The following is a 543,074-nucleotide window of genomic DNA, read 5'->3' as shown; positions in this document are numbered from 1 at the left end:
GAGTTTATGCATGGTTGCCACAGGACTATAAAACTGGGAAAAGTCAGCGAAACCACTACATATTTCTGGAATTTCTTCTTGTGCTAACAAAAGTGAAACTGAAAATATAGCTTCCTCCTCTACTTTCTGGATATGTTTAATATCACAAATTTGTTTGGTTGTCCTTTTTGTGAATTTCCAGGATTTTTTCTGTAAACACGTATTTTATGAAGGATAAAAAGTGTTGCAGGAGTATTGATAGTAATCATTTGCAAACACGTATTTTGATCTCATAGTGTGTTATTTTTTGACGCAATTTATTTGAAGGGTGTGTCATTAGTAAATAATTCAACATGAAATTTATTTAGAATAATACTGGATACTATTACCAGCTTCTGCGAATTGAGATGAAGTTAACAATGAGTTAGGGCTTACGTGTTAATAGGTATTAAACAAAATAAATGAAACGAATAACCAGACTGCATATGTTGTGATGCCATTGGGGAAAAACATGGCATCGGGAACCATTTAGAAATTAGAGAAACTTAAAAGAAAAACCGCAATGTGCTATGAAATGTGTGTCGTCGTAATCAGCAAATCTTCAAGGCCATCTATCAAGTGATTTCTCATGGAACTTGCTTTCAAAATCAGGTAACCTCAACTTATGAAATTGGCAACCTCCGGCGAACATGAAGTAAATAATTATAGTTATAATTTGTAACTTAAATTACATTATGAATTTGGTTTTACATGTTATTCTATTAAACGGGTCCTATTTCAGTATTTTTTTTTTCTTTTTTACATCACATTTTAGGATAGGTTAGCTAGAATATATAATTCATTACTGATCATTATAATAAATTCAAAAAAAATTTTTCATGTTGTTTACCTAGTGTTCACTATTTTAATATATTTTTAAACTAGTCAACCTATTCCAGATAATTATTCTATCACACTAATTTTAATATATAAAAGATAACCTAACCACTCATAGTGGTATAACACTGGTAAATAACTTGAATAATTGTAAATTGTGTTGGGCAGAAAAAAAAATAAAGTTATTCTGGAAATTATGCTTTCCTTCATAATCTATAATTAATTGTAATAGGGGGAGTTTTACTGAGTAAATAGACAAAGGTGCAGTTGAAATATTGTGTGGTTTCTTTTGAGAAGACAGGTTTTATTAAGTAATTAATATATTTTGGTATGCATATCCTTAAATATGAAAATGGGACATTTAAATTGCACATACAACCTTCTTTTCCTGTAGAAAAGTGTTACCATCTGAATTGTTAGTTTGTGAAAAGACGGAAATTTCTTAATTCAGATATGGAAAAGTTCGCAATTTATGGACTTCTAAGCTTGTAGCGAACAAGTAATGTTAAATTTTAATTTTGAATTTAATTTACACAACCTTTCATATTACGTCCACAAAAAGTACATAAATAGATTTTTCTCTTCCATTTAAAAAATAATTTTATTTTTTAATCTATGGCTGAAGACTGCAATTTTAAATCATTGTGAAGAGACAGACTGGTTGCGCGAATTCCCACCAGGTCGCCCATGTCCCAAAAGCACGAAAGACAACAGACAGAAATATTCTGCCACCGCCGCCGGTCCATCGTATTCCATAACAAAAATGTTTTAAGATTTGAATAATCTACACATATACCGGTACCCTAAAAATAGTACATGGATGGTCCCTTATTTTTGGAAAAGGTTTTTAATGTTCTATCCGTGATCTGCTGACCAAATTTCGTACATGCGCAGAGTTCACGTTTAAGGTGATTTTATTCAGACGGACCCGCATCGGGCGCTATTAACTCGTGTATATATATTCATTAGTCATAAGAAATAATTGCAAATTAAAAATGTAGACGAGAAAATTAGAATAAATCATTTAATACATGCGTCAGTGCTTCTATCTCTAGTTTTTTTTGCCGTGACAATTGTATCGATGTTTGCAAACATCCGCTAGTGTGCGTTGGGATCAGTTTCTACCTTTACCCAGGGTACCATTTATTAAAATGGCTGCCGATTTTTTCTCTGACGGGAGTAAAGTTGAGGCATTTTCTGGGATACGTTCTGCTAGTTAGGTTAACTTGTTTCCGAACAAGGTAGTGCTTATTCGCTATCTTACACGAACATCTAAGAATACCGCTTTAATACGATTCTCTTTGTTCCAGGAAATAGATGACGACAGCCCTCTGGTATTTCTACGCAGCAAATGGCTTAGCCTATAATTGCCTAACTGTTTTTGGAACGCAACAGTTCGGTCCATAAGGTGGCCAGCAGTGTATTAATCCATGTAAATTTCAATACCATTCACATAAACAACCACACGATAATATGCCTGCCCGAGTGTTTGCGTGATTCACTTGTTACCTTCATATATTAGCTGGCTACCCATGAATCAGTCTTAAGACCATCAAGTAATAGCTAAACACAAATTATTCTTTCACAGGAGAAACTATTTGTAACATTCAGTTACTATTATTAATAAGAAATTTCACGAAAGTATGTGCAATGCTGAAAAGAGCCTAATTCTTTAAATTAAAGTTTATAAACAAAATAAAAAGAAATGTCTTTGAAACAAAGATGGCGTCTTTCATTATATTTAAATTAAAAAACTAAAATCATCAAACCGTGTTCTTGATGAAATAAACAATAAACTGCATTTTCACTTATTTCATTCAAAATTTAACATTTAAAATACAACTCTATAAGTATTATTTTGACAACCGTGCTGACAACACAAGAATAGGTTTTTTTTTTGTAAGATTGAAGTGTTTTTGTTTGTCTCCAAATGTTGCTCCACTGGAAATAATGGACCAGTTTCTGTTACTCATTTTCGCATCTAAATCTCTATTGAATTGTTTTGTTTGAAAACGTGTAAATGAAAATGAGGATTTTTTAACTGTTTCGTTCTACTCTACTTAGTTTCACTTCATATTTGTTTTTACATTATAGTTATTTCCTTTATTTTGCTGTTAAATTTTCATGTTATGTTGGCTAACATTCTTTAGGTGTTTTCCCTCTAAATGGTGAAATGTCAAATATTGAGGCAGTGAATCATTTTCGATTTGAACGTTCAATGATAAGGATAATATTTACGTAGGAATTAAACTGCATGTTTTGATTTCAAATGGATACTTTTATGCAAGTAAGAAAGAATAAATATTTTGTGATAACATAGTTTAGAAGCTTTTTAAAACAACTTTTACATAAGCATTTTTAAAACTAATCTGCGGTATCCAATTTTACTGTTATTGCTATGTCTATAAGTTAATTCAACAATTTTTTTTTATTAGCAACGTTTAAATCAAGGTTTCTTGTGTATCTTCACATTGTTTTTTTTTATTTGGAAATAATATTTATTAAATTGTTTTGAATTACATGTGTTAATATAAAATAAGTCAATAGTATTGACCAAATTTTTTTATTTTGTTAAATTTGTGATTTTTGTCATTCTTATTGATGTGTATGGTAAATATGTACAGTCGCGGTAGATGCCAAAAAAAATGCTAAAAATCTGAAAATACTTTTATTCTGTGCCCTTTCACTTCCTCTTTTCAAATCAACCGGCGGAGGTAAGAAATTCCAAATACTTTAGGAGATATCGAATTTTTAAATTTCATCATATGTAGAGTCGCGGTAGATGCCAAAAAAAATGCTAAAAATCTGAAAATACTTTTATTCTGTGCTCTTTCACTTCCTCTTTACAAATCAACCGGCGGAGGTAAGAAATTCCAAATACTTTAGGAGATATCGAATTTTTTAATTTTCATCACAATACCTGCGTAGTATGCGGCGATCACCATTGTTTCTTGTCATAGATAATAAGGTTTCTTGTTTACAAGTATCATATTTCTTATTGGACAATTTTGTCACGTGACTGTTCCGTGATTGGCCAGTATTCAAACGAACCAATACTTGATTATTTATTCATTTATTGTTCAATACGATGTTTAATTAATCGGTCAACTTCTGCCGTGAACGACTACATCATTTCCTTATAGTAGCAAAGGAAATGTACCCGCCTCCAACTTAGGTGAGTTTTTAACGTTTCTAATTTTAAAGTATTATTTTTTTTATTTGGATATTGTTGCGCAAGTAATAAGTAAAAAAAAATTACATGAGTTGTTAATGTTTATCATTTGTCCGGGTTTTGTTAGGTCAGGTCAGTTACATTATAAATAATTTAAAACTAAAGAACCATTAAATTAAATTCACATTATTTTTAATGTCCGCTTAGTTTGAAAGTATTTATAATGTAACTGACCTGACCTAATCGACCATTTTATTTATTACGCATTCACTAACACACGTCAAAATAAAAAATGGCGACGTTCGAAGGGTTAAACGGATGTTGTATTGCTAAATTAAAAAATTCGATATCTCATAAAGTATTTGGAATTTCTTATCTCCGCCGGTTGATTTGAAAAGAGGAAGTGAAATAGCATAGAATAAAAGTATTTTCGGATTGTTAGCATTTTTTTCCGCATAAATACGCAGGTATTGTGATGAAAATTAAAAAATTCGATATCTCCGAAAGTAGTTGGAATTTCTTATCTCCGCCGGTTGATTTGAAAAGAGGAAGTGAAAGAGCACAGAATAAAAGTGTTTTCGGATTTTTAGCATTTTTTTTTTGGCATCTACCGCGACTGTACATATTTACCAATGATTATATATCCCAGAGCCTAAGTGCATGTGAAATCTACAGAATGTATTTAAAAAATAATTAATTTAATTTATTGCTGACTAAATTTGGTACCTACGATTGCTGTTTGGTTGACTTAAAACATTTTGATCAAAGACTGAAGTAAGTAGATGGATAATCACTTGTGAAAAGTCATCTCACACTTTAAAAGATCAAGATAACGTCGCGTGTCATTACCACCCCTATTTTTTTGTTGGGACAAGCCTGGGGTTATGTGAGTTTTGGGTGGGGAACATTTATTTCACTTTCATTCATGTGTCATTTTCTTAAAATAATTCAAATTCAGTTTTGGAAACTAGATTATAATCCACCCTACTTTATTCTATTTTATGATACCACCTATAAAACATCTAATCTTTATCAATTAAAATTCTTGGTTTTCAAATGATTTTAACTGTACTCTATTGGATGATACAACCATATTATGACCTAGTTTTATCCATTTTTTTCTTTCTTTAAGTCAGTTTTGCGAAATAGACTAGACCGGGTGGGTTTGTACTCTACATCTCGATACCAAAAAATGTTTACTGTAATTTTTTTATATTTTTCACTATTTAAATGCTAGTATTGTGAAACAATAAGACCCAGTGGGATTCTACTATACTTCACGATATCATGAAAATTTGATCTTGAAAATCCTGTTAAAAAAAAAACCTGAGTGGATAGAATTTTAGTTTTCATTACAATATCCATAACCTATATTATACCAAAATTAAATACGCCAAAAATACTGCGTCTACAGTACTCTGGCCAAAACCCACATTTCCTCCGCTTTCCATGAAAAAAAATGTAGTTATAGAAACATTTTAACCGATCTCTATTGCACAATACACACTTCTGTTTACACTGTATTAAAGTATTTTTAATGTAGCTAACCAAACGTAATCGACCGTGCTCACAATTGAACTCATGTTCTCCCAAACATATATACACAGAGACCAACACGGTAAAGCGAAAAATGGTGGCAGTCACATCAATGCACACACATTGCAATGTAAGTTATAAACTGTGATTTCTCGAAAACCGGTAGGAATTCATAAACACTGTTTTTAGGATGAATACAGGTACCTACATCTCTCATGTTTGAAAAAAAAAAAAAACATTTTCGTAATTTTATTATCACATCATGGAAAAGCAGCGCTGTAAGAATATTACTTAATTTTTTGTCCTGCAAGTAAATTAAAATATCCACATCTGTTTGCCTGTGTACATATGCAGTACATAAAGGAGGTTCATTGGTTGAGATAATTCTACATCAAAGCCAGTCCTTGATTAACTGATAAAAATTTTTTTTTCTATAGATGATGGATGATTAAATTATATCATTTGCTTCCATATTTTCTTTCCAAGTTAAATGGTACTTCATTCTAAATTTAAAGAAAATTAGTTTTGTCGCGTGTGTATTGTATATACCTACATAATTTATATATGTAATATGTGTAGGCCTAGTTTGTATGTGAATGTATGTATAGTTTAACCCAGTGGTTCCCAAACTGGGGGTCGCGACCCCTGGGGGGGTCGCGGATCGTTTCGAGAGGGGTCGCGAAAGGTTTCCAAAATAATTTTAAAAAGTCGAAAAATACTCTCGAATAGAGTAACGAAAGAAAAAATGAAGTTCTGCCTAAAACAAATTAATTTACTTTAAAAGTAAATAAATACTAATTTACCATTAAACTAATTACTAAACACGATTGTGGTGAATTAAAAATGAAATATCTTCTCAAACTTTCAATATATCTATTTATTAATTATAGATTAATACAAAATAAATCAGCTACATAATTCTTGGCTTCTGGGCCTGCGATGTATGTTAAATCGGCTACATTTATAAAGTTTTTAAATAAAAAAATAGCAAATATGTAAAAAAAAAAGGAACTGATGTGGCTTCAGTGCGACACATGTGCCTGCTTCTCGTTAACAAGTTTTTCTAGGTTTGGCTTAATTTTTGAGATACACAAAAAAAGATCATCTTCCACATCCAGCCGATTTCTCGCCTTGGTTTTTATATTAATCAGTGTTGAAAACCCCAGCTCGCAGAGGTAAGACGTTGCAAAGGGCATAATAATTCTGAGGGCTGCCGTAGTCAAACTCGGATATTCGGTTCTTCTATCCAGCCAGAACTTGTCCACGTCTTTGGTGCTGAAAGACAGCTGCAAAGTCTTGTCACAAGACAACTCAATAAGTTTGTCATGGATATGTGGGCTTAGGTCCGCTTGGTTAACAGAATGCTCGTTAAAAGGGTTCAGCACCCACCTCAAATCGGTATGTTCATCTTCGGGAATGTAGTCGATGATCTGCTCTCGTAGACCCGTCAAATGTGTAACAATCAATTTGGACAGCTCGCTGACGTCAGGAAAATCTTCATCGCGTTCATCAAGGGACGTAAGAAATTCGTGTGCCAATTCGAAGTTTTCTAAATTTTTTTTCTCAACCCTGGATGCCCACACTGCCAATTTTTTTACAAACGCATTCACTCTGTCTTGGGCAAAAATGATAGTTTTGTCTCTACCTTGCAAGGTAATATTCAGATCGTTAAGATGTTGAAATATGTCCGCCAAGTACGCAAGCTTTAATAGCCACTCCTTCTTGTCAAACAAACCAACAAAGTCTTTGTTTATAACTTGAAAAAATGCTTTAAGCTCAGTGCGCAGAGCGAACACTCGAGAGAACACCTTCCCACGTGACAACCACCTAACTTCTGTGTGCAGTAAGAGGCATTTGTATTCCGCCCCCATTTCTTCGCACAACTGTGAGAACAATCGACACTGTAATGGCCTGCTTTTTATAAAATTTACCGATTTAACGACATCGTTCAAAACTTCTTTCATTTCGATGGGCATGTTCTTTGAAGCTAATGCCTGACGATGTAGAAAGCAATGTACACAGACAGCCTTAGGCATAATAGCCATTAGAAGTTTCACGAAACCACTTTTTTTACCTGTCAGTGCTTTGGCACCATCACTACAGATCGAAACACACTTTTTCCAGTCAATGTTAAGGGAAGCGGTGGCAGAAATAAACAGTTTGTACATTTCCTCACCTGTTGCGTGGTCAGGCAAAGGTTTGCAAAATAATATGTCCTCCTCCACACCGTCATCATTTTCGTAGCGAACAAAACACATAAACTCTGTCAAATTAGATACATCCGTAGACTCGTCTACTTGAATAGAAAGAAATTCACTTTTCTGCAATTTTTCTTTCAACTGGTTCTTGCAGTCTTCAGCCATTTCAGTAATACGCCTCCCCACTGAATTATTTGACAATGGAACATTGGACAGTTTGCTAGCTGCCTCCGGACCAACCATTGTTGAAAGCATGTCTTGAGCGGCCGGTAGAATGAGATCTTCAGCAATCGTGTGTGGCTTGCCTTTCTTCGCTATTCGTAAAGCTACTTGATACGATGCTAGCAAAGCATTTTTACTCACATTATTGCTACTCAACTGAGACACCGAGTTTTTCTGACCGACTAGAACAGTTAATTTTCGCTCAAAAAAGTCCACTGGCTTGTCTTTCAAACTTGAATGTTTAGTTTCCAAGTGACGAATCATCTTGGATGGTTTCATACTCTCGGCGGATAACAACTCACTGCACACAACACATTGTGGCCGATTCCCGAGCACTGTAAATCCGTACTTAATATAACAGTCATTGTACTTTCTCATCTTAGCCTTTTTTGTTTCGTTCTTATCGTGAGAAACTGAAGGCCCCACACGTTTAACAAATTTATCCATGACAGAATAAACGCAAACAATATGTGACCGAACAAAACACTATTAACGCACCAAACGACAGTTCGCTCGAGCCACTGCACTCTCCAGTGCTTTGTTTATCTCCGTTTTCCATCACGGCTTTGTGTGCCATCTTTTGGGGACAGTTTGAACTACTTCTTCACATATTTCAGCTCCGATGGCTCGGTGACTAAAAAAATATTTGTTATACACATTTTATTATTTTTTTTTTAATTTATAAAAAAAATGTAGCACAATATTTATATGTTTTAATTTTATCACTGTACCAAAAATGTTTAAGGGGGTCGCAGCAAAAATTAGTATCCAAAAGGGGGTCGTGGAACCAAAAAGTTTGGGAACCACGGGTTTAACCCTTTGTTTTGTAGTGTTATTTCTATGATACCACTTTGAAAAAAAATGTTACTATTTTCAATGTTTCAGTGGTATTGCAGAAATACCTCGCGTGAGTAAGCCTTGTGCTGCTATCTGGCGATCCTGACAAGAACAAGCAACATTGGCTGCTTTTAATTTTTTTCCTTCCGCCACATCTGCTAAAAGTTACACAATAGATTCTAATTTATTTTTAATGTATTTCTGTGTGCCTCAAAGGGTTAAAGCCAGTTTAAGTCTTTGTGTCTGTTTGGCTAGTAGGTACTTTAAATCTGTATCTTTTGAAGCTTTTCCCCCTTCAGTAGCACGGTCACGCATTGATTGACTTTGAATTTTTTTTTTTTCGTCCAGAGATTTTTACGGAGAGCAGACTCGGTGCGGGGGAAGGAAAGCGCGGCCTGGACGAACGGGGGACGGACGCGCTGGCAGTTGATTTGGGAGGCGGTCGCCGAGGAGGTGGAGCCGGGCGGTCTCGAACACGCGGGGGCCGGCTGGGGCGAGGCCCGGGAGGGCTCGGAGAGCGGGACGAGCTCCGACCGGGACAGTCCCCGGGCGTGGGCCGCGGGCGGGCGGTTGAAGATGGGCGAGCAGATCCTGCTGGCCCACGAGGTGTGCGAGGTGGACTGCCACAAGGAGGAGGTGGGGAAGGTGGGTTGGGGCGGGACTGTGTCCCCTTGGTTCACTAGACCAGTGATGGCCCAGTGACCACGTCCGACCTGCATGTGCGCAAATACTACGATACATAGTTCATTTTCACGCAATCTTGATGTTCTTCAATGATGTTTGTTCACTGTGCATAACATATATACCCAGGGGCATGCACGTTTTTCGCGAAAAGATCTGAACACTCATTAGACTGCAGCAAGGTATACCCGCGCCTGTGGTTTCTTCCTCGTGATTGGCGGCCGTCTGGCGAGAGAAGTCGTTTGCCTTGTTTGACCGGGCCACTTGGGATGCGTTTGCTTCCACACTGTGATTGGTGCTGTTACAATTGATATGTACCTGGAAGAAATTCACCCAATCACGAAACACAGACGATGCTACAGTGTTTTAGCTTTCATCTAGTCCCGAAATCTTTACGCGAAATCGTCATGCCCCTAAATATAACATAAGCCTAAAGTATTGTAAAAAAAAAAAAAAAAATGCAATATCACATAATGTCTCTCTGGCCTCGGATTAGTTTCAGAAATGATATCTGGCCCTGGAAGAGCCAAATCTTTTTTTTTTTTTTTTTTTTTTTTTGTTAAATGTCTTAACACATTGTTCAAAGTCACTTTTATTTTAAAAGTTAAAATGTATGTACAATATGCTTTGGTTTCTCTTTATCATTACAGTTAATATTCTTTTCTTTCTTTTGTTCATGCAGTTGAACTGTAACAAGTCAATGATGAATGCTGACCAACTCCAAGGAATAATAGCATTTGATGCTAATGTGATTCAAGATTTGAGAGGGGAAATTTTGAATGAAGATCAAAATCAAGCCATTTGTCAAACTATTAGCAGTGTGGTACGTAACAAAATTTTCATAATTATAGTATGTTGTTCAAGTTTTAAATAACCTATAGTTTTTGACATTTTGTAACATTTTAACTGAACATACATTCATTAAAAAAAAAAAAAAATTATATATTTATTTCAAATTTTTTGTTTTAGTGATGGGAGGAATTTAATAAGATTCTATTTTGGTTAATTTTTTTAAATTCATGCACTAAAAGTATTGCAGTTGTGTTTTCAGGTTTTTTTTAACTTGAGAAATGATAAATAAAATGTAGTTTAAAAAAAAACTGGCACTGTAATTTTCCTTTCAAACCTTTCATAAATTCTGGACTTTGAAATTTTTTTTTGTTTCATTTAACAGAGTTTTCTGGAAGACTGTGGTAGTGTGACGCCTGATGAAATTGAAGCAGACACTAGCTTGGAAAAAAATAATCAAGATTTCCTCAACCATTTGTTGAAAAAGGTTTGGATTTTTTAGTTAATTTTATATTGGCTTAGGTTTCGTGGACTAAGTTAATATTTAAAAAAAAAAAAAATAGTGTCGTAAGTAATTATATTTGGTTATTTTTTCTGTTACAAACAAATGAGTGTATTTATTACATAACTGTTGTAGTGTTTTTTTTTACTTGGAATATTGCATTTATTGGTAGGCCTGTGCACAGCGGGACGTGATCATTCAGGTCTGCAAGGTCCTCGAACTGTGCAAATCGTCTACATTCAGCGCGTCTGAAGAGCGGGTAGAAAGTGAAAGATTTCTTCTGCTGGCTAGTGAGTGTTTTCCTGCCCAGATATTTATTATTGTTAGTTTTTTTCTTCTTCTTTTTGTACAGCCAGACTTTTTTTTTTTAGTGTTTATCTTTTCACATAATTGAAGGAATGATTTTTTTTTGTAAATTTATATGTTACGTTTAGTTTAAAGTGGAACTGTAATCAGTTATTTTTATTGCATACTGATTAACTCTTTAAAATTTACTAGTCTTGTTGAAAGAGAAAATAAAATTGGCTGCTTATCTGTTAATGCTATTTTGTCTGGAAACAAAAATGGGCTCTTGTTTAATTCTTCTACATCTACCTTTTTTTTTTTTTTTTTCCAGCATATATAATTCTTATGCGAACACCTGGGTTACAATCTTCAGCTGCGACGCACAGCATTTCACTTATTTGACGCTGCAACTTTTCCTACAGCTGGCAGTCGTACAGTTCTCATGTACTATTGGTTCCCGACTCGAGCAGCCTTCATTCGTTCCTCCGGCTCAGTTTCCGTATAAGTGGACTAAGGTGTCTCATTTACTAGAGGATTCCATGAGTATCGTAGATGGTAAGCTTCCTAAGTGTCTCCACAAGCCATCTCCATGCGTACCCTCACAAGCACTCTTCTTTCTTACCTGCACTAGCAAACATCCTGCTTACCATCACTAGCAAACATCCTGCTTACATTCACTAGCAAACTTCATGCTTTCTGTAGGAAACTTCATGCTTGCTTTCGTTAGCAAACTGCCTGCTTACGTTCACTAGCAAACTTCATGCTTACTTTCGGTAGCAAACTTCCTGCTTACTTTCTGTAGCAAACTTTCTGCTTACGTTCACTAGCAAACGTCATGCTTTCTGTAGGAAACTTCATGCTTACTTTCGTTAGCAAACTTCATGCTTACTTTCTGCAGCAAACTGCCTGCTTACGTTCACTAGCAAACTTCATGCTTACTTTCTGCAGCAACTCCTGGTTTACTTTTCATTAGCAATCACGCTGATTACTGAACACTAGCAAACTCTATGTATGCATTCCAGTTGTTCACAATGAGAGCGCAGACACGCTTGAGAGTTGACAGTTCTCTTGAGAGTATCAAGCAGGATCATGTCCACGCGAGAACTTTCCTTTGTGCGAGTTGAACTCTTGGAGAGTTCTGCCAGGTTTGCTCTCGAGATAACTGTATGATATTTCAGTACTGCTTGAATGTATGCAAATATTTTTATAAATTATGTTACAATATTTCTTAAAATCTAAGCTACTCAATCATTTCATTAATGCCGAGAGTATTAAAGAGGGTTGGTTAAAAACGTGCCAACATTTCCAGAAATGTTTGTGCAAGTTGCAGCCGTGGTTTGAATGCCAAAGTGTTGGCAGACCGATGCCTCTGCACATGAAAGGGGCGATGTTCTGTGACAGGTTTAGGTGCTCTTGCCGTATCACTTAGCCGTACAGTTAACTCTATGGATGTGTGTGGCCGGATTCCAGACCAGAGGCTGAAAGCAATTCTTAAGGAAGTTGATCACGCGAAGAGCGGTGGCCCTGATCGCAGGGAAAGTCTCAGCAGAGGAACGCTGACGCTGACGGACATTACCGTCCCGCTCAGAGGAGAGTTCGTAAACGCTGCTAAGACGGAAGCAGGTGAGGACCTCGCCTGTTGCTGGAATGAATAAAGTTTAAACATCTCGTCGTGTCCTCTGTCGCTCCGCCGTTCGTCCTCCTTGACTTTATTCCAGTCTTTCTGTAGCCGTTATTTTTATTTTTCAATAAATGAATTTAATCACAGCAAAAATGTTTATCTGTAATTAGTACATTTTTGCACTCTATTACAAACACATGAATTGGTGGCTCTCCAAGTGTCTACCTTTATTTTGTAAGCTACAATCAATGTATGGTAATTTTCTAATTTATTTCTTGATACTTTGTTGTAAAAAAAATGTTTGAATGTTTTAATTTTTTTTATTCAGTAATTTAATCCTAGTAAAACGTAACGTGAAAATGATCTAACTTTGGACAACGTTTATGATGTCACTTCCGGGGATGATTACGTATAAGCGTGTACTTAAGACCAACTACGACATTACAAGAGCTATGCATTTCTTGCTAAGGGAGAAAAAAATAGTAGCAGTCGAAATTGGCAGTGTGTAGAAAAATAATGTGTGTATGTTGGAAATGATTCTCTTGCAATGTAAATGGTGTGTGTGTGTGTGTGTGCGCGTGTGTGCGCGTGTGTGCGCGCGTGTGTGTGCGCGCGCGTGTGTGTGCGCGCGCGTGTGTGTGTGTGCGCGCGTGTGTGTGCGCGCGCGTGTGTGTGTGTGCGTGCGTGCGTGTGCGTGCGGGTGTGTGTGCGCGTGTGTGTGTGTGGGGGGGGGGGGGGTTGATGAAGGATGCGGGAAGTGATTGTTGCTCCCTGTTTTCTCGTAGTGAGCTTCTGGTTCGTGTGCCTGGCCTTCCACGGGGAGTCTGTCGTGCCGACGAGGGCCACTTGTGAACTGGGGACCGGCGCGCTGTACTTCTCTGGCCCGCTCTGCCTGTCGGACCTCGACGAACATTTCAAACTGGTCTTGAACATTTACAGTCTGCGTCTCAAGAAGGTCAAGCCGCAGTTCAAGAAGAAATACAAGGCACGTCAATTATTTTTTTTTTAATGTTTGTGTCCCGTGCAGTAAAAACCTTTAATTTTTAGTTGAGAATTTTTTTGTTTGTTTTTGCTAGGATAACTGCAGAAATGGGAAATTTGTGGATATAAAAATGGTTAAGAAATAGTTGAAAATATTTATAACTAGTTATTTGTAAGGTGCCTAAGGTGCCTGTTGAATAATGATGAATTATAAATTCAATTTTTTTTAATATAGTTCAAATGAAAATTATGTATGTGGCGAAGAGAAAAAAAAACTTGTATGGATCTCGTGGAAAAATATCTGGTCACATACTCGCACTGCACCGATGTGAAAGTTGACAGTTTTCGGATCAGAGGGTAGAAACACGGCATGCCAGCTCTGTGGCCAGTATCGGGATCAGACGCAGATGCTTCGTGCGTGGGTAGCGTGGAGGGCATTGCCGTTAGCGGTAGCAGTTTTCCGGGAATTCTCGTTTCCCTCGCTCGAATTCCCATCACTCGACATATTCTGCCACTGCTTCCTCTTGTCATTTCATATTTCATCCATCTTTCGTCACTTTTGTCAGTGAGATGTAAAACTCTTCATTCAATCATTAATTCACTCATTCATTCAAGCTGTTCTGTCTGTGGACTGTGCAGCTGGCAACATTGATCGCCAGCTTCGTCCATGTTGACTTTACCATAGGTGGGAATAACCAACCTTCCTTTTTTTTTTTAGTATCAAATACATGTCACCAGAAGGCTGTGAATTCGACAATTATTATTGACGATTAAAAAACATTTCCATTTTTATTTTTGTCATTGGAGGGTTGTACGATTGAAAGTTTTTATAGGAAGAAAGCAGGATGGTTAGTAGTAGAATACCTAATTTGTTTTTTTTTTTGTTCGTTTCAGATTAAGAAGTGCAAGTTGCTGTCCATCCGGGTGAAACAAAACGTGACCAAGAAAGTGAGTTTGCCTCCGTGTTACATTTCACACTGCTCGTCGTTCACACTGGTTGGCAGCCTGGAACTAGATGCAGCTAACATGAAGTGTCGCTCGTGGCAGCTCACCAAGGTTCGTGTGATTATTGTTATTTTTTTTTGACGTGTCAACGTCTAATAAATTGATAAATGCCGGCTGCACGCACAAAAAAATGTCCCGTTACATACATTGTCCCGTTACGCTCATTGTACGCTTGCGCCGCATCTATCTCTCTTCCACTCGATTGGAACATCCATTGATTTGACTTTTTCGAGGCACATTAAAGTTGTAACACTCCCATTCGTTTCCTAGTTTTCCTATCATCGTCCTATCCTTAACAGAATAACACAGATTGGAAGAAGTTAAATAGCAAACATGTATAAAAGTTATAGTTAAAATAATCTCTTCGTTAAAGTAATAAACATATTTGAATTAATGAGTGCAAATAAAAGTAAATTTATCAATTAAATTGTACATCACTCCTTCTTTGTATCCATACATAATAGTGATAATTCAATAAAAATGATTCAATTTTATTCATAAAAGTATGCAATCATTTCATCAATGTTTTGTTATGACGTCACGTTAAACTATCGTCTGTAAACCGATTTTACAGACAACCAATTTTTTTTTTAAGCAAAAGAAATTACTTGAGCTTAGTCAAGTGTTGAAAAATTGAGCTGTTTTGTTCTAAACTTCACTTGACCCTGAATAGACAGTTTAAGATGGTTAAGTATCGTGGAGCGAGGTGGCACAGTTTAGAAGATTCTGGACTTGCGTAACAGAGGACTCTTGAGTCGAATTACAGTTTTTGCCATCCTAATTGTCGGTTTTTACGTGCTTTCCTGAAATCACCCCAGGCGAGGGCTAGAATGTCTCTTCTCAGTTCCCTTCATCTTTGTAGTAATGTGTTATTGCCTTCGATGACCTCGTCTACGAGACATTAATAGATGTATATTTATATATCGAAAAGTGAAATACAACTCGCTGACTCATCACAAGCGCACGATGAACCTTTTTGAAAAACTAAACTGCATGTCAATTGTCTCTGGTCATTCAATAATCTTCCTCACTGAGATTTGATTCAGTGTACAGCAGGATGGCAACCATATTGCAATTCTTTGAAGGTGCTTAACTGAAAAGAGGTTTGCAACGTTTGCATGCTACAATTCAATCGTGCCTCAACATCTGTTCGCGATCAATTTAATCCTGTCATTACATTACCGCTGGAAAATTTACACAGCAGTGATTGGGAGAGGCCAACAACTTGAACTATGTTAAACAGATGTGCGCGGTCAAAACGTGGCAAACTAAGCCACGGCTCGCTACTTTGTCACTAGAAAATGCTGAAACTGTCAGCCTGGTCAGATCATGGCGCTAGGCATATTACCTGTGTGCCGCGGACTCCGCAGCAATGCTGGGAGGAACAGGTTGGCAAAGAGCAGTGGAAACGTTACACTGTTAAGCGCATGAAAAGAGGATTCACGAAGCGTTACGAAGTCAGTCAATGAGGATGATTATTTATGAATAGCTTGATATACCATAATGTTAGCTGGTTTTCACGGCCATTGTACGAAGTAGCTTGGCTTCTGGGTTGTAGCCGTGTCCTCGGCGAAATAATTCGCCGACGTTTCGGTCGACATTTGCAGTCGCCATCATCAGGGAGCAGTTTACCTACTGAGTAAGTAAGTTATTCGGTAGGTAACTCAGTAGGGTAACTGCTCCCTGGTGACGGCGACTGCAAATGTCGACCCGAAATGTCATGTGAATTATTTCGCCGAGGACACAGCCACAACCCGGAAGCCAAGCTGCTTCAGCTTGATGTGCCAGTTTGTCGCCACGTGAATGCTTTATTACGTGACGGGTGTGCAGTGGCGTAGCCAGGATTTGTGTATGGGGGGGGTGTGGTGTTAAGAAGCATGCACTCCCCCCCCCCTCCCAAACCTTATTAAAGCCGTGGGTTGCGAGGGGGGTCCTCCGCCCGGGAAAAATTTGGATTTTAAGGTGTAAAATAGTGTGCTCTTTTAGCAATTTTTCGATAATTAAATTTAAATATATTGTATTGGTAAAAAATTGTATTAATTTTAATATGAAATTTGTTTGAGTGATGAATAAGAAATTAATTAAAGGTTTGGTGCGGAAGGGGGGGGGGGGGGGTTTGAACCCTTATGACCACCCCCCTGGCTACGCCCCTGACGGTGTGGAGCTGTGGAAAGTCTGGATGCTGCCGGGGAGAGTGGCGCGTGGTCGTGAACGGAGTAGGTTTGAGCGACTGACTCTCGTGCGTTGTGTCCAGGTGACTGACGCCTCGCCGCTGGCGGGCACGGCCCACGTCAGGACGGAGCCGGCGCTCCGCTCCGTCGAGGCGTCCCGGTCGGGCCCGCTGTCCGTGCTGGAGGAGGCGGCCGGCGGGACGAGGCTGTGGCAGCACCGCTGGTGCCGCCTGCGGGGGTGGCTCTTCTGCTTCTGGGGCTACCCCTCGGAGAAGCACCTCGGCAAGGTGGCACACCTCCCGGCGGGCCTCCGAGCTTGTCCTGCCCTTTTAATGTCACTGCATTGCGGTTAAGGGGCCCGCCTCGTCAGGGGTGCATGTGTGTTAGTGAGGCGGGATGATAAGCGCGACGCTCGATGGTATTTCTAGCGCGGTATCGCCTCTAAGCTCAAGGCTCTGGACTGGCACGCAGTCTTCTCGTCATCAATTGATAACTGTGAAATTTGTGCGGTGACCGTATTTTTATATTACGGGGAAATGAAGATGAAGGTGTAATGCAAGTCCCTTAAGTGCTTTCAAGAATCTGTACCACTTGTTTTACACCTAAAAATTACTCTGAAAACAGTGTTTCAGCCATTTTAACTCTTCTAGAAATACAGTTTAAAAACATGATCCAAAATTAAAAGTACTTTTCGGTCCTCAGCGAACTCTTAAATGCTTTTCGTAAACATACCCCACTCGGCTATCTCGAGTAGTTTTGAAATCGCGTTGTTTTTCCTGAAGCTCTGCACACCGCGTGTGTGCCCGGGTAGGCGGGCCCCTTAAGAGTTGCACGTAGGAGCAACACCGTATGTTTGAGATGCATTTTATATTGCAAATATAGGGGGTCTGCGAATATAAAAAAAATTAAGATATTTGTGAATAACTTGACATTTGATCCAATATTTCAAATTGAACATTTTTTGAATTATTTTTTATTTATAGATACATCATATGGGACTCATCCACAAAATGTTAATTGAAAAAAATTCAACATACATGAGGCTAAGATGATTTATATATGTATAGCCAAAATCTTGTGGCACATCTACAGAGGGTTCATGCCACATTAGTGGCCGCCATGGTGTGGTTGGGATACATTTTGTTAAGCCCATAATGTGAAAGAAAAAAAATGATAAATTAGATTTTTGGAAACTTGTGTTGAACGAGTTGGAGCCTCTGGTGTTGCAGCCGCCGCTGGGGCGAGTGGACCTGCGTCTATGCGTGGGCGAGGTGGGGCCCGCCCCCAGGGAGCTCTGCTCCCGGCCGCACGCCTTCCTCGTGGAGACGCGCCCCGGCACGCCAGCGTCGAGGCCGTCCGGGGGACAGAGGTGGGGCGTCGCCTGGTCCTGCCTTCGAGCGCTTCGCAGTAGGGATGGGCCGGTTCCCAGGGCCGGCGCGTCCGTACAGGCGAACTAGGCAACAGCCCGGGGCGCCAAGTAGCTGGGGGCGGCGCAGCACGACACACAACAGCTCATACAATATGTTTAACGATTTTTGAAACTAGATGAAAATGGATTTTTGTAACAGTTTGGAATGTATTATATTGATATAAGTAATTATTTAAAGTCCACGGTGACCTTTTTATGATTTGTAATAAGTAGAAAAGTAAAAAAAACACAAGCCTGCTTACATTTGATTGTTGACAAAATCTTAGGCTTATGTGATGTATTTTGAGGCAAGGAAATTTATTTTGGTGTGTCCGAGGGAGGGTGGCGGGGGGGGGGGGCATTAAGTTTTTTCGCCTAGGGCGCAATTTACCTAGCACCGGCCCTGCCAGTTCCTCAAGTACCGTCAGATCTTCAACATCCCAAAATATAAATATAATATCTTTGAAAGATTTGTGCAACGGGAATGCATGACATGATGTAAGCTTTTGGACATACGCACGCTATTGCTATGCACATGTATGTCTTGTGCTGTCATCATTTGTGGTTTTTTTTTTTTTTTTTTTTTCATTCTCTTCAGTTTTTGAAAGCTATTGTGTTTGTTTCGTCTTTTCGTTTTGTCGTGTTTTTGTCTCGTTTCAACTGTTGTGCTGAATTTTTTTTTGGTTCAATATTTTTTTTGCTGTATCATTAGTGGGTTTTTTTTGGTCTGTTAGTCCATTTTCCTTTGTTTTTCTTTGTTTGTTGACCATATTCCTGTTATGGAATATTATGTGGTGTTTATATCCTGTTGACAACAGCAATTTTTTTGCTTAATTTGTGTTTTTGTCTTTTGTGTTTTTTATAGTTTTCTTCTACAGACATACATGTGCTTAGCAATGGCGTATGTACAAAAGCTTACATCAAGTCATTCCAAAATATTTTATATTCGGGAAAAAAAAAAAAAATTGAGAAAAATTTAGGAAGGGATAATTCAGTAATTCAAACCCTAGCACTCGTGTAGTTGACAAGGAGTAAATTATTTATCCCTATAGAAGCCATCAAAGAAATGTTTGTATCTTCCTCTAGCTACAGTGCTCAGGGAATGTGTGTTTAAAACTTGAGGGAACATTGTTTGGCACAAAAAGAAATTGTGTCCTTAAATATGTAAATATCCTTTTTTTTTTTAATTTAAAAAAATAGTATGACGTGAATGTTCCTTCAAGATTTTAATTTCTGTGTTTATGCTCACGCATAGTTTTATTCCTGACACCTGAGATTTATATTTGGATTATATTCATTCTGTTAAGAATTGGATTCTAGATCCAGGTTTGAGAGGGGAAAAAAAGTTAATTCGACCCATCACTAATGTTTAATAAAAAAACTATTCAAATCCTGATTGAAGGCTTTAGTGCCCAGAGTTATAATTTGTGAGAGTCTTGACTACTGGAGCGGTCATGGTGGTAGCGTGGTCAGAGAGCTCAACTCTCATCAAAGGGAGCCGGGTTCGATTCCCAGTTGGAGTAGGAAATGTTTTGCAGGGGGTTAGTGTGGCAGAATTCTCGGTGAGCCGGCGGTATTTCTCGAGGTTTTCCTGTAATTCCTCCCCCTTTTCTTCCCTTCACATTCCGTGCTATCAATGCTCCTTTCTGAACCCATAGCCCCTCATTTGTCTATAATAACCCTGATGCAGTGGCGGATCCAAGGGGGGGCACCAGGGGCAAGTGCCCCCCCCCCCCCCCCCATAAACCAGTTGTCTGCTACATTAATATTGCCGACAAAAATGATTGTTTCTAAACCAATAAAATATTTTAATATAATTAATGAATTTCTTGTAGAATCATAAAATCTGGTGGTTGGATGTTATGTGTAGTGTGTGAGTAGATTAAATACAAATTTAGTAATTTTAAGACATTTTTTCTCTGGCTATTCTGAAATCCTAGAGTTCCCCCCTCCGAGGTGAACCTCTGGATCCGCCACTGCCCTGATGTAAGCTGACTTCAAGCCATAATTGGTTTAGTAATGTCCTCTGTGTCAGTGATTGCTAGTGTGGTAAGGTGTCTGTAGTGCCTAATTGGTAGTACGTAAGTTACTTCCCCATCTTCTTGTTTGTCATCTCATTCCAGCTGTTGCTGTAAATCAAGTTACAGTAGAGTCCCGATTATCCGAGGTGATGACTTGCAAAGGGTACATGTATAACCGAAAAACACAGTTAAAGCAATGTTAAAAAACTAACCGATTAAAAATTTTTCATCCCGAATATCTAGACACACTGTAACACCCGTCCCTCGAAGTAACACGATAATTCATTCCAGTAAAACAGAGCACTAATCAAAACAGCGCTAGTCAAACACGTTTTTTTTTGTAAGAGATAATTTATTTTCCAATCATGTAAGTTTGCTTGTTGAACACCATCTTAATCAAGACACTACTCCCGTTAAAATTAATTTACAGTACTTATATATGTCTGAATTCAATTGCTTTTAAGTACATTTAAATGAATGTTTAAATAACATTTTGAAATTAAATAACCTAAAATGTGTGTCTGTTTTGCAGGCACATTTTTGCAGCAGACTCCAAAAGACAACTGGAAGAATGGTGTGAGTTGCTAAACAGAGTCGTGGCCAGCTTACGTCTCTGGAATGCTTTAGAGGCCTAAAAACACCAATACAAGTCTGATCTCTCAATACCAAAGAAGTGAATCACCATGAATTATATTTTTTACGTTATGTATGTCAGTTTTAACATTCGTTTTATTTTTATAGTATACTAATTTATTACAGTTTTAACATTTTTAATCAACAAAGTATAATAAATAGTTGTTTTGCATTTTTATTTCTTATTTTATTGTAGATAATTCATTTGTAATCTTCTGATGGTTTGTAGGTACATTGTTATATCGCGCATCAGTACCTGCGAATGTGGTATCAAGAATATGACATGCTAATGTCTATTTGTGGACTATACATTTACAGTATAGAAAAGGTGTAGCGAAGCCAATTAAGTAATTCTGTAACATGTATAAAAATACGTATGAATGTTGACTGGGATAACAGATAAATGGTGTTAGCATATGTACCAAAAAAAAAATTGTTTTGACAAGTAATGAGATATTTAGTTGCATTAAAATGGTTTATTAAGTGCAACATTTTGACAGTTCTCAAAGCAGCTACAAAGTTGTTTTCCATAGTTGGGACTTGTGGTAAACTTTTCAGAAATGTTCCAAACTCTTGATTTTCAGCATGAAATTTTTACGAAAAAATTTCAAACAAACAGTTACTTGCAAGAAGTTTGTCGTAAATATAATTAAAAAGTTCAGATTATAAGACTTTTCTTATATGTTATATGTAACTTATTTTCATTCAAAAGTTCAGTCTGTAAGTTACATGAGTAACCATAAGTTACTGGAGCAAATGAAAACAACATAACGATGGCTTAGAATGAAAACCTCGTATCTCAATTTTTGGACGAAAATACGTTTTTTATGTTTTTGGCTGGAAAACCTCGTATCTCACAAAATGTTTGGCTGAAAGAAATAAAATGTGCATCCTACTGCTTTCTATCGGGAAAAAAAGAAACCACGTATATGAGTAGCACTCCACATTGTAGAGAAAACCTTGTATGTTCAGTATGAGATACAAGGTTTTCATTCTAAGCCATCGATAAATGTTTTTGACCTGAGACTTTTGCTGTCCTAGGCTCTTTGTCAGCAAGAATAATTAATATATATTTTTTTAAAGAATTGAGAAAATTATTTTTTCCCTTCAAACTTGTGCTCTAAATATGCATTTGAATCATCATATAAAAGTAAATAAAAAAATAACAGGAAGGGGAATATTTAAATTCCAAGTTTATTTATTCTAATTAAGATTTAAAACCAATTTCAAACACCAATAAGTGTCGTGTTTCGTAACTATGTCACGCTACTGGCCGGTATTAGAGGATCGTTGACCAATTAGCAGCATGAAGCAAGATTTGAGGTGGGACGTTATGCAGAGGCAGTATTATTATGCTTTGCCTATGAATAAGTTTCTTGATCAAGGCATCTACATTATGGAAAGTCAGAAAAGCTGTAATCGGTCAGGGAATTTACTTGAAATCTTGTAAAAGTCCTGAAAACTCCCCAGTGATAGTAATTTGGGGGTGAAATATCATGCTTTATTCTGCCAAGTCATAAAAACTACAAAATGGCATATGTGAGGTTCAGTTTGAAATAAAGAAAGAGGAGCAAAGACTATGTTCAGCCTTGGAGGTGGTTTAGGCTGTATATGTAAATCATTAAAAATATTTGCCAGGGAAATTTGAAATATTGTCCAGGGAAAACTAGAGAAATGCTAAATTTTAGTTCGGAAAATTTTAGACAATTCTTTGGGAATCCCTGTTGATGCATCCGATACTTCAACTTACATGGTCTGTCTGTTCAAGAGTTTTTGTGTAGGCCACTTAGGGATATGCGAGAAAAGTAAATGCAGATATGCTGTCAGTTTTTGCAAATACTGTTTACAGATTTTCATTGTAACCTAAAGTGAAGGGTTGGGCCTGTTATTTGCTCGTGACCCTGAAAAAATATCTAGCAGTGAGGCAAGCCTTCATGCATGTCTATTTACGTTAATTTACTGTAACACTGATAACCTTAATGTAGTTTTCTGGCAGCACAGAATTTTGTCCCAGTCAGCCAGAATAACTGTGCTTGCGTTTTACCTAGGAGCTATGAACCATTTGCTCTGCACACAGTATCGGCACCAACACTATTAGTTCGGTTGCATTACCTCTTTCATTTATTTAGTACTCGTCGATACCAAAGCACTTGAAGCTGATGTGCTGATGCATCTTTAACTTGAATGCGCCGTGTTTGCCCGACAAAACGTGAACATTTGTAATGTTGGTAGTGTCCTGGGATAACCTGTGAGAGGGGCAGTGTGAATTAGATAAAAATTTGCTCCATGGTGCAATAGCACGGCAAGGAGCCCGCACGAAAATCGGGGGGCTTTGGTCGAGTCGGACGAAAGTCGCGGCGGAAACGGAACGCTCCGTGCTGGTTCCCCGTCAAAATCTGGTCTGGTTCTTGTTGAAGTCGATGCTCGTCAGGCTGCTGTGCCGCCGTGACGTCGGCAGCGGCGGCTGCAGAGACGCGTCGCTCGCAAACAGGTTGTCTATGGCGTACTGGGACAGGCCCCGGGTCTCGGGCAGCGCGAAGAAGACGAACGCCAGCCCCACGAGGCACATGGCGCAGTAGAGCCACATGGTGCCAGAGAGGTGCACGCTGCGGTCCAGGTCGACGAACGTCTTGGTGACGACGAAGGCGCCGAGCCAGCTGCCGGCGCTGGTGACGGAGCTGGTGAGGTTGCGGTGGCGCTGGGGGACCAGCTCCCCGATGAGGATCCCCGAGACGGGGCCCAGCCCCGCCGAGTTGCACACGATGTAGACCAGGATGGCGGCCAGCGGGACCCAGCCGAGCGCCGAGCCGCGCGCGCAGTCCGACTCGTCGTAGAAGTAGAAGAACGAGCCGAGTCCCGCGAGGGATACGCCCATCACCAGCTGCGTGACAGGCGGAGACGTGTCTTCAAGAGGAATACAGAATACAGAATTGTCGTGCAAGAACAAGAGCAGCAGCGTTCTTATATTGGACTTTTGTTCTCTACTGCCTGAAAGTTTTAAGTTGGTGCCTGAAAATTTTCTACAATTTTAATTTAAGAGCGATTGATAGAAAAGTAAGTCACAATCTTGTATTGAAATGTATATACTTGGTTCTAAATTCTTTTATGTGAAACATAATAAAAATCATACCAAAATATCTGTGTACTAGGGCAACAATTTGGACTGACAAAACCTTCAATGACAATTCATCTTATGACGACCTAACTATTAACTTCAAGAAATTCTCAAGTGCGGTGTCATTTATTCGAACGTCTCGCAGGTGAGGCAGTGCTAACCAATCAAAACCAGTGATTACTGACTTTTTTCCAATTGTTAAAAGCGACTGCTGTAGAGATGCTTAACGGTAAACCAATGGCACTACATCTTTACAAACCCCTTAACACTTTTTCATTTCCAGAGATAACATTTAAATATTTTAATTTTAATGACCTTTTTTATTTTTTTTATTCTATGTAAGTAATAGTAATAATCTTAAGCTCTAACTATAATACATATTGATATAAAACTTTATGAGTTACAAGTACATAGCTTACATGATTGTCAAACTAATATAATTATACAAGATAATTATTGTTAACTTTAAGTTAAAATTTTGCGGGATTATAATTTATATGTATTAAATTTTGTGGGTATAAATAATTTCTATTTTTAAAATGAATTGCACACACATGAAAGTTGAAACCCTTCAAAGATCATGTTCAAATTCATAGTAGGTTAGGATTGTAATTTTATGCAGTGCTGAATACCAACCCAGCTGCCTAAGCATAATTTCTCTGGTATCAAATGGCAATTAAAAGAATATTTAAAGTCATAGTACAATATTTAATAGATGTTATACAGAATTAAGAACAAAGGCTACATTTAACGGCATGAAATTAAAGAGGGAACTCGAAAATATTTATAACATATTTTAAAATTATACTTAATTTTTTTTTTCATACTCTTAAGAGTTGTGTTAACTAGAATATAGGCTGCACCATGACCTGCACATTAAAAAACTAATTATACACTGAATTATTAAGCTATAAATTGTCCACTTCAATTAATGAATAGACTGAAAGGAAGCTGCAAAAATTTTGCTGTTCCGTAAGATGTGACTTTTTTTGATAATGTTTTACACTTTTTCACTGCAAATATTTAAAAGAAATATCAAAAAGTTTAGACCAATAATTTATATTTACACATCAAATATGTTGCTTAAATAATGTTGAAAACTAAATGCAATATATATAAATAGTTTGGGCTTCATTTTTACTAGTTTGGTTATCCTTCCGGAAGTATAAATTAATGGCCTCAACTATAATAAAACGGCCATAAATACATAAACTAACAATTTTGTTATGTAGATAATTTTGTTACAACTTATATTTGTTTGAAGTTCAAGTGCTACTTAGTAGAGAATACAATTTTTATTTTAAAACAATATTTTGAGTAAGTAATATAAAATTGTTCCCACTATGCAAAAACTGTACATCAGCCTATGTTTTGGGTCTGTAACCAATATGGCACAATCAGCTGAAGGTAAATAATGGCTGTAAACACACAAACCCTGTTTGCCGACCTCCGTAGTGTAATTAGATGCACATCGGCTAACGGTGCAAAGACTCGTGGGTTCGAGTCCCACATTAGACATTGTTGTCAAATTTACATGCAGATATTTGATTGCGAACGAAATTATATAGATATTGCATACAACAAAAATTGAACTATGGCTGTGGGCTTTGAGCCATTGGCTAAAATACAACTCCCAATAAAACTTGCCAATCAATCATGAACATGTAGCCACCACCTGTTTAAGATGCCCTAAGTAAGGCACGACTCTCTTTGTTGTCCAAATTTTTTTTTTTTTTTTCTCTCCGTCATATGGTAACCATCATAATGTGTAATATTAATGATACCTTAGGCTGGGTTCACAATAAATAATGAGTGCATAGCATCATGCACGTACACTAACCATGAAAAATGGGTTCACAATTGAAGTCTTATGTTAATTTTAGCCAGTGAAATTATGCGTTTTATTCTACACCTCTTGGTAGTGTTAGTAAAAAACTAATCTTAACTACTGAGTGTTTATCTCTACGACATCAGACCAGTAATTTGTAAAACTAATTTTTAAACATGTAAATTAATTTGCTTATGAAAATTTTTTAGTTAACAATTCTATCCTATTAACATTTTTTATTTCCTATTTACATTAATTGATAGAGATTTTTTATGAGTAATAGCATTAATTATTTTTTAATTTCTTGCCACAATATGATAATTACCTATAAACAGTTCTCGAGTCAAACAAAAATAGCTTTCTAATCTGCTCTTATTGGCTATTACTATATGCATTCGTAAAATAAATAAAATATAATCATTTTTCTTTTACGCGAACAGCCTCTCTTCCATGGACACAACCATCCTATGTGCTACTGTGAATCAGCAAGTTCGAAAACAGGACGGTCAAATATTGTGCGTACGACCTACTGTTCCTGTAACTGTGATTTTTTATTCTGCACCTAGTCTTAGTGTAAAATATCCATAATAAACCTGTTGGTCCACCCTAAACATAGAAGAAAATCTCTGGGCGATTAAAACTGAACATTTAGATTTTTATCTCTTCACATTAACAATAATATATTTAAAGTGTAGTGTTTTAAATTTTTTTGTTAGTGTGCGAGCACAAGATAATAAAAAAAAACATGTAAATTCACCTGTGATACCATGAGAAGTTTACGCCTTCCAAGCTTGTCCAATAACAAACTTCCAATCAAAGTTGCAACAAGCTGTACACTGCCAATCATTATATTCGCTTGCCTCTTGTCTATCATGGAGTGTGAGCTTTCAAGTAGGTCTTTGGTGTAAGTTAGGATTGCTCTCAGACCGCAGAAACGACTTAACAAGCGAATGGCTGCAGTTATGAAAAGGGGCTTCAGCATATCTCTTTCACAGAAGTGCCTCATGCTTTCAATCAAGCCGGGTCCTTTGTCGCACTGAAGTAGTTCCTGTGGATAAATTTATAAGATATGTTAAAAAAAAATTTTTGTTGCCTGAAATATTTTACCCAAGAATCCGATACTAGCAAAATTTATACAACAAAATATTTGACTTTTATGGTGCTTCTTAAAAGCCTGATGGTTTGGCACAACCTATGAATGAACAGGCTTAAGCCAACTAAGCAAACTTAAGCTAAAAACCTGTATTGTTTCTAGCCTGGGTTGAAAAAAAAACTTTTACATTACACACATAAGTAGCAGTTGAAATATTTCAGATGATCTATTTCTTGCAGATGCATTTACTCTACAACTTAGTTTTTATTGCTAAAGGGATATACCATCCATTGATCCAGCATTTTTGATAATCCTGCTCCAACAAAGTCCCGAACCTGCCAGATTATCGAAAGTCTACTGTACATAATTCCTATATTGTATACAAATTAACTATTTACAGTATTTTTTTCCAACAAGTTTTATTTTCTTAAGAGAAATATAAATGCTACAAAGTATATACACCCAACGAAACAAACACACCTGGTATTCGGAGTTGATGTCGCACCTCTTGCCACGTAGCCAGCTGAGTGAGGCGAGCGCCTGCTCCGTACACGAGTGCGAAACCAGATAGCTGGGCGTCTCGGGAAGCCACAGAGGCAGCACCAACGCGGGAAGTGTTAGCGCAGCGCAGAACACTGCCAGGTGGTCCCACTCGAGCCATGCACCGGCGCACCAGCACAGCAGCATGCCTAGGTTGAACATGAGTACTGGCACACAGCCCAGTGATCCGCGCCAGTCCGCTGATACTATCTCGCACACGTAAACCTGGGGACAGATTAAATATAGCTGTCTCATGGCATGTGTTGTATACAACATGATGCAGTACAAGAACAAGACTAGAAGGGATGCAAGTAAGTTGTATGTGTTACTAGCATTAGAGTTCTCTATATTGTGTCTAATAAGGTTTTTTTATTCTATTATTGCCGTCGTCCGGGGGTCTCGGGTTCGAGTTCCGGTGTGGATCCTAGTGGGGATGGCTGTGGCGAAGGTAGTTTGTCCGGGTGGGCGCCAGGCTAGCTCGGTGTCTAACCAATAGGTGGGTCGTGGGGTCGGTTGCCCTGCGTGGCCCACTAGGACCGTCAGCGATGTTGCGTGGGTGTAAGGAATTCCCTACTCGGCGGTGGTTGGGAATCGTAGGGTCAAGTAATTGTACGCTGAAATGAGGCAATAGATGACGTGCGTCATTTATTCACGCGACTGTGGTTCGGGTGTAGCGCCGATGGTTACATGCCACGTCGTACAACAGGTGATGTCACAAGATACAAAATTACACAATTACAAAGAAACGAGTCTGAAAGTTACTTGATAGAACGTTGCACAAGTCTACGCAAGAAATGTTACACGAGGGCGCGTTGCACAAGTTTACAAAGGAAATGTTACACGAGGGTGCGTTGCACAAGTTTATAAAGAAATGTTACACGAGGGTGCGTGGCACTAGGCGTTTCTGGGCCTGGTTGCTCACACGATGGGTGAGGGTGATTGGAGGCGGCCAATCCCGTAAGTCTATGTATTAAGGCGGTGCTCGCGTCCACGGTTATGGAGCGCGGACCGCAGCTAAATTCGTTCAAAAGTTCCCCTTGCGGGTGGTGTCAGCGCAGTTAACGAAAGTTCTGTTCCTCGGGAGACGGCCCGTGCCGGATGCTGAACCTACCCCGTTGACCAAGTGTGGTGCAGGGGGGGGGGGGGGTTTAATTTATGCGGCCGGATTAGGTCCTGGACCGAAAACTGGACCGGGTACGCACGGAGAGGTTAGTAGAAAAGAGGTTTTAAGAAGTGACTATATTTACCAGAAGTGAACTCGGTGTGGACAAAGGATGATGCCTTTCCGTGGGACGTGCGTCCGCCCCGGTCCACGAGTCGCGCTGTACTGGCGTCATGTCATGGCGCCCGGCCGAGGCTCGGTGGCCCTCGCGCCAGGGTAGACCTCATTACGTTATTTTCTATGTGACATGTTAACTATTAGAATTTAATGACGTTAAATTCTTACATTAATTATTAAAGTTGAACTAGTGTCATTTGTCCCTTCTACAAATTGCAGTTATTGTTTTTAGGAATTAAATTCATTTAAATGCTACGTCACACCAGCGACTGTTCGTTTCTTGCCGGATAGCTCTGGTGGGGGTAAAAAACGTAAAACAAGGGATGAATAATTATGTCACATGATCTAATTGATTAATTTGGGCAGAAGGCCGCCAGGGGGCCACTCACACATGTCTTGACGTATTAACACACGTGAGTGTCCGGGCACTCCTACGTCGCACTTTTGTTAATTGACTGTTAATGTATACATAATACTGTTTAATAATCTTTGCTTGTTTTTATATCGTGATTGGGTGCGATGACGGTCTGTTTATTTGTGGCGTGGGGGGGGGGGGGGGGGGGTTCTACCTTGGTCCTGGTGGCTCGTCTGACTCGGGTGGGTCATGGCTAGGGGCGCGTTCCGTTAGCGGGATCGAATACTGGCGGTTGCAGGTCGTGCTTTAGGGTGGCCTTCGGCCGTACGATGTCATTATGCTGTACTGTTATCCTAGCTTTATAATTTGTTGGAACGAATTATAGTATGTAATCGACAACCAAGCAAGATAGAAAAGGTGTCTTGTAGGAACATGTCCTGTCCTGCAAGTCCAAAAGAGTTGGCTAAAATAAGGTCCACACACAACCAGCTCATTGCTAGTTTACTTGGACAATTTTAAATCTAGCTTGTCATGACATACCTGCAAGAATATCTAAGCTTATTTCAAGCTTGAATTAAGGTTGCATCGCGGTTGATTCTCACTTTTTGAACTTCTTAAGACAGTAATATCTCTGATATTAAATTTTTCATTTGTTTCATTCAGAAATTTGAGTCTTTTAGGGTTTTAGGATTATGGCACCGACCCTAGCTTGTTTTGTAACTCTTGACAACATAATTATAAAAGTCACCTGGATTATGTTGAGAGGATTGAAATCAGGACATACCTGAGAGGCATCGGCGACCACAGCCATGCAGACACCCATGAGAAAATGGGCGACACAGAGGTACCAAACGGCGCTGGCAACGATGACGACGACCCAGGATGAGGCTAGTGGGAAGGCGACTAGCCAGAGCGCACGGCGGCGGCCAAAAGCGATGCACGGTCCTGCAGAGATGCCACCCAAGAAAGCACCTAGCATGGTGAGACTGGCGATCCAGGATCCCTGAACATCGCTCATTTCCAGGCTGCTTTCGGGTTTCTGCAAAGTCTGCAGTGCAGGTGTGATGTAGGCCACACTAGCCCCACTTGCCAGGTTCACCCAGCAAGAAAATACAGCTGCCAGTACCTGTTGTGTAAATTTTTTTTTAACATACAAACTTCCTTCAGTGAAAAAACTTTTATTTTATTTATAAATTTAAAAAATTTATCTTTACCTTATGGAAATATAATATTTTATTAAAACACTATTAAAATGTGTCTGAAACTTTATGTTTACTTTCATACCTTTAATATATACTGAGTGAATGCCATGCCAATGATGAACTTCCATCTGAAGTAGTACACATAAAGCTTGATACTCTGATAAATATTAAGAGTTACAGTGACCTCACCAAGGCAATGTTTTCATACATCCTTTTTCTTGATGCTTTAATGATAAGGAGTATATTTTGATATTCTTCTGCAAAAAATGTACTACTTACCTACATTAATTTGAACTTGGTATTGTTTTTGAAATTCGATATCAGCCCCATAAAAAGTAGGTTAATCTCAATTGCACATACTTTCATCTCAATCTTGTCCTAAAAAACACTCCTTTAGATTCTGCTATTTCCCTTAAACTGTAAATTTATTCAATAAAATTTGCATAAAAAGTAAATCTTAATGTAGAAATTCTCATGGCAGTATAAATAACAACAAATCAAGACCGACATCTTGTGCTTAACATTTTGAGGGCGTCACATTGTGTGGTATCTTAGGGTTGATACATCGAATTTGAAAGAGTCGAGGCCATGGTTTACATTTTTTTAAACCATTGCTGATATTTTTAATAAATTCTCATGTCGATATTTCATCTAGTTGTGGAAGATTTAGATAAATGACATCAAGTTATGGATGTCACAAAGCACTATAATGTAGCCTACCTAGTTACATAATAACGACATCCAATCTATTACAACCACTGAAACCTATATGACTATAAAACTTTAGTTTCTGACCTGTGGGACGACTCTTGGTTGTGCATACTTCACGAGACTGTTTGATCTTGAATAGTGCACTGGTGTCCATGTGCAATGTTGCAGAGTTCTTTCGCACTTTTCGCTGTGCGCATCGTTTTCAAGAATCAGGTTTCCAATGTACCATGTAGACATTTCTAAAAGGAAAATCACATCTTTGAATGGCCCTAAAATACATTTTATTCCATACCTCAATCTTTAATATACTTTGAGTTTTTTTAAAATTATTATACCCCAAGCATTAAAATTGTTCACTGATATACTTAATAATTATTTTAAGAAACTACGTTTATAATACTCATGTGCATAGGCGTAAAAGTTATCAAATGGATGCATAACATGCATATGTAAGTTTTTAAAAATGTAAACTTCGTATTTTGTAATTATAATTCATTCTAACATTACTCCTTTGTATGAATATTTTATTTTATGCTGTTTGGACCTGTTCCGGGGGCCGTGCTTATAATAACTCAAATGTTTTATTTCAATTTTTGAATAGATTTGGTTTTTGAAAATTTTTTATTTACTTTTGTCTAACATTAATTTAAACTTTTTATATCACTTCTTGATAGTTCGGTAAATAAAAGGTAATGTTATGTCTTTAGGTTTGGTTTATTTATAACAATTGTAGGTTTTCGGCAAATATTGTCTTTTACAATATTTGGTTTTAGGTTAGTCCATAATGTTAAGAGATTAGTGATTCTGATATTATGGGAACAATTATTGCTAAATAAGATTATGTTTTAGTAAAGATTTAAGTTTTTTTTTGCAAGTTGTATGTTCATATTATTGAATTTAGGCTTTTTGATACTTCAAGTAGTTCCTTAGTAGTTTACTGTTTTAACGAGTGGTAATGTTAGGTTTATAACATAAAGATAACATTTAATTGTGAGAATGGGTGGTGAGATTATGTAAGGTATATATAAATAATACTGTAAAAAATGTAATTTTTTTTGGTAAAGTTAACTTTTTACATTTTTTCATTTTCATTTAATTTCATTTATTAGCGTCCTATATTTGACAGTACATATGTCCAGGTTTTGTCAGCAACATTATAAATAAAATACAACATCATAATACACTAACAAAAATATTACTGTAAAAATTCATGAGTGGTTAGACTGGTGATGTTTGCATGATACATTAAAAATACAGTATAATCATGTGAACTTCTGGTTAGGTTAGCTACATTATAAATACAATAAAATTATATTTACAAAATAAAATGTTTATAATCAATCTTTTATATTAAAAAAATATATTCAAATAATGCAACCAGCAATGGAATATGTCCAAAAATTATTAACTCATATTTTCCCGTTGCAATACTTGTTCAAAGAACATGTTCTCTTAGAAAAAATTTGTAAACTTGTCATGAAGTGAAATAAAATCATTTCAGCATTTTATTCTTCTCATTTCTAAAAGCCTAATATTTTTTTTTTACTTAAGTATTCTATATGGTACATGTTATGTTTGTCAGATGCCATATTGTTAGAGAAGTTTTGTAGACTTAGTTGTTCATTTCAATGTTATGTTTGTCTAATGCCAGAATTTTAGAGAAGTCTTGTAGACTTAGCTGTACATATAAATGTCTACACACTCAATCATGAATATAGTAGTTTAGGCTTATGCTAGGTTTTTGGATTTAACGATGAAATGACAAGATAAATATAAATCTATGGTATTAACACATAGTAAAATTATATTACCTGATATTAATCTTTTTCTCTACAAAATTATGTTTTAAAAGAAACCCTTAAAACTTTCATTGTGCATGTATGTGTTAATGTTAAACCTTACCTCTTACAGGAACTGAACTGTAATTTCTCGTTAATTCCGTGCCCTTGCCAGCGTGGCTTGTTCTTAGAAGCCGTGATGACAGAGCTTTGGGCCGCAGCCTCCGTCCACCCTCAATAGTTGCAACTACTGTAGTTGCTTCTTCATGCCTCGTCCCAAGGGGTCGGTCTGGCAAACCGCAACACTCTGTTGCTAGCGAGATACTTTTTCGCGTATTCCCCCTTAATGACCAAGGAAAATTCAGAATAGTCATTTCAATACACTTCTGGCAAATTTTAGAAACATACAGAGTTGCTGTGTGAATAATTCACAGTGATTTATGACTGTTCTTTCAAAGGGTAGATATGGCAATGAGGAAAATGTTGAACGTAAGTACTGATTCGAACAAATTGTAATAAACACACATAATAAATTTGAACTATATCTGAAATTATTACTGTGCTATTTGCTGAAAAGAGCATTAAAATATTTTATTACAAGTGGTTTTTGACCTGTGAAAAATTATTTAATAGTTTGATTTCTTTACTTTTTTTCCATATCAGTTGGGTACTTTATTTTTTTTTGTATGGATAATCCATGATTAATAGCTTAAATATCTGCACAAATTTTAACCTAACTTTTGGCTCTAGTTATGATTACCTAGACGTGTGAAAAACCTATCTGTCACTGAAAACACTTAGACTTTTGCAGATGTGGGTGATAGTAACAAAAGTAAAAGGATAAAATTTAAAATATGTTTGCATTGTTTAAATATTCAACTATTTACTTGCTAAAGTAATGTTTTTGGAACATGTATTACAATAGCACAGTAACATAACATAATTGTAACACAATGTACCATAAGTGCTGTAATGTACCATAATACTAGAATTACTATAATGCAAAGAAAACTAAGAAAATAAAATCATTTACATTTAACTTAGTTCCAATCAGTAGCTACTTTCAACATTTACTGTTAATGAAGTTCAGATATGGTTATCCTGCCCGTCACGTTCACGGTAGTGGGAATAGAGCAGAGCTAGGGACAGAGTTAGGCTTGCTGTGATGGAGCTCCTCAGATGGGAGAGATCGAATTAGTAGCTAGGATTTGCAAGTCTTTGAACCATAAATGTCTATGTTGGATGATGGTTTGATCAGACTGGATGCTTGCTTGTCATGAACCCCAGATATGGTGGGATTCTTTTGACGCGACCAGCGACTGCGACCGAGATTCCAGTTGCAGTCGCTCGGACAGTGTTTTTCCTCTGAAACGACTTTTGACCGCAATTTTACGTTTGTAGTGAGTTTCTTTTTGTGACAACATGAACAATGACTTATAATAAAAGTAACAGACTACTTCTAACATACCTTTTGATGGAAGATGACGACGATATTATGTTCTCGACAATTTTGGGCCAGTTTTCACGAAAGAATGAACGACGAAGCTAGTGTTATGTACAGACAGTGAGCTGATGAAGGTTTCTTCTCTACGCTCATGAACAGGAATTTTCTGGGAAGTTAAGGAAATTTTTCCGTCTTGGTGAAATATATCAAAATTAATTGAGTAAAGGAACTAATTTACATAACTGTGTTCAACAATTACTCTCTTGATGCATTAAAAATATTATGACAATATTGTGACAATAAACAGTAACACACAAGAATACACTTCCACTTGTCGGTGCAACCGTGATCAGACTGCTCCAAGGAGCAGTGTGGTTGGTCGTATACACTGGTCGCCGGTCGAGACACGTCAAAGGAATCTGACCTTTAAAGTACTTGGGGAGACTACCATGACGTGATCAAACAATGGTTTACTGTTGCCTTTCGCAGTGTGTAGGTTAAGGCATTACATGAAGCCCAGACTTGAACTTAACGGAGGAATCTTTACAACTTGGATGGGAAGTTAAGAGTTGATAAGCAGTTGAACGGAGTGTGGATTAATGGACGGTGGTGTTGAGATTTGCGTGCTCCTTCTGTTAGATGTGATGTTTTGGCTTCCGGTCCTAAATAGGTTCTTATTTCAGGTTATTTTCAGGGATACTGTACTACCTTTGTTTTTATTTACATATGTATGATTAGAATTGCGATTACTTGGTTGTTCTCGCCATGTGTAACATTTCAGTGTGACTTGTTCCGTAGCCTGATGGATTTACCATAACAATGGCTCTGCAGAATGCTGATTAAAATAAATGAATTCTATACGAGCAAGGTCTACATTTTTTTAATGTTGTTCTTATTGTTTCCGCATGTTGCAGATTAAATACCTAAATAATCATGGTGAAGAAGCGAAAACCTGGCCCAATAACATTCCCTCGCGTGAAGGTTGAAGTGAAATCAGAAGACAAAAGCATTCCAGGTAATTGTTTTTTTTTTGTTTTGAAGTAATGTTCTTTACGTAATGACTTAATTGTAAATATTTTAGTCACTTAATTTTTGCTTGTGCATTTTTTTTTTTTTTCATTTCACAAAGTAAGTGCTGTGAAGGTATATTTTTCCATTCTCTTATTGCTTACGGCTTTTTATTTATATTTTTTAATTTATATATTTTTTTCTGAAAAGGAGGTAGCATACACATAATATATTAATTTACAATTTTTTTTTAACCTAACCAGTTTAAGGGCGCCATCTGTCTGGACACACGGTGTGCAGAGCTTCAGAAAAAAAACAACACAATTTCAAAACTACTCGAGATATTCGAGTGGGGTCTGTTTACAAAAAGCATTTAAGAATTTGCTTAGTGGCGAAAAGTACTTTTGAATTCGGATTGGTTTTCAAACTGTATTTTTAGAAAAGTTAAATGGCTAAAAGGCATGTATTCAGAGTAATTTTTAGGAATAAAACAACCAGTACAGATTCTTGAAAGCACGTAAGAGATTTGCAGTAGGGGCCTACACCTTTATTTTCATTTCTCTGCCACACATTGTTATTGTCACCGCTCATCTCATAATTGCACTATGCATGACGAGAAGACTGCGCGCCAGTTCAGAGCCTTGCGCTCTTAATCAGGCATTCTTTAGTTTCGCCTGTTCTGTAGTCTGGCAACGATCGAGTTTATATGGTTTTGGGCGTTATTCGACCTTAGCTATAACTTTGTAGAACTCGTAAATTAGTTATACTCTAATTAATATTCGGAGAAGAGATCAGAATCACGGCCGGAACATGATGTCAGTGCAGGGTGGCTAGAAACAGGGGAAATAGAGAGAACCTGTAAAAGTCCTAGGGACACACAACACTTCGTTCTGATTGAATAAACTTTCCACCTACGAAACCTTCCACAGAAATTTGAACACGACCAATTACAAAACTTCCCTGGAAACGGCCAGTGCTCTGCTAATTATTCTACAGAACCATCCATACCGGCTGTCATGGAAGACCTTTTGAGAAAACTTCCAATGTCTCATAGGATTTTCTCCCATTCCTTTTATCTCGTATCTATATACCAGCACTTTGACTATGTGCATTGACTTCAATGCTATCGACAGTAGTGTGATAAAATAATTTATAGTTGCCTGTTGCAATAGTGAAGTGTGTCATGATTTTGTAGTAGAAATTTCAATAGTTATTGGTGACTAACTATCAGTGGTCAGAGAAAATTTTTCTCAAAAGCTTGGAAAAGTCAGGGAATTTTTAATCACAGGTTTGTTAGCCACCCTGAGATATATAATAATAATAATAATAATAATGATAATAATAATAATAATAATAATAAAAACACAGTAACACTCATGTGTATTTTTTTTCTGACCATTGGGCAGCTTATCAAATGCATGTTTAGACATCATTGTAATGTATATTAATTATTGTTTGGTAACTGTTAAAACTATTGATGTTTAATAATCTGTCTGTATTCTGTGTGGACGCTGGGACGGGCTGTTGACACGGATGTAGGAAGCGTGGTTTTTGACTGGTGTCAGGTTTGGGAGTCCGTACAGGGGCCACGTTCAATGCCAACCGCGTGTGTGAAGTATTCAGGAAGCGTGTCATCCACTTCCTATGATTCAGGAGACAGCTCGTTTCCTACGTTTTGTCTGTGCACATTGTTCTCTCTCTCTCTCTCTCCCCCCCCCCTTTTTTTCCTTTTTTGTGTTGATTTTCAGATATTATTATTTTTTTTTTAAAATTTCTGTATTGTAAAACAACTGACAATTGAAGATTGTCCATTAAAGAATCTCACAGTTTCAATGGTATATTATAACAGTTTATTTTATACTATTTACAACAAATCATACATCAAATTGAAGGTAAACTAACCTAGTTTTATTTAACAAAAATTTTGTTAGTATGTGCACCTTTAGTTATACGGACACATCCTACCTAAAGTCAAATTCTTCCCACATTTTGGTTGACAAGTCCGGAGTGGAAGCAATACCCTCCTCAGTTCTATCTCAACTCTGGCGGAACGTAGTAACAATTCTTTTTATAAAGCCCCAAAGGAAAAAAAAATTCCATGTCGTTATGTCAAGTGGCCGTAGATGCCAGCGGTAAAGTGTTATGTCGACTCGACCGTTACGACCAATCCAACGGCCAGGGACTCCGGACGTTCAACCACTCGCACGAAGAGATTCCAATGTGGAGTTTTACCCCTTGTGCTGTGCCCAATGCCGTTTTACCCCTTACAATATACTTAGGAGCCAGAGTTTGAATTGCCAAAGTTTATTGAGTTACACGTGTTTTTGACGTGATAACGTCTTATAAATCGATGAACGCCGGCTGCACGCACGAAAAAGTGTCCCGTTACGCACATTGACCCGTTACGCTGTGTCCCGTTACGCACATTGTCCCGTTACGCTGTGTCCCGTTACGCTCATTGTACGCTTGCGCCGCATCTATATCTTCCACTCGATTGGAACAACCATCGATTTGACTTTTTCGAGGCACATCAAACTTGAAACACTCCCATTCGTTTCCTACTTTTTTCTATCATCGTCCTATCCTTAACAGAATAACACAGATTGGAAGAAGTTAAATAGCAAACATGTATAAAAGTTATAGTTAAAATAATCTGTTCGTTAAAGTAATAAACATATTTGAATTAATGAGTGCAAATAAAAGTAAATTTATTAATTAAATTGTAGATTTGATTTCACTCCTTCTTTGTATCCATACAAAATACTGATAATTCAATAAAAATGATTCAATTTTATTCATAAAAGTATGCAATCATTTCATCAATGTTTTGTTATGACGTTGTCACGTTAAACTATCGTCCGTAAACCGACTTTACAGACAACCAATTTTTTTTTCAAATCCCCTCTTGAAACAAATTCGTATCCACCACTGACTCATGCCGTGTCGCCTAAGAGCTCCGCAGAACTGCTTCTTGCGACGAGCTGTTAAACATTTTAACATTATCCAGCATAATTCATGGGCAGGGTCTACCTTCTGAGCCCATCTATTTCGAACACCACCTCACAATTATCACATTGGAATTTCAACGAAAACTTAAGAAACTTGTTGAGTCTACAACAAAAAAAAAACATATTCTTTCCCCGCACATGTTCGTGGCGAAACACAAGATGTGTGGAGTCGCAGCCTGGCGTAGCATCTGCGGAGATCCAGTTCATGCTAAAGATTGACAAAAATTTGTTTTTAATTTCATAAAAACTTTTAAACAAGGACTTGTTTGGTAGAAAAAAAACCTTTAGGAACAATTAAATATAGTTATATTGTGAAATAAATAAATTAATTAAACATATAATTAATTTGCAAAACCACAAAATAATAGAAGCAAAATAAAGGAGTATAGCCACTACCCCGTGATCCAGTTGTTTGATGTTCTTACAAGGTAGCACTAAACTGATATGCCACATGTTCTCTCTCGTCGGAAGCTTGCTTTCAAGAAATTTTTCGAAAAGCATATAAGAGTTCGCCTAGGGCCGAAAAGTACTTTTGATTTCGGATGAAGTCTTTAAAAAGTATTTTTAGAATAGTTAAAATGGCTAAAACGCATGTTTTCAGAGTACGTTTTAGGTGTTAAACAACCAGTACAGATTCTTGAAAGCACTTAAGGACTTGCATTACACCTTTATCTTCATTCCTCGGCCATATAATGTTACGGTCACCGCTCAGATCTCACAGTTGTCCTGTGCACGACGAGAAGACTGCGCGCCAGTCCAGAGGAGACACCGCGCTAGAAGCACCAGCGAGCGTCGCGCTTATCATCCCGCCTCACTAACCCACACATACACCCCTGACGAGGCGGGTACGTACGTACTAGTGGTGCAAGTACGTACTTCACGCAGAACGTGACTTCGACAATCATCACTAGGCCGTGGAAAACATTTCTGGCGGCCGACACGAGAAAAAAAATCGAATCCTTTTTCTCTCTCGCCACTTAAATCGCGGGCTCCCAACATTTTAACGCTTTGTGACGGGATGTTGTGCGTTCGTGGATGGCTCTGAATCCGGTAGGACTGGCAGGTAGGTCCTCCATCACTCGAAGCTAGAGGAGCAGAAGGGCTGAAAGGCTGCGATGCCCGCGATAGTAGATGCAGGGGCTGAAGGTGCTACGCCCTCGTTAGAAAACCCCCCCGGGTGTATAAAATAAAACCCAAGACGGTTTGACAGAGGAATCCAGGAAATGGATTCCTCCACTTCTGAAGAGCGTCTCTTCCGATATTCTTTACGACGTCGTAACGGACCTGCCACGGTCTTTGATAACGACGTCCTCATGATGCTTTTTGGCTTTGGCTTTATTTCGTTCGAAAGCTTTTGAGGGATCTCGCGTACGTTACTGCCGTGAGACGTCTTGTCCAGCCGTTAGTAGGAACTTAGCTCAGGAATGTTCCTGGCGCGGCTTTGGAAAACATTCCATCGCAGCACGCCGAATTGCGTGTTATGTTCCCTAGAAATATTCTTTTGTAAATTGAACTGAAATAACCATGCACAATTACAGATATTTGTACATTTACACGAAAGCCACTGTATCGCTACAAAAAAAAATTGATTGTCTGTAAAGTCGGTTTATGGACGATAGTTTAACGTGACAACGTCATAACAAAACATTGATGAAATGATTGCATACTTTTATGGATAAAATAGAATAATTTTTATTTTAATAATAAAAAAATTAATACCTGAAATTATAGTAATCAGATTTTTAAAACGCAAGAATAATTAACCTTTAACTTTTCACTTAACTTTATAAACAGTCGACGAAACAGTTCACGTGTAGATGACTTGTAATTAATTTTAAAAACTGGCGTTTAGCTATAAAGTTTAAATATAATTATGAACAAGTTTTCATATAAATAAACTGTAATCAAATATCAATTATCAATTATATGAATCACCATAATTTTTTAGTCAATTGTAACATAACCTATTATTACTGCACTCGCCGACAGCGTAACGGAACACAGCGTAACGGAACACAGCGTAACGGAACAATGTGCGTAACGGGACACTTTTTCGTGCGTGCAGCCGGCGTTCATCGATTTATTAGATTTCACGTCAAAAAATGTTTGCAGTAATGCTGGATTCGTACTCCGTGTTGTCCCGTTACTTACTTAGTTAAATATATTTGTAAACTGTTCCCTGAATAGCTTTCAAGTGTTAACTTCGCTCATTAATAAGCACGATAAAACAATATAAAGTCAAAATTTTTAATATTCTTTTATCTTTTACACGGTTTAATAAATCGTAAGCTTGAATAAAACATCAATCAAAAATCTAAAATTATGCGCCAATTTTCGTAAGCTTGGCGAAAGATTTTCGGTATTGTTTTCAAAAAGTATGTATTTCATATGTGTGCAAAAATAATCATATCAATGTATTGTAAATATTTCCAATTATTTTTTTTGTAGTATTACGAACTATTTCTTGGCAATTTCCTTTTCCAAAGGAATCTTTTGTGAAGTACAAAAAAATTTTTTTTCTCAGTATACGGCAAATAAAATACGCCCAATTGGGTTAACCAAATATTAAGTTTTATAACAGAAACTTTAATATTTCTTTATGGGCATAAATGCGTTATTGCGCTTGCGCGCGTACGAACACTTAGGTGCAAGAAAAGATGAGACTTTTTGGCAGGTGCTTCAGCGAACATTCAGACCATGACAGCTCGATGTTGTGAAGTAATAAACAAAACAAGCACAAATTCACGCGGAAACACACTAGATAATCGTGTATTGTTGTTTTTTTTTAAATTTATTACCACATTCGGTAAATTTCCAAAAGTCTCACATTGCCATGAATGGAGTGATTGTTATGGATAACGTTTCGTGTCAGGGGTGTGTGTGTTAGTGAGGCGGGATGATAAGTGCGACGCTCGCTGGTGCTTCTAGCGTTGTGTCTCCTGGGTGGTTTCATAAAGGCTGCAATAAAACGTTCGATATGGCATTGCATGCTTCTATGGAAGAAGCTAACACACGTAAAATGTGACTTGTGAGCGAGGCGAGATTATAAGCAAACATTAATAATCTAATGTATCTACTCGAAGAAAATGACTTCTAAGTGCGGCAGCTAAAATTATCGCAGAAAAGGAAACTGTGATTTTCAGATGCAATTCACAGACATATTTAGCTATTTCTGTCAAAAATACAATTGCGGATAGTTTTACTTTGCCGACATATAGTTTAACATAGATTGAAAACAGTCTCTATTTTTTTTTCACCTGATGCTGTCGCCATATGAACTCTGATAAATAAGATTCCAAAGCTCAGAATAGCCACATCTTAAATTTGTAATTCCTAAGCAACCATAATAAATATTTAATAGTTTTTTTTTTAATGTAGCTAACCTTACCTAATCGACCATTCACATTATTTGAATAAAGTTCATCAAAACAAAACACAAACATACATGGGTAAAGAATTTTCTGGCGGCGGCAGCTGCAATGCGCAGGTATTGAAAAATTTTAGGTGTAGATTGGCGGCACTTAAAAACCGCCAAATCTGTAGCTGCGGTGGCGTTAATACGTAAGTACCAAAGTTTCTGCCATATTCTACATCCAACAGCGACAGCAACCACAAGACCGATGATGTGTGGGGGAGGCTTCGGTTCAGTTCAGTCCAAACTGTCAGTCCGGACTTGGACTGAACGTGTGTGTGGGCCTTAAAACTTGCACGGCACCAGTCCAATATATATCCTTGCACCGAAACTTCAATCCTTCCATCGGGGAACGCGCTTCGGGACAACTTTGACGATAACAGTGACGCTCGGAATTATTATTGCGTGACGATCGCCCCCCCCCCCCCCCCCCCGCTGGCTCTTTCCTCCCGCGATTGTGACCAGGTATTGGAGCGACGGTTCCGCCATTGCTGTATGGCTGGTTGAACACTGCAACAGTTTTTTTTCTATTGCGGATGCAGCGTGAGCAAAATGGCCCAAAAATTGGAAATTTCCTTGACCTGAGAGGAGGTAATGGGGAAGGGTTGTCATGGATCTCTCCAGCTGTCACGCACGGCAATGTAGGCGTTAGGGACACAAGTGTTTATTCTAAGTGCGTAGCTTCGATGCTATTTGTTGTTGCCTATTAAGTTTTTCTGTGACGTTATGCCCACTTTAAGTCTCAGAGGACTAGAGGGAATCAAAAAAACCCGAACTTAACCCTAGCGACTGTAGCGTCTTTAAAGATTACCTACGTAGAATACACTTGACATGTTATCGATATACTTGGACGGCATGCTGTGACGTAGTTGACCTTCCACCTCACCATCACGTGTTGCGACACCCGAGACACTGCGGGAATGGTGCTTGACCATGCTTGGTGATGGTTCATGGTGAAACACATTTCCTCGAATGTAAACACCACGCTTCGCCCCGGGGTACTGGGCGTGTTGCAAACATGGCGCAGACGGTCAGCTGGACAAAAAGCTTCCCCACGCAGTATTAACTGTAGTCATGCACGCGTGCGCACCCGCTGCAACTTGGACTAAACTTGTGACACTTACTGATTCTTGTTTCACGGGCGCGGCGCTAACATTGGATTGCAGTTTCTCACCATAACTCTCGAAATCTTTTTTTGTAAATATGTTCATGAACACAAGCTGCATCCACATACTACCCTAATTGATTCCTCATCTGAGGGATCCACTAGAAGCGCATCACGTTGGACGCGGTCATCTCTGCGTTGTTACCCAATTCTCACGAGAGATGTCGGTGGGTCCGTGTACGCGTCCACTAAACTAGGGATGCGACACTCGCTTCCTCTGATGCGTTCCTACGTCCATTAGATCCTGAATCGTATTCTTTTTTTGTTTGTATATTGTTAAGAAAGCGGGAGCCAGGAGTGTGACACGCGCCAGGTACTCGGGCGGCCTGGCGGGCCCGCCCGGCCACTGACGTAACTCGCGCATACCTTCTGAAATTATAGAGGCCCCGGCCTCGTCATCCCCTTAACACCGCAACTCCCTTCCTCGGCGCTGTTATCTATCCCTTAGTAACATGGGAATTCCGCGGGCTTGCAGATGCCGCCGCGTGGAGTGGCGTGATGAAGCGTCGGCAGTTCTGGAATCTTCGAGCGTCTGGGTCGGCCCGGGATGACACGAACCGTCGCAACCACTCCAGTCCGTTCCAGAAAGACGGACAACGGGTATAAAAACAGGCGACGCCGGCCTCCGAGAGATTTACAACATGAGAGTTGAGTGAATGGGAGTTCGACGAGCGGCGCGACGAAGAGCGAATGATCAAGAGAGTGCGACCGAGTGGCGCGAGACTGTGTGTGTGGACAGGTGCGAGATAAGAAGCGAAACACTGTCGAGTGAGGAGTGTGAACTGTGATCATGACAGATACTTAGTGACTTGAGAACATATTAAGTGTAGTGATTTAATTAGTAGCAAATAACACTTTATAAAACAGAGCCCGTTAACAATATAATTAATTACTACCTGTTTATTATTTGTAATATTATGTGTTTTGATATTCGTCGGATTTGTGACTTTTTCTTGAAGTGCCTGCCTTGAATATAGTGCCTGCTTTGCATGTAGTGCCTGCCATGTATGTAGTGCCTGCCTTGTATGCAGTGCTTGCATTGTATGCAGTGCTTGATTTTTATGCAGTGCCTGCCTTGTATTTAGTGCTTGCCTTGTATGTAGTGTTGCCTCGTATGCAGTGCCTGCATTGTATGTAGTGCCTGCCTTGTATTTAGTGGTTTCCTTTCATGTTTTGCGTGCCTTGTAGGTATTGCCTGCCTTGACTAGTGGCTGCATTGACTAGTGCCTGCCTTGACTCTAGTTACTGCCTTGTAAGCAGAACCTGCCTGGTCGGTATTGTGTGCCTTGTATGTAGTGCCTGCCTTGTATGTAGTGCCTGCCTTGTATGCAGTGCTTTCTTTGTATGTAGTGCCTGCCTTGTATGTAATATCTGCCTTGTATGTAGTGCTTGCCTTGTATGTAGTGCTTGCCTTGTATGTAGTGCCTGCCTTGTATGTAGTGCCTGCCTTGTATGTAGTGCTTTCTTTGTATGTAGTGCCTGCCTTGTATGTAATATCTGCCTTGAATGTAGTGCTTGCCTTTTATTCAGTGCCTTTCTTGTATGTTGTGCCTGAATGTATTTGTTTCTGCCTTTGTATGTTGTGCCTGCCCTGTATGTAGTGTCTGCCTTGAATATAGTGCCTGCCCTGTATGTAGTGTCCGCCTTGAATATAGTGCCTGCCCTGTATGTAGTGTCTGCCTTGAATATAGTGCCTGCCTTGACACTAGTGCTTGCCTTGTGTGCAGTGCCTGCCTTGTGTGTATTGCATGTCTTGTATGTAGTGCCTGCCTTGAATCTATAGCCTGCCTTGTATGTACTGCCTGCCTGTATGTTGTGCCTGCCTTGTATGTAGTGCCTGCCTTGTATGTAGTGCCTGCCTTGTATGTAGTGTGTGCCTTGTATGTTGTACTTGCACTGTATGTAGTGCCTGCCTTGTATGCAGTGCCAGCCTTGTATGTAATATCTGCCTTGTATGTAGTGCTTGCCTCGTATGCAGTGCCTGCCTTGTGTGTTGTTCCTGTCTTGTATGTAGTGCTTGCCTTGCATGTAGTGCCTGCCTTGCATGTAGTGCCTGCCTTGTATACAGTGCTTGCATTGTATGCAGTGCCTGCCTTGTATGTAGTGCTTGCCTCGTATGCAGTGCCTGCCTTGTATGTAGTGCCTGCCTTGTATGTAGTGCCTGCCTTGTATTTAGTGGTTTCCTTTCATGTTTTGCGTGCCTTGTAGGTAGTGCCTGCCTTGACTAGTGCCTGCCTTGACTCTAGTTACTGCCTTGAATGTAGTACCTGCCTGGTAAGTATTGTGTGCCTTTTGATGTAGTGCCTGACTTGTATGTAGTGCCTGTCTTGTATGTAGTGCCTGCCTTGTATGTAGTGCCTGTCTTGTATGTTTTGCTTGCCTTGCATGTAGTGCCTGCCTTGCATGTAGTGCCTGCATTGTATGTAGTGCTTGCCTTGTATTTAGTTCCTGCCTTATATGCAGTGCTTGCATTGTATTCAGTGTCTGCCTTGTATGTAGTGATTCCCTCTTATGCAGTGCCTGCCTTATATTTAGTTCTTGCCTTGTATGTAGTGCTTGCCTCGTATGCAGTGCCTGCCTTGTATGTAGTGCCTTCCTTGTATGTAGTGCCTGCCTTGTATGTAGTGCCTGCCATGACTAGTGCCTGCCTTGACTCTAGTTACTGCCTTGTATGCAGTACCTGCCTGGTACGTATTGCGTGCCTTGTATAGTGCCTGCCTTGTATGCAGTGCCACACTCGTATGCAGTGCCTGCCTTGTATGCAGTGCCTGCCTTGTATGTAGTGTGTGCCTTGTATGTTGTGCCTGCACTGTATGTAGTGCCTGCCTTGTATGCAGTGCTTTCTTTGTATGCAGTGCTTTCTTTGTATGTAGTGCCTGCCTTGTATGTAACGTCTGCCTTGAACGAAGTGCTTGCCTTGTATTCAGTGCCTGCCTTGTATGTTGTGCCTGAATGTATGTTATTTCTACCTTGTATGTTGTGCCTGCCTTGTATGTTGTGCCTGAATGTATGTTGTTTCTGCCTTGTATGTTGTTTCTGCCTTGTATGTTGTGCCTGCCCTGTATGTAGTGTCTGCCTTGAATATAGTGCCTGCCTTGACACCAGTGCCTGCCTTGTGTGTATTGCGTGTCTTGTATGTAGTGCCTGCCTTGAATCTAGAGCCTGCCTTGTATGTACTGCCTGCCTGTATGTTGTGCCTGCCTTGAATGTAGTGTCTGTTTAAATGTAGTGCCTGCCTTGTATCTAGTGCCGGTCATGTATTAGTTCTTTCCCTGTATGTAGTGTAGTCTTGTATGTAGTGCCTGTCTTGTATGTAGTGCTTGTCTTGTGTGTAGTGCCTGTCCTGAGCACATTCCACTAAATGTATAGTCTTTTTTTTTAAATTTGGTTATTGCTGCCAATTAGTGCTTTGTTGTCTTATAGTAATTTTGTACTCGCTTTGTGTCTATGTCATATGTCATGTAAATAAGAAAAGATAAAATAAAAAAATCTATTGCACAAATTGTGCACGTTGTCAGATTTCACTATTACCTGTGGTTAGGTTTGTGTGTCAGACGCAAAGAAGGGCATGCGGCTTTGGGTATTAAACTCTATCTCGCGAGCGGAATCCCAAGTGAGCATTTTATTTTGATGATTCGACTAACCAACGTCCCTGCTTGCATGTAGTTATTTTAATTAAGGGGGAAGGGACTTACAAACTATAATGAACCTTTAGTAAATTGCAGACCTTCTAGGCAATTGCCGAATAAACGACCACAGCTTCAACTAAATTCTCAACCCTGAAGATGCCTGTTTGCAATGCAGGGGCGAAACTTGGGCACCATCTACCATTTCGAGCGAGGCACACCACCGAAAGCTAAAGTATTAATGTTCGCAGGCTTTCACGGCCATTGTCTGGAGTAGCTTGGCTTCTGGGTTGTAGCAGCGTCCTTGGCGAAATAATTCACCGACGTTTCGGTCGACATCGCTTTCGCCATCATCAGGGAGCAGTTACCCACAGTAGGTAATTTGGGTCGACATTGCATTCGCCATCATCAGGGAGCAGTTACCTACTGTAGGTAACTGCTCCCTGATGATGGCGAATGCGATGTCGACCGAAACGTCGGTGAACTATTCCGCCAAGGACACGGCCACACCCCAGAAGCCAAGCTACTTCGAAAGCTAAAGCATATTATTTAAATGAACTCAATCTTACAATTAAATACAACGATTACATCAGCGCCTTGCGTGGAGGCTCGAACGCAGGACCCCTGACGCTGGGGCGACCGCGCCTTTGAAGGCCGGCTCGGAACAAAAATAAAAAAGAAAAAAAATTCTGAATTGAGACGGAGATGAAGATCTCAGGGAAGAATAATGGTGGGAAAACAAGACATGGAAAGGCCAGGTTCACGGCGCAGGACGCAATACGGTGAGAAGGGAGACAGACATGCGACATGCTGAAGATTGGAGAAGACAGTCCACCTCTGTTTTGGTGTCACGTCACACGGTTGAAGCGCAGAGGCCCAAAGAGGTTAGTGTCGCAAATCATTTTGCTTCTGATATTCCGTGCCCAGGCGCACGCTTTCCAAGTAATTCACAGTACAGCCACATTTCAATGTCAAGTGAGAGACTCGGGTTCAAATGGTTTTTGAAGACACCTGTTTTTTTTTTGACGTGACAACGTCTAATAAATCGATGAACGACGGCTGCACGCACAAAACAGTGTCCCGTAACGCACATTGTCCCGTTACGCTGTGTCCCGTTACGCTCATTGTACGCTTGCGCCGCATCTATCTCTCTTCCACTCGATTGGGACAACCATCGATTTGACTTTTTCGAGGCACATTAAACTTGAAACACTCCCATTCGTTTCGTACTTTTCCTATCATCGTCCTATCCTTAACAGAATAACACAGATTGGAAGAAGTTAAATAGCAAACATGTATATAAGTTATAGTAAAAAAAAAATCTCTTCGTTAAAGTAATAAACATATTTGAATAAATGAGTGCAAATAAAAGTAAATTTATCAATGAAATTGTATATTTCATTTTACTCCTTTGTATCCATACAAAATACTGATAATTCAATAAAAATGATTCAATTTTATTCATAAAACTATGCTATCATTTCATCAATGTTTTGTTACGACGTTGTCACGTTAAACTATCGTCTGTAAACCGACTTTACAGACAACCAAATTTTTTTATTATTAAATGAATGCTATATTAAAAAAAATACCTTTAGTGCAGGCACTGAACACATTAACACATTGAACCGCAGTTTGCAAGGCACTTACTCCCATCTTCGTCATCCACTCCTGTATTTCCCAATAGTGGTTACCCTCAGTTAACCTCAATGCTAGAAAAAATAAAAATTATTACTTTTACCAGAAAACTTTATCCTTTCAATTATGTTTAAAAAGAAATATATTTTTTTAAATTTGTAAAACATCCAGTATCAAAGAGAATAACATATTTTTCATCAAACAGGGACTGTAGATGACGTGACTGTAGATACTACAACGTATGACTATAAACACACATTTAGGATGGTAGACAGCGCACCGACGAAACTTTATATCCTACGTATCAGTATGTGGTGTGAAGCGAATAAAAGGTTATTGATGTAATTAAATTCCTTGTCGAAAATCAGGTCCAAAGCCGGATTTTTTTTCGGATCCTTTTTTAATAGTATAAAATTTTCCTGTTTTTCCTGCTGCTAAATCCTACTTGTGTTTGATAGTACCAGGAAACATTTACGATTCAGGCAGCGAATTCTAGCGGCAGGTGCAGAAAATTAATGTGTTCCGCACACGCTAGAAGTTAAACTTCCATCGCATTACTAAAATATTAACCTGAAACATTTAAAAAACATAAAAACACTAAGTATATGTTAGAAGATTTCTTTGTGCCTAAATAACTGAAATCAGTCTGCAAATAATTACTACAAACAAACCGTAACCTTATTGAGCTGATTCAACATTATTATTATTATAATATATTACATTATAATGTTATCAAAAAATCCAGAAATAAGTTTTGAACCATTTCCTTTGAGGTTCATAAACACACGCTCTTACTACCGCTGTGCCATCGAGCCCATTGACGTATTGCAAGGAGAATACCTATATAATAATCATCTCAATGCCAATGGAGTTAGGAATTGTCAGGAGACGGCATGCCGTGACATATTTGAAGTCACTTATCTCGCCTTCGCCATATTGTTCCGCCCAAACCATTGCGGAAATGGTTGCTTGATAACTTCAGATGATGGTTAGGAAGTACGGATTAGAATCACGGTCTTTAAAACAGTCACTTCATTAAAAAAAAAAAAAGAAACGGTTTCCACACACTTCAGCCGATTTTTTTGGGCGTCTATCCCATATGGCGCAAGGAAAAAAAAAGTCTTCACACACTCACTGTGTGCCATCGCCATACAGACCTGCCCACCCCCTTACAAACACACTCCCCATGTTGGTTCTTGATCGTGAAACTACACTCGGAACTTCTCTCATTCAGTTGAATCTAATTGTCTTTTTTCCCCCCTAAATTTTTCTCAGGGAAATCCATCATTATATTTCATGTCAACCGTAAGTTTCCGTGCAAGGAATGTTCTTTGGAAGTTAAAGCGACCGGTGAAAACATATTTTCGAGAATGTTTACTTTTTGGGCTTTTATTGTCCCGGTTGCCATGTCTCTTCTCCTTCTGGCGAATGGTGAGACTTTTCGCGCGGTCTCTTCCATCCTCACGATATGCCTTCTGCGATTTCTTCCCTTATAATCCCGATTAGCGTGTTCGCGTTTTCCCCGCGTATCACGTGACCTCGCCGCGAACTGGCTGTTAAGGGGCCCGCCTCGTCAGGAGTGTATGTGTATTAGTGAGGCGGGATGATAAGTGCGACGCTCGATGGTATTTCTAGCGTGGTATCGCCTCTAAGCGCAAGGCTCTGAACTGACGCGTAGTCTTCTCGTCGTCACAGGATAACTGTGAAATTTTAGCGGTGACCGCAGCATTATATGGCCGATAAATGAAGATAAAGGTGTAATGCAAGTCCCTTAAGTGTTTTTAATAATCTGTACTGGTTGTTTTACGCCTAAAAATTACTCTGAAAACATGCGTTTTAGCCATTTTAACTCTTCTAGAAATACAGTTTAAAAACATGATCCAAAATTAAAAGTACTTTTCGGGCCTCAGCGAACTCTTAAATGCTTTTCGTAAACATACCCCACTCGGATATCTGGAGTAGTTTTGAAATCGCGTTGTTTTCCCTGAAGCTCTGCGCACCGTCTGTGTGACCAGGTAGGCGGGCCCCTTAAGTTCAATTAAGAACAAGTGACAGTAATGAGAGAGAGGAGGGGGGGGGGAGCCTTGGGTCCAGGCTGGATCAGGGGATTGGCCTAGAAAGAAGAACGTGATGGTGCTTGACGGCGAATCGTGAGCCAGAGCGCGCGAGAGAACTGAACACCGGTCCTCGTCACGATTGGTCCGTGACTCGCGAGTACAGGGTCGCCACGATGACGGACGGAACGTTTACACACTTCGCCGTTAATTTAAAAAAAAAAATGGTTGTCTGTAAAGTCGGTTTTACGGACGATAGTTTAACGTAACAACGTCATAACAAAAACATTGATGAAATGATTGCATTCTTTTACGAATAAAATTGAATCATTTTTATTGAATTATCACTATTTCGTATGGATACAAAGAAGGAGTGAAATGAAATCTACAATTTAATTGATAAGTTTACTTTTATTTGCACTCATTAATTCAAATATGTTTATTACTTTAACGAAGATATTATTTTAACTATAACTTTTATACATATTTGCTATTTAACTTCTTCCAATCTGTGTTATTCTGTTAAATGATAGGACGATGATAGGAAAAGTAGGAAACGAATGGGAGTGTTTCAAGTTTAATGTGCCTGGAAAAAGTCAAGTCGATGGTTGTTCCAATCGAGCGGAAGAGAGATAGATGCGGCGCAAGCGTACAATGAGCGTAACGGGACAATGAGTCATCCTTTTTCGTGCGTGCAGCCGGCGTTCATCGATATATTAGACGTTGTCACGTCAAAAATTAGCACTCGCCAGTGATGTGTTAACATCTAATCTCGGTAACGAGCAATTGCGTGTTTTCTCACGTTACAAATAAACTTATAATACGAAGTAGAATTCTTTAAAATCATGCCGAGCGTTTTTTCGACTACATTTCTGGACGCGAAGCACACGTAGTTTCCGCAATCACCGCTAGAATTCGCCACCGGAGCAGCTACTTCGAATATAGAATCATTGGATTTGCTGAGCGAAAGGTTAAAGTATATAATGAAACGACTCCGATAAAAGAGAAAAAAATACTTGAAATAAACTTACAGCTAAAAAAAAAGAAAAAAGAAAACACGATTTTATCGTTGAATAAACAAAATAAAATTTAAATTTCAGTTGTTTTTCTTCTCCCAACAGCCAAATAATTTCACCACAACTCTGTATAACTAAAAACGTGCATGGAATTAATCACGCCGGAAGAGTGGCCAGTTAATTTCAGATATACCTACTACCCATATTGCCATTAACGAACCCCGGGCATATTTTCCACCATAGCACAACCCTGGCTTTGGATCTGATTTTCGGCAAAGAATTTTATTAATAATACTGCTTATCTTGTTCAAATTCACTAAGCAGTTATACTGTAAATTTTCCCTTTGTGTGAACTTTGGTTTGAGGCATCCGCCACGGATGGCGGCACCGTCGTTACAAATTTCCGTTTCATGCAACTTAACGTTCCACAAAATTCCCATCCATTCAGTAAATTACTCCTACCGGATGCCGTATACCGAGAGCTCAGCGGCTACACTTAAAAAAAAAAAAAAAAAAAGTTACAAATGTTCCAGAATATCAGTAAATGCACGTCAGGGTCTTTCTGAAATTAAGTGTTCGCTCGGTGCTCGGTGGTAATGACGCGTCACACCGTGTGTTGCGGGCAGTAGAGGTGTAAAAGTATCGAAAAAAAAAGCCTACCCGTATGTATTCGTTACTATAACAATTAGTACTCGTTACTATCGTATCGTTACGTTACTCGTTACTTCTGATATCGCATAACATGCTATGTTATGTTACAGCAACGAATCGAGTCGTATTGCGTACGCGTACAGTATGACGTCGCGTAAATAATAATAAATCGAATATAAACAATTAACAACATTTGATAATTAACAGTTTTTGTTAATCAAGAAACAATTACATCTAATTAGAGCGGTTTTATTATAATATCTCTTTTAAGATAAGAACAATAAAAAAACGTGAAAATACGCGATAATAAATAGCAAAAACATACATATTTCTAAGTGGTAAAAAAATACTTTCTTACCTTGTTTCTGTTCCAATCTCAAACTTTGTCTACACACACAATACATTTAATAAACAGTAAAAAACCTGGACGACGAATTTCCAAATTATACTTTACTTAATAAAAAAAAAACATCGTTCTTCGTAACGTACGTTTTTTAAATTCATCGAATAAGCGCGCGCATGCGTAAAACATACGAAAAATGCGAGTAACGAAATGCATTCGTGTGTAACTTGTTTCGTTACTCGGTACTAGATGGCGCACCCGTCTACTCAGTACCGAATACATGCGGTTTGCTACAGCTCTAGCGGGCAGTGGGTGTTATTCCCCCCCCCCCACCACGCTTACCCCACACCTTCCCTTAATCAAGTCTGCACCAGAATGGTCCGGATCCTTCTACAACACGAGCGCTCCCGCCGCCTCAAGTCCCTGTGCATGACAGCATTACGTGAAAAAAACCCCCCTTTTTAGCCCAAACCACTCACCAGAGTGTCCACTTTCTTGGAAGTCGGGGGGGAAAGTTCAGGGAAGTTGGTGTTGGTTAGGGAAAGTCAGGGAGTTCACACGCAATCCTGAAAGAAAGAAAAAAAGGTAATGGAAATTACCCAGTGATAGTAATTTAGGGGAAAATATCATGCTTCAGTGGGCCATCACTCAAGACTGTGAGAGCATTTTTTGTTTCCGGATTGTATTTTAGTGTATAATCATGCACACTATAGAAGAGCTTATGGGAGGTTGTGTTTTGACCAGGCCAACTGTGGGAATGGCGGAGGCTGGATTTTCTGTACTTATTTCAGAAAACTGCACAAATAGGCCAATGATTTTTTTTTTAAATAGGAAAGTAATTTTGGTCATGGGAAGTAATGGAAAAGTCGAGGAAAGATGACTACATATACGTGTGTACACCATGTTTACGTCCCACGTGACTGTTGGTCTCTGGCCTATCGGCTTGCTTTACAACATAACACAGGACTCTTGTTAGTCGCAATCAGACCTGCGTAGTTTCTGCAATAATTCATTGTTTACGGAACTGCGAAAAAAAAAATTGGGTATGTAAAGTCGGTTTACGGACGATAGTTTAACGTGACAACGTCATAACAAAACATTAATGAAAATATTGCATACTTTTATGAATAAAATTGAATAATTTTTATTGAATTATTACTATTTTGTATGGATACAAAGGAGTGAAATGAAATCTACAATTTAATTGATAATTTTACACTCATTAATTCAAATATGTTTATTACTTTAACGAAGAGATTATTTTAACTATAACTTTTATACATGTTTGCTATTTAACTTCTTCCAATCTGTGTTATTCTGTTAAGGATAGGACGATGATAGAAAAAGTAGGAAACGAATGGGAGTGTTTCAAGTTTAATGTGCCTCGAAAAAGTCAAATCGATGGTTGTCCCAATGGAGTGGAAGAGAGATAGATGCGGCGCAAGCGTACAATGAGCAAACGGGACAATGTGCGTAACGGGACAATGTGCGTAACGGGACACTTTTTCGTGCGTGCAGCCGGCGTTCATCGATTTATTAGACGTCACGTCAAAAAAAAAAAAAGCTTTCGTTCATCTGAGGCGGTTCCTTTGTTGAGAAGTCCGTACATTTACTGTGATGTCTAACAGACTAGGTTCGACAGCGCTGCGTGTCTACTTCTTGTCGGCTCGGACGACACATCGCGGAAGTCATTAACTGGCGAATTATTATTTTTTTCCTCCAGCTACGTCATGGACAGCTGTTGTTTTCTTTCTTCGCAGTTTCTCGAAACGTCAAGGATTTACGTTCCGTTTCGGGCCGTATTTTAGACTCACGTTAAACTCTTAAACTTTTAGACAATTTTAATGGCTTAAACTACACAAAGGCATATATGTAAGTATATATATATACACACACACACACATTCACGTATTACATACTTTTAATGGAAAATAAATACAGTTTTTTTTTCTGGAAGAAAATAGAACCATTTTAATGAAGTAGTCTGTAGCACCTTTTTTGTTTTAAATTTTAAAGGTGAAGTAATTTTGGTTTTAAATCAAAAAAACAAATTAAAAAATAAATAAATAGCTAGTACATATGTACACATGCGGTGTAATTGAAGCCACCCAAAATCCCAACATGGTTGACAGTGGACAGATTGTTCCGACCTACGGCAGGCATTATTCTCACGTACCCCTACCACGTGTGCGCCCTATCAGGGCAGGGTGGGAGAAACTTCCAGTTCGTTTATACAATCCAGAGCTTTCATAACACAGAACTGTTAGGGATCACACTCCCTGTTGTTTGATCGGGAGGGTATTAGACCAGCGGCTGGGGCCACCAACCCAGCATAGTCACCGCCTCAGCCCCTGTACCTAGCTCAGCTGACCAGACAGTTGGCTGTGTCCTGAGCCCTGAGACTTTGTCAGAACTGCTGGTGCCTTCTCAAGTTGACAGTGGACAGTGTCGAAGTCAAATCGAACACAGAACCATGACCTGGAACGTGGAGATGGTGAAGGTCGCCCACCGCCCTCTAAGCGCGGGTGTCGTGTGCCCGAGATCCTTGGCGGTCTGGCGGGAAGGTCGTGGGTCGTGGGTCGTGGGTCGTGGGTCGTGACCGGAGCCCAGCGGCAGTCATCTGTCCGTCCGCGTCGCCTCTTCGCAACGGAAACCTTTTATTTTTCCGCCGACCCCTGTTGCTCATCACTATAGGGACCTGAAAAATTCGCGGTTTCGATGACCTCCGGGATAGTCCACACAGTCCTCTGTACACTCGGGCAAATAACGGCCAGTTCGTTGGCTGCTGACTTGTGAGTCGTCTCAACTGGTATTGCCCCGAGATTCGTCACTTCTTTGGTTGAGGGGTTTCTCATTGGCCCAGATTCGCCCAGACGAACAGTGGAGCCAATATCAAGAGCAGCTTAAAGGTATGTGTGTACGAATTTCAGACTATCGCGAAATGAATCTGCGAATTTTTCCGGTCTCTACTCATCACAATCCATTCCCGTCATTACACTCGCCAAACTTAGTTCCACGCAAAAAAACTTTTCCGTTCACTACAGTCGGTAAACACCCACATTTCACGTTTTCCACGTATCTTTTCTAATAGTAAGCTATTAAGAGTCTCATATAGGCTTTTTTTTTAAATTCCATCTCTTCGAATGTTTTCTTCGTTTATTGTTTATATTCGGTTCATATTAGTTTAATATTTTTAAAATAAACGTTTTGAAGTTATGAAATAGTTCACTGTCTGCAGTATCATTTCCCTCGGAACATGCGTGTAGCTTACACGGATCGCTATGACTTTGCTTTGAGGTTTATCATGCCATGTTGATTTCTTTTGTTTTTTTTGCCAATACTTTTATTTAAAAGTTATTTATAAAATTTTTTAACTCGATACCTCCTTCGGATTTGTTGTTCCGACACACATATTTTCAACAGATATTCACTAAGTGAACAGATATTCACAGGTGTAAAAAGTCGTGGAAGCTATGATAATTGCGAAGACTTGCGCGCATTTTTCACACGCATAATTTTACACTAAGTGAATATCTGTTGAAAATATTTGTCGCAGAAAAACAAATGCAAGGGAGGTATTGAGTTAAAATTTAATAAATAGCCCTTAAATAAAAGCAATTACAAAAAAAAAAACAAACTAAAAATCAACCAGGAATGTGTGACCGAACCTTGACGCGCGCGCGCGCGCGCACACACACACACACACACACACACACACACACACACACACACACACACACACGAGAGAGAGAGGTTTATATTAATTATACTTTATGAATGAAAAATTTGAAATGAGGTTGGTGAAGTTACGGTCAAACAGCTACAATTTGAAACATTAAATGTTATAAAAAATTGATGGCAAAAAACGGTCTTTCTTATGTTTTCTTAAAATTAAGACCTGAATATTATCAGATGATATTATTGATGAAATACGACAATAAAATGTTTTTCGTAAAATACTCGATTAAAATTTTCAAATTTTTAATTACATTAATAAGTGGTCTAAAGCTGTTTGGGTGTATGTGTGGCGACGGAGCACACCGAAACAAGAACAGGGCTGATAGCATTGGAAAGGCGCACTGTGGTGTTTTCGTTTGCCCCTTGTTGTTCCCCACCACAACGCCTCGTGTGTTGCGCGGGTTGCCGTGTACCCAGGCGCCGCGCCCCTTGCTGTTCCCCACCACAACGCCTCGCGTGTTGCGCGGGTTGCCGTCTACTCAGGCGCCGCGCCTGGCAGGTCTACACCCAGCGTTGTCATACCAGGCCTACGCACGTGCAATAGCTCCATGGCATTTAGAGGAACAAGGCACCACCATTTTTGCATTGTTAAATATCTGGCCGCAGCTATCGATGACACTTCCCTATGATTTTTTTTTTCTGAATATAACTTTATTTAAGGAGGTAGTATTCTAAACAATTTTGCTTGAATGGTTCGTGTCATAATATAACTATATTTAATTGTTTCTGAAAGGATTTTTCTACCGGACAAATTCTTACTCAAAGATTTTTATGAATTGAACGGTAAATATTTATGTTCAATCCTAGCATGTACTGAAAACACGAAATCATGTTTGATGAATATTTTATCAAGATGGGCAGCATTTTAATGAGACTCATTGTTGGAAAATCATGTCTCAAAGCCGGGATTGGTGTCGACTACGTGTCGTTTCGCGTGCGGTAATGTGGTTGGGAAACACGGGTTTGCGTATGTTTATCACGCTCGGGATTGTTTTAGAATGGTTGGCGCGCGAGTGTCGTCGGTTGCGAGTGTGCTCGGGCAACTGGAGAACAGGTGAGCTCGCTGGTCACAGAGGTCAGAGGTCAGGTGTCGCACGGACGCGGCGAGCCACCCAGAGACTCTCCTCCCAACGAGAGTACCGCTCGGTGGGTTGGGGGGGGGGGGGCGCATTGTTCGCCAGGACAAAGGCGGCTCTCGCACAGCCTGATGGCCCCACGCGAGAACGAACGATTCGGAACGCGTTCTCCGAACCCCCGCCGTGTCGCAACATCTCGCTACCGTCGTGTTTCCCCGTGTTCCAGCGGAAACACGCAGGTACACCCAGGGAACGAAAAAGGTGTCCCGTTACGCACATTGTCCCGTTACGCACATTGTACGCTCGCGCCGCATCTATCTCTCTTCCACTCGATTGGAACAACCATCGATTTGACTTTTTCGAGGCACATTAAACTTGAAACACTCCCATTCGTTTCCTACTTTTCCTGTCATCGTCCTATCCTTAACAGAATAACACAGATTGGAAGAAGTTAAATAGCAAACATGTATAAAAGTTATAGTTAAAATAATCTCTTCGTTAAAGTAATAAACATATTTGTATTAATGAGTGCAAATAAAAGTAAATTTATCAATTAAATTGTAGATTTCATTTCACTCATTCTTTGTATCCATACAAAATAGTGATAATTCAATAAAAAAGATTCAATTTTATTCATAAAAGTATGCAATCATTTCATCAATGTTTTCTTATGACGTTGTCACGTTAAACTATCGTCCGTAAACCGACTTTACAGACGACCAATTTTTTTTTAAATGCTCGATGCAGAACTGGGACATGGATAACAACACGGACCGCAGCAAGGAGCGGGGGAGTCCTAGTTGTTCCTAGGGGGGGGGGGAGGAGGAGAAGAGGAGAAGAGGAATGTATGAAACGAAAAACACTATCTTGATTTTAGAAGTTCTTCCAGCCATAAATTATTTCTAACGTTTGATTATCAGAATTTATTTTCCTTTAAAAAAAAACCCTCTAAATTTAACGGAATGCGTTTGCTCTACAAATAGTTTTCCATTGAATGTCGTTGGCGTTTAGTGTTTACTGTTTACTGTCGGTAGACAAATATACTATGGGTCTTGGAATTTGAGCTCTGCCTTTTGGCGAAGGCCAATTTTTAAATACTAAACAAAACATCGTTGTTACGGAATTAACAACGTTGAAGCTAGTTTGGCGTCCTTGAGTTACTATTTCTCCCTCTTGAGTCCCGTGCGTGACCGTATGACGCAGAGCCCTGTCTCGTTTGGGTCTTGATACGTGAAATGGTGAGGATTCATTTTTTTTACCAATTGCGGGGTCACGGTAGGATTGTGCTTGTCAAGGTAGGAAGATGCCACGATGGTTTGTCAAGGTCTCTCGCGGGGTGAAGTTGAATGGGACATCACAAATATCCAATCCTTTGTTTTGTAAAATTCCCTCCCGGGTCGGGAATCGAACCCGGGTCCCTCTGCCCGCCGGCCAGACACGCTAGCCACCAGCCCAACTGGGTTCAATATTTTTGTGCTGTCATCATTTGTGGTTTTTTTTTTCCGTTCTTTTCTGTTTTTGGAAAACTATTGTGTTTGTTTCGTCTTTTCGTTTTGTCGTGTTTTTGTCTCGTTTCAACTGCTGTGCTGATTTTTTTTGTTCAATATTTTTGTGCTGTCATCATTTGAGGTTTTTTTTTTTTTCGTTCTGTTAGTCCATTTTTCTTTGTTTTTCTTTGTTTGTTGACGATATTCCTGTAATGGAATATTATGTGGTGTTTATATCCTGTTGACAACAGCAATTTTTTTTGCTTAGTTTGTGTTTTTGTCTTTTGTGTTTTTTTGTAGTTTTCTTCTACAGACATACATGTGCTTAGCAATGGCGTATGTCCAAAAGCTTACATCAAGTCAACTGGGCGGACACTACATGAATGAGTGAGTGAAGTAATAAGGATTGTCCGCGACCCCTCCCCGCATTCCACGCCACTGAGCGTTTACAAACATCCGCGATGCCTTTGTCTCGGCTGTTGCGGGCTCAGTTACACTGAGCGAGTTTACTGAATGGCGAAAACCGCATCAAAATTCACAGTGTAGTTCAGAAGTAAGCGAACAGACAGACAGAATCGGATAGCGTCTTTGTTTTATACCATCTAATAATTATAGAAAGAAAAAAATAGCCATATAGAGTGAGATGGAGTAAAACTATGCGGAACTGAAATCAGGTTGTTTGGGCTGGGTTTTGGAGGGGAAGCCTTCTTTTCACAGACGAGAGAGCCAAACGCCCGATCGTGCATCTTCGGTTTTTTTTTTGTTCATTGTAACTCATGATAACTAATGGTCAATTAGGTTAGGTTAGCTACATTAAAGATACGGTGAAATCATGTAAACGGTTTCCTAGCGCTCGATAGCTACATATTAAAAAAAAATTATGTGCTAAGCAACCATGAAATGATTTTACAGTATTTTTAATATAGCTATACTTACCTAATATAAACAACCATCCACGTAGCTAACCTATCCTAATGGACCACACAATTTAATGCCACACCGGTTTATACAACAAGATAGAACGGGGGGGAAAAAAGGCGAGCATGAACTTGGGGGAACTTCGGGTTGTGGCTCTCTCGTCTGCGAGATGAAGGCTTCCCGCATGAGCCGATGTTCTCTGGCATAACCCGCAGTGAGTCGGTAAGTTCGTGGGGTTTTGGGCTCTGTACCTGTCGAGGGATCAGCGGCGGACATGGCGGGACGTCGCGGTGTTGGAGGCACCGGACTGTCTCTCCCGGGGATCCGGGTTGGGACCTCGGCGTCGTGTCCCTCCAGGGGGTGTGTCTGCCCCAGCACGACAGCCGAGTGTCGGGGCTCGTCCTGTCTGCCCGGCTCCCCTGCGTAGTCACGCGTCTTTACTCCAAGAGAGAGAAGAGTCTAGCGACAGCAATGCTACCTTCCTGCAACTGGCAACTGGCAACTGGCTCGTTCCGGGGCCGGCGGCACGATCATATCTGATCTGAAACTTCCATTTGTCGAATATGGCCTCGTGGCTGAGCGCTCAGCGGCGCTATCATCTAATCGTAAGGTTGACGGTTCGATTCCCGGCAGGTGCGAATTTTTTTTGTACTTGTAAAAATAAATACGAGCACGTATAATTTCAAAAGTAATAAATATATTTGAATAATGAATGCAAATAAAAGTAAATTTATTAATTAAATTGTAATTTTCAGGTAAGGCCATGATAACTAATGGTCAATTAGGTTAGGTTAGCTACATTATAAATACTTTAAAACTTTGTGGACGGTTGATTTGGTTAGGATAGCTACATTAAAGATACTGTGAAATCATGTAAACTGTTTCCTAGCGCTGGATAGCTACATATTAAAAAGTTATTTGCTAAGCAACCATAAAATGATTTTACAGTATTTTTAATATAGCTATACTTACCTAATATAAACAACCATCCACTAAACAGTCTATGTGGCATTTTTATACTGGAGAGAAAAAACGCGCGCTTAAAAATAAAAAAACATCCAGGGGGTAGGCGCTCCCGATCGGCTAACTTCGGAAAGGATCGGCATTTGCGGCCAGTTGCAGGAAGGTAGCATTGCTGCCGCTAGACTCTTGTCAAGAGAACCACCTGACATTCGGACGTGACAACGTCTTACAACTAGGGACCGGAAAAATTCGCGGATTCAATGACCTCTAGGATAGCCTCCATTACATCTCTGCATTTCTCAAGCAAACACGCGTGTTCATTGGTTGCTAAATTGTGAGGCGTCTCCTTTGGGTGGCTCGTGATTCGACGCTTCTTTGGTCGATAGTCTCTCATTGGCCCAGAGAGCTCCAGCTAAACCGCGAAGCCAATAGCAGAACCAGCAGAATTGTACAAATGTTTGAATTTCAGACTATCACGAAATGAATCCGCGAATTTTTCCGGTCTCTACTTAAAAATCGATGAACGCCGGCTGCACGCGCGAAAACAAATTGTCATGTTTCCGCCCGAGCCCGAGCGTGCAAGAACCGGCCGACCACCGTGCGAGAAAATTCTTCTATGATACCAAACAGGTTAGGGCGTGCTTTTTAACTAATTGTTTGTTGTTATATCTAAACAAATTAATTAAATTAAATTTTTGCAAAAAAAAATGTAAATAATATTTGAAAATTAAAAAAAAAATTATGCAATTTTTCGTCAATGTTTTCTTATGAGGTTATCACGTAAATTTATAGTCCGTAAACCGACTTCACAGACAACCCCCCCCCCCCTTTTTTATATGGCTACTTACAAGTCGCCGATTCGTCTTCCAAAGTATTAAAAATACTAGTTTCCCCTCCCCCATTTTCTACAAACTATCAAATCAAACTATAGAACATTTCATTCGCCTAAAAGCTGTTGAAACCGAGATAACGTCTTTCGGTCCCTGTTTCTCTCCCTTAAGGCTCACTCACACAAAATGCATCCTTTACTAGGTGGGCTCCTTAACCTGCTGTTAGCGTGAGCGTTGAGGAGCCAGCCTAGCCAGGGGTGTGTCAGTGTGTGTCAGTGAGGCGGGATGATAAGCGCGACGCTCGCTGGTGCTTCTAGCGCGGTGTCTAGGCTGTGGACTATCGCTAGGGACGTACCCAGGGGGGAGATACAGACCCCATTTACAGGATTTAAAAGAAAAGAAACACAAGCAAAGACAGAATAGGAAAATTAAAGCAAAGCAAAGCTATATAATTTTAAAGAGATTATTGTAGAAGAATTATTGTAATCGTTAGTGGTCTGAAATATGGTCACGGCCCGATGTGACTCGTACACAGAAGTGGCTGGAATTGTGTTTCCAAGCAATATGTATTTAATGCTGCTTTCGCATTTATACTTCTGACTAGTTTCAGCGAAATCATCAAATAATGGACATAATATTAATAACAAAGTATGAAAGACAAATAAAAGCCAAAATATATAAATATTAATTTTTCTTTTACGAAGCAAAATCATTACTTAAAATTTCTATGCGTGAACGTTAAAAGTCTACTGTTCGATTAGATTTCAGTGTTACAATAATTATTTATTTTGATATTCGACTGTGAAGACAACTTGCTGGTGAGGATGATGTAATGGTCGTGCTGGAACCTCGACTTCACGAGATCCCGACGCAGTCTTCTCGTCGTGCAAGGTACAACCAAATACACTAGAGACTAACACCGGACAGCTCTGTACTAACAACACAGGCGAGAGTGTGAAAAATAACCTAGCGGCAAGAGGTGTAACTACAAACATATTATATATATATATATATATATATATATATATATATATATATATATATATATATATATATATATATATAGTGTCAAATCATGTATAATATTTTCTGCTGTCAAACATTATAAATTTAATTTTTAAAAATTTAAGAACTGGAGGTTTAATATCTCTCATAAATCTGTACTATGATTAAAAAAAAAAGGTTTTTCCAAGAGAAAAGAAAGTTATTTTTGTTGCCATAATGTTGGTACCATTATGCATTTAACAGATACATGGTTCATACCGGGCATACCGTTTTGCCATCTATCGGACTGACGTGGCAACAACGCAAGGTTTTCACACACATTTTCTTGGAGCTGTCCGGTATTAGTCTCTGGTGTATTTGGTGCAAGTATGAGCTTGCGGCGGTGACCAGAAAAAAAAAACATTACGTGGCGGGGAAACGAAGGTAGATGTGCGATGCAGGTCCGTTGAGGAGTGGTTTCGAGAATCTGTAACCGGGGTGGTTCGCCCCTAAAACAATTACTCACGTTTCAGCCATTTATAGTATTATAAAAAAAATGAAATACCTGAAGAGAAGTACACAATACGCGCTCGGCTTGTTGTTGGATGGTGTTCGTGGTGGGAAGCCTAAGATGTCCATCAAGTTCTGTCCCTGCCCGAACACGCCCGAATATTCACCTTCGGCCAACCTCGGGATTATTATATACATATTTATATTTCTCTGTTTATTTTAATGTAGCTATACTAACCTAACTAACCGTTCATAGTGTTTTAAAGTGCTTTAATGTAGCTAACCTAACCGACCACTTTTAATATTTGAATTAATTTTTCCTGCGCAAAAAAATAAAACAAATCCCGAGGTTGGGCCGAAGGTGAATTGTTCGGGTGTAATCGGGAAGGGACGGATCTGGGATGTACATGTTAGGCTTCTCGTTCGTGGGTGGGCGGGGGCCAGCGGAGACGAGCGCTAGGCAGCGACGGCGGGGAGGTACGTACCTGGCGGGAGCTGCCTTCAGGCGCGTGGGTGCGGGGCTGTCACTGCCCTGCGCGCAGCCGGTCGCGCGCGACACTGCCTCGCAGCCGCCGCGGTCACTGCCATTGCCGCCTCCTACCTCCCTCCCTCTCCCCCTCCCTCATCCATCCTCCCCCCTTTCTCCTCCTCGTCGTCCGCTGCGCTCTTCCGTCATTCCCCAGCAGAATACCGGAGTCTTCTCACAGGCGTCACTATCAAGGTTTTCGAGAACGGAAAATACTTAATTTCCCCCCTTACTCACAATGACAAAATATCAATAATAATAAATTTTCTTTAACATTAAATTTAAAAAAAAATTAATAAAAATAGTTTCAAGTGGAGCCCATTTAGTTATTTAAGATTATTTATAACGTATCACCACCAGTCAAGGTTTATTGTGAGTAGTTTACCGTAGTCGATTCTGGTACAGGGTAAAGTTATGCCAGTTCTCAAACTTCTCAGGCTGCTCCCCTCCGGTCGCTTGTAAACGTGACCACGCGTACCTGAAGTTAAAAGGTTCCAAAAAAAAATTGTAAATTAGTTGGTATTCCGACCGCTTCTCCTAAGGTTGATTGCACTTTGAAAAAAAATTTTGTTGAGTGCGAAATACGAAAAAAGGGGGCCACCACTCGGTGAATCTGTCGGGAGTGGAGGCCTCGCCAGAGGGTTTCGGGAGTTTTGAAAATATGTTTAAACCCCCCTAGACCCAGTGTCCATCCAGGCGAACGATGCCTCTCCCAGGGATCTGTTTCGCAAAATTTTTTTTTTTTGAGTGCACAACCGCTCATGCGTACACCGAAACTGCTTCTGCAGACACCACGTGGTCGTCTCGGGTTGGACTGCGAGCGCTGCGTTCGTGTCTCCGCGACTTCGCATGTCGCCGTGCGGTGACCTTAAAACAACGGCGTTACGTAACGAGCTGGCTAAACCTGGAGGCCGGGTCTGTCAACTACGCAACACGCAAAAAATAAAACCCAACATAAACATCGACCAGCATTCAACTTGCGTTTCCGCCGACCACGGCCTCCCACAAGGGTAGGTCCAGGGCCCGCACTCAGTCCTGTTTATTTTATATCTCAGTGTGTGAAATACATAAACATACTCGCTGTGGTTATTTTTAAAGTAAAATAATTTTATAAATGAAAGCTTAGTTTGGACTTATAAAATAGTAACCATAATTTAACCCTGTGTATTTTCAGGTTCAATAACATCCTAAAAAAAAGAGTGTTGGTAAGAAATAACCATGCAGTCATAATGTAGCAGGTAACTGTAAAATTATGGCGAGAAGGGGGGGGGGGGGGGAGGTTGTTTCTCCGATCCTAGGTCCAGGCCCCGTAATCGAATGTGGGGGCCATGCCGCCGACCTTATTTGAAGTGTAGCGAAGTCTTTTAAAGACCACGATGTTTTTTTTATTCATCACGTGTTCATTTTTTCTACTTTCGCACAGTTGAATTATTAACAAGAGAAGCCCGGGGAGGAAATTGATTCTCTTCTGTTTTGCAGTTTGGAGTTGGGGTACCTAGGTGACGCGTACCTAATCAACGACCGTGATTTCCTTGCTGTGATTGCGTGTTGCGTTATCGCGTCGTTTATAACCCAAGCCTAACCTTTACGTAAATCGTGTGACTGTTGATTTTTTTTGACGTGATAACGTCTTATAAATCGCGAACGCCGGCTGCATGCACGAAAAATTTGTCACGTCCCGCCTGAGCCGAGCGTGCAAGAACCGGCCAACCACCGTGCGAGAAAATCTTCTATTGTATCAAACAGGTTAAGGCGGGCTTTTTGACTAATTGTTCGTGATTATATTTAAACAAATTAATTTAAATTAAATTTGTAAAAACTGTAAATAATATTTGAAAATTAAAAAGTATGCAATTTTTCATCAATGTTTTCTTATGACGTTATCACGTAAAATTATCGTCCGAAAACCGACTTTACAGACAACCCCCCCCCCCCCTTTTTTTTTTCTTTACGAATATGTGACATAGCCTTATTGATAGCCGAAGCTTGTAGTGTAGGCAAACTCCCCCCTCCTTTATTCCTAAAAAAAAAAAAAAATGATGTACTGGTTGTGCCCTTAATTCATTTCATCGAATGCATAGTGATCAGTGCTGGGCCTTGTGGGTCACGTGTCCAGGAGGCGTAAGTTTCATCTTGAAACTCTTAATTTATAGTATATAATAACATTCCTTTTTACTTTTAAATTAGAGTTTTTTTTTGGTCCAAATAATAAAAATATTTAGGTACACGTCAACAATAATACCAATGTTTAATATGCTGAAATATATTAGTACCTATATAATGTTTTTTAAATATTTTTTTATTACAAATACAAATAAGACTGCGGAGTGTCGCGGGTTGGAAACTTGCCTGTGCCATGCGGCAAGGATGTGCCTTTAAAACAGTCTGAGCCTGAGGATGGGAACAGGTCTTGCTTCCCGAAACGTCGCAGCCTGTGGTGGCCCATCTGTCTTGTCGTTTTGTTGTCCAAGATCGATCGATATTTTTTTGTATTTAATTACTGTTTTCGTTACGACTGTCTCGTCCTTGTCAGCCCAATGGGCTCGTCTGTTGTGTGATATTTTTTCTTCTTCTAATTACCTTCCACGGGATTTTCTGTGCGGTTTATGCATTTAACTTCTTACATCGGCTCGTTTTCTGTGTAGTCGCATATTCATCCTTTTTTGTTTATTATTCAGGTTTCTCAATGGCAAGAACGCTTATGTAATAATTACATTGCACAATACGTAAAGCGCCCCCCCCCCCTCCCTTCCCAAACACAATCTCACCAAGACATCCTGGAACTGTTGTGTCTGGAAGGAAAATTGACAGAAGGGAAAAAAAAATCATTTTACAAACGTTTTTGTAAATAAACAAATTAATGAGTTATAAGATAACTGCAAAAACAAATGTGTTCGAAATATACAGTTTCATAACATGATTTACTGTTTTCGACATAATTTTCCTCCGCAATAGCACGAAATGTTTCGTGTTATCCCCAGCACCGGGATGCATTGCAGTCATCTGACGTTAGGGTCGTTTGTATTCGAGACATTTTAATTAAATTGAGGCTTAGCTACGTCCCGCCGTACCTTTCAGTCTATTTGTACTTAGTAATTTACGATTTATATCCCAATGATAAATTGATTTTATACAGACTTTTGAATTTTCGGGTCATTGTGTACATTCTAGTTGGTATTATTTACCTTCTGTGGTAGTAAATATTATTGTTATTATTAATATTATTATTGAAGTTATACTTCTTTAAGAGCGTTATGAAAAAAAATGACAAGTTGAATTTTTCGATACGCGCGCACCATGCAACGAAATTTACACAGGATGAAAAGAAGGCTACATACAAACAACAATTTTATATGTACTTTTAAATCATCGTATCGTTGTATCAATGATTGAGTGCTTGAATTGTAACGAAATAAATCAAAGGAAAAAGAACTGAAATGTGTCGAAAGGTTACCTGACTGTACATATTAATGTGAAATAACCGAAATAATCTACAAAGAATAGGTACTGGCAGGAGTCCTTCGTGTTTGATATTTCGCAGAGACGCGTCACCGATGCGAAGACCACAGGCCAGTTCAGTGCCTGGTGTTCTGTGAACCAGTGGATTGCAGACAATGTTGCCGCGAGGAGTACACAGTGAACTTTCTCCACGTCGCCAGTTCTCTGTTTAGAGGCACAGCCACTATTAAAAGCACAAATTGGAAGAGAAAACTCGCTAACGAAGCTAAAGAGGGTTCCTGTTCCGTTATGCAGGGTGGGCTAAAAGTCACGTAGCGGTTATAATTCGCGGGTGCGAGGGAATGAGGGGATAAGTCAAATGTTGGCAAAAATGTTTTTTTTTTTATGGTACGGGATAAAGGAGAACAAGCTCTACAAATTGGTCCAAATGGGTTAAGTCTAGCACCCTTGTGTGTTATTCTATGGCACTGAACTTTTGGAGTTACATCACAAACTGACAGTTTTCGTGCGTGAAAAAGGGGATAAGTAATTTACAATGACATTTTGACATTGCCCTTTTTCCCGCGCACCCGCGAATTGTGAAGAACTTTTATTTACATGTTTTTTCACAGACTTAAAGACCAAAGATGGGAAAGTGTTTACACTTTATGTGTGGCATGCAATTCGTGATAACTAATGGAAACTAATGATAAATAAAACAAGTTATTCGCATTTATAACCCCTTCGTGACTTTTAGCCCACCCTGTACTTGCATGGAGGTGAAGGCATCCAAACTCGAGATAAGCCCCGTGCTTTACGTAACTGCCTTAGCCTCGTTGTAACGTGTTGTAAACGCAGTGGAGCACGTTGTAACTTGAAAGGACATTAATTTCTAATGTAAGTCAAAATACGTAGGAAATGCATAGGATTTTCTCTCCCTCCCCCAAAAGTTATTTGTAAAGACATAAATATCTTCAGAAATCACCCGTTACAATGGTTTCACATAAATATACCACAAACTTCTGAAAAGTAGTAATGTTAAATAGTAGGCTACTTGTCGAAAAAAGAAGGCATATTGAAAAAAGTAATTTGGACTTATCCCATTTACCTTGAGTTAATGGAGGTAGCTACCACTTTTTCGCATTGAATTTTGCAAAAGTGTTATTGTTTGAAAGTGTTATCACAAATTTCGAAGAAGTTTCTTGGGTATTTCCTTAATCAAACTGTAAGGCTTCAAAATAGGTTAGCGTCGGGGTGTGTTTCTTGCGGCTATGTCGATGGGTCCTAGAGTGACCATATCCGAAAAACCTTGAAACCTGGCATCCAATAAGATTTATTTATTTTTTTTCCCTCGTCGTGAAAGCGGATTGCGCGATCGTCGGTTGATTTCGCCGCGCGGACGTATTTCAAACGCTCCAGCGCAGCGGTGCAATTTCGCCGGCAGTCGAATCAATCCTCGAGTTCCGACACGGCACAGCAGCGCCCCGCCGACTGACGGATCACGAGACACGTGTCCTTCCTGCCCCCCCCCACCCCCCCTCACGTTATGTGTCCTTGGAAGAGAAGCCTGAGATGTACATCAAGTTCTGTCCCTTCCCGTTTACACCCGAACAATTCACCTTCGGCCAATTTCGGGATTTGTTTTATTTTTGCGCATGAAAAAATGAATTCAAATATCAAAAGTGGTCGGTTAGGTTAGCTGCATTAAAACACTTTTGAACACTATGAACGGTTAGTTAGGTTAGTATAGCTACATTAGAATAAACAGAGAAATATAAATATATATAAATAAACCCGAGGTTGGCCGAAGGTGAATTGTTCGGGTGTAATCGGGCAGGGACAGAACTTGATGTACATCTCAGGCTTCCCGTCCTTGGAAGGACCACCGCCTGCGTGGAAGATTTGGTCTTCCGTCGTGAGCAGTTTTCTCTCGGCGAGGTTTCCTTCAAGGTTTGAAATCGCAGCCAATCGGGTGCTTGTTTTGAACTCTATAGCTCTCGATAACGCGGCGTTTTTTTATTGGAGCGACGGAACAACGGTGCTGCCATCTGTGGCGGATGGCGCGAACTCAAGTTCGCAAAGACAAAGGGAAACTTTATAGTATTGACTCTTTAATGAATTTTTTTTACAATATGGGGAGTAATTTTCCTGATCGAAAAATCAGTTCCAAAGCCTGGGTTAATATTTCTAAAAAGTCTTTCTGTTTTTACCATGCATGGTGCCAAATATGATTAAATTATTATTTTTTTTTAAATTTAATAATTTAAGGTTTATTTTCTTCGCCATAAATCTGTAAAAGTGATTTTAAAAAGAAAAACGTTATGATGGAACAGGAAGTTATTTTCGTTGTCATAACGTCGGTACCGTAAATGTATTAAAAACACCCTCATCTGTGGTTCATGGTGGGTATACCGTCTGCCAAGTAACGGACTGACGTGCTGTAACGACACCCAAGTTTTCACACACAAACACCAGCAATTGTAATGCATGTTTTTCTGCGTGTTTGGTCTTAACGTCCGTTCTAACCGACAAAAAAACGTTGGGACGAATATTTTTTTTTTTCGGTACGAACTTTTGACGTGACAACGTCTTATAAATCGATGAACGCCGGCTGCACGCACGAAAAAGTGTCCCGTAACGCACATTGTCCCGTTACGCGTTGTCCCGTTAGTAGAAAATTTCATCAATGTTTTGTTATGACGTTGTCACGTTAAACCATCGTCCGTAAACCGACTTTACAGGCAACCAATTTTTTTTTTTAAAGAAGGAAAGCGCCCCACGAGAGTTGGGAAGCTTGCGCGCACGTGACTTCCGGCGTGTGCTCTTGCTGACGTCACGAGGCCGGGGTCCGTGCGCGGCAAGACGCGCTGTGAGTCTCCCTTGTGGGTCAGCGGGGCAGTGGCTGGTCAGCCCCGGCCCGACCAATGAGACTGCACGCCTGCAGGGATCCGTGCAGGCGGGTTGCATCCGGGTCGCGACCTTGGGTCCAGCAGGGGTGGACAGAGCTCACGTTAGTTGTTTTAATTATGGTTCCTATTTTATGAGTCCAGACTAAGCTTTCATTTATAAAATTATTCTACTTTAAAAATAACCATAGCGAGTATTTATATTTATTTCACACACTAAGATAAAAATGAAAGTAGTTACAGATAAAATAAAATTAGCCGTAGGTGAGTAAAATCTTCTTAAAATTTCATTGGATGGAAAAATATTTTTTTTAGTTTGTAAAAAAATTATGATAGGTAGACATTTAAAAATAAACAGGGCTGGGCTCTGGGTCCAGGGGTCCACCCAGCCCCGCCCTTGTGGGGTCCATGGTGATCGCTGCAATTTTTTAAATTTTTTTTCCTAACCTAACTAAAACTAAGTGTATTCGGGAGGGGTCCGGGTTAGAGATGAGACCTAGGTGCATCTCTGGTCGAAGCCCATACGCTCTAATCATGCAGGTGTTAAAACCATGCAGGGAGAGGGGTCGCATGCATCGTGTGCTAGGAGGGGATTGGCCAGCCATGGATAGAGATTGGCGCCATGTTCATAATTCTAGACTATAACTAGAGATATGGGTTGGGCCCAGGTAAAGCCTGCGCAGACACAGGGGAAAGCCCTGGGCACTGTCATGCGAGGAGCAAGTGCAGGAGAATACAGGAGACAGAGATGGTCTGGAAGAAGAGCTGGACAGAGAAGAAAAGAGTCTGACATGCGGGGGGGTTGGGCCAATGGCGGCTCCAGGAAGACCTCTCTGGCAGGGCTCTCGCACACAGGAGGATGCAGTTGGTAATCATGACATTGCCCTTGGGATATCCACTGAATATATGGTCTCAAATACTGACATTTAGTATTATCGTACAAATTTTGATTGAAAGAAGAGTTCAGCACATTAACGAAAGTATTTAAGTTAACAATATTCCCTACAAAGAAATAAGAAGTGAAATTTGGGTTCGGAAGGGGCTTATCGCCCCCTGCGGCCTTCCTCTGGAGCCGCGCTTGGGTTGGGCCAGGGCCAGTGCAAGGTAAATTGGCGTCCTAGGCGAAAAACCTTAATTGCCCCCCCCCCCCCTCAAAATACATCACGTAAGCCTAAGATTTTGTCAACAATCAAATGTAAGCAGGCTTGTGTTTTTTTTTACTTTTTTACTTATTACAAATCATGAACAGGTCACCGTGGACTTTAAATAATTACTTACATCAATATAAACATTCCGAACTGTTTCAAAAAATCCATTTTCATCTGGTTTCAGTAATCGTTAAACATATTACATGAGCTGTTGTGTGTCGTGCTGCGCCGCCCCCAGCTACTTGGCGCCCTGGGCGGTTGTCTAGTTCGCCTGTGTGGACGCGCCGGCCCTGGGTTGGGCACTTGAACTATGATCGCTGCACTGTGAGGGAGTCCCTGAGAGACCGGACAACAGGGAACGTGAAGATGTCGGCCCGGGGGACCGGTTGTTTACGTAACGACCGGGACTGCACCACCCGGTCCACGTCAGCATCCAGCATCCAGCATCCAGCATCCCTGCTCCTGACCCGTTAGCACAGCCTGCCCGTCTGCCCGGCGCAGACCGCCTCTCTTCGACTCCAGATATCCGCCAGACGATTAAAAAAAAAAATAGCTTCGATGAAGCATTCATAATGTTCTCTTGAAAAAAAAAAGGGGGGTTGTCCGAAAAGTCGGTTTACGGACGATAATTTTACGTCATAACGTCATAAGAAACACTGATGGAAAATTGCATACTTTTTTTAATTTTCAAATATTATTTACAGTTTTTGCAAAATTTAATTTGAATAAATTGTTTAGATATAATCACGAACAATTAGTTAAACAAACCCGCCTTAAACTGTTTGATATTATAGAAGATTTTCTCGCACGGTGGTTGGGCCGGTTCTTGCACGCTCGGCTCAGGCTGAACGTGACAATGAGTCATGCGTTCGCCGATTTATAAGACGTTATCACGTCAATAAATTTAGACAGCATTCTGATGGAAAATAAAGTTACTTTCGTTGTCATGATGTTGGTGCCACAAATTCATCTAACGTATCAATCGCTCACCCTCTGCCATCTGACATACTGACGTGCCAGCTAACACCAGGTTTTCACACAGAAATCGTGCATCTGTCCCAGTGGCGTAGCCAGGGGGGGGGGGGTTAGGGTTTTAACCCCCCCCCCCTTAGCACCAAATCTTTAATTAATTTTTTATTCATCCCTCAAACAAATTTCATATTAAAATTAATAAAATTTTTACCATTACAATATTTAAATTTAAGTACCGAAAACTTCTAAAATAGCACTATTTTACACCTTAAAATCCTAATTTTCCCGGGGGAGGACCTCCGGACCCCCCGCTTTAATACGGGGGGGGGGGGGGGGGAAAGATGCTTCTTAACACCCCCCATACACAAATCCTGGCTACGCCACTGCTGTCCTGCAAGTGGATTAGATATACGGCGAACAGTCATTCTTCATGAAATAAAAATATTATATCAATTTATGGCTGGATAATGTAACTGATGAGATTTCTCTAATATTCAAATAATGTGGTACTACTTTTAATCATTATTTTAAGTTATGTGTTCTGGATAAATTTATTATTTATCTTACATAAAAAAATTGATAACTTGTTACAAATGTACAGAATTTAAAGTTATATTGTAAGACTACTGCACGAAGACATAATATAGGAGCAAGATTAGCACTCACGCAGGAATTGAGCTTTTGTCAGCGTCAGATCTGTATGTTGTAAATGTTACAACATAACCATATTTGTCCCATTGCATCTGCTCTTGCCCAGGATTGGAGTGTGCTAGGCTGGTTATTAACCGAATTCTGCAACACTCGCGCCCGGATATGAGAATGCACTGTCGCAGTATCTTCGAGTGACAGGAATTTTTTTCCTGGGATTTGACAAGGTTTCTGTTGATTTAATTTACGATATATATACTGCTGAGTAGCAGTAGGTAACTGGTCCCTGACGATGGCGACTGCAACGTCGACCGAAACGTCGGTGAATTATTAGCCAAATACACGGCTACAACCCAGAAGCCAAGCTACTTTACAGTAGGTTTATGTTTCTTGATACTGAACACAGTTCGAAATGGCATGTGACATCCATGTGGTTCTCGGTTGGTAATTTCATGGACTTGAACTTGGTAATTGGCATGACCTTGCATAAGCAAAGAAAGAAAGAAAGAAAGAAAGCATGTAATCAGCTTCGTGGTTGTTCTCTTATGCGACACTGGCCATGTTAGTTTCTGTTTGAGTGTGTTTTAGTGTTGGTTGAACTTTACGTCTCCTGTGGATATAATTTTATTGCTACAAATATGTTATATATATTTTATTATTTCTCGTTAAAAATTGTATAGTAATGATTGATTCATACAAGAGACAAATAGTCTACATTTCACAAAAAAAAGTATTAAATCACTTTTAGAGTATCCAAAATTTTTACTTTCATTAGAAATTTTTCTGTTAAGTATATCTATAATAACTTGACTGTTGCTGATTATAATATGGTTCAGTTACTTAACGCATTAATTAATTTTTTTTAGGAATTAATTTTTTTTTTTTGGAAATATATTTTGTTTTGGTTGGTCAAAGATGTTTAAAACAAATCGTTTTTCCTGTTTATATTTGAACTATAAATAATTTAATATTCCAAATAACTTTAAATTTTTTAATTCCAAAAGACAGTTTCTGACTTGTGTAATTTTTAGTTGGTTGTTAGCTTATTTCTTAACTTTTTTAAATGATATAAAGGCTAACTTTAAAAATAATTTTGTTCATCTCAAGCAGTAAAATTGTTCTAAACAAAAAAATATTTTATACACCAAACCAATTTCACTTGATTTACAGCTGAGTTAGATTTTTCAATTTGTGTTAAAACTTATAAATAATGTGTAAAAGATATTATGAGATTGGCCCGGGGGGGGGGGAGGGGGGAGGGTGCAACACCCTTTAAAAGGGAAAAAAATTATAAAACAAGGAGTAAAAAGCTGTAGATAGTAAAATTTTGTAACTAATACTCAAAACTAGTGTTAAAAAATTTTAGGTTATTTTAAAAAAATGTTCTCCACCCAATTATGTTATATTGTGATAAATTCCCCCCCCCCCCCCCCTGTTTTATGTTGGATTAAGCCCTTGTATTAATTTATTATATATTAATTTTTTTCTTCAGTATTCCTGTTAAAATTTAATTTACATTTGATAATCCGGCACGGCTGGGCTCCCGATTGTACCAGATTAAAGAATGCCCTTCTGGCGGAGGTATTCCGGAAGTATGCTTTAGAAATTTCAAATGAGAGGTGAAGGAAGTGTGGCGAGGATTGATTTTTTCCCCCTAACCTAACTTATTCTAAATGTGTTTGTTTGAGAAGGGTCTGGGTAAGGGAAGACCGAGTGCGTTCCAGGCTTGAAGCCTTTACGTCCAATCGTGCTGGGCTTCAGTCATGTAGAAAGGCTAGCGTGCATCATGTACTTCATTTTGGGATTGGCCAGCCACGGCAGCGGATTGAAGCCATGACCGAGTCCCTCGTCTTAGATCTAGACTACAACTAGTTAACTCGGGACCAGGATGAAACCTTGCGCTCAGTCGTGCGGGTTGCAATAACTAGAGACCGGAAAAATTCGCAGATTCATTTCGCGATAGTTTGAAACTCATACACGTATACCTTTAAGCTGCTCTTGCTATTGGCTCGCATGTTCGTCTGGGCTACTCTGGGCCAATGAGAAACCCCTCCAACCAAAGAAGTGACGAATCTCGGGATAAAACCAGTTGAGACGACTCACAAGTCAGCAGCCAACGAACTGGCGTTATTTGCCCCGAGTGTACAGATGACTGTGTAGACTATCCTGGAGGTCATCGAAACCGCGAATTTTTCAGGTCCCTAGCAATAAGTCACGCTTTTAAAGCGCAGGTTTAAGTATCCGGGACAAAAGAGGATCGTGTGGTCCGCATCAGGCTTGTATCCGCACGTGGAGTTTGTGTACCTAGCCAGGGCTGCACATCTGGTGGCGGGCGAAGGAAGTTTCGTCACCCACCCGGCTGCCAGGCAGCTCGTGAAATTTGTGAATAAATTAAATGGTCCTCCCACTTGGTCCGGCGGCTAGCACGGGTTCGAATCCCGGCCAGTCCAAGACCGGGTTGTTTTTGATGTCCCTTTCACCCGCACCCCTCGAGAGGCCGGCATTTCTCAAAGTTCCCCTCCCAATATGCGCCCTTGAAGGGTAGTGTGGGAGTATCTTCCTGTTCTCTTTTAGAACATTCCAGAGCTTTCATAACACATAACTATTAGGGATCACTCCCTGTTGTTTGGTCGGGAGGGTATTAGAGTTTCGGCAATGACCAGCGGCTGGGGCCACCAACCCAGCATAGTCACCGCCTCAGCCCCTCTACCTAGCTCAGCTGACCGGACAGTTGGCTGTGTCCTGAGCCCTGAGACTTTGTCAGCACCGCTGGCGCCTTCACCCAATATCCCACGAGAGGCAGTGGGAAACCACCGCGGAATCATCCTGCCTCGGCAAGGATGGAGGAGTGCTCGGACTGTCTGCTCGATCAGACGACACGGCGACACAGTGTGTGTTGTCATCACACAGCTATAGCGGGGCCTCGTGGTCCGCGCGCCGGAGCCGGGCATCGAACCAAGGACCCCGCGAGGAGTCCCAGGCCACTGCCTCTTGTCGTGAAGTAGAGGTTATGTGTGGCTGTCTTTGTGAAGGAGGGGGGGGGGGGGGCAGTGGCCTGTGCTCACGACAGCCAGCGGTGGGGTGGTCCTGTCGTCCTGTTTCGCACTGGCGTGTATCTTCATTAATTTTTGTGGAGTGTATTTTATAGATAGTATTTAAATCGTCCATGACCTGTGATTTAGTGGTATTATTTGTTTATTTAGATGTATGGGACTATTATACCATTTTTTTGTATATTTTTTAATACTATTTTTAGTGGTGTAACTTGTGTCTGTAATTTTTATTTCTTTTATCCATTCTATTACACTTTTATTCAAAAGATATTTTAAAATTGTTTTATACTATATAGTTGCTCATCATTAATAAATATGTATATATATATATATAATTCTCTAATATTGTGTATGTCTTGTCCGTCTTTGATTGGTTCGTTGTATGTTTTAAGTTCATATATTATGTTACTGTCTCCTATTTGATAATCGATTTGAACAATTTGATAATTCAATATGGAACACCTATGATTTCATATTGGGAAGCACCAAATTTAAGCCAATCACTATTGACATATCATTCATTTCTTTAAAGTTATTTGCTACGTATTAATGAAATAATTTTTAAAAAAATTAATTATTATATTTATTATATAATTATTTTATACTATGTATTATTGTTTTATATGTTGTGTAATATATTATGTATTATACATGTTTTATATTATATATACTTAATATATTACAGTTCTTGGTATCTGCTTCCGTATCTCCTTCACATGATCAGTCTGTAAGCGGGTTGTACGAGTGCAGAAACACATGAGGTCGGTGGCGGTGGTGGTGGTTGTGGTGGTTTGAGCAGGCATCGACGACGCGAGGGACCGCCTGAAGGGGGCGCTGCAGGAGCTGCTGGGGCAGAGCAGCGACTCCTCGCTGAGCAGCAGCGACGAGGAGCGCGAGGAGTCCGCCAGACCCGCGCCCGTCAAGAAGTGAGTCCGTCCCCTGGCCCCCCCCGAACACTTCCACCGAGCCGCCTTTCGGTCCATCCACACACATCCATCTCGGGCATCGGCGTAGCTGTGTTCATAATGTGGGGGGGGGGGGGGACAAATAATGATTTTGATGTCATGTAAACCCATTCCCCTCTTACTAAGACGGGGGGGGGGGGGGGGGTTCACCGGAAAATTTTGATTTTAAAAGTGCAAAATAGCGCTTCTTAAACAGTTTTTGTATCTAACCATTGGATACATTCAATGTTAAAATTATTATTGTTTCCTTAAGATAACATTTGATGAGTGAAGAAATTACAAATAAAGTTGGGCAGAATAATGTTATAAAATAAAAATATCACTGTATAGAAAGTTGTGGGGGGGGGGGGGGGGACAGTCCCCTCCACCCAAAAAGTTCAGGAGGACACGTCCCCCCTGGTTCCTACGCCCCTGATCTCGGGCATCATGTTGTTTTGGAAATGAAGGAAGTACCTAGATATACTTATTGTACTTATTTATCAACCACCTTCATAACACACCACAAAATACAACATTGCTGCATCCTACATAAATGTACATTTTTTTATCACACTTGAGACTGCGAAACTTTATTTTTTTTTACAAAAAAAAATCGTCATTTGTACCAACATTAGTACAAAACACTTCTCAAAACATAATCAAATTTCCCATCACAACACATCATTCTGCACGGCCCTCCACAAGGGCGGGTCTGGGTGGACCCCAGGGTCCAGAGCCCAGCTCTGATTATTTTCATCTCAGTGAGTGAAATACATACAGGTATACATACTCGCTGTGGTTATTTTTAAAGTAAAATAATTTTATAAATGAAAGCTTAGTTTGGACTTACAAAATAGTAACTATAATTATATATACCCTGTATTTTCAGGTTAAATAACATTCTAAAAAGAGTGATAGGTAAGAAATAACCATGCAATTATGATGTAGCACGTGGGGGGGGGGGGGGGGGGTTGTGTTGGTCTTCGATCCTGGGTCCAGGGCCCGTAATCGAATGTGGGGGGGGGGGGGGGGGACAAGTCATTCTGTACAGTTTTTCTTTTGAGAGAGTGACATGCTGATGGGTTAAATGGGAGATGGCTTTTAGTACTGACACTTAGTCTCTGAACTTAATGCTTAATTGGTGCATGACTATAAAGATGTGCACATCACTTGTGAAATTTTTTTTTTCACTCATGATATTACACTAAGTGAATGCAAGGGAGGTATCAAGTTAAAATTTTATAAATAGCCATTAAAAAAAAGTAATGATGGAAAAAAATAATCAATATGGAGTATGTGATTGAAGATTAAAGATTTTTTTAAAGTATTTCCTTGCTGTATGCATTAATTTTTGGAAAATTAGCCTCCATTGAAGCACAGGACACACATATTAAAGTTTTCTGAGTAAATTAAAAGAGTGACTGGGAATTTATATAATTTAGTAGTTGTAGTCATTACTAGAAAAAGTAATTTAATATGGAACACCTATTATTTCATATTGGGAAGGACCAAATTAAACCAATCACTAATGGCATATTATTTGTTTCTTTAAGTTATTTGGTATGTATTAATGAACTAATTTTTTAAAAATAAATGATTATATATTCTGTATTATATTATGTATTATATCATATATATATAAAAAAAAATATAATACTATTCTTGGTATCTGCTTCCTTCTCCTTTACATAATCAGTCTGTAAGCTGGTTGTAAAAGTTTTACTGCTCCAGCAGGTTAAGGTTTACTTCATGTGTGTTAAATGTGGGAAACCTGAAATAGAGAGTTTAATTTAATGTGTTCAGGGAAAATAAGATATTAGATGCAAAATATTTTTGAAGATTAAGGAAAAAAGTATCTTAAGTTGGAAATTTCAAAAAAATATGGTGTTACCTGTATGACAATAAAATTATTGAATTTGAAAGACAATACCCATGGGTATTAATAAAAATTTTTTGGATACTTACAGAAAATAGCATAAAATGAACTAACATTACTAAACAAAAGTGTACAAATGCAATACAGCCATTTTGTTTTAAAAGAGATGTACATTTTTTATTTTTATTTTGGTGTGCACGCTTGGTTAAAATCAGTAAAGTTTTGATTAACTGAGTTAAAGTGGACTGCGCCAACCTTAGATGAAAATAAGAAAATCGTTTTGGTTTTCAGTTCGGCTAGAGGTATTTTTTCGGGGTGAAGTTTTTCCATTGTTTCTTCAGTGTAGATTCTTTTACGTCATTTCATGATTTTCCCAACGAGTAAAATGTCATATTTGTGATTCACCTTCAACGGTTAGATCACTTTCTAGTTCCTCAAGCAAATGTTTTGACTGTCTTTGCCGCTGATGAGGTTGGCTCGAATAATGCAGAAACTTGGTTCATCGAAGCTCAGTTGATCGAGACACTACTGTACTTCGTTTACGAGAAGGACAGGGAATTATATATCTTTTGACGTGATAACGTCTTATAAATTGAAGAACGCCAGCTGCACGCACGAAAAGGGCGTCACTCATTGTCACGTTCCGCCTGAGCCAGAGCGTGCAAGAACCGGCCAACCACCGTGCGAGAAAATCTTCTATAATATCAAACAGGTTAAGACGGACCTTTTTAACTAATTGTTCGTGATTATATTCAAACAAATGATTTAAATTAAATTTTTCCAAAAACTGTAAATAATATTTGAAAATTAAAAAAAAGTATGCAATATTTCCATCAATGTTTTCTTATGACGTTATCACGTAAAATGATCGTCCGTAAACCGACTTTACGGACAACCCCCCCAAAGAAACCCTGGAGACTCCAGGTGAAGCTTGCTTGTGTGACAGTGTGAGGACCTTGCAGAGGGACACCGGTCTGCGCAGGGAGCGGGCCTCCGCGCCATCCACCCCGAAGACGGCCAGGAGCGCCAAGCGGCGGCGGCGCAGGGATTCCGCGCCGGGCAGCGCCTTCCACCACACCTTCGTCATGAAGATGTTCGACCGCAGCGTGGACCTGGCCCAGTTCGAGGAGAACTCCCCCCTGTACGCCGTCTGCCGCGGCTGGATGGCCAACCAACCGCACGGCGCCGGCCAGCCGACCAAGTGAGCACTCGCTCCATCCGCGTCTGGTGCGCTCTGTGCTATCACAGAGAGATATTTGTGCGAATATTTTTATTTATTTATTTTATTTATTTATTATTATTTGAGTGCCTACCAATAGTCAAAGCCATTAATAGGTGGGCACTTAACAAATATTTCATAAAGAAATACCTAACAATAACATACACAAAACACAATGATAAACACAACAATAAAAATGGGACAACACAAACATAAAACACATGACAAAAGACATTTAAAAAATTATGATAACTAAATTTGTCAATTTTAAATTAATTCTTATCAATGAAATAACAATAATACATTAATAAAAATAAATGTAGTTACCAGTTGCTCTATTTCATTCTTATATTTTATATGTTAATTCAGTTTTTATTTAAATGTACGTGTGACAATTTTTTGTATGTGTACCTAGTTAGTAACAATGTATGTGGTTAAGTGTAAGACAAGACGGTACGCCTTAACTCCGCCACTTAAAATAAGGCAATAAATGAGTAAATAAATAAATTATACCAATTCATCACAGGTGTACCGATCCTTTCGCTAACATTGCATTAGGGGCTTGTATTTTTCGCGAAATAATCTGATCGCTCATTGGACTGCAGTAAGGTATGCCCGCTCCAGCTATGGTTCCCTTGCAATTGGCAGCCGTCTGCAAAAGAAACCATTGCTCTGTTTGGCGGGGCCATTCATGACGCGGTTCCTGAATGGCTGTGATTGGTGCGCTGACAGCAGACATGCACCCAAAAGAAACCCAGCCAACCACGAGAAAAACCGACAGTGCTACAGAGATTTAACAAACAGCTGGTCTGGAAATGTTTTCGCGAAAAGTACACAGTCCTTTATATATCTTTATTAGGTGTTATTTGAACGACTCACCAGGTTCAGTAGGGTGCTGTATGTAGTCACTCTTTACTGTTTGTGAACAGGCCTTGAATCGACCGTCAGTGTTGATTATTATAACAGATATCTTAGAGATTTGTACATATATGGTGTGCCTACAATTATATGTAGGGTTTTATATATTCCCTGACTTCAAAAAGTTTGACAAACCTTGCCCTAATCCATGAGAAGCAACCATTGCAAGGGTCGTATCTACTGTGAACAGTCTTTAATACATCACACTCGGGACCAGCATCATTACGTATTAGCAATTTCGCAGGACTGTCGAATGTCACTATAGTTTTAATGGAAACACCAAATGCGAAAACATTAAATGTGAAATGGAACCCGCTAGAAAACAGGAAACGCTGTATTTAAACTATAACTGACAGTAACAATCATCTGTGAGCAGCCAATGAAGTGAATTGTGGCCAAGAACGGCTGGGTTGGTGCCGGGTTACACAATGGGTTGAATCATTTAATTTCAAATTAATGGCAAGATTTTATGGTTTTGTTTAGGTCAATTTCGTTTCCAAAACAAAACATTCGGTGTTAATGTTTTTATTGCTACTTGTACATCATCTTTATTCATGTAAATGTTGTATTAGCCAACAAATATGAAACTTATAATATTTTGTAATATGTACTTATTTCACCAAAATAGTCTTATTTTGACTGACATGATACATTTGCACAATAAAATCATTATTAATAAGTGTTTGTATAACAATTAACCAGAAAAATAAAAATAAATAGGTAAATATTTGTGTATTTAAAAATTCGCCACTTTCATTAATGTAAAAAAAAGTGTTTTATTAATAAGAGATGCATGATCAAACAACTTTGTATTAATTTTTTCCAATGCAATTGGGATACATTTTGGTACAAAATTCTTGCTAGATGAATTACATTGAATGAATTTACCGAAGTAAAAGATCAAAATTTTGGTGTAATATGAGTTACCATTTTTTGTTTTTTTCAAATTGCTGATTAATTTCATTGCGTTTATTTATATTTAGGTGCTGAATGGTATGTTAATCTGCATTTCGGTGTTATGTGTTTAAGCGACATGCTGTGTGGTGTTATCTGGGTTTTAATTGCAATTCACCTTATTATCTTGTCATTATGAATTAAATAACTTTCAGTGTACGTAGATATAATAATTGGTAAGGTCACTGGCTCATGTGGTGAGGGTCTGTGGGCTTGATCCCAACACCCCGGCACGACCACTTTATGAGCACAGAATCGGGAGCCAGGTGGTTCAGGGACCACTTGTGTCCTGGGGATCCTGCCCCCTTGACGTGAACCCCGTACTTGCCGTAGAGAGCGACGACACTAGAGACGGAAACATACAAACATTACATACAATCGAGGGGAATTCAGAAAATGAACAGGCCATGCCATTTTGGCAAAAAAGATAAAAACCGAAAAAATTTTCTGGGAGCCATGCCCACCTGAGTAACCTTACCTGATCATAATATCTATGTACATTGATATCACCGCAAAGCTTGTCGATAAAACATGTCACATCAAAGTGCAATTTAATACACCATTTTGTACTTGAAATTTAACTGAACCCATGTATTCAGTCAGCAATTTGACAAAACCTATCTCGCATTAAAAAAAAAAAAAATAGCCAGTCATGGGGACTGTCAACAGAAGTGAAAACTTAAAACTTGGTTTTTAAATGTGCAATAATTCATCATTTCTACGTCAAATGTACGTAAGAAAATGATTTTGGTATGACATCAGTACGATGTCAGCATGATATCATTTATCCTTACATCATTTTTTTAGTCACAAAAGATGTCAGTGGTGTGTAAAAATTACGTAATAATTCATCACCTAGCCATGACTTACCAGTGATGTCAGACCTAGGTCATGTATTCACGTGGTCAATTTAACTTCACTTACTGCTACTACAGCATGTCGGTGACGCGAACTCACAAGATTTTACCCATCCAAAAAAAAAAAAAAAAAGAGTCCAACACGCGCACGATACAGTTGAGTATATACAATGTATTAGTGTGTATATGCATGCAGGGGCGCATCAAACAGGGGGGGGGGGGGGCAAGGGTATTTTGCCCCCCCCCGCCCCCCCCCCCCCCCCCTGAAACCTTGAAGTGGGGGCAAACGGGGGCAAAGAAAATGCTGTGTAATCAATTTTTAGATAATAAAACTGCTTAAACAGCACCATTTTCCAACTTGAAATACAAATTTTCCCGGGGGAGAACCCCCCGGATGCCCCCCCGCATGCCCCCCCGCATGCCCCCCCCGCTTCAATTGGGGGGGGGGGGGGATCGAAGATTCTTTATAAAAAGGTATATTGCCCCCCCCCATTTTGGAAATTTAGTTCTTGCGCCACTGTATGCATGTACATGCACACAGGCCGGTGCAAACACGTCACTAGCATGTCGGTGACGCGAACCCTGCCGAAAATCGCCCGACGCGGCTGGAGAAGTTCTCGCTTCAGGGATTGCGTGTGGGTGTCGCAGGCAGCAGGCGGAGACGCCGGAGCGCTCGGGCGACGAGGCGGTGAAGGAGGAAGAAGAGGGCAGCGAGGAGGGGGAGGAGTACGAGGACGTGTGGGCCATGCCGGGACCCAGCCCCCTGCCCTCCGACCCGGGGGAGCTGCGCAGGCTGAGGATCCCCTCGCCGGTGCCCCACGAGCAGGCGGAGGTGCGTGCCCGCCCGCCGTCCCTGGGACACGTGTCGGTGCAGTCGAACAAGCGCTACTTCACGAGAGTTGGCTTCTTTTGACTCTGTTTCACGCACTTTTATTTATTTATTTATTAATGTTGTAACATTGCCCACCAACAGCCGAGGGCCTTAGCAGTGGGCACGACACATACATACAAGGACAACATATAACCAATACAAACAAAATACAAACTACAAAATACAAACAAAGAAATAAAGTTTAAAATATACCTATTAAGGATAAACATTGAAATATAAAACACATATAAAAGAAATGCAAAACATAGACATTATAATAAAATTACTAATTGCCGTCATTGTAATAAATTTGATGAGAAAATAACACATATTACAGGCTTTTGTAAAAAAAAATAATAATTACATTATATAGCTACACTTTTACAGATTAAGATTATCAATTTTATTGAAATTAGAAATGAGTCTAAAAATTAAATCATTCTTTTTATGGTATGTACGTAGGGTACAGTTCATTGATTTCATTACATTTGGGTACTTTTAAATTCATTTCTGATGTATAAACTCATTTTGTTCGACAAACAATGTTTCGATTCATTTAGGTTTTGTGTAGTTGTATTTTATTTCCATTTGGTTCGTTTCAAACCATTTTGTCGGTTTTTGCATTGATAATGTAGGTAAGGTAACTTTACGATACATTTCAGTTCTTTCCGTTGATTTAAATATAGGTACAATTCGAACGTTAAATTCAAGCTGCACCACACAACTCTGCGCAGTTCGCTAGCACACGGCGGACGCAGGAGCAGTCGACGTGTATCCTGGCGTCCTGGGTCTCGATCATTGCAACGTTGTATGGATGCTTGCATCCACATGCACGGCGGATGTTCTGAGCACGTCACGAGAAGACGTGCTCCGGCAATGCCTGCTATTTCCTGATGATGTTTACCGTGTATGTGCATTTCCACGGTGCGTTACGGATTCTGTATGTTTAGTTCCGTACTTTGCCAATGTGGCTTTCATGCTATGTTTTAGCTGTTAAAATTTGTAGTCTTCAATTTTATCACTCAGGTATCACAACTGTGTGTAATAAGCATTAATAATTAATTATTGAATACAAGTTACATGATTCATTATCGATGAACTCCACTCTATAATAGTTTTAACATGGGGAATTAAATTTTTATTAAATGTAAAAAGTCACGAAAGTTAGAATTATGTATTTATCTTCACTAAGAAATGAACTTACTTATAAAAGGAAATCATATAAAATTTATATTATGTCTTTTTTATGTTGTTATTTATTGCCATTAGCCTGTGTGATGGAAGTACTCCTAACATGAACATATGTTATCGTGAGACGTCATAATTAGAAAAATGATGGCCCTTACCCATCCACATTTTCGCCCCGTCTCCTGAAAGTGGCGTGGAAGGTGTGGTGTAGTTATCTTGTGGCTCCCTCGTTCACTGTTTGTGCTGCTAGCGGAGGGTGTAGGAACCGTGACAAAAAAAAATTCTCACATAAGATATAATGTTGGCTGAGTTACTCATTTGGGTGACCATAGCCACTCAGGATCGTATTTAGCGTGCATAATTTTGTGGCTACGACACTGTTATTGTGTACGGTATCAGCGGTCTAGATAATCATGTGGTTTTACATTAACTTAAAACACTTGATACACACAAGAAAAAAAATTACATTCAACCTCAAAAAATGTTACAGAAATATAAAAAACAAACTAATATACCTATACACAATACACTGAACATGTTATAATAGAAAATTCCCTACTTGTACGTTGCACTGGAAACAGGTATCAAACATAATGAACAGTCTTGAGACTTGACCTGTGCTCGTATTGTGATGTAATTTTTCTCCTTGTTTAATGCTTATTTGCCCAGACTACCAGTCTCTCGTACAGCCGTAGCCATTACTGTCCATTTAAAGCACGTATGGACGTAGTTATGCAAAAAAGGAACCAACCCACAATTTTGTTATATTTCATTTGAAAACAAATTAAAATAGTACAAGGTTGATCGTACCGTCGTTGCTATTATCATATCGGTATTCATACTAGACCAAATAAAAATTATACCCACATTACATTATCAACAGGAGAATTACAATTTATGATTATCTTTTACTTCAAAATACTCGGACTAGGTTTCGTGTGGGTTGGTTCCCTTTTTGCATAACTACGTCCGTATCGCGTCGTCGCGAGCGGGAGGGCCGGTATTCTCGGGAGCGAGGCGGAAGGAAGACTGTCACGGGGTCCCCGGGGCACCTCCGGCGGGTGTCTGAGGACACGCGGCCGGCTGCAGAGCGTGGTGTGTGTGGCAGCTGGACGGCAAGGCGGCCCCCGGGCGGGAGGCCCTGCTGGGCGAACACCTGAAGCACTGGGCCCAGGTGAGCCGGAAGTGGCGGGCGGCGGCCCAGCGCAACGAGCAGCGCTACACGGCGAGCCTGCAGCTGCTGAGGACCATGTACAAGAGGTGGGCAACCCCCCTCCGCTCCTCCGCTCCTCCGCTCCCCGTCCTGCCGTCCCCCGGCACCTTTCGCTTAAAACATCCCCCACGAGTTTCCTTCATCGGTGGGCGATTTATATATATATAAAAAAAAAAAAGAAGTCGGTCACGGGGACTGTCGACAGAAGCGAAAACTTAAAAATTTTGTTTTTAAATGTGTGATATGACATCATTTCTACGTAAAATGTATGCAAGAAAAATGGTTTTGGTATTATATCACTAGCATGTCGGAGACGCGAACCCATGAGTTTTGCCCCTACCAATAATAACTTTAAAACTACATAGAAGAAATGAAGTTTTTTTCATTTGAAAGGATAAAAAATTATACTAACTTAAATCTACAAATAATCAACATTATCTCTAATAAATCAATAACCTGACATTTGAAGATATTCACATAGTAAATAAATAAACAAAAGAAAGAACATAACCTCAACTTAACTACCTACTAAAAAATATCCAATACTTGTGATATGCACCACGCAATAAAGTTAAAAATTTCCTTGGAAAATAAAGATAAAATTAAAAACTTGTATCTTTAAAAATAGAATAAATTAAGTTTTGCCCTGAAATATAAAAAAAATTAACACGTCACGTGACCATGTCGATGACAACTTAATGAATTTACTCCCTATCCAAACCTTCCTATAGAAGTTTTCACTTCAAAATATATACAACCAAAATTAAACGCCAGCAGATGCAATGATGTAACTACAATTCGCACAATCGTACAGACTTTTAAGATAGGGAGTCGAAACCTTTTCAGAGATAATCCACATCGCCGACGATTTCAATTACTTGTATTTAACTTGCGACTATAAACTGAAGAGAGGAATGAAAAAAATGTGAGTAAAGAAAACACTATTTAGGGACCTATTTGTGACTTTCCTGACCCATAGACACTTTGTTATGGCATGGGGAAACCCATTTCTATGACATAAAATTTTTGAAAATTTTATAAATGTTAGTCAAATGTGCAAAAAGGAAAAGTTACTAAAGTGTACTCGATTCTAAGACTGTGTGTGACTTTTAGCTGAGAAATTAGGTTGCATCTTACAATTGAAGGGTATTAGCTAAATTCACCCACTTTATTCATTTTCCTAGACTCATTTATTGATTTTTTGAAATTTGAAAATGGACTGCGGCTTATAATTTATATGAAACACATCCAATCAACTGTTCACTGGCCAATGTTTCTCTCAGCTTCTGTATGAAATTTTTTCTATAATGTAATTTTATTTATGGTTAATATTTTTTCTTTTATATTTTCAGGGCTCAGTGAGTGATGATGTCTCTCCATAAATGGCCAACGGTAAAATTATTTTTATGTTCTAACTAGCCAGTTACGAAGTCTGTTTTGATAATCATCATTTTATTTTTGACAGTAACTGTTAATGGATACTGTGCATATTAACTTAGTTTAGTTTTAAAATTTATTTTTATGTTTTTGTGAAACCAGAGGGAAAATTGTTAAGTATACACATGAAAATTGTTACAGGTTAAGTTATTTATATGAATTGTTCTGTATGGAAAGATAATATTCAAAAATGTTAAATTAATACAGTCAATTTCTGATATCCTGATTAAAATAGATGTTAAGAAAGATCAGTGGTCTTACAAAAATTACTCAAACAAATCAACTTTTTTTGTTTGTTTTATTTTCTCAATGAAAACTAATTAATTTGAACCCTAAGAATAAAATTCAAAATTTAAGACTTTAAAGGATTACCACAACCCCCCCCCCCCCCTCCCCCATCGCGGTGAAGTAGCTTCTGTCTTGTCTTCCATGTCTTGTGGCATTTTTTGGCATTGCAAAATGCATTTTGTCTCAAGTGCTTTTTTGAAAATTAACATGAAATCATAACCATGAGGCAGTACAGGACTCAGTCCTGCATTTGTATACTTGCAGGTTAATAAAATATATATGAAAATGTTAAATAAACGTTACCTAGATTAGTTTTATGCAAGTGTATTGCAAAAGTAATATATGTATTTTAAATTTCAAACAGAATTGAATATTATTATAGGCAGTTGGAAATTGCAAACCAGATTTCCAGGGATTTGGCTTTTCAAGTTTTTCAATTTCTGTATTTTTTGGAGATTTTATTTTTAATTGCACTAGATGAATGTTTTGTGGTTTTCAAATACACGTCACTATTTTGGAGCATTTTTAGGTACATATTATACCTTACATTAGCAGTATGTTATAAAAATGCTTACAATTTTCATTTCATAACAAAATGAAGCTGGTAATTGAGTGATTCTAGTAAATACAATGTACACATTAAGCTTTTAATTGTAATAGAAACTTAGCCTGTGTAGAAATTTTGCCAATAACTGTGGTAAATATGATTGATTTTTTTAAATCATGAAATGATAAATGAAAAAAAAAAAAAATGTATGTGCATTCTGTAAAGCACACATTTATTACAAATATTTTTTATTATAAGATTTCTTCTTTGGGATGTATGTTACTGATTTGTTCTTTTCTCAAACTCATTAATTACAAGAATTTTTTAAAGTTTATTTTATATTATGTTTTCCAGGCTGTATATGACAATGTTTTGCACATACGTAGTAACATGAAATGTTTTTATAGTATTTACACAAGCATGCAAACTGAGTAAATTATAGTATTCTTAATTATATGTATTTTTGTACTCACACTAATTGCATATACATTATTTATAAGTTTTAAATGAAAATGATTTTTGTAGTTTGTACTTTGACATGAAAATGTTTTTGTAGTATGTACTTTTTCTGAGAATTGCTTTTAGAATTATTATGTACTGTCTGTTGTAAAAATTTGTGAACAATGTTTATTATTTAATATCTTATAATTATAAATAATCTTAAATGAGATCATTATGAACAAACTTATGTACAACCTATTCATGACAAAAACAACAGTCTTCAACATTTGTGTCCCATAATTGCTTGGTTGTCATTTTGATTTCACTTAAAAATAATTGAGCCTTTTAAAATTGACTGAATTATATTTTGTAGCCTACAAAACCATTTGAGAGTAATATTATTATAAATTTATTATTATTAAGTTCCCAGAGCGATAATAAAATTAGCAACACAATAATTTTAAATTCATGATGGTACTTGCAAGAATTATTCTGTCATTTAGATGAGTATATTGTTTATTACAATAAATAGCTAATTATTGAATTTGGGTTTGGTAACTTTATTGCTAACTACAACATGATACAAAATGACCTATAGCTTCATACTGTATCTGTTTGGGTTTATATTGGTTTATTGAGCTTGTGATAAGTCTTAGGATTATATCGTTCTTAGTTTTGGCAAAAAGCTGTATAAAATTGAATAAGTTAAATAAAAGTTTTGATAATTTTTAAATATAAATTTATTGTATTTAATCACTGTTAGCTAGGACACATTTATATTTATTTTAAATTACTGTATATTTATCAGTGGAGTTTTGAATGTTAATTTTGTGTACAGCCGGTTATTGGATAAAATTTGTAAAGAATAAAAATTGACAATATTGGTTGGCTTATTGTGTGTTCGTAAAAACCTGCTTGTAAAATAAATTACAAGTTTCTTTAGTGTGTCACGAAACCAGAATGAAAAATCCCTGATAACATGAAATGTTGAAAGCACTAATTTTGTTTGAGATAATTTTCATGTTACCTTGTAATGTTGCTTCCCCCCTCTTCCCCAATTCAAAATTGGTGCAGTTTAGATTATGTTATTCTTGTTTGAATTCTCAGTATGTCATCTTCTGCAACCTTGTGAAAGAAAGTTCTATTTCTTTAACTTAACAGTTTGGTTATCAGTTGTGGAAATAAAACAAAAATCACAGTGTTCACATACCAGAGATAAAGCCTATAGCATGCTACGCTACATACCTAGCCCACCCCCCACTCTTGCCGTCTTCCCATTTGACCGCTGACGCACTCTCATCCACTACCGATTCTCCCACCACATTCCTAACCATCCCCCTCATGTGATCTGAATTTTCGTAACATAAAAAAATGCCCCCTCAGCAAAGAAATTTCATTTCAAAATATAAATTTAAGATTAATAAAGTTGACTATTGACTAGGCAAAATCAGCTGTAATGCCTATGTTATGCCTATTTGAGCTTAAATAACTGGTATTCCAAGGTTGAGATATTAAAAAATACAATTATCTGTTTTTTTTTTATCCTGTAATATGTAGCCAGTTAATTTTTTTTTTCCATTAATTAACTAGCGTATATTTCAGTATTGTTACATTTTTCATATTCTGTCGTATATTGTGTAGATAAGGGCCATGCAATTATAGCGATCTCGAAAAAAAAAATAAAACTATGAAATCTGATTTTCCTGTGAAATTTCCCTTGTTTTGACAAATTTATGGAAAAACCTGCAAAAAATCACGAATATATGCCTTAACTTCTTTGTTAGCACACCAAAGACAATGCCTGCTTTTATCATCTTCTATGGAAATAATATGCCATCCATTTTATTACTGTAAACACAGCAAGAAATGGAAACAATACTTAAATAACTGTCACATGTACATTATTGAACTTTGATTCGTGTGGTACGGGATGTTGTTTGGAATCCAAACTGTATTTCTATCCCTGTAGAAAAATTGTCAAAACATAATTTTTTTTAATGCTCAGATTACTACTGTGTGGTTAACATAAAGCAGTTGAAATAAATTAAATGGAACCATTCATAGACACAATCATGGTGATATTTTACGGACAAAGTCACACGCTATGGCTATGCTAGCTTGCTTGTTGAAGCTGCAGACTAGACCACATACTCACATACCTTTCTATGCACATGTGCTCATGTGCTCATGTGGGAAGCCTGCAGTTCACCCGGAAGAAAGCCACACCTGAACAGTTCTGAAGTCCTTAGAAGTTTGCCGATCGCTTGTGTAAACACCATATTGCAACACCATATTACGGTCATGGAGTATTTTCTGTAACGATAATCTAACCAGTGGTGGGTCCAGGATTTTGGTTAGGGAGAGACTTGACCCAGAGGGCCTTCTTATACATACTATACCTACTTAACATGGATTAAGTAAGTATAAGTGATGAAAATTGTACTGTAGGATAATATCGAGTAAAATTAGAGATTCGTCAGGGGAAGACCCAGATGCATTTGTAGGGGAGGGAAGTCTTGAGACCCCAAACACTGAATCCGCTACTTAACTTAACCAATCTTTCATTTTAGTTACGATAATCTACACACTCTCCCGGAAAAAAATAAAGAACTGTTATTATTATTGGGTAATATTTGGAACTGTTCGTTCGGATGTATTTGTGGCTTTCATCCGTGTGAACTTGTTGGTTATTCTTCCAATACACCTCAGCATTTGGAATAAGGCAATGTCACCACCACTCCAATACATTCTTTGTCTTTATAATTTGGATGCATTGTTCTGCACACGCGAATGTACATTTTACTATTGATAATAATTGTTCGTTGGTTCAACATGCCCAAATTTCCAACGTTTCACAAATGTGTGAAGGAATTCAAAACGGATGTTTATTTTTTATATTTGACGAAGAAAATGAAATTAAAATATGCAAATATTGTAATAGTCATGTGGAGTAGATGCAGAAATACACTTGCAGAAGTATGTCCAGGAAGAGTTTCACAAATGGAAAAAAGAAATACATTTGAAAAATAATTCAACCCCAAAGCATTTGAGTCTTAAATATAAATTACAGCCAGATGTGCTGACTGACTCACTAATCTATACAAATTCTAACCCACTTCCAGATGAGCTAGAAACTCAAATTTGTAACTTAGATAAATCTTTTCCCATAACCGACTTGAAAATTATGAAAAGTAGAAATTTTAATTTAAAACATTCAAAAAAATTAAAAACTATCAAAAATCTACCAACCAAGCAAGCCAGTGAGTGCTTGCCAAACCACAGCATTTATTCAGCCATTTCATTCTCATTCTACCAGGGAGTTAGAAGCAAGGAGGAGGTGGTTACCTAGTTCAAAAGTTTTCAACAGATGGCAGCACCTGTCAAAAACAGCGCTAAATCACACAAACAGCATTTATTCAGCCATTTCATTTTCATTCTACCAGGGAGTTAGAAGCAAGGAGGAGGTGGTTACCTAGTTCAAAAGTTTTCAACAGATGGCAGCACCTGTCAAAAACAGCGCTAAATCACACAAACAGCATTTATTCAGCCATTTCATTTTCATTCTACCAGGGAGTTAGAAGCAAGGAGGAGGTGGTTACCTAGTTCAAAAGTTTTCAACAGATGGCAGCACCTGTCAAAAACAGCGCTAAATCACACAAACAGCATTTTTTCAGCCATTTCATTCTCATTCTACCAGGGAGTTAGAAGCAAGGAGGAGGTGGTTACCTAGTTCAAAAGTTTTCAACAGATGGCAGCACCTGTCAAAAACAGCGCTAAATCACACAAACAGCATTTATTCAGCCATTTCATTCTCATTCTACCAGGGAGTTAGAAGCAAGGAGGAGGTGGTTACCTAGTTCAAAAGTTTTCAACAGATGGCAGCACCTGTCAAAAACAGCGCTAAATCACACAAACAGCATTTTTTCAGCCATTTCATTTTCATTCTACCAGGGAGTTAGAAGCAAGGAGGAGGTGGTTACTTAGTTCAAAAGATTTCAACAGATGGCAGCACCTGTCAAAAACAGTGCTAAATCACACAAACAGCATTTATTCATCCATTTCATCCTCATTCTACCAGGGAATCAGAAACAAGGAGGAAGTGTTATTTCAACAGTGCTCAATGGATGGCAGCACTTGCTATATAGCTGGAGCATGTCATGTATCCTTAATTTTTATGCTTGCTGATGTTATTGTCCTGCTACCTACAGTATATTTACTGAATTAATAAAAAAAAACTATAAAACCAAAACTAAGCTGCCAAAAATAAGCATCTGACCAGGAAGCTATAAATGTAGAAGAGATAGTATATAAAGTTTTAAATTATTCATTTTATATCAAAATCATGCTTGAATGAAACTGCAATTCTAGTCCTATTCAGTCTACCAGGGATGAGTTATAAGCTAAGGAGATGTTTACCATTTTATTTCCTATAAAACAAGAGATACCTGCCAAATGCGTAGGGATGGCAGCCAGTTTTCCATGTTAAATCAGCCAGGCAGTAACTTGCCTTAACAGGTTTTCAGCCCTGCAGTCTTCTAGTGTGTGTTTGAACATGATCGACATGCCTCCTGGATTCAACGCCGAGGTCCTGGGCGCGATGTACAAGGGCACAGAGACCTCACTGACGTCTCAAAGGCGTGACTCGTACGTGCTGGTGTCATTAAGGTTCATCTTCGACCATCACCGACGTCCCACATGCTGCCACACGACGAGCTGCGACTCCACTGGTGGTCCTGGCCTCGAGAGTGCACAGAATATCATTTGAAGGGGAGATTGGAAACACTTTTCCTGCTGTTTGCTTTCTAATTATTTACATTTGTTGGTGGGAATGTATTTTTTTTTTTTTTTAAGGATTTTTTTTGAGGGGAAGTGGGGATGTATCCCTCCTCCCTGCGTACACACCTGATCCTGGCCACTGCATACACTCGCTGCCACGACATCCTGAACGGCCAGTGTCGTTGCCACGCTTGGCAGACTGTCGGTTCGTGAATCGTGTGAACCTTTTTAACTTCACTCCAGTAGTGTATCCCCACTCCTGTTTTTTTCTTCTTCCTGTATCCAGTTAAGTGTGTGTACGTTTGTGCGATGCTTATCACGTGTAGTAAAAGACAATCAGTACTTGCTGACCCAACGTGTTGTTATCTATGTTGTGACTTAGTATTTGGTAAGAATTTAAAATGGAATATAATTTCAAACGCTTTATAGATTCTACATTACATACAAACCATCAAAGACGCACACAGACACAAGTGTTCATGCAACATAACGACCATACCCGTGTGCATTCTCCACCAGGTTTCTGTGGATCCTGTTTTTTTATTTTATTTTTTTGTTTGCGAAAGTTATTTTATACAGATGAATTTTACATGGGTCTGCCACCTTTTTGAGACTTATGAGATTTTCAACAGATGGCAGCACTGTGTTTACACATTTGTGTTCCAATCGACTTCCGTTCCATTCGCGGAATTACTCCTACCAAATGTCGCATACAGAGAGCTGAGATGTCTTCATATCAAAAACCTCATCCTTAATTTGGATTTACACTGTATTATCAATTTGATTTCTTTCATAACTCACTACTGTTGTATCGATGTGAAAAAAAAAATAAAAATTTTTTTTTTAAAGTTACATATCCATCAAGAATCATGTCGTGTGTAAAATTGTAAAGTACGTGAGATAGGCCCCTGGTGTATGTGGAGTGTTTCAACATGGCTTGTTAAGACTTGATTTGTTTCTTCTGCTCAGGCCCATTGCCAACACAACTGTCAAGTTCACCTGTCATCCACTAATTTGTGTATCAGTACAACACATACTTCGGTTGAAATTTTTTTTAAGTGTAAAGTAATAATTTGACACACAAGATATTAAAATGCATTTATATTGAAATATCAAACATTTAAAGTATCGAAACATTAGCATTAAAACTTACAAGGTAACATGAGATTTAATAACCTAAATGGCACGCCAAGTGCTGTCCACCATGATGGATTTTTTTTTCCTGACGGTTCTATTGGCAAGTTTGCTGCTCAGTGATGGACTTGAAACATTTCGCTGCGTGGCTTGTACGATGCAGTCCACATTCAACAGCATCTCTGTTTGCCTGCAAAGTGCGCATCAGAAGTAAAGTGGAAAATTGGCCCGCAGTGAATTGCATTGACAGTACAAAACACTGGGATCGAAAATTTTAATGTAATAAAGGTACACATCACTTCGCTCATCAACTTATGCTACACTTAGTACGTATTTTACACAACAGAACAGAATCGTCAACTTAAAATTCTGTGATGGCACATGCCAATAAATACAACATAACAAACAATTGCCCCAAGGTTTAACATTACGTACAAAACACTATCCGACACACTGGTCCTAACAGCGGTAAGTACCCAACATAGCACCACAAACGTTACTAACTCTAGTACTAATTTTACTACGCAACCTGAGGTCTGCGACAGTCTTCATAAATTAATTTAATGACGTAAAATACCAAAGACTCTATAGTGTGGCGCGCCTTTATCTAAAACTTCACACAAGCAATGCTTGGCCACACTCTGAAATATTATTTTTAAAATTCTACGTATGGTGAAAATTTACTTTAATTTCAAAGATCTCACCACCTAGTTACGAACTGAGAGGAAGGGGGGGAGAAGGAAAAACACTGTACATACCAAAACAGTTATCTCATCAACTGTCACTAAATACATATACGTAATAGCTGGAGCAGGTACCCACTCTACGTTCCAAACAAAGAAGGCAATATGTAACACCACGATTCAATAACAAACCAAAGTAAGTGTCCCAACATTTTATCTTTTTTATTTTATTTTGTACATTACCGAACAAACTGATGTATATTTATGACACATTTATATGGAACAAGTGATTTTGAGCAACAACATATCAATTCAACACGAGGCAACCATGTTACAAACATCATTTCAGCCTTTATGAGCTGCTGTAACAGTATCTTACATATGACATTTAACAAAACAATTTGACAGCAGATAATAGATTACCCACTAGTGGAAAGTAACATTCAAAATAAATTAAATTTTACTAAACCAAACTTAAATGTAAAATTATATACATAAACTTTACCTTTCTGATAAGGCTCTGCAATGTCAAATATATTTTTTATCTTCAATTTAAGGCAAGTTCTTTTCCAAAGTTCACACGAATATGCAATCTAAGCTTGTGACAATTTTTGTCTATTACTAGTAAATGCTGTTAGCACATTTCTTCTAGGTTCCATCAAAATGATATTCATTATATCTAAAAATAACTCAATTCCTATACATATTCCCAAAATTTACATAAAATACTGAACAAATACCTTTGAAGAAAATTCATTGAAAGCATCTGTACACGTGTTTCAACTTGGCTTACACAACAAAATTTCCAATTAAAGTTTAATAAGTTTAATAGAAAGTCTACAGGACTAAACAAGAAAGAATTGAATTAAAAGAGTAGTTAAGACGAGAGAGAGAGAGAGAAAGAGAGAGAAAGAGAGAGACAGAAATAGAATACTGAAGAACATCACTATGAACCCCTGTACCATACAACAAATATTTTAAAGACAACACATCTTGAAACAGTACTGTCTCAGAATTCTCAGACTAAATACACTTGTAGCCAACATCAGACACAGAAAATTTACCCACTGCACGACCATAAACAGGCTTTGCTTTCTCCAAGACACAAGTTTAAAATTTTTACTCTGGAAACAACTCATAAAGAGTTGAAACACACACCAAATTTCTGGCAATCATAAAAATAACTGACTTCACAAATATCCATTAAAAAAAAAAAAAAAAGAGACTATGCTTTCATCGCCAAGAAAGTAATCACGAAAAACACAAAATTATTTTAAAATGTTTTGCTTCACATTTGAACTGCTTAAGACATTGTCACCACAGACTGTTTAATGCAAGTAGTATTCTTGTTTGCTGTTGACCTGAGATCTCTCACACAAGACTGACAAAGGTGTCTTAAAATAAAGGAGTGTGCATTATTCTTGGTATTTATATAGGTACTTTAAACCATCACGATTTAGCCTAGCACAAACAGTAATTTAATGTAATGAAAATCATCGATCAAAAATGATTTGTTTAAGTCGAGCAAGTAACACACGTGAATTTTTTTAGGCTGCTTTTGAAATCTTTTAATAAAATTGACAATTAGTGACTATTGCAACCTGGTAGACATAGTGCGACCAAGTGCTTCTACACAAGTACGATCCGACAACAATACGACACAAAGAATCAGGTCTCGGCTGGTAGTTTATTCAGTAAAATATTTTCAATCGACAGACTAGACCGCGAATGTTCAGGTATTTAGTGAATGTACTTGCATCTTTATTATTATGAAATAATTAAATCTAAGAAAGGGAACCTCCATTACCAAGAAACAGTCAATACTCTACCTCAGTTCCAAAAGTTAAATTAAACAATAAAGGCTTTTCAATATGTTAAATATAACAGTAAAAAAAATTGCTATGTAAAATCATGACTTTACTATAAGCAGCATTGATGTTATTTTCCCCATACCAATTATTTTGAAACACAACACAATGCCACTGGGAACGAAGTTAAAACATTTTTTTTCCCACAGTTTCTACGATGCCACCTACTAATTAATTATCTGATTATTATGGATTCAAGTTTACAAGTCCTAGCATGGTGTAGAAAAGTTCTGTTTACTAACATATTACTTAAACATCTCCAGCATTTTGAGTAGAAAGAAACACATTAAAAGAAGCAGTGCTAATGGTTGTTTTGTATGGATTTAAAAAAGAAATTTGTATGTACTGTAAAAACAGTACTATATTTCTGTAGTTTTCATTGGCAAGAAATACTTTATGATATTGGCATCGATTACACACACAATCGTGCGAAGTCTGTGCAATGAATGAAAAATTAACTAGAATTTTAAAGAAAAGCAGTCACCCCCCCCTTTTTTTCCCATCGAAAGTGTGTTACCACAGATAGTAATTACAACCAAGTGTAGAGTACAGGATACTACCACTGCTTTTTTGAAATTAAAATCTAGCATAGAAAAATTAAAACTGTGTGTCCCGTTATTGGGAAAAACTCCAGGAGATTGTTCATAAAACATACATCACTGAATTTTATAACAGCTTCCACCAATGGCCTGCCTACCTTCACGAAATAAACTATTTTTCTACAGACATTACTTAAAAAAGAAACTTACCAACCAACCAACTTTTAAAAAATCTACAGTTATTTGACATTTTATGTATGCTTATTTTTCCATAAAAGAGCTTTGAAAATTTTTATTACAAACAGTAGTACATCAGTGGCAAGAAAAATAAATTCTTAAGATAAACATACACTGCACAATGATATTTTTCACAGCATTATTTGATGAAACAACATGAATTGACCAACATCTAGACAGAAATTTCGGCAGAGAAAAACTAAGAAAGCAAATCTTTAGTGAAACTGTAAAAGTGATAGGTACAGCAGTTTAAAGGGAATTTAAAAAAAAAAAAAAATAATACATGCATGACTGTAGATGAAAAAAATTTGTACTGTATTTACTCAAGTATAAGATTACGTTGATTATATGACTCCCCCCCTCTACTGATATACTTAGCCTGCTATTTACCTGCTACAATTAGCATTTTACATGAAATTTTAAATGAAAGTCTCAAAAATTAAAATTATAGGCACATCTTGTAACCAAATAAATTTGGAAAATGTAATATACCAGCATTAAGAAGTACCCAATCTTATGAGCAGAAAAAAAAGTGCATTTTTACAATTGAGTAAATACGGTACCTGTTTCATACCATGATACGTGCCATTTTAATAAAAATGTTCGTCCTTTATATCTATAACATTTTAAACACACAATGGAGAGACAAAAATTAACTACACACAGGTAAACTGTAACACTGGAATACACTGCGAGCTGTCCACATACACAAAAAACGTCAGGGGTGGCCAACCTGAGAAAAACAAAGATCTGCTCTCAACTATCATTTCCTACGGTAATCTATCGTGGTCTTTCCACATTAACACAAACATTTATTTGTGTGTGTGTGTGTGTGTAAAAAAAACAAGCCCACACAACTGGAATAATCCAAGCACGCAAACCAGAGGCGTTAAAATGTTCAAACACAATAAAAAATAACTATCGGATTAACAAACAATTTGGCCACCCTTACATTACAATGTAACAGCAATATATATACATATTATATTTCAAACAAGGTAGACTGCAAAACATCTTAAAGTATAAAAATTGCTTTTATCACTTGCGAGACTAAAATCTGCAATAAATGCAATCTCTAATATTCATAATGCTAAAGGACACCTGCTAATAACAAACATCATTCAAACATGGTGAACATTATTGCCAATATTAGTTTATGCGTAAAGCACTTAAAATTGAAAACAAAAAACTACAAAAGAGTTTTAAATGTATAATACCAATTTAAAACAGCTGGTTTTACAACCATATTTCTTTTAACTTTTAACATAATATTTTTTTCTCAAGTGAAAATAAGTAACTTTATATTGGCAGCAAGGCAGTGTTGAAAGAAATTATATATAAATATATATATATATGAGAGAAAGAAAGAAATAATACTAGATTCTAATTAGATTTTAAATTTTTTAAACATTAGTCTGTTTACATACAGTTAAATTCAGACATCCTGAATGGCACTGCAAAACTAACCTTGTAGAGTTAATGTTTATTTATTTAATTTAATTTAAAATAAGTATTTTATTTGCTAAGCATTTTTAAGTTGAGCATGCTGGAATGCAATTATTACATTTAACATTTATAAACTCATCATATGCAACTGCAAACAAATAATACTTCAGGTTACTGATGAGTTAGACTGGGCATGGTAATAAATTTAGAAAAGCACTTCTGGCAAGTATATATATAAAAAAAGTTTTAAAAGAGTAACATTATTTTCAAAATTCGGGCCATTATTTTTTTTTAACTACTCGAAACGACTATTTAAACATTAACTGGCAGCATATATACAAAAAAAAGTTTCAAAAAAATTAAAAAGTGGACTGAGGTGAATAATTTCTGTTCCGACATCCAGAAATGTAGCTTACTACACAAAATGCTACAGAAGCAAAATACATTTTTACAGACCTCTTATGAAATATGCCCATGATGCGCATAAACTTGAGGAGTCAGAAATCATTATAAGATTAAGGCTTATTTGTAAAATAATTTCCAGCTCATTTGTGACAGCAGCAAAAACACTATTGCAGTCACATTTTATTAGTAAAGATCCTGTGTACATCTGTTATCTTATTTTCAGAGTGATTTTCAATTCACCATAGGTCCATCATGGTAGTTTTTCAAATCAATGCTACAAACCTAATGAAAATGGCTTAAACTTTAGGGAAATTGTCTCTTGTAATTATACTTAAGTTTGTTTACCATTTATATATATATATATATATATATATATATATATATATATATATATATATATATATATATATATAATGTTTCTGAGTTAAAACTATGTAATTAGTATATTTAAGAACACTTCATACTTCAATACAGTTATGTTTCAAACACCAAAATCTATTCAAATGCAACTAGAACAATGTTAAGGACACAGTTAAAAAAATTAACATACTTCAAAGCCATCTAAGATAATAAGCACTGACAAGTATTACCTTCCTATTATTTCGGAGGTTGCAATTTCATCCGTACATCCATTAAAAGGTAAAGCTTTTGACGAACGGACAAAATTATTTGGGTACCCTGGTTATCTGTAACGCGGCTGACGGATGGTGGTATGACTGATATAGACAGATGTGCCATTGCCAATCTGAAATCTGGCTGCTGTGTGAGTGATGTACGTATTTTCTCCATTACACCAACACTAGGTAAGTAAGTAATTAGTGACTTCGACCAAGTTAGTTTACTCTTTGCGGAATGTATGACAATCGGCAAAATGCCCGAAGATTTCTGTGAATTCAGTACTTTTCAATCACACCAAAACGGACAGAATTCCATTTATCTTATAGGATAAAAGTGGAGACCGTTTAGCCAATTAATGCAGGCTTTTATTTCACTACTGCATCAAAGCAACCTAACAAAGGAGTGCTTATGTTTTTAAATAAAAATTGCAGCATACGAATACGTAATTATGCAGTCCTTTTCTGCTCGCAAATTACAATAATAAGTGAGGGGAAAAAAACCCAGCCATAAGTGATTGCCAATTTCTACACAATAAGGATCATAAAATTTGCTTTTTTTTTTGCTTTCAAAGTCAAGTCGAGCAAACGCCCAAAAAAATTGCAAGTCTACACACAAACATAAAAATAATTATAGCTAAAATTATATTTAAAAAAAAAAGCTCAGCACAATCACAATATTACGAAATCAAGAGTGTAACATTTAGCAACAAAACTACCTACACCTTCTGACCAGTTTATGGTGTGAAAAGTTAGCTCACCAATACAAAAATTAAGTCTTCTGCAAACAAAAAATTACTCAAGCTAAATGCAAGCAAAATGGAGTAACTTAATCTGTGTAATAAATGAGCAGACATGCAAGATGGGCTCTGGTTAATCAATTATTATTTTATTCAGCATTCAATTAAATATATAAAAATCTACATGAAACAAAGTACAAAAATTGCACAGCTCTTAATTATTCTAACTACATACTTTGAAACTATGGATTATGTTTACACCACTATATATATATACACAAATATTTACACGAAGATTCAATTGTACATGGAAACTACTAGTGACAACGGAACACAGAATCTTGAAGATGGCTAGCAATTATACTATGTCTGGAACACCAAATAAACACGATACCAAAACTCTACTACAGTAAAATTGAGATAAATAATTATAAGGAGAAAAAAAAAGCAGGCCAGAATAATACATAGCGAGATGGAGTGGTTGAGCTAAAATTATGAAATATTATTTTACCCCATCTTCCTCATAATTAAAAGATAAACTACGAACAGGCCAACCAAAACGAGGTCGGAATCGCTGTGTTGACCGACTAAAACTTCTGAACCGTGCCAAACAGATGCATCGCAGACACGGATCGAACCCTCACAACCACAAGCATCTACCTCACTGCCTTACCGTGTTCAAGGTCGTGCAAATATAATGCCCACCTTACACCCTGGAATTTTGAGCACTATATTAACACAACGCTAGTGTGAGTATAGCTTCGTAACGTGGCAGCGAACCCTAGGACTTAAGGCTCAGTTGACGGTCTGATTCACCACAGAAATCACTACTGAACAACTAAGTAGTAGTACATTGATATCAATCAAGACAACATGTTTTTGCTAAAATAGTAGTTTGCCCCAAACCGAGACGTCAAGCTGTTCTGTTTTTACATGTATGTCAAAAACTCTTTGACTGTTTTTAATCATTCACAAAATTAAAAATTCCATTGACCATACCTTATCAACCTACCAAAATTTTATGAAAATCCAATCAACAGTTCGAAAGTTATCGTCGGACAAAGTCACATACAAACGCCAATCGCTCGCTTCGCTCCATCAATTATAAATTGATAAATTAAGATTATCAATTGCTGTAGGTAAGAGCTGTGATTTTATAAATAAAATTTTAAGTTTACTGTACTTATGCTCTATTAAAAACATTAATGGCATACAATCAGGGATAAGGGAGGGGAAGTAAGCTGTCGATACTAAAAAAAATAAGATACAAATTGGCCCCCTCTAGTTAAAATTTTTTTTAAATTGGCTGTAAGTATATTTAAAGGTTGGTCACCGTGGCCTAGTGATTGTCTCAATCTCCCATTCACTTACAATTGGTTAGTTTTTACTAATGTGCAAGCTAGTCCATCAAACACACTAATGCACACGTAAACAATACGTCACAGTCACGTGACATGAAGGCAGTTTTTTACAAAGAGACAGTATCTAAACACATTTTCTACATTTGCAATCTGTCAATTGGAATCACACTACACCGCGCAAATAAACCAAAACTATCACCGCATGCACACTAAAATACTGGCTCACTTTCCAACACATTTGGGAGGTCCTACTTCATAAACAGACTAAAAGCCTTTTGTTCCAAACCACCACCATTGCCAATATAAAGAAATACCTAAAAATACAACTTGGCATTCCACCACTAAATTCGGAATCAATAACACCACAAGCAAAGCCAGCAAAAGTGCTCAACAAATTGAAGCTGTCACGTAATGAGTTAAATAAAACTAAACACTGGTGACAGTAGTATCAATAGTCTCTCTACTAAAACACAATGTAATAACTTCACAACCTTCCATTTTTCATTACTTTTAGTAAAATACAATCGAGTGGTTACAGACTGGAGTAAAACATATTATATACTATACAAAGATTAAATAAAATGTCATTACGTACGTATCAATAACTTTACAAACATGCGCACCATAATACTAATTCTGATAATCCGTGCAAATAAGAGTCCAGACCATCTTCAGACGGATGGGCCAGAGATAATAATAGTAAGAATAAGAAAACTTACTTAACCACTCCAACTCAAGCACCACTAAAATTGTGTGGAAAAAAAATTATCAAAATGACACAATACAAGGGCGTTTTAAAAAATAAATAAATATACACACATGGTCCCAGACAATAAATACGATTACGGAGGGGGACAAAACTTCTACGCTATTCGTTAGGGATGAAGACGGCAAAAATCGGGGAGTGGAACAATTCTAACAATGGGAACATGCAAATACAAATAAGTGAAAAATACTAATTCTTGGAACATTTATTATTATATATCGAAAAAAGTCCAACAATAAAAGGAAAGATATGTGCCGCTGCCTTGCGTCTTCTGCGCGCATCCCGGCAAAGCCTGATGCACGTCTCCGGTATACAGTTTCGCGCGGCACGTACGAAGCTCTCTGCACAACATCAACAGCAACAAGCAATGCAAAAAACTGTCAACATTTGAGCATAAAAATATACAAAGCCAAACTTCAATAATACCACATTCATCCGAACTCACCAGCACACAGTTACCGTGTTTCCTCGCATAATCGTCACACATTTTATCCTAAAATCAAGTTTGAAAAGTAGGGGTGCGACGATTACGCGAGAGAAAAAAAAATTGTTAGATGAAGTTATTTATGAAAACAAAACCCATTCATGGAAAGTACGTTTATTTGAAAATTGAAGTTTAAAAGAGCACACCAAAAAAATTAAATTAATAAGTCGCGCAACAAAAACCTTTCTTCAACTTTAAATAGAAAAAACCAAAATTGTGACGCGAACGCAAGCCACTTGAATCTGTGACGAGAACTAATGCGAAACTAGGTATATTGTAAAATTTATGTTGGAAAAGCATGGTGCATGGCTTATACGAAACTTGACAAGGGCACATGGCAATGCTGCAGAGCGTCAAGTTCTCTCACGCTCCAAGGTTGGCTGACCTGCTCTTGTTTAATGGTCGGACATTGTGCACATTGTTTTTTTGAGGTGAGACACAAAATACAAAAAGAATTAACAAAAAAGTATTTCATGTATAAAAAGTAATCACGTGGCGCGAAATTCGCCTACTGTACTGCATGTGCGCGAATTGATGATTTCTGCCAAGTCGGAAACAAAACATCAAAATTCCCGCATTTATCCGTTAATTGCATGCTGTCTGCCTTTATAAAGGTTTTTAAGAATTATTGGTGACTTTTAAGGGGCCTTGTTCAATGAAAACCAATTAAGGACTTTTTAAGGATAATAAGGAGGCTTACGAATCCTGCGTATATTAATTTTCCTTTGGCATCCCCGGTGAAACTACAGTATGTTGGATAATCCCAGGGTGTCTCCAGTTAGTACTTTCGTACTAGATCTAGTACTTTTATAAGTTTTTTAGTGGTCAAGTACATTTACGCTCAGATCTAGTACTTTTTTTTAAATATAATATTATTACAGTAACTCCAATATGTTTTATTATCGAGCGTAATTATTTTTTATAAACTATGGAATGAATGTGTGTGTGTGTGGTGTGATAATTTAAGTTAGAGCATTGCAATGTCATAATAACTTCCTAAATTGTTAAAACCATAACAAATTTTAATTTAGTACTTTTTTTCTTTCTTCAAATCTAGTACTTTTTTCTCACCTAAGTTGGTACGAAATATTTTTTTCCTTGCGGACACCCTGGATAATCCGTCAGAATCGCTAACCCCACACGGCAGAGGCCTGGAACGTTCACTCGTGATTGCCGGTTGCCAATATGCACTCACCACAGCACTAAATGGCTTGGTGTTCCAGGTCCATCTTGTCCTTGAACAATACTGTTTCCTCGAATATGTACTTCTTCAGGGTCTCCTTCGGCAGGTCGTCCAGCTCCATGTCGAACCTGAACGGCTCCTCGGCCACGGGCTGGAACAAGCGGGCGCTGCTTCAGGACAGCGGGTCGACACACCAAAACACTCACCAGCAGGGACACCCGTGTTTCGCGATTTCATTTCGTGTCAAGGTAAATTGGCGACCTAGGTGAAAAACCTTAATTCCCCCCCCCCCCCCCTTCTCACCCTCGCCGGACCACCCCCAAAATTTTTTTTTTCCCTTGCCTCAAAATACATCACGTAAGCCTAAAGACTTTGTCAACAATCAATTGTAAGCAGGTTTGTGTTTTTTTTTTACTGTTCTCCTTATTACAAATCAAAAACAGATCACAGTGGACTTTAAATAATTACTTATATCAATATAAACATTCCAAACTGTTACAAAAATCCCATTTTCATCTAGTTTCAATAATCGTTAAACATGTTATATCAGCTGTTATGTGTCGTGCTGCGCCGCCCCCAGCTACTTGGCGCCCTGGGCGGTTGCCTGGTTCGCCTGTGTGGACGCGCCGGCCCTGCTCACCAGGCATCACCAAAGACAACACTTTATGGTTCTGATTTCAGGCGGTGGAGTTCATAAAACAAAAAAATATATATATATACATATTTAATTAAGAAATTTATTTTTTTTACTTGAATTATCTAAATCATTAAAATATTAACTGTTCAATAAACATGACACCAAAATGTTTCTCAATACCTATTTCACAGAAATGGTGGAAACTTTGACTGTGATGCAGTACGTATTTTTACGATTAAAAAAACAAAAAAACAAATGGGCAACCATTTGTGTGTTTAATTAATATTCACATGTTAAGTGATGTAAATATGACAAATTAAAAAAAAAAATATTTTGGCCTATGACATAAAACACACACACACACACACAAACACACATATATATATGTAAACATATGTACTTGAATGCACATAATAGATCATTAATTTATGATATACCATGTGTTTTTAGGCCAAATTCATCCATATCTTGCATTAAAAAAAAATTTCAGTATACGAGTCCTTTTTCTTGTCAATTACCAAGAAAAAAAAAAAATTAAAACTAGGGATGGGACGAATCCACATTTTGGTCGAATCCGAATCCTTGTTCGAATCCTCAGTGTTTGTCATCGAATCTCGAATCCCAGTCCCACACTAAACTTCACCACATGTTATTAAAAACAATCACACATTTATTTTAAAAAATTACATAGGCCTATGTATTAAAAAAAAAAAAAGAGTATTTATAAAATTGTAAAATAAGTGCATAGTGTATACACCTGATATAAAATAGAGACAAATAACCTTAAAAACCACACACGTAAGTTTGCATCTGTCTAATTCTCTGTTAAATTAATCCTTCCTATGTTTTCAATAAAATACGTTTGTATAACAGACACCATTTAAAAAAAGTTACGTTTTTTCTGCAATGTTATATTATTGAAGGTTGGAAATGATCGAGTAGTTATGCTAATTGACAAAATGCAGCGTAGTTTATCTTATGTTTGTGCTATTTCCGTTACCTTTATAATACAGTTTAGGTATACAATTTTCTAGAGCTGGGCGAACCTCAGTTCTCTGGTTTCGAACCGAACTGAATCGAACCATAGCAAAAAAATTTTGAACCGAACCTCATACAGAAATAATTGTTTTGAATTAAAATGAACCGACCAACATTTCGGTCTTTAACTGAATGGTGTGAAAGAAAGGTTCTCCAGCCATATGTAAAATTAAGACATTATATAGCTTAGCTTTATTAAAACATTGCAAAACATTTTATAAGTAAAGTTTATGCAATAAATAATGAAGGAAAGAAAACAGTTTAGAGAAAATCATTTCACATTTAATTTCTTTAGATGTATATATATACATACTTTTAATTCATGAAGAAGTTCCATCTAAATTTCAAAAAGACTATCTTCCTTTTTCAGTGTACACTAACCTTCATTAAAAAAAAATATATATAAGATTATAAAGATGACGAACATTCAGCATAAGGCCACACAACATATTTTTGTGGTAGACATAACCTAACATTTTTAAAAAGTAAAACTTTTTAATAGGACATTAAAAAAAAGTCGAATGTGAATTAAGTTACCAATCTACATTACAAAACCCGCTGACTGCAGTTGCTGTTTTCTTGGAAGAATGCTGCTCGTCAGAAGAAACTTTAAACATTTTTTGGGGTGGTTCTGGGTCATCTGGGTCGTCATTATCTTTTCTCCATTTGGAAAACTTTAACGACGTAAGCCTGCTCATCGCAAATCACCTCAAGAACAATAATATTGTAAACGTAACGTAAGTCAGTGTGGTTATAAAAATTTGCGTCGGAAAAAAGAAAACACGAGAAATAATGATGGCTGCCGCGACTACGCTAGTCAACTTAGTACCGTACTGAAAAATTTACTGGACCAGTACTTTTAATACAGAAGATTAAATTAATATTTTCAGTACCTGACTGTTATAACCAAAAAGGCCAAAGAAAATAAATACATTCCAGTAATTTAAAATACGTGATTTACATAATCATTTCCTACCGCATTTGTCTTGTGTTAACTTGATCACGTTAGTTTTGCCGAAATACGAGAGTTCTCGTATATGCGCTTTAGTTTAACGTATGGGGTACGCAATCTTTGGTAATTTTACAACACTTCTCGTACATGCACTATAGTTAAAGGTATAATATACAATACCTTTGGCATTTGTACGATAGTTTATATTACGTAGTACGAGAAATGCATACAAAATTCTCTAAAGTAAACAAAAAACAAAGCGCGCCTATATGAAAAAATGCTATGAGAATGAGAGTTATGCGACGATTAATAATTTTTTTATTATTATTTTGTCTGCGCTTGAAACTGTTGAGGCGACAATTATGCGATAAAAGTCGGAATATTACAAGTAATGGAATTTTGTTGTGCTGTTTTGTGAATGATCTCAAATGGGGGTTAGAAAATTATAAAAACGTAATTTTTTTTTAAACGAACGTTCGGTTTTTCGAATATATTTTAAGAGGTTTCGAACCGAACGTAAGGATTCAGTTCGGTTCGAAATTTCCAAACTTCGCCCAGCACTACAATTTTCAATTACTACCTAAATCTCTTAAAAACCCACCTCGAATCCCACCTCGGATCCTACGAATCCTCGAATCCATAGGATTCGGTATATTCGACGAATCCAAGATTCGAAAATCCCATCCCTAATTAAAACATAATAGTTGCTTGTAGTACAACCAACATACAAAAGGTATTGCCACTAAATTAAGCCAAGGCCTCACAGAAAGCTACACTATGTTCGCTGCGCCAGGCGGCCAGACTGGACAGTCTAGTTCGCGATGTCGGAGACATGCATGCCAGTGGATTCGAGTGATAATTCAGATGATGAAAATATTATGCTGGCTCTCACAGTGTGTAAACGTAAAAAGAAATGGGTTCATGAATTTAATATATATATATATGTATATAAATGTATGTGTGTGTATGTATATGTATGTATATATGTATGTGTATGTACACACATACACGAACCTGAAGAACTCCATTTAATGAAGCAATTGTTACTGGGGATGAAACCAAATTTATGGATTATTTCAGAATAAATACAACTTAGTTTGATAGCATCCCCTCGGAATCAAATCCGACCCCGCCTCACTAACACAGACACACCCCCGGCTCGGCGGGCCCCAAGAGGCCCCGGAAGCACGCACCTCATCAGCGGGATCGTAGCACTGCTCCAGGCAGCAGCCTCGGGGCCAGAGGCAGTGACGCCCCACTAACACGCACCTCGTCAGCGGGGTCGTAGTACTGCTCCAGGTAGGGGTGGGCCAGGGCGTCCTCCACGCCCACCCGGTTGCCCGGGTTGAAGGTCAGCATGCGGTCCAGCAGGTCCAGCGCCTTGGCGTCGGCCGAGGGGAACAGCTTGGTCCAGGGCACCTTGGGCTTGAAGGGCAGCGACTGCAGGTAGCTGCGCGCCTTGTCGTTGATGATGCACTCCAGGTCGGCGGGCGTGGGCGAGCCCAGCACGCCCAGGATGTGGTTCAGCTGGTCCAGGTAGTGCTTGCCCGGGAAGATGGGCCGGTTCGACAGCATCTCCGCCAGGATGCAGCCCACCGACCAGATGTCGATGGACTTGGTGTAGCCCTGCAGCACGATACTTGTGCCATTACCCACACGGTCATGCACAGAGATCCGGAAAAATTTCGCGAATTTGTTCGGCCTCGGGGCGGAATTCAAATACAACGATTACGGAGAGGGAAAAAAACTTCCACGCTGTTCGTTAGGGATGAAGATGGTGAAAATCAGGGAGTCGAACAATTCTAACAACGGGGAACATGCAAATACAAACAAGAGAAAAATGCTAATTCTCGGAACATTTATTATTATAGTACATCAAAAAAAAAAGTCCAACAATGAAAGGAAAGATATGTGCCGTTTTTTTTTGTTTTTTGTTGCGCGGCTTGTTAATTTTAATTGTTTGGCGTGTTCTTTTAAACTTCAATTTTTAAATAAACGTACTTGCCATGAATGGGTTTTGTTTTCATAAATAACTTTAAGTAGAATTCAAAGTCATAAGTGTGTTAAACCGATGTTTGCTTAGCCATTGGTTAATTTATTAGCGAGAACAGTTTTATACTTGTTAATTGGCACTAGCTGATTCACTCACTTCTCTCCTAGCCGGGCATCGTTGGCTCACGGTCGTAGAGGGGCATGTCCAATCATGAACATAGTGCGAGAGTGTAGAGGTTTGCATTCGAACTTGCGACTAAATGAATGTGCGAAATTTCAGTATCTCTAGTTATACAGAACAGTTCCTTTTTCCCAATACTGTACATAATTAAAGATAACCACTGTGCTTACGAAACATGACGGATTGTAAGGAGAATATGTACTTTAATTAATGGTTTATCAGAATCCTTAGCTTTTTAAGACTCAAAATTATTATTTTACTATGTCCATTTTAGTTTACCAAATAAATATATTCCAGGGTAGTTACACTATCATAAACTATCATTTGGTTCACCAATATGTTTGGTATGTCCCCTAGTTTTTATGAAAGTGACTAGATATGGGTTTATGTTCATATACGTGGAGTCTGCCATCTTCCTGTGAAAATTTCGTTGCATGGTGCGTGTGCATCGTAACAATTCACTCTCATCATTTTTTCCGTAACGCATATGAAGCAAAACTTCAAAAAAACAAGGTACCTTGCATAATGAAATAATGCAAACCTCAACGTTAACATTCATTGCAAGCTCCAAACAAGGAAATTTCTTACACACAATTAAAATGATTTTGTTGAAAATAAATGATAATTTAATTTTACAAAATAACTGCATGATTTTTACATTTAGATTTAAGGACGGTTTCATATTTGAGCTTAAATGTAATATATGATAAAGCAAACCATCTTTTCAAAACACAGGAAAACCACAATTGATAACACACCACCAACCATTTCCTGTTCTTATGGTCGGCTGCTCTAGATGTGTGTTATGAACCGAATACAAAATGCGTGACACAAGAAAGAGACAAAAATAAATCCTCGGAAGTGCTTTCAGATCGCACTGCTGAAAATCCCATTCCGCAGCTATCAAAACGACTGAAATACGTACTATCAGCAGCAACGACAAATGCAGGGCCTATGCATGCTTGTTGAAAGGAAGTAAAGGAAAAAACACTGGCAGCAACTCTGTAACGAGTTCAGCTACAAAATCTGCTGCAGTGTAAGTAAAAAAAAAACCAGCCTCAAACTGATTAACTTACAAGTACGTATACCGTATTCAAACATAGCAAATTTCTTGAAGAATACGCACGTGGTGAATGGAAAAAAAGAGACCATCCTACGAGGGAACATACCCCACCATCTTAAGATTTGGTAACTTTTCGTTATGATTCCTGAATTTAAATATCCATCCTACCCACGGTCACAGCAAGGCAAGGCATGAACAATGCCTCAAGAGCAGTATTAATGAACTGACTCCACCTGCAACAGTCACGCGGGTGACTGCAGTCGATAAGGGGGGTGTCTGCGACACCACGGGGGTCCCCGGTTCATTTTCGAGTTTTCTTTAAATGCTCGGCTTTATCCTGATAGGATGATGTTACAAGTCTATTTTTAATAGAACTCATAGGAAACTGTACAATTAACGTGACCTGCGCAAATCACATTTACAGTTATGGCCAACGTAACTTCTACAGTTTTAATTTTTTTTTTTAAATGTGGGGATTGAAAAATTATACCTTAAATAAAAAGTGAGCAGGGTCGGGCAAAATGAAATGCCTCCAGGCCCTTGGATACCATCGCTGGCCCTGGTTCACATAACAGTTACAATGGGCCACAGATGTCGAGTTAAACAAGGGTCAAAACGAAAGCTTTGTCCTGAGGTTTGCTAAAATAAAATATTTAATCTGTACTGCAAGATGTGGAAAAATTTATTTAGTAATATTTTAGAACTAAAAGAGTTTTAAGTATTATTATTTATAATTAATCATTTATGAAAAATAATTTAAAGTGTTCATGTAATGAGCCCGTCAATGAAACAGCACGGAGGAGCACGCACCTTGGAGTTGAGCATTATCTCCGGGGCCCTGTACCAGCGGGTGGCCACGTACTCCGTCAAGAAGCCCGTGTGGTCGTGATCGGGATCCGCCACTCTTGCCAGGCCAAAGTCACAGATCTGAAACACAAAGTCATCTTTCAGACCGAAACTCTTTTTATTTTAGACCAACCCACTAACGAGCGCACAATTTTTTTTTGTTGACAAATTCATGTGAAGCATTAAGGGGTCTGCCTAGTCAAAGGTGCAGTTGTGTCGGTGAGGCGGGATGATAAGCGCGACGCTCACTGGTGCTTCTAGCGCGGTGTCTCCTCTGGACTGGCGCGCAGTCTTCTCGTCGTCACAGGAGAACTATACATGAGCGGTAACCGTAACATTACATAGCGGAGAAATGAAGATAAAGATGTAATGCAAGTCCCTTCGGTGCTTTCACGAGTCATGCCTAAAAAATGATGAAAATATATGTTTTAGCTCTTTTCATACTTCTAAAATTACAGTCTGAAAACTAAATAAAAAAAGCAGAACCACTCGTCTGCCCGCAGCGTATTCTTAAAATGTTTTTCCTAAACAGACCCCACTCGGATACTTGAAGCAGTTTTAGTTAGATTTAAAAACAATACTACTTATTGTAGCCACTACCACAGTGAGACTTTTGGAAAAAGTTTAGATATAGACCTCAAAACCATAAACTCAAAAAAAGTATGTGTACACACACACACAATTCACAACTTTTGGGACATGATAACTGCCACAATATTTCACAAATACTTCCAAACTGATACCTAAAATCTAGTAGTGTAAAATCTCGGTCGGGTTCGTTAATGGGCTTTATCTGACCAAAGTTGTAGAAATGGGGAAGGTTTTTTAAAAAAACAGAAAAATTGCTGTAACTCCCATAATGTGGAAAATATCCCTTCCATTTGAACATATAACTCATAGGAGGGATACCAAAATCTTTTGTCTGAACAAATTTTTTATATGGCCAACCATAACTGCAAGGGGTTAAAAAAAAACAAGGGTTGGAGGACAAAAAAAATTGTAACTCCCTTCTTAGGCACACCAATTTCATTCCGATTGTTTGTAAATCTTATAATTTTTAACTTAAAGTTTGTCTGTTGTGAAAGTATATAACGAGATGGAAAATTTTTCCAGTTTTGCAGACAATATTCTAGAGAAAAATTTCCCAAAACATATCTTTCCTGGAAAACTAACATCTCTATCTGTATCTATCTCTCTCTAAACATTCATATATACACACTCACATAAATAAAATTTTACCGTCAATAATTACTACCGAGGCAATTTTGAAAGGTTTGTAGGACTTCGAGAACATGCACACCTTAGAGAGGAACCCTTTGTGTTCAGGAGATGTGGGCTGAGTCACTATCTACGGGAGGCGGAACGGTATCAGTGAAGTGGTTATCATTCGCAATAAACGTTATCACATCCAGCACAAGGAGGCCACTCAGCGATTACCAGCACCTACGAGTGGTTGCGCAACTCGCCAAACACTCCAAGCCCCACACGTCTCAAATGTGTGACTACCGTGTGTGCCTTCCCACTAAACAGCAGCTTGAAAAGCTTTAGCAGGAAAAAATTTATCTTGGATCTGCTTAATATTTACACTCAAAAAAATATTTTATTTGCAATTCAGCCACCTTTTACCATTTCACATAACGACAAAATGTGTAATAGTTATTGTAAGTTTGTTCCTAAGACTTCAAAAGAGTATAAAGGAAAATCTACAAACAGAAATTACTAACTTTACCCGAAAAAAAAAAAAAAACATGGTACGCCAGCATTGCAATGAACAAAGACTAAACCCAAGTACAATTAATGGGTTATTGAGACAGGGTGAACCTTTTTATAACCAGTTATTTTAATTTAACTGACATATATATTTCCTAGACTATTGCCTGATCATTCCTGAAATTCATAATTCTGAGAATATTCCACGTTCTCTCTGTTTTCCATGATGCTGTTAACTCTATTTGAAACTTAAAAACACAACCCTAAAATAAAAATTTTTTCATTTTGATTTTATCTAGCGAAGTTCTCCACTTTGAAAATGCATATATCAGCTTAGAATGAAAACTATATGAGCTTAGAATTTTATCTTCTTATCTAAAATAAAATATATATGCATGTATCTCAACTGTTTGTCAGCCAAAAGGGCACTCTAGAGATAGCTAACAACAAAACCAAGTTAACCATGCCAAGTGAGAAAACAATGATAATTAGTAAAGTTTGTGATTCCTGAGATGCCTATGAGGTTTGCATTCTAAGCCACAATACAGTGATTTTGTTTTGTTTGAAGTGATGATGTGAGACGTGGCAAAACAGCGAACACAGTTTGGTTGACATGTCTTGTGAGACATGCCGACTTGGCCACATACACTTCTAATAAATGAAAGTTGATGACCCCGTGTGTCCACACAAATAGGTGATAAAAATTTCCCAGACTTTTCCCCGAAAACAATTACAAATTTCATCAGATAATTTTTTTTGGATAATTTACTTGTTTGGCAAATTTCTGAAAGAAAGAAATTAACTCCTGTGTCATCTGCCCGCACTGGCTGGCCTGGTTCAAACAAAACCTTGTGAACCTGGGTGATAACAGACTGGAGTATTTATTATATTCACCACTTAAATTACTACTACTAGAAAACTGACATGACTTTTCCCACATTTCAAGTAAATTCCCTAACTTTCGCTGACCAATACCAACTTCCTTGCCTTGTTGATATGTTGAAAAACCTGTACATGGTTCGTACCCTCTTGTGCAATCAAAAATTAAAGTTTGTAAGAACCCCCTCTACTTCAGCACCTTCACCATCAAGAGGCAGAAAACTATTGTAATATCACAAAATCCCTCAACAAAACAACAATGTTGAATAATAATTAATAAATGAACAAAAAATATTTTTTTTTGGGTTAGTTAAATTCTTACAGGTAAGCCTCTATTGTCCGCAATTATCTCTGGAACACATATCGGACCCAAGCATAGTGTCTATCGGAAATTAGTAGCCCCAACATTCGATTCCTAATTACATTTACTTTTTTAATTCCAAAGCGAGACAGTGAAATACACCTAATTAGTTTTAAGGTGAGATACAAAAATACGAAAAAGGAATTCAAAATCTTTTTTTTATGTACAAAATCTAATCACGTGGCCAGAAATTCACCAATTGCACTGCACATGCGCAAAGCGTTGTTTGCAGCCAGAGTCAGGAACAAACGGAAATTATCATACCGGCACTCATCTATGACTTTCGAGCCACCAATCTTTATGAAGGGTATTGAAGAGGCACACTCACCTTCAAGTCGCACGTCGTGTTCAGCAGCAAGTTGCTGGGCTTCAGGTCTCGGTGCAGCACGTTGGCCGAGTGGATGTACTTCAGTCCTCGGAGGATCTGGTACAGGAAGTAGCATATGTGATCATTGCTGAGTCGCTGGAAAAAAAAAAAAAAAAAAAATCTATCACCTTCGGAGACCACACGCCCACACGTCAAATCCAAAGTTATATCTTACACCGTTTTTATTCCACATGGCTACAGGCTGCCTGCGTTCTGGATTCACATTAAACTAAAGCTGGTTCGAGCTTAAATTGAACAGTTTCTGGGGCCCTGTTTAGGATTTACTTTCTGTATCCTCCTGCGTGCTTCAACATCACTGTCCTCCGGTCGCTAACTAACGAATACAATCAACCTTTTTTCGTTTTTGGAACTTTTTAACTGGAAATTTTTTTTTGGCACAGTCGCAGGTAATGGCCCACAAGAAGGATTGAATGAACTTCTTTGTTCCGAGGACATGGTCCTTCTGCCTGTACCGTGAGTTCAAGTGCAACCACGGGATTTAATCGAAAACTTACCGTTTAACATTCATCCTTCGGTAACTGCGAACGGTCGACGTGATGGTTTAGAAATCAGTGAAGAGGTTATGTGCTACTTGTTTTGTAAATTCTATAATGCACATGCTTTTGTGGTCGGAAGATGGCCGCCATGCAGACTGTGAATTTTCTTCAAGTATTAATAAAAATACGTTAATATCAGTTTTGTGTCCGAGAGACATTATTTTCAGTAATGAATCGTCAACAGTAACATTTCTTTGGAGCTAACATTATTTTTTAGCACCCAAATGAGTCATGCAAGTGTTTATTAATTCCACTCCGGGCCTGATATTTGAGCTAGTCGCGGTGTGGGATGCGACAATCCCCACAGAAACAGAACGGAACTGAATTGAAATTACCTGGGTTTTCAACAGTTTGTAGAGGTCTGTTTCCATGAGACACTGAACTATGTAGACATCCCTCATCTGGTCGATGTTGGTGGAGCGAAGGATGTCCCGAATGTCGATGATCTGGAAAGAAACACAACTTTTGGCTGCAGGACGGGTTACCTGACACGAAGGTTGCCGACACTGTTCGAAACAAGGTCAGACTTTTTTATAAAAGATTCCGCAAGGAACATTCAGACTTTGTTTGACAGCCGAATATGGAGCAGTGAAAAATAAAAACCCTTATTCATGTAACATAATCTGATTTCATCCTTTACCCATTACTAATTTTGTGTACGAATACAATGCTTACAGAACTAGTTAAATTATTTAGTTTATCTATGTTTATGTTATACGTGTTTTTGAAATGTTTCTCTTTGTGCTCAATACTGTACAGTGCTAATATAAAGTTTCATTTTTGTCTTTAGTGGTTGGTTCAAAAACTAAGAACAACAGTCTAATGGATATGTAAGTTTTTCCGGCGCCATATTGTCGAAACAAGTACTATAAAAAAAGAGAATGGTGTAAACTGGATTTTTTTCTGTACATCCAGAATACTGATTAGCTAATTAAGTCTCACACTAAGTAGGAAAATATAACATTGATAGCAATATCAGTTTTACAGATTATTAGTAAAAAAAGGCATGGTTTGTTCAGATAAGTACCCATCGTTACTGTAATGTCTGAATTAATTCTTTTAATCATAAAAAAACTATTAGTCAATGTTTATCTTGATCGTTGAATGTTAATAGTAAATATTTAAAGAATAATAGATGTGAAATATTTTGATATAGGTAAGTAAGATATTTAGACATATTCAACTGAAATCTTATCTAAAACTACATGCAGCAACATATTGAGAACCACTCATAAACTCTTGAAATACTTCAGTGGTCTTGATAATTCTTTGCAAGACTGAGCAAACAACTGGAGGTAATACAAAATGAAAGAAACAATATTAGCCAATTACATGAACTTTGCAAACACAACATGAATACTGCAAAATATTTATGGACACTTATAAAATTAAATACCATTACAATTGCCAAAATTTTATTGCATGTACATGCATGTACATATTGTAATCATTTTACTTAACGAGAGAGTGAGGCTAGCATGTCTAGAAATCCTACACAGTTACATACTGTAGGAAATTTTTATGTATAAAAGTTTCTTCACAATCTACAAAATCAGAATACAATTCTAGTTCTTATAACCACAATCACTTGCTTTAATGTGTAATGACATTCACTTACTATTAAATAATTAAATACAAGTATTAGTATACTGAATTTACATAATTTGTATTATGTTATCTATGGCACTCAAAAAATACATAAAGTAATCTGTATACTATAAATTCACGTATTTGATTTTGTTAGGAAAATGTAATTTAAGAAATAATTATATGATGTACACATAGACTTGAAGGTTAACAAGGTAAAGAATGAGTATTTGTAAAAATAAAAACAAAGTCAGAATGTTCTTGGTCGCATCTGCCTAAGAAAAAGTCTCACCTTATCTTGAACAGGGTGTAATAGCACAATAAACGGGTTGTCATTTCATTTGGAGCACCATTAACGTAATGTACTAAATGCCAGCGATATCTCATTTTCAATATGGTTGTAACACATGGCAGTGATATCAATATTCAATTGTATAGGGTACATGATGTTTTAAAGAGATTGGAAATTGATGGCTGTATACGTAACTAATATTTATTTTGCAGTTATTGGTCTCTCAGATATTATCACAAAAACCACATTTAACATTTAACACCACCAAAATCAACTTTATCAATAAGAATATTAAGAAACTTGATTTTTGTAATGCAAATGTTATAAAAATGTTGCAAATATCAATAAAAAATCAAGAATACCGATCACGAATGTAACATAATTTGATTACAAACTGTGATGAGAAGATCAATATTACAAACATTGCTCTTTATTATTTCACCATATCACATTTGCGATATTTGAAAAGTATTGTTTTGAGACTGATGTATTGACATACTGCATCTTAATTGGTGAATGTTGGTTATCCCTATGAAATCAAATGGGTTATATTATGTGTGTGCAAAAATGAAGGTTACTCAGTTTCACATTTGTAAGTTACTAGCTGAAGCACCCGGCGTTGCCCGGGCTAAACACATCGTAATACAAGGAACACCACTACCAAGTTTTAAATCTTTAGGACGTAAACATGAAAACGGGGAAATTATGATTTTAAACCTCCATTGACTGCACAAACTCTGTGCATCAAGGCAAAACAGGGACGCCAATCTTCAGCTTCATTCTGTGGGAAGGCAGGCAACCCCTAGACAAGACATGACGGACACACCAAACGATAGCGCGTTACAAATTCAAGGCAACGCCATCTATCGACGAAGTTCTAAATAATTATCAGCGCCTTTAGTTCGCTAGCAGCCCCGAACTTCACCAAGCGGATGGGTTTCGCGTGGTGGACATAGAGAAACGACACAAACTCACTGTTTGCGTGTTAATGATCTACCTCCAATGATTTTGTATTATTAAACTGAACTTACTTTTTTTTCCTCACACCCTTAGGGATGGAATTTTCATAATTACATGTAGTCTGTGCCACTCTCCGGCCCATACACTATCAATGTGCAAAAAAATTACGTCAATCCATTGCTCTGTTGCTGCGTAAAAAAACAAAAAAAAAAACAGGAATGACAGAGGAACAGCTTGTTGCTTTTGCGGAAAATCCCACGAACTTTTCACCCGAGCAATGGGCCTACACTTATTCAATACCTAGAACGAAATGTTACGCAAACACCAATAAGAAAAACCACTTTGGCATTTATAATATTAGTAGGGATTTTGTGCCATTTTTGTTATATTTGCAATAATTTTTGAATGCAGTAGCCAGGTACAGAGCACATCCACGGTCTTCACGACGGTGACTAAGGGCCGCACCTACCCGGGCACTCACACGGTGTGCAGAGCTTCAGGAAAAACAACGCGATTTTGAAACTGCTCGGGATATCAGAGTTCACATCTGTTTACAAAAAAAAGCTTTTAAGAACACACCGAGAGTGAATGTGTAGTCCTGTTTCCGTATTTCGTATTCAAACTGCATGGAACGCTCTTTGCGAGGGACTCACGTTACACCTTTATCTTCATTTCTCCGCCATATAATGTTATGGTTACAGCTGAAAGTTCACAGTTGTCCTGTGCCAGAAGACACAGTTCACAACCTTGCGCTTACGAGGAGACACCGCGCTAGAAGCACCAACGAGCATCGCATTTATAATCATGCCTCACTGACACAAATACACCTCTAACTAGGCTGGCCCCTGAAGTGGTGACCCTTCCATTTAACTGTGGGATAATTAACGTACCTATCCTACTGACGACACTATATGTACCAAGTTTTTCGTGCCTAAAAACACCATGAAAAATGAACTTTTAGGCTTTTATTTGCTGTGGAAAAAAAAAATACTCGCGTGCAAAAACCATAACAAAATTACTATAGGAAAATTCAAAGGTTGTTGAGTGCTGTTCACAATCAGAATTTTTTTTTTAAACTCTAGGATGTGACAAGAGTGCCAAAAGGGGGGCAATCGTGTTTGGCCACGCCCATGGCCATACGGTGCGTGAAGTTGCTGGATTAGTTGGTGTTTCGCAGCAACGTGTCTACAAGCTATGGTGTAGGCCCTACATGTGGCAATGAAACTCAATCAGAATTGTGGTCAGAAAAAGAACCTGACTTGAGGGGGACCGGAGACGCGTTTCACGGCTTGTGAATCAAAATTTGCTTCCAAACCTGACTGGAATTGCTGCAGTCAGTGAATGAAGGTCCATCCAGACCTTTTTATTTTAGAGAGAACATAGCGACGAGAACTGCGTGCAGTGAACAATGTGTAGTCTGTCACCTCGCAAGAGGCCATTTCCTCACACAGGCGCGTAAAGCTGCGTGTCTTCAATGGCCTGTAAATCATGTAACGTGGGCAGTAGCTGACTGACGGAACATAATGCGGTCCGGCGAATCACGTTTTTGCCTGTACTCCAATGACGCACGTCGTCGAATGCACCGAAGGCCAGATGAAGCATTTCATCCCGGAGGTGTGCAAGGTCAGGTCCAAGCCGGAGGCGGGTCAGTGATGTTTCGGGGGTGTTTTTCGTATCATGGATTGGGCCTGCTCACTGCAGTGACCAATAACATGAACCATTGTTTATTTAAACATACCCGCATAACCTTATGAACTCACTTCACAACTGAGTTCAGGTGTTTATCAAGTCCGGAGGCGGAGTGACACGGTATTAAACGATGCTTGTATCGATTTCTGCAGGGGTACTTATGATGAACAAAATCACAACCTCCACTTAAAGAGGTCTCAAGGTAGGTAGCTGAAAACAGCTGACAAATGTAATAACAGTGAAAACACTCACATTTTCATGTTTAAACCTGGTTAAAATCTTGATTTCCCTGAGCGTCCTCTGACAATACGTCTGATGTTCGAAAGGTGAAATCTTCTTGATTGCTACTTTTGTCTTTGTAACGTTATCATAGGCTGATCTGGAAAAAAAAGAAGAAAAAAATGGTTAGAAAACAAAAATTATCAATAGGCTTACAATAGCTATAAAATAGCGTAGTCTTAATTGTATATGCTGAAAAAACTATGGCTATTTTGTTGGTTAACATAACTACCTAAATAAAAATAATATATTTTCTACAATTACCTTCAAACATTACACAAATTGATGCTGTGAATACTAAAATTCACAAACAAGATAATTTACAGGCAAAAAACTGCTTGCAGTAAAATAACAGTTGTTAAAAAAATTACACTGTGTTACAATTGAAGATACAAAAAGAACATTTTTTTTTGTTAAATCACTTTACCAGAGAGCTGATAACATAAAACATATCTAGAATTGAAGGTAAAAGTTCCATATCATATATCCAAGTTCATCCCTTGATCCTATGGTACATGATGCTTGCTGTTTTAATTTAGTACGTTGAAAGTTCCTGGATGTAATAAATATTGCGATATAGGTAGCAATGGAATATGATCGTAAGTTGAACACAAAAGAAAAAAATTTCTACAAGACCTGACACAAATGGTTTGCATTGTGATATTTGAATTTGTGTTTGGTCAAGATCTCTGGGCATACTAAATTAAAACTGCAAGCATCATGTTGAATATTACTATAAAAAGCAAGGGTGGTCTAACCACTGTTTGGCTCCGGCATCCAGGAACCTGGTGTGGATCTGACTGGACTTAAAGACAAGCAGAGCTGCCTAAAAATAAAAGGGGGGGATTGTCTGTGAAGTCCGTTTATGGACGATAATTTTACGCGATAACGTGAGTAGAAGAGAGAGAGATAGATGTGTCACAAGCCGATCATGCCTCTCTATCGCTTGTTCCGCGCTCTCGTTTGCACGCTCGGCTCAGGCGGAACGTGACAATGAGTCATGCTTTTTCGTGCAAGCAGCCAGCGTTCATCGATTTACAAGACGATGTCACAACAAAACTAGCATCTATGGGGAAATCTGAAATAAGTCTCTTAGGCTCCATGTACTCAAGTTTTGCAATCAACCATAGAACACGTTTGAGGTTACTTTAATGAACAGCATTTTCCAAGCAGTAAATGGGAACCATATTCAACAGAAAAAACTATGGTTAGATATTATATGCAACCAAAGCAACAGGTTCGAACTACCGCAAATTAAAATGAGACCTGCATGAACTAGACAAAGCCCTTTACAAATGTGTGCCAGAGGAAGCTCTGGAATTGTACCTGCAAACGATAACATGCCGTGGGTAATTATCGGACGTCGCAGCTTTTTAGAACGGACAGAAAAAGAATCGAAAAACATGGTTTTCACACACTACACACATCCCTAAATTTACTCCCAAGGGATGGTTTAATAATTCCTACTAGTTTGTGGAAAAATTAAAATTTTATATCCTACATTACAATAGCTGTGCTTTTACGCTGCCACCACAATTCATTATATAGCAGCGATAAATAAGAATATATGTTTTCCATATACCAGAGAAGTTCCTGAATTAACCCTCCAAGGAAAGTTTCTCGATTCCTAGTGGTTTGTGGAAAATATTTTACAGCTTACAATACAATACATATGTATTCATGCAATTGTCGACATTCATTGTTTGTGTTTACCAGTATGTGTGTGTTTTTTTTGAAACTTTTAGACAATGTAGGTGTTGTAATAATAAAATTTGTTTAAATAACAACTGTATTATAGTTGAGGAATTTTTAATGCTAGTATTTCATGTTTATTGTTTTATTAGAATACAGTATTGTTTGTTATGTTACACTGCATTTAAAGTATGTACTATTTTGAGTCATGTTGTAAGGAATGAGTTTGATAGGAGCCTAAAATTTGAACTGAATTTATAATGTCATTCATTTTCTGTGAGGAATACATACTGTGCACTGAAGTAGCTGACACATTGAATTTTGCAGTCTTTCCGGGGAATTCTCTGATTACAGCCATCGTATATTCTGTGTTCGTTATGGCTGGTGTTTCATGTATCCAAGTTTATCCCTGTATCCTGAAGGCTTGATCCAGTGGTACATGATGCTTGCTGTTTTAGTTCAGAAGTTAGAAGATCCTGTATATGAAAGAAATTGTGAAATAAAAAAGAATTATGATTGTAAGTTGAAAAAAAAATTTCCTTTTTATTCGACTTACGTTCATAATTCATTATTATATGACAATATTTTGTTATGTACAGAATCTTCTGACATACTGAATTAAAACAGCATGTTTCATGTACCACAGGATCAAGCCAACAGGATCATACCATCAAGATCAAGCCTTCAGGATTCAGGGATAAAAATTAATAAATGAAATGTAAAAATAAGCGTATTTTTAATTCTCCATAGTTGGCTACAGTTGTGTTAAACAAAGAGATACATGATTGTGGGTAAAAATGAATGGCGGTGACAGTGTGAAAACACAGGAATTGTAATGTAAGCTATAAACAATTATTCTTCACTAGTAGGAATTAAGAAACCATCCCTTCAGGGTATATTTAAGGACGTATGTAATGTGTAAAAACCCTGTTTTCCGATTTTTTTTGTTTCCGTTACAAAAAGCCGCGAAGTCCGATAATTACTCATGCTGTGTAACGCAAGAGAACATCATAATCACTGAGAAAACTTGGCAAAGAGGAGTAATTATACTCTTAATTGTCATGCACACTGTACATTACTACTGGCAGTTTTTGAAATAACACGCTACTAGACTAATGGATAAAAATAAAGCTTTAAAACTATTCAAAATTCCGTACAAAGGCTGCATAATATTTAGAATGAATAGATACCAGTGTCTATGCATTGAATAAACAGTATTCATAACGGTTAAAAACTAAAATAGTGGCCAATAAAATGATTAATAACACACAGTAAACGAGAGTAAAAAATACTAACATCATTAAGCTTGCGATATTGTTTCTGTACCAGTGGTACGTTGAAAGAAAATAAAGAGAATACAGAGCAAAAAAAAAAAGTGTCATCCTTATTGCGAAACACATCAGAAAATCATCGGAATGTACCACAAAATCGTATGGTATAACGAAACACTGATCTTTCATCCGTGCCCTACCTCAAGTAGGAAAATAATTTTAAAAATCTGCACCTAGCTCAATCTTTTACTAAAACTCCACCAGGTATCCGAATAAGCCGAAATAAATGTAAACAAACAGACGATACAATTCTAGCTACTGTTTTGACAACTGCCACCCACTTGTTAATATTTACAAACGTGAATAAGTATGAACGGGCTTATATACTTACACAACCATTCCATAAGCTCCTTCCCCAATGTACGAAAGGCTTGTGTATCTTGGTCCTACTTCAAATACTTGTCCTCTAACAATTTCTGCGTTAGGATTACCAGACGAAGCGACACCGCCTTCGGCCGCCATTTTACAATTTACGGCACTCCATAGAACGTTTATTTCTTTCGAGGTTCGCTATTGCTCTGCATAAAGACGTCATACATTCAGCCAGCGGCTGTGATGTATATATAATTTAAAAAAAGTTATTTTGTACCTATAATTCAGTTTATGATTACAATCTGCATTTGGTGCTGGGAGTAATTACATAAATCCAGGCGATAAAATGTTTCTTTATAAACAAGTTGTTTTTACACTAATTGTTTTATTTATTATTATTTTCTTAGTTAAAGTAACTTTTAAAAATAAATTTTTGGTATATGTTTTTTTAAAAAGAGATCTTCTAAAAAAATGGATTAGAGCAGCGGTTCTCATTTTTTTCGACCAAGGAACCCTATGATCATCTTTTCTTTTGGTAAAACCCCAACTCCTTCAAAGAAAGTTTTTTGACAATAATCGTGCCTGCTTTATATGACTCACGGAACCCCAGGATTCCGCGAGAACACCTTTTGGGAACCGCTGGTTTAAAGAGTACCCCTAATATTCTTTTATTATCCTGTAAAAGAGTGTTTTTTTTTAAAATTCACTTGATAGTGGGGAGAGTTTGATGTGGGTCTGGCTCTCAGCTGGTTGATCCGATACTGATCTGTGCCCGGATCACCAACTAGCATATTTTACCGTGCGTTAGTGTATGAGAATTCCCAGGGGTGGGATTTGGCCAAGTGGTTAGAGAAAGCAGATCTTTTCCAGGAAGAGTCCCCTAAGATGTAGTCCATTCAGGATTACTTACTTAAATGAGTAAACGAGGGTTTGGTATTTTATTAGGTTTATTACAAGCCCTGTCCTGATACCTAGCCTATGTCGCACAGGAACCGAAGGCTCGTCCAGGTGCATCGAATCTTGTCTACACACAGAAATCGCCTAACCATCTAACATGTCCCTGGCATGAGCGAGACTAAGGTCACACCTGAAGCTGAATGGTAGATAGAGAGCGCCGCGATAAGGTGCGCAGAAGGCAAATTATTAATCGATTAAACAAGAAGATAGAGTATGGTAGTTTGACACAGTTCATAGTTCCGGCCACGAGGCACCTTAATTAATGGTCACACGACTACACAAAAACATCGAATTAAAAATTGCAGTTCCTGCATCCCCCAGGTCGCAGCATATGGTAAAGGTGGCACGAAGACAGATTACACTTACAATTACAAAGTCCGCATCTTGACGCAGAGCACAGAATGTACAGCATGTGATTTAATTAAAGGAAAAAACGTGTTCTTGCAGAAGCCTGGGTAGAGAGCCCCCGTATGATCGTATCTTACGTGGTCACTACACGGTCCATCATAAAGTCCTAGGTTTCATCTCTTGTGTAATTTATAAACCTGGCTTACAGTTCAGCTAGTGACAGGGTCGAATCGCTGTATACCCATCCTGGTTCCTGTTCTCCATGGGTTCTCGAAATAAGTCCTGGTAAATGGATGGTTACTTGCTGAATACCATTGGCGATTCCCTCCCCAAAATCCCTGGTCTGTGTTTAAAAGAAAGAAAAAAAGCCCAGGTAATCAATTCTGTATTTCTTAAAATATGTCCAACTAGATTACGGGGTGCATTCCAAAAGTAATGAAAATAGATTAAAAAAACAGCATATTTATAGAAAAAAATTTAATTAAATGTTATATCCTTGAGAAACTATAACGAGGTTCCAGCGATTTTTCCACGCTTCATATCAATGGGTGAAGTCATTTTCTGTAAGTATGCGGAGCACTTGTCATATTTTTTTGAATGTTTTCGATTGTTCCAAATTGAGTCTCCTTGAGATGCATTTTCAGCTTGGGAAAAAGGCAAGTATTTGGGCGTGTAAGGATTTGTGAATCGTATGTTTTCCCGACGAAATAAATAAGACACTTGGTCACAGTTAAGTTTTCATTTGCCAATTAAAACATATTGTGTTCTTTGTTACACAGTGCCAAGGGACAGAGCCAGAGCCAACATTTATTAAATTAATAGTGCACCCCATTAACCAGCTAAAAATTTACTGCCAATTAAAACACAAAATTAAAGAGTACGCTTCTGTTTAAGCACATATTAGGACATAGCCATAAGCAGCAAAGCCGTAGTGAGGATTATGTGAAGGACGGGGTCCAGTAATACCATTCAAACATTTTTTATGTGTAATTGTTTTTAAATTGAGTTGGTTGTCACACTAAAATCTCAGGAAACAGCAGTAGACTTTAAGAAGTCGAACGTTTACCTATAGAAATTTAAGTAATGATTTTGATTGAGAAAATAAAACTGAAATTTTTTTATTTTTATTTAATTGTCTTTAAAACTTTATTCTTAAGTCAATTGTTTAATGTTTTCGGGAAAAAAGTTATATATATATATATATATATATATATATATATATGTGTGTGTGTGTGTGTTATTTAATACAGGAAACACACATGTCAAATTTGTATAAAACACATGCTTACAACTAACACGTGTGCAAGCCGGGCATTAAATACAGACTTCTTACAAACACAATTCCTGCCGCTTCTGTGTATATGAGGCATGATGGGCTGGATGTGGGAGGAAATGTATTTATTGTAACCATATAAGGATTACAATAATACTTCAAAATAAAGCTTCCTGTGATCTCACGTGGCTAAGTTGGTGTTATTTTCTAATTCTATCTTTAATAGTTTTTTTCCCATTGAAATCCTGGAAGGGAGGAGTCCGGATCCATGGATCCCACTGGCTGCATCCCTGAGCAGTTGTATAGTAATGCTAACTTTTATACTTAAGTGACAAATTTTAGCTAATAATTTCAGGTCTTGGAAATGCACTTACATGCTTTTAGATAGCCTAAAATTCGTTTACAAGAATCCATGTTTTTTTTATATATTTTTTAATTGCCCCGGGGAAGGATGACCCTCCATTTCACTTGCCAGGAAATATTCAATGCCCCCAGAAACCCCAAAAATAGAACTGTCCAAAAATCCTGGCTGCGCCCATGCATATAGTTTCGTTATACAGAATGTCCATAAAATAATTTCCCAGTTATCAAATTTAATAGTATCAAAACTGTAAGCGTTGTAGAGTTTTAGTTCAAGGTCGCAATTAAAGAATAGCTCAAACAATGTCAGATACGCGCATGCGCAAATACTGTTTTTTTTATCGCTTGCCGCGCAAAATAATGTCTCATTTACCCCAATTAGTAGAGGGTGAACCTGTAAAATGTATTTGGCAACAGGATGGAGCCCCTCCCAAATGGAATCTCTTCGTACGAGAGTGGTTGAACGTCGAAGTCCCTGACGTTTGGACTTGTCGTAATGGTCGAGACGACAGAGCTCTTTTAAGCTGGCCTCCACGTTCACCTGAGTAGTTGGATTTAGTAGGTCCAAGCACAGGGGATCGGGGATTAGGATGCGTGACCTTTGACCTCTGACGTCATGGTTTTGACCTTTGATCCCTGACGTAATCCAAGATAGTGGCCGGAAATGATGTAATCCAAGATGGTGTCCGGAAAATGATGTAATCCAAGATGGCGGCCGGAAATGATGTAATCAAATATGATGGCCGGAAGAGACACCAGGGGTCAAAGGTCAAAACCATGACGTCAGAGGTCAAAGGTCACCAATCCTAATCCTAATCCCCGATCCCCTGTGCTCGGACATACTAAATCTAACTACTCACATGACATAACGCCATGCGATTATTTTCTTTTGGAATTAAATGAATTAGCGAAATAATATTGGCTTTAACAATGAAGTCTTGGGGGAAACAAACGAACGAACGAATTATACTTTGTTCCCAGAGAACTTTCGTACAGCATCCGCTCTGAAACACTTGAATGCCGACTATGTGTTCGTGAGTTTAAAAGTGCTCTTTAGTCCCATCTTGCGTGAGATAAACACCACGGCATTTTTCACGCAAACACTTGAACATTTTTGTAGATATGTTGACATTTTTATATCACTCAAGTAAAATCTAGTTTTCTTTGACTAGCGATTATTTTTTTATTACAATGAAAAATATATATATATTTTTTAAATTACGAAAACACTATGTTATGGGTATTTTTTTTATCCAAATGAATGTTTTTTTGTGACAACGCCTGCAACTGCTGTGATTATAACCCGCACGTCTTGGCGCGGGCCACCTTTCTTCCCCGCGGCTGTCTGCTTTTACTGTGCCTTCTGAAACTGTCTCTTCGTTGTTACCTCAATGTGTTCGTCTGTGCTGTCATTATTTTTGTTGACGTGATAACGTCTTATAAATCGATGAACGCCGGCTGCACGCACGAAGAATTGTCACGTTCCGCCTGAGCCGAGCGAGGCAAGAACCGGCCAACCACCGTGCGAGAAAATCTTCCATAATATCAAACAGGTTAAGGCGGGCTTCTTAACTAATTGTTCGTGATTATATTTAAACAAATTATTTAAATTAAATTTTGCAAAAAGTGTAAATAATATTTGAAAATTAAAAAGTATGCAATTTTTCATCAATGTTTTTTTATGACGTCATCACGTAAAATTATCGTCCGTAAACCGACTTTACAGACTCCTTTTTTTTCCCCCTGGCTAAATTGCTTCCACGGAATTCTTGTGCTTCTGATATTTAAGTTTGAATGTGTTCTTCTTTGCTGTCTTCATTGTGTTGTCCATGGTACTTTTTAGGTTAAACTGTTGGGTTTATCTGTTTGACATCAGCTGATATAGGCTTGTTATCTGTGGATTTTTTTTCATTTTTATTTCTTATTTTATATCTATGAATTCTCCCCCTTGCAATGGCTTATGTCCGAGAGAAAATGTATTAAATAACGAAACGATGAATTGAAATAGGTACTGGCCAGCTACTTTAAACTACACCCTATTTATTTATTTTTTATTTATTCAGTTTTTGATCTGTAGATGCCATATGGAGGTAAGGACTCCGGGATATAGATCAAGTCAATAAATACAAACATATACATATACATATATACAAACATACTGTACAACCACAAAAACTAAATATTACAGAGTACTTTTATATTTCAATAGTAAGAAAGAGAGAAGAAAAAAAAACACGGGTACATAAGAAATGGTATATACTCAAGTCTATGGCTCAAAGCGAAGAGTTAGTTTACAAAACTCAATATTTTTCTCCTCGTTTTGTGATGGATTTAAATAGGATTTACCAGAGTTTAGTTTTCTTGTCTGTTATTAGGTCAAAGTATTCTATCAGAGAGCAGGAAGGATGTTCTAACAGAACTTGTAATCTAATAACAATAACAATTTAAGTTTCCTTTCCACATTAACTACCATATTTTCAACCATGAAGAGGGGGGGGGGGGGGGGGGAATTCTGGTAGCTAGACGGCGGGGCCGCCGCTGAAGCTATCCTGAAGTCTATCGTAGCCACGAGTTTTTCCGGTCCCCGACTATACACACAAATAAAAATGCGAATGTTCGTTCGTTCGAAACATCAAATCTCCGAAGGTTCTTCACCGATTGCTTTGAAATTTTGACACAACGTTGCACTCGAATACGCGCGTGTTTTTATATAGGGATACAGATTGATACAACGATAGAAACACAAGATATACAGAGAGAGACAGTGAAATGGAGAGATATGGATAGAAATATAAGAGATTTTTATACATATAGAGAAATATAGTGACATTTAAAAAGGTACATATACTATAGAGAGACAGAGATAGATAGATAGAAAGAGATGCTTTGTATATGTGAACCTACTTCAAAAAAATTAAAAAAAAAATTGTGTTATTCCTCTTTTATTACTTTTCCGTTTAACCAGACTGAGATACGGCAAAGCGTGGCTAGTTTGTAAATAAAATCACAGCAGATAAGGCCATATTTTTCCCACATTAAAACCAGCAGTAAAAATCTAGTGATGCACAGTTTTTTCCCCAAACAATATCACAAATAGGCCCAGACTCACCCAAACACCTGGATTTTTTTGGGTGAAAATATTTATTAAGAAATGTTTCAAAATAGGACAGTAAACGAAAAAAGTTGTGCATCACTAAGCTATGAAAATACAGAAAATGAACTTCTGCGAGTGAAAATTATGCTATAAGCCACTAATTTTTTTATACTATTTATATTTGCCTGACACATTACAAAGAAAAATAAAGTGTAGAATATAGTAAAAAAAATTAACAGCATAGAGTAAATTACAATAATTATATTGTACATCGGAAAGAAATGAAACAAAACAATGTTAAAAATGTGTAAATACAATACCTAGCGTCAGGAAAAATTCACAGTTCCCATGACCTTATGAAAGAATACACTATCCTTTGTATAATCTGAAAAATTAACGCCAATTCATTAGCTGCTGACACGTAAGACGTCTCAACTAAATTGCCTGTGATTAGATACTCCTTTGGTTGACGGTTTCTCATTGGACCAGGGTTGTCCTGGTTAATTGTGAGCCAATAGCAAACGCAACTTAAAGGTATAAGCATTTTAAATTTGATCCTTCGCGAAAGAAATCCGCGAATGTTTCTGGTCTGTAAAAATGGCAGGTGCAGTTTCGGCCAAGTATCTGAAAGCGCTAGCCGGCCGAAATATCGGAACATGGCAGAGGGCGCATGTATGTGCCAAGCTACTGGAAGCGCTCACAGGGCGAGGTATCGGAACACGGCAGAGGGCGCATGCACGCTCACAGGGCGAGGTACCGGAACACGGCAGAGGGCGCATGCACGCTCACGGGGCGAGGTACCGGAACACGGCAGAGGGCGCATGCACGCTCACAGGGCGAGGTACCGGAACACGGCAGAGGGCGCATGCACGCTCACAGGGCCAGGTACCGGATCACGGCAGAGGACGCATGCACGCTCACGGGGCGAGGTACCGGAACACGGCAGAGGGCGCATGCACGCTCACGGGGCGAGGTACCGGAACACGGCAGAGGGCGCATGCACGCTCACGGGGCGAGGTACCGGAACACGGCAGAGGGCGCATGCACGCTCACGGGGCCAGGTACCGGAACACGGCAGAGGGCGCATGCACGCTCACGGGGCGAGGTACCGGAACACGGCAGAGGGCGCATGCACGCTCACGGGGCGAGGTACCGGAACACGGCAGAGGGCGCATGCACGCTCACGGGGCGAGGTACCGGAACACGGCAGAGGGCGCATGCACGCTCACGGGGCCAGGTACCGGAACACGGCAGAGGGCGCATGCACGCTCACGGGGCGAGGTACCGGAACACGGCAGAGGGCGCATGCACGCTCACGGGGCGAGGTACCGGATCACGGCAGAGGGCGCATGCACGCTCACGGGGCGAGGTACCGGAACACGGCAGAGGGCGCATGCACGCTCACAGGGCGAGGTACCGGAACACGGCAGAGGGCGCATGCACGCTCACGGGGCGAGGTACCGGAACACGGCAGAGGGCGCATGCACGCTCACGGGGCGAGGTACCGGAACACGGCAGAGGGCGCATGCACGCTCACGGGGCGAGGTACCGGAACACGGCAGAGGGCGCATGCACGCTCACGGGGCCAGGTACCGGAACACGGCAGGGGGCGCATGCACGCTCACGGGGCGAGGTACCGGAACACGGCAGAGGGCGCATGCACGCTCACAGGGCGAGGTACCGGAACACGGCAGAGGGCGCATGCACGCTCACAGGGCGAGGTACCGGAACACGGCAGAGGGCGCATGCACGCTCACGGGGCCAGGTACCGGAACACGGCAGAGGACGCATGCACGCTCACAGGGCGAGGTACCGGAACACGGCAGAGGACGCATGCACGCTCACAGGGCGAGGTACCGGAACACGGCAGAGGGCGCATGCACGCTCACGGGGCGAGGTACCGGAACACGGCAGAGGGCGCATGCACGCTCACAGGGCGAGGTACCGGAACACGGCAGAGGGCGCATGCACGCTCACAGGGCCAGGTACCGGAACACGGCAGAGGACGCATGCACGCTCACAGGGCGAGGTACCGGAACACGGCAGAGGGCGCATGCACGCTCACAGGGCGAGGTACCGGATCACGGCAGAGGGCGCATGCACGCTCACGGGGCGAGGTACCGGATCACGGCAGAGGGCGCATGCACGCTCACGGGGCGAGGTACCGGAACACGGCAGAGGGCGCATGCACGCTCACAGGGCCAGGTACCGGAACACGGCAGAGGACGCATGCACGCTCACAGGGCGAGGTACCGGATCACGGCAGAGGGCACATGCACGCTCACGGGGCGAGGTACCGGAACACGGCAGAGGGCGCATGCACGCTCACGGGGCGAGGTACCGGAACACGGCAGAGGGCACATGCACGCTCACGGGGCGAGGTACCGGAACACGGCAGAGGGCGCATGCACTCTCACAGGGCCAGGTACCGGAACACGGCAGAGGACGCATGCACGCTCACGGGGCGAGGTACCGGAACACGGCAGAGGGCGCATGCACGCTCACGGGGCGAGGTACCGGAACATTGCAGAGGGCGCATGCACGCTCACAGGGCGAGGTACCGGAACACGGCAGAGGGCGCATGCACGCTCACGGGGCGAGGTACCGGAACACGGCAGAGGGCGCATGCACGCTCACGGGACGAGGTACCGGAACACGGCAGAGGGCGCATGCACGCTCACGGGGCGAGGTACCGGAACACGGCAGAAGGCGCATGCACGCTCACGGGGCGAGGTACCGGAACACGGCAGAGGGCGCATGCACGCTCACGGGGCGAGGTACCGGAACACGGCAGAGGACGCATGCACGCTCACGGGGCGAGGTACCGGAACACGGCAGAGGGCGCATGCACGCTCACAGGGCGAGGTACCGGAACACGGCAGAGGGCGCATGCACGCTCACAGGGCGAGGTACCGGAACACGGCAGAGGGCGCATGCACGCTCACAGGGCGAGGTACCGGAACACGGCAGAGGGCGCATGCACGCTCACAGGGCGAGGTACCGGAACACGGCAGAGGGCGCATGCACGCTCACAGGGCCAGGTACCGGAACACGGCAGAGGACGCATGCACTCTCACGGGGCGAGGTACCGGAACACGGCAGAGGGCGCATGCACGCTCACAGGGCGAGGTACCGGAACACGGCAGAGGGCGCATGCACGCTCACGGGGCGAGGTACCGGAACACGGCAGAGGGCGCATGCACGCTCACGGGGCGAGGTACCGGAACACGGCAGAGGGCGCATGCACGCTCACGGGGCGAGGTACCGGAACACGGCAGAGGGCGCATGCACGCTCACAGGGCCAGGTACCGGAACACGGCAGAGGACGCATGCACGCTCACGGGGCGAGGTACCGGAACACGGCAGAGGGCGCATGCACGCTCACAGGGCGAGGTACCGGAACACGGCAGAGGGCGCATGCACGCTCACGGGGCGAGGTACCGGAACACGGCAGAGGGCGCATGCACGCTCACAGGGCGAGGTACCGGAACTCGGCAGAGGGCGCATGCACGCTCACAGGGCGAGGTACCGGAACACGGCAGAGGGCGCATGCACGCTCACAGGGCCAGGTACCGGAACACGGCAGAGGACGCATGCACGCTCACGGGGCGAGGTACCGGAATACGGCAGAGGGCGCATGCACGCTCACGGGGCGAGGTACCGGAACACGGCAGAGGGCGCATGCACGCTCACGGGGCGAGGTACCGGAACACGGCAGAGGGCGCATGCACGCTCACGGGGCGAGGTACCGGAACACGGCAGAGGGCGCATGCACGCTCACAGGGCGAGGTACCGGAACACGGCAGAGGACGCATGCACGCTCACGGGGCGAGGTACCGGAACACGGCCGAGGGCGCATGCACGCTCACAGGGCGAGGTACCGGAACACGGCAGAGGGCGCATGCACGCTCACAGGGCGAGGTACCGGAACACGGCAGAGGGCGCATGCACGCTCACAGGGCGAGGTACCGGAACACGGCAGAGGGCGCATGCACGCTCACAGGGCGAGGTACCGGAACACGGCAGAGGGCGCATGCACGCTCACAGGGCGAGGTACCGGAACACGGCAGAGGGCGCATGCACGCTCACAGGGCCAGGTACCGGAACACGGCAGAGGACGCATGCACGCTCACGGGGCGAGGTACCGGAACACGGCAGAGGGCGCATGCACGCTCACGGGGCGAGGTACCGGAACACGGCAGAGGGCGCATGCACGCTCACGGGGCGAGGTACCGGAACACGGCAGAGGGCGCATGCACGCTCACGGGGCGAGGTACCGGAACACGGCAGAGGGCGCATGCACGCTCACGGGGCGAGGTACCGGAACACGGCAGAGGGCGCATGCACGCTCACGGGGCGAGGTACCGGAACACGGCAGAGGGCGCATGCACGCTCACAGGGCGAGGTACCGGAACACGGCAGAGGGCGCATGCACGCTCACAGGGCGAGGTACCGGAACACGGCAGAGGGCGCATGCACGCTCACAGGGCGAGGTACCGGAACACGGCAGAGGGCGCATGCACGCTCACGGGGCGAGGTACCGGAACACGGCAGAGGGCGCATGCACGCTCACGGGGCCAGGTACCGGAACACGGCAGAGGACGCATTCACGCTCACGGGGCGAGGTACCGGAACACGGCAGAGGGCGCATGCACGCTCACGGGGCGAGGTACCGGAACACGGCAGAGGGCGCATGCACGCTCACAGGGCGAGGTACCGGAACACGGCAGAGGACGCATGCACGCTCACAGGGCGAGGTACCGGAACACGGCAGAGGGCGCATGCACGCTCACGGGGCCAGGTACCGGAACACGGCAGAGGGCGCATGCACGCTCACAGGGCGAGGTACCGGAACACGGCAGAGGGCGCATGCACGCTCACGGGGCGAGGTACCGGAACACGGCAGAGGGCGCATGCACGCTCACAGGGCGAGGTACCGGAACACGGCAGAGGGCGCATGCACGCTCACGGGGCGAGGTACCGGAACACGGCAGAGGGCGCATGCACGCTCACAGGGCGAGGTACCGGAACACGGCAGAGGGCGCATGCACGCTCACGGGGCGAGGTACCGGAACACGGCAGAGGGCGCATGCACGCTCACGGGGCGAGGTACCGGAACACGGCAGAGGGCGCATGCAGGCTCACAGGGCGAGGTACCGGAACACGGCAGAGGACGCATGCACGCTCACGGGGCGAGGTACCGGAACACGGCAGAGGGCGCATGCACGCTCACAGGGCGAGGTACCGGAACACGGCAGAGGGCGCATGCACGCTCACGGGGCGAGGTACCGGAACACGGCAGAGGGCGCATGCACGCTCACAGGGCGAGGTACCGGAACACGGCAGAGGACGCATGCACGCTCACGGGGCGAGGTACCGGAACACGGCAGAGGGCGCATGCACGCTCACAGGGCGAGGTACCGGAACACGGCAGAGGACGCATGCACGCACACGGGGCGAGGTACCGGAACACGGCAGAGGGCGCATGCACGCTCACAGGGCGAGGTACCGGAACACGGCAGAGGGCGCATGCACGCTCACAGGGCGAGGTACCGGAACACGGCAGAGGGCGCATGCACGCTCACGGGGCGAGGTACCGGAACACGGCAGAGGGCGCATGCACGCTCACGGGGCGAGGTACCGGAACACGGCAGAGGGCGCATGCACGCTCACGGGGCGAGGTACCGGAACACGGCAGAGGGCGCATGCACGCTCACGGGGCGAGGTACCGGAACACGGCAGAGGGCGCATGCACGCTCACAGGGCGAGGTACCGGAACACGGCAGAGGGCGCATGCACGCTCACGGGGCGAGGTACCGGAACACGGCAGAGGGCGCATGCACGCTCACAGGGCGAGGTACCGGAACACGGCAGAGGACGCATGCACGCTCACGGGGCGAGGTACCGGAACACGGCAGAGGGCGCATGCACGCTCACGGGGCGAGGTACCGGAACACGGCAGAGGGCGCATGCACGCTCACGGGGCGAGGTACCGGAACACGGCAGAGGGCGCATGCACGCTCACGGGGCGAGGTACCGGAACACGGCAGAGGGCGCATGCACGCTCACAGGGCGAGGTACCGGAACACGGCAGAGGGCGCATGCACGCTCACGGGGCGAGGTACCGGAACACGGCAGAGGGCGCATGCACGCTCACGGGGCGAGGTACCGGAACACGGCAGAGGGCGCATGCACGCTCACAGGGCGAGGTACCGGAACACGGCAGAGGGCGCATGCACGCTCACAGGGCGAGGTACCGGAACACGGCAGAGGACGCATGCACGCTCACGGGGCGAGGTACCGGAACACGGCAGAGGGCGCATGCACGCTCACAGGGCGAGGTACCGGAACACGGCAGAGGACGCATGCACGCTCACGGGGCGAGGTACCGGAACACGGCAGAGGGCGCATGCACGCTCACAGGGCGAGGTACCGGAACACGGCAGAGGACGCATGCACGCTCACAGGGCCAGGTACCGGAACACGGCAGAGGACGCATGCACGCTCACGGGGCGAGGTACCGGAACACGGCAGAGGGCGCATGCACGCTCACGGGGCGAGGTACCGGAACACGGCAGAGGGCGCGAGGTAACGGAACGCGGCGCGGGGATCGATGCTGTCACGCGGTGGTGGGGGAGGGGGTAGGGAGGGCTCGCAGGGTCCCGGGGCGGCGTGGCGCATTGCGCGCCGGGACCACCGCCAGTATCGACCGAGCGGCGGGGCGAGCCACACACGAGGCTGCGACCATGGCGGCGGCGGCGGTCCTGGCGGCGGCTCTGACCGCTGCTCCCCTGCTCGCCGCCCCCGACAACAGCTCCTGGGGCAACCTCACCGAGGAGGAGATAAAGGACCCGCTCTTCCCCACGGACCTGTTCTCGCTGGAGGAGCGGCAGCGGGGAGCCGTGGTGCTGCACCTGCTGGGAGTCATCTACATGTTCGTCGCCTTGGCCATCGTCTGCGACGAGTTCTTCGTCCCGGCGCTCGACGTCATCATCGAGAAGCTCGACATCCAGGACGACGTGGCGGGAGCCACCTTCATGGCCGCCGGCGGCTCGGCGCCGGAGCTCTTCACCAGCATCATCGGCGTGTTCGTGAGCTTCGACGACGTGGGCATCGGCACCATCGTCGGCTCGGCCGTCTTCAACATCCTGTTCGTGATCGGCATGTGCGCGCTGTTCAGCCGCACGGTTCTCACGCTCACGTGGTGGCCCCTGTTCCGCGACTGCACCTTCTACTCGGCCAGCCTCGTCACGCTCATCGTCTTCTTCCGCGACAACCACATCCACTGGTACGAGGCGCTCGTGCTGTTCAGCTTCTACCTGGCGTACGTGTCCTTCATGAAGTGGAACCAGCCCGTGGAGCGGTTCGTCAAGAAGCACCTCTACAAGAACAAAGTGACTCGGGTGAGGAGCACGGATCAGCTGATGCCTTCAGTAAGTAGGCCCCGCCAGCACCGCACCCCGCCTCCCCCCCTGCTCCTGGTCGCCTGCGCGCCCGCCGCGGGCCTGGTCGGTAGCCTCGGAGCACCACTCAGCACCACTGAGCACCATCACAATCACCCCCTCCCCGATCCCGCGATCCTCCACCATTTATGATCGGTTCACCACTCTCCGCGCAGGGCGTGTCAGGTTTTGCCGGAGACGTGCGAAAATTCCCCCGTGGTTTTTTTTTCTGACCAAAAACTTTCGCGGTATTTATTTCACGAGCTAGGCTTAAAAATTCAAAATAGTTATATATATCACCGCTACCTCTGCTTTTGACTGACAACTTAAGAGACCTGGAAAAAATTTGGCGGATTCATTTCGCGATTTGCTGAAATGCAACTTCTTGCTGTTGGTTTCACTGTTGACCTGGAGGACTGTGGGCCAACTATAGACCCCTCAGTCAAAGCAGTATCGAATCACGAGTCTCCCAGTTGAGACGCCTCACAAGTCGGCAGCCAATGAACAGGTGACGTTTAACCCGAGTGTGCACCAGATCGTGGAGTCTATCCTGGAGGTCGTTGAACACGCGAATTTTTCCAGTCCCTAGCAATAACTAGAGACCGGAAAAATTCACAGATTAATTTCGCGATAGTCTGAAATTCATACACGTATACCTCTAAGCTGCTCTTGTAATTGGCTTGCTGTTCGTCTGGGCGACTCTGGGCCAATGAGAAACCCTCCAACCAAAGAAGTGACGTATCTCGGGGCAATACCAGTTGAGACGACTCACAAGTCAGCAGTCGATGAACTGGCGTTATTTGCCCCGAGTGTACAGAGGACCGTGTGGACTATCCTGGAGATCATCGAAACCCGCGAATTATTCAGGTCCCTAGTAAAAAACGTACAGATACGGAGATTTCGCAGATTCGTTTAGTTGCAAGCTGGAACGCGAACCTTCAAACTCACGGAGCGGGCTCGTGATTGGACCGCAGTTATCTGGACACGCCCCTCCAAGACCGCGAGCCAACCATGCCCAGAGTTGAGAGGGACGTAAGTGAATCAGGGAAGAGCCGACTAACAAGAACAAATGTTTCGCGCTGGGAAATCAGCCAATTTACAATAAAATTAAGGTGGATCAAACGCAAGGATTTGAATTTTAGCCTGAAACCAGACGAATTTCCGAAATTTTCGTGCCTCTAAAAATGACTGTCGTTAACTGCTACCACGTTTAGCTTTCTTTCTTGAACGAGCATGATTCGGTAGTATGTTTCTGAGTTGTCTGTTTTTGGCTTCTAGTTATTCAAGAAATGTCAAATAACTAGAGACCGGAAAATTTCCCTGATTCATTTCTGGATTGATTAAAATTAAAACATGTATAAATTTATGATGCTACTGCTATTGTCTCATAGTTTCCCCCAGGTGACTTAGAACCAATGAAAAACCATTAACCAAAGAAGTATCCACTCTCGTCCTACCCAGGTTATAACGTCTCACATGCCAGCATCAAACGAAAACGAAACTGTCACCCAATAATATAAGGGACAGTGGATTCTATCCTAGAGTTCATTTAACCCGTGAATTTTTTCTAGTCCTTACAAATAACCTGTGTGGAAACATTTGCTATCGAGACTCACCAAATGATAAAGTGTATTTTGCATCATCTCTACAAATTACCTGTGCTAAAATTTACAGGAGTGTGCAATCTAGCTTGTCAAAAAAAAAGTGGGCGCGTGTACTTATATACGCGCGTTAGAAGTTATACTTGGCATGGTAAAAAAAAATTAATTTTGAATGCAAATAATTAATAGAAATAAAAAAATAAAAGAACTGGAGAGATATTATAAATACGGTTGATAAAGTATAAACTCCATCCAATTGAAACTTTTAAATAAATTCAATAGTAATATCATTTTTTTATTAACTTGAATTATTTATTAAATAAAAATGAAATTATTTATAAAGAAAATTATACGCACGGGAATATAACCTTTAAAAAGTTTATGAAAACAATTTCTATCATTAATATTCACAATAAAATACATGTTTTTAATGATATTGACCAGTATTCAAGTTAAATCACTAAAGTATAAGATTTTAAAGCACATATAATTTTTATTTGTAAGTAGACTCTTTTTCATCCTGTGAAAATTTTGTTGCATGGTGTGTGCGCATCGTAAAAATTCTCTCTCGTAATTTTTTCATAACGCGCCTAAAAAAGCATAACTAAAAAAAACGCGAATTTTGAATGCCCATACCTATAGAGATGAACCATCTCAGCGTTTGCCTAAACAATTTCGTAAAAAAAAAGGTCAAAACCGAAATCAGGATAAATGGACCGGGAATCGAACCAGGTCTTTCCTAACGCTCATTAGAGGGCGTAGGGGCCCTACCACGAGCATAACTTGATGGAACGAGACGGTCCATTTGTAGGTGCAAGTATTTTTCGCGAATAAATCTGGACGCCTAATAGACTGCAACAAGGTATGCCCGCACCAGCTGTTTCTTCCTTGTGATTGGCGACCGTCTGTGAGAGAAGTCGTTGCGATGTTTGACCGAGCCACCCAGGACGTGTTTGCTTCAATAATGAATCACTGTGATTGGTGTTGCAACAGTAAGACGTGTATCTGAAAGAACCTAACCCAATCACGAAACACAGACGGTGCTACAGTGTTTTAACTTATAACTGATCTCGGAATCTTTTCGCGAGATATGCATGGCCCTATGCATTAGTAAAGGCCCTGGACCCTGATGTAGGTTTGCCGCGACTGCAGGCTAACCCGCTGTGGGCAGAGGTGGCGATTCATATCGAAAATCTCTTCCACCAAGTTTTCTCATAGCTAGAGACCGGAAAAATTCGCAGATTCATTTCGCGATAGTCTGAAATTCATACACATCTACCTAAAAGCTGCTCTTGCTATTGGCTCACTGTTCGTCTGGGCGACTCTGGGCCAAAGAAGTGACGAATCTCGGGGCAAACACCAGTTGAGACGACTCACAAGTCAGCAGCCAACGAACTGGTGTTATTTGCCCGAGTGTACAGAGGACTGTGTAGACTATCCTGGAGGTCATCAAAACCGCGAATTTTTCAGGTCCCTACTCATAGCCCATACTGCCGTAGGTAGGGTCTGAAAATATTCTCGAGATCAACAACATCTGAAATTCAAGATGTTGTTTTGGACAGAAGCAGAGACCAACAATTCGCGGGTTCATTTCTTTATAGGCAATAATTCAAACAGTTTTACCCTTGACCTGCTTCAATGATTGGCCCACAGTTTACGCGAAGGACTCTGAGCCAATAAGAAACTCTCATCAATAAAATGATCGAATCACAGGCAACCCAGAGGTTATCGAAACCGCGAATTTTTCCACAAACCAAAGTCAAACGCCATTGCATAAGATACCTAAATAACAGACAAAAACGATGTAAAATACAAAAAAAAAAAGGATGATCATCAAACGCACAGAAAACAGCTAAAATCAACCGATGTCCTGCTTATGATTAAAAAATTTTTTTTGTCATCGGATGATTTTTAACTTTTTTTTTGTATGTTTGAAGTTCATATTTTTTGTCCGTTATTGAGGTTTCTTATGCCGTACAGTGCAACCAGCAATGGCGTATGTGCAGAACCACATCTTGAACCAATCTTCCACGTTGAAAAAACCATTCAAATCACGCATCTCTGAAATGGACTCCGCATTACAGGACACTCAGGGAAATCGCACCCTTTTCACTGGCTGTTCAATAGAGAGATGACTTGTCCGACCTCAGACTTCTACACTGTAAAATATTTTTTGAACTTTTTACAAGAAAATTACTTGTAAACCAAGTTGTCAACGTTAACACTTGTAAAACTGCAAGGTGGAGCTTTGTAAAATTGCCAAAGGTACAAAGCTCTGACTTGCAATTTTACAAGATATATCGTTGGCATACTGAGTTTCTAAGAACTAACCTCGTAAAAGAACAACAATTCATTTTTACAGTGTAATTGCATGCAATTTTTTTTTTGCGAAAATATTTCTCAACTACATGAGATTCAAAACACCGTATCATCGTCTGTGTCTCGTGATTGGTCGAATTTCTTTCGGGTGTATGTTTATAGTCAGCACACCAATCATAGTAATTCAGTGCGGAAGCAAACGAGGCCTGAATGGCCTGGTAAAACAAGGCAACGGATTCTCTTGCAAACGGCCGCCAATCACAAGGAAGAAAAAACTGGCGTGAAAATACCATATTGCAGTTTAATGAGCGTTGAGAATTTTTTTTCGCGAAAAAGGCCTTACCCCAAAGAAATCTATTGTTGAGTGTATTCCGTTGGTTTAGGATCAGCCAATTGCAGGCGCAAGCTAAAGGTAAATGGTTTGTATTCCAGCATATCGGGAATGAGTGCGGACCCAGATTCAAATTTTGGAAGAGGCGAATCATGGATAGAGACCCGAAAAATTCGCAGATTCATTTCGCGATAGTCTGACATTCATACACATATACCTTTAAGCTGCTCTTACTATTGGCTCACTGTTCGTCTGGGCGACTCTGGGCCGATGAGAAACCCTCAACCAAAGAAGTGACAAATCTCGGGCAATATCAGTTGAGACGACTCACAAGTCAGCAGCCAACGAACTGGCCGTTATTTGCCCCGAGTGTACAGAGGACCGTGTAGACTATCCTGGAGGTCATCGAAACCGCGAATTTTTCAGGTCCCTAATCATGGAATACTTCCAAGTTTAGTGGGAATTGCGAATTTTTTTAAATAAAAGACTTTAACGCATTTAAAAAACATTTAAAACTCATTATCAAAGATATTTAGTAGGTCATATGTTGTTACCTCTACAGTTTTAAGTTCTAGTGGGCGGGAATTAGACCGCCACTTATCGGAAAACTAAAACCACGTAATTTCCCGATATTTGGTCGCGTAGGAAATGTTTCTGCGAATTGCGTGGCAATCGTTGGCCGAGTTAAGCTATTCTAGCGTCGATCAGAGCCAATAATAAAAAAGAGACGCGGAAAGTATGGGCACAACGTAGCGTTTTCATATTCGTGATTCGACCGTCGATAATCTGACACGCCCCACGTGACCCTGACCTGATTGAGCTGCCCAATCTCACAAGACCGGCTGGGATAAGAACGTGACCTCTATAGGTAGGGACAGGAAACATTCGCGGGTTTCGATGACCTCCAGGATAGTCTACTCGGTCCTCTGTACACTCGGGCAAATAACGCCAGTTCGTTGGCTGCTGACTTGTGAGTCGTCTCAACTGGTTTGCCCCGAGATTCGTCACTTCTTTGGTTGAGGGATTTCTCATTGGACCAGAGTCACCCAGACGAAAAGTGAGCCAATAGCAAGAGCAGCTTAAAGGTATACGTGTATGAATTTCAAACTATCGCGAAATGAATCTGCGAATTTTTCCGGTCTCTATCTATAGGAAATGCAGCAAATGACCAGCTGACTAGTTATAGAGTCCATGCAAAACTCTTCTAAATGTCTGGTCCTCATTCGCCAAGAGTAAAAACCTGAAAACTTTCGTAAGGAAAATAAATATACTTTGTACATTTGCCAATTTAGGCTCAATAAATTGACAAATTAGCGTCATGAAGTAGCTTGGCTTCTTCGTTGTAGCCGTGTCCTTGGCGAATAACTCACCGACTTTTCGGTCGACATTGCAGTTGCCATCATCAGGGAGGTAACTGCTCCCTGGTGATGGCGACTGCAATGTCGACCGAAACGTCGGTGAATTATTCGCCAAGGACACGGCTGCAACGAAGAAGCCAAGCTACTTCAGGCATTGGCCGCGAAACCTGCGAACATGATTAAATTAGCGTCATTTTGAAGAACCAAGCTGGACTCTAAAAACCTATATATAATCAAGTTTTTTCCGCTATGACTAATTTTCCAAAGCAGCTGCTCGCAATTTGGCCATCAGTTTATTTAAAATTTTTTATCCAATTACAGACTATCAAAGCGTGTCGAATTCCTCGTGATCAAATGATAAAGACAATTTAAACGTACAAACATTTGTGACTTAGCTAAACTGTCTCGTTTATTAATTTATTTGGCTTTATTTAGGTGCCAAAAATGTTCAGAATTTGGCATTAGAATTAAAAGAGCATTTATTTAAAAAAACCTAAATATGTCATTAGTTAGTCTTCTGCATTGAATTTTGACGTGAAAATTTCAGATTTATAATTCTGTAATCTATTTAGTTTTCCTTATGGGGAGGGGTGCGGAAATTTCGCTGATTCATTTAGGTGCAAGCTCGACTGCAAAACTTTCACACTCTCGCACTGTGTTCGTGATTGGGCCCCAGTTATTAGGACACGCCCCTCTACGACCGTGAGCCAACGAAGCCCCGAGCTAGGAGAGATGTCAGTGAATCAGGCAATGACGATTAATGAGAATAAAAAATGTTCTCACTTATAAGTCAGATAATGTGAAAGCAAAACGTCGGTAGAGCAAACAAAAAGGCATTCGCGAAATTTCCGATACTGGAACAAATTCGCGAGTTCAATGACCTCCAGGATGGACTCCAAGATCCTATGCTTGCTCGGGAAAATGACACCTGCTCATTGGCTGCTGACGTGTGAGGCGTCTCGACCGGGTGGCCTGTGATTCGATGCTTCTTTGGTTGATGTTCTCTCATTGGACCATAGTCCTCCAGACAAACTATGAGCCAATAATAGAAATCAGCGCAAAGGTACAAGTATTTGAATTCTAGCGTATCGCGAAATGAATCCGGTCTCAACTTATGGCTAGTCTTCCGAGACTTTATAACTAGGGACTGGAAAAAACTCGCGGGTTTCAATGACCTCCAGGTTTAACATTATAGTTCTACGTACACTCGGTCAAATGTCACCCACTCATTGGCTGCTGTCTTGTGAAGTTATCCCAAAGTATCAGCCTGCGATTCGATACAGCTTTGGTAGGGTGTTTATCATTGGCCCAGAGTCATCCAGGTGAGTTGTGAGCCAATAGCAGAGGCAGCACTGAGGTATAACTATTTGGTATTTTAGCTTATCGCGAAATGAAGTCGCGAATTTTTTCCGGTCTCTAGTGATCACGCACACACACGTACAGCTACACTCGGTTGCACGGGGCCTGACCCGCTAAGTGCAGAAGCCAAGCCTAAAGCTATCGGCGAGTGCGCAGACGAACGCAGAGCAACTATAGAAGTAGTCTCCCGCCCTTATACCCCCCCCTCCCTTCTTCCCTTCCCTTCAGCTAGAGCGGTCCTCAGAGTCACCGCGGTGGGTTCATTCGATCGGAATATTTCCTGTTTTGCACATGATTTCAGACACATCTATAATATAATCACATTTAATTGTTTACAACCGGTTTCTTTTTTAATACTAAACAACACCTTATTTAAAGTTTTTTTTTGTGAACTTAAAAGGCCAATTTTTATGTCATTCGTAGCATGTACCGTGGTATAACAGTTGCAGGTTAACCATTCGTATGTAACATTCGGTTTTCAAATTCTTATTTTTTTTTTCAGTATAGCATTCATAAATCAGTGATAAGTTAGGTTTATCGAAAACCTCGAACTCAGTGTTTTTTTATGGTCCTGGGGGATAAAAACATAATTTTTTATTGATCTGATTAGTGATTATTATGGTAGATATTTATTTACAGTCATTTCATTTTTAATACATCGCAAGTTGGGTGGTACGCGAAAAAAAAAGATACATTTTTGTTTAAATAATTTTAGCATATAAATGTAGGTATCGTTCAGTTAATCTGCCATCCGAAATATCTCTGTGTTCTAATACTGCGATATTAAAGTAAATATAAATTCTCTGCCAGTTTTAACGCATTCACCCCCCCCCCAAAAAAAAAACGACGCCAGAGGCAAAAAACCTGTCTGCCCTCCACTAGTTACATTACTGTACGCCTATGAAGGGTATTTTTTTTAGTACAAACATCTGTAAAATCAACGTCGACAGGATATATCTGTAGGGTTTTCAACCGCCACCCTTGCTGCAAAAAAAAAACTGAAATTTAAAAAAATGCATTATTTCCGTACCATACACACTAATAAATCCGTTATTATTTTTTGTTACATCTTAAAATACTATCCACAACTTTCGTCAGAAATAATATTTTGATATATATTAATCTTTATTGCATCTGGGAGAAAATAGCCGGAGTTGGAAGACAAAAAATTAATAATTCCCTAAATAAGTACAATATTAAATCCTTTCAAATTGTTTGCAAGCCCCTTTAAATATTATTTAAAACTTTTCTCTGAAACAATTTTTTTTTATATACAACAAACCATTTCAGCATAGGGTGGAACAGGGTCAAAGGACAGTTAAATTCATGACTCCCTCAGTAAGCACACATTGAAATCCGTTAAAACGGTTTGTAAATATTATACTTTTTTTTTTTTTATCTAAACGAGTCAGGATCACTGCTTGCATACTTCACTGAGCACGCTGTACTAGATGCACCCAGTCAACGCGCCTTTGCGTGTAAGGGCGACGAATAGCTTAGTAATGCACGCGGGCGTCGCTCTTACGTAGCGTATAGCGTGCGTATGTACACACAAGCCGTGTGTTCCGGGTCATTCGTCAAAGATTCTGGTGTCTTTCATGGCGGTTAAAAGACGGCAACGATTTTACCAGAGGTCGATAGCATTTCGTACGCTACCTTTGTGATGTCGCAACAACATAATTAAGTTAATGAGGTTAAGGTAACTCGATTCTCACGAGAAAAAAAACAAACAAGACGAAGCTTGTTTGAGTGAAATTTGGAAATCAGGCAATTATAAAGCTACGGCGTGGCGTAGCGGTAAATGAATTAAGAATTACCGTAACGAATTACCATATCTTTCGTTCGATATCGACATAATATACGGACGTCCCTGTTGTTTAAGTTTAGTTTATATCCTGACGGTTTGGTTACTCATAGTTAAGGGAGGATATGTATCAAAATCCGCCATCTTGGTTTCAAAGGTTTTTATTTTGTTTCATAAGATGTTCATAATTTGGCTTCGTTAAACTGAGATGTATAAATGAAAGAAATGCTCGAAGTTAATAAGGATTGGCCTGCCACAAATAATTCATCCTGTGAAGTCAGTGCCTTTATTAGGATGTAATTAAATTTTGGGAATGACCAAAATTATAATAATACTGTCAATATAGGCTATACAATGGGCTTTGTAAATATGCCTTAACGAAGGCATATATCAGAATAAAACGTAAAAATAAACTGTTAGGGCATTGAAACCTGCTGAAACCAATATGGCGTTTTTAAGTTCCAATTATCCCCCTCTAACGTTTCTAAAGCAAAATTTTTAAATAGGGTTCACACAATGCAAACTAAATTTTAAAGGCATAATATATGAAAAGAAAGCATATATAATACGATAAAGCTGAACAGTCTGTATTCTAATCGACTTTGCAAATAGTTTTTGGTATATGCTTGTAAAATGACCTTGCAGAAGCAGATTTAAGTTATTTTAAGTAGCCATGAAACTAAAATTAAAAACTAATGTTTTAAAACTTATATTTCAGAAACTCTATCGTATAAAAGTACTTCATTTTCACTGGAGGCAAAAATCCGGGCTCCAAAAATGTCTGGAAATGACAAGACAGGCGAAGGCAAGCAAAGCTTAACCGGCCAGTTCACATGTATCGCATATCTGGTGGCTTGTCCTTATATTGATCCTGAACGGTCGCGTGACCTTATTTTTTCTAAAGGAATAAAAAACAACCAACAGAGTTATCTTAACACTGAAAACGGGATTGACCTGATATAAAAACAAGGGAGATCCTCTTTTCCACGATCTCGCGCCGTATATCGCTCGTAAAATTTGTCGAATAATGCCAGGAGCCATCTCGGAAATTTCACGTGGTTTTAGAGAGCACATTCAGTGCAATTTACAAAGATCTAGGGACGGTTTATTGCAGTGTCCAGTCAAGACTGACCGCGAAGGCATACTAAATGTTTTGAACATAGCCGCTAGCAGAAGTCATGCAACCCGCAGCACAGACGTCTCAATCTGTTGTCTATACACGCAGGAGAAGGATTCTCGGAACTAGAGGAATGTCTCTTACCCAAATTTGTTCTGATATTTACTCATACAATGAGAACAGCGCTAAAATTATCATTTTATAATATTGGGCCAATTTGTAGCCACGCGTTGGTACTTAAATAACATAGGTACCAATCCGTGAACAGAATGTTCCAACACGCAGTATTCCAAAACGCTTTATTTGATAGTTATTTACGATTTCCGCAAAAGACACGGAAAATGAGCGCCGGATAGTTTAAACATATTTCTATAGTTTATTTTAAGCGAGTGCCTATGGGACAAATCAAGGGCTCTAATGAAATGTGGTCTTGCGATTCCAGTTACGTATACTTATCAGGACGCAGGGAATGTAGGGATAGCAGGATATAGAAGGGAATAGCGGTCATAGCGGTCATAGCGGTCATAGCTTAAGCTTCCACAATAGCACAGCTTTGTAAGAAGGGGCAGTAGTCTATAGTCGGTAGCCAGTAGAGTCATAGTGCCGTAGTGCAGTTGCTGAACGACGTGAAGGCATAGCAATAGCAGTCCATAGCTAACTTTTCACACCTATGTTATAAACGCTACGAGAAGTGCTGACACCAGTAGCTACGTAAACGACTAAATGACTCCCATTCCTTTGTAGGAATTTAAAAAAAAAATCCCTAAAAATGTTGTTGTTTGTTGCAGTACATGTTTGTGTTTTAGATACTAGTACTTGTGAATTACTTTTCGCATGTGTGTCATTGATGTTTACATGTTAAATTTAATAGTGTGGTCTAACGAAATGCTATGAAGTGAACTATAGAATCAGCGTAAAATAAATTAAATACATGTTGAATGTAAAAAAGTTAAAAAAAAATATTTAATAAAGATTGTCGAAAGTAATAAACTGAAGATATTTTGGAGATTATTTTACTTTTGCGATTATTGTATTGAATTCAAGGGTTTTTTCTCAATGATAATTACACCCTCGAATTTTATTGGAACATTTGGAAAAGGTCCAAAGAAAACTATTATAAATCATTGGATAACTTAAAACTAATATTACAAACATAAAAACAGAATTTTAAATTTCTAAAATATCTTCATTTCGTATTTTTATGCGTAAATATTATTTTTAGAAATAAAATATTAATGTTTTTCATTTCAAGGCTCACACTTACCTGGATTTACTCTTACGTCATTAGCAGAAACCTTTGAATTGACAAAAGTTTTTCATTTGGGAAGAAAAGCACATGCTTTTCTAAAACATCTGGATTACGACATTATGTGCGCATGTCTCATTAAAAACATAACTTAAGACCCCCAGAAAGAGAGCCGCATGACTGCCAAATGTTAACTGAATATTTACAACACTCGTAAAAGGGACTGCAGCGAAAACATACTTTCCCTTCAACAAAATTGTATATAAGTAGAGACCCGGAAAATTCGCGGGTTCATTTCGTGTTATGCTAAAATTCAAATAACTATACCTTAGTGCTGCTTCTGCCATTGGTTCACTGTTAACCTGGAGGACTGAGGGCCAATTAGAGACCCTCACTCATAGAAGTGTCGAGTCACAGGCCACCCAGTCGAGACAACTCACACGCCAGCAGCCAATGTATAGTTGGCATTTTCCCGAGTGTGTAGAAGATATTGGCGTCTATCCTGAAGGTCATTGAACCCGCGAATTTTCCGGGTCTCTATACATAAGTAACAGTAATTAATACTTGAAGTCCACTTGGACAAGAGCCTGATCTGTTGGCTAGGTCGTAAGATCTTCTGTCTGCCCAAAAAATTAAATAAATAGAATAAAACGCGTGTAATTCAGTACACGTGATATGATTGAAACTTCTTTGGCAATAAAACTGTGCGTGTTACTGTTTCTCCAAACAATCCTGACGTTTGGAACACGCAAAAAAAAAAAAAAAAATCTCTGAACGAAATACGAAAATTCCCAAACAGGTAGCGAGCGCTATCTATGCGGGGAAATGCAGGGACTGTCTCAACAGCGCACTCTACGCTGCTGGTTGAACAAAATGAGGAACGTGAGCGCGCTGGTCTTGCCTCTAATCTTCGTGATCATCATCACGACGATCAAGATCGAGGTCATCATCATCATCATCATCATCATCATCATCATCATCATCATCATGATCATCGTCGGCGGAACGAACCCGCGAGACAGATTTTTTCTACACATAACACTAGCAGATGACGTCAGTAGTGGTCTATGGGAAGGGCGATCCCCCACCCTCACCGATATGAAAAAATATATATAGATAAAATTTAATGTAATCCAGGCCGCAAATGACCTTCAAAGTTCGTTAAATTTTCAAGATTTTAAGGTAGAACTGAAATTGGTAAACTGTTTTGTTTGGATTAAATGGTTTTAAGTACAGTTAAACCTAGTTTCATCCGGAATAACTGGGACCAAAGGCAATCCGAACAATCGAAAATCAGGATAATCCAGGTAATATGGGTGGTGAGGAAGAGTAAACTTTTAAATAAGCAGACTTACCGTTTACTACGATAAGTATACATGTGCTATTTTTTTTTTTTACAATTCATTAAACAATTTAAAAATAATTTTTTCACATCATTTCTCCACAAAGAATTCGTCAACTTTTTATTTTCTTGTTTCAAGCACGTATGGCGTTTTAATGAAGCATGTCAGTGTGCTAACCGTGTGGTGAAATTTTCCGGATCATCCGGAGATACGGATTAAATGAGGGCCGGGTGAGCGAGGCTTTACTGTATTTCCCTTTTGCAGACTTTTTGGTTACTTCTCTGTGCTGGGAGTAGGCCTACCACATATTTTTAATTTTTAAATTAGATATCTAAAATTAAGATAACATCATAGTTTGGATTAAGACGTTTAACGACGTCATAATTGCGTTAAAAATTTTATATACGTATGTATATAATTTTTAACGCAAATATGAGGTCGTTAAACGTCATAATACAAACTATGATTTTATCTGAATTTTAGAGTTCTAATTTACAAAAAAAAAAAATACAATGTGGGTACTCTCAGCACAAAGAAGTAACGAAAAAGTCTGCAAAGGGAGTGGATATATATATACATACGTATATATACACACATATATACACATATATACACACACATACATATACATATTCCAAAATTCCGGGCTCCGTGTTCAAGTGGGAAGTATTCCACATCGGCAAACACGGCGCCGCGCCGCCAGAACTGGACACCGGGTCCGTCGCTGAGCGCTGGTTGGCTGGCTGAAGCGGAGCTGTCATTGGCCAGCCCCGCGGGTGACGCACGGGGTGACCCCGGGACAACAGGCGCGGTGGAGCGTCAATCGCGATAACAATGACGCACGGGATAGCCCGCGAGGTTTCCGCAGGGGGGAGAGCCGCGACCGCAGACCGAACAGTTCCGAACTTTACCGAAGTGAGATTCTAGGTTAGGTTAGGTTAGGTTAGGTTAGGTTAGGTTATGTTATGTTTGGTTATGTTAGGTTATGTTTTGGTTATGTTAGGTTATGTTTTGGTTATGTTTGGTTAGGTTAGGTTATGTTAGGTTATGTTTTGGTTATGTTTGGTTAGGTTAGGTTATGTTAGGTTATGTTTGGTTATGTTAGGTTATGTTTTGGTTCTGTTAGTTTATGTTAGGTTATGTTAGGTTGTTTTGGTTATGTTAGGTTATGTTTTGGTTATGTTTGGTTAGGTTAGGTTATATTAGGTTATGTTAGGTTATGTTTTGGTTATGTTTGGTTATGTTTGGTTAGGTTAGGTTATGTTTGGTTATGTTAGGTTATGTTTTGGTTATGTTAGGTTATGTAAGGTTGTTAGGTTAGGTTAGGTTAGGTTCGGTCAGCGTGAAGGCCCGTCTGTAACTGCAACGTCCTAAACTATACGTCCGGCGGACAAAGAGCGCTGATTGGCCCCCGCGACCCTCTGACGTCATGCGAGGTGTGGGCAATGGGAAGCCTTCGTTTCACAGACGAGAGAGCCAAACGCCCGATCGTGCATCGTCGGTTTTTTTTTGTTCATTGTAAATAAATATGGCGGTGTTGATAAAAGGATACCAATGGTCAATTTAGGTTAGGTTAGCTACATTACAAATATTTTAAAAAGTTGTGGACGGTTGATTTGGTTAGGATAGCTACATTAAAGATACTGTGAAATCATGTAAACGGTTTCCTAGCCCTGGATAGGTACATATTAAAAAGTTATTTGCTATGCAACCATAACATGATTTTACAGTATTTTTAATGTAGCTATACTTACCTAATATAACCAACCATCCACAATGTTTTAAAGTATTTATAATGTAGCTAACCTATTCTTTTCGACCACAAAATTTAATGCCACACCGGTTTATACAATGAGATAGAACGGGGAAAAAAAAGCGAGCATGAACTTCGGGGAACTTCGGGGAATTTCGGGTGTGGATTCTCTCGTCTGTGAAAAGAAGGCTTACCGTGGGCGATGGTCCGAATACGTTTGTCAACTTGAACTTTTCTGTCCCATTCTGTGTCCTTTGGTAGCATTCAACGACAGAACACTCGCGATATTTGAGTTTCCGGTTTTCCCGTTTGGAAAAAAAAAACATGCACGAAAACAATAAACAAAAAAGAAAATCGAAACAAAAAAAAACATTTCCTGCGCTCCAGTGAATACTTTAAAAATCCGTGACTTCGGACATGAGACATCGTAAGTATAGACTGTGCAGTTTTCCGTGCGACAATGTGAAGTCCTTCCCAGTAGGATAAGGACACGAACCACCCACAGGTTAGGACTGTTGTGGACGGGCCTTAAGGGTGTATGCATCGTTACAGGGCGTTGTTTCATGCTTGCGTCTAGACACTGTTTGAATTGCTTCTTGCGCCATTGCTGGCTTATGCTAGTTATCATAGAAAAAAAACATCACCGCCACGCTTGTTAAAAGTGAAACTTCACAGACGATAGGAACACGGAATTTTTAGGGCACTCTAATATTTGAAACACGCGTATTCTTGCGTTGCAAAACAGACTTTTATTTACTAGTGCCTGTCTTATGTCGTCGGTGAGATTTAAGGATGAATTAATGGGTTTATGATGTTTAAAATATGATACACAACCCTCTTGAAAATGCATATACAAATTGTCACAACCCTAATGCTAACACCGGATACAACCTCAATGTGGAGAGTTTAGACTTGCGAATTACTAGTAGAGAAAGTATACAAAAGTACGAGTGAGTATTTAAAAATATTGGGGAAATCTTGCGCTGATGCTACCATATGTAACCAGCGTTAAATATTTTAAAATTAAATAGCTTGTTTTGTAACCCCGCACCATCTAGGAATATTCGTTTCATTCGTTACACAAGTTAACTTCGTTACCTACTCATTTCCATTACCCTGTGATCCTGATATTACTCTGCCGGCTGTAAAAAATAAAAGTTTAACTTCAAAACATTCCTCACATAACTTAGAACAAATATGAATACTATAAACACTATACTATAAATAACCAATACTACAAAGAAGCCAAATTGCATTGCCAAGCTAATATCGCATATGTCCAGTATTGTAAGTTCACCAGTCTTCCCAATTAAAAAAAAAAAAAAATTAAAAGAAGATGTTAATCGCTTAAATATAACATGCATGTGGTATATATAATAATTTTTACATAATTATATGGCAGCGTGTTTCTGCGTCATGTAAATATACAGACGTCTAGCAGAAAAGACGGCGGGCAAAACGGCAGGCAACCAACGCAACCCGCAGCACACGGCTGCTTCGCGCGGTTGCCTATTCCATGGTTTTAAAAAAATGTATGCCTGAATAAAATATTATTTCAAATATAAAATCATGCGGCATTTTTCGTTAGATATATTCAGCACTATCTCGAAAAAAGTGTATTTCATACATTGAAAAAAACCATAGCCAAGTGTTGTACAAAGTTACAATATCTTCTTTATGCCTGAATAAAATATTATTTCAAATATAAAATCATGCGGCGTTTTTCGTTAGATAGATTCAGCATTATCTCGAAAAAAGTGTATCTCATACATGGAAAAAAAAAACCATAGCCACAAGTTGTGCAAAGTTACAATATCTTCCTTGTAGAGTTACATACTATTTCTTGGCAACTGTTTCCCAAAGGAAACTTGTGTGAAAGTACAGAAACTTGTTATCTGTGCACTTGCCTGCCCACGATATCCGACAGCGGGGTTGGAAATGGATCCGTTTGTATCGGCTCGTGGACGACAGACTGAAGTCTCTCTCTCACGCGCCATTTTGATTTTTTTTTTCGTTTTTTTTTTCCTTGTTGCTTTTTAATGTGCTATTTCTACCGTTTTAACTCGATATCTCCCTCCCATTTTTCGTTCAGCCAAAAATATTTTCAACCGATATTAGACGAAGTAAATAGTTGCCAACATCTAAGGTACGGCCATTAAATAAATTTAATTACGAAAAAAAAATCAACATGGCGTGTTGATACCAAGCCTTGAGGGTATAAGCACACCAGCTGAAGATTGGAGTCCCGGTTTTTGCTGATGCGTAGCCCATGATGGAACGAGATTGCGCGATCAATCGGACTTTAAAATAAAAAAAATTTCCCGTTTTTCAAGTGTTACGTCCTACAGACTTGTAACTCGGCAGTGGTGTTCCTTGTATTACGATGTGTTTAGCCCGTGTGACGCCGTGTGCTTCAGCTTGTATATATACTATATTGCAGTCCTTCGCGACTGCAATTGACGTATCACAGGTAAATGCTGTTAGTCAAAACGAATTTACGTCCTTTGAATGATTTTTGCAATGGGGAAGATTGATTTAAAACATTATTTTGGACATATGCCATTCCTAGTTTTCACTGATAACATAGAGAAATATGAATACACAAAGATACAGAAAACATGATACAGAAAAATGTTCGGGACACCACCGAACGACGACAGCACGGGCGAAAACAGTGGCGACGTTTCGGGAACTGAGAAATGTCCCCGTCCTCCACAGAGGACCCCGGTATCTTTGCAAGAGACGCGGTAACAGGAGCAGGGCGCGTGTGATAATCACCCCGCCACGCGGCGAGGGAGGTTTCCTGCCGAGGAGTTGACCCGTAATTTACGGATTTCACGCCGGGGAGGGTGGTAGGGGGGAAGAAAGGTAGTTAAACAGTTCCACCCCCTACATCCGCAAGCAGCTGGTACACGTGCGAACCCACTAACCAAGTGTATGCGCCTGTTTTAAACCGGGTAGGTCGGCCTTATAGTCACATTCCCGTTTATGAAGTCATGCGGCAATAAGTTCAGTTCTTGGAGCCTGCAGTTATCGTACTAAAAACCCTCCCTTGTATCCATTGAATAGCTGTCACAAAATTTTTCGCAGACGTAAAATTTTACGGGTTGAAAGGAAAAATTTCCACAGTCGAAAGCATGAGTTTTATTCAAAAGTGATTGTCGTACTTAAAAAAATCTTCCGTAAAGGAAATTCGTAAAAAAATACATTTTTAAAATGTAATTGCAAACATTGGAATATTTTAACTACCGAAAAAAAAAACGATTTACACGGAAAATAATTACACTCTAAAGGAAGACAATTCAAACATTATTCGAGTGTAAACTGTAAAGCTGCACATCATCGTATCTTTGAAACGAAATATTTTCAGTTACAGTTTCAAACTTGCGTCGCATTTCACGAAGCCAGTTTTACTTGAGTGTTGGCGAATTAGTTCTTCGAGTGGTACCGGGGGGGGGGGGGGGAACCGGAGATGACGGTCGTAAAAACATAGCTGCCAGGGACGATATGATAACGAGCGAAGTTTCACTGCAACATTACAAACTTTTTACAGCTTACTTTTTCCACCTTGGGTAATTAGGGCACTTCCTTCTGGAAGACGGCTGAGCTGCCGGGAAACAGACTCAAGTGGCATAGTGCATCACTTAAGACTTTATCATGCACGTATACATAAGACAGTAAGTATATAGAATTTCAAACTTCTGTCGATGGTGAAGATGACGATTTTTTTTTTTTTACTGCGCCTTGAGTCGGAGAAAGGATTGGATTGTCGACCGGTATCTCGGATTGTGATCATCCACCAAATTTTCGTAAGAAATACCCAGTGTTATCTCGAGGTAGAGAGAAAAAAAGTATTTCATATATGCAAAATTAACCATGTATGTTTGTTGCAGCGTTACGGACTATTTCTCGGCAACTGGTTTCCAAAGGAGTCCTTTATGAGAGCACAGGGAAGTAGTATCTTTGAATATATATACTGTATAGAAGTCGCCAGCCCAGGTTAAAATTTCTAATACGGTTTTGAGGTAGTTGGTTAATTCACCGCCGCAATCGCCACCATCTCTAGGGCATCGACTTGTGGTGGTCCCTAGCGGACAAGTGTCGAACTCTTCAAACACCCCTTCCCCCTCCCCGTTGAACGACCTTGAGCTGCAGTGAATGATGGAAGAGGGGGTGCGGGGGGAATGACAGCCGGCGACAGTGCTGCGCTCTAACGTGTAAATAACAACTAAGACGATACAGGGCGTTACAGCAGCGCACTGCAGCAGTGAAGTTCCCAAGCTGTTCATCATGCGCTTCTGAAAAACGTAGAGTAAATCCTATCCACTCGCGACTTCTATACAGTATATATATATTCAAAGGTAGTATTCTGTGCGCGTAGTCGGTTATCCAACCCCCCCTCCCTTCTCCACAGGCCATACAGCAGCCGGGCTCGGGAGTGGCGTGACAGCCGGGGGCCAAGAGCGTGACGCCTGGCGGAAGTCTCCGCCCCCCGGGGGGAAACAATCGACGCGCGCGGATATCGAATGTGCGGTGTTGCCGCGCTTCCTGCGGACGACATCCGCTTCGCAATTACTCCACCGCCACTAGATCCTCTCCAGCACTGCACGGCACATTACAAGTTTCCTAGACGTTTCGACGCGGAAACAGACAAACCAGATACACTATCCCCATGTTTCCTATCTTCGAATCCACATTCTCCCCCCTCCTGTATTATTTATAATAATAATAAATTATAATAAACATTCAGCATACTTATTGATTTTCGTTATCAATTCAAGAAATATTTTTCTCTCGATTATTTTACTAAATTAAATGATTAATATCATACATGTGTTTATATTAATATTGAATGAGTATTTATTTAAAAATATTTATTTATTTTTGATTGATTTACTAATATAACTTCAGTCCTTCAACGATTTTAGTTCTGTTAATAATTGGCACATGCTAAAATGAAATTTATTTTGTTTACATAACGCGCGTACGTAAGTACACGCACCAAATTCTTTTTATTTACGTTATTATTTTTTAAGATATTTATATGTTTTCCTTGTGTTTTAAACTTATATTTTTTTTTTCGGTGTCGGCGTTTCAAAAACCGCACAGCCCCTTTTTTTAGTTGCCGAATTCCGCCTCGCGCATCCCTCGCCACGTGGTGAGTGGGTGGGGGAGGGGGGGGCAGGGAGACAAAGATGCGTCACGCACGCCATCACGCGGCCGGACTGCGAGTTATCTCCCCGCGCCGGCGGGAATCCACGGACATTCCTGGCTCCAGCCGCGATCCTTGACCGCATTCCCCGGCCTTCTGGGCCAGGGGGGGGGGGCGGGTCTTCCAGCGCTCGGCCAATCACGTGCAGCATCTGACCTCACATCACGTCGCAGATGCACCCACTGCGTGAAAACTCGCACGCATTCGTTAAAATAAATGTCGAGCGTGTATAATTCACCGATAACTAAAAACATCCCGCCTTTTCAAGTACCAAAATTTTCTAGACTCGAATCACGCAGTTACTTCCTGCGCCCGCCGCTAGAATTCGCCGCCTGAATCCTAAACCAATCATGCACAGATAGCAGCACGAAACAGACCGGAATTTTAAACTACTGTAATCTGATCCGATGAAAGCTTTTTTTTAAAAAAAAAAATCATAAAAACCGGTGTTGGACCTGATATTTGACAAATAATTTTATTAAAATACTGCCCATCTTGTTAAAATTCGCTAAACGGTTAATATTATAAAGTATCCGCACACATTGAAGTTATACTTTAATGATATTACTAAAATATTAACGTGAAAACTTATATTATAACACTAAGTATATGTTTGTATATTTGGTTTTGCTTAAACGACTGAAATGTCTAAATTTTTCCTGCAATCAAATCTTAACCTTATTGAGTTGATTGAACATTAAGTTTGTATAATTATTATATTGTTATTTAAAAAGCGATGAGTAAGTTTCCCAGTGACGAAATTTCAACCACGTCGAAAATTCACAATTAAGCTTTTACAAACACCCGCTCTTTCGCTGTGCTACCGACCCCATTGGTGAGAAAAGGAGAATATGTAGTGTAATCATTGTAATGCTGGTTTTCTTAATTTTTGTTTTACAATACTTGTGATTACATTTTAGTATGACTATTTTAGTTTACTATATATATTCCAGAGTAGTTTCACTACCACAAAGTTTCATTTTCTCACACCAATACTTTTGGGATGCCCCCTAATGGTTGCGAAAGTGTTTATATGCGGGTTTATATTGGCACACGTGGGTCCGCCATCTTGTGGTTACTCATTTCCGTTCGATCGACTAGTTACATTCTCGAAATTACTCCTACCGATCGCCGAATATCTTGAGCTAAGGTGTCTACACGTCAAAAAAGCGATCCAGTCTTTAACTGGTTTGCCAGAGATGTTTAACGTCTAACCTCGGTAATGAGAAAATTCATGTCGTCCCATGCTGAAAATTTGTGTTTTCAACTACACTTCTTGTCACGGAATCACACGTAGTTTCCGGAACCGCCGCTAGATTTCGCTGCCGGAGCAGCTCACGTCGACTATCGAATCGTCCGATTTGCAGATGGAAATGTTAAACCACGTAATGGAACAGCTCCAATAAAAAAAAAGACAAAAGACTCGAAAATAATAATAATACTAAACCCTGGATTAAGCAGTTCATACTATAAAGTTTCCCTTTGGCTTTGTGAACTTTGGTTCGCGTCATCCGTCACAGATGGCAGCACCGTCAGTTACACATTTCGCGAATCACTCCTACCAAACGCCGTATATATGTCAAAACGTACCAACAGACACATATATATTTATTTACTATTTATTTATAAACAGTCAAATGTGCGATTTTCCATTCCCGTTCTAAAAGCAATGAGCGGTGTGGCCAAAAAGACCATGAAGAAATTTTGTTTAGTGCATTATTAATGCATGAAAACAATACTTATTTTCCCGCTGTATATTTAATGCGCTCTGGTGACTGCTTCATAAATCAGAACATCGGGCATCACAGTTGTAGGCAGGGCAGATTTCCGCACGAGAATGTGATGCCATTGACATTAGTGTAAGGACACGCACGGACTGTTGTAGACGGGACTTCAAACGGAAAAAATTCCGTGAGGCACGCTGGTTGCATGGGCAGGAGACGAAAATCAGTCTACCCCAACTTCTCCCCATGGTCGCGACAGATGTTTCAAGTCGGCTTGTTTCCCACGGGGCCATTAGCGACCCAGATGAAGCACGCGACAGGAAAGTAAAAATGAAACAAGAACGGCAGGCAAGGGAAGTTTGTCTATTCCCGTCGAAGGTCGCTCAGATTGGAATACCGGAGGATTCATATCTAACCGCGAGGTAAGTAACCAGGCCAAAAATATAATATCTCGTTCTTCTGCATTTGATTTGAAGACTTGTGGTAGTGCTGTTCTTGATAAACTTATCTAACTAGCAGCATATTGTGTAACTTTTCTACTAGTGGTCTGGAATTCTAGTGTCTGTTTCCGAAATCTTTCTTAAAGGAAACTTTAGTCTAAAGAATTATTTAATAATGGATATGAACCCAAAAATTTTGCGGATTCGTCTGGCCATGTTTGCTTTCCCATTGGTTGTTTCTTAGCGAGAACATTTTTATCCTTGCTAATTGGCACTACCTCATTCGCTGGGCTTCGTTGGCTTACAGTCGTGGAGGGGCGTTTCCGAATAACTGCGGTCCAATCATGAACACAGCGTGAGTGTGCGAATTTTCGCGTTCTTACTCGCGACTAAATAAATTAGCGAAATTGCCGTATCTCTAATCGTAGATTTCGAACAACGCGTTAACATTAAGTTTCGTTTGCGGAAAGGAGACCATAAAAATGGGTCGTGCTGAAAGGAAAACGTTCTGACTCCATTACTGACACTGAGAGGGCCACGAAGGAGCAGAAAAGGCCCTTCCCAAAAACCTTCCAGAAATGCTTCCAGTCATTGAGTCAACACTAGCGCTAGCCAATGAGAGTATTTTTTAAGGAGATAAGTTCAAATCTCACGTAAGCTTATTATTTTTTGTTCTTTAGAAATTTATTCGCCGCATGTTCGGATCACACTTCGTTTCTCACTGAAATTCTTAGAATACTATTTATATTCATGTTATCTATATATTGTTCAACATAACTAATTTAGATATACCTATATTTTTTATTTTTTATTTGTAAGTTTGTAAGTATTTTTAAAAGACTTATATTTTGTTAATTCATCACATTCCACATATTTTATTTATAAGTTATTGTAAATAACATATATACATGCATACAGTAAAAAAAATGTAATATTAATTCACATGTTTCTGGCCTTCGGATACGTTTCAAAAATGATATCTGGCCCTCGGATAAGTTTCAAAAACGATATCTGGCCCTCGGATGAGTTTCAAAAATGATATCTGGCTCTCGGTTAAGTTTCAAAAATATCTGGCCTTCGGATGAGTTTCAAAAATGATATCTGGCTCTCGCATAAGTTTCAAAAATATCTGGCCCTCGGATAAGTTTAAAAAACGATATCTGGTCCTCGAAATGAGTGAAATTGGCCATCTCTACCTTAGATGATGCTATATGCCATTGAGAGAATTTACATTTTTTATATTTCTCTACGTTAAGTGACTTCGTGTGGGTATCTGAACCCAGCTGGTCGAGATATGCATCTTAAATTTACGTAGAACGCTGGTTAAAAGCTGCCCAGTCGTAGATCTGGAAGAATTAACAAATCCTTTAAAAATTATTTGTCTATTTTTTTTTCTTCCATGTGCGTATTTACCCTGTCCTCTACATAGAAAAAAAAATTTCTATACTTTTACAAAAAAATACTTTGGAAAACAGTTGCCAAGAAAAATATTTTAGAATAATACAAGAAATATATTTAAGAATATTTTATATTTGTACAACACTTGCCTATGGTTTTTTTTTTATATATTTTAAATACGTTTTTCAAGATAATACTGTTTATTTCTTACGAATGTTGGCGCATGATTTTATATTTCCATATTTGTTTGATTCAAGCATATGATTTTTAAACCATGGAAATGATAATCGAGTGTTTAATAATAAGACACCGTTTAGTTTCATTATGCTTATTATGTGCACCGTTAATACTAGAAAGCTATTCAGGGAACGTTTTAAGATAAACTTAAACTGTTTGAGGTACTGGGTACAACACGAAGAATAAATAAATGCCCGGGTAAGAATCCTAACCCAGTATTTACTGCGAATACTATTTTGTTGTGACGTACATGTGCATTTTTTCAAATTATCTGTAATTTTACATGAATATTTCGGTTCCAGTTACAAAAAATAAATAAATACACTGAACTCAAAACTTCGTAATTCGAATTCCGGCGTAGTTTTCCTACGGAGATCCAGCTATCTGGAACTGAGAAAGAGTTCCTTCTTCGTGCATTTGGGTCGCATTCTCCTTTGGAAAGCCCGTAAATTGGACCGTTATATCCGACAGCGCGGATTCCCTGCGGGGTTTCGGCGATGAAGGAACCTCGAAGGGGTTTCAGCAGGGGTGGTACGGGGTGGGGGGACCAGAAGGAGAAGAAGTGGAATGTACGAGGGCCAATGGTTCCCTCCCTCTGCCCAACGACCCCTCCAAGTAGTCCCAGGAGGCAGCTCCCGGGCCTCGTATGTGGGTCACTCCTGTACCTGATCTCTATCTGCCTCCCCCCCTCCTTCACCCCCCGGGCCATGCGTCTCGGTGAAGCTGGAATCATAGCAGCGCGGCGGACGCGACGAAGCGAGTGGAAGTAATCTTCTAACCCAGCGGCTTCGCAAACTTTTTCAGCTGGCGACCCCTCTTTCCTTATAGGAATACCTCCACGGTCTATCTGTCCATGAAGGAGTAAAAAACCATTCTTTGTATCGTATCCCTTCCTTATGTATATATAATTTACCATCAAATATTGTATGTATATATGCTTTTTTTTTAAATACCGATTGATTATTGATAAAAAAATTTGTGTTCTGATTTGAAAAAAAAAATGGTTTGACAAAACAGCAAAACAGTTATTTATTTAACAATGGGTATGTGTTTCCAAACAATTCGATTTGTTTCGATTTTTCTTATCTTCTCTGATGGTTTGTTTATTCGATGGTTTTTCTGATAGTTTTGGGATCGAGTCGCGACCCACATGTAACCCTTCCGCGACCCCGCTGGTGGGTCGCGACCCACCGTTTGGGAAACCGCTGTATCCAACCTACACTGGAAATATTTTTGAACTTAATACTCACGCGCGTTGTAGGTGAAATTTTTTAGTATGCGACGGAATTGAAATCAAGCGCGCGCGCATCACACGACGGAAAAATTTTAACAGGGTTGAAAATCCCATGCGCGATTACATTTCTACTATAGCCACGAGCCGAAGGGAAGACTACTGTTCACAGGGATGAGAGCCACGCCCGAACAGTTCCGAAGTTGACCGAAGTTTTCCGATCGCTCGTGGATATACACCGTATGGAATATATTGGAATGTTTTAAATAACGCTTACCTAACCTAACCAACTTTTCATTTTAGTTACGATAACCTAACCTTACCTAAACTACCCTCCCGGTAAAAAAAATTAAGGAACTATTATGTATTCAACTTGTATGTGTTAAGCCTGAGTTACAATAGCCCGTCGCGTCCGTCCGTCGCCCATCCGTTCGTATCCGTTCGTCCGTCAGCCGCCCAACGATTTACGAACTCCGTCCGTCATAATATTTTTTTCTATTTCAATGCTGACAACTGTTGAGAAAACTTAAACTTCGGAAGAAAAAAAATTATCTTATGTAATCATAGTAGTTAAACAATCATGTAAGCTAAGCACTTATAACTGATTAAACTGAATTGTTTTTTTGTTTTTTTTCAACTCTGTGATTTATTTTTCACATTTTCAGAGTTACCATGCGTAATTAGTTCACTTCTGTGACTCGGACAATTTTTGTTTGAAAAAAAAAAAACGCTTTTGAAATGTTTTGAAACGTAAGTTAAAAAATAATAATTTCGAAAGCAGCTTAACAATCAAACAAAAACATAGCTGACATTCGGAGGTTGTAATTTCACCTGTCCGTCCGTCAAGAGGATACGAAGTTGCCAAACTTTTGAAGGATGGACGGGTGAAAATTTTCTGGCCATCTTATTGGCTGCAGGTCACGTGATTGACGGACATAGACGATGGACCATTGTAATTCCGGCCTTAAGGCATATGTCCCGTTCCATTTCATTATTTTATATTTACGTTCCACGCTGTTAAAATTGCAGACTGTTTGAGTGGCTGATCTTATACAAAATGGAAAATAATATATATATATATATATATATATACATCGCATACTTTTTGCATAATTAGCTGGCAAAGTTGCATTGAGAACGTTTTTGTGCAGTACGGATAAGGATAACGAAATAGAATATTAAAACAGGAACTTCTTATTTTAAGTCAATGTTACTGGCATGCTATGTGATAACGGTTTAATTTTCTTTCAGAAAAAAAATATATTCAATTTTACCTGGCCTTTTTAAATCATCAGAAATTGTATGATTTCAAAAAGCTAAAAATAATTAAATTACTTTCCTGGAGGAATTTTAAACCATATCACGCAGTAGCCACCAACATTACCTTTTAAAACAAACAACAACAAAATTATTCCGTTTGATTTACCTTATCCATTCTGAAAAAAATCCAACTTTGCCAGCTAATAATGCGAAAAGTATAAACTATAAAAAGTCAGTATTATACGTATTTTTAAAAATATTTTTTAAAAGTTTGGACATTCAAAAAGTCAGTGTTATAAGTAATTTTAATTTTTTTTTTAAAGTTTGGCCACTCAAAAAGTCAGTGTTATACGTATTTTTAAAATTTAATTTTTTTTTTAAAGTTTGGACACTCAAAAAGTCAGTGTTAAACGTATTTTTTTAAAAAAATTTAAATTTTGGCCACTCAAAAAGTCAGTGTTAAACTTTTTTTTTTTTAAAGTTTGGCCACTCAGAAAGTCAGTGTTATACGGATTTTCTTAAATTTTGGCCACTCAAAAAGTCGGTGTTAAACGTATTTTTATTTATTTTTTATTTATTTTTTTAATTTTTGGTTACTCAAAAAGTCAGGGTTAAACGTATTTTCATTTTTTTTTTTTTAAAGTTTGGCCACTCAAAAAGGCAGTGTTAAACACGTAATGAATAACACAATGACCTGGAAGGGGACGCGCACCCTTAAGGACAGGTCGACGGTCGCGGGTGCTCGAATGGTAAAGGAGTTGGGGGGGGGGGAAGTGGTAACGAGCAGGTCGCGTGACCGCGGGGACACAAGGGCCCGGAGACGATAGCCGTCTGTCGCTCCCCCTGGTGGGTGGTGGTGGAGGGTAGGACACTCCCTTATCTCCCGGCCGGAGAGCCGGGCGCCCGAGGCGAGGCACGCCATTAAAGAGGCGGGGGAGTCAGGCCCGGCCATTTTTGTTTGGATTCGCAAACATCTGGCCACGCCTCGCTGCACAGCTTCTGGGTTTAACGGAGATTAGGCACCGCCATCGTGGATTCTTTTTTTTTGACGTGGCAACGTCTAATAAATCGATGAACGCCGGCTGCACGAAAGAAAAAGTGTCCCGTTACGCACATTGTTCCGTTACGCTGTGTCCCGTTACGCTCATTGTTCCGTTACGCTGTCGGCGAGTGCAGTAATAATAGGTTATGTTAAAATTGACTAAAAAATTATGGTGATTCATATAATTGATGATAGATTTTTGATTACAGTTTATTTATATGAAAACATGTTCATAATTATATCTAAACTTTTTAGTAGCTAAACGCCAGTTTTAAAAATCATTTACAAGTCATCTACACGTGAACTGTTTCGACGACTGTTTATGAAGTGAAGTGAAAAGTTAATGTGGTTTTCATTGCTTATTACAACAACAATTTCGGCAATAAAGGTTAATTATTCTTGCATTTAAAAAATCTGATTACTAGTATAATTTCAAGTATTTATTATTAAAATAAAAATGATTCAATTTTATTCATAAAGTATGCAATCATTTCATCAATGTTTTGTTATGACGTTGTCACGTTAAACTATCGTCCGTAAACCAACTTTACAGACAACCAATTTTTTCCATTTGAACTATTTATGAAGTAGCTTGGCTTCTGGTTTTTAATAGCAGTGTCCTCGTCGAATAATTCACCGACGTTTCGGTCGACATTGCAGTCGCCATCATCATCAGGGAGCAGTTTACCTACTGAGGTTATTACAAGTTATTCTGCAGTATGGCGACTGCAATTTCGACCGAAACGTCGGTGAATTATCCGCCAAAGACGCGGCTATAACCCAGAAGCCAAGCTACTTCAGACAATGGGCCGTGAAAGTCTGCGAACATTATTGAACTATTTATACCATTTTTTGAAGTGAAAACTTCTTTAGCCGCGTTGAGCGATTTTTTGGTAGGGGCAAAACTTACGGGTTCGCGTCACCGACATGCTAGTGACGTGTTGCGCCAGACTGGCGAATCGCAGCGGCCTGTGTACATGTATACGCATATATACACTAATACACTGTATATACTCGACTATATCATGGGTGTGTTGGACTCTTTTTTTGGATGGGTAAAATCTTGTGAGTTAGCATCACCCACATGCTGTAGTAGCAGTGAGTGAAGTTAATTTTGTATGCAGCCTATGTATTTGTATTTAAATGTTAGCATAGTCTGTTTTGGCTTGTTTTCTTGGTGTTATCGGTTAAAAATTTTGACGTGAAAACGTCTAATAAATCGATGAACGCTGGCTGCACGCACGAAAAAGTGTTCTGTAACGCACATTGTCCCGTTACACTGTGTCCCGTTACGCGGTGTCCCGTTACGTTGTGTCCAGTTACTCTCATTGTACGCTTGCGCCGCATCTATCTACCATCGATTTGACTTTTTCGAGGCACATTAAACTTGAAACACTCCCATTCGTTTCCTACTTTTCCTATCATCGTCCTATCCTTAACAGAATAACACAGATTGGAAGAATTTAAATAGAAAACATGTATAAAAGTTATAGTTAAAATAATCTGTTCGTTAAAGTAATAAACATATTGGTTTAATGAGTTCAAATAAAAGTAAATTTAATAATTAAATTGTAGATTTCATTTTACTCCTTCATTGTATCCATACAAAATAGTGTTAATTAAATAAAAATGATTCAATTTTATTTATAAAAGTATGCAATCATTTCATCAATGTTTTGTTATGACGTCACGTTAAACTATCGTCCATAAACCGACTTTACTGACAACGAATTTTTTTTTATCCGTTACCAAGATCTATCAATAAATCAAAGTGTAACAGGAAACGGCCTATGTAAAAAAAAACATTTGAATTAATAATTCCAAATGCAAGTGTCACTGAAAAGACAGTGGTGTTTTACCGTGGCGCAACCTGGTCCGATGCCCATTTGTTTCGGTTTAAATGATTCGAACAAGGGTTTTCAGCTCCGAAACAAAAAAAAAACCTGGCGAACCACTCAGTTCGAAGCATCACGACAAACACTCGTCGTTTGAAAAAAACAACAAAAAAAACACGGTATTGTTTGGTGGCGAGAGAGAGAGGGAGAAAAAAACAAAACAAATTGTGGCGATTGGTACTGGTGTGCGGGACTCAGAATGTGTGTGGAATCAGTGTTGCCAACGCCGAGTTAACGCAGGGTTGCGAGTAGTTCCGTAGGACGAGAAACAAGCGGTGACCTAGAAAACAAACCGGGACTGCGTCCAAAAACTAGCCGTTTCACCGTTTGAAAAAAAAAAAAAAGAAAAAAAAAAGAAATTCCATTGCGGCCAGTAATTAGAACAAGGAAAAAAAAAAGAACTTTTCAAAAAAAAATCAGCCCGGAATCCTGCGGTCTAATGAGACCAGCGGCGGCCGAGCTTCGGTCACGAACAATTCCCAAATTCATTTTTCATGTTTCATTTTTAAAAAAAAATTTTTTTAGCCCCCTCTGCCCGAGTAATCGTTCCCCGCAGCGCGCGCAAACGAGGCTGTTATCGCGGGTTGCGCCCGAAACAAAGTATCGGAATTAAAATCAGCGAGGACACTGGCTATTCGTGTGTGTTTTTATACATGTTTGTCCCTGACCAAATAAAGTCCAAATCAAAAACTGTGATACATAAGTTTAAAAAATTAGCTGTTTTAATGCCCACTGGAAATGGGTAATATTAATAGCTTTGCTTTTTAACTAATTAGGATAAAATAAAGTCGCTTATTTTCTTATTTTTTTTACATTTGCATCCAATTAAGGTCACCGGTAGAACATGATTCTCGTGCTCAGAAAAAAACATTTTATGTACTTTTAAAAAAAAGATTCCTTTGGAAACCAGATGCCAAGAAATTGTTTGTAACATTACAAGAAATATATTGTAACTGTGTACAACACATTGCATATATGACATAGTGAATGATTCAGGATAAACAAAAGTCACTTTTTTTTTTAATTTGCATCCGATTTAGGTCACCGGTAGAACACGATTCTCGTACGCACAGAAAAAACATTTTCTTTACTTAAGAAAAAAGATTCGTTTGGAAACCAGTTGCCAAGAAATTATTTGTAATCTTACAAGAGATATATTGTAACTTTGTACAACACATGGCATATATGAAATACGTGGATGTTTCATTAAAACAATATTTTTAAACCATGGAAAAGATAATTGAATATTTAATATTTTGACCTTATTTTGTTTTATTGTGCTTATTAATGTGTGCAGTTAATACTGGAAAGCTATTCAGGAACGGGGTTTACAAATAACTTTAACTATCGAAGGTAGAGTGTTGTAGTGCTACAGTTGTTTTTTCATGTAAATGTACAAATATCTGTAATTTCACATGAATATTTGTTTCATTTACAAAAAAAAAAATACCGAACTCTAACATGCAACATACCCTATTTTTTAACTTCAGTCTTGTTATTTTCTCCTGCCCGTCATTTGCGAAGGGTAGAACGTCGCTTGAGCCACTCTTGCGCCAAAGCTCGCGAGCAAGGACTCTCGTCCTGGCTTTGGCATCCTTCGCTAATCTCCGTCTGCCGTCTACTCGAAGGATCTCAGAACCCCCTCCCCCCCCCCAACAACACCCCTCGCAAAATGACGGGGATGTTCCGCGCGTTGTCAAAACAATGCCGTTCATTTCGCAACAACGGAGACACGTGCCTGCACAGCCAACCCCGCCAATATAGACTCTACGCGTGTCACGTGTAGAGACCCGGAAATTTCCGCGTGTTTCGACCGGCGTCGCATTCAAATGCAAAGCCTTGTGTTCTACTCGGGGACGCACCAAAACGCCGAAATACCACAACGCCGAACGTACAATAACGCCGAATGCCAAATTGACTACAACGCCGACAGCTAGAAAACTGCTGTGTACCACAAAGCCGAATTACCACAACGCCGAAATACATTAACGCCGAAAAAAGTCATTGCAGGACTGCCACAAATGTTAGGAAAGGTTAGGTTAGGTTAGGTTAGGTTAGGATAGCCTAGGTTAGGTTAGGTTGTGGTATTTCGGCGTTAAGATACATTTAAGAAACACACACAAATTCATTCAGTTGTTTTTAATTTTGCTACTGTTTACCCCCCTCCCTGCAGCAACATTTTTCGGCGTTACTATATTTCGGCGTTGTGGTACACAGCAGTTTTCTAGCTGTCGGCTTTGCGGTCAATTTGGCATTCGGCGTTATTGTACGTTCGGCGTTGTGGTATTTCGGCGTTTTGGTAACGACCCGTGTTTTACTCTACCAACGTTTGGATTTCCACCGGCTGATTTCCGAATGAAATCTTTTTTTACTCTCGTCAATCGGCACTTCCTGATACGTTTTATTTTTCTCCTGGCTGGGCCGTCGTTGGCTCACGGTCGCGGAGGGGCGTGTCCAGATAACATGCGGTCCAATCACGGAACACAGTGCATGACTTTTAACCGGTGACGCAGACGTGAAACAAGTGAAACTTCTTTGGCAATTCGAACCTCGACTCGCAAGTATATCGAAAGGGGTAAAATGGCAGAGCGAGAGAGAGAAAAAGAAAAATAATTTTCTAATAATTATTGATTATCAATAAATATTACTCACGCCATAAAAAAACTGACTCACTGGGGAAGCCTTCATTTCACAGACGAGAGAACCAAAAGCCCGATCGTGCACCTTCGGTTTTTTTTGTTCATTGTAACTCATGATAACTAATGGTCAATTAGGTTAGCTACATTATAAAGACTTTAAAACATTGTGGACGGTTGATTTGGTTAGGATAGTTACATTAAAGATACTGTGAAATCATGCAAACGGTTTCCTAGCCCTGGATAGCTACATAAAAAAAAGTTATTTGCTAAGCAACCATAAAATAATTTTACAGTATTTTTAATGTTTCTATATTTACCTAATATAACCAACCATCCATAATGTTTTAAAGTATTTATAATGTAGATAACTTATCCTAATCGACCGCAAAATTTAATGCCACACCGTTTTATACAATGAGATAGAACGAAAAAAAAAAGCGAGCATGAACTTCGGGGAACTTCGGATGTGTCTCTCTCGTCTGTGAAATGAAGGCTTCCCGACTCACTGACTGTAACTACAAAGAGATATGTATACTTTGGAGACAAGAGAATAATGAATTACGAATATTAGTCTACTTCATATAGATGTGTATAAAATAGAATACGGAAAACAATAAACATTTGCAATACTGCTACATAAGTGGAACACGCCTTAGTTATTAAATTAAAGGGATTGTTAGAATCATAATTTTCAATTGACGCCTTAAGGCGCCTTACGAATAGCTATGCTTATAATAACTAAAAAGTCTTTTATCTCATAAAGTTTAGTTCTAACCATAAAAACCGTGAAAAAATTTTCTTATTTGGAAATCCAAGTTTTCGTCACTGAAAATCTTTTGATATTTTGAATTTTGTACTTATGCCCTTTCTAAAACCTCTGTTTTTATTACTTTAAATATGCTTATATCTTTGAAGTTTGACATTTTATTAAAACAACGTTGGTATTTTTGTCTTTTATGTTTAAAATATATGTTTGTACGCCCGAAAGTATTTCTGGCAGGTTTGCTTTTTCGTAGCTACGACCATTTGAATTTTTATATTATATTCTTCTTTTGTAGCCACTTAATTTCTATCTGCTAAAATAATCGCTAAACAGCACAGATGCACTTAATATATATATATATATTTTTTGTCAAATATGTTTTCAATAATTTAATATATTCCAGAAATAACTTTGATTTGCACAATATTTAAATAAATAGCTTTACACTTAGACACTAAGACAAGATTATATTTTATAACATTTAAAAAAATATATATTTTTACACTCCACTTTTCAAACTAGCATACCAATATATATATATATATATATATATATATATATATATATATATATATATACATACATACACACACAGGAGGCTAGATGGACACATTAGGATTCTAGTATTAAAATATTCATATACATGTGATACATTTTTTAAGTAACTTTGATCGTCAGTTGTGGTGATCTTCACACAGTTACGGACGAATGTGCATGGTATAAAGTTGAACGAAGTGATAACCGCTCATGTGACCTGCTTGATCATGATTGCATGAGCTGTGCAAGTGTGTCTATACGTGTTAGTTACTGTGATCTGGAATCCGGCTAAATGAGCTGACTTAAGTATTTATTTGTGTGTGTGTCTGTCTGTCTTGTGTGCATAGCACACGTCTCATTCTTAGGTTGCAGTGCTCATTTAAATGGGCATTTTCTCTCTATCTCTTTACAATTAAAGATTTCTACTATTATTTCTGTCCTTGTTTCGGTGTGCTCTGTTGCCAGATACTCGCCACGCACCATAGAGCACAAAGGTTCTAGACCCAACTTTGTAACGCAGTGAAAATTTTTTTTAGATATATCTGAAACATTTTATTTTGTACGGTAAAATTTCCCTTAAGAATTTTGGAAATATAATTTCCTGTTGTATTTCATCACGAGTATCACCTAATAATACTCTTTTATTTCTAAGGAGTTGTAATCGAAAGACGCCATCTTGGTTTCAACTTTTTTTTTCGTCAACAATTTTTTTGTATAATTTAATATTTAACGGAATGTCTTGATATTAATAATTACCGATTGCTACAAATAGATTCTCCTGTAATGTAATATTATTTTTTCATTGAGATTTTTTTTTGTCAGAGTGAACACACCTGTAATGATACTGTAAATAGACACTACATAATTAGGGACCGGAAAAATTCGCTGCTGTTTTGTGAAGGTGTCCCAACGTAGCGGCCTGTGATTCGATACAGCTTCGGTTGAGTGTTCCTCATTGGCCCAAATTCGTCCAGGTGAGTTGTGAGCCAATAGCAGAGGCAGCACTGAGGTATAATAACTATTTGAATTTTAGCATGACACGAAATCAACCCGCGAATTTTTCCGGTCTCTATACATAATGTATGTTCTAAGAATAATCAACAAATAGTAAAATTTAAACAGGTTAAAAATAAAGACGGCATACAAAAGAATATTTGTAATGTTATCAAGCCGGGTGGTATAAATCTGGCAACAGTGGTCGCAGTCTACTCTTTGCTGCTATAATATTTGTAATGTTATCAAGCCGGGTGGTATAAATCTGGCAACAGTGCTGCAACCTAAGCGTGAGACGGGCCAATGACGAGAGACCATGTCCGACTGCCACGGTGTGCTGTGCTGTGCTATGCTATGCCTGTGCCGTGTCCTTCGCCACGGGGGACGCAAGCAAGGCTGCGGTCTCCGTGCGACGTCTCGATCTGTTCTCGAAGCTGTAAACAACTGTCTCTCTTCTCTGTGCTATGCTTATGTGAGGCGTGGAGCCGAGCGCAAGACGCAAGAACACTTAACCCTTGCACGAGCGGCCGAAAAATATTTTCCAAGTTACCAAAACGTTACGAAAGTCATTCATACGAAATCTAATAACATGACGTCTCGCATGATCAATGAAACTTTTTTCCCCTAAAAATATATATTCCCAAAGGAAAGGAAACTTCTGTCTATGGCGGTGACAAACATGTTTTTTTTTTTTTAAACTTTTTAATGCATTTTATATATATGTTAATGATAAACTTGAACCAGTCACAACTTTTTAAATTTTTAAATTTTGGTAAATATTAATTAAAAAAGGAACAATATGTTATTTGAAACTATTAACAGACGTTGAAGTGTAACTGATACGCACACATGTTTTATACATAGCGGAAATTCAAAATGAAATACAATGCGAACGGTGGATTCTGGACACAACCGGGGTAAAGTTTTCATAATTTTCGGTACGTGCGGCACGATAATTCAGGTGTACCTACTCCGTTACACTGGACATTTGCGTAGAAAATGCTGTAAAAAAGTTTTAAATGCTTCGGAAACATCTAAATTACAATTATAGTTGGTTCACTTTCGATTTGAAAAAAAATTTTTGAAGTTCTACTTGATATTTGCATTCAATATCTCTTCGACAGATGAAAAAAAAAAAACAATGACGTGTTCCCAGCGACGCGTGTGAATTCATCACACAGTTGTCACTGAGGAAATTGTTACGCGCCGAATTTTACTGTGACGTTTAAAAACGAAAGGTACCTCAGCGGCCAACAGTTTTTCGCATTGCCCGTTAGATGGCACAGTCGTGACTTGCGGCAAAATAAGGCATTTTTCCGTCTGATTAACATGCAAGCTCTTGCTTACAATTCCTTTACTTGTATCTGCAAGCGACCCTTCGACACAGAACTACTTTTATTGAGCTGATAAACTAATCTGACCGGGTACAAACCAGGCCGTGTTTGCGGAGTTTCCGAACTCGTAAATATCGGATGAACTCGGATAAACTCGGGTGAACTCGGGTGAACCCGGACAGATCCGAAAAAACTCGGACAATTTCAGATAAACTCGGACAATCCCGGATAAACTCGGACAACCTCGGATAAACTCGGATAGACCCGAACAAACTCAAATCAACTCGGATAAACTAAGGTGAACTCGGATAGACCCGAATAAACTCGGATAATTTCGGATAAACTCGGACAATCTCGGATAAACTCGGGTGAACTCGGATAAACCCGAATAAACTCGGACAATCTCAGATAAGCTCGGATAGACTCGAGCGAACTATGCGAGACACTTATTTTTCAGTTATTTTAAGAAAAAATATATTTTAAAAAATCATTCGGCTCGTCTCGGCTCCACCCGTCACGCCAAACCCTCTTGAGTGACACCCAGGGTACAAGACCGTAACCTCCTGTGTTTCCGTTTTCCAGCACCAGACAGCAGCACTGACCCTGGTGAGTGCCGAGTGTTCCTTCCTTTTACGTTCTATCTCTCTCTCTCTCTGTCTTCTCCTCCATCGCATCTCTTTTCTTTCTCTCTCTGTCTCTCTTATTTTCACTTTCTTCTATGGAATGTGGCATCGTGTACAATAGGTGGTTGCGTCAGTGGAGAGGCATTTTGTTTTGACTGGATGTGTTCAGGGAATGTTGTTCACACTGAGTTGCATGTCACAGAAATGGGAATGTAAACCGGTGGATAAAATGTGACGTGTTTTGTTAGACGTAGCAAACAATGCATGACGCACCTACCCTCAAAGCTTTGTGTGTGCAGTCAAATATGTGGACTACTTTTAATTAAATAATTACAATTATAATTTAATTAATAGTTAAGTATTTAATATTTGACCATAAGTATCTGCATAATGTTTACTTGAAAAATGTTCTGCAACCACAGCCACAATTTATGGCGGTTCTTGAAAAGGATTTCGCTGAAATAATTAGGGACCAGACAGGTCGCCCAGCTCTGATTGGCCAAACCAACAGGCCAACTAGACGAAAGGAAGGCTGTGATTGGCCCACAGCTGCAGCCAATGGGGAAACACTCCTCTCAGGCGAGATTATTAAAGACAGAAGAACTTGTATGTAACTCTACCCTGATGATGGCGAATGCAATGTCGACCGAAACGTCGGTGATATATTCGCCTTGGACGCGGCTACAACCCAGAAGCCAAGCTCAGACAATCGTCGCGAAAGCCTACGATCTCTATTTGTAGACAACATCAATTAAGATGCGCTAGCCGGGATTAGAACCCGGCAATTCTAGAATGCGAATCCAATTCTTGCCACTGCGCTTTGTTGAGTTATTACAGTTTTAAGAATAGTTGAGAACTATCATATAGTGTAAAAAAACTCTCGTATGAAATTACACACGTATAAAAATAAATCTATCTTAATACTTATTACATTTTCTCCCCTCTTTGGCAGTATGTTGACAAACCTAACCATTGGCGACGTTGATGTTTAGGCCAAAACAATATTGCCACAGAAACGACGCTAATATAATGCTGCCAAATAATTCTTTGACCAAAAAAAGTTTTTTAGAATCAATAGTTGTTTACGTTTTGTTGACAGCATTTAATAATCAAGTGCTACGTTAAGTAAATTCATCAAGGGAAATTTAATGTATGAATGTCACGCCAACTTCCTTCATTTGTCTCGAAGATTATTGTAATGAGCCTTGAACGTTGCTAAGGATTCCATAGTCCACTATTCGCACATGCGTGTCCTTACCAGCCTCACATGTTCTGGTATTGCGAACAGTCCATAAAAAATTGGCTGAGGAAAGGTATTTTACAGAATATATTTCATGCCACTAAACGTTTTCTAGCAAAATGCACCACATCAATGGTCCAACGTTTATAAATGAAAATAGCAAAGGGTCACATAGATCGTCATAATGGGACAGAAAATGTAAGGAAATTATGTTTATTTTAGTACGTGCCAATAATGAGGTTGGTAAGTACTCTTTAAGAACTCAATGTACGTTTGTTAATACATATTTATGAAAAATTATATTAAATTAAATTATAAAGATGTGTATTTTTTTATATCAAAACTCTGAGCATAACATTTCCCAATAGCATTTTCATAACAGTGATGCCATAAACAAATACCTCAGCATGTGTTGTGTTTCTGATGCGGCAGTATTACCGCAAACGAGATTGTTTTTAGAGTTATTAAAAGCCATTCACGATACACATTTTCAAACTTTATTCCCTAGCAATCAATCCCGCATGCAAAATGCTTATGATTACGCATCCGCTTAGCCTACACACTTATTCATATTCCCTTGTGATTTGTTCTAATTAAAAGAATGTTACGTAATTACGTAATTGGCATGCTGAATAGAAATTATAAAAAACTCATATCCAGTTTCTGTTTGATTCAGTATATAAAACATACCTCCGCATGTGTTCGTTCGACGACACTAAAAGCATGTAACAATATATTTTTATTGTGATAATTTGGTTGCGTATGCCGCTCAATCTTGAATACTTATTACAGGGAAATAAATGATCTCAGAGTGATGTATAATCAGGGTGAATTTGCATCGTGTGTGTTTTGAGACGTCAGCAATCATGTTACACTTTCACTCCACAAACCGCATACGTCACTTACTTTTGTGGTGTTATAGAGCAATATAAGGGTTTGGCCGTTACACTGTAAACAACTGTACTTATTTTTTTTTACAAAGAGAAATCCTTGGAGATCCAGTTGCCAAAGGTATCACTTGTAAAACTGCAAGGCAGAGCTTTAAAAATTGCAATTTGTACAAAGCTCTGCCTTGCAATTTTAAAAGTGATATAGTTGGCAACTGAGTTTCCATGGACTATCATTGTAAAAGAACAAACAAATTTTTACAGTGTACAAATTGCATTAACTAATTAAAATATATTGTTAAAATTTATATCTTAAATAAATAAATTTAATCTCAGCAAATATTATTTAAGCCGTAAAAATTAAATACAAATACATTAATTTATGGAAACATTTTTAAGTTTCTACCTTTTTTCTCTCTCGTAAGCTACGATCGTTATATGTGCAGATATTTGTTTGAATTGCGTTACACATTTGAATAAATATTAATTTTTTTTCATACGAATATTATCACTGGTAAAATATGAAGTGAACAATTTAGTTACATTTTTAATTAATTTTAGCCTTTCAGTTACAAACATTTCAATAAAATGTAACCTACAAGACGCAGCTCGTGGGACGTACACGCTCGTAGTTCGGACAGTACTCGTGACGTCACTAATGGGTAGAGACCTGAAAAATTCGCGGATTCATTCGGTGATAGGTTATAATTCAAACACATATACCTCTTAGATAATTTTGCTGTTGGCTTACTGTTCATCTGGACGAATATCAACCAGTTATTAACCCTCAACCAAAAAAGGATCTAATCACAGACAAACCAGCTGAGACGACTTACAAGTCGGCAGCCAATGAACTTGCGTTATTTGCCCGAGTGTACAGGGGTATGTGCAGTCTATCCTGAAGGCCATCGAAACCGCGAACTTTGCAGGTCTCTAGTGATGTGGAGTACTTAGTTGAAAGTACAGAATGTCGACGACCAAAAGTGTATGTACAGGAAGTTGACCGAGCCAGAGCATCTTACCTGCGTAGTCCTAAGAAATCTTTTCGGAATGCAAGCCTCGAACTTCAGTTGCCATAGGTGACACGAAATTGAAGAGCTTTATTGCGTTCGGGCTTGTTAACCAAAGTGTGGGAAGAATTGTACTTTAGGTTGGATGTGTGCCGTATAACTAAAGGTGCACATATTGAACCTTTTTAAGAAAAAACTAGGTTATTTTACTTTTAATTTGACATATGATTGAATCTTTGAAGTTTAATAATTTTTCATTAATTAAATTTTTTTCCCCCGAATTTCTAGCTCAAAAAGTACAGAATTTCAATATGGCGGACAAATTTCAAAATGGCGAAAGTAATTTTTTTATTAAAATGTTTTCGTATAATTTTTTTATAAATTTTAAAATTTTCTCCGATTTTCTAGGTTAAAAATTACGGAATTTCAAGATGGCACCCTAAACGAAAATTTCAACGGTGAGGTCACAATTATCAAAATAGCGGCCGTAACGAAAAAGCAACGTTAGAGAGTGGGGTGCTCGATTACAAGATGGCGGTACTCAAAATACAACTGATGTCAAGGTCAAGGTCATCAAATATGGTTGCCACGATGTCAGAATTCAAGATGGCAACCGCAAAGAAAGGTGCAGCGGTGACATCATCATTCGAGCTGGCCGCCGTGACGTCAGAGGTGGGTCGGCACCGGCACCACGACCCAGACCCATGTGGCAGAACGCACATTAAAATACTACTTATATAATAATTTATAAAAAAATAAAAAAAAAAGGATTCAATTTGGGAGGGGTTCCATCCTGTTGCCAAATAAAGTTTACAGGTTCATTCTCTACTAATTGGGGACAGAGCCGTTCTTTCGACATAGGTGCCACTACAAGCGAGAGAAAAAAAAGAGGGGGGGGGGGGGGTGCTTGTCTGTAAAGTCGGTTTACAGACGATAATTTTACGTGATAACGTCATAAGAAAACATTGATGAAAATTTGCATACTTTTTTTAATTTTCAAATATTATTTATGGTTTTTGGAAAATTTAATTTAAATAATTTGTTTAAATATAATCACGAACAATTAGTTAAAAAGCCCGACTTAACCTGTTTGATATTACAGAAGATTTTCTCGCACGGTGGTTGGCCGGATCTTGCACGCTCGGCTCAGGCGGAACGTGACAATTTTTTCGTGCGTGCAGCCGGCGTTCATCGATTTATAAGACGTTATCACGTCAAAAAAAAAAAAGCAGTACTAGCGCATGCTCTTATCTAAAACTGTCCGAACAGCTCTTTAATTGTAACCTTGAACCAACACAATTGGTACTAATAAAGTTCATGACTGTAACATTCTTCTACGGACGTGCTGTAAATGAACCGGGCAATGGCGGGAGGACTGAACCACCGTCGCTCCCAGCTGTCATTAGTTAGTTACCCGCCCAGGCCGGCAGGGGCGCTCGCGGCGACATCCTGCGGACAAGTCCTCTCGTCCTGCCGCAGGACTCTCTCCCCCTCCCCCCCCTTGCCAACCACCACACCCCCCACCACAAACCCCTCTACGCCAGCGCGGTTTTCCCTCCCAGCGACAGTTTCATCCCCAACATTTTTAGCCGGAAGAGGATCGCGCGAAGGATAAAAAGAACTCGGGTTAGAATAGTTTGTTAAAGGGGATTAGACACCACCATCTTGGCTTCTCCCCTTATTTTTACTAGAGTTCTAATTTTGAACTATTTATCGCAATTTTTTGACGTGACAACGTCTAATAAATCGATGAACGCCGGCTGCACGCACGAAAAAGTGTCCCGTTACGCACATCGTCCCGTTAAACTGTGTCCCGTTACGCGCATTGTCCCGTTACGCTGTATTTATTCTTATATTATTAAAAAAAGTAGCATCTGTCGGCGAGTGCAGTAATAATAGGTTATGTTAGCTATTTGATTACAATTTATTTATATGAAAACTTGTTCACAATTATATTTAAACGAAAAGTTAATGTGGTTTTCATTGCTTATTACAACAACAATTTCGGCAGTAAAGGTTAATTATTCTTGCATTTTAAAAATCTGATTACTATTATAATCTCAAGTATTTATTCTTTTATTATTAAAATAAAAATGATTCAATTTTATTCATAAAAGTATGCAATCATTTCATCAATGTTTTGACGTCACGTTAAACTATCGTCCGTAAACCGACTTTACAGACAACCAATTTTTTTATCATTACTAATTACAGGTATTTTTATGTAAATTTCTTCCGATTGTTTCTGGATCACAAATTTCCTCGACAGATATTTTTTTAAAAAAAAAAAGAGATTTTCGATCTGTAATAGGTCACGCTTGGGGTCATAAATATGATTACTTGAGTGACAATTTTACCACAGTTGACGAAATTTGAGAGGCAGCATTAAATAAAAAGAGATCTGTTGCGATGAATTTGACTGGAATAAAACTTAAATAAATACTAGTAGTGACAAGAAAATGAAAATAACCAATATACGCATGAGACTGAGCTTGGAGTATGAATAAATACATATAAGTCAATAGCGATCATCTAATTATTCAACCGACGTTATTGCAGGACAAGGCAGCAATAATACCTTCCTAAGCTTCTGTACCTTAAAATGGATTGGCATTTAAAAAAAGGGAAGAAATAGGAAAGGAAATACACCATATTGGTTTTACAAGTTTTTATACCATAACAATTTTTTGATGTGTAAACATCTTGGCTTTCGGTATTTAATTTGGGAAGTCTTTGATGTACATTCTGTATTGCACAGACCCGAACAAGCCCGAATATCTACCTTCGGCCAACTACGGGATAATTTTTTTCTGTAGACTCAAAATATTAACACGAGGAGGATTCAAGGTTGAAGGCATAGTTTGAATTTATGGATACGTAAACGAACTGATTATTGATGTTGAAGTGGTAATTATCTCGACTAGTCCCTCTTCCTTAAAAAAAAAAATCGGCAATACTTTTATTTCGTGCTACAAAATTTCCTCTATTTAACACATTTTGTGGAGATAAGAGGTTAATTAGGTTAGTATAGCTACATTAAAAAAAAATTGGTAGATTGTGTGGTTTGTTAGGTCACGATAGCTACACATTAAATTAGAAATTCCTAAACAACCATTAAAATGATTTGACAGGTTTTTTAAATGTAGCTATACTAACCTAACATAACCATCCATCCACAATTTTGTAAAGTAATAAACAAAAAAACTGACGAAGTTGGCCGAAGGTAGATATTCGGGCTTGTTCGGGTCTGTACAATACAGAATGTACATAGTAGGCTTCCCATTTAATTTCGTGCAAATGGAACGGAAGTCGATGAAAGGAAATGCGACACAAAGATGGCGGACCCACGTGTAGCAAAATAAACCCGTATATAGTCACTTTCGTAAACACTAGGGTACACACTAAAACGTATTAGTGTGCCAAATGAACCTTTATGATAGTGAAACTACGCCGAAATATATTTTGTAAACATAGTCATAGTAAACAATATTCTTAAGATTTAAAATTAACAAAAAAAATTGCATTACAATGATTATAATACCTATTCTCCTTGCGATGTGTCAAAAAATGGAGTGTGGCTGTGTCATGGACACAGCCGTGTGTTGTACGTGAATACGTGTACGTAACGCTATATATTCACTGTAACTATTTTACACTAATGTTTTGTATATGCACTCGATAGATTTTTAACGAGAGCTGACGATTGAAACTCAAACGAATATCGTAGCTTCTCCGAGTCAAAAATTATACTAAATGGAAATCTCGAAACGCAGAAAAATTACCTCAAAATAGCGGCGCTTCCCCCTCCACCACGCGCGATGTGTCACAGTCCTCACTTAGCGTAACGAATTCTTTGATCCTTTTGCTATCCAGTGGTGTAATTAAATTTCAGATGGAGATGATGGATATGTAGCTGCAACACCAAACTGTATCCCACGATTTTGTTATCGTTCGTTTTTTTAATTGCCTCCCACTATGGAAGCAATTTCAAAGACGTATTCACGTCAAAACTATGTAAAATCTTTCCGGAACTCGCACCATGGTATAGGCTACAATAGGTAGTATTTCTTCGTAACTCCCTTAAAGTGAGAGTCTTCCAGCACTCGCCAGAGGTGTGTAACATCTAACCTCGCTAACGAGCAAAGCCATGTGTTCTCGTGTTGCATGTACACTTATAATACGAAACTCGGACACGTGATTCAAAGTATAATCCTTTAAGATAATGCCAAGCATGATAAATATAAGCAAATCGTGTTTTCAAATGAACTTCCGGACGCGAATCACACATGGTTTCTCCATCCGCCGCTAGAATTCGCTGCCGGAGCAGCTACGTCGACTTTCGAATCATTCGATTTGCAGATGCGGGAGGTTAAACTATATAATGAAAAGGCTCCGATGAAAGCAAAGAAAACTTAAAAAAAAAAAAAAAAAAAAAAAAATCTAAAGCCCGGCTTTGGGTTTGATTCTCGATAAGTAACTTTATTAAAATACTGCCAATTTTGTTAAATTAAAATAAAGAGATCATACCATAAAGTTTCAATTTGGCTTTGTGAACTACAGATGGCAGCACCGTGGTTGAAAATTTCCGTTTCTACGCGACATTTCGTTCCATTCACGAAACTACCCTCCACCAAATGCCGTACACCCGGAAGCTAAGAAATAATCGCGTAGGCCCAAGACGTGAGGTAAGCGGGCTTTCTTTTCAAACGCGAAAAACACCGACTGTGGAGATGACTGCAAGGTGTTTCCCGCGTGAACAACAACATGCTGAGGTTCTGCACGGAGAAACAACTCCCCGCTAATGGTAGCTGCGTCCAAAAGACTCCATCTCACGTGATGAATCCTGCAGGGAAGACGGAGCTCACACGTGGGGGAGGCACAGACAGATACTTCCTGTTCATTGTTGTCTCGACTGACGCCGGCACAACAGGGGAGAGATTTACCAGCGCCCGCGAGGGAAAGGCGGAGTGCTTTATTGTTTTTGTTGTTGTTGTTGTTGTTGTTGTTCGACGGCTAGACGTACCGCCTGCTCGCCTCCGAACGACGACGGGAGATGCAAAAGCCCCGGGGGTACAATGCGCGTTGCACCCGGCCGCCGCGGAGAGAAAAGGCCGTGACGTATTGTTGCCTTTCAGACGGCAGGGTTGGCTCATTTCTCAAGTGTTCGTGACGTCAGCGGCTCCTCCATTGGTCGGCGCGTGACGCGAGGGAGCAAGGGAAGCCTTCATTTCACAGACGAGAGAGCCAAAACCCGAAGTTCCCCCCGAAGCTCATGCTCGCTTTCCGTATCTTTAATGTAGCCATCCTAACCGAATCAACCGTCCACAATGTTTTAAAGTGTTTAAAATGAAGCTAACCTAACCTAATTGACCATTAGTACCCTTTTATCAACACCGCCATATTTATTTACAATGAAAAAAAAAAAAAAACCGAAGATGCACGTTCGGGCTTTTGGTTCTTTCGTCTGTGAAAAGAAGGATTCCCGTCCTTCGAGGGCCCCCTGAGGATGTGAGGATGTAGGAGTCGATCAGAGCGACCTCGGCTGAAGAAGCGCACACGCAAGCTTCTGTGGCGTGCGTCTTTTGATCCCTACACACACACACACACACATCCCACTGATATCATAAAAGCGAAAGTTTGTGTGCGTGTTTGTTACTCCTCGACAGGGGCGTAGGGAAGGGGGGGGATCATAGGGATCAATCCCCCCCCTCCCCCCCCCCCCCCGAAATGTGTGGAAGTTTTTTTTTTTACCTGAGTTGAGTTTGTAATTTGTGTTATTTTAATATTCAAAATCAATAGTGTTTACAGCAGAACAATATTCAATGTTATGTTATGAAAACTGCTAAAATAGCACCATTTTGCACGTAAAAATCCAAATTTTTCCGGGGGGGATCCCCCCGCTTCACAAGGGGGGTGGGTGAATAGCCATATGTTTAATTCCCCCCCCCCCCCCCCCAAAAAATAAAATCCTGGCTACGCCCCTGCCTCCCCCCCCCCCCCTCCCTCTCCGAAGAAGACCAAGACAGAGAGGCAGGCTGACGCCACAGAGGCAAAGGGGCTTATCTCGGAGGCGGCGGAGCAGGATTGCCAACTGTCACGCACGCAATTCCCCTCCTCGACGACCGACCCGCTGAACGGATTCGGACCAGATTCGGCACACAACCTGGATCAAACACATCGTAGACACCTGTAAAATTCGCGATTTCAAATCCCTAAAGGATGGACTCCATGATCCTCTACGCACTCGTGCAAATTACATCTGCTGATTGGTTACCGACTCGTAACACCTGTTGACTGGAATGATCGTGATTCGCTAATTCTTCTGTTAAAGATTTTTTATTGGCCCAGAGTCCTTCAGATAAACTGTGGCCCAATCACTGAAGCAAAATAATGTCAAACGTATTTGGACTCTATCCTATCGCGAAATGAATCCGCGAATTTTTCCGGTCTCTAGCAATGGCTGATCCCAGCATGACTAGGCGTATAGGCTTCGGCCTGAGACGCACCTATAGGTCCCTATACAACCCCGGACCCCTCCTACAAAATAATACCACTAGCTTTTTAGTAGGTCCGGCGAGTTATATTATAGAACGCAATCCCCACTCCTCCCTGCTTCCCCTTCCCCAATTTCCCCCCCTCTCCGATCATTCCTCCATCCACCCAATTCCTCACCGTAACGGCTGGAAGGATCGATGAAGACGAAGGGCAGACAAATGGATTGAAGATTACAAGGCATAAAGCAGGGACGTCCGTGGGTGGACGGAAAAAAAAAATTGAGGCCTCCATTGTCAGGAACTTTCTCTCTGCCGCAGAAAAAAAATAATAACCCCACCAATAGCAGAGATTCACCTTGAATGTCACTGGCATTTTTAAAAATAAATTTATGGCACACATTCAGTGGAATTTTATTCAGGAACAGAATAACAGACATAAAGACATGAAAGATACCATTATTTAATTCAATTTACCGTGCGAGGATTTTATTTTGGGGCGGATATTATTTTTTACATTTTCTGCCAAAATACATAGTAGCCCTTGCTGATATTTTAGACCAACATTTTAATTTGGTGTTTCTTTATGGATAATACAGAACAAACATCAAGAATAAAAAAAACTTATAATCACTAAACGCGACTACAAACAAACAGTAATTCTAGGTATTCCGTGAACTTTCGCCGTTGGGGAAACAAGATACATCCATGTCACCTCCCTAGCAATATAGCTAAAACCACGAAGAAACTGCCTGAATGATTACGATACATATATTCAAGGATGCTTTAAAGCATGAAAGCCCGAGAAATGGAATTAAATAAAATACCTCAAAGTTTTCACTGTGGCAACTCTATTACTAGGGGAGAAAACACAAAATAATTTAACTCAGCCTTATCTGTATCACTAGAGCATGACTTGCTATTGGATTAAAATCAATAATTCAAATCACAACTTAGAATTATGGGTGATCTGTAATTATCCATCCTACGGGACATTTCTGGTGGGAGGAAAATTACCTTATAAATAACATTAAAATAACTTAACACTAAATTATAAAAAAATATTCTAAACTTACTAAATACTTAAAAATTACAATTTGTCAGTATTTACGTTACAACTAGCTAACCAACTATTTTCATTTGGACTCACAACCTAAAAATCAAATCTTAACTAATGAACCAGAAATCGTCAGCAAAGATTATGTTGCAATTTAAGGCGTGAATTTAAAATTTTCTTGAAATTACCATTTTAATTGCTCAGTTATTCACCCTCAAAGGAGCTAACTCTCCTTAAAGGCTTCCTCACCCGACTAAAGATAACTGACTTAACTTTAAGACGATAAAGAAAGTCGCATCGTTCACGAATGACGATTAAATAAAATCAATAACAGAATCTGAACGACTCTACAGAATTCGATAGGGTTGGTTTTGTTTTGCCATATATTTTCATTATGGATACCTGCATGTGCATAGTCAATACAGCGCATAGTTTAAAAGATGTAACGTTTTTTTCGTAATAAAATTACTTTAAACAAAAAAAATGAAACAATTGACTCTGAAATAATTTTTAAAATCACATCAGACTAAATTTTTTTAAATAACCATATCTTAAAACAAAATAGATTAAAAGATTTTCTTTTACAATTCATGATAGAATGTTTTAATAAAATCAGCTTATTTTTGTAATATATTTTAGATTCTCCTTATGTGGTTTTAATAATCTTACAGCCAGAATTTTTTTTTTCAATATTGGGTTTTTTTGGGGTTAAAGCCCTTATTTTGTGGGGAAAAAAAAGTTTGCAATTAAAAAAAAACATAAACTATATTGACTATTTCTGCGCAATGAAAGTATCCAGCCCGACAAAACAAACAAACCCCATCGAATTCTGTCAAGTGGTTCAGATGATGATATTGTTTTAATATTCTCGTCATTCGTGCGCGACGGGACCTTCCTAATCCTCTTAAGGGGCCCGCCTCGTCAGGGGCGTACGTGTGTCGGCGAGGCGGGATGATAAGCGCGACGCTCGCTGGTGCTTCTAGCGCGGTGTCTCCTCTGGACTGGCGCGCAGTCTTCTCGTCGTGCACAGGACAACTGTGAAATTTTACCGGTGACCGTAACATTATATGGCCGAGGAATGAAGATAAAGGCGTAACGCAAGTCCCTCTAGTGCTTTCAAGAATCTTTACAGGTTGTTTTAATGCCTAAAAAATTACTCTGATAAAAAAACTCCTTTAAGCCATTTTTAACTCTTTTGAAAATATATGTTTTGATAACTTAATGCGGAATCTAAACTACTAGTCTGCCCTCGTGGAATTCCTAAATGATTTTTCGTAAGCAGACCCCAACTCGGATATCTCGAGTAGTTTTGAAATCGCGTTGTTTTTCCTGAAGCTCTGCGCACCGTGTGTGTGCCCGGGCAGGCGAGGTTCTTGGAAAAAAAATTGTTACTTGACTTTAGTTTGATCAAAGGTTTGTTGCTTCTTCTACTTGTTTTAAACCTCCCTAACCACAATGCTTCACCAACAGACTAGAGTTAGAGGGAAAGAGAAATGCTTTTCCGCTGCTCTTAATTGGAGCTTGTAAGAAAAGTCATACCTTATGAATAAGACACTCTTATTGTTAACATTCATCTTGCAAAACTTTGAAAGATATTAAAAATGTCGCTCCCAGAAATAAAATAAAAAGACAGAAATAGAAAACTAAAAACTACTTTCAATATTTTGAAGAATCTTTTAAAGAAGAAAAAAAAGCAAGTGGTATACATATCTCAAAACATCTGTGAAGTAAAAAAAAGAGAAGAAAAATGTACGAAATGTAAAAACAATTTACATACAATAGGACAGTTTACACTCTAATATTAGATATAAGAATATTTATTAAAAAAATGTGGCAACAGCTAGGTTTACAACAGTGACGATAAGGTTCAACGATAATGATGCCTAACGACGAAAAGCCCTTGCTCATTTGCTGAGTTCACTAACCCCGAATGCCTTAAAATATGCCAAAATTGCCTGTCACCTAACTAACAAGTGAAGTTCAACATTCGTTAGACTATATCGTATTCATGCATAACTTGGCTTCTTGTGTCGAGGCCAAGTATTCTGGTGGAATGCCTGCCGATGTTTCCGCACGATTGTTGCAGCAATTTCCGAGGGGATACTGATGATGCCGCTGGGAAACTTAGGGGGAAGGAATTGCCAACTGACGTTGCCTTGACCTGAAAGCCTGCAAGGTTGACTCTGGCCGCGGAAAGCCTTCGATCCGAGTCGAGCCTCGTTTGATCTGGTTACCTCGATGACACATTTTTCCCGGAGATGTTTGCCGAGCATTTTGCTGTCTCGGACAATCCGCCTCCCTCAGCTCCGCCGAGGGAGTTTTTCCCTTCGGGAGAGAAGAGGCCTCCGCAAGCAGTGGGAAGAGCCTCCTAAGAGGGCTTCCTTCGCGGGACTGAAGAAGCTAGTGGAAGGGGGGGGGGGAGGAGAAGGAGTTCGCCCTAAGTGCCAGCTCGCGGTGAAAGGGCCCTGCCAGCGACGACGTCACTAAACTGTCCGCGAGCTGCGAACTTTTCCCTGACACCCTCCCGTCGTCGGACAAATCATCAACGGCAATTCCCCCATCCCTATCCCCACCCCCACCCTCCCCTCTGAAAGATTCGGGCTTCTCGGTAAGTAGTCTTCCCCGAAAAAGTTCATATTCCTCTCTGGCCAAGTCCCCGGTCACTTCCCCCAACGTGCACGATGCGGCAAGAAAGTTGTTCCGAAACCTCATCCAAGGGCATCACAGTAGGGCCTCCTCTTAAATTATTATACTTCAGATCAATATTGCTCATCAACTGCAATTAACTTGGATATTTAAGTAAAGATATGTTTTGTGTAGAGCGTCATCAATAACTATATTATTAATGGCCATAGAATAGTGTACAGTGGTACTAAAAAAAATTGTCAGAAAATGCTCTTGAAAATGTCAAACAAGTACTAAAATGTAACTAACTATGAATACAATTGGGGGGGGGAATATAAAAACACAAGCATAATAAGCTTAGGTGACTATGCTCAACATGCCACCTATAAAAATACAGCCTATTATTCATAGTTTTTTTTATAGATAGACTAGTCTTAAGGTATCCACATGAGTTATCCAAAGTGGTAACACGATGGAATCGCCATCTAGAGGACCAGTGTTCGTATACCGGTCAGACCACCATGATTCCTCGAAATATAACTCCAGGAAAATTTAGAGATATTGTCGTGACTATAGCCCATGGACGATACGTGTTCAAATATCATTGTTCTGCGTTTTTATGTGTTAAACGTTTGTAATGACAAATGCTGTCGACGGGGCACTAAGTCCAAATTTAAAATTAAAAAAATATATCATCTTCTTACGACTTGGTTTCACACACCATGTTAGTTAATTTACTTTCTTGTTATTGCTATTATTTTAAGGCTTTTCCTGTAAGTTTATCACGATAGCTCTCTTCAGCCAACAGATATTTCCTCTTCTTCTTAAGGCGCCTTCTCCTATCGGAGGCTGGCGGTCCACATAGCCAGCCCTGGACATGATGTTTCAGCATGGAAAGCTTCTTCTGACGTGCAGTTGTACCATCTCAGAAGGTCCTTCAACCACGAATTCCACCTCCTCCTCACTACAGACCTCTTCCCTTGCATCTTTCCTTCAGTGATGAGTTCCAATAGCTGGTATCTCCCGCCTCTCATAATGAGCCCGAGATATTGTGTTTCCTTTTTCTTTATAGTGAGCGGCAGTTATTTTTGCTTCATCATCCGATGAAGGACTTCGTCGTTTATTGAGATTTATTTAATCGCTGTGCTTGTGTGATGTTTAAAAAGTTCGAAAATCACGTTTGGTAAATATCTGTTGAGGGACCCAAGATACTATAAAGGGAAAAATCCCTTCACTAACAGCAACGACAAGGAAATATGAAATATCCAACTCGGCGATAGAGACCGAGCCTTGAGGATGAACTGTGGGCTACGTCGTGCTTGCTTCAAAATTGTCTACGTGAGGAGATGGGAACACTTTTTTTTCTCTCTCTCCTCTCGAGAGTGCGCTGTTGGCACGCTAGCTCTTGCCTTAAATCAGACGGGGTCAGCTTCTGGGATCTGGGCTTTCTTTTTTTTCCTTCTTCCACCATCTACACTTCTTCTTCTTTTTAAATTCTCAGGGTGAGCATCTCAGGGGGGGAGTCGGCCTCGGTCGATAACCTGGAGACCTGCCACTTCGCGAGGGGCAGGTACATTATTCTCTCTCTTTCCCTCCATCTAACTCCCTCCGTCACTCCATCTCTCCATCTCTCCATCTCTCCGCCTCTTGAAATTTCCCCGAGAGGCAACCCCGCTCCTCGGCTGCAGCCACGACGAGCTGCCTCGTTGCATCTTTGCAATTTCCCAAACATCTTTCCCATGCGCATCTTTTTCTCGTTTTCTATCGAGCGCGAACGGGCGAATACTGCGAAACAGGATTTGATACCCACGTAACCACAAAGTGCTTGAAGAGGAAGTAAAAAAAAAAAAAGATTCTGAAATGCTCGGCGCACTTGTATTGCGGCATAAACTGAATCCCTTTTCACATATTTCACCTGTTAACTCAGGTCATATTACCGACATAGTTTTCACTACAAAACACTTTCCTATGTTGCGTGGCTTTAGCATTATTGCATGTCGAATTCCAAATATGATTACATTATAAATAAGGTGAAATATTAACTAATTACAAAAAATGAAGAACTGTAATATTAAATATTATGAATCTGAATATCAAGTGGTGGTATAGGAAAATGAAAATTTATATTGGGAGCTAAAAAAATAGAGTGTTATTGAAACACTCATATTGGTGTGATATTTATAAATGTTTAATGTTCATTGGTCATAACATTACATCAATATTGTTTAAATTTACCATACATCACAACTACCAGAAAATTCATGATATAATAGATGTTGCATTACTCGCAAGCTACTTTATTTCTGATAATGATGTTGATTCTACCAGAAACTCTTACAGAGTGTTCGTATTTGTTTAATAACTCGAAATTTTTGTTACGCCCACAATAGAAGACAAAGCAAACATTTTTTTTTCTTATAAATGAGTACGCGATATTACAAAGAGAGTAAAGATGTTACAAAAAAATGGGGGTTGTCAGTAAAGGTCGGTTTACGGACTATAATTTTTCGTAATAACGTCATAAGAAAAAATTGATGAAAAATTTCATACTTTTTAATTTTCAAATATTATTTGCAGTTTTTGCAAATCTAATTTAAATAATTTGTTCAAATATAATCACGAACAATTAGTTAAACAACCCGCCTTAACCTGTTTGATATTATAGAAGATTTTCTCGCACGGTGGTTGGCCGGTCCTTGCTCGCTCGGCTCAGGCGGAACGTGACAATGAGTCACATGCTTTTTCGTGCGTGCAGCCGGCGTTCATCGATTTATAAGACGTTATCGCGTCAAAAAGAAAACACCAAAGAGTATAAACAAAGATGTCTGCCACGACACTCAGCTAATGGACTGTCAGTTTGGACTGGTGAGATGCTGTTCCCACACACGGCAGTTCCGACTTTTCAGTTCGGTCAGTTCGGACTGATCGTGTGTGGCGGCCTTAAGGCCCCTGCCTACCCGGACACACACACGGGTGCGCAGAGCTTCAGGCAAAACAACGCGATTTCAAAACTTCTCAAGATATCCGAGTGGCGTCTGCTTACGAAAAGCATTTAAGAGTTCGCCTAGGGCCGAAAAGTACTTTCGATCTCGGATTAAGTTTGTGAGCAGTATTTTTATAAGAGTTAAAATTGCTAAAACGCTTTTTCAGAGTAATTTTTAGGCGTAAAACAACCGGTACAGGTTCTCGAAAGCACTTAAAGGGACTTGCATTACACCTTTATCTTCATTTCTCGGCCATATAATGTTACGGTCACCGCTCAGATCTCACAGTTATACTGTGACGACGAGAAGACTGCGCGCCAGTCCAGAGGAGACACCGCGCTAGAAGCACCAGCGAGCGTCGCGCTTATCATCCCGCCTCGCCGACACAGCAGATACGCCCCTGACGAGGCGGACTCTTGCGCTCGGTCGGACGGTGACCTTGGACTGCAGCCTCGGAGTGGCCCACGTCACCCCGAAAGCGCGCGAACTGCGATGGGACAGGACGCGTGTTATATAATTGTCGGAGTTAAGTAGGATGCCCTCCTCACAGTGTTGACAATTCCCGTGCTCACAGCGCTGGGGGGGGAAACTGGAATAAACTCGCGTCGGTCAGCATTATTACCAGATGCGACGATACAGTGGGTTAGTTCCTTAACGCGGCTAATTTGTGGAGTCCAACTCAAATCACTTATTTCTCTCTCTCTCTCTCTCTCTCTCAAGCTAGTAACTTATGGTTATTCCACTCAACTAGCACCGTTTAGTGCTCACTCATGAGCGACTTAAAGTTTAAATCACGCAAATCGATTTATTGCTCTCGCAGTATCAGCTCTCGCTAACTTCAGTTCGATGCTCATTACGTCAACGCTGCAAATGTGTATCATACGTAACGACCATGAGTAAAGTCTGCTCTACTAAGATATAGGCTATCTGTAGCGGTGTCGAATCCTCAACCCGAAATTTATAAGACATTCATATTCCTGTCGGAAATTCAACTTAAACGATAGAGGGAAAAAAGTGACGCATCATGTTGAAAAAAGGGAGGAAAAAACCATGCAATTATTAAAATAAGAATTAGATTTTTTGATGAGGTGTATACTTTGTGTGAGATATAGAAGTTGGAAGAGATGATGGGCACAGTTAACTAATTTTTTTTTTAAATGGGCACTATTATAATTGCTCACCTGCAGTGCAAAATGTCAAATGACTTCACTGCTTGGTAATGGTTAGGTGGGTAGAATTACTTAGTTACTTGTGGCTAACCAAGTAGGAGTAAATCAACCACGAAAAAAAAAAGACAGCATTGTAAATATAATAAAAATATAATTAGAAGTAGGACACAGCCATACCTCCAAGACAACCATTTGGTACTAAATATGAAGCTGTCCAACGCAGCTGTTCCGGCAACGAGTCCTAGCGGCGGGTGCGGAAACTACGTGTGATTCCCGTCAAGAAAATATAGTTGAAAACACTATCTGCGAGTATTTATCACGCTCGGAATCATTTAAAATAGTTCTACGTTGAATTTTGTGTCCTAGTTTCTAACTAAAATTGTATTTTGCAACACGAGAACACGTGAAATTGCTCGTTACCGAAGGGTTAGATGTTACACGTCTCTGGCGAGTTACTGAAAAACTCGCTCACGTGTTTTTATTTTGACGTGATAACGTCTTATAAATCGATTAACGCCGGCTACACGCACGAAACATTGTCACGTTCCGCCTGAGCCGAGCGTGCAAGAACCGGCCAACCACCGTGCGAGAAAATCTATACTATCAAACAGGTCAAGGCGGGCTTTCTTTAGTTAATTGTTCGTGATAATATTTAAACAAATTATTTAAAAATAAATTTGCAAAAAAACTGTAAATAATATTTGAAAATTAAAAAAGTATTCAATTTTTCATCAATGTTTTCTTATGACGTTATCGCGTGAAATAATCGTCCGTAAACCGACTTTACAGACAACCCACCCTATTTTTTGTTTACTTTTCTTATAATTCTGGTCGGAAAGGATCATCAGAGCCGACGGTTCTTTTGTTCTCCCCGCTCTGCTCCACGTGATAATTCTTACATTTACCCCCTTCCCCCACTACCCAAATTCTCTCCAGGTCAGTAATTATGACATGTGCGGGATATTTTTTTTTTTAATGCGGTAGCGCTGGCCCCGACAGCAGTTAAGTAATGCCGCAGGGGGTTGCAGGGTGTGTGTTGTGGAGGGTGGGGGGGGGAAGAGTTTGGGAAGGAAGGAAAAAAAAAAGGGGGGGGGGGGGTAACCTGGCGAAGTGCCCACCCGCAAGCAGTTGGCGCAAAATTATTTTCCGCGGGCGCGCGGAATTATGCTCCAAGCTCTCCCCTCCCCTTCTTCACCACTTACACCCGGGCGCGTCACGACTTTATTTAATATTCCCGGGGGGGATCTCGACTGCTAAAAGAGGTCCACCAATTGAAAACCGTTCATTGCGCAGGAGAGCGATTAAAAAAAAGTGGGGGGTTGTCTGCAAAGTCGGTTTACGGACTATAATTTTACGTGATAACGTCATAAGAAAACATTGATGAAAAATTGCATACTTTTTTAATTTTCAAATATTATTTACAGTTTTTTTTGCAAAATTTAATTTAAATAATTTGTTCAAATACAATCACGAACCATTAGTTAAAAAGCCCCGCCTTAACCTGTTTGATATTATAGAAGATATTCTCGCACGGTGGTTTGGCCGGTCCTTGCACGCTCGGCTCAGGCGGAACGTGACAATGAGTCATGTTTTTTTTCGTGCGTGCAGCGGGCGTTCATCGATTTATAAGACGTTATCACTTCGAAAATCTCTGTGCTCCCGACGGCGATTGATTTTTTGTTTTGTTTTGTATTTAATCGAACACCATTTGGTGCGCGCGTAGTCAAGTCGGCAATGGCGCCTTTTCCTTCGATAATGATCGGACATCTTCCCGAACAACTGGTGCGGATCGGCGCACCTTCGATGCAGTTAGGCCGTGTCAGGTTGGGTTAAGATTGGTACAGTTAAGTTCGTTTTGTCGTGTTTTTTTGTCTCGTCTCAACTGTTGTGCTGAATTCTTTTTGGGTTCAATATTTTTTGTGCTGTCATCATTTGTTGTTGTTTTTTTATCGTTCTATTCTGTTTTGGAAAACTATTGTGTTTGTTTCGTCTTTTCGTTTTGTCGTGTTTTGTTTCGTTTCAACCGTTGTGCTGAATTTTTTGGGTTCAATATTTCTGTGTCGTCATCATTTGTGTTTTTTTTTTTTTTTCGTTCTCTTAGTACATTTTCTTTGTTTTTCTTTGTTTTGTTGACCATATTCCTGTCACGGAATATTTTGTGGTGTTTATATCCTTGTTGACAACAGCAATTTTTTGCTTAATTTTGTGTTTTTTGCCTATTTTTTGGGTTTAATTTATATATTTCTTTATTTTTATTTTTTAGTTTTTCTTCAACAGAAAAAGTTTTTAGCAATGGCGTATGTCCAAAAACTTACATCAAGTTAAGTTCTGGGGTTCAAAATCTGTTGGATTCTAAAGGAGGGGTCCGCGGAAATTCACTGGAAAAAAAAGGGGGGTTAAGGCTGCGTGGCCCAAGAATTTATAACTTGGGTTTTAATCCACACAAGTCATCTCTGGATAGGGTGCTTGTCTGTTGTATACTTCCCTCGCGGAATAAGTAGGGACTGGAAAAAATTAAAATTCTCGTATTCAACGACCTCCAGGATAGACTCCACGATCCTGTGCACACTCGGGCAAACGTCACCTGTTCATTGGCTGCCGACTCGTGAGGCGTCTCAACTGGGAGACTCGTGATTCGATACTGCTTCGACTGAGGGTCTATAGTTGGCCCACAGTCCTCCAGGTCAACAGTGAACCGATAGCAGAAGTTGCACGAAGGTATAGTTATTTGCATTTCAGCGTATCGCGAAATGAACACGCGAATTTTTCCGGTCTCTAGCAATAAGCAGAAAACTGTAAAATATACATAAAGCTTCCCATAAAAACACTGTTTTGACGTTTGCGTCCATCAACCCCGTTTAACAGTCACGATATCTTGCAAGCACAAGCGGGCCCTCTCAGTGAAGGGCTTACTTAATTCCAGGGGGGCCCGGGCCCCCTTAAAAATCCCCCCCCCCCATTTCCGCTCATGGTTAGATTAATGTACTATTTTTAGCCTTTTTTCCCCTTACCTTTAAAAAAGCTTTTATTTCAAAGTCTTCTGCATATTTAAGTCATATTGGGCACATTGCGTCTTTTAAATTTTCACGTACGGTTACGTCAGGCTACACTGAGAGAAAGGTTTGTTTAACCTCAACAAAATATTTGTTTGTACATGGCAAATTAAATATAATTTGTTAATTCAGACAAATATTTTGCAGTAGGAAATATTCTGTTGACCCAACTAAAAATGATTTCGTCAACTCAACTATATATTTGGTGTATGTGTAACAAATCAATTTTGTTACTTACCAATTTTTTGGTTAAGCTAACAAAATATTTGTGTTACAGCAAGTGAATATTTGTTTCGCCACATGTAAACAAATATTGGTTTGATTCAAACAAACCTTTTTTTCTCCGTGTAGCAGCAATGCAATGAAATTACAACAGGAACTGTGTTGATGACAAGTTTTCGACACGGCCGTCATTTGCGAGGTTTGCTGTTGTTGCTCTCTGGAATCCGTCCCCTGGAGGAGATACTGGAACCTTCGGGAAGCCTTCATTTCACAGTCGAGAGAGCCACACCCGCAGTTCTCCGTAGTTCATGCTCGCTTTTTTTTCCTTCGTTCTATCTCATTGTATAAACCGGTGTGGCATTAAATTTTGCGGTCGATTAGGATAGGTTAGCTACATTATAAATACTTTAAAACATTGTGGATGGTTGGTTATATTAGGTAAGTATAGCTACATTAAAAATACTGTAAAATCATCGTATGGTTGCTTAGCATATAACTTTTTAATATGTAGCTATCCAGGGCTAGGAAACCGTTGACACGTTTTCACACTATCTTTAATGTAGCTATCCTAACCAAATCAACCGCCCACAATGTTATAAAGTATTTATAATGTAGCTAACCTAACCTAATTGATAGACATGCGAAATTCGCGGATTCATTTCGCGATAGGCTAGCATCAAAACAACTACACCTTCGTACCGCTTCTGCGATTGTCCCACATTTTATCCGGGGAACTGTGAGCCAATGGGAAAACACTAAACCAAGAAAGTGCCGAATTACGGACAGCCTAGTTGAGACGTCTCACGCGTCAGTAGCCAATGAACAGGTGTCATTTCCGCGAGTATTTAAAGGACTGTGGAGTCTATCCTAGAGGTCAATGAATTCGCGAATTTTGCAAGTGTCTACTAATTGACCATTAGTTATCATGAGTAGAGTCCCGGAAATTTCGCGGATTCCTCTGGCCTCAGGATAGAATTCAAAGTTATAGGTGTGCTCGACCCATGTTTACTTTCCCATTGGTTGATTTCTCAGCGAGAACATCTTTATCCTTGATAATTGGCACGACCTGATTCGCTTACTTCTCTCCTAGCTGGGCATCATTGACTCACGGTCGTAGAGGGGCGTGTCCAGATAACTGCGGTCCAATCATGAACACAGTGCGACAGTGTGGAGGTTTGCATTCTAGCTTGCGACTAAATGAATCCGCGAAATTTCCGTGGCTCTAATCATGAGTTACAATGAACAAAAAAAAAAACCGAAGATGCACGATCGGACGTTTGGCTCTCTCGTCTGTGAGAAGAAGGTTTCCCGGAACCTTCGTGCCCGGGTCTGGAGGCCAGCTCTGCCGCTCGGCCATCGATCAGTGTTACATATTCAGAGACGGCAGGAAGAGGGCAATATAAAAACGGAACGTAGTCTGGAAGCTCTTCCATAAAACGTATTCGTATATACCTGAGGTATAATAAAGACGTTGAAATAAAACAAAAAAAAATATATAGTTTTGAATTATTTATGAAATTGTGCTTTTCGCGTGACCTACATTTTTTCGCCGCTCTGATTGGTCTTGGAAAGTAAGCATACTACGACTATCATGCATGGGTATTATCTTTGAAAGATTTGTGCAATGGGATTGCATGACTTGATGTAAGCTTTTGGACATACGCCATTGCTAAAGCACATGTATGTCTGTCTGTAGAAGAAAACTACAAAAAACCAAAAGACAAAACCACAAACTAAGCAAAAAATTGTTGTTGTCAACAGGATATAAACATCACATAATATTCCATAACAGGAATATGGTCAACAAACAAAGAAAAACAAAGAAAAATGGATTAACAGAACGACAAAACCCCCATAAATGATGACAGCACAAAAATATTGAACCCCCCAAAAAAAATTCAGCACAACAGTTGAAACGAGACAAAAACACGACAAAACGAAAAGACGAAACAGACACAATAGTTTTCCAAAACAGAAGAGAACGAAAAAAAAAACCACAAATGATGACAGCACAAAAATATTGTACACCAAAAAAAAATCAGAACAACAGTTGAAACGAGACAAAAACACGACGCAATGAAAAGACGAAACAAACACAATAGTTTTCCAAAATAGAAGAGAACAAAAAAAAAAACCACAAATGATGGCAGCACAAAAATATTGAACCCAAAAAAAATCAGCACAACAGTTGAAACGAGAGACAAAAACACGACAAAACGAAAAGACGAAACAAACACAATAGTTTGCCAAAACATTGCCCAGCAATGGCGTATGTCCAAAAGCTTACATCAAGTCAAGCATGAGTAGCCGCAGCATTGGTCCTCTAGGAGTGAAAGATGGACGGACCCAGCTAAGAATCTTGCGGAGGGTATAAGAGCGGTAGGGAATACCTCCACAATTAAATTGGGGTGGGGGGGTGGGTAATTAGAAATTAGTTCCTTGATAATAACCCCCTTAAAATGGAATATTTTAACAACGGAGTTATGGATCGTCGGGAGTTGGCGTGCTTTGAACAGAGGTTGGAGTCACTTTCCACCTCAACCATTGCCGTTTGGCAACACCAGAAACATTTCGGGAACGTTGCTTGACCACGTCTTATGATGACTAATAAGTATGAATTAGAATTCTCGTTTCTAAACACAGCCACCTACATGAAATACAGTCATTTAGGGGGATTAGGCCACACCATCTTGACATTCTCAATTTTTTGACGTGACGTCTAATAAATCGACGAACGCCGGATGCACGCACGACAAAGTGTCCCGTTACGCACATTGTCCAGTTACACTGTGTCCCGTTACGCTCATTGTACGCTTGCGCCGCATCTGTCTCTCTTCCACTCGATTGGAACAACCATCGATTTGACTTTTTCGAGGCACATTAAACTTGAAACACTCCCATTCGTTTCATACTTTTCCTATCATCGTCCTATCCTTAACAGAATAACACAGATTGGAAGAAGTTAAATAGCAAACATGAATAAAAGTTATAGTTAAAATAATTTCTTCGTTAAAGTAATAAACATATTTGAATTAATGAGTGCAAATAAAAGTAAATTTATCATTTAAATTGTAGATCTCATTTCACTCCTTCTTTGTATCCATACAAAATCGTGATAATTCAATAAAAATGATTCAATTTTATTCATAAAAGTATGCAATCATTTCATCAACATTTGTTATGACGTTGTCACGTTAAACTATCGTCCGTAAACCGACTTTACAGACAACCAATTTTTTAAATGCTATCTAAATGGATTCCCATAATTATAATTTGGCATTATTACAGTTTAGAGAGTGCTATGGTTAATTTGTATTTGTATAACGAATTTTGTCACCAAATGTATGTTAAGTTACCTGAAACTATTTTTAAAAATTGTCGGAAAAATACTTACAGTAAAAGTTTTTGCTCGTCTAATTGCTTCTGGGCCACTCCACAGCTAGCAAATGCGTACAAATTAAATTACTAAATGTCGTTTAAAACATCTTATCAAAAATTTGTAACTGAAAAAAAATATTTCCACATTAATGATTCTTTTTTTTATGTTGACATGAATTAAAAATAGTTCTTTGAATGATTTTTGCAATGAATAAAATATATTTAATTATTTGGACAAATGCCATTGCTGGTTACATAAAAAACATAAGAAAACGAGAACAAAATATAAATAAATCAACACATAGAAAATCAGCTGATGTCAAAAGTTAAATGCACAGACTGACAGACAGCACAGATAAGTCCGTGGAAAGAATTGGTCAGCAAAAACATCACAGCGCAGAGGAACAGTGGGCTGACAACGACGTAACCGTTGCAATAAGAACAGGAAACACAAACAAAAACCACGTACAACACACCCACAAACAGAAGAACACAACGATAATACTAAAACAGATAATCTAGTCAGCGCAACGACAACACGTGTACGCATTTAACTTTCGACATCTGCTGATTTTAGCTATTTTTTACACGCTTTATATTAGTTTCACCTGTATGTTTGTTTGTATATATGTTTGTAACCGACTCCTTTGGGTGCGATTTTGACCCACTTTAAACGGCCAGATTTCATTCAAACTTTGTAGATTTATCGAGGACCGATGATAATACACCAATTTGATAAGATAATTCCATTAATCTATTTGCAAAATAAGATTTTTGTCAATTTATTGGTAAAATTAAACAAAGATATATATATGTAAAGAAAACCATTTCGCTCATGTACGAACTCTTTTCTTTCAGTTTGTCTTTGGCGCGATATAAACAAAGCCTACTAAATATTGTGACATTTAATTAAATGAAAAGTGAGAGTGGGTTATGATTATTGTGAACAATATACTTTCTTGAAGAGAAATATTTGTAAAAATATGAAGGAAAAAACCCTGAAATAAGGGCTTTAAAAGTTGTATCTTTCGTTAAATAGAGAAACACAATTACGTCTTTGTTTCATTTCACCAATTAACCAAGAGTGAAACATTATTATAAAACAACATTTTCTCCAAATATTTCAAGAAACATGGAAAAATTGAGGTTTGATTTTGCTGTGAAACCAACAGCAGATGGGAACTCAAACACCATATGCATAACCTCAATAGCTACACCTGATAAGCAGATTTTTGAAATTCCACTCGAACACCAACCTGCAAATCTACACCAAGCAGTTACAAATACTCCAAACTATGCCAAGGTCAGTAAATCATTAAATAAAAGACATCAAACACGGAAAATATGGATAAGTTTGACAGATGATATATCAAAAAACATATTAGGATAGAGAGCAAAACTTACAGTTTAAGGGTTTTTACCTGGAAGAAATTGATGAGAAAAAAAAACACTTTTATAAATAAACCAAACTAAAAAGTAGAAAATAAATAATAGTTTAAAAAACTAAAAAACATACTTTATATAGAAAACCAAACTAGAAAATAGAAAATAAATTTTAATAAATTTGAATTAAGAATAGTGTATATTTTTATAAATATAAATGAATAATAATGTAAATAAGAAAATATTATTATTAAGATATTATCGAAATGATAATCCTTCTACCCATATATGTTAATAAAATATTTATAACTATTGACATCATGCACCCCAGAATTTTTTTTGAATTAAATACATTATTTTCTTATTTACATTATTATTAATTTATATTTATAAAAAAAATTTACACTATTCTTAATTCAAATTTATTCAAATTTATTTTCTATTTTTTAGTTTGGTTTTCTATATACCTAAAGCGTGTTTTTTAGTTTTTTAAACTATTATTTATTTCCTGTGAGTTTGCATATTCATATTTTTTTTTATCAGTTATCGAGGAATATTTTTTTATGACGTGTAGTGCTAACAGCAAAGGCTTATGGAATTTTTTTTTTTTTGTGGATTTAAGGCCCTGCCTCATGACGGGTGGATCAGAGCCTTAAAGCCCTGGAGAATAAATAGCATGCACCGCGTTCAGTGCCTTGCGTGTAGAGGCGACGAAGCATTCGTCGTGCGTGTCAGAGTCGCTCTTATCGCTCCCCGGGGGCTCAAATGGGATACATACCTCCAAGTGGGCGGCTTTAAGTCTCGCGCTATTTTTTGCATTCTTCTTATTATTTTTTTTCTCGCCTTTCCGGCCGGCACGCCATTTTCGAATCGCTATCTGCATTCTTCCGTCTGCCTGCGTCCGAGCTTATGACTTTCATCTCGCCGACGTTACGAAGGAGCAGCTTGCGATAACGCCGACCAGCTGTTCACAAAATAAAACAAACAAAAAAAAAACAGACGAGTTAATTTGCTTTGCGAGGATAAAAAAAAGGGGGGGGGGGTTGTTTGTCTGTAAAGTCGGTTTACGGACGATAATTTTACGTGATAACGTCATAAGAAAACATTGATTAAAAATTGCATTCTTTTTTAATTTTCAAATATTATTTACAGTTATCTTGCAAAATTTAATTTAAATAATTTGTTTTAATATAATCACGAACAATAAGTTAAAAAGCTCGCCTTAACCTGTTTGATATCATAGAAGATTTTCTCGCACGGTGGTTGGCCGGTTCTTGCTAGCTCGGCTCAGACGGAACGTGACAATTTTTTCGTGCGTGCAGCCGGCGTTCATCGATTTACAAGACGTTATCACGTCAAAAAGACATGAAGATGCGACAACAGATGGCACACTCGCTGTGGGATTCGGGGCGAGCATGTTGGGACCTGCCACACACACACTGGCGGTTATGCTCGGTCCGGGAACTAGCGGATATGCTCGGCGAGCCAAGTCGGTGAGCATGTTCGGCGAGCATATCCGCCAGTGTATGGGGGCGCTTTAATTACTGTCACGTGGTCGCGCCGGGCCATCCTGTATTTTTTTCCGTTCTACCTTTGAATATATATATTTACTGTATAGAAGTCGCGAGTGGATATGATTTACTCTACGTTTTTCAGGAGCGTATGATGAGCAGCTTGGGAACTTCACCGCTGCAGTGCGCTGCCGGTAACGCCCTGTATCGTCTTAGTTGTTATTTACACGTTAGAGCGCAGCCCTGTCGCCCGCTGTCATTCCCCGCACCCCTCATCCATCATTCACTGCAGCTCAACGTCGTTCAACGGGAGGGGGAAGGGGCGTTTGAAGAGTTCGACACTTGTCCGCTAGGGACCACCACAAGGCGATGCCCTAGAGACGGTGGCGATTGCGGCGGTGAATTAACCAACTACCTCAAAACCGTATTAGAAATTTTAACCTGGGCTGGCGACTTCCATACAGTATATATATTTAAAGGTTTTACTGCGGTTGTCACAAAAACACAGCAGGCGATTTGCTGGAACGGTAGCTGACCACATGGCCTTGGCCGAATCCTCAATCCTACATTTCCCCCCCCCCCCCCTCCGAGTACACGTCCTTTGTCCTGAAATCCCCTTGTTCTTGAATTAGGACAAACGACATCAGGACATGACAATTTTTCGTGCGTGCAGCGTTAATCGATTTATAAGACGTTATCACGTCAAAAAAAAACAGACGAGTTAATTTGCTTTGTGAGTATAAAAAACAACCCGGCGCGGGTCCGGAATCAACGCTTACGACTCATGCTGCCGGGGTCGACAGCTGCAGAGGTCTTGGTGGCAGGTCTAGACTCGTCAACGGGGACCCTGACGGATGACGGCGGCAAAGACGACGACGAAGCAGATCCAGATGACGACGAGTCTACCATCTCCAGAGATCCCGACGTTGGCTGCATCCACTACTGTCTTTCCACTGTACCTCCACCGGACCACGGGTTCACTGGGTGACTGAGGAGTCCCAGTGAGATGTGGGAGAATTGGGCAGGCGCCAGCAATGCTGCACCTTTTGAGCTTAGGGGTGCAGCCACTTGTCTGGTTAGCTGAGTGAGGTAGGGGGGCTATGGTGGTGCCTATGCTGGGATGGGTAGCCTCAGTCTCTGGGCATATCCGCACCTCTAACGCCTTTCCATTTTGCGTATACGGCGTATCCGTATCCGTGCCCATGGGGGCCCCAGCCTTAAAAATCCCTATAGGCATGAAGGCTGGATTATCAAACAGGAGGAGAGATCCTCATAACTTGTCTTTCCACTGCAGGAAACTTTCAATGTACGCATCATCGACGGCGAGAGAAGACCGTGGATACTTTTCAACTACGCCGAATTTGGCAAATAAAACATTTTTGTTACAAGACTTGATGTAACCTTTTGGACATACGCCATTGCTAAAGCACATGTATGTCTGTCTGTAGAAGAAAACTACAAAAAAAAACACAAAAAGCAAAAACACAAATTAAGCAAAACAAATTGCTGTTGTCAACAGGATATAAACATCACATAATATTCCATAACAGGAATATGGTCAACAAACAAAGAAAAACAAAGAAAATGGACTAACAGAACGAAAAAAAACCCTTTTGTGTTTTTTGTAGTTTTCTTTCTTATAGACATACATGTGCTTTAGCAATGGCGTATGTCCAAAAGCTTACATCAAGCCATGCGCTCCCACTGCACAAATCTTTCAAAGATAATATTTTTGTTACAAACTTCCAGCTTCTGCATCGGTTTCGGCTACTTCAGCTTCTTTGTCATCCAGTTCAGATGTTCTGTCAACGTCGACCCGCCAATCTCCAGCTCATGCAACTTTGGGGACTTAAGAGGCCACTCCAGTGTTTCAGGGGCACTACGCAACCCGCGTTAACCTCATAACATTCAATGCTATTTTCATTTTGCTTATAACTTATTAACTAATATAGATTTCGAAATGATGCTTGCTTGATATGTAAGACAACGATGCTCTTATCAAAGCCCCTTTCTTCAAAAATGTGCATAAATTATGGTTTTATACTAATCTTTACTAATATGCGTAAGTGTATTGTCTAGGTTTGAACCATAATTTATGCACGTTTTTGAAGAAAGGGGCTTTGATAAGAGCATCATTGTCTTACATATCAAGTAAGCATCATTTCGAAATCTATATTATAGTCCATCCACGGTAACCTCCTACTTTTTTAAACGAACCTTTGAAAAAACACACCAGGATGCAGCATGTTTGGTTCGTTTGCAAAAATACTTTCCATCATATGCATATTAAACATGCATTAACACTAAATTACCGTATAATGATGTTAAATAAAATTTTACAAAAAAAGTAACTATCTATGTACAATATTATTAATATTAATGATCTCGCATGTGTGTAAATGAAACAGTGAGAGAAGTGGTGTGTTGGCAATGATTAGAACGAAATAGTTCCATAGCCAAAATATATATTTTTTGACTTTCCGCGTGTATTTAAGAATTTGTTTGGGTATTTGTTAAGTTTGAACATTTTTTTAAATCTCTGGTGAAATAAAAACGTTATGTTAACGGTAAAAAAATATTACGTGCCGAAACCGTGGTCGCGCATTAATAATGTTAATAGTCACTTGTTTGTTTTCTCTTTCAGCCGCTTTCAGCAGCTCTTTAAGCAGTCTGCAGTCTGTACGCCATTTTGCAGTGTGTTTTAATATATTACTGACCGTGAAATAACGTACAGTTTGTGTTTCAGGATTTTGTGTTAATATTGTGTATTTTAACTTTGTTATATTATTTATTATCTACTATTGTAATGATGGAATTTGTTATCGTTTTGATATTTTGTGTGGTTCTTGTGATTGCTGTAATGGTAATTGGTTCCGGGATGGGGAAAGCTACTTCGTCGCAGCGTCAGATGGACATCATTAACGTCGCTCAGAACTTATATCTTTTAATTAGGAAAGGCGACTTGAAGAAATGTGACGTTACGCAGACGACCGCGTTTCTTCTCAACATCGCAAAGTCAACTGTTCTCAAGTAAGTAGGCTTTTTTCGTTTTCATGCACGTAAAAAAAATATCGACTGTGTCCTAAGTATTGTCGGCCTGTGTTTTAACTCACGAGGTTTTTTGTGTTTTATTTCCAATTTATATTTTTTGGTGTGCGACAACACCGCCATGTGGCGTCTCTGTTGAAAACTTAACCTAAAATCATATTAGGCCTACTCAGGTCCTAACAATAACAATATAGGCACTTTCAAGTATTTTTATGGGTGTGATACACGTTTGTTTATAACGATGTTTATAAACTTTATGATAGGTTTAACTATAACATAAGGGAGTGATTTTATAATTTGCATTTAATTAGTTTTTCATCTGTTTGGGAGATCACAAAATAAATAAAAAACACTTCATTAATTTCGTGGACAAAGTCTGTAATGTTTCCATTTAGTGACCACAAAGCAAATATTTGTGACAAAATGCCATATTTGGAACACTGCCTAACTGCGTATTGTGAACGGGTCCCCGGAAAAGTGTTATATGACAAATGTTTTTTTTTTTGGTTAGGTACTACAAGAAAGACATTGAAGAAGTTTCAACACCAGGAAAAAAGAGGAAAAAAAGGCCACAGGAAGGAAAGTCACTTGACACAGTCGACGATTTCACAGTAAATGCAATCAGGAATGCAATTTACAGGATGTACGCTGAAGGTAAAAATTTGATACTGAAGAGTAGTTTCGATATCACTGGGGTAGGCCCTACTTAATTGTATTCATTTCATATATCCATATGCAGATTGACCGGTTCAGTTTTTTTCCCGATATCATCTGTCCTTTAAAAATACTTAACATTTTTGGGTGGTTTGTTAGGTTTCTTTATTGATGTGGTATTGATATATAGAATATTGTGCAACATATTAAATACGTACACGTCCTTTTAAGGTTAGGTTAAAGATAGAAAGAAAATTGTTACATTCTAAAACTACAAGTAATGTTTATATCGTTATACACAGTATACATATTAAATAACCTCAACTTTTATGATGTATCAGAAGGTTAAATAATGACTATTTCCAGTATCAATAATATCCAGTTGTGCGCTTTAGCAGTAATTGGTTACAAATTAGTGAGTTGTGGTCTAAGCAAGCATGGTTATTAAAAAAAAATTGGGATACTTAATTGGCTAAATTGTACTGTGTGGCAGGGTCCAGTACAATATATATTCTATTGCAAAATAGTGTCATGCCCCGCCTAACTTTTTAGAAAATATAGGGGTATTGTTATTTTATAAACAATAGTCCTACTTCATTGTAATGAAGTATCATATGAAAACACAACTTAGCCAGACAAACTGTGTGTTAGTGTATGAAGTAACAGAAGGTTATAAAACAGTAAAAGTTTAGTATCGCGTATCCGATTCGATACATTGATCCTGATCGCATGATCCTGCAAATATTGATCCTGTGATTGATGATGCTTGCTTTTCTAATTTATTACGTTTAAAAATCCTGTACAAAACCAAAAATAAAAACCTGTGATGTAGTAATGAGTTATGATTTAAAGTTGAATAATAATGAAAATATATATGTCTTATTAAACTTATGATAATTATTTTTGCTATACCACAATATTTGATTATGTTCAGGATCTTTGATCTGAATAAATGAAAAAAAACATGCACCACACGATCAATAGGATGTACAGGTTCATGCATAAAGATCTAGGGATCACATGGGATACACGATACAAAACATTTACCTACAACACAGTGTAGAGCTTGTAACTTATTGATTGCTAAATTGAATGCTGAAATACTAATGGGTAAATATTTACTTGGGCGGTATTTCCGAAAAAAAATGTTAAAAATCCGAAAATACCTTTATTTTATGCTCTTCAACTTCCTCTTTTCATTAAAAGTGGCGGAGATAAGAAATTCCAAATACTTTAGAAGATATCGAATTTTTAAATTTCATCATATGTAGTTGAGCGGTATTTGCGAAAATAAATGTTAAAAATCCGAAAATACCTTTATCATATGCTCTTCAACTTCCTCTTTTCATTAAAAGCGGCGGAGATAAGAAATTCCAAATACTTTAGGAGATATCAAATTTTTTAATTTAATATTTTAAAACTAAAATGGTCGATTAAGTCAGGTCAGTTACATTATAAATACTTTCAAACTAAGGTGATATTAAAAATAATGTGAATTAATTTTAATTATTCTTTAGTTTTAAATTATTTATAATGTAACTGACCTTACCTAACAAACCCGTAACAAAGGATGTACAGTAACAACTCACGTAAATTTTTTTGTTACTTATTACTTGGGCAACAATATCAAAATAACAAATAAGACTTTAAAATTAGAAACGTTAAAAACTCACCTAAGTTGGAGGCGGTAATTAAACACCGTTTTAAACAATAATTGAACTAAATAATCACGTATTAGTTCATTTGAATTCTGGCCTATCACGAACAAAAACGTGACATCATTATCCAATAAAAAAAATAGATACTCGTACGTAAACAAGAAACAATGGTGCACGCACGCCACAGGAATGCGCTGGTTTTGTGCTGAAATTTAAAAATTCGATATCTCCTAAAGTATTTGGAATTTCTAATCTCCGCCGATTTTAATGAAAAGAGGAAGTTGAAGAGCATAAAATAAAGGTATTTTCGGATTTTTAACTTTTGTTTTCGGAAATACCGCCCAAGTAAATATTTACCATTAATTTAAAAGTATTTTTGAAATGTAAGTTTATTAAAACTATTTAATAAATGTAAATTGTGCACTTAAATTATCTTCTACGGGGTTGTGGTTTCGCTTAGTTTTGTGTACCTCTGTTATTTCATGTATTGTTAATGTATGCAATAAATTTACAGGTTTGAATGTTACAGTCGACACCATTTTGAAAGAAATCAGGGAAAGACAAATAGATTATTATGGTGGAAGATCAAGTCTTCATAAATTGTTAAAGAAGATGGGATTTTCATGGAAAACTGTTGATGGACGAAAAGCTTTGATAGAGAATGAAAACATAGTATTGCAGCGAATAGATTTCTTGAGAAAGTATAAAGAAGAAAAAGAAAGAGGTGCCAATTTCATATTTGTTGATGAAACATGGATTTTCCAGAGAGGCAAGGCATTAATTTATTTGAAAATTTGTTCTGTGGTCCAATACAAAGTATTTCATTTCCATTTCATATATTTTTCAGGAACTGTATCAAAGTCATGGCAGGACAAGAGTCTACAATCTGCGAAGAGACGTACTGTTGGAGATGGTAAAAGGTTTATTGTTGTTAATGCTGGAGGGCGCACTGGCTTTGTGCCAGGAGCAGGATTACTTTTTGTTTCAGGTCAGAAGACTGCAGACTACCATGGCGAGATGAATGGGGAAACTTTCTTGATGTGGTTTGAAGACATGTTGGTGCATCTTGAGGAACCCAGTGTCATCATAATGGACAATGCTTCATATCACAGCACCCAGGTATGTGCAATGGTAAAGCAGTGTCTTTTTATTGCTCAAATTGTAATGTGAAAAATTTACATGTGTTTATTATTGTGTATAAGTACGAATATTCGAGACTAATACATTTTGCCAGCAATAATTGTTATCTTAATAGTATGCCTACACTACATTTTTATAAACTATAATGTTTGAGCTGAAATTGATTACACACACACACACACACAGATATATATATATATATATATATATATATATATATAATGTAATTGAATTACATTGTAGTGCAAACTAATTTAGTAGAGGGTTTGAAATACCAAATAAAATTTTTTTATTGCAAACAGCATTTGAAAATGACATAATTACTTGTTTGGTAAAAGGACCCACTTTATGAATGCTCTGTTGCCCTACTTAATAAATTAAAATAATATTTTCAAAAAAATTTCTAGTCACTAAACTAACATGCTTTGTTAAATTTAGAAATTCATTACGACAATATGCCAAAACACATGTTTGCTTTGCATAAGTACAGTAGAACCCTGTTATAATTTGTTTTTAAGGGGCTACAAGAAAAAAAAACATAAGCAGGAAATTCAATTTAGTACTTTTTAGTGTGGATTTATTGCCAATGGACTCAACAAGCTGCATAAAGATATATTTGATGCTCCAATTTGCTTGTAGCAAGCTAAAAACAATTTTTCTTTAACATCATGGTGCTTCCAGCTTCTATCTGCTTTGTCTTTACTTACACATTGTCTCATTGCTGTAAAATTGTCATATTTCTGTATAATTGTCATAATTCACGACAGTGTTTACAGTGGAAATGCTTAAGTCCAGTTCTTTTGCCACTTGAACATGTGATTTAAGTGAATACATTTGAAAACACACAGAATGGCTTAAAATTTATGAATTTATTTGTTTTCCAAGGGTGTCAACAGGCAGTTAACTGCTAACATACACATATACATAGACAGTATAGACAAAGGCTTTTAATTTTTTTCGTCTTCTAAAATTTTATGAAGTGAACATTACAAGCACGAAACGCATAATTTGTGAAACATTATATCCAGGAATTAAATACATTGTCCTTATAGGGAAAATATTGGACTTGAAAAATAATACATTATAGGCAGGAAAACTTTATAAGCAGTAAAATTGTAACAGGGTTCTACTGTCATGAATTCTTATCAGCTACTTGAGTATTTAGTTAAATGTTGGCACAACGTAGGTTGAGAAAACACCTACAACGAACTGGACCAAGGCTGCACTGATCGCGTGGCTGGAGAAGAATGGGATAAAACATGAAAATAATTTGTTGAAAGTGGAGCTGCTGAGAATAGCTAAACAAAACAAGCCCCGAATACGGTATATTATTTCGTTTTTTTTACAGCATTTCTTTAAAAGTGAGATAGTTGCAAAAAATTACGTATACACCTTGTTCTAACACACTTTTCAGATATGAGGTAGACGAGTTGGCTCGTAACTATGGCCACGAAATTCTACGACTCCCACCCTATCACTGCCACTATAATGCAATCGAACTAGTTTGGGCTCAATGTAAACACCATTACAATAGTAACGTGGGGCGGGCCAAGAGATTTGACAATGATGCAGTTGCAGCCATCTGGAAAGAGGCTCTTGATGCTTCCACACCAGAGAGGTATTTTCATGTTGCATGACCAATGGGGTATTCCTTTTGAAGTAGAAATTGTTTTATTTTCCTGTAGAACATTCCTCAAGCTTCAGCAAAACCCTTACCATACATTTTTACATAATACGTAAGTATTGTTGCCTAGCAGCCTGGTCCTACCATTCCTTTTGATAACTTTGTGTGCTAGTGTGTGTATAGTGTGATTATCATTTTGTGTATATTCATATACCAGTAATACAGCTTTAAAACAATTGGTAAAAATAAGTGGTTTGAATTTGTGTAGTTGTCGTTTTGAAAATGTGTTGCATGTATGTGTTTGTGTTCGTGTTTGTGTTTGTGTTTGTAATTTTATTCCCATGTGATTCATACATATCTGTGTAGTTTCTAGATCTAACAGTGGTGACTTATTTGCAAGGTTTTTTTTTTTTTGTAATTGCAGTCCATTTGCAATTGTTTCATTTCCATAAATAGTTTTGTATTTATTAGTAATTGTGATATTACTTTCTGTTATGCTTAATCTTGTGTCAATGACTTTAAAGTTATGGTGGGTTCAGTGCTGTAGGCAGATTTAAATATTCAGATAAAATTTCAACGTAGAGAATTTTGAATATTTTCATCTAGCGAACTTGAATAGGTATTTACACATGTAGTTCTTGCACATTAGTATTTTCAAAAGTTATGTTATTATAGTGAAATACATATACAGTAAATCATCAAAACTATTCAAAAAATTAAATTTTCGCTATATCTCACTGTTTTTGTCTGGGACAAATTTTAACCAAAAACAAACACAAAACTTATGAAATAAATATTTTATCATATGCATTCTAAGCCTTTATTGATAACATATATAATATTTACAGCTTTATTATATCTTGAATAAACCACTATAATTTTTTTTTTTTCAGATAACATAAAACAAAACATGTTACTTCAAGTATTAAATAATAGCTTTGATAGTTGAGGAAAACACATTAAACGAGTTTTGTTGTGTTTAAAAATACTTTCTTGTGGAGTGAGTTCAAAATTGTATGTAATAAAGAGCATGCCATGCATTGTTTACTATGCCGTTTTGACAGAAACAAACATATTTTGTTATAGAGTGGTTTTTGCTATAAACAGGTCATTTATATAGAGGTTTTACTGTATACATTAATTTTTTTAGATGGGCGAGGTGTGTGGATCACGTGGAGAAGCTAATTCAAGCAGACTGGGAGAGAGAAGTCCACATAGACAGCGGCACCATTCCTCCACTCATCATCCACCTCGGCGAGGATAGTTCAAGTGAAGACAGTGACAGCGAAGAATTTGAGGTTACGACACAGCAAGTAGATGGAGACAGTGAAGTACTGGCAGCTCCTCTTGATGATTTACCCGGGTGTTCTTATCGAGGTCTGTATGTAATAAACACCTGGGCAACTGTAAGTATTGGGGTTTGAAACATTTTTTTTTTCTTTTATGCATTCCCATGAAGTATGTTGATTACTGGAACTTTATGTATTAACTTTATATTACACGTATTATGAAATGAATATTAAATTTCATTTCTGGATTCGTATAGGTGTATGTGAAACATTTTATTTTGTTGTGTGTCTTCATTTTTCAGTGAACTTACTTGGAAAACAAAAAGCCAGTCCCCATCCAGGGCCACAAATAAATAATGCATATAAGTGGTATAGAAATTACTGTCAATTCTTCACCACAATTTTACTGTTCATAAAATTATGATTTTGTCTAATAAGTATACTCAGGAAAATGTATATAACCATATTTTTATTTGTGGCCTTAACCGGCAAAATGGTAGGGGTTTATTAAATAAAAGAAGAAAATTCATTTTTAAATGTTTTCATCTGAATTTGTTAATTTTATTAAACCTTCAATCCTTAGTCTTTTCCAGATTGCTTAGATGGACAGCCATATGTATAATTTACAATACTTTTTTTTTCAGATGCAGAAAACTGTGTTGAACTGTACTAAATGATGATATTTATTGCTTACATAAATGTTGTAAATTTATATATTCTCCTAAAAATTTACTTTAAATTATATGTTATTTCTTTAGCTAACAAACTTATTTTTTAATATTTTTACCATTGGGTATCATAAATAATGTTATGAACATATGCATGTATACTTAGATCATATTCAAATTACTTTTATATATATATATATATATACATACATACACACATTGTTTTGACAGCTGGTGATTGTAAACAAACCATTTGACATTTGTCACATGGCAATGTTTTTGTTTACATACGGCGGAAGGATACATAGTGACATTAAAGTAGATCCGGTGAAAAGCAGGGCTTCAGAAAAGTAGGAGGTTACCGTGGATGGACTATAGTTAATAAGTTATAAGCAAAATGAAAAAAAAAAAAAAAAAAAAAAAAAACATTGAATCTTATGAGGTTAACGCGGGTTGCGTAGTGCACCTGAAACACTGGAGTGGCCTCTTAAAGTTACCCACAACAGCAGTGTTCATTGGAAGTAAGATCTTTCCTGCTCGTTCGTCGACGCCTTTTGTAGAAAATGTATTTCTGAGCCGTCTTCTTTTGTTTTGCAACTGTTGTGTTGGCCCTTGTCCATTCTTCGTACGATCTTCCAGAACTGACGTACTTTCAATTTTTTTTTTTTTTATGTGTGAACATCTGATCTCTCGGTACATGGCATTTGGCAGAACAAATTCCGTGGATGTAACGGAAGTCGCATGGAACGGAAATGTGTAACAACCACGGTGCTGTCATCTGTGGAGGATATCGCTAAATAAAGAATTAACTGTTTAGTGAATCTTAACACGATGGACAGTATTTAAATTAAATTCACTGTCGGAAAACACGGTTCAAAGACGGGGTTTAGTATTTTTCAAGCCTTTTCTTTTTTATCGGAGTCATTTCATTATATAGTTTAACCTTCCGCATCTGCAAATCGAATGATTCGAAAGTCGACGTAGCTGCTCCGGCAGCGAATTCTAGCGGTGGATGGAGAAACTATGTGTGATTCGAGTCCATAAGTTCATTTGAAAACACGATTTGCCTATATTTATCATGCTCGGCATTATTTTAAAGAATTATACTTTAAATTACGTGTCCGAGTTTCGTATTACAAGTGTACATGCAACACGAGAACACATGACTTTATTCGTTACCGAGGTTACATGTTACACATCTCTGGCGAGTGCTGGAAGACTCTCGCTTTAAGAGAGTTACGAAGAAATACTACATATTGTAGCCTATACCATGGTGCGAGTTCCGGAAAATTTTTACATTGTTTTGTTTGTTTTCTGGTTTATAGACCCAAAACCATCGTCAACTCAAAAGTGATTCAAACATGATTCCATGTTCTCAGCACATGCTAGGACTGACAAAAAAATTGAACCAAAAAGTTAATAAAGACCATTAAATAAGTACCTGATATAAACTTTTCAATATGGTTGTATTATGTATTTTATTTAAAAACCATGTGCATAAAAATCAGTGGTGCTCATCCCCGAACAATAGCGCAATTTTCCCAAATCAACAAGCGTTTCAACTCCTCCCCCCCCCCCCCCCCGGCCCCAAAAAGCACTTCCCTAGGACTTTGAATTTGATAGTGACCAACCAAGTTGACCAGAGGCAATAACACAGGAAATTTTGGAATTTTTTTTAAAAATCAAAATCGTGTTTTTAATACAAATATAACACTAAATTATTTGAGGAAAATTAATGTAAACTGATAAACATTTTTTAAAGATATTTTGTTAAATCATTTTTTTTCTTCTTATTTTCACCTCAAGTGTTTGAATTACTCCCCCTCCCTTAATTTTTTTTCTCAACAGCGCAATTTGCGCCATATGCCATCTCTGCGGTCGGCCCTGGCATATATAGGCATGAAACACCCGGTGGAGATCCTTGAAAGCGCTCAAGGCACTTGCAGTACACCTTATTCTTCATCTCCCCTTGCCATATAATTAGAGACCGGAAAAATTCGCGAATTCATTTCGCGATAGGCGAAAACACAAATAGTTATACCTCAGTGCTGCCTCTGCTATTGGCTCACAATTACTCTGGGCCAATGAGAAAAACCCAAACAAAGCTTTATCGAATCACAGGCTGCTAAGTTGGGACGTCTCACAAGACAGCAGCCAATGAGTGGGTGGCATTTGACCGAGTGTACGTAGAACCATGGAGTTCATCCTACAGCTCATTGAACCCGCGAATTGTTCCGGACCCTACTTATTCCCCTTATTCCCCTTGCCATATAATGTTACGGTCTCCGCATAAATCTTGTAGGTTGTCCTGTGCGCCACGAAAATATCCACGGTATTGCGCTTAGAGGCGATAGCTGCGGGCGTCGAGCTTGTAATCCCGCCTCTCTTGACTCAAATACTTCCCCCGAACAGACGGGTATCCTTAACGGCCAATCACCTGATGGGCCTCCGAGGCTTCGATGAAGAGAGGGGGGGGTAAGGAAGGAGGAAACAGGAACATCCCCTCGTGAGAGCAGTTGGCACGGGGAAACCATTGCACTCTCCCGCGGGAGAGATAGCCCAGGGAGGGGGAGGGGGGAGATTTATAGGCCCTCTCCCTACCCCCCTACCCACAATTCCACGCAATAACCTGTTCCTCCAGCTGACGCAGTAAAACAGTTTTAATGTTCGCGCAGTTGAGACCGGGGGCTAATGATGATGGATGTGGATCGGTTAACGTCCTCCGCGCATGACCTTATAAACTGCCTTACGATTCGCCGACGTAACTGGCTAAACTCACTGTTGTGAACGATGAAAAATGCAGTATGTATATGTATGTATGTATATATATGTATATGTGTATATATATAATGTTCGCAGGCTTTCGCGGCCATTTTCTGAAGTAGCTTGGTCTTCTGGGTTGTAGCCGTGTCCTTGGCGAATAATTCACCGACGTTTCGGTCGACATTGCTGTCGCCATCATCAGGGAGCAGTTACCTACCAGAAGCCAAACTACTTCATATAAAACATTGTACGGCTTGAAGTCATAAGCACAAGGAATTGACTCGCAAAAAGTCGCAAGATGTCACCAACCCTACAATAATTTCAAACTGTAACACAGTAGGAAAAAAAATCTTATTAGGAATTTTTTTAATTATATATATTATATTATATACTTTTATTTATAAGTATTTTATAATTATTCGTAATAAGTGCGAAACTCACTTGTTTTTATAGTGAGATAGTTTGAAAAGTGAACCCGCGATGTGTGCGATAAAAAACCAGTCGTAGCCTTTTTTACGCATTACGTCCGCATATTTAAAAAGTTTTTCGGAACACTTCACTTGAAATTTAGAAGGCGGAAACAAAGTTGAAACGCACGAAGTTTGAAAGTTGGCCGATGCTTACGCTTTTTTTTTTTTTGCGTCTTGCGTAAATGTATGAACGGGTACTCTAAATCGTCGTTATTTAACTCTTTTGCGTCTTGCTTTTAGCTTGTTTTATTTCGTTTCTCTTGCGTTTCTTATTTGCCAAAAGGGACTGTCGATGACGCGTGCGATAGCCAGAACGTTGATGTAATCTCGCAGAACTTTATGCTTTCACGTTTAAATACAAGTGTTTTATAACACCACACCCCGGACGTAAAGGATACCACGTCCATTTTTTTTTAAATTTAATATAGGCTAGTTGCACCAATACTTTTATTGCCTAATACTTTTAAGAGCCTGCAATATATAATATAAACTAAATATTTCCCCGTGATATATATTTCGAAAAATCAAATCATTATCGTTCATAAAAAACAACTTATTTCTTCCGTCTTTCATTTTTTGTCCTATTTTTTTTTCTTCGCATCTTTAAATTCTCACGCCCTTCATAAACCGTTCCTCTGGGCAAATGCCCGGTTGGCTCGTTAGAAAATTTAGTCCTGGTCCTAGTATCGTTAGAGACCTGTAAAATTCGCGATTTCGAATCCCTACAGGAAGGACTCCATTATCCTCTACGCACTCGTGCAAATTACATCTGCTGATTGGTTACCGACTCGTAACACCTGTCGACTGGAATGATCGTGATTCGCTAATTCTTCTGTTAAAAGATTTTTTCATTGGCCCAAGAGTCCTTCAGATAAACTGTGGCCAACAATCACTGAAGCAAAATAATGTCAAAAGTATTTGGACTCTATCCTATCGCTAAATGAATCCGTGAATTTTACAGGTCCCTAAGTATAGTGTGTCAATTGCCTTGATACTTCTGTGTACGGGGGGGATCTTTCCTTCGCGAATGACTTGCGAGGGGAGAGAGAGAGAGAGAGAGAGAGAGAGAGAGAGAGAGAGAGAGAGAGAGAGAGTAGGTCCGCTCCTGTCACGAGACAGCTACCTGCCGTGATCTCCCTCCACTAACCTTTCGCGCGATCACGTGACTGCCCCTTCTTGGCCTTCATAAACTCCACAACCCCCCCCCCCCCCCAGAAAGAAAACCTAAATTCGGGTTCGGAGAGTCGTCGCCGCTCGGTTCATTTCGCTGCCCCCCCCCCCCCCTCCATCACTCCCCCCCCCCCCTGAAGCGAGGAACTTCGATTTCGGAACACTTTACCAGCCCCCGCCCTAATGCACTGTTAAAGTGTGGGGTCAAAGTGTGGATTACCGTCGCACGAATGCGCGTGAGATCGGCCGTTGAAACACACCACCACACTACGCTGCTACGGTGACTGTCGCAATCGCTACAAAGAAACCATTTTCAATTTAAAATTTAAAAAAAAAATATTGGTTGTATGTAAAGTCGGTTTACGGACGATAGTTTAACGTGACAACGTCATAACAAAACATTGATGAAATGATTGCATACTTTTATGAACAAAATTGAATCATTTTTATTGAATTATCACTATTTTGTATGGACACAAAGAAGGAGTGAAATGAAATCTACAATTTAATTGATACATTTACTTTTATTTGCACTCGTTAATTCAAATATGTTTATTACCTTAACGAAGAGATTATTTTAACTATAACTTTTATACATGTTTGCTATTTAACTTCTTCCAATCTGTGTTATTCTGTTAAGGATAGGACGATGATAGGAAAAGTAGGAAACGAATGGGAGTGTCTCAAGTTTAATGTGCCTCGAAAAAGTCAAATCGATGGTTGTTCCAATCGAGTGGAAGAGAGATAGATGCGGCGCAAGCGTACAATGAGCGTAACGGGACAATGTGCGTAACGGGACACTTTTTCGTGCGTGCAGCAGGCGTTCATCGATTTATTAGACGTTGTCACGTCAAAAAAAAAAAGCTTTCGTTCATCCGAGGCGGTTCCTTTGCTGAGAAGTCCGTGCATTTACTGTGATGTCTAACAGACTAGGTTCGACAGCGCTGGGTGTCTACTTCCTGTCGGCTCGGACGACACATCGCGGAAGTCATTAACTGGCGAATTGTTTTTCCTTCAGCTACGTCATGGACAGCTGTTGTTTTCTTTCTTCGCAGTTTCTCGAACACGGAATTGCTGAACTGTTACTTATTTTCCCTGAGATTTTCCACAAAAATTAATGATTTTTGAAATTAAACTTTTTTGCAGCTACGATTTTCGAGCATTGCGAAAATTCCGATCGCACGAGGGGAATATTTTGGTCCATGGAGGGGGAACCGGTAGAGGAGGCAACTCATACACTAACGGTCGAATGGGAAGATTACAAAAGGGAAAGGGGGTGGGGTTAGGTACGTAGCGGAACATGCTTTATGCTATTTGTAACGGCTGGAATGGGAGACGGCAGGGGGGAGGTTATTTATGTTATATATATATAGGGCCCAATTAGTTCAAACATTACAAAAGTTTAACAACTTTTTTTTACTCCAATAATCCTGTATTTTATGAAACAAGTGTAATACAGCTTCGCCCAAATTTCGCAAGTCGATTCGACTCTGCGAATATTAAAAAAAAAAAAAAACATTCGATTTGATATTCGCTTCGCACAGGCCTAGCTAGCGTTAACTGGGACGTCAGTGTTCTGGCAGTGTTTGAGTGTTGAATCAGTGCTTTTAAATCTTATTATTTAGTGGATGATAATGAATACTGGTTAATATCATTAAAAATATTTATTTGTTGTCAATATAAGTGATATCATTTTGTGTTTATAAATTTTTCAAATGTATTTATATAAGTTATGTTTCCTTATGTATAACGCATACACCGTATTTAATTATTTTCATTGCTAATTAAAAATTATCCCTATTATTTCACTGAATTAAATATTTAATTTTAAATTGGTGTTTATATTACGTGATATTTAATACCAAGTAATTATCTAAACATTTCTAGTTTAATTGAATTTAGGCCTGCACTTTACCAACCGTATTTAAATTATTTAGTTGCTATTAATCATTTGCATGCAGAATTAAAGATAGTTTTTTTTTCTTAGTACGCCCAGTAAGTGCGACTTCTGAGGCGCTTTCATGAGCGCGCGCATCCATTTTCCTTCGTTGTCATCTCGGTGGTCATTCACACGCGCGCAACGTGATATTGCTGGCGATCTGTCACGATGCTGTCTGCTAGCGACGCGTCGCTGGACAGACAACGAAGGATCCGGGGCCCGGATAGCGGCCACGGGTCTGCTGCTTATTGATCCTCAGCCGTAAAGGCTCAGTTCACACGCGCCTGCATGAAGGGGTGGGCAGGGGATGGGAAGCCTACGATTCACGCAGAGTATTCGACATGCCCGAACATTACCGAATACTTGCCTTCGGGTGTCTTCGGAATTCTTTTGTTTAGGTGGGGGAAAAAACGTCCGTTTTGAATGCCGGACATAAACAAATAAAGGTAGGAAGTTTCATAACAATAATACAAATTAAGCCATTAAAACCAAGACTCATATTTGAGTAAATATACGAACATTCTTATCTTTTACAATCGTCTTGCAATGTCATCAGATTATAAAATTACGTGAGTTCCTACTGTTCTTCCTTTGCCCCGGTTTGTTAGGTCAGGTCAGTTATAATACTTCAAAACTAAACAACCATTAAAAATAATTCATATTATTTTAATGTTCGCTTAGTTTGTAAGTATTTATAATGTAACTGACCTGACCTAATCGACCATTTTAATTAATTAGGCATTCACGAACACACGGAAAAATAAAAAAAATGCGTTTTTTCACCACAACAGAATTCCGAAGTCACCCGAAGGCAGGTATTCGGTAATCTTCGGGCATGTCGAATACTCGGCGTGAATCGTAGGCTTCCCAGCAGCGGATAGAGGTATGGGGATAGCGGAACAGGAAACACGATTCACGCCAGCGCACTCTACAACACCAGGCAGTGGCCACGTCTGCATTATCTCGAGCTAACCGGGTGAAGCCTTTTTTCTTCTTCCATCCTTCAGCTAATCGTTACGCCATATTGGTTAGACCCCCCAGAACACTGGCCGAAGTGTGGTGTTTGTAACGTGGAAATAGGGGCCGGCATTTTTCGCGAATAAATCTGAACGCCTGTTAGACTGCAACAAGGTATACCCGCACCAGAGGTTTCTTCCTCGTGATTGGCGACCGCCTGCGAGAGTAGTTGCATTATTTGGCTGAGCCACTCAGGACGCATTTGCTGGCGCAATGAATTACTGTGATTGGTGTTGTAACACTCGACATGTACTTTGAAGAAACTCACCCAATCATGAAACACAGACGATGCTACAGTGTTTCAACTTGCAGCTAGTCTCGGAATCTTTTCGCGAAATATGCATGGCCCTACGTGGAAACTGTTTAAGATTACACGTTTTATTTTATTTATGAAAGTGACTTGTTTTCAACGACAGGGATTATAATTCACACTTACTTTAATCAGAAGTGGTCAAGAACCATTTCTGCAACAATAATGATCAAGTACAGACATGTATAAATGCTAGTTAGAAAAATGTCAGACTATTGTCACAGTGCTTGCTTGAACTTAGCTTACTGCCTCCTTCCCAAAAATAAATATATTGTGGTAGTGGGAAATGCTGTGATGTGGTCACCTGGTGATGTAAAACTTTCTGTACATACACACACTTGCAGCTGCATATTCCTGCTTATTACAAATTTAAACTATAATTGATAAATAGTAGTGAATGATTGTCTTGAAGCTTTTATGTGTTTTTTGGCACACATAAGCTGTGATTACAATTCTGTACAGAATTCAAATACAGCCACTATATGCAATGAGGCTTGCTTGAGTAATTTATTTTGCCAACCATGCACATATCTAATATAGTAACTTGTCTCAGTGATTTAAAAAAAATTTTTAACACTTCAGTGAATCATCAAATTATTTAAAATTTGCTGCCATAGTCTATGCAGAAAAAATTTCTTCACAGAAGATATTTCCATTAGGTTAAAAAGTGACTTCAACTGCGCCACAGCAAGCCGTCTCCTGACAGTTCCTAACTCTATACTGTAAACACTTTCGATGCACGCCCGGTTTCTAGAAAAAACCAACAAGTTTCTTGTATTCTACGTGGAGGCATTAGTCTATGGATTTGGTGTCTGTTTTGAAGTTGAAGTCAACTAGTTAGCAAGTGGATAGCACAAACAGATCGTACCTATATAAAGGTTAATATTCTATAAATTTGTTAAATATCCTGAAAAGAATCCGCCAATCAAATCCCAATTTTCTCGAATCCGACTCTCGAATTCTAATCCTACCTCAAATATTCCCATCGAATCCGAATATAAGTTTCAAAGGCAAAAACAAAATAATGTACAATTAATGAAAAATATTAACTATGGTCTTCAACCCTTTTTAATGGTTGTTCCATAAAATAAGTTTACAGAATCAATACGTATTGTAATTTTATTTATATAGTCACCTGTTATCCACTATATCTTGAGGAATGGTAAAATGATAGGTATGAAGGAAAAAATTGACCAATTAAATTCCAGAGTTTATCAGTATTTAATTTTTTAAATTACTGGGACCAAAGGCAATCCGGAAAGTCGAAAATCTGGATAATCCAGGCAATATGGGTAACAAGCGAATAAAATCCTTTTAATAAGCAAACATTACCGTTTACAATGATAAAAAAACTGCGTTTTATAACAAAAGTACATAGTATAAATGCCCTGAATTTTTTACAAGTCATTAAAAAAAATATGAAAGTAAATTTTCACATAATTTCTTAACAAAATAATTCAACACTTTCTTCTGTTTCAAAAGCTATGACGTTTGAATGTCCTAACCGGCTTTGTTAGCATGGATGCAGACTACAGTTGTCAATTTATGTGAATATGATCCGGATTATCGGTGGATCCAGATCAAAGGGGGTCGGATAAACAAAGTTTTACTGTAGTTTATTTCCTCTAGTATTTTTCTTCGAGTTTTTTTACGTGATGACGTCTTATAAATCGATGAACGCCGGCTTCAGACACGAAAAAGCATGACTCATTGTCACGTTCCGCCTGAGCCGAGCGTGCAAGAACCGGCCAACCACCGTGCGAGAAAATCTTCCATAACATCAAACAGGTTAAGGCGGGGCTTTTATAACTAATTGTTCGTGATTATATTTAAACAAATTATTTAAATTAAATTTGCAAAAAAACTGTAAATAATATTTGAAAATTAAAAAAGTATGCAATTTTTCATCAATGTTTTTCTTATGACGTTATCACGTAAAATTATCGTCCGTAAACCGACTTTACAGACAGACAAACCCCTTCTTTTTTTTTTCTTCTCGAATATCGAATATTTCGAATACTAAAGATTTTTTTTAAGGTGCGTGGGTATTTGGGTATTTGATTGGCCAATCCCTACACAGACGATAATCCAACACAGTGGCTGGCTTAAGGGGCCCGCCTCGTCAGGGGTGTATGTGTGTTGGTGAGGCGGGATGATAAGCGCGACGCTCGCTGGTGCTTCTAGCGCGGTGTCTCCTCTGGACTGGCGCGCAGTCTTCTCGTCGTCACAGGACAACTGTGAAATTTGAGCGGTGACCGTTCACATTATATGGCGGAGAAATGAAGATAAAGGTGTTATGCAAGCCCCTTAAGTGCTTTCAAGAATCTGTACTGATTGTATCATGCCTAAAAATTACTCTGGAAACACGCGTTTTAGGCATTTTAACGCTTCTAAAAATACGGTTTAAAAACTTAATCCGAAATTAAAAGTACTTTCCGGCCCTCAACGAACTCTTGAATGCTATTTGTAAGCAGACCCCCCCACTCGGATGTCTTGAGTGGTTTTGTAATCGCTGTTGTTTTTCCTGAAGCTCTGCACACCGTGCGTGTAGGGTTACCAGACACTGATAATAAAAAAGGACGACATTCATCTCGCAAAAGGAGGACATTTCACTAAAAAGGAGGACAATATATATATATTTTTAAAAAATCCATGAATTAATTACAATGGAGTACGATATTTTACAATGTTTTGGTATTTAATACAGTTTCAGTATAAAGAATCAAACAAACTACGCATGTACAGCATATTAAAAACACGTGCTTCTGCATGTGCTGCTACCTGTCAAGCTGTCATAGTACTACTTACTAGTGGGGTGACTCTGCGGACAGCGCGCGCTTTGCCCAGAGTGTAACTGCAGGAATTATCTCACTTTATAAAAAAGCCGGACATTTTTGAGCATTAAGGAAAATCCGGCCGGACGCAAAAAAAAATACATAAAAAGGAGGACATGTACTCCTTTTGCCGGACGTCTGGTAACCCTACGTGCGTGTGCCCGGGTAGGCGGGGGCCCCTTAAGGCGTGCCCTGACCTTGTCCGCGGCCACGCCCGGACCTCGGTCAAGGACACACTCTTCCCTCGCGCTCAAGAAGGGCTGTGTTGCTGGAGGAGGGGAGGAGGGGGGGGGAAGAGTCTCCCAGACACTGGAGCCACATGAGTGCCCTCTCACCGCTTGCGGGCCGCGCCAGGCGCGAGGCAGGAGTGACGTCAGGGGTCAAGGTCACCAGGGATGACACAAAAAAAGGGGCAGGTTCCCCCGCGAGACACCGAGACACGGGAGTGCAATAATTCAACCATGAAAAAAAAAAAAAAAAAAAAGGGGTGGTTGTCTGTAAAGTCGGTTCACGGACGATTATTTAACGTGATAACGTCGTGAGAAAACATTGATGAAAAATTGCATACTTTTTTTTTTTAATTTTCAAATATTATTTACAGTTTTTTTGCAAATTTAAATACGAACAATTAGTTAAAAAGCCCGCCTTAACCTGTTTGATATATTATGGAAGATTTTCTCGCGCGGTGGTTGGCCGGTTCTCGCACGCTCGGCTCAGGCAGAACGTGACAATTTTTTTCGTGCGTGCTGCCGGCGTTCATCGATTCATAAGACGTTTATCACGTCAAAAAAAAAACCCGACACATTTGCGGGATTGTTATTCCCCAGGTTTTTAAACATCACACGGGCATGCAAACACTGTTAAATTTGAAGTAGCTTGGCTTCTGGGTTGTAGCCGTGTCCTTGGCGAATAATTCACCGACGTTTCGGTCGACATTGCAGTCGCCATCATCAGGGAGCAGTTACCTACTGTTGATGGCGACTGCAATGTCGACCGAAACGTCGGTGAATTATTTGCCAAGGACACGGCTACAACCCAGAAGCCAAGCTACTTCAGACAACGGCCACCGTGAAAGCCTGCGAACATTTTTAACTGTTAAAATGGTTACCTTAAATTTAAGAAGAATATACAGTGATTTAAAAAATCATCCAGATATCTTCATTAAGCTACGGATTTTTTTTAAAAAAAAATATATGTATACTGATAATGACTTAAGGTGAAATCTGAATGATACGTCGCTACCGTCCGTCATCTTCCTTTAAAAAAATGTCGCATCGTAAACATTCACTCTAATCGATTTTCCATAACGCGCCTAAATAAGTAATAACTTCAAAACAGAAATATTCTTGTAACATTACACACATTTCTACATTTCTATATTTACCTGAAAACAAATATATCACTACGAAATAGCGTTCGCAGTAGTACTGGGCATACCTGGGAATTTATGCTTTGTGTTGTAACAGTACCTCCAATAGTTAAAAGTCATTCGTAAAGCGTTTCCTGAGTAACTTGCCAGTATTAACGGCGCATATTATGAGCATGTTACAACAAAATTAAGTCAAATTTTTAATTATTCGATTTTATTTTCTATGGTTAAAAAAAAGGATTTTTAATTAAACACCAATTTAAAAAATAAAATATTGCGCCAATTTTCGTAAGAAATACTCAGTATCATCTCGAAAAATATATTTTATATATGTAAAAATAACCATAGCAATGTTTTGTGCAAAGTTAAAAAATATATTTCTTGTAGTATTTAAAACTATTTCTTGGCAACTGGTTTCCATGGGAAATATTTTTGTAAAAGAACAGAAAATTTTTCCGTGAGGTTCGGTGAGGATCATCTTTAAAGAGTGAATGAAATCTATCTTCAACACTGGCTCTATGTACAGCTATGAAACTCTTCTTTCATCTGCCTGCATCGACTCTTTCTACAATGGAGCTCAGAACTCGGAGTTATCGGAATGTGTCGCTTCCACGAAGGTACCTGGCAATAAGCAAAACGCTTCATTTATTTAAAGGGAATTTTTCGTTTAAAAGTCCGTACATTTACCTGTAATTTATTACGCACAGTGAGGCTTAAAGAGTTAAGAAAGGTCACATCGTGCATGCATGAAGAGAATATAAAATATTCCTTTCGGCACAGCCTACCAGGCGTAGGCAGATCTACAGATATATTTCAGTCGTTTAAGCAAACACAAATATAGAATAACATTTACTTAGTGTTTGTAATATGTGTTTTAAAATGTTTCAGGTTAATTTTGTTTAATGCCGTATAAGAGAAACTTCGAACGATTTGGAAGAATAACGTGTGTACCTAAGTACACATTCCTTTTTTTAAAAAATATAATTCTACGTTAAATGTCGTGTCCGAGTGTATTTGCAACGTGAGAACTTTTGAATTTGCTCGTTACCGGGGTTAGATGTTATAAATCTCTGGCGGGTACCGAAAGACTCGTTTAAGTATATATATAATATATATAAGTATATATATATATATATATATATATATAAGTATATATATATATATATACACACACACACACACATATATATATATATATATATATATATATATATATATATGTTGCTGTACTGCAACATGTTTGTTTTGACAGTTTAATTATTTATTATTATTTACGATTTATTTTATTGTGTTTGCTCTATGTATAATATTATTTATTTTCAGAAACGGCAATATTTTGTTATGTATGTCTATGGAAAAGTGATTCTTTGGATTTTTACCGGACGATTTGAACTAGGTATTGTTGATACCCCTCTAAGGATAATGGACTTGGAAACTGTAAACGGTAAAATTAACGCCGTAATTTTATTATGTAAATTATGATTTTAATATTTATTTATTTAAATTATAAGTGAAATTTTGTTATCCGCGCAATTGTTGCGTTCGGAGTTCACGTTTTCGGTAAGAAATTAAGTAACCGATGTGGTTCTTTTGGCCAATCACGGGCCACCATTTAAAAGTTGAGTCTTACTGGTTATTTTGAGAAACTAGTAAGAAAGAGAGTTCTTAATGGCCAGCTGAATGAGCGGCAACTTCGTGACGTCGGCGATTTTAAATCCTGAAAATTAGCTATTTAGCATCAGGCATCCCGGATAGAGGATGATAATTATGAACCATTAGGGAGTTCTGAATATTGAAATAGGATTTATCTAAAAAGATAAATAACATAGGAGTGAATAACGTGAGTAATAAAAGTGCCCAGATTTTTGTGTCCTAATCTTATGCACGAATCACGCAACTCCCGTTTTTATGTCGCATCGTCGCCGAAACTTAATATAAACTTTGATTTCATGAATTAAATTGACTTTATAGATGATTTAAACAATACTTGGAGATAAATTTTACGAATTTATACACTTATTAACAGACTCAGTGGTCCTACAGATGAGAGGCTCTGAGCTCTGCCGATGACTTTTGAACCTAACTAGCCGAGGTAAATTGATTTTAAGTTCCCTAAAAACATTAATTAAAAACTGTGTAGTGTTAACGAACCCGAATAAAGACTCTTGAAAATACTTAAATGTGCGCAACATAACTCCTGTCAATTGAACTTTTATTGAATTCCTATGATGTCAATGTTAAGTTAGGTTGTTGTTTGAATATGAATAGCAATTAAATTAAATATATTAATAAGATTGAAATCTTTTAAATCGTTTTTACATTGGGAATAAAATAATTCTATATTTAATATTCAAAGTGTTGTGTTATGTCATTTGTAATTTCACCTACTCCAGTGTATATTGATATATGTTCCTAACCAATCAAGTAACACCTAACTGTGACCTACATGATATCAACACTACCAGTGGAGAGTCACACAATTAAGAAATAAAATTTATTACACAGTTTTTATTCAGCCCAACGTTTTTTTTAGTGTGTGTGTGAGGGTAAAGGGCTCGCACATAATAATTTGGCTACCCCCAGTGGGGCCTCAAGCAGGAAGTAGCTCTACAATATATATATAAATTAAAATTCTATTATACAATTGTGAAAGACTGTAGCTGTCTCCGAAGCATTTAGGTTACCGAATCGATCCAGAATGACGAAGCACAACGACGCATCCCGTGATCTGGTCAGGTTGCATCTCACCGCCTCTCGCCTTCTCTAACGACCGGTCGTTAGGCCTGAAATCATAATTAATGGTCATCTCTCGCTAAGCGCTCCCAGAGCGATCAGTGCCGTCCAGTCCTGGAGAAGAAGGGGGGGGGGGACGGCTTACAAGCACAGGAAATCTTACGAGTAATATATGATACGTGTAGATCAAGTTTACGTCGATAGCCACAGTAAAGTTGACACTAATAACAACAATTTTTCTTTTATTAACGGGGATTAGGTCCCCCTCCGTCTCGGACTTTTTCAGAATGTTTGCTGTAATTCTATTTTTGAACTATTTATCCGAATTTTTCGGCATGTAAAGGCATAAACCATGTCCCCCCAGACCTTACACACATAGTTGAAATCACAATAATTTTACTAACGGGCTCTAGTCTGTGAAGGCAGCGAGGAAATTAACTTATCATTCCGCGCCGGCAACCACAACTGTCGTGATAATCGCATCAGTTCTTGAGTGTTGACTTCAACGAGTGGCCAAAGCCAGATCCTATGTCGTGTGGACTCAAAAAAAAAAACTTTGTTTGCGCGGAAACTTTATTGCAAGCGTTACATGAAAATATTGAAAAAATCACGAGATGGTGAGGTCTGATCCCCCCTGAGATGAAATGTCGAGGGGGCGCCGACAAAATTATTCGCTCCCGGCTCCTTCCCTCATCTCGATGCCGCTGAGGACAATAAGGTCAGGAATCCGAGGCCGTTTTCCGATAACCCCATTTCCACGGCCGTGGGACGTTCCGACCAATAGCATCCCTCCACGGCGGTCAGTTCACGCCCCCCCCCCCCCCACCGCCCCCCCTCCCCCCATTTTCCAACAATGGGTCGACTCCGGGATCCCTTCGAGAGAGCTGCGGGAAATGTGGCGGACGTTTCCGTAAGCTGGTTGAGGGTTTTCTCGCTCTCTCTCATTCCGTCAACGCTCCAATCACATCTCATCAACCCTCGAGGTCTAAAAAAAATATCATCATTATGGAGGAGATGTTAAGCCTATTCATTCGTTCATTTTACGCGTGTACTTACCTGATATGTAAAATATATGTTAATTTTCCCTGTTCCTCACCTATATTAAACTAAGTGATTTGGGTTGGGAGGGATCTGGATTACGGAATACTCTTAAGGCCGGCTTGCGCGGACATGACTCGATGATAAGGAAACAATGTCTCTATTTTATTAATTTTTGCTCAGATTTTTCTTACCTGTGTGTGAATTAGCTTGACCAGTTAGATAAGGAAAATATGAGCAGAAACTAATCTGAGCAGAAACTTTTAAAGCCGTTAGTCTAGCTTGCACAGTTAGATAAGAAAAATCTGAGCAAAAAATTTGCAAACGTTTAGGACGGCTTGCACGGTAAAGTAAAGGAAATCTGAGCCAAAAATTATGAAAACCTTTGGCCGGCTTGAAAAGTTAGGTCCAAAAAAGTGATAAAAAAACTTGTAAGCCTTTAGTCATGCATGTACAGTTAGGTAAGTAAAATCTGAGAAAAAAACTGAAAAGTTTTTAATACAGCTTGTACAGTTAGGTAAGTAAAATCTGAGCAAAAAACAGGCAAGCCGTTAGTCTTGCTTGTACAGTTAGGTAAGTAAAATCTGAGCAAAAACTGAAAAGTGTTTATTCCAGCTCGCACAGTCAGGTAAGTATAAAGTGTGCATGTTGACGCGAGGGAGGGTGCGGAGAGGAGCTGGCAACGCTGTGTTGTGTCCCGCAGCACACGAGCAACGCGGCGACGTCGAGCCAGACGAGCGTGGGCGGCGGGTCGGGGGCGGGCTCCGCCGCCAGCGGCGCCACGTCGCGGCCCTCGGCGGCCTCGTCCAACCCGCCGGGCGCCAAGTTCCGGCACGGCCTGCTGCAGCTCATGATCCACACCATCGACCCGCTGCACGACGGTGAGTGCCTGCTCGCCGAGCGTGTACTCCATCTGCACTCTCACGTCACCCGTCACCTGCTGAGTGAGTGTGTGGTTTGCCTGATAACTATCTGCGCTCTGCCATTACGGGAACTGTCTCGTCACCCGTCACCTACTGAGTGAGTGTGCAGTTTGCCTGATAACTGTCTGCGCTCTGCCATTACGGCAACTGTCGCGTCACCCGTCACCTGCTGAGTGGGTGTGTGGTTAGCCTGATAACTATCAGCGCTCTACCATTACGGGAACTGTCAAGTCACCCGTCACCTGCTGAGTGGGTGTGTGGTTTGCCTGATAACTATCTGCGCTCTGCCATTACGGGAACTGTCGCGTCACCCGTCACCTGCTGAGTGGGTGTGTGGTTAGCCTGATAACTATCAGCGCTCTACCATTACGGGAACTGTCATGTCACCCGTCACATACTGAGTGGGTGTGTGGTTTGCCTGATAACTACCTGCGCTTTACCATTTCAGGAACTGTCAGGTTACCCGTCACATACTGAGTGGGTGTGTGGTTAGCCTGATAACTATCTGCGCTCTGCCATTACGGGAACTGTCACGTTACCTGTCACATACTGAGTGTGTGGTTTGCCTGATAACTATCTGCGCTCTGCCATTACGGGAACTGTCACGTTACCCGTCACATACTGAGTGAGTGTGTGGTTTGCCTGATAACTACCTGCGCTCTACCATTACAGGAACTGTCACGTTACCCGTCACATACTGAGTGAGTGTGTAGTTAGCCTGGGAACTATGTACGCTGTACCATTGCGTTGAAGCGTCTTTACAGGAACTGCCTCGCTTTTTTTTTTTTCCGAATCGCGTCAGTGGCGCCGACCTGCGTAGCGTAGTCGGATGCGCGACGGCTTACAGTGCGAGGGGCTCTGGTTTCGAGTTCCGGGTAAGGCATGGGTGTAAATTTTTGTTTACATGTTGTCACTAATTTGTCGAAGTCGATGAAACTGTCACACGGAAATTTTCAAAGCATAAGGAATAGTAGGCAAATAAAAAAGAGGGGGAGGGGGGAAATGTTAATTATAATTTTTGACGTGATAAATTCTTATAAATCTATGAACGCCGGCTGCACGCACGAAAGAGCATGACTCATTGTCACGTTCCGTCTGAGCCGAGCTAGCAAGAACCGGCCAAACCACCGTGCGAGAAAATCTTCTATGATATCAAACAGGTTAAGAGGCGGCCTTTTTAAAATGCAGCAATTTAAAAAATTTTTTGATATATTCATCCAATTTCGTCATTTCAAATTCTACAATTTATTCACATTGATTTGAATTCAGTTTATAACTATAACTAATATTTTGTTATTATATTTAAACAAATTATTTAAATTAAATTTGCAAAAAAAAAAAAGTAAATAATATTTGAAAATTAAAAAAGTATGCAATTTTTCATCAATGTTTTCTTATGACGTTATCACGTAAAATTATCGTCTGTAAACCGACTTTACAGACAAACCCCCCCCCCCCCTTTTAAATAAGGGGCGTAACCTCGAGGAGGGGCATGTGATGTCTGCCTGCTGGTTTTTCAATGAATTAAAACCCAACATTGGAGGTTGGCTCCGAGCCCAGAAGACGTGTAGTGATCTCACGGGGGAATTCCCGGAAGAAGAAGTAGGCCATCCGAGTCGAGGTGCCAAGGGACGGTGGAGATGCACTTTCCCCTCCCCCCCCCCACTCCCCCCACCTGCACCAGTAGACAACGGCGATCGTCCCCCCGTGAGTGTTGTGGCGTGGCTCGGCCACTTTCCCGGGTCGAGCCGGCACGAAGCCTGTTTCACACGCGACCGCGCGCACGCTTCAATAATTCCAGCACCCGCGCTCTCCCCTTCCCACGGAGGATAAAGTAGATAGTGTAAGGGGGAGGGGGGGGACAGCCACCGTTAAACTGTCTCGCCGGGCCGCGGTTAACGGGAAGCCTTTTCATTTCACGGACGAGAGAGCCACAACCGAAGTTCCCCGAAGTTCATGCTTGCTTTTTATTTTTTTCCGTACCACAACACGTGTATTTTTTTTTGGGGGAAAATAAATATCGCGGGCATTTATTCTCCAAGTGCGCGGGTTTAACTTAGATGTCATTCTTAAAATTAGCAAGAAGTAATTTAAATAATTATTCAATAAATGAAGATAAAACGGTATCTGTTTTTTTTTTAGTCAAAAGAAGCATATGATAGGTTAGCTACATTATAAATACTTTAAAACATTGTGGATGGTTGGTTATATTAGGTAAGTATACCTACATTAAATAATACTGTAAAATCATTTTATGGTTGCTTAGCAAATAACCTTTTTAATATGTAGCTATCCAGCGCTAGGAAACCGTTCACATGATTTCACAGTATTTTTAATGTAGCTATCCTAACCAAATCAACCGTCCACAATGTTTTAAAGTATTTATAATGTAGCTAACCTAACGTATTTGACCATTAGTATCCTTTTTATCAACACCGCCATATTTATTTACAATGAACAAAAAAATAACCGAAGATGCACGATCGGAGGTTTGACTCTCTCGTCTGTGAAAAGCAGGCTTCCCGTGGTTAACAACAGCTGCTCGACTACAGTGGCGCGGCATCTGGACGTTGTTGGAAGTTGCAGCGAACTCAACGGACTTTCTGTACGCCCGTGAGTCTGTTCCTAGTTACTCGTTGTGCATTCTTCATTTCCGCACCCGGCCTACAACGTCTATGGTGTTCACACAAGGACTCTGAATTGCCCCATTGCCACGCTTCGAACAAAAAAAAAAAAAAAAAGGCGTGTGTACTTACGTACGCGCGTTAGAGGTTATGATACTTTTTTTTTCGATTTAAGACACTAAACTATTTTAAAATATATTTTAACAAAAATTGATTAAATATATATTATGTATTCAATATCAATGTAAACACGTGTATAAAATTTATTTAATTATTTAATTTGGTACAATAATCGAGAAAATTCTTAATTAGTAATAGAAATCCGATAAATAAGACGAATGTTTATTCTAATTTATTAACTTAATTGTTTTTTAAATAATGTAATAATTTATAATGCAAATAAATTAAACATACTTAAATAAATACACATAAAAATTTTATAAACACAATTTCCATCACTAATATTCACGTTAAATTACGTGAACCAGTAGTCAATATCGATCACTAAATTTCTGAACGTGAATCACACGTAGTTCCGCATCCGCTGCTAAAATTCGCTACCGGAGCGGCTGCGTCGACCACAGAATCATTCGATTTGCAGAGCGAAAGGTTAACATTGTGCGGCTCGTTCAGGTAAGGGCTGATTATTCTCTCCTGCGTTCAAACTAAAAAAAAAATTGGTTGTCTGTAAAGTCGGTTTACGGACGATAGTTTAACGTGGCAACGTCATAACAAAACATTGATGAAATGATTGCATACTTTTATGAATCATTTTTATTGAATTATCACTATTTTGTATGGATACAAAGAAGGAGTGAAATGAAATCTACAATTTAATTGATAAATTTACTTTCATTTGCACTCATTAATTCAAATATGTTTCTTACTTTAATGAAGAGATTATTTTAACTATAACTTTTACACATGTTTTCTCTATTTAACTTCTTCCAATCTGTGTTATTCTGTTAAGGATCGGACGATGATAGGAAAAGCAGGAAACGAACGGGAGTGTTTCAAGTTTAATGTGCCTCGAAAAAGTCAAATCGATGGTTGTTCCAATCGAGTGGAAGAGAGATAGATGCGGCGCAAGCGTACGATGAGCGTAACGGGACAATGTGCGTAACGGGACACTTTTTCGTGCGTGCATCCGGCGTTCATCGATTTATTAGACGTTGTCACGTCAAAAACCTGTACGGAGACTTCAACGGAACTAAGAGTTCCGTAATTAAACGTGTACCTCGCAAAACGGCCACAACTCTTCAACGGAGACTGCACCTAAAATTATTAACACACTCCCAGATAACTGGACCCTCATAGAACGTAATAACGTACGCGCCGGATTACGACTTCAGAGTTACGAGCTCAGTTGAAAATAGGGCAAACTTGCACCCAACTAAGAACACTTTACAGCACCCGGGCTAGAAGTTAAAACATTTCCTATTCAAGCACAAATTACCACCTCGAGATCGTAAATTTCTGCCCCGTCCAGGACGTTTCTGGTGGATGCTAAACCAACATAAAGGCTTAGGTAACTTAACAATAACTTAATGTAAAAAAACATTAAATAATTAATTATTATTAATAATACAAAACACTAGAATTACAAGAATGCAGTCTTCACAATTTAAAATTTTAAAACTTAGCTTTAAAAAGTCACTTGACATCCCATTAAACAAAGAATTTCTTTATGAAATTAACTGTAAAAGTTATTGATTAAATTAAAATTAAATTCCAACAAATGAACTCCTAGTGTCTACAACACTACACGATGACCGACCAACAATTATGCAGCCTCTGGCTGTTGAACCCGACTGATTGACTGCTGTGGACTTAACAAGTATTCTTAAAGGTGTTGTTGAAACTTTAACATGATTTTTGTAAGTACATTAAAATAAGTAAACTCAATACCCGTATAGATAGATATACGTATATATCCGCAAATAATATCCTGTATAATTAGTAACCAATATTCTTCGTAAATTACAAGTGAAAAATATTAAAATTTCTGTTTACACATATATTTATTTATTTATTTATTTATTTATTTATTAAGTTTTTGATCTGTAGATCCCATATGGGGTAAGGACTCCGGGATATAGAACAAGTAAATTAATACAAATATATACATATATACAAACTTACTGTACAACCACAAAAACTAAATATTACAGAGTAATTTTATATTTCAATAGTAAGAAAGAGAGAAGAAAAAAAAACATGGGTATATAAAGAAATGGTATAAACTCAAGTCTAAAGCTCAGAGCGAAGTGTTAGTCTACAAAACTCAATATTTTTCTCCTCGTTTTGTGATGGATTTAAATAAGATTTACCAGAGTTCAGTTTTCTTATCTGTTATTAGCTCAAAGAATTCTGTCAGAGAGTAGAAAGAATGTTCTAACAGAACTTGTTTGATTGTTCTTTTGAACATGGATAAATAATATTAAATAATATGTTAATATTTATTCTTTTTAATATAGAATCTTTAACAACTTCATAACAAAAATAAACTAATTTTGATTCCCCTTTACCGCCTGTGCGCGGTATTAATTTTATAATTTTTTAAAATTACGCTCTTTAAATATGTGTGTGTCCAGCACGTGGTAAAACAGGGAACAATGAAATTTCAGGTTAGTTTTTAATGATTGTGGAACGATCAGAGAACAGTCAGAGAAATGTATATTCGGAGGGGGAATTTAATTGAAATGGTTAGACAAAGGCTCATCCTGCATAACTAACCTAATACATGTCCCTAGCATATTATATTTTGTTCTTTGTTACGTTGCAATGTTGTTGATGAAAAGAATTTTTGATCAGAGTCGTATTTCGAAATCCACCTGTGATTGTGCTCCGGAATGGAACGTAAGTAATCACACTTTGTGCATATAGTTTCTGATCATTATGATACTGTGTTAATGATGTATATACCTCGTGCCAGATCATTATTTTTATTTTTTTTACGTTTAACACTGTTAAACGTGTAGACATTTTGATTGGCCAGACTTAAAAAAAAATTAAAAACATAAATATCGCATACTTTTTGCATAATTAGCTGGTAAAGTTGAATTTTTAACGTATTTGTGCAGTATGGATAAGTAGAACCACATGGAATAAATAACTGAAAATTTTTGGGTTTAAAGGCAATGCTGGTACCAATGCGTAGTATGTATTAAATCTTTCAGAAAATATATTTAATATTTATTTAGACTCTTAAAATCATAAAAATTCTGATGATTTGAAAAGGCCAGATAAATTTTTTTTCTGGAAGAAATTAAACCATGACATATAAGCAAAAAAAATCGACTTTAAACCTAAAAATTTCCTGTCATATTCAATTTCATTCTCCTTGTCCATACTGCACAAAAACGTAAAATAGCAACTTTGCCAGCTAATTATGCAAAAATAGGATGCGATAAATATTTTTTTCGTTTAACGCAAGTTCAGCCGCTCAAAAAGTCGGAAAGTTTAACTTGTGGAACGTAAATATACAATAATGACCTGGAACGTGTCATACACCCTTAACAGTTTTTTGTACTAAATGAAAAATACGTATGTGCATTGTGACTGTGGCAGTGTGTTTCTGAAGTAGCTCAAAATTTGTCAGCTGTTTTATATGGAAATACTGAAGGATTTTGGTCAGTGAGATTATAGAAGAGTTGGAGTAGGCGGGAATATTCGGTAAATTCTGTCTGTGGGTTTTACTGGGAATCCTGTACTATTTTATATTTTCCGAAATGTATCTTCTTCACGGCCAAAGGTGATGATGTCATCAGAGGTAACAAAAAAAAAATATTAAAAGCTCAGAACGTAAAAGAGGAAGAGAGCGGTGTGACAGAATTGTTATTTGGCACCAGGATTTGTAGCTGTGTATACGTCAATTGCAGGTTTCACACATTATTTTGATGTCTCTAAACACCACTGTAAACTGAATTTTCATTTCTCTATGAATTTTAAAACACTACATTTACACCTAACCTGTTACTGTGTACTCTACTAGCATTAACACCAATGGCCCGCCAGTTGCAAATTTTTAGTTATCTATCGTGTTGTAATGGGAATTTTTTGTCACGAGAGAATAAACTGTTGACTACAGGATTAACACAATTGAAATATATTATATCTTAAGCAAAAGTTGGAATGAAGTATCCAGCCAGAGCACGATATAATCTGTCGTTGGCGCGAATTTATATTTAATCTTTAAAAGGGTAAGTTAATTTAGGATGTAATTAGAAAAGAAAATAATTAGGAGGAAATTATATGAATATACAGGTATAGCACTTATCTGTATGTAAAGCTACCTCATTTTTGTTTATGAATGTTGTTTAAAGAAATGTGTTACGTTTTCGTTATTTCTACTACGCGAAACAGTGAAAATATTAAATGTGTGTTTGTTCGTGGTGCTATGAAAATATTTTAATTTGATAGTTTTAAGATATGAGAAATGAATGAATTGAATGTCCGGCAATTTTTTTCTTTTTTATTGCTGTTGTCATTTCAATGCATCGCTTTGATTAGATATGTACATGAATAGTAAAAAAAATTTAAATTAAAATATTTTTATAGTCGTTAAGTTTGTTATGAAAATTTCTATATCCCATTGTATGAACTCAGAAAACACGATTCTAGAATTCCAGCATATATATGTGCATGTATTTATATATATATATATATATATATATATATATATATATATATATAATTTTGTTTTAACTGAAATATGGTCTATGTTCTTGCACATTAGTAAATTTAATCAAATTCTCTCAGAAAACAAAAAAAAATAGTTTTGCAGAGGTACTTAAATTATAGAACCGATGTTAAAATGATTTAAAAAACGCCAAATTTTTCACGTACATTTCCCGGTATACCTTATCAAAATGTTTAAGTTTTATTCCCTATTTTGGCTTTTGAAAAAAAGAATGCAGACGGTATAAAATTATTATCGCTACAGATAAATAGATTATAAATATGGTAGTTTTTCTTTTAATTTATTTTCATAGATCGGAATGAAGAAGTTAGATTCGTTATTATTTAACTAAGGAAACAGAAGCATTGTTTCCGCTTTCGATGCTAAAGACTTCTTGGTCCCTAAAGGTAACATATTTTAAAATTGTAAACCCAGCTTTAAAGTGGACACCATGCCTTAATGCCTGTTCCTACATTCCATTAAAGCAGTTCTCTCCCTTTCGCTCTTCCTTTAATTCTCTTTCTCTCTTTTTTCTCAATCTTTATTTCTTTAGGCTTTCCTTTCTCTTTCTCCATTTCTTCCTCTTTTACTTTTCTTTTTATTATTTTTCTCTCTTCCCTTTCTCTTTTATCCTTTAGGCCTTTCTTTCTCTATTTCTCATTCTGTCTTTCTTTCTCTTTCTCTCTTCCTTTTAATCTATTTCTCTATTTTCTCCTTCTCTTTATTTCTTTCTCCCTTTCTTCCTCTTTCACTCTTATTTTTATTCTCTTTCTTCACTTTATCTTTCTTCCTTTAGATATTTCTTTATTTCTCTTTCTGTCTTTCTTTCTCTTTCGCTCTTCCTTTTATTCTCTCTCTTTTCTCCTTCTTTTTATTTCTTTCTCCCTTTTTCCCTCTTTCACGCTTCTTTTTATTCTCTTTCTCTCTTCCATTTCTCTTTCTTCCTTTTAGGGCTTTCATTCTCTATTTATCATTTTTTCTCATTTTCTGCATTTTTCTCTATTTCTCCTTCTCTCTCTCTCTCTCTCTCTCTCTCTCTGTCTCTCAGCGCGGGTGGCGCACGAGTGTAAACGGGCAGCCACGCAGGTCCAAGCGACCCATGAAACATTCAGTCTGTGGGGCCACGGCCTGGTCGATCGCGGCAATTGCGCAGTGCGCCGGCGGGGATCCGGCCTGTCCCTCTCCCCGGACCCCGCCCCCTGCCCCCTGCCCCCGTGGGGGGCTTCGCGCGGGACGCTATCAAACCTCGCGCCGGATCAATGCCCGTCGCGAATATACCGCCGGCGAAGGGGAAAGTGCGAAAATATCCCATTGGTCAGATGTGTCACAGTCGTCCTCCCACCGTGTTTTATCATCTTAAAAGCTGTACTCCACTTAGTCGGCGGGTTTATTTATGGACCTCGGACCCGAAATAACCTAGTCCACAATTCGGTAACTGTACAGAAGAGTAAAATAAACTGCTATTTCTATAATACAACGGTTTTCACTAACTCCAATGTTTTACACATATTTAAAATTAATATACCCACGATGCCTGTTCCGTTCTTGCTTTATTAATTTTCCATTAGTTGTCGATATGTGTAAAACGATATTGTGATAAACTTTTAAAATAAAGTGATAATCTTAGTTTTTATGAAACATTCTCAAAATTTTGAATGAACAGCATCTTTAACAGCAGTATTAAAAAAAATGAAATGGAATGTGTCAAACATTTTACAAAATTTTACATTGTGTATTTACATAATTACAATGTTTTTTTTTTCATTATTTCATCAACCCTTAAATGCGTTGTGACCAACAAGAAGACGCTTATGGTTAACTTATTCCGAATGTGGGACATTTTTCAGCAGCCACGGATACATTACGTCGTGAATGTTGTTCATGTTGAAATAAACTTATAATACGAAACTTGAACACAGAGTTTACAGTAGTATTCCTGAAAATAATCCCAAGCATGATAAATATAAATATACTGATCAATAAAATATTTGCTTTCCAAGTACAAATCACACACATATTTTCTGCGCCCGCCGCTACAATTTGCTGGGGACGCACCACAACGCCGAAATACCACAACGCCGAAATACCACAACGCCGAAATACACTAACGCTGAAAAATGTCATTGCAGGACTGCCACAAAGGTTAGGTTAGGTTAGACTAGGTTAGGTTAGGTTAGGTTAGGCTAGGTTAGGTTAGGCTAGGTTAGGCTAGGCTAGGATAGGCTAGATTAAGTTAGGTTAGGTTATATTGCGCTAGGTTAGGTTAGGTTAGGTAAGGTTAGGTTTGATTGGTGTATTTCGGCGTTAAGGTACATTTAAGAAACACACACAAATTCATTCAGTTGTTATTTCGGCGTTGCGGTACACAGCAGTTTTCTAGCTGTCGGCGTTGTGGTCAGTTTTGACATTCGGCGTTATGGTATTTCGGCGTTGTGGTAACGACCCCAATTCGCTGCCTGACTGTAAACGTAAGACCGTAATCGTAACCGAGCAGCTCCTGATTTACTGCCATATTGTTAACATTCACTAAACAGTTAAAGATATAAAGTTTCCGTACAAGTAAGAAGTTATACCTCTATGGCATTACTGAAACGTTTTAAAACAATTATTATAACACTAAGTACAAACATGTTTTATAAATTTTTGCTTAAACGACTAAAATCAGCGTGTAAATACTTTCTACAAGAAAACCTTAACCTTATTGAATTGATTCAACATTATTGTTATATAATATATATATATTTTTTTAATATTTTGGTGTGACGAGATTTGAAACACGTCCCTTGAGATTACAAAGTGCGCGCTCTACCGCTGTGGTTGTAAACCTCTTGGAGATTTAGAATAGAATATGTAATGCCAGTTTTATTAGGTATTTTAAAATATGTGAATAATTTTTTTTACTATGAATATTTTATTCTACCAAATATATTCCAGGGTAATTTTACTATCGCTAAGTTTCATTTAGCACACCAATACATTTGGACTGTACCCTAATGTTTATGAAAATGACTTTATAAGGGTTTATTTTGCTACACGTGGGTGACTTGATGCAAGCTTTTGGACATACGCCATTGCTAAGCACTTTTTCTGTAGAAGAAAACTAAAAAAAATACCCAAAAGACAAAAAACACAAATTAAGCAAAAAATTGATGTCAACAGGCTATAAACACCACATAATATTCCATAACAGGAATATAGTCAACAAACAAAGAAAAAAACTAAGAAAAATGGACTAAGAGAACGAAAAAAAACCCACAAATGATGACAGAACAAAAATATTGAACCCAAAAAGTTCAGCACAACATTTGAGACGAGACTAAAACACGACAAAACGAAAAGACGAAACAAACACAATAGTTTTTCCAAAACAGAAAACAAGCGACGTTTCGGGAACTGCTATCTGCTCCCGTCCTCAGGCAGAGACGCACATGGTACGAAAACACGTGGGTCCGCCATCTTTGTGGAACATTTCCGATTCATCAACTTCCGTTCCATTTTTCACGAAATCACTCCTACTAAATGCCATATACCGAGAGCTAAGGTGTTAACACATCAATAAGTTTCTGTACTTTTACAAAATATTCCTTTTAAAATCAGTTGCCAAGGAATAATTTGTAATACTACATGAAATATATTGTGACTTCGTACAAAACATGACAATGGTTATTTTTGCTTGTGTGAAATACGTTTTTCGAGATAATACTGAGTATTTATTACGAACTATTCTCGCATAATTTTATATTATTATTGATGTGCCATACAATCATATTTTTTTTAACATGGAAAAGTTAATATTCAATAATTCGGTCTAATTTTGTTTTATCGTGCTTATTAAATGCATACTTAAAACTGGAAAGCTATTCGGGGTTCAGTCTACAAATAAATTTAACTATTGGAGGTACTGGGACAACAAAAAAGGGTAAGAATCCAAACCCCAGTAGCGATACAATTGGCTTTCAAGTAAATGTACAAATGACAAATATATGTAGTTATATATGTTTATTACTGTTACGTTTACAAAAAAAATTGGTTGTCTGTAAAGTCGGTTTACGGACGATAGCTTAACGTGACAACGTCATAACAAAACATTGCTGAAATGATTGCATACTTTTATGAATAAAATTGAATCATTTTTATTAAATTATCACTATTTTGTATGGATACAAAAAAGAAGTGTAATGAAATCTACAATTTGATTGATAAATTTACTTGTATTTGCACTCATTAATTCAAATATGTTTATTACTCTAACGAACAGATTATTTTAACTATAACTTTTGTACATGTTTGCTATTTAACTTCTTCCAGTCTGTGTTATTATGTTAAGGATAGGACGATGATAGGAAAGGTAGGAAACGAATGGGAGTGTTTCAAGTTTACTGTGCCTCGAAAAAGTCAAATCGACGGTTGTTCCAATCGAGTGGAAGAGAGATAGATGCGGCGCAAGCGTACGATGATCGTAACGGGACAATGAGTCATCCTTTTTTCGTTCGTGGAGCCGGCGTTCATCGATTTATTAGACGTTGTCACGTCAAAAATTGTTTCACGGCGCACGGCCGGTCGGCCTCGCGCGCGGAAAGAGGAGGCGCTGATGAATGGCGGTTTGAGAGAAGCGGTAATTACTTGTTCGCGTGATCGCGGAGGTCGAAATTAACATCCCCGGGTGCGATTTGTGCGCGGCTCCCGTAGTCACACCGTCCAGAAGGTGGGGAGGGCGGGGAATTGCGTGCGTGACAGTTGGCAATCCTGCTCCGCCGCCTCCGAGATAAGGCCCTTTGCCTCGGTGGCGTCGGCCTGCCTCTGCGTCTTGGTCTTCTTCTGCGAAGTAGGGAGGGGGGGGGGGGGGGTGTGATACGATCTCAAAGAAGCCATCCCTGACGGGTCGTTACCACAACGCCGAAATACCACAACGCCGAACGTACAATAACGCCGAATACCTAGGGACCGGAAAAATTCGCGGGTTCAATGACCTCTAGGATGAACTCCACAGTTCTACGTACACTCGGTCAAATGCCACCCACTTATTGGCTGCTGCATTGTGAGACGTCCCAACGTAGCAGCCTGTGATTCGATAAAGCTTTGGTCGGGTGTTTCCCATTGGCCCAGAGTCATCCAGGTGAGTTGCGAGCCAATAGCAGAGGCAGCACTCTGGTATAACTATTTGTATTTTAGCCCATCGCGAAATGAACCCGCGAATTTTTCCGGTCTCTACGAATACCATAACGCCGAATGCCCAATTGACCGCAACGCCGACAGCTAGAAAACCTGCTGTGTACCACAACGCCGAAATACAGTAACGCCGAAAAATGTTGCTGCGTGGAGGGTGGGGGGGGGGGGGGGGCACAGTAGCAAAATGAAAAACAACTGAATGAATTTGTGTGCTAACCTTACCTAACCTAACCTTTGTGGCAGTCCTGCAATGACATTTTTCGGCGTTAATGTATTTCGGCGTTGTGGTGCGTCCCTATCCCTGACTTGTCGTTGTCCAAGTAAAAAAAAAAGGGGATTGTCTGTAAAGTCGGTTTAAGGACGATAATATTACGTGATAACGTCATAAAAAATAATTAATGAAAAATTTCATACTTAATATTATTTACAGTTTTTTTTGCTAATTTAATTTAAATTATTTGTTTAAACATAATCACGAACAATTAGTTAAAAAAGCCCCGCCTTAACCTGTTTGATATGATAGAAGATTTTCTCGCTCGGTGGTCGGCCTGTTCTTGCACGCTCGGCTCAGGCGGAACGTGACAATGTTTCGTGCGTGCAGCCGGCGTTCATCGATTTATAAGACATTATCACGTCAAAAACTGTATTGTAAATAGAACGGAAATATTTATGTAAAATTGCAGACATTTGTAAATTTTATACAATTACACGCAAACAACTTTATCACTAAAAATGTTCGAAGTAATACTGGGTTCGGATTATCGACCGGGCATTTATGCTTTGTGTTGTCCCAGTACCTCCGATAGTTAAACTTAAATGTAAACCGAACCCCGAATAGCTTTCCAGTATTTACTGAGCACATTATTAATAATCATGTAAAGTAAAATTATTGAATACTTTATTATATTTTCCGTTTTTAAAAAATAAATATGCTTGAATGAAACATTAATAAAAAAATAATATTATTATGAGTAGTTAGGAATAGGGGCACCGGGGACAAGGGATCGGGGATTAGGATTCGTGACCTTTGACCTCTGATGTCATGGTTTTGACCTTTGACCCCTGGCGCACTTCCGGCCGCCATCTTGGATTACATCATTCCCGGCCGCCATCTTGGATTACATCATTCCCGGCCGCCATCTTGGATTACGTCATTTCCGGCCACCATCTTGGATTACGTCAATTCCGGTCGCCATATTTGATTACGTCATTTCCAAGAATTTCAGGGCTATGAGGAGGAGGACTATGAGGAGGGTGGCTGGAAATGATGTAATCCAAGATGGCGGCCGAAAATGATGTAATCTAAGATGGCGGCCGGAAGTGACGCCAGGGGTCAAAGGTCAAAACCATGACATCAGAGGTCAAAGGTCACGAATCCTGATCCCCGACACCCTGTCCCCGGTGCCCCTATTCCTAACTACTATTATGAATCAGTATTTGTACGAAATGATCAGTATTATCTCGAAAAAGTACTTCAAATATGCAAGAATAACCATAGCCATGCGATGTAAAAAGTTACAATATCTTTATTGTAGTATTACGAACTATTTTTAGCGAATGGTTCCCAATCTGTGTGAGGAGATGACGCAGGCATCCCGTACAGACGGGACGCTTGCACTCACGTACTTCGGGATCAAACCCGCATCTTTTGAAGACAGCGCCGTATCAATGAAACCTTTTTCTTTGCATGCAACAAACTGTTTGTTGCGATAAAAATAAATTTTGTTCAATACAAGCCACTGCTAATTTGAGTCACACAAAAAAAAACCGTTTGGCGCAAATATTTACAGTAATAAATAATGTTGCAAGGCCATCAAACTAATGCAACAATTTTCTTATTTACGTAGTTAGCTACGAATGCCATAAAGGAAATTTGTGTTGCAAACTAAAATTATTGTTGGTCCAAAGAAATATTAGAGCTACATGATTCTTTAGTATCATCGTTGATTTTAATATTACAATTATTTTGATCGAATAAAAAAAATTGTTTCTATGAAGAAGCTTGGTTTCTGAATTGCAGCCGTGTCCTTGGCAAATAATTCACCGTTGTTTCGGTCGACATTGCAGTCGCCATCATCAGGGAGCAGTTACCTGGTACCTGTTCAGGTAACTGCTCCCTGATGATGATGACTGCAATGTCGACCGAAACGTCGGTGAATTATTCGCCAAGGACACGGCTACAACCCAGAAGCCAAGCTACTTGAGGCAATGGCCGTGAAAGCCTGCGAACATTATTAAATTGTTTCTATTTTTTTTTAGCACAAAGAAAGTAGTTTTCCGGTGTGCCTTTTAGAAGACGACCCTTAGCCAGTTAACGGAATCACACGCATACGTAGGGACCTGAAAAATTCGCGATTTCGATGACCTCCAGGATAGTCTACACGGTCCTCTGTACACTCGGGGCAAATAACGGCCAGTTCGTTTGGCTGCTGACTTGTGAGTTGTCTCAACTGGTATTGCCCGAGATTCGTCACTTCTTTGGTTGAGGAGTTTCTCATTGGCCCAGCCAGAGTCGCCCAGACGAACAGCGAGCCTATAGAAAGAGCATCTTGTAGGTATATGTGTATGAATTTCAGACTATCGAGATGTGAATCTACGAATTTTTCCTGTCTCTATACGCATACGGAACTGCGTATTAATTCACGTCGAACTGGGAAGGTCGTGAGCTGAGAGAGCTCGGTGATTGGGTGGGATGGCTCGCCTTGTGCCGGGGTGTGACACGCGGAACGTGAGTAGTGTTACAATGCCGATCTAGGGCCAGGCTTCAGGCTGAGCCGAGGAGCCGGTCCACAATCTTGGATTGTGACGTCATGGCGGCCCTCTTGGATGAAATTTACCTTTTACTTTGACCCCGTGGAGAATCTGCCTTTTTTTTCCCCCTTCACTCGAGTTCGAACCGAGGACTCCGAGCTCCATGAAATAAGTGAGTTTTAAAAATTAAAATCTTATAAAATTTGTATTTAAATAATTATTTACAACTTTAAAAAATCCTTATTTCTAGATTAATTATTATGGATGTTCAAAATACCGATCATGTTTCAAAATGGCGAAATCCAAAATGGCAGATATTTCTAGAAACCAAATGGCGGATGTGACGCTATAATACAAAATGGCGGACGTGACATCATATTTCAAGATGGTAGAATCCATGATGACCACTGGGACCAAGGTCAAAGTTTAAGGACAAAGGTCAAGGTCATCCAAGATGGCCACTGTAACGTCACAATACAAGATGGTGGACCAGATCCTCTGCTCTTAGGCCTGAAGCCTGGCCCCAGATCGGCATAATTACACTTTAACGTATTTAATGAAACTAGCATTGCAAAACTAATAGCGCATGGTCTCCTTCCATAATTCTTTAAGTTTTGGTAGCGCGGCGACAGGGTGCGCGGTAGACAAGATCAAGGAAGAACTGTTGACGCGGTTCAAACCTCGTCAATGGAGAAAAAAAATTTTTTAAATACCAGATTACTGGCTCATACCAATTGTCCTTTAAGCAAATATGTATTCATACATTTTATTTGTTTGTCTAATAGCTATAATATTATTAAATACATAGTTCATTCCATTGGTTTGATTAGTTCATACCTTCATTTTTTCTCAAAATGAAATAAGTTCACAATATATTTAAACAAATATGTTAACTATCTAATTAAAACACCTAAGTTTCTTAGGAAATAAATGCCCATAAAATATTAATGAATAATCTAAAACTTCATAGAAATTCCACAACTGTTAGCCTAAATGAAAATGCGTTGTGTTTTTCCTTCACTTCAGATTTAAGTGTATTATGGTAACTACTACTACCTTAAAACTATACGTATTTCCTTGTATCTATTGGTAACATATACTGTTAGTTACAATTTTAAAATTACTATAATAAGTTAGCAACCAATAAACATATTAAAATATATACTATTACAATGAAACAAGCACAATTAATACTGTGAATTAGCTAGATGAGCTATTTGATTAATGTAATATGATAATTATATCATAAAAAGACTATATTAAAGAAAATCCAAATTCCTTTGAATCCTTAATTTTATATTACTAGATTTTGAAAATAATCTACCAACGAAAATTCAGTCTCGTTAATTTTTAAATTGCTCTTTATTTGTTTTTAAATGCAATAAAACTTTGTTATATTTTTGCAAGAGAAGTGTAGAAGATAATTTTTTTAATCAGCCACCAGGTTACTTAATTTATAAAATAAATATCTGCAATTTTCATAATTTTTTTTTTCAGTATTTGGTTAAATGGACTGCAACATGTTCATCCTACCCCGATATGCTTGCTTTGGTTGGCTTTCCTGTTAAGCCTGTATCACACGATGGAAGGTTAAGTACAGGCTCTGCTAAAAGCAAAACTGCTAGCCAAGCCTCCATGACCGTAGGTATCGATGTCTCCATGGAAGAAACTATCACACGTAGAATTGTGATTTGTGTGGGCCTAGCTTGTGCGAATGGTTTTACTGCAGGAGATAACACTATGATTTTTAGAACTTTTTGTATTGTGTAAACATGGAAGTTGGTCATAATTATCGCATAATGCTGAAACTGCTCCAACAGACCACACGTTCGCCGAGTTTCAAAGCGATAATCAAGACAACTTCAACCTCTCCCAAATACGTTAACATTTTTTAACACTAGAGGAACCCCGGCACTTCATTCTGATTGGATGAAATTTTACCTTCCACGAAACCTTCCACAGAAGTTCGAACACGACCGATAACAAAAACTTCCTTGAAAACTACCGGCGCTCTGCTAATTCTTCCATAGAACAATCCACACCAGCTGCCATGGAAGACCTTCCGAGAAAACTTCCATGGTCTGATAGGGGCTTTAGCATTTTAGGTAGGGAAGCCTTATTTTCACAGACGAGAGAGCCACGCCCGAAGTTTTCCGTACCACAACAGCTGTATTTATTTGGGGGGAAAAAATAATTCGTGGGCATTTATTCTCCAAATGCGCGGGTTTAACTTATAAGATGTCATTCTTAAAATTAGCAAGAAGTAATTATAAATACTTTAAAATATTTTGGATGGTTGGTTATATTAGGTAAGTATAGATACATTAAAAATACTGTAAAATCATTTTATGGTTGCTTAGCAAATAACGTTTTAATATTTTAGCTATCCAGCGCTAGGAAACCGTTTACATGATTTCACAGTATCTTTAATGTAGCTATCCTAACCAAATCAACCGTCCACAATGTTTTATAGTATTTATAATGTAGCTAACCTAACCTAATTGACCATTAGTTATCATGAGTTGTCCAAAATAAACATTCAGGAACACACGGCAAACGAAAAATATGGCACCGGCCGCACCAATGTACAGATGTATGTTAATGAATAAACGGCGATTTCTCGTAATCAATTAGGTATTTTTCTCTAAAAACAATTACAAATAAATACCGTTGCCTTGTTTATGGTCTTTCCTTTTATCAACACCACCATATTTATTTACAATGAACCAAAAAAAAAACCGAAGATGCACGATCGGGCGTTTGGCTCTCTCGTCTGTGAAAAGGCTTCCCTTCTAGGTATCGTGTGTTTGGAGCACGGTCATATATGTAGACAGGTCTGGCAACTTACCTTCATTCTCCGTCGCCTCAGTGAAGCTTGCGGCAACCTGTGAACTAACAGCGCTACTAGTAGTTAAACCCATCAATAAAACACTGTTAAATGGGAGTTTCATATATGAGTGGGAATATATATATTAAAAGTCTGTTTCGTTTTAAACTTCGGTTACAGTTCATGATTTTTAAATTTATTTGTGAGATTTTAAAAGGTTAAATGTAGAGCAATAACTTGTAACTTCACCCAGTTGTTAAAAGTTGGAGTGTTGAGAATGCGAAACACAAACAAATTGTGATCTCCCACAAAAAGAAAATTATTTGAAAGGTTAATTGCGTATTTAAATCAAGTATATTCGTTAGCTATAAATTTTAATATTCAAGCAAGTGTCCTTCTTTCAAATGTGATTTTTAATACAGTAATTATTCTTTTAAATCTAATTAAGATTTCAACTCTTCAATTTTCCTGGTATTGCAGTTTGCCATTTTCTTTTTTTTACAGGGTCATTAGGTAGATATATATAAAAAAACTTGACAGTTTTAAGCCATAACCTTCATCACAACCTGGCGCCATACAAGAGAGAGGCATTCTCTCTCACCAATCCAACAGTAACACGGGAAGAAAATTTAAAAAACTGAAAAGGAATTATATACGAAATGTTCATTTAACACAATGTTAATGGTGGGTTCAACTACTACTAGCGCCGTTAGTTCACAAGCCGCCCGCGCCAAGGCAAGGTATAGGATAGTATGCCAGACCTATCTCTATGGCCGTGGCGTGGAGTAAGGAACTGTTTCTTCTCTTCCACTCATCAGACTTGTACACCCGCGGGCCTGACGGGAGCAGCGGGAACTTGGGGGGGGGGGGGGCGGGGAGGGGGGCTCAAGGAGCGGCCAGGTGACCCTGATAGGACGGTATCGTGCCAGGGGGGAGGGAGAGAGGCGCGGCCTCTTCGCCGGTTGGCATCGATTGCTCGGGCCACATCTGGGCGGCGCTGGGGCGGCCCGCAGATCAATACAGCCGTCGGGAGAGGCCACCAGCGCGCCCTAGCTGCTGTCCCGCGGCCGGGGCGTGCCGGCATCCTCGCGCGCCGCGTGCCGTAACTACGGCGTTGCGTGCCGTAACTACAGCGTTGCGTGCCGTAACTACGGCGTTGCGTACCGTAACTACTGCGTTGCGTACCGTAACTACGGCATATTGTGCCGTAACTACGGCATATTGTGCCGTTACTACGGCATATTGTGCAGTAACTACGGCGCCGCGTGCCATAACTACCGCGTCGCGTGCCGTAACTATGGCGTCGCGTGCCGTAACTTCGCCGTCGCGTGCCGTAACTTCGCCGTCGCGTGCCGTAATTTCAACCACCACGACCCGCGCCAACCTCAGATATGAATTATTATTTTTTTGTAACATTAGACTTTCAAGTCCCATTGATTGCACAATCTCGGTGCACAAAGGCTACGGGACGCCAATCTTTTAGCTTCGTTTTGTGGGAAGGCGGGTGACCCCCTAGCGATAGCGCGTTGCAAATTCAAGACGTCAACTATTGACGAAGTTTTGAACCTAACTGTTACTAGCGTCTTTAGTTCGCTATCAGCCGCGAGCTTCAATAAGTGAATGGGTTTCGCCAAGGAGGAGGATAGTATTTTTCCAGACCTTACTATATGACCGTGTGGCGGACTTAGAGAAATGACTAAAACTGACTACATGTGTATGTCTATGGACCTAAAACTTATAATTTTCTTTTATCACACTCAGTAAAATTGACTTTAAGCTTTAAAGTTCCAGTTTTATAATCTATTTTCATTCTCCTTATCCATACTGAACAAAAATGTTTAAAAAAAGCAACTTTGCAGCTAGTTATGCTAAGTTTAAATTAGCTGATTTGTGCTTTTTTCTGTGTGTTTATGATTTCATTTTTTTGCATTCGAAATTTTTTTTCATGATAAACAGCGCAAAACTGCAACGGCGTATGTTCAAGAATCGTATTAAATTAAAATTTACACTGCATGAAGCATTTAAAGAATGATTATGATGATGATGATGATGATGATGATTAACTTTATCCAAGTCGTCAGAGAGGTCCGGACACAAACAACGAGCACAGTGCATTGCTAATCAGAGTGTCCACACAAATCAGTAACACAATTTAACTGACATTTTCCCCCGACTTCCCATGATCATTGTCACAAATTCTCTTATTTTTTTAAAAAAAATAATAGACTTTTTTTTTTTTTTTCATTTTCTGAAAGAAATTAAGTCACTTCAGCCTCCACCATCCCCAACAGCTGGCCGTAGTTCAATTAGAACCTAGCATACGCCATTTTATAGAATGTATGACTATCTGTAAGCAACTTTTTTTTTCCAGATGTTTTATTGCAGTATTTGGCAATGGCAGACTGGAGACTGATATTTCCCCTCAAATTACTATCACGGAGGGAATTTCCCTTACTTTTCCAGGATTCAAAGTTAATTTAAATTTTGACAGCAGGCATTTCACTAGATTATATACTAACATTTAACGTAGCATAATTTTTGACGTGATAACGTCTTATAAATCGTTGAACGCCGGCTGCACGCACGGAAAATTGTCACGTTTCGCCTGAGTCGAGCGTGCAAGAACCGGCCAACCACCGTGCAAAAAAACTTCTATAATATCAAACAAGTTAAGGCGGCCTTTTTAACTAATTTTTCGTGATTGTATTTAAACAAATTATTTGAATTAAATTTGCAAAAAACGGTAAATAATATTTGAAAATTAAAAAGTATGCCATTTTTCATCAATGTTTTCCTATGACGTTATCACGTAAAATTATCGTCCGTAAACCGACGTTACAGACAACCCCCCTTTTTTTAAAATTTTAAGTTGAAAAAAAAACTTGCAGACTGTAAGCGCGTCATAAAAGGAAGGTATCAAGTGACATAACAAAGACACTAAAAAAAAACTATTTGAAAATTGCAGAAAGTATTCTATATTTGTTACGTCTCTTGATATCTGTCGCTTCGCAATAAAAACAAAGCGTGTGTCCATAAAATAATGTCCCAGTTTCAATATATATATATATATATATATATATATATATATTCGACCTCTATAAGCATACTGCGACGGTTGCCACATTATTTGAATACATTTTCCAGATAGCTCTAGTTTCTTCGCTTCCAAAAATTGTAGATGTTCTTCCTTAAATAATAATAAAAAAAATTCATATATATTAACTCATTCTGAGATTTTTCTAATATCTAAGTAGGGTTTTATTTTCTCTGGTAACTTATGCAAATTTATTTTTCTTAAAATCGTAATTTTATGGATACTTATCTTGAAATAAAATATTACTCCATATTAAATAAAAATAAATTGTATTTCTGAACATCTAAATTGAAGATTATAAACTTTGTGCGTATTTTTTTAATCAAATGGCATATATTGTTATAATACTGCACTTCTGACATGAAGTACACTAAATTAGCACTAATTCACAACATTGCTTTTGTTTGATATTTATTTCCTAAAATAATATCGCATTTTGTGAAAATTATGTAAGAATATTAAAATAACTAGTAATTGATAGAAAAAAAATGGTGTAATATCACACAAACCTCTGCATAACCGAAATGGGAGTTTGTTCGTGTTTTAATGACTCGATAACTTCTACGGAGTTCTGTCTGTGTTGTCTTCGTGTGTGTTTCGACAACGGCTAGTCTCGGCTTGTTTCTTGTTTCTTGTGCTCGCACTCCGTACGTGGGAGTCCTCGGACGAAGGAAAAATTTCCGAACAGTTATTTTTGATCCAATGCCCGCAACCAATTGCATGAACAGTTCAAATCTGTATATATGTTGCGCATCGTTCAAGGGAAACTAGCTGACGTACAAATGTGCGAATTACGGCGTATAATCGCTCGGAACTTCGCCCCGGACGCGAGCGGGATGATTAATCCTGTTAATTACTCGTCCTTGATTGCACGCCCGTGGAGCCGGTGGCGTGTTTTAACTCTCGGCGAGGCAATTACTGCGTCCGGCGCGCGGAGCTGCAGTTGGATCTGGCTTCCGAAGCGCGGGCCGTTCATCACTCGGCGGTTCCTTGCGGCGTCTCGCGGCGTCTCGCGGCGTATGGTGGCGTCTCGCGGCGTCTCGCGGCGTCTCGTGGCGTCTCGCGGCGTATAGTGGCGTCTCGTGGCGTCTCGCGGCGTATAGTGGCATCTCGTGGCGTCTCGCGGCGTATAGTGGCGTCTCGTGGCGTCTCGTGGCGTCTAGCGGCGTCTCGTGGCGTCTCGCGGCGTCTAGCGGCGTCTCGCGGCGTATGGTGGCGTCTCGCGGCGTCTCGTGGCGTCTCGTGGCGTCTAGCGGCGTCTCGCGGCGTATGGTGGCGTCTCGCGGCGTCTCGCGGCGTCTCGTGGCGTCTCGCGGCGTATAGTGGCGTCTCGTGGCGTCTCGCGGCGTATGGTGGCGTCTCGTGGCGTCTCGTGGCGTCTCGTGGCGTCTCGTGGCGTCTCGCGGCGTCTCGTGGCGTCTAGTGGCATCTCGTGGCGTCTCGCGGCGTCTCGTGGCGTCTAGCGGCGTCTCGCGGCGTATGGTGGCGTCTCGCGGCGTCTCGTGGCGTCTCGTGGCGTCTCGCGGCGTATGGTAGCGTCTCGTGGCGTCTCGTGGCGTCTCGTGGCGTCTCGCGGCGTCTCGCGGCGTATAGTGGCGTCTCGTGGCGTCTCGCGGCGTCTAGTGGCGTCTAGTGGCGTCTCGCGGCGTCTCGTGGCGTTTCGCGGCGTATTTTGGCGTATGGCGGCGTCTCGTGGTGTCTCATGGCGTCTCACGGCGTCTGTGAAGCACTCGCCAGGAAGGCGCTCGTTCAGAATTCGAGGCCACTGCCCAGGGACTTGGAGACGAAGGTTTGTTCGAATGAAGCAAATATTTGTTTAGGTACGTACGGCAAAAAAAAATTTACTTGCTGTAAAAAAAGTATTTTTGTTGGCAAAGAAGATAGGGGCGTTGAAAAATATTTTTAAAACGTGTTTGCGCGGATAAAAAGTTTTAATGTTTTAATTTCACAAGCCTAACTGATATTTTAAATGTCATGTTTTGCATCATCTTTTTTTGATGTGCAACATCCTAGCTGTCGGTATACGGCATATGGTGGGAGTAATTTCGTGAACGGAATTGTGTGTGTCTAGCTTTCAGGCAAAGAAAAAAAATTAGGTGTTCTTGAGCATTTTTGGCAAATTTTGAGTTTTTTTAAGGCCATTTTAGCCAATTTTTATTTGTCATTTGTGATGGTTTGCCCCCCCCCCCCTCCCTACCAACTTTCATATGGGCGCCCTTGTCTCGTGGCACGCTCGTGCCGCGCACTTGAACTCGGATCGAGAAACGCGCTGACCGGCGATCAGGTGGGGTTGTCCGAGGGGGGAGGGGGGAGGGGAAAGGGTCTAGCCATCGACCTGCGCGGCGCGCGGGGTAATTGGTGCCGGCCGGACCCGCGCTCCGAACTACCCCCACTACCCCCCTCCCACACACAGCTACCCCCCCTCCCCGAGCAGGAAGGCCGGCGGTCACGTGGCTTCCGGCGCGACTGTGGCGCTCCCGACCTCGGGGAAGCCTACATTTCACAGACGAGAGAGACACACCCGAAGTTACCCGAAGTTCACGCTCGCTTCCCCCCCCCCCCCCCCCCGGTTCTATCTCATTGTATAAACCGGTGCGGCATTAAATTTTGCGGTCGATCAGGATAGGTTAGCTACATTATAAATACTTTAAAACATTGTGGATGGTTTGGTTATATTAGGTAAGCATAGCTACATTAAAAAAATACTGTAAAATCATTTCATGGTTGCTTAGCAAATAACTTTTTTAATATGTAGCTATCCAGGGCTAGGAAACCGTTTACATGATTTCACAGTTTCTTTGATGTAGCTATCCAAACCAAATCAACCGTCCACAATGTTTTAAAGTATTTATAATGTAGCTAACCTAACCTTTTACAATGAACAAAAAAAAACAACCGAAGATGCACGATCGGGCGTTTGGCTCTCTCGTCTGTAAAAAGAAGGCTAGCTAGTTCTTTTGTCAATTCACAGAGAGCGTCAATACTCAAAACTAAATATTAATTGGAAGGTTTTAAATAAATAAAATAGTAACAACACATAAATTATTATTTAATATATTTTTTTTAAAACTGTGTCTTCAGAAATACTATTATTGTAACCGTTACCATGGTGCAACATCCAGAATTTTTTTTTTAACTAATAGTTTTTCGTTTTGTGGTCCATAGATCCCAAACCATCGTCAACTCAAAAGCTTTTATATATGCATATCACAATGTTATGGACACGATAACTGCCACAATGTATCTAGTAGTGTAATACAAATTTCAGTTAATACTATAACAACAAAACTATTTCACTGCAGTAGCACTATCTACCGCGCGGATTTTAAATACTACCTAGGTACTGTACAAAACGGGCTGCTTGCAAGAGAAAGAACATTTTTTTTTCTCCCCGCCACGCCGCCAGCTAGCAGACACGGCTGATGTAATCGAGGTTTAAAATGCACGGAGTGCTGCCGGCGTAGTGAGAGAAGGTTTGGGGGGGGGGGGGGGGGTAACGGGCAGAACAGGGGCGGGGCAATCAAATGGAAGAGCCAGGGAAGAAACTCCGTGTAAAGAGCAAGAGGCTGTTACAGCCAGAGCCATTTCCCCCTGCAGTTATGCGCAGCGGAACGTAATGGAATCTTGGCTTGGCTTAAGAGAAGGGGTTTTCAGACGTGGATATTCGCAATTTCCAACAAATACCCACTTGGGTTCAAAACTGCAGAGGGAGAAGAGGGAGAAAAAAAAGGGGGGGGGGGGGGGGGTTGACTGTAAAATCGGTTTACGGACGATAATTTTACGGGATAAAGTCATGAGAAAACATTGATGAAAGATTGCATACTTTTTTTAATTTTCAAATATTATTTACAGTTTTTTTGAAAATTTAATTTAAATAATTTGTTTAAATATAATCACGAACAATTAGTTAAAAAGCCCGCCTTAACCTGTTTGATATGATAGAAGATTTTCTCGCACGGTGGTTGGGCGGTTCTTGCACGCCCGGCTCAGGTGGAACGTGACAATTTTTCGTGCGTGCAGCCGGCGTTCATCGATTTATAAGTAGGGACCTGAAAAATTCGCGGTTTCGATGACCTCCAGGATAGTCTACACAGACCTCTGTACACTCGGGCAAATAACGCCAGTTCGTTGGCTGCTGACTTGTGAGTCGTCTCAACTGGTGTTTGCCCGTGATTCGTCACTTCTTTTGTTGAGGGTTTTCTCATTAGCCCAGAGTCGCCCAGACGAACAGTGAGCCAATAGCAAGAGCAGCTTAAAGGTATACGTGTATGTATTTAAGACTATCGCGAAATGAATCTGCGAATTTTTCCTGTCCCTATTTATAAAACGTTATCACGTCAAAAAAAACGCTAGCTTGAAATTATAGCCAGGCATGCGGCAACTGGTGACAAGAAAAAAAGTGCTCGTCTATCCGCAACGGAATGGTTTACAAGAAGTTACCGCTTATGCCTTAAAGAAGGTCCCCCGCATAGTCAGAGGTTTATCCGTGTTAGTGAGAGGGGGGGATAAGTACGACGCTCGCAGGTGTTTCTAGCGAGGTATCGCCCCTAAGCGCAAGGCTCTGAAATGGCGCGCAGTCTTCTCGTCGTGTATTGGGACAACTGTGAGATCCGAGCGGTAACCATAACATTATGTGTGCTTTCAGGAATATCTACCAGATGTTTCAATCCCCAAAATTGACTCTGAAAACACGTTTTTTTTGACGTGACAACGTCTAATAAATCGATGAACACCGGCTGCACGTACAAAAAAGTGTCCCGTTTCTCACATTGTCCCGTTACGCTGTGTCCCGTTACGCTCATTGTACGCTTGCGCCGCATCTGTCTCTCTTCCACTCGATTGGAACAACCATCGTATTGACTTTTTCGAGGCACATTAAACTTGAAACACTCCCGTTCGTTTCCTACTTTTCCTATCATCGACCTATCCTTAACAGAATAACACAGATTGGAAGAAGTTAAATAGCAAACATGTATAAAAGTTATAGTTAAAAAAATCTCTTCGTTAAAGTAATAAACATATTTGAATTAATGAGTGCAAATAAAAGTAAATTTATCAATTAAATTGTAGATTTCATTTCACTCCTTCTTTGTATCCCTACAAAATAGAAATAATTCAATAAAAATGATTCAATTTTATTCATAAAAGTATGCAATAATTTCATCAATGTTTTGTTATGACGGTGTCACGTTAAACTATCGTCCGTAAACCGACTTTAAAAACAACCAATTTTTTTTAAAGGCATTTTCACTGTTCTGAAAATACATTTTAGAAACTAACTCCTCAAACAAGACTACTCATGCGTCCTTAGCGTATTATTAAAGGCTTTTCTTAAACAGACACCACTCGGATATCTCGAGTAGGTTGGCGGAGCCCTTAAAAATAATTTGGAACCAAACATTTCACGTAAATGTGTGTCATATCCCCAGTATAGACGAAGTGGTTAGACTAATTGTAAATGATTTGCAGTGAACAGTTAATTGCGTCAAGGGGATGGATTGAAGGACATTGTTTACATGCCGCTGCACCAATCAAAGACAGCCTCGTAAACAACACATGCGGTAGTGAGTGTGCAGCCAATTGTGTGGTAGTAGACGGAAACATATTACGCTCAACATTTCATGCTCTGCTGTGAAAAAAAAATACGGCTTGATAACAAAACAATGTATTTATTTCTGAATGGGTTATTATTGAAATAGTAACTTTACCGAAGTTTCTAATTACTCTATAAATATTGGGAATAGAACAAAAATTTATGTGACGTGTTTATAAATGTAAAAAACTGCTTTCTAGAAGCCCGGTAGAACGATACTAGCACTCCTAGTGACAGGGAACTACGGTAAAACGTTTAGCATACTTTATCCATACAAGTAGCTACGTGTTATCAAGATAGTGTGTGTGTTTGTTTGTTTGTATGAATCAAACTCGAAAGCTACTGGGCTGAATGTAATTTAATTTGAATTCTTTATTCCAGATGGACATATGCTATGTTTTTTTTAAGCGTGAGTTAGTGATGTGTAACCTAGGTAACGAGCAAACTCATTTGTTACAAATGCTCTTATAATACGCAACTAGAAACACGAAATAATGCCGAGTGTGATAAACTGTGTTTACAAGTACATTTCCTATCGCGAATCACACAATTTTTTGATGTATTAAACTTCATAATATTTTTGAAACTATTTGAAATATCACCATAAAATAAAGACTAAATTAATTATGTGGTTACTATATTTAAAAAAAAACTATTTGAAATTTGTAGTTAACAGCATCAACGGTTTATGAGTTAAATCAATTCTTGCAGAGACAAAATAAAATTTTTTTTTACGTTATATTTGGTTGAGATGTTTAATCTACTAACACGAGAAAAATATCTTACATGTAATGATTCGGATGAAAAGGTAATCACAGGAAGACAATTAATTTTTTTTTTCATTTTTGTCTTGATGTTTTGATAATTTCCCGTGAGTTGTTTCAGGGGAAGCCTTCTTTTCACAGACGAGAGAGCCAAACGTCCGATCGTGTATCTTCGGTTTTTATTTGTTCATTGTAACTCATGATAATTAATGGTAAATTAGGTTAGGTTAGCTACATTATAAATAATTTAAAACATTGTGGACGGTTGATTTGGTTAGGATAGCTACATTAAAGATACTGTGAAATCATGTAAACGGTTTCCTAGCCCTGGATAGCTACATATTAAAAAGGTTGTTTGCTAAGCAACCATAACATGATTTTACAGTATTTTTAATGTAGCTATACTTACCAAATATAACCAAACCATCCACAATGTTTTAAAGTATTTATAATGTAGCTAACCTATCCCAATCGACAGCAAAATTTAAATGCAACACCGGTTTATACAATGAGATAGAACGGGGAAAAAGAAAAGCCAGCATGAACTTCGGGGAACTTCGGGTGTGGCTCTCTCGTCTGTGAAATGAAGGCTTCCTTTGTTTCAGAGCTTCTCCTGCCCGCCAGAATCGATGAGAACTGTGTGCGTTGTTGTAACATTTAAGCAAAAAAAAATAATTCTGGCGTAGCGTTCCCTTCCCTGGGACAGTCGAGGCAAGCTATCTTCTCTCGGAACCCGTTACGGAGGAAGAAGGGCATGAATAAGTTAAACCATCGTACGATGAGATAACCTCCCCCCCCCCCCCCCTAGGTTTTTTTTTTTTTTTTTTTTTTTTTTTTTTTTTTTTTTTTTTTTTTAACGAAACAACCCGAGGCGCGAGATGAGTTCTCGAGTTTTGAAATATTTACCGGCCGAGCCCCGTCGGGCCCTGGATGGTACCACCCGCGCACTCGCAGTGAAACCTTTCTCTGAAGATGCCTTTCTGCTGGGAGATTCGCACTACGTCACCGACACGTTAGCTTTAAGCTTTCTGCGGATCTTTCTTCTTCGTGTTGGAAAAACACTGTTCCGAGCAGGCGATTGTCCTTTACCGTCCTTTGGCTTCATTCTCGTGGTAGCATGCACTGTGGGATTATACTCGCTTATTAGTCTCGGCAAGATGTCAAGCCACTTGTGATTTCCGTTAGCCTGCCCGAGCACACACCCGGTGCGCAGAGCTTCAGGAAAAAAAAAAAAAAAAAACAACGCGATTTCAAAACTACTCAAGATATCCCATTGGGGTCTGCTCGCGAAAAGCATTTAAGAGTTCGCTGAGGGCCGGAAAAGTACTTCTTGATTTCGGATTAAGTTTTGAAACTGTATTTTTTTTTTTTTTTTTAGAAGAGTTCAAAATGGCTAAAACGAGTGTTTTCAGAGTAATTTTTTAGGCGTAAAACAAACCGGTACAGATTCTTGAAAGCACTTGAGGGACTTGCATTACACCTATATCTTCATTTCTCCGCCATATAATGTTACGGTCACCGCTCAAGTTTCACAATTATCCTGTGACGACGAGAAGACTGCGCGCCAGTCCAGAGGAGACACCGCGCTATCGTTTGGTGCGTCCGTCACGTCTTGCTTGGGGGGGGGGGGGGGGGTTTTACCTGCCTTCCCACAATATGAAGCTGAAGATTGGAGTCCCTATTTTGCTGATGTGTACCCTTGAAGCACTGAGATTGTGCAATCTACGGGACTTTAAAATCGAAATTTTCCCGTTTTTCAAGTGTATGGCTTACAGACTTGAAAATCGGTTGTCATTTTCCTTATGTTACGAAGTGTTTTGCCCGGGAAACGCTAGGTGTATCACCTAGTGTGTGTGTGTATGTATGTATATGTGTATATATATACACGAGGATCATTTAAATTTAAACAGGAATATTTTTGACGTGACAACGTCTAATAAATCGACGAACGCCGGCTGTACGCACGAAAAAGTGTCCCTTTACGCTGTGTCCCGTTACGCACATGGTTATGTTACGCTGTGTCCCGTTACTCTCATTTTACGCTTGCGCCGCATCTATCTCTCTTCCACTCGACTGTTTATAAAGTGAAGTGAAAAGTTAATGTGGTTTTCATTGCTTATTACAACAACAATTTCGGCAATAAAGGTTAATTATTCTTGCATTTTTAAAAATCTGATTACTAGTATAATTTCAAGTATTTATTCTTTTATTATTAAAATAAAAATGATTCGATTTTATTCATAAACGTATGCAATCATTTCATCAATGTTCTGTTACGACGTTGTCACGTTAAACTATCGTCCGTAAACCGACTTTACAGACAACCAATTTTTTTTTACAGATGTATTGGTAATTTACGAAAATACAAATAAAATGTCTTATTTTGCTACGTAGTTATGGATTCCTTCAATATAAATACATTTTCCCCATCGGGAAGCCTGGCCCTGGACAACGCAGCAAATATATGGACACAGCGATGATTATACACAGGTATTATGGACAAAAAAACGACGACAAACCTGAACACAGGACGAACCTGCTGTCGTCTGTGTTGTCCATAATATCTGTTTAGGTCCATAGTTGATTTTATCTGTTTTACATCAGCTGATTTATCTTTTTTTTATTTTTGTTATTTCTTATTTTTAGGGACCGGAAAAATTCGCGGATTCAATGACCTCTAGGATAGCCTCCATTATCCTCTGCATTTTTCAAGTAAACACGCGTGTTCATTGGGTACTAAATTGTGAGGCGTCTCCACTGGGTAGCTTGTGATTCGAGGCTTCTTTGTTCAATAGTCTGTCATTTGCCCAGGGAGATCCAGTTAAACTGCGAGCCAATAGTAGAACCAGCAGAATTGTTCACATGTTTGAATTTTAGCCCATCACGAAATGAATCCGCGAATTTTTCCGGTCTCTACTTATTTTGCATTTATGAAATTTTTTTCCCCATGAAAAAAAAAACAGTGCCAAAACTTCAACGGCTTCATGTCCGAGAAATTGTATGTGAATTTTATTATGTGACTTGTGCAAATTTTAAACTTTTCAATCCTGAAGAGGAATATTTACATTAAACTTGGCTTCGTGGGCAAGAGCCAGAGCGAAGTGAAGTGTCCACAAAGTTCTCATCGCGCCGCGCGGAGTAATCTCTGCATTAATATTCAGCGCAACGTGCCTCACCTCTTTCCCCCGGGTGAAAAGTGAAACGTTACAATAACGCCCTAATCCTCAGGTAATGTCAGATGGGGCACTTTTTTTAATTAAAATTTTCGGTGCCCGAAGTTCTGAAACTCAACGCGCTCTGCCAGAAATTACAGCTGACGAGAAAAGTCAAAAGCGCTGACGAGAAAGTCAAACGCTGGGGCGACCTTTGAACTCTCGATGAAGTTCGAACTAAGGTCTCCACCTGACTGGATCGCGTCCGTGCGTCTCCAATTTTCTCTGCTTGCTGCCTTTAAAAGATAGTTTGTTTAAAATTTCTGAAATAAAAAAAAAGTTTAATCTTGTTCTTTATTTGGGGGGGGGAGGGGGAGAGATTATCGCAAGCCTAGATAATAATAACTTAAAATGAAGATTTTTAAGTAAGGAAGTTACATAAATAATTCGCAAAATTGTAGCGTTAAGTATTAAAATTCTCTCAAAAATTCGTACGTGTTCTTATGTACGCGCGATAGAAGCTATACATTCTTGGCGTAATAAAAAAAATAACTTTAATTTTGCATGCAAATATAAATATAAATAAAATACTGTTGGCAAAATATAAATTCAATCAAATTATTTTTTTAATTAATGCACGGTGTTTAGTATTATTATTAACAAATATGTATAATTAATTATTTAATTTAGTAAAATAATCCGTATGGATTTTAATTAATAATGAAAATAAATATATATGCTAAATTTTTATTCTAATTTACTAATTTTAATTAAATATTAAATTATAATGAAATAATTTATAGTGCAGATAAATTATACATTCGGGAACATAACTTTAATAACATTAGTACCTACACTTGAAAAAGTTTATAAACACAATTTCTATCACTAATGTTCGTAATAAATAAAATTATATGGAACAGTATTCAGTATCAATCACAAAAGTATAAGATTAAAAAGCACATACATAATTTTATAGTTGCATGTATCTTTTTTTTGTCGTCCTGTTAAAAATTTCGTTGCATGGTGCGAGCGTTAAAAAATTCACTTTCATAATTTTTTTTTCATAACGCGCCTAAAGACACGTAACTTGAAAAAGGAGAAAGGAGGGAGGAGGAAGAACGGTGGAAGAGACAGAGGAAGATAAAGGCATTTCACGTGTCCCCCCCTCCCCCTCTCCCAGGGTTATCGCCATTATCACCCGCCGTCCCAGTCATCATAATCACCATAAATCCTTCCGCCATTAAGGCCCCTGCATACCCGAACACACACACACACGGTGTGCAGAACTTCAGGAAAAAACAACGCGATTTCAAAACTTCTCAAGATATCCGACTGGGGGGGGGGGGGGGAATCTGCTCACGAAAAGCATTTAAGAGTTCGCTGAGGGCCGAAAAAGTACTTTTGATTTCGGACTAAGTTTTTAAACTGTATTTTTGAAGAGTTAAAAATGGCTAAAATACATTTTTAAGAGTAATATTTAGGCGTGAAACAACCGGTACAGATTCTTGAAAGCATTTAAGGGACTTGCATTACACCTTTATCTTCATTTCTCGGCCGTATAATGTCACGGTCGCCGCTCATATGCACGACGAGAAGACTGCGCGCCAGTCCAGAGGAGACACCGCGCTAGAAGCACCAGCGAGCGTCGCGCTTATCATCCCGCCTCACTAACATACATACACTCCTGACGAGGCAGAGACACTTCTCCAGCGTTCGACTCGAACTGCACTCGCTCCCGACTTCAGGGGGTGGCTTCCTAAACTATCCTGCTTCTACAATCACGTGTCCATGTCGATCATTACAACCCGACATGCCTCGCACACACGGGAAGCCTTCATTTCACAGACGACAGAGCCACACCCGAAGTTCCCCGAAGTTCATGCTCGCTTTTTTTTCTCCCCCGTACCACAACATGTGTATTTATTTGGGGGAAACCGTTTACATGATTTCACAGTATCTTTAATGTAGCTATCCTAACCAAATCAACCGTCCACAATGTTTTAAAGTATTTATAATGTAGCTACCTAACCTAATTGACCATTAGTTATCATGAGTAGTATATTTATTTACAATGAACAAAAAAAAAAAACCGAAGATGCACGATCGGGCGTTTGGCTCTCTCGTCTGTGAAAAGAAGGCTTCCCCTCACACTCACACGTAAGAAGAAATTTACTGTTTCCAAGTAAAGTGTGCTTAATGCCGGTTTACATACGTGTTACTATAAGCATACATATTTCATGTATTTAATAATACATATGTATTTAAGAATTTTTTTTACTGAAATCATCCGGCAATCAACTTTTGTACATAAAACAATAAAATCAAAACCAAATTATTAACTGTTCAGTCTTTTTTTTTTTTTTTTTTTCGAAAAAAAAAATATCCCTTAAAATGTCTATGTGTTAAGCGATGGAGTTATTAACGTCTACTTGATAATTTAATGTAACAATCATTTAATTTCCTTTTTATAATTCAGTTGTGAAGAAAACTCACTCATAAAAAAATATAATTAAATGATGGTTGTACTGGAACCGCTCCCTTTGCACGAAGCCTTGTTACAGTCTTGTACCGTAGGGCTCTGGCAATGTCGCCCCCCCTCCTTTTCCCCTCTTACCCCTCTTTCCCCCTCCTGTATCACGTCACCGCCGGCCTGCGGTCATAAATCAATTACACATCGCCCATTGGCCATTACCCGCTAGGCGCTACTCCGACACTGGCGGTACCAGAGGGGTGGGGGTAACACATCCCTCCAACAATCCCCCTTCACCGGTCCTCGACATGAGAAGCCTGAGATGTACATCAAGTTTTGTCCCTGCCCGAACACGCCCCGAATATTCACCTTCGGCCAACCTCGGGATTTGTTTTGTTTTTGCGCAGGAAAAAATGAATTCAAATATTAAAAGTGGTCGGTTATGTTAGCTACATTAAAACACTTTTAAACACTATGGACGGTTAGTTAGGTTAGTACAGCTACATTAAAATAAACAGAGAAATATAAATATATATAAATAAACCCGAGGTTGGCCGAAGGTGAATATTCGGGCGTGTTCAGGCAGGGACAGAACTTGATGTACATCTTAGGCTTCCCCCTCGACATAGGTGATAGTGCAACGCTGCCTTTATCATTCAGCTCGTATCTTCATCATGTATGTTAGGGGTAACGCTAGGACATGAATAAAACCTAGGGGTTTACCCCGGTCAGCCTAGCGGTTTTGTTATAGGTTATAGGTGAAGTCAGAATAATCAACTAAAATAAATTTGAATTTTGTCGTTTAACCTTGTACACCTAGGTCCACCCAAAGCTGACTGGGTGATGTATAAATACTGTAGTGGAAGTATAAAATTCAATCAAATTAAAAAATAAATAAATAATCCGTATTCAATATTTGTACAAACAAGTGTATAGAAGTACTTATTTAATTTAGCAAAATAAAAAAAAAATATAGATAAGTTTTATTTAATGGGTGATGAAAAAAATTAATATTTAGAATGTTTATTATAATTTATTAATTTTAATTATTTATTAAATAGTAATGTAATAATTTATAGTTCAAAGAAATTGTACATACGGGAACATAACCTCAAAAAAACACTCCCATGTAAACGGCCAGGAGACTACTAAACCGGCCACAGACAGTAAAAATTGAAGCATACAAGCAACCTGACATCGTTATACATCCGGGAACATAACCTCTCTATGATATTATATTAGCCGTTTGATTAATTTTAACAAGATGGCAGTGTTTTAATAAAATTCCTTGACAAAAAATCATGTCTAAATCCGAGGTTTAGTATTTTTCAAGTATTTTTTTGGCTCGTATCAGAGCCCTTTCATTATACGGTTTAAAAATTCTGTCTGATAATTAGCGACCTGGAAAAATCGCGGATTCAATTCGCAACATGCTAAAATTCAAACAGTTATACACCAATGCTGCTTCTGCCATTGGCTCACAACTCATCTTCAGGACTCTGGGCCAATAAGAAACAATCAACCAAATCTGTAACGAATCACAGGCTACTACGTTGGGACGTCTCACACGACAGCAGCCAATGAGTGGGTGACATTTGACCGAGTATACATAGAGCTGTGGAGTTCATCCTAGCGGTCATTGAACCAGCGAATTTTTCCGGTCCCTACTGATAATCAAATGATTCCCTAGTCGACTTAATTGCTCCGGAAGCGAATTCTAGCGGCGGGTGCGAAAACTACGCGTGATTCGCTTCAAGAAATGTACATGGTTGAAAACACAAATTTTTTTCGTGTATTTATCACGCATGGCATTATTTCAAATAACACTACGTTTTAATTCCTGTCCGATTTTTGGTATTATAAGTGAATTCGCAACACGAGTTGTTACAGAGGATGTATGTTCACACATGGTGAGTACTGACAGACTCGCTTACAATTTTTTTGACGTGATAACGTCTTATAAATCGACGAACGCCGGCTGCACGCACGAAAAACTGTCACGTTCCGCCTGAGCCGAGCGTGCAAGAACCGGCCAACCGCACCGTGCGAGAAAATCTTCTATAATATCAAACAGGTTAAGGCGGGCTTTTTTAACTAATTGTTCGTGATTATATTTAAACAAATTATTTATAATTAAATTTTGCAAAAAAAAACCGTAAATAATATTTGAAAATTAAAAAAAGTATGGAATTTTTCATCAATGTTTTCTTATGACGTTATCAGGTAAAATTATCGTCCGTAATCCGACTTTACAGACAACTCACCCACCTCCCTTTTTTTTTGGAGCACCGTTTTCAAGCAAACTACATTGTCACTGACTTCCATCAGTTTATCACGACGGATGCATTAGGGGATCGTACGCCAATGAAACCATTCGCGGAGGAGAGAAATGTGTATCAAGCGCGGCTCCAGAGGAAGGGCGCAGGGGGGCGATAAGCCCCTTCCGAACCCAAATTTCACTTCTTATTTCTTTGTAGGGAATATTGTTAACTTAAATACTTTCGTTAATGTGCTGAACTCTTCTTTCAATCAAAATTTGTACGATAATACTAAATGTCAGTATTTGAGACCATATATTCAGTGGATATCCCAAGGGCAATGTCATGATTACTAGCTGCATCCTCCTGTGTGCGAGAGCCCTGCCCGAGAGGTCTTCCTGGAACCAGGGACGTCGGAACGTTTTCATGAGTGGGGGGGCGAAAATATGTATCACACTTACCTCAGTCCTAGAGCGGGGGGTCCGGGGGCCCTCCCCCGTAAAAATTTAGAATTTTAGATGCAAAATTGTGCTATTTAATGAGTTTACCGAACCAAAATATTAAATATACCATTCCAATAATTTGATGACGTAGTATGTATTAAATATGGATTAAAAAATCGTGGGTAGCGGGTGACAAATAACCTAACCCACGTGATCTACCCCTTAGATTCGGTCTTGGAATTTAATGTCAATAGATATGATTTTCTAATCAATGTGATCACCAATGCGACGTTTGTAACTACCGGTTGAGAAGAATACTACTAGGACCAAACATTTATTCTGGGAAAAGGAAGGGGGGCGAAATGCTACTCTCGCCCCCCCCCCCTCGCCCCTGCTGCCCCCCCTGTTCCTACGTCCCTGCCTGGAGTCGCCATTGATGTGTATATGATCATCATCATCATCATCATCAGCCGCCACAGCGGTAGCGAAGTTCTTCGGGCAGCCCGCAGAGGGGGATGGTTGCCGGGAAACACGCAGTAAAGGGGGCAGGCCGCGGCCGTTGAAGACGAGGAAAATGTCGGCAGTTCGCCTGTTCCTGAAGTGTCTCCCGCGCGGACAGCGCAAGCCTCGAAGGTGCGCCATTACAAGGGCCCGTTCCATCTTCGAACCTCGTTTATGGTCGCTCGAGACGCCCTCAAACCGCCTTTTTTCTTCCCCCCCTTTCCTTTTTTTTCACGGGTGATGGCTTAAGGCCGCACGAGGCGCACATATAGAAGTCGAACACCCTGCCACCGGACGAGAAAAAAAAGGTGGGGAGGGGATAACACAGGATAGACAACCTCACAGAACCAAAATGGCGTGGCGTGATCCACGGAAGCAGGCCGAGGTGTGGCCCAAACTTTGAAAAAAAAAAAAAAAATTGGTTGTCTGTAAAGTCGGTTTACGGACGATAGTTTAACGTGACAACGTCATAACAAAACATTGATGAAATTATTGCATACTTTATGAATAAAATTGAATCATTTTTATTTTAATAATAAAATAATAAATACTTGAAATTATACTAGTACATAAGATATTTAAAATGTAAGAATAATTAACCTTTATTGCCGAAATTGTTGTTGTAATAAGCAACAAAAACCACATTAACTTTTCACTTCACTTTATAAACAGTCGAGTGGAAGAGAGATAGATGCGGCGGAAGCGTACAATGAGCATAACGGGACACAGCGTAACGGAACAATGTGCGTAACGGGACACTTTTTCGTGCGTGCAGCCGGTGCGTTCATCGATTTATTAGACGTTGCCTCGTCAAAAGAGAGAGACAATTAAAAATAAAATTCAAGAAACACAGTATGGAACGGGGTAACGCAGTGGTTAAAACGCTTTACTTGCATTCCTGTTGACCTACCGTCAAACAACGGTCGCGTCATCCTGATTTCAGTTTTTACGTGCAGGATTGGTGGTTCATGCTGCAGGGACAGTTGATCGGCACCAAACCATCCATAAAAAAAATATAGACAAATGTTCGGCTTCTGCGCATGGGCCTGACATCATCTAACGGTTTACCATTAGAAAACTGTCGCAAATATCGTTACGAGAGCTATAGCGACCAGCCTGCCCCAGGAGGAGGCGATGCAGATGGCACACGACCCTCTGCTACCGTTGCACGGTGATCCGATTAGCGGAAGGCGCGCCTCTCCACCTCCCTTCCCCTTGCCGTCGAGCCCGGAGATTCTCAGAGTCTCTCGAGGGTTCGGCCGCGTTCCAACTGCCCGTTCCGCTTTTGGCGGCTCGGATCTCCGGGTGCTGATTGGGGGATTCTGATACCGCGACACTAAGGAGGGCTACGAGACCTTTCCAGGGCAGGACTTGGCAATGCATATAAACGGCGAATCTGGCCTGAGAGGCCAGTGATATGAAGAGAGAGGGGGGGGAGGTGATTCCTTGGCGAGCGATAGTGGGCGACGAGCGACGTGATTCGTGCGATAAGATCGGATAATCGGGGATCAGAGAAGCGGGGGGGGGGGGGGACAGTGACCAGAGCAGAATGAAGGGACGAACAGAAGGAAAGACACTGCAGTGGGAAGAGTAAAAAAAATAAAGTGGACTTACAGAGATGTGATCAATATGTAGACAAAATTTGGATTGTTACAATTTAATTAATACTGCAAATATAACTTAAACTGTATTTTAATTGGTATACCTACTCCTTCCGAATCTGTGTTTCTTTACTCGTAAAAATGTTAACATGTACGTTTGTTTACAAATAATATGTACTTCAGTGATTTGTAGAAATAATTATTGAGTACACAGAAGTGATTAGACGTGGAACATATTAAAATGCATCAGTAATGAAAAATCAAACACTTACTAAATTAATACTTGGACAAAAAAAAGCAAAACGAGTTGCCATAACCTTAACAAAGTACCATCTGCGTTCGTCATGACACACGATTTTGACAGTTCCAGTTCCAGTTCCAGTTTCGACAATTAAAAAGTATGCAATTTTTCATCAATGTTTTCTTATGACGTTATCACGTAAAATTATCGACCGTAAACCAACTTTACAGACAACCCCCCCTTTTTTTTTGTGTCCATTATTGCGATTCTTCTGCGACAACCAACAAGAACCAGCACGGTAGTATGTCCGAGACAGCATGTTAAATATAAGATCCAGATCAATTTGATTTTAAGGAGTGAATATCTTTTAATTTCAAAGTATTTTTTTGGATTACCTCCGTGTTGCGAGGTCCTGTGCACACAGAAATGCCTCACCGGGGGTCGTTACCACAACGCCGAAACAACATAACGCCGAATGTCAAAATTGACCACAACGCCGACAGCTAGAAAACTGCTGTGTACCACCACGCCGAAATATCATACCGCCGAATGTCAGAATTGATCACAACGCCGACAGCTATAAAACTGCTGTGTACCACAACGCCGAAATAACAACTGAATGAATTTGTGTGTGTTTCTTAAATGTACCTTAACGCCGAAATACCACAATCAAACCTAACCTTACCTAACCTAGCGTAATATAACCTAACCTAACTTAACCTAACCTAGCCTAACCTAGTCTAACCTAACCTAGTCTAACCTAACCTAGTCTAACCTAACCTAGTCTAACCTAACCTAGTCTAACCTAACATAGTCTAACCTAAACTAACCTTTGTGGCAGTCCTGCAATGACATTTTTCGGCGTTCGTGTATTTCGGCGTTGTGGTGCGTCCCCCTTCACCGGTTTAAAAAAAAGATAGCTTTTACGAGATCCACTTCGGATGCGATGAAATCACCCCCCTAAACTACTTACCTGCCAGTGTTTTAACGCTCTGAGTCAATAAACCCGGAATGGCTCAGTGCAGGCGAACGTTTTAATACCCTTTCGCCTATTGGATTAGGAGAGGGTTTCGCGATTTTACTGGCCAACATCGGCTTATCCGGAGCCGGACCTTCCCTTTGACACTGTTGTCCTTTATGGATTCTGCTGGTAATGCTTGGCGTACCATAAACTCGAGCTCAGTTAATTGCTGGTTATCGATCGTACAGTGCTAACAGTTATTCCAAAAATGAACATTCCATCAAGTAAAAAAAATTTAAAAACTAAACCTGTTTTTGACGTCTAATAAATCGATGAACGCCGGCTGCACGCACGAAAAAGTGTCCCGTTACGCACATTGTCCCGTTACATTGTGTCCCGTTACGCTCATTGTACGCTTGCGCCGCATCTTTCTCTCTTCCACTCGATTGGAAAAACCATCGATTTGACTTTCGAGGCACATTAGACTTGAAACACTCCCATTTGTTTCCTACTTTTCCTATCATCGTCCTATCCTTAACAAAATAACACAGATTGGAAGAAGTTAAATAGCAAACATGTATTAAAGTTATAGTTAAAATAGATTTTGCTTCTTCTTTTAATGCATAAAAATTCAAATAGCTTTTTCTTTTAATAAATAAACCTTTAGGACGCAAAATATTTTCAGAAACAAAACTATTTGTTTTGAAGGAAAAATATAAAATAACAAAACCTAGGACCTAATGTCAGAAAAATTTAAAAACGAATGTGAAAAAAAATTTTTTAACGCCTTTGCGATGGATTGCGAACGTGCTTCGTTTTGTTGTTTTTCTAACTGATCTCTCGTGTTTCGGTTTCAGACGTCTTGCTGGATAAACTTGAAAAGGTTCTGCACACACGACCCTGGCTAGAATAGAATTTTTGCAGGGGGAGAAAAAAAAATTATCACGTGTTGGCGTATAATTACTGTTCACGCAGAATATGCAATCACGCTGTTGTTTGCGAAGTGGAGCAACCACAACACCGGGGCTGTTGGAAACCAGGCTGCGAGACGTGTGTGTGTTCAAACACTCCAATTAGCGAGACCGGCTGTTGACACTAACTCCAAACGAGACCGCCGCAGGGGGCCGTTGAACTTCAGCAAGCAAACTCAGGGCAGCTTTCCAAATTTATTTCTGGCCACTCTCTGCGACTTCAGCTGCTTGCTGAAGCATGCCCAGGCTTCAGGAGTCACGCTGAAGTATTCCTTGTCGGCTCCAAAGACCAAACAAATCCAAAGACTATTTCATCCATTCTGCAAGTATTTCCACCATTTACATAAATTTGTTTTAGATTTACAAGTTTTTTTTACGATAACGTCTTATAAATCGATGAACGCCGGCTACACGCACGAAAAATTGTCACGTTCCACCTGGCCGAGCGTGCAATAACCAGCTAACCACCATGCGAGAAAATCTTCTATAATATCAAACAGGTTAAGGCGGGATTTTTAACGAATTGTTAGTGATTATATTTAAACAAATTATTTAAATTAAATTTGCAAAAAAAACTGTAAATAATATTTGAAAATTAAAAAGTATCCAATTTTTCATCAATGTTTTCTTATGACGTTATCACGTAAAATTATCGTCCGTAAATCGACTTTACAGGCAACCCCCCTTTTTTAAATTTTATTCTTAATTGTTGCAGAGACGGCCAACCGCCACTATTTGTTCACGTTTGATTTAAAATACGACTGGGCAAGTGTGCGGTTTAACTCTGAATCGAGAATCACAGACCACCGTCAGCATGATTTTACTATACATACAAATATTCATATTACCAACTACAACACAAAATAATAATTTTTTAAGTCATGTGGTTTTTACGTTTCACCGCAACGATTTCATTGAGGTCGTACTCATGCAACACTGACAAAGAAACATTCTAAAATTTTCCTCACGTGATTTTTGTAATCCCTGCGGAAAAACGGAACGCAGCATTACTGAACCAGAGGTGGATACATAAATAAGGGTGGGGGAAGGAGGGAGGAACTGAAAATAACATTTAAACTTCGAAGACGTGTATTAACATTGACACACTGGCATACGGGCATGCAGTAGTAGCATTGGGCCATGTGCCTTCTCACACAGTAACATACTGTCCTCACTGATAATTTGAATATTTTTTTGATATTTTCGAGGGGTCGGGGGTCCACCTGATGAATAGTCACTCGAACCCAGCTCTCTCTCCCCCCCTTCCCCCCCCCCCTACTCTCACCGAACACGAATCCAGTATTTAAAAATCTTCGACGTACCTATAGCCCAGTGTACGAAAAAGCATGGTTGTTCAGTTATTTAAGGTTGCTTGCAACAAAATTTATCAGCAGTTATTGCTACATACTTTAAGTATAATATTTTGTTTGTATTTTCTTTAATGATTTTCCAATAAAATGTCACCATTTTCAAAAAATTAAACAAAAAAATGTAAAAAAGCATGGCCACGCGCGGTAAAAGTAAAATTATGCTTTTAAATGTAGGTTTTAAAATTTATGTTTGTGTAAGTACCCGAGCGCGCAGAAATGCAAGTGTGCAACTTTGCAAATATTTAAATATGACAGTGCGTTTTATTACAAGCATGACATCGAGCGCCCCACTCACGTGCCCCTTCCTCCTGTCCCCCATCGAGCGCCTCACTTGTGATCGCTGTAATTTTATTGGCCCTCCGAGCTTCTGACTTTCGTTACGTTCTGATGACGTCATCGACCTGACTTACCCCACCGGCTGTAGGGAAGTTTCACTTCAATTATTTACGATGAATGTTTGTACGGAAAAAAAATGTGCGTGCTCTGAATGATTCTTGCAAGGCGGGAAGATTGATTTAAAACATGTTTGGGGACATAAGCCATTTCTGGTTTCACTGTATGTCATAGAGAAACCTCGATAAAGAACCAAAATAGATGAATACGCAAAAAAAAAAACACAGGGAAAACAGGAAGAAATCGATTAAATGCGTAGACCGCACAGAGAATACCGTGGAAGTAATTAGTTAGGAATAAAATATCACAGCACAGATATAGAAGGTGCAACAAGAACAGTAAATAATGACAAAAAAATTGGTTGTCTGTAAAGTAGGTTTACGGACGATAGTTTAACGTGACAACACCATAAAAAAACATTGATGAAATGATTGCATACTTTTATGAATAAAATTGAAACATATTTATTTTAATAATAAAAGAATAAATACTTGAAATTATACTAGTAATCAGATTTATAAAATGCAAGAATAATTAACCTTTATTGCCGAAATTGTTGTTGTAATAAGCACTGAAAACCGCATTAACTTTTCACTTCACTTTATAAAAAGTCGAGTGGAAGAGACATAGATGTGGCACAAGCGTACAATGAGCGTAACGGAACACAACGTAACGGAACAATGTGTGTAACGGGACACTTTTTCGTGCGTGCAGCCGGAGTTCATCGATATATTAGACGTTGTCACGTCAAAAACCCGACATCGGACAAGACAAGTGACAAACAGATGTAACGCAACGACGATACTAAACAGATATTCCGGACAATACAACGATGACAAGCAAGAACGAAAACACAGTGGTTTTCTTTAATGTGTGTGCTTACTTGGGGTCTGCTTCCGAAAAGTTTTTAAGGATTCGCTGAGGGCCGAAAAGTAACTTTTGATTTCGGATTTAGTTTTCAAAATGTATTTTTAGAAGAGTTAAATAAAAAATGGCTCAAACGCATGCTTCCAGAGCCATTTTTAGGCGTAAAACAACCGGTACAGATTCTTGAAAGCACTTAAGGGACTTGCATTACAGCTTTATCTTCATTTCTCCGTCGTATAATGTTACGGTCACCGCTCAAATACGCACGACGAGAAGACTGCGCGCCAGTCCAGAGGAGACACCGCGCTAGAAGCACCAGCGAGCGTCGCGCTTATCATCCCGCCTCGCCGACACACACACACACACACACACACACACACACACGACGTCTCGGGAACACAGACAGACTGATGTGTTCGTTGCACCAGTAGGAGCCGCGACATGAGATGTGTATGGCACGGGAATTACCTGCCTGAGAACATTACATCGAGTGCATTCGTGCAAGGCATGACGGGTGCCCCCCCCCCCCTCCCCTACGGAGGAATATAATGTTCCGTCCGAAGGGGGGCAAAACCGAGCGGTAACGGGCGAATATTTATTGCCGTCCGGAAAATAACATCAGCCTGTCCTCTTCCATTCCGTTCCTTCGCCCGGTAGCTGAGCCGTGCGGTGGGGGTTGGGGAAAAAGCGGAATGCCCTGACGTAAATTTCGGATGTATTTGATGAAGGCTGTTTTGCCGAACCTACGAAATGCCTTCAGGGCACGGAACTTTACGGCGCCATTGGCTTCTTCATGAAAAGACCGAAGGAGGGGTGGTAAGGGGGGTTGGGGTAGGAAAGTAAATGGTCCCCGGCGGGTTAGTGCACCTGAATTCGGGAACGGCTTTTCCGGGAGGGGCTAAAGAGGACAAATAAACAACGAGGAACGGGGGAAGGGCACTAGGGGAGAAGAAGTAAGGACGCAAGGAAGCGGGTGTTTGAAGTAAAAAAAAAGAGATAAGGGCGAATTTACTGCGCCATACGTTAACGGGACGCGGCTTAATCAATATGGTAATGCGAGAGGAAGCATCATAGGGAAAAAAAAATTTATCTCGGAAGAAGTTAAGAGTAAATCAATGGCGGATATATTTCAAAAGAAGACATGGACATTTTACAAGTATTTACAAGGCAAAAAATATAAGAAGAAAACACTTGAAACATGAAGAGTTAGATTGTATGAACTCGCCGGTATCAATTACAGTTACTTACATAATTTTACACCGAAAAATGCCCCTAAAATAAACTAAGAATTTTTCGAGGCTTTAGACAACTGAATCTTCGTAGAAAGGACACTGTATACAACTCAGTTGACAGCATTTTATTTCTCATTATCAATACGCCAAACCGTTAAATACAATAATTCCATAAATTCTGAACTAAGAATGTTTGTAAGATTACGTTTTATTTTAGGCTGTTATGTTAACAAAATTATATAATTTCCTTATAAATTAAAAAATTATATTTTGATGTTGGAGTTTCTCAACCGCACTAATTTTAGTGACCATGTTGCGCCCTATTCAGTTTCGCCTCCCTGGCCAGAATATTCCTCTCTCTTTCCAGTAATAAAATATGACCTAAAAATAATAAGATTATACAAAACAGCAACTCCTAACATGGCAGTTTAAACTAACAATTTAACATTAATGCAACTAACATTATTCCTCCCTGTCAAAACTTACGAAATATCTGTAGACTTATACAATTAAAATATATAACACAATTAGTTACAACCAACATATTCAGATAGTGTCAAGTCGTCTACATATAAAAAAAAATATTTTCAGCAAAGATAATTTCAAAATAAAAGGCATTACCAATTTCTTAGATTACAAAACAATACTCTTCCAGACAGAATACAAAATCTCTCCATACGTAATAAAATATAAATAATTGGATTATATCTCTATACATCTATACATATGTACATCTTCCTCTCTCCATCTCTCCATCTCTCTATCTCTCTGTGTCTTTATCTTCCTACCTACATCTTTATCTATATAAAACAGAAGACGAATACGCATTCATATATATATATATATATGTGTGTGTGTGTGTGTTTGTGTTTACCTATCAATATTTTTGCTATCCTTTTTCGTCACAAGTGTGACATAGGTATATATAAAAAAACAAGCGCGTATTTGAATGCAGCGTTGTGAAAAAAAAAGAAAAATTCAAAGCAATCGGTGAGTAAATTTTTAAAGAACGAACATTTACATTTTTGACGTGATAACGTCTTATAAATCGATGAACGCCGGCTGCACGCACGAAAAATTATCACGTTCCGCCTGAGCCGAGCGTGCAAGAACCGGCCAACCACCGTGCGAGGAAAATCTTCTATAATATCAAACAGGTAAAGGCGGGATTTTTAACTAATTGTTCGTGATTATATTTAAACAAATTATTTAAATTGAATTTGCAAAAACTGTAAGTAATATTTGAAAATCAGATCAGCCACTCGGGTATAGTATTTAGTGTGCACACATATCATGGCTACAAGCTTTTTTTGCTCGGGTTCCGCTATATCATACAGCCATAGCCATAATAAATGTCCACCTAAGCCCCCATTGCAACGAGCGGGGGGGCTGGTATTCCCTATAGAGCTCTGAGACCGCAAGCCCAAGGCAGAACCTTTGAATATATATACTGTATAGAAGTCGCCAGCCCAGGTTAAAATTTCTAATACGGTTTTGAGGTGGTTGGTTAATTCACCGCCGCAATCGCCACCGTCTCTAGGGCATCGACTCGTGGTGGTCCCTAGCGGACAAGTGTCGAACTCTTCAAACACCCCTTCCCACTCCCGTTGAACGACGTTGAGCTGCAGTGAATGATGGATGAGGGGTGCGGGGAATGACAGCGGGCGACAGCGCTGCGCTCTAACGTGTAAATAACAACTAAGACGATACAGGGCGTTACGGCAGCGCACTGCAGCGGTGAAGTTCCCAAGCTGCTCATCATACGCTTCTGAAAAACGTAGAGTAAATCCTATCCACTCGCGACTTCTATACAGTATATATATTCAAAGGCAGAACGAAGACCTCACCCTCTTTTGGAAGATTTCTTCTTGGACTTCCACGGTTCTCGTGAGCACCCTCTAGCTGGTATCGGACGACAAAAACAACAACAACAACAATGTTTCCTTATGACGTTATCACGTAGAATTATCGTCCGTAAACCGACTTTACAGGCAAACACCCCCCCTTTTTTTTTGTTTTGTTTATTTGTATGGATGACGAGCGAAGACAGGACATGACGGGGGCACGCCAGCCCCTGGTGCGCAGAGAGGTTGTCCGTCGCCACGACCTCCAGAAGGCGGAGCTGACCGCAGGGTCGGCCGTGCGCCCTCTAGGAGCGGTCAGTGTGTGCGTGTGGGGGGAGGGGGGGGTCGAGGAAGGGTCAGGGCAGGGGTGTTCAGTTCCTCGGGTTCGCGGGGAATCCGGCAAGTCAGCCGACGAGCCGCGCGCGTGGGAGGGCGAACCAGAGGCGCAGCGGAATTCCTGGCGGGGGCGGAGGGAAAATGGCGGCGATGAGGGAAAGAACAGGAGGAGGAGGAGGAGAGATATGCGCGCGGTATTTGCCCCCCTCGCGTCAGGGGCTATTTTTCCGGGGAAAAAAAAAGAAAGAAGGGTGGAAAAAGTATCTGGGGGATGGGGTGACGGCGGGGGGGTGGAATTCGAGTCTCCGCGATCCGTTGCGTCATGGAAGCCGCCGCACGAGGAGAGACGAGGCGACGCCCACACGGGAAGCCTTATTTTCACAGACGAGAGAGCCGAAACCCGAAGTTACCCGAAGTTCATGCTTTTTTTTTCCGTCGAAAAAGGTGTTGGATCCAGTGTGGCGTCTCCCCTTAAAAAAAGCACGCTATTTAAGCAAGGTGGCGTGTCTATAAAGTATGGGCCGGGGAGGGAGGGGGGTGGTTGAGAGACACGAGAGGTTACTGGATCCTCCTGAAGAACGAAATGTAATAAACTGAAAGTTGAGATTCCAACCAACACCAGAAAGATCACGAATTCATTCGTCACAATTTCGGATCCCATAAGGATATATTTGAACACGCTCAACGCAATACGAAATCGAACTCGATGTTTCTTGGCCTGTGTCTTTCAGCCGTGTCAGAAGTGAAAAAGGTTCGCCGACGTTTCGGTTGACATTACAGTCGACATCGTTAGGGTAAGTCTCCTGATGATTTCGACTGTAATTTCGACCTAAATGTCGACGAACTCTCCACTTTTTACTAGAAAAAAACCCACAAGCCAAAAAACTTCAGAAAATGGCCCGCGAAAGCCTGCGATGTTCAAAATTGACCTAGATGTAGATTAACACTTGTTTGGGATTCAAGAAAAATATCATAAAATTATGTTTTTTATTTTTGAAATATCTTATTCTATAATAATATGATATAAACACATATTCACAATTTACTGTATCTTTATAGTTATAACCCTTTAACTGCTCCAAAATGGTGGGCCATTTCTGAACCTAAGACTTGGCTACGCTACTGACAAATAAGCATTATGAGGAAAAATGCTCTAAGTGCCAAAAAGGCACTTAGATTTTTTTTATTCGTCTAAAGTGATGTAGGAACAATTGCTAATGCAGCGCACTCTGATCTAAGTTTGTCCGGCGTTTTATTTTAGTTCAAAAGTGAGATAAATTTTGTTTTGGAATTGTTATAAACTTAATTTACTGGGCGGTTTTTTTTCATTTTCCCACAAAAATTGGTTTTGTTTGCACTTATATCACTTTATCCAGGAACGCTTCAATTATCTTCAATTACTTGCTCTAGAGGTCTCGTTGGAATAGGTCCCCGTTGCATGAAATGCATTCAGGGTGTATTGCCACTTTTTGAATCAAATATTATAGAAATCACCAAGCATATAAAGTGTATTGTCGGGTCCTAAGAAACCCATACGTTACAATAATTGTGTATTACAAGCAGATTATAATAACCAAATTCGTAAAACGTGAATTCGATCATATCCCGTACAAATGGTAATGTCATTTATAAAAATATTTCCAACACAGCCCCACTTTACTAAAATAAAAAAAATATTAAATAAATAAAAGCAGCTATAGTTACAATTACATTTTATCCCAAAAATTTCAATACATTTTAATTGCAAAATTAATCCATCTGTTAATTTTTCGAGCCTAAATTTTAAACGAACAGAGCAGTATTTAGGTATCAGTAGGGGCATGTATTTTTGACGAAAGAAAAACATCGGATATTTCATTAGTAGGGACCTGAAAAATTTGCGGTGTCGATGGCCTCCAGGATAGTCTACTCGGTCCTCTGTACACTCGGGGCAAATAACGCCAGTTCGTTGGCTGCTGATTTGTGAGTCGTCTCAAACTGGTGTTTGCCCCGAGATTCGTCACTTCTTTGGTTGAGGGTTTCTCATTGGCCCAGAGTCGCCCAGACGAACAGTGAGCCAATAGCAAGAGCAGCTTAAAGGTATAAGTGTATGAATTTCAGACTATCGCGAAATGAATGTGCGAATTTTTCCGGTCTCTACTCATTAGACTGAAATAAAGTATGCCTACGCTAGCGATTGTTCCCTCGCCTGTTCAGCCGGGCCAATCAGGACGCGTTTGCTTCCGCGACTGGGTGGCTGTGATTGGTGCGCTGACAGCAGACATTCGCACATCTGGTCCGGAAATCTTTTCCGCTGAAAGTGCATGGCCCTGGGAATCAGTTTCGGACAAGGACAGGGCAAGTAGGTCAGCTGGGCTATTTCGGAGCACTGCCAGGATAATAAACGTTTCTATTTCGACGCAAGGCCACATTGATTTCGATGCTGCGTGCAGGCGAATGAGTGCGTCTCTCTCGCTCTCTCTCTCTCTCTCTCTCTCTATCTTTCTGTGTTTGTGTGCACGGCCTCGCCAAAGATCGATGGCACACAAATCTGTTGTGCAACAACCATCCCTTATGGATACAACCTTGAGACCGTCTTGCTAATTATTAAACTTAAAACTGTTGAAACCAACATAGCGCCTTTCACTTCATATCTCTCCTCCCATTAAGAACACGCGCACTAAAGAAAGCACAAAGTCGTTCGAATGACCACTTGCTAATTATTAAACTTAAAACTGTTGAAACCAATATAGCGCCTTTCACTTCATATCTCTCCCCCATTAAGAACACGCGCACTAAAGAAAGCAAAGTCGTTCGAATGACCAGAAACAGATGCATGACTAGAAACTAGAGGAGGGGTGGGAGGTACAAAGAGATCTCGGGACTCTTCTGAAGATTAAAACAAAAAGGTAACACATTGAGAGCTACGACTGCAAAAAGTACCAAAGTCTTCACGAAATGATTCTCAACGTTTTGAAATATAAGAGCACATTGCGAAGTGGATGCCGAGCCGAAAATCTCGAGTGATGCCAAGCAAATGACATTGAACTGGAGCAAACTATCGTCATGCCCAGCCACCATAAAGGCCGCATATGATAGTTTTTTATTCACTTACAGCCACTTAATGATTCACCCAAGGCCTACGGAGTAACATTATTTGTTTAGTAATGTGCGGCATACACAGAAAATGCACGTCAAAAGCATATCAAGTCACTGACGCGGGCTTTGAAAATAAGAGGCAATTTTCCGGCACACGTATGTACTGAGAGAAGATAAATATCAGCTATCAGTCCAATCTGAGTGTCTAGGATCTATTTTAATGTATAACAAGGTTCGTTCAGCGCTTCTAATTCCTAAACATTTTCTTAGTGGAGCCATAAGGCCAAAATGTATGTGGTACTCTATGAAAAGTAGTTCTAATTACGTCCTCTTACTCAAACAGCAATGGGTAAGCTAGCTCTCTAAGACCAACTATTGTGTTTGTATTTGATCTAGCAAAACAAAAATGGCACGAAAGAGAATACGCTGGATATATATATTTTTTCAAATATTTTATGATTTTTATTGAACGTGATTAATTTTCGCTCTGTAAAGGCTTCCTCTGTTTAGAATAAATTTCATTCGCGTGTCCATTTATCATTTTTCTTACACACACAAACGCGCACACAAGAATACACACACACATTCACCAACACACACACTACATATACTGCAGCCGAAGTGACGGAGAAAAAAGGAGAATTAAAAATCGGTTTTTCAACGGCGGTTGGAATAAAGAAAATGGCAATGAATTCCAGGGCGTCATTTTGCCCCGGCGGGCTATTATTTTATCCAAAGTTGCTATTCTTTCCCTTGTATGTTTAGAAGTTGCAAAATAAATGGTTTAAGGAGGGAAGACCATTTATCAAAACCAGTAGCGTTATAGAATAGAATAACTTTTTTTTACAAAGCTTATGTACTAACATTAATTCTTTCAATTTTTTTTGTAATAGTCTGCATTTTATTATTTACTAAAATTATTAAAATGAAATTTTTTACAAATGATACTTAAGTTTCGAATACAACATCTAACGAAATTTCTAGACAATAGAGCTTCAAATATTTTTTTTTCGTATGCTTATTTGAGTTCTTATTAGAGGGAATAAAATTATTCATTTGTGTGGCAAAAACGAAATGCGACGTAGTTTTCATAATTATTTACTAAATACTCTCGTGAATTTTCGGAACCGATAAAACTTCGCCTACTTTTATTTTAAACGTCGTCGTAACTCAATACGTTCCGGGGTGGGTGGGTGTGTTTGGGGGGGGGGAATTGAGTATTCGATTTCATTCCGTTACCCCTCCCGAACAAATTACGCTTCGATTCAATTTGCGACCTCTCGATAACTGAGCCCCATTCGACCAGCCATTGGTCTTCACAAACGCGTGACCCGGAAGTGGGCAGGCGAAGTGACGCATGGCTCGTACTTCGTTAACTTCTGGTTCACGTACGATCCAGGGTCGAAGCTCAACTTAGCCGAGCCCTGGTTCACACGTGAAGTACTGTTATTTCTGAACGTGTTACATCTTAGCAATCGGCATACGGCGGCGTTTTGTGGGAGTCATTTCATGAACGCGACGGAAGTCAAAATGAACGAGAAAGTGTAACAAACCACGGTGCTGCCATCTTTCGGCAGATGGGGCGAACCAAGGTTCGCAAAGACAAAGGTGAACTTTATAGTATTAACTGTTTAATGAATTTTTAACAATATGAGCAGAATTAAAAAAATTGGTTGTCTGTAAAGTCGGTTTACGGACGATAGTTTAACATGACAACATCATAACAAAACATTGATGAAATGATTGCATACTTTTATGAATAAAATTGAATAATTTTTATTGAATTGTCACTATGTTGTATGGATACAAAGAAGGAGTGAAATTAAATCTACAATTTAATTGATAATTTTCTTTTATTAGCACTCATTAATTCAAATATGTTTATTACTTTAAAGAAGAGATTATTTTAACTATAACTTTTATACATGTTTGCTATTTAACTTCTTCCAATCTGTGTTATTCTGTTAAGAATAGGACGATGATAGGAAAAGTAGGAAACGAATGGAAGTATTTCAAGTTTAATGTGCCTCGAAAAAGTCAAATCGATGGTTGTTCCAATCGAGTGGAAGAGAGACAGATGCGGTGCAAGCGTAACGGAACACAGCTTAACGGGACAATGCGCGTTACCGGACACTTTTTCGTGCGTGCAGCCGGCGTTCATCGATTTATTAGACGTTGTCACGTCAAGAAAAAGCAGCACTTGTTGAAAATCAGGTCCAAAGCAGGGGTTTAGTATTTTTTTTTCAAGTCTTTTGTGCTTTTATCGGAGCCATTTCATTATAGTAGTATGATTTGGAGACTTCGAGCCTAATGTATTTATTATGGGAGTGTGGCGTGATGGCTTGATGGCTTGCCAATCGAAAGGATTCGGCTATCTATGATCGACAATCTGGCGGCCATATTGGATGACGTCCTATACACCATTTTGTTTGCCCGCCATTTTGAAAATTTGTAATTATTACGCTAGAAATTCGGGAAAAAATTCTACAAATCACAAACAAAAATCACCTATTAATTTACTGATTGATTCTGTCGATTCCTTTTCTGGGGTTATTATTTGTAAGTGATATTGTGAATGATGTCTCAGTTGTTTATCAGGTAAATTTTAAACCTTTATTTTTGTGAGTCTTGTCTAATAATGTCAATAAGTTATTTTTTATTATTTTGATTTTAATATCTTATAGGCTACGTCAAATCACGGGTTATTTAAAAATGCTTCAAGTTTAACCGTGGCCCAATTTATTTTTTGATGATTTTTACAGCTTTGAAAACCGTTAAAGTACACTTAAAAACAATATCACATTTCAATCGTAAGCAATCGTAAGGATGATTCCGAACTTTTCACAACGCCCAGTGAATACGTATCTGGGAATAAAATTCACAATAAATTGTAAAATGCAATTCATCTAAGTAACCGCTCATTGTTTAAAAAAATAAAATAGCGTGAAGATCTAAATAACTCGACATGATCTGTGAGATCTAAGAACTTGGGAAGATCACAATGTTGGATATCTTCGCCTTATATTTATGAAGAACGTTGGTTAAATTTTTATCCGTGGAACTTCGTAAGATTACGGTTATCTTCGTGAGCTTACCGGTATTTGATTCGCTTCCTTTGAACAGGAATCAAGAGTATTATAATTATATTATATTATATTAAAAAATTTATAATACTTGTTAAGTCTACAGCGGAAACTTTATTTCCAACATAACAAATAACTGGAAAGTCGAAATCCGAAGTAGATTTTTTTTTACGAAGATCTATTTTCTGAGATTAAGAAGAACACTTCGTTTATTTCAGGTAAAAAAAAATCTTCGTTACGAAGTCCGTTAATTTACTTGTTAATTACTAATAGCGCACGAAGGGAAGTCGAATGATACAAGATCGCCAAGCACGGTATAGCAAAACAAGGGGGGGGGGGGGAACGTTACATTTATTTATGGAAAAAAAAAACGTGGCATTTTCAAAAGTAGCTTCTGGGAGGCGTTATCTTCCAAGAGCAGCTCTGTTGGCAACAGTGTTTTTTTTTTTTTTTTTTTAAGTAGTGGGAGTATTGGATTTCAACCGGCTGGCCAGGGAGGAATCCTCGGCGGAAGGGACCCGGAGCTGTGTTTGATGAGGCCGCCGAGAGTTTGCAGACGCAAGCGAGGAGCGCCTGTGTAATTAGTCAATCCCCAGGGGCAACTTCGCCATTTATTCTGCCTGTCTCTTCGGCCGGGGGGGTGGGAGAAAAGGACGAGAATGCGTACAAACAAAAAGGAATTCACCTTCCTTCTCTATCCCCTCCCTCTCTTCAACCCATCCTCTGAACCTGTTTCCCGTCGTATGAGAGAAAAGGCTGCTGTCAGGAACATGTTCTCCGGGAAATCACGTGGGGGGAACATTCGAAGACGCTAGTCCAATTCAGCTCAGGTCGTAGGGTTTGCTGGGCGTATAAATGGAGAGAAATCCAACAAAATTGGGGGTCTTGGGGTGAAAGGTAAAACGTATTATTTTTTTTTTTGTATTTTACAGGAGGAACTGTCAACATTTATTTATTAATTTATTTAATATTATAACTTTAATATTGGTGCCCGGGGACGCACCACAACGCCGAAATACCACAACGCCAAAATGCCAAATTGACCACAACGCCGACAGCTAGAAAACTGCTGTGTACCACAACGCCGAATTACCACAACGCCGAAATACACTAACGCCAAAAAATGTCATTGCAGGACTGCCACAAAGGTTATGTTAGGTTATACTAGGTTATGTTAGACTAGGTTAGGTTAGACTAAGTTAGGTTAGACTAGGTTAAGTTAGGTTAGGTTATATTACGCTATCTTAGGTTAGGTTAAATAAGGTTAGGTGTGATTGTGGTATTTCGGCGTTACGGTACATTTAAGAAACACACACAAATTCATTCAGTTGTTATTTCGGCGTTGTGGTACACAGCAGTTTTCTAGCTGTCGGCGTTGTGGTCAATTTTGACATTCGGCGTTATGTTATTTCGGCGTTAAGGTAATTCGGCGTTGTGGAGCTGTCGGCGTTGTGGTCAATTTTGACATTCGGCGTTATGGTATTTCGGCGTTGTGGTAATGACCCTTGGTGCCCTACTGATATTAATTGAAACAGTTCATTAATATAAAGTAAACATCTCTTACTAAAGATGTTGTTTGGTATTAATTATTGTTTGTGAAGCCAAATTTTAAAGATATTACCAAAAAATTATTTCAACTAACAAATTTCGGTACTTGAATTTTTTTAGCTCCAACCAAAAAAAAACCTCGTATTTTAAATTATATTTCACTAGCATAACACTCGGAGTGAAAATGTCATATATGTTCGTTAAGAGTTTTATTCGCGGATGAAAGAGCGACGAGTTACTTATGTATTTCAGAAATCAAATCCACTAAGATGGAATTTGACTGCCGTGTACTGAAAGCCCTGAACAGCAGCTGCCCTGAAGATGGTTGCTGGAAGGCAGGGTGAAACGTCGGCTGTAGCATGGGGAGACAAAGGCCGGAATAACAAAAACTGTTTCATTCGCACGTTTAAATGATCGTACTGATCACACAAAAAGCACGCGTCACAGTTAAAACTAAATTTTGCGTGAATTGCCCTCAATTTGTAACCCGTGAATTATGTAATCCCTTTATGTGGTGTCTCGTACAGGTGGTGTGGTTTGGTATTTTAGTGACCCGTTAATTTTTAGCTCTGGTTGATAATTTCTCATTTGTAAGCTTTCCGTGTTATCGTTTTGATTAACTATCGCTACCAATTTATAACGGTGCAAACGCCACATAGATCGACATTAGGTTTTGCGTCCACAGGAAGAGTCTCTGTGTTGCAAATGGAACGACCCACTGAAAATGCAATAAAGAAGTAATTCGGTATGGCCATTAATTAGACGTTACTGTTCTCCTATTTTGCAACGTGAATAACGGTGAAATACTGTGTATAATAACACTTTTTTCCCCCTTCAAATTTTTTCAAGTATTAACACATACATAACCTGAAATGCTGGTAATGACACCAAAAATATTAAATCTGACTGAAAACGTGTTACAGTTGATGCAATTTCACTGGAATTATTCAGATAAAAATAAAAGATTTGATGATTTTGTAATAATGTCAATTGCTTTTCAGGCAGTTATAATTAATATTGAGGCGGTTGTGAAGTCTTGTAGGCATACAGGAAAGCAAGAGTCAGTTACTTACTGAGAATTTAAGCCATATAAAGTAAAGCTAGTAGATTTTTTAAGTAATATATTTTTCTGAATTATAAATATATTCGTTTCATATTTTTTTGCGTAATAAGCTGTTAATTTAAATTGTTAATATTTTGTCAATCTCTTGTAAACAAGAAATGAAATTAAATTAAATACATAACTTTAAACTTTTCCGTTTGAGGTTAATGATACTGGCCACCTATATTATAATTCTAATTATTATATGTCTGAGATGAATCTGTGACGTTTTAAGTGTCACAATTCTAATTTTTGAATATATTGGTCCAGGTGTTAAAATATAAGCAAATTCTTAAAATAAACCCACCTAGAAATTTTCCAAATATAGTGTGTTTTTTTAATACTTGGTCACAGTTTTTACAACTATATGTCGATTTCTATTAATTATTTTTTCCTTAAAACTTAACTATAGTCCATAATATATTTAATTACCGTGGCACATAGTTCGACAAGTATTCTGGAATAACAGTGTATATGAAGCAACAAATGAGTTTAAATAATCGCACTAGTATTGTGTAGACCTTTCGCGATCATTCATGAAGATGATAAATTTTCAAACTTATTTACAGCTAAGCGTATCAATAACTTTAGCCGCACAATGATTGTAAAACTACGAACATAGTTAATATGCTGTTAAAGTAGACTCACAAAAAGGTTCCACAAAGCTTAGTTAAGTCAAGATCTCAATACAATAAAGAAAAAACCCCGAAAACTCACCATGCCTCGATAGCCGCATAAAAACCTGCTTCTGAATTCATACAAAAGCTAAAACACAAGTACGTGTGTGTCACCTGCACTATTAACTGGGGAAAACTTTTCCAAGGAAACAAATTTATGAACAAAACATATGGTGAGTGTGTCACGTCTCAATTTTCAGTACACAAACTTTCATTATTAATGGTTAGGATTTATATTTCAGAAATTCCAATAATTTTTTTCTGAGCCTTCGAAATAACTACACATTTTTATTAGAAGCATTTAAAATGAGTCTTTCACTTATTTCTTGTACTTAGTTCAACTTAAGTAATGAAAATAAATTTATTTTTAGCGTTAGGAGCTTCGTTAATATTAGTCAAGACACTATAACTTATTAACTAATAAATGTAGATTTGCTCCATTTTTATGTGTAACATCTTATCTCTCAGTGTACGGCATTTGGTGGGAGTAATTTCGTGAATGGAACGGAAGGCGCACGGAACGGAAATGTGTAACCACGGTGCTGCCATCTGTGGCGGATGGCGAGAACAAAAGTTTAAAAAAAGCAACGGGGAAATTTTTGACGTGAAAACGTCTAATAAATCGATGAATGCCGGCTGCACGCACGAAAAAGTGTCCCGTTACGCACATTGTTCCGTTACGCTCATTGTACGCTTGCGCTGCATCTATCTTTCTTCCACTCGACTGTTTATAAAGTGAAGTGAAAAGTTAATGTGGTTTTCATTGCTTATTACAAAACAATTTCGGCAATAAAGGTTCATTATTCTTGCATTTTAAAAATCTGATTACTAGTATAGTTTCAAGTATTTATTCTTTTATTACTAAAATAAAAATGGTTCAATTTTATTCATAAAAGTATGCAATAATTTCATCGATGTTTTGTTATGACGTTGTCACGTTTAACTATCGTCCGTAAACCGACTTTACAGACAACCAATTTTTTTATGGTATTAGCTGTTTTATGGATTTTAATAAAATTTCTTGTCGAAAATCAGGTCCAAAGCCGAGGTTTAGTATTTTTAAAAGTCTTTCCCTCTTTTATTGGAGCTGTTTAGTTACAGTGTTTTAAAATTTCGGTCCGCTCATGAAACGAGTCAGCAGTCGACGTGTCTGCTCTGTGTGAGTACGGGAACGACGCGAGATCCGCGTCCATGAATTTAGTTGGAAAAAAAATTTTCGTAATATTTATCACGCTCGGCATTATTTTAAAGAATTATAATATTAAATTTTTTGTCAGTCTCTCGTACTTTAAGTGTGTTTGCAACACGAGAACATAATTTTTCTCGTTACTGCGGTTCGATGTTACACATATCTGGCGAGTACTGAAAAAACTTATCACTTTTTTTTCTTCCTTGAAACGTTTCAGTCATAGATTACGTAATTACTTTTTGTTTCTAAATTTGAAAATAATAATATTAACTCTTGAGTCATTAGGTGAAGTAGCTGTTAATAGACGAGAACCTCTCGGTTGATACTGGGGGGAAAAAAAGGTGTGTGTGTGGGGGGGGGGGGGGGGGGGAATCCGAAAGTTCGCATGACATTTTCCGCTCCGGACCACTCCCGATGATTGTACCCGCAAGAGAGGTTCCAACATCCCGAACCACCCGGTAGGTAACTCAGACCAGGGACCCGGCCGTGGGTCCTTACCACAACGCCGAAATACCACAACGCCGAAATACCACAACGCCGAACGTACAATAACGCCGAATACCGTAACGCCGGATGCCAAATTGACAGCAACGCCGACAGCTAGAAAACTGCTGTGTACCACAACGCCGAAATACAGTAACGCCGAAAAAGGTTGCTGCGGGCCACAGGAAAAAAATGAAAAACAACTGAATGAATTTGTGTGTGTTTCTTAAATGTATCTTAACGCCGAAATACCACAACCTAACCTAACCTAGGCTAGTCTAAACTAGTCTAACCTAGCCTAACCTAAACTAACCTAACCTAACCTAACCTTTGCGGCAGTCCTTTAATGACATTTTTTCGGCGTTAATGTATTTCGGCGTTGTGGTAATTCGGCGTTGTGGTACACAGCAGTTTTCTAGCTGTCGGCGTTGTAGTCAATTTGGCATTCGGCGTTATGGTTTTCGGGGTTATTGTACGTTCGGCGTTGTGGTGGGTCCCCCCCGGCCAAGGCTAACAGGGTGGGACGGGCGCCGTCAGGGCAGGCAACCCCGCGGGGCAGGCGCGCACTGCGGGTTGCCCGGCGGCGGCGGCTCAGGGGTCACGCGGCGCGCGGGCGGCCTACGCGCCCAGGGGAGGGGAAAAGGAGAGGACAACGCAACCCGCATCACAAAGAGCTGCCGAGGGAAAGAGATCACGTGCGACAGTCCATCTCCCTGGAGTGGGGACGACGACGGCGTGAATAACGATGGGACTCCCGGCAAGTGTCCGGAGATGCCACGGCCTCACCGTATCTCTCCCCCGCTCGCGACGCCGTCTGCGGAGAAAGAGAGCGATCGTCTCGCGGAGATTACAGACAAATCTAAAAAGTCAGCGAGGATCAGCAGGCTCTTCACGACGGCCATTGTCTGGGGGTCGCCTCGGCTAGCGTCGAAGGCCGAAAGGTTTCACCGACGTTTCGGTAGACATTGCATTACCCATCTTCAGGGTAGCATCTTCTACTAAAGTACTAAGCTAGAAGAAATATCCTGCTCGCCTCTATATAGTACTAAATCAAGCTTGTCTGGTTAAGCTAAAATATTGGTCTTACGCTCTTATAACTATCACTAAAAGCTGAAGGGGGAAAAAAAAGAACTTTTAAGATATAATCTTCAATAAAAAAATTGCAAAATGAGGACTTAAGTCGTTTTGGATTATAAGTACAATATTAAACACGGAAAAGAATTTTAAAAAATACAATGCTAACTTGAAGGATTTATCAGTTTCCAGATAACTGGTCCCTTGTCCGGCTCATACAACGCACAGTGGAGGCTAGAGGCAAAAGAAACTACTACTGAGTCAGACTAACCTGCAAAGTTTTTTACTTTAAGAAGGGTAGTTGGGACCCGACAGACGTCATCTTGGTTTCAGCAGTATTTTTTCAGCCAAAATAAAATATTCTAGCGTTTTAATTTTTTTACGTGACAAAGTCTAATAAATCGATTAACGCCTGCTGCACGCACGAAAAAGTGTCCCGTTACGCACATTGTTCCGTTACGCTGTGTCCCGTTACGCTCATTGTACGCTTGCGCCGCATCTATCGCCCTTCCACTCGACTGTTTATAAAGTGAAGTGAAAAGTTAATGTGGTTTTCATTGCTTATTACAACAACAATTTCGGCAATAATGGTTAATTATTCTTGCATTTTAAAAATCTGATTACTAGTATAATTTCAAGTATTTATTCTTTTATTATAAAAATAAAAATGATTCAATTTCATTCATAAAAGTATGCAATCATTTCATCAATGTTTTGTTATGACGTTGTCACGTTAAACTATCGTCCGTGAACCGACTTTACAGACAACCAATTTTTTTTTTTAATTTGACGTTTTGATGTGTAAACGACTTAGCTCTTGGTACACGGCACTTGGTAGTAGTAGTTTCGTGAAACTGGAACGGAAGCCTATGAAGCAAACACTAGGGTCCACACCAGAACATATTGGTGTCCTAAATGTCGCTTCATGATAGTGAAACCACCCCGGGATATATTTGGTAAACTTAAAAAATTGTCATCATACATAATTTATCTTAAGTTTTAAAAAATGCCTGAGAAAGCTGGCACAGCAAGAATTATAAAACATGTCATCATTGAAATATTTTTTTTTAAGGATTGTTCTCGACCCAAGCGGCCCACGCGCTGGGGAATATGGATTTCCCTTCCTGCTTCACCTGGGAAGTTTGCGAGCTGGTGGAGGTGCTTGGTGGAGGGGGAAAAAAAGGGTGGGGGGTGATACGTCATGCGGTTGCCACGTCGAGGAAACATCCCATGTTACACACGACGAAGTTACCCTTCTCTCTCTCTCTCTCTCTCTCTCTCTCTCTCTCACACACACACACACACACACACGTACCGCACCCTGGTTCTGAGGTCCTCCCTCCCTCTTTCACCTCAATCCCCGCAAAACCCTTTTCCGGGAAAAAAACACGTTTGTTTTCCCACTCCGCCCACGTGTGGTCGCGGCAGACGGATGGAAATTCCCCGGGACGAATTCTCTCCTCGCCAACTTCCGGGTCCTGTAGAAGAAGGGGCAGGGGGTAGGGGGTAGGGGAAGGAAGGACGTATTCCAGCCTCTGTTATGTTCGCCTCGCTGGCGACCAGGGGAGGGGGGGGGGGCAGGGTCTCGACAGGCGGGTCGACAAGGGGACAACCAGGGGGGGAGAATAGGCAAAGTACGGGAGCTACTGCGAGATGACAACCCTCGCCTCCCCCTCTCCAACCCCCATACCCCGCCGTGCCACGTCGCAAACAAGTTTGGAGGGCGGGATGTTGCCGGAGACGAGCCGAACACCTCCTCCGAAACCCCTGCTGAAGACCTGCACAGCTGCATCCAAAACGGATAGATTGCGTGATCCGTTCGGTTCGCGTCCGTCACCGTAGATGTTAGCACCGTAGGGGAATAATATTATTTCGTTTTTATTATACGATTTTATAACAAATACGCATCCCAAATACACAAAACTTATTTATAATATGTTAAAATATTTTTTTTAAAACATTGTGCAAAAGATCCCGTGTGTAATTTGAGTTATAATGTGTAACTGTAAAACACCATTGTTCGTAAAAAAACGTATTTTAAAATTGCACATTACTTTTAAATAACCGTACCGATTGTGCTGAAAATCGATGGACGATCGTTAAATTAAATAATATTAATAATTCAAACGACGAAAACATGATTGAAAAGTCAAATCGATGGTTGTTCCAATCGAGTGGAAGAGAGATAGATGCGGCGTAAGCGTACAATGAGCGTAACGGGACACATCGTAGTGGGACAATGTGCGTTACGGGACACTTTTGCGTGGGTGCAGCCGGCGTTTATCGATTTATTAGACGTTGTCACGTCAAAAAAAATAGATTGTTTTGGTGCTCCATATTTACTGCGCTCCGATGACAACTTTGGAACTCGGTGTATCCGGACATCGGGCATCGCAACTGTAGACAGGGCGGTGTTCCGTGCGGCAGTGTGACGTCATTCACGCGAAGATAACGACACGGACTACTCACAGGTTCGGGCTGTTGTATCCAGGTGTCCTGTTTCATTAAAAAAAAAATAGCCAGTCATGGGGACTGTCAACAGAAGTGAAAACTTAAAACTTTGTTTTTAAATGTGTAATATGACATCATTTCTACGTCAAATGTACGTAAGAAAATGATATCGGTATCATATCAGTACGATGTCAGCATAATATCATTTATCCTTACATCATTTTTTAGTCACAACAGATATCAGTGGTACGTAAAAATTACGTAAAAATTCATTACTTAGCTGTGACTTACCAGTGATGTCAGACCTATGTCATGTATTCACGTGGTCAAATTAACTTCACTTACTGCTACTACAGCATGTCGGTGATGCGAACTCACAAGGTTTCACCCATCCAAAAAAAGAGTCCAACACGCACATGATACAGTCGAGTATGTACAGTGTATTAGTGTGTATATGTGTGTATACATGTACACAGGCCGCTGCGCGTCGCCAGTCTGGCGCAACACGTCACTAGCATGTCGGTGACGCGAACCCATAAATTTTGCCCCCTACCAAAAAAATCGCTCAACGTGGCTAAAGAAGTTTTAACTTCAAAAAAATATATATATATAAAAAATACATAAAAAAAAAACTTCTGATCCCATCCATTCCAATCTGAGAGGCTTGGGTCACACGGCGCTGGTCCCCGTGGAAACCAAACAACAAAAGTTTCAAGATAGAACGGTTTTTGTTTGGGCCAAATACCGCTCTCCTCCTGGGGTGGAAGATCCTTCAGATATCCAACATGGGCGGCTCTGAGGGGATTTCAAAGCCGACCAAGTTAACCATGACGTATCCCAGATTTTTACTTAAGAATACTGGCAGTAAAATTATTAACGGTTTCGTTAATCAGTATTAAATAAATCACGAAAAAAAAACTAAAGTAATTATTATTACAAGCGTGTTTAGATACCTCGGCCAGGGCCACTACAGGCTAAGAGAGGTAAATGTGTCGTTTGTTTGTTGTTTTATCGCGCCCCCCGCCCCCCGAAACGGGAAGCCTTCATTTCACAGAAGAGAGAGCCACCCGAAGTTACCCGAAGTTCATGCTCGCTTTTTTTTCCGTTCTATCTCATTGTATAAACCGGTGTGGCATTAAATTTTGCGGTCGATTAGGATAAGTTAGCTACATTATAAATACTTTAAAACATTGTGGATGGTTGGTTATATTAGGTAAGTATAGCTACATTAAAAATACTGTAAAATCATTTTATTGGTTGCTCAGCGAATAACTTTTTAATATGTAGCTATCCAGGGCTGGGAAACCGTTTACATGATTTCGCAGTATCTTTAATGTAGCAATGCTAACCAAATCAACCGTCCACAATGTTTTAAAGTATTTATAATGTAGCTTACCTAACCTAATTGACGATTAGTATCCTTTTATCAACACCGCCATATTTATTTACAATGAACAAAAAAAAAACGGAAGATGCACGATCGGGAGTTTGGCTCTCTCGTCTGTGAAAAGAAGGCTTCCCTAAATAATGTATATAAAATTGGGGTAGGCTGTTTCGGAACACAATTTTAAGTGGAGTGTGTGTGTTGTCGCGGCTCACGGGAGGAGTGTGATGGTTGTCGTGGCTCACAAGGAGGAGTGTGAGGGTTGACGGGAGGAGTGTGAGGCTTGTCGCGGCTCACGGGAGGAGTGTGAGGGTTGTCGCGGCTCACGGGAAGAGTGTGAGGGTTGTCGCGGCTCACGGGAGGAGTGTGATGGTTGTCGTGGCTCACAAGGAGGAGTGTGAGGGTTGTCGCGGCTCACAAGGAGGAGTGTGAGGGTTGACGGGAGGAGTGTGAGGCTTGTCGCGGCTCACGGGAGGAGTGTGAGGGTTGTCGCGGCTCATGGGAGGAGTGTGAGGCTTGTCGCGGCTCACGGGAGGAGTGTGAGGGTTGTCGCGGCTCACGGGAGGAGTGTGATGGTTGTCGTGGCTCACAAGGAGGAGTGTGAGGGTTGACGGGAGGAGTGTGAGGCTTGTCGCGGCTCACGGGAGGAGTGTGAGGGTTGTCGCGGCTCACGGGAGGAGTGTGATGGTTGTCGTGGCTCACAAGGAGGAGTGTGAGGGTTGACGGGAGGAGTGTGAGGCTTGTCGCGGCTCACGGGAAGAGTGTGATGGTTGTCGTGGCTCACGGGAGGAGTGTGATGGTTGTCGTGGCTCACAAGGAGGAGTGTGAGGGTTGACGGGAGGAGTGTGAGGCTTGTCGCGGCTCACGGGAGGAGTGTGAGGGTTGTCGCGGCTCACGGGAGGAGTGTGATGGTTGTCGTGGCTCACAAGGAGGAGTGTGAGGGTTGACGGGAGGAGTGTGAGGCTTGTCGCGGCTCACGGGAGGAGTGTGAGGGTTGACGGGAGGAGTGTGAGGCTTGTCGCGGCTCACGGGAGGAGTGTGAGGGTTGACGGGAGGAGTGTGAGGCTTGTCGCGGCTCATGGGAGGAGTGTGATGGTTGTCGTGGCTCACAAGGAGGAGTGTGAGGGTTGACGGGAGGAGTGTGAGGCTTGTCGCGGCTCACGGGAGGAGTGTGAGGGTTGTCGCGGCTCATGGGAGGAGTGTGAGGCTTGTCGCGGCTCACGGGAGGAGTGTGAGGGTTGTCGCGGCTCACGGGAGGAGTGTGATGGTTGTCGTGGCTCACAAGGAGGAGTGTGAGGGTTGACGGGAGGAGTGTGAGGCTTGTCGCGGCTCACGGGAGGAGTGTGAGGGTTGTCGCGGCTCATGGGAGGAGTGTGAGGCTTGTCGCGGCTCACGGGAGGAGTGTGAGGGTTGTCGCGGCTCACGGGAGGAGTGTGATGGTTGTCGTGGCTCACAAGGAGGAGTGTGAGGGTTGACGGGAGGAGTGTGAGGCTTGTCGCGGCTCACGGGAGGAGTGTGAGGGTTGTCGCGGCTCACGGGAGGAGTGTGACGGTTGTCGCGGCTCACGGGAGGAATGTGAGGGTTGTCGCGGCTGACGGGAGGAGTGTGATGGTTGTCGTGACTCACAAGGAGGAGTGTGAGGGTTGACGGGAGGAGTGTGAGGCTTGTCGCGGCTCACGGGAGGAGTGTGAGGGTTGTCGCGGCTCACGGGAAGAGTGTGATGGTTGTCGTGGCTCACAAGGAGGAGTGTGAGGGTTGACGGGAGGAGTGTGAGGCTTGTCGCGGCTCACGGGAGGTATGTGAGGGTTGTCGCGGCTCACGGGAGGAGTGTGATGGTTGTCGTGGCTCACAAGGAGGAGTGTGAGGGTTGACGGGAGGAGTGTGAGGCTTGTCGCGGCTCACGGGAGGAGTGTGAGGGTTGTCGCGGCTCACGGGAGGAGTGTGACGGTTGTCGCGGCTCACGGGAGGAATGTGAGGGTTGTCGCGGCTGACGGGAGGAGTGTGAGGGTTAACGGGAGGTGTGTGAGGCTTGTCGCGGCTGACGGGAGGAGTGTGAGGGTTTACGGGAGGAGTGTGAGGCTTGTCGCGGCTCACGGGAGGAGTGTGACGGTTGTCGCGGCTCACGGGAGGAATGTGAGGGTTGTCGCGGCTGACGGGAGGAGTGTGAGGGTTAACGGGAGGTGTGTGAGGCTTGTCGCGGCTGACGGGAGGGGTGTGCGCAGGGAAAGTGGACGAGAAGGCGACGCAGCTGCACGCCATCGCGTCGCTGAAGGTGCTGCTGGACGCGACCAAGCCGCACCACGGCGCCGCCACCAGCTCGGCCGCCCACCACGTGACGGTGGCGCAGCGCCTCGAGGCCGAGAAGAGCCAGGAGACGCAGCTGGAGCAGCCCAACGGCGTGGCGCGGCCCCTCGACGACAACGTGAGTCTCCTCCGTCTGCTGTGGTCTCACTGTTCAGTCCTGGTGCTTCCCACCACAACCTCTTACTCTACTGAGTGCAATTGTTTTTCCAAAGAGAATTTCAGTAACGGATCAGGAACTATTTAAAGAAACGAACGGTAGGTCTTAACCACAATAACATTTTTGTCATCCAGCTTTTTCCCCACAAAATGAAACTCGGCTATAAGTGATTTTGGCGCGCTACACTTCAGAGAGCGAGGCGGACAGCGTGGCCGGACAGACTAACAGAGGCGTGTTGGAGAGGAGGGGGAGCCGCCGGGATCGACCCACTTCCGGCGCGGGTCGCGGGTCGCGCCTCGCATCGACCGGCCGGAAGCCGGCCGCTAATTGGAGATCCCGCAGACGGGGGCACGAGGCAGGGAGACCCCGCAGACGGGAACACGAGCAGGGAGACCCCGCAGACGGGAACACGAGCAGGGAGACCCCGCAGACGGGAACACGAGGCAGTGAGACCCCGCAGACGGGAACACGAGGCAGGGTGACCCCGCAGACGGGAACACGAGGCAGGGAGACCCCGCAGACGGGAACACGAGGCAGGGAGATCCCGCAGACGGGAACACGAGGCAGGGAGACCCCGCAGACGGGAACACGAGCAGGGAGACCCCGCAGACGGGAACACGAGGCAGGGAGACCCCGCAGACGGGAACACGAGGCAGGGAGACCCCGCAGACGGGAACACGAGGCAGGGAGACCCCGCAGACGGGAACACGAGCAGGGAGACCCCGCAGACGGGAACACGAGGCAGGGAGACCCCGCAGACGGGAACACGAGGCAGGGAGACCCCGTAGACGGGAACACGAGGCAGGGAGACCCCGCAGACGGGAACACGAGGCAGGGAGACCCCGCAGACGGGAACACAAGGCAGGGAGACCCCGCAGACGGGAACACGAGGCAGGGAGACCCCGCAGACGGGAACACGAGGCAGGGAGACCCCGCAGACGGGAACACGAGCAGGGAGACCCCGCAGACGGGAACACGAGGCAGGGAGATCCCGCAGACGGGAACACGAGGCAGGGAGACCCCGCAGACGGGAACACGAGCAGGGAGACCCCGCAGACGGGAACACAAGGCAGGGAGACCCCGCAGACGGGAACACGAGGCAGGGAGACCCCGCAGACGGGAACACGAGCAGGGAGACCCCGCAGACGGGAACACGAGGCAGGGAGACCCCGCAGACGGGAACACGAGGCAGGGAGACCCCGCAGACGGGAACAAGAGGCAGGGAGACCCCGCAGACGGGGACAAGAGGCAGGGAGACCCCGCAGACGGGAACACGATGCAGGGAGACCCCGCAGACGGGAACACGAGGCAGGGAGACCCCGCAGACGGGAACAAGAGGCAGGGAGACCCCGCAGACGGGGACAAGAGGCAGGGAGACCCCGCAGACGGGAACACGAGGCAGGGAGACCCCGCAGACGGGAACACGAGGCAGGGAGACCCCGCAGACGGGGACAAGAGGCAGGGAGACCCCGCAGACGGGAACACGAGGCAGGGAGATCCCGCAGACGGGAACACGAGCAGGGAGACCCCGCAGACGGGAACACGAGGCAGGGAGATCCCGCAGACGGGAACACGAGGCAGGGAGACCCCGCAGACGGGAACACGAGCAGGGAGACCCCGCAGACGGGAACACGAGGCAGGGAGACCCCGCAGACGGGAACACGAGGCAGTGAGACCCCGCAGACGGGGGCACGAGGCAGGGAGACCCCGCAGACGGGAACACGAGCAGGGAGACCCCGCAGACGGGGACAAGAGGCAGGGAGACCCCGCAGACGGGAACACGAGGCAGGGAGACCCCGCAGACGGGAACACGAGCAGGGAGACCCCGCAGACGGGACACGAGGCAGGGAGACCCCGCAGACGGGAACACGAGGCAGGGAGACCCCGCAGACGGGAACACGAGGCAGGGAGACCCCGCAGACGGGAACACGAGGCAGGGAGACCCCGCAGACGGGAACACGAGGCAGGGAGACCCCGCAGACGGGGACACGAGGCAGGGAGACCCCGCAGACGGGAACAAGAGGCAGGGAGACCCCGCAGACGGGGACAAGAGGCAGGGAGACCCCGCAGACGGGAACACGATGCAGGGAGACCCCGCAGACGGGAACACGAGGCAGGGAGACCCCGCAGACGGGAACACGAGCAGGGAGACCCCGCAGACGGGGGCACGATGCTGGGGAGACACGTTTAATTGCCGCTGTAGACGTGGCCTTCGCCGATTGTGCACACAGAAAGTAGTAGTATAGTATAGCCTGTCCGAGCCAAGGAGTAGGAGTGTGGAGCGTGAGACGATGTCCGCCATCTTGGATTGAGACGTCACGGTTGCCATCTTGGATGACCTTGACATTGATGTTTGTCCTTGACCGTTAAAATTTGCCATAATTGTCGAAAAATTACTCAAAGTTATTAATATTTTTCCCAAAATTAGCCAAAATTAGCCTAAATATCCAGTTTTGTTTTAATTCCGCCAAAAATCGAACATCCCTGAATAATTTGTATCAAGCGTTCTTCGTAATTTGAAGATGAAAAATTTAACAGTGTAACCATATGGTAAAATGTACCACGTATACTTCTCGTTCTGATAACAAAAATAATCTTTTATAGAGTTTAAAAAATAACATATATTTATTGTACAAAATGCAACAAACAAAAGAAAGCAGTGTTCACTCTTTCATGCTATGGATAATGTTATTGAATAGTTCTTTTTACTCTAAATACAAAGCGTGACGGGTTTTGTAAAAAACGCGCATTGTGTGCGGAGCTAAAACAACCGCGAACTGCATGCTGGATAGATAACCACGTGTCAAAAATAGTCATGTTGAGTACAAAGAGCCTGTGATGTTCCATTTAAAAATACACATAATTATGAAGCTGTTATACTCCCCTTACAATACGACCTTTGCGAAAAAAATATTTCATTTTACACTGCATGCGTGATGAGATATGGCTCGTTACATGTTTTACGTTTGAAATTATATGAGTAATTACTAGTACCTTAAATTATTTTGCTTCCAATATTAAACGTTTTTGCGCTAAACTATAAATAAATGCATAAAAATCAATATATTCCATTGTTCGTATAAGTTTTATTTCCTACAAATAAAGTCCTTATTGAATGGCAAACTTTTGTTAGTCTCACTATGCACTGAAACCATAAAATAATGAGTTTCAAAGTTTATTAATTTAATGAATGATACGCTAAAAATAAAGAGTAAACGGTTAATCCAAAACTGTATTTCAGATGATTTAATGTTTTCAGTACATACTACGACTGGCGTAAAAATTTGCCCTTGAGTTATAAAAGAACCATTAAATGATGACTTGATAGCAGGAAAAAAAAAATCATTTTATACACAATTAAAGATGGTTATATTAGGCATTTATTAAAAATGAATAAATGTTATAAGCAAAATGATTTAGGATACTACCGCCTAAAAGTGTGTCTCATGAGTGAATCACGTCAGCTGAAACCTCACTTTTATAAGTACACTTGAGAAAGCTAATGAACGATTTCTACCACAAATTTTCACAATAAATAAATGGTTTTTCATTGTATGGACCAGTATCCAAAATAAATCACTAAAGTATAAGATTTAAAAGCAAAAATACAATTTTTTATTTGTACGTGCCCTTTTTTTATCCTGTGATAATGTTATTGTATGGTGCGCGCGCACATTAAAAAAAATTCACTCTGAACATGTTTCCGTAACGCGCCTGAAGAAGTACAGCTTGGAAAGTTGAGTTCGACGTGACGACGTGACGATGTGACGACGTGGCGAAGTGGCGATGCGACGTCGTGACGACGTGACTATGGGACGAAATGGCGATGCAACGTCGTGACGACGTGACTATGTGATGAAGTGGCGATGCGACTATGTGACGAAGTGGCGATGCGACGACGTGGCGATGTGACGACGTGGCGATGCGACGACGTGACTATGTGATGAAGTGGCGATGCGACTATGTGACGAAGTGGCGATGCGACGACGTGGCGATGTGACGACGTGGCGATGCGACGACGTGACTATGTGATGAAGTGGCGATGCGACTATGTGACTAAGTGGCGATGCGACGACGTGGCGATGTGACGACGTGGCGATGCGACGACGTGACGACGTGGCGATGCGGCGATGTGACGACGTGGCGACGTGGCGATGCGGCGATGCGACGACGTGGCGACGTGACCATGTCGTGTTGCAGATGGGAGACACCGAGGACGAGGAGGAGGCCAACGACGCGCTGGACATGTCGTGGCCCAACTCGGCGCGCAAGAGGATCACGTACCTGCTGGTGCTGCCCATCCTCTTCCCGCTGTGGCTGACGCTACCCGACACCAGGACGCCCCGAGGTGAGGCCTCTGCCACCTCTACGACCTCTACGACCTCTACGACCTCTATAGCCTCTGCCACCTCTACGACCTCTACGACCTCTACGACCTCTGCAACACGGGAGGGAGACCTGAGATGCACATCAAGTTCTGCCATTCCCGATTACACCCGAACAATTCACCTTCGGCATAGGCGTGCGCAGGACTTCAGTATTGGTGGTGCCAGATTACACAACAGCCGTATCATTCACGGCCCCGAGCCTAAAGCGGATGGTCCGGGGGTCCTCTTCCGGAAAATTTAGGATTTGAAAGCGCAAAATGGTGCTATTTAAGGTGTTTCCGAACAAAAACATTAAATATACAGATGTAAAAATTTTAACATTTTTTATGACAAATTATATCTTTGAACTTTATAATCGCCAGGAAAACTATTAAACTATTTACAGTGGTAAGCTTTGTTGAGCCATAAAGTAAATTGCACAAATTGTTTGCACGGAATTCATGCTGGTGGCTTTAAAAAACCGTACTTACATGTTTTCTGAAGACGTGAAATAAATGCTAGAAAAAACATTCTCAAATGTTAAGTTTTAAAATCATCAAATGAAGGGAGTTTTTGTAACATACCTAAAATAAGTAAAATATTAAAATAATAAAAATACACAAATAAGAGTGGGCAAAAGTTTTAACTTTTGGAATACAACAAAAAATTTTGTCGGCGACTGCATATAAGTCATTGAGTAAGCCTATTCTTTTAACTAACTAAACTCTCTCTCTTTTTTTTTTTAAATAAACCCTGGCGGACGGCGGCTATTATTCCGTGCGCCTGCCGAGTGGAGTGAACAGTGGACATCGAGCGCGCATTCTATGTAATTCGAGGAGAACTATGAGAAGTATTTACTTTTCAGAAGTTTCGTAGCCGCGGCCCGCGTGTACAACACAAGTAATTGCAACTGGGTTGTTTCCGTGTGTATAGTTGGTTCGATTGATAATTGATATACTGATAGTGTTATGAGCACGTATCTGTAACTCGACACGATTGGAAAACATATTTTTTTTGGAAATAATACGGATTTTTGTAAGTATGTATTATTTGTGCTTGTAAAAAACAAAATAACGTTAACCCTAATGGTGGTGCCAAGGCACCTGTGGCACCTACCGTGCGCACGCCTATGGGTCCTTCGGCCAACCTCGGCATTTGTTTTATTTTCGCGCAGGAAAAAAATGAATTCAAATATTAAAAGTGGTCGGTTAGGTTAGGTTAGCTACATTAAAACACTTTAAAACACTACGGACGGTTAGTTAGGTTAGTTATAGCTACATTAAAATAAACAGAGAAATATAAACATGTATATAAATAAACCCGAGGTTGGCCGGAAGGTGAATAATTGTTCGGGTGTAATCGGCCAGGGACAGAACTTGATGTGCATCTTAGGCTTCCCGCCACGGGACACACTCTCTGTCCGCGTCCTTAACACACGAGGCGACCGCTTCCCACTGTCTGCTTTGCGCATGCGCGAGGACAAAACACTCGTCAAAATAAGGCACGCCGTTGGTGTGTTTATAACTGACCAATCGAACATTGTTTTTCTCGTTGTTTCTTTAATTTGAGTAGATATTCACTTGTAAAATTAATTTAATTGATTTTTTTCCCCCTCCTCGGTGTAGAGCTGTATGCACATCGATTAGTCTGTTCAGTACGGGAAACGCCTATTTTATACAATTCACTAGCTTTTACCCGCGGCTTCGCTTGCATTGAAGCCATTAAATGAGTATCAGAGATCATTACAATATAAATGAATCAATAAAATATATTTCTCTGTAACAAAAATAAATAATTTTGAATTCTGAAATTTGACCGTCGATAATACAGTGCAACGGTATTACAGTACTCACTCAGGGTTGGAACTTCATAACTGGAATGCTAGATGGCGTTAAAGTAGCTAGATTTTAAGATTTTTTGACAAACATTTTTTTATCTTTTGTAAAAAATATATATTTTTTCAATAAAAGTACCCTATGTTCTAATACCTCCAAGAAAACGTATACAATGTTTCATGATGATCGGTTAAGTAGTTTTCGCGTGAAAGCGTAACAAACAAACTTACATTCACATTTATAATATTAGTAGGGAAGTAGGGATATTTGAAGGGGCGTATTAAATCTCAATTAATATGCTTCTAATATTTCTAATTTTTTTCTCGTGATTTTAAATAAATTTTCAATACAACCCTACTCACTTGTTCATATGAAGATTTTTTTTATTCTAAAATGTCCTTGTTTAGTGGAATTTTAGGAGCTGAAAGGAAAATATCTTCATGGAATGATGTGGTATATACAGTTTCGAAATCAACCGTTTGTACGTAGCCTTCGTCTTTAAAACTCTTCATTTTTGTACGAAAGAACGTGGGAAGAAATAAACGTTGACGGGAATGCGGTGTTGAAGCCGTCGGGAGACGTCTTGTCGCGTCTTGCGTGGTTCCGTGTGCGCCTATCCGTCCGTCAAACACGCGGCCTCCAGCCCATCAGAAGGCCCGAAAAAATTTCCGACCCTCCGTCCGTCAAAAGATCCCCAAGCTTTGAAAAACGTCAACAAGATATTGCCGACAAACTTCACCATCTCAAAGAGGTTTCGACGTTCGCTTGTTCAACAGCTTCCGTTAAAAAAAAAAATTTTAACCTCCGTTTGGTACAAAAATCCACCGAGACATAAAAAGTGTAATGAATAGAGACCTGCGAAATTCGCGGATTCATTTCGTGATGTGCTACAATTCAAATAATTATACCTTAGCGCTGCTCTCGCGGCGGAGTTCCTCAACACGTCCCGTGTCCCACAGTTCACACCTCCTCCGCCGACACTCAAGCGCTGGTGACGTCTTTACCGCTCCCAGTAGCCGGCCATAGAAACTATATATATATATAATATTTACGAAACATAAAGAAATCAAACAAAGAATGACCAATTAAAGAAATAATCACAATAAATAAATAAATTAACAAAAATACAGCGACTGACTTTAACAAATTAAAAGAGTATTTTAAAATGGAAATAAATCCGTAAAACTCAATAAAGCCGAAATAAATTAGTATAAATGTGGCCTGGTGGCCACACAGTACAAGAGAGATTTCCAGCACAATTGAAGCCTTCCAAGGCCGTAGGAAGCATCAGAGTGGAAAAGTGTTCGACGCGCGTGCAAGCTTCAGGAGAACTAAACGAACGCGCGCAGTGTCCTTCGTGAATAAAAAGTGTGTGGTCTTGCCTGTTTTTTGCGACAGGGAAGAAATTCTTCGCCATCACGTTCATGGGCAGCATAGCATGGATCGCCGCCTTCTCGTACTTGATGGTCTGGTGGGCAAACGTGGCCGGGGAGACCATCCAGATTCCCCCGGAGGTACGTACGGCCCACAATCGCTCGCTCCCCTGTGCTGGCGCCCGGTGAGCGAGTCCTTAAGCGCTCGCCGGAGAAGTGTGACCTCTGACCTCGGTGATGGGCGAGTCACGCGTGTTCTCGTGTCGCGAATTGGAAGCCTTATTTTCACAGACGAGAGAGCCAAAACCCGAAGTTCCCCGAAGTTCATGCTCGCTTTTTTTCCTCCATATCTTTAATGTAGCTATCCTAACCAAATAAACCGTCCACAGTGTTTTAAAGTATTTATAATGTAGCTAACCTAACCTAATTGACCATTAGTATCATTTTATCAACACCGCCATATTTATTTACAATGACCAAAAAAAAAACCGAAGATGCACGATCGGGGGTTTGGCTCTCTCGTCTGTGAAAAGGCTTCCCGTCGCAAACACACTTGTAATACGCAACTCGGACACGAATTATTCAAAATAATTCCCAGCGTGGTCCTTCATTTATTGAAGCGAATCACACGTAGTTTCCGCACCCGCCGCTATAATTCGCTGCCGGTGCAGATACGTGAACTATTAAATCATTTGATTTGCAGACCGATATTTTAAATTGTGTAATGAAACGGCTCCGATTAAAGTGAAAAATACTTCAAAAATTAATAAATCCAGGCTTTTTACCTGATTTTCGAAAAACAATTTTATGAAAATACCGCCCGTCTTGTTTTAATTCATTAAACGGTTAGTACCGTAAAGTTTCCCTTTGTCTTTGTGAACTTTGGTTCGCGCCGACCGCCACAGATGGCAGCATCGTTGTTACACATTTCCGTTCCATGCGACTTCCCTTGCATTCACGAAGTTACTCCTACCAAATGCCGTATACCGAGAGCTAAGATGTTACACATCATACACAACCTCAGCGAATTTTATCGCTGTCAAAAATTTAATTCTTTGAAACAATTTGGAGTGGTTACAAGTCACAAAATATGTAAAATATTATTTTTAATATTTCAATGAAATAATTTTGCACATAGCAAAATTTTGAATTAATTAAATTTTTAAGGCTAACTACGAAAATAAATCTGCTTGAATACGTGAATAATTTAAATATAAATATTTTTATAGTAATTGTTTTTAATATACTCGAAAAATCTTTATCTACCCGTGCGAAGCAGGGTAAAGCAGTTATTTAAAAATATTTTTTTTTCCAAAATATCACATAAGAAAAGTTTTAAAAAAATAATACGAGCTATAATTATATATTTTAAAGAACCATTTTTATACGAAAGAGAAAATAACATTGATAATTACTATCCACTTCAAAAATTTCAATGCACTACAGAACTTATAACCTGTGTTATATCTTCCGAGTACGCTAAAATAAATGAATCCGTTGAGCAGTTATAAAGTTTTGTCACTATCCCACAGGAACTACACATTTTTTTTCCGGAATGAGAAGTACCCTGTGTCCTATTCCAGGACATAAAAGTAACTACATGCCAAATTTCCTTAAAATCCGCTTGGCTGTTGAAGGGCTGAGTGGTACAAATACGCGCACACAAACCTTTGGTGTTTATAACATCATAGGTTGAGCAGGACGATACGGCCTATAGTTGCTTGTAGCGCGCTCTACGTGCGAGTGCAGGGACGTGAAAAAGGGCGCATTCTGGTGGCGCTGAACTGGCACAGTAATTGTTGCTACTTGAATACCGTAGAACACAAAGAAAGGTTGGAGGGCACACGAACTTAATTATTTGTATTAAAACTTACATCGTCAAATATCTAAAAAAATGTTAATATATATATATATATATTTGTGCAACAAAACAATATAAAAATATATTTGCCATCTAATTTAAATGAAGAATATTTTGTAGTAGTAGTAGTAATTGACACTACTATCATGCTTCAGGAAGCAGAGTAGCGCAGACTTGATAAAAAAAAGTTTTTTTTTTAAAACCAGGCTTTAGTTGTGGATAATCAACCAAGCAACATTCAAAATCATAATCATAATGAATCATAATTTATTCAGGATTGCTCCCTAAATGCCACAACTAATAGCCATCCCTGCAGTACAGCCCGAGTAATAGAAAATGCCAGAAATGGAAAAAAAGAAAAGGTTCAAAGCCGCCAACAGAAAATGTACTGCGTATTCTTTCAGTCGTACATTCCATCGATCAGAAAGTCCATTCTTTTTTTTTTTTGTAGATGTATCCGCTCCCAGAACTCAGCACTTCTTTTGTAGAAGGGCATGAGAAAGGATCACCACCGCGAGGTGTTGTTGGTTTGGTTGGTGTGAGGTGGGTGTGAGGGTTGAGGTGTTGTTAGTTTGGTTAGTATGAGGTGTGAGGTGTTGTTGGTTTGGTTGGTGTGAGGTGGGTGTGAGGGTTGAGGTGTTGTTGGTTTGGTTAGTATGAGGTGTGAGGTGTTGTTGGTTTGGTTGGTGTGAGGTGGGTGTGAGGGTTGAGGTGTTGTTAGTTTGGTTAGTATGAGGTGTGAGGTGTTGTTGGTTTGGTTGGTGTGAGGTGGGTGTGAGGGTTGAGGTGTTGTTAGTTTGGTTAGTATGAGGTGCGAGGTGTTTTTGGTTTGGTTGGTGTGAGGTGGGTGTGAGGGTTGAGGTGTTGTTAGTTTGGTTAGTATGAGGTGTGAGGTGTTGTTGGTTTGGTTGGTGTGAGGTGGGTGTGAGGGTTGAGGTGTTGTTAGTTTGGTTAGTATGAGGTGTGAGGTGTTGTTGGTTTGGTTGGTGTGAGGTGGGTGTGAGGGTTGAGGTGTTGTTGGTTTGGTTAGTATGAGGTGCGAGGTGTTTTTGGTTTGGTTGGTGTGAGGTGGGTGTGAGGGTTGATGTGTTGGTTTGGTTAGTATGAGGTGCGAGGTGTTTTTGGTTTGGTTGGTGTGAGGTGGGTGTGAGGGTTGAGGTGTTGTTGGTTTGGTTAGTATGAGGTGTGAGGAGTTGTTGGTTTGGTTGGTGTGAGGTGGGTGTGAGGGTTGAGGTGTTGTTGGTTTGGTTGGTGTGAGGGTTGAGGTGTTGTTGGTTTGGTTGGTGTGAGATGGGTGTGAGGGTTGAGGTGTTGTTAGTTTGGTTAGTATGAGGTGCGAGGTGTTTTTGGTTTGGTTGGTGTGAGGTGGGTGTGAGGGTTGATGTGTTGGTTTGGTTAGTATGAGGTGCGAGGTGTTTTTGGTTTGGTTGGTGTGAGGTGGGTGTGAGGGTTGAGGTGTTGTTGGTTTGGTTAGTATGAGGTGTGAGGAGTTGTTGGTTTGGTTGGTGTGAGGTGGGTGTGAGGGTTGAGGTGTTGTTGGTTTGGTTGGTGTGAGGGTTGAGGTGTTGTTGGTTTGGTTGGTGTGAGATGGGTGTGAGGGTTGAGGTGTTGTTAGTTTGGTTAGTATGAGGTGTGAGGTGTTGTTGGTTTGGTTGGTGTGAGGTGGGTGTGAGGGTTGAGGTGTTGTTGGTTTGGTTAGTATGAGGTGCGAGGTGTTTTTGGTTTGGTTGGTGTGAGGTGGGTGTGAGGGTTGATGTGTTGGTTTGGTTAGTATGAGGTGCGAGGTGTTTTTTGTTTGGTTGGTGTGAGGTGGGTGTGAGGGTTGAGGTGTTGTTGGTTTGGTTAGTATGAGGTGTGAGGAGTTGTTGGTTTGGTTGGTGTGAGGTGGGTGTGAGGGTTGAGGTGTTGTTGGTTTGGTTGGTGTGAGGGTTGAGGTGTTGTTGGTTTGGTTGGTGTGAGATGGGTGTGAGGGTTGAGGTGTTGTTAGTTTGGTTAGTATGAGGTGTGAGGTGTTGTTGGTTTGGTTGGTGTGAGGTGGGTGTGAGGGTTGAGGTGTTGTTGGTTTGGTTAGTATGAGGTGTGAGGTGTTGGTTTGGTTGGTGTGAGGGTTGAGGTGTTGTTGGTTTGGTTGGTGTGAGGGTTGAGGTGTTGTTGGTTTGGTTGGTGTGAGATGGGTGTGAGGGTTGAGGTGTTGTTAGTTTGGTTAGTATGAGGTGTGAGGTGTTGTTGGTTTGGTTGGTGTGAGGTGGGTGTGAGGGTTGAGGTGTTGTTGGTTTGGTTAGTATGAGGTGCGAGGTGTTTTTGGTTTGGTTGGTGTGAGGTGGGTGTGAGGGTTGATGTGTTGGTTTGGTTAGTATGAGGTGCGAGGTGTTTTTTGTTTGGTTGGTGTGAGGTGGGTGTGAGGGTTGAGGTGTTGTTGGTTTGGTTAGTATGAGGTGTGAGGAGTTGTTGGTTTGGTTGGTGTGAGGTGGGTGTGAGGGTTGAGGTGTTGTTGGTTTGGTTGGTGTGAGGGTTGAGGTGTTGTTGGTTTGGTTGGTGTGAGATGGGTGTGAGGGTTGAGGTGTTGTTAGTTTGGTTAGTATGAGGTGTGAGGTGTTGTTGGTTTGGTTGGTGTGAGGTGGGTGTGAGGGTTGAGGTGTTGTTGGTTTGGTTAGTATGAGGTGTGAGGTGTTGGTTTGGTTGGTGTGAGGGTTGAGGTGTTGTTGGTTTGGTTAATATGAGGTGTGAGGTGTTGTTGGTTTGGTTGGTGTGAGGTGTGAGGTGTGAGGTGCGAGGTGTGTCGCCGTGCCGCAGGTGATGGGGCTGACCTTCCTGGCCGCGGGCACATCCATCCCGGACCTCATCACCAGCGTCATCGTGGCGAGGAAGGGCTTCGGCGACATGGCCGTGTCCTCCTCCGTCGGCAGCAACATATTCGACGTTACAGTAGGGTGAGTCCCCCCCCCCCCGGCCCCTCCTCTTCCCGGCCGCGACGACTACAAGCCTGATCCAGCAGGGCCAATATTCCGAGAGTAGCTGGAAGTTTAAAACAGTGTAGCATCGTCTGTGTCTTGTGATTGGGTCAGGTTCTTTCAGATACACGTCTACTGTTGCAACACCAATCACAGTAACTCAGTGCGGAAGCAAACACGTCCTGAGTGGCTCGGTCAAAAAAGGCAACGACTTCTGTCGCAGGCGGTCGCCAATCACAAGGAAGAAACCTTCTGGTGCGGGTATACCTGGTTGCAGTCTAATAGGCGTTCAGATTTTTTTTTTTCGCGGAAAAAAAAAAGGCTGCCCCCTACTATTCAGCTGATGTCAAACAGATAAACCCAACGGTAAACCTAAACAGGTATTATGGACGACACAAAGACAACACCGACCAACGAAGTGGGTTTCCTACGACAAAACAGCTGCGATGTGTGGATGAAATATTGATTTTTTTTATACATCGACATACTATTGCCATCACTGGCTGCCATTAGTACGAAATTTGGAGAAGGTTTGATGTTTCTAATGGCACGGAAATAGAGAAGGATCTCCCGTAATATTTCACTATCGCGTCTGCTGCTTCCGCGACGCGGGGAAACCTAACATATGGCAACGAATGATATCGCATCTCAAGGTTACGTAATCTGAATTCAAATTTAAAAAAATAAAACACGCTTCGAAACCATATCACGGGGCATAATTTACGTAAATAATAAAAAAAATAACTAACAAGTAATAACAGAACGTTAGGTTTTTTTTAAACGTTTTTTATAATACGAAGACGAACAAACATGGCCAAGTACTGGGATTCTACAGCGAAAAGGAAGAGCCCAGCACGGCCGTCTCCGTTCCAGTGTCCCAGGGCGAGGGGAACCACACATGACTTAGAAACACACAACTTAGAACAGTCGTAACTTAGAAACCTTCGAAAAAAAATCAACATAAATTATAACGGTCATAAGTTAGAACGATCATAACTTAGAAACACGCAACGCAGATACACACACAACTTAGAAACGTCGTAACGTAGAAAGTCACAACTTAGAACTATCGTAACTTAGAACTGTCAAAACTTAGAAACACACAACGCCAAACCACATAACTCAGAACCATCATAAGTCAGAACTGTTGTGCCGGCAGCAAGAAGACATTTACGAGTGTGACGTCATCGCAGTTTTCTATTAAATTAATTGGTAAATACTTGTACTAATGCCCGAGATTGGTACACTGTCATAACTTAGAAACACACAAAGCCGAACCACGTAACTTAGAACAGGCATAACTTAGAATATTCTATCTTGTGTGTTTCTAAGTTATGTGTTTTTCTACGTTGTGTGTTAGTTGAGACAGCAACCCCCAAGGTGGGGAAGGAAGCTGCGTGCCCCTGCGAGCGCGGGAGCAGGCAGCCCGCAGAGCAGTCGTGCGCCGCGGGCAGGCCGCCTTGCCGCCCGGGGGACCGCGAGGAGGAATGAATGCGTAATGTAGGCCACGACTTGGCGGCGGGTCGTGGGATCGATACCAGCACCTGGCTGTTTCCTCGCAGCCGGCGCGGAGGGCGCTACCTCCTTCCCCTTCCCCTTCCCCTTCCACTTCCCGGGGCGGCACGTACACTGACGTGTGAAGTGTGAACCTCGGCGTCATCTTCGGTTAACGAGCAAATTCACGTGCTCCACACGTCGCTGTTACATTTTGTAATATACCAAACTCTCGAAACGTGGAGTTCCTCGCAACTGCATTTCTGGACGCGAACCACACGTAGTTCCCGCGCCCGCCGCCAGAATTCGTTTGCCGGAGCAGCTGCGCGGTCGGCTATCGCACAAATTCCATTCGGCAGGGCGAAAGGATTTTCGGCAAGGACATTTGATTGAAATTCAACCCGCATTGTTGAAAATTCATTTAAACAGATGATGCTATAAAGTTTCCCCTGTTGGTTTTGTGAACTACGGTTCGGGCCATCCGCCACAGATGGCAGCACCGTGATTACACATTTCCGTTCCATTCACGAAATCACTCCCTAACAAATGCCCATGTACCGACATCTAAGATGTTCACACGTCAAAACATTCCTGAGGTTTTTTTTCAGTACAGTTGTTTAAAAATTATTAACATGAAAAATTCGCTCGGTACTACAAAAATTGCTGCCACTGCAATGTTATCCAAGTTTACATTCCATTCGCTATCAACAACAATTTGACTGAAATGTCATCGTAAACACAAGCTCTCTAAAAATTATGGAACACTACTGAAAGCGAAGTCTTTTCGCATGGAAAATTATTTACGTGTAGGGATACTCAAAAGTTAAAAGTTTGACTTAAGAACACCACAGTTGAATTTTAAGTAATATTCTGTGAAATGTGGTCCCTGAGAATATGGGCCAGGGGCAAGCAGTAGCCCTGTACTTTGCGGGGACCAGAGATTTTTTTTTTTTTTAAGTTTCAGTAAGTAACAGCTAATTTATCTCACTTAACAATACTACTACTCTATGCAGAAAACTAATCTTTTGTTTCAAAAGGTATTTCAACACAGCCCAGTTTTGAGATAACTAGTAAAACGTTAGGTCGATTAACATTTGAGGTCGCTTGTATGTATTTGAGGTGGACCTATACTCAGGATCGGTGTAAATTTGAGATTGACCCTATACTCGTGGGTGACCTTATTCTAAATTGGCCTCTATTCGCGTTCAACCTATATTCGAGGTCGGCCCATATTCGAGGTCTGCCTATTAATTGATTACTGGTATTGGTATCTGTAATATGTTTACACATTTTTATGCTAAAGTGAATTTAAAATACAAAAAAGAAGGATAAGCAAATCCTTTATTTGTAGATGCACACACAAAACAGTATTCGATGTCGACCTATATTCGAGGTCGGAATATATTCGAGGTCGGCATATATTCGAGGTAGGCATATATTTGAGGTCGGAATATATTTGAGGTCGGCATATATTCGAGGTAGGCATATATTTGAGGTCGGAATATATTTGAGGTCGGAATATATTCGAAGTCGGCCAATATTCGAGGTCAACCTACATTCGAGACCAAATAATATCCGAGTCAGTGCTATAACACAAACGACTGCTGTGTTGCAGGTTACCTGTGCCTTGGCTAATGTACGGCATCATCTACGGCAAGCCGGTGGAAGTGAACAGCGTGGGCATGGTGTGCTCCATCGCCATCCTGTTCATGATGCTCCTGTTCGTGATCCTGTCCATCGCCTGCTTCCGGTGGCGCATGAACAAGAGCCTGGGCTTCACCATGTTCCTCTTGTACTTTGTGTTCGTGGCCGTGTCGCTCATGTTCGAGTACAAAGTGATCAGCTGCCCCTTCTAACGGCTCTCTGTGAGCCGCGTCCAGCGCACACACTTCGCCCCCCGCACGCACGATCCGAGAAGTTGTTGGGTTACGCATGTTCCACCGGGGGGGAAATCAGGCCGGACCTGTTCATCAAAATGTTATGCAGATCCTGACGTTTGTAGGATTTCGGGCGAGAACCAAAAAAAAAAAAAAAAATATGTATATTGTTGAAATCATAGTCGGATATTTTAGTAACTAAAATTTAAGTAAAAAAAAATAATACATTGTTTTGTATGTATGAATGACTCACACACAAATATGCAATGTTACAATGAAAAAAAAAGAAATATGTTCGAGATATAATATATTTTGTGAACGTTGGTTATTGTTGTAGAAAATTGAAACATTTAAAAATTTAATGATATTTTTTTGTAGATTTAGTTGTTAAGTCAGTAAAGCACATGGTCTTGTATATTGTATAAGTGAACTGTTGGAAATCAAGTTGCTCAGCATTTGGCCAAAATGCTATGTAAATATGATACACCAAAAAATAAAAATAAAAATGTTGAACTGATATCACTCTAAGTGTCGACTGTAATGCTCCAGGGAGCAATATCATTAAGTCTTTAAGCAGACTCCAAAAGAATCATTCAGAATCGCCACAGTGTCTAGATACGAACTAAAATACACTTCACAGTTGTCAAGAGTACTTTAAAAAAATGTTGCGATATTTTGGTTTGTATCTTATACTTAACTGTTAGTATTAATCAAAATTATAGTATTTATTATAACGCAGTGCTGTTTTATTTAATTTTATATTGTGAACCTAAAGTCGTGCATAACTAGCTATTCCTTCAAGATATATATATATACACATACTACAAAATACTACAAGTTGAGAAGAAGGAAGAGCTATACATTCTTTTGATGCAAGAAAACTGTTGTAGAAACAATTAACTTTAATAGAAAGATATTGGGCGGAATGGAAATTAATAGGACCATTTATTGGTCATGTTACTTAATGCTTTGAAACGCTTCGAGTTACCTTCAGATGAGTAAGCCACACATGTACATGTATGTGTGTATGTGTGTGTGTGATTCACTTCCATATCAAGTGTGTGTGTGTGTGTTTGGATTTTTTATTGTGTTCTTATGTAAATATTTCCAGTGTCACGTATTGCTGCCTCATGGGCACTGTCAAAGCAATAACAAGTACTGTATGTAGATACATGTTAAGGTTTTGTTGGATTTGTACGCACAAAAACGTACAAACAGCTGTTTTTGTATTCCCGCAGCAATATAAAAAATATATATTGCAAAAAAAAATAGACATATATATTGTTAATACACAAACGAGTAAATGTTTAGACACTAGCATATTGCTTACCGGCACAACGACGTACGTATGTGTAAAATACTGTCTGGTGTACAAAGAATTTCATGTTGTTGTCTACTTTGTTTTCAAATGTCTCCAAAGTGGGAAAGTTTTTAAGCAACCACCAATTTCAAACATTTTCTGCAGATGAATGTCACTAACAAAATACTGTTTTGTGTGTGCATCTACAAAAAAAGAATTTGCTTATCCTTCTGTTTGTAATTTTTAGTTCACTATAGCATAAAAATGTAAACCTGTTACAGATACCAACACCAGAAATCAATAACTACAATAAACATACCTTATAATATACTAACATAACAATTTAAGCTAACAAAATAATAAGCATGAATTTACAGTACCATAAATATGTTATTGCTACTTATATCTAATTTAATCAGAGATAAGCATTGTATTTGTAACTAGAAAGTTATATTAAAAAGAGAAATAATGAAAGATCTCAAACACAACTGAGCAACTACACATTTTGGATAGGAAATAAATGATAAGCTTTTTCTATGTTTCCAAATTTCGCCATCAGTCTCATATTATTTGACACTGTGTTAAAGCTTAATTTCACCAAATAAAACTATGTTCTCAATAATTTGACTTATGAGAAGGCCGGAAGAATTCAACTATTAGTAGATTGAACTATTTAAAAAATAAATTTTTAAAAAGACTTTCTTTTTTAACTTATGTACCTACTAATTAAAACACGTTACTGAAGCATAAGTCATACATTCACATTTAAAACAGTGGGACCCTTCTTAACCAATAAGCTATGTCAAATGGACAGTAACGGTTACCATAGATCTTAAATGGTACACAAGGTTGTACTTCAGTCTAGTATGGCATGTATTTAAGACAGATTATCCCATAAACAGTGTCTTTTTCTATCCAAACAGGTGAAAAAAAAAAATATATATATATATATATTTGTTTCCTATTGGCAATTGCACCTTTTATAAAAACACACTACCAACTCAATAAAATAATAAACTATAGATAACATTAACTATCCCAAGTTTTTAAATACCTAATACTATAATAGCCTCACTAGAGCAGTTTCAAGTTTAGGTAAAGAAATTGTTTATTTTAATTTTGGCAGTAATAAAAACTAGCAAATCAAACTTAAATTAAAAAACAAATTAAGACAAAAAAATGTTATTTTAATACTAAATTCATTTCACATTAGTAAATGAGAAATACTCACAAGCTGTATGAGGTAATGTAGATGTTAACCACAACACTTTATGTACTTAGCCTAAATAGTACACAATGTATGCAAATGGCCTGGAGTCCGTGTAAAATTTCCGAAGTATTAGCAGGCCTAATTTCCACATCATCGGCTCTGAGCATGAAACGTTAAGACCACACTTAATCATTGTAACATATCACTGGCGGAGAGAAAAAGTTAGCGACAGAGTGCCGGACCACTTAATTGGCAAATGGGCGGTTACAATCCTGTTGAAAGAGGGAACAATGATTCTTCCAGGGGCGTTCAAAATAGAAAGAAAGGTGCAGTTTCAGAATTGTCTTCATTACGACAGAGAGGCTTAACATTATTTCAGGCTAAGTCTCACACATAATGTTGATTTTTTAGTTTTTTCATCATTAATTATATATAAGGGCTGGTTCTTAAATTTTAACCCAATACCGACTTTGCATTTGCTGTTCCGTCACAAATGTATTCAAAAGATATTAAACTAATGTAATATCATGGGTGCAAGCAAGTCTTCGTAATTACTGTCACTTCCGTGCCATCTTACACCCATTATATTGAGTTAAAATTTTATAAATAGCCTTTAAAAAAAGTAATGACGATAAAACTAAAATAATGTGATTCCTGGCCTTAAAGTAGTAAGTCAGTAAACCAAACCACCGTACAAAGGTTTTAATCCAGCATTATTCGGTTCGACACATCCTTACGGCATTGATCAAGCCTCTCGCATTTGTTTTTTCCGGTAGCTCCCTGTAGGCTACATATCACGTTTGCACAATATTAAAACTGTGTAAATACAGTGTAAACCCCAAGAAAAGCATAATACAGTTATGTCCATAAAAGAATGTCCAAGTTATAAATTTTAATAGTATCAACTGTAAGCATTGTAGAGTGTTGGTTCAAGGTCATAACTAAAGAGTAACTCAAACCGTTTTAGATAAGTGTATGCACGAGAACTACTTCGTTTTTTTTTCTCACCTGCAGCGCCACCTACGCAAAATGGCGACTCCTGAGCGTAATTAATAGAGGATGAACCTGTAAACTTTGTTTGTCAACAGCCGACCTCCGTAGCGTAGTCGGATGCACACCGGCTTACGGTGCGAGGGGTTCTGGGTTCGAGTCCCTGGTAAGGCATGGGTGTTAATTTACATTAAGAGAATTGATTACTACGATATGATAAAGATTCGAATAAAGACACATTACCCTATGGCCGTGGGCTTCAAGCTGTAGGCCACTCAACACTTAAAAAAATAAATAAACTTTGTTTGGCAACCGGATGGAGCCCCTCCCCATTGGAATCTCTTTGTACGCGAGTGGTTGGCTGTCAAAAGTCCCCGACCGTCGGATTGGTCGTAATTGTCGAGACGACAGAGCTCTTTTACGTTGGCCTCCACTATCACCTAACATAATGCCATGCAATTTTTTTTCCTTTGGGGGCTTTATAAAATGATTGTGTGTACGTTCCGGCACTACCGAATATCTTGCAAGAGTTGAGACACAGAATTGAAGAGGCTATTGCTTCCATTACTCCGGACCTGTTAACCCAAAGTGTGGAAAGAATCGGACATTAGGTTGGATGTGTGCTGTATAACTAAAGAAGAACATATTTAACATTTGTAAGAAAAACTAGGTTATTTTTCGTTAAATTTTATGTTATGATTTGTTGTACATAGTCTAAATTAAACTGTTATAATATACCATTGAAACTGGGACTTTTTATGGATAACCTGTACAACTTGTTTTAAATATCATTGCACTATACATATATTAATTTTGTTGTATTTATGTTGAAACTATATTTATGTTTGATTGTCCAGCAAAATTGTTGTTCAAGCATAACCGTGGTCAAACATACCGGATAAAAGTAAACAATACTCAATACCTCACTTGCACTCAGAAAGGGTATGGAGAATAGGATAGGACCACACATTTATATTAGGTTCTGAACCACAAGAGACAAAGATTCGAAGCTAACACGGCAGCTTTTTATTTCCATGTGCTAACTGACAAAAGTTTTAACTCTCGCACAAAACATTAACAACGAACTGTTTTTCTAAATCCAGACAAAGTATAGTATTACGAGGTAACACAGGCCAAACAATAAAAAATTAGGAAATTGGTGTTATCATTACAATATATCGAAATACTATACCATTTATTTGATACATACTGCATTTAGCTCATACAGCTAAACACCCTTTAACCTCATTATTTCACAAGGTAGGCTTCGGACACATAATCAGTGGTAAATTATATATACATTTGTAAATGTTTCGCAGAGGAAATCGACATCAGTTTATTTTACTACCTTTCACATTGCGTGCTGTAGCCAAAAATGCTCACAATTTTCCCACCAATACCAGTTAAAGGACACATCCTGAGGTTGGAAGGGTGAGTGGATACTGAAGGGCTGAAAATGGAAACGTTATAATAACTTAATCAACTTTGAAGCTATTAATAAAATGAAAATTTTAATAAATGTGTGTTTTTCTATATTGAGACTTACTTACTGTAAAAAAAAAATAACTATATACCAACCCTGTTTTATTAATATCTGCTTGCCCGAGGAAAATTCTGGCTAGACCGCTAGAACAGACATTAACTTTGAAAAATAAAAATCCTGAAGGAATTACCGTACGTCTTGTTAATTATTATACTTAATGACACACATTTCTGAAAGTTGAATCGTAAATTTTAATTGAAAATACCAGATATAAAAAAAAATATTACCTGATAATATAAAATGTTTATTCTTTTTCTGGGGCTTAAGTAATCTTTTCCTGACACAGCAAACTCAGAACAGTTTTAAAAGCAACACCGCACAAACATAAACAAAATAGCAAACAATAAATCTTCACACTCTCAGATGGATTGCGGAATTTTGATCGTATTTGAATATCATGTTCACATGCACATTTAGTACAACCTGACCAATTTACCAACTAAAATATACATTTACTGTATTTTGAGTGGCACTGTTCGATGTAATTTCACTATACTGTCATGTCCGCTATACAAACTGTACTTCTTGATTATTGCACTGTTATTAAAATCCATCTTAAATAGATTCATCAAAAGTACTGTCCAAATAATTTTTTTTCCACTGCCTATTAAAATTTTGTGTTGAGAAAAACTTTCAAAGAAGTATAAAATCTATAAGATTAATGTGAAATAATTAAATAATTAAGTGTACAATGCACTTTAAAACTACACTCATATGTACGAAAAGAGGACATATACAGATACGCACAAATATAGAAGTGTCCATAGCCAATTTTTTAGTTAAATTTTTTAATACCTCAGCCGTAAGGAATAATAATCGTAAAAAATGAGTAGTTTTTTCAAATAGCTAGCCACCTAATCCAATGAAATAAAATCTATTTTGTATGGTAAAAAAAATTTCTTTAACATTCCAAACTAAAATTCTAATGCACAAATTTACAAACCTACACTTTTATGTAAGTGAGATATATTTCAAAACCAATTATGATATTTACGGCAAGACATGAAGAAAAAAACTATTTCAGTCAAAAGCTCAAAAAATATCACTTTTGATTCACCATTCTCACATATAGTACTGTCCTTGTGTTAAAACTTTGTGAACACACAGTCTGTTTACATTGTACAAACCGATGTAGTGCAAATTATTTCGGGAACTGAAATATGTAATGCGGAAGAAATGTCAAAATTTGCTACCTACAATTTGTACAATTGTTATTTATAAAAATTTGTGCATTTAAAACTTTCAGTATGTACTACAGTCCAAGAAAAGTCATTACAATATGTTATTACTTATTTACACAAATACAGAGATGATAAACTTCAAAAAAAAAAAAAAAACTACATATGCTATTCAAACTGTACTGGTAAAGCCACTGTGCAACATGCAAATAAAAGTATTGCTAAATAATTATTGTCAATGACTAAGTATATTATCATTAAATAGGTTATTTTTAGCTATGCCGTTTGCATACTGTTTAGTTAAAACCTTGATTTTTATGCTGGTTTTTAACAACTGTTTGCGAGATAAATTATGCTAAAACATGTATAACTAATTACATATTTTCTATAATGTTATATTTTCTTGATCAAGTGAAAAAAAAAAGTACTTTTATTTAACATTATAAAATTATTATTATTACATATAAATATTAATTTGATCATGAGAAAAACAAAACGTTATAATAAGACTGCTTTGGTGGAAGAGGAAGTGTTTAAGTGTAGAACGAATTAATGGGATTAATGAACGCAATGGAAATGAACTAAATGAACTAAATTGAACTGTCTTTCAGATGTGCTTGAAGAATGTATTTGAAGTAAAAAAAAATACTAAAATCTTTTATAAAAATTCAGTTTCATGTACAAAAAAAATATTTCATGTTTTCAAAAATAAATTTACTTTATATTACTTTTAAAAAAAATTATGTTGTAAAATATGTTTGATTAAAAGCGGGACAGTAAAATGCAGTGAAAGTGTAACCAGTTTGTAAAGAGTAACTAAGGTATGGGAAAAATACGGACTTACGAACTACCTAGTGTTTCGAGTAGACGAGACTGAAGAAGTTTTAGTATTCATGTGTAGTGCAAAGATTGCGTCTTGCAGTCGAAAACCACGTGGTCTTAAAAAAAAAAATTAATACATGAAGAAATATTAAACAAAAATAATATCCATAAGCAGCAAAACAAAAAAAAATTAAATTCTTTTCAAGATAACACTGATTAAACAGCCCTATCAGCACAATGCAAGACACAATATTTGCACTTTTAGCTGTGCGTAGCAGCACAGAGCCGTTTCCAAACATACTCACTCTATTTCTAGCGCATTTGTAAGAAAAATACAGGTACATATTTGTAAATTAACTACCATTAATCAAATTCTCTTCATACTTAATTAAACTATACACATAATCATAGTGTACTTTGAAATAGATCTGCCTCAAGACAGTTCTTGTTTTGTATGTATTCATATTCTTGTTGCTAAATAGTGACTAGAGAAAATAATGATATTATCTGTCTACCCGTAAAACTGGACACAGCAGATACTGTTCTACAAATTTTCTCATTCTATATGTTTAAAAAAATAAATAAAAAAATTGGATGGCTGAAATAGCTGTCATGTTTAGCAGACAATTTTGACTATTAGAAAATAATGATGAGAAAGTGTTGTTCTTGTCAAGTATGAACCGTGACTGCATTCGGACAATTGCCTCAATATAATTTTAGCACAAGTTTTGTATGAGTAAGTAAAAATAAGTATGCAAAAAATGTTTCTCTCTTTCAAAAAATGTGTGAGAAAATGGAGACTTCATACTTAATAAGAACAGATGTTAACATTATTGCTACTCTAAAAAAAAAAAAAAAAATCAGAAACGTGTGTAGACTGTTATCCATAGAGTGTAGACCATGTTGCATCATGGCTTGTTACAATTTTGCAGACAATACGATACATAAGTTATAATTATAGTCTTATTTTGCTCTATGCCAAACCATTTATTCCAGGCACCAATCTAAATAAACTATGTGAATATTTCTCTTTCGTTTATGTTTTTATTTCCCCATGTCACCTGTGTTTATCATTGCCAATTGAGTTGAAATTTAAAACTGTCCACAGCAAAACCTTTTTTTTTCTAAATGAAAATAACAAATACCCACAGAGTTAGCAATTGTCAGGAGACAGTGTGCAGCGTTGAAGTTGGAATTACATTTTTATCACACCATCACCTTAAATGATATGCTCAAAACATTGCAATATGCCACTTGACGTCTGATGATGGTTAGCATCAATTAGAATCTCAGTCATTGAACACAGTCACTTCCATGAAACACCATCATTTAAAACAGTTTCAACAATGCAAACACTAAACCTCGGACAGTGTTTTTTTTTTATTTCCGTCCAACCAACGTGGCGCAGAATGTCAGCTGGCCAAAAGATGGCCTCCACCCAGTTAGCGTGTATTCATTCAGAAGTGACCACCCGCTGATTGCAACAGGGTTACAAATCCTTTTTTTTCTAAAACTAAAACAACGTACATCTGGGGAGACGAGTCAAAATGGGAATGCCTAGAAGTAGGAAGGAAAATACTAGGAAGGTTTTCAGAGAGAGGAGGAGAACAGAAAGGGGAAAGAATGTGATGGTCGTGAGGACGGTAGGGGAATGGAATAGGCTGGAGGAGGAGTGTGTGTCGGCTGGGAGTGTGGACCAGTTCAGAAGAAGAGTGCGGGGAAAGATGGGAGAATGCTTGCCACCGGGCACTTCTGTACCCAATTGCAGCTATTATAATAATAATAATAATAATAATAATAATAATAATAATAATAATAATAATAATAATAATAATAATAATAATAATACATGTGTTCTGCTACCCAGCATTTGCGAATTCTACGGAGCAAGGTTGCCCAGCGTCAATACGCAGGATCTGCAAACCAGGGGTCCCGGGTTGAAATCCCGGCACGATATCCTGATTTATTTTTAAAACATTCCCCGAAAATCACTCCACGCAAATGCTGAGACGACTGATCACCAGAGACCTTGGGGAGATTCCTCTCCCAGCATTCATCTTCCGTATCGTTACATGCTTTCATCTCCAAAAACCACGCTGTCAGCAGCGGTGGTACCTGGGAGGTTCCCAATCACCCCCTCCCCCTCTCTTTTTCACAACATAATCCCAGAACTAAACAATAAACTAGTGTGATACAAAACAATTATAATAACCCAGGCCAAACCTGGCATATTAAGTCGGTCATACTTTTTTTGAAGTGAACGTCTTTGGACGTGATGAGTGAAATTTCAAGACCGAATTTTAATGCAACATTTTCGTGAAATGCTGCTGATGCGAAAATGACAGAGAACAGGTACTTGGCCAAAGAGATATGAAGAGAGCACTATGCTATGTACGTTTCTGGGCTCATTTTTATTCTTGTCCCCCCTCACCCTAAAAAATTGAGACGAGAAAGATAGAAGAGCAAAAGGATAAGACAAAGAGTGTGCGCATACACTTTTTACAGAAAATGTAATATAGATATACTATACAGTCAGCTGTGAATGCCTTGAATTTAATATTTGCTACCAGCGCACTCGCTTTCTTCCTTGTTCAACCCAGCAGCGTAAAGATAGTGTTGAGACAGTCCCTGCATTTCCCGCATAGATAGCGCTACCTGTTATGACTTTCATATTTCGTTCAGATATTTTGCTTGTTCCAAATGTAATAATTGTTTGTAGAAACAGTAACATGCACAGTTTTTCTTTATGGTGTATTTCAACGGTAAGTAATATTTATTGTTAATTAATCATTGATTAATAATTATTGATATCCTTAGCAATTACTTTTAAGTTAGTAATAATTTTGGTAATACAGAATTATTAATTTATTTTTATTTTAGTCAAATCTCTAATAAATACAAAAGAGGTTAGAATTCTTAATAAATTTTAAAATAAATGAAAGCTAAAAAACTCTATACTATATTTTTATAGAAAATTCTCTCTCTCTCTTTCTCTCTTTTTTTCTCTCTCTCTCTTTCTCTCTTTCTCTCTTTCTCTCTCTTTCCTGTTTTACCCCTTACGATATACTTATGAGTCAAATTTAGAATTGCCAATGAAGTTTCACTTCCATCACGTGTAATGAGTTACACAACCAGTTTAATTATTTTCTTCGTAAAAATGTATTTTTCTTACTATATTTAGTGCTACTTGTTTATTTTACTTCTGTTGAAATGGCGTCAGAATTGTTTCGAAACAGCTTTTTGAGGAGCCATTGTTTTTTTTTTTTAAATTTTTGGACTCCCCATTCTGGAAGGTATTCCACGCCACCCTATAGCCTCCAGCCGTCTGCCCTCTCAAACGCGAAGCTCGGTCCGTCATTGGTTGCTGGTGAGATGTTAATCCTCAATTAAAAAAATCTGACTTCTAAATTTCTGATTTGGTGTTGAGTTACAGCTGGCCGTTACTTTGTTTCACCCTTGCGACAAGCCTCTGCAAATGTAACTTATGTAAGTACATGCAGTATGGTCTCTTGATTAACTGAGTTTCGAATAAGCGAAGTTCAGTTTTATCCAAGCCAACCTTAAGTGCCATTCCTGGCAAAAATTATTGAAACATTTGCTCGAGAACCTGACCTTTGACGAAAACCTTAATAAATCTAGCCTCAATGTTGATAGTTCCTGGTTAAGCGAATCATAAAAGTGACGTGAAAGAATTTACACTGGATAAAAGCTGGAAAAATGTAACCCTGTAAAAATTTATACCACTGGGCCAATTGAAAACCATGATATTTTCAAACTATATCTGTGTTATCAGAGCTTGTGCTTATCTGGGGGTTCCCACCATCACTTAAGAGTTTCTACTATACTTGTAGAGTATATACAGTACACATTTCTGAGTGCAGCATTAATATTTTTGAAGAAAAATATCAGGATTCAATGCCAGAAAAAATTAGTACTGTTAGAATTTTTAGCATTTACTACATAAAATAGCAAACTTCGCCCAGTATTTTTTTTTTTTACAATTTAACCATGTAATAATAAGTGTTCACATTTATGAAAGTTAAGTAAAATATGGTATGATATGACAATTAATCATTTGGTAAAGTTTGATTTATTTTCACTTCATTATATATATATATATTTTTTTTAACAACTTAAGTTATCCGTTTTCATCTAAAACCTGAGTTAACCAATTCTGCCAGTTCAAATGCAGTATTTGTAAAAAATAAAAAAAAAATAAAAAACTGTAACCGACACAATAACACATAATTACCCTGGCAGTCAAAGAGCAAATCTTGTGTATGAATGCATGCATGAATTAATTAATATGTACATGCATAATATCTGGTCAACAACAAGGTCAATAGAGATGATGAAACGTGAAAAAATGAGAACGCAGAATCAACAGAGTGAAATTTTGTGGGAAATTGCAGTACCTGGAAAAAACTTTCCAATACGCATTAGTGTTCCTAAATGTTTCCATGTGCTAGTAAAACCATGGGGTACATCCAAAATATGTTACTTTCGTCTGTTTCGCGACTTTCACAACAAAATAACTGACCTTCTGCGAAACCTTCTACAGAAATTTGAACACGACCGATTACAAAAACTTCCATTAAAATGGCCAGTACTCTGCTAATTCTTAAACAGAACCATTTATACCATTCAAGGAAACTTCCATTATGATAAGGCCTTTACTCGAAGAAAAAAAAAAGCAGTGAGATTGTTTGAAACTTTGGCCACAAAAGACTACGGTCAAGATATAAATCTCTGCATGGGGAGAAGATTGTTACTGATACCCGATAATTTAATAAACTGGGCTTCTACTTAACAGAATCCTGAATGGCCAGGCCGTCATCCAATCACGGCCCCTTGCAGTGATAAATACAGCTCTACAGGGGCGTATCCAGGGGGGGGGGTTTTAGGGGTTCTAACCCCCCCTTAGCCACTATTTTTTTCATATATGAAAGCAGATTAGCTGAAAACCTGGGTGTCTTACTGCTATCACCGGCCACTACACTGGAGGGGAAGAGTAAGCGAGCCCTACCGATTCTCCTTCCCTTCCCCTACCCCTGTCGCGAGCAGAAGCTATAAGGTTGTGACGCCGTGACGGGTCCCAAGCTTTCAAATATCTTACACCTACTGTATTTAACCAGCGCGGTAATTATAAGCAGGTGGTGACTGGGTAACTCTTCAAGCTAAAGCTAATTGTTTCCAGTAATAGGCCAGTTCTGCCGAAACCCAACCATTTTTATTCCTTTTTTTTTTTTTTTTGTCGACCTTTGAGCATGATTTATGATTTTGAGTGGACGTGGACAAGGCATTTGGATTTATTAAAATATCTTTAATTAATTTCTTACTTCTTCACTAAAAACAATTTTTTTATTAATAAATTAATTATATTTTTACCATTACAATATTTAAAGTTAAGTACTACCGAAAACTGCTCAAATAGCACTATTTTACATCTTAAAATCCAAATTTTTCCAGGGGAGGACCCCTGGACCCACCGCTTTAAAAGGGGGGGGGGGGAGACCATGCTTCTTAACCCCCCCCCCAACTACACAAATCCTGGCTACGCTACTGCAGCTCTACTATAATTGGCGCTACATAAATACCTTGGCAGAAGACCAGCCCTTTACTCACTGCCCTTGAGAATAGCTGCAGTATGACTGGTCAAAATTTGGCTACTTCAGTATTTCACCGCACATGGTCCTAACCCAAAAGCCAAGAAGTTATTTGTACATCAAATTGCAGACACATCTGCGCTACACACAGACACAGTTTTTTTTTTATTACATACAATTAAAACTAAACCCCCTGTTTAAAATACAGTGTCACTTTAAACAAGTGTTGCAAGGAACATTCAGACTTCCATGGCTGAATGTTCTCATAAAAATAAGTTCATAATTACTGACCCACGATTAGCCATTCTGGTGCTATGAATTTGGTTTAATACGTCACAATATCCAGTTTACAAAGTTTGAGTGTTCACTGAGTGTAAGCCTTTAACTTAAAGCCATGTTGAATTTTTCATTTTCTTATCATTTCTATTATTTAAGGGATAAAACTGATATTTCAACATGATTCCTCCCTTGCATTTTTTTTTTGTTTTCTCACAAATATGTTCAACAGATATTCACCAACTGTAATGTAATGTAAAGAGTTGTGCACATTTTTGTATATATATATCACTTGTGCAAATTTTTACAACCATTACATTACAATCAACAAATGCAAGGGAGAGGTATAAAATAAAAATTTCAAAAATAGCCCTTAAATATGGTAAACAAAAAATCAACATGAAGTTGTAAGACCAGGCCTTAACTGAAAGTTTTTAAGTACATATGTACCCACATTCAAACTTTTGTAGCTATTACACACTTCTCTTTAATTTGCATAAAATATTCTTATTTAATTGTTTAAGCAACTGTATTTGTAAAAAATCTAATAATTAAATACTTTTGATATTACATGCTTCCTGACATTTCATAAGTTCTTGCCGATTACATCAGACTTTTATGAAACCATCCACAGCTAATTTCGCATAATGTACCAGCTTTGAATATATATACTGTATAGAAGTCGCGAGTGGATAGGAATTACTCTACGTTTTTCAGAACTGTATGATGAGCGGCTTGGGAACTTCACCGCTGCAGTGCGCTGCCGTAACGCCCTGTATCGTCTTAGTTGTTATTTACACGTTAGAGCGCAGCACTGTCGCCGGCTGTCATTCCCCGCACCCCTCTTCCATCATTCACTGCAGCTCGAGGTCGTTCAAAGAGGAGGGGGAAGGGGTGTTTGAAGAGTTCCACACTTGTCCGCTAGGGACCACCACAAGTCGATGCCCTAGAGGTGGTGGCGATTGCGGCGCTGAATTAACCAACTACCTCAAAACCGTATTAGAAATTTTAACCTGGGCTGGCGACTTCTATACAGTATATATATTCAAAGGTACCAGGCTTCCAGCGATCATAGGGACAAAATCCATTCCTGCACTAAGTAATATAAAATTAAAATAAATAAAATTTATTTGACAACACTAGTACTCTTTTTACAAGTTCGCCTCAGACAAAATAATAAATACCTGTGGTTAAAACACAGGATATTTTCATCCATATGTACATAATTATTTATAAACAAATTTTTCAATCCCGCTGGAGACTCGACTGTAGCGAGCTGATAAGTCTCCGGGTGTAGAAATCTCTGTATTCACCAGGCAATGGTTGGAGCGCCTTCAAGGCGTTTCCCACCATCTGCAGCGCCTGCAACAAAAAGAAATTCAATCTGCACTGAAAACTTATGGTTTCCATTATTCATCACACACATCACACTTGAACTGAGATTAGTGGCGTAGCCAGGATTTGTGTATGGGGGGGGGGGGGGGGGTTAAGAGGCATGGTCCGCTTCCTTATTAAAACAGGGTAGTCCGGGGGTCTGCCCCCGGAAAAAATTTGGATTTTAAGGTGTAAAATAGTGCTATTTTAGCAGTTTTCGGTACTTAACTTTAAATATTGTAATGGTAAAAATGTTAATTTTTTAATAAAAAAATTGTTCGAGTGATGAAGTAAGAAATTAATTAAAGATATTTTTATCAAACCAAGTGCCTTGTTTATGTCCACTCAAAATCATAAATCATTCTCAAAGCTCGACAATACAAAAAAAAAAAATAAAAAGGGTTGGGTTTCGGCAGAACTGGCCTATTCCTGGAAACAATTAGCTTTAGCTTGAAGAGTTACCCAGTCACCACCTGCTTATAATTACCGCGCTGGTTAAATACAGTAGGTGTAAGATATTTGAAATCTTGGGACCCATCACGGCATCACCACAGGGATAGGGGAAGGGAAGGAGAATCGGTAGTGCTCGCTTACTCTTCCCCTCCAGTGCAGTGGCCGGTGATAGCAGTAAGACACCCAGGCTTTTAGCTATCCTGCTTTCAGATAAGAAATAATAATTGGGGCTTAGGGGGGGGGGGGGGGGGTTAGAACCCCTAACCCCCCCCCCCCCCCCTTCTGGCTTCACCCCTGACTGAGATAGTCTGACAGTGCAACACAGTGTGGGTCCCTCTCCCAGGGTCAGCACCGGGACCGGGCCCACTTCTATCGCCGCTCCGCATCGGTGCTTTCAATCTTTAGTCACTTTTGCTTGGTGTACTGTTAAAAATATGGACATTAATGGGAAAAGTAAAATTAAATTTCTATTATTTTGTGACCTAACGTGTTGGTTAATTACCTATTTCGATTCATGATTTTATATTAGAAAAAAAAACTTTTTCAAAGATTTTATTGCCATGTATAATGTGATTGCACCGAAAATTTGATCTCAAGCATTTATAAAACTGACACGAGGAGGATTCATCCAGGGAGAAAATATAAATATCGTAAGATATTTTGTAATATCGTAGAAATTTTAAGTTTCAGGTTGGGTTAAAAATTTTGGGGAAATTAAATTTTTCACCTTAAAAAAAAGGTAAATAGCCCAGGGCGCCACAAAGTCTAGGGCCACTACTGACCACTCTTTATGTGCCCGATTTCAGAATGTGTCGAACCAGGGCTGAGGAGACAGTTTACCAAACTTTAAAATGATTGAAAAATTGAATTAATTTAAGGCTTAAATGTCTCTAGACATTGTGGTTATTAAATATCACTGACTTTTCGCTGGCCAAAATTTTAAATTCCCATAACATTTATTTATATATATATATAAAAATTTGCAATTTCCTAAAATAAATAAAGAAAATCCAGTTTCCCATCATTGCCGATCACGACCTTAAATACGTAAATTAGTAAATTATAGGTGAAGGTATCATAAGGAGACTAAATTTATACAAGGTCTAGTTTGTTTTTCGATAGCGGTATTTCATTTGTGTAAAAAAAAAAAATTGTGATTAAAACTTTTGTGGAATTGTGAAATAGAAAATAGGCCCACGCTGTATAGTTTATTTGGCAATACCAAGATTAAAATTATTACTTTAATGATAATTCTAGATACCTAGTATTTTTATCAGTATTGTGAAGTAGAATACAGTCCCATCCGATATAATCCATTTAATAATGCAGGTAAAAATGTGAAATATCACAGAAATATTTTTCTCTGTATCATGAAGTAGAGTATAGTCCCACCTGGTAAATTCTAGTTTGCGATACGTGTATTTAATTTATTGAACATGAGACATTTCAATATATTTTCTTGGTATCGAGAACTAGAATATAGTCCCGCCCGGTCAATCCTATTTGGAATACCGGAATTTAATTTTTTTTTCAAGTGAGACTTTTTGATATAATATTTTCTCAGCACAGTGAACTAGAATTCAGTCCCACCCAGTCAACTATATTTAGCGATAACAATATTTTATTCCTCAAAAATTACCAATTTTTAAGTACATATAATAAAAATTTACAATAAATAGGACAAAATTTAATTTTCCAGATACAGCCATATAACATATACAGGTATTATTTCATTGATGATGAAAAATTGGTATATTAAAATAGAATAGAGTGGAGGGAATTATATTCTAGTATACGATACCATAAAAATATAATATACAAAGAATGAAATGTGTGAAAAATAGTGTGTTTATAGTTTCCTGCCCAAAACCCCATATTCCCGTGCTTGTCTTGTAAGAAAGTAGGAGTGGTAATGAGGTAAGCAACGCACCTCTGTGACATCACCAGTATTGTTATGGGATCATACGAACTTGCCTCCCGAATTTTGTTTATCACAACTCTGGGATTTCATTTCATGCCAGTGAACATTTGATTTCTTTACAGAACAAAATTATTCTAATTACATAATTTAAACTCACTCTAGCAGCAGGCACGATGTCCTTATTTCCATAAGGATCATTTTTATCATACATGTCAACTTCCAAATGTCTCCAAAATACATTAACTGCTATTCCAAAATCAAGGGCAAGAGCATTGTGAAACCACAATGCAGGGATAAACATTATATCGCCCGCCTCCAAGAAACATTCATGCCTTTCAGCAAGTTTGAATTTGGGAAACTTTTCCACGTCTGGATTGTCAATGTCCAAAACTTCTGACTTGTCTCCTACCAGGTACATGTTTAAGGCGTCACTAGGCCTAAAAAGCACCATCCTCTTACGACCTTTGACCTGGATCAGAATGTTGTCCATCACATCATAATGGGTCCACAACTGTACCCCAGGTGATCCCACACGAAACACGCTGGAAAAAAAGCGATCGTTAGAAAAATACTGCGGAATATTGATGTCACCAGCAATCTCTGGAAACTGTTTCTGAATATCTGCAATCTCTCTCCCCCTCCGATCACTACCGATAGATCTGAGGTAGTAATACTCCTTTGGTTCAACTCCAACTCTTGAGGCTCGATCTAAAAACTCTCCGAACTGAATGGTTTCGTACGTGAAATTTTTCTTAAGAAAGTCTAGTTGCGAAGAGGCGCTAACGTGAACTTTTACATTAGTGTTGCCGACTTTCTCTGAAATGTATTCTTTATTCCATTTATGCACACAGTCGCCTATGTCAACTCCTCGCAACACTGCAGGGAATCTCTTGGGGTATATATTTGCTATGAATTCTTCTTTGCTCACATTTACAAAAGTAGGAACGGTACACATAATTTCATAAACGCTAAAGAAAAATCTTAACAATTTAAATAGAACGTAATAGTGGCGGACCACTTCTTATCAACAAGGTACCACTTGAAAATAAATACAAATCCAATGTCATTTGTTTAAATGGTTCTGTTAATTGTAACGGCCATAAATATACTCAATTGAACACTTAAATTTGACTGCCCCATTTTGTACTGTAGTCCGAAACACTATTTTATACAACTATTTTATACATGTTGTAGAAATTACACTCTACTCGAACGTAGCCTTTATTTCTTCTAGTTTGGAATATTTATTTTTGTTTTGGTATTGTGTTCTCTATGACCAATGAATATCACAATTTTAATTTGTACACAATGGCGGCTGTGACATTAGAAGATAAGTCAATTTGGGAAGAAACAGATGTAAGTAATATGGTTTTGAATTAAAAAAAACATTGCTTTTTCCGGAGAATTTTAGCTATTTTTAACAAGTTTTTATCTGGAATTTAGATCATTAGTAAAATTAACATTCACTAAGTCATATAGGTTAGAGAGCATTTCCAATGCAATTAACTAAAGTTTTAATGTTAGCTAGACAAATGCTGTGCACAGGGACACAGTCACACTAAATTATGATTTTTTTTCTACAATATCTTCTTCCGAAACACTGTATAAATGGCATTGTGGTACTCCAAGTAGTTGAGTTATTTGAATTGCATTTGGGCTTTCATCTGGTGGCAAGGAGTCCTAGGTTAAAATTTTAACATCGTGGGTTTTCCGGAAATTAATAACGTTTTTGAACACTAAAATACGTTCCTTCCTACTGGTTTGTGAGAAATCACTGTTTATAGCTTCCATTACAATACTTGTGCGTTGATGCACATATTTTTATGTTTGTTTTGGAGAACTTAAGCCAAATCATGAGAATAGTCTGTTAGGTCAGCTTCCTTAAAAATACTTTAAAACATTGTGGGCAGTTGGTTAGGTTAGTATAGCTACGTTAAAAATACTATGAAATATGTTTAATGATTGTTGAGGAATTACCAATTTAAGATGTAGCTATCCTGACAGAACCAATCGTTCTCACAATCTCGCAGTATTTTTAATGTAGCTAACCTAAACTAATCAACCATCCACACATTTTTTATTTAAAAGTATTTTAAATGTAGTTTGACTATTCTATAATTTCTCCATCGCTCAAGTCTATGAAAGATGATATGGACATATTTTTATCTGCTACTAAAATTGCGTGTGCGAGCTGCGAACTTCGGAAACCTCTGGATAGCTGCATCAGCCCATCACACTGGCACAATTTTTTTTATTTCATGCAAATCTGTTTTGGAATTTTATTTGTGGAGCTGGTACTCAAATAATTAGGTATCACGCTAATATTAAAAAAATGTGAAAGTTTGAGTGAGTTATAATAGATTATGTTGTGTAGTGCAAATATTTAAACATTTATTTATTTATCGTCTTTATTGGTGGAATATTAAAAATTAAGCATGATATAAGCAGATGTTGACTAAATATTAAGAGAACAAATTAAAATTTCAACTTAATGTTCAAATAATTACTATTACAAAAGATTCTACCATAACTAGTTTAAAGTAATTAAAAATTAAGCATAAGACATACATAAAAAGGAAAGTGATTAAACATACAGCAAATAGTATCAAAAAAAAATAGGCGCTACTACATTAAAACCAGTCACTCGCGCATTCACGCACAGATTCAAGCAGTAGGGTTTAACTGTTGAACCGCGGGCGGAACCTCGAGGCGCAGCTAGTAGATTGGTAAATGAGGTATGTTTTTCCCAGGACACTCTCGGGGAGGAAGTGCTCCGCATGTCCACGGACGAGATCGTAAGCCGCACCCGTCTCCTGGACAACGAAATAAAGATCATGAAGAGCGAGGTCATGAGGATCTCTCACGAACTGCAGGCGCAGAATGAGAAGATAAAAGAGAACACGGAAAAGATAAAAGTCAACAAGACGCTTCCGTATTTGGTTTCCAATGTAATAGAAGTGAGTATGAGAATTTTTTTCTTCCATAATTATTTTTACACTCATAGATCCATAAGTCTAGAAAAAATCTTTATCGGATCATGCATTTACAGAAAAATTATTTTCATATTTATTCACATATCATGAAGTTAAAACTAATAAATGTTCTGTAGTGAAACACATTAAGTATTGCTCTGGTTATTTTTTTTATAGCACATCCAAATTAAAAAGTGTATAAATTTTGGCATTAGGTACTTACCCATAGGTTTTTTTTTGGTGCTAAATAGCTGTGGCATATATTATGCTATAACTTTTTATAATGGTTTCCATGTACCTACGTTTTTTTTATCACACTATATATTGATATTTGATGTGTTTTTCAACAAAAATACTAACAGACCTAGAAGAAATATTTTTAAGTGCAAAGTGAAATACTGGAAAAAAATAAAATATATATATATTATACTAATGTTGTGAGAATTATCAAACTTTTACAACAGCAAAAATAGTACAGATGCATGAATTTGGATTATTTGGCTGTCTGTCTTCATGTCTATGAATCTTAATCTTAGGTTATCCAAAGGAGAGAAATTACGTTAAAAAAAAAGACAGTTGAATAACATAATTTGAACAAAGAGTTCAATAATCCATAGTGAATGGAAATAAAAGAACAGAAATTTTTGTTCTCTCACCATAAAAAAAGGAGGATATTTCATAGTATTTTAGAAATCTGCCCTGACATTTCAAAAGGTTATAAATATAGGTAAGAGATGTCTGGTGATCCTTTTGTACGTACTGCTTCCTGTGTATTTTCAAACATGGATTGTAGCTAAAGGCTTAATGGGTATTATTTCGTATTTTTGCCCATGTTAAGTTCCCACTTAATAAGCAAAAAGGATGGAGAGAATTCTTATTATTACAAGAATAAATTTTACAAAAAAAATAGTACTACAGATATATTTTTTTGTTTTGTTTGCAAATATTAGATTTTGGAGTTTAGGTTGGGATGTTCTACAGACTACCCACTCTAGGCAAAGTTGTGTTTTGCAGATTTCAGCAGGAATTTTAATTGTTAAATTCAATTTGTTATTATATTATTTACTAATGAAAATTATTTAGTATTTTATGTTTTCTTTATCCTGGAAGCTTTTTAATGCATTTCTGAAGTAATTATATTCAGATAAGGTATGTTTGTAATAATCTGATTCATCTGTATACTGCCATAAGTGGACCAAGTCTAAAAATAGCAAAACTGATATTATGGGCCTATAGTGGTAGCAATGTCACCTCTCACATAAAAACATACTGTCTTCACTGATATAAAAAAATTCTAATTTTTTTTTTTTTGGGGGGGGGGGGGGGGGTATACTCCATTCTCATCTCCCCTCTATCATTGTATATAATATGAATTGTGCTGTTCAAGTAATATGCCCGGCAGATATCTTGGCGTCTGAGCTCCCTAGTCCTGTTTGTGGGGAGGGGAGGGCGAAGAGGAAGCGATACCCTATTGTCAAGGTCTGCCGCCAGGTTTGTACTAGCAGAACGGAATACATTCGGCGCGTGACTTCCTACACTACGTAAGTCTGTATCCACGTCCGTGGGGGCCCCAGGGCGGTAAGGCCTTTTGGCTAAGATCGCTGGGTTACCAAATCAAAAGTGAGAAATCCTTTGAATTGTACTTGTATTACATAAGTGTAACATTGTGTAAATTGCAGTGGTTGTGCTCGAATATTTGTACTCATCTGTCAGGAAAAGTAACAAACTATTATCTAAACCTGCAACGTTTTACTTTGTCCCATTAAAATTACTTACGGTGTCTGCTAATTATTATGCTAACCAAAATTAATTATTGAAATGTTAACTCAGTAACTAGCGAAAACCAGACACGATTTATTTTGGAAAACTAGGTCACTTAGTATGTAAAATAAATTTAAAACTATGCTTCTCAATTCATTGTGTTCTCAAAGTTAATTAAAACAAAAGTCTTACAAGAAAAAGCAAACGACCAAAACATTGGGCAATTGAAGCTCTCCGCGCGAAAGCTATCTCACAGTTGATGACACAGGAGCCAGTCTAGCCCTTATCGTTCTCCGGTTTCCGTACCTAAAACGTTCATGGAGCTTGTTATGTTATATTGGCTGCTTTAACTTCATGTCAGTCGTTTAGGAAACACCTGACTACCAACGTTAATGGCATTTAAAAAATGCTTGTGTATGTGTGGCTTTATATTTTAATGCACCTATAATCGATTATTTTTTATTATAAATGTAAATACAATTTGCATTGTACTTCCACTTTAGAATGCATATTATAAGCTTCAAAACCTCATATATATTATATGATTTGTTTAATGAAAGTATGAAGTTCTCTTTCCATGATAATTGATTGTATTAGGTGACGAAAAACAAAAAATAAGTTAAAATTAATTACTATTATTATTATTCTTATTACTTTCTCTAGGTACTCCCGTTTTCCCCGTTCTGTCATTTCGTCAACGCTTCATACTCGTCATTTCTCCACAATAGGCTATCAAGACCTAACTTGTTAATAGCCGCCCAACTCACACACACCCTAACTGCCCAAATATTTTACTCCACTATACACTACGTAACAGTAATGTAGTAAAGATATATTTCCATTGTTTATTAAATACTTAAAATATCTGTTTTTTCCTGACATAGTCTGTGGGTCATGTGGTTGTTCTTTGCTGACTTTACGAATCCTGACTATGGACCGTTCACTCACACCCGTGTACTTCGCTGCTCTTGCCGTCTGTCTCTGTAAAGGCTCGAGCAGACATTTATTTTTCGCTTCTTCATCACAAAACTGCATCACAGTTTTTATTATTTCCCGCTCTCCGCTATGTATCACTTTACCGCGCCTCTGCGAGCTGCCACCTTCGCCTTCCATTTTCGGGTAAACACTGAAGGGCGATATTTTCCTAACAGCCACTACACGGCTCTCGGCTGCGTGTCGTCTGCTTACCCCCTCTTCTTTCTCCGGTCCCGCTGTCCCCGCACCCCCGCGCTGAGAAACGCCAAGATAACTGCCGGCCACAGTATGTATATATGCGCCTAGAAAGTAGTGCTAAGATTCGTTAAACAAAAGTGAAGGAAATGGTTTTGGAAGCACGTCTTATCCTGTCTATCAAAAATATGCTTGGGTAGATATTTACGCCCATTTTGAATTTATGGCCATTGATGGCTTAAACAGCATGCGAGCGCGACACGGCCAAAGAAAGTAAAATGAATGACCTTTTTACAATCCAGACCTCACCGGCTAGTGATATGATCTGAATTTCGGATGCATGAACACTAGAAGAAATTTTGAGTAAATGTTGAAATAAAGTCTCTCTGACAATTCATACCTTCATACTGGTTTTGACAGTTTTTTTTTATTATTCTCAGTGAAAAAATTCACAAGACACATTGGCCGCCATCCTACCGACCACGAAAACAAGTACCTAAATGTAAAACAAAAACTGCATAAAAAATAACTCCACTTGCACAAACAACTCTGTTCATTACTCAGGCACAGTAAATAAAAACTTTCATCAGTTAAGTCGTGTGATTGCTTACGATGCACGGTAGCTACGACGGAGAGACATTGTCTGCTCTGCGTGGCCGCCAGTTTACTGAAAGGTCCCAACCAACGCCTCCTCTGCCGCCAGTGGTAGTAAGAATTCTAGTTTAACACAGCCGTCCGAAACAATGTTCCTAGCCGCGTCCCGGGCCACAGGCGTGAAAATCTTCTCTCCGCTACATTAATATATTCATTTTTTTTGGAGCCGCCACTCAACACAACCACTCTCCCTCACATGTGCCTAAAGTAACGACCAACATGGCAGGCAGCCTGCAACTACACAGCTCGTTGTTCACTGAGGAAAAATAAATCTGCGCTCGTGACGACATCGACAATCGATCACAGAGTGAGTGCGTATTTCATTTCTTTAACTATGTTTTTTAGAAGCGTGAAAACTGCTAGAATGCACGTTTTCACGCAAAATTTTTAGGCGCAGAACTCCTGGTGTAGATTCTTGAGAGTGTTCCAGGGACTTCCGTTACAGTTATATGTTAGTTTCACCTGCCATGTAACTTTGAATATATATACTGTATAGAAGTCGCCAGCCCAGGTTAAAATTTCTAATACGGTTTTGAGGTAGTTGGTTAATTCACCGCCGCAATCGCCACCATCTCTAGGGCATCGACTTGTGGTGGTCCCTAGCGGAGAAGTGTCGAACTCTTCAAACACCCCTTCCCCCTCCCGCTGAACGACCTGGAGCTGCAGTGAATGATGGGTAGGTGGGAATGACAGCGGGCGACAGTGCCGCGCTCTAACGTGTAAATAACAACCTAAGACGATACAGGGTGTTACTGCAGCGCCCTGCAGCGGTGAAGTTCCCAAGCTGCTCATCATGCGCTCCTGAAAAACGTAGAGTAAAACCTTACCACTCGCGACTTCTATACAGTGTATATGTATTCAAAGCATGTAATGTCGTAGTTGGTCCGCGGTCTCGCCGTCTCGCCCCTGACCGCTCCAGTGGGAGAAGGAAGCGCCGAGAGAGAGTGCAGGGGACTGTGAAGTGGTTGGCTTGTCCCCAGCTGCTGGACGTGGACCCACAAGACCAGGGCGAGGAGGACGGGGCGGTCGTGGACCTGGACTCCCAGCGCAAGGGGAAGTGCGCCGTCATCAAGACCTCCACGCGCCAGGTAACGGCCGTCGCCTCGTCCCGCCGGCGTGGGCCAGTTGCAACTGGGGTCGGGGAAAAAAAAACCTACAACTTTTTTTTTTTTCACGTGACAACGTCTAATAAAATCGATGAACGCCGGCTGCACGCACGAAAAAGTGTCCCGTTATGCTCATCGTACGCTTGCGCCGCATCTATCTCTCTTCCGCTCGATTGGAACAACCATCGATTTGACTTTTTCGAGGCACGTTAAACTTGAAACACTCCCATTTGTTTCCTACTTTTCCTATCATCGTCCTATCCTTAACAGAATAACACAGATTGGAAGAAGTTAAATAGCAAACATGTATAAAAAATATATAGTTAAAATAATCTCTTCGTTAAAGTAATAAACATATTTGAATTAATGAGTGCAAATAAAAGTAAATTTATCAATTTAATTGTAGATTTCATTTCACTTCCTCTTTGTATCCATACAAAATAGTGATAGTTCAATAATAATGATTCAATTTTATTCATAAAAGTATGCAATCATTTCATCAATGTTTTGTTATGACGTTAAGTTAAACTATCATCCGTAAACCGACTTTACAGACAACCAATTTTTTTAATTACATTAGTTTTTTTTTTTTTTCCCTTCCTCCTCAGCATGTTCAAATGAAAGCCATACAACAGCCCGTTATAAGTTATAACATCAAAGAACTGAATTCCAGCAAATCTGCACATCTGACTGGGACTTCACCACAGAAAGGGGATTTACAGTACGGTCAGGGATTTCCCACAAAATAGGAATTTTTTTTTTATGATAAATTGTTTTCCTCTTTTTTTTATATATACTTTTGACTACAATTTACTAGTTAAAATTAATATTAGAGTATTTAGCTGGGTATAATTTACAACTTAATCAGATAATTTAAATGATATCTATTTGTATATAATTATTTTTTCACGTATATCACAAGAAAAAGTAATGAACAAGCTATTGTTATTAGAGTAGAATTAAACCTTTCATTAAAATTTATTAAGATATTCTATTTTAAAATATATATAATTCACTTGAATTAACCATGGTTCAAACCTCAGTGGTTTAAATATCAGCTAACCCTGATTGCAAAATTTAAAGAACTAACAAATTATTGCTAAAGCAATGTCCCAGTACGCCCTTTGGTATTTTAGAGAAGTGTGTGTGTCCAGACATAAAAATTAAGCTTCCGTTAAAATTAAAATCACTAAATTTCTTTATTTTATCTATGATCTGTTGTTTCACTTTTATTATCTAAATTATTGTCATCTGAATCTTCTTTCTTTTTCTTGATCAACTCTTGCCTGTATTCGACAGTTCAACCTGATGCAAAAGAGGCAGCAAATTTTACGCCTTGATCTTCATTAATCGTATAATCGGTGGCTTCATAGCTTTTCTTACTCCCATCAGGTAAAAAGAAAGTAACAGATGGCATATTATTATTCTTATTAAAATTCTTACTAATTTATCTACATCCTTCTGCAGTCATCGAACCTGGCTGCCTCTGTGTGAAGCAGCTAAAACTGCTAGTGAAATTCCTGGGATCATTGATGAAGTTATGAGTATGAAGTCAATAAACTCAGGTAGCTTGCAGAAACTAAAAAAAAACTTGCTAGACAAACTCCGCCAAACAGAGTTTGATATGGTAACGAGAGAAACCGATGCCTGAATTGTCGTTACGAATGATACACGAAATAAGGTGGGTAAAGGGGGTACCTCCCATTTCAGGTCATGATTTTATATTTACAGTTGAGGGCTGATCGCGCATTGCCGGTGATTTCGAGATGTTAACTATGGGCGCCACCACGTGGAAGGGCACGTGGACCCGGCGGAGTCTCTCACTCAGGGCGTGACGTAGCCCAAGTGGGGACGAGTTACCAGCCCTTTCTATCCTAGCTACCCAGACCTGGCCCGCTCTAGGCGTCGGGCACGCCACACTCCTAGACTCACTCACCACGTGATTAAATAAGTACTCACTTTATATTTATTCTCCAGATTTAATTTCACTAACACGTCTCTCTACACGCCCGTTACACGTTACACATTACACGGTTAAAAAGCCTGAGGCACGAATCGGTTTAGGTGAGGGCATGGTCCACACACGTGGCCATGCTGCAAAGTTTACTTATTACACGATTGCTGAAAACTCGACTGAGACAATTAATTAATTAAACAGCCCGCTGACCGAGAGCTGCCCCGAGGATGACGAACGAAAGCGATTTAGAAAGAATTAACGATACAGAAATTACTTGGTCAGTGATGAACAATGGTTGAGGTCCCCGGGGTGCTGGCGCGTCTGCTCTCGGTCAGTGATGAAGATGGACTGGGCTGAGCTCATCGCTCGCAGGTGGCAACATGGCGCCCTTCGCTCCAACACAATTACCGTTACTATATCCTACGATTCCGTGCCCCGGCGAAAGTTAAGCAAATTACAGATCAACATTAAAAAATATATAAAAATTACTGACAGTTTAAAGTTTGTTAATATCTACTTAATTAATGATAATTTATATAAAAACATTCCTACCCTCGTCCAAGTCCGTGCCTGTTCGGGTCCGCCCGGGCAACGTCTGTGGTTATTTCAAGTAACATATTTAAATTAAAGAAAACACAAGTAAATTGCACAACACTGGGGAAAAGATGAATAAAAACAAAAAAGGGTTTACAAATAATATTAAAACGTAGCAAATTAGGGGTGCGGCGCACTGCAGCTAGGCGCCCTCTTGCCGGGCTGGAAACACACACACGCACGCACGAGCGGGAGGTTTGAACTGAAACGGTGGTTGGGCGGTGTCATATCGGGCTCAAAGGGGCCGCAGGCCCGGACGACGTCAATTGCCCCCTCCGAAAGTAGGCCGATATGACAGCGCCGTTTGACAGATGGATGGGGGGCGTTGCCTGTACTGTTTACGTCGCGCACTCCCACGTGGCAATGTTGATGTTTACGTTTTTGCGGGCAGGTGGCAATGTTGACATGACGGACGGACGAGCAATGTTTTCAAAATGACAGTTGAACAATATTTACACTATGGGGGACGATACACACGGACAGAATGGGCGCTGGCTGACTAACCTTGTGGGTGGAGACCCACCAGTTGTCCCGAGCCCCAAATCTGCGTCAGCTGTGGCTGCGGCGGCTGCTGCGGCTGCTGCGGCTGCTGCGTGCGACAGCGCGGTGGTGGCCAGGGCGCCGGCCGGCAGGGGCGGCGGCGACCAAGGTCAGGCGGCTCGTGGCAGGCGGGCAGCAAGCGCGGGCGGCGCTCGGCACGGCCCGGCTCAGCCTTGCTGACAGGCGGGCGCTTCGCTGCCCGTCGTGACAGACGGGTGACAGGTGTCGAAGTCCGGGTGATGGTCACGTTCGGTGGTGGGACGGTCGGGCGTCCAGGCGTCGTGGCGTCGACCTGCATCGCGACAGGCGGACGCAGGGAGCTCAGGCGACTCTTCACGGTGCGGCGTCCCAATGTTGCCAACTTGCGACATTTTGGTGGCGTCTCGGGCGGCAGGGCACTTGACCGGTGTTCCGGTACTGCGGCGATCGGCGTCGGAATCGGGCGTCGTGGCGTCTCGGTCGTTCCTGGCGTCGCGTCAGGTGGGCATGTAGGCGGCGTCAGCGTCGGCGTCGCGCGCGTCTGTCTCACTCGGGCAGGTACAACCGGCTGTGCTTCGAAGCCAGGCGGGCACAGCGGGGCAAATCCGGGTGGGCACAGAGGAGCGAACCCAGGCGGCGGGGCGGCGCTCAGGCGTCTCGGCGTCAGGGCCCTGGACATCGTGTCGCAAAGCGTCCTGTTTGCGACTGCGCACTCTGGTGGCGGTGACGACGGCATGATGACGTCGAAGCCAGGTGGTGGCGACATGGTGACACGAAGCGTCGGCGTCGAGTCTGGTGGCGTCCGTGGCGAGTCGTGTGGCGGAGACGAGGCGGGTTTCGCCGGAAATGACCTTGGTGGCGTCGGGACGGCGGTTCGGTGCGGTGGCGAGGTCATTCCGGCGTCGGGAGGTGTCTCCGACACGAGGCGGGTGCTGGACGGCGTCGCAGACTGCGGCGGGACGGTCGTCGTCGTGCGTCGCTCGGTTGGCTTCGGCGAGTCAAGCGTCATCATAGTCGGGATGAGTGGCGTCAGGTCGGCGAAACGAGGTCTTGCTGGCGAGGATGCGCTAGGACCAGCGTCGGGAGACGTCAGGTCGACGAGAGGTGCCGGGGTTGGCGGCTCCAGGACAGGAGGTGGCGGTAGCGGAATTGTCGGAGTCGGGATAAGTGGCGTCGGGTCGACCAAACGCAGTGTGGCAGACGGCGGCGGAATCGGACTTGTGTCGGGAGCCGTCAAGTCGATGAGCGTCGGCACGGCGGGCGTCGGCGTCGTGACGACGGGCGTCGGCGTCGGGACGACGGGCGTCAGGACGACGGGCGTCTTTGTCAGAGCGGTAGGCGTCGGTAACGTAACACGTGGCGGTGCGGGTGACGTCAGGACGTACCTTCGTGGTGCTGGTGTCGGCGTCGTGCGTGAGGAGTCGGCTTGGTGCTGCGGTGACGTTCCGGCAACGGGCGGCGTCCTTGGCACGGGCGGCGTCGGCGAGTCGAGCAGAATCTTTTTCGGCGTGGTTGGCTTCGGCGTGAGCGGCGTCTTTTCCGGCGTGAGTGGTGTCGGCGTGAGCGGCGTCGGCGTTTCGGGAAGCGTCGAGGCGTGTCGTGGAGAATCTTCCGGCGTCTCTGCCTCGTACTGCGCCTGGGTGACTGGGCAGGCGGTACATCGTGTGCACGTAAAGGCAAAAAACTTGCGCAGCATGGTCCATTCACGTTCGCCGATACAGCCACGATGCCACAGGCCGGTACATTCCTGGCAGCGGAATCCCTCGCTACTATCTCCAGGACACGACCTAGCTCCACACTTCGTCACGCCGTGTACGCGGTACTCCGTGCAGTAGCCACACTCATATCCGGCGGCGGTCCTGCCATATAAGTCCCAACTCGGGCAGGGGAAATAACACCCGATACACTCGTCCGGATACGGATGCATGTCTACGCACGTGGTACTCTACACGCGAACCGTCCTCACGAACACATCAGCACTGTGTTACTTACTGCGCTCGGAGTCCGTTGTTTGTGCGCGGATTCCTGGAAGCGTGCGCTTGGCTGATCACGTGGCCGGCGCGCCAGAGTCCCGCTATGCGCTCCGCGCGAACAATAGTTCCAGCGCGAACTTTAGTTCCGCGCGCTCCGCGTAACAACCGCCTATCTCACACGCTCGTACAGGTCTGGTTTTCGCGGAAGATGTAACTCGCCCCACGTTGGGCGCCATTTGAGGGCTGATCGCGCATTGCCGGTGATTTCGAGATGTTAACTATGGGCGCCACCACGTGGAAGGGCACGTGGACCCGGCGGAGTCTCTCACTCAGGGCGTGACGTAGCCCAAGTGGGGACGAGTTACCAGCCCTTTCTATCCTAGCTACCCAGACCTGGCCCGCTCTAGGCGTCGGGCACGCCACACTCCTAGACTCACTCACCACGTGATTAAATAAGTACTCACTTTATATTTATTCTCCAGATTTAATTTCACTAACACGTCTCTCTACACGCCCGTTACACGTTACACATTACACGGTTAAAAAGCCTGAGGCACGAATCGGTTTAGGTGAGGGCATGGTCCACACACGTGGCCATGCTGCAAAGTTTACTTATTACACGATTGCTGAAAACTCGACTGAGACAATTAATTAATTAAACAGCCCGCTGACCGAGAGCTGCCCCGAGGATGACGAACGAAAGCGATTTAGAAAGAATTAACGATACAGAAATTACTTGGTCAGTGATGAACAATGGTTGAGGTCCCCGGGGTGCTGGCGCGTCTGCTCTCGGTCAGTGATGAAGATGGACTGGGCTGAGCTCATCGCTCGCAGGTGGCAACATGGCGCCCTTCGCTCCAACACAATTACCGTTACTATATCCTACGATTCCGTGCCCCGGCGAAAGTTAAGCAAATTACAGATCAACATTAAAAAATATATAAAAATTACTGACAGTTTAAAGTTTGTTAATATCTACTTAATTAATGATAATTTATATAAAAACATTCCTACCCTCGTCCAAGTCCGTGCCTGTTCGGGTCCGCCCGGGCAACGTCTGTGGTTATTTCAAGTAACATATTTAAATTAAAGAAAACACAAGTAAATTGCACAACACTGGGGAAAAGATGAATAAAAACAAAAAAGGGTTTACAAATAATATTAAAACGTAGCAAATTAGGGGTGCGGCGCACTGCAGCTAGGCGCCCTCTTGCCGGGCTGGAAACACACACACGCACGCACGAGCGGGAGGTTTGAACTGAAACGGTGGTTGGGCGGTGTCATATCGGGCTCAAAGGGGCCGCAGGCCCGGACGACGTCACAGTAATTACAGATAAACTTGTAGACTTTTTCAATTGTTTAACTTTCACAAAATGAAAAATATATACAACGCATACTTTTTGCATAATTAGCTGCAAAAGTTACATTTTCAACGTTTTTGGGTTGTACAAATAAGGAGAATTTAATTTATTGAAAAAATGAAACTTTTTTAGGTTTAACTACCATGCCACTGGCTACTTAAAGAAATGGTTTGATAATTTTACCCGGCATTTTGAAAATCTCAAATTTGTTACGATTTTGACAGCCAAGAAACATCAAATGAGTTTTTGTGATAAAAATGCAAAACAAATATCATGGAAGTAGCCGGTGGCATTGCAGTTAAACCTAAAAAGTTTCATTTTTTTTCGTGAAAGTTATACAATTTAAAAAAAAGTCTATAAGTTTTTCAGTGATCAATGTAAATATAAAATCATGACCTGAAATGGGAGGCACGAACTTAATGGATAGACCAAAAAGGTTGTGGGATATAAACTGTGTTCCCCTGGACGGCGCCTGTTCGCGAACGCACGGTGTGCCGGGCAGACGTACTTCCTGCCGGTGATCGGGCTGGTCGACGCGGAGAAGCTGAAGCCGGGCGACCTGGTGGGGGTCAACAAGGACTCGTACCTGATCCTGGAAACGCTCCCGGCGGAGTACGACGCCCGCGTCAAGGCCATGGAGGTGGACGAGCGCCCCACGGAGCAGTACTCGGACATCGGCGGCCTCGACAAGCAGATACAGGAGGTGAGGCGAGCCAGTTTCCGTCCATCACGCTCCCCTGCTAGACCAGCTGCCACTGCCGGTTTCCAAAACTATCTTTCAGAAACAGTTTTATCATCATCGATTATTGCTTCCAGCCCGTGGCATGTGTCAGCAAGTTAAAATGTCCCCCTCTTTAAAAAGTCAATTAAAAAAGAGCTTGATTTGAAGTTTTTGGACATACGCCATTGCTAAGAACTTTTTTCTGTTGAAGAAAAACTAAAAAAATAAAGTAATAAATAAAAATACCCAAAAAAAAGACAAAAATAAACACAAAATTAAGCAAAAAAAATTGCTGTTGTCAACAAGGATACAAACACCACAAAATATTCCGTAACAGGAATAAGGTCAACAAACAAAGAAAAACAAAGAAAAATGTACTAGGAGAACGAAAATGGCGTATGTCCAGAAACTTACATCCAGTTATGCACTCCCGTTGCACAAATCTTTCAAAGATAATATCAAAAAGAGCTCTATAATTTCAAATACATACATTTTTCCATAATCCTGATCCTGTCTCGCCTCGTTAACTGCCAACACACTCATCCTATTGCTCTGATCTTCCCAGCACATCTCTTATCTGCGCTATAGTTGACTACGGGCACAGTGCAGTAGGTATTGTACGACACCTGTGTACATTTTATTGGCACCTCTGTCTTCCATACCAAATCTCTTTCACACCTTTAAAATGTACCTTCTTGTCCTCCCGTTACAATTTATTTCCTCCTTGTTTTTTCTTTCTTCCTCCAATACCTTTGCTAGATACTTGAAGGTTTCTACTTGTTTCAACTCAACACCATCCAATTCATTGCATCTCCTTACTCTGTTTATGTTTCTTGTATTGAACATCGTTTTACTCTTTTTTAGTGCTGAATCGCATACCACATTTCCTCACTCCATGCTGTTAGTTTTACACGTTATATTTCAAAAATAAAGTCAGCATATTTTATTTTTAACATTGCCAAGTATTTTAAATTAATTGGATTCTGTGCGAAGCATTTGATTCATTTGAAGTAGCTTGGCTTCTGGGTTGTAGCCGTGTCCTTGGCGAATAATCGGTGAATTATTCGCCAAGGACACGGCTACAACCCAGAAGCCAAGCTACTTCAGACAATGGCCGTGAAAGCCCGCGAACATTATCGTTTGATTCATTCGTTGCAGTGTTACCGTGGGTGTTGTTGATGGGCGTCGGTTGTGTTGCAGTTGATCGAGGCAGTCGTCTTGCCCATGACGCACAAGGAGAGGTTCGAGAATCTGGGGATCCAGCCCCCCAAAGGGGTCCTGCTGTACGGACCTCCGGGAACTGGTGCGTGCACGATGGGCTAGTTTGTAGAGGGTCGGGCAGACTGAACTGGCTTGATGGTGGAACTATTTTAGAAAATACGCATTGAGCAAAATGCCCCTAGGGATTCAAATATTTTTTTTTTTTTTTTTTCGTTGTAATTTTTTTAATATATTTCTTTAAGTTTTACAGAAATTTGTCTTCTCAACCCTAATTTTTTTTGTATGTTTTATATTTGATCTTTTTATTCACGTTTGGTCCCTCTCCCTGATGCATCCTTCGTCCATGCAAGGCAGTGTTGGATGTAAAGAACGACTAAAGAATTGTTCCTGAACTCATAAAAGTTACAAAAATGGAAACAAATGGGCTAAAAGATCATTTTTAACTTAATTTAAAATAAGAACTAATTGTGATGAGGAAGTTCAGATGCTTTTAAAAACTTCCCTAGTTATCGTTCATTACAATGGTGTACTAAATCGGTATCAAACACTTATCAGCCTGTGTAAAAAATTAAGATGCAAAGGAAAAATTAAGTGCAAACAATAAGAATAAAAATAATCATACATTAAACAAAAAGTCACAAATCCTATTAAAGTAGCATTGTTTTGGTATTAGAAATAAGGGTGCAATATTTGAATAAGATTTGTAACTTTCGAAAAAAAATTTCATTTTGAAATTTCAATCCATTATCCACTTAAGTCTCGTTTTTTTTTTATATGTATATAGTGAGATTTATAGAGGGACATGGATAGAGAGACATAAAGAGTTTACTTCGGACAAATTACAAAAAAATATCGTGTGCTTTCTCTTTTCATTCTTTTTGCATTTAACCAGACTGAACCATTGTAACGCGTGGCCGGTACAGCTGGTGAAAATTAAAAAAAAATAACATGGAAATCTTTTCATTGACCAGACCGAACCATTGTAACGCGTGGCCGGTACAGCTGGTGAAAACTAAAAAAAATAACGTGGAAATCTTTTCATTAACCTGACTGAACCATTGTGACCCATGGTCGGTACAGTTGGTAAAAATTAAAAAAAAATAACGTGGAAATCTTTTCATTAACCAGACTGAGCCATTGTGACGCGTGGCCGGTATGGCCGGTAACAGTCAAGAAACAGCAGCAACACGGAAGTCTCTTTGAAGAAAAGGGGGAGTAGAACCTCGTGTGCCAGCTCCTTGTCCAATGCGGAGCTTTAAGTGCCCCCAACAGTAGTTCCCTTCCTTTCCATATCCTGGGCGGGTTGATATGACCCACCAGTCTCTCTGGGGGGAACCTGAATGATCTAAGGCCATTCCGCAGTGCAGTCTGGTGGTGCAGTTTATTTCTTAAACTCCTTTCCTTGGACACACCATCGGTCCCAGTTACAACGCCAAGCTTTCGGACGAGCGGTTTTCCAACACGGAAGTCTCTTTAAGGAAAAGGGGGATAGGACCGTGGGACGACGTCGTGGTCTGCCCCTCACAGGCAAGACACTGCTGGCGCGGGCCTGCGCGGCACAGACCAAGTCCACCTTCCTGAAGCTGGCCGGGCCGCAGCTGGTGCAGATGTTCATCGGCGACGGGGCGAAGCTGGTGCGCGACGCCTTCGCCCTGGCCAAGGAAAAGGCCCCCGCCATCATCTTCATCGACGAGCTGGACGCCATCGGCACCAAGCGCTTCGACTCGGAGAAGGCCGGGGACCGCGAGGTGCAGCGCACCATGCTGGAGCTGCTCAACCAGCTGGACGGCTTCAGCTCCACGGCCGACATCAAGGTGCCCTGCCCCCCCCCGCGATCGGGGCTCATCAGTAGGGACACCTGTATTCCGCGATTTCATTTCATGTCAAGGTATTTCACAAAACACTGTAGCTTTTTCTAAGAGTCATGGCAAATTGTGAGGGTGCATCAGTACGGTGACCACATTCTCATTGGCCCCGTCAAGAGCGGGACAACACCTCTCACCGACCTCAGCCAATAACCACAGGAGAAAAGCTACAGTATTTTGTGAAATACCTTGACCCGAAATGTTTTCGCGAAATACAGGTGTCCCTACTCATTAGACATTGGGTTATGTACAGTAGACTGTCGATCATCCGGCGTTAGGAGCGAAAAAGGCTACAACAGCGTATGAGTGTTACCCACCCAAAAAAAAAATCGCACCTTGTAAAATACTATTTATTTTAACCATCAAGAGAACAGAAGTTACATTAATTGCTGAAATCACCTAATAAAACATTTTAATTTTATCTATCTGGGGTAATTTTATTGTAAGATGGTTACCACTAGTGTAGGAAACAAAAAAAATCCTGTATAACTGGAAATTGTTATAAATCAGATTTTGTAGTAATCATGTGTTTTCTGTACCGTTTGGGCAGGTGATTGCGGCAACGAACCGGGTGGACATTCTGGACCCAGCGTTGCTGCGTTCCGGCCGGCTCGACCGGAAGATAGAGTTCCCGCATCCGAACGAAGAGGCGAGGGCCCGCATCATGCAGATACACTCGCGCAAGATGAACGTCAACCCCGACGTGAACTTCGAGGAGCTGTCGCGCTCCACGGACGACTTCAACGGCGCCCAGTGCAAGGCCGTGTGCGTGGAAGCCGTGAGTACCGGCCGCCTCGTCAGGGCGTGTGTGTGTGTCGGCGGGGCGGGATCGCTGGTGCTTCTAGCGCGGTGTCTCCTCTATGTGCAAGTCTTCTCGTCGTGCGTATGAGCAGCGACCGTAACATTAGATGTATGAGAAACAAAGATAAAGGTGTAAATGCAAGGCCTTGGAGTTCTTTCAAGAATCTTTAGCGGGCGTTTCATATCTAAAAACTATTCTGAAAATACATATTTTAGCCATTTTTACTCCTCATAACATTATTATTAGAAAGATTTTAGCTATTTGCATTTTTGAGGGTAGATATAAAAAATATATGTATTCAGCTTGAACTGGTTAATTATGAGTAAACAAACATGAAGAACTTTCCGTAGCAAATAAGTGAAGCACAGTGTTTTTATAAGTTTGCTTTGAATTTAAACGAGTACTAGTAATAAAAACATGACATTTGCAAACAGATTTATAAAAATTTATGTTTCAATTATTTATTCTCTTATTGTAATGTTTTCCTATCAGGTATCAGGTAGTTGTTAAATAAATTGGAGGTATTGGGACAGCCTGAATTATTTTGCAGTCCCAGCATTTTCTTTATATAATAGAATTGACATGAATTCGTTCTTTATTACATTTCATGTTTTAATACCTATCTCCATCCCATAACACTGTTAAAATAAAATAACCTTTCAAATGGTATGAATATGAAGTTATTCACTCTATTTGCAAAGTGATTGTCATCAAACCAAGTACAGTGTAACCTTTGAATATATATACTGTATAGAAGTCGCGAGTGGATAGGATTTACTCTACGTTTTTCAAAAGCGTATGATGAGCAGCTTGGGAACTTCACCGCTGCAGTGCGCTGCCGTAACGCCCTGTATCGTCTTAGTTGTTATTTACACGTTAGAGCGCACCCCTCTTCCATCATTCACTACAGCTCAAGGTCGTTCAGCGAGAGGGGGAAGGAGTGTTTGAAGAGTTCGACACTTGTCCGCCAGGGACCACCACAAGTCGATGCCCCTAGAGATGGTGGCGATTGCGGCGGTGAATTAACCAACTACCTCAAAACCGTATTAGAAATTTTAACCTGGGCTAGCGACTTCTATACAGTATATATATTCAAAGGTGTAACTTTGAAACTATGAGAACTGACAATGTCAGATGTTTCCATAACTACTGAATAATAGTACCTATTTAATACCTTCCAAAAATGTATTAATTTCACATCATATCTAGAAAACTTTGTACTTAGAAAAAAATATTCATAATGCAAAATTTTTAGAAAATTATTTTTGGACAAAAAAAAAAAACATCTGTACTAAGTTTTTCTTTCCCCCTTCGTATCCCTAACTCTGTTACTGACCTTGGTTCCAGGGTATGATAGCATTGCGGCGAAGTGCTACATCCGTCACCCATGAAGATTTCATGGATGCCATTCTGGAAGTACAAGCGAAGAAGAAAGCCAATCTTAATTACTATGCTTGAAAGATTTTCGTTTTATTTTGCTGTTTGTATGTACTGTAATTTATAATTTTTTTCATTTATAAGTTTAATTAACCTCTTAATAAATTTTGGTTGGTCTTCTCATTTTATTGTGACAAAATGATGTACATTTTCAAAGATAATAAATTTTTTAATGCTCTTCGGGTTTACTATTTATTTTATTTAAATTTTATTATGCAAGTGATTTTAAGGAGATATTATCACATCCAGTTGCTTTTCAGTGTTCTTTTGCGACGTTACTTTTTTAAATTGTACAAAATTCAGACTCATTTGAAATAAAAGTTTATTGAGGATATTTTCAGCAACTAATTAAAGCCAGAAAAGATGGTTTTTTGTTGAATACAATTTATTACAGCTGTACCTATTTGTAAAGATTATAAATTTCTCATTAAATGAGAATACTTAGCACTTATTTCCAAGTATTTTATGACATTAATACTAAACCACTTTTTTTTTGTAACCTAATGAAAAAAAAATTTACGTCAACATGCATAAATTAATATTAAATTATTTAAATCATTCCAAACACAGTATTGTCAAATTAATAAATCCAAGAGAATTTCTTGTTGTAAACTAGATTATCAACTGTCAGTAGCCATTTTGTTAGTTTTATAAATAATTCAGCTATCGAAAAGGGAACGTTAAAGTGCCAAAGATTTTCAACTCTGTGTGAAATTAAATGTGAATAAGTGTTTCCTTATGGATCACAACTCTTTAAGTTCAACCATATTTGAACCAATTATGTGCTGGTTTTCTTCTTTTTATTTTTTTAATGTGTACTTTAAATAGACCCTTAGGTATTTCATAGTTTTTTATACATATGTATGCATTAAACTATTGATTTTTTTTAGAATGTTGCTGGACTTTCAAGTTCATGTTTCAGTGAATCATCACATATGACTTACACAAAAACTCCCCCCCCCCCTCCCTCTCCAAATATAACTGATTGTGTTCTTGCCAAATAGACAAGTATGCAATAGTAGCTGTCATCTTGACATCAAACAAGAATACCCATGTATGTTCTAGATAACACCAAAAACAAAACTTGAAGATGCAAAATGCACAAAGTCTGTGTAAAATTTTCAGTGCGACTCAAAAACAGCCGTTAGTTGTGGTTATATGAGGATAAAATAGGGAGGGAGAAAAAAATTTTGTATTGCACAAATGCTTTATTTAAGCAAAAACTTGGAAGGAAATAATTTTCCACCCTGCACCAATACACTACACAGCCAAAAATTGCACAAATGAAATAACATACACCATTTGTTGACACAAAAAAGGATTCATGGAGACATTGGAGTATCAAAAATGCTATTAAAAAAAATCATTCCTATAGCTTACAATTTTAATCACATTGGCAATAAACCAATAATAACTTTAAATGCAAAATGGGATCAGTGCACACAGGAACCAAACATATATAAATGCAGCATAGTTTTGAAAGTGTTAAGCGATACTAAACATCTGATCTCTACTTGGCTGGAGTAATGTTGAAACTAGGAGTATGCACATTGTATATACTGTGGCCATGTTAACGAGTTTGCATTTTGGTTATCAATCATTAAGTACAACTACATTACATATAACACTTCAGCCACTAGAACTACAATTTAAATAATTTGTAAATCAATTCATTTACAGAACCTCACAACAAGAAAAAATTAGGTTGCAATGTAACTGAACAGGATGTTTTTTGTAAGAACAAAACACTGTGGATGAGGATGATTAAAAAAAAAATCAAGCCCTAAAAACTGACCAATTATGAGGCACTCTATTAAACATACACTAAAAATAACATTAGTTCTGTAACTCAAAAATAAGTACTACCTTCTTAATTAACAAAACATTCTGAGCACAAAAACATAATAGGAAAAAATTGTAAAACATACACGTATCGCTAGTCACTGTTGTGGCAACTTAAGGTAATGTGTACAATCAACATGGTTTTTCCACAACATGATACACAGAATGGTATAAAAACTTGCATTTAAAATTTAGATGACATACACTAAGTTGGTCAAAAACCTTGGCATGACAGGAAAATGGTCACAATATCATTATGATGCCTTAGGACTAAAGTTTCATAACTCGGAAAACAAGTTTTTGAGTTTTAATGCTGATGTACTTTATAACAATATTATTAGGTAGACACAAAATGTACACCTCAGTATGTATAATTAAGTTTGTTTATCCTGAGTTGAAACACAACTGTATTAAGGTGTCATTATAATAAAGTTTTAATTCCAAGAACACAAAATGTTTCATTGTCTTCAATTGCATATGATAGGTTATAACAAGGTGATTGTAGACAGAATATTTTCGCTACATACTTTCTTTAAAATGATTTTAATATTTCCATACATCTTCTCATCAATTAACCTGACATGATATTTACAAGGCCAAGAAAAATATAACAGGAAGTTAAAAAATACTTATTACTAATAAATTTGTTGTAAAATGTTCTTAATTAATTCAGACTAAACAAAAGTTTCACTCTAACACCCATTCATACGAAAACTTAAATATCACAATTATAGAGAGCACATTCAAATAAAAGTAAAAAGTAATAGACATATTTTTAATAACCCTGAATATTGCCACAACAACAAAAAAATACTGAAATGCACTATCACCATTATCAGTCATTCATTTGAGTATTGAACTGGACAATACATGCGGATAAGTATTCCATGGGTGATTATGGTACTATAGTACACAAATCACATGATTTGCACAGTGTAAAATACATCAAACTTTCCACTCAATGTAATAATAAACGTTAACTTGAATAGTCAAAGAAAATTTCATTCCAAAACTAGGGGAAACGGTGATAGTTTAGAGACAGTGCTACCGGCAGTCTTGCAAGTTTTCAAACTCTAAAGAATTCTAACGCAGACATTCAAGTCTTTGTATTTTAAATGTGTGGCCACAGAAAACTTGTGTACGATGTTACGGTACCATTGATATGCATTCCTGTTAATCAAATGGACTAAAACCTCATAACAGCAATGACAAATAATATTTTCAGAAATATTTTATCAAAATGTAAAATTTAAAAACAAGAAGTATATAAAGTAAATTTTAGCAAAATTTGGTGCCTAAAATTCTTAAATAATATTTTGCAACAAATGTTTTCATATCAAGGTTTTTTCAATAAACTCATTAATTAATATTAGGATGTATTATAACAATAATAATATTAAGTAACAGCCAAATAATATGGCTGAAACAAACCTATCATCTTACAACTATAATTTCAAGTTTTAATTCTTTACCTCTCTTTTAATTGTGTAATTCAGTAATTATGCAGGATCATGCCATTAGGATCAAGGGATAGACTTGGATATGAGATACAAAACTTTTAACAATAATCACTTGCTTGGGGAATTAAACTTCAGTTACAATCAGACATATCTAGCCATGAACAGGTGAAAAACCACTCCCACAGATAGATATTCATTAAGGCACAGGGACAACATAATAAGATCACAAATACTACACTTAAACTAGATAACATGCAAAAATCTTGCTAAATATACTCTAAACAAACATATACATATATATAAAAATATAGCCTTTAATCCAACAGACCCAAGTACAGGATATCTAATGGATGACAAACTCTTTTTTAACCTTCCTATGTACTTATGAAATCACTAAACAACCTAGGTAGTCAAATGCAGCAAATGAGTATCATTTAGTTATTTTAGATTTTAACTTTGACAATATATTTATTTTTATCTCATCATCTAATTTAAGTCTGAAGAGAAAGTTAATGTGATCCAGGAAATACAACTAATGGGGAAACATTTTTGAGATATAAAAATTACCACTAAAAATTCATGACCATTTTTAACAATTTTGCAACCATTTATAGGCCTCATAGCTTTTTAAGGACTTAAAAGTTTTAAAACATAGGTGACACCTATGAGTATTTTCAATTTATAGTGCATTTCAGTTAATGTGAGCATTTTTTCCTTGCAAATTGTTTCCTTTCAGTCTGAGTCAACATAAAAAAAAATCAATGCATTGATTTTTGCTCTCTTGATGCATTGATTCTTAAAGTAAAATATAATCAATTTTTTTTCCCTCTCCTTTCCTCATGGTAATTTTACTTTTGTTTGTGAAATAACAACTCGCAAATCTATTTTGTGCATTGTAATCACGAGTTAATTAATTAATGTTCAGTGATGATAAGTGAATGACCTAGCCTCAAATGAACAATGTTGTTGAATTAAATAATCAATCAATTAATTCAAAGAATTCATCACGGAGGAAAAAATGAGTTCTCCAATTTCAAATACTGCACACAATTTCTTTCCCGTGAATTTATTAAATAACCTAATCCTCAAATCCAGATTAAATGTAACGCACTATACATTAAAAGGAATGCCATAGGACAGAAAGCAGTAGCCCTCAATGTCAACAGCGGGCCGAGAAGAGACGACACTAGGGGACGCAGAGTCCCACTTCACTTGGACCGGGCCAAGTCCTTGGCGATGTATCGATCCAGGAGCTTCTCCCCCTCGGGGTCGAACTTCGACAGCTCTCTGAAGTTCTCGTCGTCGACGAAGCAGATTTCATGGCCGTCCTGAAAGGGAGGGGGGGAAAAAATACAAACCTTGTAAATATTGTGGTGGAATAAAAAAAATTGGTTGTCTGTAAAGTCGGTTTACGGACGATAGTTTAACGTGACAACGTCATAACAAAACATTGATGAAATGATTGCAAACTTTTATGAATAAAATTGAATCTTTTTTATTGAATTATCACTATTTTGTATGGGATACAAAGAAGGAGTGAAATGAAATCTACAATTTAATTGATAAATTTACTTTTATTTGCACTCATTAATTCAAATATGTTTATTACTTTAACGAACAGATTATTTTAACTATAACTTTTATACATGTTTGCTATTTAACTTCTTCCAATCTGTGTTATTCTGTTAAGGATAGGACGATGATAGGAAAAGTAGGCACAGATGGGAGTGTTTCAAGTTTAATGTGCCTCGAAAAAGTCAAATCGATGGTTGTTCCAATCGAGTGGAAGATAGATAGAAGCGGCGCAAGCGTACAATAAGCGTAATGGGACAATGTGTGTAATGGGACACTTTTTTGTGCGTGCAGCCGGTGTTCATTGATTTATTAGACATCACGTCAAAAAATAATGCTTGATTAACTACTAATAATGAAACCACATTCCTGCTCCCATATGGTATACTAGATAAAATAACTTTGGCGTCATCCCAAAACACATCACGTTTCTGTGGTAGTAAATGTGGATTCAGAGTGGCCACAGGAAATTTTATTTGATAATGGAATTGTGTTTTGAAGAATTGTGTTTTGAAGAATTTATAAGTTTTTATTAACATTAAACTTTTTTTTTTTGGGCCTAGCGATGAGTAACCAGGAACCAAACAAATGTGTAAAAACGTAACGTGTGAAACTTATCATATAAGTGAATAAATCTACACAATTTGGCTATAAACTCTTTTGTCACCCTAAATAAAAAAATAAAAAACATTAATAATTTTAAACCTCGTGAACTGTCTCGATTTACTACCAGCAAGATACCATAATTCTGCAAGTACTTCATGATTGTTGAGCAATTCAGACCATTTGATTGTTGAGCAATTCAGACCATTGCTAGCCGGAGTGGTCTGGATTGTCACAAACTGAGGCATAATGACAGCTAGGAAGTGAGTTAAGGTTGCGTGGTGGTAGGCGCCCTTCAAAAAGTTGACAAGAGTATGTGTGTCGCTAAATAAATAAAATATTGCATAATTAATAGATAAAAGATTGTTCAGAGATAGGGAGTAAAATATAGTATTTCTTGCAATATTAAAGACATTTCTACTCTCGGGCAATTCTGGTCCGTTACTTTGCCCGTTCATTTCTACTTCCGATACATAGTTTTTATTTTTATGTACTCCTTGCTTGTCCCTTCTCTAATGAAATTACACTTCGTGGGCTTGGTTTTTCCACCCCAAAAAAAAATAGTTTAATTTTTAATTACGAATGCCTGGTTAATCGGGTCACGGATAATCCAGGTTTTGCTGTAGTTCAAAACTGAGAAAAAGAAGGTTGATTATATAAGGTAGCGGCCGGACCTCGGCCGCTGAGTTCTGTTCAACTTACATTAACATATTATTTGTGAGCCGCTGCCCAACACACAACATATCAGCACCTCGTTTTGACACTGGCCAACGAGGCTACGTGCATGACCTCCCCAGCCAATCACAGCACTTCCCTCACAAAAAACATAGCAATATACAAATTTCTGACCCCGTCGCAACAAGACTTTTCTAACAGATTACAACAAAAAAAATCACAAAGTCTGGTGATGTCATTTTTGATGAATCCAAAAAAAAAATAATACCAGCCAATACTGGGACATGGCAACAGCAGAGTCCTTTCTCACTGCTTCTGAACTCTGCCTGCCTCTCTCTAATTGTAATGTACGAGGCAAACTATGGCCCCTGCTCACCTCCAGACAAAGGACCATGACCAAAAAAAGGTACAAAAGAAAATTACGTTAACACACTCATTCACGAACAAATCAAAACAAGCAATACTTAAATATGTGAAAGCACAAAAAAAAATGTAAATAAAGCCTAGAGGCACTCTAAAGCAAAAAAATATGTAAATTATGATCACAAAACATACATATTTACAATTCCTGAATACATCTTAAAAAAGAATATAAAACTGTTACTTGAATGATATCACTAAACTTAACCAATGTACTGATCATTATGAGACTCCATAATAAATCATAAATTAAAATATTTAGCGAGAGATGGGGGCAGTAACCTGGGTTGTTAGAGGATGCGTAATTTTTCTGCATAAACTTACAGGGAAAAATTTCCGACATACTAAGGGCAATATGGTAAACCAAAAATCAAAAGAGACAAACGCAAACAACTCACAGGGTCTGCCAGGATGATAACTCTCACTGTTGCTTTCCCAGGGGTGTCCAGGGAAATCAAGGGCGTCAGAATCTTGCCCCCGGCGGCCTTAATCTTGTCGCTGATGGCCGGCTGCTCCGCGTGGGGCACGGAGAACGCGATGCGTCCGAACGCAGTGCCGTGATCCACAGGCCCGCCTACAGGGAAATTCGGTGAATCAGTGATACCCACCATAAACTAAACACGCATATACTCTGACATTACGATCATATCGAAACTTTTCAGAGGTCAGAATGAATTAGAAGTGACAGAATAAAACAAAAGGATGAAAGATACTTGTAGGAAGCACACACACACACACACACACACACACACACACATCAATACACATATAACTACTTAACTATGATTGCCATCTGTTACAAAACATGACAATGTCAAGGAAGGGGTTTGAAGTTTGGGGTTCGGGGTTTGGGATTCAGGGTTTGGGGATTTTGTGTGTGTGCAAGCAATTTTTGGCAAAACATAAACATCAGATGGCCTTTTTTTTCACTGGTCTACAATGAAACAGCAGGCAATTTTTTTCTCTGTTGGAGAAGATGCGTCAGTAGCAGTCCCGCGAAAAGGAACCAGGGGGCTCCAGTGAAAAAAAAAAAATTGTTGGGCACAACTTAAATAAAAGACTCACAATTAAAAAAAAAATCTAATGCCTTTGATAGATTATATCTCTGTGTAATTTGGAAAACATTACGTAATATTTAACATTTTTAAGAAAATCATTTTTAAATATTTCTCTTGTGTCTGCGATTTGATGTTTGAATCCTGGGACAGGCACACACTGGGAAATAGCTAATAAATGCTAATAAATGTAGTTAATGAAATAGCATGTAATTATTTGACAAAAGTCTAGTGTCATTTGGTTCAAAATTTAAACAAAGGTAGTTTTAAAGAAAATTATATTGTTTTAAGTTATAATTTCTCTAGAAAAAGACTGCTCGGATGGCGTCCACGCAGTTGGCTTGCTGATGCGTAGAAATGTTTGAACAGACATTGCGGACAGATGTGTTGACGGTCAAAGTACTGATGCATCAGCGGCCGTGTACATAAACAAGTTTACTTTGCTCAGCGCGCTGTACAAACGAATGGATAAATCCGTGTGTGTGCCTCTGGAACTGCGGAAGCTTCTAGAAGCCCGAGTTCCTCGTTACCCGAGCTTGCGACACACTGAACTCTTTGATTAGGTCTGCTGGTATTGTCAGCGAGCGAAGCGAAGCCGAGACCACTTGAAAGTATCGTCCCCATGCCCCCCCCCCCCCCCCCCACCACATTTTATCACGGGTCCTGGACCCAGGATCGGAGACAACCCGCATGCAAATAATTAATTACAATAAAATAATAAAATGGCTGGAAAAAGATAGTCAACACAGTCAAAAAAGGTCAGTTTAAATTTGAAAAATAATATAAATAAAATTTAGAGAATAATAAATATATATGACTTAATTTGTACTAAATATTATAAGATTCTTAATTTTAAATATTTATTATTGATTATTTAATATTTTAAAAGAAAATAAATAAATTTAATAATAAATTTAAAAATTTAATTTAAGTTTATTCATTTTTTAAATATTTATTTTTTTCTTAATTTAATATTCACTTTTCATTTTTATCAAAAAGTTTTCATTAAATTTCTTCATTTATTTTTATTAATATTTATTATTTATTCAATTTAATAATAAATATTAAAAATTAATATTTTAATTTGATGTTCAATTTTAATTTTTATCACAAATTTTTTATTAAATGTTTTATTCAATTTATTTCTTTATTTTGTAAATATTAAATAACCAATAATAAATATTTAACATAAAATATTATTAAATAATAATATTTTAATTTATATCAATAAATAATACATACGGATAGTTAACCTCAATTACATTGGAGCACTTGAAAAAGTATAAAGGCACAATTTTTTTTACTAATATTTACGAATAGTAAATAATATTAATCAAAATATTCAATTTAAATCACTACTGAATATAATTTATTAGCACATATATAATTCACACTTGTATGAAACTAAAACACGTGTTGTGAATGTAGAAACTAGAAACATGTGGATAAATATTATAAATATGAAAACAGTGATCAGAGGCGACGAGCGTGCCAACATGCGCGACTAATAGAGGTTCTATTTCTATTTTGTTGGTAGCTTTTTTTCGAGACTTAATGAGCGGTTTAGCAGGCAGCTTCAACCTGTTAAATTTTTGTTACAGTCGTGCGCACACATCTTAAAATTTCACTCTCATCATTTTTTCATAACGCACCTAAAGAAGTATAACTTCAAAAACTCTTAGCTCAATATTAAGGATGTTAGGTATTCAAAATATCTACAAGGAACATGAAGTACCTGATTGTTATTTATACGAGAATTTATACACTTGATTTAATAGAAATATTTTATTATCATATCAAATGTTCATTTCTCATCTCCACAAATAAAAGCTAGTACTAAGTCAGTCATGACAGGAATTTTACACTAACTATCACGTACCAATGTCATAGAGTTCCAGTTTAGCTTGGTCGTCTGCGATCCCGAGGAGAACAGACTTGGTCGACTGCTCGTAAATCTTGAAACCGAGGAGCCCGTTCCAGTATTCAATGGAACGTTTCAGGTTTGAACTGGCCAGTGATACCTTTTCCACAGGATCTGAAAATAAGGAGAAGGTAAATATGCCATGCTGCTCATACAGAATCCATTAATTAATGGCGTAACTCCCGCATAATATGTCTATTTTATACTCAAAACGCACCTACATTGAAAGTGAAAGTTAGAATTACCAGTCAGAAAATAACGGCACTTATCAAAAAAAGATTCCATCTCTGTATATACGCCTTTGTAAAGTAATTTCAACTTTGCACATACATTCACTGGAGGGTAACTCTAGTTTAAGATGACATGTAGAAAATACATTTTAAAAAAATCTTCACCTTGAACTGATTACTAAACTATGGTATGATACACACAAACTTCAAAGAATAAAGTTGTGGAATACTGGACTAAGCACACATGGTCAGAAACTAACATAGTTTCCCGTCAAATTCACATAACTATTGAGTAACTAAAGGGATGTCCCTTGTTCAACGGCTTCTGGCCGCACGACATACTAGTACGTAGTCCTGATTTCACTGTGTTTAATTTTAGGAAGCTCTTTGATAACACTGTGTACAAGAAGGCCCCGATAAGAGGCAAACTGACGCTAAAGAACACGAAAGAAATAGACAAGCTTTGCAGCGGCATCAATGTCAAAAATAATGAAGGAATGCCAAAACAAAACATCACTAAATTTTATGATTAGTTTGAGAGAGGATTGTCAATCACCTAGAAGCCAAACAAAGTTGTTTTATCGTTAGCACATTTTTTTTTTTAGTTTTTCTGCAAACATGAAATCCATACAATTACCTGCCTGAATAAAAAAAAATTATAGAATATTTATTACTGATTAGTAGAGACCTGCAAAATTCGCGGATTCATTCGGTGATAGGCTAGAATTCAAACACATATACTTCTTAGATAATTTTGCTATTGGCTTACTGTTCATCTGGACGAATCTCAACCAGTTATAAACCCTCGACCAAAGAAGGATCAGATCACAAACAAACCAGCTGAGACGACTTACAAGTCGGCAGCCAATAAACTTGCGCTATTTGCCCGAGTGTACAGGGGTACATGCAGTCTATCCTGAAGGCCATCGAAACCGCGAATTTTGCAGGTCTCTACCTATTAGTTAATACTCCTTACTCAAAAAAAGTCACAAACTCCCGTTTCTAGGCTGAAATAAACAAAAATAGGAAACTGTGCAAAGAAAATTTAAGATAACTTAAAAGAAAATTTTTTTGTTCTGGCGGTAAGAAATGACAGGCGCTCTAGCATCTCGGTTACCTCTGTCTTTCGGCTGGGCGTCGTCGATCAAGTGGAACTTGTAGCCTCCCGGGGCCTCCACGGTGTGCAGCCCGTCCCTCTCTTCCAGCGGCCACTTTGCGGCCCTCGCCCGCTCCACGGCTTCCCTGGACCGGATTGTGATGCCCCGGAAGTCGTTGGCCAGCTCGTACGCGCCGACGCCGTAGTTGTACGTCAGCTCCACCACGAAGTGTGTGTCTTCCGGGCCGTAGCCGACCATCGTCTTGCTCCAGCGGTTGTCGTACGGCCTGCGAATGCACGTCGGCTTTAACATGTGTGAAACAACACTATACCTCTTTGTAACTGAGTGTCTCAAAAGACCCCGTGTACATGGATTTTTGTAACATTCAAAACCACTCATTCCTAGATAACCAATTTTCAAATAAATTCTTCTAAACTATCAACTAGTTAAAGTCTTGCATGTTACAACTATGAAGTTTTGTAGAAGAAACAATGGATCTAGTAATAAATTTTCAATTGCCAAATTAAAAAAAATATATATATATTTTTTTTTACTTTAGCTGTTTGATTACATGCCATGGACAAAGAGCATTTCTACGAAATACAAATTAACTAATGGCTCAAAAATTTTAATTTTTAAAATTTTTTTTTTCTTTTGCTTAATTTTTGTTGACGGTGACAAGATTGCTATCGTAGTGAAATAAAATATGTATGACTTTTTAATTATAATCATAAGCTTATTAACACAAAAATGTTTTATCAACATCTGATATCTTAAGGCTTGACTGTTGGTGAGCATTTTATAAATATATAAATATATAAAATAAGTTCTGTAATTTTTGGAGTTATAATTCTTTAGGTGTGTTATTAAAAAATGAGTGAATTTTTACGATGTGCCCAAATCAAGGAAAAAAATTTACACAGGATGAAAGAAGGCTAATTACAAATTTTAAATCTTATACTTTAGTGGTTCATATTGAATACTGGTCCATGTTATAAAACATTTATTTATTGTGAATATTAGTGATATAAATTGTCTTTATAAACATTTTCAAGAGTATATATTAGAGATTCCCAAACTTTTTCAGTTTGTTGCACACTTACAGATTATTGATTTTCAATATCAATAAAAATTCATCTCTATTATTTTACAAAATCAAATAATTAATTTTATACAAGCGTTTGTATTAACATAGAATACCAAGTATTTTTTTTTTTTAATTTGATGAATTTTTCCTTTACCAACCATATTTATAATATCACTCCATTTCTTTTATTATATTATTTCAAGAGATTATTTGCATGCAAAATTAAGTTTTTTATTGCGCCAAGTTAGTATAACATCTCATGTGCATACATACATACATACATAAAAGCGTCCATTTTTTTATTACATATTCCATTTTAATTTTGACGATGCGTGACCACTTACACATTAAAACGGCACAAATAGTCCGAACAAACGCTCACCCGTTGCACTGAGCATCGCATCCTTCCTGGAACTCCTCATGTCTCAGCACCTAGGACAGAAGTAACGATGGATTGACTTTACCAGCGGCTGGTTCGGATCACCAACCAACGCCACGACATTACTCGGGGCAGACGAAGCGAGGTGATTCGCCAGTGACTGTCCACTGTCTTCTGCAGTGAGGTAGTGATGGGATGACAACATCAGTCTCAAACCCAGCAAGGAAATTTTCCACAAGTGGAGGGGGGAAAAAAAAACCTTGACATGGTCAAGAATTAAACCCAGGACCTTTTTTTTTCTCCATCAGCCAGTTTTTCATCTACCACTGAGCCAGCAGGTAGAAAAAAAATCCTACACAATAAGGGCCCGGCCGTATTGAATGTGACGAGACTGTCACAGTATCATATGAGACGTGTGCTGAAGATGTTAAAGAGAACGTTAATACCAACAGAATTTCATATATTAATTGAAACTTAATTATGCCCATGTCGATAATCAAGCATAGGATATTGGGTACAAATAATAAACACATCAAAACTACCAACCGCAATGTTACCATTTAGTAAAATACAACCCCTAAGGGCTGTCGAAGGGGTAAGTATGGTTTTAAAAAGAAGAATTTATACTTATTAACCTACTGAAATTAGAGGTAAGAAACAAAATAACGTGCATGTAGAGTTGCGTATTGTATTTTTTCCATTTATCAAAATTCATCCTATTGGGGGGTGAAAACGGGGTTTGGTATTGGTTTATCTCTATTTCTTTATCTTTATCCCTCTTGTTAAGATCACTTTAACAACTTGAGCTGATATCTCATAAGCATTTTTTTTTAACAAACTGCACTCATCAACTTTTCTGCATCCATGTTTGATGGGCAAGTGACGAGATAGTCTTCTGGGAAAACTGAGGTACATAAATAAATAAATATATTTTATATATAGGTATATATGTGTGTGTATGTGTGTGTATGTATGTATATGTATGTATATGTATGTATATGTATGTATATGTATGTATATGTATGTATATATATGTATGTATATGTATGTATATATATAATTTAAATGCCAACCAAATATGGTACAAACCAATATTCTCAGTTTCAATAGAAGGAATTACGTATTTTTTCCCAAAAAATCACTATCACAGATATCATACTTATATATTATCTACACTCCAAGAAGCTTAATTTTTGGTGATAGTGAACTACTTATCTTTAATCAGGACTCTTAATAAATATATAATTTAAACGCTATCTAGAAAAATTAACTTGAAGTATTGTGCAAGTCATATCACGACTGTCACAGTCCGATGGTGTTGAAACTCTGAAATTAATTGCTTGGATTTCGGTTTAAGAGCACTTCATATAAAAATATCTGATAAGATAAATATTTTTGAAACATATTGTGAAAAAAACTAAATAGTGAAAAAAATTTTAAATTCCTGTAGTAGAACTCATGATGCTTGTAGTTTTAATTTAGAACATAGAAAGATCCTTTACACAATAAAAACGTATGATATGATGAATTATGGTAGGTGAAAACGAAAGAAAACATTTCCATAAGACCTCTTTGTTATTGTGATATTTGAGTTTTTGTTTGGCCAAGATCTTTCAAGGCACCTACTAAATTAAAACAGCAAGTCGTCATGCACCACAGGATCATGCCATCAGGATCAAGGGATAAACCTGGATACGTGATACGAAACATTACTTACCTCATCATTTTGTTACGATGAAAGTGTTTGTGAAATACTCCATGAAAACAACACATTGGAGGCCTTCACAACTTCTGGGACAACCTGTACATCAGTTTGCCCACTAATTTATTTTTTATTTGAAAGTCTATTACCTGTAGGAAGGTACCTGTGTAACTGCTCTAGCGTTAACTTTGCACATTTTGTTTGTAATAATATAAAAACTCAGTTGGAAATTGTCGTAGTTGCCGTAAGTTGTTGTTATTGTTGTTGTCCCGATCTATGTCCCAGGCGGCCGGATAGAGCCAGTGAATAGAGCTAACTTCCGCTCAGTCCTCAACAAGAAGTTTCAACATGCAATTCCCTATTCCATCCTTGCCAACCACTTTCTAACTGTCTAATCCTGTCACTATTTTCTTCATTTATTCTTTCCTTACTTTCAACTGTTCTGCATATTGTTCTGTGCTACGCTCTTTTCCTTCCCAGTGGTTTACCTTCTCAAATACCGACAGTTACTGTTTCGCCAACATGTTCGCCTTCTCCTTAGGCCCAATTGCAAATTAAAAATACTGTAATATCATAATAATTGTCAGGTGGTTCAGGTAAACAACATTTAATATAATGCATATTTGTTTGTACTGTAAAATTGTTCACCGGCATAGTCAACTGCAAATAACCAATAACCTGCATTTCGTTTTCCCGTCTAAGTATTTAGGAGTCTAATGCACTTTCAACGTAACAAAACTATGTTCGTAACAAAAAAAAATTTTCCGTATCACGTATCCAGGTTTATCCCTTGATCCTGATGGCATGATCCTGCATAATTGATCCTCTGGTACATGATTATTGCTGTTTTAATTTAGTACGTCGAAAGATCCTGGACATAATACGAAACTTTTACCAACGATGACGTAACGTCGCAAAGTTACTTACCTTCATTCCCAATATTTCTCTATAAAATTTCGATGTCAAAGTGCGGTCGGCGACTTTAAAGACAAAATGTAATGCACGCCTTGAAGACATAGTAGCAATCTCAAATTAAAACTATAAAAGCGTTTACTCAACGATTATGTATCAAACTCCAAGCACAAAATATCAAACTGCAACCTACAAGTCACCTTGCCACAACACCAACCGTTATAATGACAGCTCTAGCCTGTCCTTGTCAAAACACCACTTTTATTTAGGTTCTGTTGTACACATGTTCCATAGATAACATAAGAGTTGTGTCATCCAGTTGTGCCATCTACGTCTCCATGATTATATGGTAAAAGCAGGTTAAGGTGGAAGAATTATGATTTAAGAATTATTCGTCTATTTAACATGTGACTCTATAAGCGAGTGCATACCACATCGTTGATACCACGACTGTGCACCAAGCGTATTGGTGAGCCAAATAAAACTATATTATAGCGAAACTATCCGGGAATACATTTTGTACACTTTAATGCTCATAAAAAGAAATAATTGTCACTTTAAAATTACTTGAAGAAATTAGAATAACACCATTTAATTCGCGTGATAGTGCTGCTACCTGTAGGGTTTTTGGCATAGCAAATGTATCGATGGGTGCCAAATATCCGCTAGAATGCATTAAAATCAGTTTCTATCCTCTTGAAGGGCATAGTTAATTTAAATGATTGCTTTTCCATTATCTAACAGAAATTGTGTTTGGACACATTCTGGAAGTCTGCGAGTTAGGTTACAGTACTACTCCAACAAGGTCGTGGTTTTTCGCTACCTTACCCGAATGTTTTGAAATACCGCCCGAATAGATGTGTTTGTATTGTGTAAACAGTTTTAAACGATTTTTTTTAATAATTGACTGTTTTTAACAACGGAGATTCTAATTTATACTTATTAACCAATATCAGACATCATCAAACACCATTTCCATGATGTTTCGGGCGGAACAACATGGCGATGGCAATATGTCATAAATGCATACCAATGAGATATAAAAATGTGTACAAAATGTGTATCAAGACCCAAGCCGACCTCCGTAGCGTAGTCGGATGCACACCGGCTTACGATGCGAGAGGTTCTGGGTTCGAGTCCCGTGTAAGGAATGGGTGTCAATCTATGTACGATAATTTGGATTATGATATGATAATGAAACAAGGATTCAAATACGAAATGAAATGACCCTATGGCCATTGGCGCACCGCTGTAGGCCACCAAAAATTATTGAAGTGAAGTGAATTCATAGACCCGGCATGCGAAAGAAAAGAATACATACGGCTAAAATGTCTACTTGTTTTCAACAAAACAAATCCTATTCACGGTGAAGTGTTAACAATATTATCTTTACAATTTTTTTTTTTTTACGCTGGCTAGAGAAAAATTAACAATCGATCAGTACTCATTTCAAAGTTGAGTTAAACATCTTCGACTTGTTTTCAAAACAACCTAACCTAACCATTTACCCAAGGACCTTCGTAAGAGCCTAGTACAATTTAAATACTGTAGATAAATTTTTATCTTTTACAGTTTGTTTTTTAAGGGAAGTAGAATTCTTAGTGAGATGTTTTCACCAATTAAAATACTAGTTTGTTGTAGCAGACGTTTAATTTCAAGACCTCACCTTCGTTGCAGTGTTGTGCGGGATTATTGTCGGTGGGTTCATCGCCGACCCGTGCGTGTTGTCGAGCCAGAGGATTATGAAAATGGCAAACTGAAAAGTAGAACTCAAGCAAGGCTTTATAGGCAGACTGATAATGAATCTTCACAAATCCTTACCGCCAGTGAAACAAGTGCCGATTTACCTTCAGATCAGTCAGATGAAGTAGGGGAAAGAATTTCGTCATACGAAATTCAGATGGCAAATACACGTTCTCCAAACAGCAGAAGCCATAAATTGAAGGTGCAGAAGGGCAAAAATGACACATCCAAAAAATCTGCTTCTGAGAATGAAACACCATTCTATACCAAATTAAGTGAAAATGATGCTATGTTTAGGTTTGTCACATTTATATTATCTCAGTAGTGTTTAATCTTATTGTCGGGGATGATGTATTGATAAATAATTACATTTTTGTGTAAGGGCCAATAACCTAATTTTATATTAATAGGTTGAGGGTAGACTTATGGAGTAGATGAATCCTGTAGTTGAGCTTTCAGACTCAAAACATCTGCTCTTTCCCTTTCATTTATTCTCTCATTGTGCACTAACTCAAAATCAACCTTTAAGCAAATCAAGCATAAAGTGTATGAAAATTATTTGGCAATATTCTTGTGTCGCTGCTTTTACAGAAATTAATAGTAAAATTCTGAAAATACTTTTTTTTAACTATGTTCCTGTATTTACCCTGAAAAAATGTCTCTTTATATTCTTAATGGTTTCTGAGAAATTACAGTTTATAGCAACCATTACAATACCTATCCATTGACACAGCCATCACCATTTTTTTTTACCGTTATTATGTACGGAGAAACACAGGATTAGCAAACCTAACCTTCATAACATTCCATTCCAAAGCCGTGTGTGTGCACGTTCTGTATAACTATGACAAATTGGTTACATCATGAGAATGGTCGTTTGGATTAGGTTAGCTCCTTCAAAATACTTTAAAATATTGTGGACTGCTGGTTAGGCTAGTATAGCTACATAAAAATAGTGTCAAATCATGCAAACAGTTGGTTAGGTAAAAATAGGTACATTTTAAATTGGTAAATCCTAAGCAGCCATTGCAAATTTTTTTAAGGTAGCTAACCTAACCTAATAGACCATTATTACAATTTGACTGAAATTCTCCTAAACACATACACACAGCTATTCCACACGGGAAAGCAAAACTTGGCAGCGGCCTCATCAATGCACAGGTATTATGATGTAAGCTATAAAAGCAATATCACAGAAACCAGTAGGAATTTATTAATGCTGTTTTCAGGGTGGATACAGGAATGTCTCTAGTGCTAGAAAAAAGTACTTTCTGAATTTTATTATTAATTTCTGGAAAAGCCTGGTACAATCACCTAAATGTGCAAAGTAGCTGCATATATTTTATAGTTCATCTGCAGACAGTAAATGTTTGTGTATTTGGTGATTAGCTCAGCCGTGCTAAATGTGCATTTCTTGTCTTCTTTACAATTTAATTGTATATTTTATTCCCACCACATTCCTCTCAGAATGCTGGCCTTTTGATAATCCACTATGTTGAACAAACAAATCATAAAAATAGGTTAGTTACAAGCTAGGTGTATCCAAGGGAGGGCTAGATCATCCCCATAACCTCTTGTAAACTTCTGTTCTCTACTTGCACTGGATTAAATTTTTGGTGGTAGAAAATATGCAGGTTGGTTTTGGGGGGGTTTCCATCTTCCACCAAACTTATGGATTCCAACTGAAATGAGACAGCCTTAAATTTTGTTAGTAAATGTCTCCAAGTACATAGATAATTTAATCATAGCTATATTAGATTTTAGAACAAAGAAGCAAAGTTATCTTTACTTCGTAACCATTGAAAATTTTTTTTTAGACTCCAGTGTGAGAGTGCATGTAGAGAGAGAGGTCTTCATATTCTAGACCACAGGTATTTTAATGAGAAATATTTTTATAAGGTTTATCATTCAAAGGGGATTTAATCTCTCCATGTTAACGGTGCTATTTTTTTTTCTTTTTAAATTTTTACTTCCTATTATGTACAAAAAGTTTTTTACAGGGTGTACATACCTAACAATTTGTTTCTTTTTTTATGCTACCGCTTCTAATATTGTATTTAACTTGGACTTCTATATAGGATGGTTTTGCAGGTGGTAATAATCTATAATTTGAAAACATCATACGTCAACTCTATTAACTGCAGCTCCGTTTTATGTAAAATTGACAACCTACACCCTAGTGACGAAATTTTTTTTTTTTTATATATTTCAAAAATATTCAACATATTTTTAGAAAATCATCTTCGAACAGCAGAATCCCGCTGATCCGGGCTAGATGGTACTGGGCCCTGTACGGATCACAGAAAATCAGCATTAAATGGAATTTGCCTTGAAATGCATGTAATACAAATTTTAGGTGGGGGAAAACTATAAAAATCAGTGTTTCTATTAGATTAAATTTTTAATTCCTACCAACAGTATAAGGACTTTTAGTTTTAATACTACTGTATGTGTAATCTCAGATTTTAACCTAAAAACTGACAAAGGATTAACAATACGTAACATCATTAGTATATCCTGCTCTTCTTCCCCAAATTCCGTCCGGATTAACTGGACGTCTAGACCAGCAGGGTCTGGATTAGATGGACTACATATAGAGTATATTTGGCTATTTTCAACAGCAATTTGATGAGCTCTGTCAAATCTAGGTTTAGATGGACTATAGAGTATATTTGGCTATTTTCAACAGCAATTTGATGAGCTCTGTCAAATCTAGATTTAGATGGACTATAGAGTATATTTGGCTATTTTCAACAGCAATTTGATGAGCTCTGTCAAATCGAGGTTTAGATGGACTATAGAGTATATTTGGCTATTTTCAACAGCAATTTGATGAGCTCTGTCAAATCTAGATTTAGATGGACTATAGAGTATATTTGGCTATTTTCAACAGCAATTTGATGAGCTCTGGCAAATCGAGGTTTAGATGGACTATAGAGTATATTTGGCTATTTTCAACAGCAATTTGATGAGCTCTGTCAAATCGAGGATTAGCTGGAATATAGAGTATATTTGGCTATTTTCAACAGCAACTTGATGAGCTCTGTCAAGTCGAAGAAACAGCGAGAGAAGAAAGGCTACATCCTGCTGGAAGGGCGAAGGCTCATTGCCGACTCACTCGCAGCGGGGGTCGTCCCCCGGTACGTGTTCTTCAGCCGCACGAGCGACGTGGCGGGCCTGCGACTGCCTGCGACTCAGCTCTACAAGATCCCGTACAAGACCATCTCCCTGTGGTCGGACGTGACTACCTCCCAGGGAGTAATTGGTGAGTGGATCTCGGGGTACCGTGTATCTTATATCTTTAAACGAGCAATTCTTGTGTATATATAATCTGAATCTCGGAAATGGCTCCAACGACTTTCAGTGAAGACTCATTTCAAGAAAACCTTCATGAAAATAATCAGGTTTCCGCTCGTCCCACACGTGCTGCTAAAGTTAAGATGCTTGCAAAACTTGACTAACATTATACGAGCAGAAAGGTCTTATGATTTAGATGTTTCACGAGAGCGTGCGTCACAACGTGTGGCCGCTGAAAAAAATATTATTCATATTTCATCAGTATGTAATTCGTATTTAAATATAATTTCTAAAAAACACAATTTAACAAAAAAAAAATAGAGCAAAGCTTGGTCATCCAGGTACTAACTATATAAAGAGTAAGAACGAGGACATTCCGAAAGTTGGTATTCATTATATGTGTAAATTACAGAGAATATAATTTTTTATAATAATTGGTTTACTTCAGAAGTTTTTTTTTATTGATAACACATTTTGCTTGAATAACCTTGCGTTTGAACACAACTGGATGCAAAGTGCATGTGCATTGATCTTCATCCTGTTAAAACTTCCATTGCATGATTCGCATGTATTTCAATGTTGCCCAAAGAAGTATAACATTAAAAAAAATAGTTTGAGTACTAGCAGTTAGTGAAATTGTTTTCTTAGAAAAATGATGTTATTGAAATGTTGAAAATGTAACCATGAAAGACTGCCCACAGTATGATCAGCTGACAGCAGTGTGGTACTTGTACAGCAATCTGCAAACTACCAGCCTCCGAGGACATAGAGTCATCAGGCGAAGAGCTACCCCTGACCATCGTTTGCGACAACGTGCGAGAGCCAGGGAACCTGGGAGCGATACTGAGAACAGCCGTCGGAGCGGGATGCCGGCAGGTGGTGCTCACAAAAGGTACCCCTTCGAGGTTGCTACAGGCTTGGAACTTGAACAATTTCCCCCCGACATTTCCTTAACCTCGAGGAAAAGAATGGTTGCGTGACGCCACTCTTTTTTTGTTGTAATGATTTTTCTGTACCAGAGGAGGTAGGTAATATTTGCAGTTCAAAAGGTATTTAAATAAAAACACTAAGAAAATAAATTAATATTTTTGTGATAAAAACATTTTTTCTCAGAAGAAAACAATGGAAAGGGCCATTACTTGCACATCTTCGTTGTAATTACACTTGAGTGAGTGTACCAGACCTTTTGTGTTAATTTCACACAATTTGATCATGAATTGTATGTCTACACCCAACATCCATTATTAAATGTCAGACTAATCATCTTACCAGGGCCCCTCCTCATTTATTTAATTTGAAACTTTTCAAACCCACTGCACAGTTCAACATATATATTGAATGAAGAATTAAAAAAAAAATAGTTTAATATTTTTACAGGTATCGTAACATGGTTAAAAATTAAAATTAAGAATAAAACCTAATTTTTCTTTAGGTTCTTGTGGACAGATATAACTCTTATTTTTTTCTTAAAAAAGCTACCATCAGGCCCCAAAACATATCCCGTCACTAGATCAAACGATCCACAAGACGCTGATAATAACAATTTTTACTGATTTTCATTTTTTTTTTTATTTATTCAGACGCGGTAATAGACAAAGATTTGAAACTTGCAGCATCGAAGTATTTTATGGGTACTGGGAAATTTTTCCTGAACTGAATTTAGTTGTGGTAACAGTTTTCTAGGAACACGTGAAAATTTTGTTTTTTCAAACCTTGTGTGTCACAGCGAAAACATGCTGTTAAGTCTTAAATAATAGCTTTTTGCAGTACTCCACAATAATGCATTCTGCAAACGTAATTACTATAGTAGAACTTTGGCACATCAAACAAAACAAAAAAATATAATAATAATTATTCTACACGACAAAAGTGAAATACTTCAATTACGCTGTGGTGCACTGTACTGACTTTCTACTATTATTACTTCTGCTTGTAGTACTTAGAAAAGGATTCGTTATCTCGAGTCGGATAGATTCACACGTGTGATGTAATAGCCGATTGTACATGTGTTTGCAGGTTGTATGGATCTGTGGGACCCGAAGGTTCTTCGAAGTGGAGTGGGGGCTCACTTCCGGATGAAGATCTTCCGAGACGTGGCTTGGGAAGAAGTGTCGGATATTCTCGGAACGAGTTTCGTGTGCCTTGCGGATAACAATCTGGGTGACGCGGACTGCGGTGAATCGGAAACCGGTGAACATGACCAGGAGGCCAAGGACCCTCAGGCCAGGCACACGGTACCCGTTGTCCCGTACTACGACGTGAATTACGCCCGCCAGACCTCTGTGGTGCTGGTCCTGGGGGGCGAGGCCCACGGACTGAGCCCCTCGGCCTACCAGCTGGCCGCGAGCAGGAAGGGCGTCCGGGTGCACATACCCCTCGCCAACGGCACGGAGAGCCTCAACACAGGCACGGCCCTGGGGGTCATCGTATTCGAGATGAAGAGACAGTTTCTTACACGCATTCCCGACGAATCTGAAGACGACAGTTTTTCTGTAACAAAAGGCTGATTTATCCTGTGTAAACAATAAAGTTTGAAAACTTGTACCATGTGCTCGCTCATTGAAGTTGATATATAGGATGTTTGGAAACTCCTGGGCTTAAATTAAACAGCAGAGAATGGCAAAACAAGTGTCCATAAATGCAACCATACAAAGTTAAAGGTGCAAATAGTATACCGTATTTACTCTCATATAGGTCGCGGCAATGTTACCAGATTTGATGGGGGAAAAAATGAAGTGCGACCTATATGTAAAGAAATTTTTTTTAAATTTTTGAGGAATTTTTTTTGCAATATTTTGCTTTAAAATGCAAAAAAAAAAAAAAGTTTATATAGGTATAGGCAAAATTATTTACAATGTACACATACAGCAAAACCCCTTATTTACGTTACCGTTATTTACGTTTTCCTTTTTTTTTTTACACTATATTCTTCAGGTCCCGTTTAGTTCCCATTTAGTCCAATACAATTTTTTCACGCGAATTACGTCTCAAAAATCGAATCCATCCCGCTATTTACGTCACGTAACAACCATAAACAACCAGAAAATACAGTGGGTACTTTAAGAGTAGATAAGATTAGCTAGTAGGCCTAAAAACATTGTGAAAAGTGTAACGTTTATAGTCGGCAATGAACATTTTAAATCTCAAAATATACATATTTTATAACATGAAATTTTGCTTTTATTTCTAAACATGTAATAATTTAAGCTTAGGCGTGTAAAAGTCCGAGTTATTATAGCAGGAGACAATCTAAAATGCACGAGGGAAAAACGTAAACTCACGAATGTATAAACGTGGCTGATTGTTAAGTTCTGATAGTGTATTTATGTCACAACTTAGCCGAAATACTGGTACGAGACAAACTTCACAAGATAAAATGAGCGGAGTCTTGGTAACTGTTTCATACGTTTTTTATTATTTCGGAAGTATTGTACAGTTGACGCATATTTTTTAAACTAACAATTTATTTCTGGGGATCGTAATTAATTAATTATTGGTATCAAGACATCAAGATGAACGTAAACTTGAACATTTCACGGCAGCAAGAAAACTTGTGCGTATACCAATAAACTGGTACACGGGAGGTGGAGCTTATATTTTTTTTCCGCTAAGCTCGCATCTATTGGCTGGCTGCTGATGGAAGGTCACAAGTCTGGGCAGAGCATTGAGTGAGTTATACTGCGCATGCGCAACTCAGAGAACAGAGAGAGCCACCAGCGGCTACGCCGCGCCGTAAAAACAGCTGATCGAGTACAATGACCTTTCTCCACGCACGGCACGCTATTGACGGTAAATTTTCATCCATTTGCGGCCTTTTTTTTTTTTTTTTTTTACTGTGGTGCAATGCATATGTGTAATGAATTACCGGTGCGACCTATATGGGGGGGAATCTTAAATACCAAATTCAAGACCTCAAATTATGGGTGCGACCTATATGCGAGTAAATACGGTAAATGAAATCTAGGCCAGTTACAGTCGTGAGTTTAGAGCCAGTAGGGATTTTATAACAGACGTGGGCTCGGCGTTTAAGCCACAAAATTAAACCTCTAGAACTTATTTCTCACTCTATTCGGTAGGGGACTATACCTTACTGTTGTACCTTCTCTTGCCCGCTGCCTGCCTAGCGGAGACTATTTTCCCGTTTGGTGGAGTTGCTAATTACAACTGTACTGCAGGGGTCGTCCCAAAACAGCGCGACTGGTAGGTCAGGCACCAACGGCCATCATCTACGTTCCTTACCCCGACTCCTCAATCAGAAGGGGACACATCGCCACAATGCTCCCCCGAAGAGTAAAAAAAAGGCAATTGATAAAAGACTTACAAAGTAAATTTTGTGCATTTTTTTTTTTTTTTGGATGGATAACTAAACATTATTAAGTCTTCCCCCCCTCCCAAATTGGTGAGGGTAACCAATTTTCTTGTGCTCACAGATGTCGCTCACATACATCGGCCAAAAGCCATCCGACGACTAGACCTGCCACGTCCTGGCCGGCAGCATGGAGCAGAGTCCTTCTGCCCAACTCATTTCCCGTTCAATACCATCAAATGTTTCAGTCCCGCAATTTTCTCAATAAGATAAATGTTACTTTTTTCCCTAGGTAACTTCTTTTCCCATACAAAACAATGTATTTTAATTTTAAAATACATTATTTGTTAGGATATTACCACTTGTCTATTCACTTAACAGGAATACGAAGTTGTCCAATGTGTAAATTTACTTTTAAAAATGTTACTAATCGTTATAACATTTATTAGTATAAAAATGTAGCCAGTGCTAGTTGGTATCATTCATGTTTGGTTATTTTAACGCACTAGGCCTTTGCCAATGTTTTTTTTATAAGTTTGAATCAAATATGAATATAAAATTAGAATAGTAATAGTGAGAGTAAGAATCCCACCAAAAAAAAATTTTTCACGTTATGTAACAACTTAAAAATTTGGTTTGTGTCAAGTACTTAAAACTTGACTTCACATTTTGAGTACTCATACACCCTTACTTTAAAGTATAACAAATTCTAAAACAACTCTTATGTTTACCTTGATGAATTCTGAGAATGCTGCATCCTGTCTGCACAAAACTTGCAAAACATGGGCTCTACTGCTGAAACACATCACCAAATGAGGACAACACCTAAATTTCAAAAACTTTTTTTTTTACTTTTTTTTTACCACTTTACTATCAGCTCATTTTCTATCATGTACAAAAAAAAATTCATATGTAAAATTGAACGAGTTTAATGTGAAAAATAATATTAGTGATATGTTGTAGTACTTTTCCTACGGTTCTCGGTTCAGTCTGGTACTTAAAAAGTCAGTTCTCAGCTTAATGTTAACCTCCACACAATTTCCAATCACACCAACAGTATGTCCTAACAAATTGGTGTGTTTATTTGTTTACTGTGACTTATCAGCACCCCTACAAACAAGTCACCCAGCACCTGGGTAGCAGTTGTGTCATCTCACTATGGCTAGAGTAGCACTGTACCCACATCCTGTGGTGCAGCAAATTTTTTTTCTTAATATGTTTTTAATTTAGGGCACATCAATAAAAATGCTTGAGAAAAATGTTGCGAATTGTTCACAATAATTAGATGAAGTATAAAAATAATAAACGAAAACTAACATGGCAGTAGTAACGCATCCAAGCAATTGTAGGTTATGTATCATAATGGGCCATGTGACCCAATTTAACATGAGTCTGTTAAAAGAATTATTTAAACATTTGATTTGTTGGTTGAGTTACAAGTAATGCAGGGCTGCAAAAGCAGTAGCAAATACTTACAGCTAATAAGTACTGGACAACTTTAAACATCTGTAGTTTATTTTTAAGATAAGTTTTGCAAGGACAGTGTAAACTCTTTATAACGGCACTTGATTTAACGACAAACACCTTAAAACGTCTAAATTGCTTGACTTTGGTTGGTTTACCTTGTTTTTGATACAATAATACACTCTATATAGCGTCACGCTCACTCTATTTAACAACAATACGGCATTATAAATGATTAAGCAGTACTTTCTAAGTTGTCGAAGTTGATAAGAACTGCAGCTGTGTACGTTCTTTTGTTTCCTGTTTTATTGTTGTATTATCTAGCACGTGTTTAGTTCGACTGACGTACTGGAGATTCTAAGAAGTTTTGTCTTTTGTTTTTGTATTATGAACATGCACAAGTTTACCTAGGTCACTAGACTTTTGTCATGTTGTTACACTATCATTATCGCAGTTGCTTACAGACTTTCGAAATGTAAACATGACAAGTAAACATAAATCTTTGTGTATTGACGAAAATGTATTAATACGCTCAATAGAGGCAAGAGAAAAGATCAGTGATGTTGGAAGACGCTTTCGATTTAGCCGCTCTACCATGTCTGCAATATGGAAAAACAAAGAAAAATTAACAGGCTATACGCAATTGTTATTTGTATGAATATTATGTTTGCAGACCTGCCAACTCTCACGATTTTGGTGTGAGGCTCACGATTTTAAGGTCCATCTCACGCCCTCACGCCAAAATAGTGTTTCCTCACGATTTTTTGGGGCCTCAAGATTTTGTTTGTAAAAGTTACAAAACAAGTTTTACGAAAGCTTACAGTAACGAGTTTCCATCAATACTCGAGTCACGTAAAGGAAGTAATTTTGCGTTTTGTAGCGTGTACAGTGCTTATTTTTCTATCTCGCATAGTGGAAGAGGAGACATTGTGAAACATGTCGCTACAAAAAACACAACTAACACGTGAAGTGTATTGCTTCCAATAAAAAAATTAATTTTGCTGTGAACAGTGATAATAGTGTTACACGAGCAGAATGTTATTTTACATCTTTTTTAGTTGCGGCCCTGCATGATCACTACACGACAGCGCTAAATTATGTTAAACTAAATTAAATCTGCAACCTATTATTTGTTGAAATAAATTTTGAAGCAGAGACCATGTAACATATGCACAGGTATGACACTTAAATTTAAAGATTCTCATTTGTTGTTTTTTATATCTAACCTGTATTTATGGGCCTGGAAATTTTTATCGAGGACCTCATGATTTTTTTAATTTGAATGTTGGCAGGTCTGTGTTTGTGTGTAAAATGTGTACTATATTAGTAAATACATATTATTATAGAATAGTAAAATGATTTCTTATTTCTCTCCATTTAACGACCACTCTATAACGCGAAAAATGCTCAGTCCATTTAAGTGTCATCATATAGAGTTTACACTGTATATTGATTTTCCCACAGTATACTTTTAGTTGAAATGATCATTCCTGTCTCCTACTGAAAACAGGGACAAAAAATAAAAGGGTCATGATCTTAGGGGGAAATAACTTTTATGTTTGGACTTTTCTTTCTACCTTGGCGAGCTAGTGCAAGGGGTTGAAGGAAGAGAACGGGGGACTACCCTATGTCACCGTTGCCCAAAGACTTACGAACTTTACTGTTACATGTCACACAGGATGCTAACAGCATCTATCCACTGGCTTAAAGTGAAGTTAGAAATAAGTGTGGAGTCTGTCGCGAGCAACGTACAACAGTGCTTACAAGGATGTCTATTATTGCATTTTCACTGGAAAAGGTTTTAGCTGTCAAGCTTTCTGTGTTACCGGGACTATATTTAGGTATCTCCGTGCCAGTTAATTTGCCACAATCGACGGAACAAGAGAACCGAGAACCGGTTTCCGACAACACACCACTGAAAAGAATAAATTTTCGGGTAGGCTCAATCGCTACCTATCAAGCGATAGTACTCGTCATTATCTATTTCGATTCTCAGCGGGGATTTCTGTCTCACGGACACCGGCTGCCTGAGGGACTTCTTCAGGTCGAGTTTGGTCCTGAGGTCCGCCACTCCCGTCTTGGGCTCGGGGGGCGGGGGGGTCTCGCTGCCACCGACACTCGCACTCGCGCTGTCACTGGCGCCGTCGCTGTCGCTGCCCGCCGAGCTGCTGCCGTCGGGCCGGGGCTCCTCGGCGGGGCGGAGCCGGCTCCAGACGCTCGGCCCCGCCAGCCTCCGGCGCTGCTGCTGCAGGCGGTCCTCCTCCTCGTCCGCGTACATGCGCATGCGCGGCGCCTTGCTCCGGCGCGTCCACCGCCCGTCGTCGTCGCTGCTCGGCGGGGAGGCCGACCCCTCCGAGCCCGAGGCCCGCGCGGGCCGGGGCGCCGCCGCGCCGAGGCGCTCGAACACGGGGCGGCTGGAGCCGTCCCTCCTGCCCGCCGACGGCAGGAACGTCGGGGGGCTGAGCCTCTCCTCGCCGTACGCTTCTGGAACATCACGCACGATACATGCACTGCACCTGCCTTCTTAGCAAGTATGTGTGGTGGTATCATCCCTGGCAGATCGAGTGAGTTTAAAAATTCGGTTGGATAATTAACTACTTCATCTGCTTCCACAACGGTGTCTATCGACTTGTATGTAATTTCATCACTTTGAATACTGGATTGAATAACATTATTAAGTTGATAGTATTATTAGCAGTATTAGATGTGTCAACATTTACGTAGAACTAGCCAAACTCTGTTTATTAAAATTCAACATAACTGTATAGCACTAAAGAAATTATTAACATTAACAGCTTTGTAATTGGTCCTTGATTAGACAATAAAAAATAAATTATATTCTTCCACCAAGTAATTAAAGATTTATTTTTATTGTTCCCAGTAGTTTTAAGAAATCTTATTACAAATCATTATACTGTAAAAGCGCATCCATGTATCAGTCGAAATAACTCTGTTGGTGAACAAGCAAGTTTCATATTTGTTGAAAATCGTGCTATCTTTATATAAACAAGCAGAACTCATAATATAAATAAAACCATACAATCTTGTGTTTACTCATTAGTAGGGGCAGCTACTTTTCGCGAAAAGATCTGAAAACTTATTAGACTGCAACAAGGTATACCTGCACCTGTGGTTTCTTCCTTGTGATTGGCGGACCGCCTGCGAGAGAAGTCGTTGCCTTGTTCGACCGAGCCACTCAGGACACGTTTACTTCCGCACTGAATCACTGTGACTGGTGGTGTTACAATCAACGTGTACCTTGGGAGAAACTCACCCAATCACGAAACACAGACTGTGCTATAGTGCTTTAACTTCAGAGTCTCGAAATCTGCACGCCCCTACTCATTAGGTCTTGACGGATGGAGAGAGAGAGACACGGCACACGGGCGCAGAAGCGCGGAGACAGCGGTAGGTACCTGGCTGCTTGCCCCGCGTCTTGTCCAGCCGGTTCCAGCTCTGGGCGAGGCCGCCCCAGGGGTTCTTGCTGTCGTCCCCCGCGCTGTCCGCGAAGTCCCTCTCGTCCCCCACGTCGTCGTCGAAAACCTTCGCCGGGAACTCGCTCACCCTCTGGTACCTGCGCTTCCGGGACGCCGTGATTATGCCCTTCATCCCTGGAAGGTAAGAGCCACCAGTCACGGGCCGCTGACCTCGTCACGGGACAAAAACACAGATCCCGTAACACAGTCAAATGTTTCTCAACTGAATTAAATTTTTCTTCCCGACAGTTATAAATTTTTCCTTGAATTTGATCCCTTGAATGGCATATGACAAAACAAAATGCACCCTGAGTACAAGACTATCGTAACTCAAAAATCAGTGCAATACTATCACAACTCAAGATACCATAGTCTTGCACTCATATTCTTTTATAATGTTTTCCAGAGTGCAACGCTACATTATTTGCTATAAGTACCGTAAAAGTAAATATAATATTGCGATAAGTCTTGCAGTGCCTAGATAATGATATTTTCCTGCTTATGGTGAAAATATCTCAAAAACTCAATTTTTTTGAGTTACGATAGTCTTGTACTCAGGGTGCGAAAACTGAAAAGTCTTCACCACTGCCATATTATTAATCAAGGGACTGAAAGCTCGGATTCCTCTCAACGCTATAGAAAACTCCCAACCCCCCAGTGTTCAACAATTTGAGTCATACCGGGCAGTGGGATCAAATTCACAACCTTCGCTATAAGAGCGCGATGTGTCTGCCACCATCGACACCACGCACAGAGACCTGGAGACATGAATATGTTAATGAACGTACTCCACTATAGATAGAATACTGTTAAATATAAGAGTGTGGTCTTTTTTTTAAGTGAAATATTAAAGAGCTTGATTAACAAAAATTTGGCTTGTTTCAGTATGACTACACTACAGTTCTTGGCAAGGTCGCTGGGAACATTTTGGAACTATACAATAAGTGAATTTCACTCTAACATATTTATTTACTTTTTGTAACACAGACATGTGTATTTACAGTTATTATAACAAAATGCAATTCTAAAGAACTAAAACTTATGTCATAATTCCTGTTCGTAAAATTTTTTTTGCGAAGTTAATGAAATTTACCAACTGCAAAAAATTCTGCACCATTAAGTAGTTTTAAAAAGAATTAAAAATAATTATCAGTATTAAAATTCAAGCTGATTGACACAACAGATATATAACCAACCAACTTACCTCCATAATTTGGATTGCCATGTTTTTTGTAGTATTCACTCAATTTTTCGTTGTGTTGGAATTTTTTGTCAGAGCGCGTGGAGAAACGCAGGAGAATGCACTGTGCTTTAGGGTGATCAACACCTTTTCTCCAGCGTCCTGGAGGGATCGGTATCTTAATAGCCGACGCTTTGACTGCGTTGGTTTTGTTACCCGCCGCCTAGCACAGGGAGGCATTTAAGTAATACAAACAAATCACAAGTACAAAATTAAAAATAACAAAGTCAACATAAACACAATACTTTCGCTTGTGATGGTTATGACATACATTATGAAATGTTGCAAAACAATAAAATATATTGTCTTAATCGAACAAAAAAAAGTATAAATTTAGAAAGACATTTTAATGATTAAAATATACAATTGCAAACAGCAGAAATGTACATAAACACATACCACAAAAATTTTGTGATTTCCACTTGTGGTTATTAGATTATCTATTAGAAATACATCATTGGAACACTTACACATAACACATGTCTCTCACATGGTGTTTTATAGTGAGTATTTCATGTACACTATTACAATTTATAGCTACAGCAACAGTCAAACAAACTTATGTGCCAAAATGTGTTATTGTGAAATTTGGACTTGTAGCATACTGTCATTGATGTCACAAGACAATTAATGGTCTAAGCAGATTCATTTGACATAACTTTTGAACCTGCAAGTACAAAATTATAAACAATGGTCGCAGTACGCACCTTGGCAGACTTGTGTGTGACAGCAATGTTTTCCTTCTGTTCGTCGACCACCATTATGTCGTTCTCCCCGCCTTCCCCTTCTATCTCGGCCACTACCATCACAACCTCCTCCTTCGCTTCACTCGCGTCTTTGGAATCCTCGTCCTCTACGGAGTCCCCGTCCTCCGCGTCGCTCTTCTCGGAGAAGGGGTTGGCCTTCGCGTGGTACGCCTCCAGGCCGCTTATGGGCTGCGACAGACCCATCAGGGCCCTCGCGGCAGACTGTTCGTCCAACCACACAACGTTGCCTGGGTCAGAACACAAGTCGCTCAGAACACGGCAGAAGCAAGAGTTGAGCATGTCCACAAGGTGTTCTTGGGGGACGCACCACAACGCCGAAATGCCAAATTGACCACAACGCTGACAGCTAGAAAACTGCTGTGTACCACAATGCCCAAATACACTAATGCCGAAAAATGTCATTGCAGGACTGCCACAAAGGTAAGGTTAGGTTAGGTTAGACTAGGTTAGGTTAGGCTAGACTAGGTTAAGTTAGGTTATATTACGCTAGGTTAGGTAAGGTTAGGTTTGATTGTGGTATTTCGGCGTTAAGGTACATTTAAGAAACATACACAAATTCATTCAGTTATTTCGACGTTGTGGTACACAGCAGTTTTCTAGCTGTCGGCGTTGTGGTCAATTTTGACATTGGGCGTTATGGTATTTCGGCGTTGTGGTAACGACCCGTGTTCTTGCACCGTGCTGGCGTGCAACTCGGGTGAAAACTGGCTGCAGCTTTAACCGCATTTCTCAAATACTCTTTCAAATAACCACAAACTGTGATTAAAACGTCCTGTTGTTTCAATTAATGATTAAAGTGGCCGGCCGCCTCACTCTGTTTTAACAAGCGAAAAAAAAACCACTAAAAGGAGCTTTTTAGGTAAGCAAAACTTTTGTAATAAACAATTTTTCGTAGCTGCCAATGTCATTTAAATCAAGTCCTTACAGAGTAGTGAATTAAATATTTTAGAAATTCAAAGGACAACTGTGCTATATACAGAACTAGCGACCCTACCCGACTTCGCACGGGTGCAATGCTGATACTAAACATACTACGCTATTTATAGGCACGCACCGCCGGCCCCCTGGCCGGTACCGCCGTAACCGCTATGTCCCTGCATTTTAAATCTGTAATATCTTCGAAAATATTAATTTAAATTACATGCTGTAATGGGCCATATTGATCTTTATTAAATGCACAATGTATTTAAGGTACTTAATTGGATAAGGATTAATGCTGTATTGCTTAAAATCGCTTCGTAAATAAGCCATTATTTCTCGTAAAAAGTAAAGGATAAAAAATGGTTATTGTGGGTTATCCCTAAGAGATAGACATATACCATTGCTGAGTTTTTTGTAGACCTTTTTAAGGTGTACAATACTGTAGTACATTATTTTGACCCATCTCTTAGGATTCAGCCAGCGTTTGCAATGTAAGCGCAAAAACAAATGTGTTTATTTACGACATCACATTAGAAACCTCTAAAATTATCAGTGTTTCTCTACTATATTATGCATGTATTATACATATAAACCTTCCTCTTGAATCACTCTATCTATTAAAAAAAACTGCATCAAAATCCATTGCGTAGTTTTAAATATCTAAGCATACATAGGGACAGACAGACAGCGGGAAGCGACTTTGTTTTATACCATGTAGTGATAAACATTAATAAAACAAAAAAATCTCATATACTCACAGGCATAATCACTGATCCACTCAATGAAAGACGGTGCATAATCCTTGAAGTATGCAAAAACATCTTGCGTACTCAAATTCTCAGTGCCGCGCATGTGCAGGGCATTCATGCGGTACGACTTGTCCAAACCGTCACCCAGCTTCATATTCAAGCTACAAAATAAAATAAAAGTCTCTCAATACACAAGTCAAACACCAGTCAAACTTAATAATGTTCACAATCTTCCCCGGCCATTGTCCTAAGTAGCTTGGCTTCTGGGTTGTAGCCATGTCCTTGGAGAACAATTCACAGACGTTTCGGTTTTATAAAGGCAGGATAACTTGTAAGAACCTCAGTAGTTAACTGCCCCCTGATGATGGCGACTGCAATGTCGAGAAAAACGTCGGTGAATTATTCGCCAAGGATGCGGCTACAACCCAGAAGCCAAGCTACTTCACCAATCAAACTTCTTTATCATAGTTCACACTTTCTTCTCCAATAACTAGGTGTGATTTTTGATACTTTAACATCTCAATGCCTGTTGGTAATGTTGAATCAACAGTATCTAATATTAATCTAATACTATGTACAGAAAGAACCAACACACATCACCTTGACTAAGACAGGAAGTAAGAAGATCCTTAGTGTTCGAACAGCCTGATACTCTGAAAAACAGCTTGACTTGACAAAAAAAAAACTTTTGAAGCTTATATAATATTATTATAACTTGTATTATTTGTAAGTACACATCATATCTGGTAAATGATCTTGTGTTCATGTCTAGTGGCCTAGGTTTTCATTTGATATCACACACAAACATATGTTTTTGCACCTGTGTCTACAGAATTAGCACAAAACGGTACACTGTAATGTGTAATCAAATTAAATCACTACAGCTTCGGCCACAAAGCATTATGCTCACTCATATCCGCTGCGCGAGTTAAATACAGCCAGCTGCATCTCAGGTGTCACTGGCCACATCGAGCTGTACTTGCTAGGTTGGCGATCATGGCAACGTAGCCGGGTGTTTTTGGATCTCGGCCATTTTTATAAACGTCGCTGACTTCGCACATGTGCATATGATAAAACCATGATCTGTTTTTGGGCGGAACTGGGCCGTACGTCTGTTTTTTTCCTTTTTATGAAGTATCATTCCTCTCAAAGTCATGTCAACGGAAAAGTTCATTGAGAAGTACGAAAATATCCATCTTGTGGAATAAATAGATGAAACAATATAGAAAGCAGGATATGCAGGACAATACCTAGGATTTGATTTCAAGGGAATGCTATAAAACCTGAGTTGAATTTATTCTGAAACAATCCATGAATTTGGCAACTGTTTCATGACATAATCAAATTCTTTAAATTCTTTTTTTTTTTTTTTTTTTAAATAAATACATGAACCAATTTATTTTTTTATGTTCAAATACTGTGACAACCAGCAGAAAATCTTAATCATCGGAATGATACTTGAGTCCCACTAACACAGCAAACATAGCCCCAGCTTTCTGTGTGGCCTAACCTTAACCCGTAGAAAATGTTACAGTATGTAGCCTAAATCACTCATTCTAACATTTGAGGGGGATGGGGGGGAAACGGAAAAGGGGGGGGGGGGGAGAGAACCATTTACCTGTCGTACAACTCTTTCAACTGACACTCCGTGGGCAGCCTCGCATCTTGGTCCAGGCCAAACCTTTTGGCCCGCTCTTCAAGCTTGCCCTGTTCTTCCTTCCCAAATATATCCACACCGGTGATGAAGCCTCCGGCTCTGTTTTCGTAATGGCCTTGCTGGTCCTTCAAACAGGTACAAAGAAAACAGCGTAAACACATATTTCGTAAACACATATTTCGTAAAATTGTTTTCTTGAGTTACTAAACATGCTTGATAAGGTGCATGCACTTCTTATACACACTTCTACAGTTTATTACTACCGCCCTATTACACCAGTTTTATCGGTTGACTGATGTAGAAAGTGACATGTTTAGACCTGAACTGCTATAGTGCAGAAATTTCAATAGATGAGGTTTCATAAATGTTATTTTGACTCAGAAAATAACTTAATAGGCTTTAAACTTTGAATCAATTTTTTTTCTAAATGCTTATACTATGCATAGAATTTTTTTTGCCTTTTTGTGAACATTCTTTTTATAAGCAAGGTGGTAATTGCAGTTTTTAATTTTTTTTAAAAATATTTAAATCTTAAATCCCTAACGTATTTTTTAAATTTTACTGGAAATCTACGCTTCCCCTACCACCCATAATGCAAGCGGAATTGGCACGGGAAATAGTGCTTTAAGTTAGGAATCAAACAGAAGCAACACGTAAATAGTTCTCCGCTCTCGCTCCACTGGAACAAGGAAAAAAACTGAGTAGATATGTGATTCAATACTGAGATTAAAAAAAAACGCATTTTTACGATATCTGAAACACATAAAAGACTGTGTTTGGTAGTTTCACATATTTTTCGAAAAGCCCATAAATACCGGAATTACCTTGCAAAAATATAAATATTTATATTTATATTTATAATAGGTATATGCAGTTGTTAAATCTGCAAACAGAACTCTTGACACGCTACAATAAATAAACGACGGTAAAAAAAAATAGAAATACGTTTATCAATTCCTGTGGGTACCTAAATGAAATCACGAAATTGCCAAAAAAATTAGACTTAGACAACTCATCACTCTTTATCATATAACGCACAATTAACTGTCATCATGCCTTTAAAAAATAACTTACTGTAAGAATATTCATTGGAGATAAAGATGTGCCATCGAATTGGTTATCATCATCGTCTGCTTCTTTAGAGTCACTTATTTCTCCCTCTTCCGCATCTTCATCGTCGTGATGATTTTTAGCTGCAGCTCTTTCAAAATCATCCAATTCCATTTCTTCAACATTGTTTCCAGGATTTGTTTTTGTGGAAATATCAGACTTCAAAATGACACCAACATCCGACATTTTTATAACTGACATAGATAGACTAAAGAGGTCACTGATCATAATATAAAGTGTAAAACCATAGAGTACTACAAATATTTAAACCTAAAGCGAAATAGAAACATATATAAATAATATAAAAGAAATAGACCAATTCTTGTCACTTTCGCAAAACATTGTAAATTTGCCATCAGTATTCACTAGCTTATGTTAAAAATACTAGACTTAACTTTTATCTTCTCTTAACAATACTATCCATAACTTGTTATAAAAGGAAAGGTTGAATGTTTGGCGATGCATTATTTTGGTTTCCCTGTCACCTAATATAAAAAAGGCATAGATTAAAAACAAACTCCTATTGTTAAAGAAGTATAACAATATTTTCTTTATTTTCGGCTAAATTTTTTTCAGCAATAAGTTATGACTTTAATTAACTCAATAAAATATACTGTTGATAGTCAGAAAGTCAAAGTTTGGAAATATTTTATATTGCCATCGTCCGGGTTCTCATGTTCGAAACCGGGTGTGTATCCTAGCGGGAAAAATGGCTCTTAGTGAAATGTGTTCCGGGAGGGCGCCAAGCTAGCTCTGCGTCTAACCAAATTTGGGTTCTGTGGATGCGTTGACCCTGCGTGGCCCACTAGGACCATCGGCGAAGTTTGCGGTTGGAGGTATCCCCGGCTGTTAACACGTCACAGGCCCTGTGCAGCATAACATACTGATTCCTAGCTGGGGTAGGGAGACTCAACACAATAACATACACGGATTCGAACTTTATACTGTCGGTGACACGTCGCGCACGGAGTGTGCGAAGTGGATGTTTAATCGGCTCGAACAGTTACAATTACAGTTTACACTTACACGACGTACATTGAATTACCCTACGAAATTACATTGAATTAACACTGAGTGCTCTGACGCACTGTCACTAATTTTAGCCCTCATGCCAGTCGAGGTTAAGGGGGAGGTTGATTGGAGACGGCCAATCCCGAAAATTGTTAATGTGGCGGCTCCCGGGTCCACCTGTGTGGACCACGGTCCGCAGTTAAATTAAATGCAAGTTCTATGTGTAGCTGTCGTCGGTGCCTGTGCACTAGACATTTAACAAAAATTCACTTGTAGCGGGAGTCGGCCCGTGCCGTATGGTGAACTGCCCCGCGTAATGTCTAGTGCGGGGAGTTTATATTTAAGCGGCTGGGTTAGACTCTACACCGTAAAAGGACCGGGGACGCACGGGGAGTTAACGCAACGAAAAAAGATTTAGTTTAAATGACTATAGTTACCAGCAATAATGTTCAGTGGAGACAAAGGGTGATGACTCCCTGTGGAACGCACGTCCGCCCCGGTCCGCGAGTCGCTCGGTACTGGCGTTTGCCCTTGGCGCGAGGGAAGTTCTCAGCGTTCTCTCGCGCCAAATTTTCTAAAGTTCTGTTATTCGGAAATTATTTTAATAACAAGAAACTGAGAGTGGCTCTAAATTCGTACATTATAATTATTAATGATTAATCTAATTGGCAGGTACTCTTTAAGAATTATGGTTAACAAATTTACGTAAATTAAGTTTAAATAATAAGAGTCACACCAGTGACTGTTCGTCACTTGTTGACTGCTCCAGTGGCTAGTTACACACAAAAAACGGGGAAGTAATATTTACGTTAACACAACACTAATTAATTCAGGCTGAAGGCCGCAAAGGGGGCACTCACAAACTTGTTAATGTAAGTACACACGTGAGTGACTCGGGCACTCCTGCATCACACTTTCCTTAGACGGGTGTTTTAATTACTAATGTGGTTGTTATTAAATTATGTTTGATTATTCGTGAACAGGGGTCGTGGTGTTTAACTAATTAGACACATGGCCCTTGTTTCTACCTGATCCTCAGGGGCTCGCCTGATTCGGGTGGGCCATGGCTAGGGGTGCGTTCCGTTAGCGGGGTCGGATATTGGCGTTGCAGGTCGGGCTTTGGGGTGGCCTTCGGCCGGACGATGTCAATATGTAAGGTTAAAACTTTGCGAAACTTAAAATATTTCCTTCAGTTAATAAGCTTTAATTTAGATTGATTTTGCTAGTTTCTGATTTATTGATAGGTTACACTTGCAATTGGACTTTCACCCAGAGAAAAGAAGTCCTCCTCTTTCGCTCACTCCTCAATTCCGTTTTGACGTGACAACGTCTAATAAATCGATGAACGCTGGCTGCACACAAGAAAAAGTGTCCCATAACGCACATTGTCCCACTACGAAATGTCCCATTACGCTCATTGAACGCTTGCGCCGCATCTATCTCTCTTCCACTCGATTGGAACAACCATCTATTTGACTTTTCAATAATGTTTTCGTCGTTTGAATTATTAATATTATGTAATTTAACGATCGTCCATCGATTTTCAGCACAATCGGTACGGTTATTTAAAAGTTAATGTTGAATTTTCAAATACATTTTTGTACGTACAATGGTGTTTTACAGTTACACATAATAATTCATATTACACCAGGGATCTTTTGCACAATGTTTTAAAATTTTGGTGTATTTGGGATGTGTATTTGTTATAAAATCGTATTATAAAAACGAAATAATATTATTCCCCTACGGTGCTGCAATCTACGGTGATGGCCGCGAACCGAACGAATCGCGCAATCTAGCCGCTTCGCCGGGAACCAGGCACTCGTTAAAACATATTTTTCTTTGTTTATCGCGAGGGGCGTTATTATTAATTAATTATAAAAAAATTTCGTGCCCGGGGCCACAATTGCATATCTTTTTGAGCACTGGAAGACATAAAAACATAAAATATTCTCGACGAATTTTAATCTCGGCCCCAGCGCACCACGTACGTCTGGGTAATTTCACGACGAACAAACTTTGTCTTTAAATATGTAATTTCGAAAAAGCTTATAACATTCTCGACGATCTTGAAGTTAAATAGCAAACATGTTTAAAAGTTATAGTTAAAATAATCTCTTCGTTAAAGTAATAAACATATTTGGATTAATGAGTGCAAATAAAAATAAATTTATCAATTAAATTGTAGATTTCATTTCACTCCTTTGTATCCAAACAAAGTAGTGATAATTCAATAAAAATATTTAATTTTATTAATAAAAGTATGCAATCATTACATCAATGTTTTGTTATGACGTTGTTACGTTAAACTATCGTCCGTAAACCGACTTTACAGACAACCAATTTTTTTTTTTTTTGGTGAAGCTACAATCTGTACAGCCCAGTGTTGTCGATTCTCTATACACAAACACACGTATCAATGCGCTATCACGTCTGAGTCGTGAGCTACACTGAACAGAATATTTTTCGTAACATAAATTAAAACTAAGTGTACCTTTTTGGGAGGTCTAGGTAGAAAAGACTCTTAAGTGCGTCTCAGGCCGAAGCCTATATAGTTAGGAAAATGTTAAAGAAAGATGATACAGACCTTTTCGTCTGTTCTGTTACCGATATGTTTCGCTGTGATTTTTAAGACGCTTCACGTCAAAACGATATGACAATGGCCAGCCGGGATTTGAACCAGTGTTCTCTGGGATACTAATCTAGTGTCTTACGACTCGGTCCATAAACTTCGAAAATGTATCTTTTCTCATCTTCAGATTGCCTTGTAGTGATGTCTTATGCTCTAGGCGTGAGTGTACGATCATTGCATAACATTACAAATACATAGTTTCAGACTATAGTACTCCATGTAGGCTATCATCACATGTATTTAAAAATTATTGACATCTAATAAATTACAGTCACGAAAATTTTAATTCGCGTCTTTTGAGTATATCGTGCAGTAGTGCGTGTAACTACATGTGATTTTGTTTACACATTTACCATGGGTGTAAACAGTATTTGTGGAAGGGGAGGACAGAAGCCAGTCACTCCTCCGGAAACTCTTTTAAAAAATAATGCTTGAAAATACATTTTTAGGCTATCTGACGATCCCTTAAGTGGTTTTGAAACTCCTGCCATTGTAATTTTTGTAAAATTAAATTCTTTTGTCCAAACAAATCTTGCCATCGTACCCCCCCCCCCCCCCCCCCCCACACTTCTCATTTTCTCTGTTATTTTACTACGTTCTTGACACTTATTATTACAGAAACAGGTTCATCTTTTGAATAAGCTTCTCTGCACTAATACCTGTGCCTTGTTAATAGAAGTGTAAACAAATATACACATAAAACAAAACAAAATACAAACCTGTTTAAAGAAAGTCAGTATCTAAGTGAATTTCAAAAAACAGTGTAGTTCATTGAATAAAATTTCAACCGACAAACAACATTTTAAATAATAGGTCAATTAATTCAAGATGTAGTTTCGGACATACACTAATACTCATTAAACTGTATGTCATGAGAAACCTCAATCTGTCTGTGCCTTAAGAAGGGAATATATCTCTCTCCCGAATAGATCTCTCCTGTTGTCTTGGAAAAAAACATACCTACTGTGTTATTCTGTGCTACCATCGTTGTGGTTTTCAAATTATCGGTTTTATCGCTTAACTGTGGCTTACGGAGTTCGTCTGTGCTGATGTCGCTGTTTTGTAACTGCGCTGGGTTCACCTGTGCGTCTCTGTATAGCCGTTGTTTTTATTTTAATTTTAATTTTTATCAAATTTTCATCTGTTAAGTTTCACCGTTGGGTTATTCTGTTTGCCGTTGTGCACCGTAAATTTTCTTTGTGAATGGAACATAAGTATTCATGTAAACTTACATATTTGTTAATTTGTACATTTACATGAAAATAACTGTATCACTACAAAATAGTGTTACCATTTATGTTTTGTGTTGCCCCAGTACCTCCAATATTTAAAAGTTATTTGTAAACCCTTGTTTGAATAGCTTTCCAGTATTATCTGCGCATAATAAGCACGGTAAAACAAAAGAAAGCCAAATTGTTGAATATTTGATCGATTAACTTTTCCATTTTTTTTAAACAAATATTTGCTTATAGTACACATCAATTGAAGTATAAAATTATTAGCCAATTTTTGTAAGAAAAACCCAGTTATACCTCGATAAACCGTATTTCAGAAGTTCAAAAATAACCAAAGCTATGTGGTGTACAAAGTTAAAATATCCTTCTTTTAGTATCGCAAACTATTTCTTTGTCAACTGTTTTCCAATAGAATATTTTGTAAAATTACTGAAAAATCAATTCTGTGAGTTGTCCAAAGTATTTTTCGTCTTTATTTACTGTTCTTGTTGCTAAAGTCTCATTGTTAGCCCATACCAATTCTTTTTACGTAATTTTCTGTCTTGGTTTTAAATGTTTTGATGTTCCCTGAGTTTCGCTTGTTTTCTGTATGTTTGCACATTTATCTTTCTTGTCTGTTATTGAGGTTTCTTATGACATAAATTATAATCAGCAATGGTGTATGTCCTAAATTATATATCTAATCAATCTCCCCAATTGCAAGAACCTTTAAAAAATATATAAATTAAAGTATTTATTTGGTATTTGAAACCCATAAGTTTGCAAAAAAAAGTATTTAAAATAAAAATATATATTATTTCGTAATAAACTCAAAATTTCAAGTGTAGTATGTATGCAGAATTTAATTTCATAACGAAATTATTATCGATGGCTTAGAATGAAAACCTCGTACCTATCTCAATTTTTGGACGAAAATACGTTTTTTATGTTTTTGGCTGGAAAACCTCGTATCTCACAAAATAAAATGTGCATCCTACTGCTTTCCATCGGGAAAAAAAGAAACCACGTATATCAGTAGCACTCCACATTGTAGAGAGAAAACCTCGTATGCATTTTATGAGATACAAGATTTTCATTCTAAGCCATCGTTATAACTACTTAAGTTGTTGAAGTGAAGGAAATGTTCGAACATAATAATTTAAAACAACTAAATCGATATCACTGCGATGTGCACAAATATTAAATAAAAACTTTCTGTAGTTGTGTACTCAAAGAAGATCATATTAAATAATCCCGATGATTTAATTAATTTTCTTAGGGTTTCATTGTATGAAATTTATAACATTTATGCTCTTGCTTAACCCTAAGGTAAGCTATTACCAAGAATTTTGTACTCAGGAGTACTGCAAGTTCCAATAAAATATAGTTGTATTTAAATAATGTGAATATTTCTAAATAAGTAAGCAAATCTCACAAAACTAGAGTCATCTAAATTCTTAGTCTTCAGAAACTGATCGATTTAAGGTCAGTACTATCATTACCTAAAATTCCGGCGATGTCAGTATGGAATGTATCTTTTAATTTGACATCTTGAATAGCTTTCCAGTATTAGCTACGCATATTATGCACATTAAACAAAAAAAAAAAGCTTAAAGTAATATAACAAGTTAACATTTCTATGGCTTTAAAACCAAATAAATAAAACGTTATACAATAACTTCAGACACATATTTTAACTAAACACACACATTTAATATATAACATTTATTTCAAAATAACTTTACCTACCATCTTTACATATTTTTTTACTAGTCTATAGTTTTATATAATTATTGTACAGTGGAACTGTAAGTTTGTTTGCAGAAAATCAACTAAAAAATTGCCAGACTAGTTATAAAAATTATATTACACTGTTATGAAATTACATAATTCATGCTGAACGAACAACGTAAGAACACATAAATTTGTTCGTTACCGAGGTTAGATGTTACTGCACGTGTTAAGGACACACAAAACTATAGTAAACTTGTGGAATAACATCATGTCAGTGTTAAGAAGACTGCAAGTATCCGCTCTACCACTCTGGTTCTGGGGTAGAGCGCCTGCCTTGTAACTTGTAGGACCCGGGTTCGCGCCCCGGCTCCTCCAAGGCGGAATGCCCAGATAAAATGGTGGCATTTTCTCTGGTAGGAATACAATCCCTTGTAACAAGTCAGGCTACCAAAGAAACGGTGGGTGGAACAGAAAAAAACCTTCCAGGTGGCTTCCGTTTCTTTTCTTGGGCTCCCCATGCGGTGGCAATTCCGGGGGTTTCTCCGGGGGAACGCAGTTTTGTAGGGTTTTAGTTTTTATTAACTGTAGCATTATCATTTCCAACATGTAATAAATAAAGCTCATTTAAATTTTTTTTACTTTTCTACATACAATATTTGAATTAAGTCAGTGTGTTATATCAGCCAATACTTTGATACTTTCTAAACCAATCTTATTATTAAAATTTTATCAATTTTAGGCCAACACGATATATATGAGCTGTTATATGTTATATGAGCTGATATAACACATATTATATATATGAAACAGCGAATTTTCACCCGGTCTTCAGATATATATATATATATATATATATATATATATATATATATTTTATTGCACTGTGGTAGGAGCCTGTTTGTATTCAGTTCCGTTTTTTCGACGTGATAACGTCTTATAATTAATGAACGGCGGCTGCACACACGAAAAAGCATGACTTATTGTCACGTTCCGCCTGAGCCGAAGGTGCGAGAACCGGCCAACCACCGTGCGAGAAAATCTTCTATAATATCAAACAGGATTAAGGCGGGCTTTTTAACTAATTTTTCGTGATTATATTTTAACAAATTATTAAAATTAAATTAGCAAAAACTGTAAATAATATTTGAAAATTAAAAAGTATTTATCACGTAAAATTATCGTCCGTAAACCGACCTTACAGACAACCGCCTTTTTATATTCCAACCCAAGGTTTTTTAAACCCACTGCATTAATGGTTCATATTATCGAAATGGCTTCAGACCAAAGATTTAGATAATATTTTGAAAATTTACAATCAATGGTTATAGATTCTATAGGTTATCTAATAAGGAGTTATGATTTTTTTTTCCTTTAAGCCCTGTTTATTCCACCCTTTGCAGCAATGGTTGGTTGGAGCGAAAATGTATCAGCCAGAGGTATTTTTAAGGGTTTCAGTCAATCTGGACGGATTTAATAGCGTGCCTTTCCTTTAAACCCCCTTTCTATAAATTTTGATCGTTTAAAACATTATTGCTGACGAAAGTCGTAGATAATATTTTAAGGTTTTTCAATACATAAGAACGGATTTAATATTGTACGTGGTACGTAAAGGGTATCTACTTTTTTAAATCTTCACCCCAGTTTTTTTTTTTTTAATTTATTGCACTGTGTTAAGAACTGTTTGTATTCAGTTCCGCGTTATTTATTTATTTTTTTTAAAGCTTCAGCGACTAATTACTTCTCACCGTGCGGTCTGCAAAGGGACGCAATTACCATGCTAATTATCGGAGTGTGTGCAGACGCTACCTAGGCACTGGGTACTTATTCCTGGTGGGGGGAGACACCTAGCGGAACACACGCCCTAGCCACAGGTGCCGTCTGGAGTCCACCAGTAACAACCTGCCGGCATTTCCCTGCGCCCGAGCTGCGGCGGTTCTGCATAAACACGTCGCTTTCAGCTGTTCGTTCTTTGAATATTTTATACCTCCAAGCGCTCGTCACGGACGTAAAGTTTAATGGGAGTGTTTCCAAACCTATTGTTTTTAACGCCTGCTCGCAGCGCCCGGAAGAGTTTCTTTTCTTCTTTTTTTTTGTGACCATAACGAAATTTTTTTTTAAGAATATTCATGAAGAGTGTACTTCCTTCGTCACACACCTCATAACTGAACAACAGGAGAACGTTCTTCCTAAGGTTAGTGATTCAGTTAAAAAAAAAATAAAAAAAAATAAAAAAAAACCGTAAATAATATTTTAAGGCCAAGATCTTAAAACCAGCTGAGAATTTCTCCGTTTGATTAAACTTTTTTGGATTAACTAATGTTTAATATTTTTTTCTTTAAAAATATGGCTCTTAACTGGATTTTTAAATTTCAAAGTCTCAATAAACAAATAAAAAAGGAACTAAAATATTTTAATGAAAGTATTATTTTTATATTATATCACTTACCCAACACTATTTTTAAAAAAAGTATAATTTCTAATTTGCGTGTTTTGTCAACCACATATGCTTAAAATATCTATAAAAAATATATTAATTGTTCCTATATGAATGTTCTAAAATATTTTGAATACCTGATATTTGGAAAAATAATTGCTAAAATATTTGTAAGATTTAAATAGTTTGAAATTACGCATTATGATTCAGCACTTTAAAGTAAGTATAAGGAACAAAGTTTACGTTTTAGTAATCATAGTTCATTTTATATTCACAGTTCCTGAATTTAAAATGTGAAGTTCTCTGTATAATGTACGAGAGAGACGAAATTTAATCATGGAAAAAGTACTAGTGGTTTTTGTTAGAAAAAAATTATAACACTAGCTTTATTAAGCAGGAAACAAAAGTAGGTAATATTAACCATAAAAAATAATTTCTGGATTTATTTTAATGACATTTTTACTAGATATTGCGCTTTCAGCCAATATTTATTCAAGTTTTATAAAAGTCTACATTGTTTTTAAAACCAAATACAGGCCAATGGCCACCATCTGCAATGTGAAGAAACTACTACCAACTGTAGTTCAACAGAAACTTTAGTGGCTATAGCAGTTTATGCACGCATGCGCATTAGTCTTTCGACCTGTCAGATTTCTGTTGCGTAATGCGCAAAATTTCGAGAAGCCTATGATGTACATTCTGTATTGCACAGACCCGAACAAGCCCGTATATCTACCTTCGGCCAACTACGGGATAATTTTTTATTACTTTACAAAATTGTGGATGGTTGGTTATGGTAGGTTAGTATATAGCTACATTAAAAATACTGTCAAATCATTTTAATGGTTGTTTAGGAATTGGCCGAAGGTAGATATTCGGGCTTGTTCGGGTCTGTGCAATACAGAATGAACATCATAGGCTCCCCCAAAATTTCACCCTCAACGCGCCTAAAGAATTATAACCTCGAAACGATAATACCAGCTTGTTAAACAGAATAGATGTTTTAAAAAGGGGAAAAGGTTTTACCGTTTTCCCCTAAAATAAACACTTTTTCTATATTTATCACGCTCGGCATTGTTTTAAAGCATTCCAAATTAAATCTGGTGTCCGAGTTTTCGTATTATAAGTTTATTTGCAACATGAGAACACATGAATTTTCCCGTTACTGAGGTTAGATGTCTACACATCACGGGCAGACTGAAACACTAGATCACAAATGTTTTGACGTGACAACGTCTAATAAATCGATGAACGCCGGCTGCACGCACGAAAAAGTGTCCCGTTACGCACATTGTTCCGTTACGCTGTGTCCCGTTACGCTGTGTCTCGTTACGCTCAATGTACACTTGCGCCGCATCTATCTCTCTTCCACTCGACTGTTTATAAAGTGAAGTGAAAAGTTAATGTGGTTTTCATTGCTTATTACAACAACAATTTCGGCAATAAAGGTTAATTATTCTTGCATTTTAAAAATCTGATTAATAGTATAATTTCAAGTATTTATTCTTTTATTATTAAAATAAAAATGATTCAATTTTATTCATAAAAGTATGCAATCGTTTCATCAATGTTTTGTTATGACGTTGTCACGTTAAACTATCGTCCGTAAACCGACTTTACAGACAACCAATTTTTATTTATTTATTTTATACTGCGTGGACATGGTGGGTAAAAAAAACACAAGTTACTTACGTGTACACACAGGGCAAGTTTTGTAACTTTTAATCGACACATCAAAACATTACTATTTCAAAGGCACTGCGGGAATATCTTCAAAACAATTACTTGCAAATTTGTAGTGATGCCGTATATATTATATTGCTAACTTCACTAAGAGAAACAAAAAAAAAAACGATGTGTGATGCAAAATATTTAAAGTTACGGAATGTTTTTTTTTTTTTGCAGCGGCATTAAAATTATTGTATAGTGGCTTTAAAATAATGTGTAAATCACTAAATAAACATTTTTTTTGTAACCACACACAAAAGTATTAAGTTTTCCCTTACAAAATATCAGGCAAAGTTAATTTTCTAAAAAAAAAATAATAATAATTTTATCGACGTGGTTTCCAATTTATTCTTCTAACGTCCTGTACAACCAGTGCGTGTAGCTATGGATCATCGGACTAGTCGTAAAGCATTCACCTTGTAAGGAGCGATCTCTGTTTACCCTAAAAGCACTTTTACTGACGGCGTCGACCCTGATTTCGTGTTTAACTGCTTGTTGCCAAAGTGTGTTCAGCCCAAAGGCGCTTACTCCTAAAAACACAAGTTTTATGGAGATGGCAAAGCATTGGCGGCTAATTCCTCGCCTGGAAAGGATTGGCGGCGTCTTTAGGAGAGGAGGAAAATAAAAACATGACGTCCCGGCACGTGCTACCAGCGGTGAATGACAATGAGGAAACAGGGCGAGTCCAAAGAGGTTGTATACAACCTCCTTGGGCAAGCACCCCGTGGCCCGCGTTCCAATATCGTCGGCTCGAGATTTATACCCGCAGAGCGCACAGGCAAGAGAAACAAAAGAAAAAAAAAGACAGAAAATTTTTAATGAATTAGCGAGCTGATCCGGTCTGGGATTTTGAAAATATCATCTCCCGCTTTCCCTTCCCCTCACCGTCAAAATTTTCAGTTCCGGTTGGAGCATAATACCCCCCCCCCCCCCTCCTTCACTCTCTCTCTCTCTCTCTCTCTCTCTCTCGGCGATTTCGCGTCACGCGTCGGTTTACAGTCTGCCCTTATAGGGAAAATTTATGGCACGAATTAAAACGATATGTTTTATTAGTCCTGAAAGTTCGGCGTGTCCGCCGTCAAATTTTCGAATAAAGCCATTAATATGTAGGAGGCAATTTCTTGGAAAATATCGTTAGCAGATTAAGAAAGAAAAAATTAATCATCCCACAATTTAAAAAAAAATTAATTAAGAATAGAATTGCTTGAAAAATTTTGCGACCGACTAGGTCCTTATCAAAAAGAGCAAGAAAAAATATTTTAATTCTCGCTGTCGCATCGCCAGTGAATCTAAATAATCTAGACGGGAAAACATGCAAATGCAGGTAACAAGTCAAGTTTAGTTATTGTCGAGATCTACATATTTGTGTGCGAAATGCCACTCACTGACTCACTGACATTCATCGCGAATTCTCCGAAACTATAAGACCTACAGACTTGAATTTTGCTACGTAGACTTCCGCTAAGAAATGATTTTACGTAAATCAGCTCCCAAGGGCGTTTTCGGGGGCGTTAAATATAAAATTGTCACAGTTATACAGACTTGAAACTCATATTTTCGTCTTGCAAATGCTTTTGCATTATTGATGCTTTCTTCACTTTTGTATCTTAACATTATGATAGATAAAAAGGACAATAAAAACTGTTGTGTAAAACCTTTAAGAATAGTGTCAAGTAAGAAAGCGATAACAAAACATAACTCCACTCTTATTAAGATCTTTAAATAATTCATAATGGGGAATTTTGATTAAATGCAGTTTTTTGGACGTACGCTATTGCAGCTTTGCACAACTGATGTTATTGGAAACCTTCTGTGTTCTTCAGTGCTATCGTCGTTGTGTTTTACCATAGTACTAGTTTATCTTCATGGTTGTGTTTATATGTTTGATGCGTTGTCCAGGTTTGTTGTCTGCCTGCATTTAATCTGTCTCGTCGTTGTTACCCCACTGTGTTCGTCTGTGTTATTTTTCATGACTGAGTTCCTTCAAACGGAATTCTTGTGCTGTATGATATTTAGAGGTTGAACATTTTTTGTCCGTGTTGTCGTCATCGTGTTGACCTCAATACTTGTTTAGTTTAGTCTTTGGTTCCGTTTGTCTGACATCAGCTGATTCAGTCTTGTTTTCTGTGAATTTTTTTATCTTCATAATTGTTATTATTATTTTTTTTTTATTTTTCGATAACCCGACAATGTTGATTCCGGTAGCCACTACAGCAGTTTCAAGAATAGGCTTTTAACTCTCTACCGGAATGAAACTTGTGGATTAATCCGGTAGCGGAATTATTCCGGTAGCGTCAAGAATAGGCCCCCTGGTTGGAGTCAGGATTTTCCGCAAGTAGGAGACGTGACAGATGTTGCCGTGGCCTGTTTCCCGCACGCCACGTCATTCCTTCGCGGCTCTACACCCTTATCTTATCTCACCTCAGTTCCATCTTTGAATATATATACTGTATAGAAGTCGCGAGTGGATAGGATTTACTCTACGTTTTTCAGAAGCGTATGATGATCAGCTTGGGAACTTCACCGCTACAGTGCGCTGCCGTAACGCCCTGTATCGTCTTAGTTGTTATTTACACGTTAGAGCGCAGCTCTGTCGCCCGCTGTCATTCCCCGCACCCCCCACCTATCAATCACTGCAGCTCAAGTTCGTTCAACTGGAGGGGGAAGGGGTGTTTGAAGAGTTCGACACTTGTCCGCTAGGGACCACCACGAGTCGATGCCCTAGAGATGGTGGCGATTGCGGCGGTGAATTAACCAACTACCTCAAAACCGTATTAGAAATTTTAACCTGGGCTGGCGACTTCTATACAGTATATATATTCAAAGGTTCCATTCAAACGTCGCGACAGGACAGTACGATGGGGGGGGGGGGGGGGGAAACACCGGCCAAATAGCATTGTTGAAGCGCGAGCAACTTTTTACCGCGTCGCTTCCCAGCTTAGCTTCCACTCCGCGCCGCTAGATGCCACCACTGTGCCTGGTTTCGCGCGCGCTTCCAGCACGTACGTAGTTACACTCCACACCGCCAGGTTCGCTGCAATCACTTCTCGTCTCACGTATTTATTTCTTACCATTTTCCTATATCGTCCCTATTGCGACATGCAGACTCTGCATCGGGCGGGAAACTACAGCGTCCAAACTCCAAAGGCTTCCAATTTACTGTGTTTCAATTTCAGAGCGCGGTGTGTGTATAATAAAAAACGTTGCGCGGGGCGGGGCGAAAGTGGACCGGACAGAGCGCTGATGCTCTCTGATGGCCGGGGAATTGCAGTGATGCTAGCACGACCGTGGCTCCGCCTTTGACACAGCCCCGCTGACCCTAAAAGGGGGGGGGGGGGGGTTGGAAGACGAGAGAAGGGAAGGACATAAGTCACTGGAGTTCCAGCATGCGCCGGGAATAATAACAATTGAACAGCGGCGCGCTGTAATTGGAGAGCTGTTGGCGCTGTGTAATTTGGTTACAGACTTGGTAAAGGCCGGCGATTAGATCCCTGGCGTGGTAGTCCACCTGCCGCACGCCCTTACTCGGCGCTACAGTGGCACAAGTCACAATGTTGGAAAAAAAAATAATATATATTTTTTTTTCTTGTTGCTTTTGCGTGTCATACTTTAACTTGAATAAATGTAAAAAAAAAATTGGTTGTCTGTAAAGTCGGTTTACGGACGATAGTTTAACGTGACAACGTCATAACAAAACATTGATGAAATGATTACATACTTATATGAATAAAATTGAATCATTTTTATTGAATTATCTCTATTTTGTATGGATACAAAGAAGGAGTGAAATTAAATCTACAATTTAATTGATAAATTTACTTTTATTTGCACTCATTAGTTCAAGTATGTTTATACTTTAACGAACAGATTATTTTAACTATAACTTTTATACATGTTTGCTATTTAACTTCTTCCAATTTATGTTGTTCTGTTAATGATAGGACAATGATAGGAAAAGTAGGAAACGAATAAGAGTGTTTCAAGTTTAATGTGCCTCGAAAAAGTCAAATGGATGGTTGTTCCAATCGAGTGGAAGAGAGATAGATGCGGCGAAAGTGTACAATGAGCGTAACGGGACACAGCGTAACGGGACAATGTGTGTAATGGGACACTTTTCGTGCGTGCAGCCGGCGTTCATCGATTTATTAGACGTTGTCACGTCAAAAGCTGTGCGATTCTTTCAGGACTTAACATCATGCTGCAAATATACTTATAATACGTAACTCGGCCACGAAATTTAACCTAGAGTTTTTTTAAATATAATTCCAAGAGTTAAAAATCTACGCAAATTGAATTTTTAAATCTAAATTTCTGTACGCAAATAACACGTGGTTTCTGCAACCGCCGGTAGAATTCGTTGCCGGGGCAACTACGTCGACTATTGAATCATTTTATTTGGCAAACCGAAATTTTAAACTATACAATGGAACGGCTCCGATAAAAGCGAAAAATACTTGAAAAAAATAACAAATACCCCGGGTTTGGACCAGATTTTTGACTGCCCATCTTGTTGAAATTCATTAAACAGTTAATGGTTCGCGCCATCCGTCACAGATGGCAGCACCGTCCGTTACACATTTCCGTTCCGTGTGACTTCCGTTCCATTCACGAAAATTAAAATTCATTGTCACGTACATCTTCCACTCTTCGTACAGCCAAAGCGTAATCTCTGCACACGTCACGTGTTTTTCTGTCTTATCCACTTTTTTTTTTTAATTTTATAAAAAATAAAATAGAAGTTATTTGAAGTATAAATGTCACGGTTAATTAACCAAGGGAAATTTCCTATGAATTTAACATTTTCCCTAACAAATATACGAGAGTTAGCAAGGATTCGTGGGAAATATCTTTACTGTTAGCATTTTTGTAGTGTGCATGGGAGGACGACCAGGGGTTAAGCGGTGGAGGGGGGGGGGGGGTGGTTTGGGGAGGCAAGTTGGGGGGGGGGGGGTAGTAGTTTGAGTTCAGAAAGAATTTTGTTTATTCTTGTGTTTACCCTGATAGTAGGACAAGTTTTTACAATTCTATTGATCACGAAATACATTGTCATCTTACAAGTTATGAAATTACTCACGATCGTGTTTACAGATATGACCACGGTAATTTTAAGTCTTTTGATTGTAGAGTTTAAAAAAATTGTAACGAGAAAAGGGGCCAGACCAAAAAAAAAAATTGGCCCTTGGACCATTAGTTTCCCTCGACGACCAGGAGACCGTTTGTAAAATTTATTGTCACACCCGTACGTTATTTTTTTTATTTATTTATTTTTTTTTTTTTTGTGATACGACGTGGTGCGCGCCAGCTACCGCCGCCCTTGAGTCGTTCTGGCCCGCAGCGGCGCGCCGAGGCCAACGCTTCCCGCGCGGTTCGCGTCGATACTGGGGCGGCCATCCGTAATGACACGAGGCCCTGGTGGCAATCTCGGCTCGCACGCACCTGGCGGCTGGCGCGGGGACTAGTGCGCCGGGGAGGGGGGGAGGTCAGACGTGGCGAGGCACGGCCGCATCGGGACGAAATTGAATCCGCGCCGCAGATTACAATCCCCTCTAGAGGGAGGAGGAGGGAGATGATGAAAGAGTGTTAGACGGGAAGGGTTAGGAGGAGGAGGGGGGGGGGGGAGTGACACCTGGACGTCTTATCGCGAGATAGGCTCCCTTCAGGAAATTACATCGTCCCCTCTCCTTTACCCTTACCTCACAAGGTGCAGCCTTGGGTACCCCGAAGGGGGAGGGAGGGGAGATGAAGTACCTATATCGCACAGCGCTCCACACACACGCGCGATTGAGTCTCCGGACAGCAGTAGTTGGCGAGTACACTGACCTCTAGGATGGCCTCCGGGCATGTGTCGTTTTGCTTAAAGGAGTTTTGCCTAATTTTAGGCAAAACGCCGATAGGCAAAACGCCGTTGGGCAAAACGAGGTTTTGTCATCATAGTAAAATTTTAGGCAAAACGCCTTTAGGCAAATCGCCATTAGGCAAAACGCCGTTTGGCAAATCGGAGTTAGGCAAAACGCCATTAGGCAAATCTCCGTCAGGCAGAACTCCGTTAGGGAAAACGCCGTTAGGGAAAACGCCGTTAGGCAAATAGCCGTTAGGCAATTCGACGTTAGGCAAAACGCCTTTAGGCGAAATGACTTTAGGCAAATCGCCTTTTACTCTGGCCTCCGCGAAGACGTCTCATCTGGTGCATGCCCGGCTACAGTGTTCCAGGCGCAGCTAGGACTAGTGCAGTGTTCACCGGAACTGAGGGACAGCCGAAAGGGACAGAGACAACGGAACACGCGATCACTTACTCGACAAGGAGTGGTCGGCCTGGCTCTGGCTATTCCACTTTAGATCCCACCTGGACCACGGAGTCGCGCAGGGCGTCACTCTACGAGATTCAAATGAACGATAAAAACACAAGTACTGACTAATAATTTAATTTAAAAAAAAATTGGTTGTCTGTAAATTCGGTTTACGGACGATAGTTTAACGTGACAACGTCATAACAAAACATTGATGAAATAATTGCATACTTTTATGAATAAAATTGAATCATTTTTATTGAATTATCACTATTTTGTAAGGATACAAAGAAGGAGTGAAATGAAATGTACAATTTAATTATTAAATTTAATTTTATTTGCATTCATTAATTCAAATGTATTTATTACGTTTGAAGAGTCGCGCGCGCCGTATTTATTTTTGAAAATTTAAAAAAATTAAATTTCGCAGTGGTCATGATTCGAACCGTCATCCATTGATTTGTTAGTCAACGACACTAATCGCACGGCTGCGAGGCCATTCTGAAATAATTGTTTCAGATTTTATATATATTTATAAAAAAATGTGTTTTGTGTTGTGGGAGTTTTAAAAACGTATGTAGTCCGCCATGTTTATTTCTTATAGTGGTAGGCGGGAAATTAAAAATATATTGTCAGCTGCAAATCGGTGGACGATCGTTAAATTACATAATAATTCAAACGACGGAAATATAATTGAAAAGTCAATCGATTGTTGTTCCAATCGAGTGGAAGAGAGATGCCATGCATGCGTACAATGAGCATAAAGGTGGGTTTATGATTGAAAATTAAGAATTAAGACTTAAGACTTACTCGTGTATACTTACCATATGACTCTATGTAAACTAGTGGAATGGTTTATGATTGTCGTGTGTGAATTTTGACGGGTCGTGTGCGAACCATATGATGACTTAAGACTATACAGAAATGGTTATATTTTATATTTTTCGTTAAGACTTAAGGGAAGCGACCAATCACAACAAACCGTAACCTTTCAACCGGAAGTTTATGTCTTATTATTGGACCGAGCGAGGCAGTATTTTGGGTTAGAATTCGTATATTTGTCATTTGTAATCATAATACATTTCGAAAAATAGATATCCCATTTGTCAATAACCTATTTCAAACCTGCTTATCCGTTTCGAACAATGGCCGACCATGTGTTTTGTGCTGTGATTGGTTAGAATTAACGACTTCTATGTCAATCATAAACTGGAAAATGTAGTTTTGACTTAATCGTGTGCTCGATGTTAAGTTATAATTCTTAAGGAAATCAATCGTAAACCCAGCTTAACAGGACACATCCGTAGTGGGACAATGTGCGTTACGGGACACTTTTTCGGCGTTCATCGATTTATTAGACGTTGTCACGTCAAAAACGTAAAGGAAATTTACACATTCGAATTATGACACCCTTATACTGTGTTACAGTAAATATTAACAAAAGAAATTATTACATTAAAAAAAATACGAGGTGTTAGTGTGCAACTCTCTTAGATGTGATACTTTTGAGTAAAGATTTATTACTCTGAAAATGTTTGTACAGATGCGTTTGGAGAAGTATTAGAAAAAAAAACACTTCGTATTATAATCTTGAACGCAAGAAAGAAATAGGTGTAATTTTTTAACGCTTTCCTAATATAACTTTAACATACAGCATATTTAGTGCCGGTGCAGAAAACTAACTGCAACGGTGATTTCGATTTTGCAAAAATATTTTTTGTCTTGTAGCGTTTTAGTTTTTAGTAACTGTAGCATTATCATTCCACCATGTAATAAATAAAGCTCAAACAAACATTGAAAAAATTATTGCTTTTGTACATAAAATATTTGAGTGTCTATCAGTCAGTGAGTTGTTGTATAGCTACCGATGTTGTGTGTTCAACGGTATATATATTGAATAAAACCATGTATGTATATTCCAATTTCTTTTAAAATAGGGTAACGTATGTATAATGGTTACTGCAACCCAAAAATAACACATTTTGAAATTGTTTTCAAACCACTATAGGTGTATATTTTTTATGGTAAACAGTACTATAATATACACGATAAGGATTCTTATAATAATTATGATCATTATTTCAGGATGCTCAAGATTTTGTAAACTGCAACGTGAATACAGGTGTGTTCTAAAATTTTAATTATATAACTTGTATTAAAAAAATAATTATTCAGAAACTAGATTTCAAACACGTTTTTGTAAAAGCACAGATTTTTTTTTGCTGTGCATACACAGTAAAAAATACACAGCATACAAAATATAAATATATTTCAGCTTAATATGAATGTAGGCCCTACTCATAAGCAAACAGTGTTTCCTTAAAAATTCCAAACATATCTTTAAGAAATTAAATAACTGCTAAACAGCCAAGATTCCAACAGAGAATTAGTATCTTCTTATTTTTCCCAAGACATTTACAAAAATAATTTCTGCAAATCCAGAAAAAAATTCTAATTAATTAAATTGTTCACTGCACAGCCAAAATCCCACACGAGAAAAGTGTCGTCATAGTCAAACTGAGAGACGAATCAAGCACACTTTATACAAACTTTCCTGTAATAATCACGCTCAGCATTATTGTTAAGAATTCTACGTAAAATTTTCAACATGAGAACACATGAATTTTCTCCTTACCGAGGTTAGATATTGTGTAGGTATCTATGGCGAATACTTAAACACGTGTTTTTTTTTAATACCTTGCATAGATACACGATTACTTCTCCAATCGTAGAATAACATCATGTCAGGGCTAAGAAGACTGCCGATCGTCGCTCTACCACTCTGGTTCTGGGGTAGAGCGCCTGCCTTGTGACTTGTAGGACCCGGGTTCGCGCCCCGGCTCCTCCAAGGCGGATTGCCCAGACAAAATGGTGGCATTTTCTCTGGTATGAATACAATCCCTTGCAACAAGTCAGGCTACCAAAGAAACGGTGGGTGGAACAGAAAAAAACCTTCCAGGTGGCTTCCAAATGGGGAGCCCGTTTCTTTTCTTGGGCTCCCCATGCGGTGGCCATTCCGGGGGTTTCTCCGGGGGAACGGAGTTTTGCAAAAAAAAAAAAAAATTTTTTTTTTTTAGTTTTTAGTAACTGTATCATTGTAATTCCACCATTTTATAAATAAAGCTAAAACAAAATTTGCTTTTGTGCATACAATAATTAAAAACACTCAGTCAAAGAGTGGGTCGCACATGGAAATGTAAATATTTATAGGATTCGTTTGAAATTTTAATTCAAACTTCGTTAGGTGCCTCGGAACTTTAACAGGTTGAAGACTAATGCACATGCAAGTTTCTGCTGTACTTACAAGTGAACATTGGAAACGTACCAAGAATACCTATTGGTGAGCCAAGTAGGTAAATCTTTGTCATAGCAAAACTTACCCGCTGTTGAGATCCTATCCCTATGGCGGGACCGTATCTTAAAAAGTTGATTTTTCGTCCGAATGTGCGCTTTTTTCGTTTCGCTTCGTTTTTTGACGTGACAACGTCTAATAAATCGATGAACGCCGGCTGCACGCACGAAAAAGTGTCCCACTACGGATGTGTCCTGTTTGCTCATTGTACGCATGCGTGGCATCTCTCTTCCACTCGATTGGAACAACCATCGATTTGACTTTTCAATCATATTGTCGTCGTTTGAATTATTAATATTATGTAATTTAACGATCATCCACCGATTTTCAGCACAATCGGTACGGTTATTTAAAAGTAATGATGAATATTCAAATACGTTTTGAACCAACAATGGTGTTTTACAGTTACACATGGTGTATTTGGGATGCGTATTTGTTATAAAAACGAAATAATATTATTCCCCTACCGTAAGCAAAATTTTTATAATGTACTTATATAACATCTGAAATTATTACTTTTCAAGTATGGCCTCGTGGCCGTGCGGTTAGCATAGCTAACTTCCAATACAAAACAGTACTAAAGGTTTTTTTTAATTTTCCTTTAATCCAACTCATGTTTTACGATTACCAATTTAGAAATGTAAATATTTGTCATCATAGATTAGACAAAAGAGCATGGAGTGCTGGAGTGTCTTTTTGTATAAACACCAATGCTGTAAAGTGAAATATGTGTAAAATAAAAAACTTATTAATTGCAATTGTTGTCCAATACAAAGGTTGTCGGTTCGAATCCCGGCCACTGCAAAAAAATTTTTGTACTTGTAATAAAAATATTTGAATTAATGAATGAAAATAAAAGTAAATTTATTGATTAAATTCACACTATAGTGATGATTCAATTTTATTCATAAAAGTATGCAGAGGTAGATTTTATCATACAAAAGATAGAAAAATTTAAAAAAAATTTCTTCCTCAAAGAATGTAATATTTTTAATGCCTAAATGGTTTGGTTGCAAAAACCTATTACGGCTCAGTCTCAGGCCGAATATGATATTTCCTTTTCTTCTGGATCAATCATTTCATCAATGTTTTGTTATGACGTTGTCACGTTAAACTATCGTCCGTAAACCGACTTTACAGACAATCAATTATTTTTTACTACGTCCACTCGACGTCATTGTGTGTGATGTTTTTAAATTCAGCACTACACTCGGGTCACTTTATGTAAGCTTTTGGACATACGCTATTGCTAAGAACATGTATGTCTGTAGAAGAAAACGACAAAAACACAAATTAAGAAAAAAAATACTGTTTTCAAAAGGATATAAACACCACATAATATTCCATGACAGGGATATGGTCAACAAAGAAAAATGGACTAACAGAACGAAAAAAACCCTCACAAATGATGACAGCACAAAAATATTGAACCCCCAAAAAAATTCAGCACAACAGTTGAAACGAGACAAAAACACGACAAGACGAAACAAACACAATAGTTTTCCAAAACAGAAGAGAACGAAAAAACTCCCACACGGGTAGACTACCTCAAATCGTAAATACAGTAGTTCAAAACACGTAAATAAACACTGTTTACCAATAAATAATAAAACATCAGTGCCGTATCGGACAACATGACATTCAACACCCTCACCCTCACAAACTCATCACTGATTACCACCCTGGCAGGCCGCCGTGACTGGGCATGCTGGCTGCACCATACTGTGCGTAGCAGCAGCGATTCTGCACGGACGCCCGCCACAGTGTCGTGCTGCTTCTGTGATGCTACTAGTGTCACCAAATGTTCGGACCTGTGTGCTTACCTGTTTACTTTCTTTCCTTGTGCTTAATCGGTAGTTTTTATATTCTTTTTTGTCGTGCGGGCTGCTGTGTCCGCTTATGAGGTCTTATTTTCATTTTTATGATTTTTGTGCGTCGGACAGTGCCGTGCTACATATTGGGCCTAGGCCCCAGACAATCCTAGAGGTTTTTTAAATTTTTTCCTCGATAATTACAGCTGTATATATGTAAATATTCCATTGTGTGTGATTTTTCTGTTTGCTATGTCCTATACGCATGTTTGTGTTACATAATCCATTGGCAAAAGAGCGCGAATTTGTGCTGGAGTGCCACTCTTGATGTATTATCAATGTATGTGAATTTGCAAATAAAGAGACTTATGAATTGTGAATTGTGTTGTATCGGCACATCAGCAACGTTGCATAGCAACGAGGCGTTGCTTCATCGGGGCAAACACGCATGAAGCATGTGCAACTACCTAAAAGCAGCGGTATATTCGGTAGGGAAACAACGTACGAAGGTTGTGGGCGCTGTTTCGTGAAATGAAAGTTCATTTGCACCAAATAGCGGCAAATATCAGTTCGTGTATGCCATCCTGTACGGTTTCACAACTTTTACAGGAAAGCATATAGATTTTTTTGAAGTGAAGACTTCTATAGGAAGGTTTGGGTAGGGAGTAAATTCATGTAAGCCGTCATCGACATGGTCACGTGACGTCAGCTGTGACTATAAGTATATATATATATGTATTGGTATGTGCAGTAGCCTACACATAATTAACACAGGTCGACAAGTAATGCACACAACATATACCAATACATATCTTATTAATAGATACGCGTCTTTAGTCCCTGTACCTACATCAGTGCTGTGCATATGATAATCGAATGTGTGTATGCAGTAAAAAGTGAGTATAAATATATTAATATTCTCATATAGATATATAGTTTGAATAACGAAGAAAACGGAGTCTTTGTAGCAATATAATCTAAAAATTAAGAACATCACTATTTTTAATACCTACAATTACTATGCAATGCGATTTTATAGTAATTAAGGAGTTATTTTCTTACATACGTGATAAACATATTTGTTGTGTGATAATATTTTTTCGTAAAAATTGCGAATAAGTCTCTGATTTTTAACAAAAATTAATTTGGATATCCACCAGTTGGTTTATAGTTTTAATTTTTTACTTCCGTCGGCTTTAATTTTTTTTTTTTATCGTTTTGGTGAAATTAACTATGATTTCAAGAATCGTACAACGTTTTTACGTGACACGCTTCATATTGAAATCGCTGCATCAAAAAAAAAATACATTTCCGAGCAGTTTTAACAGTATAGTAGGTATGTCAGTGAAATAACGCCGATTTGCGCGGTATTAGGTAGGTATATTATTATTTCAGCAGTTTGGTATCTGGTCCCGTATACGCGACACGGTGACTGGGCAATGAACCGAGATGGTCTCTCGCGATAGGACGGCCGACAATGTCGTGACGTGGAGGAGGGGGATGAAGGGGCGGGGGTGGAGGGTGTGGCGCGCATGCGCGGAGCGGACCGCATCGGCGATTACCCATGATTCTCCGGCCGACCGAGTTTCCTCCGCGCGGCGCGGTATGCCCCGCTTTGCGGCCGCCAGGTGTGTGTAGAGGGGGAAGGGGATCTGCCTCGCAATCGGGACCCCGCAATTAAAAAAGGAAGAAGAAAACCTTTTGGGAAGCCGGCGTGTCGGAGCGCGCACACGGACACGTGACGGAACCGCCATGACGCCGGAGGGGGCGTGTCCGTGCGTCCGTGTCTCGACACGGCATCGCGGTCCTGCGGTCCTCCGCGGCCGCCCACACAAACGTGACTCTTGGCAGCCCCTTCCCCTGCGCTCCGGGTTGCTAAGTTGTGTTGTGTGTGGCTCAACTTTGTGTGTTTTGACGTGATAACGTCTTATACAAATCGATGAACGCCGGCTGCACGCACGAAAAAAAAGTGTCACGTTCCGCCTGAGCCGAGCGTGCAAAGAACCGGCCAACCACCATGCGAGAAAATCTTCTCTAATATCAAAAAAGGTTAAGGCGGGCTTTTTAACTAATTGTTTCGTGATTATATTTAAACAAATTATTTAAATTAAATTTGCAAAAAAAACTGTAAATAATATTTGAAAATTAAAAAGTAGTCAATGTTTTCTTATGACGTTACCACGTGAAATTATCGTCCGTAAACCGACTTTACAGACAACCTCCCCCCCCCCCCCCCTCGCCACTCCAAGGAAATAAAGGAATGCGCCCACCAGCGAGGATCACGTTGACGCGGCACGCCCCGGGCAGCACAAGATGGCCGCCGCTCGCGCTGGTTCCACCGACCGCCGCAGGGGCCGGTGGGGCGCTGTTGACACGCGCCTCTCGCCGACCGACCAGTAATTTAATATCGCGTCTCGTTGGGCGTGCTCAAAGGGTGCCGAAACGCGGAGAAACAGTGGAATGAATAAAATTAAAAAAAAAGAAGAATCTTTTTGAAGAGAGTGGGGAGGGGAGGTGGTGGGGAAAAAGTTAATGTGTGCGCGAGTGTGTGGGGGAGTGACAAATGTGCCTAATGACGGGCGCACGGGTTGGAAAGAGAGCATGGAAATATTTGGCCCGCGGTCGTGTCTTACCCCCCTTCCCCTCTCCACGTCGTACATCCCATCCCCTTTCTTCTCACCGCAACGTCTCTGCGCTTTTGTTCTGCCCGGTCCTTGCCCTGTGTGGCCGTCGGCAGAGCGTCGCTTGGCCAGGCAACTCCGGCGCCTTCTCCAAACAACGCCCGCCATTTCCTCAACGGACATTTTCAAACTTGGAAAAGAAAAAAAAATTGGTTGTCTGTAAAGTCGGTTTACGGACGATAGTTTAACGTGACAACGTCATAACAAAACATTGATTAAATAATTGCATACTTTTATGAATAAAATTGAATCTTTTTTATTGAATTATCACTATTTTGTATGGATACAAAGGAGTGAAATTAAATCTACAATTTAATTGATAAATTTACTTTTATTTGCACTCATTAATTCAAATATGTTTATTACTTTAACAAACAGATTATTTTAACTATAACTTTTATACATGTTTGCTATTTAACTTCTTCCAATCTGTGTTATTCTGCTAAGGATAGGACGATGATAGGAAAAGTAGGAAACGAATGGAAGTATTTAAAGTTTAATGTGCCTCGAAAAAGTCAAATCGATGGTTGTTCCAATCGAGTGGAAGAGAGATAGATGCGGCGCAAGCGTACATTGAGCGTAACGGGACATGGCGTAACGGGACACTTTTTCGTACGTGCAGCCGGTGTTCATCGATTTATTAGACGTTGTCACGTCAAAATTCAATTCAAATCAAATATACTTTGAAGTAGCTTGGCTCTTCTGGGTTGTAGCCGCGTCCTCGTCGAATAATTCACCTAACGTTTCTTGTCGACATTGCAGTCGCCATCATCAGGGAGCAAGTTACCTGATGATGGCGACTGCAATGTTGGACCGAAACGTCGTCGCCAATGACGCGGCTACAACCCAGAAGCCAAGCTACTTCAGACATTTGGCCGTGAAAGCCTGCGGACATTAATTGTTTCGATTATCGCGAAAACGTCCGCTGGAATGCGTTAGGAACAATGTTTCTAGCCTCGCGCAGGGCACCGTTTTTATTAGAACGGCTGCCGGTCTGTTACCTTACTTTGGATCAGGTTTCGGACACGCTCTGGAATACGCTCGCAACCGCAGCGAGGCAGCGCTTGTTCTTTGGAATCCCGCCCTCGGGACTTCATCGTGCGCTGACGGTCGCGATTGGCGCTCTGGGACCGCGCGGCCAATCAGCGTCGCCGGCTCACGAAGGAACCTAATGGCTTTATAATTGACGACGCGCTCTCGCCTGTTTGGCCGGCCTTACTCCCGCGCGGTGTTGCCGCGTCTCTCCAGCGGGTCCGGAGGGGGGACAACAACAAAAACAACAACAACAACAACAACAACAACAACATCGCTTCGTTATGTTACGTGCCGGGCGCGCGTTAATTACAAGGGGGAGATTTGTGGGCGTCCAACTTAACAATACAATTCACACGTCTGGCCCCCAGCGCGGCAACTTCTTTTCGCCGCTTGATTTGAACATGTATTCAACCACTTAAAAGGACCACACGGCCTCCTACCACTACTACTACCCCCCACTCCCATACCTTCTTAAGAGGATGAGGTGGCAGATTTATAGTCGGCCCTCTCCGCCGCTAATAGCATGCCGCTTCCGACATGTTTGAAACACCTCGCTCATTACCTCGCTTAATGTCGCAGCTTTGTAATTTCGGGCCCCCTTAACCCGCTCCCTTCCCACCTATACCTTCACACCCGAGTGAGACGCAAGGCCCAATCACTTCCTTTGTCTTTCAGCGTCCGGCCGCTAGGCCCCTCCTCCATTGTCCACGCGCCTCAGAGACCACCGGGTGCCCAGGAAACAATCACACGTCCAGAGCCCTGAGCGCATGCGCGTAACCACCTCTGGAAATTACGTGAATTACCTCTCTCTCCCTGAAGCACTGGCAGATCCATCTTTATTTAAAACTTTCCACACAGCGATGTCCTCATTCGGACACTTGCCTTTACCTTTCTCGGATTGTAATGCTATAATTACCCCCGCCCCCTTTTTTTTTTATTAAAGTTTCGTAGAAATTAAACCGTGGTGGTCTACGGAAGGATATATTGTGTTAGTGTAATTTTGTCTCTAGACGAGGAACATACTTATTTATAATAATAATTTATTTCTCATTTTTTTTTACACTTTGTTAACAATATTCACTTAATTAACCAGGAAATTTAGCACTCACGAAAGCAAGCTTGTATGTGAGTGCATCTAGTCACTTCAAATTACACGCGGTATTTTGACGATTGTAAACATTTGTAAATCTATAATAACTGAGAAATAAATATATAAAATATAACCTAAGAAACTTTACATTAGTTATATAAAGATGAAAGTTAAAAAGAGCAATTTATTAAAATTCAATATTATGTATAAACAAAAAAAAGTATAAATTATTATAAATTATAACATTGTTACATGAATAAATGAAAATATAATTAAATAAAAATTAGTATTTAAGTAAAGTACAGGTACAAAGTTATAACAATATATAAAACAGGGACATGGAAAAAAAATCACGGATTCGTTCCGCTATAGGCCAAATTTTCAACAAAAAAAAACTTGCACCTTTTTGGTACTTAACGCTTTTGGTTCATGGTTGATCTAGGTGACTCTGGACCAATTAGAGACCATCGACCAAAGAAGCATCGAATCACAGGATGGCCAGTTGACAAAACAGCCAAGGAACGTGTGATATTTGCTGGCGTCTGTAGAAGAACTGTGGAGGTAATTTAACCTGCGAGTTTTCCTAGTTACAGATTATTTTCCATTTCAACGATTCATCTGTTGGATTTATGTTGTACTCATGCAACTATTACGGGGTATTACCAAGTTAACATTCGACTACACGGGTGATTTGAAAGGGTGTTGCGAAGATCACAAGTAAAAATTTAATTACCAAATGTATATGTGTGAATGATTGTATTAATTTTCTCAAACTGTGGTTTCTTAGCATACCCAGCTCGGCGCACGATTTTGTCGCTCTCTGATTGGAATTCCACATCAAACAAACCCATAACAAAAAACTGAACCTTTCAAAATACTCGAAAACAACCAGTATAAACGACGGTATAAAATACTAGACTTGAAAGCAGAGCAGATTTTAAATGTTTACTGAAGCCAGGAGTTGGGATGAATTTCGTTAAATTAGCAAAAACACTTACGCAGAGTAAGCAAATTGCAATTTTATTTGCATCTAATAGTAACAAAATACGAAAATTACGAAACATGTATTATAACACACCTGTGACTTGCTGACCCAATAGGGAAATGCATAAATATTTAAAAGCATAGATACTCAAATATATACCTAAATGCTTGATTTAAAAAAAAAAAATAGGTGTCTGTAAAGTCGGTTTACGGACGATAGTTTAACGTGACAACGTCATAACAAAACATTGATGAAATGATTGCATACTTTTATGAATAAAATTGAATCATTTGTTTGACTTATTATTTTGTATGGATTCAAAGAAGGAGTGAAATGAAATCTACAATTTAATTGATAAATTTACTTTTATTTGCACTCATTAATTCAAATATGTCTATTACTTTAACGAAGAGATTATTTTAACTATGTATAACTTTTATACATGTTTGCTATTTAACTTTTTCCCATCTGTGTTATTCTGTTAATGATAGGACGATGATAGGAAAAGTAGGAAACGAATTGGATGTGTTTCAAGGATGATGTGAAGGAAAATGGCTTACCCAACACCAAGATATTTGCGCCACAGACTCTGCAGCAATGCTAGGAGGAACGGGTTAGCAAAGAGCAATGAAAATGTTACATTAAAATGCATGAAAACAGAATTACGCCACGTAGCCTACTCGGTCGCAATGCTGAGGTTCAGGTTAGCAAAGAGCAATATAAAATGAGCATAACGGGACACAGCGAAACGGAACAATGTCCGTAACGGGACACGTTTTAGTGCGTGCAGCCGGCGTTCATCGATTTATTAGACGTCACATCAAAAAACTATTACATTAACATACAAAAACATATAATGACCGTATGATGAGGCTGCTTGCCTTAAAACAGACAGGTCTTGCAGCTTATGTCATGGCGAGCACAAATGATCCTTACAATCTCGGCACGTCATAAACACGAACTGGGGAACCAATTTTACTTGAAACTTTTATGCAGTCAATAGGAAACCTTAGGAAAGTTTTTTATTTTTCTGCGGGAGAATTCTCTGCAAGAATTCTGAAGCTACAAAAAGATGGCCGCGTCTGCTACGATGCACTTTTAGTGGATCCCTCAGCTAAAGGATCCATTAGGCTAGTATTCGTATGCGGCTAATATCTTTTTTTTTAATTTGCTTCTGCCACACTGTACCTTGTCTCTGGATTGTATACGGTTGAATAAAATTGATTGAAGTGTTTTTGACGTGACAACGTCTAATAAATCGATGAACGTCGGCTGCACGCACTAAAAAGTGTCCCATTACGCACATTGTCCCGTTGCGCTGTGTCCCGTTACGCTCATTGTACGCTTGCGCCACATCTCTCTCTCTCTTCCACTCGATTGGAACAACCATCGATTTGACTTTTTCGAGGCACATTAAACTTGAAACACTCCCATTCGTTTCCTACTCTTCCTATCGTCGTCCTATCCTTAACAGAATAACACAGATTGGTAGAAGTTAAATAGCAAACATGTATAAAAGTTATAGTTAAAATAATCTCTTCGTTAAAGTAATAAACATACCTATTTGAATTAATGAGTGCAAATAAAAGTAAATTTATCAATTAAATTGTAGCTTTCATTTCACTCCTTCTTTGTACCAATACAAAATAGTGATAATTCAATAAAAATGATTCAATTTTATTCATAAAAGTATGCAATTATTTAATCAATGTTTTGTTATGACGTTGTCACGTTAAACTATCGTCCGTAAACCGACTTTACAGACGACCGATTTTTTTTTTTAATTTTTCTTTTCTTCTCGTTGCCAACAGCGCCGCCCGCGAACAGCCTCCGGCCCGCTCATTGCTGATTCGTCGCGAGTTGACCGCGGCGACGGCCGAGTGCAGGCGGGGCGGGGCCTCGCAGTCGCCGCTGCAAGGGGACAGCTATGTTCCCAGAAACCAAAACAAAAAAACATTGAGCTAAGCTCACAAAACTATTCTTTCAGTGTAAATACAAAAAGTCAAGTGTGAATATGTGTGTATACCATGAACCAAAACAAATTACGGGCAAAAGAGCACAGAGTTACAAAACCTGTAAAGAGTGCAAATATGTACAATAAAGACTTTGAAATTGTCAAATTGTCGGCAGCCTCCACCACTCCTCCCAAGTATGCGCCCTCTAAGGGGGTGCCTCCCATTTCAGGTCATGATTTTGTATTTACAGTAAATACAGATAAACGCATAGGTATTTGTTGCATAATTAGCTGTAAAAGTTACATTTTTAACGTTTTTGTTTTGTACAAATAAGGAGAATTTAATTTATTGCAGAACTGAAACTCTTTAGGTTTAACTGCGATGCCACTGGCTACATCTAAGAAATGGTTTGATTTTCTTTCAGAAAATATTAATCAATTTTACCTGGAATTTTAAAATTCTCAAATTTGTTACGATTTTGACAGCCGAGAAACATGAAATGAGTTTTTTGTGATAGAAATGCAATCAACATCACGAAGTAGCCAGTGGCATTGCAGTTAAACCTAAAAAGTTTCAGTTCTGCAATAAATTAAATTCTCCTTATTTGTACAACCCAAAAACGTTAAAAATGTAACTTGGGCAGCTAATTATGCAACAAGTACCTGTGAGCTGTATATATTTTTCATTTCGTGAAAGTTGAAACAATTGAAAAAGTCTAAAAGTTTATCAGTGATTAATATAAATATAAAATCATGACCTGAGATTGGAGGCACCCCGTTAAGGGTGGATTGGGAGTCGGCTTACAGATACATTTTTAAACATTCCAGAGCAAGTAATATTACGACAGAGCTGTCAAGGGATTACTCCCTTCTTTGATCAGCAGAGACAGGAAAAATTCGCAGATTCATTTCTCGATAGTCTGAAATTCATACACGTATACCTTTAAGCTGCTCTTGCTATTGGCTCACTGTTCGTCTGGGCGACTCTGGGCCAATGAGAAACCCCTCAACCAAAGAAGTGGCGAATCTCGGGCAATACCAGTTGAGACGACTCACAAGTCAGCAGCAAACTAACTGGCGTTATTTGCCCCGAGTGTTCAAAGGTATTGTGTAGACTATCCTGGAGGTCGTCGAAACCGAGAATTTTTCAGGTCCCTATTGGTCAGTAAGGTGTTAGAGCCTCAGCATGACCAGACTAGGACAACCCAGCATAGTCACCGCCTCAGCCCCTCTACCTCGCTCAGCTGACCGGACAGTTGGCTGTGTCCTGAGCCCTGAGACTATCAGCACTGCTGGCGCCTTCCCCGATCTCCCACATCACTAGGGCCATGCAGATTTCGTGAAAAGAGTCCGAGATTAGTTATAAGTTAAAACACTGTAGCATCGCCTGTGTTTCGTGATTTGGGTGAATTTCTTTCAGGTACATGTCGATTGTTACAACACCAATCACAGTAATTCAGTGCGGAAGCAAACGCATCCAGAGTGGCTCGGTCAAAAAAAGAAACGACTTCTCTCGCAGACGGCCGCCAATCACAAGGAAGAAACCTCTGGTGCGGGTATACCTTGTTGCAGTCTGATAGGCATACAGATTTATTCGCGAAAATTTCCTGCCCCTACTCATCTCACTGGGACCCCTCAAAACACCCCGTGAACCCGTGGTCCGGTGGAGGCCTGCTAGCTGTCCAGGCTAGCACCGGAGCTGTGTCGTCGCTCACCACGTCGACTCCGCACAGGGATAGGGAACCCTTGGAAGCTGCTGCGAGCGATCGGAGCACCACCACCAAGTACGAGGCCTACCCAATCAGAATCAAGGGCCTTGGAGGAAACCTCAGCGGGATACCGTTCAATCTTTCATGGCTCTCGAACAAGAGAAATATTCTTGAAATTCAGCCCGAAAAAAAATCAAATCTTTATCGAGTCTTTGAGTACCTACTTGGTAACAAGCAAATTCGCGTGTTGTCACGTTGAAAAATACACTTGTAATACGAAACACGTACACCAAATTTAACGTATAATTAGGGGCAGGCAATTTTCGCGAAAAAATTTGTACCTTCAATAGACTGCAAAAAGATGTAACCAGACCAGCGGTTTCTTACTTGTGATTGACGGTCGTCTGCTAGAGAAGTCGTTGCCCTATTTGACCGAACCACTCAGGACGCGGTTTCTTCCGCACTGAATTACTGTGATTTGTAGAGACCTGCAAAATTCGCGGATTCAATGACCTCCAGGATAGACTCTACTACACTCTACACACTCGGGCAAATGCCACCTGTTCATTGGCTGCTGACTTGTGAGTCGCCTCGACCGAGTGTCTGTGATTCGACACTTCTTTGAGTGAGGGTCTCTAATTTGCCCTCATTACTCCAGATTAACAGCGAACCAATTGCAGAAGCAGCGCTAAGGTATAATCATTTGAATTGTAGCATATCACGAAATGAATCCGCGAATTTTGCAGGTCTCAAGTGAATGGTTATAAATCGATCGAAATAAATCAGAAAAAAATCTCATTAAATCATGAAACACAGATACTTATACAGTGTTTGTTTAACTTTCAACTGATCTCGGAATCTTTTCGCTAATTACGCATGCCCCTACGTATAGTTATTAAAAATAATTAAGAGTATGATAAATACACTAACTTTTTGTTTCCAACTGAGCTTCTTGTCGCGAATCACACGTAGTTTCCGCACCCGCCGCTAGAATTCGCTGCCGGAGCAGCTGCGTCGACTATCGAATACTTCCATTAGCAGACCGAAATTTTAAACTGTGAAATGAAACGGCTATCACAAGAGCGAAAAAAGTTTGAAAAAAAAAATAATACTAAACCCCGGCTTTGGATCTGATTTTTTACGAGGAATTATTAAAATTCTGCTTATCTTGTTTAAATTAATTAAATATTAATAATTTAAACTTTCCCTTTGTCTTTGTGAACTTTAGTTCGTGCCATCCGCCAAAAGGTGGCAGCACCGTGGTTACTTATTTCCGTTCCAAACGACTTATGTTCCATCCATTCTCGAAATTACTCCAACCAAATGCCGTATACCAAGTTTAAAAAAAAAAAAAAACCCGCTCGCATCATGCCCAGGTTGTGTGTGTGTCTGCTTTAAAACCTGCGAGCATTTATTAAGATGCTAGATGGTCAGGCAATGGCGGCAGCCTGCCTGCGACAGTTTACAATCTGCCCGAAGCCGACGTGGTCTCGTTAACCCGTAAACAGGAGCGCGCCTGTACGTAAGCTCGTCCGACCACACGGAGCTCAAATATTGCCTCAGCTTGTGGACTAGGGGAGAAGGGGGGGGGGGGGTTTAGTCAACCGGTGAACGGACGCCTCTCCTTCGGGAAGTTAATCACCTCATCAGAGTGATGGGGCGGTCGGATTCCATCGCTGCAGTATCCACGGGTTTCTAACGAGAGGGGGGGGGGGGAAGAGGAGGGGGGGGGGGGGAGAAGGCTATAATTGATACCACTCACGGCATTTCATTAACCCCCCCCCCCCCCTAAACAAGCTTCCTGGCGGCGCCCCTGGCAAGCCGGCGACCCGTCAAACACCTGTCGCACAGAGACGTACCTACGTAGCGAACACAAGTGTCACTGGCCTCACAAAAGCAGCTGTTTTCGCTATACGTTCGCTACGTTCGCTTACGTTGGCTACGTCACCGGTTGTGTGCTTCTCGGCTGTTTTTTTTTTCTTTTCTAAAACTTAAATCACATTTGGTCAAGCTACCTTAGCGAGTTTTATTCTGTATATTTAGAGACAAGAAAAAAATCGCGAATTCATTTCGCGAAAGGCTAAAATACAAATAGTTATACCTCAGTGCTGCCTCTGCTATTGGCTCACAACTAACCTGGATGACTCTGGGCCAGTGAGAAACACCCGACCAAAGCTTTATCGAATCACAGGCTGCTACGTTGGGACGCCTCACAAGACAGCAGCCAATGAGTGGGTGACATTTGACAGAGTGTACGTAGAACTGTGGAGTTCATCCTGGAGGTCATTGAACCCATGAATTTTTCCTGTCCCTATGTATATTGCAAAACTATATTTATTTATTTTTTATTGCGTAGGTAACTGTAAAATATCTTTACAGTTAGAACGAACTGAAATATTAACACATTATTTATAGAGACTTTTTAGTACGTTACTCCCTATAAGTGGAGACCGGAAAAATTCGCAGATTCATTTCGCGATAGTCCGAAATTCATACACGTACATATACCTTTGAGCTGCTCTTGCTATTGGCTCCACTGTTCGTCTGGGCGACTCCGGGCCAGTGAGAAACCCTCAACAAAAGAAGTGACGAAATTCGGGGCAATACCAGTTGAGACGACTCACAAGTCAGCAGCCAACGAATTGGCGTTATTTGCCCGAGTGTACAGAGGACCGTGTAGACTATCCTGGAGGTAATCGAAACCACGAATTTTTCAGGTCCCTACCTATAGGCTAAATTTGATTTAAAAAAAAAAAAAAAAAGGAACTTCTTGTTGAAATTGTGTGTTGACCACAAAATAGGCTTAGGATTTTTAATGCTTTCAAAAGCAGTTCGTTTGTTATTAAAATCACAAGTAATAATACGTTCCGACTCAAGAACTAAAAGTAAAAACCTAGACATATTTCAGAGAGCAATTGACTTCAACCCCCGTTCCCACCATATTCTCTCTATTATTTTTAACTGTCTCTGCGTCGTTTAGTGGGGCCGGTTGTATGTGTTGTGTCGTGAGGATGATAACATGACATGACAACAAAACATTTACAGTCGTGTGTTCTTGAGAGAAAATCGTTCGTTAGAGCAGTCATTGACAAGTCCGCCAGGACTTAGGAATAAATTCACAGTCTTGACGTATGGCAAATTATTTTATTACAAATTTTAAACTGCAAATAACTAGATTTTTATTTGTTATGGTTTATTTTATTTTTAAACACACGGAAAAAAAATTACTACAAACCTATAAAGTCATGTGAAACAAAATTGTTTTGCATCTTTTTTAAAAATTATTATTAAATAACAGGTTGCTGAAGTTTTTTTTATATAAAACTATAATAATTTGTTAATAATACAATAGGTAAATGTATATGGAACAAATACCCAAATACAAAATGTCAAGGTGTGCCCATAAGTTTACCATAAATTTAGAGACTACGGCGTCTACTTGTTCAGGAAAATCTCTAGGTTTTCTTTATTAATAAATTTGCATTCATTTTAATACCATGTTGCCAAAATATTTTGTCACTTAGTTTCCATATTTATTTGTTTGTAAGCAAACGAATTTTTTATTACTGTGTAGATTTGAAAGCTTTTCCAATTTGTCCAAATTAGAATGTTAAATAAATGGTAGTGCCAATCTAATGCAAACTAAATAAATATTTTATTGTATTTTAAATATTTTTTGGAACTGTTAAAACGGTTTATATGTGCGAATTTTTTTTTATAAACTTACCAAGGCTTATATAAGATCAGCAACTACGTCACGACAATTAAAACGCAGATGCGGCAGGCTACCAATGTTATTAAACTGACGAAAACGTATCTAATGCTCAGATCTGATCTAGAAAACTTTAAAAAACACTAAAAAAAAATTATGGCTTGATTTCACAAACATGCAAATCTGTGATTAAGAAACCGTTTATCGGTAGTTAAATGGTAAAGTTGGATACCTATACTTAGGTTTAATAATAGATTCACGGGCATATAAAAGCAAAAGAGATCTGAAAAAAGTGCAAAATAAATGTATTTTCCTAGGATAGTTTATTGTAGTCTCTAGTATGCCCATCATAATCCCTTGAGATCAAGTTTTCACGGTAAAAAAAATCGTATTTCCACAAAACAAATAATTTTTTAAAACAGTCACAAAAATATTTCTTTGAACAACTAGATGCATGTAAAGCAGTTAGAATTTAACAATTCAATACTGTGGAATTTATTAAGCTCGTTTATGACAAACTGCAAAACGGTGTATTTTCTGCAGAAAGGTTTTCAAAAATCTACAAAATTTTACTTGCAATGCAACAAATAATCAGAAAACTACATAGCTTTTTTTTTAATGAGTACAATATTTTATTTAATGGATCCGTCTTGTATTAAAGCAAAGGTTGCAAAAATACAGCAAAAAAGACAAAAAGAAAGTGTTTTAACGGTTCTCCTCGCTAGTCACGTGTTTAGTTTTTGAATCCCATATGCAAAGTGTCTTAAAAACAGCCAATATCTTAAAGGAAGATTTTACCTTAATTACGTACAGCTATTCTGGAGAACCTTTGTAACTTCAAGGGTAAGAATTGGTCAATTATTACTTATCTGCTCTGCCAAAGTATACTTAAAAAAATGCATGTTTATAAAGATTTTATAGGCTATAGTAAATTAAGAGACAAGATTTATTTTGAAAATAAAAATATGTTTTATATTTCACACAAGCTTATTATCTTTTAATATCAAATAACATATTTTTAAGTTACAATTTTCGAAACAAATATTATATTTTAAAAATATTGTATTTTATAGTTTCCTTACATTACTTATCAAAATTATATTGTTATGTGATAGTGACCACTGCAAACAGGAGAACATAAATGCCCAGATAAAATTTAGTAGATAATTGATTTAGGTTGAACAGTAACGCCATGTCGTAGACTTGACTTCATCTTAATAATTACAGTTACAGTATTTAGTAAACAAAAAAATAACACGTAAATATTTAATATTGTAATTCAATGATGTTCAAAGAACACAGGACAAAAAATTTAGAAAACTCTTCTTTCAAAAAAAAAAAACCTGCGAATAATTGCTAGCTTTCAGAGCTCATGTTGCTGAGACTGAGAAGTATAATGAAAGAAGAAGACGAAGGAGAAGAAGAAGAAAAAATTGAGAATTAATTAATTATCTGGCTATATTTAATACTAAAAGCAAAAAATTGTCTTGCTACGTTTTTAAAAAGGTGCAGCTAACTTTAAAATGTTTAATATCAACTCAAATTAGAGACTGTGAAATTTTCAATCCAGAATTTGTTTTTGATGTCATTAAAAAACACCAATTTAATTGAAATACACTAAGAAAATTTATGTGAATTTACCTTGACAAGCATAGGTATGCTTGGGATATATTAAACGAAGTAGCTATCAGATTCTGTCTATTCGCTTAGTTCTTCTACACTATGGATTTTGACGCGGTTTTCACCATCATTTAGAGAATATCTTCCGGAAGGTTTGTGTGTACAATACCTACACATTCATAATAAATCTCGATGTTTTGTAATCAAGTCGTAAAATGGTGGAATATTAATCCGCTTTGATTTATGTAATAGCGCACGCCTGCAAGAAAAATATTTAAAAACTTCCTTAATTTATTGTTGAATTTGGACCGGATCAAGAACTGGAGAAATCGTTATGATTCCGCGGATTCATTGATGCCAACGGATCTATCGTTTCAATTTAAACGACTTCCATTCCCAGTAACACTGTATTTATATATGACAATATATAAAACACGGGGTCGAACTTTCAATGAACAGGAATAGGCCTATAGGCCCTATTTGAGCGTTGATTGCTTTTTCACGTGGACAGCTAGCTATATATGTAGCCCTTTAGCGTCTGACATCTTAACTAAATCCGTTTGTGTTTGATGAGAAAAAAAAGCTGTCAACATTGTTCACAAAGAAATTCTTTAGTTATGGTCAGTACGTGTAAGTGTGTGGGCCTACATAATTTTTGAAAACTCCAGACACTTAACGAGAACTTGTTACTCATAAAGTAACTTACGTGGGTTCTTATAAAATCTAAATGACTAAAAATTAGCACATCCATGCGAAGCCGGGGTGGATTTATAGTGTATGTATATATATAGGCACTATATATATAGATATATATATATACACACACATACATACATACATACACGCGCGCGCGCGCACACACACACATACATGCTAAAGCATGCTACTTAAAAATTATTTTAAGATACAAATAAAATATTGTCGTATCTAAACGATGCGGCTTAATTTGAAATCATTACACCGAAATTTCTACACGCCGGAAAAAAAAATAAACGAAGACGATTTTTTTAAAATTTCAGTTTCATGTGTAGGTACCTACCTATGCATCAAACAAATATTTATTATAAATGCCTAAATGTTCTTAACCACAAAAGACCGTCAACTACCACCCTGGTAACGTAGCTAAAAATGTTAAAATAAATCTGAATTCTCAGACATTTTTGCAAAAATACATAAAACAATGTTCATTGTTATCTCAAGTAGCCTTTGCCTACGATTGGGAAAGGATAGCAAAAATAAATAGGTATAGGTATATAATTGGCAATTAGAAAAACTTAAGCCGTCGTCAGTAATTTATTTTCTTTAATCAACACAACAATTTCTAGAACTTTTCAAATCGCATTAGCAGTTATGGTGACAATAATAATTGTAATAGATAAAAAAAATAATTACCTACTTGTAGGTACGTTTATGTGCGACATCTGTTTTGTATAACCCGCAACAATTTATTTGATGCCTCCTTTACAAATAATTTGTTATTCCTAGGTATTTTTAATATTAGGTCTCACCGAAAAAAGATTTTCCCCATAAATAATTTTGGTCTGTGGAGGCTACTACGTTGGGACGTCCCACAAGACAGCAGCCAATGAGTGGGTGACATGTGACCTGGTGTACCTAGAACTATGCAGTTCATCCTGCAGGTCATTGAACCCGCGAGTTTTTCCGGTCCCTAGCGATCAGTAGAGACCGGAAAAATTCGCGAATTCATTTCGCGATAGGCTAAAATACAAATAGTTATACCTCAGTGCTGCCTCTGCTATTGGCTCACAACTCACCTGGATGACTCTGGGCCAATGAGAAACACCCGACCAAAGCTTTATCGAATCACAGGCTGCTACGCTGGAACGTCTCACAAGACAGCAGCCAATCAGTGGGTGGCATTTGATCGATTGTACGTAGAACTATGGAGTTCATCCTAGAGGTCATTGAACCCGCGAATTTTTCCTGTCCCTAGCGATCAGTCATTAAATCAGTTGATTTCTCAACCCTGACGATGACTGCTGCAGTGCAGAGCTGATCGTCGTATCTACCTTCCGTAGAATTAGACTTACCTAACTCGAGAAATGTTTCTCCGGCGCAATTAGACTACGCTTCCAGGTCTGTAGTTTAATAAAATTCCTAGTCAAAAATCAGGTTTTCAAGTCTTATTCGCTTTTATCGGAGACGTTTTCATTACACAGTTTGAAGTATCGTCTTGCTGATCAAATTATTCGATAGTCGACGTAGCTGCTCCGGCAGCGAATTCTAGCGGCGGGCGTGGAAACTACGTGTGATTCACGTCCAGAAATTTAGTTAAAAACTGAATTTTGCGTATATTTAAAACGCTTGGCATTATTTCAAGAATTATACTTTAGATTTCGTATTATTAAGTGTATTTGCAACATGAGAACACATGAATTTGTTCGTTACCGAGGTTAGAAGTTACACATCTCTGGCGAGAACTGTAAGACTTGCTCGCTTCTTTTATTTTATATATACAAACGGCACCACCATGTTATTAATTCTACTTGCAGTAGATGACTTTTCTTCGTTTTTTATAAGTCCTAAGAATCAACCGCAATCATTTAATTCCCAACAGACAGTCGTGGATTGTTCCGAGCAGCACATCACCGCGTTAATAACAAGCATTTGGGGCTTTAAAAAAAACTTTTGATTGGGGTCCTTTTACCTAATCGTTAGCGGCATAAACCAAACGAGTCTGTAATTATCTTACCTACCAATTAAGCACTCTCCCCATACGCTACCATCGAGGATTGAAAAGGGGTTTTTGTTTGATCACGTGTGGGCGTGCGAGGGGGCGCGATCGTAATTCCTGCGGGCAAATGTTTATCGCTGCTGTTGTAAGGAACAATGATGGCGGTCGGTCGGTCCGTCGGGAGAATAACTGCTCGTTGAGACCGCACCCGCTACCCCCTTCTTGCCGCGGAAGGGTATTCAGAAGAAGAGGAAAGAGAGCGATTCCACGCTCCATTTCCAAAAGGCGCGGCGGGAAACGTCGCGCTCGGGCCGAAGAGCGGCGAGATGGCGCGAGGGGGAAGCCCCGCCCCCTCGGCCGGATGGTGGGGGAGAGAGGCGGGGCCAGCGCGGCCCCACCTCTCCGCGCGCGGCCAATGGCGGGGCGGGCGGCGCGCCGGGCCACGCCCCCTCGGCGGCGCGGGCAATAAAGCGGGCGGTGTGTCGCGCGCCGCGCAGTGAGAGAGAGAGAAGCGTCCGGGATAAACACGGCGCTCTCTCCGCCGGCGCATTTGACGGAGTAGCGTCTTGCAGCTCGCGGATGGAGGACCGCGAGTGCCGGGCCACGCCGGGCAGGTAGGCGTGGCCTCTGCCGGGCGCCATGCCGCGGCCCAGCCGCGAGTCGTACGGCGACCAGAAGCCGCCCTACTCGTACATCTCGCTCACGGCCATGGCCATCTGGAGCTCGCCGGAGAAGATGCTGCCGCTGTCCGACATCTACCGCTTCATCACGGACCGCTTCCCCTACTACCGCCGCAACACGCAGCGCTGGCAGAACTCGCTCAGGCACAACCTGTCCTTCAACGACTGCTTCGTGAAGATCCCGCGCCGGCCCGACCGCCCGGGCAAGGGCGCCTACTGGGCGCTGCACCCCGCCGCGCTCGACATGTTCGAGAACGGCAGCTTCCTGCGGCGCCGCAAGCGCTTCAAGCTGCCGCGCCGCGAGAAGGAGGCGCTGGAGGCGGGGCTGGCGTCCGTGCAGAGGGCGGTCGCCTCCGGGGCCCCGCCCCCCGCGGCCCCGCCCACGCCGCCCAAGCCGTTCAGCATCGACAGCATCATGCGCCGACCCCAGCACCCGGTGGTGCCGCGGCCCGTGCTCGCCTACTGCCCCCCGCCGCCGCCGCACCCCTGCTTCCACGCGCCGCCCCCGCCGCCGCCGCTGTTCGCCGCCGCCTGCCCCGCGCTGCACGCCGTGTACGCCGCCGCGCTCGCCTCCAACCTGGCGGGCCTGCTGCTCCCGCCGCCGCCGCCAGCCAAGCCGCCGCCGCCGCCGCCGCTCGCGCTGCCGCCCCCGCCGCCCCCGCAGACGCCATACCTCGACGTCGTGGACACGTCGTCCTCGTCGTCGTGCGGCTCGGAGTGCGGCGCCGCCCCCGCCCACGGTGCGTATGCGCGCTTGCCCAGTTCAACTGGCCGGGGAGTTGTCGCTCCAGTAAACTGCTCAATAGGCTTTCAAACACTATAGGCATTCATGTTTTATTCGTAGGGACCGGAAAAATTCGCGAGTTCAATGACATGCAGCATGAACTCCATAGTTCTACAAACACTCGGTCAAATGTGACCCACTCATTGGCTGCTGTCTTGTGAGACGTCCCAACGTAGCAGCCTGTGATTCGATAAAGCTTTGGTCGGGTGTTTCTCATTGGCCCAGAGTCATCTAGGTGTGTTGTGAGCCAATAACAGAGGCTGCATTGAGGTATAACTATTTGTATTTTAGCCTATCGTGAAATGAACTCGCGATTTTTTCCGGTCTCTATTTATTCGTGACTGTCTTTATTAGTAGGGACTGGAAAAATTCGCGTATTCAACGACCTCCAGAATAGATTCCACGATCCTGTGCACACTCGGGCAAACGTCACCTGTTCATTGGCTGCTGACGTATGATGCGTCTCAACTGGGAGACTCGTGATTCGTCATTTTTCTTGAGTGAGGGTCTCTAATTGGCCCACAGTCCTCCAGGTCAACAGTGAATCAATACCAGAAACAGCACTAAGGTATAATTATTTGAATTTTAGCATATCGCGAAATGAATCCGGGAATTTTTCCGATCTCAAATCATGGGCGACGTTGGAGATAAAAGAGAGATGCGGTGGCAGCCAATGAACGCACGGTGTTTACTTGATTATGCGCACGATTGTGGATTCTTACTTGGCAACAGAAGTAACGCTAATTTTACAGTTTGGTGGAGTAAACAAGGCGTATTGAAGCTAATCAGTAGAGACCTGTAAAATTCGCGATTTCAAATCCCTTAAGGATAGACTCCATGATCCTCTATGCACTCGTGCAAATTACATCTGCTGATTGGTTACCGACTCGTAACACCTGTTTACTGGAATGATCGTGATTCGCTAATTCTTCTGTTAAAGATTTTTCATTGGCCCATCAGGGTCCTTCAGATAAACTGTGGCCCAATCACTGAAGCAAAATAATGTTAAAAGTATTTGGACTCTATCCTATCGCGAAATGAATTCGCGAATTTTACAGGTATCTACTAATCAGTTACATTTCCCCGCGATAAGTCATTATCGATCTCACACACCAGGAGATAACTTTCCCCCCGTTTTTTTCGTCATTTCTGAGCAGAAAAAGAAATCTCGTAATTTTACAAAAGATTTCTTTGTAAACCAGTTGTCAAGAAAGAGTTTGTAGGCAATTACTACAAGAAATATATTGTAAATTTGTAAAACGAATTGTTAATTTTTTTTTTCAAAGGCAGGCTATATGTGACATATATTTTTGTGGAAACAATTCTGATTATTTCTCGTCGCGTTTACGAAAAAAATAATAACATAATATTAAAACAATAGGACTTTATTTTGTTTTATTATGCATATTAATGTGCGCATGTTATGCGCATTAAGGAGTAAATGTAGGTAGGTACTGTGACAACACAAGGCATACATACCCGGGGAAAAATCTGAACCCTGTATTACTGCCAACATTTTTTTTTGTATCTTTATATGACTATTTCATTTCCATTTACAAAACATTTAAATTGTGTTAGTTAAGGGCTATTTATAAAATTTCAATCGATACCTCTCTTGCATTTGTTTTTCTTTCAAAAATAGTTTCAACGGACAGGTAGGGCCTACTCACTATAGTATGTTATCATGGATGTTAATAGTCGCGCTAGTTATTATAATTACAAAGAATTGCACGGCTTTTACACCCATGATATTAGGTCCACTAAGAGAATATCTGTTGAAAATATTTGAAGCAGAACAAAAAAAAATGCAAGGGAGATATCGAGCTAAAATTTTAGAAATAGCCCTTAAAAAATTACCTAATGAACAAAAACGATAACCAAAAATCAACAAGACGTGTGTGACCAAGCCCTAAGTAAAGCTATTGGCATAGAGGGCTATATCTACTTCCATTATAGCAAATATTTTCTTAACTTCAAAGACTCTAACGTGGTATGAATACATGATGCAATATTTAATTATACTCTGCTGAAACAACAAATTCAAGCTAACTACTTCACCAAAACAATTGCGTACATACATTATTAAAAAATATCAGTTCCATTCACATACAAAAAAAATCACACCAGTGTGATACAGATCAATAATAAGGCCAGTATAATTTGTTCATTGGGTAGATTCTTGACGAAGGCTTGTTCATACTCTTCAGTAAATTGGTCATAATAACTCCTCTTCTGCTATTGCAGTAAAATTAGGCCTACACGATAAAAATTTTAACCTTCGCAATATATTCATTTAAATACTAGTTGCCAAACTATTTTTGTCACAAGACAATTAAAACTTACGAATTGTACCCTTATTTTCCGACACTTCACAGAAACACGGGCAAAAAAAAAAAAGGTAGGTTTAGCTATACCTTCTAATTTTTTTAAATAAATTCCTGAGAATCCAAAATTTACTTGTTCATATAGAACATTAGTTTTATTTACTGCAAAGAACTGTAAACAGTAAAAAAAATTGTGTAATTTTATAATAAATATATGTGGCAGCATCGTCTCCATCCATGTTAGTGTAGTTTAACACATTCACGTGTTGATATATATATATATATATATATATATATATATATATACATACACACACTTATATATATTTACTTTAACACAAGAATACAAATACAGCAACACGTGAAGGTGTAAAGCTACACTAACATTGCTACTAACTCTGCTGCCACATACATTTAATGAATAATTACCATTGCTTTGGTTTGTTAAACATACCACAGATGTTGGTGTATTTTTACTCTGTGTTGTACAAACTTACAAATGCATTTATTGGTGATATACGAAAACTGTAAGTTAAATTTACTGCAACATTTACTAAATTAATAATAACACTGAACACGTTAATTTGATATATATATATATATATATATATATATATATATATATATATGTGTGTGTGTGTGTGTGTGTGTGTTGGTGTGTGAGTGTATTATAGCTGTTATTAAACTATGTGTAACTTAAATATAATTTATCATATTTTAATCATCACTATAACTTCATGTAGGCATTCTCAATGATCTAGCAGAGGATTTAAAAAAATAATCGTTATTTTACACGGCAACTGAATTTTTTTACAAAAATGTTGTGTTTTAGAATAACACGATGTAGTAGTAATAAAGCACGAGAAATTTGTAAAAATACACAAACCGTGTTTTTCGGAATAAAACGACAAAAATGTAAAAATACACTATCACCTAATGTGTAATTTTTTTAACAGTGTAGACATATTTTAAAATTACACTGTTATACTTTCATTTTATTAAAATAACATATTTTTGCAACAAGTTATATATTTTTTTGTAAAAAGCTACAAAATTGTTGGCATGTTAGGTTAAGGTTTTATTAAGGAATTTAATAGATACTATACACCCTACGTAATAGTTTGTAATAAATGGTACAAATGTGCCTATATTACCAAGAAGATTCATAAAATACTAATATAGTCTTCGCAACAACCTATTTCCATAGCTGTGCAGCATTTCATTTACAAAAATTCAAATGCAAACACATATATTTCTTAATGCAATAAACTAAAGACCAACTATTTGCAATTTTGAAGTAGGAAATATACCAGCAGATAGATTTTCCAAAACAAACACCTAGGCCTACATTTCAATAAAAAAAAGCACGTAAATCAAATGCCGTCAAGAATGTGTACTAAAAATTCAAACAAATACGTCTACGAAATTTTTTAATAAAATTGCCACACAATTTGGTTTTCGTCGTGATTGCACAGTAGGTAAAGCGAGAGTGGTTTCTTGTTTATCGCTAGTCCGTAACACAATTAAGTACCTATGTTGTGTCCGGTCCGGGATGTGACACTGGACTCCGGAGATGAACGGACAGAACCTGATAAATTGAGGTGTATAGACATAAATTATAGATAGGTACTTGAAATATTCGCTGTTTCGATGACCTCCAGGATAGTCTACACAGTCCTCTGTACACTCGGGGCAAATAACGGCCAGTTCGTTGGCTGCTGACTTGTGAGTCGTCTCAACTGGTGTTTGCCCCGTGATTCGTCACTTCTTTGGTTGAGGGTTTCTCATTGGGCCATAGTCGCCCGGACGAACAGTGAGCCAATAGCAAGAGCAGCTTATAGGCGTGTGTGTGTGTGTATGAATTTCAGACTATCGCGAAATGAATCTGCGAATTTTTCCGGTCTCTATCAATAGGACATCCCTCGACTCAGATACCAACAAGTACCTAAGTTAACTGAAATCGAAAATCACTGAAGGGCAAAAAATTTTTTAAAAGAAGGTTTAATAAAAGTAGCTACTTAAATGCAATATCTAGTTTTAAATGGGCAAATTTGACATATTATTGAAATATGTGTTTTAATGTTAATGTTATGAAGGTACAAATAATGAACTTTCTTGTCATTTTTTTTTTGTTTGCGAAGCATTGTGTTGGAAGTGATAGTAAAAGAGGCAGGTAATTTATGGTCTAGGTAAATATCTAGTGTTTGCAAACCAAATATGACTGAAGTACATGCGTCAACTCTTAAGATTCTGAATTTAAAAACAATTAAATATGAAATTGCATTGAAATCTGCTAAGCTTGAGAAAAGTTAATAAATGGGAGTGCAAGATAATCTTCTGTCTCATTAGTGCACTTACATAAGCTTATGTACATCATCAGGTTCTCGCCTCTAACTCCTAAGTCTAACACTACCTATTTGTCTAATGCGCGACGAATCCCTTTTCAGTGCTGGCGTGGAAGTAGTTTTGACCAATTAGGTGTTCCTTTCAAATGTTACTGCGAAAATAACCCCAATCGGCTACTCCAAAAAATTTTCTTCAACTGGCCAAAAACACGGAAAACAATGCTTTTATTAGTGGCAATTGTATCAAGACACCACAAAAGAGACTTTGAAAATCATAAAACAAAATTGATTAAAAAGAGAACTGTTTTTCCCAGGAGTGAAATCAAATAAAAAACCTAGGTAAACGGCGTAAATAAATCTGCATATGTAAAAATAAATATAGCTACATACCTAAAAGCGATATGTGTTTCAAAAACACTACTAGTTTCACCATTATGTTTTGTTAATTACATTTTTTTAATTATAGTTGTATTAAAATTTAGTACTCTTTAAAAATAGATCGGCGATAATTGATTCAATTAAAATTAGTTTGGTTCTCAAACGAGAAGACTTCAGTGAAATGAGCGAATACCAATTAAAATATTAAATCAACAAATTTTTACTATGAACTTAGGGTGATTTGTAAAACCCTATAATTTCGTATAAGTACTTATTCTTACTTTAAGCACGTAAGTGATATAATTTATTGCATCCCTCTATAGCCACGTAAAATAATTGAATTTTCTATGAATGACTGATTAGTAATATTAATACAACGTAATATTCACGGTGACAATATTTGCAAAAAAATATATGAAATATTTTTGCAACAATGCAAACGTTCAACAATGTACGAAAACTTAAAATTCCATAGACTTGAATGTGTGACGTAAGAACAGCGCACGGAAGAGTTTCAAACGTAACGTCACTATTGAAATTATCGAAACTATGGAAATAATTAAAGCATTTCCATGACTAATGACAACTTTCACACCGTTAAAAACTCTCACCTTGAATTTGCAAAACACCTCCTACATGCCTGTGTTGAAAGCCAAACTCAAAACTTGCAAAACGTGATCTGGCGTGGTTTTAAACGAAGATACGATCTGTAAATACTAACAACTCCCTGTTTGATGAAAAGTCTGAGATAAATGTCTGTAGAATTTACTGTAATTTAAAACAGGGTATGTAGAGATTAAAAGAGAGAGGATTTACCTTCAGGTTTTTCAGAATAATTTCATGACTGCCCGGACCAAGCTTTTCAGGTTACACTGATCAGCTCTACCAAAATAAACAAAAAAAAATGTATTAAGACCCTACATGGCCTCAAAGATTGGTCTATAAAATTTAAATAATTGATTGGCAGAGTTATAAAATATTATGTGACTCGTTACAACGTTTTTTCTATGAAAATTATTTATTTAATAATCTAAACCAGAGGAGAAACAAAATATAAGTGTAATAAATAATCCTTCAAAATCTAAATATTTAAATATAAAATACTATAAATGCGCTTATATTCCATCCTACAAATATATGTTTATATCTACGTGTGTAGAGCTAATATTTTGGGATTCATTTAGTGTAATTAACCTACTATTAAATCACTTAACAGAGTTCGTGGCTATAAAACAAATTTCTTGAGAATAAAAATTTATGAGAAGTACGTAGGTATTACGTTATCAGAAAATGATGTCAAACAACCAGCCGTATTGCTGTAGTGGTGAGCATACCTCACTTCTAATTCGGATGTTTAGGTTTCAAGCCACACTTGGTTTGTTGAGGATTAGGAAGCTGGTAAGCGTCCCCCCCCCCCCCCCCCCGCACCACCACGCTATGTCAACAAAAAGTAATCTCATATTTACTATTGACTTTGGCTATTGACATATTGACCATTGACTAGCAAAGAAATAAGAATTTTTTTTAGTCTTATGACTTATTCTTCTGTAGTTTATATATTTTGTTGTAACTGTTATTATTATATGAGGTGTTTAGTATCAAAATCAGCTCAATCCATTTTCAGAAATTTTACAGGATACGGCCAAAATTCCCACTGTTAGATATTTTAATTTATTTATACACTATGGGTAGGGACTGGAAAAATTCGCGTATTAAACGCTCTTCAGGTTAGACCCCACGATCCTGTGCACACCCGGGCAAACGTCACCTGTTCATTGGCTACTGACTCGTGAGGCGTCTCAACTGGGAGACTCGTGATTCGATACTGCTTCGACTGAGGGTCTATAGTTGGCCCACAGTCCTCCAGGTCAACAGTGAACCAATAGAAGAAGTTGCTCAAAGGTGCAATTGTTTGCATTTCAGCCTGTCACGAAATGAATCCGCGAATTTTTCCGGTCTCTAACTATGGGTTAGGGGTTGTTAAAAATAACTTTGGTCCAAGATTGTTTTGGTCTTTTGTATCCTTATGCTTTTTTGTTAATTTAATCTATTATTTAGAGCAAATTTGTTTTAATGTAAATATTTTTTTTTCATAGAATCGTATTATATTTGTTTGATCATTTTTATTTTGTTAAATTAAATTAATAATTTTATGTGAAATAAAAAAAAATAGTTGAAGTATTTTGATAAATTGTAGTAAATAAAATACTCATTCAGAATTTACTATGCAATTTTTATTACAAAATATTTAAAAAAATCAAATTAACATTACACAAAACAATTTAAAATGGTTTTTTAGGAAATTTAACTACAAAAAAAATTAAATGAAAGATTGGATTGAGCTGGTTTGGATACCGAACCCTCATATATGTATTTATATTCCTCGTGTTTAATGATTTTCTGTGAAGGTTCATGTAGGTAACTGAAAAATTAAGTATACATCTTTTACGAAGATGCGAAAATATTTCACATCCATGTATAGTTTTTCTTTTCTTTGAAAGACATATGTGAGAAATTGAAGATATGATAATTTTTTAAAACGTTTGATTAGCGATATAAATAAAAAATAATTCTCAGTGGAAATTAAAATTCCAATCTCAAAATATTGGTGAAAATATGTATTGTCATAAATAACTTATGAAATTCTTATGGAGAGACATTCCAGTCAAATCAAAAAACTTTGTTTCAAAAATAAAGGTTTAATGTTTATAACTTTTATTCGAATGTTAGGTTACATTTTTAATGAAATGAAATCACGTGGAGTTGACGCTAATTTGCAGAAAGTAAAAATCCTACTTAAAATTAGTATAATCCTGTGGGTTATTGATCTGATAGGACAGTCTTCATTAAGAGTGTCCGAAATAATGAAACGAATTCTTTCATGCGGAACGTCTTCCAGATATAGCATATAGGTACCTATCTTTATAATTAAGGCTTTATGCGACGATAGCTATCTTAATAGTAATTCATTTTCTTTTTCAATTTTTGAAAATTATTTTTAATGGCCAATGAAGTGGAGCTACCTACTTGAAAACAGTTGCTAAAGAAAATAACGGATACAAATATAATTATTTTTTCCAAAAAATAAATGAAACCTCTTTTTAGTCATATCAGATTTGAACACTTAAGAATGGCTGCGAAAAAAAAAGTGGTTTGTCCAAAGTTAATGTATCCTGTTTCTAATAAATTATTGCAGGAATATGTGATTTCAAGTGGAAATCAGTTTCCTGGGCGCCGGTTTGCCAAGGGACATAGGTACATTTTCAAACATTGCACTCAAACCTCAAGGTCATGCCGTAAAAAATTCTTAATATTCGAAGTAGACTAACAAGTAGGCCCTACCTACACTTAAAATTGGACTTTTAAAAATCTCAATTTAATATTATAGGTATAGAGAGAAGTTGAGTTTTTTTGTATGTTTTATGAGAAGTTACCTCGTAAACCAATGAACCGGTTTCCACAATTCTTTCACTTTTATAAATCTATATTATAGTAGATTGACATGAGCTACGTTTTGTTATTTTTAAGTTATTTATATGTACCGCAATATACAACAAATATTTTTACCTGAAAGAAATACCAATCTAATTAACTGTTTTCTTGGCTTACGCTGATTAAACAGCTACATATATTTTTATCTACCTACAGACACGCTATAAAATCCCTTGACAAAAAAAAGGTATTTATACACGTAAATTAATATTAATAAATATTACTAACTAATTTATATGAGCTATCATATGTTTGTAATGTCTTGTAAACCTACGTTTGTAAACTATGGTAGCGCTGATAAACTGTGAAATCTGAATTTCCTGATAAGCTTCAAACCAGTTAGGAAGAAACGCAAACAAAAATATTTCTGTCGACCCACATGAATATACTCTAAATAAGAAACCAGGAAAACCATTTCAAACCAGTCACTTTTGACTGTCAACATATTGAAACTGCCAGTTTTATTCATAATTCGCAGTAAAAAATCACTGACTTGACTTGGTTTCTATTGGTTCGTATTTAAAATGTAGACACAGGGTAGGTATTTTCTTTTTTGATCGACTGCATTTAACAAACAACCCTACAATTAAGAAGTTCGATCGTTGTTAATATTTCTCCAATCTCTAATTCAAGCATTATTTATAATTAGTAGCCTATACATAGATACTTTAAGTTCATTGATTTTCAATAACCATGTATTTCGAAAGTGACATAAATTCTGTCTTTGCTATGCAATACTTAAATAAATAATTATATTTATGTGTTTGAGAATTTACACACACTGAAAAAAAGGTTTTGTGGCCACTGCAAATATAGGTATGTATTTGTAATTAAATCACACAGAAAATGTTTACTCGCTACTAAATGTTTTTTTATACCTTGCACAACGATCTTTAACTTCAATTTTTTTTATCGCCACCTAATAATATTATGGATTAATAAGAATATAAAAATGTAGCTTTCATTTATTCGAAAGGATACATTTTTGACTTAAAAAAAAATTGCTTTCTCAATTTAAAGAGTCAATGTGTTATTTGTAAAGAATTGAGAAATTCAAGCTCTTATTTGGAGAGAGTCTGGATTTTTTTTTAAAAAGTGATCTTCCTTAGTTATTGGTCCACGAGTTATTTAAAACGCATAGACGACTAGAAGCCAATGTAGAACCCTTAGGAAAACACCAGACCAAATCACATATGATCGGGAGAGAAGGGGAAATGTGTCAGCTGCCAGTGAAAACAAGACATAGACTTCATTACGCACACGTTTGTGCATTTTGGCCCGAAATCACAAAATAATAAACAAAATTAAAAATAAAAATAAAACTTTCCCGGTCTTTAGTTATTACTAGAGACCTGAAAAATTTGCGGTTTCTATGGCCTTCAGGATAGACTGCACATACTCCTGTACATTCGGGCAAATAACGCAAGTTCATTGGCTGCCGACTTGTAAGTCGTCTCAGCTGGTTTGTCTGTGATTCGATCCTTCTTTGGTTGAGGGTTTATAACTGGTTGAGATTCGTCCAGATGAACAGTAAGCCAAAAGCAAAATTATCTAAGAGGTATCTATCTATATGTGTTTGAATTCTAGCCTATCACAGAATGAATCCGCGAATTTTGCAGGTCTCTAGTTATTACTAGGGGCAGGCATTTTACGCGAAAAATTCTGAACCCTGGCTAGAGTGCAATATGGTATGCATACGCAAATAGTTTCTTCCCTGTAATTGGCGGCCGTCTGCTAGAGAAGACGTATCGTTTTTTTTTTGGCTGAGCCACTCAGGACGCGTTTGCCACCGCGCTGAATTACAGTGATTGGTGTGCTTGACAGAAGACACGAACCTGAAGGAAACTCACCCATTCACGAAACACAGACGATGCTACAGTGTGTTAACTTTCAGGTAATATCAAAATCTTTACGAGAAAAATGTATGGCCCTAGTTAAGTTCCAGGAAGTTATTTAATTGTTATAAACTATTAAGTTTTTAGTAATGTTTGACCAAAAAGAGTAACAGATAAGGAGAGGATATGTAAATGTTCTCAAGGTTGGTTAGCTTGAATGATTGGGGGTAGAGTAGAAGAGTAGAAGAGTAGAAGATGTAAGCCTACCTGCGCTAAGGAAAAAAAAATCATCGCAGTGGCGTGTAGGTAATTATAATTTCGAAATTTGTGAGTATCGGAAACGAGAAAACGAAATTCCAAGAAATTCAATTCAACTTTATTTTCCTTTGTTTTCTGGGGCCTCCATTTAAGTTATGAAATTATAATAATTTTAACTGCCTTAACGTTCGTAAGTAGTAATACTCATTCGTCAATACTCCTGATATAAATGTGTTTTTTTTCATGTAATAAACATATGGCATGACCCTCTAAAATTAAGTACATAGTATTTATTGTTTTCTTTTAAAACTCTCAATTTTTTTCACATACAAAACAAAAGGCGACGTCAGATAATTTTCTTTGAGTACATGTTTCATCCTGCGTCTTAATCACCGAAAGGCCTGTTTGCATCTAAAATATATTTGTTGGTTTGTCATGAATAGAACCACGGAAATTTCGCGGATTCATTTATTCGCAAGCTAGAATGCAAACTTCCACACTCTCGCACTGTGTTCATGATTGGCACGCAGTTGTTTGGACACGCCCGTCTACGACCGTGAGCCAACGATGTCCAGCTAGGAGAGAAGTAAGCGAATCAGGAAGTGCCAAAAACAAGGATAAAAATGTTCTCGCTAAGAAATAAACCAATGGGAAAGTAAACATGGGTCGAGCACACCTATAACTTTGAATTATATCCTGTGGCCAGAGGAATCCGCGAAATTTCCGGGACTCTAGTCATGAAATAAATAACATACAATTGATTCAAGCAAATATTTCTGTTGAAGGAAAGATTTTGTTGAACCAAACGAAGTGGTTTTTTCTGGTCAACTGTATATTTTGTTAGGCATTAAAAATTAATTTTGCTACTCATAATATATATATATATATATATATATATATATATATATATACATATTTACAACAAGTAAATGTTTGTTCGCCGCATAAGAAAACATACATATGTATAATGAACACACATTTTACTCAGTACCTACATAAATATAATACTACACTGACAATGTAACACAATAAATCACAAATAACGCCAGATAAAACGAACTCGTTTTCCGCAAATTATCTCTCCCCAGATGGTGTGACAGCTAAAATTTGTTAGAGTGTTTATCAAGAAGTATGGAGACAGTAAATGCATGGCAGTTTGAGGCAGTTCGAATGGTTTCGCGTATTTCTGCTGTCACATAAATATTGTGGTTAGATAGCCAGTGGGCTTTAGGCGACTCGCCAGACATTAGTGTCATCCAGGTTGCCTACCGCAACAATAACTAGGCTCCACTAGGCCACATCATTCTAAGTAATGTGAAATTAAAAATTAAAAAGTGGTTTCTGTATGAGCCAGATCATGCTTGAGAATGAGCATGCAAAATTTTTGCAACTGTATGATCAATCTTTAAAACGATTTACTTGCTCGCTAAGCTGCAATCGATAAGATCTAATCGATCAGTAAACTACCTGTAGCTAGTCAGATAAACCGTTGACCATTATAGTATATAGGGACCTGAAAAATTCGCGGTTTCGATGACCTCCAGGATAGTCTACACAGTCCTCTGTACACTCGGGCAAATATCGCCAGTTCGTTGGCTGCTGACTTGTGAGTCATCTCAACTGGTTTTCCCGAGATTCGTTACTTCTTTGGTTGAGGGTTTCTTATTGGCTCAGAGTTGCCCAGACGAACAGTGAGCCAATAGGAAAAACAGCTTAAAGGTATAAGTATATGAAATTCAGACTATCGCGAAATGAATCTGCGAATTTTTCCGGTCTCTAAGTATAAAGCATTCAGAGAGTGACACGAACTAAATCAATAACAAAATAAAACTTTGAGGAAAGGGTTTTATGCAACCTTATAATCATTTTCTGAAATTTTACTAAGTTTCCAATGTCAATAACATCAGCCTTACTTGAATAAAATTGTCATTATTGATAATTCGTTTCAATTTAATAACTTAAACTATAGTCCTAGAGACATGCAGACAGTGTTAGTGTAAACCTTTATTTTGATGTTGTAATTGCGTCGAAACACCTTTAATCGTAAATGTCAAACATTCTAATAATTAAATGGACTATTTAAATTCTTTAATACCTATATATGTATATTTATTTATTTAAATTAGTTTGTCCCAAATCTTAGTCAGAGGTGGAAATTGTTAATAATGAAGAAATATTCTAGAATTGTATTTTAAAGTGTAATAATTGTAAAAACAAAATACCTTCACTAGAACTAAAATCTGATTTGACAGCTAGGGAGCCAATCAAGCAGGCAAAAATGATCATTTTATAACCGTTGCTTTATTAATATAGTTTATGCTTGTAAATAATTTCATGTCTTTTAACAGTAAAGTTACTCTACAAACTTGTATAGGTAGAATATATAAAAAAAAACATAAAACAAGTTACCTACATATATAAAAAATTACATCTTTATTTTGTTCTTATAATTATGCCCCGTTCTGAATCTGATTACTAGAGACATGCAAAATTCGCGGATTCATTTCGCGATAGGCTAGCATCAAAACAACTATACCTTCGTACCGCTTCTGCGATTGGCCCACATTTTATCCGGGGAAACTGTGAGCCAATGGGAAACACTAAACCAAGAAAGTGCCGAATTACGGACAGCCTAGTTGAGACGTCTCACGCGTCAGTAGCCAATGAACAGGTGTCATTTCCGCGAGTATTTAAAGGACTGTGGAGTCTATCCTAGAAGTCAATGAATCCGCGAGTTTTGCAGGTCTCTACTGATTACATAAAAAACAGGAATAATAGATGTTGAAATACTGCGTACTTAGTTTCTATGAAGATACAGTTGTTTGAAAACGAAGAACTCTTAGTTTATTTGAGGTGATTTATTCGTGAAAAGTCCGTTAATTTACTGCAATTTTTAAAAGTTTATACGAATACACAAATACACAGCAAACAATCCAAAATCAGCCGATGTCAAAATATTAAATCAATAGACAACACAGTATCACAACACAGATCCAATTATTGTGTTCCTCTGTTTAGTCTCTGTGTTTTCATAGGTATTTTCTGTTCTTGTTGAAACTGTCTTGTCTTTGTCAGTCCATTATTGTCGTCTGTACTGGGGTACTTTTCTGATTAATTCCTTCAACGGAATTCTCTGTGCTGTATATGCTTTTAACAATTGACATAGGCTGATTTTGACTTGTTTTCTGTGTGTTTGTGTATCCATCTTTCTTCGTATGTTTTTCAGGTATTCCTTATTACATGCAGCCTATTGTACACCAGCAATGGCATATACCTACCTAGAGACCTGAAACATTCGCGGATTCATTGACCTCTAGTATAGCTTCCATTATCCTCTGCATTTCTCAAGCAAACACACGTGTTCATTGGGTGCTAACTTGTGAGGCGTTTTCACTGGGTAGCTTGTGATTCGATGCTTCTTTGGTCAATAGTCTGCCATTGGCCCAGAGAGCTCCAGTTAAACTGTGAGCCAATAGCAGAACCAGCAGAATTGCTCACATTTTGAAGTTTAGCCTATCACAAAATGAATCCGCAAATTTTTCCGGTCTCTACATATACCAAAAAAAAAAAAAAAAAAAAAAAAAATAATGCAAGCCTGAAGTTGCAATAGATGTGTTTGTTTCGAAGTGGTCTTGATGTAAATTTGGCATAGCAACTGGGTGAGAGTTTCAGCAAGTGTTTTCCTCCATACAGAACACTTTGTTCAATATATTCAGGCCATTTAATACCGCCCTTAGTCATGGCTGGCCAATCCCTTTATAACTTATAATGCACAGAGTCTTTCCTACCTAGACCTCTCCCAAATACACTTCGGTTTTGGTTAGATTAGGAGAAAAAAAAATCCCTTTCAACGCTGCCAAATGTTGAGAAAACTAAAATTTTGGAAAAAAAAAAAAAAAAAAGGTCTCTTGTATGATAATATCAGTTAGAAAATTATTGAAGTGAAACTTCTTTGGGCGCGATGGGAGTAGAATTTCAAAGGCCGAATTTTAATGAAACGTTTTCTTGGAACATTGTTGTGAAACGATTTCCGACGCTAGTTGGTTGCGGACGGAGCAGAGAACTCGGCCGACACGTGGTGGCGTACTGCTCAGGTTTCACCCTCCCATGCTACAGGGATAGGCGGGTCGCGCCGGTTGGAACACGCCTGCGCATGTCGCCACACAACGGCTTGGGGGCTTGGGGCAGACGACAACACAGCGGGGTTCGAGGTTATTGTTGTGCACCGCGCCACGGGAGTATCTTCGCAAGGAAATGGCGTTCTTACAAGTACGTATTATTTTAATTACTAGTGTAAATCAGTATTGTTAAACAGTGTTATATGACTATTGTTTTAGCGGTGGAACTAAATATTTTTTTTTCTTATAGCTATATATTCTTTTCTCGTTTTATTTTGACAGGGTAATTATTTATCATGAATTATTATTTGATTGACTAAATCACACGCCGTATTATATGAACCTACGAGCGTGTAAATATGTTAAGTCCATCTAAGAATATGCAGGTTAAAAAAAGGTTTTAACAAATCCCGTGCATGTGGAATATTATATTGTTTTTATTTTCACTTAGTGGCAATGTGGTTATAATGTAAAGAATTAGCATCACGTAGGTCCTTGACGTTTAGTTTTCGCGTCGTGGAGCGGCAGGCATGTTATCATTCGTTCATTCGACGGCAGAACATTATCAATGCCTATAAATACATTGCGGTATGTATACGTAGGCTGTTGGCAAAATCTGTGTCACTATAACTCAACGATAAGGTGATATTTGCAGAACTACAAAATCACTCTATTATAATGCTCGATCACATGTAACCTACACATAATATAAAATTAAATTGAAAACTAATTTATTATAATCAATCCTAGCTTTGATGTTGACTAAACAAAATTTTATTATTGTTGTGAAAATATCAACAGTGATAAATTTTTGTTTTTAATCAATCATTATTTATTAATCAATAATTATTGATATCCTGAGCAGTTATTTTGAAATTATTTATAATTTTTATAATTGTTTATGTAGACAATAATTGTTATTCTTTCTCTCTTTTTTCTCGCTGCCGTTTTACCCGTTACGATATACTTACGAATCGAGGTTTGAACTGCCAAAGAAGTTTTACTTCTATCACATATACTGAGTTACAAGAGCTTTTTTTTTTTATCTAAGTGTTCTTATAACTCATAAAAGACAAGTTTTTTTATTTCCGGTTTTTATTGTAACTTTTCAATGCTACAATTCGTGATTAATCACAGTTTTGCAACTAGGGCAATTTTCGTTAAAAAAAAAATCTAATAAAATGTGTTTAATCTTAATTTAAAAAAAAATAATCACGTAAGTAGCTAAATAATTAAACAAACTTTAAAACTTTCTGACATAATAAGACTTGAGACACAAAATTATTCCTTGCAGACATTTGGAGGTTATAATTTGATCCAGCTGTCCGTCAACAGTACGAAGTTACTACACTTGACGGACGGGTGACATTTTTTCGGGCCATATTATTACGTAGGACCATGCGTTTTCCGCGGCAATATTTCAAGACCAGAAGTGTGTTTCGTGGTCGGCTGGATTTCATTTCAGACTCGGCGCACCAATCACAGCCATCTCTTGCGGAAGGCTGCGAATTTTCACCTTCAAATTTTTCGCATGAAGCTGGTTACAAAATTATACAGTGATCGTAAATTGGCGGACACTAAGTTAACTTACTTTGAACATGAATCCATGAGGAATAAATAAAACATTTTGTTTTAAATTTAAAATATAATAACATTTTTTTTTTCATTTGTATACACTTGCAGGTAAAACAAGTCATCTTCTAAGTTCATGAAGTATACCTAGTTCATGTTTCATTGTTTATGGATACATTTTCAGCATTTTGCGAAGCAAGTAGAAGTCTTAACCTGTCGACTAATATGTTAGGATCTTCCTATGACGTGTAATCAATATCTTCTACTACTGTCATCCTCTTTGCAAGTTTGGTATTAACATGAATCCAAAATAATATTCTTGGTATATTAACAAAACATTCAATAACTGGTTAATTCCACAGTAAGAACACTCTCATTTTTGTCCACCTTTGTTTAGAACTAAACGTGCAACAAAAAAGTCAAAATACGGCGTAGTTTATACGAAGATTCAGTTATTTGAAATCAAGACTGCCTCCAGAGTGGGGGGGAGGGGGGGGGGGGAGTGGCTGTAAGGACTACCGCCCATTTCGAGCCCGAATTTTTTTAGTAGGGTTTATTAAAGTGTAGGTACTTAGATATTTCAGTTAGTGTTTTAAATTTTCTGTCATAAAATGTTGTATAAAAAATTAATGATTCAGTTTTTTTTCGACCACATAATTTGTAAATATTCCAAGTCCAATCTTGATTTATTTAATGTTATGTGTTGCAACTGCAACTTTTATTTCTACGATAGTCAGTCCAGAGAATTCTTGCTGGATACGCTCCTGTTTGAATTTACAAAGTGTTTTTTTTTAATTCGTTGGAAATTCCGTTAGTTTGCTGTAATTTCAAACATTTTATGGTAACAAGTGTAGCATATTTAACACCTAAACCCTTATTTTTGTGTTTTGGAATACAGGACTTTAAAATTTTTAGAGACACTGCTCTATCGAGTGCGTACGAATTCGACCGATGAACTTCAACTGCGGGTTAATTTAAAAAAAAGAAACAAGTCAAACCATATCTTCTGCTACTCATGGTCTACAATGGTTCCCCTTTTAAATTGAAGCTGGACAAATTTATTCATTGCAAATAATAGAGTATGTATTTAATATAATGCGCTAGGCGACTAAATAATGAATAATTGAACATAGTACTATAATCACCGAAATACTTGTCGTAGAAATGATTGATTGGAATAACTGGGGCTGACAACCCTATTTTCCTAAAAAAAAAATTGTAATGTTTTTTTTACCGCCAATTATTTAAATTTAAAAAATTTAAGGGAACAATCACCAGCGCAGGCAGATTGATGAGTAGAGGCTGGAAAAATTCGCAGATTCATTTCGCGGAAGTCTGAAATTGATACTCATACCTTTAAGCAGCTCTTGCTATTGGCTCACTGTTCGTCTGGATGACTCCGGGCCAATGAGAAAACCCTCAAACCAAAAGAAGTGACGAATCTCGGGCAATACCATTTGAGACAAACTCACAAGTCAGCAGCCAACGAACTGGCCGTTATTTGCCCGAGTGTACAGAGGACTGTGTAGACTATCCTGGAGGTCATCGAAACCTCGCGAATTTTTCCGGTCCGTATACTGACGAGCGGTCAGGTTGCTCCGCGGAGCACGCGGGGGAGAGGAGTGTTCCACGCTTCACGGCCTGGCGGTCTCGGACTCCTGGGGCTACCTCAACAATCTGCATGGAGATGAGGTCCTGTCCCTTCGACGACGAGGAGGGTCATTAGCGCGCGCGGCCCGCGGAGAATCGCAAATGACAGCCGCGATGCCCCTACCGATCACTAAAAATTTGTCAGAACTTATCAAATCTTCGTATAGTTTTAAATCTACCACCAATTGTTTTTTTTTTCCTGAGGGAACAATCTACAAGCAAAGACAGCGTTCGCCTAGATTGAATGAGTAAAAATGCTGGGAATTCATTACAATGCTATTCATACATCAAACAAAAACACACCCTAATGCGTAAACAGTAGGTATTTTGTTTTCATCCCCATTCCTAGGGACCGGAAAAAATTCGCGGGTTCAACGACCTCCAGGATAGACTCCATTTTCCTGTGCACGCTCGGGCAAACGTCACCTGTTCATTGGCTGCTGACTCGTGAGTCGTCTCAACTGGTATTGCCCCGTGATTCGTCACTTCTTTTGGTTGAGGGGGTTTCTCATTGGCCCGGAGTCGCCCAGACGAACTGTGAGTAAATAGCAAGAGCAGCTTAACGGTATACGTGTATGAATTTGAGACTATCGCGGAATGAATCTGCGAATTTTTCCGGTCTCTAGGTACCTATATTATTGGCCTCTGTAATCAGTATAATCGTTGAATAAATAGCATTTTTGAAAACCAAAACCAAAGGACACCCCCTCCCCCCTCTTCTACATTACCTCTGCACCGTTGCCCCTCTGCGGGAACCGGACCCCGAACCACCCTCGTTATTAATACCGCCGTTAATGAGCGGTAATGGCTTATGAATGAGTCTGCCGAGGGTTTCCTAGCCGGCGGAGGCGGGTAGGCCGAGAGGCCTCTAATGACGGGGTTTTGGTGATGGTTGATGGCCGGGTTTGTGGGGGGGGGGGGGGATAGCAGGTCCACGCCACCTGGTCGCGTCTACCTGGACACCTCAGACCCCTCAGAAGACCGGCGATACCTGCACTTCTTCTGATCCGCTCTTCCCGACGACGACGTACGAGGAGCGATCCAAACCTTTGCCGCCATTTTGGAAACACACACCTCTAGGGACGGTAGTCCGGAACGCGTCCAAGTACCTACAGATCGGCAAACAGTTTATTGACGTGATAACGTCTTATACAAATCGATGAACGCCGACCTGCACGCACGAAAAAAATTGTCACGTTCCACCTGATGCCGAGCTTGCAAAGAACCGGCCAACCACCGTGCGAGAAAATCTTATTTTTAACTACTTAATTGTTCGTGATTATATTTAAACAAATTATTCAGATGAAATTTGCAAAAACTGTAAATAATATTTGAAAATAAAAAAGTATGCAATTTTTTTATCAATGTTTTTCTTATGACGTTATCACGTAAAATTATCGTCCGTAAACCGACTTTACAGACAAACCACCCCCCCTTTTTTTTAATAAACGGCGCCGTTTCGCAACCATGGATACAATTGTTACGGAAAAAAAAATCTTAGAGATAGCAGCACCATTGCGCAAAAATGGAACCTCTGTTCTAATTTTCTCACGTACTTTTTTAAGTTGCGATTATTTCTTGTTATGATCATTAAAGTGTACAAATTGTTTTCCAGGTTAGTTTCGCTATTATAAAAATTCGTTTGGCGCACCAATAAACTTGGTACGTCCTCCGATGTTCACGAAAGTGACTATGTATGTGTTAATAGTGCCAGACGCGGGTCTCGCCCTCTGGTCGAAATAAACGAAAAAAAAAGCGAGCTCTGCGCATGTGCGGAAGTTTGGGCATCAGATATGTAGGTCACGGGTATTAGGACGCTAAAATCCGTTACGAAAAAAAAAAAAAATCTGGCAGTGTCTTATATAAGAGTTTGGAAGCGCTTGGAATACGGTTATGGTAACAAGTGTAACATAGGCTATTCAACACCTAAACCCTTATTTTTGTTTTTTTTTAGAATACAGGACTCTTAACATTTTAGAGACACTGCTCTATCGAGTGAGTCAGAATTGGACCGACGTATTTCAACTGCAGGTTCATTCCAAAAATGAAATAAATCAAACCAAATCTTCTGCTACTTATAGTCTACAATGCTTCATCCAGGCTGGTATACCCATTTTAAATTGAAGCTGCAAAAAATTATTTATTGCAAATAATAGAGTATTTAATATGGTGCGCTAAGGGTCTAAATAATGATTAATTGAACATAGTTCTAGAACCACTATCGTAGAAATAATTGATTGGAATATATGTGGCTAACAACCCTACTTTCCAATTATTTTTGTAATGTTTTTTTACCGCCAGTTATTTAAATTAAAAAAAACAATTTTTTTTACGACAGCTAAAAGTATTCAAAAAAGTCCTTTACCGCCAGCAGCTATGAATCTTGTACCGCTATAGCCACCTCCGTTGATTGGCAGGAGTTTTTTCACGTCGACTCGTTAAAGTACCGAGACGTTGAGTCGACGCGACTTCCAAGACTGTAACTGGCTCCGAGCTCATGTGTATGAGCCAGCGCTCATATGAATGAGCCGTGCACACCGAACACACGGATCGCTCGCTGCATGAGCGGTCACAGCCAGCGAGGGCCTGCTGGTAGTCACACTGTAAAAAAATTAAAATATTCAAAGCAGTCATGAGTAGAGACCGGAAAAATTCGCGGATTCCTTTCGAGACAGGCTGGAATCCAAACTCGTTTAGCTTAATGCTGACGTCAGTGATTGGACCGCAGCTTACCTGAAGGACTCTGAGCCAATGGCAATCACTCAACAAAAGAAGTATCGAATCATAAGAATCGCAGTAAACAGGTGTCCCGAGTCGGTAGCCAATGAACAGGTGATAGTTGCCCGAGTACATCGAGAATCGTGGAGTCTATCCTAGTGGTCATTGAAACCGCGAATTTTTCCAGTCCCTAGTCATGAGGACTGCCGACAGAAGTGAAAATCTTTTCGCAATTTTTACGAAAAAAATTTTATCACACAACAAATTTGTTTTATCACGTTAGTAAAATAACTTATAAATTACTATAAAATATGCATTGCATATTAATTGTAGGTATTAAAAAAATGAATAATGATATTAATTTTTAGGTTATATTGCTACAAAGACTCCGTTTTCTTCGTTATTCAAACTATATATCTATATTAGAGTATTAATATATTTTATACTCACTTTTTACTGCACAGTAATCGTAGGCTGTAGCTACTTAAGATTTAAAAGCGCAATAAGTTATTCTAATAGGAACAGATATAGTGTTATCGTTAACACGTCACGTGACCATGTCGATGACGACTTACATGAATTTACTCCCTATACAAACCTTCCCATAGAAGTTTTCACTTCAAAAAATAATAGGTAATTGTGTTAATTTATACGACTGTTGGAAGCATGAATATCCTCAAACGCTGGTGTTTTTTTCTACAGCAACATGCGTCTGCGCATTTTGGCGCGCAGTCTGCGTGGCATTACACCGTCCGGCCTGCCTATTCGCCTCGCCTCTAGTAATATCTTCGTAACATTACCTATGTGTGATGTATTGTTTTTTTCCACTTGTATTTAAATTTCACGGAATTATTTCCGAAAAGGTTTATCTAATACTTTTATCTCGTTACACACTATTTTGGTTTTTCATAAAATCAAGAAATAAAAATGCATTTTGTTTTAGCGTTGATTTGACCACACGTCTGGTGGCTGCGAAACTGGAGATCAAAGAGATTCGTTTAAGTGTAAGCTAGTGTAAATTTACAACGACTGTGTTGATAAAAATGTACCCTTATGACGTGGATTTTTCAAATAATTAATGTAATATTACTCATACATTGCCTGTGTATTTTGACACACGCATCAGCCTGTGTAATATTACCAATGTGTCCAATGTGGAATATTTTAGAATATCCACCTACATTTGGTTTAAAATAACATGACGTAGTGATAATTTAGCACGCGGAAAGTTGTGAAAACGTACAAACGGTTTGTGTTTTTCTTCTAAATTACACGATAAAAACTGAATGTGTATAGGCCTACTTAGACTTTTTTTTTACAGTGAGCCTAATGCTCAATCGGCAGTCACTTTTATTTTTATCGGTCATCCTATCAGGGACTTCCTATCTAACGCTTTCTGCAGTGCGCCACATCACATAAACTTTTTTTTCTTCTGATGTTGGTTTTTATGATTTTAAACAAAGAGGCAGAAATCGTCTACCCAACCTGCTTTTCACTAAAGAGGTTTGTTGTTTCGTTTAAAATCTGCGGGGCAAGAACAAAATGTTTTGATTGGCCCGGTGAGAGCAACCATATATTTTTTTATTATTATTTCCCGCCTCCCTTAACAACGAGGAAAGCTAAATTAAGTGGAAGTTTTTTTTCTTCTCTCTTCGGTCTTGTTACGGAGAGTTTTATTTTTTTTTGAGTTTTTATTTTTTTTATGATTGATGGTCTTTAAGGACGGGTTGTGCGAGTGTGCAGCTGGGAAGGTGATTCTGAACGACCTCGAGGGAGTTATCTCCGCGGTAATGGCGGCTCAGCTCTGCGGCCTGGGGGATGGGGAGGGGAGGGGGAGTTACTCGCTCGGGGCGTACGCGGAGAGGATCTCTGCTCGCCAAAAATAACCCCCCCCCCTCCCCCTGCGAGTGAACAGAACAGGGTGTTTTAGCCTCGGCGGGAAACCCGGGAGCGTATATACTCGCCCGTCCTCTCGTTCTGCTAACCGTGAGACGTGATCTATAGAGACCGGAAAAAATTCGCACATTCATTCCGCGATGGTATGAAATTCAAACACACGTATACCTTTAAGCTGCTCTTGCTATCGGCTCGACTGTTCGTCCGGGTTACTCCGGGCCGATGAGAAACCCCTCCAACCAAAAGAAGTGACGAATCTCGAGGCAATACCAGTTGAGACGACTCACGAGTCAGCAGCCAACGAACTGGCCGTTATTTGCTCCGAGTGTACAGAGGACCGTGTAGACTATCCTGGAGGTCATCGAAACCGCGAATTTTTCAGGTCCCTAACGATTGCAGTTCTTCCAGGGGGGAAAAAAACATAAAACCTACAAATAATAATTTTCATTAAAAAAAATCTGTTTATAAAATAATCCGTGAAGGAATTTAGAGAAAATCTAACAATAAATATATTTAAACCGGATAGCAATAATTAGGGACACCTGTATTTCGCGAATATATTTCGTGTCAAGGTATTTCACAAAATACTGTAGCTTTTCTCCTGTGGTTATTGGCTGAGGTCGGTGAGAGGTGTCGTCCCGCTCTTGACGGGGCCAATGAGAATGTGGTCACCGTACTGCTGCACCCTCACAATTTGCCATGACTCTTAGAAAATGCTACAGTGTTTTGTGAAATACCTTGACATGAAATTAAATCGCGAAATACAGGTGACCCTAGCAATAATGTATCTTCGTGTGCATATACGATTATTTTGAAAACATGTTAATATATTCAATGCGGGCTTTTTTTTTTGTGAATATATTACGCTGACATTTCCGTTCCTTGAATGACGTCGCATTCAAGAAAATCACTCCCACCAAGTGCCGTGTTCTGAGAGCTGAGAATGTCACGCATCAGAAAATTTCTGTGTAGAAACACGACGACTGAAAACTAGAGACAGGAAAAATTCGCAGATTCATTTTGCGATAGTCTGAAATTCATACACATATACCTACAAGCTGCTCTTGCCATTAGCTCACTGTTCGTCTGGGCTACTCTGGGCCAATGAGAAACTCCTCAACCAAAGAAGTGACGAATCTCGGGTCAATACCAGTTGAGACGACTCACGAGTCAGCAGCCAAATGAACTGGCCGTTATTTTCCCCGAGTGTATAGAGGACCGTGTAGACTATCCTGGAGGTCGTCGAAACCCGCGAATTTTTCAGGTCCCTACTGAAAACTATCAGGAGTGTCACTTGCTACGCTGTTGCTCCGAAGGGAGAGAGAGAGAACCGTTTAGGAACAGCTCGCCCCCACAGGCAATCACGTGACAAGGGAGTGTTGCGTCACGAACACGGCGATGCTCGACTGTGTAACCGCCGCGGTAGTTACGCCCTCGCGTCCCGTGCCGCGCGCCGCGCGTGCAGAAACGACGGGAGCCGGCTGTGTACATCCCCATCCAGGAGGGCGTAATCGCAGCCGTTTTCCCACAGCGAGCTCCGTGCGGCATAAACAGTAAAAAAAAAAAAAAAAAAACACCAGCTATGGGGACTGTCAACAGAAGTTAAAACTTTGTTTTTTAAATGTGTAATATGTAGAAACATGCCAAAATTCGCGAATTAATTTCGCGATAGGCTAACATCATAAACAACTATACCTTCGTACCGCTTCTGCGATTGGCCCACATTTTATCCGGGGAACTGTGAGCCAATGGGAAACACTAAACCAAGAAAGTGCCGAATTACGGACAGCCTAGTTCAGACGTCTCACGCGTCAGTAGCCAATGAACAGGTGTCATTTCCACGAGTATTTAAAGGACTGTGGAGTCTATCCTAGAGGTCAATGAATCCGCAAATTTTGCAGGTCTCTAGTAATATGTAGAGACCGGAAAAATTCGCGAGGTTCATTTCGCGATACGCTTAAATGCAAATAATTGTACCTTCATGCAACTCCTGCTATTGGTTCACTGTTGACCTGGAGGACTGTGGGCCAACTATAGACCCTCAGTCGAAGCAGTATCGAATCACGAGTCTGCCAGTTGAGACGCCTCACAAGTCAGCAGCCAATGAACAGGCGACGTTAGCCCGGGTAGACAGAGGATCGTGGAGTCTATCCTGGAGGTCGTTGAACGCGCGAATTTTTCCAGTCCGTATTCCATGGTCCCAGCTCGCCCCATTTCACGCTGCTTGGGTGAAGTTATTGTTAGAGACCGGAAAAATTCGCGCATTCATTTCTTGATAGGCTGAAATACAAACGTGTGTACAATTCTGCTGGTTCTGCTATTGGCTCGCAGTTTAACTGGAACCCTCTGGGCCAATGAGAGACTATTGACCAAAGAAGCGTCTAATCACAAGCAACCCAGTGGAGACGCCTCACAATTTAGTACCCAATGAACACGCGTGTTTACTTGAGAAATGCAGAGTATAATGGAGGCTATCCTAGAGGTCATTGAATCCGCGACTTTTTCCGGTCCCTAGTCATTGTCCGCGAATTGACGAAGCTCCCGTCGTTGTTCCGCGGACAGGAGGTGAGATGTTCCAACAGCGTAGAGCCGTCCAGCTCGTGTGGAGGGCCTGCCTGCTGCCTGATGCCTGATGCCTGATGCCTGATAGCGCGCGCAACAGCGTGTCAACGGCCGTGTCGCGTCAATAATAGAGGCGCGTGGGACTCTAAGCACGTGTCGTCTGGATTGGCCCGTGATGACGTCATCACGAGTCTGCGCGCCCTGGCACTTACCCGTCTGTGAAACAAGGACTGCGTGAACGTAATAACAACGTTTAAACCATCTTTTTTTCGTACCAGCCTGTGTGTTGAAACTTTGCAGCGTTGTATGCGTATCCGTGGTCGGCTGTGCCTTATTTCAGGCGGATGTCCACTATCAGCGCACCAATCACAGCTTATGGACCTGAAAAAATTCGCGGGTTTCGATGACCTCCAGGATAGTCTACACGGTCCTCTGTACACTCGGGCAAACAACGCTATTTCGTTGGCTGCTAATTTGTGAGTAAACTGGTATTGCCCCGTGATTCGTCACTTCTTTGGTTGGAGGGGTTTCTCATTGGCCCGGAGTCGCCCAGACGAACAGTGAGCCAATAGCAAGAGCAGCTTAAAGGCATACATGTGTGGATTTCAGACTATCGCGAAAAGAATCTGCGAATTTGTTCCGGTCTCTACAGATAAGTTCGTTCCTCGCTGATATTCACGTTCAGTTATGTTAGTTTGAAGTCTATCCTGGCGCCGCCCCGGTCGCTGGGTCATCGCAAGGCTGCTGAGCGACAAGTAAGCCAACAGTGGCAGGATTTCTTGGACCGCAGCCAAAGAATGAAGTCTGCTGAAACCTTCAGGCGTAATGACCACCGTCGAAGAGGCGATTTCTTGCACTTAGCCGGTTAATGCATTTACTTTCCTCCTCCCCCCCCCCCCTCCGCGAAGTAATTTCCACAGCTGAGAATCCCCCCCTTAACAGATCTACGGGTATTCCGCATCTACATCTAAACTCCCCCGTGTTTGCAATTGAACTGTGTTTGCTCGGGGGGAAATAGCGCATTACGTAATGATCGTGCATAATATCCTGTAGAGGGTTGGGCCGCGGAGTGGATAATAACCCTTCCAGAGCTGAATCCTGCCAAACAAGGAGTCAGAATGAGTTCTCATACACTGGAATAAAAAAAAAAAAAGAAAGCACTTCATAACAGCTGTGAGGTGATTTCCGTGGTAGCATTAACTAACTATAGCACGAGCAATATACCTAGTCAATTCCACGAAGGAGTGAGCTTATTCGACATATTCATTTGAGGGATTAAGCCTTAATTCTACAAAAAAAAAAAATTCAAAGCAGTCATGAGGACTGCTCACAGAAGTGAAAACCTAAAACCATGAACAAACAGTTGTTATTTTCAATTTTCTTTTTCTGTCGTCTGAAGACATCTTTAACGTTTTCCACACAGAATCGAGGATATAAAAAAATATAAAAAAAAATATTTAGAGAGAATAACAATATAATGTACACAACATTTTTTCCTAAACTTCAAATGATAGAATTAATAATAACAATAGAAGTAACTATTATTAATATTATAATAGAATTAAGAAAATACAAATATAATTTGAAATAAGAAATACTAACTTTGTAAAATATAATTGCGTAACGTAAGAAAATATGTTTCGATAAAAATCAGAGACTTTTTCGCAATTTTTACGAAAAAAATATCATCACACAACAAATTTGTTTTATCACGTGAGTAAAATAACTCCTAAATTACTATAAAATACGCATGGCATAGTAATTGTAGGTATTTAAAAAATAAATAATGATATTCTTAATTTTTAGGTAATATTACTACAAAGACTCCGTTTTCTTCGTTATTCAAACTATTATATCTACTGTATAATGAGAATATTAATATATTTTGTACTCAATTTTTACTGCACGGTAATCGTATACTTAAGATTTAAAATAAAAATTGAACAAAAACACAATTTGAACAGATATAGTGTTATCGTTAACACGTCACGTGACCATGTCGATGGCGACTTACATGAATTTACTCCCTATCCAAACCTTCCTGTAGAAGTTTTCACTTTAAAAAAAAAAAAAAAAAAAAAAAAAAAAACTTTTATTTCCAAATGGACTAGGCTTAAGCCAATAATTCTGGTGTAAGACAACTTCTCTCAGTATCCCATTGAACCTACCATGTCACGGTGTAGGTGTTTTACCATCGCTGTGTTGTCGGTGTGTTGTCTGAGGTTGATGTTTGTCTGTACATGTATTTACTGTTCTTGTCACCACCATCTCGTCATTGTCAGCCTACTTTTTTCGACTGTGCTGGAATTTTCTTTACTTAATTTTTCTTTCCAAGGAATTATCTCAAAACAGGAATCCAACAGAAAAGAGGAAGAAAGTTTTTTTTTTTTAATTCTGGAATCCAAACTCTCTTTCATCGGGGAGGAAAGTTTGTTGGGCCATACAATAAAAAAATAACAAAAGGAAAAATATTATTTATGAAAATATTTTAACAATATTTTTGAGGATTAGTCACAAATTTTCTTTAACTACAGGGCCATACCCTTTGTTTCATTGTTTTTTTTTCCTCTTCGGAAAAGTAGGGGGGGGGGGGGGGGGTTCAAATGCTACCATTCCCCCTGGATAAGCATATGAATTATTTTTTTCTGTCTAAGCATTTACCATTTGACATCAGCTGATATTGGTTTTATTGTAAGTATTGTATTCAACTTCGTTGTCCCTTCTTGAGGTTTTTCCATGACAATCAGTGCAAGCAAGCAATGGCTCATGTGCATGAAGTTGTTTTAATTCAAGAAAAGACATGTTTATAATATAAACAAAGTTTATCGAATAAATACAGACCCGTAAATTAAGCGGATATATTTTGCTACAACGAATCTTTAAAATGGCGAAGAAGAGTGTGCGGGCTATTAAATATGTTATAAAATTAAAACAACAATAATAGTTTTGATATGAATGTCGCGTGCCAAAAAAAAAGTGTAAAAATGAATTTATGTTTCTATATCTTTAAAAACTCACTTAACATTTATTTTATTATGTAGCTAATATTAATGTGAACTAAATTTATACATTAAAAGAAATATACAAATAGCATAACACGTTTAAAAAAATATTTTCATCCAGTTCTGTAATGCATTATTAGAGACCTGTAAAATTCGCGATTTCAAATCCCTAAAGGATAGACTCCATGATCCTCTACGCACTCGTGCAAATTACATCTGCTGATTGGTTACCGACTCGTAACACCTGTTGACTGGAATGATCGTGATTCGCTAATTCTTCTGTTAAAGATTTTTCATTGGCCCAGAGTCCTTCAGATAAACTGTGGCCCAATCACTGAAGCAAAATAATGTCAAAAGTATTTGGACTCTATCCTATCGCGAAATGAATCCGCGAATTTTACAGGACTCTATACATTATTAATTTCAAAATTGAAATGTTTGATATTTTTCAGACCAAAAATAAACTTTGATAGTGCGACATGATTGAAGACATATGTGAGGTTATCTGTTCCGATTAGGGACTGGAAAAATTCGCAGGTTCAACGACCTCCAGGATAGACTCCACGATCCTGTGCACACTCGGGCAAACGTCACCTGTTCATTGGCTGCTGACTTGTGAGGCGTCTCAACTGGGAGACTCGTGATTCGATCCTGCTTTGACTGAGGGCCTATAGTTGGCCCACAGTCCTCCAGTGAACAGTGAACCAATAGCAGGAGTTGCACAAAGGTATAGTTATTTGCATTTCAGCACATCGCAAATGAACAATCGAATTTTTCCGGTCTCTAGTTCCGATATATTCGATGGATAGAGACAGGAAAAATTCGCGGGTTCATTTCGCGATAGGCTAGAATCCAAGTGCGTGTAACTTATTGCCGCTTCAGTGATTGGAACACATTTTGCCTGAAGGACTGTGAGCCAATGAATGACCCTCAACGTAAGAAGTATCGAATCATAAGCATCCCAGTTAGCAGGTGTCACGAGTCAGTAGCGAATGAGCTGGTGTAATATTCCCGCGTACATAGAGGATAGTGGAGTCCATCCTAGGGGTCATTCAAACCGCGAATTTTTCCAGTCCCTATAGATGGAGGAAAATTGGGAGCCATTTCCCCTCCAGCTGTACTGTCAAAGTGTGTCGGAGACAAATGTCTGACCGTGTGACAGGGCCTTCGGACACGGGAGCCGCTCGGACGCGGTGTTGCCATATCGCTTCCTCCAGCTGTAGGTACTGTCAAAGTGTGTCGGAGACAAAAATGTCTGACCGTGTGACAGGGCCTTCGGACACGGGAGCCGCTCGGACGCGGTGTTGCCATATCGCTTCCTCCAGCTGTAGGTACTGTCAAAGTGTGTCGGAGACAAAAATGTCTGACCGTGTGACAGGGCCTTCGGACACGGGAGCCGCTCGGACGCGGTGTTGCCATATCGCTTCCTCCAGCTGTAGGTACTGTCAAAGTGTGTCGGAGACAAATGTCTGACCGTGTGACAGGGCCTTCAGACACGGGAGCCGCTCGGACGCGGTGTTGCCATATCGCTTCCTCCAGCTGTAGGTACTGTCAAAGTGTGTCGGAGACAAAAATGTCTGACCGTGTGACAGGGCCTTCGGACACGGGAGCCGCTCGGACGCGGTGTTGCCATATCGCTTCCTCCAGCTGTAGGTACTGTCAAAGTGTGTCGGAGACAAAAATGTCTGACCGTGTGACAGGGCCTTCAGACACGGGAGCCGCTCGGACGCGGTGTTGCCATATCGCTTCCTCCAGCTGTAGGTACTGTCAAAGTGTGCCGGAGACAAAAATGTCTGACCGTGTGACAGGGCCTTCGGACACGGGAGCCGCTCGGACGCGGTGTTGCCATATCGCTTCCTCCAGCTGTAGGTAGGTACTGTCAAAGTGTGTCGGAGACAAAAATGTCTGACCGTGTGACAGGGCCTTCGGACACGGGAGCCGCTCGGACGCGGTGTTGCCATATCGCTTCCTCCAGCTGTAGGTACTGTCAAAGTGTGCCGGAGACAAAAATGTCTGACCGTGTGACAGGGTCTTCGGACGCGGTGTTGCCAAATCGCTCCTCTCCCAGACCAGCCCGCAGCACGGACGCGTGCACGGGCGTGCAAGTATGCGGAGCGGTGGGGGTATGGTGGGGGTATCAGCTCGGCGGCGGAACACCCTACCGGCCGCCGGGGGTACTAATTTCAATACCTCCGCCGGAAGGTAATCAGAGCGCAGGGCAGCGCCCCTACAAGAGAGAGGGCGGTGTTTACCGCGAGGGGGAAGCCGTCCCAATTACGCCAACGGCAGCGGAGTTAATAAAAACGTGTGTGTCGGGGGAAATAAAACGCCTATTACGGGAGCCCGGGCAGAGAGAGGAGAGAATCCGGGAGCCTCGAGATATCCCATCCGCGGACGTGGAATAATGGAACAATTGTGTGTGTGTGTGTGTGTTTGTGTGCGTCGGTTATTACAACGCGGGCAACACCGCATACCCAACCATTTCCCCCCCCCCCCTTCCCCCCCCCCCACGGCCGGAGCGCCATTCCCTAATTGTCGGCGTGACGTCACGTCATTAGGGTTTTTTCCTTCCCCACACGAATTATGACGTCCTTTTTAGAACCCACGAGCCTTGCCCAAACATCTTCATCTTTCTGGACATGTGCCGTTTATCACGTGTGTTTTATTTTTTATTTCCCCCTTTCGATTACGTCATTTTACGTGCTTTCGTGAAGTTGTAGAGTAGGTATTGTGAAATGATTTTACGCAGCTCGGTTTGTAAAGATGATTTTTTTTGACGTGATAACGTCTTATAAATCGATGAACGCCGGCTGCACGCACGAAAAATTGTCACTTTCCGCCTGAGCCGAGCGTGCAAGAACCGGCCATTCACCGTGTGAGAAAATCTTCTATAATTAATATCGAACAGGTTGAGGCGGGCTTTTTAACTATTTTTTCGGGATTATATTTAAACAAATTGTTTAAATTAAATTTGCGAAAACCGTAAATAAAATTTGAAATTTAAAAAGTATGAAATTTTTCATCAATGTTTTGTTATGACGTTATCACGTAAAATTATCGTCCGTAAACCGACTTGACAGACAACCCCCCCCCCCCCTTTTTAAATATAAACTTTATTTAAAGAGTCCTAACCCAATTTTATTGAAATTATAATAAGAAAAAGTGAGCGAGTCTTGCAGTACTCACCAGAGATGTGTACAATTCTAACTTCGGTAACGAGTAAATTTGTATTTTACTCACATTGCAGACACACAATAGGAAACAGGGACACGAAATTTTAACAGAGAATTCTTTAAAATAATGCCGAGCTTGATAAATATGTAGGTAAGCATATTGTTAGAGACCTGTAAAATTCGCGATTTCAAATCCCTAAAGGATAGACTCCATGATCCTCTATGCACTCGTGCAAATTACATCTGCTGATTGGTTACCGACTCGTAACACCTGTTGACTGGAATGATCGTGATTCGCTAATTCTTCTGTTAAAGATTTTTTCATTGGCCCAGAGTCCTTCAGATAACCTTGGCCCAATCACTGAAGCAAAATAATGTCAAAAGTATTTGGACTCTATCCTATCGCGAAATGAATCCGCGAATTTTGCATGTCTCTACCTATAGTTAAGCAAATTGTGTTTTCAACTAAGTACATTTATTGACGCGAATCACAAGTAGCTTCCGCAACCGCTGCTAGAATTCGCTGCCTGGGCAGCTACGTCGACTATCGAATCATTGGATTAGCAGACCGAATTTTTAAACTAAGTAGGTATATAATGAAACGGCCTAGATAAACGCGAAAAAGGCCTTGAATAAAAAAAAAAACCTTGGCTTTGAACCTGATTTTCTACAAGGAATTTTATTGAAATACTCCCCATTTTGTTACAATTCACTAAAGAGTTAATATTATAAAGTTTCATTTTTGGGTTTGCGAACTTTGGTTCCGTTCATGAGACTTCCGTTCCAGTCACGTAATTACTCCTAACAAATATCGTATACCGAGAGCGAAGATGTTACACATAAAAAAAATTGTATACATTTTGCCAAATCCCATTCCAAAATCTTTGCGAACTTACCAATTAGGAATGGGTACTAAATTAACTACGTACAGATCACACATTTTACGTGTTAAAAATTATAATAGTTGCTAGGAAAATTCGTGACGTCATTTATGTAGGACATTTTTATAAAATACCTATATATTTTATATGGATGTTCTAAATTTTATAGGATGTTAAAACTTTAGGTAGTAAAATAAATTTAGGTGAAATGAATAACAGTCATTTCATGAGCTATCCAGTAGCATTGATTTACCTTTACACTCTGAAGTTTAAATTCCGTGATTTCTAGTTATATTTATCAAAATAGACTAACATTTTAAAAATGGTTATTTGACAAGTAGTTATGCTAAAAATTACGCAACAGATAAAATAAAAATTTTAGTTTCATGAAAAAATTACACTTAAATATTATGGACACCAATAAAACAATGCTTCGCGTAGTTATTAAATGCAGGCATTTTTCGCGAAAAAAATCTGAAAGCCTATTAGACTGCAACTAGCTATACCCGCACCAGAGGTTTCTTCCTTTTGATTGGCGGCCGCCTGCGAGAGAAGTCGTTGCCTTTTTTGGCTGAGCCACTCAGGACGCATTTGCTGCCGCAATGAATTACTGTGATTGGCGTTTTAACAATCGACATGTAGGTTAAAGAAACTCACCCAATCGTGAAACACAGACAATGCTACACTGTTTTAACTTTCAGCTTGTCTCGGAATCTTTTCGCGAAATATGCATGGCCCTACTGATTACTCATTTTTCTCGGTGTATCTTCGCTGTAAAATTTGTTGTCACATTTTTTTTTACTATATAAAGGAATTTATTAAGCAAAACAATTGCTTGAGAAATTTACCATCATTCCACACTCTCTCTCCTATACGTCTTTAGGAAAAATTCAAATGCATAGGAAATGTACCATATCTGAATGACAAATTTTCCATTTATACATCAGTAGACTTCTATAATATGAATAGGATGATAACCAAAAAAAAAGTGTTATAGTGTATGTACGTTTAAGACAGGGAAAAGACTTTAGACGTCAAAATGATTACCATCTGCTTAATAAGCCTATACTTAAATTTACAAAATACTTGTCCAAAATTTTCGAATATCATGAATAAGACGAAGTAAAGCGTCCACTTCTTCGATTGGCATTTTGTGGTGATCGGTTTGAGTCGGAAGAGCTTCGGCGGGAGATGTATATTTAAAGATAAAACTAATTTTTTTTTCTCTTCTTCCCCGACTAAAATTCGACCACCAGCTCTCCGGACAAGATTCGTTTCACCGGCACACGTGAGATAATCATCAAAGGTAGCAGCTGTCGCCCTAACCTCTCCATTATCTTCTTTTTTTTTAGTTCGGAGGAAATTACGAATTTCACATCATTATGCTAACGGGCCAGCACGTGTGTTCGGGCCGGGACTGTAATGGCGGCGATCGAGGTGTGTTCCGACGTCGAGGGTGCCCGAAGGAGTCACTTAAGGCAGCACCTGTGAGTCGGGCTCTCAGCCTCGTCAACTTGGCGACAGCATCGCCGTGTTCCAAACTTGCTATACCTAGGGACGTGAACAATTCGCGGTTTCGATGACCTCCAGGATAGTCTACACAGTCATCTGTACACTCGGGCAAATAACTACCAGTTCGTTTGGCTGCTGACTTGTGAGTCGTCTCAACTGGTATTGCCCCGAGATTCGTCACTTCTTTGGTTGAGGGTTTCTCATTGGCCCGGAGCCGCCCAGACGAACAGTGAGCCAATAGCAAGAGCCGCTTGAAGGTATACGTGTATGAATTTCAGACTATCGCGAAATGAATCTGCGAATTTTTCCGGTCCCTAGGCATAACACACAACCAAAGCAAGGAAGTCACAGTCGCTTAAAGCACACAAGTCGCAAGACGGCACGGCACCAACCTTGTAACTATGGACTGGACCTTAAGTGCTCTGTATACTCGGCCAAATAATGCCTCTACTTATAGGTAGAGACAGGAAACTTTTTGCCGAATCATTTCAAGATAGACTTAAATTCAAATGCTTATAGGCCTAGCTTCAAGCTGCTTTTGCTGTTGGCTCATCGTTCATCTGGTCAACCCTGGGCCAATGAGAAAACGTCAACCAAAGAAGTAACGAATCACAGGCAAACCAAACGTCAGGAGCCAATGAACTGGCATTATTTGGCCGAGTATACAGAGCACTTAAGGCTATAAGCATTTGAATTTAAGTCTATCTTGAAATGATTCGGCAAAATTTTTCCTGTCTCTAGCTATAAGTAGAGGCCCGAAAAATTCGCGATTTCAATGACCTGTAGGATAGACTCCATGATCCTCTATGCACGCGGGAAAATTACTTTTGCTCATTGGCTACTGACTCGTGACACATGTTAACTGGGATGCTCGTGATTCGATACTTATTTTGTTGAAAGTTTTTCATTGGCCGAGTGTCATTCAGATAAACTGTGGCCCAATCAATGATGCAGTAAAAAGGCAAACGTATTTTGTTTCTAGCCTATCACGAAATGAATCCGCGAATTTTTCAGGTCTCTACCTATAAGTATAACTTAAAAATGTAAAACAGTAAAAAAAAATTACCATGGACTTCTTTTGATAATTATTATTTATCACTGAAACAAAAAAAATTCTGAGTAATTTGATTTTAAAAAGTTATCTTCTATCACAGTGTGAAAGTTTAAAAAGTTTAAACATGATGTAGGTATATGATAAAAATAACTTAGTAGCTTTAGTGCACGTATCACGTTTCTTTAAACGTGTCCGCCGAAAACGCAAGCCAAGACGAAAGAAAGCTGTAGCTAAGATGGACGATATATTGCGTTTCGCTATCGCGCCTTGCGGAGATTATAAAACCGGTACTGTAAAATGTGATTTTTTGAACACTTTGCGTCTGGCGTTTTCTTGCGTATTTTGTAAACCCGGCCTTAATGTAATCTGCGCGTGTCACGTAACTTGTAAGGTTTCCTACAAATTTTTATAAAAAATAATGTGGAAATGAAACCCCGCCCCCCCCCCCCTTATCACACTTTGTCCTTCTCAGCGTGACGCCATAATAGCCTCGGGCACTGGAAACCATGTTTATTATGCGTTCATCTATTTCATGAACCTGAAAGCCTTCAAAAACGTACAAGTTGAAAGCGATTAGTTACAAAAAAAATTAATAATAATTCAAATGTAAACAGTTGATAAAACACTCGCTTTTTTTTAAAAAAAAACAAACATTAAAAACCTGTTGTTGATATTTGCAACACCTGACAGTTTAATGGTGTTTAATTAGCCGACTAGTTCACGTTGTTTAATTAGGCTGCTTCATATTTACATTTCAAGATAAGAAAGTCAATTACGAAGAATGGAAACAGGTTTGTCCTTGATAGTCAGACTTGACTATTAGATGATTTAGAATGGATATTATGCGAGGTTTACTTAGGAAAAAAAGGAAACAAAACAAGCAGCATGAAAGTTATAGTTGGAAACTTTTATTTTTAATTGTAGTAAGCTGTTCTGTAAAGAGCAAAACATGAATGTTTGCTATAGTGGTTAAGAGAATGTGTGTGGAGGCAATTTCTAGTGAAAACCATTTTTATTAACAAAATGAATATTATTTTCGTAGCACTGTAAAATTAAAAAAAAATCATTATAATATTTTTGTTTATTTGATCCGAAGATACACCAACGATTTATGTTATATTATTATAAAATTTTTTTGGCAGACTTAATTTTTCTTTCAAGGTAAAAATTGAAACAATCCTATAGTATAAACACATCGCAATTTATTAGACACATAGGTAACTTATTGAAACACAAGTCCGTCCGTGATTTACGACATAGTCCTAATGGTAAATGAATAATTATTGTGTTTAATTCGTTATAAACTGAACCTCTGGCAGCCAAGTCTTACGAGCGGCCATTTTTTAAATTCAATTGTTTCATTAGTCTGATCCCGCAAATCAGCCTTGTGATTTTACCCTGTACCAGGCAGAGCATAAAGTAAAACAGAACGAAGGATGTAACTGCTGGCATTGCACAGAAAAAAAAAGGAGGGAGGGTGGGAGTTTACAAACACAGGTTAGAAGCCAATGATGCTAAATATTTAAGAAACAAATATTATTTATCTGCAGTAAATGTATTTACCTCATTGAAATATTAAAATTTTTCAAACATTTAGATAATTTTGACACTGAAATAGTCTTACATTATTTACTGTTAGTTAAAAATTTTTAGACTGCAATTCGTATACTTATTCTATCGGTAGAGACCGGAAAAATTCGCAGATTCATTTCGCGATAGTCTTAAATTCATACACATATACATTTAAGCTGCTCTTGCTATTGGCTCACTGTTCGTCCTGGCTACTCTGGGCCAATGAGAAACCCTCAACAAAAGAAGTGACGAATCACGGGCGAACCAGTTGAGACGACTCACAAGTCAGCAGCCAACGAACTGGCCGTTATTTGCCCGAGTGTACAGAGGACTGTGTAGACTATCCTGGAGGTAGTCGAAACCGCGAATTTTTCATGTCCCTATCTATAGAGACCGGAAAAATTCGCGGATTAGTTTCGCGATAGGCTAGAATTCAAATAGTATTACCTCAGTGCTGCCTCTGCTATTGGCTCACAACTCACCTGGATGACTCTGGGCCAATGAGAAAAACTCAACTAAAGCAGAATAAAATCACAGACTGCTACGTTGGGACGTCTCACAAGACAGCAGCCAATGAGTGGGTGACATTTGACTGAGTGTACGTAGAGCTATGGAGTTCATGCTAGAGGTCATTGAACCCGCGAATTTTTCCTGTCCCTAACAATGGAACAAGAGCTGGTATTTTGGTGACCATCGAGGGCTAAAATCTGTATGACTCCCTGGGGGGGGGGGGGGGGGGCATTATGTTTATCATTCCCGTTTCACAGTTACGATTTAGGAAGAGCAAGCGGACTCTCTCAGATGGACCGGGGGGAGGGGTTCTGTTTCCAGGGGGAGGGGGGAGGTTATGGATGACAAAACCGTTAAATGGGTCCCTTATCAATGTTCTCCTCCTAACATGAAAGCTTTTCGGCAGATTGTAGGGACTGGAAAAATTCGCGTATTAAACGACCTCCAGGATAGACTCCACGATCCTGTGCACACTCGGGCAAACGTCACCTGTTCATTGGCTACTGACTCGTGAGGCGTCTCAACTGGGAGACTCGTGATTCGATCCTGCTTCGACTGAGGGTCTATAGTTGGCCCGCAGTCCTCCAGGTCAACAGTGAACCAATAGCAGAAGTTTCATAAAGGTGCAATTATTTGCATTTCAGCATGTCGCGAAATGAATCCGCGAATTTTTCCGGTCTCTACAGATTAGGTACTTGTGGTTGGGAACAATACGATGTTATCACTTCCTCTAAACCACTTTATGCTTTTCCCACCTTCCTAGTTAATAAAAAAAGACCCGATGAATATCCTTTGGTTTGGACTATCGCTTTTTAAACGATAAGATGAAAAAGGAAACATTACCAATGCCTAAAACTGAAATGGTCTTCCAGTATTTGGGGCAGGCTCAACGCAGATTTTCATCAGTGCATGTTAGAACCTGGGAGTAAAAAAGATAAAGGTTTCGTCAACCCATGGGGTCAATTTGAATGGAAACTGGTAACCTTTAGAATTTTTTTTTACGGACGTATGGTGCGATAGCCAATGCGGGTAGAGTGGTACGAAGTTTTGTCGGGACTAGAGAACTGTTTGTAATTATTAATAATATTGTGGCCAAAAATTGTCATGATATTACAATCCTCGTATGAATATAATTCCTGCCTTAAAAAAATAATAATTGATATTAATCGTAAAAAAATTAAATGAACTTAATGTAAATAAAAATATTTCGTCGGTAGAATGGTAAAATAAATTTTTTTACATAACACAAATTAATTTATATTTTGTAAAACTGTGCTCACAATTTGCTGATAAGCTGTCGTGGGATAATCATTTGGTAGTTAATATATTTGTTTACTAACACTAACAAATATACGTCAGATGCATCGGAAAATTCAATTGTCTGAAATCAACAGTAAGATTTCAATTGCGAACAGATTTCACATTTTAAATAATTCCTGATAGAAAATGTATATATATATATATATATATATATATATATATATATATATATATATATATATATGTCAATTAGATTAGGCAAAAGAGCACTGTGTGCTTGGGTGTATCGTTGTAAATACCAAATCTGTAAAGTGAAAAATTTTGTTTTTAATAAAAACCTATTGAATTTGAATTTGAAACCGATTTCGCACAGTCGTGTACTTGGCCTGCTATGAACTCGATTTTTTTTTTTTTTTTTAATTGTGAACCCTTCTTTACCGTCTGCAAAAAAACTTGGGACACGTCGAAGCGACTTCAGAGCCAAGTCGACCCATCGATAGCTGAAGCCTATCGATTAGTTTTTTATTCTTCTTCTTTCTTTCCAAGTAGTATCGACTCAAGACGTGGTGGTGGCTGCTTTCCTGCCCACCTGGGAGTCATCTCGTTGGGGGGATTGTCGCTGCGACAATGAGTCGGGTCAGAGCGTGGAAGGGACGGGACAAAGCCCGCCACCCAGGGAGCCCCTTTTCACTCCATCACTACCCCCCCCCCCCCCTCCCAGCGGCGCGTGACGCAGCTCCGAGCCAGAAGGGCAGAGAGGACCGCGTCTGTAGCTCAGCTGAGCGACCTACTGATGATGGCGACCGCGATGTCGACCGAAACGTCGGTGAACTATTTCGCCAAGGACGCGGCTACAACCCAGAAGCCAAGCTGCTTTAAGGCCACACCCCCCCCCCCTCCCCCGCCACTCACCCGGGCACACACACGGTGCGCGGAGCTTCAGGGAAAAACAACGCGATTTCAAAACTACTCAAAATATCCGAGTGGGGGTCTGCTTAACCAAAAGCTTTTAAGAGTTCGCTGAGGGCCGAAAAAGTACATTAGATTTCGGATTAAATTTTTAAACTGTAGTTTTATAAAAGTTAAAATGGCTGAAACCCATGTTTTCAGAGTAATTTTCAGGCGTGAAACAACCGGTACAGATATTTGAAAGCACTTAAAGGGACTTGCATTACCCCTGTATCTTCATTTCTCGGCCATATAATGTCACGGTCACAGCTCATACGCACGACGAGAAGACTGCGCGCCAGTCCAGAGGAGACACCGCGCTAGAAGCACCAGCGAGCGTCGCGCTTATCATCCCGCCTCGCCGACACACACACACACACACCCCTGACGAGAAGAATCTGCTGGTCCGACGAAGAAGGGGTCGGTCGCGGGTGTTCCGCGTGTCGAGAAAAGAGGGGCATGTCCAGCATGACTGCCTGGACCGTGCGAGCTTTGAATATATATTCTGTATAGAAGTCGCGAGTGGATAGGATTTACTCTACGTTTTTCAGGAGCGTATGACGAGCAGCTTGGGAACTTCACCGCCGCAGGGCGCTGCCGTAAACGCCCTGCATCGTCTTAGTTGTTATTTACACGTTAGAGCGCAGCACTGTCGCCCGCTGTCATTCCCCGCACCCCTCATCCATCATTCACTGCAGCTCAAGTTCGTTCAACGGGAGGGGGAAGGGGTGTTTGAAGAGTTCGACACTTGTCCGCCAGGGACCACCACGAGTCGATGCCCTAGAGATGGTGGCGATTGCGGCGGTGAATTAACCAACTACCTCAAAACCGTATTAGAAATTTTAACCTGGGCTGGCGACTTCTATACAGTATATATATTCAAAGGTGAGAGGGAACCAGAAGGTATGAAGGACATGGATGTGACAGTGGGATCACAGAGTCTGACAGCTCGCAGCAGCTCGAAGTACCAGGAGATCGCCTACAGTGTTCTGCGCGCCGACGAAGGAGTGTTCGAGGGCAGACGCCCGGAACGGGAAAGTGCAACTCGGGGCTGCCCGCACACAGAGATAATAAAAAAGGTTTGTTTTGAATCAAACAAATATTTTGTTTATGTGTGGCGAAACAAATATTTACTTGCTGTAACAAAATTATTTTTTGTTAGCTTGACCAAAAAATTGGTAACTAACAAAAAAAAATGATTTGTTACACCAAACCAAAATATAAAGTTGAGTAGGGACTGGAAAAATTCTCGTATTCAACGACCTCCAGGATAGACTCCACGATCCTGTGCACACTCGGGCAAACGTCACCCGTTCATTGGCTGCTGACTTGTGAGGCGTCTCAACTGGGAGACTCGTGATTCGATACTGCTTCGACTGAGGGCCTACAGTTGGCCCACAGTCCTCCAGGTCAACAGTGAACCAATAGCAGAAGTTGGATAAAGGTACAATTATTTGCATTTCAGCATGTCGCGAAATGAATCCGCGAATTTTTCCGGTCTCTACAGTTGAGTTGACAGAATCATTTTGGTCGGGTCAACAGAATCTTTCCCTACTACAAAATATTTGTTTGAATCAACAAAATATATTTATTTCGCCATATACAAACAAATATATTTTGTTGAGGCAAACAAACCTTTGTCTCAGTGCGGTCGCGCCACGGCAGATAGTGCGGAAGAGCGAGACCCGCTGGTAATCGCGAAGCTGACCTATGACCGCGAAGAGTCGGAGGACCGCGATGTTACATCTGCCAATAAGTGGGCCGTATCCAGTACTGCTGCCCCCGACACGTAAGGATAGCTTCGCAGCATGGTCCAGCACAGTACAGTGTCACCAGTTAAAAGACGAACATCAGGTTTAAGGAGGCGGCAGCGATCAGAACTTGCCAAAATATCTCCACCTACTTCTAAATATACCTACGCACGTAGGCTGTGCCTGAAAGGGATTTTTTTTTATGTTTTAGCTCTATTGTGTGTGGGCCGTGAATATTAGCTATTAGGCATTTTATATGCTAATTTTTTTTTCTTTGTAGTTGTTATAAAAGTTAAAATTATTTGTTGGCCTTGAATATAAGCTATTAGACAGTTTATATACTAATTCCTTTTTCTTTGTTGTGGTTATAAAAGTCAAAATTATTTGTTGCCTTGAATATAAGCTATTAGTCATTTTATATACTATTTGTTGTTTATTTGCTGTTATAAAATTCAAAATTATTTGTTGGCTTTGAATATTAGCTATTTTATATAAGTAATAATAGTTTTTTTTTGTAAATATATCAGACCATGGGCGTGAATACCCGGGAAGGGAGTCGAAAAGCCCGCTCACACTTAATTCCAGATCTTGAACTGCGAAACGGACGTTGTAAACGTAATCCCGCCCGCCCGTGTCTCCCCCTCCCCTCACCCCGGGCTGACCAGGGGGTCGAGCCGCTATCTGGAGACATACCACGCTCTTGACCGCAGCCCTTATCGACGGAACACCTGATTAAATTAAAGCCCCCCCCCCCCCCCCCCCCGAGAAAAGACGTGGTCTGGGGGGAAGGGGGGAGGGGTGTAAGGGAACTTTGGTTTTTGTTTGCACTGCGCGCGGCTCGTGAGCCGAGCGAATCAACTCCTCCTGCGCAACCGACTGTTGCGCGACCTGGGAGGTGCTTCTCTGTACCTTTCTTCCCCCGGTGTTGGGCCGTACACGACGGAGCGGCACGAATCTACCCCCCCACCTTCCTCCCCCCAAGTCGCCCTCCGGAGGGGGAATGCTGCCTAGTCACAGCGGTGACCCCCGATCACCCCCCCCCCCCCACACCCCCCAGAGCGCTCTGTGTCTCGCCGACGACGACGACAGAAGTCCGAGCTGTGACCGGGCACACTGAGAGAAAGGTTTGTTTACTTCAATAAAATATTTGTTTATAGCCTATGTGGCGAAATAAATATTATTTTGTTAATTCAAAGAAATATTTTGTAGTAGGAAAAGATTCTGTTGACCCGACCAAAATGATTTTGTCAACTCAAATGTATATTCGATTAGTAGAGACCTGCAAAATTCGCGGTTTCGATGGCCTTCAGGATAGACTGCACATACCCCTGTACGCTCGGGCAAATAACGCAAGTTAATTGGCTGCCGACTTGTAGGTCGTCTCAGCTGGTTTTGTCTGTGATTCGATCCTTCTTTGGTTGAGGGTTTATAACTGGTTGAGATTCGTCCAGATGAACAGTAAGCCAATAGCAAAATTATCTAAGAGGTATCTATCTATATGTGTTGGAATTCTAGCCTATCACCGAATGAATCCGCGAATTTTGCAGGTCTCTATCGATTAGGCGTAACAAATTATTTTCGTTACTTACCGAGTTTGTTTAAACTGACGAAATATTTTGTTCAACCAAGTAAATATTTGTTTCGCCACATATAAACAAATATATATTTGTTTGATTCAGAACAAACCTTTTTCTCTGTGCAGACTCTGTTCACGTCCAGATGTGTCCTTCTCTCTGGTTGGATTCCCCCCCCCCCCCCAACTTCCTTCTCAGGGATCCCCTATCCGGCCACCCTTCACACAAACCAGAGAGAGAGAGAGAGAGAGAAGGAGATAGAAATTGGGATGGAAACGATTATGCGGACACCACAGAGTATTTTGTCGTTCGGATCCAAACAAAAAAAAAAATGGTTGTCTGTAAAGTCGGTTTACAGACGATAGTTTAACGTGACCACGTCATAACAAAACATTGATGAAATGATTGCATACTTTTATGAATAAAATTGAATCATTTTTATTGAATTATCACTATTTTGTATGGATACAAAGAAGGAGTGAAATTAAATCTACAATTTAATTGATAAATTTACTTTTATTTGCAATCATTAATTCAAATGTGTTTATTACTTTAACGAAGAGATTATTTTAACTATATGTTTGCTATTTAACTTCTTTCAATCTGTGTTCTTCTGTTAAGGATAGGACGATGATAGGAAAAGTAGGAAACGAATGGTAGTGTTTCAAGTTTAATGTGCCTCGAAAAAGTCAAATCGATGGTTGTTCCAATCGAGTGGGAAAAAGATAGATGCGGCGCAAGCGTACAATGAGCGTAACGGGACACAGCGTAACGGGAGAATGTGCGTAACGGGACACTTTTAAGGGCGTGCAGCCTGGCGTTCATCGATTTATTAGACGTTGTCACGTCAAAAAAAAACAGTTGAATCACATCCAGCCTATTCGAGGCGTCGAAGAAGTCTGGAGCCAATGAGCCTACATCCTGGAGGTTTCACCGACAACGCTAGTTCTCCTGTCTCTTGCTCGCTGGTCGGACAACAAGGTCGCATCCTCAAGCAAGTTACACTAGACCGGGTGACTACTTCATCGGCGTGGGGCGGACTCGCGTGAGCTTCAAGTCTGTACCATGCCACCCGATGTGTGCTCGCGAGGGGGATCCGCACGTGACTTAGAAACACACGACTTAGAGCGGTCACAACTTGGAACTGTCATCAAGTTAGAACGATTATAACTTAGACACAATTTGAAGCGTCAACTAGGGACGTGAAAAATTCGCAGTTTCGATGACCTCCAGGATAGTCTACACGGTCCTCTGTACACTCGGGGCAAATAACGGCCAGTTCGTTTGGCTGCTGACTTGTGAGTCGTCTCAACTGTTATTGCCCGTGATTCGTTACTTCTTTGGTTGAGGGTTTCTCATTGGCCCAGAGTTACTCAGACGAACAGTGAGCCAATAGCAAAGCAAGCTTAAAGGTATATGTATATGAATTTCAGACTATCGCGAAACAAATCTGCGAATTTTTCTGGTCTCTAGTCATAACTAGAGACCCGGAAAATTCGCTGGTTCAATGACCTCCAGGATAGACTCCAATATCCTCTACACACTCGGGCAAATGCCAACTGTTCATTGGCTGCTGACTTGTGAGTCGTCTCGACTGGGTGGCCTGTGATTCGACACTTCTATGAGTGAGGGTCTCTAATTGGCCCTCAGTCCTCCAGATTAATTGAACCAATGGCAGAAGCAGCACTTAGGTATAATTGTTTGAATTTTAGCATAACATGAAATGAATTCGCGAATTTTTCAGGTCTCTAGTCATAACTAAGAAAATCATTAGTCTGACACGCACAACACCGAACCAAACAAATTTGAAGCGTCATAACTTAGAACTATCATAACTTAGAAAAACACCACTTAGAGCAGTAATAACTTAGAACTGTCATAAGTTAGAAAGTTTATCTCTGAGATACACAAAACGCCGAACCAAACAATTTGGAAGCGTCGTAACGTAGAAAATCATAACTTAGACACACGCAATGCCGAAACCAAACAAATTGGAAGCGTCATAAGTTAGAAACACGCTATTTAGAACCATCATAAACTTAAAAACACACCTCTTAGAATTTTCGTAACTTAGAAACACACAATGCCCAATCATTAGGGACACCTATATTTCGCGAATACATTTCGTGTCAAGGTATTTCACAAAATACTGTAGCTTTTCTCCTGTGGTTATTGGCTGAGGTCGGTGAGAGGTGTCGTCCCGCTCTTGACGGGGCCAATGAGAATGTGGTCACCGTACTGCTGCACCCTCACCATTTGCCATGACTAGAGACCTGTAAAATTCGCGGATTCATTTCGCGATAGGATAGAGTCCAAATACTTTTGACATTATTTTGCTTCAGTGATTGGGCCACAGTTTATCTGAAGGACTATGGGCCAATGAAAAAAATCTTTAACAGAAGAATTAGCGAATCACGATCATTCCAGTCAACAGGTGTTACGAGTCGGTAACCAATCAGCAGATGTAATTTGCACGAGTGCGTAGAGGATCATGGAGTCTATCCTTTAGGGATTTGAAATCGCGAATTCTACAGGTCTCTAGCCATGGCTCTTAGAAAAAGCTACAGTGTTTTTTTGAAATACCTTGACACGAAATGAATTCGTGAAATACAGGTGTCCCTACGGCAATCACTGAACTTAGGACAGGCATCAATTAGAAGATTCTTGGCTTGTGTTTTTTTCTTCCAAGCGACGTGTTCCTAGGTCGTGTGTGTTTCTGAGTCAAGACAGCTACCGGGCAGCGACAGGCCGGAGGTATGCGTCGACCGGCGCACCTGGCCGCGAGGAACACAAACGGGCCGTTAAAAACATCGAGGAAATACCGCCTGAGCCATCAGCTCAGAGGTGGAGGTGGCGCTGGCGGCGGCTCGTTTGAAGTGTCGAAGTCTCCCCCCTCCCACCACACCCCCCGGACCCTTTTGAGGTCGTAACTCGTGGTCCACGGACGCTCTGATCGCCTCTAAGCCCTTCCCTCTCTCCCCCCCCCCTGTCATAGTCTCTCTGGCCGACACCTCCACCGCTCTTAACAACCTCCACAACCGGAGCGCTTAAACTCCAAGGGAGAGATGCCGTTTAATGGGCCGTCAAGGAGGGTAACAGCGAGCGAGTTATTATTTAAAATGAAACTTGTTTACAGCCGGGCACAGGGAGGTGAGAGGTGATGACTCATCGGAGCGTAACTAAAAGTGCAACGGAGACAATTCATTAGCTATCGCGTCTTCTGCTGCTGCTTCCACGCGTTGCACGGCGACGTAACATATGGCAAACCGACGAGATTGCAATTTAAAGTTTACGTAATATTAATTTAATAATAAAAAAATAGCCAGTCATGGGGAAATGTCAACAGAAAGTGAAAACATTGAAACTTTGTTTTTAAAATGTGTAATATGACATCATTTCTACGTCAAATGTATACGCAAGAAAATGATTTCGGTATCATTTTGTAGTCACAACAGATGTCAGTGGTATGTAAAAATTACGTAAAAATTCACTACCTAGCCATGACTTACCGGTGATGTCAGACCTAGGTCATGTATTCACGTGGTCAAATTAACTTCACTTACTGCTACTACAGCATGTCGGTGACGCGAACGCACAAGATTTCACCCATTCAAAACAGAGTCCTACACGCACATGATACAGTCGAGTATATGCAATGTATTAGTGTAGACTGTAGAGCAAGATGTAGTCCATTCTGTGATAAATACCCTCATTTTTCCAGCCCCTACTCAGTCGCACCTGTGTTTTCGTACCTTGTGCGTCTCTGCCTGAGGACGGGAGCAGAAAGCAGTTCCCGAAACGTCGCTTGTTTCTGTTTTAGAAAACTGTTGTGTTTGTTTCGTCTTTTAGTTTTGTCGTGTTTTTGTCTCGTTTTGACTGTTGTGCTGAATTTTTTGGGTTCAATATTTTTTGTGCTGTCATCATTTGTGGTTTTTTTTTTTCGTTTCTCTTCTGTTTTTGGAAAACAATTATGTTTGTTTCGTCTTTTCGTTTTGCTGTGTTTTTGTCTCATTTCAACTGTTGTGCCGAATTTTTTGGGTTCGGTATTTTGGTGCTGTCATCATTCATGGGGTTTTTTTCGTTCTGTTAGTCCATTTTTCTTTGTTTGTTGACCATATTTCTGTTGTGGAGTATTGTGTGGTGTTTATATCCTGACAACAACAATTTTTTGCTTAGTTTGTGTTTTTGTCATTTGTGTTTTTTTGTAGTTTTCTTCTACCAGACATACATGTGCTTAGCAATGGCGTTTGTCCAAAAGCTTACATCAAGTAATATGTACCACACAATAACGTTAAAATTTCCTTGGAAAATAAAGATATAAGTTTAGTTAAAAACTTGTATCTTTAAAAATATAATAAATTAAGTTTTATCCTTGAAATAGGCCTATAAAAATAACACGTCACATGACCATGTCGATGACGACTTACATGAATTTACTCCCTATCCAAACCTTCCTATAGAAGTTTTCATTTCAAAAATTGTGTTGTCACGTAAATGAAAATGTGCGAATGAAATGTTTTTTTTTCTGGCGCGGCCATCATTCAAGCAAGCTGCGCGAAGCATATTATTACCAAAGTTATAATCGTTCAAAGCAAGGAAGCGCCTTATAAAGCGACAGTGTAACTTGATATTCAGCGAATGTTCACAGTTATTAATTACACCGTGTGTCAAAAAATTTTTTTTTTGCGATCTTTATCTTTCAATCAATCAGCTTCTTTTTTTTTAATTGAGTTCTCTCAACTTAATCTAGCCCGACTATCGTGTTTGAAACGTGCTTCGGTATCTTCTCTTAAGCGTTTTTAATAACTCGATATCTTTATGAAATATGGCGCTGGTTCCTGCGTTCTTTCAATCGATTGATTTTTGGTGCCAGCCTGCAACCACGATAACAAAGTAATTGGTAATTTTTTTTACACGCATTATAAATAAAAAAAAGAATTAATGGCAGTGAAACCTTATCCGCTTCGGAATATCCATTAAGCCGAGACGCCCTCCTATACTGTCGAGTGAAATTTTAATTTTTTAATCATCCGGTTGAAAAATAAGTTGTGTAAGGATGCGAATAAACGCTATACGATGGCTATCTAGATATTTAAAACACTTTACGTGATTCATTTTTCTTTCCGCCAGCTGTGACAGCTATCCCCCCCCCCCCCCACCCCCTTTTCTTCTCACTTAGGAAGTGATCCGTTTCTCACAAGAATAACTTTGAGTGAAAATTACAGGCACAAACATAGCTCTGTATTTAATCAAACACACAGAGTAGGTACCGGTATACTTTACTCACGATCAACTTTCAAGTGGTATATGAGCTTTAACTTGTACACATACTTTATATTAAACTGTAAATATTGCAGTTTCAATGAAAAAACTTCTCCAAACTGATTGTAAGAGGAGCAGTTCTACAGTAAAACTTTAACCTTTAAGCAGGATTTGTGTATGGGGGGGCTATAAAGCATGGTTCCCCCCCCCCTATTAAGGCGGGGGGGGGGGGGGTTGGGGGTTCTCCCCTAGAAAATTTTGGATTTTAAGGTGTAAAATAGTGCTATTTGAGCAGTTTTCGGTACTTAACTTTAAATATTGTAATGGTAAAAGTATTATTTTTTTTAATAAAAAAACTAAAAAGCTAACCTGTTTTCAGATAAGAAAAAAGTTGGGGTAAGGTGGGGGGGTTAGAACCCAACACCCCCCCCCCCCCTTGGCTTCACCACTGCCTCTTAAAACCGAAAGAAATGACCGTCAGTTCAACACATAATTAATTCGCGCCTGGGATGTGACAGGCCTACCTAGATTTCTACAAAAGGAACATTCATGCCAAGATATGATTTTTATTTTTCTTTTCAGTAATTTTCTCCAGTGTACGAATGCTGCTTTTCCGTTTGCACGTAAAGACGCAATGAGGCCGACCGTAGATCACTAATCTTTGTCTGGTCTACCTTCAGTCTTTGCCAAATACAGTTTTGTAATACATTTTAATCTTGATTGGAAATGTAATAACAATGGGTAATATTTATTGTTAATTAAGCATTATTGATTGATCAATTATTATTGATATCCTGAGCTGTTATTTATAAGTGAGTAGTAATTTGGTTAATTCATGTTTATTTAGAAAAGTGACTTCTTTCTCTCTCTCTCTCTCTCTCTCTCTCTCTCTCTCTCTCGCTTTTTGTCGTTTTACCCCTTACGGTAATATAGTTACGAGTCGATGTTTGAATTGCCAAATAAGTTTCTCCTCTGTCACGTGTACTGAGTTACACGCGCTCTTTTTTTTTTTTTAAGTGAAAACTTCTTTAGACGCGTTGAGTGATTATTGGTATAGGGGCAAAACTTATGGGTTCGCGTCACCGACATGTTAGTGACGTGTTGCGCCAGACTGGCGAATCGCAGCGTCCTGTGTACATGTATACGCATATGTACACTAATGCATTGTATATACTCGACTGTATCATGTGCGTGTTGGACTCTTTTTTGGATGGGTAAAATCTTGTGAGTTCGCATCACCGACATGCTGTAGTAGCAGTAAGTGAAGTTAAATTGACCACGTGAATACATGACCTAGGTCTGACATCACTGGTAAGTCATAGCTAGGTAATGAATTATTACGTAATTTTGACATACCACTGACGTCTGTTGTGACTAAAAAAATGATGTAAGGATAAAATGATATCATGCTGACAGCGTACTGATATGATACCGAAATCATTTTCTTACGTACATTTGACGTAGAAATAATGTCATATTACTAGGGACACCTGTATTTCGCGATTACATGTCAAGGTATTTCACAAAACACTGTAGCTTTTTCTAAGAGTCATGGCAAATTGTGAGGGCGCAGCAGTAGGTACGGTGACCAAATTCTCATTGGCCCCGTCAAGAGCGGGACGACACCTCTCTGTGAAATACCTTGACACGAAATGTATTCGCGAAATACAGGTGTCCCTACATATTACACATTTAAAAAACAAAGTTTTAAGTTTTGACTTCTGTTGACAGTCCCCATGACTGGGTATTTATTTATTTTTTTTAATTTTTATTTCGTGAGATACTTGTACCTGAAGTTCGTCAGTTGGGTTGAAGACCGTTCCGTGTAGCTGGTCTCCCGACTCAAGGGGTGTTTTACGACGGCCGGTCGAGGCGTGAACGATGCGCCGGATCCCAGGTGACAGTTTTACAGCGGATTTAGGGCGTCTCCCCGACACACACTCGAAGTCTTTCTGAAAGCGCCCCTTCTAGAATCTTCACGCCCCCTTCCCCTCCCCCACCTACCACCTCACCGCGAATCCCCCTGGTCATTACGGTTACGACTGCCTGCCGCTGACGTTTATACGGCCGCGCCTTCGGCCATTGTGCGCGCCCCTGAGCCGCGCGGACAAGCCGACAAGCCGCGAGAGCCGGTGCCCCGTCACTCGCACGAGAAGCGTCAACGCATTATCCTGTGCTGACTCGCTGTTCCGTTACTTCACGCGAGCGCGCACACAGGGGGGAGAATAGTCGTCGCAAAAGTGTGTGTAAGTTAGTTAACATATTTCCTTTTATTTTTTTTATTTTTGACACGATAACGTCTTATAAATCGATGAACGCCGCGGCTGCACGCACGAAAAAAACATGATTCATTGTCACGTTCCGCCTGAGCCGAGCGTGCAAGAACCGGCCAACCACCGTGCGAGAAAATCTTCTATAATATCAAACAGGTTAAGGTGGGCCTTTTAATAGCAGCAATTTAAAAAATGTGATTTATTTGTCCTATTTCGTCATTTCAAAATTAAAAATTTAATTGACATTGATTTGATTTCAGTTTATTTCTATATCTAATTGTTCGTGATTATATTCAAAAATATATTTAAATTAAATTTGCAAAAAATTGTAAATAATATTTGAAAATTAAAAAGTATGCAATTTTTCATCAATGTTTTCTTATTACGTTATCACGTAAAATTATCGTCCGTAAACCGACTTTACAGACAACCCCCCTTTTTTTTTGTTTTCGATGTACTTCTTCAGGCGCGTTATGGGAAAAATTTATGAGAGTGTTTTTTTTTTACGATGAAATTAAATTTTCATAGAAAAATGGAGGACCCACGTGTATGAACATAAACCCGTATATAGTCATTTTCATAAAAAAAAAAAAAAGTTACATATAACAAACGAATTGGTAGGCCTAATGAAACGTTATGGCAGTGAAACTGAAATAGTCGTGGTAAAGAGTGATTCCAAGTTTTCAAAATAGTGAGGTTATTTTCCCGTTCGTATAATATATTTGCATTATAAATAATTACATTATTATTTAACAAATAATTAAAATTAACAAAAATACTAAAATTTCAGCTTATTTATTTATTTTCATTATTTTGAATACTGAGTATTTATTTGAATAATTTTTGTTACAATAAATTTTGAAAATAGTTCGGTGTCTTAAACAAAAATAAGTAAGCTACCTATAACTTCTAACGCGCGTGCATAAGTACACGCGCCTTTTTTTCCCCTTCACTCAACAACAAACTAATTATGCATCGGTCTAAAAATTATTTTAATTGATGTCCATAATTTAAAAAAAATCAATATCTTGTTTTGTAGTAACTCGCGGGGTTACTGGTTACGTTGTGATTCTTTCAGTGGTGAACTTCGTGTGTCGCCTGCATAGACTTATTGCTAGGGCCATGCATATTTCGCGAAAATATTCCGAGACTAGCTGAAAGTTAAAACACTGTAGCATCGTCTGTGTTTCATGATTGGATGAGATTCTTTCAGGTTCATGTCGATTGTTAAAACGTCAATCACAGTAATTCATTGCGGCAGCAAACACGTCCTGAGTGGCTCGGTCAAATAAGGCAACTATACTTCTCTTGCAGACGGCCGCCAATCACGAGGAAGAAACTTCTGGTGCGGGTGTACCTTGTTGCAGTCTAAAAGGCGTTCAGATTTATTCGCGAAAAATGCCTGCCCCTAGTTATAGGTAGAGACCGGAAAAATTCGCAAGTTCATTTCGCGATAGGCTAAAAAACAAATAGGCCTAGTTATACCTCAGTGCTGCCTCTGCTATTGGCTCACAACTCACCTGGATGACTCTGGGCCAATGAGAAACACCCGACCAAAGCTTTACCGAATCACAGACTGCTACGTTGGGACGTCTCACAAGACAGCAGCTAATGAGTGGGTGGCATTTGACCGAGTGTACGTAGAACTGTGGAGTTTATCCTGGAGGTCATTGAACCCGCAAATTTTTCCGGTCCCTAGTTAGGCCTATAGCATTACCTTCTCGCTCCAACTTTATGTAGGTGCGCATCCACTTGATGACCACTTCGACGATGTGCTGACCAGCCGCCTAAACGTTAGTCTCTTGTAGGCCAAACCACGAGCGCTTCATTCAAAAAGGGTTTTTTGAAGTGAAAACATCTATAGGAAGGTTTGGACAGGGAGTAAATTCATATAAGTCGTCATCGACATGGTCACTTGACGTGTTATCGATAACACTATATCTGTTCAAATTGTGTTTTTGTTCGAGTTTTATTTTAAATCTTAAGTCTACGATTACTGTGCAGTAAAAAGTGAGTATAAAATATATTAATATTCTCATATAGATATATAGTTTGAATAACGAAGAAAACGGAGTATTTGTAGTAGCCTAATATAACCTAAAAATTAAGAACATCATCATTTATTTTTTTAATACCTACAATTACTATGTAATGCGTATTTTATAGTAATTTAGGAGTTATTTTACTAACGTGATAAAACAATTTGTTGTGTGATGATATTTTTTTCTTAAACATTGCGAAAAGGTTTTTTTTTCAAAAAAAAATTTCTTACCTATGTTACGCAATAATTATATTTTACAAAGTTAGTATTTATTATTTCAAATTATATTTGTATTTTCTTAATTATATTTTTCATATTGATAATAGTTACTTCTATTGTTATTATTAATTCTATCATTTGAAATTTAGGGGAAAAATGTTGTGTAGGGCCTACATTATATTGTTATTCTCTCTAAATATCTATTTTTTTAATATATTTTTAGATCTTCGATTCTGTGTGAAAAACGTTAAAGATGTCTTCAGACGACAGAAAAAGAAAATTGAAAATATCAACTCTTTGTTTATAGTTTTAAGTTTTCACTTCTGTCGGCAGTCCTCATGAATGCTTTGAAAATTGTTTTTAAATAAATATATTTCGTTTTTTATGCGCTGAGTCCACGGCGGGTTATGTTACGGAACTACAACTTTTGTGCACGGCGCGCACAAACCATAGTCATCAGTGGTCGGAATTAGGCCCACCACTGAAAACTTTTATGTTTATTATATATATATACCTATTTAAGTCCAACATAATAGGCTTGTGAAATCGAATGAATCATTTTGAAACATCCTGTGCATGCACTACCATATTTTTGTCTTTTTGTAGTGCTGTGAGTAGCATTGCATATCTCAAGGAATCAAAACAACACGTCTCAACTCGTGCTACCACTAAACACCATGAGGTTTTAGATGGTGGAGGGGGGGGGGGGAGAAGGAATAGTCGTTTGCACAGCAAGTACGGTCTACGAGTCTACCTTGCCTGCGATCATGTAACTATGATGCATGACAAAGCCCTGCGTTACCAGCCGAGTTATATACTTATAGGATATATATATATATAACAAGCTTTTTATTATTTTTTCTCTTCCCTCCCCCCTTCTTCTTTTACTCCTTTCATACGGCCACTTGTGAGCGTCCACGAAGTTATTCGCCTGAGTAAAATATGGTCCATTATGCCGTAAATGGCCGAGAAAAGTCTTTTTCAGTTTCCCCCGAGTTTAATGGCGCAAAAGCTGCTCTCTGTAGGAGCAGGGGTGTATACCCCGCACCCCCTGCGCCTATGTTCCCCTTTGCCACGCTCTCACCCCCTCACACGCCATGTCGTTCGGACAGTTAAAAAAAGAAAATAAAAAGAAAAGAATAGGCCAGTGCGCGTTCACAAATCTCACAGGGATACCTTTTACAATACCTACATAGTAAAAAAAAATCATTTTATTTTACAAACAATTGTCAAATTATTAGAACCGGAAAAATTCGCGGGTTCATTTAGCGACATGCTGAAATGCAAATAACTATACCTTCATGCAACTTCTGCTATTGGTTCACTGTTGACCTGGAGGACTGTGGGCCAACTATAGGCCCTCAGTCGAAACAGTATCGAATCCGAGTCTTCCAGTTGAGACGCCTCACAAGTCAGCAGCCAATGAACAGGTGAGGTTTGCCCGAGTGTGCACAGGATCGTGGAGTCTATCCTGGAGGTCGTCGAATACGCGAATTTTTTCCAGTCCCTACAAATTATTTATTCTCATACTTAAAAACTATCTCACAAAAGAAAACCTTTACTGTCAGACTTTACTACTTCTTATTTTTAATATATATATATATATATATATATATATATATGTATGTATGTATATCTTAATTTAACGATTTGAGATAACATTCATATGAATCGTTAATTTTGTTCGCAGTCTTTCACGGCCATTGTCTGAAGTAGCTTGGCTTCTGGGTTGTAGCCGAGGTAACTGCTCCCTGATGATGGCGAATGCAATGTCGACCGAAACGTCGGTGAATTATTCGCCAAGGACGCGGCTACAACCCATAGAAGCCAAGCTACTTCAATCGTTAATTTTGTTGTACATCAACAAAGTATTGTCAAATGTACACACATAAAAACGTATATCCATACATACAAGTGCACATAAAATTCTGAGTTTTGATGTCACAGAAAGTGGTTTGGAATTAAGTTTGCAGAGAATAATTTGCGGATAATGAAGAAAAAAAAATTGTTCCATGCTGTGTAAGCCATGTCCCGTCGCTCCACGGCACTTCCCTTATGCCTAGGGACCTGAAAAATTCGCGGTTTCGATGACCTCCAGGATAGTCTACACAGTCATCTGTACACTCGGGCAAATAACGCCAGTTAGTTGGCTGCTGACTTGTGAGTTGTCTCAACTGGTTTGCCCCGTGATTGGTTACTTCTTCGGTTGAGGGTTTCTCATTGGCCCAGAGTCGCCCAGACGAACAGTGAGCCAATAGCAAAAGCAGCTTAAAGGTATATGTATCTATATTAATTTCAGACTATCGCGAAATGAATCTGCGAACTTTTCCGGTCTCTACTTATGCCTAACTACTGCGGGGTAAATGAAGCATATGTCATATGTTGTGTAAATGTAAGCCTTCCCCTCGCCCTCTTTTTTTTTCGGTCACACATAAAGCCAAAGGCGGGCACTTTGATATCTGTGTCACTGTTTGAAAAAAAAATCGAACAGTTTAAACTCTTCTCCAACACACCCGGTCTCACAAATGATTTTATTGCTCGAAAATTCAAACCGCGGTATAAACGGCTTGCCCGTGTTTCTGAATCCAAGAACTTTATTTCCCCTTTTTTATTGCGCGGGTTTTTGTATACTAGGTTTTAGCGGCGGGATTACGAGCGGAGGTAGAAGCCACAATAATGTCGCATCGGCGTGAATTTATTGCAGTTTGTATATGAAGGACGTAAACCGCTGTTAGTGTGGAACATGTTCTTTTTTTTTTTTTTACTCTCAAGTATAAGGCCTTGAAACAAGATTCAAGTGAGTGACGTAAATCACGGCAAGTCCGTTGGGGTGGCTACTCCTACAATACAGCTCACGTGTTCCGTGCAGAGTCGATATGGAATAGACTTAAGACCCAAAATTCTATACAATACACTGCACACAGAATGAAACACTTAGATGAACTTTTACAAAAAAAATTCTTCAGAAATCAATTGTCAATAAATAGATATTGTAATTTTGTACGACACATGACTATGGTTATTTTTGCATATATGAAAAACGTTTTTCGAGATAATACTGAGTATTTCTTACGAAAAATTGGCGCATAATTTAATATTTGAATTGATGTTTCATTCGAACATAATTTGTTTTGAACCATGGAAAAGAAAATTTAATATTCAATAATGGGACTTTAATATGATTAATTATGATTATTATTATTATGCGCAGTTAATACTGGAGAACTATTTAACTACTGGATGTACTGCTCAGGATATCAATAATTATTTTTTTTTTCTGAAAAAAAAAACAACAACATATCACATATTAGACCATTAAAGTGACTTTGAACCAAAAAAATGTTACAGTTTTATATTCCTTTTCATTTGCCTTATCCGTACTACTCAAAAAAGTTAAAGATTCAAATTTTCCAGCTAATTATTCAAAAAGTATGCGATATATTTCTCTTTATTTCATGAATGTTTATCCTGTTAGTTTTTACTGAGATAAACGTAAACATAAAACCTGGCGTACCCTTCTTAAGGATTCGCCTACTCTAGCACTCACAGCGTGTGCTTCACAAGAAACAACACACGCCATCACCAGATGGTGTCTTGTTTACGAAAACTATTTCACAATACGCCGAGGGTGATTGGTAGTTCTGTTCCCGCGTTTCCTTTGTAAACTGGTTTTTTTTTTTTTTTTTTTTTTTTAATGGGTTGAATCCCAATTTTCTAGAATCCGAATACCGAATTCGAATCCCAGAAAGCAACTCGAACATACCCCTCGAATCAGAATCTAGAGGTCAAAGGTCAAAAAAGAAAATAATGTCATTAATAGAGACCTGTAAAATTCGCGGATTCATTTCGCGATAGGATAGAGTCCAAATACTTTTGACATTATTTTGCTTCAGTGATTGGGCCACAGTTTATCTGAAGGACTCTGGGCCAATGAAAAATCTTTTAACAGAAGAATTAGCGAATCACGATCATTCCAGTCAACAGGTGCTACGAGTCGGTAACCAATCAGCAGATGTAATTTGCACGAGTGAGTAGAGGATCATGGAGTCTATCCTTTAGGGATTTGAAGTCGCGAATTTTACAGGTCTCTAGTCATTAACTATGATGTTGAAACATTCTGGCAACTTCCTTTCCTTCTCCTTGGCGGAACCCATTCGCTCAGCGGAGCCCGTGATTGCTAGCAAACTAAAGGCGCTAATTACAGTTTAGTTTAGAACTTCGTTAATAGATGACGTTGCCTTGAATTTGCAACGCGCTGTCGTTGGGCGCGTCCGTCCCGTCTTGCCTAGAGGTTACACTGAAAGAAATTTTTGTATATTTTACAAGTAAAATCCTTGGAAACCCTGTTGCCAAGGATATTACTTGTAAAACTACAAGGCAGAGCCTTGTACCATGTGCGATTTTGCAAGGATCTGCCTTGTAGTTTTGCAAGAAATATCCTTGGCAACATGGTTTCCAAGAATTCCCCTTGTAAAAGTACAAATATTTTTTTAGAGTGTACCTGTCTTCCCACCAAATGAAGGTGAAGATTGGCGTCCCGGTCTTGCCTTGACGCACCGAGATTGTGCAACCAATGAGTAGAGACCGGAAAAATTCGCAGATTCATTTCGCGACAGTCTGAAATTCATACACACATATACATTTAAGCTGCTCTTGCTATTGGCTCACTGTTCGTCTGGGCGACTCTGGGCCAATGAGAAACCCTCCAACAAAAGAAGTGACGAATCTCGGGCAAACCAGTTGAGACGACTCACAAGTCAGCAGCCAACGAACTGGCGTTATTTGCCCCGAGTGTACAGAGGACCGTGTAGACTATCCTGGAGGTCATCGAATCCGCGAATTTTTCAGGTCCATACCAATGAGACTTTAAATTCAAAATTCCCCGTTTTACAAGTGCAGGTCATACGGACTTGAAACTCGGTAGTGATATTTCTTATACTATGATGTTTTTAGCCCAGCGTAGACAGATTTCGAAGTGCCTATTTCTTCTGAAAATGTTTTGGAGACTTCTATAAACTCCTAGAATATTTGAAGGAAAATAAGGATTGAAAATAGTGTCTGAAGGTCAAAAATAAATGCATAACTACCTTAGTAGGCATAATATCATATTCGTTAGGACATTCAATGTTGGATGCCTTGAGTTAAAAACATTCAAAATATTTTCCCTGGATGGGTAGTAGGTAAAAAAATGTTTAATCTATCTGTATTGAATATGGGCAAACATAAAGGTTGTTGTATAGATCAATTTTTAAAATTTTGCCAGGAGTTTAAAAAAGTTTCCAAAAATTTTTCCAGAATAAATAGGTAGAGACCGGGAAAATTAGCGATTTCACTGACCTATAGGATAGACTCCATGATCATTTATGCACTCTGGAAAATTACATCTGCACATTGGCTACTGACTCGAGACACCTGCTAACTGTAATGCTCGTGATTCGATACTTCTTCTGTTGAAGTTTTTTGCACTGAACCAGAGTCATTCAGGTAAACTGAAACAGCAGAAGGGCAGACTATTTGGATTCTAGCCTGTCGCCAAATTAATCCGCGAATTTTTCATGTCTCTATAAATATGTATAAAAAGGTACTTCGAATTCTACCTACGGCTGTAGGCTGTGCCGAAAAGGATTTTTTTTTTTTTAGGCAGGGGCGAATCATCGCACAGAGAGGGGAACGAAAACGAGCCCAGCAACGTATATAGCATAGTGCTTTCTTTATATCTCTTTGGCCTATTTTCTGTCCTTTTCGCGTGAGAAACCTTTCACAACAAAGTTTTCACGAAAAGGTTTCATTAAAATTTCGGCCTTGGAATTTTACTCTCATCGCACCCAAAGAGATTTCACTTCAAAAGACAGATAAAACAAGAAAAGAAAATATAATTTACAAAACAAAAATAAACATCACAGTATTATTTGAAAATTTAAATCTATCCATTATTTAACCGTACATATTAAGCTAACCAACTTATAAAATGTGAAGGACAACCACACGCGGGTCGTTACCACAACGCCGAAATACCATAACGCCGAATGTCAAAATTGACCACAACGCCGACAGCTAGAAAACTGCTGTGTACCATAACGCCGAAATAACAACTAAATGAATTTTTTTGTGTTTCTTCAATGTACCGTAACGCCGAAATACCACAATCAAACCTAACCTTACCTAACCTAACCTAACCTAACCTAGCGTAATATAACCTAACCTAACTTAACCTAGCCTATCCTAGTCCAACCTAACCTAGCCTAACCTAACCTAGTCTAACCTAACCTAGTCTAACCTAACCTAGTCTAAACTAACCTATTCTAACCTAACCTAGTCTAAACTAACCTAGTATAACCTAACCTAACCTTTGTGGCAGTCCTGCAATGCCATTTTTCGGCGTTAGTGTATTTCGGCGTTGTGGTACACAGCAGTTTTCTAGCTGTCGGCGTTGTGGTACACAGCAGTTTTCTAGCTGTCGGCGTTGTGGTCAACTTGGCATCTCGGCGTTGTGGTATTTCTGCGTTGTGGTGCGTCCCCGCCATATACGCAGCACACACACAGACACACTCGTTACCTGAAGTTGCTTAAAATAATGATGATATTGCTGGTTCCTCTGACATTGTGTATCGAGACAGGACCCAGCACCTGTCGACCTGTATCTCGTAGTCCGTCTGTCACCGACCACCTGACCGACGACCAATTACCGCCGGCATCGGCAGTACTAATTACCTCGCGCGCGAAGGGCGTGGAGCTTTTTTTAAAAAAAAAAATACACGACACAAAACTGACGATTAAAAAACATTCCTCCGACCTGCAGAGGAGGGGAAAATAACACGTACGAGCAACAGTATGCTTGTGCTAATGGTCCCCGGGCCGTTTAAAAGGCAGTTGAAACCATCAATCGCACGATATCAAGCGATTACCCACGCTTCATTGAAAACTAAACCAGAATTGAAATTAATAGTTGATGTATGTAAATTTCGTGAGTGGGGAAACCGGAGAAATTTATAATTATCCTTAAAATTAATAACGATTTCCAATAAACAACAAAAACACGAAATGAAGACATTAAAAGTGAAATTTGATAGCTTCAATCAAATTTGCAATTTTTGAAGTTATACTTCTTTAGGCGCGTTATGAATATATGATGAGAGTGAAATTTTAAGATGCGCGCGCATCACTGTAACACAAAATCAACAGGTTGAAGCTGCGCGCACACCATGTGACGACATTTTCACAGGAAGATGGCGAACCCACGTATATGAACATAAACCCACATTAGGGGACATACCAAAAGTATTGGTGTGCCAAATGAAACTTTATGATAGTGAAATTACCATGGAATTTATTTTGGTAAACTAAGATAGTCATAGTAAAGAGTAAATTTTAAGGTTAAAAAAAAACACATTATTTTGGTATTACATCAAATATAATACACATTTTCCTCGTAACATTCTGTCGGTTATACTGCGCCATCAATATACTGAAGGGCCGTGGTTCAAAACTCGGTGGTAGTTTTTTTTTTATTTACTTTTTTTGAAGTTATACCTACTTATTTAGGTGCGTTATGAAAAAATGATGAGAGTGAAATGTTAAGATGCGCGCGCATCACTGTAACACAAAATTAACAGGTTGAAGTTGCCCGCTAAACCGGTCATTAAGTCTCGAAAAATAGCTACCAACAAAATAGAAATAGAACCTCTATTAGTCGCGCATGTTGGCACGCTCGTCGCCTCTGATCAGCACTGTTTTCATATTTATAATTATTATCCACGTTTCTAGTTTCTACATTCACAACACGTGTTTTAGTTTCATACAAGTGCGAATTATACATGTGCTAATAAATTATATTCAGTAGTAATTTAAATTGAATATTTTGATTAATATTATTTACTATTCGTAAATATTAGTAAAAAAAATTGTGCCTTTATACTTTTTCAAGTGCTCCAATATAATTGAGGTTAACTATCCGTATGTATTATTTATTGATACAAAAATATTATTTAATATAATTAATACTAAATATTATTAAATTATTAATGTTAAATATTTATTATTGGTTATTTAATATTTACAAAATAAATAAATAAATTTAATAAAATATTTTGTAAAAAAAATTGTGATAAAAATTAAAATCGAACATCAAATTAAAATATTAATTTTTAATATTTATTATTAAATTGAATAAATAATAAATTTTATAAAAATAAATGAACAAATTTAATGAAAACAAAAGTGAATATTAAATTAAGAAAATAATAAATATTTTAAAAATGAATAAACTTAAATTAATTTTTTGAATTAGTTATTAAATTTATTTATTTTATTTTAAAATTATAAGCAATCAATAATGAATATTTAAAATTAAGAATCTTATAATATTTAGTAGATACAAATTATGTTATATATATTTATTATTCTCTAAATTTTTTAAATTTCTTTTTTCAAATTTAAACTGAACTTTATTGACTGTGTTGACTTTCTTTTTCCAGCCCTTGTATTATTTTATTGTAATAATTATTTGCATGCAATTAAAAACAATTTTTTAATGATTCCAAAGTATAACTTCTCACGCGCGTACGTAAGTACACGCACCCATTTTTTTTTAGTCCTTGATCTCATAGAATAAGAAAGGTATCGTGGTTACTGCAATAAAAATTTAAATTATAACCCTGAAATTAATTTGAAATTGCATGTTTGGTATTAAAGTAGGTATATCACAAAAATGTCCAGTTATTCGTTCCGTAATGGTTCCCTTGGGAATCAATATGTATTTAGGTAGTACATAGTTATAATTTCAATATTTGCGTTTTGAAATGGATAAAGTATCGTAGGCTAAATTTACCTCTATAATATAAAATACCTACAGTTATTTTTGTGAACAACGACGAAGGAATTTGTTTGCAGATTTTAATTTAGCACTCAGGCCCGATGCAAGCATTTACATTGGAATTAGTGATGGGTCAAAACCGAGTTTTCTCGAATCCGATTATCCAATTCGAGTCCCAACGAGTATCTCGAATATGCTCCCTGAATAAGAATATAGGTCTCAAGGGTCAGAAATAACATAATTAACAAGAAATGGAAGATATTAACTATGGTGTTGAAATATTTTTTTACTCTTTAAATGTTTGTTTTAAAAAAAGGAATTTTGCCAGAATAAATATATATTGTTATTTTATTTATATAATTACATATTAAAATGACACTATCTTGGGGAATGGTAAACAAGATTGGTATGAAGAAATAAAATTGACCTATTAAACTTCAAAATTGATCAGTGTTAAATTTTTTAAATTACTTTATTTCCTGTAATATTTTTCTTTGAATATCGAATCCTTCAAATACCAAGGATTTGGTGGTATTTGAGGGTTTGAATATTTGATTGGCACATCCATAATTTGAATATATAATACAAAGTATAGAGAAACATTTAAAGTGGGGACATTAGACTTATTCCTCACACTTAGTTGACATATTACCAGTATTTTTCTCTTTATTAGCTATGATCAACTAAAGACTTACGTTACGCACCAGGATTTTGCAAATAATAACTAGGGACCGGAAAAATTCGCGGGTTCAATGACCTGTAGGATGAACTCCATATTTATACGTACTCTCGGTCAAATGTCACCCACCCATTGGCTGCTGTCTTGTGAGACTTCCCAACGTAGCAGCCTGTGATTCGATAAAGCGTTGGTTGGGTGTTTCTCATTGGCCCAGAGTCATCCAGGTGAGTTTTGAGCCAATAGAAGAGGCAGCACTTAGGTATAACTATTTGTATTTTAGCCTATCGCGAAATGAATTCGCGAATTTTTCCGGTCTCTAATAATAACGCAGTTCATGAATTACGTATACAACACAAATGATTCGTCTGAATATAACTTGCTTTATCACTGCCTAAAACATTACTATATAACAGGGAATTAATTATATTAATATTAAATGTGTTTTTTTTTTAAATTTAAAGCATAATCATTATTTCTAGCAACGTGAAAACCTAGCAAGACCAAATTCACTAGAAATTAGTGCAGGTCAGCTTGCTGGCTTCACAATTAGGAAAAGGCGAGTACATAGCAGACATACACGTGACTTAGCACGCGACCTTCGAGAAATCTGTTCACAATTGAAATCTTATTGTTAATTTCCACCAATGAAATTTCGCGATGTTGGTAGTGTTAGTAAATATAGCTATATTAACAACCAAATGATCATCCCGTGATATCTGACCAGCAGTTTCTAACACATTTTTTTTCAATCTAATATAAAAATAATTTTTTGGTACGTAAAAGTTTCAGTTAACTGTGATTTTCTTGCGTTCGCTGTTTGCGTGTTGCGTTCTTGCGACGTTGCGTCCCTTGCGTCACTTATAAACCCGGCCTTAGACGTATACCGCGCGTCCAGTGGAGGGTATATACAACATTTGTGACAGGTGAATAAATCTCGGTGTTCATCCAACTGAGGGTTCGATCTTCATTCATGTAAATTTTATAGTTAGGGACACCTGTATTTCGCGAATACATTTCGTGTCAAGGTATTTCACAAAACACTGTAGATTTTTCTTGTAATTATTGGCTGTGGTCGGTGAAGGCTGTTTTCCCGCACTTGAAGGGGGCCAATGAGGACGTAGTTACCGTACTGCTGCACGCCCGCAATTCGCCAAACCTCTGAGAAAAAAGCTTCAGTTATGTGTGAAATAGCCTGACACGAGATGTATTCGCGAAATACAGGTGTCCTTAGTTATTGCCTTGTAAAGTAGGTTGAATAAGTTAGAAACACTTTGTAAATGGAACAGAAATAATAAAATGTAAAATTACAGATATCTGTAAATTTGTACATATAGGCCTACATGAAAACAACTTTATCACTACAAAATACAGTTCGCAGTAACACTAAGTTTGGAGTCTTACCGGGGCATTTATGGTTTGTGGTGCCCCAGTACCTGCAATAGTGAAAGTTATTTATAAACGGTTCCCTGACTAGCGTACCAGTATTAACATTAATAAGCACAATAAAACAAAATAAATTCCAATTACCGAGTATTCGATTATATTTTCCACGGGTTTAAATAATATATGCTTGAATGAAACATCAAAATATAAAATTATGCGCCAATTTTGGTAAGGAATACTCAGTACTGTCTCGAAAAACGAATTTCATTTACGCGAAAATAATCTTTCTTGTAACATCACAACCTTTTTCTTGGCAATTGGTTTCCAACAGGAATCTTTTTTAAATGTACGTAACATTTTTTTTTCCCCTGTGTGTAGCATATTCTCACAAAAGCACAGGAAAAAGGGCAGAGAAAAAAGGAGGAGACGCTGGCTATTATGGTTGGCTAATGAAAATTTCGGAAAAGAAACCCCCACGAATGGCGTCGTAGCCCCCGCAGGTCTCGAGTTGTTTGACGAAGCCTCTCAAACTGATGCAGTGAAATAAGATTGTGGCCTGCGGCATTTTCTCGCGCAGGCGAAGCTATTAACTAACACGTTCGGTAAGACGGTAAAGTGTAAATTAAAAAGGGTGGGTTGTCTGTAAAGTCGGTTTACGGACGATAATTTTACGTGATAACGTCATAAGAAAACATTGATGAAAAATTGCATACTTTTTTTAATTTAAAAATATTATTTACAGTTTTTGCAAATTTAATTTAAATAATTTGTTTAAATATAATTACGAACAATTAGTTAAAAATCCCACCTCAACCTGTTTGATATTATAGAAGATTTTCTCGCACGGTGGTTGGCAGGTTCTTACACGCTCGGCTCAGGCGGAACGTGACAATTTTTCGTGCGTGCAGTCGGCGTTCATCGATTTATAAGACGTTATCACGTCAAAAGAAAATCAGTTTGCAGATAGTAAATAGTCAAGGGGAAAATTAGCATGGTCGTACCTCACGAGTGGTGGTGACATATGATTTGCGCCGCTGCTTTTACACTTGAGTTCGCTTCCGGAGGCCAATAACTCTTCACTTGTTTCCCATCCCCCTAACGAGTGATATACGCTTCGCTGAGCTACTAAATTTAATTTTATAGCCTCGCGCATTCGCTGCGCTTGACGGTAGGTGATTACTAGTTGCGCCAGCAGAGGAGTTAGCTTTTAATCTCGATAATCTGTGTGGCCACCACTGACAGCAAACACTCCTGTACTTGATACACACCAGCAGAAGGACGTGCGATGTTTGTTCTTACCATCGATAGCTATAGAGACCGGAAAAATTTCGCAGATTCATTTCTCGATACTCTGATATTCATACACGTATATACCTTTAAGCTGCTCTTGCTATCGGCTCCACTATTCGTCTGGGCGACTCTGGGCCAATGAGAAACCACTCAACCAACGAAGTGATGAATCTCGGGGAAATACCAGTTGAGACGACTCACAAGTCAGCAGCCAACGAACTGGCATTATTTGCCCCGAGTGTACAAAGGGACTGTGTAGACTATCCTGGAGGTCATCGAAACCCGCGAATTTTTCAGGTCCCTATCGGCAGAGTATTAAAGGGTAAGCTTTGGTTGGGTGTTTCTCATTGGCCCAGAGTCATGCAGGTGAATTGTGAGCCAATAGCAGAGGCAGCACTGAGGCATAACTATTTTCGCCTATCGCGAAATGAATTCGCGAATTGTTCCGGTCTCTGGTCATACGAAACACACCCAACCTAAAGTGTAATTCTTTCCGCACTTTGGGCTAACACGTCTGGAGTGATGTGTCTCAACTCTGGCCGGGCATGTTCGTGGCGAGGGTTTGGGGTGGTTGGGGGGGCAGAAACAAAGGAGAACCAGCTCTCCTGTCCCGGGACCGCGGGCGGTACAGCCAGCTATGGCAGGCGGGTGAGAGAGGCTAATTAGCCTCGGTCCTCGCCGGGGGTGGGGTAACCACCCCCACCCCCCTCTCTTTTCACACTCCCCCGCCGCCCGCGGGCCAACAATGTCTCTGGTAGCCGGCCGAGAAACCACAAAGCTACGGTACCAAAGTTACGGTACAAAACAAAAATGGGCTGATGTTTTGAGTGCGAAATTACGTTATCACTAGGGACTGGGAAAATTCGCGGGTTCAATGACCTCCAGGATAGACTCCAATATCCTCTCTACACTCGGGCAAATGCCAACTGTTCATTGGCTGCTGACTTGTGAGTCGTCTCGACTGGGTGGCCTGTGATTCGACACTTCTATGAGTGAGGGTCTCTAATTGGCCCTCGGTCATCCAGATTAACAGTGAACCAATGACAGAAGCAGCACTAAGGTATAGTTATTTGAATTTTAGCATAACAAGAAATGAACCCGTGAATTTTTCAGGTCTCTAGATATCGCTGCATTTCTAACTGAAGCACCTTGCCGAATGCCACGAAATTGCAGAAACAACATTATCAGCTCGTATACGGGCGCGCCGTACAATTCGGTGATTCAGGAGACACTCGGTACGGGTATTAGAGTAGGAGTCCTTCCAAACACGCCTTCCCGTAAGCGCCAAACCAAAACCTCTTCATCGTCGGGGAAGGGGTGGGGGAGAGAGAGATTGTCTTTTGTTTTCCGTTCGCCGCGGGTGGTTGAGACGCGGTGCGGGGAACATAATTCCGAGGGGAGACCTCCCATCGCCGCAGCCTTATCCGTCTCTATTGGTCGGGGCTGGAGGGCGATCACACCCCCTCCCCACCCCACCAACACCCAACAACCCTTCACAAGAACACCACAGGGAAATTATCTGCTTGAGAAATGTGCCTTTCTAACCTCCGCCGCCGAACTCTACAACGCTGTGGTTGCGACGCCGGTATGTAAGGCCCAGCGGGGAGTCCATCAATAGGGAGTTCCCCCCCCCCCCCCCACCCTAGACGCCCGCTCAAAGATGGTGCGATCAAAAAAAAAAAACACTGTGAATAATTTCACCACGAGCAAAGTAATAAGTAGGGACCTGAAAAATTCGCGGGTTTCGACGACTTCCAGGATAGTCTACACGGTCCTCTGTACACTCGGGGAAAATAAGGGCCAGTTCGTTTGGCTGCTGACTTGTGAGTCGTCTCAACTGGTATTGCCTCGAGATTCGTCACTTCTTCGGTTGAGGGTTTCTCATTGGCCCCAACCCCTGAGTCTCCCAGACGACCAGTGAGACAATAGCAAGAGCAGCTTAGAGGTAGTATACCTACGTGTGTGGATTTCAGACTAGCGCGAAATGAATCTGCGAAATTTTTTTCCGGTCTCTAGCTACGCATTAATAGAGACCGGAAAAATTCTCAGATTCAACTCGCGATAATCTGAAATTCATACACGTATACCTTTAAGCTGCTCTTGCTATTGGCTCACTGTTCGTGTGGGAGACTCTGGGCCAATGAGAAACCCCCTCAAACCGAAGAAGTGACGAATCTCGAGGCAATACCAATTGAGACGACTCGCAAGTCAGCAGCCAAACGAACTGGCCGTTATTTGCCCCGAGTGTACAGAGGACTTGTGTGGACTATCCTGGAGGTCATCTAAACCGCGAATTTATTCATGTCCTCACGCATTAAACCCAAAAAAAAAAAAAATGTCGAGAATCCTTGACAGCGGGTGCCAGGAGCTACCGCGAGGCGAGACATAGGCCTACTTGCGAGGCGCACATCTGGGGCGCAGAAGAGGTGGGGAGCGCGGGGAATGCAGGTCGTCGACGCGGAAGAGTCTCTTCTTCTCTGTGACACCCGGCGGTGGTGACGGCACAATGGCGAACGCGTCGAGTAGAAATAATTGTTATTTACATTCGTCACGGGACAATGGCACGCAGCAGGAATGTGCCAGATGCAGGGTAGATGGGAGGGGGGATGTGTCTAGGACCACACCGGGCGCGGGCAATTAAAGGGCCAGAAGTAAAAAAGGGGGTTGGGGGGGAGGAGGAAGGGGACTGCAATTAGCCCCGCCGCGGGGACAAGCCACGGGGACAATACACAATGGAGACAATGACACGGCGGGTAATGGCAGCGTTTAACGGCGCGATTCCGCTAGCGCTGAGCCTCTTCACTCCCCTCCATCGCTCCTTCTTGTGTCATCATGAGGGACTTGCTCGCCTGTCTCTCGCAAGGCCTCGCCTTACAGCTCGGTCTCAGGTGTTTGTTACTTTACAATTTTTTTTTGTAAAAAAAAAATTAATAACGCCTAGGGGGCAGGCATTTTTTCGCGAAAAAAAAACTGAATACCTATTAGACTGCAACAATGTGTATCCACATCAGGTGTTTCTTCCTTGTGATTGGCGGTCGTCTGCGAGAGAAGTCGTTGCCTTTTTTTTTTTTGACCGAGCCACTCGGAACGAGTTTACTTCCGAACTGAATTACTGTGATTGGTGTTCTAACAGCAGACATGCGCCTGAAAGAAACTTACCCAATCACTAAACACAGACAACGCTACAGTGTTTTAACTTTCAGCTAGTCTCGGAATTTTTTCGCGAAATATGCATGCCCCTAATAATACAATACCGAAGTACCTATAAATAAAGTTTTGTGGGAAAAAAATTGTGACTATAAATAGAGAATGGAGATAAAAAAAATCGCGTGTTCAATGACCTCCAGGATAAAATCCACAGTTCTCTTGTACATTTTTTTTTTTAAATTCTCGCTTTTAAATTTCGAAGAACGCTGGTTACAAACTGTTTAGTGGTCTTCGTAAATTTACACGGACACAGAGTGAACTCCTAAACTGACGAAGAATCCTGGATAATGATTGTTAAACAGCATTATTGGTGAATTCAAGGTTTAACATTCTTAACAGTTAAACGGTCATGTGACTTCCTCGAAAAGATTTCCATACAGGGTGCATGTTAAAATTTTGTTCCATTGTCTGTGGTTCGTGGTTGGCTGGGTTTATTTCACGTGCATGTCTACTGTTGCAACACCAATCACAGCCATTCAGTCGCGGAAGCAAACGCGTCCTGAAGGGCCCGGCCGAATAAGGGAATGGCTTCTCTTGCGGACGACCGCCAATCACAGAGGAGCAATCGCTAGCGCGGGTAAACATTATTGCAATCTAACGAGCGATCATATATTTTCGCGAAAAATACATGCCCCATATCTAGGGCCATGCATTTCTCGCGATAAGATTCCGAGAGTAGCTTGAATTTAAAACGGAGTAGCATCGTTTGTGTTTCGTGATTTGGTTGAATTCTTTCAGATACATGACGTATAGGCCTACTGTTGCTGCACCAATCATAGTAATTCAGTACAGAAGCAAACACGTCCTGAGTGGCTCGGTCAAAAAAGGCAACGACTTCTCTCGCAGACGGTCGCCAATCACAAGGAAGAAACCGCTGGTGCGGGTATAGCTAGTTGCAATCTAATAGGCGTTCAGATTTTATCACGATAAATGCCTGCCCCTACCCATATATATACCTACTATTACCTATACGTAGAGACCGGAAAATATCGCGGTTTCGATGGCCTTCAGGATAGACTGCACAGTCCCCTGTACACTGGGGCAAATAACGCAAGTTCATTGGCTGCCGACATGTGAGTCGTCTCGGCTGGTTCGTCTGTGATTCGATCCTTCTTTGGTTGAGGGTTTATAATTGGTTGAGATGCGTCCATATGAACAGTAAGCCAATAGCAAAATCATCTAAGAGGTATATGTATTTGAATTCTAGCCTATCCCCGAATGAATCCGCGAATTTTTCCGGTCTGTACCTATACGATGCTTTCACCTTGACCCGAACAATCTCGAAAGAAAGTTTCACGGAGAAAATTCCCAAGGTTGCCTCATATTTAGAGACCGGAAAAATTCGCAGATTCATTTCGCGATAGTTTGAAATTCATACACATATACCTATAAGCTGTTCTTGCTATTGGCTCGCTGTTCGTCTGGGCGACTCTGGGCCAATGAGAAATCCTCAACCGAAGAAGTAACGAATCACGGGGCAAACCAGTTGAGACGACTCACAAGTAGGGATAGGAAAAATTCGCGGGTTCAATGACCTGCAGGATGAACTCCATAGTTCTACGTACACTCGGTCAAATTCCACCCACCCATTGGCTGCCGTCTTGTGAGACGTCCCAACGTAGCAGCCTGTGATTCGATAAAGCTTTGGTCGGGCGTCTAATTGGCCCAGAGTCATCCAGGTGAGTTGTGAGCCAATAGCAGAGGCAGCACCGAGGTGTAACTATTTGTATTTTAGCCTGTCGCGAAATGAACCCGCGAATTTTTCCTATCCCTACTCACAAGTCAGAAGCCAACGAACTGGCCGTTATTTGCCCGAGTGTACAGAGGACCGTGTAGACTATCCTGGAGGTCATCGAAACCGCGAATTTTTCATGTTCCTACACATATTACGAAGACCTCCACAACATCACACGCCGTTTCTCGTCATTTCTCAACACGTATCCTGCTTTTCCTAATATTTTTGGAGTAAAATTCCGATTATAAATTTGTTAAAACGGTGCCTCTTTACTTTGGATTTATAATGTAAAAATCTTTATTCACGTTTTTCACCTACAAAATCTTTAAAGATACAGTTGACGTGTATTTTTTCAAAAAAAATCCACAGTTTACTTCATACTTTAAAAAGTTATAGCAAACCATGTGTAAAATGTACGAGAGGTAAATGGGCCAGCAGAAGCTTATGAAAAAATAAAATAAAACGGAATGGATTGTGTACATTCTTCAGGCGATGGGCCTGGTCAAATAAAAACAAATATTTATATATTTTTTCTTCATGGAACACTTTTCCTTTGTGTTCTCAAGTTACGTCATCTTACATAGTTACGTGTGTGGCCGGGTTCGGCGGCTCTTGGGGGTAGTTTGGCTTCTGTACTGTTACTTTCTCTGTGGCCTAGAGCAGGCAGTCCCGGATATCGTAATTGCAAGTCGGCATGTGAACAAATAGAAAGCTGAGAACTAGAGAGAGAAAGAGAAAGAGAAGGAGATGTATAGTCCTGCTAACCAGTAAAAAAAAAAAAGCTCCTGGTTTTTACTCTCAGTAAAATCTTTATACTCTTTCTACCACCTTGACTGCAACTGCTTTAATGGATGTAATTAAATTTCCAACTGATTATCTTCGGTCCTCATTAACCTCATAAACAGATTTTATTGCCACCGTTTCGCTTGTAATAGTTGTGGACTACTGGACGAGATAAGACGACAGCGAATTAAACTGTACGGAAATTGCCTTAAATTGTTTTCAGGGAAATTTTAATTGTCCTGAACAATGTAAGTACAAAATCACCCAATAATTATGTGTGCAATTTTTCACGCAAGGAAATCTTGTAAAAGACAGTAAATAAGATAGCCTATGTTTATCGCTCTAATGAGTTTATTTTTTAATAATTAAGTATCAACATATAGTTCAAAAGAAGCGTTGGTAAAAATGCCTGGCTAGCTGCCCTGTGCTTTGTGTGAATATGCTACACACAGGAAAAAATTACATTTACATTACATTTACAACAATTCCTTTGGAAACCAGTTGTCAAGAAACAGTTTGTAATAAACGATAAAGGTATTGTAACTCTGTACAAACGCATTGCTATGGTTATTTTTTCATATATGAAATACGTTTTACGAGATAATACTGAGTAATTCTTACAAAAATTGACCAATAACTTTATATTATAATTGATGATCAATTGAAGCGTAATTTTTTAGACCATTGAAAAGATAATCAAATATTCAATAATTGGACTTAATTTGTTTTGTTGCGCTATTTAATTTGCGCACTTTAATAGTGGAAAGCTATTCAGGGAAACGGTTTACAAATAAATTTAACTATTGGAGGTACTGGGACAACACAAAGGCATAAATGCCCGGGTGATAATCCGAACCCAGTATTACTGCAAACACAATTTTGTAGTGATAAATTTGTTTTCATGTAAATGTACACATTTACAAATGTCTGTAATTTTACATTAATATTTCTGTACCATTTACGAAAAAAAAACGCAGTGTAGCGTCTAGCGCATTAGAAACATCTAGAACAGATGACAACATAACCCTTCTGTAATACGTCTACAAGGTATCTGCAAATCAAACTCCATTACCAGAAATCTGTATAGCCTACAGAACATTCTAAACTGTAGTTCATAACAATTTGCATGAGTTATTCCATAAGTCGTGTGAATGATTTCTATATGTTTTGTCGTTCATGAACCTGCAGCCGAAATTTTGTCGGCCGAATTCGGACTCACTCTGCATACAGAACTGTGCAGATTAGCTTTCTGGTTGGATAAGCGGAGGCGTAGAACGAGTCAAAAAAACAGTACCACTCGTTCATTTCGACGGCGATGTTTGACGGTGTGCCGCGCGAGAACCGACCAACCACGTGTGCCCGAGGCCCCGGAGCGAGCGTGTCAGAGCAGCGCGGGCGAAAGAGAGCGCGCATGCATTGTTGCCGGATCACACGTCCAGACATAGGTACTGGAAATTTTTACACGCTTTATATTAGCTTCACCTGTATGTTTGTTTGTATGTTTGTAACCGACTCCTTTGGGTGCGATTTTGACCCACTTTAAAAGGCCAGATTTCATTCAAACTTTGTAGATTTATCGAGGACCGATGACAATACACTAATTTGATAAGATTATTCCATTATTAAATTTTGCAAAATAAGATTTTTGTCAGTTTATATAATTTCACAAGAAAAGAGTTCGCACATGACCGAAATGGTTTTCTTTACAATGTGCGAACTCTTTTCTTTCAGTTTGTCTTTGGCGTGATATAAACAAAGCCTACTAAATATTGTGACATTTAATTAAATGAAAAGTGAGAGTGGTTTATGATTATTGTGAACAATATACTTTCTTAAAGAGAATATTATCTATATTAGTAAAAATATGAAGAAATAAACCTGAAATAAGGGCTTTAAATGTTGTTTCTTTCGTTAAATAGAGAAACACAATTACGTCTTTGTTTCATTTTACCAATTAACCAAGAGTGAAACATTATTATAAAACAACATTTTATGCAAATATTTCACGAAACATGGAAAAATTGAGGTTTGATTTTGCTGTGAAACCAACAGCAGATGGGAAATCAAACACCATATGGATAACCTCATTAGCTACACCTGATGGGCAGATTTTTGAAATTCCACTCGAACACCAACCTGCAAATCTACACCAAGCAGTTACAAATACTCCAAACTATGCCAAGGTCAGTAACTCATTAAATAAAAGACATCAAACACGGAAAATATGGATAGATTTGACAGATGATATATCAAAAACATATTTGGATAGAGAGCAAAACTTACAGTTTAAGGATTTTTACCTGGAAGAAATTGAGGAAGTAATTTTTAAAATAAGCTTAAAACAATAATGAATGAAAAATACTAGTATTATTGTGAAAAAAGCTTGGGGCGCTTTGTATCATATTTAACGTACATCGAGCGCCCGATGGTAGTGCAGCCGACATGTCATCGGAAGGCTCTGGGTTCGAATCCCAGTCAGGTCTATCCGAATTTTTCTTACAAATTGTATACACTCTATTGAGCAGGTCCTTTCCTCATCCTTTCTCAATCATTATCCTTCCCAAAATTCCTGTTACCTAAATGTGGAACGCTTCACGTAATAATTAATCCGTAACTCCCATCCTTTCCTGCTTCACAGCATTATTTTCGTACAGTATGTAAGACTGGTCCTTATCACTTGTTAGTCAATAACCTTATATCATTAAGTCTCACTGTATATATTGATAACGTTAAAATTTTTGAATGGCTTCTAAAATCGAGATTTGACTATCAATACAGCTGTACATATTAATAATTTGTAAAATAATTACAGTTACTTATAGGTATCACGGAATTAATAGTAGATTAGAACAAATAACAGTTTAAAAAAAAATTTAAAAAACACGCTTTTATAAATAAACAAAACTAAAAAGTAAAAAATAAATAAGAGTTTAAAAAAACTAAAATACACGCTTTTTTAGAAAATCCAACTAAAAAATAGAAAATAAATTTTAATAAATTTAATTTAAAAATAGTGTAAAATAAAAACAATGTATTTTATTTTAAAAAAAAGCGTGGGGTACTTTTTAAGATATTATCAAAATGATAATCCTTCTACTCATATCTGTCAGTAAAATAATTATAACTATTTAAACCATGCACCCCACGTTTTTTTTAAATAATTTTTTTTTATTTTACACTATTTTTAAATTAAATTTATTAAAATTTATTTTCTATTTTTTATTTGGATTTTCTAATAAAGCGTGTTTTTTTATTTTTTTAAACTTATTTATCAGTGGACTGAGGAAAGGAAAACACTTAGCTTGTATTATTATTATTTAATTAATTCAATTTTATATTTTTTGATAAACTTACGAATTTTTTTTACCTAGTAAATTATTTTTCTGAAAATTCTAATTAAAACATCGATGCTTAAAAAAATGTAACGTCAACTCTGTCAACCATTCAGTAAGTTTAACAGTTTTTACCTTCATTGCAGAGTGATGCCATCTTCTCAATGAGTAGCTCATTTCTGACTGGTGCAAATTACTTCTGAACATAAATAAATCTTTAAGAAATTACCATTTTTTATGGCATTGGTCGTATAGTTAGGAAATATTATATATACCTATACTTTAAAGGCGATAGTAAAAGGTTATTTTGAACTGATATTTGTTTACACAAATTTATTTACTAATTGCGATTAAAAAATTACAGTATTATTTCGACAGGTATTTACTAATCACATATTTCTCCAATAAAAAAAGTGTATTGTCTCCATTATCTCAAAAAAAAAACTTTGAAAAACATATCTTCTTATAGGCCTACAGTGAATTTTTTAGAGAACTCGAAAATTCGTTTTGCAGGAATTATTGACTTTTTGGTAATTAACCTAATTTTTAAACTAATTATTGTGATTTACAACAATTTTTATTTTATGATTTATTTTTTAGTTGAGAGTTACAAATAATAATATATTTTTTTAAAATTATAAGTAGAGACACGGAAATTTCGCGCATTCATTTAGTCGCAAGTTAGAATGCAAACCTCCACACTGTCGCACTGTGTTCATGATTGGACCGCAGTTATTTGAACACGCCCCTCCGAGACCGTGAGCCAACGACGCCCAGCCAGGAGAGAAGTAGGCGAATCGGGTAGTGCCGATTAACAAGGATAAACATACCCTCGCTAAGAAATCAACCAATGGGAAAGCGAACATGGGTTGAGCACACCTATTACCTTAAATTCTACTCTGAAGCCAGACGAATCTGCGAAATTTCCGGGTCTCTGATCAAAAGTTTATAATAACAAAAAAAACATTTTTGGTCTTAAAACTTTTCGTAGGAAGTGTACGATGAATCAAGTTATTTTCCAAGTTTGCGGCACCTGCCTTAATATCGTGCAGTGTTCTCGGCATTATTCCGGCGGCGAAACGCCGAGTCTCAAAGCGGAGTGACAGGCAAACAAACCCCTGCCTCGCTTGCCGCTGGCATCGGCCCGCACGGGGAAATGACAGGTAGATCCGGCAACAGCGCCACGCGGCGGCGGCGGTGTTATTCCCAGCACGCACGGCCCCGCCGCGGGGGCAGGGAGCGGTTGTTTGGGGGGGAGAGGGGAAGGGAACTCCCTCCCCTCCACCGCCGGTCACTCTCTCTCCCCCCTCCACTCCAGCGGCGGCTTCCTTCAGCTTCACACCTCGGCATCTGTCATTACAGCGGAGCGAGCCGTCCCACAACCCGGGCTGGGTTCACACGGACCGCGGCCCGTCGCACACTGTGTGCTCTCCTGCGCGCGAGCCGTTGTTTCACCGTCCACCTTCGACATATCTGTAAGAGACCGGAAAAATTCGCGGATTCATCTCGCGATAGTCTGAAATTCATACACGTATATACCTTTAAGCTGCTCTTGATATTGGCTCACTGTTCGTCTGGGAGACTCCGGGCCAATGAGAAACCCTCAACCAAAGAAGTGTCGAATCACGGGGCAATACCAGTTGAGACGACTCACAAGTCAGCAGCCAACGAACTGGCGTTATTTGCCCGAGTGTACAGAGGACCGTGTAGACTATCCTGGAGGCCATCGAAACCGCGAATTTTTGAGGTCTCTACATATCTGTGACGTTGGCGCTAACAACTTTTCGGGATTTTTATTTTGAAAAATTGGCGAACTGGTACATTGGTAGTTCTGTTATTATTCTTTTTTTTTATTTAAAGTTTTTGTGTTTAACATTTAGCTGTTAAAGTTTCTAAAATGTGTTGACAAACAGTTATCTCTACAACTGAACGTTAAATTTGAATTAAATATTTCACTCTCATAAGAATTACCATTTTAAAAAAAAACCTGTAAGTATTTATGTCTTTCGTATGTTTGGTGCGTAGAAACATATTATGAAGAGAGTTATATAAGGTGAATGGGAAAATTCGCGGGTCTCATGACTTGTAGGATAGAATCACCAGTCCCTTGTATTACTGGCTGAAAGTCACATGTTAATTGGCTGTTGGCCAAATAGGTATAACGGATAATTAGGGCCAGGCATTTTTCGCGAATAAATCTGAACGCCTGTTAGAGTCCAACAAGGTATACCCGCACCAGCGGTTTCTTTCTTGTGATTGGCGGTCGTCTACGAGAGAAGTAGTTGCCTTATTTGGCTGAGCCACTCAGGACGCATTTACTTCCGCGATGAATTACTGTGATTGGTGCTTCTACAATCGACATGTACCTGAAAGAAACTCAGCCAAATCACGAAACACAGACGATGCTACAGCGTTTTAATTTTCAGCTAGTCTCGGAATATTTTTCGCGAAATATGCACGGCCCTATGCATGGCCCTACGGCGATTGCTTTCGGAAGTGAAATCGAACCCGGAACATCCTCGAAGGGGCGCTCGGCCAGTCTTGCCAACCAAACAAACGCGGACCAATCGCACCTGCGCCCAGACGTCGGCGGCAACACACAGTCGGAGGCGGGAATACATACATACACACACATATATATATTTTTTTTTTCTCCACACCAACCTTCACCTCTGTTCCGAGCGGCCTTTGTGGTCCCATTCTCGAGGTGTTTGCTTAACAGGGCATTCAGGCCGGACAATGGTCTCCTCCGACGGGGCCTGGTCGGTCAGGGGGGCGGGGGGTGTGAAGGGGGAGGAGTAAAACACACATTACTCAGGCGAGGAGCAGGACAGCCCTGAAAGGTCGTCAGTAACTCGCGGTATCTCGCGGCTTCTCTCGAGAAAAAGGGCTCGTGTTAGTTTGACGGTAGAGAAAGGAAGAATGAGAAAGGGAGGGGGGGGGGGGGAACTTAATAATTTGACGTCCGAACCCGAGTCACACAAGAAGCACCCCCGTTTTTTTTTTTTTTTTGATACGGGTCGTTTGGATGATGGGGAAGGGGAAAAAGGGGGGGGGGGGGTGAGGTTAGGTTCCTCCCACGATACGTTTTGGAAGAAGTTTCTGTGAATAGCGGCTGAAAGGAGGTTGGGGTGGAGGGGGCGGACTCAAATTCCTGTCCATTAGCAGCGCGCTTCTCTCGGCCTGTCATACGTCATGTAGGAGGAAGCGTGTGGCTCGTCGCTGTTTCCACGTGCTACAGCCAGCGACAAGCTTCGATGGCAATAGAACGTCGCAGTCACACGAAAAAAAAAAAAAAAAAGCTACCTATCTAACCTCGGTAAAGAGCAAAATTTGCGTGTTTTCGTGTTGCAAATACACTTGTAATACTAAACTTGGATACGAAATTTAACGTAGATTTCTTTAAAATAATTCCTAGCGTGATAAAAATGCGCATATTGTGTTTTCAACTACGTTTCTGGATGCAACGTAGTTTCCGCACCCACCGCTAGAATTCGCTGCCGGAGAAGCTACTTCGACTATCGAATCATTTGATTAGCAACCCGAAAATTTAAATTATATAAAGAATTGGGTCTGACAAAAGGGAAAACGACTTGAAAAATTACTAATCCCCGGTTTTTGGACCTGATTTTCTACACGGTATTTATTAAAACACTGCCCATCTTGTTCAAAATTAATTAAGCAGTAAATTACTACAAAGTTTACATTTGGCTTTGTGAACTTTGGTATGCGCCATGCGCCACAGATGACGTCACCGTGGTTGTTACGAATTCCGGATCTGGACTTCCATCGCAATTCACGAACGTCAGAGGTAGACTGTGCTGCTTGCACGCATGAACAGTTGAGGTATGCGCTGCTCCGTTTGTTTGGGGCCCAACGGGACGATAAGTGCGACGCTCGCTGGAGCTTCTAGCGCGGTATCGCCCCTAAGCAGTCTTCTCGTCGTGAGAACACGTGCGGCAACCGTAAACGTTATACGGCTGATAAATTAAGATAATTGTGTAATGGAAGTCCCTTGAGTGATTTCAATAATCTGTACCAGTTGTTTCACGCCCAAATTATATTCTGGAAACACTTAGTATACCTAGCCTTTTTCACTCTCCTAAAAAATACTGTTTTAAAAAGGAAAGAAAAAACGGAAATAGGACTATACATCCGCCCTCAAGGAATTCTTAAATGCTTTTCGTAAACAGACGCCATCGCGTATAGAGATCTATCAGATTTTCCCGCAATAAGTTATTGCATGGACTAGCAATTTGTTAAAATTAAGTTCTGTTTATACGCTCAACACAAAATATTGCTACTTACTAAAGTCTTTTTTTACTTTTTTTTTTCCGTACGCGAATAGTCTTCACTGGCACAAGGTGCTTTTTTAGAACTCGCGCTAAGACCGAAATTATTTGTATTGCATTGTTAACTTCATGTTTCTCATTAGTAGAGACATGCAAAATTCGCGGATTCATTTCGCGATAGGCTAGCATCAAAACAACTATACCTTCGTACCGCTTCTGCGAAAGGCCCACATTTCATCCGGGGAACTGTGAGCAATGGGAAAGACTAAACCAAGAAAGTGCCGAATTACGGATAGCCTAGTTGAGACTTCTCACGCGTCAGTAGCCAATGAACAGGTGTCATTTCCGCGAGTATTTAAAGGACTGTGGAGTCTATCCTAGAGGTCAATGAATCCGAGAATTTTGCAGGTCTCTACTCATTAGATAGGTAATCCACGTGAAAAGAGTTTTGGAATACGCAATTTTGGGAGCCAAATCATTTGTGTGATCAAGCAAGAGTCCTAAATATTTCAGAATTTGTCATTAGTTTGTGTGTAGCCTATGTGTCCAGGCTGGCCGGGGGAGGGGGAGGGGGGGTTTAGCATTATTCCCGCAACGAACTGTTTTCCTACTAGACTCGTCCCGAGAAGTAGCTGTAGCGACAAGCGGCGTGCAACAAAGAAGAGAGACGGGAGATGGGAGAGTGTGTGTGTGTGAGAGAGAGAAGGCGAAGTTTAAAAACCTGCCGCGGACGATTCACATTAAACTTGTTTGCCGAAGGGCAAAACGCGCGCGTGTGTGTGTAGGGGGATGGGGAGGGGGTGAAGGGAGGGAGCGGAGATTCACGCCGACAAAGTCTGCGGTCAACCCCCCCACCCCCCCCCCCTCCTCAACCACATGTCAACCCCCCTCCCCCTTACCCCTGAGGGTTACGACCAGGCCTGCGCCTCGCATCAACCTTTAGCCCTAGGGGCGTGTCCGTGCCATAGGTTCGACTTTCCCCGGCGTAGAACATGCACACTCGAACTTATGGGTAAACAACGCCAATGTTCTAAATCTTTTTTTTTTTTTTTACTTTAATGTGTTGACTAAAAAATAGTTACTTAAAAAAACATTAGATAATATTTTTGTGTATTATACTTCACCGCAATCAGAGGCGTACTCTAGGCTATAGATGGGGGGAAGGGGGAAGATATATCTCCCCTTCCTGAAATATTAAAAAAATTTATCATTCCCGCCAATAAAATAATGGAACTTGAAAGCAAGCAGCGGTCAATTAAATTTGCAGACAAAAAAAAAGACAGTGTTTGAAAGGTTAATGTTTTACTTCAAATGGTTAATTTGTAAAGTGTATTCTAGATCAGGTCTGCATATACAAGCATAGGCTATGTATCAACTCTAAACTTGAACCTAAGTTGTCGAAAGTACTTCACACCAGAGATATTTCACCGTGGGCATACTAAAGCTGATACTGTGATCTCTACTACCTCTTTTGTAGTTGGCAGTAATGTTTTCTCAAGATGGCGTGCCTATTTTCGGGCGAATCACCGCCGTAATTATCAAAAAACGTAGCCGAGGCCCTCATTGGCTCAGTGAAGTGCTAAATTAGCTTCTTCCGCTTGTCTGCGCTGGCAATGGAGGAAATTATGCATACACGAACTGGGTGTATCGAATTGTAGAGAACTATCAGATTTTCCCGCAATAAATTATAGCGTGGAGTAGCAATTTGTTTAAATTGCGTTCTGTTTATACGCTCAACACAAAATATTGCTACTTACTAAAGTTTTTTTCTTACGCGAATAGTCTCCACTGGCACAAGGTGCATGTTCAGAACTCACGCTAATACCGTAATTATTTATAATGCACTATCAATACCCCTGCCTACCCGGGCACACACACACACGGTGCGCAGAGCTTCAGGAAAAACAACGCGATTTCAAAACTACTCGAGATATCCGAGTGGGGTCTGCTTACGGAAAGCATTTAAGAGTTCGCTGAAGGCCGAAAAGTACTTTTGATTTCGGATTAAGTTTTTAAAACTGTATTTTCAGAAGAGTTAAAATGGCTCAAACGCGTGTTTTCAGAGTAATTTTTAGGCGTAAAACAACCAGTACTGATTCTTGAAAGCACTTAAGGGACTTGCATTACACCTTTATCTTCATTTCTACGCAATATAATGTGAACGGTCACCACCCAAATTTCACAGTTGTCCTGTGACGACGAGAAGACTGCGCGCCAGTCCAGAGGAGACACCGCGCTAGAAGCACCAGCGAGCGTCGCGCTTATCATCCCGCCTCGCTGACACACACACACACACACACCTGACGAGGCGGGCCCCTTATCTTAACGTTTCTCTTTAGATAATCCACGTAAAAAGAATTTTTGAGTACACATTTTAGGGTGCCGAATAATAGTGTTTTCAGTAATACTGGGTTCGGATTATCACCCGAGCATATTTTATGCTTTGTGTTGTACCAGTACCTACAGTTAGTTGAAGTTGTTTGTAAACCGTTCCCTGATCATCTATTTAGTATAAACTGGGCACATTTATTAGCATAATAAAATAAAGTCCAATTAGTTACTATTAAAATTTTTTTACATGTTTAAAAAAATTGTGTTGTAATGAAAAATCAATCAAAATATAAAATTAAACGTCAATTTTCGTAAGAAATGCTCAGTATTATCTCAAAAAACGTATTTCATAGATGCAAATATAAGCATAGCCATGCTTCGTACAAAATTACATTATATTTCTTGTAGTATTATAAACTATTTCGTGAGGTTTTGTTTCCAAATGAATCTATTGTAGAAGTACCTACAGAAATTTTTTCTCACTAGCATGCAGGGCTGTTAAGACGTTAGTGCTGAGACTAAGGACTAGTCGGTTATACAATCACGTCTTAATCTCGCTCGCGTAATTACAGCAGTTTGCATGTCAACGACAAACCTGTACTAGTTTCGCGCGTCGCAACTGATCTGGAATAATTGCATTTTCCCGCGACTGGAAACATGGTTATTAACGTTGTTGTTTTATTTTTTAAAATTATTTTCGTAAACACCCACGGCTTTATTTACCGCCTGTAATTACGACGGCGACGTTAATTACTTTGAGATTTTTTTTTTCAGGAGCTTGTTTGAGAAATTGGCGATGAGAGAGCGCGTGCTTCAAGCGGAATGTTTGCTCTGCGGCTGCTAATAAGGTTCATGCTCGCTTGGTCTTTAAGTAAGAGAGCAAGATTGGAGCTAACTAACATGGACACAGACAAGTTCCTTATGCGGATGTCCAGGGAATGGAAACGTTAGCGGGTCAAACGACACATTAGCATAGACTCCGTAGAACTATAGTAGAGACCCGGAAAAATTCGCGGGTTCACTAACCTCCAGGATAGACTCCAATATCCTCTACACACTCGGGAAAATGCCAACTGTTCATTGGCTGCTGACTTGTGAGTCGTCTCGACCGAGTGTCTGTGATTCGACACTTCTATGAGTGAGGGTCTCTAATTGGCCATCAGTCCTCCAGATTAACAGTAAACCAATGACTAGAGACATGCAAAATTCGCGGATTCATTTCGCGATAGGATAGAGTCCAAATACTTTTGACATTATTTTGCTTCAGTGATTGGGCCAAGGTTATCTGAAGGACTCTGGGCCAATGAAAAAATCTTTAACAGAAGAATAAGCGAATCACGATCATTCCAGTCGACAGGTGTTACGAGTCGGTAACCAATCAGCAGATGTAATTTGCACGAGTGCATAGAGGATCATGGAGTCTATCCTTTAGGGATTTGAAATCGCGAATTTTACAGGTCTCTACCAATGACAGAAGCAGCACTAAGGTATAGTTATTTGAATTTTAGCATAACACGAAATGAACCCGCGAATTTTTCGGGTCTCTAGCTATAAGGATCACTGCTATAAATTAAAAGTAAATTTTACTGATATTTCAACGAATAATTAGCCTCATGTAACTGAAGAGGAGTCCATTGTTTCAAACAACTGGAACTCCCTAGAAAACAACGCCGTATTTAGACTTCAAAGTTTTGACTGTCGGCACATATGCGATGAACATATTTGTGGAAGATATAATTGTGTTCTTGCAGTAGTCTTAACCAGTTTTTAAATGTTTTACTTGTATACCAAGCTTATTATTGCGGGTTCATTTTAAAAGTAAGTGATCTTAGCAACTGTAAAGTTACGAAGAAAATGATAAATTTGTAATTATCCTGTTAGCCCGGTCAAGTTAGACACGCAAGGTTACAAAAAAATCGCATAGAGCTGAAAATTTGTTCAATATTCGGAACACCATTAGATATAAAATGAAATGTGAAAAGTACACATCGATCCGACATTTGCAAAAAAAAATATATTCAAGGTCAAAGTTCGCAAATATGTTTTGTTTGCAGTTTTCAGCCAAACGGTAAGTTTTATGATGAAAATAGATTAGACTGAAATTGTATATCATACAATTATCTACAAAAATTGTCTTTACATTTTTTCTCTTAAGAGTCACCGTTTCTGAGTTATAACGATTCAAAAAGATGAAAAAGTTGTATTCTTCATAATATGCACACGTTTCCACGCCAACAGCGAGGTAGTTTTTTAGGCGCTTTTTTTTTGTTAACGTGGTTTCCCCGGTAGGCCTATTCCACGATCTATTGTGATCCTGTTTAATTCAATACTATTTAATAATAAAAATGGTTCTATTAGAAATGATGAAAGCGGCGACAAAAAACAACGTAAGTATAACTACGTAGTGTGTTTCCCCGTGGTTTGTTTTTCCTTAACTATCACGTCATGGAATAAATAAGCTATCATCAATCTAAAATAGTTATTTATTGTGATAGAATAAATAAATTAGATTATGTATGCAGTACATAGTAGTATTGGTCTAAGTGGGTGTTGGTAGAAATAGGAGCTCACCTTATATTGGTTGCACTTGGTTGTGAAAATAAAAAATTGTTGTTATTGTTACATCTCCGGCTTCAGGCATCGTAGCGAGGTAATACATACACCAGTTTTCAAAATATAATCATTAGCGTTTGTTACACACAAAATTTTAACGAAATTGGTCCATTAGTTTTTGCACGATACTCGAATAGAATAAACAAAGAAACAGACAAATATCCAATAGTAAAATAGTAGCTCAACAAGAAATAATCCGGAATTAAATATTTTAATTCAAACTATTTTAAACTAAATAATAAATAATTATCTATATAACGATGCCAAATTGACATGTATACACTGCGTGTTTTTTTGCTAAAAAAAAAAAGTCAGACATTGTGACTGTCGACAGAAGTGAAAACTTAAAATTTTGTTTTTAAATGTGTAATGTGAAATAATTTCTACATCAAATGTACGCAAGAAAATTATTTTGGTATTATATCACTAGCATTTCGGTGACGCGAACCCATAAGTTTTGCCCTTACCAACAATTACTTTAAAACTAGAAGAAATGAATGTCGTGACCAATGTTCTAACAGGCCGAGAGATGATGGAGATAGAATCAAAATACATCCATTCTGGTTTCACAACCGTTTTCTCACATGATTTTTTTTTTAAAAAAAGGGGATTGTCTGTAAAGTCGGTTTACGGACGATAACTTTACGTGATAACGTCATAATAAAACATTGATGAAAAGTTGCATACTTTTTAATTTTCAAATATTATTTACGGTTTTTGCAAATTTAATTTAAATAATTTGTTTAAATATAATCACGAACAATTAGTTAAAAAGCCCGCCTTAACCTGTTTGATATTATAGAAGATTTTCTCGCACGGTGGTTGGCCGGTTCTTGCAAGCCCCGGCTCAGGCGGGACGTGACACTTTTTCGTTCGTGCAGCCGGCGTTCATCGAATTTATAAGACGTTATTACGTCAAAAATAAAATTGCCTTCGTTGGAACGTAGCATGCAAGTTAGTGTAGTGCTTGAAGTTGAAGTTTAGTGCTGAATTTCATTTCTGGCAGTGAAGTAAAAATATACAGTCGGCTAAGCAACGCGCAGGCGTACACAGTGAGCGTTCGTGATGTAATCTTCGAAGAAGCTCTCCAAAACGAGAGAACCAGACCTTGGACCCGTCAAATAAGGCCCACTGCTTTTGGGGTTTGTTGGGGGGGGGGAGGGGGGTGAGGTGTTGTGCATGAAATCAACGACTCTTTGGTCGCCCGTTCGCTTTGAGAGACCCGTTCCGCCGCCTCTGGTAGCCAGGTCACCGTCAACAAATGATATTAAAGATCGTAAAGCACTCCCTTCTGCGGGTGCCCGTATTTTTTTTAAAAGACCCGGTACGTAACCGACCGGTCCCTTGCATGGCGCGTTCCGTTGCGTTCAGTGCGCACCGTGCGGCACGAAAATCGTTCCTTTTCCTCCTCCACGGCGCATCGATCGCATCTCCTACACAGAAGTAAATTTTCCTTACCTGTTGCCAAGAAATAGTTCGAAATACTACAAAAAAAAAAAAACATTATAACTAGGGGCAGGCATTTTTCGCGAAAAAATATGAACGTCTTATGAGACTGCAGCTAGCTATACACGCACCAGCTGTTTCTTCCTTGTGATTGGCGACCGCCTGCGAGAGAAGTCGTTGCCTTTTTTTTTTTTTTTTTGACCGAGCCACTCAGGACGCGTTTGCTTCCGCACTGAGTTACTGTGATTGGTGTCGCAACAGTAGACGTGTATCTGAAAGAACCTAACCCAATCACGAAACACAGACGATACTACATTGTTATAACTTCCAGCTACTCTCGGAATATTTACGCGAAAAATGCATGGCCCTAATTATAACTTTGTATAACACACGGTTGCGCTTATTTTTGCGTAGGTTTATGAAATAGATTCTTCTTCGAGATGATACTGAGCATTTCTTACGAAAATTGGAGCATAATTTTATATTTTAATCGATGTTTCATTCAAGTAAAATTTAACTAAACCATGAAAAAGATAATAAAGTATCCAACAATTTGATTTTATTTTGTTTTACCGTGATTAGGTATTAATGTGTGCAGTTAATACTGAAAATACAAATAACTTTTACTATTGGAGGTACTGCCACAACAAAATACATAAATGTCTTTGTAGGAGTCCGAACCTAGTATTATTGCGAACACCATTAAGTAGTGATACAGTTGTTTTCATGTAAATGTACAAATTAAAAAAATTATGTATTTTTACATGAATATTTCTGGTTTATTAAAAAAAAAAATGTTCAGTATGTAGCCATGTTCAAGTATAACCTCGGACTCACACGTAATGTAGATTTTTTTTCATCGTCTGAATATTATTTAAGGGTTATTTATGAAATTTTAAGCCAATATCTCTCATGTTATTGACCAAAATGTCACGCAATTTCCCGTTATTACTATCACTTGCGCCTCTTTTGACAACCCTTATATTGTAGCTACATAAAAATATCAGTGACAGAATTACAGATGTAATAAAAGTATTGTGTTCGAATTTAAGAAGGAGCCCTTAAATAATAGTAATGACTAGGGACCGGAAAAATTCGCGGATTCAATGACCTCTAGGATAGCCTCCATTATCCTCTGCATTTCTCAAGTAAACACGCGTGTTCATTGGGTACTAAATTATGAGGCGTCTCCACTAGGTAGCTTGTGATTCGACGCTTCTTTGGTCGATAGTCTCTCATTGGCCCATAGAGTTCCAGTTAAACTGCGAACAAATAGCAGAACCAGCAGAATTGTACACATGTTTGAATTTCAGCCTATCACTAAATGAATCCGCGAATTTTTCCGGTCTCTAGTAATGACGATTATATATACATACAAATATACCTATACATATATGTATATATGTACATGTCGTTTGAGACCGAGCGTACACAGATTGGAGCATGTACATTTCGCGGAAAATATTTGGTTGTTCGGCTGTGCGCTAAACCACTGTAGCATCGCCTGTGCTCTGTGATTGGTTATTTTCTCTCGGAAACGTGTCTGCCGTTGGCTCACGAATCACACCAACTATGTGCGGAAGCAACCGCGTCCAAATAAGGCGATGGCTTCTCTTGCAGACGGCCGCCAGTTACGATAAGAAACACTTATTGCACTCTGATGTCCGTTCAGAATTTTTTTTTTTTAAATACCAGTTCGTACTAATTGGTGCATTTAGGTTTTGTTTATTTACGACATCTTAATTCACGGGTCCCGTGCCAAGCTGTCTGTATACATGGCGAGTGTTTTTAATCCGGCTACACTGTTAAGAATTATTCACTTTAAAATTTACTAAGAAATCTGTTTGGAAATTATCCAGGGTTCTTCTTAAATACCTACATCGTCATCTTCGCAAATTAGCGAGCGCTACGATCACTCCCTTTAAACATGAATCCACAAGATTAATCTTGGTGTACAAACAAAGCATTCACAAACTTGTTTCAAATACTACAGAAACACTTGTTTGTTTTTTGTTTTTTTTCATTTTGTGTGTTTTTGCTCTGTTTATACAAAAACAATACTGATGTTGAAATACGGCATAGTTTCTACTAAGATCCAGCTGTCTGAAATCACGAACGAAATCTTCGTTAAAAAAAAAGTCTGTAAAATTTGCTGTGATTTCTAGCAGTGTAGCCTACCTACCTGCGACGAAGTGCGGAACTGCTAGCCTGCCTTTTGACCTTTCCCGATGCTTCTTTGTCGACTCTGCCCGCTCGTTGTAACCGTGTAAGGAATATGCAAATGACAATGACGCGGGGAATTTTCCAACAAGCGTGTTCTTGAACGGGAGCGAAGGCTCCGGCCTTGTTAAGCGGCCCATACACTAGCGCATATACTCGTCGCATGGCCGCTACCACACACTACACGAGCATGCTCGTCTCTTTCTCCATTACGGCTGCAAGTCGCATTGCTAGAGACCGGAAAATTCGCAGATTCATTTCGCGATAGTCTGAAATTCCTACACTTATATCTTTAAGCTGCTCTTGCTATTGGCTCACTGTTCGTCTGGGCGACTCTGAGCCAATGAGAAACCCCTCAACCGAAGATGTAACAAATCACGGGGAAAACCAGTTGAGACGACTCACAAGTCAGCAGCCAACGAACTGGCCGTTATTTGCCTCGAGTGCACAAAGGACCGTGTAGACTATCCTGGAGGTCACCGAAACCGCGAATTTTTCACGTCCCTACGCATTGCACTGTTTGGCGGATTATTTTGCTTAGATGAAGAGCCACTAAAAAGAAACGAAGAGTTTGGTATAAAAGGTGGCTTGTTGAACGAATTCGTTTTAGTGACATGTCAATGCTGAGAGAGCTGGAAATCTCAGAGCCAACAGACCTGCATAGTTATATGGGGATGGATAAAATGTACATTCACATTCACAGGTATAATGTTCATTCACATTTCTCGGGCTTTTTTCACTAGCTATTCGTGGTATTCTCGTTTTATACCTATGCCTATTGGCATATTCCTTACTCATTATAAATAAACAAAAAATATTTTTGTGCTGTCATCATTTGTGGGTTTTTTTTCGTTCTCTTAGTCTATTTTTCTTTGTTTTTCTTTGCTTGTTGGCCATATTCCTGTTATGGAATATTATGTGGTGTTTATATCCTGTTGACAACATCAATTTTTTGCTTAGTTTGTGTTTTTGTCTTTTGGGTATTTTTTAGTTTTCTTCTACAGATATACATGTGCTTAGCAATGGCGTATGTCCAAAAGCTTACATCAAGTCATGCACTCTCATTGCACTAATTTTTTCAAAGATAATACTGCCTTATCTTGTTAAAATTCATTAAACGGTTAGTGGTATAAAGTTTCGCTTCGGCTTCGTGGACTTTGGATCGTGCCGTCCGTCACAGATGGCAGCACCGCGGTTACACACTTCCGTTCCGTTGAGGAAACTGCTCCCACCAAAAGCCGAGACGTCGGAGTTGCAGCCAGCGCACGCCACGACTCGGCGGCAAGGGCTACGCGAAGAGAGAGAAATGCCGGCAAGAAACGGAATGAACAGGCTGGTCCGTGCGGAAAGAAAACGCCCGGACGTGGAACTGTGGTTTCTGGTCGGGAGTGGGGGAAAAGAAACGAGGATTGTGTTTGGGTTTTAGAGGGGAGGGAGGGGGGTGTAGCCGTGGAGGAGGGGTGAATGGGAGGGGGGAAATCAACAATGCCACAAAGGCCGGCGCGCCTGGAGAAATATTTGAGCAATGCGAATTGCTTTTCCCCCCCTCTCTCCTTACCAAACAGCGGTGTTTTTCCGAATGCCGGTCGGGACGAGATCCGATTCCTCCGCGCTTGACCGATCACGCCTGCCATTCAACTTCAAACACTTCTTGCGCAGAAACAAACTGTTTTATTCACGTTTCCCGGCCATTTTTTATTTTAAATTTATATATATATATATATACATCCTCAAGACCACCGTCTGCGACGTTCTCCTTCCCGGAGCTACCGACTGTCAATTGCTTTTAAGAAGTTAATGTTTTTTTTTATTTTGGTAACATTTTCTTCTTCTTAAGACGTGCAACCGCTGGAGCAGTGACTGAATTAACATTCTTCGCCCTGATGATATGCCTGTGGTACGTAACTTCAGTTTTTTTTTTAGGTTAATGAAACGTTTTTAGAACTTTTAGTGTTATGTTTCAACTGAAAATAAAAAAAATACATTGTGATAACAAAACTATTTGTTATAATTTTTATCTTTCTTTTTGTGGCTATGTTCACGTTAACATATGCACGTTTGTGAACAGTAGTATTATTTATATAAACTCTTGCGATAAATATGTAGGTTATCACAAGTGTTTAAATTAGTATAGAAATTATTAAAAACTAATAGCAAAGAAGAAGTAGACATATTTTACAACATTCGTTTAGCTATAAACATTTTTTTCCTGCCAACACAATAATATTGAAGAACAGACTCTGCAAATTTTTTTTTATGGCAGCAACGTACATTTGCATTGTAGGTACACGAAGAGTCTTTTTAATGACAGCAAAGACATAGGCGTGCCTACAGGGGGGGCCAGGTGGGCCATGGCCCCCCCTAATGTAATCATTCAGATCGGCATTTTCTCTAATGCGTTCGTTAATATTAGTATATTCCTGGCACTGTGACACTCAAACTTTGTTTCAGTGTTGCAGCAAGCTAATTAACAATATTGTTAAACATTTTATTGTTCTGGAAATACAGCCGCCTTAGTTTATTTAAAACATGAGGTCCCTTAGAATGGTCAAGCAAAAAAAATATTTTAAGAGGTTTGTTAAAGTTCTGTCTGAATTGCTGTGTTTGCATTCACTAAAAAGAAATTCATTTCAAGGTAGATCTGGACCAAGCTATTGGAAATTCGATGGGGGGAAATGTGTAAGTAACCTTTAAACATTGTCTATAAAAAAAAACATATTTTAAAGATTGTTAAAATTATACGGATATAAATATTAACTAGTAAACATATCTCGTTGATACTGCACAAAAATATAAACAAGTCAATGAGTGAATGTATTTAGGCTATTTAACATTCTAAATTCAGCTTCTGATTTAAAAATTTAGCAGGGGCCCCCCCTAATGGAAATTTCTGGGCACACCTATGAGCAAAGATCAATAGTATTGTCAGTAATAAAACGTTTCTTCGAACTTTTTTTTTTGTTTTTGGTCTGTCGCCATGTATTTCTAAGTTATGACAGTTCTAAGTTGTGTGTCTCTAAGCTATGTGTGGTTCCCGCTCGCACGGAAGAGCCGCATGCGGCTCGCGGGCCACGGGCTGTTCACCCCTGGCACACGCTCTCTCTTATGCTCACGCACGGGCCAGCACGCTCGGGGAAAATCGCTCGCGTGAACAAACAACAACATAAAAAAAACAAAAAACAAATCAGCTTGGTTGTCCGGGAAATTTACGACACGAAAGGCCGGTCCTGTTCCGAGAATGTTTATTTATTTATTTATTTATTTTTCCCTTTTTCCAAAATTAGAGTTGAAACACTCTGTGAAATTAGAATCCTTTGCAATGCCGTCCTGTTTTGCATTTAAAATCCAGACCCGCGCGAAAAAGCCATCGGTCTGATGTCTGCGTGAATTATCGCCAGAACTTCCACCGTTCTGAAGCCGTTGATATACTGCGGGACTACTTTGTTTGCCGAAAAAGTAGTAGGGGGGGGGGGGAGAATTTTACAAATTGACGAGCGTACATTTGTTGTATAGCTCGTGTGCTTAAACGCATTATTCATTAAAAGATGTCTTGTTAAATTTTTTAAAGTTATACTTTATTAGGCGTGTTATGAAAAATTTATGAGAGTGAAATTTGACGATGAGCGCGCACCGTGTAACGAATTTTTCACGGGATGAAAAACTGCTACATACGCATAAATATTATATATGTGCTTTCAAATCTTATACTTAAGTGGATTGATGTTGAATATCTGCTGATCCGTATCATTGAAAAGTTTTTATACCTATATAAATGAGGTTATGTTCCCGAATGTATAATTTATTTGCACTATATTATAAATTATTATATTATTATTTAATAAATTCTGAGTATTTATTTAACTTTTCAAATTTTAACTTAAATAGATTTATCAACTCTATTATATCACTCAAGCCCTTTCATTATTTTATTTCTATTAATTATTTGCATGCAAATTTAAAGTAAAACTTATAACGCGCGTACATAAGTACATACGCCCTTTTTTTCCTACAGATTTATATCAAGACAAACTGAATAGGAAACTTTTCGAGCGATATATTTTTACACAGAAAGTTGTATGGAAACTTGTGTTCGTGAATAGCCTATACTGATTTTTTTTAAACACTTGCGTATCTTACTGTTAGACAAAATGTTGACATTTATTCATACCTAGTAATTACACTATGAAATAACATTTCCAAATAAAAAATGCCAAATAAAATGTACAGGTTCATCCTCTACGAATTGGAGAAAGAGCCCTTTTTTTTCGTGCTGCAAGCGAGAAAACAACAAAGCATAATTCGCGCATGCGCTTATTTAAAACTGTTTGAGTTACTCTTTGATCGTGACCTTGAACCAACACACTACAACGCTTACAACTGGGAAATTCTTTGATGGACATACTGTTATACGTAGAGACCGGAAAAATTCGCGATTTCACAGACCTACAGTATAGGATAGACTCCATGATCCTTTATGCGCTAGGGAAAATTACATCTGCTCATTGGCTACTGACTCGAGACACCTGTTGACTGTGATGCTCGTGGTTCTATACTTATTCTGTTGAAGTTTTTTTCATTGGCTCAGAGTCCTTCAGGTAAACTGTGGCCCAATCACTGAAGCAGCAGAAGGCCAGACTATTTGGATTCTAGACTGTCGCGAAATGAATCCGCGAATTTTTCAGGTCTCTAGTTATAGGTATAGTGATATGGATTGCAGGTATTGTTTGAAAAGCAATATTTCGTCCATAAAAAAAAGTTTTCAGCGAACTGTTTTGTCGAACAAATAACGAGGCTAATTTCGAGAAGTAATCGAAAATGGATTCGAGCGCAACAATAGCGCCCACACGTCAGCGCCACAAACGCAAATACCTCCCGCCAAACAAAGCAACCCTTTTCCCCCCCTGATCCCCTCGCAACAGCCCCTTCTCTTCCCACAGTTAAGTAGCGAGAGCCCTCCCCCCTTTTGTCCGGGCAACCCTCGCAAACGATCCATTACCTTGTTGGGGCTCCATCTTCCGCGGTATTCACCTGAACAACTCCCCTCCTCGAGACAGTGTTTCAATATTCCCGAAGCAAGGTCCGTGGCGTGTTGGTCTCTGACGCACGAGTTCTTTTCACCTTCCCCCAACACCCACTCCTTTACAACCTCACTCGCTTAGAAAACAAGCGCTCTTGTTTTGATCGCGCCAGTGTTCATTGTGATTGAAAAGAATGCGTGCCAGGGAGAGGTGGTAGTATCTCTCCTCCCCCCCCCCCCCCACACACTCACACAACAACAAGAGGGGCGAAAGGGTAGGGACATGCAAACAACGCCCAGGGCGCGTCGCGTGCAAGTCTCGCCTCGTTTCAGGTCGATGGCGCCATCTAGTAGCGCAGCCCGGAACTGCGGAGGTAGCGCGCGGACCTTAAGGCCACCCCGCCTCGTCAGGGGTGTGTGTGTGTTAGTGAGGCGGGATGATAAGAGCGACGCTCGCTGGTGCTTCTAGCGCGGTGTCTCCTCTGGACTGGCGCGCAGTCTTCTCGTCGTGCGCATGACCGGTGACCGTAACATTATATGGCCGAGAAATGAAGATAAAGGAATGTAATGCAAGTCCCTCAAGTGCTTTCCAGAATCTGAAATCTTTTTACGCATAAGAAATTTCGTTTTAAGCCATTTTTAACGCTTCTAAAAATACAGTTTAAAAACTTAATCCAAAATCCAAAGTAATATTTTCGGCCCTCGGCGAATTTCTTAATAACTTTTCGTGAGAAGACCCCCCCACTCGGATATGTTGAGTAGTTAGTTTTGAAATCGCGTTGTTTTTACTGAAGCTCTGCGCACCGTATCTATGTGTGTGTGCCCGGGTAGGCGGAGCCCTTAAGGGGGATTTAGCCCCCGCCATCTTGGAAAATTCCATTTTTTTTCCTTCTTCTATAATTTAAATTTTGCCTGTTTGTCCAAATTTTTGGCATGTGAACTGATGCAACTGTCGCAGGAGGTATCAACTATGCGAACAAGCCAGTTACCATGGCTACAAATAAAGCTCTTAATACAGGATGTCCTTTTAAGAATGTCCTTTTAAGAATGTCCCAATTTCAATGGTACATAGATTAATTTAGACTATTTACAACAAATTTTCTTACAAATATTCAATATGTGCACCTTTAGTTACTTATACGGCACACATCCAACCTGAAGTCCAATTCTTCCCACACTTTGGTTTAACACGTCCAGAGTAATGGAAGCAAATAGCCTATTCAGTTCTGTGTCTCAACTCCCGCAAATCATTGGGTAGAGGCGGAACGTAGACACCATCTTTTATAAAGCCCCAAAGGACAAAAAAAATCGCACGATATTATAAATAACTCAGCGTGTCCATAAAATAATGTCCCAGTGATAAATTTTACTAGCATCTACTGTAAGTAGATTTAACAGTATCTACTGTGTTGGTTCGAGGTCACATATTAGGAGTAATTCGGACAGTTTTGGATGAGCGCATGCACGAGTGGACCTGCTGCTTTGTCGTTTTCTCGCCTGCAGCGCCAACATCGCAAAATGGCGATCAGTACAAGGGGGTGAACCTGTAAACTTTTATTTGGCAACAGGATGGAGCCCCACCCAATTGGAATATCTTTTGTACGAAAGTGGTTGAACGTCGAAGTGCCCGAACTTTTGGATTGGTCGTGATGGTCGAGACGACAGAGATCTTTTTTCGCTGATCTCCAAATTCGCCTTACATAACGTCATGCGATTATTTTTTTTTCCTTTGGGGCCTTATAAAAGTTCGTGACTGCGTTACGTCACTACCTAGTGATTTGCCGGAGTTGAGACGCAGAATTGAAGAGGCTATTTGCTTCCATTACTCCGGACGTGTTAACCCAAAGTGTGATGGGAAGAATTGGACTTTAGGTTGTTGTGCCGTGTAACTAAATATGCACATACTGAACATTTTTTAAGAAAAAAAAAAGCTACGTTAGTTTGCCTTTAATTTGATATATGATTAGTAGAGACCTGCAGAATTCGCGGATTCATTTCGTGATATGCTACAATTCAAATAATTATACCTTAGCGCTGCTTCTACCACTGGTTCACTGTTAATCTGGAGTAATGAGGGTCAAACAGAGACCCTCACTCATAGAAGTGTTGAATCACAGACACTCAGTCAAGGCGACTCACAAGTCAGCAGCCAATGAACAGGTGGCATTTGCCCGAGTGTGTAGAGAGTAGTGGAGTCTATCCTGGAGGTAATTGAACCCGCGAATTTTTCCGGTCTCTAATGATTAGTTGTAAATAGTCTAAATCAAACTGTAATAATATACAATTGAAACTGGGTGACTCTTTTATGGACATCCTATATATCCCAGATCTGCTATACCTCCTTGCAAACCGCACATTTACTAACAGGCTCTAGTCTGTAAGTGCCGCTAGAAGACAACTTACTATTTCACCCGGGCGACTAAAATTATCATGATAATCACACCAGTTAACGAATGTTGACTTCAACAAGTAGCCAAAGTAGTTCCGTGCCAAAACCACGGAAGCTTTATTGCAAACTTTATCCAAATATTTTTTAATTGCAAGTTGGCGAGGCCCCATTAAAATGGCCTTCATTCAACACGGCATTCAAGAGCCATTTCGCTTGACTGTGCAAGTTTATTTTCATGGGTTCTTAAGGTGTATTTATTTTGAGAGTGAAAAAAGCTAAAATGGGTGTTTTACATGGTTGATTCTAGGTGTGAAATATTCTAAACACAGCGTTATAAGTGGCATACAGAAATTAAGGAATACTTTATCCTGTATATAACTTAGTTTCGCTCATCACTGACACACTTAATCTGTAACGCCAAAGACAAAGATATACCTTGGAGACAAGCGTATCATGTAGTACAAATATCAGCCCACTCCATAGATATATGTATAAAACAGAAAATTGTAGTGTAACAATAGTCTTGCGTTTGATATACCTACAGCTACATAGGTGAAACACCCCTTAGTTATTAAATTAAAGTGTTTGTTGTGTTCACAATTTTTTAATAGTCGCCTTAGGCACCTTACGAATAACTATGCTTAGGCCTATATAATTACTAAAAAAATTGCTTATATCTCATCAAGTTTAGCTCTAAATGTAAAAGGATGAAAATTTTCTTTTTTTGAAATATATTATGATATTTCGAATTTTGTATTTATGCTCTTTCAAAAATTCTTAGTTTTTTCATTTTTAAAATATTTTTATATAGTTTAAGTTTGTAAATTTATTTAAAATCGGTTGGTATTTTTTTCTTCTTTTATGTGTATATGTATACTGTATACCCGAAAGTTTTTTTGGTGGATTTGAATTTTTGTAGTTACGGCCTTTTGAATTTTTATATTACATTATTCTTTTGTGGTCACATTATTTCTTGCTGCAAAATAATCAGTAAATAGCACGGCATCAAATTTATATATTAATATTACTTTTTATAAAATATTTTTGACATTATATATCTGAAATAATTGTAATTTGCACATTATTAATATAAATTATATTTAATAAAATTTCCACTGCATATTAAATTAAAGTATTCTTTATACCGATAGGGACCTGAAAAATTCGCGGTTTCGATGACCTCCAGGATAGTCTACACAGTCCTCTGTACACTCGGGCAAATAACGCCAGTTCGTTGGCTGCTGATTTGTGAGTCTTCTCAACTAGTTTGCCCGTGATTCGTCACTTCTTTGGTTGAGGGTTTCTCATTGGCCCGGAGTCGCCTAGACGAACAGCGAGCCAATAGCAAGAGCAGCTTCAAGATTTACGTGTATGAATTTCAGACTATCGCGAAATGAATGTGCGAATTTTTCCGGTCTGTATATATCGATAATTATTCAACGGGTTCCTTAGGTGCCTTACAACCTCCTAGACTTTAATATTCCATCATAAAGAGATAGGGTCGCTGCCTAGAGTCCAATGGAGGCTCTTTGCCGTAGCGAAGACTATGTACACTTCAGCTCTGTGCCTGGCGCGTAGAAGCGAAGAGGCGTGCGATGCGCAAACCAGAGTCGCCCTTAGTGACCCCGCGCTTTGAGATCAGGACGTAGTATCAAAAATTTGTTTTTTGTCTTCTAATATTTTTTGACGTGACAACGTCTCATAAATCAATGAACGCCGGCTGCACGCACGAAAAAGCATGATTCCATTGTCAAGTTCCGCCTGAGCCGAGCGTGCAAGAACCGGCCAACCAACGTGCGAGAAAAATCTTCTACAATATCAAACAGGTTAAGGAGGGCTTTTTTTAAACTAATTGTTCGTGAATATATTTAAACATATTATTTAAATTAAAATTTGCAAAAAACTGTAAATAATATTTGAAAATTAAAAAAGTATGTAATTTTTCATGATTGTTTTCTTATGACTTTATCACGTAAAATTATCGTCCGTAAACCCTGACTTTACAGATAAACCTTCCCTTTTTTTTTGTTTGCGGTGTAGCTCGCCGCCGCGAATGAGGATGGGTATCTCGCGCGGTCTCGCCGCCTGCCAGCAACTCGGCGGCGAAGGCAACATCAAACCGAAACGACCAACCTTCCCAAATGGAAATTTTACATAGTAATTGGCCCGGGCCCACCGACATAAAGGAATACCGCGGCCTTTCGTCTTTCGAGGTTACCACTTCTCTCCCGTCCACCCATCCACCCACCTCCCCCCTCCACTACTTTTTACCAATCCCTGCCCCTCCCTAATCTACGGTTCCATTCCCGGAGCCGACACCTCGCGCGAACTAATGGGTTTATCCCCTAGCATCTTCTATCAATACATCAGAAATATTTAAACGCCTCATTAGCATAATGCGAGGGGGCGCTACCTCCCCCCCCGAGACTCACGGTCCTAATGCGCTCGCCGTGCGAATGAGCCGCCGGCATGTTCTTCACGACCAGGTGAAGTTGGAAAAAAAAGGAAGGGGGGGGGGGGGCAGTGGTGGGCACAGGATTGTTTTAGGGAAATATATTATGCCGTGGTGGACACAGGATTGTTTTTGGGGGAATATATCAGGCAGCAGAGGTGGACAGAGTGGTTATTAGGGAAATATAACAGACAGTGGTGGACACAGTAGTTTTTAGGGGAATATATCAGACAGTGGTGGACACAGGATGGTTTTTAGGGGAATATATCAGGCAGAGGTGGACACAGAGTTGTTTTTAGGGGAATATATCGGGCAGAGGTGGACACAGAGTTCTTTTTAGGGCAATATATCAGGTAGTGGTGGACACAGGGTTGTTTTTAGGGGAATATATCAGGCAGAGGTAGACAGGTGGACACAGAGTGGTATTTAGGGGAATATATCAGGCAGTGGTGGACACAGGGTTGTTTTTAGGGGAATATATCAGGCATGAGTTGGACAGGTGGACACAGAGTGGTTTTTAGGGGAATATATCAGGCATTGGTGGACACAGAGTTGTTTTAGGGGAATATATCAGGCAGTGGTGGACACAGGATTGTTTTTAGGGGAATATATCAGGTAGTGGTGGACACAGGGTTGTTTTTAGGGGAATATATCAGGCAGTGGTGGACAGGTGGACACAGAGTGGTTTTTAGGGGAAAATATCAGGCAGTGGTGGACACAGGGTTGTTTTAGGGGAATACATCAGGCAGTGGTGGACACAGAGTTGTTTTAGGGGAACATATCAGACAGTGGTGGCCACAGGGTTGTTTTTAGGCGAATACATCAGGCAGTGGTGGACAGGTGGACACAGAGTGGTTTTTAGGGGAATATATCAGGCAGTGGTGGACACAGGGTTGTTTTTAGGGGAATATATCAGGCAGTGGTGGACACAGGGTTGTTTTTAGGGGAATATATCAGGCAGAGGTGGACAGGTGGACACAGAGTGGTTTTTAGGGGAATATATCAGGCAGTGGTGGACACAGAGTTGTTTTAGGGAAATATATTATGCCATGGTGGACACAGGATGGTTTTTAGGGGAATATATCAGGTAGTGGTGGACACAGGGTTGTTTTTAGGCGAATACAGCAGGCAGTGGTGGACAGGTGGACACAAAGTGGTTTTTAGGGGAATATATCAGGCAGTGGTGGACACAGGGTTGTTTTTAGGGGAATATATCAGGTAGTGGTGGACACAGGTTTGTTTTTAGGGAAATATATCAGGCAGTGGTGGACAGGTGGACACAGAGTGGTTTTTAGGGGAATATATCAGGCAGTGGTGGACACAGGGTTGTTTTTAGGGAAATATATTATACCGTGGTGGACACAGGATGGTTTTTAGGGGAATATATCAGGTAGTGGTGGACACAGGGTTGTTTTTAGGCGAATACATCAGTCAGTGGTGGACAGGTGGACACAGAGTGGTTTTTAGGGGAATATATCAGGCAGTGGTGGACACAGAGTTGTTTTAGGGAAATATATTATACCGTGGTGGACACAGGATTGTTTTTAGGGGAACATATCAGGTAGTGGTGGACACAGGGTTGTTTTTAGGGGAATATATCAGGCAGTGGTGGACAGGTGGACACAGAGTGGTTTTTAGGGGAAAATATCAGGCAGTGGTGGACACAGGGTTGTTTTAGGGGAATACATCAGGCAGTGGTGGACACAGAGTTGTTTTAGGGGAACATATCAGACAGTGGTGGCCACAGAATGGTTTTTAAGGGAAGATATCAGGCAGTGGTGGACACAGAGTTGTTTTAAGGGAACATATCAGACAGTGGTGGACACAGGGTTGTTTTTAGGGGAACTTATCAGACAGTGGTGGACACAGAATGGTTTTTAAGGGAAGATATCAGGCAGTGGTGGACACAGAGTTGTTTTAGGGAAATATATTATACCGTGGTGGACACAGGATGGTTTTTAGGGGAATATATCAGGTAGTTGTGGACACAGGGTTGTTTTTAGGCGAATACATCAGGCAGTGGTGGACAGGTGGACACAGAGTGGTTTTTAGGGGAATATATCAGGCAGTGGTGGACACAGGGTTGTTTTTAGGGGAATATATCAGGCAGAGGTGGACAGGTGGACATAGAGTGGTTTTTAGGGGAATATATCAGGCAGTGGTGGACACAGGGTGGTTTTTAGGGGAATATATCAGGCAGAGGTGGACAGGTGGACACAGAGTGGTTTTTAGGGGAATATATCAGGCAGTGGTGGACACAGAGTTGTTTTAGGGAAATATATTATACCGTGGTGGACACAGGATTGTTTTTAGGGGAATATATCAGGTAGTGGTGGACACAGGGTTGTTTTTAGGGAAATATATCAGGCAGTGGTGGACAGGTGGACACAGAGTGGTTTTTAGGGGAATATATCAGGCAGTGGTGGACACAGGGTTGTTTTTAGGGAAATATATTATACCGTGGTGGACACAGGATGGTTTTTAGGGGAATATATCAGGTAGTGGTGGGCACAGGGTTGTTTTTAGGCGAATACATCAGGCAGTGGTGGACAGGTGGACACAGAGTGGTTTTTAGGGGAATATATCAGGCAGTGGTGGACACAGAGTTGTTTTAGGGAAATATATTATAGCGTGGTGGACACAGGATTGTTTTTAGGGGAATATATCAGGTAGTGGTGGACACAGGGTTGTTTTTAGGGAAATATATCAGGCAGTGGTGGACAGGTGGACACAGAGTGGTTTTTAGGGGAATATATCAGGCAGTGGTGGACACAGGGTTGTTTTTAGGGAAATATATTATACCTCGGTGGACACAGGATGGTTTTTAGGGGAATATATCAGGTAGTGGTGGACACAGGGTTGTTTTTAGGCGAATACATCAGGCAGTGGTGGACAGGTGGACACAGAGTGGTTTTTAGGGGAATATATCAGGCAGTGGTGGACACAGAGTTGTTTTAGGGAAATATATTATACCGTGGTGGACACAGGATTGTGTTTAGGGGAATATATCAGGTAGTGGTGGACACAGGGTTGTCTTTAGGGGAATATATCAGGCAGTGGTGGACAGGTGGACACAGAGTGGTTTTTAGGGGAAAATATCAGGCAGTGGTGGACACAGGGTTGTTTTAGGGGAATACACCAGGCAGTGGTGGACACAGAGTTGTTTTAGGGGAACATATCAGACAGTGGTGGACACAGAATGGTTTTTAAGGGAAGATATCAGGCAGTGGTGGACACAGAGTTGTTTTAGGGAAATATATTATACCGTGGTGGACACAGGATGGTTTTTAGGGGAATATATCAGGTAGTTGTGGACACAGGGTTGTTTTTAGGCGAATACATCAGGCAGTGGTGGACAGGTGGACACAGAGTGGTTTTTAGGGGAATATATCAGGCAGTGGTGGACACAGGGTTGTTTTTAGGGGAATATATCAGGCAGAGGTGGACAGGTGGACATAGAGTGGTTTTTAGGGGAATATATCAGGCAGTGGTGGACACAGGGTGGTTTTTAGGGGAATATATCAGGCAGAGGTGGACAGGTGGACACAGAGTGGTTTTTAGGGGAATATATCAGGCAGTGGTGGACACAGAGTTGTTTTAGGGAAATATATTATACCGTGGTGGACACAGGATTGTTTTTAGGGGAATATATCAGGTAGTGGTGGACACAGGGTTGTTTTTAGGGAAATATATCAGGCAGTGGTGGACAGGTGGACACAGAGTGGTTTTTAGGGGAATATATCAGGCAGTGGTGGACACAGGGTTGTTTTTAGGGAAATATATTATACCGTGGTGGACACAGGATGGTTTTTAGGGGAATATATCAGGTAGTGGTGGGCACAGGGTTGTTTTTAGGCGAATACATCAGGCAGTGGTGGACAGGTGGACACAGAGTGGTTTTTAGGGGAATATATCAGGCAGTGGTGGACACAGAGTTGTTTTAGGGAAATATATTATAGCGTGGTGGACACAGGATTGTTTTTAGGGGAATATATCAGGTAGTGGTGGACACAGGGTTGTTTTTAGGGAAATATATCAGGCAGTGGTGGACAGGTGGACACAGAGTGGTTTTTAGGGGAATATATCAGGCAGTGGTGGACACAGGGTTGTTTTTAGGGAAATATATTATACCTCGGTGGACACAGGATGGTTTTTAGGGGAATATATCAGGTAGTGGTGGACACAGGGTTGTTTTTAGGCGAATACATCAGGCAGTGGTGGACAGGTGGACACAGAGTGGTTTTTAGGGGAATATATCAGGCAGTGGTGGACACAGAGTTGTTTTAGGGAAATATATTATACCGTGGTGGACACAGGATTGTGTTTAGGGGAATATATCAGGTAGTGGTGGACACAGGGTTGTCTTTAGGGGAATATATCAGGCAGTGGTGGACAGGTGGACACAGAGTGGTTTTTAGGGGAAAATATCAGGCAGTGGTGGACACAGGGTTGTTTTAGGGGAATACACCAGGCAGTGGTGGACACAGAGTTGTTTTAGGGGAACATATCAGACAGTGGTGGACACAGAATGGTTTTTAAGGGAAGATATCAGGAAGTGGTGGACACAGAGTTGTTTTAGGGAAATATATTATACCGTGGTGGACACAGGATGGTTTTTAGGGGAATATATCAGGTAGTGGTGGACACAGGGTTGTTTTTAGGGAAATATATCAGGCAGTGGTGGACAGGTGGACACAGAGTGGTTTTTAGGGGAATACATCAGGCAGTGGTGGACACAGAGTGTTTTTAGGGGAACATATCAGACAGTGGTGGACACAGAATATTTTTTAAGGGAAGATATCAGGCAGTGGTGGACACAGAGTTGTTTTAGGGAAATATATTATACCGTGGTGGACACAGGATGGTTTTTAGGGGAATATATCAGTCAGTGGTGGACACAGAATGGTTTTTAAGGGAAGATATGAGGCAGTGGTGGACACAGAGTTCTTTTAGGGAAATATATTATACCGTGGTGGACACAGGATTGTTTTAGGGGAATACATCAGGCAGTGGTGGACACAGAGTTGTTTTAGGGGAACATATCAGACAGTGGTGGACACAGAATGGTTTTTAAGGGAAGATATCAAGAACATAATTTAAGTTAGAATTTGTGTATTCAACAAACTTACGTCAGTAACATGGAGAGCTTAAACTCCTACATTATCAACCACAACACGAGTCACTTCCTTGTGTAGCTTGTTGTTTCAGGCGTTGTTAAACCGCTTCCCCAGAAACAACATACCGCCTTAGTCAAAAATCTTAAACTTTAAATTTTATGAATTACTATTATAAACAAGGAATTGAATTTGAAATTTTAAGTGAATAGTTCGAGACAAAAAAGAGAAATATATAAAGCATGTAGACAAATGTCCCTAGCAAAACTAAAATCAAGAAGAAAGGAGAGATGTAATGAAAAAAGTATGAATTTAAAACTTAAAGGGAAAGCTAAAAACCCTAGTATAACCAAATAGTGTACGGAACCAAGTGATGTGTGTGTATTTATATAGGCCTATATATATATAAATTTCTCAATTTTAATAATTGTTATGATTATCTTTAGTAGGATCGACCCGCTACCGGAATACATTTTTTTCTGTAAATTCAGTTATTTGTGAGGAAATATTTCGAAAATAGGAATATGGAATCAAGGAACTAATACATTAAACATCTGTGGAGTTACAAATATTTTAATTTCCAGTTAAGTGACCGCGAGGCCTCAAGTCAAACCTAAATTATAATAATAAATATTTACACGATTTTTTGACAGAAATTGCCACATAAGTTATCGAATGTATCTGGTACAAATCTTAACAACTAAAAGCAATTGTAAAGGATTTAAAAAGTGTTACATTCTCATGAAATACAACTGGACAAAAAAAAACTGCTGTAAATACAATAACCCAACGTTCTAAATTTGAATTTGTTTAAACAGCTCCGTATCAGTAAAATTTGACCGAAAATTACTTAGTCTAAACTGCTCCATTTTATCAGTAGATTCCTATAGTTTGTTTCTGTGAATAGATTTCACTGTTTTTTCAGCGGGTTTTACTATTTTCAAGTAAGATGCACTCTTAAAAAAGATTCATGGTCAAGTCCACTGACATACCAGCAGATTTTTTAGTTTCTAAAATTTTACTGATTGAAGTCACAGATTCAGATTTTGATTGTACCATGTTATAGCTATAATAATTTTTTAATCTTCTATCAATAAAAAAGAAAGTTTTCCTATTTTCTGTACACAGAAATAAATTGTACTTTTACAAAAGATTCCTTTGGAAACAATTTGCCAATAAATAAATTGTAACATTACAAGAAATATATTGTGTATTTGTACAACACATGTTTTTAAAGATAATATCTAATGAGTATTTCTTACGAAAATTGACGCATAATTTTATATTTTAATTAATTTTTCAATCAAGCATGTTTTTTAATCATGGTAAAGATAATAGAATATTCAATAACTTTAATGCTAGCTAATGTATATATTGTACATATATTAGAAATAGTGTATGTAATCATATACCTACATGTATTTCATAAATTTTGTAACCATGTTGACAAGCCCTATATTCAGATAGCCACTGCTCATCAACTGAGTCTATTGGGTGCTAAGAAAATAAATAAATAAAAATAAATAATATAACTTTATTTTGTTTTATTATACTGATTTATGTGCGCAGTTAATACTGGAAAGCTATTCAGTGAACGGTTTACAAATAACTTTAACTATTGGAGGTACTGGGACAACACAAAGTTTAAGCCCAGTACTAATGCTAACACTATTTTATAGTGATACAGTTGTTATCATGTAAATGCAAAAATAAACAAATATATATAATTTTACATGAATATTTATGTTCCATTAAAAAAAAAAAAAAATACAGTGTAGTATGCATAGCGCTGAGAAGATGAGGCCTAGAGGCCTAGAGAAATTTGTGTTTTCAACTACATTCTTGAAAGCGAATCGCACGTAGTTTCCGCACCCGCCGTTAGAATTCGCTGCCGTAGCAGCTACGTTAGCTTATCGAATCAATTGACTAGCAGACCGAAATTTTGAATTACATATTGAAACGGCTCCGATAAAAGCGAAAATGTCTTGAAAAAAATTACTAAACTCTGGCTTTGGACCGGATTTTCGACAGGAATTATTTTGAAATACTGATGCCCATCTTGTTAAAATTCACTAAACAGTTAACTCTATAAAGTTTACCATCGACTTTGTGAACTTTGGTTCGCGCCAACCGCCACAGATGGCAGCACCGTGGTCGACTTCGGGTCGTTACCACAACGCCGAAATACCATAACGCCGAATGTCAAAACTGACCACAACGCCGACAGAAAACTGCTGTGTACCACAACGCCGAAATAACAACTGAATGAATTTGTGTGTGTTTCTCAAATGTACCTTAACGTCGAAATACCACAAGCAAACCAAACCTAACCTAATCTAGCGTAATATAACCTAACCTAACTTAACCTAGCCTATCCTAACCTAGCCTAACCTAGCCTGACCTAGCCTAACCTAACATAGTCTAACCTAACCTAGTCTAACCTAACCTAGCCTAACCTAACCTAGTCTAACCTAACCTAACCTTTGTGGCAGTCCTGCAATGACATTTTTCGGCGTTAGTGTATTTCGGCGTTGTGGTTATTTGCCGTTGTGATACACGGCAGTTTTCTAGCTGTCGGCGTTGTGGTCAATTTGGCATTTCGGCGTTATGGTGCGTCCCCGTCGACTTCCGTCGCATTCACCAAATTACCCCCACCCGAATGCCGTAAACCGAGAACACACACAAAAAAAAAACTCTCCGAACCTTTGCGAGTCAGAAGGAGTAGCAGTGAGTTGAAGACGATCTCGGCGTAATTAATTATTATTTCCGTGACGAATCGCCATCTCAAACACTGTCAGTTCTGACGCGGCGTCCGTGAAACTATTAGTGGGGAACATGGCCGTCTGTGGTATCGCGTCGCGACGAGAGACGGCGCTTCTCTTTCGTAACGTAATAATGAGTATTTATACATGCGGCGTCCCACCTGTCACAGGCCGTTATTACGGGAACCCACGGACAGACGGGGGGGAAGTCTGAGATTACACGAGTCCCCCCCCCCCCCCAACCACTCCACCTTCCCCCGTCCACTGTTTTCCAAACCAACGCCTTTCCCTTCTATTCCACTTCTTCCAAGTCTTGAATAACACTTTGTGAGGCGGTTAATACGCGGCCGGTCGCACACCGTGTGTGTGTTTCCAACCGCCGCGCCGCGCCTGGTGGAAATCCCTCCCACCCTTTCCTTTAACTACGCCCTCCTTCCCCCCCCCCCCCTATCAAACAATCCCTCCTTAACTATCGCGTGCCGGGACCGCGGCGGACAAAAACCCCAAAAAATCCTCACGCTGTTATCTTGTCACATTTCTTAAGGCCGAGGTGTCGGTTTATAGGCACTTCGTGAGGTGGCAATTACGAGGCCTGTCGCACGCTGTGTTGCCGGTATTGTCTCAACCCGGTTCTCCCGCCGTTAAGCGCGGAGTTACGCTAGGTTTTAAACCGTTTACTTAATGGTAAATCGTAAATAGTTTTTTTTTCCCGGTAGGGTGGGCAGAATTACAAGTTATTATTTTTTGTTTCAATAAAATTAAAACATTCATTGATTAAAACATTTCATTCATTAGCATCTTAGCTCTCGTCAAACGGCATTTGGTAGGGTTTTATCTTTGAAAGATTTGTGCAATGGGAGTGCATGACTTGATGTAAGCTTTTGGACATACGCCATTGCTAAGCGCATGTATGTCTGTAAAAGAAAAGTACAAAAAACGCAAAAAACAAAAACACAAATTAAGCAAAAAATTGCTGTTGTCAACAGGATATAAACACCACATAATATTCCATGACAGGAATATGGTCAACAAACAAAGAAAAACAAAGAAAAATGGACTAACAGAACGAAAAAAAAACACAAATGGTGACAGCACAAAAATATTAAACCCAAAAAAAATTCAGCACAACAGTTGAAACGAGACAAAAACACAGCAAAACGAAAAGACGAAACAAACACAATAGTTTTCCAAAAACATAAGAGAACGAAAAAAAAACCACAAATGATGACAGCACAAAAATATTGAACCCAAAAAAATTCAGCAGTTGAAACGAGACAAAAACACTGTTACCTAGTCGTTGGAAATTAGAATGGCAACAAGAGCTTAAGGAAACACAGAGCAATGTATAACACATATTTAGTACGGCATGTACAGAGATTTATTCACACATTATACAAACACATATAATCCTCATACATTAATATAAATTTTCTTATTATGTTGGCTGTTACACCTTACTGCTACAATTCATGTTCCAGCGATTACCAACAAAACACCTGAAATAAACTTATACAAATTTACGTATCATTCACTACCTTTTAAACATTTTCTCATAACTACCTTTTTTGTTATAATTACAAATTCTTTTTAATACAAAATACTTAAACCTTCAATTACAGATCAAAATTAGACTTTGTTTTAACAGTACCAGAGACTTAGGAACGAGATATTTCTAACACAATTTAAATTTCAACACTTCTCCCCAAATAAAATTGGCTAAAATCTTCAGTGTCGTTTAAGTGATAGCGGCGAGTGTTTTTTATTTCCGTTGATCCTTGACCTGATCACTCCAGTCGGACCGGAAACATCGACGGAGCGAATTTCTTTATTCTACCTCTGCCGCCGTGCTGATTCCCTGATACTTGCACATTTTCGCCGGCTCTGAATTCACACTATTTGGTAATAAAACGAACACTATACTAGTGCAGAAAATTGGAGACAAATCACCTAACATGCTGTTGCTTAAAATTATTTTAAAACAGTTTTTCATTAAAAATTTACCTCCTTGTTTATGTTCATTAGTAGTCTTAAACGCCACGACTGGAAGTCCCGCTAATGCCACTGCACTACGCCCTTAATGTTTTAATCAAGTAGTAGCACCTTTTATTTTCACCGTATTAATAGAACGAGAAAATATATATTTTTTTTTAAAGTATTGCTGAGCAGAACTCTGTTATGCTCCTAGTCGCAAACCACTTCATGACCCTCGGCGGAATTTTCTATGTTCCCCTTGGTCATTTTACTGCAAAGTCCGACACATACTTTTTACTTCCGAAGTCCCGTGCCTACTTGCAAATTGTTTCTGGGCTACCACTGAATTATTACCAAGTCCGTAACTGACTTGTATAATTTGCGGCCTCTCTTACCGCCTTTTTCGGCATCCATGCGCAGCTTGAAGACCTCAGCGGGCAGCCTTTCGGCGTCGATGATCGCAGGTGCGGGTCGTGGTCACCGCATTATTCACGCAGCCGGTTGAGAGAAGACTCTGTGGAACTCGTGCTAGCAGCCGCTTATATACTCGCTGCGCTCCATACTAAAACAGCGAGGAATATTCTGGACATCCTGAATCGGAAACGCGGCTCGGAAACTTCCGACCACGTCCACGTGCTCCGATCAAAGGCGATTCGGCACGAGTGGACCCGAGGATCTGCTATCCAACGCGCATCAATTGAAATTCGCGCGCCGAGTCCGTGCAGTGTATGGCGGGTGGTATCCCACTAGCCCGCAGGGGCGAGTTTCCGCGTTACGCAGTACCAACCTGCGTAACAACACGACAAAACGAAAAGACGAAACAAACACAATAGTTTTCTAAAACAGAAACAAGCAACAACAACAACAACAACAACAACAACAACAGAAACAATTTGGTATGGTTGATTTCGTTAGGACGAGACCGCGATGTATGGAGGGAAATTTGGCTGAGAAATGATGATTGATTAATTTATTCATGTCTGCAACATCTTTTCTATTACCTGCTCTGACTGTTGACGTTAAAAATGTCATCAAGCCGCTAATGGAAATGGCGTATCTATTTCCCGGTTCTAGGAACCCATGTTAGACACTGGCAACAGCGTCAGACATGTAAAAGATCCATCTTTTCTCCTAACCAGGGCTATGCCCTAACGGGATCAGTTGCCTGGGGGAGTTTTTATGTACCTATTCACGCGGTGTGAACCTAAAAAAGTGTCGACGTTATATATAATTTACTATTCGGTGAAAAACATTCTAAATAGGAGGCATTCATCATAAAACGTTTCTAAAGTCAACCTCGTTCGAGTCGTTTTGGAGTCACCGCCGAATGAAGTTGTAATTTTTTTTGTTTACAGAAGTCACAAGTTTATAAACTGTTTAAAATATAGGTCCTATTTTAAACTGTTGGAAACGTTTGTTTGCATAGTTAGTTTAACCAAGTACCAAGTACCACCTACTAGTAATGTTTCCCTTTTTCTGTAGCTAGTACCACCACCAAAAAAAAAAAAAAATGAATCGTCAGAAACTGTTATTCCATTCATTTGAAGCAATTATATATTTCATTTAAAGTATATACCTACAGTAGTTTCTCATCATATTTTAATCATGCGTTTTGAACGTAATGAAAATGTGACATTACTAAATTTTGTGATTCTAGTTTAATCGGTTATATTAACAATTCTGAGTTTAAATTAAATTGTTGAACGTATATCAACACATGTTCTCTTGTAAGACCTTGAAAACAATGACGTCACACACAGCTCTGCAATTGGAATTAAGCTGAAGGCAAGAGAGAGCGCGTGTTAATTACTTGTCTGTAACTCCTTATTCGGCACTCGAATGGCGTATCGCCTATTGCATCTACAAGCATCCGATTACACAGAGGTGAAAAAAAAAGATTGCTAATGACAAGGACGAGTGCCTCGTTACGTTAGGAGATGGAAAATTAATTTGCAGCTGTTTACGATGTCTTATCACAAGCTCATTTCAATAAACATGGTTAGAAACAAAATTGATTTATGGAATGTAATTGATTTTTGACGTGACAACGTCTAATAAATCGATGAACGCGGGCTGCACGCACGAAAAAGTGTCCCGTAACGCACATTGTCCCACTACGATGTGTCCCGTTACGCTCCTTGTACGCTTGCGCCGCTTCTATCTCTTCCACTCGATTGGCCTATGAATCTACTATTATATTAAATAGGTTAAGGCGGGCTTTTCAAAAGTAGCTTTTAAATTTAGTACTTTAACTAAACTATCATTTCATCAATGTTTTGTTATGACGTTGTCATGGTAAACTATCGTCCGTAAACCGACTTTTAATGAATGTAGGATAATAATTTTCAAAGACAAAAAAAAATTGTATTCGTCTATGCAAAACCTGGGGGTGGTTCATATGCCAGGCTATCATTAAAAAAAATTGTCAAAATGTTACAATATACGTAAGTTGGTAATTTATAAGAAAATGCCAACATATTATCAAACTCAAGCCATTATTAAAATATGAACTTCTCAAGGGTAATGAGGTGGGTGAGAGATGCTATGTTCCAGACTGTTAACGGTTTTCTCATTCGAAATAAATTCAATTTAACTTATTTACTCCCGATCTGTGACTTCATATATTGAATTCCACACACCTGTATGGCTATTTACATTCTTACGCGCCAAATTGAATTCCGAATGACTACACAAAATATTTCTTTCTTCGTAATTATCATCACTTCAGCAACACTTTATATCCCAGATTTTACACGCTGTGATGACCACAGTCTGCCCTTGAAAAACCTACTATCTATTTAGAAGAAATATGGAAAAATGTTGTAGAAGATAATGTAAAGATTTAATATTATTATACCTCTAGATTAGCCACACCAGGTTTTGAATCTAAGAGAAAATAATTGTTGAAAATAATTTTGTCAGAACAAGGGAGGTATCAAGTTAAAATTTTGGAAATACGGTACTACGGGAATTAAAGTGTTTACGAAAAATGAGCATGGCTAGTGATACCGAGCCTTAATTTATCATACTTAAGCTCGAAAAAACAACATGGCTTGTGATAGCGAGCCTTAATTTACCATACTTAAGCTCGAAAAATCAACATGGCTTGTGATAGCGAGCCTTAAATTTACCACACTTACGCACGGCTTTTACCGTTGTCGAAGTCTAAGGTTTGCTCATGATTAGGGACCTGAAAAATTCGCGGGTTTCGATGACCTCCAGGATAGTCTACACAGTCCTCTGTACACTCGGGCGAATAACGCCAGTTCGTTGGCTGCTGAATTGTGAGTCGTCTCAACTGGTGTTTGCCCCGAGATCCGTCACTTGTTTTGTTGAGGCGTTTCTCATTGGCCCGGAGTCGCCCAGACGAACAGTGAGCCAATAGCAAGAGCTGCTTAAAGGTATACGTGTGTATGAATTTCGGACTGTCGCGAAATGAATCTGCGAAATTTTCCGGGTCTCCACTCATGATCCCGGGTTCGGCGGGGTGGAAGGAACACAGTGTGCGACCGTCCCGCGGACCCGGGGACCCCGGTCGGCGGGAGACGCGGTGGCGATACTTGTAATTACACTGAGCTATCGGCCCATCAGCCGCCCGTAATTACAGTGCATCGGGGCCGCCGGGGACCGCTCACCGCCCGGGCCGCGGTAACCGGCCGGTGCTGGCCGCGTCGCCGCGTACTGGCGGCGCGCGCTGGCCTTACCCCCGCGACACTCAGAGACACTGCGAGGTAGAGGCCGGAAAAAATTCGCGGATTCATTTCGCGACAGTCTGAAACACATACACACGTATACCTTTAAGCTGCTCTTGCTATTGGCTCGCTGTTCGTCCGGGCGACTCCGGGCCAATGAGAAACCCCCTCAACCAAAGAAGTGACGAATCACGGGGGGAAACACAAGTCGAGACGACACAAGTCAGCAGCCAAACGAACTGGCCGTTATTTGCCCCGAGTGTACAGAGGACCGTGTAGATTATCCTGAAGGTCCCTATTAATTGGCACTTCCTGATTCGCTGGCATCTCTCCTAAGCTCGGGGCGTTCGTTTGGCTCACGGTCGTGGAGAGGGCGCGTCCGAAATAACTGCTGTCCAATCATGAGCACAGCGCGAGGAGTGTGAAGTTTTGCATTCTAACGTGCGACTAAATAAATGCGCGAATTTCCTGTATACATAATCATTGATAGCGGCAAGAATTTTTCGCGGAAAAAAAAAAAATCTGAACGCATATCAGACTGCAACCAGCTATACCCACACCAGAGATTTCTTCCTTGTGATTGGCGACCGCTTGCGAGAGAAGTAGTTTGCCTTTTTTTTTTTTTTTACCGATCCGCTCAGGACGTGTTTGCTTCCGCACTGACTTACTGTGATTGGTGTTGTAACTGTAGACATGTATCTGAAAGATCCTAAACACAGACGATGCTGCACTGTTTTAACTAACTTCCAGCTGCTCTCGGAATCTTTTCGCGAAAAATGAATGGCCCTACTAATATGAAATGGAGAATGAAATCGTCGACCAGGTCTGAGATAAAACTGAAGACTTCAAACTGAAGACTTTGTGAATGACATGGATTAAGTGACAAATATATATACTGTATATTATAATTCAATGATATTCAATGCAACATGGAAACTAAAAAAATATATGGACTCAAACCAAATTTAGGACAAAAATGCGATGACGACCACAGTCTAGCCTCGGAAAACCTATTATTTATTAACAAGAAATATGAAGAAAAAAAATGTTTTACTTTAACTACACTGGGTTTTGGATCTATGAGAAAGAAACGAGTATATATATATATATGTATATGTTGCATATATCTGATGTGAAACTACTAAGCATGACTCTTAGAAGTGGCAACTGCAACCTTTCATTCTAGGATAGCCCCTCCTGAAAATATTCCTGGATACGATCTTGCTATTCTTATCGAACCTAACACATATGGTAGGTATTTGCAGACAACTGTCTAAGGTTGCTTGGCTTTTCAGCTGTAGATGCCAATGGTTCACAGATGTTTCTGTCAACATTTCTGTGGACATATTCAGAATGATTCTCCTTTAAGGTTTTATTATAGTTCTTTCTTTTGAAACGCACTCGCGCGAGAAGCGTGTGTTTCCTGTAAATCTGCAGCTGAGGGACAAATTAAGGCTTCATTCATCCAGCTAACTAGGTGGTTTAAAAATTCAGTTATGGGTTTCTGTGATAGGTTGGAAGTGGTTGCCACGCGATAAAAGCTGCGATGACATCATTATTTTGAGCAGTATTGAAATTAAGAAAAAAAAAGCTATTTCCATTGTAAGGATACACTTATCCGCAACTTATCCAGTAATTAAGTATGTGCTGCTGTGGTGCACAGCTGCAGTCATAAAAAAAATACAAGCTGAAGCATTGGTGGACAACATTGCCAAACAAAGTACTCACTGTAACTCCAGTATGCATACGCTGCAGAACTGCTTTGCTGCTATGGAAACGTTAAGTGACTCGGGGTTGGAATGACGGCCACACAACTGGAAGGGCATGTGTTCCGCATGCCTCCTCTACGCATGGGATCACCGAGTGGATAGTGTCATAATGGTGACATTGCATCTGCAGGGCCAAGTACCATGCTCGCCATCAGTAGACTCGTTAAACAATGGGATCGTCGAGTAGGGGTGTCGATATGACAGCCGCACTGCTGCAAAGACAAGTGCCTTCTTGCCCCTTCTACGCCCAGGAGGCGATGTGTATACAGTTCGTGGGGTGTAATAATGGCAGCCGTGCCGTTGCAGGGAAAAGTACACTGCTCGCCGCCAGTAGGGCTCGGTAAGTGATGGGTTCGTCCAGCGAGGAGTGTCGTAATGGTGACCTAGCTACTGCAGGTCCAAGTGTCCTGCTCGCCACCGGTACACTTGCAGATGTATGGGATCGTCAAGAGTGGGGTTGTCGTAATGGCGGCCGTGCCGCTGCCGGGCCAAGTGCTCTGTGCGCCACCGGTACATTCGGGAAGGACAGGATCGTCAAGGGGAAAGGGAAAAGGGGGGGGATTGTCGTTTAAGCGGCCGCTTCGCTGCAGGTACAAGCTCCCATGGCAACATCGGTCCGGAAGGTTCGCTCGGGGAGTATGGGAAGTGTCGTAATGGCGGTCGTGCTGTGCATAGCAAAGCGCACCTTGCGCCGCCGGTACGTAAGGAGCAGCTACGCGATGGGCGAGCGGGCGGTGTCGTAATGGCGGCCGTGCTGGGCAGAGCGAAGCGCAGCTTGCGCCGCCGGTACGTAAGGAGCAGCTACGCGATGGACGAGCGGGTGGTGTCGTAATGGCGGCCGCGCCGGGCAGGGCAAAGCGCACCTTGCGCCGCCGTTACGTAAGGAGCAGCTACGCGGTAGACGAGCGGGCGGTGTCGTAATGGCGGCCGCGCCGGGCAGGGCAAAGCGCAGCTTGCGCCGCCGGTACGTAAGGAGCAGCTACGCGATGGACGAGCGGGCGGTGTCGTAAAGGCGGCCACGCCGGGCAGGGCGAAGTTCACCTTGCACCACCGGTACGTAAGGAGCAGCTACGCGGTGGACGAGCGGGTGGTGTAATGGCGGCCGCGCCGGGCAGGGCGAAGCGCAGCTTGCGCCGCCGGTACGTAAGGAGCAGCTACGCGATGAACGAGCGGGCGGTGTCGTAAAGGCGGCCACGCCGGGCAGGGCGAAGTTCACCTTGCACCACCGGTACGTAAGGAGCAGCTACGCGGTGGACGAGCGGGCGGTGTCGTAATGGCCGCCGCGCCGGGCAGGGCGAAGCGCAGCTCGCGCCGCCGGTACGCAAGGAGCAGCTACGCGGTGGAAGAGCGGGCGCTGTCGTAATGGCGGCCGCGCCGGGCAGGGCGAAGCGCAGCTTGCGCCGCCGGTACGCAAGGAGCAGCTACGCGGCGGACGAGCGGGCGGTGTCGTAATGGCCGCTGTGCCGGGCAGGGCGAAGCGCAGCTCGCGCCGCCGGTACGCGCGAGGAGCGATGGGATCGCTAAGTGGCGGCGGCGGCGTGAGGTAATGTCCGGTAGAGCGCGGCGCGCCAAAGGAGCGGCCCGGCTTTGCTTCACGCCGCGGGTAGATCGGCGGGCGAGATGCGGTCTCTCGCGCCCGAGTGGCCGGGGTCCGGAGGACTAGCTGGTCCAGACGGCTGCGCGGCGTGGGATGCTGTGGGCCGTGCGCTAACGACTCTATCACCCTGCCTGGCGCGTTATCACCGCCTCCTTCACCCAGGGCGGGACATTTCACCCAAAACTGTCTTTATAGTATTTAACCATTTAATATTAATTCCATGTTAATAACGTAATATCAGCTTGTCGGAGCTTTGCTTACCGTCTAATAAATCTATGAACACCGGCGGCACGCACGAAAATATGTTGTTACGCACATTGTTACGTTACACTGTGTCCTGTTACGCTCATGGTTCCGTTACGCCATGTCCCGTTACGCTCATTGTTCCGTTACGCTGTGTTCCGTTACGCTGTCGGCGAGTGCAGTAATAATTGGTTATGTTACAACTGACTAAAAAATTATGGTGATTCATATAATTGATGATAGATATGTTATTACAGTTTATTTATATGAAAACTTGTTCATAAAATAATATGTAAACTTTATAGCTAAAAGCCAGTTTTTAAAATTAATTACAAGTCATCTACACTTGAACTGTTTCGTCGACTGTTTATAAAGTGAAGTGAAAAGTTAATGTGGTTTTCATTGCTTATTACAACAACAATTTCGACAATAAAGGTTAATTATTCTTGCATTTTAAAAATCTGATTACTAGTATAATTTCAAGTAATTATTATTTTATTATTAAAACAAAAATGATTCAATTTTATTCATAAAAGTATGCAATAATTGCATCACTGTTTTGTTATGACGTTGTCAAGTTAAACTATCGTCCGTAAACCGACTTTACAGACATTTTTTTTTATTTTTAATTTTTTTTTTCGAAAATTTTTCATGAAAAACTGTGCAAAACTGCCATGGCGTGTGTCCAAAAAACTGCATTGAAACATTGTTTTGATTATTTTTAATCATTAGAAATTCATTTTTCGAAGCAATACTGAATATTTATTATCACTCTTACAAAAATTGACACATGATTTTAATTTTGATTGTTTAAAAAAATAAGAATTAAATTTTTAGAAATAAAAAGATTATTCAACTATCAGTAATTTGAGTTTATTTCATTTTTAAATCGCAGTTAATACTGGAAAGCTATTCAGGAATCGGTTTACAAATAACTTTAACTATTGGAGGTACTGGGGCAACACAAAGCAAACAATGTTTTTTTTGTACAAAATTTACAAATATCTGTAATTTTACACGATTATTTCAGTTACATTTACAAAAAAATATATATATTTACTGCGTAAGTGGGAAATATTTAAGAATAAAAAAAATGGTAGGCCTACTTCTATAAGTTAGTTTAATGTCCACTAGGTGGCTTATTAGTAGAGACCTGTAAAATTCGCGGATTCATTTCGCGATAGGTTAGAGTCCAAATACTTTTGACATTATTTTGCTTCAGTGATTGGGCCACAGTTTATCTGAAGGACTCTAGGCCAATGAAAAATCTTTAACAGAAGAATTAGCGAATCACGATCATTCCAGTCAACAGGTGTTACGATTCGGTAACCAATTAGCAGATGTAATTTGCACGAGTGCGTAGAGGATCATGGAGTCTATCCTTTAGGGATTTGAAATCGCGAATTTTACAGGTCTCTACTTATTATTGACAGCCAGGTTATGAAGTCACCAATGAAAGAGTTTGTTGATGCTTTTGCAGGTCACCTCAAAATTTTTGTCGACAGAAATATCTTGAGTGGGTTTGAAAATATTTTTTTTTTTTTTTTTTTTTTCCCCTGTGTTGGTGCCGTGATAATTGCAAGCGAACCGACGTGAGCAGGGCGTGATGGATGCGAGTCGGTCTGTAATTAGGGACTATAAAGCTTAACGACTTTGGTCGGACGACACACCACAGTTGGCTTTGCGTAGGACGCCAGGTCGGCGCGTGGACCACGCGTCGTTTTGAAGGGAAAATAAAAATTGGATGTCTGTAAAGTCGTATTACGGACGATAGTTTAACTTGACAACGTCATAACAAAACATTGAAGAAATGATTGCATACTTTTATGAATAAAATTGAATCATTTTTATTTTAATAATAATAGAATAAATACTTGAAATTATAGGCTAGTAATCAGATTTTTAAAATGCAAGAATAATTAACCTTTATTGCCGAAATGGTTGTTGAAATAAGCAATGAAAACCACATTAACTTTTCACTTCACTTTATAAACAGTCGACGAAACAGTTCACGTGTAGATGACTTGTAATAATTTTAAAAAACTGGCGTTTAGCTATAAAGTTTAAATATAATTATGAACAAGTTTTCATATAAATAAACTGTAATCAAACAAGTATACTTATATCATCAATTATATGAATCACCATAATTTTTTAGTCAATTGTAACATAACCTATTATTACTGCACTCGACGACAGCGTAACAGAACACAGCGTAACGGGACATTTTTTCGTTCGTGCAGCCGGCGTTCATCGATTTATTAGACGTCACGTCAAAAAAAAATAGTGTTCGCAGTAATGCTGAGTTCGGATTCCTACCCGGGCATCCATGCTTTGTGTTTGCCCAGTATCTCCGATAGTATAGTTAAAAAGCTTTCCGGTGTTAACAGCGCACATTAGTAAGCATAATAAATCGAAATAAAGTCCAATTAATGAATATTCGATATCCTTTCCCATGGTTTAAAAAAAAATGTACACTTGATTGAAATATAAATTAAAATTAAAAAAAAAAATTATGTGGCAAATTTTGTAAGAAATACTCAGTATCATTTCGGGGGAAAAAAAAAACGTTATTTCGCGTGTGTGTGTATATGTAAAATAATAATAATAATAATAATCACAGCCATATGCTGTACAACGTTGCAAGGAATCTTTTGTGAAAGCACGGAAGTTTTTGTTTTTGTGTGTACGGCCATATTGTTTTTCCCCCCCCTCTCCCTGGGCGCGTGCGACACGAGTAAGAGGCCTCCGCCGCGCAAGAATATTAACGACGAGTACTTACGCCTGAATTATAGCGGGTTACGGAGCTATTTGTCACCCATTCATCACGCGCCGTGGTGAAGGAGGGCACAGGGGGAGGGGGGGAGGGGTAATCACGGCGCTGGCCGTCTTGTCTCGACACCTGAACTCGCCGGCCGGTTCCCGCCAGCGCACCACACTCCTCCCACGCGCTGCCTGCTTCCTTCTTCACAATATTCACTGTGGAAATAATAATAATAATAATAATAATAATACCAATAACTATAATAGATAATGCCAATACCTATAATAATAAATATAATAATATTGATATCTATAATAATACCAATAACTATAATAATAACTATAATTATTCGGATAACTATAATAATAATACCAATTACTATAATATATAATACCAATACCTATAATAATAACTATAATAATACTGATATCTATAATAATACCAAAAACTATAATAATAGGTAATAACTATAATAGGTAATACCAATACCTATAATAATAACTATAATACTGATAACTATAATAATAATACCAATAACTATAATAGGTAATACCAATACCTATAATAATAACTATAATAATACGGATAACTATAATAATAATTAGTGCGTAGTCACTACGCGTGTTAGAAATGAAACTTCACAGATAAGATAATTCAAGATATTTTATTTTTTTTGTGGACATACGCCATTTCTGGTTACACGTTATTTCGTTAGAAATCTCAACAGCCGACATAAAAAAGGTGTTTGTGAAAACACACAGAAAGCAAGCTAAAATCAGCCAACGTCCAAAAAAAAAAAAAAATTAAACAACATGCGTAGGCATCACAGAAAATTCCTGGAGTAATTAATTAGTGGATGAAAAAGGTTTACAGCACTGATGGACACAGGCTGACAATGATGAGATAGTCGTGACAAGAACCGTGGATACAAGCAAAACAATAATTTTAGACAACACAGTGGAACTCGACGTTGATTCAAAACGGGTTGTATGGACAGCACAACGAAAATACAGCGACGCACCTGTGCGAACCCAAAGATGAAATTAGACAAATATTCTGACAACTCAACGTCGCAACTTAACTTGTCTTAAGAAGCCTAACATTATTCGTCTGTATTGTCTTCGTTTCCTCTTTTTGTCACTGTGATGTCCAAAGTTATTGTTTTGTTTGTATTCGCTGCTCTTGTCTCAACTGTCTGTCGTTGACGGCCCGCTGTGTCAGTCTGTGCTATAATTTTGTATTCATTAATTTACGTTTGACTAATTCCTCCAGGAATTTTCTGCGCTGTAAATGTTCTTTAATTTTCTGACATTCGGCTGATTTTGGGCTTGTTTTCTACTTGTTTGCATAATCATATAGTTTGTATATTTTACTTCTTTGTGTGTTATTGATGTTTCTTATGATATAATTGTAACTATAAATGGTGTATGTCCCTAAAAACATCTTAAATAAATAAGAAGGCTGGGAAATTTTTAGGGTACTCTAAAATTAGAAAGACGCGTGAACATGTGTTAGGTAATAGGTTAATGGCTTTATGACAGCTAAAATATGATGCATAACCCTAATGGAAATGTCTGTACAAAATGTCTCAATTCTAATGCTAACACCGGATACAACCCCAGAGTTGAGAGATTTGAGTTGCAAATTACGAGTTGCGAAAGTATGCATAAGTATGGGAAAGTATGTAAACGTTTACACAAGGATTGGAAAGTACATATACGAAGTCATGTACTACTGTCATCTGTAACCGGATGTAAAATTGTTTCTGTACAAAACATTAAAAAAAAAAATACCTGTGCCATCGAGCAATATTCGTTACTGGGTTGTAGCCGCGTACTTGGCGAATAATACACCGACGTTTCGGTCGACATTGCAGTCGCCATTATCAGGTATCTGCTCCCTGATGACGGCGACTGCAATGTCGACCGAAACGCCGGTGAATTATTCGCCAAAGGACGCGGCTACAACCCAGAAGCCAAGCTACTTCAGACAAGAGCCGTGAAAGCCTGCGAACATTATCAATATTCCTTACATTCGTTACACACGTGAACTCCGTTGCCTACCCACTTACGTTACCCTGTGATACTGATGTTACTCTGCTGGCTGTAAAAAAAAGTTTCGCTTCAAAAACTGTCAGTTTTTACACAAAAACATACGTGGTGCTAGAGTCGCCACCCATGTTAGTGTGATCCCACACCGCCACAAGGCTCGTATAGACTGTATTCATTTTCGTTTATGAATATTAGATCCTTTTTTAGTGTAGAAGTCACCAATTTCTAATCGCGACGATTCGACAGTTTCGCATGACACGCATTACTTTTGTAAAGACGTGCCTTTTTTTTATGATAGACGCATGCGTACACTTGTTAAAAAATTTTCAACTTCAATTTACGAAGAACCTTCAATTTACTAATTATCCAGTAATCTTCGAAAATTCACGGATCTCTTCGTTAATTGACGGACACTGAGTTCACGTACTTTGAACATGAATCCAAAAACATAAAAAAAAAAAAACTGGTTTAGAGTAGGTACAACAAGAACTCTCTTCTTTTATCTTTGAACGATTTGTGCAATGGGAGTGCATGACTTGATGTAAGCTTTTGGACATACGCTATTGGTCAGCACTTTTTCTGTAGAAGAAAACTAAAAAATACCCAAAAGACAAAAAACACAAATTAAGCAAAAAATTGCATAATATTCCATAACAGGAATAAAAGGAATATTATGTGGTGTTTATATCCTGTTGACATCAATTTTTTGCTTAATTTGTGTTTTTGTCTTTTGGGTATTTTTTAGTTTTCTTCTACAGAAAAAGTGCTTAGCAATGGCGTATGTCCAAAAGCTTACATCAAGTCTCTTCTTTCGTCCACGTGTGTGTTTACCTTTGATTAGATCGAAACATACAACTCGGAGGTCGAAATACGGCGAGAATGAGTTATTTGAAAATTACGAAGAAATCTTCGTTTATTTGAGTTGAACTCTTCGTTGAAAATTACGTTAAAATTTTCACCGTTAATTTATAAACAATGTACGAAGCCTCTATAGGTCGGCCTTAGTGCTGAACCTACTAACTCCGGCGGAGAGATATCGAAAGTAGGTTCTCCTGTAAAAAAATAAAAAGATCGCTTCACTCTTCCCCAATGGGAATCCTTCTATTCACAGACGAGAGAGCCAAACGCCCGTTCGTGCATCTTCGTTTTTTTTTTTGGTTCATTGTAAATAAATATGGCGGTGTTTATAAAAGGATACTAATGGTCAATTAGGTTAGGTTAGCTACATTATAAATACTTTAAAACATCGTGGACGGTTGATTTGGTTAGGATAGCTACATTAAAGATACGGAAGAAAAAAAACATGAACTTCGGGGAACTTCGGGTTTTGGCTCTCTCGTCTGTGAGAAGATCGCTTCACTCTTCACTCGATGAGTCGTGACGAATCACTCCGGCCGGGATTCGAAGAGGCCGAAGCCAAGTGGAGTTTTATTTATTCCTTTATAATTTTTTTTTGGGAAGGGGTGAGGGGGCGGATATTAGCATGACACAGGCGTGGCGGGCTACCTCGACCCACACGCACACACACACACACACACACACGCATGAGCAAAGAGGTGCGGCGGGTAATGAGTGCCCCATTAGCCGCTTGTCTGCGCGGGACACCGGCTCTTGAAGGAGACACCCCTTCCCCCCTTCACCCCTTCCTTTTTTTTCCTTTTTCGCCGACGTCACGGAGACTGGAGCTCGGTCTGATGCGGAGTTCTGATGACGTCATACCTATAAGAAGGATACGAGAACAAGAAACAAACGTGAAGAAAAAGTTGAAGAGGGATAGGAACAGAAAACGAGGTGAAATGACGGCTGTGAAAAAAAAAAAAAAAACACGATAATTTTAATTGCTCTTTATATGTATATACATACAAGTGTGTCTATTCGAAGAATGAACGTCTATTTAATTATTATCAATCAATCATAAGACGCTAGCTTATTAATTAGAAATTATTGTATTACGGAATATGAAATTAATTAATTAAATTAAGTAATACTGGTTACTGCACGAATATTCTAAACGTATCAAGCAGAAATAAGTTCCAGAATACCTGACTTTAAAAAATGTTTTTTTATGTTATTTATGTGTTTACATTCTCGTTTGTGAGTCACAGGATCCAGTCTGCAATCACGCAGGTAGGAATTAACTGACTACTATTCGAAGGCGACAGTTCCGCTAGGCCTCGAGTGCTAACTTTATCAAGTGTTCGAAACTAGGGTCGGTATTTCCGGACGTCTGGGTAAGGTGGCGAATGAGCACAGTCTTGTTTGAATCAGAGGCGCAACAACTAAATTTCCAAAGGGGGGGGGGGGGGGGGAATATACGTTTTTATAAAGAATCATGGATCCCCCCTATTGAAGAGGGGGGTCCGGGGGTCCTCCCCCGGGAAAATTTGTATTTCAAGGTGGAAAATGGTGCTATTTAAGCAGTTTTATTATCTAAAAATTGATTACACAGCACTTTCTTTGCCCCCGTTTGCCCCCCCCCCCTGTTTTTGCGCCCCTGGTTGGAATGCAACCATATTCTAACTCGCGGGCCGTATTGCATAACGTGTCCAAACCGAATCCCGGTAAGGGCTCAGATCGGCAGCCGCTTTTATAAACGGTGCCCCGCGCGAGGCTAGAAACAGGTTCCAAAGCATCCTGACATTATTTGGCAACCCTCGATACAAAATCCTACGGGAAAAAAATCCTAGAGATAGCAGCACTGTGGCACGAATTAAATGACGTTACTCTTATTTAAGTTGGGATTATTTCTTGTTACGACCATTAAAGTGTACAGAATGTATTTTAGGATAGTTTCGCTACCATAAAGTTTCATTTGTCACACCAACACGCTTGGTGCGTCCTCAGGGCGGAAGTAGGACACTGCTGTCCTGAAGATGGCGACTGCAATGTCGACCGAAACTCCAGTGAACTTTTAACCTTCGAAGCGGCTAGAGCAGCTTTAGATCTGTTACAAGTTATAGGCAGGCCCAGTTAGACGTTTGTCCTCAGGCAGTAGGGCCTATATGTAGCGCTGGGCCACCGTGCTTATCCAAATAGGGTTGGGGGGAAAAAAAGGAGGGGGGGGTTTGGGTGGTGTTATCGAGGTGCTCCCAACTCAAACACGCGATCGAAGAATGGATATAGCTGCAGCGTGCTCTTACGAGTGCCTTCGTCCCTTAAAATGACGTCAGTAGCAACCGGCGGGAGTAAAAAAAAAAAAAAAGAAAAAAAACGAACTGGCATACATTGTGCTTTTGAAATCTATATCAATCTTATTTCAATCCCATTACAGAACATCCAGTGTCCGACGAACCACACAGCACACCGCTATTATTTCCTTTAAAAAAAAAAAAGTATTTATCTTTGATCTTATTTCTCGCCCGCGCAGTTAACGAAATAATAAAAATATAAAAAAAGAAGTCGGTTTATTCGTTTGTAATTTTTTTAAAAAATTTTTGTTTTGTTTTTTTATTTTTTATTTTTTTCCTCCCAGCGGAGGGGGGTCCACAACTGCTCGTATTGTTGTTTATCATTGTGGAGCTGTTTTCGGTTCCATTTTGAACATTGTTCTGTTCGCGGCGTGAGGCCGCGCTACAACCACGGAACACCTCCCCAACCTGACCAATTGTTCCAATGAATCTCGCCCTGGAGGAAAAAACAAAAAAAAAAAATAAAATAAAAGGCCCCGAATGTGTTGCTGAGAGAGAAAGAGGGACAGCCGTAGAAGAGGAACACAAAAAAAAAAAAAGCCGAGTGCGAGTCCTGGTGATGCCGGCATCTTTTGTTCAACACGTAACCCCCCCTCTCCCCTCCTCAGCCCACACCATAACCCGCCCCCTGATGTTCTTACAAATTTCCTCCCCGCTTGTCGGTCGCTGGACCTCAAGGGGGAACAGAAAGAGTAGGGGGGAAGGGGAAAGGGTGAGTGGGTGGAGGGGGGTAGGGGGTAGAGACTTGATTTATCGGCGTCCAGACACCTCGGGCTAAACGCTCCGTCAGAGCTCTACACACCCGCCGCGCCTTTTTTTTTATATATATATACCTGCCCTCCGACACACCTTCAACGCTCCAACTTTTCAACAATTTCCACATCTCGCCTCTTCACCCGCTCTTGCGAGGCCCGCCGCTCTAATTAGATGTACTGCAGGGCTTCATTCTCTCTTCTTAGCCCCCTCCCCCCTACCCACACAATCACGTCAACCAACCCTTCCTCTTTTCTCTTTTCGCGCGGGGGTCAAGCCCTGAGTTCCGAGTGATTAATTGGCTATTTAGTCATTAATAAATTTTATCCGGTTTCCCGTTCCGCCTGTTAATCTTGTTAGCGACGTTTCCACCACCTCGCCCCCCCCCCCCCACCCCTTCCACCACGCCACAAGAGTGTTTGATTTATTTCGTCTGAAGCGCTCTTACACCAAAATGTATATATAATGTACCTATGTTGAAGCGAAGTTCAGGCTTTATCTGACACTTAACATGCAACATGACAATCTATATAAATAAAAATGTAAATGTTCGTTCGTTCAAAATCTTGTATCACCGAAAGTTCGACGCCGATTGCTTTGAAATTTTGAAACAACGTTGCAGTCTAATACGTGAGTAAAAATATATAAAGATAGGTTATATATATATATATATATATATATATATATATATATATATATATATAAATGAATGTTTGGGTGTTTGTCTTCTGTTTTGTAAAGATAAAGATATAGGTAGGATGATATACACATGGAGAGATAGAAATATATTTTGAGAAGGAGGAGATAAACAAATAATGGATTTAGAGATAGAGTGAGGGATATATATAAATGAATGTTTGGGTGTTTGTCTTCTGTTTTGTAAAGATAAAGATATAGGTAGGATGATATACACATGGAGAGATAGAAATATATTTTAAGAAGGAGGAGATAAACAGATAATGGATTTAGAGATAGAGTGAGGGATATATATATATATATATATATATATATATATATATATATATATAAGATTATAGAGATATAGCGAGATGCTTTGTATTTGTTATCCTACTTAAAACAAATTACAAAAAAAATATATTGAAAGAAGCATAGTAACGCGTGTCGGGCATTAGATAGCATAGAAAGAGAGTAGGCTATATTGTATAAAATAA

The 543,074-nt window shown here is 39.4% G+C and overlaps 12 protein-coding genes across 22 annotated transcripts; 7 read left to right on the top strand and 5 right to left on the bottom strand.

Annotated features, from left to right (window-relative positions):
- Nucleotides 1-2,956: 2,956 nt before the first annotated feature.
- On the top strand, nt 2,957-21,093 carry LOC134539793 (anillin-like). Of its 2 annotated transcripts, none has more exons than XM_063382061.1 (11): nt 2,957-3,142; nt 9,169-9,426; nt 10,184-10,324; nt 10,676-10,777; nt 10,965-11,082; nt 12,548-12,700; nt 13,484-13,683; nt 14,574-14,735; nt 16,939-17,142; nt 18,085-18,224; nt 20,817-21,093. In XM_063382061.1, exons 1-11 carry the CDS (start codon nt 3,125-3,127, stop codon nt 20,917-20,919), a joined length of 1,599 nt encoding a protein of 532 aa, XP_063238131.1. In that variant the 5' UTR covers nt 2,957-3,124; the 3' UTR covers nt 20,920-21,093. The 2 variants fall into 2 exon arrangements, with proteins under 2 accessions (XP_063238131.1, XP_063238130.1); XM_063382060.1 differs by having other exon boundaries at nt 9,169-9,465.
- A 285-nt stretch (nt 21,094-21,378) lies between these two features.
- On the bottom strand, nt 21,379-63,243 carry LOC134539794 (facilitated trehalose transporter Tret1-like). Its single transcript, XM_063382062.1, has 6 exons — nt 63,175-63,243; nt 32,943-33,160; nt 31,125-31,279; nt 29,912-30,253; nt 27,434-27,718; nt 21,379-23,798 (listed from the first exon to the last, which is right to left on the bottom strand). Exons 3-6 carry the CDS (start codon nt 31,275-31,277, stop codon nt 23,307-23,309), a joined length of 1,272 nt encoding a protein of 423 aa, XP_063238132.1. The 5' UTR covers nt 31,278-31,279; nt 32,943-33,160; nt 63,175-63,243; the 3' UTR covers nt 21,379-23,306.
- On the top strand, nt 31,605-89,617 carry LOC134539795 (protein lin-37 homolog). 2 transcript variants are annotated; one of them, XM_063382063.1, is made up of 7 exons: nt 31,605-31,729; nt 35,177-35,277; nt 76,180-76,306; nt 79,183-79,401; nt 82,797-82,980; nt 85,316-85,467; nt 86,773-89,616. In XM_063382063.1, exons 2-7 carry the CDS (start codon nt 35,196-35,198, stop codon nt 86,780-86,782), a joined length of 774 nt encoding a protein of 257 aa, XP_063238133.1. In that variant the 5' UTR covers nt 31,605-31,729; nt 35,177-35,195; the 3' UTR covers nt 86,783-89,616. The 2 variants fall into 2 exon arrangements, with proteins under 2 accessions (XP_063238133.1, XP_063238134.1); XM_063382064.1 differs by lacking the exon at nt 31,605-31,729 and adding an exon at nt 31,961-32,058 and having other exon boundaries at nt 86,773-89,617.
- Nucleotides 89,618-102,892: 13,275 nt separating this feature from the next.
- Nucleotides 102,893-123,265, bottom strand: LOC134539846 (mitogen-activated protein kinase 1). The gene is made up of 8 exons (XM_063382152.1): nt 123,114-123,265; nt 119,733-119,859; nt 115,288-115,398; nt 114,357-114,491; nt 111,043-111,159; nt 108,266-108,622; nt 104,382-104,520; nt 102,893-103,043 (listed from the first exon to the last, which is right to left on the bottom strand). The coding sequence occupies exons 1-7, from the start codon at nt 123,242-123,244 to the stop codon at nt 104,389-104,391; spliced, it is 1,110 nt and encodes a 369-aa protein (XP_063238222.1). The 5' UTR covers nt 123,245-123,265; the 3' UTR covers nt 102,893-103,043; nt 104,382-104,388.
- Nucleotides 123,266-135,850: 12,585 nt separating this feature from the next.
- Nucleotides 135,851-314,282, top strand: LOC134540175 (sodium/potassium/calcium exchanger Nckx30C). Of its 4 annotated transcripts, none has more exons than XM_063382733.1 (8): nt 135,851-136,529; nt 172,087-172,110; nt 225,565-225,742; nt 290,222-290,421; nt 294,661-294,808; nt 298,061-298,176; nt 302,690-302,826; nt 305,957-314,282. In XM_063382733.1, exons 1-8 carry the CDS (start codon nt 135,873-135,875, stop codon nt 306,195-306,197), a joined length of 1,701 nt encoding a protein of 566 aa, XP_063238803.1. In that variant the 5' UTR covers nt 135,851-135,872; the 3' UTR covers nt 306,198-314,282. The 4 variants fall into 4 exon arrangements, with proteins under 4 accessions (XP_063238803.1, XP_063238801.1, XP_063238804.1 ...); XM_063382731.1 differs by having other exon boundaries at nt 135,851-136,559; XM_063382734.1 differs by lacking the exon at nt 172,087-172,110.
- On the top strand, nt 201,533-209,602 carry LOC134540177 (uncharacterized). 4 transcript variants are annotated; one of them, XM_063382738.1, is made up of 6 exons: nt 201,551-202,167; nt 202,697-202,839; nt 205,012-205,266; nt 205,345-205,410; nt 205,486-205,616; nt 208,412-209,602. In XM_063382738.1, the coding sequence occupies exons 1-6, from the start codon at nt 201,944-201,946 to the stop codon at nt 208,523-208,525; spliced, it is 933 nt and encodes a 310-aa protein (XP_063238808.1). In that variant the 5' UTR covers nt 201,551-201,943; the 3' UTR covers nt 208,526-209,602. The 4 variants fall into 4 exon arrangements, with proteins under 4 accessions (XP_063238805.1, XP_063238807.1, XP_063238806.1 ...); XM_063382737.1 differs by having other exon boundaries at nt 201,535-202,167; nt 205,345-205,616; XM_063382736.1 differs by having other exon boundaries at nt 201,535-202,167; nt 205,012-205,410.
- Nucleotides 314,283-320,253: 5,971 nt separating the features above from the next.
- LOC134540174 (tRNA wybutosine-synthesizing protein 5-like) lies at nt 320,254-323,930 on the bottom strand. The gene is made up of 2 exons (XM_063382730.1): nt 323,049-323,930; nt 320,254-320,505 (listed from the first exon to the last, which is right to left on the bottom strand). Exons 1-2 carry the CDS (start codon nt 323,844-323,846, stop codon nt 320,389-320,391), a joined length of 915 nt encoding a protein of 304 aa, XP_063238800.1. The 5' UTR covers nt 323,847-323,930; the 3' UTR covers nt 320,254-320,388.
- Nucleotides 323,931-324,154: 224 nt separating this feature from the next.
- On the top strand, nt 324,155-343,182 carry LOC134540380 (26S proteasome regulatory subunit 6A-B). Its single transcript, XM_063383067.1, has 8 exons — nt 324,155-324,247; nt 325,642-325,848; nt 330,429-330,536; nt 337,461-337,661; nt 338,880-338,982; nt 340,428-340,714; nt 341,316-341,543; nt 342,915-343,182. The coding sequence occupies exons 1-8, from the start codon at nt 324,164-324,166 to the stop codon at nt 343,023-343,025; spliced, it is 1,329 nt and encodes a 442-aa protein (XP_063239137.1). The 5' UTR covers nt 324,155-324,163; the 3' UTR covers nt 343,026-343,182.
- A 1,010-nt stretch (nt 343,183-344,192) lies between these two features.
- On the bottom strand, nt 344,193-358,246 carry LOC134540384 (glyoxalase domain-containing protein 4). Its single transcript, XM_063383076.1, has 6 exons — nt 357,975-358,246; nt 355,349-355,398; nt 353,900-354,165; nt 352,511-352,666; nt 349,975-350,150; nt 344,193-347,634 (listed from the first exon to the last, which is right to left on the bottom strand). Exons 1-6 carry the CDS (start codon nt 358,062-358,064, stop codon nt 347,515-347,517), a joined length of 858 nt encoding a protein of 285 aa, XP_063239146.1. The 5' UTR covers nt 358,065-358,246; the 3' UTR covers nt 344,193-347,514.
- A 120-nt stretch (nt 358,247-358,366) lies between these two features.
- On the top strand, nt 358,367-365,543 carry LOC134540383 (rRNA methyltransferase 3A, mitochondrial). 3 transcript variants are annotated; one of them, XM_063383074.1, is made up of 4 exons: nt 358,367-358,428; nt 362,732-362,967; nt 363,736-363,891; nt 365,016-365,543. In XM_063383074.1, exons 2-4 carry the CDS (start codon nt 362,739-362,741, stop codon nt 365,504-365,506), a joined length of 876 nt encoding a protein of 291 aa, XP_063239144.1. In that variant the 5' UTR covers nt 358,367-358,428; nt 362,732-362,738; the 3' UTR covers nt 365,507-365,543. The 3 variants fall into 3 exon arrangements, with proteins under 3 accessions (XP_063239144.1, XP_063239143.1, XP_063239142.1); XM_063383073.1 differs by lacking the exon at nt 358,367-358,428 and adding an exon at nt 359,049-359,999; XM_063383072.1 differs by lacking the exon at nt 358,367-358,428 and adding an exon at nt 360,020-360,863.
- Nucleotides 365,544-368,145: 2,602 nt separating this feature from the next.
- On the bottom strand, nt 368,146-378,888 carry LOC134540382 (nuclear cap-binding protein subunit 3-like). Its single transcript, XM_063383071.1, has 7 exons — nt 378,654-378,888; nt 377,541-377,704; nt 375,932-376,083; nt 374,193-374,479; nt 373,450-373,648; nt 372,186-372,380; nt 368,146-371,253 (listed from the first exon to the last, which is right to left on the bottom strand). The coding sequence occupies exons 1-7, from the start codon at nt 378,873-378,875 to the stop codon at nt 370,712-370,714; spliced, it is 1,761 nt and encodes a 586-aa protein (XP_063239141.1). The 5' UTR covers nt 378,876-378,888; the 3' UTR covers nt 368,146-370,711.
- A 40,124-nt stretch (nt 378,889-419,012) lies between these two features.
- On the top strand, nt 419,013-460,690 carry LOC134540295 (forkhead box protein B1-like). Its single transcript, XM_063382954.1, has 4 exons — nt 419,013-419,633; nt 419,718-419,793; nt 450,016-450,189; nt 460,563-460,690. The coding sequence occupies exons 1-4, from the start codon at nt 419,013-419,015 to the stop codon at nt 460,688-460,690; spliced, it is 999 nt and encodes a 332-aa protein (XP_063239024.1).
- The last annotated feature ends 82,384 nt before the right edge of the window (nt 460,691-543,074 follow it).

The sequence above is a fragment of the Bacillus rossius genome, chromosome 16 (assembly GCF_032445375.1).
Source record: "Bacillus rossius redtenbacheri isolate Brsri chromosome 16, Brsri_v3, whole genome shotgun sequence".
NCBI lineage: Eukaryota > Metazoa > Arthropoda > Insecta > Phasmatodea > Bacillidae > Bacillus > Bacillus rossius.
Note: the sequence above shows the minus strand (reverse complement) of the source record. Positions and strands in the feature narration are given on the sequence as shown.

What these genes read in the sequence shown, in the direction of transcription:
- LOC134539793 (XM_063382060.1), top strand. An exon ending in ACAAGGAGGAGGTGGGGAAG is followed by an intron (nt 9,466 to 10,183) that starts GTGGGTTGGGGC and finishes TTGTTCATGCAG; the next exon opens with TTGAACTGTAACAAGTCAAT. An exon ending in CGCTGCTAAGACGGAAGCAG is followed by an intron (nt 12,701 to 13,483) that starts GTGAGGACCTCG and finishes GTTTTCTCGTAG; the next exon opens with TGAGCTTCTGGTTCGTGTGC.
- LOC134539794 (XM_063382062.1), bottom strand. Translation starts at nt 31,277, where the DNA reads ATGTCTACATGGTACATTGGAAACCTGATTCTTGAAAACGATGCGCAC. An exon ending in TGGTCGCCGATGCCTCTCAG is followed by an intron (nt 27,719 to 29,911) that starts GTATGTCCTGAT and finishes ATCTGTCCCCAG; the next exon opens with GTTTACGTGTGCGAGATAGT. An exon ending in ACATCAACTCCGAATACCAG is followed by an intron (nt 23,799 to 27,433) that starts GTGTGTTTGTTT and finishes CCTGTCACGCAG; the next exon opens with CTGGTGATGGGCGTATCCCT.
- LOC134539795 (XM_063382064.1), top strand. Translation starts at nt 35,196, where the DNA reads ATGGTGAAGAAGCGAAAACCTGGCCCAATAACATTCCCTCGCGTGAAG. An exon ending in AGAAGACAAAAGCATTCCAG is followed by an intron (nt 35,278 to 76,179) that starts GTAATTGTTTTT and finishes TGGTTTGAGCAG; the next exon opens with GCATCGACGACGCGAGGGAC. An exon ending in AGACCCGCGCCCGTCAAGAA is followed by an intron (nt 76,307 to 79,182) that starts GTGAGTCCGTCC and finishes CGGTCTGCGCAG; the next exon opens with GGAGCGGGCCTCCGCGCCAT.
- LOC134539846 (XM_063382152.1), bottom strand. Translation starts at nt 123,244, where the DNA reads ATGGCGGCCGAAGGCGGTGTCGCTTCGTCTGGTAATCCTAACGCAGAA. An exon ending in CCAGGTTTAAACATGAAAAT is followed by an intron (nt 115,399 to 119,732) that starts GTGAGTGTTTTC and finishes GTTTCTTTCCAG; the next exon opens with ATCATCGACATTCGGGACAT. An exon ending in ACTACGACCCCGCTGACGAG is followed by an intron (nt 104,521 to 108,265) that starts GTGCGTGTTAGT and finishes CGCTTGTTCCAG; the next exon opens with CCCGTGGCCGAGGAGCCGTT.
- LOC134540175 (XM_063382731.1), top strand. Translation starts at nt 135,873, where the DNA reads ATGGCGGCGGCGGCGGTCCTGGCGGCGGCTCTGACCGCTGCTCCCCTG. An exon ending in CGACACCAGGACGCCCCGAG is followed by an intron (nt 294,809 to 298,060) that starts GTGAGGCCTCTG and finishes TTTTTGCGACAG; the next exon opens with GGAAGAAATTCTTCGCCATC. An exon ending in ATATTCGACGTTACAGTAGG is followed by an intron (nt 302,827 to 305,956) that starts GTGAGTCCCCCC and finishes GCTGTGTTGCAG; the next exon opens with GTTACCTGTGCCTTGGCTAA.
- LOC134540177 (XM_063382735.1), top strand. Translation starts at nt 201,944, where the DNA reads ATGATGGAATTTGTTATCGTTTTGATATTTTGTGTGGTTCTTGTGATT. An exon ending in TTACAGGATGTACGCTGAAG is followed by an intron (nt 202,840 to 205,011) that starts GTAAAAATTTGA and finishes ATAAATTTACAG; the next exon opens with GTTTGAATGTTACAGTCGAC. An exon ending in CTTCATATCACAGCACCCAG is followed by an intron (nt 205,617 to 208,411) that starts GTATGTGCAATG and finishes TAATTTTTTTAG; the next exon opens with ATGGGCGAGGTGTGTGGATC.
- LOC134540174 (XM_063382730.1), bottom strand. Translation starts at nt 323,846, where the DNA reads ATGTGTACCGTTCCTACTTTTGTAAATGTGAGCAAAGAAGAATTCATA. An exon ending in ACATCGTGCCTGCTGCTAGA is followed by an intron (nt 320,506 to 323,048) that starts GTGAGTTTAAAT and finishes TTTTTGTTGCAG; the next exon opens with GCGCTGCAGATGGTGGGAAA.
- LOC134540380 (XM_063383067.1), top strand. Translation starts at nt 324,164, where the DNA reads ATGACCAATGAATATCACAATTTTAATTTGTACACAATGGCGGCTGTG. An exon ending in GCTCCACGGCCGACATCAAG is followed by an intron (nt 340,715 to 341,315) that starts GTGCCCTGCCCC and finishes CCGTTTGGGCAG; the next exon opens with GTGATTGCGGCAACGAACCG. An exon ending in AGGCCGTGTGCGTGGAAGCC is followed by an intron (nt 341,544 to 342,914) that starts GTGAGTACCGGC and finishes CCTTGGTTCCAG; the next exon opens with GGTATGATAGCATTGCGGCG.
- LOC134540384 (XM_063383076.1), bottom strand. Translation starts at nt 358,064, where the DNA reads ATGTCTTCAAGGCGTGCATTACATTTTGTCTTTAAAGTCGCCGACCGC. An exon ending in CGCCCAGCCGAAAGACAGAG is followed by an intron (nt 352,667 to 353,899) that starts GTAACCGAGATG and finishes CCTTATTTTCAG; the next exon opens with ATCCTGTGGAAAAGGTATCA. An exon ending in ACTGGAACTCTATGACATTG is followed by an intron (nt 350,151 to 352,510) that starts GTACGTGATAGT and finishes ATTTCCCTGTAG; the next exon opens with GCGGGCCTGTGGATCACGGC.
- LOC134540383 (XM_063383073.1), top strand. Translation starts at nt 359,566, where the DNA reads ATGTTTTCACCAATTAAAATACTAGTTTGTTGTAGCAGACGTTTAATT. An exon ending in GAAAATGATGCTATGTTTAG is followed by an intron (nt 360,000 to 362,731) that starts GTTTGTCACATT and finishes TATTTTCAACAG; the next exon opens with CAACTTGATGAGCTCTGTCA. An exon ending in GCAGGTGGTGCTCACAAAAG is followed by an intron (nt 363,892 to 365,015) that starts GTACCCCTTCGA and finishes ATGTGTTTGCAG; the next exon opens with GTTGTATGGATCTGTGGGAC.
- LOC134540382 (XM_063383071.1), bottom strand. Translation starts at nt 378,875, where the DNA reads ATGTCGGATGTTGGTGTCATTTTGAAGTCTGATATTTCCACAAAAACA. An exon ending in GTGGATCAGTGATTATGCCT is followed by an intron (nt 374,480 to 375,931) that starts GTGAGTATATGA and finishes GTTCTGACCCAG; the next exon opens with GCAACGTTGTGTGGTTGGAC. An exon ending in TCACACACAAGTCTGCCAAG is followed by an intron (nt 373,649 to 374,192) that starts GTGCGTACTGCG and finishes TCCCTGTGCTAG; the next exon opens with GCGGCGGGTAACAAAACCAA.
- LOC134540295 (XM_063382954.1), top strand. Translation starts at nt 419,013, where the DNA reads ATGCCGCGGCCCAGCCGCGAGTCGTACGGCGACCAGAAGCCGCCCTAC. An exon ending in CCGCGCTCGCCTCCAACCTG is followed by an intron (nt 419,634 to 419,717) that starts GCGGGCCTGCTG and finishes CCGCCCCCGCAG; the next exon opens with ACGCCATACCTCGACGTCGT. An exon ending in CGGCGCCGCCCCCGCCCACG is followed by an intron (nt 419,794 to 450,015) that starts GTGCGTATGCGC and finishes ACCGTGTGACAG; the next exon opens with GGTCTTCGGACGCGGTGTTG.